The sequence below is a fragment of the Natator depressus genome, chromosome 7, assembly GCF_965152275.1.
Source record: "Natator depressus isolate rNatDep1 chromosome 7, rNatDep2.hap1, whole genome shotgun sequence".
In the NCBI taxonomy this organism is placed as follows: Eukaryota; Metazoa; Chordata; order Testudines; family Cheloniidae; genus Natator; species Natator depressus.
This window is the reverse complement of record NC_134240.1, coordinates 29,702,873-30,185,710: the sequence shown is the minus strand read 5'-3', so window position 1 is coordinate 30,185,710 and position 482,838 is coordinate 29,702,873. Positions and strand designations below refer to the sequence as shown.

General features: G+C 53.7%; 21 protein-coding genes across 33 annotated transcripts in view; 10 read left to right on the top strand and 11 right to left on the bottom strand.

Annotated features, from left to right (window-relative positions):
• CTSF (cathepsin F) overlaps positions 1 to 10,175 on the top strand; it is a 22,774-nt gene extending 12,599 nt beyond the window's left edge. The window contains exons 6-14 of the mRNA XM_074957847.1: positions 71 to 184; positions 443 to 588; positions 2,225 to 2,321; positions 3,389 to 3,469; positions 3,967 to 4,086; positions 4,579 to 4,643; positions 5,180 to 5,270; positions 5,865 to 5,923; positions 6,413 to 10,175. Coding sequence (XP_074813948.1) covers positions 71 to 184; positions 443 to 588; positions 2,225 to 2,321; positions 3,389 to 3,469; positions 3,967 to 4,086; positions 4,579 to 4,643; positions 5,180 to 5,270; positions 5,865 to 5,923; positions 6,413 to 6,487 — 848 coding nt within the window. The 3' untranslated portion in view covers positions 6,488 to 10,175. The remainder of the gene's footprint in view (positions 1 to 70; positions 185 to 442; positions 589 to 2,224; positions 2,322 to 3,388; positions 3,470 to 3,966; positions 4,087 to 4,578; positions 4,644 to 5,179; positions 5,271 to 5,864; positions 5,924 to 6,412) is intronic.
• Positions 10,176 to 11,592: 1,417 nt separating this feature from the next.
• On the bottom strand, positions 11,593 to 13,962 carry LOC141991438 (cystatin-like). Its single transcript, XM_074959733.1, has 3 exons — positions 13,660 to 13,962; positions 12,906 to 13,025; positions 11,593 to 11,679 (listed from the first exon to the last, which is right to left on the bottom strand). Exons 1-3 carry the CDS (start codon positions 13,960 to 13,962, stop codon positions 11,593 to 11,595), a joined length of 510 nt encoding a protein of 169 aa, XP_074815834.1.
• Positions 13,963 to 20,881: 6,919 nt separating this feature from the next.
• Positions 20,882 to 23,231, bottom strand: LOC141991437 (cystatin-like). Its single transcript, XM_074959731.1, has 3 exons — positions 22,929 to 23,231; positions 22,192 to 22,311; positions 20,882 to 20,968 (listed from the first exon to the last, which is right to left on the bottom strand). Exons 1-3 carry the CDS (start codon positions 23,229 to 23,231, stop codon positions 20,882 to 20,884), a joined length of 510 nt encoding a protein of 169 aa, XP_074815832.1.
• A 26,029-nt stretch (positions 23,232 to 49,260) lies between these two features.
• On the top strand, positions 49,261 to 57,946 carry CST6 (cystatin E/M). Its single transcript, XM_074957846.1, has 3 exons — positions 49,261 to 49,523; positions 55,536 to 55,661; positions 57,524 to 57,946. Exons 1-3 carry the CDS (start codon positions 49,296 to 49,298, stop codon positions 57,611 to 57,613), a joined length of 444 nt encoding a protein of 147 aa, XP_074813947.1. The 5' UTR covers positions 49,261 to 49,295; the 3' UTR covers positions 57,614 to 57,946.
• Positions 57,947 to 60,572: 2,626 nt separating this feature from the next.
• C7H11orf86 (chromosome 7 C11orf86 homolog) lies at positions 60,573 to 66,499 on the bottom strand. Its single transcript, XM_074959730.1, has 2 exons — positions 65,416 to 66,499; positions 60,573 to 62,272 (listed from the first exon to the last, which is right to left on the bottom strand). Exons 1-2 carry the CDS (start codon positions 65,740 to 65,742, stop codon positions 62,153 to 62,155), a joined length of 447 nt encoding a protein of 148 aa, XP_074815831.1. The 5' UTR covers positions 65,743 to 66,499; the 3' UTR covers positions 60,573 to 62,152.
• A 3,496-nt stretch (positions 66,500 to 69,995) lies between these two features.
• PC (pyruvate carboxylase) lies at positions 69,996 to 300,981 on the top strand. Of its 5 annotated transcripts, XM_074957843.1 has the most exons (24): positions 69,996 to 70,075; positions 82,287 to 82,437; positions 111,617 to 111,724; positions 128,841 to 129,045; positions 175,254 to 175,389; positions 175,871 to 176,055; positions 177,394 to 177,559; positions 178,048 to 178,193; positions 179,237 to 179,354; positions 179,674 to 179,825; positions 195,896 to 196,014; positions 220,639 to 220,801; positions 255,464 to 255,646; positions 293,136 to 293,280; positions 293,844 to 293,933; positions 294,967 to 295,188; positions 295,419 to 295,575; positions 295,864 to 296,104; positions 296,428 to 296,677; positions 296,995 to 297,239; positions 297,415 to 297,594; positions 297,802 to 298,053; positions 298,464 to 298,604; positions 298,742 to 300,981. In XM_074957843.1, exons 5-24 carry the CDS (start codon positions 175,254 to 175,256, stop codon positions 298,988 to 298,990), a joined length of 3,540 nt encoding a protein of 1,179 aa, XP_074813944.1. In that variant the 5' UTR covers positions 69,996 to 70,075; positions 82,287 to 82,437; positions 111,617 to 111,724; positions 128,841 to 129,045; the 3' UTR covers positions 298,991 to 300,981. The 5 variants fall into 5 exon arrangements, with proteins under 5 accessions (XP_074813944.1, XP_074813943.1, XP_074813942.1 ...); XM_074957842.1 differs by lacking the exon at positions 82,287 to 82,437; XM_074957841.1 differs by lacking the exon at positions 128,841 to 129,045.
• Positions 277,119 to 286,475, bottom strand: LRFN4 (leucine rich repeat and fibronectin type III domain containing 4). The gene is made up of 3 exons (XM_074957839.1): positions 286,313 to 286,475; positions 280,691 to 282,089; positions 277,119 to 278,285 (listed from the first exon to the last, which is right to left on the bottom strand). The coding sequence occupies exons 2-3, from the start codon at positions 282,067 to 282,069 to the stop codon at positions 277,571 to 277,573; spliced, it is 2,094 nt and encodes a 697-aa protein (XP_074813940.1). The 5' UTR covers positions 282,070 to 282,089; positions 286,313 to 286,475; the 3' UTR covers positions 277,119 to 277,570.
• A 9,647-nt stretch (positions 300,982 to 310,628) lies between the features above and the next one.
• OVOL1 (ovo like transcriptional repressor 1) lies at positions 310,629 to 323,373 on the bottom strand. Of its 2 annotated transcripts, none has more exons than XM_074959728.1 (5): positions 323,251 to 323,373; positions 322,554 to 322,682; positions 312,915 to 313,090; positions 312,180 to 312,366; positions 310,629 to 310,953 (listed from the first exon to the last, which is right to left on the bottom strand). In XM_074959728.1, the coding sequence occupies exons 2-5, from the start codon at positions 322,651 to 322,653 to the stop codon at positions 310,658 to 310,660; spliced, it is 759 nt and encodes a 252-aa protein (XP_074815829.1). In that variant the 5' UTR covers positions 322,654 to 322,682; positions 323,251 to 323,373; the 3' UTR covers positions 310,629 to 310,657. The 2 variants fall into 2 exon arrangements, with proteins under 2 accessions (XP_074815829.1, XP_074815830.1); XM_074959729.1 differs by lacking the exon at positions 323,251 to 323,373 and adding an exon at positions 323,168 to 323,183.
• Positions 323,374 to 330,697: 7,324 nt separating this feature from the next.
• AP5B1 (adaptor related protein complex 5 subunit beta 1) lies at positions 330,698 to 336,271 on the top strand. Its single transcript, XM_074959727.1, has 2 exons — positions 330,698 to 331,319; positions 333,572 to 336,271. The coding sequence occupies exons 1-2, from the start codon at positions 331,167 to 331,169 to the stop codon at positions 336,170 to 336,172; spliced, it is 2,754 nt and encodes a 917-aa protein (XP_074815828.1). The 5' UTR covers positions 330,698 to 331,166; the 3' UTR covers positions 336,173 to 336,271.
• Positions 336,272 to 337,301: 1,030 nt separating this feature from the next.
• On the top strand, positions 337,302 to 352,664 carry RNASEH2C (ribonuclease H2 subunit C). Of its 4 annotated transcripts, none has more exons than XM_074957836.1 (5): positions 337,302 to 337,432; positions 337,775 to 337,962; positions 338,248 to 338,360; positions 338,696 to 338,815; positions 352,593 to 352,664. In XM_074957836.1, exons 2-5 carry the CDS (start codon positions 337,809 to 337,811, stop codon positions 352,647 to 352,649), a joined length of 444 nt encoding a protein of 147 aa, XP_074813937.1. In that variant the 5' UTR covers positions 337,302 to 337,432; positions 337,775 to 337,808; the 3' UTR covers positions 352,650 to 352,664. The 4 variants fall into 4 exon arrangements, with proteins under 4 accessions (XP_074813937.1, XP_074813936.1, XP_074813938.1 ...); XM_074957835.1 differs by having other exon boundaries at positions 338,681 to 338,815; XM_074957837.1 differs by lacking the exon at positions 352,593 to 352,664 and adding an exon at positions 339,829 to 341,992 and having other exon boundaries at positions 338,681 to 338,815.
• KAT5 (lysine acetyltransferase 5) lies at positions 341,208 to 353,899 on the bottom strand. Of its 2 annotated transcripts, XM_074957833.1 has the most exons (14): positions 353,689 to 353,899; positions 353,535 to 353,601; positions 349,634 to 349,702; positions 348,716 to 348,852; positions 348,111 to 348,290; positions 347,232 to 347,312; positions 346,524 to 346,598; positions 345,686 to 345,934; positions 345,065 to 345,154; positions 343,486 to 343,626; positions 342,717 to 342,810; positions 342,483 to 342,642; positions 342,093 to 342,174; positions 341,208 to 341,752 (listed from the first exon to the last, which is right to left on the bottom strand). In XM_074957833.1, exons 1-14 carry the CDS (start codon positions 353,698 to 353,700, stop codon positions 341,618 to 341,620), a joined length of 1,572 nt encoding a protein of 523 aa, XP_074813934.1. In that variant the 5' UTR covers positions 353,701 to 353,899; the 3' UTR covers positions 341,208 to 341,617. The 2 variants fall into 2 exon arrangements, with proteins under 2 accessions (XP_074813934.1, XP_074813935.1); XM_074957834.1 differs by lacking the exon at positions 348,111 to 348,290 and having other exon boundaries at positions 353,689 to 353,885.
• Positions 353,900 to 357,824: 3,925 nt separating this feature from the next.
• RELA (RELA proto-oncogene, NF-kB subunit) lies at positions 357,825 to 378,144 on the top strand. 2 transcript variants are annotated; one of them, XM_074959725.1, is made up of 11 exons: positions 357,825 to 357,965; positions 370,321 to 370,365; positions 371,501 to 371,652; positions 372,289 to 372,437; positions 372,814 to 372,905; positions 373,873 to 374,010; positions 374,302 to 374,406; positions 374,852 to 375,064; positions 375,214 to 375,294; positions 375,741 to 375,839; positions 376,033 to 378,144. In XM_074959725.1, the coding sequence occupies exons 1-11, from the start codon at positions 357,959 to 357,961 to the stop codon at positions 376,644 to 376,646; spliced, it is 1,695 nt and encodes a 564-aa protein (XP_074815826.1). In that variant the 5' UTR covers positions 357,825 to 357,958; the 3' UTR covers positions 376,647 to 378,144. The 2 variants fall into 2 exon arrangements, with proteins under 2 accessions (XP_074815826.1, XP_074815827.1); XM_074959726.1 differs by having other exon boundaries at positions 357,826 to 357,965; positions 375,744 to 375,839; positions 376,033 to 378,143.
• A 2,754-nt stretch (positions 378,145 to 380,898) lies between these two features.
• Positions 380,899 to 384,558, bottom strand: C7H11orf68 (chromosome 7 C11orf68 homolog). Its single transcript, XM_074959724.1, has 3 exons — positions 384,432 to 384,558; positions 383,452 to 383,633; positions 380,899 to 383,133 (listed from the first exon to the last, which is right to left on the bottom strand). The coding sequence occupies exon 3, from the start codon at positions 383,103 to 383,105 to the stop codon at positions 382,365 to 382,367; it is 741 nt and encodes a 246-aa protein (XP_074815825.1). The 5' UTR covers positions 383,106 to 383,133; positions 383,452 to 383,633; positions 384,432 to 384,558; the 3' UTR covers positions 380,899 to 382,364.
• A 1,493-nt stretch (positions 384,559 to 386,051) lies between these two features.
• On the top strand, positions 386,052 to 394,228 carry DRAP1 (DR1 associated protein 1). Its single transcript, XM_074959723.1, has 7 exons — positions 386,052 to 386,183; positions 389,490 to 389,562; positions 390,028 to 390,121; positions 390,642 to 390,761; positions 391,579 to 391,669; positions 392,094 to 392,179; positions 392,626 to 394,228. Exons 1-7 carry the CDS (start codon positions 386,142 to 386,144, stop codon positions 392,777 to 392,779), a joined length of 660 nt encoding a protein of 219 aa, XP_074815824.1. The 5' UTR covers positions 386,052 to 386,141; the 3' UTR covers positions 392,780 to 394,228.
• A 2,802-nt stretch (positions 394,229 to 397,030) lies between these two features.
• Positions 397,031 to 414,375, top strand: SNX32 (sorting nexin 32). 2 transcript variants are annotated; one of them, XM_074957830.1, is made up of 13 exons: positions 397,033 to 397,186; positions 397,342 to 397,446; positions 397,714 to 397,824; positions 405,507 to 405,628; positions 405,883 to 406,006; positions 406,593 to 406,697; positions 408,456 to 408,561; positions 408,970 to 409,045; positions 409,733 to 409,772; positions 410,177 to 410,263; positions 410,380 to 410,539; positions 410,687 to 410,772; positions 411,425 to 414,375. In XM_074957830.1, the coding sequence occupies exons 1-13, from the start codon at positions 397,145 to 397,147 to the stop codon at positions 411,476 to 411,478; spliced, it is 1,218 nt and encodes a 405-aa protein (XP_074813931.1). In that variant the 5' UTR covers positions 397,033 to 397,144; the 3' UTR covers positions 411,479 to 414,375. The 2 variants fall into 2 exon arrangements, with proteins under 2 accessions (XP_074813932.1, XP_074813931.1); XM_074957831.1 differs by lacking the exon at positions 397,714 to 397,824 and having other exon boundaries at positions 397,031 to 397,186.
• Positions 414,376 to 414,859: 484 nt separating this feature from the next.
• On the bottom strand, positions 414,860 to 420,685 carry CFL1 (cofilin 1). The gene is made up of 4 exons (XM_074957832.1): positions 420,526 to 420,685; positions 417,182 to 417,489; positions 415,736 to 415,812; positions 414,860 to 415,015 (listed from the first exon to the last, which is right to left on the bottom strand). Exons 1-4 carry the CDS (start codon positions 420,526 to 420,528, stop codon positions 414,903 to 414,905), a joined length of 501 nt encoding a protein of 166 aa, XP_074813933.1. The 5' UTR covers positions 420,529 to 420,685; the 3' UTR covers positions 414,860 to 414,902.
• A 5,981-nt stretch (positions 420,686 to 426,666) lies between these two features.
• Positions 426,667 to 435,554, top strand: MUS81 (MUS81 structure-specific endonuclease subunit). Its single transcript, XM_074959722.1, has 16 exons — positions 426,667 to 427,011; positions 427,267 to 427,396; positions 427,892 to 428,037; positions 428,339 to 428,425; positions 428,606 to 428,686; positions 428,967 to 429,055; positions 431,581 to 431,739; positions 432,130 to 432,264; positions 432,470 to 432,597; positions 432,888 to 433,000; positions 433,124 to 433,240; positions 433,543 to 433,638; positions 434,032 to 434,154; positions 434,447 to 434,550; positions 434,773 to 434,856; positions 435,229 to 435,554. The coding sequence occupies exons 1-16, from the start codon at positions 426,877 to 426,879 to the stop codon at positions 435,293 to 435,295; spliced, it is 1,794 nt and encodes a 597-aa protein (XP_074815823.1). The 5' UTR covers positions 426,667 to 426,876; the 3' UTR covers positions 435,296 to 435,554.
• A 500-nt stretch (positions 435,555 to 436,054) lies between these two features.
• On the bottom strand, positions 436,055 to 447,309 carry EFEMP2 (EGF containing fibulin extracellular matrix protein 2). The gene is made up of 12 exons (XM_074959721.1): positions 447,153 to 447,309; positions 444,285 to 444,372; positions 443,426 to 443,474; positions 443,050 to 443,286; positions 442,543 to 442,665; positions 442,332 to 442,448; positions 442,024 to 442,143; positions 441,363 to 441,482; positions 440,585 to 440,711; positions 439,219 to 439,414; positions 437,949 to 438,123; positions 436,055 to 436,322 (listed from the first exon to the last, which is right to left on the bottom strand). The coding sequence occupies exons 2-11, from the start codon at positions 444,366 to 444,368 to the stop codon at positions 437,962 to 437,964; spliced, it is 1,335 nt and encodes a 444-aa protein (XP_074815822.1). The 5' UTR covers positions 444,369 to 444,372; positions 447,153 to 447,309; the 3' UTR covers positions 436,055 to 436,322; positions 437,949 to 437,961.
• A 3,098-nt stretch (positions 447,310 to 450,407) lies between these two features.
• FIBP (FGF1 intracellular binding protein) lies at positions 450,408 to 456,692 on the bottom strand. 2 transcript variants are annotated; one of them, XM_074957828.1, is made up of 11 exons: positions 456,585 to 456,692; positions 455,771 to 455,950; positions 455,191 to 455,389; positions 454,634 to 454,760; positions 454,083 to 454,183; positions 453,325 to 453,458; positions 452,831 to 452,939; positions 452,503 to 452,566; positions 451,777 to 451,863; positions 451,049 to 451,146; positions 450,408 to 450,681 (listed from the first exon to the last, which is right to left on the bottom strand). In XM_074957828.1, exons 2-11 carry the CDS (start codon positions 455,853 to 455,855, stop codon positions 450,612 to 450,614), a joined length of 1,074 nt encoding a protein of 357 aa, XP_074813929.1. In that variant the 5' UTR covers positions 455,856 to 455,950; positions 456,585 to 456,692; the 3' UTR covers positions 450,408 to 450,611. The 2 variants fall into 2 exon arrangements, 1 of the variants encoding a protein (XP_074813929.1); XR_012640203.1 differs by lacking the exon at positions 456,585 to 456,692 and having other exon boundaries at positions 450,641 to 450,681; positions 452,503 to 452,630.
• A 2,866-nt stretch (positions 456,693 to 459,558) lies between these two features.
• On the top strand, positions 459,559 to 461,136 carry CCDC85B (coiled-coil domain containing 85B). The gene has a single exon (XM_074957829.1). It carries the CDS (start codon positions 460,292 to 460,294, stop codon positions 460,895 to 460,897), a length of 606 nt encoding a protein of 201 aa, XP_074813930.1. The 5' UTR covers positions 459,559 to 460,291; the 3' UTR covers positions 460,898 to 461,136.
• Positions 461,137 to 472,462: 11,326 nt separating this feature from the next.
• On the bottom strand, positions 472,463 to 482,279 carry FOSL1 (FOS like 1, AP-1 transcription factor subunit). Its single transcript, XM_074959718.1, has 4 exons — positions 482,146 to 482,279; positions 475,929 to 476,171; positions 474,485 to 474,592; positions 472,463 to 474,042 (listed from the first exon to the last, which is right to left on the bottom strand). The coding sequence occupies exons 1-4, from the start codon at positions 482,272 to 482,274 to the stop codon at positions 473,554 to 473,556; spliced, it is 969 nt and encodes a 322-aa protein (XP_074815819.1). The 5' UTR covers positions 482,275 to 482,279; the 3' UTR covers positions 472,463 to 473,553.
• Between the last annotated feature and the right edge of the window lie 559 nt (positions 482,280 to 482,838).

The window sequence follows — 482,838 nt, the reverse complement described above, 5'->3', positions numbered from 1 at the left end:
CCCCCTGTATCTTGGACACACTCCCTGTCTCACAATGACTCTGACTCCCTGGGTCTGTTGCCCTGTTTAGAAACCGAGAGGCGTTTGCAGATCTTTGCGGAGAACCTGGAAAAGGCTCGGACGATCCAGGAGCTGGACCAGGGCACGGCCGAGTACGGAGTCACCAAGTTCAGCGACCTGACGGGTGAGAGGGGTGATGGCTTTGCACTCAGTATGCCCATGGAGCCCTGGCAGCACACCCTACAGGGAAGGGCTAGGAGCTCCCTGCTCTCTACGCCTGGGGCCAGGGCTGGAGTAGCTGGGAGCTCTCCCCACAGCCAGCTCTCCTGCCCCACTCTCTGCAGCGCCCCCTGCCAGGGGAGATCATAGGCAAGTACCCTGGGCTTCCTGTGTCTCCTGAGTCCTGGGCGTTTCTCCAGAGCTGCCCTCTGTCTCATTTCAGAGGAGGAATTTCGCTCCCTGTACCTGAATCCGCTGCTGGCTAAACTCCCGGCCCGGCCCATGAAACCGGCTGCCATCCCCAGCGACCCGCCTCCTGCCGAATGGGACTGGCGGGAGCGTGGGGCCGTCACTGACGTCAAGGACCAGGTGGGTTTCCATGGCTACATTAACCCGCCTCCCCTGACAGCCGCAGCTGCAGAGCTTAGGCCAACATAACCTGCTGTGGCACTCTGTCTCCCGCTAGTGGCTAGACCAGGTATAGCGGCTGAGGCGGCTAATGCCTCTGAGCTAATGTACCTGGTTTAGAACAAGCTGTCGAGGCTCAGGGAGGTAGATCCAGAGGTTGTGGGTTTGATCCCTGCGTGCGACCCTTCCAGGGATGTCATGTCACCAGTGCTAATATAGCTGTCTCTGTCTCATCCCAAAGAGCACAGGCAGCGTCCTCTGCTGCGAGAGGCCAGGCTCTGTGGATGAGGGGAAAGCAGTGGACGGGTTGTTCCTTGACTTTAGCAAAGCTTTTGACACGGTCTCCCACAGTATTCTTGCCAGCAAGTTAAAGAAGTATGGGCTGGATGAATGGACTATAAGGTGGATAGAAAGTTGGCTAGATTGTCGGGCTCAACGGGTAGTGATCAATGGCTCCAGGTCTAGTCGGCAGCCGGTATCAAGTGGAGTGCCCCAAGGGTCGGTCCTGGGGCCAGTTTTGTTCAATACCTTCATTAATGACCTGGAGGATGGCGTGGATTGCACCCTCAGCAAGTTTGCAGATGACACTAAACTGGGAGGAGAGGTAGATACGCTGGAGGGCAGGGATAGGATACAGAGGGCCCCAGACAAATTAGAGGATTGGGCCAAAAGAAATCTGATGAGGTTCAACAAGGACAAGTGCAGAGTCCTGCACTTAGGACGGAAGAATCCAATGCACCGCTACAGACTAGGGACCAAATGGCTCGGCAGCAGTTCAGCAGAAAAGGACCTAGGGGTTACAGTGAACGAGAAGCTGGATATGAGTCAACAGTGTGCCCTTGTTGCCAAGACGGCCAATGGCATTTTGGGATGTATACGTAGGGGCATTGCCAGCAGATCGAGGGACGTGATCGTTCCCCTGTATTCGACATTGCTGAGGCCTCATCTGGAGTACTGTGTCCAGTTTTGGGCCCCACACTACAAGAAGGATGTGGAAAAATTGGAAAGACTCCAGTGGAGGGCAACAAAAATGATTAGGGGACTGGAACACATGAGTTATGAGGAGAGGCTGAGGGAACTGGGATTGTTTAGTCTGCGGAAGAGAAGAATGACGGGGGATTTGATAGCTGCTTTCAACTACCTGAAAGGGGGTTCCAAAGAGGATGGATCTAGACTGTTCTCAGTGGTAGCTGATGACAGAACAAGGAGTAATAGTCTCAAGTTGCAGTGGGGGAAGTTTAGGTTGGATATTAGGAAAAACTTTTTCACTAGGAGGGTGGTGAAACACTGGAATGTGTTACCTAGGGAGGTGGTGGAATCTCCTTCCTTAGATATTTTTAAGGTCAGGCTTGACAAAGCCCTGGCTGGGATGATTTAGTTGGGGATTGGTCCTGCTTTGAGCAGGGGGTTGGACTAGATGACCTCCTGAGGTCCCTTCCAACCCTGATATTCTATGATTCTATGACTGGAGTAGCTGGGGGTTTCCCAGCAGTCAGCATTCCCACACCATTTCCTGATGGGGTTTGGAAGGGTCTGAGGGTTTGGGACATTGACGTGTCACTCGTGGGCCATCATCTGTCTGGCCTTGTGTTTCCAGGGTATGTGCGGCTCCTGCTGGGCTTTCTCTGTCACCGGCAACGTGGAAGGACAGTGGTTCCTGCGCCGGGGGTCTCTCGTCTCACTCTCGGAGCAGGGTACGTGGCTGGCAGTTGTCGTGTAAAGAAAAGGAGTACTTGGGGCACCTTAGAGACTAACCAATTTATTTGAGCATATGCTCAGTTGGTTAGTCTCTAAGGTGCCACAAGTACTCCTTTTCTTTTTGCGAATACAGACTAACACGGCTGTTACTCTGAAACTTGTGGCATAGGAGCCAGAGCTGGGCTGTGACACATATAAGGGGGATCCCTTATCCAGGGCCCTGTGGCTCTCCCAGCCTGCACTGCCCAGTCTTGCCACATGGGGAGCTCCCTGAGTCCTGGGCTGTTTAGCCAGGAGAGGGAGCGCATCGCATGGCTGGTGCCCCAGAGAGCCTGACCAATTCCCAGGCTTTCTGGACCTAGCTGGTTTCCCGGAGACGATGGCTCTTCGGAAATTCCTGTTAAGAGTCGATCCCTGCACCAGAGTGAAGAACCCAAACTTGCTTTGAGGAGAAGGGGGGTTGGTTGCTGGGTTCCTCCTCCCACTCCTTATTGGGGGTGGGGGTCAGGAGGTGGGAGCTAATCCCCCTTCAGTGCCCTGATCTCCCCAGAGGTGTTTGCAGCTTCCTCTGTGATTTCAGCACTGTCAGCAAACCTGACCAGGCAGCCCCAGTCAAAAGCGGGGGACCCTGTCGTGTTGAGCTCTACACAAGACCCTGACTGAGGTCGCTCCTTGCCCCCGGTGCTGGACAGACACACAGTGAGACAGTCCCTGCCCTGCAGAGCTTCCATTCTAACTAGACCAGGGTGAGGGCGAAAATGTGCACAGAGGGGGGAAGGAGCTTGCCGCAGGTCAGTGGCAGGGCTGGGAATAGAACCCAGGTGTCCTGACTCCCTAGTCCAGTGTCCCACGCTACCTGCTGAACGCCTGTGGCGGAAAGAGATATGGAGGAGCCAACAGGGGGTGGGGACAGCTTTGAGGCCAGCAAAGCTTTGGGAGACCCTAACGGAGCCTCGGGAGTGGCTCCAGCTGGCCACGAACATCCCAGCTGGGAGGCTGTTCCCTGGGGGGATGGGAACCTGAGAGCCTCGTGTTGGTAAGAGGCCAGTCTCTCTCCCTGCAGAGCTGGTGGACTGCGATGGACTGGACCATGCCTGCGGAGGGGGACTGCCTTCCAATGCGTATGAGGCCATTGAGCGGCTAGGTGAGCTCAGGACCATCCAGGCCCAATGCAGGGAGGTCAAGGCCTCATCCTGACTGGGGCAAATAGGAGAAGCTCAAGGGTTGGGCAGTTAAGGAAGATGAGCAGTTGTTACTAGCTGAGGTAAAATAGAATAGCAGGGATGGAACTGAGGGGCATTGGCAGGGCTGTATGCGGGGGAAACCTGGGGCTGCGGTAGCAGGGGGCTGCGGGTTGGGATTGAGGGGCATTGGCTGGGCTGTATGCGGGGGAAACCTGGGGCTGCGGTAGCAGGGGGCTGCGGGTCGGGATTGAGGGGCATTGGCTGGGCTGTGGGTGGGGGTGATGGGGAGCCTAGGGCTGGGGTTGGAGGGGGCTGCGGGTCGGGATTGAGGGGCATCACAGAGCTTTTCCAGATCCCTGTAGTCTTGTACAAGCCCCAGGCGAGTTCCCTGCGGCAGGATCTGTCTCTTAGCCCCTGGCATTATTAACCCTCCCTTCCCGGGGATCGCTCCTTCAAGGTGGCCTGGAGACAGAGGGTGACTATAGCTACGAGGGCCACAAGCAGAGCTGCAGCTTCTCCGCCACCAAGGTGGCCGTCTACATCAACAGCTCTGTGGAGATCTCCCGCGATGAGACTGGTGAGTCTGGGTTCCTCCTACTGCCTCTGCTCTGCCTCCTCCTAACTCCAGTCACTGGGGCCTGGTATGGGGAGGGAGGGAGACTCGGAGCTGCCTGTGGAAAAGACCTGCCCTTCCACACAGCTTTGTGTGTTAGGGTAGATTGGGACCCTGTGTTGTTTCAGGAGCTGCCCAGAACTCCCAGGAGAGATCTTCCCCCACGTCATGCCAGGCGCTGCACAGACAGTCCTGCCCTAAAGAGTGTGGGAGGGGAAAGGCAGGCACAGAGCAGGGAAGGGCGTTGTCCAGAGTCACGCAGCCTGCGAGTGCCAGAGGCCCAGAGAGACCTGGCTGCAAGGAGCACAGGGAACCTCATGAGCCATGTGAGGCCGAGACCCCTTGGAGGCTGCTGATGCCTGGCGGATTGTGGCTCTCTGCCCCCTTCCCAGCCAGCTCTGCGATAGACCCAGCGCCCCTGTCACAGCCCAAACTCACCCGTCCTGTCTGTTCCAGAGATCGCGGCATGGCTGGCGAAGAATGGACCCATCTCCATTGCACTCAATGCTTTCGCTATGCAGGTGAGCAGATGCTTCGGGGCAGAGCCACCTGCTCCCACATCCTTATAGACTGGGTGGGATTGCAGTGGAGTTCAGACTCGCTGGTTTGTTACAGCCTGGCGCGGGCGGGCGGGCGGGGATGCAGCATGTGCCTCCGATAAAGAGCTGTGTGAAGGCCCTGAGGCTGCTGACATGTCCTACCCTGGCCCTGGGGCTCTCAGAATGAGGGGTTAAAACCTGGGACCTGAGTTCTAGCTGAAGTCAGGTGGTATTGGATTCAGTGGGATGCCAGAGAGTGAGCATTCAGCTGGGGGGGGCTCTCCCTTTGCAGTCAGTACTGCCCCAATACCTGGGCTTGGCACTAGGTGGTGCTGTTATACAGGGCAAGGGCTCAGTAAGGGGCACTCTGCATCCCAGAGGTGGTCAGCACTGGGCAAGGGATCCCTGTATTAAAAAGCCCTGTGCTCCACCCTAAGGGCAGCTGCATCTCGGTGGCATTGTGGGGATCTGTGCAGTTAGCTCGCTAATGTTATGTTCCTCATCTCCCTCCCCTTCAGTTCTACAGGAGGGGGGTCTCCCACCCCTTCAGGCTCCTTTGCAACCCCTGGATGATTGACCACGCGGTGCTGCTGGTGGGGTATGGGACACGTAAGTGACGCTAGTCTGGAATCCACAGGAGGGCCCCCCACGCCTCAGGGACGTTGATTCCCTAGGCTCCCTTAAACCTAATGAGCCACCTTGGGCACCATCCTGTTTCCCTCCAGAACTGGCCTTGCTGGCCCTTCCTCCGTACTGTCCAGCCTAGAGCAGGTAGTTCTCATTGCCACCAGCATGTGTCACTGTTGAGCCAACTCCCTGCTGCTCCCAGCTTTCTCTCATGGATTTGTACTGACCAGAGGCACAGAGAGGGGAGGTGGCTAGCTTAAAGGCATAGTGAATCTGGCAGAATCAGAGAGAAACCCTGGTATCCTGGCGCCCAGCTCTGCTCTAACCACTAGACCCTACTCCCCTCCCAGCGGTGGGGATAGAACCCAAGAGTCTGGGTACTACTAGGACCAGTTTCTATAATCTACAGAATCCCCCTTGCTATAAAAGTGGAAGCTGACAGCAGGGGCTCAGGCAGTGCTGGCTAATGCTGCAACACCCCCTGGCAGCCTGGGCTCTGCCCCAGCCATGTATCAGGAACTGTCCAGCCCCCTCTCCTCAAACTTAGCCTTCATGATGGACCTTTCTACCTTCCAGGTGACCGCACCCCCTTCTGGGCCATCAAAAACAGCTGGGGCAAGAACTGGGGCGAGCAGGTGAGTCCAGTAAGAAGCAGCTGGTGCCCATGCTGTGGGTGTGGGCTGGGATAGAGACTGCTCGGGCCACCTGGCTTTGTTCCTCTTCTCCCAATCCCTCTCCCCTACACTGGCTGCCTGGCTTTCCCATCCTTCCCCCAGCCCCATCTCCAGGGAGGGGAGGCTAGGCATCCTCCCAGGAGCAGCTCATGCTGCCCTCCCTCTGTTTTCTCCCACGTTTCCAGCCTGGCCTAGTTCCCCAGTATCATCCCTGGCAGCAGAGAGCCAGGGCTGGGCAGCAGTGGGTAGAAAAGGGGATCTTCCTCAGGGCTGCTGGACACAGACCAGTCCTTGTGGTTCTCCTGGGATTCCCAGCCTGCACCTCCCAGTCTTGCCACAGGGAGGTGCACAAAGCTAAGCCACAATGAGCAGGTGCTGGGTGAATTAGGCCGGGAGTAGTGGCTTGCTGGCTGATGGGAACCCCCAACCCCTCTTTTTTTCCTTTTCCAGGGCTACTACTACCTGTACCGGGGCAGCAGAGCCTGCGGGATGAACACCATGTGCAGCTCAGCTGTGGTGGACTAGACACTGCAGGACCTCCCCCACCCCACCTCCCTGTGAATCCCCTCCTCTGTGTCTCACTACCCTGCCCCCAGTCACTGCCCCAGCCCCCAGCACCAGCCGTGCTAGGGCCTGCTAGCTTCCCTAGAGCATAGGAGAGGGACTTGAGAAGGGGGGAAGGCCCTGGCTAAGCTGGGGGAGATGCCACAGTGTGGAAACGCAAAGGGGCCGGGGAGAGACTTGACTTGGGGCTGGCGGATCAGCAGGAAAGGGGAGGCTGTGCCATGCCACCAGGGGGCGCTCATGCATGCATCTTGAGCCCAGAAGGGAGCCCCCTGCCCTGGAGAATGCCACCCAGAAAGAGCTGGGCTAGGATTTCCACTGCAGAATTTGTCCTTATGGGCCATCTCCCAGGGCTGCATCTTTGCAAGCTCTCCCACTGCTGAGGCTCCTGGCTTTTCCCTCCCCCCGCCAGCTGAGGTCAGTGGGACAGACTTTGTGGAGTGAAAGGCCACCTAGAATGGGATGCTGGTGCTGGGACTGGAGCTGCTGCCCAGTCTATGCTACAGTCCCTTGGGCCTCCTCCAGCCATGGGTTTGTGCAATATCCTGGAACGGTGTTTGTGCAATATCCTGGCCACTCATCTCGTGTTCCTCCCCCTGCCCCACTGAGCTGGAACCAGGGGTCTCGGCTCCCAGCACGAGGGCTGCTTTTCAACCCACGCTCTGGAGGCAGCTTGCTCTCTCATGGCAGAGAAATGTTCCCCCCCCCAGTTTGCTTTCATTGGTGGATTCAACACAGTCCCTGCCAGATGTGCCTGTTCCCATCGGGGGGGGGCACTTTGAAAAGCTGGAAACCCTAATTTCCATATGCCATCCCTGGCCCTAATTCTGATACGCTGCCCCTAGCTGGAGCTGCTGCTTCTCTCTGGACCAGGAGCTGGGCCTGCTGGTTTCCATTTTTCTAGCCTGCTTGGCTGGGTCTATTACAGGGAAACACTAAGGATTACGCTAAAGATGGGGCATTAAGCCCATGAAACTGACCAGTCTCTAGATTCTGCACCCCTCCCTGCCAAAACCATTTTTGCTCCTGTCTCATGTCTTGGGGCAGGGGTTTCAAAAGCTTCAATTTTGGGGGTGGGACCTTGAAGGAGCCTGGGTTTACAAAGGACAGGCCCTTGAGTCACACTCCCACCCAGCTGTGGCTTTTGGAAAACATTAATTGCGGTGCCCCAAATTCTCCTGGCTCTCAGGGAAATGGAGGCTGCTTTGCAGGAGGGGAGACTAGACTGCAGGCTACAGCCAGGTTTGGCCCTAGACCAAGTGGTGCCTCCGGTGAGGAGTGGCTTCGGTGCCCCCCCTCCATTTGTTGAATTTTTGAATACCTTACAGCACCCCGAGCCCAGCACCCCAGGCAGTTGCCTGCCCCTAAATCCGGCCCTGGGTACGGCCAGCTACTGTTTAGCTGAGATTTCCTCCCCTGGCTCTCCTTTCATTGCCAGGTGGGCAGTCCTCCCTCTGGGCTCCCCTTACAGGGCAGAGTGGAAGAAAAGCTCCCTTAAATTCCAGAGCTCAGTCCTGGCACCAGCTTGCATGTGAGCAGGGCTGGCCAGCCAGGAAATCTCTCTTGGAGGCAGCAGTTCTCTGGGAGGGTGGAGGAAGGGAGCTTGGAGCACTGCATGCTGGGAGTCGTAGTCCACCTACGTCACACATGTGCTGTATTTTTCAGGTTTCAGAGTAGCAGCCGTGTTAGTCTGTATCCGCAAAAAGAACAGGAGGACTTGGGGCCCCTTTTTCAGCCACTCTGGTGTTGCAATTTGGCTCTGAGCGAAGAGAATCCAGCTTTCCTTTAATGCCAAACTGGCTTTCCCAGGCTCCCAGACAGGAGCGTTAATATCCTGCCTGGAGCTGGTCAGAAAATATGTGATTTTTTTCAGTGGAAAGATGTGATTTTTTTTATTTTTTTTCAAGAATGCAAAAAAAAAAATTGATTCTGAAAAGCTGCCAAGCTGGGCTCCTTGGTCAAACTGCATCTCCCATGATGCATTGTAGTCTCCTCTCTTGCTGGCTAACCCCAGTGCCTCATGGGAGTTGTAGTTTAGGTGCTTCTTGTGTCCATTCTCCTCTGCAGACTGGGATCCTTACTCAGGCTAACCTCCCATGGTACACTGTGCTCTCCCCTTTTGGGGAGGCAAAGGTGGTGTGTCATGGGAGATGTAGTCTGGGGAGCACAGTCCGTAAGGGGGAATAGGGACACGAAGCATCTGAACTGCACTCCACTGTGGCATTGTGGTAGCCTGTGGGAACTGGAATATTTAATTGCCAAACTATTTTGATTGCCGGGTGTTTGGTTTTTTTGACACAGAAACAAAAACAATCTAGATTTTTTTTTTCACCAAAACCAGATCGTTTTCACGAAATATTCCTTTCGGTGAAAACGTAATTTCCTGCAGGAAAACCAGCTGGGTCAGACAGTTTTTGCCCAGCCTATATGCTGCCTCCACTGCAGCCTTGTCCCTTCCCATGCAGGGGGTGGGCAGGTGCAGTCTACACTAGACCTCCTGGCTTCTGCTGCCAGCTCTGCTGCTGCCAATCTGCGTGGTCTGTGGGCAAGTCCCTTCCCCTTATCTGTACAGCAAACATGGGCTATACCCCCTCCCCGGGGTGCAAATTCATATAGGAAGCCCTTTGTTCAGGCAAAGTGTTATTGTCAGAGTAGGTGATCAAAGTTGGGGAAGATGGGGGGGGAAGCTCCGTGGCTCCCTATATCTCCTGCCCCATCCCCCAAGCATTGGTGTAAGTCCACAGTAGGATATGGTCGAATAGGCCTAGCTGTGATCTCGCTGCTAAAACCGTTCCATTACATTTGATTCTTTCCGTTTCGCAGAGCCGCACGTAGCACAGGTTGGGGGCTCTGAACGAACGCTGCTAGAGGCTCGCTGCAGTATTTCCCCTCCGGGGGCTCCATGGTCAAACGCACTTTGAAAGTGGATTTGCACAAGGCAAGGGGGCAGTAGCCTTTTGTGATTCTGCTTTATGCCTGCCCAGGAAGGATCTAGTCCTCCCGGTGTGTTACTGAGTGACTGGGGTTTTAGTGCCATACGTCACATCATCACCAGCCCAGATCTGTCCTAAGCAATAAAGAAAAGCCTGCAGGTTGTTGGGTTTTTTCCCCCTCCATTCTGGAAACTCAGGACTGAATTAGCTGATCGGGGTTTCTGGCTCACGGACTGAAATGGCACAGAAAGGGGGCTGGAGTTCTGATCCTTTGTGGGACTGAACCCCTGCTTAAAAGCACGGGCACTTGTCCCAGATAGACCACAGCAAGGAAGCTGCATGTGCAGGTAGGACGAAAGTTCAGCGCACCATGGCCTACCTCCCAGACGTGGGAGGAACAACGGGCTGCGGTTTGTTAAGCACTTTGCTTTTGGAGGATGCTGTTACAAGCGGAGGAGCAAGGAGGGGGTGTGTGAGAGGCTTTTTGGTGGCAAAGCTGGATTTTCCCCCTTGTCGTTTGCATGGAGAAAAATTCTGCATGGTTTGTAACAGAAAAATGCGAAGGGCTGTTCTCTGTGCCTGATCTGTGCACCTGGAGGAGAGGGAGGGCAGGCTGGGCCTGCCACAGAGCAGTTGTAGCAGGAGCTCAGAGCGATGCTATAGAGTTTGATGTTCCTTGATCTGCGTTGTACACTAATAATAAATGATGAACCCAGTGCCTGAGCTGCATTTTCTCTCTGGGGCCGCAGGACCCCCTCCCCCCCCAAAACAGTAAAGTTGCAAAGCAGCACCCCTAAGTGGACTTACCATGGGCAAGGTGGAAGTGAAATGAAATTGAGGGCACCTCCCTCCCTTAGACCACTGTGATCACCCAGTCTGACCCTAGGCCTGCCCTGAAGTGATTCCTGGTTGCACTATAGCACGTACTTCAGACAAAAATCCAAGCTTGATTTAAAAATGGCCAGAGAATCTACCCCATGCCCTGGGAGGTTGTTCCAGTGGTTAATTCCCCCCACTACTAACAATTATTTCCAGTCTGTTTTGTGTCTAGGTTCAGCTTCCAGCCCTTGAAGCTTTTAAAGGTACAGCAGTTTTCACTCCCGCTCCCACCAGTGCAGAGGGATTTGAACCCATTATCCTTGGGAACTCATGGTTACAAGATACCAAGGCCAAGTAATGGGATTCAGAAAGGGAGTGGACGGTTCTGTGGGTAACAAGAACATGCAAGTTCCAGTAGATTTAACACATTTTGAAGTGGGTTGGATCTCAAGCTGATGGCTTTGGGCCATGAACCACCAGCCTCTAAATTATCCCATCACTGCTGCAGCTCAACTATTGGTGACAGGCTACTGGGTGCAAATCTCAACGTAAATGCCTTGCCCTAGAGTGATTGACTCCAGGGAGTTACTGGGGATGTTCACACCAGCGCGTGCCCGTTGGCGCTGCTGCAGCAGGCCTGGACCAGGGGCTCACATCAGTCGAGCCCCATCAGTGGAGTAACAGCAGGGCAAATTGACATGAGTGGGCGCACGGCCTGGGTATGTGATGATTGCAAATGCCAGATCCCAGGGTGGTTTGGGGGGAAATGTTCGGTGACTGGCTTCTAGCCTTGGCCCCTGTGTGAGTGTGTGAAGTGCCCAGAGCCTCACAGGAGACACTGAAGGACAAGTGTGTGTCCTGAGTGTGTGTGTGGGGGGAGGGGAGGGGAGGGGTTTTTTAGAGCCATGCAAATAGTGCTGGGAATTTGGACATAAGTGCGTGGGGGGAGGGTAAGAGGCAGATGGAGCAATAAAAAATAACCAGCCATTGAGCCGACCATGGTGAGATGCTGCAGTAAAGTGATTTATTGCTGCTGGTGAAGCAGGTCCAAGACCCAGCAGTAAGGGAAAGAGCCCAGAGGCTTCAGTTATGTCATTAAACGGATTAGAAGTCAGTGGGGAAGCAGAGGAATTGGTTGATTTCTTCTGATCCCAGTTTGGATTCAAGACACTGATCTCCTGCCACGTGCTGGGAATAAGGCTGGGGGAATAAAGAAAAGAAGTGCGAGAGGGAGCCGGTCTGTCTCCTGCGAAGCTTTGATGGTGGAGCAGACGTTTTGGCTCATGGTCATCTTGGCGTGAGCTAGAGCAGGGCTCAGTGACTGACCGAGTTGCATTGCTGACCTATCTGTGTCCTCTTGAGCCAGGGCTGAGACCAGATCTGGAACTCACAGCGCACTTTCTAGGGGTGGAATGAAGCACATTAGAATGGGGGTGACTCTCAGAGGGGTGCCCAGTAAAACCCAGCTGTCCTCCTCCCCCCAGCCTCACACCATAACTGTGGGCAAGTCATGTAGCTCCGTGCCTCAGTTTCCCCACTCGTAAAAAGGAAGGGGGTGTGAAGCTAAAGTCATTGCTGTGTGTGCAGTGGGGAGATGCTATGGATGTGTGGGGCATCAAAATACAGAGCTAACAGAGCTCAGTGTCCGGTACGTCTACACCCCTGTATTTCATGTGTTTATCCTCACACCCACCCCGGGCGGCAGGGCAGTGCTACTAGCCCCAGTCTACAGATGGGGAACCCAAGGCACAGAGAGAAGAAGCGACTGGCTCAGGCTCACACGGGGAGTCTGGCAGAGCAGGGAATAAAACCCAGCTTCCCTGGGCCTCAGATAAGTGACCTCCCCACTCCCCATCTTTGTGACTCTGCCATGCCCAGCAGTTCCTGGCCCCTACCCCAGGATCAGCTCCCAGCTCAGGCAATGCCAGGTTTTAACCTCCCTCCCATTCTGTGCCCAGCAACTCCTGCTATTTCCCCTCCAGTTTGATACACAAAGAGCCGGCTACTATTGGAGGTGGATTGGGCTGGGAAAGCAGCAAGGACAAGAACAGCAAAGGGCTCCAGGCTACCTCCCTCTGCACCACATCAAGCAAATCCCCCACTCCCATCTGCGCCTTCTCCAAGGCCAGCAGAGGTTGGTTGGTTGCAATCCAGGCTCGCAATAGATTCTGGCTGAGCTGCCTCCCATCCCCACCGCAGTGTGGAATTGGGGCAGGGCTGGGCCCCACTATTTAGGAGCAGATGATGATGATGATGTTACGGTTTTACATGGTTTAGCCCCAATGGAAAGGTTTCCCTTTGCTCTGTTGTTCTCAAAAGCAGCACCCTGCAGAGAGCAGACCCCGGAGCCCGCAGTCAGAGCAACAGTGAGTGTGAGCCCCACCCTGGTCTGGGCCCCTCTTCCCCCTCCCACCGCTTGTCCAGTTAGATGGGAAGGGCTTTGTCACCGGGAGTGTCCCTCAGCTGGGCTCTACCCAGTGCCTGGCATGAGGGGACTCCACGCCCCGATCTCACTGGTGGGGATGCGGCTTTAAATAATTGTCTCAGAAAATCAATTCTTGGCAAACCAAACTGGTGCCTCAAACCCAGGAGCCAAACCCCGAATAGGTCCAGTCCCATCCTCTCACCTTCTGTTGGGGTGGGGGCGGCAGGGGGCACTTGCTGAGATCCACGGGTCCATCCTGGCTTTTCCTGCACAGTGTCTCCACCAGCTCCATGGTCAGATGTAGCATGAGCCCAGACACGACCTGCAGGGAGATTGAGGAGCCCGGCCTGGCAATGAGTCCCAGCACGATGCCCCCAGCCCTGCTCCCCGCCCCTGAATACCAGGAAACACGTGGGGCTGAGCTCTGAGCCTCCCCATTGCCACACGCTGCCCCTTAGGCCATGTCCAAGCAAGGGCAGTTGTGGAGGGGTCAGTCTGTCCCACCCAGGCTATGATCTGGGTTCAAAGCCCTTTGCAGGCATTAGGGGATTTGCTCCAAGTGCCCCAGGGGGCATTAATGCCCATTCCCGTGTCACAGAGCAAGGAGCAGGGAGTGAGGGGAGAGGGCAAAGTTAGCCAAAGGGCCTCCCACTGGGCGGCTCAGCTGGGAAATCCTTGGGCTGGGTTTTCAGTGGTGTTGGGGCAGCAGGACACCTAGGTGCCAGCCTCATTGCCCATCCCCACTGCGGGTCCAAACTATACATCTCCTTCCCCCTGCCCTTCCCCCCCGGTCCACATCTCACCAGATCCCTTTCACCCACACTCTGCAGCCTTACCCACCCCAGCTCTGAGCCCTGGATCCCAGCTCCACCAGACCCCTCATCTGGGGTTGCACCCACGGCACCTACACCTTTACCCCCCCTCACTTGCTCCCTGTAACACCTGCATCCACTCACCTGTCTCTGGGCGCTCAGCACCTGCAGCCCCTGGCTGTAGTAGGGGCTCTTACTGCGCTGGTTGTAGGTCTGTTCAGCTGCGTGAGCCGCCTGCTGGACTTCTGGGTCTGACACTGGCACATTCTGCAGCCCCCCAGCAATAGGGGTCCCCAGAGTGAGGGGAATCCCCAGGAGGAGCAGGAAGCACAACCAGGGACCTGCCACTGCTGCAGGGAGTGCCATGGCTGAGAATGGCCAGAGCTGGGGATGGGGTGCTAAGATATAGGCATGGAGTCCCACCCCCTGGGATGGCCCCACCCACATGGGGTAGAAAAATTCCACCCTACATTACATAAGACCCAAGTATAGATGGGAAATAAACCCCCAGGGCTTGATTCAGCCACTAAGGGCCAGGGGAAAGGGACCTTTATGGGGCAGGTCATCCCAGAATTTCCCCTTACGTGGGGCATTTCTGGAACCTTCCTCTGAAGCAACTGGCAATGGCCACTGTCATCGACGCGATGCCAGGTTACCTGGGCCCATTGGCCTAAATGAGTGTGGCCAGTCTTAGGAGAGCCCTGCCCGCAGTAGAGAGCCCCACCCACGGCACATGGAGAAACATCCCCTAACAGGGAGCCCCGCTAGCTGACAGATGGAGCCCTGCCCCTTGGAGGGGGCCCTGCCTCAGAGAAAAAGGCCAGGCCTCAGCTCCATTCCCCTGTTGGTCAGCTAGTAGTTGGGCAATGGGCACCAACTGATCTTTTTGCTTGTCCCAAATCCATAGTATTTATGGACAAGGGAGGGACGGGCGCAAAGAGACTGGTCGCCAGTGACTCTCATTCAGTGTTGTCTGCCGTGGCCTCTGTTACATTCTCCTCGGTCTGCACGCTTGGCCATAGGGCCTGTGTCCCGATTGGAGTCAGAGAGGTGAGGGTCAGACAGAATCCACCTGGGCTCCCCTGGCATGGTGCTATCCCCACTGAAAGGTGGTGGTGTCCCAGAGCACATGCTATGTCCCTAAGCTGTACCCCCTCCTTCATTTTCTTTTTAATGACTGGTCAGGCCTAACCGCTTTCACTTGTGGTCAGGTTTATTCATGCCCAATTTTGCCCCGTTCCCCGTGAGGATTTGGGGGATCTGTCTGTACAGCTTATGAATTCTGGTTCATATTATGGAATGGTTCTTATGAAAATTGCTGTACCATGAACGCCAGTCCCGATGCGTAACCCTGTGCCCTCCCAGCCGGAGAGAGAGCAGGTCTTGCCCACGCTGCGGACAATGGAGAGTTCTTAGCTTTGATCAGAGAATAGTTATGCTAATGAGTGGACATCCTAGGGGAAACTGCTTGTACCCATCGTCTCTGAGGGGAGGGGGTTTAGGGGCCGTGAGTTGTTACCAAACCAGAGAGCAAAGGAAGCCAGGTGTTGTGAGGGGGTATGTGGGGAGAGTCACATGGGGAAGTTGAGGTGTGACCCACAGGATGGCTGTCAGGGGGAAGGAATGGGAGGGTCAGACTGGCAAAGGGAGGCACGCTGGGGAAGAAGCCTCCATGAGGAGAAGCAGCCCTGAATGTAGGGCTGCATGAGGCGGGGGACTCCACCTGCCTGCGTGGACACAGATGATCTCCCAAGGCCCTCAGTGGGGGCTCGCACAGCATTTTGGGGCTAGGTGGTTTGTTGTGTCCTGTTGGGTCTGGGCTCTTTGTGCTCTGTCTGTTAAGCAGACGAGAGCCACGGGGTGAGAGGCTGGGCAAAGCGTGCGCGTGTTAAACAGCTGCCCCAGGCCTCCTGAGAGAGCTAAATGGTAACCAGGAGGCTCCCACCTCAGGTTGGGTCCTGGGACAGAGCAGACTGAAGGGGCTGTGCTGTACAGACCATAGTTGAATTGCGGCCTGAGTAACTGTGGTTGGCCAAATGTCCATGTTGGCGTTACTGAGAAATGCTTGAAGCAGCTTTTTGGGCTGCATGACAAAAGGTTATTAGGCTGAGGTCACTGTCCCCACCTTTTCACGTACACAGTGTCAGTAACTCAGTGTCATGAGGATGTGCCGAAATGACCCATCGTGTAATACTGATGGGCATTCAGTACATGCAGAGCATTAAGACACTTATGGCTGGCTTAAGCAGAAGTGTGTTACCAACTCCTCCTCATGTGGGCTGCTCACATGTCCTGCTTACAAAGACAATATCTCTGTGTGATCACCAAAGGGTTTTGCACAAAATGACCCCTTCAGGCTGGAATCTTCTTCTATGACCTCCGATGGAAATACCAACTTGTTGGTGCAGATGAGCTCGAGTCAACATGCTAGAATCTCCAGCATTGCCAGCCCCAAATGTTCAAAACTCATGAGCCAGGCCCCCCAAAAATCACGAGATTGTTTTTATATAATCTCATGATTTTAAAGCCAATCTATGAGGGGTTCTTTTTATTTAACTTCTGTTTTCAGGTGCACGGGGGGCACATTTTGAAGCTTTTGATACATCCACGAGGGCTAGAAACTTATTTTTCTTTAAGAATGAAGGTGAAGTCATCACATCGCCACTTGACTCCAGGAGCTGGGACTTTAAGGAAAACAATAATTATCATGAGACTCTGGGACTTTAAGGAAAACAATAATTATCATGAGACTCATGGCCAAATCATGAATTGGCAACATTGAATCTCTAACTGGACCAGGGTGGTCCCAAAGGTGGAGCAAGGGGACAGAGACGCCCACAAAAGATGTCAACCTTGTGGAAGGAAAGGGGGGATTCTCTCACACCAGTTGCACCTGAAGTCCTTCCCTGGACCAACCATTCAGAGAAGATGTGAAGAAATCTGACCCTCAGCTAACTGCAGCCTGAAGGTACAACTTAGGGCTGGTCTGCACTTAAAATGCTGATCGGCGCAGTTGCACCGATGCAGCTGCTCCACTGTAGCATTATAATGAAGACGCTCCTACGCTGACCGGAGAGAGCTTTCCCATTGGCGTCGATAATCACCTCCCCGAGAGGCAGTGCCTGTGTTGATGGGAGAAGCTCTCTTGCAGACATAATGCTGTCTACACGGGGGTTAGGTTGGTGTAACTACGTCACTAGTTGTGGATTTTTCAGTAGTTAGGTCTGCAGTGTAGACCAGAACTAAGGCTATGTCTACACTTAAAACACAATAGCAGCATAGCTATGCCACTGCGGTGCTTCAGTGTAGACACTTCCTGTGCCGATGGGAAGGGTTCTCCCATTGGCATCGGTAATCCAGCTCCCTGAGAGGCAGTAGCTCGGTGGATGGAAGAATTCTCCTGTTGATCTAGGGCGGTCTAAACTGGGGGTTAGGTTGGCTTCACTATGCTGCTCAGGCGTGTGGATTTCTCACCCTGGGTTGACCTACCTTTTTAGAGTGGACCAGGCCTTAGGTATACAGCGCCTTCACTAAAGTGCTACAGCTACATCTGTGCAGGTGCGCCAATGCAGGGCTTTCAGTGTAGCCCTGCCCTTGGAGTTACACTTTCTTAAAACAAAGGCAAGAGTTGGCTTTAGTATATTTAGCAGACTCTTAGCCCAGTTGAGTAGATTCACAGAAAGGCGTTCCTGTTCTCCCTTAGGTTTCCTGGGAAGTGCTGAAGTAATTCTTGTGGTTACGTTCTACATGGACATAATGACTCATTGTAGTGATTGGTGAGCTAGAGAAATTGAATAACTGATTTACTAACTGAATTTCAATTGTAACCTTGCATTGCCTTGAGTTCTATTTGGATCAGTTTAGGGAAATTCGGTGTAAGCAGGTTCTAAATGAATTCTTCCCTGACAGCTAGCTGGGAGAGGGAGAGACTTCCAGAGCAAACTGTATTTACATGAACACACCTACTCTGCTTAGATATCCAGCAGATAGAGCAGCGTTGCTCAAAATAATCAACTTTGGCTGGTGTTGGCTTACAAATCACTTTAGTGCTGAATGCAGGGGTAGTGAAATGTTGTTACCAATGTTGTTGGCATTATTGTATGAATACAGGAAAGCAGGACTGCTTAACCTGTCCCAAATGAGGGGGTCACCCTCAGCTGAAAGAACCTCATTAAGCCAGGGGCTCGAATACCAGGGCCCCGTGAACATAAGGGGGGTGAGGAGAGATATCTTAGCAGGCAGTGTAGATGGTCCCCAAGGGTCCTTCCCCCTACTGTTCAAAGAAAGAACTAAATAGGCTTCATTAGGAGCCTCTTTGTTATTTTAAATGCTCTATCAGGGCTGAAATCAGTTGTGGTCGGACTGTATTTCTGCCTAGCCTGCAAAGAGCTGAAAATTACAAAGAGACTGATGTGAAAAGGTTACAGCAAAGAGGCATGTGGCAGCAGAAGGTGACTGACAGCTGGTGAACGAGCGGCTGATGATGTACTGAGGAACTATGGCTGGTGGGATGGACAGCGGAGAGGAACCATGGCTGGCGGGGCAACCCGGTGGTGAGGAGCAGTGGCTGGCGGGGTGGCCAGAGGACACAGTGAGCGGCCAGTGGGAGAGCTGGCGGAGAGCTGCAGTGAGCAAGTGCCCAAGCAGTGGAGCAAGTAAGGTGCCTCCTTGCCCCCTTCCACCCAGGGTGGGAGATGAACTCTGCAGATGCACCTCTGAACTCGGGGTCTGCACTGACTAAGGACAGCAAATGTGAGGGGGTGCAGAGAAGGGTCAGGTAAGTTAAAGGGATGTTTGGGTTGCTTTACTTAAGACCCTGAGGGGAAAAGGATGCTGCCCACCCTACTTGGGGGTGGGTCTTTTACTCATGGTTTATGTTTATGAACACTGTTTGTGGTGTTTTCCCAAATTAACACCGAGTTACTTCCCTCCTTTTATTAAAAGTTTCTTTTCTATACTCAGACTCTGTGCTTGCGAGAGGGGAAGTTTTGCCTCTCCGAGGCGCCCGGGGTGGTGTGTCATTATCCCAGGTTACTGGGTAGGGGCTCGGTCTGGTTCTGTGTTGTATTGGTGGAAAGGAACCCCTAGATATTGAACCCAGCCCTGGTTGCTGCTGGCTCCACCTGGCAGAAGGGTTACACAGAAGTGACTTAGGCTTTTGTCAACACTGGCACTTGTTAAAAGTTTTGTAATTCAGGGGTGTGAAAAACACACACCCCTGAACGACAAAAGTTGTAATGACGAAAAGCGCCAGAGTCGACAGTGCTTCGTCCGCGGGAGATGCTCTCCCGGCCATGAAGCTACCGCCCCTCGTTGGGGGTGGTTTCATTTTGTCATCAGGAGAGGGAGGGCAGGCTGGGCTTGCCACAGAGCAGTTGTAGCAGGAGCTCAGAGCGATGCTGTAGGGTTTGATGTGTCTTGATCTGGGTTCTACACTAATAATAAATGACGAACCCAGTGCCTGAGCTGCATTTTCTGTCTGGGGCCGCAGACCCGCCCCCCGCCCCCAAACAAGGGGGTGCTGCTTTGCAGCTTTAAAGTGGACTTTCCATGGGTAAGGAGGAAGTGAAGTGAAATTGAGGGCACCTCCCTCCCTTACACTCCTCGGCTATGCTCACCCCATCAGTTCCAAGACCTATTTCTCTGCCTGCTTTTAGAGAGTCACAGACTGTGAGGCCAGCAGGGCCCACTGTGATCACCCAGTCTGACCTCCTGTGTCACAGGCCCTAGGCCTGCCCTGAAGTGATTCCTGGTTGAACTACAGCACATACTTCAGACAAAAATCCAAGCCTGATTTAAAAATGGCCAGAGAATCTACCCCACGCCCTGGGAGGTTGTTCCAATGGTTAATTCCCCCCACTACTAACAATTATTTCCAGTCTGTTTTGTGTCTAGGTTCAACTTCCAGCCCTTGGAGCTTTTAAAGTACAGCAGTTTTCACTCCTGCTCCCACCAGTGCAGAGGGATTTGAACCCATCCGTGGTAGTACTGGAAGCCACTAAACTATCCTTAATCTACGGGGCCAGGAGAAATACTTTCCCCACATGCCATTATCCTTGGGAACTCATGGCTACAAGATCCTAAGGCCAAGTAATTGGATTCAGAAAGGGAGTGGACGGTTCTGTGGGTAACTCGAACATGCGAGTTCCAGTAGATTTAACACATTTTGAAGTGGGTTGGATCTCAAGCTGACGGCTTTGGGCCATGAACCCCCAGCCTCTAAATCAGTGGTTCCCAATCTTGGGATTCTGCTTGTACAGGGAAAGCCCCTGGGAGGCTGGGCCAGTTTGTTTACACGCTGCGTCGGCGAGTTCGGCCGATCACGGCTCCCACTGGCCGCGGTTCACTGCTGCAGGCCAATGGGGGCTGCGGGAAGGGCGGCCGGCACGTTCCTAGGCCCGTGCCACGTCTCACAGTCCCCATTGGCCAAGAACAGCGAACTGCAGCCAGTGGGAGCCACGATCGGCTGAACCTACCAACACAGCAGGTAAACAAACTGGCCCAGCCGCCAGGGGCTTTCCCTGCACAAGTGAGGTCCCAAGTTGGGAAACACTGCTCTAAATTATCCCATCACTGCTGCAGCTCAACTATTGGTGACAGGCTACTAGGCGCAAACCTCAACGTAAATGCCTTGCCCTAGAGTGATTGACTCCAGTGACTTACTGGGGACGTTCACACCAGCACATGCCCATTGGTGCAGCTGCACTAGGGGCTCACACCAGTCGAGCCCCATCAGTTGGGTAACAGCAGGGCAAAATGACACGAGTGGGCGCATGGACTGGGCATGTCGTGCTTGCAAATGCCAGATCCCAGGGGGGTTGGGGGGAAATGTTCGGTGACTGGCTTCTAGCCTTGGCCCCTGTGTGAGTGTGTGAAGTGCCCAGAACCTTACAGGAGACATTGAAAGACAAGGCCTGTGGGGGAGGGGAAGGAGGGAGGGAGGGTTTTTTGGAGCCATGCAAATCGTGCTGGGAATTTGGACATAAGTGTGTGGGGGGAGGGTAGGAGGCGGATGGAGCAATGAAAAATAACCAGCCACTGAGCCGACCATGGTGAGATGCTGCAGTAAAGTGGTTTATTGCTGCTGGTGAAGCAGGTCCAAGACCCAGCAGTAACGGAAAGAGCCCAGAGGCTTCAGTTTTGCCATTAAACAGGGATTAGAAATCGGTGGGGAAGCAGAGGAATTGGTTGATTTCTAGCCCCAGTATGGATTCAAGACACTGATCTCCTGCCATGTGCTGGGAATAAGGTGGAGCTGAGAGTAGAGAAAAGAAGTGCAAGAGGGAGCCGGTCTGTCTCCTGTGAAGCTTTGTTGGTGGAGCCGATGTTGTGTTCACAGACATCTTGGCATTAGCAAGGACAGGGCTCAGTGACCGCCCGAATTGCAGCGAAAGTCTATCTCTCTCCTATTGATCCAGGGCTGAGACCAGATCTGGAACTCACAGCGCATTTTCTAGGGGTGGAATGAAGCACATTAGAATGGGGGTGACTCTCAGAGGGGTGCCCAGTAAAACCCAGCTGTCCTCTTCCCCCCAGCCTCACACCATAACCGTGGGCAAGTCATGTAGCTCCGTGCCTCAGTTTCCCCACTCGTAAAAAGGAAGGGGGTGTGAAGCTAAAGTCATGCTGTGTGTGCAGTGGGGAGATGCTATGGATGTGTGGGGCATCAAAATACAGAGCTAACAGAGCTCAGTGTCTGGTACGTCTACACCCCTGTATTTCATGTGTTTATCCTCACACCCACCCCGGGCGGCAGGGCAGTGCTACTAGCCCCAGTCTACAGATGGGGAACCCAAGGCACAGAGAGAGGAAGCGACTGGCTCAGGCTCACACGGGGAGTCTGGCAGAGCAGGGAATAAAACCCAGCTTCCCTGGGCCTCAGATAAGTGACCTCCCCACTCCCCATCCTTGTGACTCTGCCATGCGCAGCAGTTCCTGGCCCCTACCCAGAATCAGCTCCCAGCTCAGGCAATGCCAGGTTTTAACCTCCCTCCCATTCTGTGCCCAGCAACTCCTGCTATTTCCCCTCCAGTTTGATACACAAAGAGCCGGCTACTATTGGAGGTGGATTGGGCTGGGAAAGCAGCAAGGACAAGAACAGCAAAGGGCTCCAGGCTACCTCCTCTGCACCACATCAAGCAAATCCCCCACTCCCGTCTGCGCCTTCTCCAAGGCCAGCAGAGGTTGGTTGGTTGCAATCCAGGCTCGCAATAGATTCTGGCTGAGCTGCCTCCCATCCCCACCGCAGTGTGGAATTGGGGCAGGACTGGGCCCCGCTATTTAGGAGCGGATGATGATGATGACTTTATGGTTTTACAGGGTTTAGCCCCAATGGAAAGGTTTCCCTTTGCTCTGTTGTTCTCGAAAGCAGCACCCTGCAGAGAGCGGACCCCGGAGCCCGCAGTCAGAGCAACAGTGAGTGTGAGCCCCACCCTGGTCTGGGCCCCTCTTCCCCCTCCCACCGCTTGTCCAGTTAGCTGGTAAGAGCTTTGTCACCGGGAATGTCCGTCAGCTGGTATCCACCCAGTCCCTGGCATGAGGGGACTCCACGCCCCGATCTCACTGGTGGGGATGCGGCTTTAAATAATTGTCTCAGAAAATCAATTCTTGGCAAACCAAACTGGTGCCTCAAACCCAGGAGCCAAACTCCGAATAGGTCCAGTCCCATCCTCTCACCTTCTGTTGGGGCGGGGGCGGCAGGGGGCACTTGCTGAGATCCACGGGTTCACCCTGGTTTTTCCTGCACAGTGTCCCCACCAGCTCCATGGTCAGATGTAGTATGAACCCAGACACAACCTGCAGGGAGATTGAGGAGCCCGGCCTGGCGATGAGTCCCTGCACGACCCCCAAGTCCTGCCTCCCACCCCTGAATACCAGGAAACACGTGGGGCTGAGCTCTGAACCTCCCCATTGCCACACGCTGCCCCTTAGGCCGTGTCCAAGCTAGGGCAGTTGCGGGGGGGGAAGGGGGGGTCAGTCTGTCCCACCCGGACTATGATCTGGGTTCAAAGCCCTTTGCAGGCATCAGGGGATTTGCTCCCAGTGCCCCAGGGGGCATTAACGCCCATCCTCGTGTCACAGAGCAAGGAGCAGGGAGTGAGGGGAAAGGGCAATGTTAGCCAAAGGGCCTCCTGTTGGGGGGCTCAGCTGGGGAAGTGTTGGGCTGGGTTTTCAGTGGTGCTGGGGCAGCGGGACACCTAGGTGTCAGCCTCATTGCCCATCCTCACTGCGGGTCCAAACTATACATCCTCTTCCCCCAGATCCAAGCCCTACCAGATCCCTTCCACCTGCACTCTGCAGCCTTACTGCAACTCTGCCCCCCTGGATCCCAGCTCCACCAGACCCCTCATTTGGGGTTGCACCCACACCCTTACCCCCGTCACCTGCCCCCTGTAACACCTGCATCCACTCACCTGTCTCTGGGCGCTCAGCACCTGCCGTACCTGGCTGTAGTACGCGCAATTAGTGCGGGCGTTGAAGGTCTTTACGGCTACTTGTGCAGCCTTCTGGACTTCTGGGTCTGACACCGGCACATTCTGCTTCCCCCCCAAAAAAATAGCCCCCAGAGTGCGGGGAACCCCCAGGAGGAGCAGGAAGCACAGCCAGGGACCTGCCACTGCTGCAGGGAATGCCATGGCTGAGAATGGCCAGAGCTGGGGAAGGAGTGCTAAGATATAGGCACGGGGCCCCATAACCTGGGATGGCCCCACCCACATGGGGAGGAGCCGTGCTCCTGATGGCTGCACCCCCATGGGGTAGAAAAATTCCATCCTACATTAGATAAGACCCAAGTATAGATGGAAAATAAACCCTCAGGGTTCGATCCAGCCACTAATGGCCAGGGGAAAAGGGCCTTTAGGGGGCAGGTCATCCCAGCATTCTGCATTAGATGGGGCATTTCTTGCACCTTCCTCTGAAGCAAATGGCAATGGTCACTGTCATAGAATCATAGAATATCAGGGTTGGAAGGGACCCCAGAAGGTCATCTAGTCCAACCCCCTGCTCGAAGCAGGACCAATTCCCAGTTAAATCATCCCAGCCAGGGCATTGATACGATGCCAGGCTAGATGGGTCCATTGGTCTAAATGCATGTGGCCAGTTCTAGGAGAGCCCTGCCCACAGTAGAGAGCCCCACCCACAGCAGATGGAGAAACATCCCCTAACAGGGAGCCCTGTTGCTGACGGATGGAGCCCTGCCCATTGTGGAGTACCCTGCCCCAAAGAAAAGGCCTTTTTGACGACTGGGAAACCCATCTGTGACAGTCTACACTATTGTGGTTGCCACTTCTACAAACTTATGACAAATCTTAATGAGATTATCTGATACAAAGTATGGTTTGTGAGGTATCATTTGAAAAGCGCTGGTCTGCTAACAATTGTCCTGTTAAAATGTGTGTGTCACCATTGTATGTGGCGTTATGAAATTTGGCTCTATGTTTGAAATTTGGCTCTATGTTTGTTACTGAAACACCTAAGTCTGGGGAACACCCACAGTGGCTACAAAGGGGTGACCAACACCCAGCCAGGTGTGAAGCGACTATCACCAGCCATTCACCAGCTGGGGAGCTGTAAACAAGAGATTTACGGTTCACCTGAAAGACACTTGCTCCAGCACATACATCCCTGGGGCTGCCTGGCTCCGGGACTCAGCAAGGACTTTTCTGGTAAAAATGGTCAGGATATAAATTGTGGGTGGAATGGACCCCTAAGCACCTGTCTTCCCCCATCTTGACCGATGGCAACGAGACCTTGAAAGACTTAGCACACAGGCTGGATTCTTCCCAACTTGGGCCTAATATCCCCAGTTCAAAGAACTATAAAACTGCCTTCAACATGCGGGAGAGTGAGAAAAGCTGTTTGTTGCAAATCGTACTTGATAAAGTTTAGGATTTAGAATGCGCATTTACTTTTATTTCTTATACAACCAATTCTGATCTTTATGCCTACGACTTAAAATCTATCTTTCTCTAAGATAGATTCTCAGCTGAGAGAGCATTCATTCAACTCAGTTGGGTATGTCTTTGCATGCTGGTGGCTGTGTGTGGCTTGCGCCTGGAGTGGCGTGCTGTTTGCATAGCACAGCAGTGTAAAAGACTCTCTGAGCTGGAGAATTCAGGGGCACAGCAATTCAACAGTCCAGATTGTACCCAGGAGTATGCCAAACCCTCCCCCCGAGTTGTACACCTGGAGTTGTCCCCGCCCCAGACGGGAAGCCCCCCCAGGTATCGGGATTCCTTTCAAAACCTTTTTTCCACTTGGCCCTTTCTCAAGAAATCAGTTCAGCGTCAGCCTTTGTCACTCAGGTATCTTTATTTGGCACTGGGCAATACTACGGTGAGTTGATCAGCCTGAAACACAGGGAATGGCTGCAGGGTACATCACAGCTCCAGAGGTACATAGAAGCCATCTCCCTTCATCTACATAACACATTTCATTGCATTTACTATACATTGCATCACCCATTTTTGGATTGCCTTGGTTACTTTGCAGGAACCAATCCCTGTGCAGCATGTGCTGTCCACAGTTTGGCTTGTGGCTGTGCTAAACAGAGGGCAGGGGCTGGGTGTGTCTCCCACTTCCAGTTGCCCCCCAAATCCTTAGGACTCTGGCTAATGATGATATCACAGATCCTAGCCAGTTCCTCTTCCTGGCCACCCTCTAGGATGGCTGTGAGGGGAACCTGAGCTTCTGTGCTCTGGATCCCCTGGAGGGGTGTTAAACTTCTGGAGCCTGAATGGAGTCCTGCCACTGCCCTGATCCTGGGGTCCCTGGGCCATTTGCAGGGCGCAGACCTTCTGACTGGCACCCCCTCCAAGTGCTGGAACCCGCTGTCCAGCCTCCCGGGCCTTGTGGGCACAGCACTGACCCTTCAGACTCCCCAGGATTGAAATACGCCTGCCAGAGGGGAGCTGGCCCTCTCCAGGATTCAGTGGCTCACACAAGGGGGAATGAGGCAACTCAGGCTCACCTCGTCCTAATGAACTCACTGAGGAACAGGGAGGCCATTAATTGTACAGTCAAACACCTCTCTGCTCTTTTATATTTAATCATGTAAAGCAATAAACACTACACTGAGGAACAGGGAGGCCATTAATTGTACAGTCGAACACCTCTCTGCTCTTTTATATTTAATCATGTAAAGCAATAAACACTAGAGGCATGTCCCTGCCTCAGTGTCCGCCTCATTCCAGGTTGTGCCCTGGACTGGGGTCTGCATCCCTTGGGCTGTCCAGAGTCCTGGGGGGCCAGCTGGGCTCAGGAAAGCAGACATGGCCCCTCCCTGCCCCATGAGGCTGCTGCATGCTGGGTGATCGCTCCCTGCTGGATCCAAGAGCAGAGCCGACTAGCTTCTGCCCTTCTAAGACCTTCAGCCCCTTGAGTCAGGTGTCCCCCTTGGCCAGCTTCCCCACATGAGCACAAACTTCTGCCAGGTGACTTTTGTCGCCAAGGTGACCTCCCCCTGCTAAACCAGTTCTCCTGGGAGGGACCAGTCTTTTGCCTGGAGTGACTGGATTTCCAGGCTGGAACTTAGTCACCTGCCCTCTATTGTTGTTCGTTTGCCACCAGCTGTTGGACTCGCCACCTGTCCTGGCGGCAAACAGAGCAGAGAGAGGGCAAAACGCTGCCCCTTTGAAGTGGTTTGCAGCCTGGTACAGAGGGGTCATAATCTCACACTGAAAGGTGACATTGTACCAATGTGTTCCCGCTGCATCACAGGTGCCTGGAACGTTCCCTGAAATTTGGGAACTGAGTGGATGTGGCACCCCAAAGTTACTGTGGCACAGGCCAACAGTGAAATGCCATCAACTCTCTCATGACTGGCTATTTTCCACACCCTCTCCCCAGTCAGCTCCTGACTCAGTCTCCCAGCTCCAGGCATGAAACTCCCTCCTCTACCCCTCCGAGCCTCTTAGTTATCCTCCGATTCGCTACACGAAGAGCTGGGCTAGGCTGGGAGAGCTGCTTGGGAAAGTGCTGCTGGAGGAGAAAGGAAAACGTTTCTATTAGATTTAAATCCTGACCCAGTGCTGCCCTCCGGCATGAGGGGCTCAGTCTGACACACAGGACCCAGTGCCACGTAATAAAGCCACCTCTGCTTGTGTACACGGGGGGCAAAGGGAAGGGGGATTTGCTTGGGGTGGCTCAGGGTGACACCAACTGATCCCTTTACCACTGTTGCTCTTGAGGCTCTGCCCAGCCTCATCTAATTAGGCCACATGAAAGAATTTTGGGGACCGCTGAGCTATGAAAAATGGACCCCCAGCCCTTCCTCAAAGCATCCCTGCCCCACACTGACCCCCAAGTGTCCCTCTTGCCCCACCCCACACAGACCCACAATTGCCCCTCTCCCCACCCCACACAGACCCCCAGATGCCCCTCTCTCCCCACCCCACACAGAGTCCTCAATTGCCCCCCATCCCCATATAAGGAGTGTGCCTTACACCTGGAAAAGAATGTGAACCAGTCACTCCTTGATCTGCACAAGCGGGCAACTGACAAGAATGACCCTCATTTGTGTGGCTTCATTGAAACCTCATATCTCAACAGTCCTTCACCAGCCCCCACTTATCCTGACAGTCCACACACACACCCCAGCAGCCCTGACACACATCCCCTTTGCCATTGTTGCCCTTGAGGCTCTGCCCAGCCTCATCTAACTAGGCCACATGAAAGAATTTTGGGGACCGGTGAGCTATGAAAAATGGACCCCCAGCCCTGGGCTAGATGGACCTTTGGTCTGACCCAGTATGGCCACTCTTATGTTCTTATGTTCATAGACCAGAGTGCTATGCCCACCCACCCTTGAATTCCATATAGGGCGACACCCATATATCCCAACCTTGCACCCCAGAAATGTACTGACTTGTGCTGTTCATAAATTAGTTCACCATTCCATCAAAGGGAAATGGATATGCACCAGCCTTTCTAAACTGAGTAGATTCCCCAAACACGCCAGCCAAAACCACATTGGTTTGGATTAAATGGAAAACAGATTTATTAACTACAGAAAGCTAGATTTTAAGAGCTTAAGTGGTATTGGCATAGATTATCAGAATTGGTTACAAAAGGAAATAAAATGGCAAAACTGCAAGCTAAATCCTAAACTTTACCAAGCTTATAATTCTAAAAGTAAAAGGATTTCTCTCACCCAAGACTTCCCAGCCGTTCATGCTAACTAGGATGCCTTCTAGTTAGGATCAGCCACTCCCAAAGTCCCCCCAATGAAGTTTGTCTTATTTCCTTGTGTAGAGAGGAGAGGGGAGAGGCAGGCGAGGTGATGATGTCATTGTTCCTCATTTATACCCTTCTCCAGGTGCTGGAATAATCCTAGCTGTGTCATGGGGTCAGCCAGCCCCATGGTGTATGTGCTGAAGGGACTGTCTTTCTTGTGAATTGTAAATCTCTTGTTTACAACTTCCCTGCTGGTGATAGTCGCTTAACAGCTGGCTGGGTGTTGGTCACCCCTTTGTTGCCACTAGTCTGTGTGCGTTTCCCAGATGCACAACATGTGTCAGTAACAAACATAGCAAAATCGCATAACTCTGTATACAAAGAAGAGAGACACATTTCAACAGGACAGTAATGGTCAACACATTACGGCTTTTCAAATGGTACCTCACAAGGCATACTTTGTACAGAATAGATCATAACCATATACAAGTGGTGAATATGGGGTCCAGGGTGTTGTTCTGAGGTACAGTATATCACCAGGGGTTAATTTCTCTCCTGGATCAGGGCACTGGGAAGGAGTCACATAGGCAGCTGGTGTATTGTCTGGTATGAATGGACTATCGAGGACTGTCAACATATGATTCATAGATTTCAAGGCCAGAAAGCACCATTGTGATCATCCATGACTCTAGCCTGACCTCCTGTATACCGCAGGCCACAAAATTTCCCTGAATTAATTCCTGTCAGAACTAGTGGATCTTTCAGTAAAACTTCCAGTCTTGATTTAACCATTGCCAGCAATGGAGACTCCTCCACAGGCCTTGGTCAGTTGTTCTCATTGGTTAATTGCTCTCATTGGTTCAAACGTGCACCTGATTCACAGTCTGAATTTGTCTCGCTTCAGCTTCCGGCCATTGGATCTTGTTAGATCTTTGTCCGCTAGATTGAGGAGACCTTTATTATCAAATTTCTCTAGGTCCTTCTCTCTAGGTCCTTCTAGTCTGGGGTCAAGTCCCTCTTCACCTTCTCTTGGCTAAGCTAAACAGATTGCGATCCTGGAGTCTCTCACGGAAAAAATCTGCCTTATAATCCTTCTCATGGCTTTTCTCTGAGCCCTCTCCAATTAACCCTTGATGTGAAGGAAGTTACCAGACAGATCCAACAGAGGATCCAGGCCGGGCATGAACTGTTAAAGGAGGCCGACCAAGGGAGGCAGAACATGGGAAAATAGCCTGACAGGACCTTGAAACAGGCTGGTGGTGTGAGCAGATTGGGGTACATTTGCCACGGCCCAGCGCGGAGGGAGATTTCAAATCCGCCTTGAGTGAGAGAGGCAGGTGAGGCTGCCGGCAGGGACAGGTAGGCAAGCTGAGGATACTGAATTCCAGGGCCCAGATCCCCAAAGGGGTTTAGGTACCTAACTCCTACTGGGACTGAGGATCTGAGCTCAGGTGACTAATCAGTGGTGGCTTGTTCGGAAAAGGCTGTCCTGTGTCATTGCAAAGATCTGCCGGCTGCCTAGCTCCCAAAGATGCACGTCTCAGACGGCGGGAAACCGACTTGGCTCCATGGGCAGAACTATGGTGAGAAACAGAGCTGTGCCCCTCCCCCCAGCCTCACCGCTCTGCCTGGTCGTGCCCCAACAGCTGCGAGCCCTCTGCACCGTCCACATCTACATCTCTGTGCCATTATTCCGCAGCTGGACCCGCAGGGCCCCTTCTTCCCACAGGCGAAGGAGATCTAGATCCTCTTTCCTGGGCCAGGCAGCAGCACGAGGCTTAGCTGGCATTTAGCGAAGAGCCAGGCCTGAGGGCTTGGCTGTTATACCAATAAAATAAAAACCAGCAGGATCTTATTAAAGGGGAAAAGGCAAAATACCACATTTATTGTGAATATAGAAAGAATCATAGTAAGCAGTTAGTTATAGCTATAACATTCCATTCAATCTCATATTTATTCACACATTCATTCCTACAAACACACACACACAGGTTCTGCAAGGTTGTTATCATAGTTACCAGCCTTAGAGTTGCTCATGCCAAGCCACTGGCCAGGTGGCCTGGACATGAGGAGGGAGCAGGGCCTTGTCAGATGCACATCTGATGCTCCTGGAAGTTGGTGTGCAGAATCAGACCCCCAAAGTTCTCACTTTCTAGAGTCCATTTTTATAGGAATTTCTTCCTATGCCAGTCTATGGGAATTGCTTCATCATGCTGTTGCTGAATCAATCAGCAGATGGCACATTCCTGACGGCTCCGTGCTGCCAGATGTTATCTTGTTTTTTGGTTCTCCCATCCTTGAGGCTGTTGGGTGGATTTCAGGCTGCCCTCTGGGGGTCCTCTGGTTATTTCACTTGACGCCTTCTTTGGCCGATGGACACTGGATTCTTAGGCTGGCACCTCCCTGATCATTCAGTTATTATCCACACCAAGCATCCATCCACATACATCCTCTATCTCTATTTTAATCACAATTGTTACCAAAGCAAGATGAATACAACAAAAGGGCGGGGAGTCTCTGGGTGCTGTTTCTGTTGTTACAGAGTATTGCTTTGAGTCTCTCTCTGTGTGAGTAGTTGTTATTACAAAGAATTGCTTTGAGAACAGACTCTGTCTTAGAATGTACTAACGCAATTAGCAGCTTGCAAGTTTCACACATAGAGGGAGAGAAAGAGTACCAAAAACCAAGAGACCTCTTAATTAGTAATACCCTGGAATTTAAACTATGGGGAATCAAACTCATTTGTGATTTTAATACAGAACTTCTTTAATATGATCCAGCATAATCCCCCTTTTGACATTAAGATTTATAATCGTCAGTGTCACTTTCTGTGTAGCCTATTCAAGAGAAGGTACTGTGAGGCAACTTGAGTTTGTGATTCCAATTCATCCCACATACATGATCCTAGTGATGTATCTTTACTACAAGGTTCTGGGGCAACAGGCAAGGTGAGGCACACCCACTTTTGAGGAGTCCATTCGGTACAACCTCTAGGGTCCAATAGCTTCCCTCCCTCCCCAGCCCACTGGCTTGAGGTCCAGGGTAGCCAGGAGGATCCCATGTGTAATATGGGGAGTGGGTTAACCTTCAATACCTTTGCCTCCAGGGACTGTTAGTGTGTGATTTTGACAACAATTTCTCCCATTAACAAGCCTGGTTTTACAATACTGGAAATGTATTGCATCCATTCATATTGATAAGTGTCAAACAATGATCTCTTTCTTTGTTTTAACAAATGCATCAAACCCTTAATATTTCCCAATGTGACCCAGAACATTTTGTGTTCCAAAGTAGCTAGTGCAAGTATCTGCATTTCAGTGCATCCCAGAGCTCTGGCTGTGTAGTTTCCTATTTCTAAATTTTTTTTTTCTTATGCATAAGCCATGTGGTAGTATTAAGCCATTGCCAAAGATTCCATCGGGCTTTTAGGTTACCCAGACCAATTTGGACCAAGTCTACATTGGCATGTACTTGTTTTTATATCAGGCTGTCCTGTACCTGAGTTCCAGATCTGGTCTCAGCAGACAGAGACCTGGGACAGAGACCTTAATTTATTTTTAAGTACCTGCAGGTCTGCAGTATTTTTTTTTTTAAACACACAACAGTGCTAGCAACAAGACAAGACAAAACATAGAACACAAAACACAATTTCTATTGTGACAGTAGATTCATGGTATTGGGTTGCTCTTCAGCTGGCATCAGCTTTTCCTGATTTTCTGAAAGACAAAAAGAACATGTTTCTACCCCTTTTTGGGGTGGCAGATTATTGCTTAAAATATTTTTTACAAGTACCCTTGCTGATTGCAGACAAAACAGAGGAATTACCCCCATATTTTCCTGTTTTTTGTTCTATAGGCAGGCCAGATTTCAATGGCTTCTATCTTTTAAGGGTTATGGGGAAATTATCCCACTGTTCAGTCAATAAATCCATGAGGTGGGGTACCTCAGTTTTCCTTCTTATACAGCAGACCAAATTTATAACTTGGTTATAATAGTTTCCTGCTGTGTTAAGCTTTAAGTTTATTTACAGGTAATAACTGAGAAGCATCATTACCATATGACCTTAAAGGATTTTTCCAAAAGTCATACACACTATACATTGTTACAGGGGTACTTATTATCATTAAATTTATTAAAATTCTCTTGTTATCCCATGCCTTTTAGTTAGACCATTTGTTTGCTGACCAGGTGTGTCCTTTATCTGCAGCTCCTTTGTGCTGCTAGTTCTTTCCTTCCTTTATCATTTAGGTAATTTGCATTTTCAGAGACACTTCCTGCTTTTGGATTTAAAGCCATCAGCAGCTCAGAGACTCTATCTTAAAAGGGACACAATCAACTTTCACCAGAGTTTTGATTACTTTTAACTTCTGCTTCCAAAACACACAGCAATCTGAAAAAGAAAACCCAACCCATTGTGGCTCCCTTTGGAGCCCTAATAGCATTTTAATTAAGTAGCATGTTATGTTTGCATTTCTTTTGCCCCTTCTACAATATACCCTGCACATGTTCTGGGGCAAATGCACATTTCTTCCATAGTTTAACTTCTATAACATTATCCATATCCATTTTTACATAAGGTGTAACTATTTCTTTTTTTTTTTTTTTTGCTTACAGAGTTTTCAGGTACCTTTATCAGAGTGACAGTCTGATTACTCAGAGCCATTTTAAGACTCAGTGTTTCTAACATTGCTTCTTTTTGTTTTGTGCACCTCACCCCTGCTGTTGCTTCAGACGGGCACTGTCTTTTTTAATTTCTTATTTTTTTTTCTACAGCTCTCATCTGCTATTTTGTTACAAAAACAAACAAACAAACAAAAAGAATCCAGATTTTTTTTTTCCTGATTTTGACTGCCCTGCTGCAGCCACAACTTAAAAACATTTTAAATTTTGTAAAGCATTGAGTTACCTTTTAAGGGCTAAATGCCAAATCCCAAAGCCAAACAACACTAATTACCTGTGTCTAGCAAAAAGGTCTGTCAGTTTTGCAACTTTGAATTAGAGAGTCAAATGGATTTTTAGTGGCATTATTTAAAACAAAACCAAAACCAACTGGTCCTTAGAAATTTACATATTTACACACACACAGATAGATACATACACATTTTCTTTTCCTTAACATCCCTTCCACACTGCTCTGTTTTTTACATCTTACATTCCCTTTATACATTTGAAGCAGTTAACTTCCTATAGAACCCCCTTATGTTCTTTTAACAAATTTGACTAAATTGTCCAGTCAAATGATTTTAATCAGATAGTTTATTTTTGCCTGGCTAATTTACAGACATTCCTTTGGAAAAGGGCCCATTTTTCCTTCAGAATGGCTGCAAAGAAACCAAGAATGCTCTTTCTCTAACACTTTTCCTTTTTAACACTTTCACAAAGTTTAGCTGCTTAATTCCCTCCAGTCTCTGCAGAGTTAACCTTTTTACTCTCTTTTCTCTTTGTAATTGTGCCTGCGGGTGCCGTACATAGGAACTTCTACCTCTTTACCTGCGTCCCTCCAGCCTCTGCAGAGTTAACCTTTTCACTCTTTTTGTATTCCTGGAGTGCCTCTTTCACTATTTTCAGCTGGCTTTGGGTATTTGTAGCCAGCACCTTCCAATTGTCTGCTCCCTTTTCCGTTTGTGCCTTTTCCTCTTTACATGAAGACAAGCAGAGGTAAGAATCCTTACATGCCTCCCACAACAACCAAATTGCTGCTCTCTTTCGGCAGCACTAGAAGGTTTGTATATGAGGATATATGGAGCCAATCTATTCTCTAGGTCCAAAATAGTGCAGACATCAGCTAGGGCTTGTTTAGTCCAAGGACTGTGCCCAAATTTTTGAAGGATTTGTTTAAAAGGTGTAATTTCTTTAACAAAAGGTGAGGTTGGAGTTCCTTCTGACTCCATTCCTCCCTCTGGTACTGGCTTACCCTGTTTTCTTTTAAACATCTTAACACGGATATTTCAATCTCTTTGTCACTCCTGGTATTACTTAGCAAGTGACACAGCCTAGATTCTGAAATCATAGCTTAATCTATGCATTTTTCCCCTGCTACCTTCCCGGAGGCCAGCAGGTCTGGTTAACCTATTTCTCCCTGCTACCTTCTCGGAGGCCACCAGGTCCGGTTAACCTGTTTCTCCCTGCTAAGTACCCTTTTAGTACCCTTAGCTTGACTTATACACTTTTCCCTGCTACCTTCCCGGAGGCCAGCAGGTCTGGTTAACGTGTTTCTCCCTGCTACCTTCTCGGAGGCCAGCAGGTCTGGTTAACCTAATAGAAATGCCTAGCTCAACAGAGCTTGCGGTGTGCACACCAATATTTACAATAACTGAGGTTTTTTACCAATATTCCCCCTTTCGCAATTCTCCACCAAAATGTTATACCAATAAAATAAAAACCAGCAGGATCTTATTAACGGGGAAAAGGCAAAATACCACATTTATTGTGAATACAGAAAGAATCATAGTAAGCAGTTAGTTATAGCTATAACATTCCATTCAATTTCATATTTATTCACACAGTCATTCATACACACACACTCACACAGGTTCTGCCAGGTGAGCTTGCAGGAAGAGCAGCGTTTCATGAACACACGGGGGACATTAGAATGGGAGGGGGCTTCCAGTCACTGGGACTCCTGGGCAGGGATGCAAGTAACTTAAGGGACATACCAGTACGCAGGGTGGCTGGGGTCCTGAGCAAGGCGGGAGGGCGGCTCAACTGGTGATTTAAAGGGCCAGGGGCTCCTGCTGTTGCCAGGAGGACCAGCTCTTACCGGAATGCTGGACCGGACTGGCTTACTTTCACCTCTGCTCCTGGGCAGCAGAGTTCAACCTGGGACCAGAGCGGTCACTGTCACGGGGACAGGGGCACTGGCGCTAGAGGACTGTTTTTACTGGTACCGATAATGCAGCATCCACACCAGACCAGATCTCTCCTAAGCAATAAAGAAAAGCTGCAGTTTGTTTTTTCCGCTGTGGATGCTCAGGGGTTAATTATTAACAGATCGGGGCTCAAGGGCTGAAATGGCACAGAAAGGAGTCTGGGGCTCTGATCCTTCATGGGACTGAGCCCCCACTTACAAGATCAGTTAATTATCTCCAGTAGACCACAGCAAGGAAGCTGTATGTGCAGGTAGGTGGAAAGCTCAGCTCATCAGGGCCAACCGCCTGGGCCCGTGAGGGGCAATGGGCTAAGGTTTGTTAAGCACTTTGCTTTTGGAAGATGCTGTTGCGAGCTTAGGAGCGAGGAGGTTAGTGGGGGAATTGGGGCTGGGCAAAGTTGGATTCTCCCCTCAGTAGTTTTCTTGGAGCAAAATTTTGCAGATGCTTGTAACCAAAAAAGGCCCACGGCGTTCTCTTTGCCATAGAACGTCCTGGATCTGTGCGCCTGAAGGAGGCGGGTGGCAGGCTGGGCTTAGGAAAGAGCAGTTCTGGAAAGAGCTCAGAGCGATGCTGTAGGGTTTGATGTGCCTTGATCTGGGTTCTACACTATTTCTGTCTTGTGCCGCAGACTCCCCCGCCTCAAACAAATAAGAGCTGCTTAGAACTTTAAAGTGGACTTTTCAGAGATAAGGAGAAAGCTAGGTGAATTGAGGGCATTTCATTCCGTAGACTCTTTTCAAGACTTCAGACAAACTTCCCGCATTTAGTTCCATGATTCATTTCTGTACCCACTTTTACAGATGTATAGGTTGCGAGGCCAGAAGGGCCCACTGTGATCATCTCGTCTGACCTCCTGATAGCACAGGCCATAAGATGGCCCTGAATTAATTCCTGGTGGAACCAGAGCAGATCTCTTAGAGAAAGATCCCATCTTCATTTACAATTTGCCAGTGATGGAGAATCCACCCCAGTCCTTGGGAAGCTGTTCCAGTGGTTAATTACCCTCACAGTTAAGAATTTGCTCCTTATTTCCAGTCTGAATATGTCTAGCTTCAACTTCCAGGCATTAGATCTTATTAGACGTTTGTCTGCTAGATTGAAGAGCCCAGTTCCAGATGTAAGCCAGAGTCTGAAGGAGCTCTCCCGTTGGCTATTGATGAATGGGGGCGGGGGGCGGGAGAAGACCTCAGGGTGCAGACTGTATTTGCATAGACACACCTACTTTGCCTAGGTGATCAGCAGACAGACCTGCTTTGCCAGAGTGATCAGTTTTGGGTTAAAATTCTCTTTAGTCTTGGATACAGTGTGGGTAATGAAATGTTGTTATCCTTATTGCATGACCAAATATCAGCAGAATTGTACTTAATAGACCCTAGTTGAAAGGGGTCACCCTAACGTGAAGCTCACTTGTTAAGCGGGGGGGGGGGTAGTTATGACAAATCTAAGTAAAAGTCAGAGATAGTTGTGAAGAAATGTTTCTTCTCACAGGTCCTTAGAGCTGAGCTCCCTGAGAGGACGAGAAAGGACGAGGAAGGTGTTGTGTTGATAAAGCTATACAGAAGACGTAGCAGTGATAGTTCCCCACTGCTGATTGAAATCATCACCAAGAGCCAGACCAAATGGTAGAACTTTGCAACACAGTGTTGTAGCTTAAGGCTGCAATGAGCAGAGGCAGCAGTAGAGGAAGAAGCGATGCTGAATTTTTATACTGCTAGGTAAGAAACTGAGGCAAATCACCACCACCCAATATGCTGTGGGGTGAGTGTTTACTTACTTGCATACTTTTGAATAGCTTCAGCGTTTCCCGAATTAATGCTACATTCCCTCTCCTTTTAATACCAGTTTTCTCTTGTTAAACGCAGACTCAGTGCCTGCGAGTGGGGGAGTATTGCCTATTAGAAGTGCTTAGGGTGGTTTTTCAGTTTTCCCAGATTTCTGGGTGGGGGCTTGAGCCAGTTCTGTTTTGTGATTTTACAAGGAACCCCTAAATGTTGAACCTGACCCTTGTTACTGCCAATACCACATGGAAGAAGGGTTACATAAAGGTATAGCAATTTTCACTCCCCCCCACCCCAATTTGAACCAATGAGTGCTACCATCAGAAGCAGGAGCGATACCTTTATGCCACCAGGCCATCTTGAATCCACTGCTCCAGGAGAAATACTTTCCCCGTGTGCTATTGCCCTGTGGAACTCACAGCTACAAGATATCAAGGCCAAGAACTTGGATTCAAAAAGGGATTGGACATTTCTGTGCCTAACAAGAACATGTGAGTTCTAGTATAATTAAAGTATTTACAAGAGGAATGGATCTAAAGCTGATGGCTTTGGGCCACGAACCCCAACCTGTAATTGAGTCAGGAAGTAATTTTCTGTGAGGCTGGTGTGTGTGTGTGTGATGTGAGGCTAAATTAATTGCTATATGCAGTGGTGAGATGCTGTGTGTGTGTGGGTAATAAAATCACCTGAAGAGATAAGGGGGTTCAATCTCAGGTACATCTATGTCCCAACGTTTCATGTATTTGTTTATCTCACATCTGTCCTATATGATAGGACAGTACGATTAGCCCCATTTTACAGAGAGACTAAGGGCTTGTCTACACTTCAGGGGCCCAGCCATGCCTGAGGAGGGAGGTGGGGAGGAATAATACACTGGGTTGGGACCCAGGAGATCTGGCTTCAATTCCTACCTCTGCTACTGACTCCTTGGGCAAGTCATTGCATTGCACCATGCCTCAGTTTCTCCTTCTGTAAAACTGGAGGAATGATCCTTCCTCTGGCTAGTTAGAGTGACAAAGGGACTGCCTCTTACTGTGTGTCTGTGCGGCGTCTGCAACAATGGGGGGGTTTATGAAGTGCCTAGCCCAGTGGGGGCTTTGATCATGCTAAATGCTGCATGGAACCATAGGGAGAGGCAGTCCTGCAATGTCCTATCAATAGGACCCTACCAAATTCACGGTCCATTTTGGTAAATTTCAATCAGAACATTTTTAAAATCTTGAATTTCATGGTTTCAGATATTTATATCTTGAATGTCACTGTCACAAAGCATAAATACGTATTTAAACATGTAAAGCCCTTAAGTCAGCATTTCTCAAACTGGGGGTCCCAACCCAAAAAGGGATCCAAAGTTTATTTTGTGTGTGTGTGTGTGGGGGGGGTTATAGTATTGCCACCCTTGCTTTTGCATAGTCTTCAGAACTGGGTAGCCAGAGAGCGGCAGCGACTGGCTGGATGCCCAGCTCTGAAGGCAGCGCTGCGGTCAGCAGCAGTGCAGAACTAAGGGTGGCAATACAGTGACCCCCTTCCCCCCCCACAATAGTCAGATTTCACAGGGGAGACCAGATTTAAGTCTGTGATGCCCTACCTGTCAATTTTGCAGATGAGGAAATTAAGAACATAAGTGTGACGTGTCATTCCATATTCTTTGTGAAGAAATGCTTATGATATGAATACGATATAACTATGATGTACTTTAAGCAAGATGGACCTTGTAAGGTGTCATTGGAAAGGTTATGATTTACTGAATATGATTTTCCTATTTGTATGCATGTGTCATTTCTGTTTCTGAAATCAGGAATATTGACTATGTATCTGTATTTCAACTACGTTACTTTGGGTGACGCCCCCTGCTAACATGTCAGGTACAACAATCAAAAAACTTGACAGTGCTGATGACCCATCAGCAAGAGAAAATGGACTGTAAAAGAGCTTAGTCTTCCTGTGAACTGTGGGTCAGCCTGTGAAGAATGGCTACAGGGGCCCTCCAGAGGCATGTGACCATGTCATCTGATACTGGAACCCATCTTGAATTCTCTACTTTTCCACGAGAAGCTGGGGTGTGTGTGTGTGTGTCAAACTAGGAAACAAAGGACTCCCGCCTTATGCAAATCCTATTTAAGGGTGGGGAGTTAGGTAATCCAGGTTGTCAGTTCTTCCCTGCTACCCCATCCAATATGACTGCTGGGAACAACTAAGACTGAACTGGGGGGAAGAACAGGACCCAGGCTGGAAGGGCATCTGGCCTGTGAAGAAGATTATTAGAACCCCATTTAGGGTGAGAACTTACATATAACCAGTTTCTTTAGTGTATTAAGCTTAGTGTGCGTGCTCTGTTTTATTTTCTTAGTAATCTGCCCTGTTCTGTCTGCTACCTCCTTAACTACTTAAAATACACCTGTTATAGTTAATAAATATATTTGTGGTTTACAATATAATCCAGTTTATGTGATTTCTACCTCAAAGGGTGAGAAGTTGTGCATACCCTCCTCCACATTGAGGGAACAGATGAATTTCATATAATTTTGGGTTTATACTCCAAGGGGGGGTGGACATCTGGTTGCTGTGGCAAGTCCCTTAAGGTGAGTCTTCCCAGAGTGGATCTCTGGCTGTCTGTGCACCTGGGTGTGGCCCTGCCTGTGAGCTAGGCTGGAAAAGGCTGGGGAGCCTAGCCCAGCAAGGACAGCTAAAAGGGGGCCCAGGCCGACAGAACAGTCTGACTCAGTGGCGTCCCAGCACACCAGGTGGCATCCCAGGGGGTCCAGCCCATCACAATAAGAACATAAAAACGGCCACACTGGGTCAGACGAAAAGTCCATCTAGCCCAGTATCCTGTCTTCCGACAGTGGCCAATGCCAGGTGGCCCAGAGGGAATGAACAGAACAGGTAATCAAGTGATCCATCCCCTGTCGCCCATTCCCAGCTTCTGGCAAACAGAGGCTAGGGACACCATCCTTGCCCATCCTGGCTAATAGCCATTGATGGACCTATCCTCCATGAATTTATCTCGTTCTTTTTTGAAGCCTGTTACAGTTTTGGCCTTCACAACATCCTCTGGCAAGGAGTTCCACAGGTTGACTGTGCATTGTGTGAAAAAATACTTCCTTTTGTTTGTTTTAAACCTGCTGCCTATTAATTTCATTTGGTGACCCCTGGTTCTTGTGTTATGAGGAGTAAATAACACTTCCCTATTCACTTTCTCCACGCCAGTCATGATTTCGTAGACCTCAATCATATCCCCCCTTAGTCATCTCTTTTCCAAGCTGAAAAGTCCCAGTCTTATTAATCTCTCTTCATATGGAAGCCGTTCCATACCCCTAATATTTTTGTTGCCCTTTTCTGAACCTTTTCCATTTCCAATATATCTTTTTTGAGATGGGACGACCATATCTGGAAGCAGTATTCAAGATGTGGGCATACCATGGATTTATATAGAAGCAATATGATAATTTCTCTCTTGTTATCTATCCCTTTCTTAATGATTCCCAACATTCTGTTTGCTTTTTTGACGGCTGCTGCACATTGAGTGGATGTTTTCACAGAACTCTCCACAATGACTCCAAGATCTTTCTTGAGTGGTAAGAGAAAATTTAGACCCCACCATTTTATCTGTATAGTTCAGATTATGTTTTCCAATGTGCATTACTTTGCGTTTATCAACACTGAGGCACAGAGAGGGGAAGGGCCTTCCCCAAAGGCAGTGGCAGAGCCAGGAATAGAGCCCAGGTGTCTAGTGTCTAAGTGCAGTCTCCTACCCACTGACTCTGAGGCCTTGTTCTCTATGAAAACCCCAGCTGTGATCACTGCAGCTGCTGGGCTGTAAAATTGTTTATGGCTTCCTGGGGATTTTTATCATGAGCAAATAGCATCCTGCTGTTTACATCCCCACCCCGCTAAAGACACAAACTCCTGCAGCCACAGGCAGTTGGCCAGGCTGCCGGGAGGGTCTGAACACAAATGCTTGTTCATGCTCAGCTAGGGAACACTGTGATTGTTCTCCATGTAGTCCTACGAGGCCACCCATTGCCCCCAAGCTTCTCTCCCTCTGATCTGCAGTTATACGCCTCTACACCCCCTCTCCTGCCCCCCATAGCCCCTGCTCCCATCCCCCACCTAGATTAGCACCCCCCACCTGCAGCCATGCCCCATAGTGTCTGCTCCTCTCCCTCACCTGGATTAGCATCCTTTTCCCCAGAACATCCCATCATCTGCCCACCACAGCGCCTGCTGCTATCCCTCACCTGGAGCAGCACCCCCTTCCTCCCAGCTCCCCCACTGCGCCCCCAGCACCCGCCCTCCCAAGCCATAGTAGATACAGCTGCTGTAGATCTACACAGTGAAATGTGCCGCCTCCTGGAACTCTGGATCTGACAGTGGCACCCCCTGCCCAAGGCTTCATTTCAGAAACATTGTGGGGGATCAACATTGTGTCAGGACAGAACGTTGGATGTGATTTTATACTATCTCCTGCAAAGTCAGAGGAGGCAAAAAGTGGAGCATATGAGATGGGGGGCAACTGCCAAACTGCTCAGGAGAATGGTCATTTTCGCAACTGAAATCTATCAAGAATGAACTGTGGACAACAATGCTGCAAGAAAGCGATCTGCCCTAACCATTCTGTGCATCGAAAGTGACAAACTCCGCAGCTTATCATTTGAGGACATCATCAGTGACTTTGCTCTCCAAAAATCATGAAAGAAAATTTTTAAATGTCAGTGTTAAAATGAATGTGATGTGCAAACAGACATACTGCAGGTTGCACTGCTTCCTTTAAGTGAGCTGGTCTGTGTAAGAGTAACTGCTTTTGTATTGCTGTAGATGTAAAGTTTTCATATCTACTAATTGAGAAATCATAGATGAAAATATGTTAATTTGAAACTATTTTATAATACAAACAGGCACATTGCAAGACATTCTATTTTTATAACTTCGCCTTTGTACATATGCAAATATAAAGCTGTCGTGTTCATAGAATCATAGACTATCAGGGTTGGAAGGGACCTCAGGAGGTCATCTAGTCCAACCCCTGATCAAAGCAGGGCCAATCCCCAACTAAATCATCCCAGCCAGGGCTTTGTCAAGCCTGATCTTAAAAACTTCTAAGGAAGGAGATTCCACCACCTCCCTAGGGTAACGCATTCCAGTGCTTCACCACCCTCCTAGTGAAAAAGTTTTTCCTAATATCCAACCTAAACCTCCCCCACTGCAACTTGAGACCGTTACTCCTCCTTCTGTCATCTGCTACCACTGAGAACAGTCTAGATCCATCCTCTTTGGAACCCCCTGTCAGGTGGTTGAAAGCAGCTATCAAATCCCCCCTCATTCTTCTCTTCTGCAGACTAAACAATCCCAGTTCCCTCAGCCTCTCCTCATAAGTCATGTGTTCCAGACCCCTAATCATTTTTGTTGCCTTCTGCTGGACGTTTTCCAATTTTTCCACATCCTTCTTGTAGTGTGGGACCCAAAACTGGACACAGTACTCCAGATGAGGCCTCACCAATGCCGAATAGAGGGGAACTATCACGTCTCTCGATCTGCTGGCGATGCCCCTACTTATACATCCCAAAATGCCATTGGCCCTCCTGGCAACAAGGGCACACTGTTGACTCATATCCAGCTTCTCGTCCACTGTAACCCTTGGTTGATATATTTAATGTCCTTTCTGTGCAAAATAATACAGTCATTTTTTTATGGTATGGGGCCTCTTACACTTGACATAGCTTAGGGCCTCAGACAGAATGTCATAATCCGGCCCTGTTTTTCTGCATGCAAATGATGACCCTGCAGCCCAGCCTCCCTGCCCCCAGAGTGAGGGGAACCCCTAGGAGGAGCAGGCAGTGCAAACAGAGACATGCCCCTGCAGCAGGCAACACCATGGGCTAGAATGGCCAGGCCAAGGCAGGAGAGGAGGGTGGAAAATAGAGGGATGGAGCCCCACCCACAGGAATGCACCTGGATCAGCAAAGTACAGGCAGGGATGTGGACGGGGTCTATTACAAACCACCGAATCCAACCAGCGAGCAGGTTGAGATGCTCCTTAAGCACCTGTCTATAATGTGTGGAAAGAAAAATTGTTGCTGTTTGGGACTTGAATTTGGGAGCCATCTGCTGGAGGGCCTTAAGCAACAAGTAGTGAAGCATCATGAGCATTTCTAAACATTGTACAGGATGAGTTTCGAGCACAAATGGTGTCACACCCAACATGCAGTAACTCTATTTTGAACCTCACCATGATGACTAGAGAGGAATGAATCACTGGATGAGAAGTTGCTGGTTGACAAGGGACCAGTGATCATGACCCACTTACATTCAATATGGGCTAACAGAAGACAGTCCCTACACTTGGGGCTCCAAAAGGGCTAATTTCCCCAAAGGTGAAGAAAATTGTGATCAAAATTGACTGGGTGGGGGGAGAAATTTAGACAGAAAAAATGTGAATGGAAATTGGGAGATTTTAAGAGGCGTTTATTAGTTGACCAAAAAGCCAGAGGAAAGAGGACAGTTTTAGCTAGAAGTCCTCCCTGGCTCAGTGCAAAGCGAAGGCAACAATTAGAACAAAAAAAGGAATATGTAACAAATGGAAAAGGGGGGCAATAGATAGAAATGGATCTAAATTAGAAGTTATAAAGTGCAGAAAATGTACAAGGCAAGCTAAAGACATCAGGGAAAATCCGTGGTTGGCTGGGCTAAGGGCAATAAGAAGGAGTTTTTAAAGTATGTTAGGAATAAATGAAATCCTAAGAATGGTGTCAACTCATTGTGAGATGAAGATGGTAAAACTGCTAATAATGATGCAGAAAAGGCAGAAATGTTCAATAAATTATTTATTCTTTATTTGAGAAGAAGCAGGATGATGTGCTTATATCATATGAGGATGATGAAGTACTTACAAGTCGATTAGTAACTGAGGAGGATGTTAGACAACAACTACTATGGATAAACATTTTTAAAATCTGCAAGCCCAGATAACTTGCACCCAAGAGTCCTAAAATAGTTGGCCGAGGAGTGCCCCCACTGATGTCCATTTTTGATAAATCTGGGAATACCAATTACATTCCAGAAGACTGAATGAGTCTAATGTTATGCCAATATTTAAAAAGGGCAAGCTGGATGACCTGGGTAACTGTAGGCTGGTTAGTCAGACATCCATCTAGGGCAAAATAATGGAAAAGCTGAAATGGGATTTAACTGAAGGATAATTAGTGCCAGTCAACATGGTTTTATGTATAAGCCCTGTGGCCTGAAGCTCTACAGGAGAAGGACCCACTACAGGAGAGATCCCAGAGGACTGGAAAGGGGATAATAGGCAAATATAGTACCTATCTATAAAAAGGGGAATAAGGACAACCCAGGGAATTATAGACCAGTCATCTTAACTTTGATACCCAGAAAGATAATGGAGCAAATAATCAAATAATCAATTTATAAGTGCCTAGAAAATAATAAGGTGATAAGCAATAGTCAACATGGATTTGTCAAGAACAAATCATGTCAAACCAACCTAATATCCTTCTTTGCCAGGGTAGTAAGTCTTTTGGATGGGGGGAAGCAGTAGATGTGATATTTCTTGACTTTAGAACAGTAACAAATTTTAAGGCCTAACAGCAACAAACAAATAAATTAAACAGCAAATAAGTCACCAGGACCAGCTGGTATTCACCCAAGAGTTCTCAAGGAACTCAAATATGAAATTGTAGAACTAGTAACTGATATTTAACCTATCACTTAAATCAGGCTCTGAACTAGACGACTGGAAGATAGGTAATGTAATGCCAATTTTTAAAACAAGGCTCCAGAGGTGATCCTGGCAATTAAAGGTGAGTTAGCCTTCAACTCATTGGGGAGGTAGAGGAATAGCTCAGTGGTTTGAGCATTGGCCTGCTAAACCCAGGGTTGTGAGTTCAATCCTTGAGAGGGCCATTTAGGGATTGGGCCAAAAATTGGGGATTGATCCTGCTTTGAGCAGGGGGTTGGACTAGATGACCTCCTGAGGTCCCTTCCAATCCTGATATTCTAACTTCAGTACCAGGATAATTGTTTGAAACTATAGTGAAGAACAGAATCATCAGACACAAAGGTGATCATGCTTTGTTGGGGAAGAATCAACAAGGCTTTTGTGAAGGCAAATCATGCCTCACCAATCTATTACAATCCTTTGAAGGGGTCAACAAACGTGGACAAGGGTGATCCTGTTGTTGTTGTCGTGTACTTGGACTGACAGAAAGCCTTTGACAGGTCCCACACCAAACACTCTTAAGCAAAGTAAGGAGTCAGGGGATAAAAGGGAAGGTCCTCTCATGAATCAGTAACTGGTTACAAGACAGGAGACAAAGGGTAGGACTCAATGGTCAGTTTTCACAGTGGAGAGAGAGAAATAGCGGTGTCCCAGGGGTCTGTTCTGGGACCAGTCCTAGTCCACATATTCATAAATGATCTGGAAAAAAGGGTAAACAGTGAGGCGGCAAAGTTTGCAGATGATACAAAACTACTCAAGGTAGTTAAGTCCAAAGCAGACTGCAAAGAGTTACAAAGGGATCTCATGAAACTGGGTGACTGGGCAACAAAATGGCAGATGAAATTCAATGTTGATAAATGCAAAGTAATATACACTGGAAAACATAATCCCAACTCTACATACAAAATGATGGGCTCTAAATAAAGAAAGGAAAGAGCAAGAACTTGGAGTCGTTGTGGAAAGTTCTCTGAAAACATCTGCTCAATGTGCAGCATCAGTCAAAACAGCAAACAGAATGTTAGGAACCATAAGGAAAGGGATAGATGAAAGACAGTAAATATCATAATGCACCTATATAAATCCATGGTATGCCCACATCTTGAATACTTCATCCAGTTCTGGTCACCCCATCTCAAAAAAGATAGATTAGATTGGAAAAGGTACAGAAAAGGGCAACAAAAAAGACTGGGAGTATGGAAGAGCTTCCATACAAGGAGAGACCAAAAAGACTGGGACTTTTCATCTTGAAAAAGAGACGACTAAGGGGGGACACGGTAGAGGTCTATAAAATCATGAATGATTGGAGAAAGTGAATAAGCAAGTGTTATTTAAGCCTTCACATAACACAAGAACCAGGGGTTACCAAATGAAATTAATAGGCAGCAGGTTTAAAACAAACAAAAGGAAGTACTTCTTCACAAGATGAACAGTCAACCTGTGGAACTCCTTGCTAGTGGATGTTGAGAAGGCCAAAAGTATAACTCGTCTCAAAAAATAATTAGATAAGTTCATGGAGGATAGGTCCATCAAGGGCTATTAGCCAAGATGGCTAAGCCTCTGATTGCCAGAAGCTGGGAGTGGATGACAGCAGATGGCTCACATGATGATTGCCCTCTTCTGTTCATTCCCCTGAAGCATCTGGCATTGGCCACTGTCAGAAGACAGGATACTGGGCTAGATGGACCACTGATCTGACCCAGTTTGGCCATTCTTATGTTACATTTCTCAGTAAGACTTTTGATACTGTCTCACATGGCCTTCTCATACGCAATGGTTCACAATCAAGCTGGACGTGTATAGCAAGTGGGGTCCCACAAGGATCTGCCCTAGGTCCAATTCCATTTAATATATTAACTGATAAATTAGGTAATGGCATAGAGAGTGCACTTGTAGAGTTTGCGGATGATAGCATGGTGGGAGGGGTTGAAAGCTAAATTTCCTGTAAGCTGCGCGGCTGCGTAGCGCCCTATTTAGCACTGTGCAGGTGCTCAGGGAAGCCGCCTGGGAACCTGCTACGGCCGGGGGAGGAGCACCCCTGCCCCAGCCCCAACCTAGCCCAGCCCCTAACCTGCCACAGCCGGGGCAGCCCCCTGGCCCCAACTATTCCACGGCCCGGAGCTGTTGCGGCCAGGGCTCCCCTACCCTGGCCCGAACCTAGCCGGTGTGGCATGGTGAGGCCCCAGCTGCGGACAGGGTGGCCTGGTCTGGCCCCAGCTGCAGCCGGGGCAGCCTGGCCCAAACCCAGGTGGCCCGGTCAGGACCTAGTTGCGGCGGCCTGGCCTGATCCCAAAGCCCGACCTAGACCCAGCCACGGCAGCCCGGCCCAAACCCAGCCACAGCCAGGGCGACCCAGCCCAAACCTGGGTGTCCCGGCCCATACCCAGCCTGAACCCGGGCGTCCCAGCCCGTACCTGTTGCAGCTGGAGCTCCCCTCCCTGAAACCAGCCCCGGCCTGGACCTGCGGTGACTTGGGGAGGGGTGCCTCACCTGCAGCCCCAGCCTGTCCGGCACTGTATTGGTGCATATAACAAAATTCATTCCACACATGGGTGGGAAAAATTACAGGGAACGCTGGTTGTAAGTGCTTTGGAGAACAAAATTAGAATTTCAAAATGAACTTGACAAAGTGGAGAAATGGTCTGAAATAAATAGGATGAAATTCAATATGAACAAATGCAAAGTTCTATTCTTAGGAAGGAATAATGAATTGCACAAATAAAAAATGGGGAAATGACTGGCTAGGAAGGAGCACTGCAGAAAAGGATCTGCAGTTATAATGAATCACAAACTAAATATGAGTCAACAATGTAATATTGTTGCAAAAGAAAGCAAACATCACTGTAGCATGTATTAGCAGGGGTGTTGTAAGCAAGATAGGAGAAGTAATTCTTCCACTCTACTCAGCACTGATAAGGCCTCAGCAGGAGTATTGTGCCCGGTTCTACCGCACTTTAGAAAAAATGTGGACAAATTGGAGAAAGTCCAGAGGAGAGCAACAAAAATGATTAGGGATCTAGAGTACATGACCTATGAGGAAAGATTGAAAAAATTGAGTTTGTTTAGCCTAGAGAAGAAAAGACTGAGGGGGGACATGATAGTATGTACAAGGTTGTTATAAAGAGGAGGGTGACAAGACTGTTCTCCTTATCCACTGAGGACAGGACAAAGAGTAATGGGGTTAAATTTCAGCAAGGGAGATTTAGGTTAGATATTAGGAAAGTGCTTAACTACTCCTACAGTTAAGCACTGGAACAAATTACCTAGGGAGGGTGTGGAATCTCCATCACTGGAGGTTTTTAAGAACAGGCTATATAAACACCTGTCAGGGATGGGGTAGATAACACTTAGTCCTGCCTCAGTGCAAGGGACAGGACTGGATGGCCTAATAAGGGCCCTTCCAGTTCAGCATTTCTCTTATTTCTATTGATCCCTGATGTGGTGAACAGGGAGAAGAGTGGACCAGACACAGCTGCCTGAGAATTGCAGATGGGTAGAAATCTCATGGCTCTCTGCTGCCATCTGTTGGTCAGAGAGGGGGAATGACCGAATGGGCCTTATTTGCGTGTCTGGTATGCCTTCCACCCCAGCTTAGCCCAAGCTGTAATAATCACTGGTGCATCCCAGACATCCTTTCCTTTGAGGGCCGGAGATAGACCTGCCTGAAGCTTGGTCTGTGCCAACTCTGGACAACCATGGGGAGCAGCGGACAAGGGAAACAACTAATGCTAGACATAGACGGCTTTACCTCATTAACCACTCACAACGGTGAGAGGACTGAAGTTAAGGCACCTAAAGTTGGGGAGTCTTACCTAACAGATGGTGTTGATTCACTAACTGCTGGCTTTCCAAGTTTCTTGTGTGTCCCCCACTCCCAATAAAGCCTTAATCTTTGTGTTTTAAACCCTACACTTGGTGCTTATATGGGGGAGGTATAAGGGTGCCCAAGGGTGGTAACTTTCCTGGGTTTCTGGGTGAAGGCTTGAGCCAATGTTGTTCAAGCTTTCAGAAGGAAGCCATGGATAATTGAACCCAGCCCTTTTGGATGGTGACACCTGGCAGAAGGGCTATCTGTTGCAAATATGTCTCATCAGAGCTGATTTCATTCGTTGAGGAGATTGTAAGTTTGGTTGATAGAGGTAATGGAGTAGATGGAATGTACTTAGACTCATGTAAGGTGTTTGACTTTATACCATGACAGTCTGATTAAAACATTAGCAATATATAGTATCAATAAAGCACACATGAAATGGATTAAGAACTGGTTAACTGACAGAACTCACAAAGCCTTTCTAGGCTAAACAAACCCAGCTTTTTAGTCTCCTCTTGTAAGATCAGTTCTCCATTCCTCTGATCAGCCTAGGAGCCTTTCTCTGCAGCTGGGCCAGTTTGGATTCCTTTTTCTTGGCCATAGGTGACCAGAGCTACATGCAGTATTCCAGATGAGGTCTTCCCAGTGCCTGGTCCAATGGCATTAAAACTTCCCTTTTGCCACTGGAAAGCTCTTGCCTAATACACTCTAGGACTGCATTTGCCTTTTTTTCATGGCTGCATCACATTGGTGACTCGCAGTTATCCTGTGATCGACAAATACGCATCATCATACACTTATCCTGTGATGTCCTCTATTGTTTCCAACTGACGAGCTTACGTGGAAATTCCCATTTCTATTACTCCAGTCCTCAGATTTTGTTCTTGTGTAATATTCTGAAGGTGGGATGGCTAAGGGCAGAAGGGAGGAGCTGCGGTAACTGGTCGGGGTCAAGACGGGCAGATGGCTGGGGGGGGAGGGGTAAGAGCAGAGGGAAGGAGCCAGTCTTGCTGCAGCTGAGCTCAGAAGCCAGGAGGATACCAGCTGAGCACCCAGCTAAGGGGTGTCCTGGCTCCTTGCTGCCTCCAGCCCTGCCCACATTCATTAAGGGCCCCCTCTGCTTTCCCCCCATAACTCCAGCGCTGGTAGCCCAAGGATGCTGTAGGTGTCGCAGCAAGGGGGAGGTGTGAGGACGAGGCTGAAGGAGGACACGGGGGGTGGGAGGCAGTACCCACAAGTGTATGGGGCACTTCTGCCAAGTGCTAGGGGCAGATAGGAGGGAAGGGATCAGGGCAGGTGGGGCCCCCCGCGGGCGGGGCCAGCAGGAGGCGGGGCTAAAAGGAGAGGCGGGGCTAGATGGAGAGGCGGGGCTAGCGGGGCTCTCCTGGGGGCGGCGCCCAGGCTTCTCATTCGCAGCAATGGCGAGCGTTGGAGCGAGGGTGTGCCTGGCTGCGCTGTGGCTGCTGCTCCTAGCGGGACTAGGGCAGGGGCTGCGCGGGGAGCGCCTGGTCGGGGGGCTGCAGGAGGTGCCGGTCTCGGATCCCGGGGTGCAGGCGGCCGTGCGGTTCGCGGTGGAGGCCTATAACCGGGCCAGCAACAGCCTGCACTACTCCCGGGCGGAGCGGGTGCTGCGGGCTCGCAGCCAGGTCAGGAGGGCCGGGCCGGGCCGGGGCTGGAGCTCGCTGCGGGGCAGCGCCGCAGCCGGGGGTGCGGGTGTCCGGGTTGGAGCTGGGGCAGGGGTGGATTCGGGGTGGGGTTTGGGTCCCCTCGGGGAGCCCTGGATCTGACAGGGGGCGGGGGACGGAGCTGGGTATAGGCAGGGGGCAGGGACTGGGCCCTGGAGGAGTAGGGGAAGCCCCACAGCCCGGTGGGGTTCAGAGACTGGGCCTGATGGGGGGAGAGGTGTGGGGGGGCTGGGAGGCCCCTGTGGCCAGGTAGGGGACAAGGATGCTGGTTATGGGGTGGCAGGTTGCAGGGAGGTGTCCTGTGAGAGCAGCTTTTGCCGGCACCCACACTGTTGATCCATGGGGCGGCCACCAAGGATTCATGCTAACTTCTTCAGTGACAGCCCAGTGTCTTGCCAGTCTGGGTAACCACTGGGGGAGCCCTGGACCCTGCAAGTCCTCCTCTCTCTGAGCCCCAGTGTCTCAGCTTCCTGTAACAAAAGCCAGCTGTAGCCCACGGGCTGTGGAGAAAACCTGGCAAAGAGGAGCATAAGCAGACAGGATGCCTATGGGGCAGACCATGGTGGCACCCACTTTCCTGTGCCACTATTTTGTACACGTGTGACCCTGTATCTGAGCCCACAATCTCCGCTCCCATTGAATTACATCTTTAACCCTCGTGGCTGTGGAGAGACCCTTACCGGTGTGAGTACCAGCGTGGGACTGTCGGGATCCCCATGCAGAGGGTCTTGAGGAAGGGCTTTGGTTGGCATCCATGCACCCTGTGTGCCAGAACCTCAGCTCTCATCTAAAATAAAATAATTGTCTCCAGGCCTCCTGGCTGCAGACATACTCACCTTCTATGCTTAGGGTGTAACACGGGACAGGAGGGCAGGAGAAGTGAGTATTGGCTGATAGGGCTATTATTGCTGTATCCAAACAGCAAGAATGCTGCTTTGCAGCAAGGGCGTTACCAAGCACCTTGTTTGCCCAGACCCACACCCTGCCCTGCTTCTCTCCTAGTCACCTGGCCACGCAGGCTCACTCCCATTGCCACTCGTTCTCTTCCACCACTGCTGAAAGCACCCAATGCAACAGGGGTTTTGTGGGGGCTCCCCATTTGCTGGGTGCTGAGTGGGACCCTGTCTGGGATATAGTGTGTGTGTGTGTGTGTGTGCTCTCCTGCTGATGCTGTGCAAGACCCTGTCTGGGATCAGGGGTGAGGGGGGGCTCCTGTCGTGCTGGGTGCTGTGCAGGACCCTGGCTGGGATCTGATGGTCAGGGTCCCATGCACTCTCTTCCCTCTGCCTCTGCCCACTCTGGATTAGCTCATAGTGTGTCAACTCTTGGTTGTGTATATGAAAATCTAACTGTGCTGGAGGAAGAAGGCATGTATGATGATGGATCTGGTCTAGGACTGTCTGATCTCATTGTGAGCCCTGATCTCCGTAGAAGGAAAAGTCAGACAGTTGTTACTGGTGTTACACCAGTGCCTAGAAATCTCAGCTGAGATTGAGGGGAGGCCCCCCCGTCATGTCGGGTACTATACTGGTTCCCGACCAAGATTGGCGGGAGGGCTTGTAGGGGTGGGAAGTTCCCTATCTCCCTTCTCTCTCAGTCGTCATGGTTGTATCCTTCCATCCTATCTCCTCTTTTTCTTCTCCGGTCTAGCGTGAACAATGCCGGTCCTCTGTCTCTTTTTGTGAACTTGTGTACGCTGAACCTGTGCCCTCTTGCTCTTGGAAGCTGGTTTTCACTGAGATGGGTTGTAGCCATCCTGTACTGGGCAGATGTGACCTCACAATAGAATATTGCTCCCCACGGAATGTTGTTTACAGCTCTCCAGCGCATAAGGCTCTGAAGAACCAGCCTTTGATAATGGTTACTTTGGGCTTCTGTGATGCCTTTTGTCCAAGGCTTGCTCTGTGCTAAGACTTGCAGTATGGGGACAAAAGCCCAGGTTCTCATTGGGAGCATCTCTGTGCTTTCTTCGCCATGTCTCATTAGCCTGTGACTGTGGACCTGCTGGTCTGATTCAACAACCGTTGGTTTCTTGGAGGGGTGAGAGGAGGAACTGGGGAGGGCTCCGTGAAGAGCTACAAGAACAATTGAGGGTCTTGATTCCTGGAACACAGTGACACTGAAAAGGACTTATGAGGTGTGTAGGAACATGAGCTCCCAGTGCGATGCTGTGGCTAACAGGGCTAATGTGACCCTTGGCCATCAAAGCAGAGGAATAAGCAAGCAGGAGTAGGGTAATGCTATTACCTCTGTCTACGGTGCAGGGTGGATTTGATTTAAATCATGATTTAAATCACTAGTCAGGAAGACTTAAATTAATAAAAGTGCATTCTTGTTGGTTGTTATAACCTTAATATATATTCTTCACAACTTGGAGATAGATGTAGCTTTCATTTTTAGAAGGTACACACTATACATTTTTAAACAGTGATTTATTTTGAAAACTTTTCAGATTAGTTTTACAGCTATATCAGAAAATGAATAATTGTTTGGTTATTTCATTTACCAAAGGTAATTGAAGCAGATATTTATGAAGTCATTGGGAGGTGAACTATAACCTGTTGAACTGGAGAATCCTTAATATTTGGAGGATTTTCTTGCCATGCTGTATTAGGAGGAGAACATCACCAGACAGACATTTTAATTGTTTTGTTTAACTAAAACAACAATGTTAAGTATTCTGGATTTTTTTCTTCAACAGTAAACATACTATTTTAACAAAAAGCCGTATGTCGCTCGTTTCTCACATTTATCTCCAGACTTCTTTTTCTTGTCCAGATCTATTCCGCCCCCAACAATCTTCTATTCACTGAACTTTTTGAAACTTTGCACTTTTAGAGAGAGGTAAGGGATTGACTCTGTACACAAATTTGATGAAGGACAATAGAGTTGAGATCTGTTGTTTCTCACCTCTATATATTTATTTTAAAAACATGTTACTTCTGGAGACACAAATCCATGGTTTGAGAACTGCAAAACTAAGCATCTCTGATGGTATCTTCTAGACTGAGCACTGAGTCCCATTTGGGTAGGTAGAAAGATTAACCTAAATCTATACAGAAGCCCCTGGAACCCCATAAGATTGGGTCCCTAATCCATGAACTGTTGGAACTCATTTACAAAACTTTTCCTAAACATTACATGAATATATTGTCTCATACTATAGAATTTATAATCCCTATTTACATTATAGCTCAAAGACATCTCATCATGGATCTTAATTTAAATGATCTTTAGATAGGTTTTTTTTCCCTCAAAGCATTTTATCAAAACAATCCAATTTTTTTTTTTTTTAAGTTTTTGTTTTTTAATCATTGATTTTTATCCACCCTGCTATGGTGTCAGTGAGACCACTACCGGGTACTGTCTGGTTCTGGTGTCTACCCTTTCAAAGGGTATCGATGATTGGAGAGAACTCAGAGAAGAGCCACAAAAGTGATTCGAGGGCTGGAAAACCCAGTATTTAGTTTCTCTAGGAGAAGGTGAATAGGTGATTTGATCATGGTCTGCAAGTACTGCCATGGGGAGGAGAACGCTGATAGCGGACCTTTTAACCCAGCGGACAAAGGCAAAATGAGCCCCAACAGCTGGGAGCGGAAGCTGGACAAATTCAGACTAGAAATAAGGTGCACGTTTTTAACAGGGAGGGAGATTAACCATTGGACCAGCTGACAGAGGGATGGGGTGGATTCTCCATCCCTTGGAGCCTTTAAACCAAGATGGGATGTCTTCCTACAAGACACGCTACCGCTCAACCAAAGGGTGCAGAAATGGCTGGGGGAAACGCTCAGGCCTGTGATATACAGAAGGTCAGAGATGATCGGGATGGTCCCTTCTGGCATTAACGTCTAGGGTTCCCTGCTCCACCCGTTTGAGAAATTCCCTACGGAGTGAACAGTCAGTTTTGGTGCTAAGCTTCCCCATGTTGGTGGAACGTGTGCAGAGGCATGCAGTGGAGTTTGGGGCCATACAAACAGGTGGCATAAATACAGGTGCATGCTGCATATTGGTAAGTGGGTGTAAACCACCCACTTGTGGTTGGGCTCCCTAGCATCTACCTGCTCCACTGGAAGGGAAGAGCTGTAATGGGGACATAAGCTGGAACAACAGGTTGCTGCTTGCATCATGCCTCTTGTATCCTCCTGGTTTTATTTCCTAGTTACACCCTCCCTTCCCACCATGTCCACCTATTCTATGTCTTAATGCTCACTTGTCTATGGAAAGTCTAACCTATGCCATGATGATTGAGCTGATCTGGGACTGTCTTGATCTCACCAGGTTCTTTCTAGGGGAGATCTGGGCTAAGTAGGCAGTTATTATGGTAACACCTAGAAGCCTTGGCCAAGACAGCCCCCTCCGTGCTGAGTTTGTGGGCCCTGGTTGTGTCACATGCTGCACAGACACAGAGTGAGAGACAGCCCCTGCCCTGAAGAACTTCTAACCGAAGTAGGCAAAGGGTGGGAGAGGAAGTGGGGGTGTGAAGAAGGGAAGGAACTTGCCCAGGGTCAGTGGCAGAGTGGGGACTAGAACCCAGTGATCTGATTTCCAGCCCAGTGATCCGTCCCCTGGGCCACATTTCTTGGACTCCTTTTTTTAAAGCTCCAGCTCTTTATTGTCACTGGTGCCAGATGGACCTGGCCATCACAATCCATATCTTCCTTCCATCCATCCACAGAAGATGAGGAAGGATTAGTGGAGTGGCACCTCGTGCTGAGGACAGGGCAGTCCTACAGAGCGATCTGTATCGCTTGGGGAGCCAGGCCTGTTCCAACACAATGCATTGTAATGTAGCCAAATGCAAAGTTATATGTCTGGGAACAAGAAATGCAGGCTGCCCCTATGGACTAAGGGACTGTGTCCTGGAAAGCAGTGACCCTGAGCAGGATTTCGGGGTCACAGTGGACAAGCAGCACAGCATGAGCTCCCAGTGTGATCCTTGCCTGTGTAAACAGGGGAGTAGGAGCAGGGAGGAGATTTTACTTCTGCATATAGCATTGGAGGGAGTGATACTGGAACACTGAGTCCTGTTCTGAGGGCCACATTTTCAAAAGGACATTGAAAAATTGGAGAGGGTGCAGAGAAGAGCCAGAGAAGTGATCAGAGGGCTGGAAAAAAATGCCTGATGGTGAGAGACTTAATGAGCTCAATGTGATTAGCTTCTTAAACAGACCAAGAGATGCCACGGTTATGGCTATGATTTAGGCACGGGTATTTTTACTAAAAGTCAAGTACAGGTCACTGGCAATAACCAAAAAGTCTTTTACTAAAAATACCCCTAACTAAATCTTAGGTGCTGGGAAAGAGGGGTGCTCCAGGGGCCGCTGCTGCTCCTGGGGGTGGCTCAGGGCCGCACTGCTGCTGCTCCTGGGGGTGGCTTTTTATTTTTCAGCCTACTCTGAAGAACAAATAGTGCTCTAAATACAGTAATGGTTGAGTGCACGGGAATGGGACTCAGGAGACCTGGGTTTTATTCCTGGCTCTGTTACTGATCTTAGGCAAGTCCCTTTCCCCCTCTGTGTTGTAGTTTCCTCTCCCACTCTTTGTCTATTGTCCAAGTTCTACAGGTCTGGGACAGTCTTCCATTGATTTCAGTGAGCTTTGGAACAGCCACAGCGCCTGGCATGGGGGCTGCATAGATGTTTATGGGAGGGCATGGGGGAGGAATCTGTGCAGTGCCTGGGAAAAATGGGGTCCTGATCTCAGTCCAGGGGTGGTTTCTGCACAGCGCCTGGCACAAATGTAGGCCCTGATCTCAGTCTGGGGGGCGGTGGGGGAGAGAGGCTGTCTGTGCAGTTGTTGACATGATGGAGGCCACAACTGAGATTGGGGGGGCCCCTCAAGCACTACCCTCTGCAAACAGAACAATTGCAGTTTGTGGAGCTGAAACTCTTGATTCCTCAATTTCCCGCTATTGATCAGAAGTGGGAAATGTCCAGAACCTTCCTCACTCTGGGATCTCTGCTCTTGTTCCAGGTGGTGGCTGGCATGAAATACTACCTGACTGTTCAGCTGGTGACAACACAGTGCCGGAAAAATGGGGCAGGCCTTGGAAACGGGGATGTCAGCACATGCCCCTTGCCACCAGCATCAGAGCAACAGGTGAGCAGAGAAAACTGCATAGCGTCTAGTTGAGGTGTCAACTTTGTGTGGGCTCAGCTCTGTCTTGTGAGGTCAGGGATCCCTGCCTGGCACGGAACTTATTTGTAGAACCACAGCACTTACAAGTTCCAGTCACGGGCCAGGACCCCATTGTGCTCAGTGCTGTACAAACAGAACAAAAAAAAGAGCCCCAGAGAGCTTCCAATCTAGGTATAAGACAAAAGATGGCAGACAGACCGGGGAGCCACAATTGGACAGTGGCCTCAGCACACCAGCAGTCTGGCTGTTGAATTTGTTTTTGTAGGCATCATGGTAGAGGAGAACTTTAAGGAAGTATTTGAAGGAGGATAATGCGATAGCTTTGCAGATGTGTACGGGGAGCTTCTCCCAAGCAGGAGGGACAGCATCTTGAAACATCTGGAAAGCAACACCTTTAGGTGGACTTGGGTTACTTTGGACAATTTAGAGTACAGGGTGCTGCACAACACCTCTTACCTCGGGCAAGTCCCTCCCACTTCACCGTGCCTCAGTTTCCCCTGCCCACCCTTCATCTATTTGGATTGCAAGTTCTGTGGAGTAGGGATTGTCAGAACCTGGCACAGTGGGGCCATGATCACAGGTAAGGTTTATGGGTGCTAGTGTAATATAAATAAGCTTAGGGAGTATCTCAGTCTTCAAGTGGATACATCATAAGTTTTGTGTTAACAGTGTCTCAAAGCTTCATAGTAATTTAAAATAATGAAAATGTTTCTAATTTAAAACAAGCCCCTAGCAATCCAAACACTGGCACTGAATGTAACCAGTGTGTGAAATTGACTTTCCCCAGAATGTAAACAGAAGTGAAACTGACAATTGTAGTTCCTTTTCACCATCCCCGCTGAGAGGAATGGTAATAGTAAAAGGGAGTGTTCAGTTAGGATAACGAGACATCAGATTTTCCTTAGGCTCTCTGGAAAATTGTAGCTCTGTGGTCTAAGATGTCCATAATGGGCTGGTCAAAAGTTTTCCACTGAAATTGTTCAATGAAAAATTTAGTTTTGGCAAAATCCCAACTAAACTTTGGCGTGTGTGCAAAAAGTGCCCTCTTGCCACAGAAAATATCAATATTTCAGCCATAAACTGAAATATATCCATGCAGAATGGCACCATAGCACTTCATAGGTGTTGTCGTTTGGGGACTTGGGGCTCCTATTATGCTCTGTAAGCCAGGCTCCCTGTCCAGCCTGCATCTCACCGCCACAGACTGGCTAAGAGGTGAATCTTGAGAGATGGAGTCTGGCCAGAGAGTGCAAACTATCAGGGGAATGGGAGATGAGGCACTCGAATTACAACTCTTGCGAAGCACCACAGCGCCATATTGAAATCCAAATAGCTGTTTTTGACTGAAAGATTTTTGGGGGTTGGATAGTTTTGCCCAAAAGTAGAAATCTTCTGTGGAAGGGAAGCCTATTTACACCCTACCCTATCAGTAGTGACTCGGGTAGGGAATCCTAAATAAAGAAGCCCCTAACCTTTTAACCCGATGGTGCCCTTTGGAGAAAGTAAAATAGGAAACAAAAGACACTTTTAACAGACTGGGTGTATGGGGCATAAATTGACTCGCTGTTAGTGTTGGGATTATCTGAAGCTTTGCATGGGTGCTGGTTTGGGATCACAGTGGTAAATTATTAGTTCCCATCAATAAACTACACAGAAGTTTCATACCAGTGCTGCATGAGTGGGTGCTTTCACTGTCCCTAAAACCTTGGGCCTGATTCTTGCGCTGCAGTGTACCTGGACATAAGCCAGTTCAGCCTGGTATTACAGCAGCCATACTGTGTTTCATGACTATCTAATTGTGGGACGTTTTTCCCCCCCTGCAGAAACTGCTCTGTGAGTTCCAGGTCTGGTCCCGTCCCTGGCGCAACCAGACAGAGTTATTATCTGCAAACTGCTCTGTGTCTCACTCCTAAAACCCATCCATCTGACGACAGTGAACTGATCTGCCATTGATCGATGCTGCCTGGGGGTCACGTCAGCCCTCCTTCTATTGCTGCCTCTTCTCTCTAATCCCCATATTCCCCACCAGGTGGAGGAAGATCAGGATTTTAGATCTCCTCCTCTTCCCCCAATCAGGGCAGGACTGGAAATGGCTGAGCCGTCTTCTTCTGTAGTGTCTGATTGTTCAGCCTTGCTTAACGACCAGACTGAAGCCCTTGGATGCTTTCTGTCATAGCTAAGATTTGGCATCCCATATGATGTAGGGAATAAAAGTGATTCACCATGGTTCAATGGCTGGTGTTTTTCTTCCCCTCAGTTCCTCCATTTCTCTTTCCTGCTTGTTGAGTACTTCATAGATTTCGAGGCAATTGTGCTCCTCTTTGCTGACCTGTGAGATGCAGACCATGGAATCTCATCCAGCCCATATCTGGCAGTTGAGCTAGAGCATAACTTTTATTTCAGACAGGTATCCAGTCTTGATTTAAAGACTCTTAAGTAATAGCAAATCCACCTAATTCTTCTGTACTCAGTTCCTGATGTATCCAGGAAAAGGGCAGTATCCCTTTAAATATCTCAAGTCCTCCAGGAGTGCCCACAGTCTTCTGAGTTAAAGCAGTCAGAGCAGGGGTCTATACAGAGCTAGGCTTTACATCTGTTTTCAGGCTATCTGAGAACAGGGCTAAGCCAGGAGTTCTGATCCCAGCTACCTTGCACTATGGGGAAGATGAATAAGGTCTAAAAGCCCAGTGGGCTGAACAGACATGTGGCAACAGGCAGCTTTGTGGGTCTGGTGGACAGACAGCATGAGCTGGATCCATCTTGAGTTGTGATAAAGAAATGCCTGCTTCCCAGGGTAAAGACAGTGCTGGCCTGACCTGAACGGCAACCTGACTCAGATTGAGCCAAACTGCTTGGAGCTGGACGGACCTTTACATCTGGGCCCCAGGGTGGAGGGCCAGGCTGGTTCAGTGGGGTGGGGACTGGAACATGAGGGGCCTTTCCCTCCTAGAGGCACTCTCTCTGATGTGGCCCAAAGGTGGGGGAGTAGCTGGCTCAGGGGGAGGGGATGGGGTTCAGGCTGAAGTGGGAGGAGCAGAGGCAGGACCCTGAATATTGGCCAAGGGCTAAGTGTGCTCTGGCTCGAAGAACCATTCTGGACTAGGTGCAGGAATGGCTGGGGGGATGCTCTGAACTGTTCTGCAGGAGGCTGGATTAGACTAGAAGCTCTTTGGGGCAGGCCCCAGCTTTGTTCTGTGTCTGTATAGGGCCTAGTGGACAGGGTCCTGGCCCGTGCCTGGGGCTGGTGGTTGCTGTTGCCCCGCAAATGCTAATAATGGTCCTTTCTGCCCTTACAATCCATAACACTGCCAGAGATTTGGCTAAAGAGCAGAAATAAAATGAGCCCAAGCGTCATCTACTGGCCACTTTGGGTTACTCTAAAATCTGCAGGGTCTCCCTCAGTTGCAGAGAAAATTCATATCCCACTGCACCTCAGATGTGACCCGTGTATAGGAATAGGGTGGTATCCATTTAAATAGCATGTGAGCCCACTACTGGTACTCACTGTGTTCTGTGAGTGACAAGCTGGTGCAACATCCCCACCCCCCCAAGCTGCAGTGGGTACGTAGCTAGGTCTGGCACGTTGTGCACGCTAAAAATAAAATGATGAGCCCTAGCTGTAATAAAGTGGTCGTGATAGAGTTAATGGGGTTACCCAGAGTATTCTGGGATGGAACTGTGCTCCACCCCTCCCTCCCTTCTTGCTTTAGCTGCTGAGTGGGGGAGTTTTCCCCCCAACTCTGTTGTGATGCCCTCAAGTAAAGCAGCAGGTTCCAGCCTGCAGTGCTGGGAGTAGACCTAGTGGTCCTGTGGATGTGGTTTGTTTTTAAATAAAGACTTTCCAGCAAATCAAAAACTCTCTTATTTGTCCTGATCTGTTGGGGGCTTGTACTGTGTCAAGAGCAACAGCAGCACTCTGGGTCCATTTTTTAAAATGTATAAACAAAACTACCCCCAGAATAGACCTGACTCGTATCTCGCATTTCTTCTACAAAACTCTGATTGTTTGTGAACTGCTCAGGCCAAAGAGGAAACAATCCGTGTATAATTTGTAGCAGCGGGTGATGGTTGGAGACTCTGGCTTTTCCCCTCGCCCCCAGGGGCCTGACTGGTACAAGGCAAACAGCTCCCAATGTGGCTTGGGGAAGATTTCCATGGTGCAACGCTCCTACTGTGTTAGCGCCTTTCCAGAGCTCGCCACCCTTGGGCTGACAGCCCTGAGTGGTGGACTTTGGCTCTGTGGGAGTTGTGTTACTTACAACTTGCTCTCAGTTATATAACACAGTGCACTTTCCCACCTGCGGACTTCACAGCAATGGTACATATCATTAATGGGGGGGCAAACGGGAAGGAAAGCTGGGAGTCCTGCCTTCCAATTCTTTTTTTTCTAACCAGCCCATCCTCTCTGAGAGCCCAGCCTCTCTCAGATTCAGGAACCTAACCCAGGAGTCCCAACTCCCAGCTTCCCCATTCTAACCACCAGACCCCACTCCTTTGCTAATCACAGGGATCGAACCCAGGTGTCCTGGCCCCCAATTCCTGCTTGTATCCACTTGACCCCTCCCACCACCTCCTACTCTGAAATAAAACCTGAGAGTTCTGACTCTCAGCTTCCCTGCTCTAATCATTGGACACCACTTCTCTCCTAGATCCAAGCAGAGAACCCAGGAGTCCTGGCTCCTGGTCACGTGGCCTGGGCTGAGGAGTGTTCTGCCTTCTTTGGGCCCCTGGCTCAGTGTGTGGGGGATCTCAGTTGGACAGTGGTGATGGCCCAGTGCCACCTCAGCCCCGCTGCCCCATCCCTCTAACCTAGTTCATGGCAGAAGGGGCCACATCTGGGGTGGCAATGAAAGCAGGCTCAGGTGCCGTGGTGGGGTTTCAGGGTTTACTAGCGCAGGGTGTGCAGCACATCAGGTTACAAGGACCGTTCATACAATGCTGAAAACATGGCAACCCTTCATTCCACCAGGGCCACAGACCCCTGGGATACTCAGCGTGGTGCTTTGTCCCCCTCTAGTGGTGGCTGGGCCACATACACAGGTTGAGGAGCCTGGCAGAGCCCTGGCTTTTAGCTCAGGCAGGAGAGGCTCGTTCATTTAGATCCAGAGGGCACTGGTTCGGTCCCCGTTACTGAAGAGCTGCCAGGGGGCAACTTGTATCCCCCCTGCTAGCAAGAGCACTTGACCCCCAAGTGTGTGGGCCTGGGGTGGCCAGATAGAATCACTACTTTGCCTGCCATCAAGCACTCTTTGCCTTGTCTGCACTGGGCAGGGCCTCTCTGGGCCTGGCACTGGGAAGGGGGCCCACTAAGGAGTCCTGGTGGCTCTGCCCAGTGAAAAATCAACCCCCTTGAAAAATCACTGTTTCCTTCCCCTCCACGCAGGAGATAGTCTGAGTCCCTTAGCGCCATGCTCCTGTGGCGGGGCCTGCCAGGTTGGATTGCTGTGTTAGGGCAGGTTAACGTGGGGTGGAGATAATACGGGGAGACCCTGTGAGTCGGAGACTATTTACAGTGTGGGCTGTACACCCCCTCCCTCGTGGTTGCTGACATGCAGGGAAACACTGCCTGGGCATTACAGCTCCGGCTAGGTGAGCACCAAAAAGGCTGGGGAGTGGCACTGACGGTTGTGGGTTTGGAGGGGGGCCTAGTGGGAGAAACATAGTTGGAGCTGAGATTTCTGTTCCCAGGTTACCAGCGAGGGGACTGGGAACTTGGACCCTAGCCAGCCTGGCCCATGGGAGAGAAACCTAGAGAGATAGGTACGTACGAAGGTAGGGAGGAGGATGCATGTGCAGGCAGATAGAGAGATATATGGGTACAGATAGATAGAGGTGTATGGGGATGGATGGATAGACAGACGTGTGTGGGGATAGGCAAACGGGTGTCTATGGGGATGGATAGGTGTATGGGGGATAGATAGGTTGTATATGGGGATAGACAGACATGTCTATGGGGATGGATGGCTAGACAGGTGTATATGGGGATAGAAAGCTGGGTGTCTGTGGGGATGGATGACTGGATAGGTGTATGTGGGGATAGATAGAAGGGTGTCTGTGGGGATGGATGGATAGCTAGCTAAGTGTATATAAGGGAAGACAGAGAGGTGTCTGTGGGGGTGGATGGATAGATAGCTAAGTGTATATAAGGGCAGACAGAGAGGTGTATATGGGGATAGGCGGGGGTGTCTGTGGGGATGGATGGATAGCTAAGTGTATATGAGGGCAGACAGAGAGGTGTATACGGGGATGGATGGATGATGGATCAGTGGGGGGGGACAGATCGACTGATCTGGATCTGGATGGGTGGCCCAGGCCCATCTCTAGTTGTTATAAAAAAGCAACCCGTGCCCAATGCAGCCAATATGCAGATCAGTGGCTGATGCTGCTCTAGGAAGTTCATGTCTCTGGGACTGGCCGAGCTGCCCAGAGTCATTGTCTCTTCTTCTGGTTCCTCAACATGTTCTCACTGGTGACGGGGTGGCCTCGGAGGGGGGAGCTGGGCGGCTCAGCGTCACGCTGTACAGGTTAGCCACGAAGGTCTCCCAGCCTCTGCGGAGGGCTCGGTCCACCTGCTGGAGGGTAGAGAACGGGGTGAAAGGCCAAGGAAGGGTGTGCTCTGATGGGACCTCTCCATGATTTGCCTCCTCCACGGCCCCAAGGCAGACGCAAAGGCCATGACAACAGGTATCAAGTGGGGCTGGCCTAGGGGCTGCCCGCCGGAAGCTGGGGACAAAGTCACAGCTGGGATTCCAGCAGGCTGTAGGCTGAGATTCCCCTGGCTGAGCTGAGAACTGCTTCTGTTGAGACAGGCTGGGTGAATCGGTACCCATCAAGCCAGGGGACTGGCTGCCTCAGGGTGTTGGGAATGGGGACGCTGGCTCCCATCTGACTCTCATCTGGCTCCCCTCAGGGCAGGGGAACTGGCTGGGGCAGGGGGTCAGATACAGGACCTTCCCCTCTAGGGAAAGGCTCCAATCCAGCCTGTCACCGGGTGCTAGGCCCCTTAAGAGGGAATGAGTACAGGCCCCTGTGACTAATTAGATGCTTCCCAGCAGGGACAGTTTAGCAGCTCACCTAATTCTACCTGGGGCCAGCTCAGTTAGTGATCAGTCCCAGCTGAGGAGGGGCTGGAAGCTTCTAATAAAATGCTCTCTGCAGGCCTATCTTAGGGGTGGGGCTGTGCGAACTCCTAGATGGGGGAAGCAGGGGCAAACTGCTGGGTGATTACTGGCAGCGGAGAAGTGCTATTGAGCAATGAAAGGCTCAGGGGATTGGCCCTGGAGGCCCCTGAGCTAAGGGACAGGATCCTGGGGAAGCCCAAGGTGGAATTACAGATAGGAGCCCAGTGGGGTGGACGCTAAATACCTGGGACTGATGAGAAACCCCACAACTGGGAAGGCTGTTTAAGCTTCATTTTTGGGGGAACCCTGGGGAATCTGTGAGATGGGATAAGGATTGGGCTTGATGGTGAAGGACAAGAGTCCTGGGAAAACCTATGAACAGTGACATCTGGACCTATATTTAAGACTATGGTGGGGTGGGTCTAGAGCTTGTATGTACCTAACGGAGCCCTCAGCAAGGGTGGCTTGTCACTGCAAGCGTCTGTGGCGCGATTGGCAGGACCCAGCTGTGAGGAGGCCTCAACCTTTTATGTGCCCGAAGGGGGAGCAGGTTTGGGTCTGAGGCATGGTGAAGGGGCTGTGGCCTTTTCCCCTCTAGGGGGTTCTCAGCCCAGTCAGGAGTTGGGTTACACCTCTGAGCTTCCTGCCCTGTTATAATCCCAAATATCCCGTGAGCAGTGGCTGATCCCTAGGCTACTGGCCATCTTGAGGCTGATGGGCCTGGCTCACCCATTTCACCAGGCCCCTGTTCCCTGAGGCTTTGAGATAACAAAGGTATTAAACCTCCAAGAGGTTTAAGCACCTCAGGGCAGTGACTACTGCTTGGTTCTAGTTTAGTACGGCATCTAGGGCCAATGAGACCCTGGTCTGGAGGTGCCACCCCAATACAGCTAGTGAGGAGTGTGTGAGAAATAGGGAGGGGATTTCTAGGCACTATTGTGATCAAAACACTCCCTAATAAGAACCAGAAGGCTTATGCACCATGTGATATCTTAGGGGGCTCTATCTTGTAAATCCCTGTTCAAAGAACCCATAGCTGTAGTGCTAATTCTAGCCAAGGCCCCCATGAGGCATGGCCATTTTTTCAAGACCATTTGAGTCAGCTGATGGATTTTAGAGAACTTACAAAAACCACATGTTAAGCAGAAAGCAAGTCTCAACTTGAACTATAGAGGGCTGCCCTTTGCTAAGGGGCGGTTCTGTTACAGATGCCTGGGAGCTAGTCAACAAAACATTCTTGACCCAAAAATGCTGATTAGTTTAAATCAAACCTGTTTGTGAAAAGGATCGGTTTGATTAATTTCCTGACTTGATAAAACATTGGGGGCGGAGGGGCCTGGAATGTCCTGTCTTGATATTTGTTCAACAAACTTCTGATATTTTGGTTTGAAGCCATTTTTTCTTTGACATTTAACTTCGTTTAGACTTTAATACTGAAATGTTTTGTTTCAATGGATCGGACTCAAAACTGTTTTCAATTGGGTTCACCAACTTTCTGGTGTGGGTTTGGGCGGGGGGGGGAAGAGCTTTTGAAATCTCAAATTGTCATAGGATGGGACAACCATTTCCCACCCAGTCCTGCTTAGAAGGCTATTTTTCTTTCCTCCTTCCCCCCCATCCCCTGAAGCGGGATAAATTCTCCCCATTTCCAAAGGCTTAACAGCACCCCACCACTGTCTGGCTTGTGGGGGCAACCAGGGAGGGAAACAGGCAGGCTGGCTGCGGGGAAGGAGAGGAATAGACCTTCCCCTCCAGGGGGTGCTGGCTCTGATCTGGCCCCAGACTTGGGGGAGACCATCTCACACCACCATTACCTGAGGGTCTCTCAACCCTTAGTTATCTTCACAACGGTGCTAGCAAGGCAGGGCAAGGCTACTGTCATCAGCCTCTGACTCAGTTTCCCCAACTGTATAACTAAAACTTGTCTAAGTTGGGTGGTGGACCAGGGAATTTAACCCAGTCTGAGTTGCTGGCTAACACCCAGAGCACCTTTCCTCTCCATGGATAAAGGGTTAACAGAGGTCTAAATAAATGGGTAGAGCCTGACAGATCAAAAGGCTTATAACAATGTATAATGCCCTCTTCTGGCAGGGTTTATAACTTCATGCCTTTTACACACTTGCATCATCAGCTGTCATGTATTAACTCTTTAGAAACCGAACCCTAGCATAAACCATTAACAGCCTTCCAGGGGGTGGGGGCCTGCAGATTCCTCTGCCACCAACCATGAGAGGGCAGTAAAAAAATTAGCACCCCTTGAGGTGAGGGGTAGAAAATACCACTGCTAGAAGAGAGTGGAGCTGGGGGTTGGTAAAGGCAGAGGGGGTAATGACATCACAGGATCAGAGGGGAGGAAGATGGGTTAGGACTGGAGATGGGTACAGGGGGTAACTGGGTCAGGTGTGGAAGGGTGTAAGGAAGGGGCAGAAAATGCCACCACTGGAGGAGATTGGAAGGAGGGGCATCAGAGGGAATGCTGGGAAAAATCTAGGCTGGGATGGGGTTGGTGGGAAGGCCAGGAAAACATTGGGTGCTCCCATCAGTGCACCCCCAAACCCAACCCATGTCACCCTCCTGGGTTTCCAAGCTGTTACCTTCTTGCACTGCTTCATCCTGTGAGAGCCCTTGCTCTGAGCCTCTCCAATCAGCAGCTCCCCATCATCGGGGCTTAGTGAGTGCGGCATCTCCCCTGGGGTGAGGGTCCTCTCAGCTGGGGGCTCTTCCACCCCACTCTTCCACCCCCTCAGGCTCACAGCTCTCCCCTTTCCCCTCTGCTTAGACTTGTCCGAGCTCTCTGTCTTGTCCCCCCAAACGTGGGGCAGGGTGGTGTCCTCCAGCCGGCCGTAGGTGGAATCCAGGAGGCTGGGGGATTTGGGGGTACGGAGGGAGTACGCTCTCCGGAAGCTCCTGCCATGGGCCATCTCTGGAGTGGGAGTGGTCTGATCCGGAGCTGGCACCGAGTCTGATCCTGTCTCTGCTGACCCGCAGAGGCCAGATGCTTCTCCTGTCCTGGCCAGATCCCCAAGGGCAAGTGGCTCTAGCTTCCCTTTTTTGCTCTGGCTGATTCACCCGTTGCTGATTCACCCCTGTGGGTGCCACCCCATCCAATCAGGCCTCTTACGGAAATTCCCCTTCCCCCTCCAGTCCCACGGGGCCAAAGGTCCCTGCTCTGGCTGCCTTATCACAAAGTTCTCTCCCCCCTGCAAATCTCAGCCCCTGGGGTCAAAGGTAGGTGCTGCTACTCCTCAAAAGTCCCTCCACCTTGCCCGTGGGGTCACATGTTGCTGCTGTAGCAGCAGCCAATGAAGGTCTAATGGGCAGAGAGCAGGAACAGTGTCAGCAGCGTAGAGCCCCCGGCCTGGATCCTGATGCCTTATTGCTGCAGCTGGCTGGTCTGGTAATCTCTGGGCAGTGCCTGGCACATGGGGTCCTGGCATCTGACTGGGGCTCCTTGGTGCCACCCCAGTGACCTTAGGCAAGTCATGTTCCTTCTTTGTGCCTTGGCTTCCTCAGCTGTCACATAGGGGTAATTATACTGACGGCCTCAGTAAAGTGCTTTGAAAGCGCTGGGTAAGTGCTTTCAAGGTGCCATAATCAGACCCTGTCTGGGCTGGGAAGAAAACTGGAGTCCAGATCCAAACCTCCCTTCAAAATTTTCAGGCATCAGGCCCCTAACCTCCCAGATTGGTGCAGGGAGGCTCAGAGCAGCTGTCGCTGGGGCTGACTGCTCCTGAGGGAGGGACATGAAGCAAAAGGGGGAAACTGAAGCTGCAGAGTAAGGGGCATCTAGCGGGCTGTGTAACTGGAGACCCCTGTCTCTCCCAGTCCCAACATCTCTTAGCCCTGGTTTCCTAGCTGCTCCTATCTCCGCTGCTCTCAAATCCCAATTTCTCCCAGTCCCTTCTGAGGGAAGGGTGAGGTGGGAGGTCAGCATTTCAGAGGGTAAATATTAGAGCCCTGCGGGATGCTGCTGCACCCCTGGGAAGGGAACTAGACAGAAAGGGATGCTCCTGGCGCAGGGAGAAATGGGCACCAGGGCAACTCCAGGCTGGGGCTGGGGGAGCTGGGTGCCTGAAGGAAGCTGGTTGTGACACTGACTGTGAGTCTAGCCCATGAGAGGCTGGCGAGGGGGGGAGAGAAGGGGGACCTGGTGACTGTGTGGGATGGGGGTGGGGCTGGTCCTTTGACACAGAACCAGCTGACTGTGTGCTCATGGGCCATGGGGACTAGCCTGTCACAGGGTGCCTGTGGAAAATGGAGCATGAGCCTGCTCCCACCCGCCCAAACCACTTCCCTCTCTATCTGCTGGCCAGGCCCTGGGCTTCCACTGCACTAAGATCCCAGCTGCTCCCCATATCCTATTGCTCTCATACCCCAGTCGATCCCATCTCCCAGTCCAGCAGCTCCCAGGTACATGACTGGCAAGACCCTGGTAAGCCCCTGCGGCATCCCTCCCCCAACACACATCAGAGTCTATGGGCACATGCCCAGAGCTGTTTTAACATCATAGAATATCAGGGTTGGAAGGGACCTCAGGAGGTCATTTAGTCCAACCCCCTGCTCAAAGCAGGACCAATCCCCAATTTTTGCCCCAGATCCCTAAATGGCCCCCTCAAAGATTGAACTCACAACCCTGGGTTTAGCAAGCCAATGCTCAAACCACTGAGCTAACCCCCCCCCGCCATCGACACGTTGCTTAAAAAAAGCAGCACGGCGGGAGAGATCAAGAAACTGCTACCCTTGCTTCCTGCACCTTGGCTCTCAGGGACAGCAGCAGCACAGTTGGCCCAATGGCTAGGACTCAGGACACATGGGTTCTATTCCCACCACTGACCTGCTGGGTGACCATGAGTAAGACCCTTCCCTACTCTGCACCTGTTTCTCCTCCCACCCTTTGCCTATTTAGACTGAGCTCTGTGAGGCAGGGACTGTGTGTCTGTGCAGCGCCTGGTACGATAGGGCCCCTAATCCTGGCTTGAGATTTGTGCAGCTCCCAACACAACAGGGGCCCTCGTGGCAGGTAGGGTCTGTGCAGTGCCTGATCAACAGGGGCCTTGATCTCAGCTGGGGTCTGTGCAATATGGGACCTGATCTGAGCTAGGCCTGTCTGTACAGTGCCTGTTATGATGCTGTAATATAAATACAGTACTTACTAAGGATTAAATCTGCTCCAGTGCTTGCATCATTGGTGCAGCAGGAATGGAAAGCAGTCTCTCTTGTTCACATCTATAACTCATACAGTGGAATAACATCTTGAGTCCTGAATAAATGGTCCCACTGGGAAAGCAACTCCCGCCGCCCCGCCCCCCCCAAGCGAGTTGATGCAGCCGTGTCCCCATGCTGCTGCTTCTTGTGTGTGACTCCTGAGTATTTGTAAATACTCCGTGGAGAATCAGATCTCTGATGGTGCTGAAAAGGGGAGCAGCAAATGCGTGGAAAGGGAGCCCTGCCCCGCAGAGGGTGCTGGGGAGATCAGAGCTTCTCTTTCTGGTGTTTAATTGCAGTGACCTCTGGGGCTACAGTCCAGAAAGAGACCCTCAGTGGAGCTGTGTTGTAAGGGGAAGAGCTTGGCTATACGTCCCTCTCCAAAAGGCAGTACTATAAAGTGCATAGCACCCTCTACTGCTGCACTGGGGCACGGGCGGCCGCACTGACTGTGAGGGGAGTGTGCCCCCTGCTGAGCATCATTCTGGGGACAGCACTGATTTACAAGGGTGAGCATCCCTTGCTGAGCTCTAATCCTCTGTTTCCTGCAGCAGCAGGGTTTTCTGTAGGCCTTGACCCCCATTAGCTTTGCAAGCCATCTTGAGCTCAACCTGCCTACGGAGAGAGGACTGTGCCATGCTAACACCTTTCAGGGAGGAGCTGTAAAAGCACAAACTGCAGAGCTGCAGAAAATAGGCACAGAGATGATGCATCTATTTGCACTGCTGCAGTGCTCCCAGCAGGGATTGCTGCCTGGGATGATCCCCTCAGCATCTCCTTTCTCTTTTCCACGTGCTGGTTCATTTCCATCACCCACTCCAGGTTTATGATGTGTGGAGGAGCAGCTACCAATAATGCCATCCCTTTGTCATCTCCCAGTCACCTTGCAGCAGAAGGGCTCACCAGCAGGGCCTTGATCCTAAGGACACGTATGTGTGAGAGGGAGAGTGCAAGGGTGGCGTGGGGTGAGCTGGGACAGAGAAATGCGGGTGGATGGAATCAGAACAAGTCCCCCGTGCATTATAAGCCCTAGGCTAGGCACAGTGAAGGTGGATTCCCCCAGGATCAGAGTCAGAGAGCTCTCCCCTGCCCTGATTATATTAGGCAGGTCACCTTGGGTTCTTTTGCCTGCCTCGCAGGAGCCACTTCACCGTCCCCAGAGCGCCGGAGTCCTGCGGTGATGATAGGGCCCTGGCGCAGCGGCCTTGCAACGTGGAAGGTGGGAAGCCCGAGAGGGCAGCCCAGGGTATGTCAGGGGGGCGGTGCTGGGGGCACAGTCCTCCCCCCTCCGCCTGTTGCAGCCTGACGCCGCTCGCTGTTTGGCTGTTAGCGACCCTGGGGAGGGGGATTGTCCCGCCCCGCCCCTAAGGGGCGCCCCAGCCAGCGTGCAGCCTCGAGCAGGGTCCCCTGCAGCCGCCGCCCTGCCCGCCCACAGCGCCCAGGCACTGTCCCCACACTCGTTCAGCACGCGCCTCACCTCCCCAGCTGAGGGGCCCGTCTTACGGTCACGTGCTCCCGGCTTGGCTGGCAGAATGAATGACTCGGCTCCGCCCTCTACGTTGGGGCCCGCCCCTTCTTTCCGCCAACCAATTGCGGCAGGAGAGGTCTTAGTCGGACGGCCAATGGCCGTTCTTAGGTGGAGGCGGGTTCACTATGGTGCAGCCACGTCCACCCTTTGGGCGGGGCTCTGGGACGCCGATTGACATTTACATTGTCCAATAGAAAAAAGGAATGAGAGATGCTGGCCAATGCCAGGCATCGGATCCCAGGGGCGGCCAATAGAGAGGTGTTCAAGTCACTGGGGGGAGGGTTGGCGCCAGGCTTGAACCGGTGAGTGACAGGTCCGCTCGGCCACAGATCGGGCTCTGGGGGCGCGACCGAGGGGAGATGGGGGTGTGGCAAAAGCGACCAATGGGAGGTGGCTTCGTAATGGAACAGCCAATGAGAAGCCAGGTGGGCGGGGTAGGCTGAGAGGGGGCGGAGGCGTCTGAGGAAGTTGCGGTGGCTGGTATCTGACAGCTGGGGAGCAAGTGGCTGACGCGCCGTATGGTAAGAAGGACCCGCTGGGACAGGGCGGGCTGGGGCCCCGGCACCCCCATATGGACCAGCCCCTCCCCCCGCATCGGCCAGGGCTGGACCCCCTCTCCCCCGTATGGACCAGCGCCTCCGCCCTCCGCGGACCAGGGCTGGACCTCACCCCCTCGCATATGGACCAGCCCCTCCGCCCTCCACGTACCAGGGCTGGACCTCACCCCCTCGCACATGGACCAGCCCCTCCCACTTCATAGACCAGGGCTGGACACCCCCTCCCCCATATGGACCAGCCCCTCCGCTCTGCATGGACCAGGGCTGGACCGACCCCCTCCCCCTCATGGACCAGCCCCTCCCACTTCATAGACCATGGCTTGTGCCCCCCTCCCTTGTATGGACCAGTTCCTGCCCCCTGTAGGGACCAGGGCTGGACACCCCCCTCCCCTTGCATATGAATCAGCCTTTCCTCTCTCCGTATGGACTATCCCTGTATATAGACTATTTCCTTCCCCTATAGACTGGGCTTTATTGTCTTGTATGGATCAGGGCTGCACCTCCAGAATTTGGACCAGCCCCTCCTCCCCTCCTGCATAGACCAGGGATGAACTCTCTCCATCCCCTGTATTGACCAGGACTGGGCTCCCTCCCATATGAACCTCTTCTGCTCCTTCCCCATGGACCAAGTTGTACGGTCCCATATTGACCAGGGCTAGGCCTCTCCTCACTGTATATTCCAGTTGCTCCCCATCCTGTATAGACTGGGCTTTATTGCATGTTATGGACCAGTTCCTCCCTCCCTTCCCCATATGGATTAGGTTGAATCCCCTCATATGCACCAGTGCTGGACTCTCCCTCCTCCTTGTTTGGTCCAGTCTTCTTAACCAGGCTGTATCACCTGTATGGACCACACCTGTCAAGGACTGGGCTGGGCTCCACCATCCCTAGCATGTACTAGGTTGTATGGCTCCATATGGACTAGTCCCTTCTCTGTATTGACCAGATTCCCTTGTCATCCTTGTATGGACTGGGCTGAATTACCACATGTGTACCAGTGACTGAACTGCAACGCTTTGCTGATATGGACCTTTCTTGGGGACTGGCCTGGATTACTACCCTTATGGATCTGCTCCTCCCCCCGTTACAAACCAGTCTGAGGCCTTCACACTCATGTGTGGACTGGATTGTATTGTCCTATATGGGACAGTCCCTGGCAGGGGCTGAGTTGGGCTTCCTATGGAATGCCAGGCTTTCAGACTAGTCCATGCTTCTTTTGGGGACTAGCCTGTATCATGCCATATGGACCAGTCTATGTCAGGAAGTGAGCTGTGTCTCCTCAGACTAGTCCATATTAGGGGTCCTGACATCTTCAGGGGACTGATTTGGGCTTCCCTGTGTATCCCCAGTGCTGTATTGCTCTATCTGGACCAGTCCCAGCTGTCCCATACAAACCCACCTCCTTTCTACCCACTGTGGGGTCTCCCTAATACAGACCACTCCAATGCATAAATTTCCTTCTCAGGGAACCATCTTAGGGCACTTTGCTGCGTGGCCCATATGGACCAGTCCCAGATGCCCAATACAAACCTTTCTCTCTTCTCCTCCCATAGGCTTTGGACCTGACCGCCCTAATGCCCTTTGGGGCACTGTGTGGCAAGGAGCATTGTGGGAGTTTGGTCTGTATCTCCTTTCCCTCACATTATGAACTTGTTTCTATCTTCCAGTAGGGACTAGAGCAACCTCTGGTGGGAATTGGCTTAGTTCCCACTCTCATAAATTACACTTCCCTTAGAAAATAGAGAAGTTTGTGGCCCAGGTTCCCTTCCCCAATTGAGATTGGTCTGTAACTCTGTGATAGGGACCCAGACTTAGATTTTGTACCCCTTAATATGGACTAGTATCGATCTCTTGGTGTAGACCTGTCCTTGGCCTTCTGACACCGCGGAGCAATTCCATCTCTCTGGATTGAGTACTCTGTGTCCTCATAATATGGAGTCATCCGTAGGTCTTGTTGCCTCAATATGGACCAGTCTGTATTCCTCAATATGGACTGGGTGTGGGTCTTCTGCTGTTGTAATGAGAGGGGACAGACTGGGCTATACTGGGAAGGATGGACAAGTCTGTGGTATTTGGGTAATGCGCTGTGTTGGGAAAATGGGGCTGTGGTGTGTAGTGTATAGGACCTGCACTAGTCTCTATTGGGGTGGCACAGTTCGTAGTGCAGGGGCGGGGTTAATTCGTCTGTATTGCTGTAAGCTTGAAGGCTTAATATATAATAATAAGGGTATACCAGTACAGGACTCTGCCTCGGGAAGAGGGTGTGTGGGTTATATCATCCCATACCCATTGGCATACCCAACTAGACAAGCAGGCATGGTTTTCTTTTAGGGCATCTTTGTGAGGGCTTGGGGATACAGAGTGGGCAGAGTTAAGGTTAATTACCAACAAAGCTTTCACCTGCAGCATTCCTGAGTGTGTAGCCCTTTAGGGCTGTCTTTGTACACGTGTGATGCGATCTCAGCCATAACTCTCAAGTTAGTGAAGATTCATTGCCCGGTAATTATCACTCCAGGGTTGCTGGTGCCACACCAATCATCTGTTTCGATTGCAGACATGGACATCTTGAAAGATCTCTTGTGATGTGCTGCCTGGCAGCCTTGGATTGGTCTCTCCTCACAACCCCCATGATACAGACCATTCTCCCCAACGGGACCCCTTCTCTGATCCCATGGACCACTCAGAATGGTTGAGACCATTGATCATACTGGTTGTGTCCTCTTTCAGGTACTGGTCTGTAATGGGAAGGGAGGTAGGGTCTGGAAGTGGCCTTCAGGTTTGTAAGGGAGCCTAGTGCTGGTATGTATTGGGAGGGCGTCATCTCTACGGCCCTGTTTTCTGTGCTAACTTCTGTGTGTAGGGGCATGATGTGTCTGGCTTTCTGCTCTGTGATTGGAGCTCAGGGTCTGATTTGGGTATCGGCAAATGGGGAGGGACATAATGGGATGAGGGGAAAAGATGTACCACTACAGTGGGAAAACTGATCCGTCTATTGAGACAGGAGGGCATGGTTTGTAGTGGGGCTCATGATGGCCATCAGCTGGGTGGGCTTGTGGGCCTGGTTCTCACAGTGGTCTCTAACTGGAGAGGATGCAGCTGTCTGAGCGGATGTGGGGAAGACTGGATCTGCCCCCCGTGATGGAGATTTAGCTCATGGGGCAAGGTCTCTGTGTTTAGCTCTGAAGTTGGCAGCTTAGCGCTGTGTGAATGGAGCATTGCTCCCGCGTGTTGAAGTCGCTGGAGCATGTTCTTACTGATCTTCCTGCTGTAACATGTTGTTACGAATTAGTATAAGGGCAGCAACTGAAGGTCCCAGACAAGATCCGTGGAGGGTCCTATTGTGCTGGGTGTTGCACAGACCCCTCAGCCAAGATGGGGGTCCTGTTGGACCGGGTGCTGCATGGCCCTCCATCAGGCTAGGCACCCCACCAGCACATAGCAAAAGACAGTCTCTGCCCTGAAGAGACGCTCACAGTCTAAATAGACAAAGGGTAGGAGAGAAACTTGCCTGGGGTCACACAGCAGGTCAGTGGCAGAGCTGGGAAAAGAATCTAGGTCTCCTTAGTTCCAATCTAGCATACACCCCCCCCATCCCCAGATCATGCTGCTCCCCCACGAGCTCAGAATTGGATGGCATGGTGGGAAGAGCTCTCCTCACAATACAGCTTCCCCATTGCCTCTCTTGTGCCGAAATGTGGGGCTCCTTTTCAGCCCAGGACACGGATTGTCCTGCCTGCCTCTCATCGCTGTGTGCGCCCAGGTCCCACCCTGCCTAGCTGAGAGCTTTGTATCTTCCCCAGGAACTTTCTGCTCCTTGCAGTGCTGACTTGCACCATGCTGCCTTTCCTCCCAGACCGTTTCCCAGCTGCTTCCTTGCCTCTGAAACTGACAGCGGCTTTCTAACCTCAATCTTGCTGTGTCAGGGATTCGGGCTCTGAATGGAATGGGGCTGGGGGCACAGCCAGCTGCTGCAGACTTCAAATCTACAGGGGCATGTTTGACTTTAGTTCATGCGTCTTGTGTTATCCTCACAGACAATGCCCCCAGGCTTCAAGAGTAGTGCAGTTCTTAATGCTCAGACACATGTATATAACAATTTGAAGGTAACTGATGATAATAATTATACCCAGCTTTTCTATAGCACTTTTCATCAGTAGACATCAAAGTAGCTCACAAAGGAGGTCAGTAGCTCTAGCCCCATTTTACAAATGGGGAAACTGAGGCACGGGAAAGGGAAGTGACTTGCCCACAGTCACCCAACAGGCCAGTGGCAGAGCTGGGAACAGAATCCTGAATCCCAGTCCAGTGCTTTACCCACTAGACCACACGGCTGTTTCCTCTAGGCCCACTCCTACTTAAGAGGGAAATGAGGATCTGTACTCTCTCTTGCTCCTGGATTAAGACCTTTTTTTTTTTTTTTAACTAAGTTAATTTTCATTCAGTCAACTCAGTCCCTCAGATAAGGACTGAGAGAGCTCCCACCCTGCATGGTCTTCCAAAGAGACCTCCTTCATCTTCCAAAATGACCTCTGGCAAAACAGAAGTTGTGTTTTAAGATCTGATATTTTAAGCAGAAAAAGTGTTTGCAAAAAGATCCTTTCAGGCTGGATTGTAAAGAGAGAACAGATTTTATTTCCATAGTGGGCTTCATAGTTGTTACGACTAGAAGGGACCATTCTGATCATCTAGTCTGGCCTCCTGCAGAACACTAGGGCTGGCTGAAATTTTGTTGTCAAAACTTTTCTTTTTATTAATGGAGAAGTGAGTTTTTGGCTAGACATAATTTTTGTTTAAAATTGTCTGCTTCCCATGGAACACTGATTTTTTTTTTTTTTTTTGGTCACAAAGCCAAATGCCCCAAAACTAAAATGTTTTGATTTGGAAATGCAGCTGCAGTGTTTCATGGGAATTGTAGTTTGGTTTCCTCATGTCCCCATTCTCTGTTTGCTAGGCTCCCTGACTGGTTGTGGGCTCCCATGATACACTGCCTCCCCTTTTCAAGAAGAGACATTGTGCTGCATCACGGGAGATGTAGTCTGACCAAGAAACTCGGCCAAGAGAGGGGAAGGGGAGCATGAGGCAACTGAACTACATCTCCCAAGATGCACTGTGGCCAGGCATTACCAGGATCTATGTACCACATGCCTGCTGCAAGAGGGGAGACATACTCTGATCGGGGAGGCTGGCCTATAGAGGAGAATGGGAGCATGAGGCACCATTATGTGACTTTCAAATTAAATTATTTCTGGTTTTGGCTGATATTTTTTTGGTATCTAAATTTCAGTGTGTGTGAGAGGGATCCAAATGTTCAGTGGAAAATAATCCTATTATCCCACCAGCTCTGTATAACCCAGGGCAAAGAATCTGACCTGGTAGATTCTGTGTCAAACCCATAATGGAGTCTCCTTTAAGGCATAATGTGTCTGCAATTTCCCTGGCTTCAGGATCAGGACAGCTTATCCTGGCTGCAGGGATCACTGTAGAGCAGCGTATAGCGGCTGTGCCTGGTATGAAATAAAATGTCCCTCTCCCTTTACTGGCTTGCAATACAATGTAGCTTGTCTTCGGGAGGTGTCCGATGAAAGTTTTTTTTTTTTTTTTCAATCAAAGCCTAATTAGCTAATTATATAAACATTGATCAGTTAATGATTGTGGGGCAGCAGGATGTGTAAGCCCTCGAGTGTGGCTATTAAAGGATCATGCTAATAAATGATTTACCAGGGTAGTAATAGTTGGGAGAAATGGTAGTGATTTAATCTCTGAGGACATCTAGGTGTTGGCACTGTGACCAGTGCTGGGGCCCTCAGGACTCCTGGGTTCTGTTCCCAGCTCTGGAAGGAGGAGGTAGGTCTAGTAGTTAGAGGAGAGAATGGGCAGAATAAGGAGTCAGGAAGCCTGGTTTTTGTTCCCACATCCTTGAGGGGAGTGGGGATCAAGTGGGACTCCTGTGTTCTGTTCCCATGTGTGCCACCAACTTGCTATGTGACCGTGGGCATGGCCAGCCTGTGCCTTAGTTTCCCCATCTGTAAAAATATGGGATAAGGCCAATCTCACCCAGAGACTTTGCGGCTTCCTTCATGTCTGTAGAGTGCTTTGAGATCCAGGCACAGAGAGCCATAGGAGGATTACTCATCAGGTGTAATTTGAACTCTTCTAGATAGCCAGTAATCCTACCTGGTGCCTGCAGAGGTTGTGCTGCCTGATAGTGGAGTGCACTGGTATCAGTGCCGGCATCTGGAGTGCCAGCCAGCATGTGTGTTTTGGATCTTGGAGAGTGGGGCAGAATGCAGCACCATCCCCTGGGGGACAAAGGCCGTTGCCTCAGCAACGTTCTCCCATGCTAAGTTTGCTTCTATATTTGTGTCTTCCATGTGGTGGCCAAATGTCATCCTGAGCCACTGGACAACAACCTTGTAGCCCCCCTATGAAATTCCCCTCTTTTTTCCTTGGGATAACTTGGGGGTTTCTGTCATCAGTCGCTCTGCACTGGAGTGGGTAGAGAGGCAGTTAATCTCCCATCTTTGACTTCCAGGGTGAAGCCAGAGCAATTCTGAGCCAGGATCATAACAATCAGCTGATTTCGGAATCTGCTAATACAGCCCCTTGCACCTGGCACTGTGGAAGGGAGGATTTTAAGTGGAAGATATTTATAGGGGGGAGCAGTTTGCAGACAAGTGCGTACGGGGGAGCAATTGGCACATGCCAGATGGACATCTATAGGGGGAATACTTTGCAGGCACACACATGAGTATACGTATGCAGTGAGGAGCAGTGTGCAGGTGTGTGTGCGCGCACACAAATAGGGGGAGTGCTTTGCAGGCTAGGATGACTAGATGTCCCAATTTTATAGGGATAGTCCTGATATTCAGGGCTTTGTTTTATATAGGTGTCTATTACATCCACCCCCTGTCCCGATTTTTCATACTTGCTATCTTGTCACCTTATTGCAGGCACAGGTGTGTGCATAGGGGAGCAGTTTGCAGGTGCTCACATGAGAGTGCAGGGGGAGTGCTTTGCACACACGTGTAGGGGGAAGTACTTTGCAGGCACATATACAAGAGTGTGTGTGGGGGGGGGAGGGAGAATGGAGCATTCTGCAGGCAAACGTGCAGTCCCCATGTGCACTCTCTCATATGGGGGGAGCACTTTGCAATCACAAGTAACTTCTGCTGTGCTGCAAGCTGTCGCTGATCAGCTGAACCTTCTTGCCTTGGATTCCTCCACGGGGGACAGGTGCGAGGATTCCTCCTCCATGTCGGCATCGGGCTGCTTCTGCTGCATCGTTCCTTGTGTGAGAAGGGGCGGAGGACGAGATAATGTGTGGTGCAAAACACAGCTGGCTTTCAGAATTAAGCTCGCCGCTCAGTGGCGAAGGGGGTCAGAGGGTCACACACCAGCACAACTGCGAGCTGTACAACCCAGTAACAACGTGCAGTAAACAAAAATGGAAGGGACTCCATCTGCAAAGGCTGCTTTTGTGTTTCTCTGGCTGAGCGTTGTTGCAGTCGCTGTGCTGTGATTGCAAGCCCACTCACGCTGGGTGTTGCAGTCGCAGCTCCTGACTGCTTAAGAAGTCTGTCTGTCTTTCAGATATGACCACCCCCTCATCACTGTAGTATCTGCCAGTTATCCTGTCTGCCAGTTTGTCTCATCCACTTCTCTATTTACCTGGCCCATGTATTGCTGTAGTGCCTGGGAAACCTCCCGCTCCCCTTGAACATGTTTATAGACGCAGAGACTTTAAGGCCAGCAAGGACCATCATGATCATCTAGTCTGATCCCTTGCACATCACAGGCCACCCACGCCTGTAATAGACTCCTGACTTCTGGCTGAGTTACCGAAGTCCTCAAATCATGGTTTAAAGACTTTCAAGTTACAGAGAATTCACCATTTACTGTAGTTCAAACCAGCAAGTGACCCATGCCCCATCCTGCAGAGGAAGGTGAAAACCACCCAGGGTCTCTGCCAATCTGACCTGGGGGAAAATTCCTTCCCGACCCCAAATATGGTTAGGCCCTGAATATGTGGTTGAGACCCTTCAGCCAGACACCTGGGAAAAAATTCTCTGTAGTAACTCAGAGCCCTCCCCATCTAGTGTCCCATCTCTGGCGGTTGGAGATATTTGCTAAAAGCAATCTCCGAAGAGCCACATGCCATTGTAGGCAGTCTCATTGTACCATCCTCTCCACAAACTTATCAAGCTCAGTATTGAAACAAGTTTAATTTTTTTGCCCCCGCTACTCCTCTTGGAAGGCTATTCCAGAACTTTACTCCTCTGACGGTTAGAAACCTGGTCTAGTTTCTAGCTCAAACTTATCAGTGGCCTTTTTATATCCTTTTTGTGTATGCCATCATTGGCCCTTAAATAACTCCTCTCCCTCCCTGGTGTTTATCCCTCTGATGTATTTATAGAGAGCAATCATATCTCCCCTCAGCCTTCGTTTGGTTAAACTTAACAAATCAAGTTCCTTACCTCTCCTCTTGTAAGGTAGGTTCTCCATTCCTCTGATCTTCCTAGTAGCCCTTCTCTGCACCTGTTCCAGTTTGAATTCATTGTTCTTAAACATGGTCTCAGCAGTGCCTTGTATAATGGCACTAACACTTCCCTATCTCGACTGGGAATACCTTGCCTTACGCATCCTAGGATTGCATTAGCCTTTTTCGCAGCTGCATCACATTGATGGCTTGTAGTCATGCTTTGATTGACCAATATATTCAGCTCTTTTTCCTCCTCTGTTGCTTCCAACTGATACGTCCCCAGCTTATAGCAAAAATTCTTGTTGTTAGGCCCTAAGTCAGGGGTGAGCAAACTTTTTGGCCCGAGGGCCACATCTGGGTGGGGAAATAGCATGCAGCGCCATGAATTTAGAGCTGGGGCAGGGGTTGGGGTGTGGGAAGAGGTGTGGGGTGCAGCAGGGGGCTCAGGGCAGGGGGTTGGGGGGCAAGAGGGGTGCGGCGGGGGCTCAGGGCAGGGAACTGGGGGGCAGGGTGCAGGAGGGGTTTGGGGTGTGGGCTCCAGGATGGCAGCAGTGCGCAGCGGAGCTCAGGCAGGCTCCCTGCCTGACCGGGCCACGTGTCGCTCCTGGAAGCGGCTAGCACCACGTTCCTGCAGCCCCTGGGGGAGGGGGGGTAGAGGGCTCAGTGCGCTGCCCTCGCTCGTGGGTACCTTCCCCAAAGCTCCCACTGGCTGCGGTTCCCCATTCCCGGCCAATGGGGGTTGTGGGGGACGGTGCCTTCAGGCGAGGGCAGCGCCCGGAGACCTTTGCCTCCCCCGCCACCCCGGGGCTGCAGGGACGTGGTGCCGGCTGCTTCTGGGAGTGGTGTGGGGCCCGCGGCGCCATGGGGGTGGCAATCCCACAGGCTGGATCCAAAGCCCTGACTGGCCGGATCCGGCCCGCCGGCCATAGTTTGCCCACCCCTACCCTAAGTGCATGACTTGCACTATTCAAATTCATTGCATTTCTATTACTCCAATTTTCAAGGTCATCCAAATCTTCTTGTATGGTATTCTGGTCCTCCTCTGTATTGGCAACACCTCCCAACTTTGTCATCCGCAAATTTTATTAGCGCACGTCCATTTTTTATGCCAAGGTCATTCATGAAAAAGTGAACTAAGATTGGTCCCAAGATCAATCCCTGAGGAACTCCACTAGTAACCTCCCTCTAACCTAACAGTTCACCTTTCACTATGACCTGTTGTAGTCTCCCCTTCAACCAGTTCCTTATCCATCTTTCGATTCTCGTATTAATCCCCGTCTTCTCCAGTTTAACTAATAATTATGCCCCGTAAGGTAGAGCAGAGCTGTTATCCCCATTTTACAGATGGGCAAATTGAGGCACAGAGAGACTAAGAGACATGCTCAAGATCTCTGGTGGAGCAAGGAATTGAACCTAGGTCTCCTAAGTCTCTCACTAGCACCCTTACCCCACTGTACCTCCATCTTCTCCTTCATCTTTTAAGTCTTTGGAGCAGGTACTGTCTTTTACCATGTGTTTGGGTTCTGCCCAGAACAATGGGCCCCCCATCCCAGTTTCAGCCAGGGGGATCTGTGTGGCACATTGCACAGTGGAGGATTCCCCTGAACTCCAAAGGGTCTATGTTGTCCCCAGCATGATGGGCTCCCCGTCAGTTTCCATTGGGGTCTGTCAAGTGTCCAAGATGATGGAAAGCCCCCAATCTCAGTTTGCGGGGCTCTGTGTAGTGTCTAGCATGATGGAGAGCCCCCCCAGTCTTTGTCAGGGTCAGCGTGACACCCAGCACCCGGGGGGTGAGGGGCCCTGATCTTGGTTGGGGACTGTGCACACCCAGTGGGGGCCCCAGCTCAGCTGGTTTCCAGATACTACTACAATACAAACGTTAATATTGGTGCATCTGTTTGTAATTTGTACTACGTAACTGGCTCTGTCTCCTAACATAACATTACAAAGGGACCCGAGTGTCTCATGGTCTTTGTCTGTATTGGGTAAAGGCAATATTAAATGTAACCACTAGCTTCAGTGCAGTGCTAGGGCTGGTAGTGTAAAAAGTCAAGCTCTCCTGGATTTTGAAGGGACCATTCTGGCCATCCAGTCTGACCTCCTGCATAACACAGGCCTGAGAATGGCCCCCCCCAGCCACTTCTGCCTCCAGCCCAGCTTGGTGGTTGAGCCAGAGTGGATCTTTTTAGTGAGATGTGCAGTCTTGAACTATAGACTCCAAGTGATGGAGAATCCACCCCCTCGCTGGGTCAGCTGTTCCAATGATTAATCCCCCTCCGTGATAAAAATCTGTGCCTTATTTCTAGTCTGAATATAACAAAAATGTCCAGAGTTGTTTCAATAAATACTGAAATGAGATAAAACCTCATGCTTCAGGCCGTAAGCTGATTTCTAATTTTCAGAAGTAAAGAGGAAACTTTTTTTCCTTGGGCAGTTTATCCTGTAAGCGTGGGGTTCCTCCCACACATGTGGTGCTGGCCGCTGTTAGAGACAGGAGGCTGGACAACATGGACCTTCAGTCTGACCCAGTGATTCCTATGTTCTGAAGGGCAAACGCTTATTGCCACTGTTTTCTCAATCATTCAGTGACAATTTGATCAGCTCTAATCAGTTCTGTCCAGTTTCTTATACCCCACTATTGCTGTAGTATGTGAGTGCCTTCCAGCAGAGCTACAGTGATTGCAGCTACACCCCTGTCAGGTGTTTGTTCTCTCTTCCTTTCTCCCAGGGGGAGAAGCATGGTTCAGAGGAATGTCTTGTTTTGGTAGGTGAGGGGTCTTGGATTTTTTAAATATACATATTTGTTAGAGAAGGCAAAGTCAAAGAACTGTTCCTGGCTGTTGGAATGGAAGGTGGGGAGGTTTGTAATGGTCCTTAGTCCTGGAGAAGTTCATTCCACAGCATCAGACCTGTCTCTGAGCTCTGTCTCCTGCACGGGCGAGCTTTACCCTTCTTGTAGAGAGCTCCTTTGTGCCAGAGGAGCAGAGTTGTTAACTGTGGTCTTCATCGCGGCTCCTTTAAATACCTTGGGCCTGGACCACGGAGTGCCTTGCAGATAAAGACTGAGACTTTGCTCTTGGTTAGAAATTCTGCAGGAGGCCAGTGTAAGGTGTGGAGGATGGTGCTGATGTGCGTGTGGTAGCCTGAATGGCTGGCGAAATGTGCTGTGGCAGTTTTCTGTACTTGAAGTTTCCTAAGCTCTGAAGGTTTCGTGCCCAGGTATGTCGCGTTGCTGGAGTCCAACTGAGAAGTGACAAAGGGGGGAATAACTGAGTCCAGGATGGGATGGAGTCTCCTAGCTAACTGGAGATGGTAGAAAGCATTACTCGTGGAGGATCTCAGCCTATTTGGAGAGGGTAAGCACATCTGTTTCACCTGTATCTTGAGCTCTGCCAGCCTCTGTGGAAGATGCGGGCTTCAACTTACTCTCTCCACTTACAAAACCAGGATCAAGGCATCAATCGAGCAAGGCAGCTCTGAGCACGCAGTCCTCAGCAAAGAGATTATTATGGCTGGTAGGCAAGTCTGATCTCTGATTGCAAGAGGGATTCCACATGGTGGTAGCACCAGCCACTCTGTTAAGGCAGTTCATTTTCTCCTTCCAAGAGCGCTGGATTTGGTTGTTGCCGACTGCATGAAAAATATGGTGCTGCTTTGGAAAGTAACTATTTAAATAGCACCCTTCTTGCTCAACAGGTCTGCAATCGCTTGCTGAGCCAAATTCCCTCTCTCTGTGTTGCCAAGGGCATGGTGTGCAGGCAATGCGAAGGAAGTCGCTGAGGGCAGAGTCCGGGCTGCTCAATTTCTCTCTTCCTGGGCAGGATGTGTGAGTGACTCAGATCCTGGGGTGAGTTTGCCGTTCAAAAAAATCCAAACCATCTTGTAAACTGAGCACATTTAATTTGGAGAAAGTGAAACCAATATGAACCTTGAAGAGAGCTCCATGCAGGGTGCATAGAAGAGCAACAAAGCTGATTTGAGGGCTGGAAAAAATGCCTTGCGGTGAGAGACTCAGGGAGCTCAGTCTATTTAGCGTCTCAAAAAGATGATCAAGGGGTGACTTGATTATGGTGCTTAAGTACCTTCACAGAGAGAACATACTGTGTAGTAAAGGACTCCATAACCTAGCAGAGAAAGGCAGAACAGGAACCAATAAATCTGTGTTTGCACAGCACTTAGCACAATGGGGTCCTGGTTCATGACCAGCACGATGGTAATAAAAACAACAATAATAATAATGACGAAAGTCAAAGCCAGATTCAGTCAAAAGAAAAATAAGGTATTTTTTTGTAACAGTGCAGGTGACTTTCCATTGGAACAAACTCCCAAGGGAAGGGATGGATTCTCCGTCTCTTGGTATCTGCAAATCCAGACTGGATGCTCTTCAGGAAGATGCTTTAGAGAAACACAAGATATTGGGCTCCATACAGGGTAACTGGGTCTTGTGCTATATAGGAGGTCAGACTAGATTACATTGTCTAATGGTCCCTTTTGGCCTTAAAAATCTATGAATTTATTTAACTGCCAAGACAGCCACTCTCCTCTGTTATGACCAGCTGCGGGAGATGTGGTGACCAAGGATCCCAGGGGATCTGGCTGGGGAAAGAGCTTCCGGGGAGAGTGGAGAAATCCAGAGTGTGATCTCCTTCAGGAAATGCTGCCCTAGCCTTCCTATTTGCTTAACGCTTTTCCATCAGAACGAGAATGGCAGTCCAACTGGCTGCAGCGGACATCTGAGATGGGCCTCTTCCATAAAGCTGCCCAGTGCTCTACTCATGTGATTTTGAGTCCTGCACCTTCCTACACTGTTCTGTCTTGCCCCGTCTTGTTTAATCCAGTGCCCCCACTCTCCCCAGCATGGAGACACTGCTTTTAGCTTTCACACCAGTAGGAACATCTTGTTCCACGTGCGATGGCAGAGAATGTTTTTGATCTTGCCGCTGGCACCGTCTTGATTCATGTCCTTGCAAGAACCGTAGCTGATGAGTAACCCTGAAATGCACCCCTTGCAGCGAGGCTGGTGAAGTGGGTCCTTGCACGGAAACATGGCCTTCAGCTGTGGTGTGTGCGAATGAAGGATCTTAATGATCTTTGTTTTTATGAATGGCTTCCCTAGGGGCTTGCCCTCACTGAAAGGTTGAGATTCCCCGCTCAGAACCAAGAGGAGAACCCGGTCCCTTGCTCTAACCACTCGATAAATGTTGCCCACAGTTCCACGATGTAGCCACAACCCTTGCGTTGTGTTCAAAGATCCAAGCCATGGAGCCCTCTGATCTCAGCACTCAAGTCCTTGGCAGCTGCTCAGGTCCAAAGGGGCAGTCCTCCAAGGGAGGAAGGGTGGCCCAGTGGTTAGGGCACTAACTTCTGACTTGGGAGATCCAGGTTTAGGTTCCTGCTCCATCACAGACCTCCTTTGTGACCCGGGACAAGTCACTGAGCCGCTCTATGCCTCAGTTTCCCCATCTGTAAAATGGGGATAACAGCGCTGCTCTATCTCACGGGCGGCAAGGATAAATGCATTAAAGACTTTCAGGTGCTCAGATACTAGAGTAATGAGGGCTGTGTAAGTTCCTTAGGTAGATAGCTATATCTGTTACGCAAGGGGCAGCTCCCTCGCTCCCCCCTGGAGCGATTGGCTCAGGCTCTGTGCAGGTGTTGCTGCGTTGGTTACACAAGGGGCAGTTCCCCGCCCCCCCACCCCGAGCAGTTTGGCTCAGGTTATCTGCCATCCCAGACAAGCTGAGATCTGTTTCATTTTAGAACTCTGCTTTCTTTGAATAGCTGGCCATTTTTTGGTTACTAATTGGGTTGCCTGCATGACTGAGCATGGAGAACAGCGTACGCTACTTGGCAGTGTAAAGGAAGGACCCTGTGATTGGGAGGGAGGGCTGTTTATCAAGCCACCAAGACTTGAGACACTGTACTGGTAAGAGGTCAAGGGCTTGAAAATTATTGCAGATTTACACAGGCAATCTGGCAACGCAATGAATATTCAGCAGGTCTCCAGTGAGGACCTCAATATTGCCGGTGTGTAGAGCCCTGCAAATCTGCTGCTATCCGTGGACCATGTTTGCGGATCAGATGCAGGTACAAATTTTGTATCCCCGCAGGGCTCTACCAATGTGTTCAAAAAATCAGCGCTTGAGCACGACCATAGTGTGAGACTGGCTTAAAAATCAGGAGATTTTAACAAACATTGGGGTCTTTGTCCTCTGGTTTCTGAGTCTTTAGGGGGCAGCTGTGTCACGGTTTCAAGTTTTTCCCTTGGAACTGTGAAGGGTGGTATCTTCTCTTTTCATTTAAAAAAAAAAAAAAGTTGACATTCTAACTAACCCCATCATGTGATGCCGGGAGCCTGAGGCTTTATGAAAAATGGCAAATATTGCGAGACTTTTGATAAAATCACGGGGGTTGGCGATGCTGCCATAGCGTCAGCATTTAGATCTATTCAGGGAAATTGACTGTTGCAGAATAGCTTCCGCTAGGGCTGCTGATTGAAGAGTGCCTTTCTCTGGTTTAGTGTAGCGGACTAGGGGCAGAGAGCAGTTCTTCGGCTGATCAGGGGAATGGAGAGCTGATCTTGTTAGAGGAGACTGAAAGAGCCAGGCTTGTTTAGCCTGGTCAGGTGAAGGCTGAGAATGGATCTGGTTGCTCCTTCTCTAAATACATGGGGGGAGAACTCCAGGGAGGGAGAAGAGCTATTGAAGCTAAAGGACAATGTCACCACAAGAACCAGTGTGGCTAAATTGGTCAGGAATCAGCTGAGGCCGTTAAGGAAGGTTTTAGCCATCAGAGGAGGGAGGTTCTGGAACAGCCTCCCCATAGCAGCAGTTGAGAACAAACACCCCAGTTAGTTTGTAGATGGAGCTGGATACGTTTCTGCCAGGATCCTAAGCGGGAGTTGGCTGCGATAGCAGGGACTGGATATGATAATCTAGGAGGTCCCTTCTTGTGTAATCCACTTTGAATTTGGAGTCAGCTAAACAGGAAAAAGGAACGTCTGTTCAGAGTAAGTGTCCGCACGGGGGCTATTTTGGAATAGCTGTTGTGGTTTAAGCTCACACTCTACCTTATTCTACGCTACAGGCTTTCGGTGGCACTACTCAGTCAGACCGCTCCCTTGACCATTGGCAGAAGTACTTAGGGAAGGCCTGTCCTAAGTTACAGGAACAGAACTAGTTTATATTCTCCAAGCAAAGCCCAGATCCGCTGCCTCTCGGTTTGGTTCTTCCAGTCCGACCCTTCCTTTCCAAACAGGTCTGGGCTTTCCCCCAGGAGAGCGAGATAGCTGTAGTCATTCTGGCATGGTCTGTTTCCGATCCTTCAAGGTCAGCTGTTAAGCGAGTACTAGAGGAGGCCCGCACAAGAGAGTTCTAGCATAGCTGTGCCTCTTGCGGGGGAGATTGGCTTGTGCTTTTTGGGTTTGGGCAACATTCCTATGCCAGCAAAAGCCCTGGGGGTAGGTGCAGTAATCACGGCAAACTAAGCTGGGATGGCTTACTTCACTGCTCGACCTTGGGGGTTTTCTCCCTCCTGTGCAGCATGGGGCACAGGTGGCCTGCTGAGATCCCCTGGGCATGGCTCATCTCAGCAATTCCCTGCCAGCGCAGGGGCTTCGGGCATTGATGGTCTCTCCTGTTCCCTGCTTGGTGCTCACAGCAGTTTAGCCACCTGAGGGCTGAAATACTTTAATGTAACCTCACTTTAGTCTTTGGGCTTAATATAGGTGTAAGTGGGTGAAATGTACTGGCCTGTGCCCTAGAGGTCAGAATAGATTTTAATGGTCCCTTCTGACCTTAAACTCTATGAAACCTCTTGAAACACACACTCCAGTATGTTCAGGGTTATCATCAATATGCTTACGATGAAGGTAAAGTTTTGACTTGGAATAAGGCCATCAAAATGAAAAGGCTGAGGAAACACTGCTCTAGATTGCATCTCATAGACCAGAGAATTTCACCCACGGATTCTTGCACTGCACCCAAATCCTTCTCTTCCTTCAGGGTTAACGTGCTTCAAAAATAGGTGGCTATATCCCCATTAGTCATCATTTAGTTAAGCTACATGCACTTGGTTCCTCTTTCTTTCTCACCGTGATTAGCAATTGCTCCAGGCCTTGAATTCCATCTTAACACACACAGGGCTGATCTCTTCAAAAGCTGCCAGAGGAATTCGGAAACCCAGTTCCCGTTTAAAATTAATAGGAATTGGGCATCAGAAATCCCAAGTAGGTATATGTAGCTGGAGGATATTTCACTGTCTCTTTGGCAGCCTCATCATGTGGATTTTTCTCCACAAAGATCCCATGAGGCCTTGCCCCTGTGGGACAGGGACTATCTTTGTATTCTGTGTTTGAGCAGTACCTAGCAAAGTGGGGTGGTGATCCATGTTTAAGACCCCTATTTACTATCCCAGTGCAAACTACTGGTGATGATTCTGGGGAGCTGAGCATTGTGAGCGAGGTACCCAGAGGGTATTGCCATTGAAAACTGTTTAGGCTAGTATGGAAACTTATACCAGTTTTACTTTATAGAGCCCCCCGCTACTGTGTGCCTCACAACTTTTATTATATTTATCCTCACAACACTCCATGTGCGAGGGAATTATTCCCATTTTACAGATGGGAAGATGAGGCACAAAGAGCCTGAGTCAACCTACATCTATTTTTAAACCAATATAGAGTCATAGGATTTTTAAGAACAGAGGGGACCATTAGAGCATCTAGGATAGCACAGGCCAGAGAATATCACCCAGCTACCCCTGCACTGAGCCCAGCACTTTGCTGCAGAAAGGCAGCCAGATCTTGATTTGAAGATCTAATGAAATGGAGAATCCATCCCTTCCCTTGGGAGTTTGTTCCAATGGTAATCACCTGCAGTGTTAAATCCGTGCCGCCTTTCTAATTTGAGTTTTTCTGGCTTCTACTTCCAGCTGTTGGTTCTTGTTCTTCTGTGAGTGCTTGCTTATGTCCATTCCATTGTAGGTGTGTGTGTTTGCCACATGCACCGGTGCCAGAAGTTTTCCCCTCAGTGGTATCCATAGGAGACCAGCTCTGGTGCCCTGTGGAGTGGTGTGCATATGCCATGGTATAAGGGGCACTGCTGGCCCCCCCCACCCTCTGTTCCTTCTTACCACCAGTGAGGGTGCTGGAATGTCTCCTTTTCTTGGCAAGCTTTCTCCTCTCAACTGCTCGTTGCAAACTTTGTTGTATATAGTTTAGATTAGTTCCCTTAGTGTAGTTTAGTGTTAGTTTGTAGTCCCTGATGGGGCATGCCCTGGTCCCTGTGCTTCAAACCATGTGACTGTTGCACATAGAAAACCTATGCCAGTCAGTGACCACCGCAGTAGCTGTTTGAGGTGCTTGGGGGAAACCCACGTTAGTGACAAGTGTCAGACTTGTAAAAGTTTTAAACCTCGGACCAAAAAGGAGCGGTACATTCCCCTCTGAGCACTCCTTATGGAGTCCGCACTTACACCGGCCCCAGAGCCGTCCAGATCGGATTCCACTCCCGGCACCGTGGCTTCGGTGCGGAGTGCGCCGCCAGTGCTGACTGTGGACTGGTGTTGATCCTCCTCCTGGTACCGGCTAGAAAGCAAAGAAAGGCTGGGAGGGGAGGGCCGGAGGAAAGCAAAGACCTGCGAAGGGCAGCTCTTCACCTCAGATGGAGGTCAGGCCGCAGCTCCCGCTGAGCGGGCTAGCCCATTCCAGGGCTCACCTGCCACCTTGGGAAGCAGCAGAAACATTCGGCACCCGGCGATGCCATGCACACTGGAGACCTTTCAGGCCACAAAGGACATTTTGTCCCTACCGGTGCTGCCCACACCAGCCACGGGGGTACCCCACTCCAGGGGAAATCCTGCCTTGGACCCTTCCAACGGTCCCCATCAGTGTGGCACTGCTCCTCACCACAGAGAGTGCCCTGCCAGCGCTCGCCTGTGCAGAGCCACCATGCCCCAGACACGGGGCGGCCCACCCATCAGAGTCCCTGGCGCTGGTCCCCAGACTCCGAGCAGCACTCCTGGGGCTTGAGGAGACGATCACCAGTGGAATGGTGCAGACCCGCAGGGGTCCCACTGAACTGGTGCCAGGAACGTCTGAGCCGCTCTCCCAGTGCGTGGCACTGCTCCAGCGGTTCGACCCACCGGTCCAGGGAACTCTGTTACCAGTCACTGGAACGCAGGTATGGTTCACCACGGGTGCGCCGATGATCCCCAGTACAGTGGCCTACTCTTTCCCGTTCCCGCTCGATGGACCACTCGCTAAGCGTCAGGTGTAAATTGCCGGGTTATCGTTGATGATCTGCTGAATGCCACCACCAGGTGGCAGGATCACAGCGCCGAGGGTCACCGCCCTGGTGCAAATCCTCAGCGGAGTTCCAGAGTTGGCACCGATGGGCCCAGGGTAGACAGACGGCCTTGGCACCATCCTGGTCCCCCGGACGCGGATCTTCCTCCTTGGGCTTCAACAGCGAAGAGGAGTCCCTACAAGTGGGTCAGGGCCACCCTGTGACTGTTGCAGAAAATCTATGCCTATCAGAGGCACCGGCATTCTCCACAGCACCTCCCGGTGCAGCATGGACTCAGGGCCAGTGGCCTGCCCCCTGGCACTTCTGGAATCCCTGGGGGTTTTCACAGCCCTCCCGGGAGCATAGGTCGGTCTCGGGCATCGGACAAGCGGTCAGCGACGGTCTCCACCCACCCCCTGACACAGATGTGACCCTAAAGCAGACCCCTCAGAGTCACCTGGCTGCGGCAGAGGTGCCCATGCAGGAGGCGATGGAGGTGGCAGAACCTCTGGTGCCCACTGTCTCTTCATCCTCGCCTGAGGAGGCGATTGCGGGACTCTCTCCCCCAGTCCCTCAGGATGATACCAAGGCTCATCAAGAGCTCTTAAAGAGGGTCACCTCAAACCTGGGGCTTTAAGCCGAGGAGTTGGTGGAGCCCTCAGACTCCCTCTTCGACGTGCTAAGTTCAGTGGCCCCTGCCAGGGTGGCATTGCATGTGCATGACGGAGTGGCAAAAATTACTAATACTTTGTGGCAGATGCCTTTGTCACTGCCCCCCATTTCCAAGCGGGCAGTGTGTAAATACTGCATCCCTGGTAAGGGGGACGGCTATTTGTACACACATCCTGCCCCAAGCTCTCTGGTTGTGTCCGCCGTCCATGAGCATGACAGACAGGACCAACCAGGTGCGAAACCCAAAAACAAAGAGGCTTGATCTCTTTGGAAGAAAAGTTTATTCAACTTCCAGCCTCCAACTGCGAGTGATCAACCACCAGGTCTTACTTGGCTGCTATGATTTTAATTTTTGGCAGTCCCTGACCAAGTTCTTGGACTCGCTGCCCGAGGAACCCAGGAAGGAGTTCCTGGCTATTTCTGAGGAAGACAAAGCGGTGGCAAGGGCAGCCCTCCATGCAGCCTCAGATGCAGCAGACTCTACAGCCCGAACCATGGCCTCGGCCATCTCCATGAGGCGGGCGTCCTGGTTACGGTTGTAGGGCTTTACAATGGAGGTTCAGCAGTCCATCCAAGAACTTCCGTTTGATGGCCTGGTGCTGTTCTCTGAGCAAAGACACAAAACTGCATGGTCTGAAAGACTCCAGGGCAACCCTGCGTACTCTGAGCCTGTACACCCCAGGGCCGGCAAGGAAACGATTCAAGCCACAACAGACCCAGAGGTTTGGAAGTCAATCTCGGTTGGAGCCTTACCGTAAGAAGGGCAAGGCCTAAAAGCACCGGCAAGGCCACCAGCCAGCATCCTCTTCTCATTCAAGCTCCACCTGTAGCCAACAGAGTGGTAAGTAGGCGTTTTGAGGGAGCACTCGAGGGTGACCTTCCAGCCTGGATTCTGGATTCTGTTCCCCCGTTTATTTTCCAACCGCCTGTCCCCCCCTTCCTCCCTGCCTGGGCCTCTATAACATTGGACCGGTGGTTCCTTAGCACAGTAGCAGGGGGAGATACCCTCCCCGTTTATTTCTGTCTCCCACCTGCCCGTCTCCGTCCCTCTTCAGGGACCTTTCTCATGAGCATCTGCTAGCACAGGAGGTGCAGGGCCTTCTGCAGGTGGGAGCCGTGGAAGAAGTCCTGCTGCATTTAAGGGGCAAAGGGTTTTACTCCCTGTATTTTTTAATCCCAAAGGCCAAGGGGGGTCTGCAGCCCACCTTAGACCTGCAAGGCCTCAACAGATGTCTCAAGAAGTTGAAGTTTTGCATGGTCTCCCTGGCCTCCATCAACCCTTCCCCCCCTCTGGGAGACTGATACGCTGCCCTCGATTTTAAAGGATGCTTACTTTCATATATCAATATTCCACAGGCACAGACGTTTTCGGTGCTTCACGGTGAGGATCGCTCACTATCAATTTGCAGTGCTCCCTTTCAGCCTTGCAACAGCCCCGAGGTTGTTCATCTAGTGCATGTTGGTGATGGCGGCTTACCTCAGACATTGGGGTATCCAGATTGACCCGTACCTCAACGACTGGCTCATCAAGGGCCGCTCCAGGACTTAGGTCCAGTGCAGTGTCACCGTGCTGCAAGCCACATGCCAAGCCCTTGGCCTGTTGATTAACATTGATTTTTTTGCTTGTTTAACTCTTTCCTTTGGACCGGGATTATCGAAGTATTCTATTCTACTTGGGCCAGGGCTTTTCTGCTGCAGAACAGATTCAGGACAATGTCGGATCTCATTGCCAGCATCTCTGCACTCCATGTCCCGGGTGTGCCTCAGACTACTGGGGCACGTGGCAGCGTGCACTTACATCGTTCGCCATGCAAGACTCAGAATGCAGCCTCTTCAGTTGTGGATTATGACAGTCTATTCCTGAGGATCACCTGGACAAGGTCATCACGATCCTGCCGAAAGTACTTACCTGTCTGCAGTGGTGGACCGACCCAAGGGTGGTGCTGGAAGGAGTGCCATTTGAGAGTCCATGGCCCATGGTCTCCCTGATATCGGATGCCTCAGACCTCGGTTAGGGAACAGATCTCGGTGTGCTGTGGACCCAGGCAACGTGGTTTCCAGAGGAGCTGGCGTTACATATAAATGTCAGGGAGCTCAGAGCCATCTGCCTAGCCTGTGGTGTCTTCCTGCCACAGTTGTCCAGTTGAGTAGTGCAGATGTTGACGGACAACATGGCCTCGATGTTCTATGTCAACAGGCAAGGGAGAGCTGGTCGTCGGTGCTCTGTCAGGAAGCACTTTGCCTGTGGGACTTTTGCATCCAGTATGTGATCCACCTAGAAGCTTCGCATCTCCCCGGCATCTGGAACATGCTGGCTGATCGCCTCAGCAGGTCCTTTTTCTCTCCCCATGAGTGGTCGCTCCACTCAGAGGTTGTCCGGGCGCTCTTCCAGAAATGGGGGGCTCCCCGAGTTGACCTGTTTGCCACCAGACAGAACAGAAAGTGTCATCGGAGCGACTTACCTGGAAAAGTGGAAGCGTTTCTCCTGCTGGGTGTCAGTGTAGCATCTCCCTGACCTGGTTGTCTCTGCAGTCCATCCTGGATTACCTGCTCCATCTAAAGCACCACGGTCTCGCACTTTCTTCCATCAAGGTACACTTGGCAGCCATATCGGCCTTCCACCCGCGTGTCCAGGGCAAATTGATGTTCTCGCATGAGATGTCTGTCCAGTTCCTAAAAGGCCTTGAAAGGCTCTTCCTGCCGGTCCGGGACCCGGTTCCACAATGGGACCTCAACCTGGCCCTCTCTAGGCTCATGGGCCTGCCCCTTGAGCCTATGGCTTGTGGTTCCATTTCCCATCTGTCATGGAAAGTTGCTTTCCTTGTAGCCATTACCTCGGCGAGGTGCATGTCCGAGATTTAAGGCCCTCACTTCACAGCCTCCATATACGGTATTCTAAAAGGACAAGGTCCAGCTGTGATCTCATCTGGCTTTCCTGCCTAAGGTGTTGTCCCCTTTTCATGTCAACCTGGATATCTTCCTCCTGGTGTTCTGTCCGAAGCTGCACTCGACCAATGAGGAGATGTCCGGCACGCCCTAGCATTCTACCTGGAGTGCACCAAGCCCTTCTGCAGGTCAACCCAGCTATTTATCATAACAGCAGACAGGATGAACGGTCTCCCAGTGTCCTTGCAGAGGATCTCGAATTGGATCACCACGTGCATCCGGACCTGCTATGAGCTGGCTCGGGCCGAGCCGCTGCCTATAGTGAAGGGCTCAAGCATCCTTGGCAGCCTTCTTTGGGCATGTCCCTATCCAGGGCATCTGCAGGGCTGTGATGTGGTCTTTGGTACACACGTTCACTACGCATCACTCAGCAAGCAAGAGATGATGCTGGATTTGGCAGACCTGTGTTGCAAGTGACATGTCCATGAACTCCTACTCGCCTCCAGTGTTACTGCTTGGGAGTCCACTACAATGGAATGGACATGAGCAAGCACTCAAAGAAAAGACAGTTCCCTTTTTTCGTAACTGGTGTTCTTCGAGCTGTGTTGCTCATGTCCGTTCTATGACCCGCCCTCCTTCCCCATGGTCAGAGTTTCCGGCAAGAAGGAACTGAGGGTGGGGGGAGCCAGCAGCACCCCTTAACCACGGCATACACGTGCCACTCCAGAGGGTGCCAGAGTTGGTCCCCTATGGATACCTCTGAGGGAAGAACTTCTGGCACTGGTACATGTGGCGAGCACACACACCTAACGTGGAATGGACATGAGCAACACATCTCGAAGAACACCAGTTACGAAAAAAGGGAACTGTCTTTTCTGCCTTCCTCTTCCAGGCTAAAGAGCCTTTAGTAACCAGTAAAAAGGTGCCTGGCATTGATATAGCTTGTTCTGTGTCCCATGTAGGCATAGCTATACCATACAAGCACTTCTGTAGCAATATAACTGCATCCACACTAACAGGGTTGTGCACCAGCAGAGTTAAAGTGGGACAGCTTGTGTGTGTAAACAAGATAGGAACACAGGACTGGAAGCAATCTCCTGGGTTGTTGAGTCCAGTTCCCTGCTATTGCAAGCAACCCCATTGTATCATCCCATTCATAAATTAATCTTAAACCTGGATTAATAGATGCTCAGTTCAGATGGGCCTACTGTGATCATCTAGTCCAGTGGTTCTCTACCTATGGCCCACGGGCCGCTTGCAGCCCAATCAGCGCAGAGCTGCAGCCCATGTGACATCCTCAGGGCCAGGTAGGTAATATTGAATGTGGCCCACAATGGTAAATAGGCTGAGAACCACTGATCTAGTCTGACCTAAAATATTTCACAGGCCATAGGGACTGCCCTGACTTGATTCCTGGTTGAACGAGAGCAGATCTGTTTAAAAAATCCCATTTTGATTTAAAAATCTCCAGTGATGGAGAATCCACCACAACCCTTGATCTGTTATTCTGCTGATTAATTACCCTCACTGATAGCTAGCTGGGTTGTTTGTCCCCCACTCATCCTCCTGGGAGGCTGTTCCAGAACCTCCCTCTCCCGATAGCTAGAAACCTTGTTCTCATTTTCAGTCTTAATTGATTCCTGGGCAGTTTATCCCCAATGGTTCTCATGCCAGCATTGTCCTTTTGCTTCTGTGGCTCTTCTCCCACCCTGAGGTTAACCCTCCAATATACTTAGAGAGAGCAACCAGATCTCCACCCCCCCCTCAGCCTTTGTCTGCTCAGGCTAAACAGCCGAGCTCCTTCAGTCTCCTCTCAGAAGATGGGAGCACCATTCCCTGATAGGGTGACCAGATGTCTCGATTTTATAGGGACAGTCCCGATTTTGGGGTCTTTTTCTTATATAGGCGCCTATTACCCCCCACCTCGTCTCGATTTTCCCCACTTGCTGTCTGGTCACCCTGTTCCCCAATCAGCCTAGGAGCCCTGTTCAGCACCTCAGTCAATTTGGGTTCATCTTTGGTGACCAGAACTGCACACAGTATTCCAGATGAGGTCTGCCCGGTGCCTTGTCCAACGGCATTACTATTTCCCTGTCTCTACTGGAAACATGTTGCCTTGGATCTTAGCCTTTAATTCTCTTGGACACAGATAGGAGCCTGATCACATAAAGTAACTTTGGTTTAATACATATTGCTTTAAAAACCTGTGCAGGTAAACAAATAGAAAACTCATAGTTTGATTTAAACCTGATTTATGTATATGTTTAGCAAAAATTGTTTCCTTACTCAATTAAGCTAAATCAATACAAGCCAAGTCTAAATCGATTTGAAGTGTCTGCACGGGCCCTGTAGAGGGTTAACTAAATTGACTTAAACTGGTGCATATTTGTACACAATGACTCACTCTTGCTGTGTCCAGCAGTGCTCAGTGGAATACCCATCCCCTCCCCCGCATCTGAGTCAGGGACTGCACAGAATCTACCACAGTGGGGGGCCCTGATCTCAGTCAGGTCTCTAGCTGCTACCATGGTGCTAATTAAAAAAATACAACTTTAACCTAAAACTCATTTTGTAGTAAAACCTCTGTTCATCTTCCCCCCCCCCCGCCCCCGTCGCCCAAAATAAAGATGCTTTCAAAACTAAAAACCTTCCACTCCATGTAGTGATGCCTCTACTAGGTATGAGGATGTAGATTTCACTGATAGCAAAACACTGTAGCAGAACCCCACAGTGCTTGGTTTGAGTGGGGTTTTGTGCAAGGTTAGAGAGGGAGGTGCTGTGTTGGTTCTCATGGGTCGTGCCAGCTGACAGCTTGCCAAGTTGCCAGAGTCTCAACTCCTGTGGCTGGTTCGATTTTGAAAGGGAACACATGATGATTGTTTGGGCTCTTTTTTATTTTATTTTTTTGCTAAACAGATTGCTTTTGTAGTCACATGACCTACATGGCTCAAGTTAGAGCTTGATCTTTAATGGATTGCGTGCGGGCAGAATTGGGTTTTATAAAAAAAATTTGTGCAGATACAGTGTCCCATGGGCACTTCTCAAAGACAGATCATCCTCCCGGGCTGTGGTTAGAAAAGGACGGGGTAGTGTCTAGGATTTGAGTAACACCCTTTAAATAGTTCAGGACCCCTTTAGTTGGCCTCCCTGCCCTCTGTTGTAGAAGCCACCAGAACCTAAAGCAGCAGCTGTGTATAAAGGTAGCTATATACAAAAGTACAAGGCTGTCAAAGTTTCCTCCCTACTCTGAACTCTAGGGCACAGATGTGGGGACCCACATGAAAGACCCCCTAAGCTTATTTCTACCAGCTTAGGTTAAAACTTCCCCAAGGCACAAATTCTTTGCCCTTGGAGGGTACGCTGCCACCACCAAGTGATTTAACAAAGAATCAGGGAAAGGACCCCTTGGAGTTCCTATTCCCCCAAAATATCCCCCCAAGCCCTTACAACACCCCCTTTCCTGGGGAGGCTTGAGAATAATATCCTAACCAATTGGTTACAAAGGGATCACAGACTCAAAGCCCTGGGTCTTAGGACAATGGAGAAATCAGTCAGGTTCTTAAAAGAAGGATTTTATTTAAAAATCACCTCTGTAAAATCAGGATGGAAAGTAACTTTACAGGGTAATAAAAGATTCAAAAACACAACAGAACTTCCTCTAGGCTTAGTTTCAAAGTTACAAAATACAGGAATAAACCTCCCTCCAGTAAAGGGAAAAATTCACAAGCAAAACAAAAGATACTCTAACACGCCTTGCCTGGCTTTTACTTACAATTTTTGTAATATGAGAGACTTTTAGGATGGTTTATAGGAGGAAGAGTTTTCTGACCTGATGCTTCTCTGCTTCCCAAGAGAACACACAAAAACAAAGCCTTCTCCCCTCCTACCCCCGCCCAAGATTCGAAAGTATCTTCTTTCCCCCTTTTGGTCAGGTGCCAACCAGGTTATTTGAGCTGCTTAACCCCTTACAGGTAAGGAGGAATTCTAGGCTACCCTTAGCTGTATGGTTATGACAAAGGCCTAGTTAGTAAACACAGTTATTTGAAATCCAACTGCATCTATGACAAAACTCACATATTCTTTGTTGCACAGAGCCTAAAGATACAGGAGCTGTAGAAAGATACAAATCAGAGGGAGGTCTGTCTGTCTGTCTGTGTGTGTCTCTCTCTCTCTCTCTCCATTTAGGTCGTCTAGACTTTTTTCTGCCCCTTCATAGACTTTAAGGCCAGAAGGGACCATTAGATCATATTTTTGCTCTGTGTTTGTGCAGCACCTAGCACAATGGGGTCCTGTCCATGACTAGGACTCCTAGGCACAACAGTAATATAAATAATAATAACCTATCTGTATAGCACAGGCCAGAGAATTTCACCTAGTTTATCCTGTATTGAGCCCAGTCGCTTATGTTTGACTAACTATCTTCCAGAAAGACATCTAGTTTGAACTTGAAGACCTCAAGAGATGAAGAATCCACCACTTCCCTTTGGAGATTTTTCCATTGTTTAATCCCCTGCTCTGTTAAAACTGCGTGCTTTGTCACTCGTTTGAATGTGTCTGGCTTTTAACTTCCAACCATTGGTCCTTGTCCTCCCTCTCTGCTAGATAAAAGAGCCCTTTAATACCTGGGATTTTCTCCATAGTGTTTGGGTCTGTGCAATTGCTGCCAGCTTCAGTCACTCTTGAGCATCTGCCAGTGGCATTTAAATAGAACTTCAGATGACCCCAGAGCTGTTGAGTGCACACAAGTCACCAGTCCAGGTGGGAACAGACTAACCATCTGCAGCAAGGGTAACAGCCCTGGGAGCTAGGGGATCCTGTTTCCTTAAATAAAGGGCACTTGCTTTGATTAGCTTACCCAGCTGTGCTCTGGTCTCTCCCAGGTTCATCGGCATTTATTTTTATTTGTATTACCATAGCACCTAGGAGCCCTAGTCATAGACCAGGACCCCACTGTCCTAGGTGCAGTACAACCACAGAGCAAAGACGGTCCCTGCCCCAAAGAGCTTCCAATCTAAGTACAAGTCAAGAGACAACAGATGGAGACGGACAGACGGGGGAGTCTAAAGAATCAGCATGGTAGGCAATGGTCTCAGTGCCCCACTGGCCTAACCATTGTTGAGTGTGTTGTAGACATCATGGCAAAGGAGAGTTTTTTAGGAGGTTAAGGAGGTGGCTTTGTGGGAGTTTACAGGGAGCTCCTCATAAGAATGGCCATACTGGGTCAGACCAAAGGTCCATCTAGCCCAGTATCCTGTCTTCTGACAGTGGCCAATGCCAGATTCCCCAGAGGAAATGAACAGAACAGGTACTCATCAAGTGACACTCTAAAGCAGGAGGGGCAGCACTGGAAAATACCTGACTGGGTTTATAGCAAAAGTAACAAGTGGGCAATGGAGGCTGGCACCATGGGCTGATGGCATGCGGGCATCGACAGCATGATCATGAATGAGAGATGATGGGTAGGTGAGGAATGGCTGTGAAGGGCCTTGAAAGGGAAGACAAGTAGCTTATGTTTTGTAACAAAAGAGAAGGGGAAGCCAGCGAGGAAGGGTGACACACTGGACCACCCCTCTCATGAAACAGCTCCCAAATAAAGTGGGCATCTTCCACATCTGGATGGGATCTTTAATTGCCTTTGAAGTGTTCAGTTCTAAGATGGCAATATTGCTTTTTGAGATGGTGGTAAAACCACAGCTAAACCCGGTATTCCAGGTGAGGGTGTGCAGAACTTCTCCCTCTTATTGCCATGTGGCTTGATAGTCCCATCATTGTGTAATGTGCTTCTGGATCCTGTTAATTCGTTGCTGAGGCCAATAAATCTCAGTGACTTCCACAGGCTAAAATCATAAGTGGGGTTTTTTGGTCTGTTCTTAGTTGTTATCTCTTCCAATTTAATTGGTTTTCCCTGAGTTCTGGCACACTGAAAGACAATCCCTTACAGGACAGGAAGGATGGTCCAATGGTTATTGCACTAGCCTATGACTTGGGGAGACCTGGGTACAGTTCCATGCTCTGCCAAAGGCCTGCCTGTGTGACTGTCTGGGCAAGTCTCTTAGTCTTTCTGTGCTCAGTTTCCCCACTTGGCAGACAGAAATGCCATCAAGCTGATGGGGGTGGGGGGTGCAAAGCCTCTGACATGGGGCGGGAAATAGGGCACTCAGGTATGGAGGATTGAAGGGCACTCAGAGCCCTTGGTGGAGGGGAGGAGACCGGGTATGGGAGGGAATGGGGCAAGACACAGAACCCCTGATGCGGGGCAGGACATATACTGGGGGGACAAAAGGGAGGGTGTCACCAAGGGAGCTGTAGGTGAGGATGGAGGGATGCAAGGAGCAGTGAACTTGGCCAACACCTGCTATGAAGTGTGCAACCTTCCAGTAGTGTTCCCTTTTCCTCACAGGCGTGTTGTGAGGCTAACACCATTAGAAGATCATGAGGTACTCAGTGAGGACTGTCTAAGTTCATTAGATAGATACTCTATTCATTATTTTATATACCTCTCTTGTATCCTGCTCTCACATCAAACACTAATCTCTTGCAATCTCTCCTCATATTCAAATTTCCTGCTTCTAATGATGGTCATTACCCTGCTGTAGACCTCCTTCCATTTCTGCTGGATTTAATTTTTGAAAATCACTTGCCCATTTTTGCTGCTATGTGGCCTGTATTGTCCGTGCGTGGAGCTGGCAGCTGGAATTTAATAGGAGCCCTGTATGATTAGCTTAACTCTAATCAGCAAAGGTCAAGACTAGATGCTCCTTTTCCCCTGCTTAAAAGGAGTATTCAAAGCAGCCTGGCTTTCCACTGGAGCAAATCTACTTAATACGCCAGATTCTCTTCAATGAGTCTTGATGACTTAATAGGGACTCTTTCTGCAGCTGTCTTAGCTTTGCTGCAGCGTTTGAATAGATCTGACACTTTTTAACAGGTTTTTTTCCCCAGAAGGCCCTACCAGGGTGCCTGTAACGGTTTGGTTGGGATGAGGGGATATAGTCTGGCAGCCTAGTTAATGGCTAGTGGAGGAGTCACAGTTCCTGAGGTAACTGCACCTCTGTGCACCTTGAAGGCACCACACTTAGGCCTCAGGCCTCTAGCTGTCACCTTTCTTAGGGTGAGATCCTATCCCTCCAAACCGGGGACCTCAGACTATTGCAACACACTGTGGTTACCTCAGCAGGTCTGAGCCCCTGCAGTCCCGTTCTCCCAGGGGCAGTGACAGGGCTGACCAGCCAGCCTTCCCAAAGCAAAGCACTGTTTGTTCAGAAGCAAAGCCTTCTGGAGAAAACAGAACTGGAAAAAAATAAAGTTTATATGCAGGCCTGGCTTAGTAGGTGTCACCCATCTTCCACGTGGGGACCCTGGCAGTTCCAGAGTCCCTCAGGTCCCGGGCAGGGCCTTCCCTCTGGGCCATGGAAGGTCTTTTGCAAATCCTGGTAGCACAGGGTTGTGTATTTATCATCTCTCTCAGGGTACATTCACACTGTGATAATAGGCCCACAGCATGGCTGCTACTGGCTCTGCACTTTTCTAGCCCCGAAGCCCAAGCCCGAGTCAGCCGACCTGGGCTGTGAGACTCAGTGCTGCGGGGTTTCTGCTGCTGTGCTGTCCCTTTGCAAGTCAAGCCCTGCTAGCACTGCAAACTCTATTTAGAAACCGAACCTCACTGGCTTTTCCTGCTGCTGCGATCTCCCTTTTTAAGCCTTCTCTGATCTGGAGAGCTGACCAATTTTGGAGCATAAAACAGTTTGGTTCAACTGCACTGGCCCAGCTGAATGGAGGAAGGGTGGCCCAGTGGTTAGCATACTAGCCCACAGTTGGGAGACCTGGGTTGAAGTCCCCACTTTGCTACAGGCTTCCTGTGCCACCTTGGGCATGTCACTTAGATCGAGCTCCTCAGATAGATTTAGGTGCCTAAAGAGCTTTGAGGGTCTGGGCTTTAACCTCTCTGTGCCTCAGATCCCTGTCTGTAAAATGTGGATAATCATACCTTACAGTGGTGGCGGCAGGAGGGTAAATACTGTAAAGATTGCCAGGTGTTCAGCTGCTATTGTAATGAGGGCTGTGTAAGTACCGAAGAGTGAATCAGCCTAAGTTTTGCCATATTTCCGTGCTATCCTGAAATGCAGTGACTTCTGGGTACCTATCCCACAATGCTCAGCTACCCAGAATGATTTATCATGTATTTGTATTGGGGTAGCGCCTAGGAACCCCAATCATGGCTCAAGGTCCCACTGTGCTAGGCACTGTGCGGACACACAATACAGTCCTGGCCCCAGAGAGCTTACGGTCCAAGTACAAGGGCTACCTGGGGAGTTTATTTCGGAAGATAGGGTGGTAGGGTGTGAATTTAAAGGTCTATAGCTGTTCCAGTCAATTTTCCCATCTAGAAAAGCCCCAAGACCTCAGTACTGCCAACTCCAAAGATTGAACAAATCATGAGTCGGGCACCAAAAATCATGATTGCCCTAAAAATCAGGAGGTTTTAAAAAAAAAATAATTGTCTTCTGGTTTGAGAAAGGACACAGCAGGCAGTTGCAGTTAGCACTTTCTGAAGGGTCTCAACTCGGGCCCTAAATTACTAATTGTTATGGATCCACAGGCTCGCTGCTATGACCCCAGCTGTAGAACAGCCTCTGGGGGGACCCCTTCAGTGAGCCAGACCCCCTCGGGGTATCGGTCTTCCTTCAGTACTCCTGCTTCCCACTGTGAGCTCTGTTCAGGGGGTCCCACTGAGGCAGAACCCGGAGGGAGACTTGTACAATCTGAGGGAGCAATGCACCTCCACCAGCATCTGCAGTGACATTCCCACAGTGTTGCCAAAACAGAAGGGTTTATTCCTTCACCTGGAACACAGCATAGAGAATCCTTGGTTAGCACAGAGAGAAGGAAGTTACAGCATGGTCCATCTGAGTTAGCCCAGAGCCCTAGCTAAGCAATGTATCCCCCTCTTGGCTCCCACTCTGGCCCCATTTGTCCAAGACACCAGGCCAGTCCCACCTGCCTCCCCCAATCAGTCCTTTATTGTCCAGCTGATCAAACCCAGCTGGCTTCCTGCGGAGGGTGGAACATCTATGGTCATATTAGTTGCTAGGTAACAAATGTGTTGGGGGGTTGGCTTTGCTGTTGTCTTCATGGCCTCTCCAATGAGATGGGCCCCAAACTCAAGGCAGCTAGGCGTCAGCCACACCTGTGTGGTACCCTGCCCGAGAGTCAACAGCCTGTTTCCGTCCCCTCTGGTGCACCCTCTATTAGTTTTCCCAGGGGTATGCAAATAATGCAGCATATAGGGGAAACTGAGGTGCACACAGCGTTCATACAAAATATTACAGAAAATTCCGTCACACTAGTCAGCTTTGGAAAATGTGCTACAAAATGATTTGTGCTCTACTTTTATAGCGAGAGACTTAAGAAGCTCAATCTGTTTATTTTATCCAAGCGAAGGCTAAGAGGTGACTTCCCCATGGTCTAGAAGGACATGTGTAGGGAGAAGGCTTGTGACAATAGAGGGCTTTTTAGCTGTGAGGGGAAAAAAGCAGAACAAGATTGAATGGTTAGAAGCTGAAGCTGGACAAATGCACATGATAAATTAGCCACGTGTTTTTAACTGGGAGGGTTGTTAACCTTTGGAAAACTGACCTAGGGATGGGGTGTCGCTTGGTGTCTGTAAATCAAGACTGCATATCTTTCCATAAGATTATTAATTTTATTATTGGAGTAGCACCTGGGAGCCTCAGTCCTGGAACAGGGAACCCCATTGTACATACTGTACAAACACAGAACAAAAAGGCAGTCCCTTTCCCAAGGAACTCACACTCTTAACTCAAACAGAAGTTTAGGAGCTTGATGCAGTTACTGGATGAGATTCCCTGGCACGTGCTATGTAGGAGGTCAGAGTAGATGATTGGGATTCAGGATGAGCCCTTCTGGCCTTAAAAAATCTGTGAAAATTTTGGCCTTGGATTTCATGATCACAGGCAGAAGATAGGACTTGAAGAAACGCTAAGTGTGGCTGCGAAAGAAACATTTGCCCATCGAATTGTCATGTTTCTGACTGTGCACTTCAAAAATGTAGTCTGTAGGTATTTCCCCCCCACCCCCCAAGTGCATCTCCTTCCACAAAGGACAACAATACTTTTGCATGCATGGAGGGAGGGACTACTTACAAATGCTTTGAATTCTTTGGATTTTGCACAAGTCCCTGGCAGCTCAAGACAATCTTGTTTCCCCCACCCACTTGTTTCACATGATTTGCGTGGTTAGATTATCATTCTCAAGAACGCCAAAGCAAACATTCTGGTTTACATTTTTCTCTAACCTCCCGCAAGGTGAATTGTGAGAACTCTCTGAATACTTTGCAGACTGTTCACTAGGCAAAGAGGTAGGTTCTTACTTGTTAACTAACACGGTTTGTAGTTTTCATGTGTGTTAGCAGGTCAAGGTAAGGACTAGGGAGTTACTAGGACTAGTATGGATGCATGCCACATATTTTCCCAAGGCTGCCCATGTTTGTTCTTAACCTTGGGCATAAGAGATGCAGGTGCAAATGCAGGAGAACGCCATCAGGTTGAGTTTTAGTGCCTGTGCTAGAACACAGCCAGCTAACTTAACTAAAGCCTTGTCTTCAGTAGGAAAAAAGGGTCATAGATTTATAAGGCCAGAAGGCACCATTGGATCATCCACTCTGCTCTCCGTTTATATCACTGGCTGGAGACTGTCACCCATTTACCCCTATATTAAGTGCAATAACATGTGTTTGACTAAAGCATCTTCCAGAAAGGCAGCCAGTCTGGATTCGCAGACATCAAGAGATATGGAATCCACCACTTCCCTTGGGAGTGTGTTCCTGTGGCTGATAGCCCTCGTTATTAAAAATTTGTGTTTTCTACCTAATTTTGTATTTGTCAGGCTTTAGCTTCTAGCCAATAGTTCTTGTTCAGCCTTTCTTCACTAGATTGAAAAGCCTTTTATTTTCTTCCTGCAGTGGTTCTTATGTACTGGGATCAAGTCCCCTCTTGATCTTCTTTTATTAAGTTGAACAGATTGAACTTCTTAAGTCACTGGGCTCAAAACAGGGGTAGCTGGGTGAAATGTAGGTGTCTGTGATATACAGGAGGTCAGGCTAGATGATATAATGGTCCCCTCTGGCCTTAAACTCTATGATGTCTCTCACTGTAAGGCATTTTTTCCAGCCCTTGGATCATTTTTATGGCTCTTCTCTGCACCCTCTCCCATTTTTCAAAATCCTTTCTAAAACATGGACCCCAGAGCTGGATGCAGTAGTCCAGTATCAGTCTCCCCAGTACTGTATACAGAAGTGAAATCACCTCCCTGTTAACGTGGAGGCAAACGTGAGGCAAAACCCTAGGCTCTCCACTAACATCTACCTTGATCCACTAACATATGAAAGCTACAATCTTCCTTCTTTTCATGAGGATTTCACCGCATCTTTTGCTAATGTGGTCAGAGCATTTCTTTTTTCTTAGTGTGGGGGCATCTGTGAAGCTTAAAACCTCAGGACAGATCTACGCTAGAAACTTTCGCTGGTATAGTAATGTCCTAGATTAATAGATTCTAAGGCCAGAGGGCCCACTGTGATCCCCTAGGCTGACTGCTCGTAAAGCACAGGCCATAGGCCAGCCCCAAATTAATTCCTGGTTGAGCTAGAGCAGATATTTTAGAGAAAAAAAAATTGAAAAATTCGGTTTTGATTGAAAAATTGCCTGTGATGTCGTCTTCTAGGGAGAGAGTGAGAGTGTTCGCGAAAAGAGGAGGAGTACTTGTGGCACCTTAGAGACTAACCAATTTATTTGAGTATAAGCTTTCGTGAGCTACAGCTCACTTCATCGGATGCCTTCAGTGGAAAATACGGTGGGGAGATTTATATACATAGAGAACATGAAACAATGGGTGTTACCATACACACTGTAACCAGAGTGATCAGGTAAGGTGAGCTATTACCAGCAGGAGAGCAGGTGGGGGGGTGGGAGGAACCTTTTGTAGTGATAATCAAGGTGGGCCATTTCCAGCAGTTAACAAGAACGTCTGAGGAACAGTGGGGAGTGGGGGGGGAGGGATAAACATGGGGTAATAGTGAGAGTGTTGTGTGACTTCTCTGACCTTTTCGTACCGGCAAAATTCCTGGTGTATACGCAGTAATACTGGCATAAAAGTCATTTTGCTGGCATAACTTATTTCACTTGGGGATGGTAGAACCTCTACTGGCAAAACCACTTTGTTTTGCGGACAGAAGCTGCGTCTGTTTAGGATTTGCTAGGAGAGTTATACCGGCAAAGGTGGTCTAGGGTAGCCAAGGCCTGAATAGACAAGACAGATGGAAGGAGCATATAGGCACAGAAAGGTGAATTGACTTGGGCCTTGGCTATGCTAGAAATGGTTTGCCAGTATAGCTATGCCTGTCGAGCTCTAGTGCAAACAGAAATTCATTCAGAAAAGCCCTATCTCCTGTGGTATGTAGAAGCGTCAGACTAGATGATCATAGTGGTCCCTTAGGAGCTAGGAATGTAGACACAGCTGTTACTAACAAAAAAGTATTGTTTTGCTGGTATAACTGTGCCTAGGCTAGGGCTTATACCAACAGTTATGTCAGTAAAAGAAAACCAAACTGCACCTTAAACAATCTTGCTATGCCTAGTATCTGTTTTAGGGGTAGACCAGGTCTTGGCTGGTCGCACAGTACCAGAGCTGAGAGGAGAGTACAGGCTTCTTTGACTTCCAAGCTAGTGCCTTTTCCACTGGACCACAATGCCTAACAGGGGATCTGTCTCCGGAACAGGTCTTTTGCACTTGAATTGTGTTGCCATTGAGGGGTAGGGAGGTACATAGGACTGGAAGGGACCTCCTGGGTCACTGAGTCCTGTTCCTAGTGTGATCCGCTCTCCCAGGCTGCTCCAGGTTTATCACTGAGTGGCTGGCTGTGAAAGTTGCCGGGGGCTGTCTAGTTTTCAAGAAGGGGTTGGCTGTAGTAGCCTTTGCAGTAACAATACTGTTCAGCAGCTCCGCTGAGTTGCTGTGAAGTGTTTCGAAATTGCAAGGGCGAGATGCAGGGGAGATTAAAAGAGAAAGGAATTAGCATGTCTCCCATGATAAGGGCAGGATGGTGCGTGTGCTTTGAAGATAGTGGAAAGAGTCAAAGCACTGGGAGGGCAGTTAGGGCCAATGGAGGTGTTACGGAGAAATTCTACTGAGCATCATGGAATGAAGACTCCTCAGCAAGCTCCTTAGAGCTGAGAGAATGTGGGTTGATGGGGTCTGTTGACTTTGACTCTAAGGGTATGTCTACACTGGCAGAGTTACATCACCAGCATTACATCGCCACTCAGAGAGCGCTGAAGGGAACCGCTGTTGTGTGTTTACACTGTCAGCTGCCTGTGCGATATCGTGTTCACGCTTGAAGCACTTGCATTGGTATTCAGAGCGGTGCCCTCTGGGCAGCTATCCCACAGAGTGTCTCTTCTTCTTCTGCCGCTGACGGTTGAGGGAAGGCGGAGGGGGTCGCGGGGCATCCTGGGTCCTGTCCCAATGCCCGGTGATGCATCGCTTCGCATCCCAGTAATCCTGGTGCTTCCATCCGCATTTGGCGCCATCTTTCAACGGTTTGTGTACTGCGCGCTCTGCCTCTTCGGTGTGCAGGAATGGATCCCAAACTGTTGACCAAAATGCTGCTCACTCTCACTAACACGTCACGAGTGCCAGTGGAATTATTCCTTTAACTACAAAGGCAAGAGGAGTTTGACGTTGATCTCTCCACGCGTAGTAGCTATGATATGAGATTGCTTGTGGCATTCACGGAGGTGCTGACCACAGTGGAACGCCACTTTTGGGAAACAAACATTGAGTGGTGGGATCACGTCGTCATGCACGTCTGGGATGATGAGCAGTGGATGCAGAACGCTCGGATGAGGAAAGCCACATTCATGGGACTGCGTGATGAGCTCGCCCCAGCCCTGCGGCGCAAGGACACGTGAATGAGAGCTGTCCTGCTGTTGGAGAAGCGCGTGGCGATTGCACTGTGGAAGCTGGCTACTGCAGAATGCTACTGATCAGTCACTAACCAGTTCGGAGTGGGAAAGTTGACCGTTAGACTCGTGTCGATGGAAGTGTGCAGAGCCATCAATCGCATCCTGCTGCAAAAGACTGTGACTCTGGGCAATGTGCTTGACATTGTGGGTTCCAGGAGGAGTTGGGGTCCTGGGATGGTTAAAGATTTGTGTTTGTCCAGGTATCATATGCAGCCTTGTCCTCTGGAGTACAGTGCAACAGGTACTGTACTTCAGCAGGGCTAAACTGCAGAGGGACGGGTGTTGAGTGCAGTGTGTACTGGGAGTCGGCAGGGCTGGACTGTGACGGAGCAGAAGTGGAATTCAGTGGGTACAGACCGGAGCCAGGAGGTTGATAAGAGTGTGTTGACTGTGTCTGGAGGACACACAGGAAAGAGTTTTGCGACAGTGGCTGCAGGGGAGGGTGGGCGCGGAGCTGCTTGGTTTGCAGTGCTAGTGGTACCTGGAGCATGTCCACTTGGCGCTCCATAATGTTTAAGAGCCACTCCATGGCTTTGTTCTGGCGTGCCGCATTCTCCTTTCGGTCCCTCTTCTCGCTGTCCGCCACTCCATCAATTCTTGTTTTTTGGCCGTGGAGTGCATCATGACATCACGCAGAAAGTCCTCTTTAGTTTTTTGTGGCCGCTTTCTAATTCTGAGCAGCTGTTCAGCTGGTGATAACAAAGAGGGAGGCTGGGCTCCCATCGTCATATCTGTGAAGCCAAAACACATTTTACAGGAGCAGTATTGTTTGCAACACACAGACCACTGATTCAGTGATTTAAAACACAGCCACTAGTCACGTACCTGTCACTAACTGGCTGACCCCAGGCAAGCACACATGAGCCACAAAACCCCCAAAATGGTGAGTAACCACAGGGGCAAGGTAAATCAGTGTTCCAGAACTGTACTGTACACTGGGCACGTGGCTCTTGGGGAGAACCAGCACTGTAGGGAAAGCCTTATAATCATTACTGTCCCCACATTTTCCACAGGCTATGTTCATTATGGAAGATATCTCGCTGCTGAGGGTGAGCAGGGAATCAAGGGAGGGTCTTGTCCAAGACTGTGGCTTCTGCCCTGGCCCTTATGCGGCTCACCTATATGCAGCAATGGTCGTGTCTTCCCCCATCCCCCCCCAGTGATGGCAGAGTGGCATGGGAAAGTTACCCTTAATGGGGCAAGAAACAAAGCAGCTCTGCCAAAGAACCTGCCGCAGCGGATTGCCCAGTATCTCCATGAGAGTTTCATGGAGATCTCTGAGGCAGATTCCCGTGAAGTGAGGGAGTCAATCGACACCCTGTTCCGCTGCTCAGACTAGGCATGTGGTGGCACGCACATCTCCTATTTGCGCTTTGCCAAGCTCCCACTGCTGTGACTGGCTAGCCTCCTCCGGCGTAAAGAAGAGCTCCTGGCTGCATGCATCTCTGATCTCCAAGTTGTCCTCTGCCTCTGGGTTCCCCCTCCCCCTCCACAAGATTTCCTCCTCCTGGCTCAGTCCACTCTTGACTGGCACGCGAGCCACCCAAGTATTCACAGTGGAGGTGGGGTCGCCACCAAGTATCGCGTTCAGCTCTTTGTAGAACCGACAGCTCGTGGGCGCAGCACCGGAGCGGTGGTTTGCCTCCCGTGCCTTGTGGTAGGCGTTCCGCAGCTCTTTCACTTTGACCCTACACAGCAGTGTGTCCTGGTTATGGCCCCTTTCCGTCATGAAGCGTGATATCTGTCCATAGGTATCCTAATTCCTATGGCTTGAGTGCAGCAGTGACTGGACAGCCTCCTCTCCCCAAATGCCGATGAGCTCCCGCAGCTCGGTACTGCTCCAAGCAGGGGATCGCCTGATGCGTGAAGCAGGTGTGGTCACCTGGAAAGATGCGTGAGACCACTGCACCCCTCACCAAGCAAACAGGAAGGGGACTTTCAAAATTCCCAAGGAATTTAAGGGGTGGGGCTCACGGTTGGTCACCTGAGGGCAGGGCAGTAGAGTTCAAACCGATCACCAGAGAGGCGAGAACAGGCATTGTGGGATACCTTCTGGAGGCCAATTGCAGCGCTGTAATTGACCAGGGTGTCTACACTGGCACTGCGGTGCGGTAGCCCAAGTGCAGAGAGCTATACGCCTCTCGTGGCGGTGGGTTTTTTTACAGCCCTGCAACTGCGCAGTTTCTGTGCACTAAGTGGCTTGGCAGGGTGTACACCTCGGGAGTTACACCGCAGAAAGCTGCTTTTCTGCGCAGAACCTTGCCAGTGTAGACAAGGCCCTAAGTAACCAGCACTGCAGGGTTCTGTGTGTGTGTTTGTCTCTCCAGAACTGCAGAGTAAATGTGCTTAGTTTGAGGGTAAATGCACCAATGCTTCGATTAGAGAGTAAAACTAGGTTCCTCTGTAACACAGGCAGGCAGAATTTGCCTCTACGGCTGAAATTTAGCAAATGATTCTCATACAAAAGCCAGAAAGAAATTCAGCTCCCTTTGGCCTCGCATTGCTGAGCCAATATGCTAAACAGGAGCGCCTTTTGTCACTGAGGCATGTCCAGACTATGATTTAAAGTTGGGATTAAATTAAATTAACATCTGCTGACACACTGGAAAATAGGGCTTGTTTTCTTTTAATCGTGCAGAAAATTGCTGCTTTTCAGTGCAGTATCTAAACCCAAAATGTTTTGATTCAAAATGGTGCTGCGATGTCTCATGAAAGTTGTAGTTCAGCGAGAGGGGGTCTTATGCGCCCACTCTCTTTTGTGGGCTGTGCTCCCTGCCCAGACTACATCTCCCATGATGCATCACTTTCTCCCCTCTTTTCGAGGCGGAGGCATCTCTTATGAGTCCCTGGCCATGGTGCATCATGGAAGATGTAGTTCAGTCGGATTATGCCTGGCCTCATAGATCTGTGCTGCGCAGTACCCAACCGAGATCAGAACTCCATTTTGCAGCACCTGGCATGGACCCCATCCACTGACTGAGATGGGGGGCACCCATCCTGCCAGACACTGCACAGACCTCGTTACTGAAATTAGGGCCCCTGTTGTGCCGGCTGCTACAATAGTATGAGAAGGATCCCTTGTCTGATCCAGTCTGGCAGTCCCAGTATTACTCCCATGATCGTTAGCCTAGTGGGCAGTAGCGGTGGATGCTTGCTGCTTTCAAGTAGACTCAAGGTGCCTACTAGAGCGTCTCTTGAATTATTGTATCTGCCTCTTGTTGCAACTGACTGCCAGCTTGTCTGATGCGGTTGATGCCAATCCAGTCTCTAGCTGTCAAAACACCTCAGCCCGAGCTCTGTGAATGAGACAGCTGCGAGAAAAGGCCCCAGCTGATGCTCAGTTAAATCCTGCTCTTCCTGTCAGGATTCTTTAACTTTTCAACTCCAATCTTTCCCCCCCTCCACGAACACTGCGCTTTGTAACAGGTGCCATGTCTTGTTCAATACTGAAATGGTGTATATTCGCTGCCTGGGTCTTGTTCATCATTCCCATGTGACAGCGTGCTGCTCAGTTGTATTGTGGTGGTGGTTAGAGGCTACAACTGAGATTGGGGGCCCTGTTATGCCGGGCACCTCAAAGGAACCCTAGTGCGGATGCAGTTATACTGGGATAAAAGTGCTTATACTGGAAACGCTATTCCCATGTGGGAAGGAGAATCAGCTATACGGGTGTAAGGCACCTTTATACTGGCATAACTGCTGGCCATTTGTCTGTCTATAGCCACCTGTTTCGGTGCAGGGTTTGTCTGTGCAGGGCGATACGCTGGAAAAAGGGAGGGTGTACATTTTAAAATGCTAGAACTGATACTAGGCCCTTCAATCTAGTAGAAAAGGTCTAGCAAGATCCAGTGGTTGGAAGCTGCAGCTCGACAATTCAGACTGGAAATAAGGCAAAAAAACCTTACCAGTGAGGATTATTAACCATTGAGGCAATTTACCAACGACTGGGGCAGATTCTTCATCACTGGCAATTTTTAAATCCAGACTGGATGTTTTTTCTAAAAGGTCCATGCTAGTTCAACGAGGAATTAATTCAGGGCAGTCCTGTGGGGCCTGTGTTATACAGGAGGTCGGACTAGATGATCATAGTGGTCCCATCTAGCTTTATAATTTGAGTCTATTCTGGAGTAACTCCCGGGGGCGGAGGCTTTTATTCCGGAACCTGTTTCTAAAGTGGATTAAACTGAACCATCAAAAGCCACCCTAGTTCCAAAATAAGAGCGTCCACATGGGGAGCTATTGTGGAATAACTCCTGCAGAAATTATTCCAAAATCCCTAACGCCCGGCAATTTTGCTGTGTACACAAGCCTCTGATTGGAAGCTCTTTGGAGGCAGAGACCATCTTTTTGTTCTGTGTTTGTACAGCTCCTAGTGCAGAGGTCCATAATTAGGGCTCTTGGACGCTACCGTAATCCACATATAAATCAATAAAAAAAAATCAGACCCGATAATTGAAATGGTTATACTGGTACAAAATCTGTGCCTAGATCAGGCCTAAGCAGAGAAAGGGTCGGAGAGGAAACAGCTCTCACTGGAATAGTTATACCGATCTGTGTGTGCCAAAGTGACTTGCTCAATGTCATACATGGGGCCTGTGGTGAGGTAGGGCTCTCAGACTGCAGGTTAGCACCCTGACCACTGGACCATCCATCCTCTCTAGATGAGCCAATCACTTGGTGTGATGACTTGATCTGATGTCTGTCTGTTCCCCTTGAAGCTCAGAGGGGATCGGATTGCTCTCTAGAAATGCATCCGGGCGCAAATCCCAGGGGGAGAGAAGAGCTGTTGAAGCTCAAGGACAATATTGGCACAAGAACAAATGGGAATAAGCTGGCCAGGGATCAGTTTTAGCTAGAAATGAGAAGGAGGTTTCTACCCACGAGAGGAGGGAGATTCTGGAGGAGCAGAGAAGCAAACATTGATAAGCTTCTGACCAGGAGCCTATGACATGGCTGCCTGCAACAGCAGGGACTGGACTCACTGACTCGGGAGGGTTTTTTCCAGTCCTGTGTTCTGAAGCCCTAGGTTTTCTGTTCCCTCAGCAATTGCAACTCTGCACCAATTGCTATTCTCAGCACAACTCTCCCTGTCTCATTTTATTGTTGTTTTGCTTCCCTTAACTTTCCTCTTTTGTCTCTGCAGGATAAAGCCTTTCCCCTTCTGGAAACCCAGCTCGGATCAGAGACCGCCGCCCCCTGTTTCTCACCCACGATCCCAATGCACTAGAAGTGAGGTGCAGGCTCCCTGAACGTAGGTCTCTTTGGCTTTTCCTACTAAAACTCTCTTCACGGGGACATGTTTGTTTGACTTCTAAGGCTGCTCAGCTTTGCTCCTGTGTTACATTCCCTCTCTACAGTCTGGGAAGAGTAATCACTTCTCTGAATAATCTGGTTTGGTTTTTATGTTGCTTAAAAAGAAAGAGTTCCCTTGACAGGCAAATTACAAAACCAAATGAAACCACATGACCTACTGGATACAGCACTGGACTGGGACTCGGGACTCCTGGGTTCTACGAGTGTATGCTTTGCAGGGCAGGAGCTATCTCTTGTTATGGTTCTATGTGGTACCTGGCACAACACCAAACTCCTTCCCCTTAGGGTCACACGGTCCCAACAAAGACTGGGGCCCTATCATGCTGGGTACTGCAAGAGACCGTCCCAGGTCCCCCCAAAATCACTTTCTAAATAGGCAAAGCTTGGGAGGAGAAACTGAGGCACAAGGAGGGGAAGTGTCTTATCCAAGGTCCCACATTAGATCAGTGGCAGAGCTAGAGCTAGATCCCACGAGTCCCTGCCTCCTAGTCTGGTGCCTTAACCACTAGACTGTACTGCTTCAAGTTTGTAGACTGTATAGAGGCAGTGGAGGCTAGTATAGGGGATAGAGCACTGGACTGGGAATCGGGTTCTTTTCTGGTTCCGCCACTAGCCTGCTGGATGACCTTAGGTACATCACTTTCCTGGTCAGTGACTCAGTTTCCTCATCTGTAAAATAGGAATCTTCAAAATAAGATTCCAGGATTGTCACTCTGTGTGTCACTGTGAAGTCTAGAATGTCTTGAGTCAGCGTGAAGCGATGGAAGTAGCTACAAGCTTGGCTGAGAGCTCTCTTTGTTCAGAATATCACCAGGTTCAAACATCGCTGGGATTCGTGGTCTGTTACCAGCCAATGTTTAAGTTCTCAGCCATTTTGGCTTTTTTTTTTTTTTTTTTTTTATCCACATGACTTCCTGAATTACATCTGTGAGACAGCCCGAGGTTTCAGCTACCAGTAATGATATTGACCTCCTTTCTAAAGTGCTTTGAGATCTACTGAAGAGAAGCGCTAGATAAGAGCTAGGCGGTATTATTATTAGATAGCATTTGCAAAAATGTTAATTAACGTGAATTACCTCCAGTGCCACAATCTCTAGGCGTTCATAACAAATCTTGGGTTGTCCTGTTTGTCATGGCCAGGACTGGGAACAATCCTTTCTCACACGTCTGCATTATGCTTCACAATGACGTTCTCTGGAGCCTTGGAATAAGCCGTTTGAAGTGTCCTCATTAGAATTTCCAGTTGTGCTGTTTAATAGAGATGGACAGAATTTTTCAGGTGAAACTTGTTTTCATCATAAAATGCAGGTTTGTTGTTGATTGAAACGGTTCACGAATTTGTGCCGAGCCAAATTGTTTCAGCTGGAAAATATATTAAAAAAAAAAAAATTTTGATTTGGTTTTTTAAAAAAATGACTGTTTCAATTTTTTCTTCAGTTTTGTTTTTAAAAAAAAGGTGTTTCAAAAAAACACCTCAAACTAAACGAAACATTTTGCTTTGAACTTTTTTTTTCTTCTTTTTCCGTTCTCCAAAAAAAAATTTTTTTTTTTAATTTCATTTCTGACCAACCCCAAACCAATTTTTAAATTTTTTTTCTGGTTTAACCACTGAATTGAAAACTCCATTTATTTGTACGGCTCTGGGTGATGCATGTTAACCGGCAGTAAATCATGACACACTTCAGCACAACTGCACATTCAAGTCTAGAGAGAGCCCAGTGATGGAGAGGCCGTGTGTGAATCTAAACACATAAACAGATGCCAAGGGCGGGGTTAGTGGTTTGGTGCCAGCGGTGGCAGATGGATGCTTGCCATTCATTCCTGTACTAAATGGCACCAAGAGTGAGTCAGTTAACATTTTCCACAAGGCTTAAGTTAGTGTCACTTCCATGTAAAGTAGATTTATGGAACATGGTTAGTGGTGTTGTCATTTCCTTGCACGCACGTGCGGCCTAAAATCGGAGCTCAAAACTCCTCCTTGGTGGCTGTGTGATGTAGTAGCTAGGGCCCAGAACTGGGAGTATGGACACCTTGGTTCTATTCCTGGCAGTGTGTCTGCCACTGACCTTGGGCAACCCCTCTTGGGGCCTCAGTTTCCCCTCTCTCTTTTATTTAGACTGTAAGATCTTTGGGGTAAGTAAGGCCTGTCTCATTATGTGTCTATGTAGCACCCAGCACGATGGGGAGGGGCTCCCCCTGCTCTCGGTCAGAGGGACGGGTCTGTGTGGCACCTAGCATGGTGTGGGGCCTCCCCAGTCTCGGTTGCAGAGTAGGGGTATCTGTGTAGTGCTCAGCATCAGGGGCTACCCACTGCCCCTACATTGCCTTGTAGTGAGTACATTTGGAAACCTCCCTAAATTAGCTCGTGTAACAAACGTGCAATTAATGGACTCTGGGGGCTACTCATCTCTAAACTGACATTTCCTGCAGCTGTATGATTCATGCCTGTGTTTTCACTCCAAGCTAGTATCTCTCCCCATGGACTATCAGAGATACAAAGGCTGGAAAAATATACCGGGCTATGAGTGGATTGTCTTGAATAAGATAAGACTATTGCAGCTGTAAACCAGTGTATCTGCACGGGAATGTCTGTTAATCACACTTAATCTCTCTCTCACCCATATATACACCACACACAGCCTTCCAACCCTCACAACAAAAGACGTTTCAATTGCAGCAGTTGGAAATGAAGTAGCATTTAAAAGGATCAATCCTAACATACAGCTGAATGCTCAGAGGTTTGGGCTTGAACCCTGTAAGTCACTGCACAATCTCAGACCCCCTCCCTCCCATCACTTCCCATGCAGTGCCTCTCAGGATCGGGCCCTGCATTAGGCAGTTTGAAGCAAGCTTGCCCATAGAGTGACAGCCTGGGAGGAGGGCTTGGGGAGAAGGTGGGAGGAGTCTGGAGGCAGTGGGGGAAAAATACACAATCTTGAAGAATCAGAGAGGTAAAGGCAATTATTATTGCATCCGGGTAGTGTTTAGAGGCCTGTACCAATGAACTGGGGGGCCCTTTATGCCGGGTGCTCCACAGACTCTGATTGAAGCATGGTTGGCTGTGATAGCAGGGGCCTGGACTTGATGACCCAGGAGGTCCCTTCCGTGCCAATGTTCTTGTGAGATCGAGGCCGCTGTTAGGCTGGGCACTGCACAGCACTCAACAGATTGGAGAGCCTCCATCGTGTCAGGCGCTGCACAGACCCTGGCCAAGCTTGGGCCCCCATTGTGCTGGGTGCTGTCCAGAGACACCGTGAGAGACAGTCCCTGCCCCAAAGGGCTTACAAGAGACAGCAGATGCATACGGACCCACAGGGGAGCACAAGGAAATAGTGAGACAATTCCACCACCTCCCTTAGCAAGCTGCTCCAGTAGTTAATTGGCCTCCAAGTCACTGATCCCCGGAAATCCCCCGGACTTTTAAGCCTTCATGGAAATTTGGTTTGTTCCAGCAATGGAAGCAGATGTTGAATCAAAAAAAAATGCACTTGTGGTCTTTTTCAGCCCAGTTAGCTTTCATCAGCTTTTAGATTTCCAGCAGCTCAGCTATGCGAAGGAACAAAGCTGAGACTTAGGGCTGGCCTATTTTATATGATTAGGTCGACATAAGGCAGCTTATGTTAACCTAATTATGTCAGGGTCTACACTACAGCCTTCCTCCCTACACCGACATGTTAACTCCACCTCCACGAGGGCTTATGTCGGTGTAGTTAGGGCGACAGTGTCTGTGTAGTGTTTGTGTAGACACTGTGTCCCTTACATCAGCTATCTTGTCAATTTCATGGCAGGAGCTGTGAAATTGACAAGAAAGCGGGCAGCTTGAGCCCAGCTCCTCTCTGCTCAGGCTGGGGTGAGAAGCCTGAGCAGCCCGCTCCCTGCCAGGAGCCAGGCAGCCGTGTCAATTTCACAGCTGGGTGAGCCCTGAAATTGCCAAGGTTGCCTGGTTACTGGTGGGGAGCAGGTGGGAGGGGGAAGAATTCGGGACAGCTGGACTCCGCTCCCTGGGGATAAAAAGCCCTGGGCGGCTCCCCTGCGCTCCCAGTGGGGATCGGGGAGGGAGGGAAGGGAAGAAGTCATGGGCGGCTTTACACCGCTCCTGGTGGGGAATGGGGAGCGGTGGGGGAGGGATGGGGGGAGCCTGCCAGGAGCCTGTGGAGCAGCCAGGCTCCTGGCAGGGAGCTGCCGGCAGAGTTGAAAGATCCGGCCCTCAGCTCCCCATGCTGCCCCTCCTAGATCAGTGGAAGGGCTCCTGGTGAGGACCTGCACCCACGACAGAAGGAGAGTAGTGTGGACATGCACCAGTGCAGTAATTACTGCAGTGGCTGTAAGTCGACCTAATATATGGCGACTTAAGTTTGTAATGTTGACATGTCCTTAAACTCCTTAGACTTTGTCTTCACTGCATAAAACAAACGAACAAACCCAATTTGTGTTTCACTGTGGGATGACTAATACAAGGTCGCTTTCCTGTTGTAAAACAGAGTGAAGACAAAGCACTGGTAGTCGTAGGCCAGTTCTACACTACAGACTTCTGCTGGAACAGCCCATAACCACACATGGGGGGGCCCCCACCTCGTCCCTGCATAACCTCCCCGTGAGTCCCTCCAGTATCCTAATGGTTGAGGGTGTGGTGAGGTGATTTGTGACTAATGGAACTGTGCCAGGAAAAGCCACTAGCCCAGATGCAATTATACCAGCACTGCTGCACTTTTGCTGCTATACCTTATTTCAGTTTTGCTGATATAAGCTGTGTCCACACAAGGCGAGGTCACCCCCGGGCAGGGTTATAATGCTGATCTTGCTTAATTACCGGGGTGGGGGTTAAAACTACAGCGCAGAGAATCAGCACTATCTCGGGGAGAGCGCTCCCTACTGAGCCCCTCCCAGCTGCACAGCGCTCTCTAGCACTGCACTGGGGACAGCACGGTACCAGAGGAACAAGCAGTCATGGTCTCCCATCCACGTACCACCCACGCTCAACCCTGCTTAGCTGCAGCCCATGCCAGAATCCCAGCACATGGATGGCTTGGGGACAGTCATTTCATTTACTCTTTACATTAATTCAAGAAATTAATTTGAAGACTGACTGGGGATGCATTAACTGTGATTGGTTAAGTGCTTCCCAACAAAGGGGAGCTGCTGTGGATGGTGGTGGAAGATTGAAAGTCACAAGGAAGGAGCAAGCCTTGTCCCATGCTAACACATTCCCTAGCTCCTCTCGGCCAAAGGTCTCTGAATGCCTTGCATTATGGGGCAGGGCTTTACACTCAATTCTCAGAGCAGTGGGTTTTGCTGTCCAAATTCTCTGACTGTCAGAGGTGAGAGTCCTGACTTTCAGCCCCCAAACTCTAATCACTAGACCCCACTCTATTTCTAGAGCCAAGCATAGAAGCCAGGAGTCCTGGACCCTCAGGTCCCCTGCTCTAACCACTAGAACCCACTAACGCCCCAGACTTTGAAGTAGAACCTGGGAGTCCTATTATTATTATTTATTATTTGTATTACTATGGTGCCTATGTGCCGTAGTCACAGACCAGGCCCCCACAGTGCTAGGGGCTGTTCAAACACAAAACAAAAAAATGATCCCTGCCCCAAAGGGCTTTTAATCTAATTATTATTTGTACCTAATTATCTTGGACTCCTAGTCACTTCTGTTCTGGCAACTCATCTCAGAACTGGGAATAGAACCCCGGAGTCCTGACTTCTAGCCCCCGATCTAACAACTTCACCCCACTTCTCTTCCAGATCTCGGAACAGAAGTGGTATTTAGTGGTTAGAGGAACTGGGCCCCAATCTTGGTCAGGGCCCTAGGTGCTGCTATACTGCTAGTCATAGACAGACTTCCTTGATCTGGGATCAGTGAGGCTTCCACCTGAACTGATAGGGAGCTGCCGCTAAACTCCTAGAGAGAGAGGGCAGGATTTTCAGACATGACTAGCGATTTTGGAGTATCTCAATCTCAGGGCTTTGCTCATCCTCGGCCTCCTTAAAAGGGCCTGTTTTTCCAAGAGCAAGTGCTCGGTGCTTTCTGAAAAATGTGGAAATCCCCAAAGAGAAGCAGCAGAAAGCTCTGTCCTGGGGCACTGCAACAAAGAGCAGATCAGAGGCAGCTGGTAGGCAGCTCGCTAAAGCAGCATGAATCGGACTGCGTATATTTCTGGGAGCAGCAGGGCTCCGTTTATGTCGTTCACACAGCAGAGCTCTTTATTCTGCTTAAATTTAATGGTGTTCTGGCCATGCCTTGTGTCTGAAGCTTCAGACGTTCTCCTGCTTTCATCTGCTCCAGCTCAGTCCTTTAATACTGCAGCCATGCACAGCCCTGGGAGATTTAGAAGAATGAGATCTTTGTTGCAAAGTACTGATTCGGGCTTTAGCCTTGTTTTTTGTGCTCTGATTCCTTTAGCTGCGAGAAGTATTTGAACCAGTTAAAGGATCCCATGCCCCACACAGGGACACTTCCATTTAAGTGTGGCTGTACACACAGATTCTGTCTCTCTTGAACAGCATTGGTCCAACCTCCATTGTGCAGATGCTGTGATTCCAGTATAAAGGTGCCTTATACTGATGTAGCTTGTTCTTATAAACAGAAACTGTGAGCTCTTCAGGGCAGGGACTGTCTCTGTCTGCAAGGCCCAGAGTGATATCAGTGAGGGTGTGTATGCACCCGGAGTGACCGGGGGCCTTGATCTCAGGCAGAGACTTTAGGTACGGCTGTTATGATTTGTGTGTCAGGCCAATGAGTTGTGCTGTTGATCTACAGTCCCGTTTGTGTCAGTGGACATATGGCAGGTTGGACCTCCGGGGGTGTCACCTGGTGTGCTGGGACACCACTGAGTCAGACTGTTCTGCCGGCCTGGGTCCCCTTTTAGCTGTCCTTGCTGGGTTAGGCTTCCCCAGCCTTTTCCAGCCTAGCACACAGGCAGGGCCACACCCAGCTGCACAGAGAGCCAGAGATCCGCTCTGAGAAGGCTCAGCTTAAGGGACTTGCCACAGCACCAAGATGTCCACCGTCCACCCCCCTTGGAGTACAAACCCAAAATTATATGAAATTCACCTCTTCCCTCAATTTGGAGGAGGGTATGCACAACTTCTCCCCCTCCCCCCTGATAGAAATCACATAAACTGGGTTATATTGTAAACCGGAAATAAATGTATTCGCTGTAACAGGTGTATTTTAAGTAGTTAAGGAGGTAGCAGACAGAACAAGGCAGATTACAAAAAAAATAAAACAGAGCACGCACACTAAACTTAATACTGCTTAAAGAAATAAAGCTTAAAGAAACTGGTTACATGCAAGTTCTTCCCCTAAATGTGGTTCTAATAATCTTTACAGGCCCAACGCCCTTCCAGCCTGGGTTCAGTTAGGGTGACCAGACATCCTGATTTTTAGTTCTTTGGCCCACGTCCCGACTGATGCACCGGCTTTGGCCGCTCCAGCGGTTTTCTTTTTTTTGCTTCTGCAACTCCGCTCTGGTTTTTTTTTTGCATGTGTCCCGATATTTTGTCCGTTTCATCTGGTCACCCTAGGTTCAGTTCTTCCCCCCAATTCAGTCTTAGTTGTTTCCAGCAGTCATCTTGGGTGGGGTAGCAGGGGAGAATTGATGTCCTGGATTACCTCACTCCCCACCCTTAAATAGGATTTTGCATAAAGTGGGCGTCCTTTGTTTCCTAGTTTGACTCACACTCACACACGCACACACACACCCTTCTCGTGGAAAATCCCAGTATCTGGTGGGAGGGCCTGTGTAGCCATTCTTCACAGACAGACCCAGGATTCACAGGACGACTAAACTCTTTCACAGTCCATTGTCATCGCTGATGGGCCATCAGCACTGTCGGGCTTTTCCATTGTTGTACCTGAAGTGTTAGCAGAGGGCGTTTTGAAATACAGATACATAGTCAATATTCCTAATTTCAGTTACAGAAATGATACATGCATACAAATAGGATAATCGCATTCAGTAAATCATAACCTTTCCAATGATATCTCACATGAGCCATCTTGCATAAAGTATATCTCTGTTATGTCATATTCATATCAAAAGCATATTTTCAAGAAGACTATGGAATGACACATCACAGGACATAGGCTTAGATTACTTTAAGATGCATGACTGCTCAATGCAATCTAGGAGTATGGGCACTGCCTCTCCAGCAAGCAAAGCCAGTATGTTTGCATTAGCGAGGTGCATTCCCTCCATCACAAATCTTCATTGATCAGTGAGTAGAGTAGCAGGCTGGGACTCAAGAGTTCTGGGTTCAATCCCTGGCTCTGGGAGGGGTCTAGTGGGTTAGAGCCGGGGGACTGGAAGTCAGGACTCCCGGGTTCTATCTGACTCTGGGAGAAGAGTGGAGGAGGGTGTGGCTGGGATTCAGAGCTGCTAGGTTCTATAACCGGCTCTGGGAGGGTTGATTAGTGTTTGGAGCAGAGAACTGGGAGTCTAGGCTCCTGGGTTCTGTTTCTAGGGAGTGCAGTGGAGTCTGGTGGGTAGGGCAGGCATCAGGACTCTTGGGTTCTCCCCTCCCCAGCAGTTGGGAGGCAAACCAAAGCCTGGAGGTAGGTTCCATTGACTGTGGATCATGTGGGGGAAGTCAGAAGGGCTGGGAGATGAGCAAGGAGCTTAGCTGGGAATTCCAGTGGGAATTCCATAGAGGCTGTAACAGGCTGGTCTACCCCTGTAAGAGCAACAGGAGGGTGGGTGGCTTTGGGGTCAGACAGCCCTGTTCTGAGGAATGGTCCCTTTAAGAATAGTTTTTTGGGGGGCAAGCTCATCAGCCCAGACTAGGGATGGGGACCACATGACTGGCTGCTCCTGGGAGTATAAAAGAGTGCTTCCAGCTCAGTTAGGGGGGGAAGCCTGGGACCTGTGGGGAGAGGAGCTACAGGGCACTGTCTGATAGTAGGAGGCAGAGTGGTAGAGTGGGTTAGTGACTAGGGTGTTTGCCTGGGTGGTGGGAAACTTGGGTTCAATTTCCAGTTCTGCCCACAGACTTCCTCTGTGATCTTGGGCAAATCACTTAGCCTCCTGTGCCTCAGTTTCCTACCTGTAAAATAGCAGAGGCTAATGGCATTGCCCTGCCTCACATGTATAGCTAGTATATAGTGTTCTCCATAACAAAGCACTTTACGAAAAGTATCATTATCTCTATTTGACAGATGGGGAAACTGAGGCACCCAGCAGTGATGCGACCTGCCCAAAGTCACCAATGAGTCAGTGGCCGACCTGGGAATAGAACCCAACTCTCCAGCCCAGTGCTCTAGCTCCTGGGCCATGCTGCCTCTGTTACATTGTTTTGATGTGGGGAACAATAACCCACCCCGAAGATACGGGACTGATATCCTGCCACTAGGAGTGTTCTATCGACCCCTGTAGGCACAGTAACTGGCGTGGTCTCCAAGCCACAAAGGGCAAGTCGCCACTGCAGAGTTAACGAGAGGGATCAGCGCCTAGGTGTGAGCAGCCATGCTGCAAAGCTGTTCCTGAATTTCTGTGTCCTTGACTTACTGGTGCCACACTCCCCCTTCTGTGTGGCTAGCACGTCTCTGGGGGAACATGCCAAGCTTCTTTGCGCTCGAGAGAGCGGAGCCACTCTGAGTTCTTTCCTGGTGAATTGCGGGAGAACTTGCCTGTCCTTCTGAGCGGATGGGGGGACTTGTCGGAAGGCATTGGACTATCTGCACTCGAGTGATTTAGCCTGTATCCTCACTGCAAGTGGGTGAGTCACCAGGCTGAGTGAAGCAGCACCCAGCCAGGCCTGCTAGCCTGGGTTGAAAGCACCACTGAACTTTTGGTTGTGTGTCTGGAGGAGAGGGATATTAGGGGCAACTGTAAGAGCCTGGGCTAACTGCAGTTAGCTAGTCCAGGATAACTCCGTGTGTACACAAGCCCTTATACTTACTCTAACAGCTGGCGTCTGGCTTTAAAAAAAATAAAAACTAAGATTTTGGAGAGCCAGATTGCAGTGTCAGAATGGGGGCGCTGTATCCACTCTCCCTGTATCCTGCGTAGTACAGGCAGGAGAATTTCCCACTACAACTCTATCCACTCACCAGTGGAGGGCAGCTCCTGGCTGAAAAGAAGGCAAAGGTTCCTTTCAAGATCCTTTTGTATTAACAGCGAATTAATTCTTGAGCAAACTCAAATCCTGAGGGATTGTTTATACTTGTTGATTATGGCATGTTTCATCAGAAGCTTTAGATGCACTCATTAATGTGGCCTTCCCCTTACAGTGAGGTAGGTCCATATCATCCCCATTTTACAGATAGGGGAAACCGAGGCATGGAGCAAAGTGACATGACCATGGTCACAAAGAGAGTCTATGTTTATCCAGGGCTTACCATGCTTTCTAAACACATGAGCGGATTGGAAGTTAGCAGCCTGGGTTTGAAGCCTCTGTCTTGACTACACTCCCAGAGATGGGAATAGAACCCAAAATTCCTGACTTCCTGTTGTCCCTCTGCTCTAACTATTTGACCACACATTTCCTTCTAGTACTAGTACTATGGTAGCACATAAAGTCCACAATCAAGATCAGGACCCTATCCCATTGGGCATTGCCTAGACGCACCGTGAGAGACAGTCCCTGCCCCAACAGGATTATAATCTAAATAGACATGGTGGGGAAACCAAGGCACGGTGAGGGGAAAGGACCTGCCCAGACTCTCACAGAAGGTCAGTGACAGAATCAGGAACAGAAGCCAGGTCTCATGTCTTGGGACTAGATCCTAGGACTTCATGCAGGCTTTTGAGCTAAATCTGTGTGGCATTTGAGCTAAATTTGCAGAGCTAGCGGTTGGGGCTGATCTTTTTTTATTTGCAGACTGAGCAAATCGGCAGGAGTCCAAGACAATAAATATACAGCGCACAATGGCCCCTTTAGCGTCCCTTTGCAGCGTAAACCTGCTCAGTAAACAGGCTTTTTGAAGAAAACAAAGGAAACAAGGTTGAAAAGAAAACCGTAGATACAGCTTAGCTCAGGCTACTCACCTAATTTTCTTCCATCTGTAGCACGTCCAACACGGCCAGTGGGAGTTTACAAGCTTCTTATTACACTAACAATTATGTAGCTCCATAAACTTCCTTTTGCCTTGCTTGAATTCCCCTGGGCACTTTGGGAATGCGTAACTGGAATACAAGCCATATGGCCATTGCTTCAGCTGCTGCTGACATGCAGCTGCTTCTGGGGTGGAACGTAGCAGCTTGTTTGACTGTGCACTTACTGTGCACAGCCAGTGGTCACTGAGCAGCTGCGCTGACCTTTCACTGAGATGAATGGGCCAGTTCACACCTCTCCAAGCTATCGCTCTGGTTCTCTGCAGGCTCATCTCTGCATAACAATGAGGGTCACTAACCAATGGCACAACTTACCAAGAGCTGTGGTGGATTCACCATCCCTGCCAATTTTAAAATCAAGACTGGATGTTTTTCTAAAAGATCTGCTCTAGTTCAACCCGCTATGAATTCAAGGAATTCCTATGGCCTGTCTTTATATAAGAGGTCAGACTAGATGATCACAATGGTCATAATCACTGGCTGTTATAATTGCTGACTGTTGCACCTGGTTCCCAGAGATGAATGGGGTAGTTCACACCGCTCTTAGTGATTCTGCAGGCTCACCTCTGCGTCAGTCTCTAAGCAAAGCTATATTAACTAGGGATGTACATATTGTTTAAAAAGTTAACTGTTTAAACGATTAAACTTATATTGTTTAGCCGGTTAACCGAAGTTGCTCCAGCTGGCGCAGGGCGGCCAGGGCTGGGGCCCCTCTGGTTGGCTGGCCCAGGGTGGCCAGGACTGGGGTCCCTCTGGCCGGCGTGCAGGGGGTAAACTGTTAAGGTTGGTTAACGGTAAGCCTAATGCTTACCGGTTGACTGGTTAACCGTTTAACATTTTACATCTCTAATATTAACACCTCCCCCAGCCGTGGACTCCAGAGAGTGGTATAAAGTGGCTTACTTCCCTTCCCATACTGACGTGAGCTGTACTGTTATAAGCACTGTCATATTCAGTCCACACACTGGAGCTGGAGGATTGTACTGGTTTAACTGTACCGGTGCAGAAGTCCAGCTTTTGTATGTGGGCAAGTCACTTGGGCTTAGTCTATGCTAATCATGGAGCAGGTCCTCAAAGAATCAATCCTGAAGCACTTACATGAGAGGAAAGTGATCAGGAACAGTCAGCATGGATTCACCAAGGGAAGGTCATGCCTGACTAATCTAATCGCCTTTTATGATGAGATTACTGGTTCTGTGGATGAAGGGAAAGCAGTGGATGTATTGTTTCTTGACTTTAGCAAAGCTTTTGACACGGTCTCCCACAGTATTCTTGTCAGCAAGTTAAGGAAGTATGGGCTAGATGAATGCACTATAAGGTGGGTAGAAAGCTGGCTAGATTGTCGGGCTCAACGGGTAGTGATCAATGGCTCCATGTCTAGTTGGCAGCCGGTGTCAAGTGGAGTGCCCCAGGGGTCGGTCCTGGGGCCGGTTTTGTTCAATATCTTCATAAATGATCTGGAGGATGGTGTGGATTGCACTCTCAGCAAATTTGCAGATGATACTAAACTGGGAGGAGTGGTAGATACGCTGGAGGGGAGGGATAGGATACAGAAGGACCTAGACAAATTGGAGGATTGGGCCAAAAGAAATCTGATGAGGTTCAATAAGGATAAGTGCAGGGTCCTGCACTTAGGATGGAAGAATCCAATGCACCGCTACAGACTAGGGACCGAATGGCTAGGCAGCAGTTCTGCGGAAAAGGACCTAGGGGTGACAGTGGACGAGAAGCTGGATATGAGTCAACAGTGTGCCCTTGTTGCCAAGAAGGCCAATGGCATTTTGGGATGTATAAGTAGGGGCATAGCGAGCAGATCGAGGGATGTGATCGTTCCCCTCTATTCGACACTGGTGAGGCCTCATCTGGAGTACTGTGTCCAGTTTTGGGCCCCACACTACAAGAAGGATGTGGATAAATTGGAGAGAGTCCAGCGAAGGGCAACAAAAATGATTAGGGGTCTAGAGCACATGACTTATGAAGAGAGGCTGAGGGAGCTGGGATTGTTTAGTCTGCAGAAGAGAAGAATGAGGGGGGATTTGATAGCTGCTTTCAACTACCTGAAAGGGGGTTCCAAAGAGGATGGCTCTAGACTGTTCTCAATGGTAGCAGATGACAGAACGAGGAGTAATGGTCTCAAGTTGCAATGGGGGAGGTTTAGATTGGATATTAGGAAAAACTTTTTCACTAAGAGGGTGGTGAAACACTGGAATGCGTTACCTAGGGAGGTGGTAGAATCTCCTTCCTTAGAGGTTTTTAAGGTCAGGCTTGACAAAGCCCTGGCTGGGATGATTTAACTGGGAATTGGTCCTGCTTTGAGCAGGGGGTTGGACTAGATGACCTTCTGGGGTCCCTTCCAACCCTGATATTCTATGATTCTATGATTCTATGCTACCAAGCTTTGTCGGCATAGTTATGTCGGCTAGGAGTGTGAAAAGATTGCCCCCCTTAGCCAACAGAGCTAGGCTGGCAAACCCTCCGGGGCAAACTCAAATATACCAACAGAAGAGGGCTTCTGTTGGCATAGATAACGTCCAGGGCGGTGAAGAAGAGCAGAAGAACGCCTGTTGGCTTACGCTGCATCTCCACGACGCGGCTTTGCTGGCGTAGTGATCCTGGTGTAACTATGCTGGTTGTGACGAAGTGGGGTTTTATTCATCTTATGTTGCATGTGAGTCTTACTGTCCTATACTAGTACTGTGTGTACCTCCGTTTCCCTGTGTACTGCACCAATATTTCAGTGGTGGGAATTGGGTGTGATTTTTGCTGAGGCCCTCAGAGCAGGTAAGGCTGCCCAGTGGACTGCACGTATGCTGTGGCAGTGCCCTTCATAACCTGAGACCCAGGAGGGGGGTGCGACCAGGTGACACCTTTTGCCTGGGAAGCAGGCCAAAGAGGAGGAGGAGGAGGAGCAAGGGGTGTGTCGGAGGTCTGGTCGCTGGAAGTTGGGCATTCTGCTTGAGGGACTGGAAGAGGGGGAGTCCATGCCGTCTGGCCCAGGACTCCTCAAGATGAACTTGGCTGAAAGTCACAGATTTCTGTGATAGCACGCTCTGTTCTACGCTGTATTCCTGTCAGCTAATAAACCCTTGTGTTCTACATGCTGGCTGAGAGTCCCTGCTGACTGTAAGGGATGGGGGTGCAGGGCTCTCTGGCTTCCCCAGGAACCCCGCCCGGGCGGACTCGCTGCGGGAAGCACACTGGGAGGAAGGGGATGCTGAATGCTCCGAGGTGAGACCCAGGAAGGTCGAAGCTGTGGAAGCTTCTTGCCCTGGTGACAATGTGCTCAGAGAGAGGAGGCTCCCCCAGAGTCCTGACTGGCTTCGTATGGAGTAGCTCCAGAGCACCGCCCGGTGACTCCGTGACACTGGTAAAGCATTTGTGGTCTAGACAAGCCCATAGTCTTTCTGTGCCTGGGTTTTGCCATGTGTAAAAATAGGATAACACCACCTCCCTGCCTCACAGGGCGGGGGAGCATGTGTACAATTACAGTGGGCAAGGGGCTTAGCTGAGGGACCCTTTTTTAGGATCTAAGATAGAAACATGTTAATACTAGGATTTTAGCTAGCAAAAAATGTAGTGCGCGCTCATTGCCTCTCCCCTGCTCTGGGTCAGTTGCCGACGACGACAGCTTGGTGAAAGAGTCTGGCCAGCAGGGAATCTTGGCAACAGCAAACTGCGAGAGATCAGGTTCAAGCCACCCGCTGTGTTTGACCCACTCAGCAAAGGTCAGAAGTTAGCCCTCTTTAATTTTCTTCAGTGCTCAGGGCCAAGGGGTAGATTAGTGACTCCTCATCCAGTTTGCAGGGCAGGAAAGCGCTGCCCGTTTAATACAGCCATCCAGCAGTGCAACTTGTGCTCACTCACTGGGGTAACTAGGTCCTTTCCCAGGCCCTTCTAAGCTCAGCAGAGCCATGCTTAGCTTGCTCTAATGCTCCTAATGCATGCCTGTACCTTGAGCCAGTGACGAGACTAGAAAATTGGCAAGTGGGAGAGGGGTCCTGTGGGAAATTCTCCCTTTTTTGGTGAAAATTCTAGGACTGAAAATCTCTATTGAAATATTGTCATGATGCCTCATGGGAGCTGTAGTTCATATGTCTCATGTTCCAGTTCTCCTCTATAGGCTGAGCACGCTGGTCAGACTACATCTCCCATGATGTACCATGGTTCCCCCTCTTGGAGAGGGGAGGCAGTACACCATGGGAGTCCATGGCCATGGGGCATCATGCGGGCGGGGGTAGTCTGGCCCCTAGAGGAGAATGGGAGCATGAGGAACCCAAGTTATAACTGCTCTGAATTTAAAGGGACAATCTACTCTTCAAAATGACGTGAAAGGATGCATTGGTGTCAGCTGTGCTGGTTTGAACCCTGAAGTTTCTCTGCACCATTCAGCTGTGGCACGGTGAGCTGGAGTCTATTCTAGCTCCTGCATCAGAATAGTTCACCAACTTCCTATTATAGGGCCAAACAGGGACTCCTAACAAACCCACTGAAAGTGATAGGAAGGGGGGCTGCCAGTTGTCCGGGGGGTGATGGTTACACGGAACAAAGAAAGAACCCATTGTAACAATGCCCCTGGTTGAGTGAACCTGGGACCACTGGATCTTAAAGCATGAATTGTATTTTAAAGTATAGATTTGAAACCTGTGGGTTGTGCCCTCAAAAAGGAGAGAGTCCTGGTTGAATGGACCCCTGGCATGGGAAAAAAGGACTTGCAGTCTGGAAACAGTTGAGCCACTTAGTCAAAGAACCAGATCCATTAGCTCAGAGGCTCTAGCTTATATACATACTTTGGCCACTAGAGGGAGACAAAGAATCACGCTGCATTACGAGGAGCAAGAAAGAGAGTTAATCAGAATTTTTTCCTGTGGAAAGCTTTTTTGCTGAACAATCAAAACTGGACACTTTTCACAGGAAATGTCAATTTGAATGAAAAATGAAATTAAATTCCCCACAGGGGAAACCAAACAAGTCAAGATTTGAAAAGAAAAACATTAGTTTTGCCTTAAAAATCTCATGTTGTTTTTTAAAAACGTTAATTAAAAGCAAATGAAAATGTTACACTTCAGTTGAAAGGAGAATTGTTATTTTGTTTTGACTTAAATTCCATTTAGGTGCGTTTGTTTTTAAAAACCACAGACCCTTGAAATGACGCGTTAATCAAAATGTTGAGTAGAAGCAAGTTTTTTTTATGTAAAATGTCATTATGGTTGAAACCAAAACACCAATAAACAACCAACCAACCCCAAAAAACCAAAACCCAGCAGCAACAACGCTGAAACAAAATGATTTATAGTACAAATTTTGACTGAAAATGTCCTTTCATTTTTCCATTAAAAATCCTCCTAACACAAAATGACACTATCTGGTTGAAATGTCAAGTAGAGAAAATAATTTTGACTTAAAATGCTTTGGGTTTTGTTGAAACCTCCCCAAAAAATGAAATGATGCTGTAATCAAAATGGTGACTAGAAACAAGGTTTCTTTCACGTTGACTTAAAATGTTGGTTAATAAAAATAACTTTTTATTAAGGCAAAGTTACAATTCAGCATTAACATGCACTACTAAATTTGGTGGTGGTCTTTTTTAAAAAACAAAACAAACAAAAATGGGAGTTGACACCCAAATGTTTATTTTGAATTGGTTCGGAACTTCGCGTAGGTAGACCAGATTTCCCCCATCCCGCCCCCAATCTTTAAAGCATTTCAGTCCTCAGGAGACTAGTCTAACTAAAATGTTTGGGCTTAATAGATGGGTATCAGGGTGAAAATAAATGACCTGTGGTATGCAGGAGGTCAGACCGGTTGACCTAATGGTTCCTTCTGGCTTAGAATCTGTGAAGTTATGTAAAGACTTTCTTGTCCAAAGTTCCTTGAGGGGAAAATGTCATTGTTTTTTCCCGATCAATTATAGTAATGCAGACGGGAAGGGAATACAAATGGGTCACCCCAACTACATGTTAAATGAAATTACAAAAAAATCATTGTGTCTTTCTGTTTTAGGAATGAAGATGAATAGAAAGAGAGGTCTAGAGGAGACGAGTGGCAGGGTGAGGGATCCTTCTAGAGAGACTTCACAGAAGCAGGAGAAATAGAAACGAAGAGGAGAGGAAAAAAAAAAAGGCAGATGTTAGAAAAATACAGTGAATGATCTCCTAGGTGTAATCAGCCATGATTGAAATATGCAATCTTTCACCGGGAGATAAAGGTAACTATTAGCTTGTAACTAAGTGAATTAATGTCAGTCTGCCCTGACTCACTGAGAGTTTGTGTCCTCTGCGGCTGGGAGTGTGCTTCCCCACGTGGGTAGACAGTCAAGTACTAGCTGTGCTAAAAGTAGCCACATGGCCGTGGCTGTGGCTGCACGGGCGGCAGTTCAGGTTAGCCGCTCAGGTAGGCACCCAAGGGGTTGGGCGATTTGTACTCGGGTGGCTAGCCCAGGCCGCTGCTTGTCCTGCGTGGCCACGCTGCTCCTTTTAGTGTGTTATCTTGAGCAGAACTAGCACGGAGCTCTACCTGCTCCTCTCGGCCGGGCGGCCGCAGTGCAGAGTTCCTGCTGTCATTGCTGCAGGGTGGGGCTGCTGTGTCCGATTGATTCACTATTAGTCATTGGGAGTTGTTTAAACTAATTCAGAGTAAGAACAGTCCACACAGGGAGCTAATCCCGAATAGTTAATCTGCTTTAAATTCACACAATTTGTTGGAACGCCCCTTCATATAGTTTCCTTGTAGCTAGGTTGACTTGGAGCTTCCTCTAGCCTGATGCAATCTCTGGGTGTCCTTTACTGCTCCAGTGGCCTCTTCAGCCCCCTGCTTAAAACTTGCAAATCATTAGCCCTGGAATTCCTGCAAACAGCCTCCAAGCAGCTCCATTGAGAGGGGATTACCTAGGAGGCAGGTAATAGGCTAGCCACTATGCAGCCTACCACCTTTGTGCACCTCTGAGCCACAGGCTGATTGCATTTCCTCTCTCGCACTGAGAAGGGTTCAACTCAGCTGTTGGGTCAACTTGCAGCCTTGGCAGAGGTAAGAGGCATCTGCCGGCGGGCGGGGTGTTGCGTTGTGGAACTTAGCACGCTTTGATTTCCTTTGGAGATGCTTGGGCCGTCGCAACATGCAAAACGTGCCCGTAAATTTGCATTGACAAGGCCTTGCCTTGACTAGGCTGAGAGATCAAGTTTAGATGTGCTTTGCTAACATATGCTAGCTAAACCCAGCTGAACCTCAGCCTTTCTTCTCAGGCAGATGTAAGGTTAAAATCTTTTATCTCAAGTGTGACTGGTCGGGTTGTCGCCTAAAATCTCGCTCTAGGTGCTAACCTCTTTCCCTAGCAGGGGCTCTAACTGGGGTTTAGCTAGCATGTGTTAGCGAAGCCCAGCACTCTTCCTAGCCCGCACAAGGCCTTTAAAGAAATGTGTATGCTAGAAAGCCATTTCCAGGGCGAATGATTTGCAAATTTTAAGCAGGGCTCAAGAAAGCAGGAAAAGGTCATTGAAAAATGTCATTAGAGGAAGCTCCAGGTCAACCTAACTAAAGGGAAACTCTGTGGAGGGGAGTACGGAGTGACTTGCTGCTCCACTTGGCTGCCTTTCCATCTTTACTCTGTTTTTCTGCTTGTTGGCTCATGTTTGGTAGCTGAAAATGTTATTCTGAAGCGGAAGGATGGTCCAGCAACTGGGACTTGGCTGACCTGGGTTCAGTTCCCTGCTCTGCTGCAGATTTGCTGTGTGACCTTGGTCAAGTAATTTAGCTTGTCTCTGCCTCAGTTTGCCTGCCTGTCTGTACAATGGGGATAATAGCATCTTAGATGTTAAGGAGGACTGTGTGTGTGTGTGTGTGTGAGAGAGAGAGAGAGTGGTAGGTTGGTGCTTTTCAGTCACTACCATTTTGAACAAACCAAGCTTTGTTGTTTGGAGAATAACCTGAAATCCCAAGTGAGGAGGTATGCAGCACTGGGGAGGCCAGGACTGGGTTCTGTGCCTGGTTCTGGGGTCCACGCTTTGTGGAATATTGAAGAGGCTGCGAAGAGCCACAAGGATGATACATGGTTTGGAAAACAAAGTGAGGACTCGTCTACACGGGGAAATGGACCTGCATAGCTATAGCACAATAATAGGCCAGAGACTAAAGGAGCACAGTCTATTTAGGTTATCCAAGACAAAGCTAAGAGGTGGTTTGATCCTGGTCTATAAGTACCCCCACGAGGAGGAGATTTCTGATAGCAGAGGACTCTTTTGACAGGACCTTAGTTCCTAACAAGATGAAAACACATTTCTGTACTAACCATTCATGCTTTGCCCTTTGACCCATGCTGCAGCCATTGAGTTCAAGTTCTGTTTTGGTTTGGGCCTTGCAGATTGCAGGAGACCTAATACCTTGTTCTGGGCCAGCTTACTCTGGTCTCGGTCGGGGTCTGTGCAGCGCCCGGCACAATGGGGGCCCCTGTCAGGGCCACTAGCAGTACTGGAATACAAATAACCACCAATTACATCTACTCTTGTGTTTCTGAAGCAAATGCGGTGTGCCCCAAGCTGCTGTGTTTACCAGTGGCTGTCTTTGATAGAGTACACAGCTGTCAGCCGCGGTTAGGAGGGGGGCTATGGACTGGAATGCAGACTGTAGCAAGGCATCTTTGAAGGCACCCATTTGAATACATACAGCATGGGAACTGCTGGGGGAACTGTTACTAATCTGTATTCCTCTGGTGCCTAGAGGCCATTAACCAAGACTGGGGCCACTTTGTGCCAGGTGCTGCACAGAGAGAGCCAGTCTCTGGCCTGAAGAGCTCACTACATGAATAGACAATGGGCGAACCTACGGGCTGAAGGTATTTGCCCAAGGCCAGTAGCAGAGCTGGGAACAGAACCCAGTGTCCAGGCTTCTAGCTCCGTGCCCATCCACTAGACCACGCTGCCTTTTGAGTGGGGCCTGGGATATTGACTGTTGTGCAATGATCAGCCTCTTATTTGTGCCACCTAACAGGCGTGTCAGGAATGTAGCAGGTCTCCTGCCTCCTAATGCAGCAATATAAAGGAATTAGCTGCAGAGCTGGTTTGAGATTAATACTGTTCCAGCGTCCGGCAGCATACTAATGGCTGCAGTAGAATCAGTGTAAAGGTAAAACCCCCTTCCCATCCCACCACCTCCACCAATCCAGCCTGGGGACAAGGTTTTATTTCAAGGGGCTTATAGAACATCTGAGACAGGGCTGTCCTTAGGCCACTGGGCCCCATGGCACGCTTTCTAAAATACTAATAATTATTTGTATTCCACTAGAGTCTAGGAACCCTAGTCATGGAGCAGGGCCCCTGTTGCGCCAGGCGCTGCCTGGGCCCTGGCCAAGATTGGGGGCCCTGCCGTACCGGGCACTTAACCACAATCCCTTCCTTTCAAATCTGTGTGTACTTTGGCTTCTGATAGCTATAAACTAAGTGTTTCAGTGAAGCTTGTACAACATGCCTTGTGCCTCTGTTTGCTGTGTGTGGACACAGGGCTTCTTTATGGGTGAATGCCCAGTAAAATAGCTCTGTGGCTTGTTTATGATCAACTTAGAGAACCATCAGTGACTCATGGCAAATATTAGGGAGAACCTCCCACAGTGCCTAGCTTTTTAATATGACTGTGATCAAGTCTCTTCAACCCCTGAGAATGAAGCGCTTAAACCAGGTGACCACTAGGGGGAAGCAACACAACTTGGGAAACAGTATGATCCAGTGTACTCAGGACTCCTGGGTTCTGGTCCCAGCTCCACTGACCCTACATAAGAACGGCCTTACTGAGCCAGACCACAGGTCCATCTAGCCCAGTATCCTGTCTACTGACAGTGGCCAAAGCCAGGTGCCCCAAAAGGAATGAACAGAACAGGTAATCAGCAAGTGATCATCCCCTGTTGCCCATTCCCAGCTTCTGGCAAAAGTGACCCTGGGCAAGTCCTTTCCCTTCTTGGTGCCTCTGTTCCCTCCCCCGCCCCGCCCCCCTTCTTGTCTGTCCTGAGACACGGGATTCTTGGGCCAGCTTGGGCAAATGCCTTCCCCTTTCTGTGCCTCAGTTTTCCCTCCCACGCTTTGTTTCTGGAGACCGGGGTAGCTTGTGAGGGCAGAGACTGTGTACTCATGGAGCACAATGGGGCCCAGGCTCAGTCAGGGTCTGTGCAGCACTTGGCAAAACGTGGCCCTGATCTCAGCTGGGGCCTGTGTCATGCCGGCACAAAGGGGATCCAATCTCAGTCAGAGCCTAAAGTATCATTAATCATGCCAACCTCCGGTGATAGCAATCGATCACAATAGCTGTGGAAGTTATTTAGGGGCACACAGCCACAACGCTCTTGTCTGAATCTATTGCCTTCTGTTGTCAGCAGATTAGAAGGAAAGTAATTTTCCCTAAATTATAGATTCACAAATTTCAAGGCTGGAAGGGAGCATTCTGATCACCTCGGCTGACAGAACCCAGGCCAGAGCTTAATTTCCTTTGGCAGCACCTTGTGGATGGTCATGTTCACTGTTGTCCCTGTGCTGGTATTCCACACGATGACACAGGAACAATATATTGCGTCTTAGATTTTCAAAGCTGAATAATTGGACTGTCCGATTTGCTTTTGATTTTAATGAGGATTGAGTCTCCAAATCCCACAGGCTCTTTTGAGAAGCATCAGCTTTAAAGCAAGAAAATTGTAAACAGAACACAAAGTGGTGGAGGGCTGATGTGTCTTAACTCATTGCTCCTGAAATTGATGAGATTTACAAGTTGACCCTGCCCCTCTAATACACATGGTTTGGGTTCTGATCAGATTACTCAGTGATTGAATTAAAGGCAGGGCGGTGTTTGTTTGACATGGTTTAACCCTAAACCTTGCTCACTGCTCTGCTGTGGAATGAGCTCCCTGTTTGCAATCTGCAAAATAGCCTGGTGATTGTATTAACCAGTAAAAGTTGCTTATAGTAATAAGAATTGAACCCTGTGAGAAGTGATTGCCTTTCAAAGAAGATAGTTTGCTTTCAGGAGCTTTGATCCAATTAAGCTAGCGTTAGCTAGTGTTTGCGCCCAAGGATATATGGGAGGCAGTGTTATCTAGTGGTTAAGGCACTGGACTGCCACTCAGGACTCCTGGGTTCTATTCCTGGCTCAAGTCCCTTCCGCTCTCTGTCTGTTTCCCCTGTCACCCTTCCTCCTTTTAGACTGTGAACTCTTTGGGGGTAAATCTCTCACTATGCAGCTATGCAGTGCCTATCATGACAGGGGCCCCAGTCTTGGTTGGGGGGGGTCTGTGCAGGGCCTGGCACGTTGGGGACCCTGATCTTGGTCAGGGTCTGTGCAGCATCTTGCATGACAGGGACTGCAATCTCAGCTAGCTCCTATGTGTTACCATAATACACATAAGTAATAATATGCTAAATATTATCTTAATCTGTGCTGCATTTTCTCCCAGCAGAATGGCACAGGTCCAGTCCTTCCAAGGGGATGTCAGCTGCCCTTTAAATATCTCTTAAAACCTTTTAAATCTCTCTCTCTTCAGTGTTCTCCACTAATCTTGTGTCTCTCTCTGATTCTTGTGGCATTACCTGCCAATGCTTCAATAGAATTCACCTTCGTTCCCTCTCTGAATGAGGGGAAGTAGAGAATTGATTACTGGGGTGTCTGTGTGTCGGTGTATCCTAGCATTCATTTCATGGATAAATAATCAGCTCTGCGTGTTTTCCAAAGTGTGGAGGGGCATGAGGCTCTGGCTTGGTGACATCTCAATTTTTCTCCAGAAAACATTCCTTACAGTGATAGACTGCAGGAGCTAGGGTGACCAGACGTCCCGATATTTAGTTGTTTGTCCCACGTCCTGACCGATGTATGGTCGGGATGCCATTTGTCCTGATATTTTGCTTCGGTGGCACTCCGGCTTTTTTTTTTTTTTTTGGCTTGGAGCGGCAAAAAATGTAGAGCCGGCCTTGGTCGGGGGGGGAGCCTGTGGCTCTCCTCCATGTGTCCCGATATTTTGTTCTTGTCATCTGGTTACCCTAGCAGGAGCTGAATCTGTTTAGCTTAGCAAAGAGAAGGGTAAGGGGGTGGGTCACTTGACCACAGTCTCTAAATACCTAGATGGGGATCAGAAATTAACAAAGTTCTAACAGGATCCAATGGCTGGTCGCTGAAGCTAGACAAAGTCACACGTGAATAAGTCATAAATGTTCACCAGCGAGGGGAATTAACCGCTGGAATAGCTTCCCAAGGGCTCTGGTGTGGATTCTCCATCACTGGCAATTTTAAAATCAAGATTAGATGTTTTTCTGAAAGATCTGCTCTGGTTCAACCAGGAATTAATTCAGGGCTGTTTTATGGCCTGTGTTTTGTAGGAGGTCCAATTAGATTATCCCAGTTAGCCCTTCTGGCCTTAGAATCCATGAATCTCAGTTTTCATTTGACAACACGCACCAAATACCACTTTAACAACTCGGGTCATAGTGAAAGCAGTATGACTGTGCTCTGCTCTGCCCCTGAGGACTCAGGGAGTTGGTATAAAAGTCCTTACATTCGTATAGCTGTTGCCTGTTCAGGAAAGGGAATGAGCTGTACTGGGACAAGGTGCCTTTACGTTGGTATAACTGCATCCACAGTAGGGGTTGTACTAGATCAGTCAAAAAATCATCTCTGCAATCAATGGGATTATATCCATATGAGTAGAGGGGAACACACTTCATAGCTTCTGTCAGCAGAGCTCACTGCACATATCAGAAGCTTCTTGAGTCCCTCTGTTTCCATCCCCCAAACACACACACTCATTCAAGTTCCCTGGGTGCCACCCTCCCATCCCCCTTTCTTTTAGGGTATCCCTGCAACCCCCACTCCTTTCCCTCATGTCAAGGACTTTGTGTACTCCCCATTTGTGTCTGACCCCCATTTTCCCCTTGCCTGCATTCCAGGGTCCTCCTGTGCCCATACCAGACTAGCACAGTCCCAGAAATTGGGAATTGATTGATTGGATTTGGTGGTCCAGTTATCATGTTACAGGCAGACAAAGAAATGCCATCAAATTGAGTGTAAGATTTGGCAAGCTTGGCCAAAAGTATGTGTGCAGACAAGGCCTTGGTCTCTAGCTGTTATGGTTGTGAAGAACGGCTGAGTTTGCAGAGAGCCTGAAACAATGGCTCTGAGCCAGTTTCACTGGGTGCTGACTCAGAAATCAGTAATGACACAGTGGCTGTAAGAAAGAGGAGGGTGGATCCTTTTATGAAGGTGCCACGCACCATGATCACATGACTAAGTTGTAGGATGGGATGTGGTGTGGGGATTGCTTTGGTTGTATTTTCTTTAAGTAGGATCTCAACTGGAGCTGGCCAGGAAATGATTTTCCCAACCTGCATTGAGACAAAAAGTTGAAAACTTCACAAACCGAATATTAAAAAAATCAATTTGAGTCAGTCAGACCATTCAGATAATTCCAAGAGGTTTCATTCTGATTTTGACCTTTTCTTCTTTAACGTTTTTTGTCTTCATTTCAAAATTTTAGTAAATTGAAAGCCTTTTTGACTTGAAAAACCTAAGCCTTCCGATTTGAAAATGTCACACTTCAACAATTTCAGAACTTCTTTGCAAAATTCTTTGAGGCAGAAAATTTGTTGAATTTTACCCTGTTTCGATTTCAATTAATTGGCTTTTTTTGATGGAAAAAATGGGTTAGCAAACGTTCGCAGCTGGCTGAAGTCTCAACTTTCCATAGTTCTCCCAGTCCATCCCTAATGTGTCTGGACAACTGTTTGTGCCTCCAGCACTTTCATTCACGTTCAAAGAGTCCCAAGTAGAGTCACTCAAAATTTTTCCATCCAAATGTTTGTTTATTTTTTGATGGAAAATTACTTTTATTTGTTGATAACATTTTACCCCCCAAAAAAGGCTGTTTTTTCCCCCAGAATTGTACATAAGAACGGCCACACTGGGTCAGACCAATGGTCCATCTAGCCTGGTATCCTGTCTGTGACAGTGGCCAATGCCAGGTGCCCCAGAGGGAATGAACAGAACAGGTAACCATCAAGTGATCCATCCCCTGTCGCCCATTCCCAGTAACCAGCCAAAATAGCTTTTTATGCCATTTTTATGCCATATAATGCAAAACCTGAAAGCGTTTGTTTTTGCTTGTTTGTCACCTTGGAAAGTCTGTTCTTCTGGTTTTGCTGGAGGACTCTGGGAAGAACGAGACCAGGGATGGAGAAAACTCCCAGTTCACCAGCTGATGAGGCAGTGGGTTCTGAATGGTAACCAAAGAGCTTTGCCCCCTAAAGTTAAACGGGTGCTAAACAGGTTTAAACAGTGATTAAAAGCCCTCTTCCCCGATTTATTCCTGTTTGTGTGCATTGTCATGTTTTTGTCCCAAATGTTTCCAGCTTTTAGCCGAATTGGTTTGGTTGCCAAAAACAATGTTTGGGTTTCAGCTGCCCAAAATTAAATAATAATAATAATAAAATCAATGAAAAAATTGGATGGAATTTCGGGTTTGGGGGAATTCTTTTCATTACTTTTTTTTTTTTTTTGCTAGGGTACTGGGAATACAGTTCCTAGGACCAACTCTGATGCAGAGCTAAATCCGTGTCAGAAGTGTGGTTGTAGGTCTCTTATCTGCTAATGCTATTGCTTGGAGTAGTGCTTAGGAGCCATAGTCATGGACCAGGAGCCTGGTGCGCTAGGTGTTGTACAAACGCAGAACAAAAGGACAGCTCTTTCCCCAAAGAGCCTTGGGCCTACGTTGATCAGCACGGTATTTGATGTCAACTGTATTTCCCAGGCAGAGTGGAGGAAGGCTGCATGTGTACGATGCAGAGAACTGTCTGTACAAATTGCTCTCGCCTACCCTAACAGAATGGCTGATTAGCTCGTGTCTCATTTCATTCTGCAGCTCTTCCAGTCAAAGCAGCATGACAGGAGGAGTGGTTAGAATAAAATACAGCTCAGGCACTTGATTGAATATTAATACTTTGGCGTCTTCCATCAGAGGTTCTGCAGATGTTATTGTATCCTCCATGCCAGGCATGGCTTAACCTGCGTCCGCACCAGGGAGTAGGTTAGGACAGGAAGTCACGAGTTACTGAGTTTACTGATTGCTCACTTGAGGTTTGCTAATGCGAGAGTGGGTTGAAAATTTCCCGGCGGAACGTTTTTCTGTGGGAAAATACTGATTCAACAAAATCGAAATGTTTCACAGGACTGTCAATGTTGTCGAAATTATCAAGAGGGAATGATTGAAACATTTCCTTTCTCCTAATGAATCCAAACTGGCCCAGGTGCCAAGAAGGGATCCTAGGCTGATGTGACCCAGGTGCCCCATGTTGGCAACAGAGCAGGGGTACAGTTATGAGTCTACACCCAAGGACTTGTCTAGATGTGCCCAGATGGGCGTGTTTCCTGTGATTGCCATCTTCATGATATTTCAATACAGGGGGCCATGTGTGGTCTCTGCCGAAAGCGAACAACTCGCTGGTTGTCATGGTTATTGCAGGATATATGTACAGAGAATGTTTTAAGAGTTATGTAACATGTAGAATATCATGTTCTGATGCTGCTGGAGGTGAAACTGATCACCTGGGGTGGGGTGGTTCTCAGACCTAAGCCAATCTAGAGTCGGAACAATGGACGTCTTTGGCCTAGCCAAGTGTTCGCAGTCTAGATAAGGTGCAGGCCTGGGCCTTTACAAAACACAAAAGAGCCCAAGAAAAAGATCTTGAATAGGGGGCCAATGGGGCAAACTGAGGTTAACCAAGTGGCCTGGTTATGAAAAGAGGCAAAAGGTCTGGAACTGTATAATAGGAGAAAGAAGGGTTCCAAATGTTTTCCGTTACTGAGGTGATACCCTGCCAGCATGTCTCACAGGAAGTGGGTCCCAGCTCTCTCGAATGTATGGACTGACCACTGGCAGAGAAGCAGACTGGTTACGAAGTACAACCTCAAGACTGTGTTTTATATTTTTCTTTGATCTGTTACCACGTTTCCAATCCTTATACTTGCTTCAGTTTGGATCTTTATCTTCAGGCTTGAGCTTGGTCAAATAAAACGTGTCTTTGCTTTGACCATCGACATCCCTAAGTGCTGAGAGCTATGGAGAGCGTTGCACTGAGGTGAAGCTAGGGAATGGGAGGCAGCGAATCTGTGTGGTTCAGAAGTTGAGGGACTGTGCACTTGAGTGTAATGCAGGGGGGTGTACAGACAGGTTTGGAGGGACCTGTGCCCCAGAGCTCTGGGGAGAACTATCTCCACAGAGTTAGCCACAGCTTATCTCTGCTCTGCCCCCGAGGACTCAGGGAGTCTAAGGTCTGGGGTGTGCAAATTGCTAGCCTGCAGAGGGAAGAGGGGGCTTGCGGAGCCTGGAGTGGGGGCACTTGTGTTGCCAGCAGCCAGTAGTTTGGGGTGAGTTTGCCCTGGTGGGCACAGACAGGGCTCGCTCGCACTATGAGCAGACAGTACTGATTCACCCTGTACCCCTTGAGTAACAAGTGTCACAGCTGTTCAGGGGAATGGAGAACTGATCTTACCAGCAGAGACTGAATCCCAGGGAGGGAAAAGAGCTGTTGAAGCTAAAGGACAAAGTTGGCACAAGAACAAATGAGGATAAACTGGCCAGGAATCAATTGAGGCTGGAGCTGAGGAGGAGGCAGGAGGTTTTGGGGCAGCCTCCCCATAGGAGCAGTGCGGGCAAACACTAGTCTGAAGATGGAGATGGATACACTTCTGACAGGGATTCTCTGCTGGGGCTGCCTGCGATAGCAAAGGACTAGGCTGGATTCTCTGTATTATTCTCCATCCTGTTCCTTCTGCATCCTAATCTCTTGCTGGCTTTTTTTGACAGCCCCTGTGTCCTGAGCAGAGCTAAGTTACTTCTAAAAGATTAATGCTTTCCTTCACTTGTCGTTAGGTTGCTTTTAAAGAGGCTTAATGATTCCATGGTATGGCACGAAATAAATCCTCGCTAGACAGTGGGTGCAGGGCCTGGGGCCACTTTCTGTTGGAAAAACCAGTTGTAGCCGCATTCTCATGTAGACACAGGGTAACATATAGGAACAAAGCAAGAAACCTTCTGGATCATCATGTCAAATTCCCTTGTGTTGCAGCCAACCTCATCATATCAGCCCAGCTCTTTCAGTTTTCTCTGGTAAGATCTGCTTTCCATCACCCTAGGAGCCCTTCTCTGCCGTTTGAATTCACCTTTCCTGAACATGGGTGGCCAGAATTGCACACAGTATCCAGATGAGGTCTTACCGCAGTGCCTTGTCCAGTGGCATTAATAGTTCCCTATTTCAACTGGAAGAAATACCTCACCTGATACAACATTTGCAAAGTGCCCAAGTCCTTTGTGATCATCTGTTGGACTTCCTGTGTAACACACGGTAAAGAAACTTGCCCCGCCAGTCCTGCATTGCACTCTGATCTAGTGGTTGGTCAACCTATGGTCTCACAGTGTTGCCAACTCTCACGATAGCAGGCAGTTTTCTAAAAACCCTACCTCTGAGTCATGCGATGCCGTGGGTTCTATTCCTGGCTCTGCTACTGGTCTTGGGCAGGTCACATCACCTCTTTGTGCCTCAGTGTCCCCTTCTGTAAAATGAGGATAATAATACTGACCACCTTTGTAAAGTGCTCTGAGAGCTAGGGATTATTACAAGGGAGAATCAGGAGTTCTGACACTGGTTGCTTGCCTTGCATTTGCGGCTGGGTGAATAATGGATTTTTGGCTCTGTGATAATTCAGGAAAACATTTTCGATACAAGTCAAATTTTTAAAAATTTTCAGCAAATTGAAAAGTGGAGAAAAATTACTTTTCGGTCAGGCAAACCATTTTGTTTAACTTGCAACAAAATGTTTTGTTTGTGTTGGAGCATTTTAAAATAGTTTAAAACTTTAAAAAAAATAAAATTAAAGGACATTTTGAACCAAAATGGCATTTTGAATTGGAAAATTGAAATGTTTCCTTTTGAAATTGTTGAATCAAAACCTTGGGATTTTGAGGGATTTCTTTCTTTTCTTTTTTTTTTAAGGGTTTTGTTCCGATTGAAACAATTTGGGAAAACCACCATGAATGTGCAAAATATTCCAGTGTTTCCAAATGTGCATTTTTCGGTGGAAGAAAAGTTTCTGCTGAAAACTTTCTCCTAGTTCTCCCTGCCTTGCTAGAAATTTCCCTGACATCCATTCTGTGTGATCTAACCTTTATGCAGCTTCTTGCTGTTGAGGCTCAGCCCTGGGGAGCCATCGCTATCACTATGGCTCATTCTTTGCATGCAGATCACTAGTGTGGCATCCACCAAACTGTCGTCATAAAGGTAGATGACAATGCTGACAATGCCTGAGACACCCACTATGGGCTCCAGATGGCACTGTGTGCTGGCACATTCAGAAATCACATTCAGAAATGTGAGAGGTTGAAATGATGAGCTGTTGTGATGGAGGCTGAAAAAATCTTCCAGATGTCTTGTTCCTGAGGAATGCTTCCTGCTTAAAAATCAATGCTTAAAAAAATACTCCCCCCTGTGGTTTTGCCAGCCCCAGGCATTGAAAAAACTCAGGACGCCGGCCTCAAAAAATCACAAGATTGGAAAGGCTCATGTTTTCCTGCCTCTCTGCTGGGGTGAGGCGTAAAAACTTGATTACTTTCAGTTGAAACTGAGATTTGCCTGTAATCCCAGGACTCTGGGCGCATGGGATTTAAGAAAGATACCAGACACCTTGAGGGTCATGGTAAAAGCGCAAGAGCCAGCAAGATTGCTTCCACCTGTGAAGCTAACCAGGCTTGAAAGTGACATGATTTTAAAGGCCCCCCCTCTGATGCAGTTCTCTGTGTGGGCAGCCTGGTGTGCTTCATGGTTGTTTCTCACTGGTCTTGCATTCTGGTTCTCACACACTAATAATCCCTAGCTCTTCTTTAGTGCTATTCACCCTTTGTTCTCAAAGCACTACACAGAGGAAGCGGGTATCGTTATCCCCATTTAACAGATGGGGAAACTGAGGCATGCAGCGGAGAGGTGACTGTCCCAAAGTCACCCAGCAGGTGCGTGGAAGAGCCAGGAATAGAACCCAGGTCTCATAGAGTCTAAGGGCAGAAAGGACACTGTGTTCATCTAGTCTGAGCTCCTGTATAACAGGCCATCGGCCTGCCCTGAATTAATTCCTGGCTGAACTAGAGAAGATCTTTTAGAAAAACATCCCATCTTGATATAGCTGCTGCTGGTGCTGCCCTTGGGAAGTTGTTCTTATGGTTTATTCCTCCCATTGTTAATAATGTGGGCTTAGTTCCAGTCTGAATTTATCCAGCTTCAACTTCCAGCTGTTGGCTCTTGTTAGACCTTCAGCTGCTAGACTGCAGAGCCTAATGTCAAATTTCTGTTCCCCAGGTAGGCGTTTACAGAGGGAGAGTCCCATCCAGTGTCCTGTCCACTAGGCAATACTGCCTCCTTAGATCAACATTTGCACTGTCTGCCTGAGGACTCCCCCTCAAGCAGTGTTATTAAATAAGGTTTGTATCAGGCTGATGCATGAAGGCCACAGTCAGGCTGGTGTGGTACAAAAATATTGTCGCCCCGTTGCCAAATAGTAACCGGCAATGGGCCCTTGCAGACTGACTTTCTGCTGCAGGGGAAATCGGTGATGTGGCGTCTTGGTACATCCTTAGTGCACATTACCTGTTTACACCACACAGACACGTACGCTCATCCGGAGAGCGATTGCAGAGACAGGGGCTGCTTGCCTTAGAAAGGAGATGGAGGAGAGGGGACGTGATAGGAGCCTATACTATAATGACTGGACTAGAGACGAGAGAGCGGGACCCTCCGTTCTCCCTGTCGGGTAACACAAGAGAGAGCAAGGGGGCAGCTGGTGAAATTAAAAAGCAACAGATTCGAAGATGGAGGGAAGGAAATCTCCCCCGCTCTCCCCCGCCAATGTGTAACAAGCCTGGTGAACTCCTTGGCACAGGAAGTCATTAGGGCAAGATCTTAGCAAGGTCAAAAGGAGACTGGACAATGATCTGGAGAAGGAGAATAGCCAGAGTTGGGATAGTTGAAGGTAACACACATTCTGGAAGGGATTTTAAACCTCCTGCTTCAGGGTATAAGCCTCCCTGTAAGTACGAGCTGGTCCCATGCTTTGTAGCTTGTCAGTCCTTGCATCCCTCCTTTCCCCTCCCCTCACTACCCCCTGGGGACCCCTTCACATCCCACTCTATTTCAGGGACTGTGCATCTCTATGTCCCCCAACCTCCCTCCTGCCTCCCCATGCAAGGGGCTCTGTGTGCCCTTCATTTCCCCGTACCAGGGTCCCCTGTTTTTGCCCCATGGTGGGGGGGGGGTCTTTGTGAACCCTCATTACCCTCTTCCCCACATCATCCCTTCCTCCTCCAGGCCAGGGGCTCTGTGTTTCCCCCTCCTCCCATAACAGAGTTCCCCAATTTCGCCCCCACTTGCCTGTGGTTCTGTCTGCCCCATTCCTCCATACCAGGGACCACCATTCTCCCACCCTGTGCCGGAGGTAGTGCACACATGCCCATTCTCCCCCATTCTGCTTTCTGTCTGGGTGATGGGTCATTCAGGGTGTCACCAGGCACTCTGTGGGGAGGATCCACTGGTGGGAGGGGCTGGTGTTATGCTGGAGGGTGCTAATGTGCCATCAACTAGTTGTTTGATCAATGGACCATTGCAGAGGTGCTTGAGGCTGTGCTAAAGAGCTGGTAGGGGCTTCATATGTCCTCAATTTTCCCCAAAATCTATAATGGCTACTGGTGCCTGGAACATTCCCTGAAATTTTGGAGTTGATTGGCTGTGGCGTTGAAAGGTTATCACATTACAGACAGAAGGACTAACAGACAGAGACATGCCATTGAATTGAGTGTAAGGCTTTCACAAGCTTGGCCAAGCAGAGACCAGGCTGAGACCGACCCACTTTCGGGGCAGATTATCCCTGGTATTCTGTTGTGGGGTTCTTGTACCTTCCTCTGAGGCATCTGGTGCAAGCCGCAGTCTGAGACAGGATACCGAGCCAGATGGACCCTGGCTCTGCTCCAGTCTGACAGTCCCTGTGATCCAATCTAGACAGGAGTTAGATCTGTAATACGTTCATGTGGATGCATCCCCATGCTTGTGTGACAGTGAGTCCCCCCCAGACTGTCCCACAATACCTGTACACACTTCACTGTCCAAATTTTTGGAAGAATAAGCTCCCCCTTTTCCTGATCATCTTTAGGCTCACTATTTTACACTGAAAAATCACATCAGTTGTGAAAAAATCCACCTTAAATGAGCGGCCTGTTGACAATCCCAATTGTGTGCTGTTTTAGCAGCAACAAATGCACACTTATTACACCATTAAGCCCAGCTGGCTCCCTCAGCATGGTATTACACAGCCGGTCAGTCATGAATCTGAGCTGCAACCTCTTCTAACAGAGGGTGATTTTTTGGGAGCACAAGAATTATTAAAATACTATAAAGCCTGGGTTTTATTGCCTTGGTTACTGATGTCTTCAGAGTCGTTGTAAATTTCAGCTCGGAATGGTTGGCAATTTGCATTGGTAATTGGAGCATCTGCTTGTACTCTGGCTAATTTATGTTTGGGGAGTGGGTGGAGGTGGGGGGGTTGTGCAGCTAAAACTCCGTGCAGGCCACAAAGAGGAGACCGCGGGTGGCTGTCAGAGATTCATAAAGTTTAAAGCTGTTAGAAAGATCAGACCAAGATAATCTAACCTATCACAAGCTATTAAATTTCACCCAGTTATCCCTGTATCGAGCTCACCAATTGACAGGGTCATGCTGTAGTGTAAGAGTGTGTATTTGCATAGCTTTTCAGGACAGGGTGGCTGGGTTTTATAAAGGTGTTGATTGATGGTGCAGAGCTCTTCTGCTGACTCACGTTGCATCTTGATCTGGTGGGCAGGTCTGGATTGATGCAAAGGCTCTATAAGCTGCCAGCTCAGGCCCTGGCGCCTGGAGTCATGTTATTGCAGCAGAATCTCAGCTTCCATGCAGTAATATATGGACAGTTTTTAGCTCTTGTGGTGGAAGAGAAAAGCTGGAAAATGTTCCCGAGGTATATGTCACCTGGCCGAGTCTGCAGAGAGCCAGAGCTGATTGTTCCAAGTTGGGAAAGTTGCCCCAAGTGTCACTGATACAGCCATGCCTTCCTGAGTCTGCAAAGAACCTGAACTGATTGCTCTGAGAGCGGGGAGCTGGCCCGAGCTCTGCATCACCTGCCTGAATCTGCAGAGAGCCTGAGATGACCGGACTCCTCTGGCACATCCTCTTTGGGAATAATAATACCTACCTAGCACTGTTATGTCATTGTGCCCAGGAGCTTGGAGCAGAGGCATCCGCAAGCCCTTGTCTATTAAAGTATAATGGTCACAGCTAGAGATCCCAATGGAGATTGGAGCCCCCATTCTGCCAGCTGCTGAAGAGCAAACGCACAGAGAGAGAGAGTTCCTGCCTTAAGGGTTCACAGTCTAAACAGACAAAGAGTGGGAGGTCATGCTGCAGGTTAGGGACAGAGCTGGGAATAGAAATCCGCAGTTCTGATTAGATTCCTCTCCTTGAGGCAAGGGCAGAACCTGGAGTTCTGACTCCCTGTCCTTGCCTTGCTCTAACCACTAAATTTCCCTCCCCTCTTGAGCTGGGGATAGAATACAGGAGTCTTGACTCCTAGCCCCCCCTGCTCTAACCACTAGGCCTTATTCCTTTCCTGGAGCTGGGAACAGAACCCACAAGTCCTGGCTCCCAGCCCAGTACCCCAACCCCCCGGCTATGGAATTATTTGGAATCTGCCAGGAGATTTTCAGTAGCTAACTGCGTGCAACAAGAGTTGCCATCTTTCTGGCATTTTTAGCATCTCAAAGCCACTGTTGCTTGTTGCTGTTACCTCCACGCTGCAGAGTCCCTGAACCTTTAGAAGCGCCAACGCCACTTTATCTCTTAGGAGCAGATCATGCTGGCAGGTTTCCCATATTTGCTTTTAGCAAACAGGCGAGAATGCTTTTTCCCTATTGATCAAGGGCTTAGAAAACTCTTTTGTGAGGAGACATTGAAGAGATTGGGCATCGCTAGAAAGGACAGAAATAAGAAGGGACATGAGAAAATTATACACAAGGAGATTTTTCCAAAGGCTTATCACTTGGCCAGATTTTGACACATTTTCCTGGGGACAGCAAAAGGTACCTCCCTGAGCCCAAGGCCAGCCCCTGGCCAAATTTCAAGTCCCTGCTCCAAAACATGGAGACACTAGAACTTTTCAAAGATAAGATGTGCCAGGACTTTTTTTTTTTTTTTAACATGGGCACAACAACATATTCCCTGACCTCATTCTCGGAAAGGGCTGAACCAGTTTGTCTGAAACTTTCCCCAAATATGTAGTTTTCCACTAGGCACTACCATAATAACTAATTGCCATGGCATTGCAAAAACCTCACTACACGCAAGCTTTCAGTTAAACCAGATTACCCCAAAGGGGTAGTGTCTGCAGACAACTTGAGCAGGGTGAGATTTCCCCAGTCAGCACTCCTTACTGGAGAAGTGATATCTAAACTGATGGTCTCAGTGAGGGCTCTGATCACAGTTGGGGTCTGGGCAGCACCTGGTGCAGTGAGGGTTCTGATCTCAGTTGGGGTCTGGGCAGTGCACAGCACATTGGAGACCCTAATCTCGCTCAGGGTCTGCTGGGGGCCCTGATCTTGGTCTGGGGCCTGTAAGTGCTACTGTAATATTACCAGTAGCCACGTCACTGTGGAAAAAACTCAGTACACACAAACCTCCGATGGAGCCAAATTACTCCCAAAAGGGTGCGTCTAGACAGGCAGTGTGATCAGGGTGATATTCCCCGCTCCGTGCTTTTTGCTGCAGAAGCAAAACATAAATGGATGGGTAAATATTAGCAAGGTCAAAAACCAAACAAACAACAAATCTTAGCAGCCCTGATTTCTTAATGCACTCAGAACACAGCTGTGAAAAGATGAGAGGATCTGGAAAGTTAGCATCAATATCAGAGGACTGGCCCATTTGTGCCAGCATCGCAGATGCGTCCCTGGAAGGTGTATGAACCCCGCAGTAGCAGATGGGGGCAAATTATCCCACCACATTAGAGCTCTTCCTAAAAAACTGAAAAGCAAAATCTTTCAGATGTTGGAAATCCAAGAAATCAGACATTTTAGTTATTGGGAAACTGAACAGCAAAATATTGTGGTTATTGGGAAAAATTGAAAAATGAAACTTTTGGTTATTGGAAGACCAAAACTTTTTAGCTAAAAACTGGAAAAAAAAAATTCACCTATTGAAAACTGATTTTTTTTTTCCTCCAAGAACCAAATAATGTCATAAACAATGGGCATCTTCTATGGAGAGTTCCATTTTGACCAAAAACCCACTTTCTGTTGGAAAAGCCTTTCTGGAGAAAACATTTTGATTAGCTCCATTGGCTGCATTCACACTAGAAACAAAGAAGTTTTCTTACCATGTTCACTAAGATGTGATTGTGACGGGTTGGATCACAGAAACCCACTTTGGGATTGCCACCTGATGTGCTTTGACTACCTCTGAGTCTGTTTTCCCTGCCAGCTTAGGACTTCAGTGCCCTGCCTGGTTTGAGCCAAACACGCTTGCCTGCTACAAACACAGACCCAGGTCTGAAGTACATCCCCTAAAAGCTGCAGGCTTAACTGAAAACACCTTGAGAAGTGTTCCTGGCTCTAACACCCAGATGCCCAGTTCCCAATGGGGTCCAAATCCCAAATAAATCCGTTTTACTCTATATAAAGCTTATACAGGGTAAACTCATAAGTTGTTCGCCCTCTATAACACTGATAGAGAGATATGCACAGCTGTTTGCCCCCCAGGTATTAATACATACTCTGGGTTAATTAATAAGTAAAAAGTGATTTTTTTAAATTCAAAAATTAGGATTTAAGTGGTTCCAGGTAATAACAGACAGAACAAAGTGAATTACCAAGCAAAATAAAATAAAACACGCAAGTGTAAACCTAATACAGTAAGAAAGTGATTACAGATGCAATCTCACCCTCCGAAATGTTCCAGTAAGCTTCTTTTACGGACTAGTCTCCTTCTAGTCTGAGTCCAGCCATCACTGACACCCCTGTGGTTACTGTCCTTTGTTCCAGTTTCTTTCACATATCCTTTGGGGTGGAGAGGCTATCTCTTGAGCCAGCTGAAGACAAAATGGAGGAGTTTCCAGGGGCTTAAATAGACTTTCTTTTGTGGATGGTCCCCCTCCCTCCCCCTGTGTAGAACCCCAGCTACAAGATGGAGTTTTGGAGTCACATGGGCAAGTCACATGTCTATGCATGACTCAGAATTTTACAGGTGGCAGCCATTGTTCACATGCTACCTTGAACGTCCTCAGGTAGACTCCTTATGTGGATTGGAGTCTTCCAAGATCCATTGTCCATGAAGTATTTCTTGACTGGGCACTTAACTTGCAAATTCCTTTCAAAAGAAGCTGACCAAATGCCTTACTAAGGCTACTTAAAATCAAACAAGCACACAGTCAATATTCGTAACTTCTAATACAAAAATGATACATGCATACAAATAGGATGAATAGATTCAGTATCTCATAACCTTTACGGAGATATGTTACATGGCATATGTAGCATAAAACATATTCCAGTTATGTCATATGTATACATTCATAAGCATATTCCCATAAAGGATTATGGGGTGCAACGTGGTAATTAAAACTCTGGTCCAATCCAAGGCAGGTTGTAGCTTTCACAACTGGTAGCAGGTTGTGATAATCACTGTGGGAAGGCTGAAGTTGATCTTGACCTACTACGGTAGATTAATAGATTATAAAGCCAGCAGGGACCATTGTGATCATCTAGGTGACCTGTAGAACACAGGCCATAAGACTGCCCTGAATTAATTCCTGTTTGAGCGAGAGCAGATATTTCAGGAAAGCATCCCATCTTGATTTAAAAATTGCCAGTGACCCAGGCCTGGTCTATACTACAGAATTAGGTTGATGTAATGCAACTTTCATCGGCCTAGCTCTGTACACTACAACGTTGCTCCTGCCAATGTAAGTCGCCCACGACATTGACCTAATAACTGCACCTCTGCGAGAGGCATAGAGCTTCGGTCAATGTAGTTAGGTCGACGCAGTGTCAGTGTAGACACTGAGTTGACTGTTCTGGCTGTCAGGCCCTGGGGACTGGCAGCCTGGATCCCCACCCCCAGGGGCTGACAATGGGGCCCTGGGTGGCTGGGCTCTGGGCTGTCAGTGCCCGACACTGACAGTTAAATCGGTGCAAGCCCTCCAGGTGAGGACGTGCACGGCCGACAGAAGGATCATAGTGTGAATATTAAAAATCAATGCAATTATTGAGGTGGCTGTATGCCAACTTACTTAATTTTGTAGCGTAGACATGCCCTGAGAGTCCGGAAGTTGTTCCAGTGATTTATTCCTCTCACTGTTGCACATTGGCACCTCATTTCCAGTTTGAATTTATCTTGCTTTAACTCCAGCCACTGGATCTTGTTAGAGCTTTGTCTGCTAGATTGAAGAGCCCATTATCACGTTTCTGTTCTGCATGTGGGTTCTTATAGATTGGAATCAAGTCACACCATGTGTGAAAACTAGAAACTACCTTGTCCACGCTGGATTTTCTCTAGGTATTAGCTGCTACATGGTAAGAACACACCATTTTCAGGTTGGTGGGTTGTTTTTTTGTATTTTGTGTGTGTGAAGACAAGTCCTCGGATATTGCACTTCCTGTTTAATTATAATTCCACTTCTGATCAGATCAGGGAGCAATTAACAAGCTGAGGCCGTCTCCGTTTGTCGGCTTGACTCTGTTTCAAGCGATCTTCTCCTGACACTGGCTTGTCTCTCTTTGATCGCTCAGTGCGGGTGTTCTTGCAGAGAAAGTAGGTCACAAGTCTTGTCTAGTGCAGCTCCGCAGGGAGGAGAAGGGGTAGAGTTTCCGTGCTGCCAGCTGCATGTCGAGTGGTGTGTTGTACACTCAAAATGCATTTCACGTCCCGGTGGAAAGGTGTCGAGTGTGATGGATTGGATCACAGAAACCCCCTGGGAGCTGCCATCCGATGTGCCAGGACTACTTCTGCTCCTGCTTTCCTGCCTTGTCAGCTTAGGACTTCAGTGCCCTGCCTGGTTTGAGCCAGACCCCCTAGCCTGCTGCAAACCCAGACCCAGGTCTGAACCAAGTCCCCTAACAGCTGTAGGCTTAACTGAAAGCAGCTTACAGAAGTGTTCCTGTCCTTGACACTCAGATGCCCAACTCCCAATGGGGTCCAAACCCTCAATAAATCCATTTTACCCTGTATAAATCTTATACAGGGTAAACTCATAAATTGTTCGGCCTCTATAACACTGATAGAAATGCACAGCTGTTTGCCCCCCCCCCCCCAAGTATTAATACATACTCTGGCTTAATTAATAAGTAAGAAGTTATTTTATTAAATACAGAAAGTAGGATTTAAGTGGTTCCAGGTAGTAACAGACAGAACAAAGTGAATTACCAAGAAAAATAAAATAAAACACGCAAGTCTAAGTCTAGTAAACTGAATAGAGATAAAACCTCACCCTTAGAGATGTTTCAATAAGTTTCTTCCGCAGACTGGACGCCTTCCTAGTCTGGGCACCATCCTTTCCCCTGGTATAGCCCTTGTTCCAGCTCAGGTGGTAGCTAGGGGATTCCTCATGATGGCTGCCCCTTTTGGTCTGTTCTACCCACTTATATATCTTTTACATAAGGCGGGAATCCTTTGTCCCTCCGGGTTCCCACCCCTCCTTCTCAATGGAAAAACACCAGGTTAAAGATGGATTCCAGTTCAAGTGGCATGATCACATGTCACTGTAAGACCCCAAGCCTTCATTCCTCCCAGCCTGACCCACAGGAAGGCTTGCCTGCAAACAGAGCCACCCACAGTCAGTTGTCCTGGCTGATGGGAGCCATCAAGATTCCAAACCACCATTAATGGCCCACACTTTGCATAATTACTGTAGGCCCTCAGAGTTATATTTCATATTTCTAGTTTCAGATACAAGAGTGATACATTTATAGAAATAGAAGGACCACACTCAGTAAATTGTAAGCTTTGTAATGATACCTTACAAGAGACCTTTTGCATGAAGCATATTCCAGTTATATCATATTCACACTCATTAGCATATTTTTATAAAATCATATAGAGTGCATCATGTCCAGTCCAAGGGCTAAGGTGGGAAAAAGACCCAGTGCCATTACTTGCGCCACTAATGAGGGCCATAGCTGAGAGCAGAGCAAGAGCCTCTTGGATACTGCTGGCCCAGGGCGTTGGAACAAGCAGTGTTATCTAGTAGGCTAAGGCCTTGGATTGAGAGTCAGGACACCTGGATTCTATCCCCAGCTCTACTGCTGACCTTGGGCACGTCCCATCCCATCTCTGTACCTCAGTTTCCCCAAACAATCCTTCCCTTGCTTGTTAGACTGTGAGCTCTTTGAGGCAGGGACTGTTTCTCACCACATGTCTCTGCTATGCACATCTGGGCACCCAATTTTGATTTGGGGGTATGTGCAGCACCCAACCTGCCTGGGTCCCTGATCTTGGTCTGAGTATGTGCAGCTCCCAGCCCAGTGCGGGTCCTGATGCCACTTGGAGTTGGTGCAGCACCTGGTTTGATAGGGGCCCCAATCTCTGTAGCTGCTACTGTAATGCAAATGATAAAAATATTTGATGCCCAACTTGATTCACCTTAAAGGGGCAAGTTTTTCTTATAATGCTGACCACTTTAGAGGCCCAACCAAGATTCCCCTTGCACAGACACACAAATACATTCCCTGCCTCAAACAGATTACAATAAAAAGAGACAAAGGGTGGGAGGGGAAACTGAGGCACAGAGAGGTGAGGGGACTTGCCCAGGGTCACATATTAGCAGAGCCAGGAATAGAACCCAGGAGCCTTGACTCCTAGCCTGTCCTGCTCTAACCACTAGACCCTACTCCTGTCCAAAGCTGGGAATTGTGGTATGAAGGGCTGTGCCTTTAAGGATTGAGTGTCCCAGACAGAGTCTCTTGTTATGCACAGCCAGCTGAAACCAGACACAGAATAAAGCAGTTTTCTTGCAAGCTCCTGAAGCACTGAGCAATCGCTGAATGCCACAGGAATAGAACCCAGGAGCCCTGACTCCCATCCGCCCACTAGACCCCCCACTCCCCTCTCAGAGCTGGGAACAGAACCCAGGAGTCCTGACTGCCAGCCCCTAGCAACTTGACCCCACTGATATGTAGTCCCAATCTGTCTACTCCCAAACTGTCCCTTGCTGGCCTTAAAATGTGATTTATTTTAATTTATTTTTTTTTGGTTAGGTCCCAGTTTGTGTGTAGACCAAGACTGCGACCTCTTAGTGTTCTCTATTCCCCTGTCTTTCCTTACTGTCCAGTGAAGCTTTATTTATTCCCGTTGTAAACATATATGATGGAAAACAGCAGCTGCACAACATGGGGATTGAGCTTTCTGCAGGAAGCTTTCATGCAGCCATGTCCCAAGTGTGAGTCTTAACCATGCCACATTAGCATCGTGCCTTGGCATTCGATACCTGATTCATTCATTCCCACTGGTTCTCAGTTCTGTCCATATGGCCACTTTCTGTAGGAATCTCCCCTCTCAATGGGTAGCGCCTCTTAGAGACCAGTGGATACAACAAATGGGATGAGAGGGAAGAGATGAATATTTCCCTTTGATGAGGGCTTGATTATTCAGCTTGCCATCTGCATGTCACCATCTAATTTTGCAGGGAAATGTTCCCAATGCATTTATCTTACCGGGATGGTGCCAGCTGGCTCAGAACAATAGCAGGTGTGTTCAGTCCAATGAGGTTATGAGTGGTATTTGTTATTTATAAACTGGTAGTGCTGAGAGATGCCAATCAGGATTGGGGTTCCATGGTGCTAGGACGGGGTGGGCAAACTTTTTGGCCCGAGGGCCACATCTGGGTGTGGAAATTGTATGGCGGGCTATGAATGCTCATGAAATTGGGGGTTGGGGTGCAGGAGGGGGTGAGGGCTCCGGCTGGGGGTGCGGGCTCTGGAGTGGGGCTGGGGATGAGGGGTTGGGGGTGCAGGAGGGTGCTCCAGGCTGGGACCAAGGGGTTTGGAGGGTGGGAGGAGCTTGGGGTGCAGGAGGGGGTCAGAGGTGCAGGCTCTGGGTGGTGCTTACCTCAAGCACCTCCCAGAAGCAGCGGCATGTCCCCATCCAGCTCCTACGCGGAGGCGTGGCCAGGCATGGCCGATGGGAGCTGTGGGGGCAGGGCAAGTGTGCAGAGCCCCTTATCTGCCCCATGCATAGGAGCCAGAGGGGGGACATGCCACAGCTTCTGGGAGCCAGGCAGAGCGGGGCAAGCCCCCGACCCTGCTCCCCAGAGGGAGGTCGAGGGCAAGATTAAAATGTCTGGCGGGCCAGATGCAGCCCCTGGGCCGTAGTTTGCCCACGCCTGTGCTAGGAGATGTACAGACAGACAATGGCAGGCAGTCTCTTGATTACTAGGTGTATTACAGTAGTATCAAAAGACCCCAGCTGAGATCGGGGCCCCCGCTGTGCCAGGTGCTGCACAGACCCCGACCGAAATTGGGGCTCCCATCATACCAGGTGCTGCGCAGATGTTTAGTGAGGGACAGCTGCCCTGGAGAGCTTATAGTCTAAAAAGAAGAGAGAAAGAAAGGACTATGTGGTGGGATGGGAGGTAGACACGGAGGCACAGGATAGATTAAGTGACTTGCCCAAGGTCCCATAGAGAGTCCGTGGCAGAGCCAGAATCTGAACCAAGATCCCCTGAATCTCAGGCTGAGGTCTTAACCACAAGGCAGCCCACCTCTGCTCTAACCCACTACACCCCACCAACCCTCCCAGAACTTAGACAAGAACCCAGGTGCCCCGCCCTTAGAACCCTTTCTTCCGATAACTGGAACTAGAACCCGGGCATCCTGGCTCCCAACCCCCTGCTCCAACCACTGGACCCCACTCACTCTCAGAGCTGAGGATAGAAACCAGGAATCCTGACTCCCAGACCACTGCCCTACCCACTAGCCCACACCACCTCTCCCTAAGTGCATCCATCTCCGCCGAGAACGCCCATCCCTGGGGCATTAGGCCTCCAGGCAGGCTCATGAGGGGGCGATGAACTGGACCTTCCATGCTCTGACTCCCACTCATCCCCCAGGCAAGTGTGTTTATTTGTTGAGCAATCGCTGTCAAAGTGCAGGCGGATTTTCCAGCCCACCAGCCTGGCATCACTCCGGGGGGCTAGTACAACGTGTGTATAAAGACACGGGAGATCAGGGACATCCAGCCAGGGCAGGCACTGCGTTGACATTGCTTCCTCCTCAGAGTGAATCTCACAGTAGGTACCCTTCCTGATCCAGGGGAAGAGCAGTCTGGCTATGCCCTGACTCCCTGCCTCTTGGCTAATTGGACAGTAACCTGTGGGATGCACGGCAGGGAGGAGGACCAATATGGTCAGTGGGTAGGACACCAGGGGGCCTGGGTTCTAGCCTTGGTTTAGGGAGGTGGAGCGTGAGCTGGGGGTTAGAGGAAAACTCAACACTCCTGAGTTCCCTTCCTAGCTCTGGAAGGGGAGTGGGGTCTGGTGGGATAAAACAGGAGGGTTAGGGGTCAGGAGTCCTTGGGTTTGTTCCTGGATCTGCCCCTTACCTGTTGTGTGACTGTGACATCCCTTCCCCTCTCTCTGCCAATTTCCCTCCTCCCAGGAGTGGGGATTCATAAATGCTTTGGGTGTCGGGCACTGTATTCCCTGAATAGGGCACTGGCCTGGGAATCAGGATGCCTGGGTTCTATGCCTCGCTTGGGAAGGGTGGGGGCTGGACATTTAGATTCTGTTTCCAGCTCTGCTCCTCACCTGTTGTGTGACCTTAGGCAAATCACTTCCTTTCTCTGTGCCTCTTTTCCCCTCCTCCCCTGTAGTGTATAGGAATAGCTTGTGAATCTTCTAGTGCTGCTCGCTGTGTTACATAGTTTAAAAGCTGCTGAAGGCAACCAGAGCAGTAATGTGCCTGGGTCTAGACCTGGCATATGTGTGGTTAGTAATCTTGGTTATTTGGGAGCCAGCTCTGCTCCGAGTTTCTTCGTATTGCTGTTATCTAAAGAGCAAAAAGGCACAACACACCCTTTCTATATTTAGACTTTGAGCTCCTCGAGGCAGGGACTGTCTCTCACTTATGGTCTGTGCAGCGCCTGGCACAATGTGGCCCTGATCTCGGTCGGGGTCTGTGCAGCGCCTGGCACAATGTGGCCCTGATCTCAGTCGCGGTCTGTGCAGCGCCTGGCACAATGGGGCCCTGATCTCGGTCAGGGTTTGTGCAGTGCCTAGTGCAGTAAGGGCCCTGATCTCGGTTCGGGTCTGTGCAGCGCCTGGCACAATGTGGCCCTGATCTCGGTCGGGGTCTGTGCAGCGCCTGGCACAATGTGGCCCTGATCTCAGTCGGGGTCTGTGCAGCGCCTGGCACAATGTGGCCCTGATCTCAGTCGGGGTCTGTGCAGCGCCTGGCACAATGGGGCCCTGATCTCGGTCAGGGTTTGTGCAGTGCCTAGTGCAGTAAGGGCCCTGATCTCGGTTCGGGTCTGTGCAGCGCCTGGCACAATGGGGCCCTGATCTTGGTCAGGGTTTGTGCAGCGCTCGGCACAGTGGGGGCCCTGATCTCAGGGACTGTGCAGCATGCAGCGCTGTAGTGTAGACGTTTGCTACAACAGTGGAAGTGATTCTTGCGGTAGTAAATGCACCTCCCAGAAAGGCAGTAGTTAGGTCAACAGCAGAATTCATAGAGGTTAAGGCCAGAAGGGACCACTTTCGCACTCCTGAGTGACGGAGCCAGGTCAGCCGAGACTTTAGGTGTAGACCAAGCCTTAGAGATATAACACAAACCTGGGGTGGGCAGGCAGGGGAATATTAAGTCAGAATAGGATGTTGGCATCACTTCTGTATATAGATTCATAGACTCCAAGGCCAGATGGGACCTCTGTGACCAAGTAGTCTGACCGCCTGTGTAACAGGTCACAGGACTGCCCTAACTAATTCCTAGAGCAGGGGTAGGCAACCTATGGCATGTGAGCTGATTTTCAATGGCACTCACACTGCCCGGGTCCTGGCCACCGGTCCCAGGGGCTGTGCTGCCAGCCTGGGGTACTGTCTGCCAGCCCCCTGCCAGCTGGGGTTCTGTCCACTGGCCCCCTCAGCCCTCTGCCGGGCCCAGGTCCTGGCCACCGGTCCGGGGGGCTCTGCTGCTGGCCTGGGGTACCGGCCGCCAGCCCGAGGCTCTGCTCCTGGCCTCTGCCCGGGGCTCTGCAGCCACCCCCAGCTGTGGCCCTCTGGCCCCAGCCTGGGGCAGTGAGGGGTGCAGGCAGGGCCAAGAGGGGGTGCAGCTCAGCATGGATTGTATGGATTCTTATTACTGGCACGCAAAACCCTAAATTAGAGTGAATAAATGAAGACTTGGCACACCACTTCTGAAAGGTTGCCGACCCCTGTCCTAGAGCATCTTTCTTAGAAAAACATCCAGTCCTGATTTAAAAATGCCCAGTGATGGGTAACACACTACAGCCCCTGAAAAATTGTTAATTCCCCTCGCTGTTAAAATTTGTCCCTTATTTCCAGTCTGAATTTGTCTAGCTTCAGCTTCCAGCCCTTGAGAGTTCGATCTTTGGCTGCTACACTAAAGAGCCTATTGTCAAATTTCTGTTCACCATGTAGGTACTGTACTTTTAGACTGGGATCAAATCACCCCTCAGCCTTCGGTTTGCTCAGATGAATAGATCAAGCTCCTGGAGTTTGTCACTCTCTGGCATGTTTTCCAGTGTAGTAGTGGTGAGACCTTTACAGGAAAACTGTGTCCATTTCTGGTGTCCGCACTTTGAGCCATAGGAGAGGGTTCAGAAAAGAGCTGCAAGAATGATCCAAGGTCTGGAAAAACTGCCTTATAGTGAGAGACTTAAGGAGCTCAATGTTGTTAGTTTATCCAAGAGAAGGTTAAGAGGTGACTCAAGCCCCATCTGTAAGCACCTGCAAGGGAAGGAGATTTCAAAGAGCAGGGCTCTTTCATCCAACAGAAAAAGGCAGGTTGAGATCCAGTAGTTGGATGCTGAAGCTGGACAAATTCAGACTGGAAATAAAGTGCAAATTCTTAACATGGAGGGAGGTTAACCACTGGAACAGCTGACCCAGGGATGTGATAGATTTTTCATCCCTTGGGGTCTATAAATCAAGGTTGGACGTCTTTCTAGAAGATACGCTGTAGCTGAAACAGAACTTATGGGCTTGATACAGGAATGGCTAGGTGAGATTCTCTGGCCTGTGTCATACAGGAAGTCAGAACAGCTGATTGTAATGGTCCCTTCTGGCCTGAAAATCTCTGCATCTCTTTTGGTGCTGCATTTTTCACAGATGAGCTGTTAGTTAAATTGGAAATGGGACCTATCTTTGCTGCCACGAGACTGATTTAACGCCTACTGATTGCAAACTGGAGCAACTTGTGTAGCTGGAGAAGCAGAGAGCCATCAGTGGGAACGATTTCTGTCCACATGCACCTAAACAGAGGTTGGTAGTGTTGGTGATTTTGGGCATGGACTGGACACGATGGCAGCATGGAAAGAAGAGGCACAGAGCAGGCAATCAGCCAGCAGGGACCAGGGCCCCCTTTTGTCAGGTGTTGCACAGACACGGGTGAGAGAGAGTAGAAAGCTCATGATCTAACTAGACAAAAGAGGGGAGGGGAAACAGAGGCATAGAGAGCGGGGAAGGATTATGCCCAAGACCAGTGGCAGAGCCAGGGGTAGACCCAGGCCTCCTAAATCACAGCACAGTGCTCTATTTAGTGCACCATGCATCGCTCTGAATGACTTTCTCTTGCAGTGGAATTTAATTTTGCTTCTTGCTTGTGTGTGGAGGTTAACACTCCATACCCAATTACCCTGCAGTCTGTTTCTCCATAATGTCCTTCACGGGAAATGTCAGTGCATTTCAGCCAGCTGCTAGCGAGCTAAAGGGAGCTTTTGATCTGATAATTGTATAGCAACCCAGCATTTGGCTCAAAGTTCTGTTTACCTGCCTTTTATTTGTGTTCCTTTGCTCAGCTCAATGCTGCTGTTCTGCTCAGTTTTCAATTATCTCCATCCCTCTAAAGTTGTGTCCATGGTAGGGAAAATAGGTGCAGAATTTCACCAGGTGGCAAAATCCTAATGTGAAAAACATAGGCCAGTCAAACATTTTCTGTCAAAATGATTTTTGATGGAAAATTGGGTTTTTGACCAAAGAAAATTTCAGCTGTTTGTCAAAACCCACAATGCCCCAAAAATGAAATATTTGAATTTGGAAATGCTACTGCAGTGCCTCATGGGAGTTGTAGTTTAAATGCCTCATGACCCATTCTCCTCTATGGGCTGGATTGCCCAGCCAGGCTACATCTCTTATGAGACACCACGGCTAGGGGCTCCCATGAGGCACCACCTCCCTACTCCAAGAGGGTAGATCATGGTAGATTGTGGGAGATGTAGTTCAACCAGTGAGCCTGGCTAACAGAAGAATGGGAGCATGAGGCATCCAAACTACAACTCCCATGAGGCACCGTGGCAGCTCAGCAAGAGGGGAGACCATCATGGTAAATGTAGTCTGGCCAAGGATCCCATCCTGTATTGAATGGGAGCATGAGGCACCCAAACAACAATTCCCATGAGGCACAAAACATCAAATCATTTAGCTTTGTTCAAAAATATCAAGGTTTTCCATGTTGATTTTTCCCATTTGAAACTTCTGGAAGATTATTGATATTTTGACATTTGTTTAGATTCAGAACAAAATTCCAAAATTCGAAAATTTCCATGAAAGGAAAAAATCAGTTTTTCAGACAGTTCTGGTTAATGTGATCAGTGCTATGGATGGGCTAGGAATTGTGCACATGCGGTCATTTTGGTAGCCACATTTCCACTTCCATGATGACTCACTCATTTAATCTCATTCACCCATTAATTCTTGCCTCCTGTGTCTGTAGCTAGGCGTTTCTTTGTAACATCTACAAAGCAGTCTGGGCTGTAGCATAAGCCAGTAGTTACAGTGTGTTCTGAATCTAGTGGCCATAGTGCTAAATTGGAAATCAGGATGTCTGTGTTCTATCCCAGGTTTCCCTGTGATCTTGGGCAAGTCCCTACCTCGCTGCCTGGCTCAGTTTCCCCTCTCAGCCTTTGTCTGTTTAAATAATTAGCTCTTTGAGACAGAGACTGTCATTCACCCTATGTTTGTACAGTGCCTAACACAACCAGACCCTGACTTGGTTGTATTGTAGGCGTTGTTGCAATTAGGGATGTTAAATGTTAACCAGTTAACTGATAAGCATCAGTCTTACTGGTAATGTATTCAGCAAAAGGTAAGGGGTCCAAGGCTGGGGCCACAGCTGCGGGTGGGTGCGGGGCTGGCAGCTGGGACCCCGTGTAAAACATTGGGGTGCTGCAGCACCCCCCACATCCCTAGTTCCCGCGCCTATGTTGTGAACTTGTAAACGTTTAAACGGTTACTTTTTTAAAACACTATTTACATCCCTAGCTGCAATATAAATGTGAACGAATAATAATCCTGCACTCTTAGTATGGGATGTGTGCTTGTGGTTTAAAATAACATCAGCTATTGCGAGAGTTGGCAACACTTCTTCTGGGCAAAAAGAAGCCCATAAATTGACCACCCACCAGTTCTGGGCTGGAGGCAGGAATGGCTGGGGGGATATCCTCTGACTTGTGGTATGTGGGAGGTCAGACTAGATCAGGGGTTCTCAAACTGGGGGTTGGGACCCCTCGGGGTGTCACAAGGTTATTACATGGGGCGGTCGCAAGCTGTCAGCCTCCACCCCAAACCCCACTTTGCATCCAGCATTTATAATGGTGTTAAATATATAAAAAAGTGTTTTTAATTTATAAGGGGGGGTCACAGTCAGTGGCTTGCTATTTGAAAGGGGTCACCAGTACAAAAGTTTGAGAACCACTGGACTAGATGGTCACAATGGTATGTGGGCTCCTAACTGATTTAGGTGCTTTTGAAAATATTACCCCATGTTTACATGGGAATAGCTCTAACTGTTTTTTCCAGCAGAAACTGGCTCAATCCACACATTGTCTAGTTCTAGTTTATCTCATACTATGCAGTGAAATAATCAAGCTGCTCTGGAAGCAATTTAAGGACAAGCAAAGAAAGGTTTAAATTTTTGGAAGCAACTTAGCTCCATTCAAAGCTGAGGTCTAACAAGGATGCAGAAGGAACGGGATGGAGAATATTACCAAGACTGTTATAATGCCATTACAGAAATCAGGGGTGTGGCCTAATCTGGTTACTGAACAAGCTACTAGTCATCTCCAAAAAGATCTTGCAGAACTAGAGAGGGTTCAAAGAAGGGCAGCAGGAATGATCAAGGGCCTGGCAAGGCTTTATGAAGAGAGATTGAAAAGATAGCCATTGTTTATCCCAATGAAAAAAAGAACACAAAAAATGACTAGTGTAGAAGTGGGAGATTGGCAATAGAGTTGGGCCAAAAATGGATCTTTTGGTTCATTGGCAATTTCAGAATTTTAGAGAAAAAAAAGTATTCCTGTTTGGAACAAAAATGAACATTTTCAGCACATTGAAAATTTGAAAAAAAAAATTGCGTTGATCGAATAAAACATTTAATTTCAGTTTTGGATCATTTTAAAACTTTTTTTATTTAAAAAAAAATGAAAATTAAAGGAAGTTTTGAAACAAAATGTCAGATCAGCCTGAACAATCAAAACATTTAAAACATGGAGATAAAAGGTTTTGATTTATTAACATTTTTGGAGTGGTTTTTTTGTTGTTGAAATGAAAAATTTGGCAAGGTCAAGGCAAAGTTGCAAATCAATTCAGTGTCCCAGAATCCGCATTTATTGCTGAAAAAAATTCAGTGCAAAAAATTTTGCTCGGCTCTGATCAGGCGCTTCTGTTTTTTCTGTGTTGCCACACAGGGATAAAGGGGCGTTCCATGATGTTAAAAAGTGGCAAGCTCAACACTGACCCACAGCTATAAATTTTCACTCAAAGCCTGTGGAACTCCCTTCCACAGGAAGTGTTATGGCCAAGAATTTAGTAAGATTGGCCTTTCTGTGGAGAACAAGAAATCCAGAGTTGGAATAGCTGAGGCTAACACAAATGCTGGCTAGGAGATTAAACCTCCACCTTCAGGGCTTGAGGTGATTTCTTATCATTAGGAACCAGAGCGATATCTAATGTGGGGTCAGGTTGTCTCCATCTGCTTCCAGATTTCTTGCCAGTCACTGACAGAGATGGGATACTGGACTAGAGGGACCTCAGGTCTGATCCAGCCTAGCAATGCCTCCCTTCTAGTCTGGACAGGAGTGTCAGAGAGTTCAGAGCCATAAGGGCCCATTAGATCATCCAGTCTGACCTCCTATATAGCGCAGGCCCCTGAATTTCACCCAGTTACCCCTAGACATCTGTAAAAGCGAAGGCTGACTCTTTAAGGGCCAGCAGGCTTTCTTCAGTTAGTCGTGCCCTGCTACATCTATGCTGGGTGTGGGACTGAAAAAGAGACAAGGCCAGCAGTTAGAGGGTGGCTGAGGAGGAAAGCAGCTGGGCTGAGCTGTAGCTAGAGGGGCTCCAGGGAGGCAGTTGCCGAAGAGGAACAGGGTACTGAAGAGAGAAGTCTAGGAGGGGGACATGAGGTTCAAGCCCAGAGGGGGCAGAAGATGCTTCAGAAGTGTTTGGTTTTGTCTGAGTTCTCCTCAGGGACCCCTGGGGCAGCACTGGGACCTGTTACTCTGAAGAGAAGAGTGCGAGTCCAATGAGTTTTGTTCAGTGTGGAAAGAGTTTGCGACTGGCCCAGATGGAACCAGGCCAGGGGCCTTGGAAGAGACCAGCTGGGAGTAGCCAGCTTAGGGCCTGACCAGTTACAGCTGGATTTGGCTACCCCAGCAGGGGTGGACTTATATTAGTAGTGTGGCTGGAGGGCCGAGTCATATCTACAGCAGCAAATCACTGCTACAGCAGGAATAGGCCAAAGGCTGACTAAAGGGACACTGAGGCAGAGCTGCTGTAATGCTAGATCGTATTGTGAGGGGCGCTCCAGGATGGTGGGTGGGCCTCAAATGGGAGCCCAATGACTTCAGTTAAACCAAAGCATTTCAGTCCTCAGGAGACGAAGCTGTTGGCAGGCCCCTGCAATGGCCGGGAATCGCTGCGGGGAGCAATGTTTGGTAACTTGATAATAGGCTCTTCCACGTCCCAGACAATGTTCTGGCAAGATCCAATGGCTGGAAGTTGTCACCAGCATAGGAGAAAGAAAAGGAGTACTTGTGGCACCTTAGAGACTAACAAATTTATTTGAGCATAAGCTTTCTTGAGCTACAGCTCACTTCATCGGATGCATTCAGTGGAAAATACAATGGGAACATAGGAGACAAATTCAGACTGGAAATAAGGAGCACATTTTAACCAGTGAGGGTAAGTAACCTTGGGAACAGCTTCCCAAGGGCTGGGGTGGATTCTCATCGCTGACCATTTTAAAATCAAGGTTGGATGTTTTTCCGCTCAGGTTCAACCAGGAATTGTTTGAGGGCTGGTCTATAGTCTGTGTCAGACAGCAGATCGGACTGGAGGGCCACAGCATTAGACTGTCTGAATCTGTGTTCTGTCCGAACATTATCAGCCAGCGGCACCGTGAGCTCAGCTTAGGTACATGCTGGGTTGGACTCATTTGGGCTTTGGGGGCAGGGCAGTGTGTAGACGGACAGTCATCTCTGGGAAAGCTCAGCATGCAGGGTTCTTTACTAGTGGAGAAAGGCATAACAAGGATCAGCGGCCTGGTTCTGTGCAGCAAGGGGGTGATGGGGGATAATGGCCTGTGTTCTAATTAGATTGGTGCAGCTGAGCAGACCGGCTTGGCTGTGCAGTATGGCAGCCCGTGTGAGGTAGAGTTGCCAACCCCCCAGGATTGTCCTGGAGTCTCCAGGAATTAAAGACTAACCTTTAATTAAAGATTATGTCACGTGATGAAACCTCCAGGAATGCATCCAACCTAAATTGGCAACCCTAGTATGAGACCATCTCCCTGGGGCTGCAGGTGACTTGGAAGAACAGCTGTTCAGAGATTCCTCCTCCTCCCTGCTCTGCCTTCGCTTCATTAGCTCACTGGAAAAATGGCATATTGCAACCCGTGTGGCAGTGTGAGTTGCTGCCTGGGCTGGTGTCTGTGCCAGCTCGCCCTGCTGGGAACGCATGGTACTCCTGCCCTGATGGGAAGGGAGTGGAGTCTAGTGGTTAGAGCAGGGGGGTGCTGGGAGTCAGGACTCCTGGGTTCTATTCCCAGGTCAGGGAGGGCAGTGTGTGGTCTGGTGGTTACAGTAGGGGAGGGCTGGGAGTCAGAACTCCTGGTTTCTATCTCTGGCTCTGGGAAGGGAGTGGTGTCTAGTGATTGGAAATGGAAGTTAGGACTCCTGGGTTCTATTCCCATGTCTGGGAGGGGAGTGGTGTCGAGTGGTTAGAGCAGAGGGGCCAGGACATCTGGGTTCTAGTCCCAGCTCAGATGCTGACTTTGTGTCAATCACTCACTGTTTTTCCCTTTCCTTATCTGCGCCATGGGGATCCCTGTTCTTTAGGTAAGCCCCTTCATTTTCAGTTTAAACCGATTTTTACCAAAAATTCCCGGGTTTTACAAAAGTATTCATTTTTTCCCTTATTTAACTCTACTTATGTATCATTCAAATATATAAAAAATAACTTGTTTTATTAGGAAAATACAATACATTGCATGAGATCTATGTATTACAATAATACATTAGTCTGTGTGTATATGCAAAGCTGCCTGTTGAAGTAAGTCTATGTATAAGTCTAGAAGATACAAACAGTAAACAAATGTAAAGTTATTCAAATGGTTATTCAAATGTAAAGCTTTATTTGGGGATTAGAGATCTATTATTTTCTTAAACTCCGAGGTGGCATTGTGTTTTGAGTTCTGTTTTGGTTCTGCAGCAAACCACACTGATGAACGGAATTCAAAGTATTAAATCTATTGAATACTTTTTTCCTGTCTTTCCGTCCACCAAAATAAAGCCTGATATTTACCCAGAAAAATTATTAATAGTTTTTTGCACTGATTTTTTACCTGTTTTTGTTGTTGTGGTAATAAATACTGATAAATTCCCAGGAAAAAATAAATAAAATAAAAACTGAAAACGAAGGGCCCTATCCTTAGGGTACAGTTTCCAAAGAGACCTGAGGGAGTTTCACATCCAATTCCTGTTGACTATCAGTGGGAGTTAGGCCCTTATTTCCTTGGTCCCTTTTGAAAACTGCCCCCCCCCCGCCCCCAGCAATGAAATTGATCCCTCCCGGGCAGGGATCATACATTTTTATACAGCTCCTAGTGCAATGGGAGCCTGATCTGAATTGAGGCCCTGAATCATTAGTGCAATTCAGAGAATATTTCAATGGGACAGCTTTCCATCAAAAATTGCAGTTTTGTTGAAAGGTCTGACAAGATCCAATGGCTGGAAGTTGAAGCTAGACAAATTCAGACGGGAAGTAAAGCACAAATTTGTACCTGTGAGGGGAATTAATCAGTGGAACAACTTCCCAAGGGCTGTGGTGGATTCTCCATCGTTGGCAATTTTAAAATTGAGATGGGATGTTTTCCTCACAGATCTGCTCTGGTTCAACTGGAATTAATTCAGGGACATCCTATGGCCTGTGTTATACAGGAGATCAGTGGAGATTATCACAGCTGAATACATCCCTGGGTTTAACCCCAGGGAGGGAGACGAGCTATTGAAGCTAACGGACAACGTTAGCACAAGGACAAATGGGAACAAACTGGCCAGGAATGAACTGAGGCTGGCAATGAGAAGAAGGTTTCCAACTAAAGCTGGGCAAATAAGTGATTTTTTGGTTAACTGGCAGCTCTGAAAAATAAAATTAAAAAAAAAGTCAGTTCAGGTCAAAATGAATCTGAAAACCTCAGCTATTGATAAAGTCCATTTTGGGTTGGACAAAAATATGCTGTAGCTCTGCCAAGGGATCTGGGCTGAATGCAGTGAGACTTAACAACCTCCATCCGTCTGGGGTTTGAAAAGCTTGAGAGGTGATTTGTTTATAGTGTCTAAGGACCTTCTGGGGGAGAAAATCCCAGATTCTAACGGGCTCTTTAACTTAGTGGAGAAAGGCAGAGCAAGACCCTGTGGCTGAAAGTTAAGCCAGACACATTCAGATTAGAAACAAGGCTCCAATTTTTAACAGCATTGATAATTAACCATTCGAACAAATGCCCAAGGGAGATGATGGAGTCGCCTTCTCTCGATGTCATCAAATCCAGACTGGATGGATGCCTTTTTGGAAGATGTTTTAGGCCTTATCTACACTGCCATTTTACAGTGCTGAAACTTTCTCGCTCAGGGGTATGAAAAAACACACCGCTGAGCAATGCAAGTTTCAGCGCTGTAAAGTGGCAGTGTAGATAGCTCCTCGTGGAGGTGGGTTTTTTACAGCGCTGGGAGAGCTCTCTCCCAGCGCTGGTGCCGCGACTACACAGCCACGTTAAAGCGTGAAACACAAGTGATTGGGAAAATACAGGGGGAACTAGGTGGAATTCCTTGCTCTGTGCTATACAGGAGGTCAGACTAGGTGATCTAAATGTCACTTCTGGCCTTAAACTCTATGAATTTATTAATAAATAGATCCCAGCTTTGGTGAATAATTGCTAAATATTACAATGCTCTTACTTACCACCCCAAAATTGTCCATCTGTTGTCTGAATCTCTGCCCTGTTGATTTCCTGTGTATGCTTTGTGGCTTATCTGACTTCATTTTTCCAGTGTCTCTGGTTTGCACACAAAAATAAGTGATATGTCTACTATACAACAGACCTATGGGGCAAACTTTGATCCCACAGTAGAATCTCAGCTTGCATTATTCTATTTCACATCTACCCCCGTGTGTTAAGTTAATACATAGGTAAAGGAGGCTACTGTTTAACTGGTCATGCTGATGTTGTTTGGAAATGTTGTTCTGTATTCTCTGGCCAAGTAGGGCAAAGGCTATTGCTGAGCTATGGGATTTCACCCAGCTCTTCCCCTTTCACAAAATCAGTGATCATCACAATCTTTCCCATGGAAAATTTATTTTTGGTCAAAAAACAACTTTTCCCCCGCCAAAATGAAAATAATTACCAATCTTAGCATTTTTCCGTTTCTCGGGAAAATTTCCCCGCCATTTTTTCCACCTCCACAGTGAAAGTTTATTGCCACTTTATGTTTAACGAATATGCAGGGGTTTTGGGAGAAAACATGGGATTCTGTAATAAAAACCATATTTGGGGAAGATTTATCGAAAGACAGGAAATGAGTCTGTTTCAAACCGGAAACAGCTTCAAAATATTTCACAAAGCATGTTCCCCTTTTTCAACTACTTCTGCATAGAAGCAGGAGATTGTAAAGTCCTAATAGAACATGGAAGGTTACTAGGCTGCATGATGTTTGTTTTGTGTTTTTGCTTATCTTGCTATTATTTGTATTACAGTATCATCTAGAGCTCCCTACTGAGATTGGGGCCCCATTGTTCCGGGTGCTGCACAGACTCCCAATAACACAAAGTGTTCATAATTCAGGAATCAGCCTTCAAAAACTCATGAGATGGGGTTGAAAATCGTGAGATTCTCACATAACAAAGGAAGGGTTCTTTTGATTTGCCTTCTGGCTTTTGAACCTTTTGGGCTAATGGTTTCCAGTTTTTTTCTAGAACTCCAAGAGCTAGAAAATTGGTTGTTTTTTGTTTTGTTTTTTACGTGAAAGCTGCAATTCTCCCAGAAGCATTAACTCTGGGAGCTGAGACTTTAAAACAAACTCTCTATATTTTAATACTTATAATAGAATCCCAAGTGTTTGCAACACCCTGTGATGTTTCCCTCTGCAGTAGCATTCTGTATTTGGCACTGGTGTGACTGCTGCTGGAATCCTGTGTCCAGTTCTGGTGTCCACAATTCAAGAAGGATGTTGATGATCTGGAGAGGGGTCAAATCATGAGAATGATTAAAGGGTTAGAAAACATGGATGAGAGACTCCAGGAGTTCAGTCTGTTCATTTGAACAAGAGAAGGTTAAGGGTGACTTAAGTCTATAAGTACCTACAGGGAACAAAAATTTGATAATGGGCTCTTCAGTCTAGCAGCTAAAAGTCTAGCAAGAGTCAAAGGGTGGAAGTTGAAGTTAGACAAATTCAGACTACAAATAAGGCACACATTTTTAACAAGGAGGGTAATTAACCACAGGAATAATTTAACAAGGGCTGTGGTAGAATCTCCGTCACTGGGAATTTTTAAATCAAGTTGGGATGTTTTTCTAAAAGATCTGCTCTCGTTCAAACTCTAAGTTCAGGGAAGTCCTGTGGCTTGTGTTATACAAGTGGTCAGAACAGATGGTCATAGAATCTGACAGACTCTGTGAATGTATAGTCCTAGCCTTCCCACAGTGATCACCAAGACCTGCAACCAAGTATGAAAGCTACAAACCACCTTGGAATTTACCACAGTTTTAGTTACTTAAAAGTCTACTAATGCCATCAGTAGAGATGATATTTTCACCTTTCTCGGTTGGGAACTGGATGCATAAATTTTTAAGGCCAGAAGGGCCCATTAGATCCTCTACTCTCACCTCCTGTATAGCGCAGGCCAGAGAATGTCACCCATTTACCTCTGCGTTGAGCCCACTAACTCATGCCAGACTAAAGCATCTTCCAGAAAGGCTTCAGTCTGGGTGTGAAGCCAGATGGAGAATCCACCACTGCCCTTGGGAATTTGTTCCAATGGTTAATCTCCTGCGGCATTAAACATGTGTGCCTTATTTCTAATGTGAATGTGTCTAGCTTTAACTTTCAGCCATTGGTTTTTCTTGGTCTGCCTCTCTCCGCTAGATTAAAGAGCCCTTTAAGACCCAGGATTTTCTTCCCACGAAGGTCCTTGTACACTGCAATCAAGTCACCTCTTGATCTTTTGGAGAAGCTAACCAGCTGGCTCGCCTTCAGCCTCTCACTGGAAGTCATTGTATTCCAGGCCCCAGATCGTTTCTGTGGGTAGGGATGGGGCATCCTCATCCCACCTTGCTGGCTCAGCTGGAGCCAGACGTCTGGCTGAATCTGTACAGCCCTACTTTGCTTTGCATTCGGCGCAGAACGGCTAGCAAACAGTAATGAGATTTCTCATTGCAATCCAGAGCTGTGCTTCTTAATAGACCCCCCCACTGTGTGCCATAAAACTGCCACTTAGGCATGTGCAATTGGGCATTCGACGATAAAAGCTTGGCAGCCTCTTCCCTCTCCCCCGCAAAGCCATATTTTTGGAAACCAACAACAGCGCATTAGCCAGACCCAGCTGATGGAAGCTGGATCCACACTGCTCTGCTTGCCCATGTGTAGCTGGTCTGAGAAGGAATGAGCAAAGCAGGGGATGCATAAATATCCATGGAAGGCAACTCTTGGTCACGCAGGGAGCTGCCTGCCTCCTGACGAGCACCCAGTGGCTGAGGGGTGCGTGTGGGGGTGTTCTGAAGCTTGCAGGATGGGTCACCTGTCTTAGCGCCTCCCTGGTGCTGTTGCACTGGCTCTGCTAACATTTGCTGATTGTTTTATAGATCCTCATTTCTCTGGTGAACTGTCTCAATTCGGGAGCTATAGGGAAATCGCAGCCACTTTGAATGGTCCCTGTTTGCTCATCAGTAAAGGTGACTCTGGTGTTTCAGGGATGGAGAGGAATTAGCTACCACTTGTCCATTATCTGGGCTGGGGTCTCTGGTTGAAGGCCCCAAAATGACTGGCATTAAGAAATGGATCATTGCAGAGCCCCTGTGTACAGTTTTCTCCTCTCGGCATCAGTGATATTGACAGCTGCTGCTGTGGCTCCACGGGACACATATGTGGCTACCTGGAATGGAAAGGTAGTGCTCATCCAATGGACAATAATGGCGCCGAATCCATCCATTGAGGCATGAGCTTTTTCGTACTGTCCTTATACCCTTCTGTCATCATGGAAGTGTTTAGTGGCCCTGACTGAGAACAGCCGCTGCACAGATCCCAGCCAAGATCGGGGGGGGGCCCATGTTGTGCTGGGCACTGCATAGACCCCGACTGAGATAGAGCCCTTCATTGTGCCAGGCACTGCTCGGACACACAGTGAGAGGCAGCCCCTGCCCCAAAGAGCTCGCATTCTAAATAGACAAAGGGTGGGAGGGGAAACAGATGCCCAGAGAGGGGAAGGTCCATGGATGCCCAGGGTCAGTGGCAGAGCTGGGAATAGAACCCCAGTGTACTGATGGCCAGTGTAGTGCCCTGCCCACTAGTCCTGCTCTGAAGAGCTTACAGTCGACACATGCACAGTAAAAAAGAGTGAAAGGGGAAACTGCTGAGCCTCTGAGGTGAGGGATGAATGGCTGATGCCATTTGGGAGCAGGGATTCCAGGCTTTCAAATGGGCTAAATGATTGGTTTATGCCCCTAGTGGTGGCTGATGTAATCACAGAAGAGTTGTAGCATGGGAGAAGCAAGATGGCAGGTGGAAGGACATGATTTGAGGGTGAGGTTATCCAAACAGGAAGGACTGGAAATGAATGCATCTCTCACTGTATTCTCAGCAGTGGGGCTGGGATGAATTTCAATCCCTGGTGCCCACATTTTTCTAAGCTCCGATGAGGTTAAAGTAGAGGGTGTCAAATAACAGATTTTTTTTTGTTAGTTAGCGATTCCAAAAATCAAGAAAATCGTGTTGGGTCGAACTGAGCACAACATTATCTGCAATTTTTGGCGAATTGAAAAGTTGAAAAAAAAATCATTTTGGGTTGAACAAAATGTTTTGTTTCCAGCTTTTAAAAAAAATGAAAGGGAAATTTCAAAGCAAAAAGTTGTTTCGAATCAAAAGATCAAAACTTCTCATTTTGAACAAGTACAGTTCGGTCTCTGCTGCACACATATGTCTATGCCCGAACACTGTGAAAAGCCTGCCTGAATTGGGCTAATCTCTTGTAACGTGTGTGTTCTTCACCACGTCCTGGGCACAGAAATTTGGGCCCTGTCTCCCATGCCTGAAAGAGCCAAGAGTAGCGATGTTTCACACGCTTTAAAAGGGCTTCTGGCAAATTCAGTCTGACGGGTGCAAACCCATTAGAGTCTCATGTCTGGCTCTTTACTGCAGTCGCAAGCACATGTAAATAGAAGCCAACTTTCAGGGATCTCGTGAGCCAGGCGCCAGAGTTGGTGAGCCTGCTGAATGGATGACGGAAGCAGGCTGCCTTGGAACAAATTACATGTTGCTTCATGGCTAAATCCCCATTCCTTAAGAGGCTAAGTCAGAGGCAATGAGGTCTGGTGGATAAGGCCACTGGGTTTGGACCCAGGACTCCTGGGTGCTAGTCCCTGCTCTGGGAGAGGAGTGGGGTCTAGTGATTAGAGCAGGGAAGGATTAGGACTGTTCTGAGCTCTGATCTTGGGCAAGTCACCCAGCTTTTGTCTATGTATATTGTAAGCTCTCTGAGGCAGGGACTGCCTCTGATGTCTGTGCAGCACCTAGCACAGTGGGGGCCCTGATCTCGGTCAGGGGTCTGTGCAGCGCCCGGAGCCCCTCATTGCGCTCTGTGCAGTGCCAGGCTTAATGAGGTTCCCCAGTCTTGGTCAGGGTCCAGGCAGTATCCAACCTAACTGGAAAGTGACTTGGGTGATAAGAAATAGCCAGCATGGATTTGTCAAGAACAAATCATGCCAAACTAGCTTAAGTTCCTTCTTTCATGGGTTTACTGGTCTAGTGCGGGGGAGGAGGGGGAGCAGTAGATGTAGTATGTTTTGATTTTAGTAAGGCTTTTGGCACAGTCCCACATTACAGTCACATAAGCAAACTAAGGAACTGTGGCTAGACATAGTTACTGTGAAGTGGGTGTTCAGCTGGTTGAAAGACCATACTCTCAGAGTAGTTATCAATGGGTCGCTGTCAAACTGGGAGGAGATATCTAGTGGGGTCCCTCGGGGATTATTCCTGGGTCTGGTTCTATTCAATGTTCTCATTGGTAACTCGGATACTGGAGTGCAGACTATGCTTATAAAATTTGCAGATGACACCAAGCTGGTAGGGGTTGCAAGCACTTTGGAGGACAGGATTAGATTTCAAAACAAATTGGAGAATTGGTCTGAAATCAACAGGATGAAATTCAGTAAAGATACCTGCAAAGCCCCTGCACTTAGGAAGGAAAAATGAAATGCTCAGCTACAAAATGGGGAATAACTGGCTAGGCAGCAATACTGCAGCAAAGGATCTGGGGGTGATAGTGGATCACCAATTGAATATGAGTCAACTATGTGATGGTGTTGTGAAAAAGCCGAATATCATTCTGGGGTATATTAACAGGAGTGTCGTACGTAAGACCTGGAAGGTAATTGTCCCTCGCTGCTCAGCACTGGGGAGGCCTCAGCTGGAGTACTGTGTGCAGTTCTGAGCTCCACACTTCAGGAAAGATGTGGATAAATTCGAGAGAGTCGAGGGGAGAGCACTAAAAATGAAAAAAGTTTAGAAGACAACCTGACCTATGAGGAAAGGTTACAAACTCTGGGCATATAGTCTTGAGAAAAGAGACTGAGGAGAGACTTGAAAGACTTCAGATATGTTGAGGGCTGCTATAGAGAGGACTGTGACCAGTTGTTCTCCATGTCCACTGAAGGAAGGACAAGAAGTCATGGGCTTAATCTGCAGCAATAGAGATTGAGGTCAGATATTAGGAAAAATTTTCTGACTCTAAGGGCAGTTAATCTCTGGAACAGGCTTCCAAGGGAGTTGTGTAATCCCCATCACTGGCGATTTTTAAGAAAAGCTGGACAAACACCTGCCAGGGAGGGTCGAGGTTTAGCTGGTCCTGCCTCAGCACAGGGGGCTGGATTTGATGGCCTCTCAAGCCCTACACTGCTATGATTCTGTGAGGTTAGTGGCTGAGCTGTAAATAGAACCCAGGCATCCTGACTCCCAGTTCTGAGTGTTATCCACAACAGTGCCTGTGTTTTGTGGGGCTTTTTAGTTGCAATTCTCTCTTGAAATACCAACCCGACATCCGTTTCTCTTTCTGAAATTCTCTTACGCTGGGTGAGGTTTATAAAAAGTGTTGGATCTGTGCAGAAAAACCAAAGTAGGAAAGCAGATCTAAGGGAGACAGAATTGTACACTGTGTTGCTCCTGGCATGCCTAAAGCCTGGAGCCGTGAAAATCTCGTTAAGAGAGGTTGGGAGGCATTTGCAATCACTTTCTACCCTCCTGACTCCCCAAGAAGCCAGGGGAAACCAGTACTGGGCTTTTCTTTTTATTTGTGTTTTGTACTTAATTAGAGGAAAGAGGGTGCTTTTTGCTATTTGGCTTCAGGAGATTAGGCGATTTGCTAACAAATTATTTCCATCACAGTTCGCTCCACGATGAAGCTGTCTCCTGGCCCACTGTGTGGCTCGGTGGAATGCTACCGGATGGGGGAAAGCAGTGACTCTGAAATGGACTGTGGATCATGGTGGTTATAATACTACTGACAATTCTGGTGATATTTCAGAGGTTCTTAGGCCAGAAGGGACTACTGATCAGCTAGTCAGACTTTCTGCATAACAGGCCATAGGCCTGGCCCTGAATTAATTCCCATTTGAACTAGAGCAGAGCTTTTAGAAAAACATCACAAGCTGATTTAAAAATGGCCAGTGATGGAGAATCCACCACATCCCCTGGTAAATTGTTCTTATGGTTAATTCTCACTGTGAAAAAAAAAAAGTGCACCTTATTATTCCATGTCCAAATTTGTCCAGCTTCAAATTCCAAATTCTCACTGGATCTTGTTAGACCTTTGCTAGACTGAAGAGCCCTCTTTTATCAAATATCTCTTCCTCCTGTAGGTACTTGTAGACTGTGATCAAGCCAACCCGTAACCTTCCTGGTGTGTTTTCTTAAATCCTGGAGGCATGTGAGCCTGTCAGTTTTTCATTTCCAAACAATTTCTGCCAGTTCAATTTAGGGAGAAAAATTGAAAATGGGACCCCTGAAGGCTAAATAAAAAGAACCGGATATTTATTCTTTTAAAAAATCTCATGCTTTTTAAGACGATCTCATGATTTTGAGGGGCCTGACTCATGATTAGGGCCCTACCAAATTCACGGTCCATTTTGGTCAATTTCACAGTCATACAATTTATTGGTCCTTTGGGTCAGGTGCCAGCCAGGTTTTTTTAACACTGTATACAGAAACCCTTCCCTTTATATTTATGGCAGCCCCCAGTTTAAGAAACGCTGGTCTCCCCCAGGAAATCTGTATAGTATAGGGTAAAAGCACACAAGAGACGAGATTTCACTGGGGAGACCAGATTTCACGGTCCGTGCTTTTCATGGCCGTGGATTTGGTAGGGCCCTCCTCATGATTTTTGAATGTTTGGGTTTGCAATGTTGGGACGCCTGCTGGCTGTGAGCTCCAGGCATGATGCGGGGGCTCACACAGTCACTACCTGTGCCTGGTAAAGTTTTCAGTTGGTGCAAAGCTCGGCGGAGGGGGAAGGAGGGTCAGTTGCACAAAGGGAGCTTGGCCGCTGGGAACCTAGGGTCATTTGAGCAAGGTGCGCTCGAATACAGCCTGAGGCAAGGGCGTACCTCCAGGCACAGGGCACATCAGGTGCATTACAGGACAGGGGCTGTACCCTGGAATTCAGGGGCTCCACAAAGGACTCGGTTCTGTAAACCAAATGACCGTGAGCTACTGCTGCAATGCGAGGGCTGCGATCTCATATGATCCTGGGGTGGATCAGCAGGGGTGGGGGTCGAGCAGGAGGGGGAAGTGGCGTCACCTCTGTATGCATCATCTGTGACTGCAATACTGCTTCCAGCTCTGGGGCGCGCACTTCGAATCATTGCAGAGAAAGAGCCACAAGAACAATCCAAGGGCAGGAAAACCTGCCTCCTAAGGAGAGGCTCATAACAATGCACCACATTGCCCTATGTGTTGCTGCAGAGAAGGGGGGATCAGTGCCTATCCCCTTCCAGGGAGTGGGGACCCTGGGTCACAGAGGGACAGCTCCCAGCCAGTTTCCCTAGACAGCCCCCCCAACCTGGAGCCAGCTCGGCGCCGGTGCCCCCTAAAGGGGAAAGGCCCCATGACCTATTTCCCAGTCCACACCCCTCTGAGCCAGCCAGTCCTCTGAGCCTGGGGCTGTATCAGAGATGGCACCCCCAGGGGGGGAAAGACCCCATATTCCATTCCCGACCCTGCATAGCCAGCCAGTCCCCTGCCATGGACCCGGATTGGAGCTGGTGCCCTCTCAAGGGGAAAGGCCCCATATCCCATTCCCCTCTACTCAGTTCTCTCTCACGCACCCAGTCCCTGACAATATTATCCAGGCCAAGCTGCCACTTTGCCTTTGCTGTGTTAGCGTCTCCTTTGTTCCACTTGTCTCATTTCCAAGGACCTGACTGGGGGGAGAAGCCAGCCCAGAGCCTGACGACACCTGAAAGCTAATTTTGGGCCCGGGGTATTATTGATTCTCGGCTGTAAAAATAAATCTGCTGCTAAATGCCTGGTGATTTTTTTACCACTTCCCTGTTTAACCGCAAGGCGCTTGCTAGCTGCAGACAGGTTCTTCGGGCTGCTGCACGAAGAGCCCTTTACAGCTGTTCGAGTTGAGAATGAAAGGGTCACGCGCTTTGTAGGCTGTGCTGGCCGGGTGCATGGCTGCCTTCCATTTCCCCCATGCTCCCTGGGTGCCACCCAACCATCTGCTTCTATTTCAGGCACTCCCTGCAACACCTCCCATCTGCCGGGGGTTCTGTGTGCCCCCCCCATTCTCCCTCCTCCCATACCAGGGGCCACCCTTCGCCCAGCGCTACAGGGGTCCCAATCTCAGTCAGGCTCTGCGCAGTACCCAGTACAAGGGAGTCCTTGATCTCTGGGTTTGTGCCGCTGACGGGGTCCCAGACTTGGTCGGGGTTGTGCAGTGCCTGGCACAGTGGAGGCCCTGATTTCAGTTGGGTCCTGCTGGAACACAAACAATAATCAAGATGAAATAGCATGAGGGTCACTCTGAATTCAGACTCATTCATCCTAGGGCAGAATTCACATCCATTCACCTCTAAGGCACTAGTCCCAGGGAGACATCCTCCTTGGCTGCAAATAGCCCTTTTGCCTCTGGTTAGGTGGGGATCTGGCTGCAGGAGGCCCTGGTTGGTCAGGCATCTGGCTTCAGGGAGCCCTTTCTCTGGTGTATTCGTACCCAATCACTGAAGCAGGGGGTTCTTCTCCCAAACCTTTCCCCGCTGTCCCTGGTGTCTGGGAGCCTTTGCAGAGGGGTGCCTGTTCCCTACACGTGCTGCCCTTTGCATCACCCTGACGTGTCCCCCTGCGTGTGTCTCCCCAGATGCTGCAGCTGTGTTTCGTGAGAGGGGGCCTCGGGTTCCTGCGTGCCAAGCACCTCTCCCTGATCCATGCCGCCTTCCAGAGCACCCAGCGGGTGGAGTACAAGCCCATCAAGAAAGTCATGGTGGCCAACAGAGGTAAGAGATGCACCCTGCCCCCGTTGCTGCCACCCCACCCCAGCAGTGGATCCCAGCAACTCCTCTGTGGCCATGCTGAGGCCCCATCCTGTCCCATGACCATGACACCCCACGACAGTGGCAGAGGGTGTTCCCTCCCAGAGAACCAAGGCTGGAAGCTGCCCCCCTCCCATACTGATTCCAGCAGCCTTGGGTCAGGGAGCTGAGCCCCTCCTGCCCTACACTGAGTTTCCTTAGGGTGGGGTTAGTACGGCCCCCCAGAGCAGTGGGGCTGGGAGCAAACACTCCATTGAGATGCCCTGGGTCAGCTTCCCCCTGGGAGTGATCAGCTCAGGCATCGTTGACGTGCCAGTCACACTTGGGCAGCTTCTCACTGGCAGCATGATTGGCTCAGGCTCTCTGCAGACTCAGGCAGCCGGTTACACTCCTTTGCCTCCATGCACAAACCCCTGTGGGTCACTCTTTGGTGTGTGTGTTGCAGGGGAAATTGCCATCCGGGTGTTCCGAGCCTGCACCGAGCTGGGGATCCGGACGGTGGCCGTCTATTCCGAGCAGGACACAGGGCACATGCACAGACAGAAGGCGGATGAGGCTTATCTCATTGGGAAGGGATTGCCCCCAGTCCAGGCGTATTTGCACATTCCTGACATCATCAAAGTAGCCAAGGTATGAGAGGAACGTGAGGGGCAGGGGTTACAATTCATAGAATCATAGAATATCAGGGTTGGAAGGGACCTCAGGAGGTCATCTAGTCCAACCCCCTGCTCAAAGCAGGACCAATCCCCAATTTTTGCCCCAGATCCCAAATGGCCCCCTCAAGGATTGAGCTCACAACCCTGGGTTTAGCAGGCCAATGCTCAAACCAGTGAGCTATCCCTCCCCCCCAAAGCAAAGGGACCGACGAGGATGGGATTCATAATTAATATTATGTGTAATCATGAACAATCATATTAGGGCTGTCAAATTATTAAAAATTAATTGCAATTAATCGGGAGATTAAAAAGGATCACAATTGTAGTCTTAATCGCACAGCTACACAATAATAGACTCCCAATTGAAATTTCTTATAAATCTGTTAGGATGTTTTCCTACATTTCCAAATATATTGATTTCAGTTACAACACAGAATACGCAGTGTACGGTGCTCACTTTTTATTATTAGTTTGGATTACAAATATTTGCACTGTAAAAAAGATAAACAAAAGAAACAGACTTCAGTTCACCTCAGACAAGTACTGCAGTGCAATCTCGATGGTGAAAGTGCGACTGACAATGTAGATTTCTTTTACCTATATATGTAATTATTGTATAACACAATTGTTATATTGTTGTATGTTGATTAATTACTAATAATATAAACAATGTTAAACTTTAGAGCCTACAAATCCACTCCGTCCTACTTCTGTTCAGCCAGTCACTAAGACAAATAGTGTGTTTACATTTACGGGACTTAATGCTGCCCGCTTCTTATCTACAATGTCACCAGAAAGTGAGAACAGGCGTTCGCATGGCACTGCTGTAATAGAAAGTGAGCGCTGTACACTTTGTACTCTGTGTTGTAATTGAAATCAATGTGTTTGAAAATATAGAAAAACATGCAAAAATATTTATAATAAATTGCAGTTGGTATTCTGTTATTGTTTAACAGTGCGATTAAAACTGTGATTAACTGTGACTATTTTTTATGTAGCTAATTTGTTTTCCATTAATCGCTTGAGTTAACTGCTATTAATTGACAGCCCTAATTATGATTAATAATTACACATTAGATTGGCTTGAGGTTGGGCTGGGAGTTCTGTTTCTGACTCTGGGAAGGGAGTGGGGTCTGGTAGATTACAGCACAGGGTGCCAGGACTCCTGAGTTCTATTCCTGTCTCTGACATTCAATTGGCCGCACTCCGTGCCTCAGTTTCCCTAATCTTCTGGGCACTTGAAGGCCTGTGGATTTTAAAGAGCCAATGTGCCATTTTTCTAATGCCTCTCCCACTGTGTCTGTGTCCCTAGGAGAATGAAGTGGATGCTGTGCACCCCGGCTACGGCTTCCTGTCTGAGCGCTCGGACTTCGCCCAGGCTTGCAGTGATGCTGGTATACGCTTCATCGGCCCCAGCCCAGAGGTGGTACGCAAGATGGGTGACAAGGTGGAAGCCCGCGCCATCGCCATTGCTTCAGGTAGGGGGTGCTCTCCCCTCGCAGCCAGTGCTGGCCCCAGTGTGGTACTAGGGGCTGCTGTGCTGCAGGGCATGGGGTGGGGAGAGCAGTATGGGGTGCATTTCCATGCAGGCAGGGCTGACCCCTGAGTGGCACTAGGGGGCGCTGTGTTGCTGGAAGTGCTGCATCTTAGATGGCTCTGCCCATGACTCACTGTGTAGGCTGGGGCAAGCCACTCTCATTAAATTTATTACAGTAGTGCCTAGATTGCCCAACTGAGATAAGGACCCGGTCATGTTGGGCACTGTGTAGACCCCACCTGAAAGCAGGGCCTCTGTTGTACCAGGTGCTGTACAGACACACTGCGAGAGGCAGTCCCTGCCCTGAAAAGCTCATGCTCTAATTAGACAAAGGGTGGAAGGGGAAACTGAGGCACTGAGTGGGGATGGGATTTGCCCAAGGTCAGTGGCGAAGCTGGGAATGACATGCCTGTATCTGCTCTCTCCTAGGGGTCCCTGTGGTGCCGGGCACTGACTCCCCAATATCATCTCTTAGTGAGGCCCATGAGTTCTCCAACAAGTATGGCTTCCCTATCATCTTCAAAGCTGCGTATGGCGGAGGTGGACGGGGCATGAGGGTCGTGCGCAGCTATGAGGTACCATTGATTCCAGAGCAAAGACACACCTGCCCTTAATACCATTCTGGCTTCGTGGCCTCAGCTTCTGGGGCTGAGAGCATCAGTGGCATCTGCAGCTTCTGCTCCTGTGGCTGGTGCAGTTGCAGCTACTCTGATTGGCTGGCGTGTTGATGGGGCGAGAGCCTTCTCCTATGCGTCCCATGTGAAAACCTCCCAGCCACAGTGCTGGCTTCCTGTGTCCCTGTGCCAAACCGTCTCCCATGTATCATCTCTCATCTCTGCACCCCCTTGCCAGAGGACAGCTACATCTCTTTAATTTCCCCTCCTGGAGGTCGCTGGGTGGCGAAAACAGATGTGGTATCTTAGTGTGGTTTCAAGACAAACCTTTTATTGGGAATGGAAACTATATACAGAAATATGATCAAAAAAGTCCTGCTACTCTCAGGCTGCAGCCTGTGCTAGCCCTGCGCTGGGCTGCTTTGTCTCTGCTCCCAGTCTGAAGCGAGCCCCAGGAAACCCCGAGGCTGCATGAAGAGTGTACAGGAAGTGTGACATCTCTACACTGCCTGGAGGACGCACTCTATAGCACAGCAGAGAGAGAGGTGCCCTAATTTTACCCTTTGCTCCAAAGTGGATGGTAGCAGGGACTGAAGGGACCTTACCTTTATAGTGGCAGCATGGGTGCTGGAGTGGGAGGCAGGATGCCTGGGTTCTATCCCTGGCTCTGGTGTGGAGCTTGGGCAGGTCCCTTTCCTTCTTGGGCAGTTTCCCCTCTCACCCTGTGTCTTTTTAGACTCTGAACTTTTCAGGGCAAGGACTGTCTCTGTGCAACTCAAGGGACAATGGGAACCCCAACCTCATAATTTGCCAAAGATCACCAGTAAGTCAGTGGGAAAACTGGGAATAGAACCCAGACTCCCAGCCACTTATACTCCAGCGGCCCAGCCCACCAGACCTGAGTCCTCTCCCAGAGCTGAGAATAGAACCCAGGAGTCCTGAGTCCTAGTCAAATGCTCTGTTCATAGTCCTGAGTCAATCTCTCACCTATCTGCCCCCTACAGGAGCTGGAGGAGAATTACACCCGGGCATTCTCGGAGGCGCTGGCTGCTTTTGGGAACGGGGCTCTCTTTGTGGAGAAGTTCATTGAGAAGCCAAGACACATTGAGGTCCAGATTCTGGGTGAGCCCTAATATCCCTCTGCTTCCCTGATCCAGCCCAGGGTGAACTGGCTGACTTAGGGGGGCAGGGAATGAGACACGGCGTCTTTCCTCTCTAGGGGGCACCAGCTCTGATCCAGCCCCAGGGCAGGGGGACTGGCGGGCTCACAGGGGCAGGGAATGAAACCAGGGCCTTTCCCCTCTAAGGGGCGCTGGCTCTGATCCAGCAACACAGTTCGGGGACACTGGCTGGGTGTTGCCTGCCTGGAGTCTCTTCTACACGTGACCCAGGGTACCCAGTCCCTGGAAGGGAATCAGCATTGACTTTCCCTTCTCTGCAGGGGACAAGTATGGGAATGTGGTGCACCTTTACGAGAGGGACTGCTCCATCCAGAGGCGGCACCAAAAGGTTGTGGAGATTGCCCCGGCGGCTCACCTCGACTCCCAGCTCCGTACCAAACTCACCAATGATGCCGTCAGACTGGCCAAGCAGGTACGAGCCACCCTGGAGATCCTGGGGCTGGGAGAGCAGGGGATTGCAGGTTGGGATAGAGGGGTACTGGAAGAGCTGTGTGTGTGTGGCGCCCAGTGCTGGGATAGCACAGGGCTGTGGATGGGAACTAGGGGAAGGGTGGTTGTGGCTTAATTGTTTCTTAGGAGCCTTCGAGGTGCTAGAAGCTGGGAATGGGCGACAGAGATGATCCCCTGTTCTGTTCGTTCCCTCTGGGGCACGTGGCATTGGCCGCTGTCGGAAGACAGGATACGGGGCTAGATGGACCTTTGGTCTGACCCAGTACAGCCATTCTTATGTTAACTGTCTGGTATCATCTGTTCCACCACTGATCCTTTTTGAAGTATAAAATTGTTTCCTTTCTATCTCAAAACATTAGCTTTCTTCGGGAGGGGGGTGTAATCCAGTAACTAGGACATTGGGCTGGGAGCCAACACTTCTGGGTTCAGCTCTGGGAGGGGAGTGGGGCATGGGGGTTAGAGCAAAAGTGGATGGGCATCAGGACTTTGTACCTCAGTTTCCCCATAAAGTCACCGTAAGAGCTGAGAATAGTCCTGATTCCCAGCCCCCTTGCTCTGAGCACTAGACCCCACTCTCCTCCCGGAACCAGGAATAGAACCTAGGAGTGCTGACTTCTAGGCTTTCCCTCTGCGTTAACCCATTAGACCCCACTCCCCCACAGAGCCAGGAATAGAACCCAGGAGTCTGCAAAGCTATCTCGTTATCCACTGTCATAGCCCTCCTCAAAACTCTCCTTTGCTGTGATGCCGACAAAAAACGTGCCAGTGGTCAGGCTGTTGGTGTGCTGAGCCCGCTGCCCATCGTGCTGCCCATGACCGTCTCACGGTTTACTTGTACTTGCCCATCTGGCTCCATCCATCTCTTGTCTCTTGCCTTATCCTCAGGCTGGAAGCCCAGGGGGCAGAAACCCTCTTTTTGTTCTGTGCATTTAGCACACTGGGGTCTTGGTTCATGACTAGGGCCCCCAGGGCTACTGCAATACAAATGGTAAATATCAATAACCCTGACCCCCCAGCTCAGTGCTCTTGTCCATTAGACCACGGTGTCTCGAACCGTCCCATGCTGACAGCTCTCTGAATTCGGGAACCCATGTTGTGGGAGGGGAGCCCATCTGTCCATCTCTGTCACCCACGTTCGGTAGCCGAGTCCTTTGCAGACGCACTGGAGATGGAGTAGCTGAATCCGATGGGCGTTAAGAATGATGCATCTTGACAGAGCCAGGGCCCACTGTATGTCTTAATTGGCAGGCGTTCATTCCCAGAACACCTGATCTTGGTTGTGGGGACTTGATGGCTCAACTTGCCAGCCTGATTGCATCCTGCCTGGCTACGGTGTGTGGCCAGGAATCCTTTTCATTATTAGGTGTATTACGGTAGCGTCTAGAGGACCTGACTGAGATCAGGACCCCATTGTGCCAGGCACTGCACAGACCCCGACTGGGATAGGGGTCACCGTTGTGCTGAGTGCTGCACAAACACTGGCTGACATCGGGGCCCCTTAGTGCCAGGCACTGTGCAGACACAGAGTGACAGCTCCTGCCCCAAAGAGCTTGCAGTGTAAATAGTAAAATAAGGAGGGGAAACTGAGGCAGTGAGTGGGGAAGGGACTAGCCTAGCCCAATGTCAGGGGTCTCCACATGCTACCATAATACATATAATAGCACTACAGCTCTGATTTCCTCCTGCAGGAGGTGGTGGTGGAATGTCGAAACTTAAATCCACTGGCTCTGCTGTATGGGAACACACCTCTTGAATCCCTGTCTGCTGAGAACCCCACTGGGATGCTCCTCGGCTCTGCAGTTTAGTAAAGCATCACTGCAGCTCTGAGCCAGACGGACTGCAGTGGGGAACTGGGGTAATAATGGAATCTGTCAGCTGCCCCCAGCAGAGCAGTGAGCTCTGAGTGTGTGTGCATGTATGAGATGTTGCCCCCTGCTGGAGATAATGAGACTGGTGTGAGTGTGTGTGTATAGTTTGGATTTCCCTTTGTGCATGTGTGCCAACTTATGTGTGTGTGTGTGCACACAGATTGGACTTCCCAGTGTGCGTATGTTAAATGTGAACCTTATCCAAGCATCAGGACTCCTGGGTTCTATTCCCAGCTGTAGGAAGGGAGTGGGGTCTAATGGGTTAAAGTAGAAGGGGCTGGGAGTCAGAACTCCAGGGTTCTCTCCTTAGATCTGGGAGGGGAATGGAGTCTAGTAGTTAGAGCACTGGGGGGGCAGGGAGCCCAGACCCCCAGGTTTTTTTCCTGGATCAGGAAGGGGAGTAGAGCCTAGGGGTTAGAGCAGGGGGCAGATTTCAGCAGCTGGATAGGGTGTGTTGAGGTTGAGGGTGCCTTGTGTCTAAAAGGAGACAGGCGCAGGTTGAGGCTTCATATTCATCTTCATATTCATCTTCATCTGGTGAATCATATTCAGATTTCTGCGAGGTTGGGGTCTTCGTCCCAACCAGCAGCATGAGATGGGGTAGGGGTATCTCGCAGATTCTGTCCTAGCAGTCGTAATGGGTGGCATCCAGACTGCAGCAAGGGAAACTGGGAGTTAAGATCGGTCCCATCCAGAGCAGTGGGCTTGGGGGTTAACACCCCTTGGGATGCCCAGGACCAGTTCCTCCTTCTCAGGACGTTCAGCTCAAGCTCCCTGCAGACCCAGGCAGGTGTCTTCACAAAAGAGATAAAAGATCAGGATGAAATTTTGAATCACAACACGGTTTCAGCACAAAATGTCCTTTTTGTCCAAAATGAACATTTCATAAAGTCACAGATTCCAAGGCAATCGGGGGCCATTGTGATCATAGTCTGACCTTTTGTAGAGAACACAGGCCAGAGAACTGCCCCAAAATAATTCCTAGAGCAGATCTTTTTTTTGAAAAAACATCTGATCTTGATTAAAAAATTGTCAATGATGGAAAATCCACCCCAGCCCTTGATAAGTTTTTCCAATGGTTAATGACTCTCACTGTTAAAAATTGACACTTTATTTCCAGTCTGAATTTGTCTAGCTTCAACTTCCAGCCATTGAGTTGTGTTAGATCTTTGGCGGCTAGACTGAGAAACCCATTATCTAATATCTTTTCCCCATGGAAGTACTTACAGGCTGGGATCAAGTCATCCCTCAACCTTCTCTTTGTTAGCTAAAAAGCTTGAATTCTTTGAGTCTCTCACTATGAGGCAAGTTCTCTAATCCTTTAATCATTCACATGGCTCTTCTCTGAGCCCTCTCCGATTTATCCACATCCTTCTTGAATTGTGGGTACCTGAGCTGGACACAGGATTCCAACAGACTTTGCACCACTGCCAAATACAGAGGCAAAATAACCTCTCTAATCCTGCTCGAGATCGCTCTGCTTATGCATCCAAGGATCTCACTAGCTCTTATGGCCACAACGTTGCACCGGGAGCTCATGTTCAGCTGATTCTGCACCACGACCCCCAAATCTTTTGCAGAGTCACTGCTTCCCAGGAGAGAGTCCCCCATCCTGTATGTATGGCCTAGATTCTTTGATCCTAGATATATACATTTGACGTTTAGCCATATTAAAACGCATATTGTTTGCTTGTGCCTGGCTTACCAAGTGATCCAGATCACTCTGTATCAGTGACCTGCATTCTTTCTTATTTACCACTCCCCCATTTTTGTGTCATCTGCAAACTTGATCAGTTTGATGATTTTGTTTTCTTCCAGGTTGTCAATAAAAATATTAAATACCGTAGGGCCAAGAACCGATCCCTGTGGGACTTCACTAGAAACACGCCTGTTTGATGACGGTTCCCTGTTTACAATTACATTTTTAGACCAATCAGTTAGCCAGCTATTAATCCATTTAATGTGGGCCATGTTCATGCTATATCTTCCTAGTTTTTTAATCACAGTGTTGTGTGGTACCAAGTCAAATGCCTTACAGAAGTCTGAGTGTATTACATCAGCACTCTTACCTTTATTAAGGAAACTTGTAATTTCATCATAAAAAGGTATCGTTCATTTGACGGATCTGTTTTCGATAAACCCCTGTTGATTGGCATTAATTACATCTCCGTCCTTTAATTCTTTATTAATCAAGTCCCGTATCAGCCATTCCATTATCTTGCCCGGGATCGATGTCAGACTGACAGGCCTGTCATTACCTGGGTCATCCCATTTACCCTTTTTATATATTGGCACAACATTAGCTTTCTTCCAGCCTTCTGGAACTTCCCCACTGTTCCAAGACTTATTGAAAATCAACATTAATGGTCCAGTGGGCACCTGAGTCAGTTTCTGTTGAAATCTTCTGGCGTTTGTCAAAAAGCTAGAAAGGGAAAGTGTTCAGGCCTGGAGCAGGTCCCATGATGCTAGGCTCTGTACAAACCCTGAACAAAATCCAGACAAATCACTCTGGCGAACAGGAGATGCCAGGTGCTCATAGCAATGCAGGAGGACAGTCGAAGTAATAGGGAAGTGAGCTGTAGCTCACGAAAGCTTATGCTCAAATAAATTTGTTAGTCTCTAAGGTGCCACAAGCAAAATCTTAGCACTTTTGGGTTCAGTTTTATCATTTTGATATTTCAGTGTATTTGGTTTATACTAACAGCAACAACCGCCAGTTCTTCACTACAGCTTTTAGTCCCATGATCTCAAAGCACTTTACAAGGGAGGCCAGTGGTGTTATATCCATTTTACAGATGGGGAAACTGAGGCACAGGGAGGGGACATGACCTGCTCAAGGTCATTCAGCAGTCCCGTGGCAGAGCTGGACATAGAACCTACAAGTCCTGAGTCCCAAGCCAGTGCTTTAGCCACTAGGCAACACTGCCTGGTTTTTTGGACTTTGCTAATTCATTTAATTCATTTTAATTTTAATTTTTAATTTAGGATTTAATTCTAATTTAATGTTAATTTTAAAATTATATTTATGCATATTATATTTTATATTATGTCATATATTGATATATAGTACATTTAATAATGCCTAATATATACTATTTCATATTTTGATATCATCTAAGAGCAAAAATGAAATGAAATGATAAACTGGAAATTGATTGATTTGATGGCCTCAAGTCCAAATGTTCCAGGATTTTCGTTCTGTGGGAAATTTTGAAAATTCGCCTCAGAACAAACAAATAAATTGTGGAATTCCCCATAAAGTGGAAATTCTGGTTCCCGAAAAATTCCAGGCCACCTCTAGTGATATGCCACATGATCAGCTTTGGTAGAATTTGGCTAGGGGGGAGGGGTGTGCAGAAAGTCTGGGAGTCAGGACTCCTGGGTTCTAGTCCCAGCTCTGGGAGAGGAGTGGAGTCTAGTGGTTAGAGCCGGGGGGGCTGAGATTCAGGACTCCTGGGTTCTAGTCCCAGCTCTGGGAGGGGAGTGCGGTCTAGTGGTTAGAGCGGGGGGGGCTGAGAGTCAGGACTCGTGGGTTCTAGTCCCAGCTCTGGGAGCGGAGTGGGGTCTAGTGGTTGGAGCAGGGGGGATGAGAGTCAGGACTGATGGTTTTATTCCCATCTCTGGGAGGGGAGTGGGAGCTAATGATTAGAGTGGAGGGTGGAGCTCAGGAGACAGGACTCCTGGGTTCTACCCTTAGCTCTGCTGTGTTTTTTGGGAACGTGAGCTGTCAGAAGGAGCACAGGGCTCCAGTGCTGGGAGAAGTGATTTGTGCTGATGCTGCGGAGCGCGTTGTGACAGCCTGCTCTGAGTGGTGACATTAGCAGCTGTTGTCTAAGCATGTCCCTTCCCCTTCTGCACTGGGTCCCCATTGTTCCTCTGTGAAGTGAGTAATTACCAGACTTCCTAAGAACTCAGTGCACCTCCCACTCGCTGATGGCGTGACAAGTTGGGGCAGCAGCTGTTGAAATAGACACCCCCAGTATGAAACATTCATGGACAGCCAGAACTCCTTCTATTCCTGGCTCTGGGAAGGCAATGGGGTCTAGTAGTTAGAGTAGGGGGGTGGGACCAGGAGGCCTGGTTTCTATCCCAGCTCCGGTGGGTGATGGAATCTCGTGGGTAGAGCAAGGGTGGCTGGGAGTCAGGATTCCGGCTTCTATCCCCATCTCTGGGAGGGGAGTAGGTCTAATTGTCAGAGCAGGGGGGCTGGGAGTCAGGACTCCTGGGTCTTATTCCCAAGTCTGGGAGGGGAGAGGGCTCTCGTGGCTGATCAGAATGTCCCCTTCGGGATTTACAGTCCTGCCACATGACTTTGGAAGGCAGGCAGCTGTGAAATGCACCGTGGGAGCATCAGTATAAGCCTCACTCCTGAAATTACCAGTGCCACCTCCATCTCTTAATATGAAAAGACAAAGCCAGCGGCGGAGCTGCTGATGGGTTTAATTGTCTCCCCTTCCAGATGCCTGCTCTTTCTTGGCATCTGGACCTGCACAAGACTCCTTGGAAACCTCGTGGCAACCAATCCGTGATCCACTTTAAGCCATGAGTTCGGCGGGCTGGGAGTCAGGACTCGTGGGGTCTATTCTCAGCTCAGGGGGTGAGGGGCGCGGAGTCTAGTGGTTAGAGCAGTGGGGCTGGGAGTCAGGACTGCTGGGGTCCATTTCCAGCTCAGGTGGTAAGGGGCACGAGGTCTAGTGGTTAGAGCAGTGGGCCTGGGAGTCAGGACTGCTGGGGTCTATTCCCAGCTCAGGTAGTGAGGGGCGCGGGGTCTAGAGGTTAGAGCAGTGGGGCTGGGAGTCAGGACTGCTGGGGTCTATTCCCAGCTCAGGGGGTGAGGGGCGTGGGGTCTAGTGGTTAGAGCAGTGGGGCTGGGAGTCAGGACTGCTGGGGTCTATTCCCAGCTCAGGTGGTGAGGGGCGCGGGGTCTAGTGGTTAGAGCAATGGGGCTGGGAGTCAGGACTCGTGGGGTCTATTCCCAGCTCAGGTGGTGAGGGGCGTGGGGTCTAGTGGCTAGAAGACATAAAAAAGCAGATTTTTCCCTGTTATTCTGCGTCTCATCAAGATCCCAAGTGTCATTTCCTGTTTGCGCTCTCCCCACTCCCATCTAATTGAAGTAGGCAGCAAATGCCCCTAGTGGGCCACTGGAGCTTCCAAGCCTCCCGGCACGTGCCCCCACTCCCTCTTGGCATAGCTATATGCGTGCCTCCTGCCTCATAAATGCAGATGCAGTTGCTCGGCAGGATGCCTGGCACTAGGGGGCAGCGTTCGCCCAGCAGATGCACACATTCTGTGGGTTCCATGCATCTCTGCCTGGGAGTGATGCATCTGAGCTACATCCAAAGCCCTGCTGGGTTATTTTCCTTCAGGGACAATGAATCGCAAATGACAGGATAAAATAACAGGCAGGGAATCAGGACTTATGAGTTCACGCTCCTGCTCTGTAAACGAGCTCCTAGTTGTTATGGCCACAACAAACTAACGGAGCCACTTGGAACGCGGTGGATTGAGGTTACTAAGAGCACTAAAGATGCCTGTCAATAATGGGCTCTGCACTGATCCTGAGGGGGATCAGGGGCCTCATTGTGGCAGGTGCTGCACAGACCCTGAGTGAGATTGGGGCCCGATTGGGCTGGGCACTGCACAGACATGAATCAGGATCAGGGCCCCCATTGTGCTGGGTGCTGCACAGACCTGGACGGTGATCAGGGTGTAGCCAATGGAGGCTACAGGGGCCTTCACTGTGCCCAGCACAGCGCAGCTACAATCTCAGATGAGGCCTCTAAATTACACCAGACAGAGGGCTGAGCAGCCCCTGGCCTGTGTGGCATCATTGCCCTGGGCACAGAACACGCTTGGCGTAATCGGCTGAGAACTGTCTTTCCTGGCTAATGGGTTCTTCTTTGCAGCTTGATTAAAGCCCCCAAGACAAATGGCTGCTTACCCTGATTTCCCTTTGCCTCTCAGACTCCTTCACGATCAGGGCTCTGAAAACAGGCTTCTATTTATTCATCATGTTTAGCTTTTCAGCCAGTTCCATCTAGTTCAGCCTCATCCCTCCTTGCTAGTCAGCGAGAAGGATTTCAAATTTCCTTCTCCTGTAGAGCCAGCCTTTTTCCTCTCCGCTCCCCCGTTCAATAAAGCAACTGTGTTTGCCTGTCCTGGCCAAGATTGGGATCCTCAAGGTGCCTGCTGCTGTACAGACCCTGACTGGGAGCAGGGCCTCCATTGCGTCTGATGCTGTGCAGACCCCAACCAGGAGTGGGGCCCCATTGGGCTGAACACTGCACAGATACAGTCCCTGCCCCAGACGGCTTACAGTCTAATTTAACTAAGAAGGGGTGAGGAAATTGAGGCATAGAGAGGGGAGGGGACATGGCCAAGGGCAATGGTAGAGTGGGAAATAGAACCCAGGAGTCCTGAGTGCTACATTCATTCAGCCTGTCTAGACTGTGTCTCCATTGTGCCTGCATCTATGTATTCATATGGCCCTTCTTTCCCAGAGAGGAAGCATGGCCCAGTGGTTAGATTACTAACCTAAGACTTGGGAGATTGTCATGGTCTCCCTGGGCCACTCACTTTGTCTGGGGCTCTGTTTCCCCATTTGAAAAACCAGGATAATAACACGTCCCTGCCTTCAGCCTCAGCCAGGGATCTGTGTGGCACTCGGCCCAATGACGCCATGATCTGCGTCGTGTCTGTGCAGCACCCAGCACGATTGGGAGCCCCGATCTCGGGGGCACCTAATACAAAGCTGGGCCAGAAACAGTGTCTAAATTGCTACATTTGCATCTGGAGCCAACCCAGCCCAACACTGAGGTGTCTCTGGCAGCATCTACAGAGCAGCAGGTTCAGTGGGGGATTCCTCTGGAAAGAGACACCAGAGGGAGCAGATAAGACACCAGCCACAGAGCGGGGCCATTGATCAATCTCCTTTACAACCCCTTCAAACCCCAGCTGCTTTCACGTCTCCTTGGCTTCATTGCTCAGCCACTTCAGTGCGGGCTAGCACATGCGCCAGTTAGGGTGCAGAGCTGGGTGCGCTGTGCAAATAAGGCAGTGCCCTAATCTGCATATTTGAATATACATCACCTCAGCGGGATACATCCCTCCCCCAGCCTTTCTACCGGAAATAATAGGGATGCTTGGGAGCCTGGGAGCAGGCTCCCTGAATCAGGAGGCACCTGGGTCTGATCCATGCATGTGCAGTGCAGAGATGGCTGTCCCACCAGCTGGGTATGCAATCTCGGGTGCAAGGGCTTCTGGGGTTGCAACCCAGCATTTCTGGTGCCGCTGGAAACTGTGGGGGGTCGTGTATGGCCTTATGTGCCCCCCACCTAAGGCAGGAAAGGACCAACATCGCAAAGGCCTAAATTCGCCTCCTGCAAATCCAGTATTGGTGGGGTTATGGAAGCTCCCAGAGGGCCTGACCGAGATCGGGGGCCCCATCGTGGCAGGTGCCGCACAGACCCTGTCTGCAACCAGGGGCCCTGTCTTGGTGGGTGCCACACAGATCCTGAGTGTCATTGGGGGCCCCGCTGGGCTGGGTGCCACACAGACACACCCTGAGTGACAGTCCCTGTCCTACAGAGCTCACAGTGTAAAGAGAGGCTGGAAGCAGAAACTGAGGTAAAGGGGCTCGTTCAAGTTCACCCAGGAAGTTTGGTGGCACAGTTGGCAGAGAATCCAGGAACCCAAGCTCCTAGCTGCCCCGCTGCTCTGACCACTAGCCCCCTCTCCCTTCCCAGAAGTGGAGATAGGACCCAGACGTTCTGACTGGCAGCCTTATCTAATGTCTATTATGCATGTTGCTACCCTGTCTTTTCTCCAGCTGCTGATGTGCAGGAAGCTCCAGCCTTGCTGATCCCGCTCTTAAACCCACTCAATCGCCTCGTAATGTGCTTTCATTTAATGATCAAAATGATATTTGATTAGGCTGCCTGTACTACATTTTTTCTTAAATAGATAATTAAGAGATTATTCCTCTCAAGTTCGTTAGCAGGTAATTTAAGCTACAAGAAACACAGATGCATTTCCATGTGAAGCATCTCTTTATAGGAGTCAACAGACGAGTGGGGTGTTGCTCAAGTCTCAGGGTGGGGTGGAGATGTCAAATTCTGCTGCTAGTTTAATATATAGGGGAGTAGGTTGGATGCCGCTGGTCTCCACTGTTAGAGCACTGGGCTAGGAGTCAGGATTCCTGGGTTCCATTCCCAGCTGTAGGTGGGTAGTAGGGTCTAGTGCTTAGAGAAGCAGAGGTGGGAGTCAGGACTCCTGGGTTCTAGTCTCACTCCTCTCGCAGAGCCAGGCATAGAACCCAGGAGTCCTGATTCTCAGCCTCTTTTCCTGTAACTACGAATCTCTACTCCCTTCCCAAAACTGGGCATAGAACTCTGGAGTCTCACCATAGACCAGAGGGGGGAGGGAAAACAAAGGCACAGAGCAGGGAAGGGACTTCCCCAAGGTCACACAGTAGATCAGTGGCAGAGCCAGGAGTAGAAGCCAGCTCCTAGTCCAATGCCTGTGTCACTAGCCCAATGTCTTTCTTAGCCAGGAACTCCTGTGATGCATGAGCCACGTGCATGTGGGGCTCTCCCTTCCCCAGATGCTCCCTCTCTGAACTTCAGCCACAGCAGGGGTAGAAAAACCTCCGCAGCCTGATGTGAGCCAGCGCCAGCAGAGAGCAGATTAAGGTGCTCTTTTTACACTGCGTTTACATCGCTGGGGGTGGGAGCTGGGTTGGCAGCTCAGGGCAGTAAGAACAGATAGCTCAGCACAGCCCCCGGGCATGCTGGAAAATAACCGCGCGCTGGGGGGAAGCGAGTCCAGTGTTCAGGCTTGGCGGAGGCAGGTTGTGGAGCATGGTTGTAAACCAGACGCTGTGTGCGCTTACTGTGCGGAAGGACCCAGTGTCCTCCCCCAGCAGTCTGCGCTGGCACGGGGGCGTGGGACCATGCTCCTCCCACTAAATAAGCCCCACCTACTCAAGACAGCAGAGTGAGCTCTGATTCACAGCGTTATAATAGATTTCTGGTACCGCCTCGGGGCCCTGATGGAGATAGAGGTCCCCTTTGGGCCAGGCACTGCACAGACGCTCACTGAGATTGGGGCTCCCATTGTGCCAGGTGCTGCACAGACACAGTGAGAGACAATCTCTGCCTCCAAGAGCTTACAGTCTAAATTAGCAAAGGGTGGAAAGGTAAACTGAGGCACACAGAGGGGCGGGGACTTGCAGTCAGTAAGTAGCAGAACCGGAAATAGAACCCAGGTGTCCTGACCTCCTACACTGCACACTCTAACCCCCCTAGGCCCCGCTCCCCTCCCCTAGCCGAGAACAGAACCCAGGAGTCCTGTTTCCCAGCCCCGCTGCCTTGTTAAGTGGGAAAAATATCATTGCTGTCCATGCCTCTTAAAATTCAGGAGCCGCCGAACAGTTAAAACATCTTTAATGAGCTCCATGCTTCATTATCCTCTTTATGGCTGTCTGGCGCCCACTCCCCCCTGCCCGGCAAAGATTGAAATGCACAGTTAATCCATATTCTCTGGTCTGTTGTTTAATTCCCGGCATTGCACTGACCCCCGCTGGTTGCGCTGTTCAAGGATTTTCCCCACCCTCAGCTCCCCTTGAACTCCCAGCCACCACAGCTTGCGGGCTCCCTGGTTAATTAGCAGGCGTGGGTTGGATCAGAGATGCTCTCTCTGATGCCTTAGTGCCGCTGCAGGGAGAAGGTCCCGGTCCTGTCAGTCTAGTCCAAGGTCATCCCTGGGGCTGTGATGAGGCCAGGCAGATTTTGTATCTGTAGTTCATCATCTGGGTCTTCAACAGGCCAGGGAATGGAAGAAAAAGAACCTGGGGGCCTGACTCCCAGCCTGGCCTCCTGCTCTTACCACTAGACCCCTCTTGCCCCCCAGAGCTGGCGACAGAATCCAGGTGTCCTGACTCTCCGTCTGGCACGCTGGCCACTCCTCCCTTGTTTTCCAAGCGCCGTCTCAGCATTTGCCGCTGCAGCGCAGCATCTGCTCAGCGGGACGCGGCGATGCCACAGTTAGTCATGTTTCGTGCCATGTCCCCGGCTCACAGGCATCGCCCGAGTGGCTGGTGTGTCTGCGAGAGACGGACAGACGCAACAGCCACGTCTTCTGTCCTCGCGTCACCTGGATCTCACACACACACAGAGATTCAGGGAGGGTATTGGACTGGTGCTCAGGACTCCTGGATTTTGTCCCCTGCTCTGGAAAGGGAGTGGGGTCTAGCGGGTTAGAGTGGGGAGTGGGGGCTGGGAGCCAGAACATCTGCGTTCTGCTCCTGCAGCTGGGAGGAGAAGGGGAGTCTAGAGGCTGGAGCAGGGGGGACAGGAGTGAGGGCTTATGGATTTTATCCTCTGCTATGGGAGGGGAAACTAGTGGTTAGAAACGGGGGCTGGGAGTCAGGACTCCTGGGTTCAATCCTCAACTCCGGGAGAGAAGCGGGATCACTGTGAAATTTCAGATTTAAATAGCTGAAATCATGAAATTTACTATTTTTAAAATCCTATAACCATGAAATTGACCAAAATGGATTGTGAATTTGGCAGGGCTCTATCCATGAGGGAGCAGCCTGTGCTTGCCACCTGGCACCCTGCACCTCAGCTGAGACGAGGTTATCTCTGCTGCCCTTCAGTGAGATTCAGCCTTTCAACCTATTGCTGGGGGTGGAGTTCTTGGTACTGCAGTGTGAGGATTACCCAACAGTCCATCAGGGATCAGGGGAGCTTATACCAGACACCTGGGTCCCGTGCAACCTCCTCTGCCCTGCTGCAGATCATAACCAGGTGGAGGGCAGAGCTTGGGACCTCCTTCCCAGCCATTGCTGGGGGAGATGCGCTTGTCATGGGGCCTCAGCTTTGTGAGGGAGAGGAGTAAGTGGAGTATGAACAGCTGTTGGCTCTTCATACTGTGAACTCTTCAGGGCAGGGATGCTCTTGTGTGTCTGGGCAGCGCCTGGCACAACAGGGGCCCTGCTCTGGGTTGGGGTCTGTGCAACCCCAAGCTCAGTTGGGGTCTGTGCAGCGCCTGGCACAATGGGGATCTCAGGTATTACCGTAAAACTGCTAAGAGGGCCCCAAAGAACTCGGGACCCCCTTCCCGTGGCATAGGTAGTGGCAGCCTCAGCCTGTTCCTCGCTCCATTCCAGTGGCTGGGTTCCCCGGGGAACGGCCTGTTTATTTCTGATTGAAGTGGGGAGGGATGAGGTCTCTGCAGGGGTGCTTATTGCCAGGCTGAAATTACCCGCTTATCCTAGGGCCCTTGGCTGAGAGCTCTGCTTCCATTATGGCTAGTTCATGTCTCTCCTGTAAGGAACCGTGCCTCCAGAGAGGCAGGCCTGCTAACTTTGTCAGCATTCTTGGAGAACCCTTTGTAACCTGAAGTGAATAGCCAGGTTAGCTGATCCCACTGTGGCTTAATGGCTGGAGCACTGCGCTGGCAGGAAAGAGACCTGAGTGCGAGGCCTGCCTCCCCCGAGGAGCTGATTCCCCTCGCACACTTTGTCTAGTTAGACTGCAGGGTCTTTGGGCCCGGGAGCTCTTCTCGCTGGCCAGCCCCCATCCTGCTCAGGGCCTCGGCTGGAACCCCCAGAGTAATGAACGGTGCAAGGCAGGGGGGTGATCGTCAGCACCTCTGGGCACAGGCTGAGCCGTGGAGGCACGGCTATGTATCTCCCTCCAAAGGGTAGCGGTGGAAAGCGTCTCCTCCTGACCTCCGGGTGCGAGCCCTGCTCTCATTTCACAAGGGGGGCTCCCGGCATAGCACCTACCCCTTGAATGGTTTACCAGCGGCCGCTAGGCACGTGCCAATCCTCCAGACTTCCCCCTGTTACATTTTATCCAGACCTCCCTGGATTTAACGGAGCGTACCTCTGTCTGCACGTCGCCCGCTGGGATGGAGGACGCAGCAGCTGGCGGAGAAAGCACTGCAGTTGCTAGATTCCAGTGCTAGGGGGAAAGCGACACAGAGAGAGAAATTGTCTTTCCTCCCATCCCCCTCTGTCTGCAAAGCACCAGTAACCGCGGTCCCCGTCGTGCCACAGAGATTCCGAGCTCTCCCTGGCAGCAGCCGTGAATCCTTCATTACCTGGGATCCCTGGACAGATGCGGGGAAAGAAACGGTTCTTGCAAGTAGCCTGGGTTCAGTCCAACGTGAATGCAAGCACCGTGCGCTCTGCAGGGCGCGTTTGAGTCACATTGGATAAGGCGAAGGGAAGCTGAGCCGGGAAGAGGTTGAGAGGCCCAGGAACCGGCACAGATCAGTGCGGGACAAGGGTTGCGGGGAATGGCTTTGAAAGCTGCGTCCTAGAGGAGGCGTGGGCCACTGGGCAGAGGGTGAGGAGGATGGGGGGAGGGCCAGCAGGGGGGTATCAGAGGGAGGAGCGGGAGAGCAGGGGCGGGGGGCGGGGGGGAAGGAATCTATGTGCCTGTGATTTCACTGCAGCAAACACACATCCCCGATGCCCAGTGTTTGGCTCACCAGAGAGAGCTTAGTGGATATCAGAGCGATGGTCTCATCTACTCAATATCCGGCCCCCACTGCCAGCCCAGATCAGGCCAATGGGCCCATCTAGCACCTCCTGCTGCCCCGGATCAGACAGTAACCCATCCAGCCTGGTAGCCCCCACAGTTCCCCTGCACACGAGCAGGTCAGTGGGCCCAGCTGTGACCGTATCCCCTCTCCAGCAGGGACCAAGTCTCGCTGCTCCATAGGAAGGTGCAAGAAATACCCTTAATTGACAATGGGCAGCAGGAAAGATGCTCATCATGAAGGCTGTGGCAGAGAGGATAGAGCACTGGGCTAGGGGTCAGGACACATGTATCTTCTAATTCCAGCTCTGCTACTGACCTTCCCCTCTCTGCGCCCCTCAGTTCTCCAGCTAGGGTTGCCAACCCTCCTGGTTTCGCCGGGAGTCTCCTGGAATCGGGCTCTATTTCTCGGAGGCTACTGAAGCCAAACCAGGAGATTTTAGGCCGCTAGAAGTCTGGCAGCGCAGCGGGGCTAAGGCAGGCTGCCTGCCTGCCCTGGTCCTGCACCACTCCCAGCAGTGGCCGGCACGTCCCTGCAGCCCCTGGGGTGGGGATCAGGGGGTCTCCGTGCTCTGCCCCTGAGCTCTGACTCCGCAGCCAATGGAACTGCAGCCAGTGGGAGCTGTGGGGGGCAGCACATGGGGCAGCACAAAGAGCCCCCTGGCCTCCCCCATCCCAGGGGCCACAGGGACATGCCAGCTGCTTCCAGGAGCAGTGCGGGGCCAGGGAGCCTGCCTTAGCCCCGCTGCGCCACCACCCAGGAGCCGCCTGAAGTAAGCGCCACCCGGCTGAAGCCCTCCCGCCCTCCCGCACCCCAACCCCCTGCCCCAGCCCTGAGCCCCCTCCCACACCTAAACTCCCTCCCAGAGCCTGCACCCCACATCCCCTCATGTACCCCAAACCCTTGCCCCAGGCCAGTGAAAGTGTTACCTCCTGGCATCTGAAATCTCCCTGCGCAGCATCTTCTGGAGTCAAGTGCTTTGGTTGAGAGGGCTGGGATCTAATTAAGAGCCATATCATAACGATGTCTGATTGCACTCAACCAGGATTTGGCTGCGAGCCAGTCAGCCAAGCTGCCCTGAGAAGGTGTCACGTGCTAACTGCCAGGGACGGAATGAGGCCACGACAGCCGCTCACCTGTCTGCTTCTTTGTCCCTGCAGTGCCCTCCCTCACCCACCTCCTGGGGATGGGATCCTCACCCCACTTGGCCGAGAGGACCTTGCCACTTGCATTCCCAGAGGCAGTCTCCTTCCCCCACCAGAAGCAGCAGCAAGGGAAACAGAACCCAGGACTCCTGACTCCCAGCCCTCCTCTGTCCACTAGACCCCAGTCCCTACACAGAGCCAGGGATAAACCCAGAAGTCCTTACTTTCAGCCCCCCCTGCTCTAACCACTAGACCCCACTCCTCTTCCAGCATCAAGGATAGATCTCTGGAGCCCAGAGTTCCAGTCACTCTGCTCTAACCACTAGACCCAAGTCAGGAATAGAACACAGCAGCCCTGTCTCCCAGTCCTGTGCTCTAACCCAGACCATGGCAGCTCTGTATATATTTGCCACTGAGAGACACAGTTAGAATGCTTAGACTCTCATGAACCCCTTATCTCCTTGCAGGTAGGATATGAAAATGCCGGCACCGTGGAGTTCCTGGTAGATAAACATGGCAAACACTACTTCATTGAGGTGAATTCCCGGCTTCAAGTGGAGCACACGGTGACAGAAGAGATCACAGAGTAAGTGACGCCTCTCGCGCCCCAGTCTGTGGTGGTGGGGCACCTTCTTAGCCGTCTAAACAGAGGGATATGGAGTAGGAGCAGGGAGGTGGTATTAGCTTTGTATATGGCATCGTCTGACACCTGTCAAATGGACTAAAAACTGGCTAACTCATTGATCTCCAGCGGGAGACCCATCATCAAATGGGGATATATCTAGTGGAGTCACACAGGGATCTGATAGATAGGTAGACACTGAAGTGTGCATCATTAGGGTTCAGAAGTAACACCCAACAGAGAGAATTATGGGTCAGTTCCCTCCTTTTGGAGCGATCATCTCAGGCTCTCTGCAGACTCAGGCTGCATCGGTGACACTCAGGGCAGCTCCCCCCTCTCAGAACGATCGGCTCAGGCTCTCTGCGGACTCAGGCTGGTGTTGCTGCATCAGTTACGCCCTTATCACATTTTGAAAGTTTTCTCTGGAACCATAAGCCAGGCCGACGACTTCTTCTTTTTTTTTTTTTAAATGAAAGCTGCGATTTTGGGGCATGAATCTGGGGTGGCCACCCTGGCCCTCTTCTCTCAGTTCTGCAGCAGGAATATTTTATATACAACAACCTATGTACCCAGCAGCTCACAGTCAGGGCCAAGACCCATCTCTTGCCCCACACAGCTGATGATCCTTGCAAATAAGGTAGACACAAAGCCTAGGACGACAAAGGTGGGCTGTGGAGAGGCTTGGTAGTTGGAGGAAGGATTTGAGGGGTGAAGGGGCACCTGGCAAATGCAGAGGGGCATGGACCAGCCCTTGGGAAGAGGAGATGAAAGGATGGAGGAGTGTGGGAATGTTGTGTGTGACATATGGGATGGAGCAGGGAAGAGGGTGCCCTGAATCCAAACGCTGCTTGCTGCCCCATCTCAGACCAATAGGCGCATCTAGCTCGGCCTCCCATCCTGCCGTTCCAGATCAGACTAATGGGCCGAGCCAGCCAGGTATGCCCCAGAACCTGTCTCTTCTGCTTTGATGCAGGGATGTCTTCCTGTTCTGTGTTTGTACAGCACCTGGCACAATGGGTCCTGGCCCGTGACTGGGGCTCCTAGTGCTAATGCAAGCCAAATTCCACCAGCATATAACATATGCACTAGAATAGCCCTGCGCCCTGGCTCGTAGCCTTGTGTGATATGCTCCGGAGAGCTGAATTTCTGGAGCGCTGAGACCACATCTTGGTTGCTGCTGTATGAGCAGGCAGCTCAGCAGGCCGTTAAAGGTGGATGTCGCATTTGCAGTTAGATGCAGACCAAGACATTGGGCTGAACTTGCAGCATTCGCCTCCCCAAAGCCGGGGCACGTTTTCATGCACACAGCTTTAGACTCCGCGCTCTAAAGGAGAACTGGGAGCCCCCGCACGCCGCCTGGGAGGGGAAGAAGGACATCCTTCCTCCCAGCTTGACTGGCATTTCAGCAGAGCTGCCTCCAGCGACGTCTGAGGCTTGGGTGTTCCAAATTCACACGTTAGATCGTCTTGAAAATCATCAGGTTAGTGCAGAAAAAAAATCAGAGCCCCCCGGAAATATCACCGCGCTGGCTTTAAAAATCACCACCTCGGCTTAAACATTATGAGCTTGGCTTAAAAAAACCAGCAAGAAGGTTCTTTAAAATCAGGAAATTGGCTTAGGAAATAATGAGATTTTTGGGCATGCATCTTGTTTTTTTAGTTTTCCCTCTGGTTTGGGAGCCCTTAAGGTTAATCTTTTCCAGGTTTTCTCCCCCACTGCGAGGGTTAGAAAATTACTTCGGAAAAGAAAAAGAAAGTTGAGTTTCTCACAAGTTCATGACTCCAGGAGCTGGTGCTTTAAGGAAAGTACTAAATATCATGGGGCTCAACAATGCTGGGTGCCTGAGTCGTGCTATGTGCTGAGATTGTGATTCACCCGGCATGGTGCTGTTGTTTATATAGAGGATTTGGCCAAATTTGATTTGAATTTTTCATTGTTTATAGCGACACATAATAGCAATGTTTATTTTAAAGCTTTTTACCATTTTTATTGATTTAAATGTTCACAGTTGCAGGAAATTATGGGGAGGGTCACAGAATGTGGGAGTGAGACAATAATTATTGAATGAAAGGAGACGCTGAGATTCAAAAAGTCAAAGTTTCATAGCCGTTAAAACACAAATGGTCAACGTCGCAGGTCCACATAGACCAAGTAAATCTCCTTAAATCAAATTTGAATAAGTTTCCGAGCAGCATTTTTCATATACTGCCCATCTGTACATTTCCACTGTTGCGTTTGGAAGTATTTTTGTGTGTATTTTTGTGTGTGCAGTGAAACCGATGTTTATGGATTAAAAATCTCATCCTTTCAAGCCTATTCAGATGATGGTAGCAATCCGAAGGCCCAACTGAGATCCCCCTCTCCGCCCCCCACATTGTGCTGGGTACTGTACAGACCCCCCTGACCAAAATCGGGGCCCAGAGCGCTGCACATTTAATTGCTCAAAACCCATACATAAATAATGAAATAAATAATGAATGATAAAATAATAACAGACTGGAGGAAGGATGGCCCAGTGGTTAGGACACTAGCTGAGGACTTGAGACACCAGGGTTCACTTCCTGCTCCACCACAGACATTGGGCAAGTCACTTAGCCTCTGGGTGCCTCCTTTTACCCATTGTACAACAGAGATCTCTGCTCTGCTCTGCTCTGCCATGCCTACCCGAGGAGTCTTGGGGATAATACATTACTACTCATGAGGCACTCAGACAGTGTAGCGATGGGGCCATGTAAGTGCCATCGACAGACCCCACTATCAAGCCCCGAGAGCAAAGAATGGCTGCACAGTTATTGAAACCCCAAACACACTGTCACCTTGTTCAGTTCATCAGCACTCCCAGCAGGGTGACGTCTGGCCCCCGGTTACGAGGCCTTGCCACGTGAGCGGGTGAGAGACAGCCCAGACTGCAGCCAGAGTGGGATCCTTTCTGATCCTGCTGGCTAGCATGGCAGCCCCCACCACCTGAGGGCATTGTCTGGGCTGATGAAGGCCTGGAGGTCATGCACCAGGATGAGATGTCATCTTGCTGTGATCTCGGCCAGGCATGCTCGGCAAATCAGATGTGTGCTTCTAACTCAAATACTTATCTTGCCCCCCCTCATAACCCCTGGCACTTCTCTAATGCATTATCCTCACAACCCCAGGGGGAGGTGGAGCAGGGCTATTACCATCATTGTGCAGATGGGGAAACTGAGGCACAGAGCAGCCAAGGGCCAGCTTCGCAAAGCTCCTTAGGGGCTAGACCCACAAAAGGATATAGGTGCCTAAGTCCAACATTTAGGTGCCACTGAGAATGTTCAGCCCCCTGTAATTCCCTGCCGGTCGGTACGCACACACCCACTGACTCCTGGTGGCACACCACAGCTTACAGGCAGCTCGGAGCCTCGCACAAGCCAAAACCCCAGGATCCCTGAAGCAGGATTCTCACACTGTGTGTTCCCCCCTAGCTTGCCACCGGGCCCTGATTCTGTAGGTGTGCTCTGAGCATGCTCAGGATTGGGCCTTGTGCAAATGACAGCATGTGTGTAAGTCTGGCCCAGAAAAGATAATAGCCCAGTGGGCTGGGCACGTACCTGGACTGTGGGAGATGCAGATTCGAATCCTCACTGAGCCCAAGCAGGGCCCTGAACACATCTTTCCACAGCCCTGGTGAGTGCCCTGAGTGCCAAGCTCTTGGCTATTCAGGGGCAGGACTCTCTGGTTTTCCATGAGAAAGGGCCGGCCTGTCTTAGGCACCCAACTCCAGGAGAGGGCTCACAGATGACTGAGTTGCTGGAACCCGAGCTCTGCCCTTTTCCTCTGCATTTCACTCCTGGCTAGCTGAGCCATCTCCCTGCGTGGCTTGCTGGCTTCTGAGCATCCTTTCCTTACACGCAAGGCTTGGGGCATCTGACTTGGAGCCAGGAACTCCACTCGGCGGCAGGCCCCATGGGAGCACTCAGGCTTAGACACTGCAACCCAGAAGTACCTCTGTGAATCTCGCCCCTCGTGTCTGGTCCAGGGTTTGTGACAGAACCCAAGTGGCCCGTGCTAGCACCTGAACTGCTGCACCATCCTTTGTTCGTCCCGCAAAATGGGTGCAAATGAGGCCAGGACCATTTGTGGCTTCTTGAGCGGTGGCGAATGTAGCTCAGAGTGGCTCAGGACCAACATCCAGCTAGTGCAGCAGCCTGTCTCTGCCAGTGCCCAGCACTAGATGGCATGTTTTAGACACACACCAAATACTGGACTTGATCCAGGGGGAGCTGGGGGAAATGGAATGGCCTGTAATAGACAGAAGGTCTGACTGGATGGTCTGAGGTGTCTTCGGGCCTTACAGTCTATGGATCTGTGTCTCACAGGAATGTACCTTCCAAACCTTTTTCCAACTCGGGGTCGCTTGGGAAGCTGGGCTCATTCGAAGAAGGTGCATTTTCCTACAGCCAGAGGCAAGGTCGTGTGTACAGGGACAAGAAATGTCAGCTGCACCTACAAAATGGGTGGGGGTGGGAGCTGTGCCCTGGGACTCAGGGACTCCAGAAAGGAGTTGGATCCTAGTGAAAACCGAGTGACTGTAAGCTCCCAGTGTGAACGGGGAGCCGAGATTGAATGCAATCCTGGGGTGGATCAGCAGGCAGCACTGAATAGCAGCAGGGAGGTGACCTCACGGCGCCAGTGACTGGGATGCTGCATCCAGCTCTGGGGTGTACCCATTGAAACATCACAGAGAAAGAGCCATAAGAGGGATCTGAGGGCTGGAAAATGCTGAGACTTCTTAGCTGGGTCTGATTTTGATAAATAAAACAGCTGACTGGCTCAAGCCCCCTGGCCCTTAAAGGGCCAATCACCCTATTATAGTCTCATAGACCTGAAGAGGGCAGCAGGGCAGGATTGCAGCTATGCGGGAGTGGCTAAACCATTGTGCCCACTCTGGGGCGCCTGGCTTCTACTCCCTTCACTGCCAATGAGTGTGTGCAAGTCATTGCCCCATCCTGGGCCTCGGCATCTCCTTTTGTAACAAAGAGGTAATGACAGCTCATCTCAGCCCTGGGTGAGGGATTCTGTATAAACAGCCCCAGTGTCCCACCGCAGAGGCGGCTGCATGTCAGCCCCAGGCGAGAGATCCTGTATAAACAATGCACGGACCACAGCCATGTCTAGAGAGAGAGTCTCTTGGCAAAGCCAGGCACTATAATGAATGTGAAGTTGTTATCAATTAGCCGGCAATTGGGAGATTAGGAACGGGGAAAGGGCGGGGGGGGTGCTGTGTGTTTCCAGGGGCATTAACAATGCCATAAATCCTCGTCAGCATTGGACATATGCAGCCAATTAGAAAAATTAGCTCTAATTAGCAGGACGCAGCCTCTGGCTTCACAGTTCCCCAAGCAGCCGTCTCTGCTCTCAGGGAAGCTCTAGCCAGGCCATGTGTTCTGCTGACAGCTTCCAGTCTGCTTCGCTACAAAGGGGCCAGTGTGTGCCTGCCTGGGGGCCTCTGGGGATTTCTCTCCCCAGGCTGTCTGGCCTCAGGGGTCTCCCGGAGATAGGTATATACAGGGCATGCAGATCATGGTCAGGGCAGTTTCCAAACTACGACATCTCCTCCAGTGTTTGCCAAGTTGATCTTAGTTTGAGCTGGGGCCCTAGAGTGCCCCCTTCTGGGAGAGGCTGGGACTGGATTAGCCAGAAGCTGCCTCACAGCCAGTGCTCCTGCCCTGCTCCCTAAAGCGCCCCCTGCTGGGACAGACCAGGACTGGAGGAAGCAGGAGCTCCCCAACAGCCAGTGCGTCTGCTCCCTACAGCGCCCTCTGGTGGGACTGGGGTAACCAGGCGTAGCCCTCACAGCCAGTGTTCTCACTCCGCCCCCTCCAGCGCCTCTCCCGTGAAGATGACGCAAGCAACTTGGTGCTCTTGGTCACCACCTGGAGAGTAATGAGGAAGGATTGAAGGCTGGTGTCGTTCATTTCCAGCTGAGGGGTGTCTGGCCCTGGCCCCATGCCTGGGGGCGCTGGCATGGCAAGGAGAAGGTTGGAGGCGTCCGCATTCCTTTGCTGGAGTTGGGAAGCAGAATCCCTTTGAAGTTTCAACCCAGGGAGCTGGGCTGAATATAAATCGCTTAGCCTGGGTGGCTCGAGCAGCTACGAGGGGGAGTTGTTAACACTTCGGGGCTGGAATGAGGTTTTAGCTCCGCAGACTTGACTGAAGTGCTGCATGAACCCCCTGCCCCACGCGCCAGGCCAGCCTCCTCCCTGCACAGTGATGCTGTGAAGTATTTGACTCTCAGAGAAATCGAGGTATGGAAGGGTAAAGGGCTGGAGGACTTGCAGCCCCCCATTCTGACCACTAGACCCTATTTCCCTCCCAGAGCTGCGATAGAGCCCAGGAGTCCTGGCTCCGAGAGACCACCCCCACTAACAGCTCTAATTTGCAGCATTTGTGGCATTGTTTGGTGGCTGTCAATGTAACATGGCTCAGCTCAGGAGCTGTTGTATACTAGGGTTGCCAGGGGTCCGGTTTTCGACTGGACCCGGTCAAAAAGAGACCCTGGCAGCTCCAGTCAGCGCCGCCAACCGGGCCGTTAAAAGTCTGGTTGGTGCGGGGCTGGCAGGCTCCCTAGCTGGATCTGCACAGCTTGCAGGAAGCAGCTGGCATGTCCCTCTGGCTCCCAAGCATAGGGGCAGCTACAGGGGGTCTGTGCGCTGTCCCCACCCTGAGCACCGGCTCCGCAGCTCCCATTGGCTGGGAACCGCACTCCCAGCCGGAGCCCTCACCCCCTCCTGCACTTCAACTCCCTGTGCCAGCCTGGTGAAAATGAGTGAGTGAGTGAGGGTGGGGAAGAGCAAGTGACAGAGGGACGGGGGAATGGAGTGAGTGGGGGTGGGGCCTCAGGAAGGGGTGGGGCCACATGGAAGGGGCGGGGCAAGGGTGTTCGTTTTGTGCAACTAGAAAGTTGGCAACCCTATTGTATACACTAGGAGGAAATCAGTTTAAATGAGATGGTTGTCAGGCAGTGGCCTCTAACGTCTAAGAGCGTAGACTGGGGGTCAGGACTCCTGGGTTCTGTTCCTAACTTTGGAAGGGGAGTGGGGTCTACTGGATTGGAGCAGCGGTGGACTGGGAGTCAGGAAACCTGGGTTCTATTCCTGGCTCTACCACTGCCTTTGGGGAAGTCTGTTTGCTTCTCTGTGACTTAGTTTCCCTGCCCACCCGTTGTCTATTTCGGCTGTAACCTCACTGGGACAGAGACTGTCTCTCACTGGGTGTTTGTGCTACCGTGGGCCCCAGTCACGATCAGGGTCTGTGCAGTGCCTGGTATCTACATGTCACTGCAGTACACACCGTGATGATAAATGGGAATGCTGTGTCCACGCCACTTCTTTCCTAGCCCTTTGGGGGGTGGGGGAGGGGATCTAGATCATAATGAGAGACCCCCCAGTCATGCCCCATTGCTGCTCCTGCTCCCCGAGCCACCACACCCTGGCGCTATGGATTACGGGCCGGTAGAGCCATGCCTAAAAATAGCCATGTAATGCTCTTGAAATCAGCTCTCTCTTCCTCCACCCGAGCATGCGTCCGGCTCTCCATTGTCCGGTGGCGGGCACTGCTGCTCCCATCCTTGTTGCTTTTATTTTTTCAGTCTGGTTTTCTTCCTGAATTGCGTGGGCAGCCCCTGCTCTGAGAATCCAGGCTGAGCTGATGGGCTGGGGAGCCTGCCTTGCTTTTCTCTTTGCTTCAATTGTCTGTGAGGGAGGTGGGGCGGGTGGGGGGGGGCAGCAGGAAGGTTATCTCTGTCTCGGGTGGCTGGGGGGCTTCTTGGTGATTTTTTTACATGGACCCCATCACTTCCTCTAATCACCAAACTCTGCTCCTGTCCCAGAGCTGGGAGAGAACCCAGGAGTCCTGGCTCCCAGCCCCCCTGCTCTAACCCACTAGACCCCACTCCTGGGTGAGGGTTCTATTGCTGGCTCTGGCAGGGAAGTGGGGTCTAGTGGTTAGAGCAGAAGGCTGTGGGGGTCAGGACTCTTAGATTCTATTTCCATCTGTGGGAAGGGAGTGATCTCTAGTGGTTAGAGCAAGAATTGCTGGGAGTCAGCTGGCTCTGGGAGGGAGGTGCGGGGAGTGGATTAGAGCAGAGGACCTGCGAGCCAGGACCCCTGGGCTCTCTTCCCTGCTCTGCCACAGATCTCGGGCAAGTCACTTAGTCTCTGTGTCTGTTTCCCCCTCTGTACACTGAGGATAATGGCACTTCCCCACCACACAAGGGTATTGTGAGGGTTGGTGCATTGCCCGATGGCAAGGTGTTGGCACATGACAGCGCTGCATCCGAGAGTGCTAAAGGAGTTGGCGGATGTGAGTGCAGAGCCATTGGCCATTATCTTTGAAAACTCATGGCACTTGGGGGAGGTCCCGGACGACTGGAAAAAGGCTAATGTAGTGCCCATCTTTAGAAAAGGGAAGAAGGAGGATCCGGGGAACTACAGGCCAGTCAGCCTCACCTCAGTCCCTGGAAAAATCATGGAGCAGGTCCTCAAGGAATCAATTCTGAAGCACTTAGAGGAGAGGAAAGTGATCAGGAACAGTCAGCATGGATTCACCAAGGGCAAGTCATGCCTGACTAACCTACTTGCCTTCTATGACAAGATAACTGGCTCTGTGGATGAGGGGAAAGCAATGGACATGTTATTCCTTGACTTTAGCAAAGCTTTTGACACGGTTTCCCACAGTATTCTTGCCAGTAAGTTAAAGAAGTATGGGCTGGATGAATGGACTATAAGGTGAATAGAAAGCTGGCTAGATTGTAGGGCTCAACAGGTAGTGATCAATGGCTCCATGTCTAGTTGGCAGCTGGTATCAAGCGGAGTGCCCCAAGGGTTGGTCCTGGGTCCGGTTTTGTTCAATACCTTCATTAATGATCTGGAGGATGGCGTGGATTGCACCCTCAGCAAGTTTGCAGATGACACTAAACTGGGAGGAGAGGTAGATACGCTGGAGGGTAGGGATAGGATACAGAGGGACCTAGACAAATTAGAGGATTGGGCCAAAAGAAATCTGATGAGGTTCAACAAGGACAAGTGCAGAGTCCTGCACTTAGGACGGAAGAATCCAATGCACCGCTACAGACTAGGGACCGAATGGCTCGGCAGCAGTTCTGCAGAAAAGGACCTAGGGGTTACAGTGAACAAGAAGCTGGATATGAGTCAACAGTGTGCCCTTGTTGCCAAGAAGGCCAATGGCATTTTGGGATGTATATGTAGGGGCATTGCCAGCAGATCGAGGGACGTGATCGTTCCCCTCTATTCGACATTGGTGAGGCCTCACCTGGAGTACTGTGTCCAGTTTTGGGCCCCACACTACAAGAAGGATGTGGAAAAATTGGAAAGCGTCCAGCGGAGGGCAACAAAAATGATTAGGGGACTGGAACACATGACTTATGAGGAGAGGCTGAGGGAACCGGGATTGTTTAGTCTGCGGAAGAGAAGAATGAGGGGGGATTTGATAGCTGCTTTCAACTACCTGAAAGGGGGTTCCAAAGAGGATGGATCTAGACTGTTCTCAGTGGTAGCAGATGACAGAACGAGGAGTAATGGTCTCAAGTTGCAGTGGTGGAGGTTTAGGTTGGATATTAGGAAAAACTTTTTCACTAGGAGGGTGGTAAAGCACTGGAATGCGTTACCTAGGGAGGTGGTGGAATCTCCTTCCTTAGAAGTTTTTAAGGTCAGGCTTGACAAAGCCCTGGCTGGGAGGATTTAGTTGGGGATTGGTCCTGCTTTGAGCAGGGGGTCGGACTAGATGACCTCCTGAGGTCCCTACCAACCCTTCTATTCTATGATTCTATGACAGGAACTGGGGCCAGGCAGGGACTTGGTTAGATGGCAGCAGTGCTTAAAGTCAGAGCAGTTCTCTTCAGGTCTGAGGCCCAGTCCTTGCTGGCTGCCAGCAGAGTCAGGGTCCTGGTATCAACAGGTTCTGAGGTTTTCTGACTGTTCTGAAACTTCTGGGGACAGCCTTTGTCAAAGACCCAAGACCAGCACATTGGTCTGATCTGGGGTGGGGGGAGGGATACCAGGCTGGATGGCCCCCTAGATCTGATCCAACCCAGCAGGAATTGGTTAAGGGGGGGTCAGATACCAGGTTAGATGGGCTCATTGGTCTGATTCTGCATGACAGTTCCCACGTTCTTAAATAGCATTGGGGGTGGGGGGTCTGCTGCCCCCAGCTGGAGAGAATCAGGCTGGGGTCGGTGTGTCTGCCCCCTGCTGGAGACAACTGGGCAGCTGATAGGTGTTGGGTGCGATTGTTTTTGTGGGCACGTGCACTAGGATCCTCTCTCTCCTTTCCCAGCTGTGCCCTTGGAAAGTTTCCATCTGCTCTTCTTAATTCTCCAGTGCTGGTGCAAACGAATTGGTCTCTCCTTAACAGCAAAGGTTGCTCAGGCTTAACTGCTATGTTCTGAGGTCAGGGCCAGACACACAGAATGTACTGTGTTCATTATCTGGCCCAGCCATCCAAAACTGCCAGCCACCTTGCACCTGGCTGGGTCGCTGCAGCATTAGCAGAGATAATTTTGCCTCATTTCTTGGGGGGAATCTAATTTGAGGTGGCAGGAAATCCAGAAGCAAACAGATCTGGTGGCACTGAAAATCAATGGGGCTGCTGCAGTGCAAATGTAATCGACTGCATGCCATTATAGATGTACTGTGTGCACATTGCAGTATACTGCGTGCATATATATGCAGCTTCCAAATCTAATATGTTTCCTGCAAAGGTCATTTACCACATGCCAAGATATATATATATACTGCATGCAAACATAATATACAGTATGCATATGTAATAGATTGCGTACCTACACACACACACACGTATACTGTGTTCGTACTGCAATATACTGCGTGCTCATATATATGCAACATGCAGATCTAGTATACTATGTGCTTATTTAATATAGAGCAGGGGTTCTCAAACATGGGGTTGGGACCCCTCAGGGGATCATGAGGTTATTACGTGGGGGGTTGCGAGCTGTCAGCCCTCACCCTAAACCCCACTTCGCCTCCAGCATTTATAATAGTGTTAAATATAAAAAAGTGTTTTTAATTTATAAGGGCGGGGGGGTCGCACTCAGAGGCTTGCTGTGTGAAAGGGGTCACCAATCAAAAGTTTGAGAACCCCTGATATAGAGCATCAAAATATAATGTACTGTTTGGATAGTTAATATCCTGTGTGCATATGCAATATATTGCATACAGATATATACATTGTGTACATATTTTGAGTGCCTGTTAAATATACTGCATGCGTATGTAACATGCTGCATGCAAACACAGTACATGCATATGTAGTAATATATATGCTGCAGGTATGTGTAATATACCTCACACAGCTACGTATTTACTGCATGCAAAGATTCAAATACTACACGCACAGATAGTTTACTGTATGCACAGGTAATTTTCTGCATGCAGATGTAATATACTTTGTGCTTATTTAATATACTGCATGTAGTATATTATATATATTTACTGCATGCAACTATAATATATAATATATTACATGCATATGTAATATGCAGGGTGCCTGTTTAATGTAGTGTGTGCAAGTGTTATATGCGGCATACAGGTATAATATGTTACATGCCTGTTAAATATACACTGCACGCACATTTACTAAACTCTGCATGTGATCCCCATGTGTGTCAGTGCCTGGAGCTAGCTATATACGCTGGCATTTCCGCTGAGATCCCTCGCTATCACCTCAGCTCCAGGGAGCTGGCTGAGAAGGAGTCTGAGCTGTATAATTGCTTGCATGCTTTGGCACACGCCAGGCAAATTACTGTCCCTTGAGATCAATACACCATAAAAATACACAAAAAGCAAGTATATAGACAACCTTCCCCTAGAATGATTCTTTCTAAACGTGTGGTTCGTGTTCAGTGCCTTGCTGCATAATAGAGGCAATGTACTTTGCTTGTTAGAGCAGGTGGGGGTGGGGTTGAGAGCCAGGACTCCTGGGTTTTATCCTCAGCTCTGGGATGGAAATGCAGGTGTAGTGGTCAGAGGGGCGGCCTGGGAGTCCGGACATCTAGGATCTGTTCCTAGTGCCAGGGAGAGAATAGGCTTCAGTGGTTAGAACAAGGAGTACACTGGGAATCAGAACCTCCTGGGCTCTGTTCCTAGCTCTGCCATTGTGACCTGCTGGGTGACCCTGGGCAAGTCCCTTCCCCTCTCTATGCCTTGGTTTCCCCTCCCCCCCCTTTGCATATTTCCACTGGAAGCTCCTTGGCGCAGTCTGTCACTGTCTGTGCAGCACCCGGCGCAGCAGAGGCCCCAACCGCTTGGGGTCTGTAGAATCTACCATAATACTCCTAATAACAAGCAATGAGAATGTCAGAGCGCTTTTTGATTTGTGTGACGTGCTGGCAGCCTGTCTGATTTCTCTTACCACAGGCCTTGCTGTCACTCTGGCGGGTGCAGTATAAAATATTTATCATATGAACATGCAACACTATATTAAAGCCTGTGTCAAATCTCAAGGTCCTTTGCTGAAACAACACATCATCCACTGCAGCTCTTCCTTTGACTTGCAGTGTCCCAACAGGGCTCTCGGTTCTCTCCAAACCTCTTGTCTGTTGCAGACTGCCACAGAACCGCGAAGCTGCGCATGTTGCTTTTGGCTGGGCTTAGCCGATGTCACCTCTGGTATCCTTGATGGCCCAAGATCTGACACCGGAAACCTTGTATTTATCCAAATTAAAGGCCCTTTTGCCCTCTGGCAGGGAGGAGATGTTGCCGAGAGTTGTTTTTAGAGCTAGAAGCGATAGGAGCGGAAGCTGGGAAGATTTTCTGCTAGTTGTCCCAAGTTTGGATCATACTCCAGTCCCCGCTGCTCCTATGCTATCCACTAGACCTCCTGCTTCTCTCTCACTGACACAACTTGCCATGTTGCCAGAAACAGTGCCACCTGCTGTCTCCTGCTGTAACAATTATAATTGTCTCCTTGGATCACTATAATTATCCTCAGAACAGGTTCACAGCCCAGTTTATAACTTCAGAGCATTTACCATTGCAAACACCTGGCAGGCTGGCCAGACCTGAGACTCCCAAGAAACTCTGGGCTGTTTGCTAAGTCGACTTTCAGGCTGGGGTTACAGCACCCAGCTGGGACCCTGGAGATCTGGGGTCAATTCCTGGCCCCCCTGCATGACCTTCCTTGCTCTGTGCCTCGGTTTCCTCATCTGTAAAATGGGGATCACATTTCCTTTCACCTCAGGGGGCAATGTGAAGTTATATCAAGAGGTCTGGTTTAGAGGCGAGGCCACTGGAGTGGGAGTCAGGACTCCTGGGTTCTAATTCCTTGTTCTGCCTCTGACCTGGGGTAAGTCTCTTCTCTTTTCCATGCCTCAGTTTCCCCTCCAGCCCTTTGTCTGTTTAGACTTTGAGGTCTTTGGGGCAGGGACTGTCTCTTCTTGTGTGTCTGTGCAGCACCCGGAGCAGCAGGGTCTCCCCGATCTCAAGCGGGAATATGTGCAGGACACAAAACAATTGGGGCCCTGATCGATCACAGTGGGCCCCCCCTCCCATTTCAATTACGCATTTGTGGTTGCAAGGTTCCCATACTATAGCGACGAGTGCAGATAAAAACGAAGCTATACGATGGCAGCGGATTTACCCTGTAAAGAGCTTTTGAATCCTACTGTCAGTGCTCAAACAACCCACCTCTCGGGCTTCTTTAATAGGAGATCTAGTTTATTTTTATTTTGGTAATATGTAGCTAGATTTATCACCACACTGGGGCCAGTGTGCAGGCTTCTTTTATGATGCGCTTAGCTCTTCAAATTGAGATATTTGCATATTTATCCTGTAACCTTTAATGAACATAAAAAACTCCAACCTTTCCCAATTAATCACCGCGTTAAAAGGCCCAAACAGCAATCTAAGGACTGTTGGGCCTGCATAAAATAAATAAATCCGGCTCGGAACCAATTTGTCAAGAGGAGAAGAGGCTAAATAGCCTTGTCAGGGAACCATTGATAAGGGATGAGAGCAGGGCCCAGGGAGAAGACATGGCATTCATGCACAATGGACTTCTCCATTAAATAAAAGCCCCTTTGTGCCATTCAAGCACACCCTGCTCTAACCATTGCATACCACTTCCCTCCCAGAACTAGGCTAGAACTCAGGAGTCCTGACTCCCAGGCCTCTGAGCACTAGACCCCACTGCCCCTGAGGTGAGAATAGAACCCAGGCATCCTGCATCCCAGCTACCCCCAACCAGTAGACTTGACTCCCCTCCCAAAGGTGGGGCAAGTATCTAGCTTCCAACTCCTCTAAAATACTAGACCCCACTTCCCACCCAGAGCGAGGTACAGAACCCAGGAGTCCTGGCTCCCACTTCAAAGTTCTAGCCACAGACCTCGTTGCTCCTGTGAAGGCCTTCCCCGTCCTGTTCTCTCTTCAGGGGGGCCTGGCTAGAGGCGGGGGATGTGGCACGCTGGCACTAACTCATTTTAATTCCAGCTCTACCAGGTCACCTTGGGCTAGTCACTTAACCTCTGTGTTCTGCTGGGGGGCCCTCTCAGCTATTCCCAGCCTCCCTAGGGGGCTATGAGCCTTAATTGCAGCTGTAAAGCACTTTGAGATAGGCTGCTGAATTATCCAGTGTTGGCAGCCATCTCCTGCCTCCTCTTCCTGCAACAGCTGTAATTTTATAAAAGGCCCCCACACTCCACCTCAGAGGTAGGTGCAGTTCAGCACCGGGTGAGGGATCCCTGTATAAACAACCCCCTGCCCCACCCCAGAGGCAGCTGCATCTCAGCACTGGGTGAGGGATTCATAGATTCCAAGGCCCAAAGGGCCCATTGTGATCACATAGTCTGACCTCCTATATAACACAGGCCATAGAACTTCCCCAAAATAATAAGAGGTCCCTATATAGTCAGCACCCCCACCCCTCCACCTTAGAGGTGGCTACATCTCAGCGCCAGAAGAGGGATCCCTGTATAAACAGTTCTCATGCCCTACCCCAGAGGCATCTGCATCTCAGGCCAATATGTCCCTCACCTAGATCAGCCCAAAAGACCCATATAGCTTGGTATCTGCCCCCCTTTCCCTACCACTTCCTGCACTGGACACATTATAGGCATGTACATTGTGTGATTGCGAGGCAGTATTAACTTGTGTCTGCTCCGTGCTCCCATAGATGGCCCCATCTCAGCTACAGCGACCAGGCAGCTTTGTTGTTGGCATTGTGCGAGGCAGTCGCCTGTCTTTGGGAGATAACGCTATTTGATGGGCATTTATTCGTGACAGGACAATGGACCTGGCTCCCTCCATGGAGCTAAAATTTCTCTAGCACCTTTCAGCCGGAGCCCCCTGCCCCCATCAAACCAATCTGTCTTTCCCCAGCATAGCTGGAAATCCATCACAGACAGCTAGCTGGTAGGCCTGTGATTAAGGTCTCCTGGGTTCTATCCTACCTCTGGGAGGAGAGTGAGTTCTAGTGGTTAGACCAGGGGGAGCTGGGAGTAAAGACTCCTGTGCTCTCTTCTCAGCTCTCCTACTGACATTGGACATATCCTGTAGCCTTTCTTTGCCTCAGTTTCCCCACCTGGTCAACAGATATAGTTTCCCTTATGTGTGGAGGGGGATCAGTGCAATGTGATTCAGAGGCCCATATAGGCTGGCATCCTGTCTCCAACAGCAGCTAGCATCAGCTTTGTTAGAGGAAGGTGCAAGACCCCCCTAATGGGGAGCGATAGAATAACTGCCCTCTAGGGGAAATTTCCTACAAAATTTCTTCTATAAACAGCTACCCCACCCCAGAGGTGGTCACATCTCAGTGCCAGGTCCTTGTATAAACAGCCCCTGTGCTCCACCCCAGAAGTGGCTACAGCTGAGTACTGGGCAAGGGAATCCCTGCCCCACCTCAGAAGTGACTGAATCTTACTTACACTGAGGGTAAGTCTACACTGCAGTTAAAACCCCCCAGCTAGCCCATGCCAGCCGACTTGGGCTTGAGCTAAAGGGCTCTTTAGCTCCAGTATAGACGTTTGGGCTTAAGCAGTAGCCGGGACTCTCCCACTTCACAGGGTCCTAGAGTCTGGGCTCTAGCCCAAGCCTGAATGTCTGCAGTGCAATTAAACAGCCCCTTAGCCTGAGCCCTGTGAGCCTGAGTCAGCTGGCTGGGCCAGTCATGGGTGTCGAACTGTAGTGTAGACATACCCATAGAGTCTCCTGTGCCTGCTGGCGCAACCCATTTCCCCACTGCTGTCTGTCCAGACCAAGGTGTTTGGCTCCATCGTAAGTTGTCTTCATGGGGGCAGCATCCTTTTCTATCATCCTGCCTCTGGTCAGTCCTTGTCCTCCACTCCTTCTCATTCCTACAGCTGGAATCCAATTGAAGATGTACCTTGTGCTTCTGCCACAGGGCCACCTGGGTCCATGGCCAAACCACCATAGCCAACTCTGTCCAATTACTGAGTCCCCACTCTGCTGACTGTGTGGCCGAGCACTTCCACATCGGTTACACGATCTCACCAATCAGTTCCCAATATTCTTCTCAAACCAAGCTGGTGAAATGCATTCAGCTTCCTAACATGCACTTTCACCATTTGTCATGGTTCCAAGCCATACGGTAATGTTGGGAGGACAATAGTGTTGTACAGTCTCATTTGAGTGTGCATATCAGTGCCGGATGAGGGATCCTTGTGTAAACAACCCGCATGCCCCACCCCAGAGACAGCTGCATCTCAGTGCATGGCAAAGGCTCCCTGTATAAACAGGTAATGTGCCCCACCCCAGAGGTGGCTGCATCTCATGGGTGAGGGACCCCTGTGTAAGCAGTTGCCTTAAGCTTTGGAGCAGAAGGGGGTTAAACCGAACCCACAGCTCCTGATGGGTCTTTAAACTCCTACTAGTTTCACTCCGGATAGTCCCCTTGTGGAATCCTGCTCAGCTCTTCATCTCAACTGTGTCTTGTGGCAGGGAGTTCCCCACACGGCACACTTCTGAATTTTCCACCTTTTGCTGGCTGCCCCTTGTTCTTACATCATGTGACTGGGGGAAGAGCAGCGGGGTCTAGTGGGAGCGTGTACTCCAGGCTAAGCGTGGGCTGCGTAAGAAGTGTTTCCCGTAGGTCACTTTGGAATGTGCTGCCTTCCTGCTTCGCTTGCTGTCCCCGTTACTAATGGGAATTGCTACTAGCGGGTCGCACGCTTCGTAGCTTCTGTTGGTCGAGTGCTCTGTCCTCACCAGGGCCCCTGGCATCCCTCCATTCCCCACACTGCTCCCTGGGTGCCATCTGCCCAGCCCCCTCTATTTCAAGCGTTCCCTGCAACTTCCTCCAATCTGTCCCCTGCCAGGGGCTCTGTATGTCCCCCATTCCTCCCCTTTCCCACCTTCTCCCCATGGGAGGGGCCCTGTGGGGGCTCCCCTCCCCCAATTCCAAGGTCCCCGTTCTCCTCCCCTATGGCTGGGGTCTGCCTTCCCTCCCCCCATTCTCCCATTCCAGGGTCCCATATTTTCGCCCATGGTAGGAGCTCGGAATCACCCCGCATTCCCCCCTTCCCTCCCACGCCAGGGCTCTGTGTGCCCGCAATCCTCCTTCCCCCATGGCAGGGCCCCCCCAATCTGCCCCCCAGGCCAGGGGCTGTGTGGTCTTCCCCTCCCCACCATTATTAAGCCTCTGGATGTCACCATGTTACACTCTGTTGGGAGGGTGGGCAGAGATGAGATGGGGGATTGTTCTGCTGGGAAGCATGAATTGGTGCCAGCAACCCGCTGTTTGATCCACAGACAACAGCAGAGGTGCTTGAAGCTGGCTGTAACAGGGTGGCCTGCCCCTTTAAGGGTAAGCCAGCCTGGCCCCGCTACACCTGTGCAGAGGGCTAGACTGAAGCCGGGGAGAGCCCAGCACTGGGGGGTTGGCTGGGGAGGAAAGCAGATGGGCTGCTTCTCTTGGGGGTAAGGAGCCTGGGGGAGATCCAGGAGCTGGCTGAGGCTGCTGCAGTGATAGGTGGTTAGAGCTGGCCCCTGTTGTTGGGCTGTTTGGAGCCCAGGTGGCTAGACAGCAGGACAGAGTGTTGCTGCTGGGCCCTGCCTGAAAGGAGGAAGGCTGGAGGCTCTCTTGTCTTAGAGCTGGCTGCAGGGACTTGGTGACTTGGGAAGGGGCTGAACTCCCTGGAGCAACTCGGTTGCTGGGCTAGGTTACCTCCGCAGGGGAAGTAGGCTGAAGAGTGTGATGGGGAAGCTGAGGTGGAAGTGCTGGGCTCTGGGGCCAGGGGAGCTCTGGGACAGTCAGGCTTGTACCCTGGGGCTGTGCTGAAGGGCTGTCAGGGTCTTCGTGTATCCTCCATGCCTCAGAATCCAGAGGGTGCTGGCCACTGCTCCTAGGGCCTTCTCTGAAGGATGGGAATGGCTCAGAGGCAGTGTTCAAGTTATGGAGTGACAGACTGAGACATCCTGTTGAGTTCTGTGTAAGCTCAACCAATTACTTCTTATTTGTATTGCGTGTCACAGAGCCACGGTGCTAGGTGCTGTACAGACCCAGCACAGAAAGACGGTCTGGGCTAAGTATAAGACAAGAAGCACCAGGTGGGGGAGCACGATTAGACAGTGCTGATCAGCCCAGTGGGCTGTGGTCCAGAGGTGCTAGAACTCGGGGAGCGGGGTGTGTGGCAGCACCCCCTGGTTTGAAGTGGTTTCCGTCCAGGGTTACAGTTTGATTCAATGGCTCTCAGCTCCCCCACTATACACATTGTTCCAGCGTCCCTGCTATGGTCTCCCTCGTTCTAGCATTTTGAGGCACGGTGAATAGCAGTGGGATCTTGTAGTGATGAGTTCCCCAAGCCAGTTTGGTGGTGTGTCCTTCCACTGGAAGGTGATAATAGCTGCCATCCAGGAGGCCTTTGATTTATAGACCTGGCTACAGCTGATAAGTGTGCTAAGCGCCTTTTAGGCTAAATAGAAGGAAAAGCAATTAATCTCCTTTTTGAAGTGAGAGAGCTGGAGAAGTCTAAGGCAGTGCTCCACCTGGCAAGGTTGATCAGAAGCTAAATTGTGTAGTCTAAGGGGTTTCCTGATTGCGGGTTCTGGGGCTGGGGTGTTGAATGGTTGCATCTGTGTGCATCTGGATGGGAGAGCCAAATAGTGAGCAAGGTAGTCACAAGAGTGATCCTGAGTGAGAGACAGGGCTTCTTGTGCACAGGACTGGCTGGAGACTTGCGGGGGAATTTCAGACCAAGGCAAGCTCTTTGTTCGTCCTGTGTTCAAGGAACAAAACTTTCTCTGTATGCTTAGTAAATGAACAGGATGACACCAAAGAAATAGCCGACTGGGACCACCTATTTCTCCTCCAAATGGGAATAATCTGACAAGGCCCTGGCTTCCAGCAATCAGCCTGGGATGAAGGGGCACCGCATTAAGCATTTCCTGTTGATTGTTCCTGAATTTGCCACCTTCCTGGCACATTCCCTGTCCCCTCATTTCTATCCACTGCTGCCCCCTCCCCTGCAGTCAGCAGTTACCCTTAGGGGCTGTTAATTAGGGGCTAGGGTCACTCTCCAGATTCCCCTGGGAATGGAGCGCCCCCCGTGTGCTGAGAGTGTGAGCTGCTTAAATCAGAGCTCACCTGCCTCTGGCTCCAAAGAGACCAGACTCCCATGCTCCCCATGCCACGGCTCAAAGCCTGGCATCAGGTTCCCAGATGCTCTGTCTGTCTGTACAGCTGGGGTGGTAACCCCAGCAACAGTGCTGTCAGTCACCCTGTATTTGGCAGGGGGGTGGGGGGAACAGCATTGAATCCATTGTCCGTAAAAATGAGGGACGTGATTGGACAGGGGCAGGTAACAGGCAAAGCTTCATCATGGAGCTGCCATTGCCATACAAACTGTAGCCCTGGTCACGCCCCCCAGCTCTGCCGATGCCCCTCAGTCCCAACCCACAGCCCCTTGCTATGCCCGCCCTAGGCTCCCCTACAGCTCTGCTGGTGCCCCTCAATCCCGACCTGCAGTCCCTTGGGGTCCCAGCCTGCTGGGATAACCCACTCTGACTCAGCAGACGCAGTGTGGTATAGTAGATGTGGCCTTGGGCTAGGTCTTGGGACTTGTGGGTCCTGTATAGAGCCCTGCCACTGAACTTGGGCAAGTCCCTTTGTCGCTCCCTGCCTCAGTTTCCCCTCCCACTCCTTGTTTAGATTGCGAGCTCTTTGGGCCAGGGACTGTCTCTCACTGTAAGTCTGTGGAGCACCAGGCACAACAAGGCTGTGATTGGTTGGGGGTGTCTGGGAACAACTCTAACACTAATAATGAAGATCGCGCTCCTGTGAGTGAAAGCATTTAATATTTCTGCCTGAGTTCAGGGCGTCTGACGCGTTCAGATTAGAAATAAGGCACCAGTTTTTAGCAGTGCGGGAGATTAAACACTGGAGCAAACTCCCAAGGGAAGCGGTGGATTCTCCAGATTGGCTGCCTTGCTGGGAGGTGCTTTGGCAACCCAGGTGGCTGGGCTCAATACAGGGGGAACTGAGTGACAGTCTGCCTGTGCTACACAGGAGGGCAGATTCTCATGGTCCGCTCTGGCCTTAAACTCTGCGAGTTTCTGGCTCTGTTTTAAAATAGCCCCGTTATTAAAGCCATGTGCCTCAGTCCCAGCCTGTGGTTAGAGCTGGGAGACTGGGCGCCTTTGTTCTAGCCCTGACTCTGGGAGGACAGTGGGGTCTAGTGGGTTAGAGCAGGAAACATGACTCCCAGCTCCATGCACTAACCCCTTAATCGCAGAGCTGGGAAGAGAACCCAGGAGTCCTGACTCTCCGTCTCCCGCTCCCGCTCTGCTCTATTCACTAGGCCCCACTCAGAATCTCTCTATCTATGTGAAGGCAAGATCTGAGCTGCTACAGGCAGGTGTATTTAAAACAGCTGAATTTATAACCCAGCTTTGAGTCCATAGATCACAAAATATCGATCACCCTGTAACGTGTGCATGTTGCAGGGGCCGGTGTCTGTTAGAGCCCTCGTCAGGCGTTTGTCCTATTGACTAAGCATTGAAGGCTCGCTTGTCACTTTGATGGTGCTGTAAAAACCTCAGTCCTTATCATTATGATTCTGTGTTATTGGTCACACACCAGGACCCTGCCATGCTGGAGGCTGCCTAGACCCTAGCTGAGATCTGGGCCCTGCTCAAACACACGGTGAGAGACAGATCCTGCCCCCAAGGCTCACTGTCTGAATAGGCAAAGGGTGGGAGGGGAAACAGAGGCACGGAGAGATGAAGGGATTAGTCCAAGGTCAGTGGCAGAGCCAGGAGTGGAACCCAGGAGTCCTGACTTCCAGTCCAGTGTTGTTGAACTAGGGCTAACCTTCTAAAGTGAGACATATGCTCTTGACCTGAAGACACCATGTGCTGGAGGATCTGCTCTGTCCCTGGGTCAGATGTTCAATGGTTAATCCCCCTCCCTGTTAAATATCTGCACCTGATTTCCAGCCTGTTTGTCCAGCTCCAAACCAATCCCATCTCTTAACTGTCGTAGGAGGGTATTTTGGTCCTGGACTCTAATCTGCGGGAGCAGCTTTTGGAGAGCAGAGAGCTCTTCGAGGCAGAATGAGATCCCGTGGCTGGGAAGTGAAGCTGGACCAGTTCAGGTTAGAAGTGAGGCCAGGTGTTTTTAAGTGGAAAGTGGATTCAGCATTGGAACAGCTGACCCAGGGATGGGGTGGATTCTCCATCATGTGGAGCCTTTAAATCAAGACTGGATGTGTTTCTCTGAAGCATTGGGGATCGGCCACAGCTGGAGACAGGTCCCGTGTGCTGAGTTGGTTCAGCTAGTTCTCTCTAGCTGCCTGGCTGGTGGATCTTGCCCAGATGCTCAGGGTCCAGCTGATCACCAGATTGAGGGCTGGGAAGGAATTTTCCCCTGGTCAGGTTGGCAGGGACCTTGGGGTGTTTTCACCTCCCCATGCAGCATGGGACACGGGGCGCCTGCTGGGATTAGCTGGGCATGGCTAATCGCAGCGATTCCCTGTCAGAGCAGGGGCCTCGGGTATTGGAGGACCCTCAGCTCCCCTGTTCTCTGCCTGGCTTTGAAATGCTTTGGTCTAACTAAAGTCTTTCTGCTCAATTCAGAGGGAACTGGCTGAGATAGAATTGCCTGTGCTATACAGGATGTCAGATTGGATGATCTATTGGTCCTTTGTGACCTAAAACTCGTTGAAACCCAAAAGCTAAGCTCTAGCTCACCCGCCAGATCTCCTCTGCAGGCAGGAGTGACTGGGGTAGATTCTCCACCGAGTCAAATTGGGTGAACAGGATGGTCCCATACTGTTTTGGACCCCAGAAGGAGCTGAGCCCAACAGAACTGACACTCTTTGTCAGCTGTTAGGGGCAGGGTTGATCTCTTTGTTCTGTTTGTACAGTGCCTAGTGCCAGGGCATCATGGTAATCCAGATAATGCTCCTCTCATCAATCAAACTTTGATAGAATTTACCATGCCAGGCCGGAGCTTATGTTGTAGGCAGAGCCCTGACAGTGGGGGGAGTGTATTTTGTAGGTGGCGCTCAGCAGAATATTGGGAGCCCTCCTTAATTCTAATGCAATGAACAGATTATTAAAATCTACTCACCATCCTGAGAAGTAGCTGGCCTAAGCACGTGCCTTCATAGAGCTGGGTGGAATTCTTCAGGTGAAATGCTTTTCAGCAAACAATGCACGTTCAGTAACACTGAAACATTTCATGAATTTCTGTCGACTTTTTTCAGAATTGTTAATTTCAGGAAAGAAATTCCCCAAATTAAAAGAAGTGTTGAAAAGGCCGATTTTGGGGAGGGCAGGGGGAATTCTTTACATTCAGAACAGATTTTTGTCTCAAATTTTCCTTTAATTTGACTTTAACGTTTTCAAAAAGTTCAATCGAAATAAAACAGCGGGGTGGGGAGGAGAGGAAATGATTTTGGTTGAATAGAACATTCTGTTTCGACAAAATTGAAGTGAAAGATTTAGTTCAACCCCAAACAAACTTCTTCAGTCTTGATTTACCAGACAATCAGTTTGGACTGAATTTTTATTTTGTTATTTCAAACTAGCCAATGCACTGGAAAACCTCTCTGTGTGTTTGTGGGTTTTTTTTACCCAACTCGCCAAGCTAGAGAGGATCGTGGACTTGAGGATGCCTTGATGTTAGCTGCTCTCTGTTTCTTTGGCGTACTCTTTGTTGTGTTGTCTGTCCTGAGGCTACAATGTAGCTGGTAGATCTTGTTCTTAGGAATGATTGATCCTTCAGTTTTCCTTTGTCCCTCTTTAAGATCTTGCAGCCACCCCAAATTTCTCCCTCAGTGGTCATTGAGCTAAACTTGGCATATTTATAGAGCCCTGCAAATCCGCGGATATCTGCTCGCGGATCTCTGCTTTATATCTGCGGATCATTTTTGCAGATTGGATGCGGATATAAATTTTGTATTGGTGCAGGACTCTACATATTTAATGCTTTAAGGTTGAATATTAGCCCCACCTTCAACTGTGAGTTTCTAAAGGCTCAAAATCAAGAAGCAAATAAACCCTCCAAATTTGTTGTGTGTTTTTTTTAAGATCTCTTGATAATTAAATCAAATGTGATTCCCCCGCCCTCCCTCTCCCCACCTGGGGAGGGAGGCCCAACTCATGACTTTGAATGCTTGAACTTGGCTCTATGGGACTATGTAAAAACAGCTCCCTGTCTTCTGAGCGCTCCCACTGAGGCGTGTTCAGAATTGCACTGGCTGGGGCCTGCAAGCTGGATTTGGGCCTGGCTTGTGCATCACACAAGCACAATCACTGGCTAAAATCCCAGCTTTGTGGCCCCGGTTCAGCAAAGCACGTCGAGGGCAGCTTTCAAAGGCCTTCATGGGAGTTACTTGGCCAAATCCTATTGAAAGTGAATAGGTTTTAGGCTCCTAACGGCCTTTTAAAAACAGTCCCATAAGAGCTTGTAGTTAAGTACCTGCTTGAGTAATCCCTTTGCTGTTCAACACAGCATTTAAACACAGGCTTAACTTATCATGATTGTAAGTAGTATTTCTGTAGCATCCAGAGGTCCTAAGATCACGGGAGAGGGGCATTGTGCTGGGCACCACACAGACCCGGAGCCCAGTCATGCTGTGCAGTGCACAGGCACACAGTGAAAGACAGTCGTTGCCCCTTAGAGCAATAAACAAAGGATGGGAGAGGAAACTGAGGCCCTGAGCAGGGAGGGGACTGTCTTGCCACTCCGTGCCTCAGTTTCCCCTTTTTTATAATAATGGGGGTTCCAATCCTGGCCTGTGTTTGCCAATGACTTTGAAACTGGTGGATAGAAAACCCTGTGTGATCCCAAAGGGCGATAGAATCAATGCACCCGCAGATCCCCAGCCCTGTGGGGACAGTGGGGGACACTGGAGGAGGAGAGGCTATGGTGGGTGATGTGGGACATTATGGGGGCCCCACATGAAGTAACAGACTCTGGGGATCAGAGACCCCATTTGGGGGTTAATCAGGGACACTTGGGCTCCACAGAGGAGGTTAGGTTGGTGAGAATGGTTCTGGCGGACACTGGCGCTGCTGTGGTCAGTTGATGATTAACACAAGCCCTCCTCTCCCTCTCTCTTGGCAGCGTGGACCTGGTGCATGCCCAGATCCACATCGCGGAGGGGAAGAGCCTGGCAGAGTTGAGCCTGCGGCAGGACAGCATACGCATCAATGGCTGTGCCATCCAGTGCCGCGTCACCACCGAGGACCCCTCCCGCGGCTTCCAGCCCGACACTGGCCGCATCGAGGTAGGACACCGCCCAGCTCCAGTGCGGGGGCTGACCAGGCTCAGTTTGGCGCCCTGCTGGGGAAGGGCAGAGTGCGGATCTGCTCTTGGTTGGAGAACATTTTGACTTGATGTTGAAAAACGAAAATTTGCAGCCCAAACCTGGACAATTTGGAAAGAAAAAATTTGGCCCCAAATTGGGGGGACTTCTGGCTGAAAACTGCTGACAATCCAGCACGCTTTCCCCAGAACTGTAACGTTTCCAGCTAGGAACTTCCAAACACTGGGAGGCATCTGGCCCCATGCCAGTCAATTTTCAGTTTTTAATGAAAAATCTACAATTCCGAGGCTGGCGGAAAGTTTCCACAGGAATTCTCTGTATGTGGGAAACCTCATTTTCCTTCCTAAAAAAGCTTTGGGGGAAATATTCTCCCCGAGTGATGGATGCTGCCAGCAGCACGGGGGTGTATGTGGGAGGAGGAGAAAGCGGGGGGGGCTGTGTGTGTGTGTGTGTGTGTGTGTTAGAGGTGGAAGGGGGTGTTATCCGCAGTACTGCATGTGAAACTCAGTCTGGAGACAGAGTTTAATCCACTGGCAAGTATGTGTTAAAGTCCACCTCTGTGTCTGATTCATGGAAGCTAGCAATGGGATCTCGTGCTTCGAGAGAGGAGCCAGGAGTCCTGGCTCCTGTCGCCAGCTCTGGGATGGGAGTGGGAGTTAGTGGGTTAGAGTTGGAGGGGACCGGGGGCTGAGAGTCAGGATTCCTGGGTTCTATCCCTGGCTGTTGGAGGCTTTAGCATGTGAAGATCAACCTGCTAGTTTCCTTCTTGGCTGTTCGCATTCCCTGGCATTGTGCTAGATTCTCTGGGGCGCTGGCGATAAACAGAAGCACTTGTATTCCGTCTGCATGACAGGCTGCTCCATTCAAACCCTGGGCGTGGGCGTTCGGCTGTTCAGACTCCCTGTTCCCTTCCTAACGACGCGGCAGCTCTTGCCACTCAAACTAACAACTGGGGATCGCTGCAAAAGAGTCTGGCACGGATACAACCCCCCTGCCAGCTGGCAGCAGGAGAGGAGGGGCTGTGAGAGCCCCCACCGATTCCACTCTCTTTACTGGGCTGGGGAGTAGAAAGATGGGGGGCTAGGATCCTTGCCTGGGCACATGTTTGCATTCAGATGTGCTGGGCATGGTGGGGGTGTCAGTAGGGGCATGGTGGGGGTGCTGGGAATTTGTTTTGTAGGAGTGGCGTAGGCCCTTACCCCAGGGTTGGATGGGTAGGGCTGTGTGTGTGTTGGTGGATTTCCCTTGGGGGCGGGGCAGCAAGGGGGTAGCTTGGCTCTCTGGGTGTGTACACACTTTGTTGATCCATACTGCACAATCACAGGGGGCTCAAAGAGTGGCAACCAGCATAATTAGAGACCTAGTAAAACTCCTGCAAAGAAAGATTGACTAGATGGGGTTTGCTCACTGTAGAGAGGAGATGAATTAGAGGGGATGTGTTTAAAGTCTGTATAATAATGACTGGGAGAGCAATGGGCGATCGGGAGCAATGTTCCCTTTAATTTTTGACAGGCCATGTGCGCAAAAAATTTCTTCTGTGCAAATTGTGCTTCTGTGCAAATGTTTGTGCGCGCGGTGTTTCGCCGTGGGGGGGGGTTTTAGGATCTGTGTGCGTGCGCACACGCGCACAGCTTAGAGGGAACAGTGATCGGGAGCCTCTGTCCTCCTTGTCTCATAACCCAAGAACAAGGAAACAGTGAATGACACTCATCAAAGGAAATGGCTTTATCACATAGCCTGAAATTAGTGTATGGGACTCATTGCCACATGAGATGAAGAACTTAGCATGATTGCAAGAGTGGGTGAATTCATTTCTGGGCGTCTCAAGAATATTCAGTGTTACAGCAGTTAATGGGAGTAGCTAATTTTGGAGGCAAAACTCATACTCCAAGGTTTAAACCAATCTGTGACTGGTAAACAGTAAAACAAATAATTAAGTGCCCTGCAGCCAGGTTGCTCGTAGATTTTAAGGCCAGGAGAGACCCTTGGCCGTCTTGCCTGACCTCCTGTAGGACCCAGACCAGCAAAATTCATCCAGTTCCCCTTGTACTGAGCCCAGTCAGTTGTGCTGGACTACACCATCTTCCGGAAAGGCATCCAGTCTGGATTTGGAGACACCGAGAGCTGGAGAATTCACCCCAACCCTTGACAGTTTGTTCCAGTGGTCACTCACCCACACTGTTTTCTGTGACAATTGGACCAGCCAATAAGTTGGCTGCAATGATGAAAAGGCTGATGTGTCAAAATCGCCAACTTTTGATAGAAATCTGCTGGTTTCTTCTTGGCTCCCCCGGCCCCTTGGTGGCCCGCCTCGGAGGCAGCTTGGAAGCCAGGGCCTAGCGAGCTCCCCAGCAGCATATTTTGTTCTGGAAACACCAGAACATTCTGGCTGTGGGAATGTTTTGGTGTTTCCAGAACAAACGATTGTGGAATTCCACTTCCACAATTCTTCACGTTTCAGTTTTTGGCCTCATTCAGGACAAAAAGTTGAGGGGAACCCCAGTTTCTTTCCCAACCAGCTATACTGCTTATTCTCTCTCATTTTACGATTGTTTGTGTTATGGTAGCACTCCGGTTGTGCAGGGTGCTGTCTGGATCCCGACTGAGTTTGGGGCCCCTTTTGGGCCAGGCGCTCCACAGACACACAATGAGAGAGTCCCTGCCCTGAAGAGCAGGAGAGAGGAAACTGAGGTACAGAGAGGGAAGGGACCTGCCGAAGGTCAGTGGCAGAAGTAGGAATAGAACCCAGGAGTCCTGATTCTGAGTCCAGTTCTCTGTCTGCTGCCTCCCCTCATTTTGGTCTCCAAATGAGCTGTCACTCAAGATCCTGCTCAGCGGGAGCCCGGAGTATGTTTAAACCTCCCACTTTGCTCCTGCAGTTGGATTCATCATGCGGCGAACGTGGCATTGTCTAATTCCAACCCTGCCATGCTTTCAGGGATCCCACTCTGACCAGACTCTGTCTCGTCTACTGCTTTCCAGGCCTCATTCGCCGGCCCGGTCGGCTGCTCCTCTGGACACACTGCTGCCTCCCACTTTGATTCTAGCTAGCTGCTCTGTGGGCCAGTGGTTTCAATTTCCTGCTTTCCCAGAGCTTTTCAGATGCAGCCACTTATTAGAACAAGGGGCCATGTATCATGGAGCCTGAGTCTTCTAGACAGAGCAGTTGCCTGGTTTATTTATAACCTATCTTAAGTGCTTACTTGGACACCTGTTATAATGTCTCAGCGCTTCACAATCTCTAAGGCACTTACCCCCACCATACTGTGGGAGATAGGGAAGGGTGAATGATCCCCATTTTACAGATGGGGAAACTGAGGCCCAGAGAGGCTGGATGGCTGGTGCAAAGTGTCCCAGGGGGTCTGTGGTGGAGCAGAGAATTTCATAGTTTAAGGCCAGAAGGGGTCAATAGATCACCCAGTCTGACCTCTTGTCTATCTCAGGCTGTTCAATTCCCCCAGTGTTGAGTCCCAAGACGGTAGTTAAACCAAAGCATTTCAGCCATGAGGAGACTAATCGGTTGTGAGCCCCAGGCAGGGAACAGGAGAGACTAAAGGGCCTCCAAGGCCCCTGTGCTGGCAGGGAATTGCTGAGGTGAGCCATGCCCAGCTGATCCCAGCAGAGGACCTGCGCCCCATGCTGCAGAGGGAGGTGAAAACCCCCAAGGTCTCTGCCAATCTGACCTGGGGGAAATTCCTTCCCAAACCCCAGTCTGATGATCAGCTGAACCCTGAGCATCTGGGCAAGACCCACCCACCAGACAGCTAGAGAGAGGATTCTGTGGACCAGCTCAGAGCCCGGTCCATCCCACCCAGTGTCCCATCTCCAGGGGTGGCCGATTCCTGATGCTTCAGAGAAAAGCGAAATCCCCTACCCCCACCCCCAAACCCACAATACATCTGGCCAGCTGTGCATGGGTGGGAAAAACTACTTGAACTAAGATCTCCCAAAACACAGGCTAGAGCTCCTAACCACTGGGCAGTCCTCACTCTCTCAACTGGTTGCAGTGTATGCTGCAGTGTTTCTTCCATTGTCAGGTTCTTTGCAGATTCAGACTGTTTTCCTGCATCAGTTACACCCGGGGCACATCCCCCACCCCTCTCAGAGCGATCAGCTCAGGCTCTCTGCAGACTCCGGCAGGCTAAGCACAAAGCACCGATTCATCCACTTGCTTGGCGGCTTGCTGGAATGAAGGCTTTCTGCAGCACCACGCTCCGTGCCAGGATTCATCTTGCTCTGGAATGCCGCTGCATCTCTTCTCTCAGCAGCGTGAGCCACCCACCAGGATGTCGTGACTTCTGCTAATTTAACATCCCCTCCCGCTTCTGCTGGGTGCAAAACAGGCCTCCATTGTCAGCGTGCTCCACACAGGACTCCTGGGTTCCGTCTCTCACTCTCGGAGGGGAGCGCGGTCTGGTGGTGAGATGGCTGGGAGCTAGGACTCCGAGGTTCTGTTCTCTGGGGTCAAGTGATGCGAGATGAGAGCTGATCTGGGTGAATCTGGGATGTGAACCAGCTGTCTTAGACTCCCTGCGGCCTGGGTCGGAGCAGCAACAGGGGAGCTCATTGGCCTGTGCTGTTAAGGTTGGCTGGCTCGGCAAATTACCCAGCTCTCTGCCTTGACCAGTGTCCTTGGCTCGGAGCGCAGCGCTGCCAGCTGGGTATCTGCTAGCAGTTTCTGTTCCGTCTCGCACGCAGCCCGTTCCAGCTCCGATTGAAAAGCCCTGGGGATTAAGGAGGAGACTCATGCATCTGCAGCTGTCTCTTAATTATTAATTAGGAGTAGGAAATAATATTCTAGTAAAGTCTGCAGGCCCCCACCATGAGCAGGGCCCAGTTGGGCCGGGCGTCTCACAGACACAGCAGGCATCTCACAGACACAGTGAGGGATTGTACCTGCCCCCCACAGATTTTATAATCTCATGGACAAAGGGTGGGAGGGAAACACAGGTACCAAGTGGGGAGGGACTTGCCCCAGTTCACACAGCAGGTCAGTGACTGATCTGGGAACAGAAGACAGGAGTCCTGACTCCCAGCCCCCTGCTCTAGCCATGGGACCCCACTCCCCTCCCCAAGCCATAAAGAGAATCCAGGATTTTGGCTGAAATCCCCTTTGTTGTAGCCCTTAGACTATACTCCCTGCCAGAGCTCTGGTGGGATGTACGGGGGGCCAGGCCTCCTGGGGTCTATACTCTAGGCATTAGAGCAGGAGGGCTGGCGGCTAGGACTCCTGGGTTCCTCTCCAATTGTGGGAGGAGAGTGGGGATAGGGGTTAGTGCAGGAAGTGCAGACTCAGATAGTGAGTGTGATTAGTCTCTGGGTCCTATCCCAGCCCCTGCTACCCCCACTTTGTTCTCAGCCCTCCCTACTCTACCTCCCACCCCTCGCAGCACTCACTCGTGACCCCCTCCTTCCTGCAGGCCGGGTGATTTTGCTCAGAGGGGGATGCTGAGCCCTGGCTGCTGACCTAAGTGCAATTGTGCTGGGCAGATCTCTGAGTCTGGAGCCCCAGCTGCTCTCTGAGGAGGTCTCTGCTGCTCCACACATCAGTTAGCCCTGGAGGGCCGGACAATAGTGCAGCCTTCCCAGATGTGGCCACGGCTGGCTCAGCAGACTCACAGATTCTTGGTGTGGGAGGCAGCATGGCCCAGTGGATGAGGGCTGGGCCGGGAGCCAGGACTCCTAGGTTCTCTTCTCACCTGTGAGCAGGGAGTGGGGTTAGAGCAGGGCCGAGCTGGGATTCAAGCCTCCCGGCTCCTTATTCGCTTTGTGCCCATAGAATCACAAAGCAGAACGACTGTGAGCTCCCTTTGGCTGCAGGGGCAGTTGGGGAGTTGAGTCATCAATCATGTCTGCTTTACGGAGCTGAAATTCTGCCCGGCTTCCCCTTCACCTCAGTGCTTCAATGCTGTCTTTCTGCACAGAGCCAAAGGGGGGCAAGGCAGCTGGGCTGCTGCTCAGCGCCTGCGAGCAGGAGGAAGGAGAGGGTAATTGACATGGCACAGAGTACCGCTCTGCTCTGTGGTAGAAGGGTGTGGGCTGTGGGTTGGCCAGGCTGATCCAGCCCATACACTGTTTAAGCTGGGATGGAGAGCGCTTTCTAAGTGCGGTGCAGGTTGGGGAGGTCTGTCAGGACTTTCTGGCAGCTCAAATGGCAGAGACTCCTGTCAGGGCTTTGGTCCTTTCAGTAACCCTAAAAAAACTGGAAGGAGCAACTGTGCACTTATAAAATCACAGACATGTGGGGCTGGAAGGGGCCTGGAGAGGTTATCTAGTCCAGGCCCTGCACTGAGCCAGAACCAAGTAAACCTAGACCATCCCTGCTGGGTTTGTCCAACCTGTTCTTAAAAACCTTCAATGACTGGGAGGCCAACCTCCCTGAGAAGCCGATTCCAGAGCTTAGCTGCCCTTTGAGTCCGAAAGTTCTTCTTCATTGTGACGTTGCATTCCATATGTTTTATGGAAATATGCTTATGAGTATGAATATGATGTAACTGGAATATGCTTTAGGCAAAAGGTCTCTTGTTAGATATCATTACAAAGCTTATAATTAAGTGTGTTCATCCTTTTTATATGCATGTATCATTCTTGTATCTGAAGCTAGAAAGATGAAGTATAACTCTGAGGTCCTATTGTAATTATGCAAAATGTGGGCCACTAATGGTGGTTTCGAATCTTGATGGGTCCCGTTGACTAGGACAATTGGTTGTAAATGACTCTGTTTACTCGCAAGCCTTCCTGGGTATCAGATTAGTAGCTGTGTTAGTCTGTATCTGCAAAAAGAAAAGGAGGACTTGTGGCACCTTAGAGACTAACAAATTGATTTGAGCATAAGCTTTTGTGAGCTACAGCTCACTTCATCGGATGCTTATGCTCACGAAAGCTTATGCTCAAATCAATTTGTTAGTCTCTAAGGTGCCACAAGTCCTCCTGTTCTTCCTGGGTGTGTGTGGGTTAGCAGCCCCCCCTCCCCGACCCTGTCACTCACTCAGCTGTCTTTTCTCAGGGCGAAACAGGGCCGTTTTTTTTCTTTTCTTCACAGGTCGGGTTTTCTAAACCTTTTCTCGTTTTTGTTGCTCTCCCCTGGATTCTCCGGTTTGTCCACATCTTTCCTGAAGTGTGGCACCCAAAACCGGACACAGCACTGCAGCTGAGACCTCCCCAGTGCCGAGCAGAGCAGGGCAGTTACGACCCAGGTCTTACATATGACACTTCTGCTAATACACCCCAGAATATTAGTCCTTTTTGCAACTGCATCACATTGTTGACTCATATTCAATTTGTGACCTGGTATAACCTCTGGATCCTTCTCAGCAGCATTACTGCCTAGCCAGTTATTTCCCATTTTGTAGTTGGGCATTTGATTTTTTCCTTCCTAAGTGCAGTGCTTTGCATCCGTCTGTATTGAATTTCATCTTGTTAATTTCAGACCAGGTCTCTAATTTGTTAAAGTTGTTTCGAATTCTAAGCCTGTCCTCCAAAGTGCTTGCAGCCTCTCCCAGCAGCCTCTCCCAGCTCCATTATCCAAGTCCTTACTGAAAATATTGAACAGAACCAGGACTGACCTCTATGGTATCCCACTAGATATGCCGTCCCAGTTGGACAGCAAACCATTGATAACTATTTTTTGAGTAAGGACTTTCAACCAGTTGTGCACCCACCTTATAATAATTTCATCTAGGTTGAGGTTCATCTAGGTTACATTTCCTTAGTTTGCTTATGAGAATGTCACTTGGGAGTGTGTCAAATGCCTTACGAAAATCAAGATATATTGCATCTACTGCTTCCACCCCATCCACTAGGCCAGTAACACTGTCAAGAAGGAAATTAGGTTGGTTTGGCATGATTTGTTCTTGACAAATCTATGCTGGCTATTCCTTATAACCCCATTATCCTCTGGGTACTTACAAATTGATTGTTTAATAATCTGTTCCAGTATCTTTGCAGGCGTCAAAGTTAGGCTGACTGGTCTATTATTCTCTGTCCTCTTTGTTCCCCTTTTTAAACTTAGGTACTATGTTTGTCCTTCCCCAGTCCTCTGGGACCTCACCTGTCCTCCCCAAGTTCTTGAAGATAATTGCTTCAGCTTGTTCCTTAAGTACCCTAAGATGAATTTGAACAGGCCGTGCTGACTTGAATACATCTAATCTTTCTAAATATTCTTTAACCCATTCTTTCCCTGTTTTGGCTTGTGTTCCTTCTCCCTTGTTTTTAATATTACTTGGGATGAGTGTCTGCTAAGAAGAGGACCTGTACTTTCCTTCATCTTTCTCTTGGTCCTAATGTATTTTAAGAACCATTTCCTGTAGCCTTTTATGTCCTTGCTGGGTATAACTCATTTTGTGCCTTAACCTTTCTGATTTTTGTCCTTACATGTTTGTGCTGTTCTTCTGTGCACCTCCTTAGCAATTCTTCCACGTTTCTACTTTCTGTGGTATCCATTGTTTGATTTACATTAAAGTTGTGCCGAGCTCCAATCAAGATGCTGGGGAAGGCCCCCCTTCATGCTGGGCACTGCACAGACTAAGTGAGTTAGGCACATGATTTCCATTGCCTGTCCAGAGGAGTCAGGCACTTCCCCTGAGCACTTTTGTGAAAGCCATTAGCTGCCTATCTGCATCTTTAGACACCGCAATACCACTGTGAATCTGGCCTGAAAGCCTGGCTCCTCTCGCATTGATTTAAATGGGAGTTAGGCCCCTCAGTGCCTTTTGAGGACTTCAAAAATGTTACCTAGTGGCTAGCTCAACTATCCAATTTGGGCTGGAGGCTGGAATGGCGAGGGGAGTTCTCCAGCCTGTGGTATGCAGGAGGTCACACTGGGATGACCAGCATGGCCTTCAGGCCTATGGATGTAACCATCAGCCACGGGTCTTGCCCTGGTTCGTAGCAGATACGGTGGCTCTGCTGTGCTATAGTTCAGGGCCAGAGGAGAAGCAGTGTGTGGGGCAGCTGGATGTTGGAGGGGGGCCAGGAAGAGCCACCACAATGATCTGAGGGCTGGAAAAAATGCCTTAGCATGAGAGACACCATCTGCTCAGCTTCTTGTAAAGAAGAACAAGGGATGACGTTTCTCCCCTTCATGGGGAGAAGATCCCAGGGTTCTTCAGCCTAATGGAGAGAAGCCAAACGAGAACCCTGGTCTGGAAGTTAAAGCCAGACACTGTCCAAGGAGAAATCAGGCACAGCGTTTTAGCAGTGTGGGCAATTAACCCATGGCGCAAACTCCGTTGGGAAAGGGGGTGGGGGGGATTCTTCTCCTCGCTGAGTCTCCAAATCCAGCCTGTCTGGAAGATGCTTTAATCAACCACAAGTGACTGGCTCAATAGAGGAGGACCTGGTTGACATTCTCTGGCCTGTGCTATCCAGGATGCCAGAGTCCCTTCTGGCCGTAAATCTATGGACCTGACCATCAGAATTATGCTTGGAAAGCAGCTGAGCCACTGCCAATAGATGTATTTCAGTTCACATCTGCTCCCTGAGCCTGGAGTGCAGAGCTAGCTAAAGAGCCCATGCTGGATTTGGCATCTGCTCGGGAATCCTGGCGGCTGCGGCTGGGTTATGTGTGTGATCGTTTTATTAGAGTAAACGCTGCAGACATACACAGTCTGCCGGGGGCTCCTCCACTCGCAGGCTGAGGCTTTCTCCTCCGAGAAGCGGGGGGGAGCTAGCGTAGCACTTAGCGCAGAGGTGAAGTGGGGCATATTGGGAAATAGAGCTCTCAGTGAGTGTCTTAGAGGCAGTATGGTGCAGACTACTGGACAGGGACTTGGGAAATGTGCCCACCTCTACTATGTAACGTTGGGACAGCCCTGCCTCGCCATGTGCCTCAGTTTCCCCCTCTGTAAAACTGAGCAAAATGGCATTTATCTCCTCAGCAAAGCACTTTGGGATTCCTGGCTTTAAAGCGCTAAAGGTAAAAGGCTGGTCACTAGGAGTCCCACCATCTAAACCACACATTTGACTGCTGTGCAGCATCCATGCCGGGGCTACGGCACAGCACTGCTGATCGCTAGCACTGGAACTCCCAAACTCACCTCTCCCTCCAGCTGGGTAACTCCATCACCATCCTGCTTGCCCTGCACTTGTGAAAAGCTCAAATTTTTCTGAAGGAAATGGATTTTTCTTTCAGATTTTGCAAGGAAATGTGTGACCGGGGCAAGGTGTATGTGCTAAGGGTGGGGACTGTTAAACTGACACAGCACAATGCCGAGCGTGCCAGAGAGCGCTTTGAATGATGTCTCTAAACAGCAGAACAAACTCTTGGCTCGGGTGCCTTTTCCGATGGTTACATTTGCAGGCGCTAGTCCACTAGGCAAAGGAGTAGGATAGGAAGATGCTATGGCATTCAGGCTGCTGCTTTTGTTTGGTGGTTTGTTTGTTTTTTTCAGAGAACCATAGATTTTTATTTGATTTCTTTTTAAAGCCAGAAGAGACCATTCTGCGTGTCCAGTCTGCCCTCTTCCTGCACGACTTGATCGTGATCTCAGGGTCCAGCTGATCACGAGACTGGGAGTCAGGAAGAAATTTCCCCTGGTCAGATTGTTAGGAACATTAGAGGTTTTTCGCCTGCCTCTGCAGCATGGGGCACAGGTCGCCTGTGGGGATCACCTCAGCAATTCCCTGCCATGTCAGGGTCTCAGGAATGGGGGGCCCCCGTGTTGCTGTTCCCTGCCTGGGGCTCACAACAGGTTAGTCTCCTGAGGACTAAGATTTTGGGCTCAGTGTAAGGGAGTTTAGATCAAATGGAACGGCCTCTGCTGCACAGGAGATTCAGATTAGATGATCTGATGGTCCCTTCTGGCCTTAAATTCTGTGAATCACACAAGCCAGAGAATTCCCTGCCCCCCCCCCCCCCGAGAGACATTCCTGCATCCAGCACAGATATGGTGGTCGAGCTAGAATTTTTAGAGAGAGGTCCAATTTCCACTGAAAAACTCTGTGATGGAAAATCCACCCTGGCCCTGGGTGAGCTGTTCAATGGTTAGTCTCCCTCCCTGCTAAAAATTGGCACTTGGTTTTGGTCTGAATTTGTCCAGCTTCTGCTCCCAGCCATTGGGCCGGGTTCTGCCTTTGCAAGATTAAGGGGCTGTCTGCTCTCCAGAATCTCCTCCCTGCATCGGTAATGATCACAATCATGTCACCTCTTAACCTTCTCTTGGATAAACTAAATAAATGTTGTTCCCTAACTCTCAGGTGTTCCCAGCCCTTGGATTGTTCTCATGGCGATATTTCAAAGTGCGCACCCCAGAGCTGGGCGCAGTGTTTCAGTCACCAGTGCCACATACAGAGGTGACACCATCTCCATGCTCCTGCTTGACACCCCCTACTGATCCACCCCTGCATTACCCCAGCAGCTCATGATTAATTGGTTTCCATCAGGATCCCTGAGTCCTTTCCAGAGTCCATGTGTCCCAGGGCACAGCCTGCAAGTCTGGCTGAAGTTCCTTGTCCCTGTATGCATGACCCTGCCTCCTGAGATATAAAGACCCAGCGAATTGGAAAATGGAATTTCTGTCCTGTGCATTTCCTTTTGTCCCAAATCAGGATGAAAAGTTGTATTTCTAAATTTACAGCAGAACAAAAATTCCCCAATCTTTTCATTTTGGACACATCAAAAGGACCTCATTGAAACATTGTCATATAAAACACTGAATAGAGCATATATGAATATTACATGTAATAACATTAACATATTTTATAAGAACACATTAATAGGTTACATTTATATCTATTTACATTTTCTAGTATGCATTATATATAATATGTAAATATAAATGGTCAAAAGCTCTCTCTCTCTCTCTCTCTCTCTCTCTATATATATATATATATATACACACAAACTATTCATGTGGTGTTAATATATTAATATGAATGAAAAATTTTATAAAAAAATTAGTCAAAATGAAAAAGTCAAAACAAAATCCTCCATTTTGATTCAACTTATTGTACAAGATTTTCAATGGAAACGTTTCAATCACCGTGTCCCTGGGCCCTGCTTTGATTTAGGTGAAGCACTGATTTCAAGTGGAAACCTGCTCCTTGGAAGCCTTTCTCCCACCTCGAATTAAAACATAGGACCCAGGATCCCAGAGCTAGCTGCGCTGTTGTAATATGTCTTCCTGACGCCCTCACGCTGGGAATGTTTTGCTGTCAACGGTTTTTTAAGCTGTTTGCCAACTTGAGAAACTTAAAAAAACCCCGAATCAGTGCAAATTTAATTTCCAGTGATTCATTTTCAAATAACAGACGAGAGGAAGGTCACGCTGCAGAGTGTGAAAATAATTTAACGCAAACGGGCAGCCAGCCCCACTCGTGCTAAAATAAACAGAGCTGTAGCACTATTGGGTTTTCTTCCCCCTGCAAGGAAGCTTAGTTGGAAAGCGGCATCTGGGTTCTAAATGATTCCCATTTCTCTTTTGTCAATTTCACACGTTTGGGTGCGATTCTGCAAAGCGTTCAAGGATGTGCTTAAATCCAGTGCAGCTGGGCCTTGATTCGGCAAACTGCTTGAGCACATGCATCGCTTCAAGTGGGTGCGCAGTCCTTTGCTGTATTTAAGCCCCTGCTCAACCGCTCTACTGCACTGAGATCTGAATTCTGTCAGCTCCCTGGATCAGAGAGAGCAGTGGGTCTCAAACTTTTTTCCACAAAGGACCCCTTTGGCAACTGATGAAATGTCCCGGACCCCTTTTGTTTCCAGGACTACCAGCACATCTCCACCAGTGTGGGAATGGCCCTGCCTGCGTGACCTCTCAGCCACAGTGCATATGAGGTCACGATGGGCAGAGTATGCCATTTGGGGAACAAAATGGCTCCCTCCATGCAGCAAAATGCTGTTCCGGCCCTGGCTCAGGGCACATACCCCCGCATAACTCAGAGCGGACCCCCAGGGATCTGGCCTCCCACCCTGGGAACCCCTGAGGTAGAGGAAGGGAGGAATTTATCCTTTCAGCTCTCTAAATCAATCCCATTTTTATGGTTAAGATGACGGAGTGGGACTCAGCCCAGCTGGATTCTGTTCTCAGCTCTGCCACTTGCTCCCTAAATGACTTTGGGCAGGTCATTTCCCCTCTCTGTGCTGCAATTTCTTCATCTGTAAAATGTGTATAATGATCCTTCCTTTCTTCTGGGGCTGGGGCAGGTTGGAGTACCAGGCCCCGCCCCCACATACACAGAGCCCCATGCTGGGCTGGGGCTGGCAGTGCTTCAGAGAAGTGGGAGTTTGTCACCCCATTGAGATGCCTGGGGCAGCTCCTCTTCTCAGAGCAATCAGCTCAGGCTCTCTACAGACTCAGGCAGGCATTGCATCAGTTACACTCAGGGCCACTCCCACACCTGCCCTTGACCCAATCAGCTGAGGCTCTCTGCAGGCTCTGGTTGGCATCAGCCACATCTTCCTGGTTTTCTCCCCAAAGGCTAAAAACTGCATTATTTTTTTTTTAATGGAAGCTGCAGTCACTTGATGCTGGGAGCCCAGCCACGGGCCTGTACCATTTGTGCTACAGTCTAGTTGGGGTAGGAGCATGCAGCATGGGCAGTGGTGAATACGAGAGAGAGAGAAATGTAATTTCAAGGTATTTGGCAACAGTAGGGAGGAAAGATGGAGCGGGCTGGCGCACAGGAACATGAGATGCTGGGGAAGATGCAGGGGGCTATAACCAAATTGCGAGTACTGTCTCTGCTATGGTCAATGATGCCTCAAGGCAGTGGACTCTTGCGACCCAAGCTAGGCATCTTGCCAGTCCAGGGGAGTGAGGACGGCTGAATTCTTGGCACGCAGGGCAGGGGAGACCCCAGGGAGTGGACTGGGATTCTGGGGAAGCTAGTCGTACCCTGAAAGCAAAGCTCAGGCCTATTTGCACAGTGTGAAGAACCCTTAAAGTGGGCAGAAAGGAGGATTCTGTTTGCCGGAGGAGGATGGGGGGAGCACAGGTATTGTGGAAAAGTATGGCTACCCAGGGTGTCACGGGACTCAGAGCCCTCCCCCAGTCTGCCCTGGTGTCACCTTGCAGGAGATCACTGGGGGGCTGGGGCCAGTGAGGGGTGAAGTAGGGGGATAGCAGAGGAGTAAGGGCACAAGGCACTCTCCATTCCACGCTCATCTCCGCCCCCCCCGAACCCCCCCCCCCCGCGCCACCTTCCCTCGGGGTCTGATTTCCATGGCAACGCATCTCAAAAGCATCAAAAGACAGGAAGGTGAGAGAGGAACATCCGCCACATTTATTGTTTGGCTTGCAGCTGCCTTGGGGCTGGGAATAGAACCCAGAAGTCCTTCCTCCCAGCACCCCCCACTTTACCACACTAGAACCTGCGGGCTGGACCCCAGCTCTGGAGGCGGTGGGGTCTAGGGGTTCAAGGAGCCGGGACTCATGGCCTTAATCCCCAGCTCTGAAGGGAGTGATGTGAGGGGGGAGGGGTCTGGGAGCTGGAGACAGTCATTGTTCTTGACATAACAGGCCTTGGCAAGGATGGGGGTGGGGGTCCTAAGTCAGCTGTGTTGTATCCCTACCCCCAGGCTCCCTTATAAAAGAAGTTATTGGCCCTTTAATAAGGGTGGCCCGGAGCCCAGCTGGAATGCACAGTCAGCTACGTTCTAGAGGTGGGAAATGTTTCTCTTCCCTGGGGATTAGAGGTAGTACGGTAGCAGCAAGGGCCACCAATGAGGGATCAGAGCCTGGCTGTGCTAGGAGCTGTACACACACACCCCAAACGCAGAGGTAGCTCTGAGCATTACCGGGAAAGGCGCTGCCAAAACAGCCTGAGAGACAGTCCCTGCTCCAAAGAGCTAGCAGGAGAGGGAAACGACAGGAGAAGGGACTTGCCCCAGGTCAGTGTCAGAGTCAGGAATAGAACCCAGCCCTCCTGTTCTAACCACTAGACTCTGCTGCCTCCCAGAGCCAGGGCTAGAATCCAGGAGTCCTGCCTCCCAGTCCGGAGCCCTACTCACAATAATAAACAATCTCTCCCGCGCTCTGGAAGCGTTCCGCCCCCTCAGAGCAATGGGATTTGGAAATCCACGGGTCCAGATGAATATGTATTAGCAACTAGTCGCTCCACCCCATCAAGGCTTGTTTGTATGAATAGTGGAACAGGACTGGCCCACTGGTTAATAGATAATGGGATCACACCTTGGTATGCAGGGAGCATAATAGGCTGAATAAATATCATTAGCCCCTAATGTCTGCTGGGAGCTGGCCCAGCTGCAGCGGTGAATCAATGTGTTTTGATACCTTGCTGCTGCTGACATATGATCGGAAACTCATCTTTGTAAAAAGCACTTAAAGTCTGGGACCCAGCTATTAAAATCCTTCCCTGCCCTTCCCCCCGCAATTCTCCCACTGCTGCTCCCGTTTAAGGGCAATTGCAAAGGAAGTTTGTTACGTTATTATTCATTAGTGGGATGGCAGTAGCGCCTAGAAGCTGCAGTTGTGGACCAGCTGCCCCTTTGTGCTGGGGGCTGTGCATTTCCTCGTTGAAATCTGGCCCCGTTGTGCCAGGGGCTGCACAGAGCCTGCGATCAGGCCCTTTGTTGTGCCGAATGCTGCAGCGACACAGAAGGAGAGACCGTCCCCGCTTCAAAGAGCTCAAAGACTAAAAGGACAAAGGATGTGAGGGGAAACTGAGGCGGGGGGGCCAGGAGGCCATGGCCTTCCTACTTTTTACTGGCCGTAAGGGTGAGCAAGCAGGGGTGGGGTCTTGGGGGAAAGAGGTGGTGTGGGAGCGGGGCCACAGGGGAGAGGAGGGGCCCCAGGGGAAGGGCCATGGTTCAGGTGGCCCCCCCACTTTTAGGAAGCTTCCACTGCAGTCCTGACTCCTAGGCACTCCTTGCGTCCACTCTAACCCACTAGCCTCCCAGCCCTGGGGAAAGACTCCATGAGGCCTGACTCCCAGCCCCCTGCTCTGAGCAGCAGACCGCACTGCCCGCGGAGAGCCAGGAATAGGTAAGACTCTCTGCGAGCCGGAACTATAGTGAAATGCAAGGAAATGGCTCTTCAAAAGCAGGCTGCCTTAGCCGCTTACAGATGCATAATTAATCAAAGGGCTAATTAGGGGGCTTGAAAAGGAATAGATTAGCGACTCGTCTCTTCCAAAAAAATTAATTGAACGCAGCCTCCCCGGACCAGCATGCTCTGGTGTGAATCAGCCGCTGCGGAGGTGGGGAAAATTCCTAATGTGCTTTGAAAAGTGTCTCCGGATTTGGGCTGTGCATTTTGTCAGAGTTGCCTGTCACATCCAGCCTCTCTGGGATATGGCGAAGGCTTTGCCACTACCAGGAGTAGTTTACTGGCCTAATTACTGAGAAATTAACTATGTACCGTGCCTAAAAACTTCATCCTGTCCTTTCCCTGAGACAGGGACCCCGTTGTTCCAGACACTGCACAGACTTTGATTGCGATCAGGGCCCCCGTTGTGCTGGACGGTGCACAGACCCTGACCAAGTTCAGGGCCCCCATTGTGCCAGGTGCCGTACAGACCCCAGCCAAGATGGGGGATAATATTGTGGTCATTACATTTCTACTGAGTCTAGCTCTGAACCAAACCTAAATGTGAGGCTTGTACCATCCCCTGGGGAGATTGGAAACCCCGTAATCTCCAAGACGTGGCAGGAATCTATTGGTTTGAAAAGGAGCAGCATCTGGGTCTCAAAAACCAGGCTTAGTTTCGCAGTCGAAAGGTTAACAAACAGGGACCTATCAAAAGCTGTTTTCTGCCATGGATTGAGACACCCGCTAAGGTAGGGTGTGGGGAGGTGTCATGCAAAGAGCGGGGTTGCTAAAGTTCAGATGGAGGAAACAGCAGCTCCATGGGATGTGGATCAGAGCGGATCAAAGCACTGAATTAGAGAAAAAACCCCACCTGGGACATTTCATCCTGCTAAAGATGTCAGTCAATGCTTAAACAAATCCCTCAATTCATACAGACGCGGCAGTCTGGCAGGAGCGATTCCCGGGAAGAGAGAGGCAGTGTTGTTCGGTGGGTAAAGATTCCTGGAGTCTGTTCCAAGTTCTGGGAAGGGGGCAGTCAGGACTCCTGGGTTCTATCCCCTCCTCTGGGAGGGGAATGGGGTCTGGTGGTTAGAGCAGGCTGGTGGGACCCAGGCCTGCTGTGTTACCTGGGCAAGTGTCTTCTGCTCTGTGGGCCTGTCTCCCCTCTTACCTCTTGTCTATTTAGACTGTGAAGTCTTTGGGGCTGGGACTATCTCTCACTGTGTCTGTGCAGCGCCTGGCACACTGGGGCCCCAGTCTCAGTTGAGCTCTGTATGGCACCCAGTGCAATGCGGGCCCTGAACTCGGTCAGTCTGTGCAGCACCTGGCACTCCAAGGGCCCTGGTCTTGGTTGCGATCTGTGCAGCGCCCACCTGGCAGGAGCATGTTAGAGCCTCTGTGCTACTTTAATACTACCAATGTGAAATAAATCTGTGTGTGTTTCCTTCAGCAAGTGCTTGAGAGAAGAGCTGCTTGTTAAGATAAGCCATTCAGAGAGCTAGTTTTCATGAGGCCTGCATGAATAAAATAGTGAAGAGGAAGCTGGGAACAGAACCCAGGAGTTCTGACTCCCAGCCTTCTCTGTTGTAGCCATGGACCCCACTTCCCTCCCAGAACTGGGGGTAGAACCCAGGAACCATGGCTCCCAGCCCCTCCCTGCTCTACCTACTAGACACCACTTCCATCACAGAGCCAGTGATAGAACCCAGGTGTCCTGGCTCCCAGCACCCCCTCCCCATGCTGTAACTAATAGACACTGCTGCCCGCCCAGAACTGGTAACAGAACCAAGAGAGTGTGTATGTGATCTTGATCCTGCTGCTGTGTGTGTCTGATTGTATGTGTGCATGGTGGGGGCTGATTGTGTGTCTGTGGGTGTGGTGCTTTATGTCTCTGATTGTGTGGGTGTGGGGTGGAGGTTGTGTCCAGAGCATGAGCAGGGCTGGGATGCTCCAGAGGGCATTCTAGCACTTTTTTGGTGATCCAGAATGGAATTCTGGTACTTCTGAATGGCACAACGTCTGACTGGCCCAGACCTCCCCCTGCCCTTCCTTGGTCGGCTCTGAGTGTAGACCTAGGAGCCCCCACCTCATCCCCCCAAATCATGCCCAAGACAGCAGCGCAAGGTGGCCCTGGGGCTGGAGACCTTCTACCCATGCAGGAGGTACCGGGCTGGGGCACCCGTATCCCTGCCCAACAGGGGAGCCCCTCCTGGAGTTCCAGCACTCCGGGCTGGGAGGGGAGACCCCAGCATTTCCCTGAGCCTCCTGCCCTGGGGGAAACAGTGGGAGGGGGGCTGGATGCTAGGGCTTTGCAAGGGGAGCAGAGGTACTGGGGGCCTGCAGGGCTGCATGGTACCTCCCTCAGTGCTCTCTAGGCTGGGCCCTGCCATGCCAAGGGAGCCCAGGCTCAGCACATCCCAGTGCTTCCAGCCCTGGGTCCCGGGGGCCAGGCAGGGTACAGAGGGAGGTACTGTGCAGGCTCCCTGCTCCCCTTGGAAAGCCCTGGCATTCAGGCTGCAGCCCGCCCCCTCTCCCCCCAGGGCAAGGGGCTCAGGGAAGTGCCAGGGTCTCCCCGCCCATCCCACATTGCTGGAAGTCTGGCAGGGGTCCCCTGGTGCCAGGGATGTGGGCGCCCCAGTCTGTTACCTCCTGTGTCGGTGGCGGGTCCCCGGCCTCAGGGCTAACCCACACTGCGGCCTTGAGTGTGACTGGGAGGTGAGGCGGTGGCAGCTGGGTCTCTGCTCAGAGCCGGCCTGGGGGTGGGAGACCTGGGCCCCCTCCTTCATTACGCCCTTGTCCCTGCCTCCCCTGTGGTCAGTGCTGCTGGCATTCCCTTCCCCCCCAAAGGTGGGGCAGAGGGGAGCTCTTTACCACTGCACAGGCCGAAGCGTCCTGGCAGGAGTATAGTGACACCCCTGCCCCCGTTTTGCTCCCCAGGGGCAAGGTGACCCAGAATGGGGTCAGCAGGGCTCCAAAAGAAGTGAGGTCCAGCACTTTGTTTTTCTAGGGCTCACGCACCGGTCGTGTCTCTGATCCTCTCTCTGTGCATCTTTCGTCCTCCTCCCCAAGGATGGATCGAAACTCATCAGACCCAAGGACCGTGCTGAACACACAGGCGCCACTGTAATTAACCCGTCTCATGTGGTGCCTTGGCTTGATTGTGGAAAGCACAACGAAAAGCTAGCTGCGATCGTACACATGAGGCTGCCATCCCCTTGCTGGAGGGCTGGATTGTGTGTGTGTGTGAGAGAGAGAGAGAGAAAAGCACAGGAAGCTGGGGGTCAAACGCCCTCAAATCTTAGTGCTTCTGCTCCTGATCTTCATGGGATTACTGTTTTGTCCCTGGGAGCTGAACACCGTGAGCTCTGAGCTTCCAAGCTCCTACCCCCAAGGTGCTGAGAGCCCATGAAGGGCAGAGCCCAGATCCCCCAGGGATGGGCACGCTAGAAACGCCAGCATGGATTAGACAGAGTGCTTGATTCTCTATTGGCCTTTAGCTCCTGACATCATTTGCACCAGTGGGCATGAGCTGCCCATGTGAGTGTGGTCTAGTGGCTAGGGCACTGCAGTGAGTGTCAGAGCTCCTGGGTCCTATCCCCACCTGTGGGAGGGAAGTGGGCTCTAGTGGTTAGAGCAGGAGGGGTGGGGAGTCAGGACTCCTGGCTTCTATCCCCATCTCTCTGTCCCTGACTTGCTGCATGACCCCAGATAGGTCCCTTTTTCTCACTGTGCCTCAGTTTCTCCTCCACCCTTTGTCTATTTAGTCTCTGCCCTGCAGAGCTCTAGCTGACTGTATCTGGGCAGCAGCGGGCATCCTAGTAGCTACCGTAATACTACTAATACACACACCACAATGGATTGTTGGTCTCATTTGGGGTGCATCAGGTATGACCGTAATGCTCTTAAGAATGTACACACCATAATGGGGGACTCTACCCGCTACCATAATACCACTAATAATACACATACCAAAATCGGCCTGATGTCACTTGTGGCCTACAGGCGCTACTGTAATATAGATAATATATATTCCACTGGAAAAGGAAATTCTGTGCTTGTAGGAGATGCTCAGTGGATGGAGATTCTCCTGAAAGATACCACAAAGAGAGGTGTATGTGTGGGGGAATCTACATCGAATCAACAAGGTCCTTAAAAGTCCCTTTAGCTAACACCACGTGTGTTGAGCTTTCCCCTGCCAGCGCCCCAATCCCTTCCATACTGCCTTGACATTTCCAGGCCGTGCTGTGCCGGGGTGAGGTGTCAGGCTGTGGAAACGCAAATGCAGGTTGGTTCTTCTTTCCCCCCTGGACAGCTGGGTGAGAGGCAGCTGGGCGACATTTACGAAGGACATGTCAGTGACAGTGATTCTGATTGGGGGGGAGCGGCTGCATCAGAGCTCCTGGAATCAAGGTGAATAGACTTCAAGGTCAGAACGGACCATTCTGATCATCCAGCCGGACCTCCTGCGTAACCCTGGCCAGAAACTTTTGTCTAGTGACTCTTGCTACCTCCACACTTGCCCATGGTTTTATGGCAGGTCAATGGTGGAAATAGAACCCAGCTGTCCTGAGGCCATGTACTGTCTGCTAGCTAGACCACACTGCCTTTCAGTTATTATTACCCCCACTGTGCAGAAATGGAAACTGAGGCATTGAGAAATTAAGTGACTAACCCCAGATCATAAAGGAAGTCAGTGGCAGAGCTGGGTATAGAACCAAGGAGTCCTCTCCCTCGCCCTCTTTCCCCCCCCCCCCCCCAACGCTGTAACTACTAAACTCTGCTCTGGGAAGGGAGTGAGGTCTAGTGGGTTAGAGCAGAGGGGGCTGGGAATCAGGACACCTGCCTTCTATTCCTATCTCTGAGCTGCTGGGTGACCTGGGGGCAAATCCCCTCCCTGTGCTTCAGTTTGTCCATCTGTGAAATGGAGATAATGCCACCAACTTCCTTTGCAAAGCACTTAGAGATCTACTGAAGAAATGTGCTACATAAGAGCTAGGGATTGTTATTATTACACTCCAGCTTGACCACCAGATATGGGCTGCATGTGGGAACCATTGAGAGACATTCTTTGCCCTTGGGGGGTAGGTTTCAAGTGGGATATTATGCTGGCACACATTCTTCATTCTTTAAGAGACACAAGAATGATTAAAGGATTGGAAAACATGCCTTGTAGTGAGAGACACCAGAAGCTCAATCTGTTTTGCTTAACAAAGAGGGTTAAGGAGTGACTTGAGCCCAGTCTATAAGTACCTACATAGGGGATAGAAATTTGATAATGGACTGTTCAGTCTAGCAGACAAAGGTCTAACAAGATCCAATGGCCAGAAGTTCAAGCAAGACAAATTCAGACTGTAAATGTTTACCCACGAGGATAATTAACCATTGGAACAACTGACCAAGGGCTGTGATGGATTCTCCATCACTAGCGATTCTTAAACCAAAGTTGGATGTTTTTCTAAGAGATCTGCTCTAGTTCATCCAGGAATTATTTCAGGGCAGTCCTGTAGCCCGCGTTAGACAGGAGATCAGACTAGATGAGCACAATGGTTCCTTCTGGCCTTAGAATCTACAAATAACTTGGGGTTTGTAATCAAGATGAGACATCTGTCTAAAAGCCGTGCTCTGGCTCAATCACTATATCTGGGCTGGATGCAGGAATAGTGGGGAGGAGATTCTATGGACTGGATTATACAAGAGCTCAGACTCGATGATCAGAGCGGCCTTAAAGTGAGTCTGTTTCCAGGATGGACTTTACAATGTTCATCTATGTAGTTTCTCCACAAGAAGGTTAAGGGGTGATTTGGTCCCTGTCTATAGACACCTACTCAGGGAGGAGATTAATAGATTCCTAGCCTCTAAGGCCAGAAGGGGCCATTTGAAGGACCACTGTGATGGTTTAGGCCTGTGTTTAAACACAGCCTGTGTAGGTAGCTCTTGTTGCTAAGCTGGAATTAAACCCGAGTTTTGCCAGAGCAGAGAGCAAGTGTTAGACTTTGTTGCACAGTGCTTGTGTGCACTGTGCCATCTGTGAGGGTGGGGACCAGCATGTGTGTTACTGGAGTGTTGAGGCATCACTCAAAGGGAGGAGAGTTTAGGTTGAATGTGGTTTCAAAAATGTGTATCTGATTTTCCACCATCCCTTGTGGACCCAGAACAGGTGATCATAGTAGCTGTTAACGTTTTCCATTAGCTCTTACTTTTAGGTTTCATTCTCTGCTTCATTTAGCTTGCTAATAGAAAGCCAAGCAGCCCAGGTGCCTGCAGCAGGCTGTCGAGCTGAGAGGGGAAGTCACAGAAGGCAGCTAGTGTGAGCAATGGAATCTCTGATGCTGACCTATGTGTCATAAACTCTATACTGCCAAGGACCAGGGGTGATTCCCCTCTGTGCTTTGCGGGGTTGTGAATCACAGCTTCACTGTCATTGGGAAGTTGTGTGTGGTTATCAGAACCCAGGAGTTCTGCTTTCCAGTCCTCTCTGCCACTAGACCTCTCTCCTCTCCCAGAGTGGGGAAGAGAACCCAGGAGCCCTGACTCCCAGTGTAGTCCCCTAACCACTAGACCGGGCTGTCTTCCATCCCCAATAAAATGCTGTTGGAAGTAACTGTGCCGAATGTAGGATTGGATGGAAAATGCTGGGAGCTGTCCCGTGACCTAGCAATGTGACTCAACAGAGGAACTGCTAATTGCATTCTTTACCCACCGCGGGGATTTGTTTGTCGATGAATTTGGGGAGAGGCTCAATAACTCTTTGCAGGAACCACTGCTTCAGCACAATTGAGGTTAATTAGCACTGATCTGTAAACTCAGAACCAATCTCTAGCCATGCCTGTTTCATGGAGATGAGAAACCCCAGTCCAGCCCCACTTACTGTTCTCGCAAGCTCCTAGCAATAGAAAAAATTGGCACTTTGCAAACTATAGGCTCTGTATCTACTGGCTGCTGCAGTGGTGTTTTACTGAACCCAGGATTCCTGGATCCCAGTCACGTGCTTACTGGAGCCATTAGCCCTCTCTCCCTTTCCAGAGCAGAGGCTAGAACCCACCTGCCTCCCAGTCACCCCTGCTCTAACAAATCGACCTTGATTTCCTCTCAATGTTGGGAATAGACTCCAGGAGTCCTGACTTCCAGGCACTCAGGCTCTAATCACTGGACCATACTGCCTTCTCACAGCCCGGAATAGAAGCCAGGAGTCCTGACTCCCAGCCCCTCCTCCTGCTCTGACCACAAGGTAACACTGCCTCCCAGGACTGGGGCTAGAACCAAGGATTCCTGATTCTCCGCCCCTGCTCCTTCTCTAACCATTAAACATCACTCCTCTCCCAGAGCTAGGGGTAGAACCCAGGAGTCCCAGATGTGAACCCTCCTCATTATTTTAAAAAGGCTATGCTTACTCCATTGCCCTGTCCCGCTCCTCTCTCCTCCTCTTCCCACCCCATTTGCAAGGCCCTGCATTGCTCCATGCATGTTTTGTCCAGGGCAGCACTCCAGTTATATTGGCTTCCTGAACCTGTTATGAAATCCCCTCATTATTGGACTCATCTGTCTTTAGTTAATTCTGGGCTCAGTGATCTGTTCACAAGCTCCTGGGGGAGAACTTTAATTTTAAAGCTTGATCTTATTTAGATTTCCTTTGTGTGGCGGGTATAGCCCAGTGCCTATCCAAGTAGACCCTCTTCCAAGGGATCATTCAGAAATCCATCGATTTCAAGGCCAGAAAGAGAGCGTGAGATCATCCAGTCTGACCTCCTGCATAACTCAGGCCTGAGAATCCCTCCCCAGCCACTCTTGCCCCCAGCTGCTATCTGGTGGTCTAGCTAGAGCTTTTAGAGAAACATTTGCTCTTGATTTAAAGACTCCAAGTGATGGAGAATCCATCCTGATGCTGCGTCAGTTGCTCCAATGGTTAATCCCCCTCTGTTAAAAATGTGTGCCGTATTTCTAGCCTGAATTTATCTTGGGTGGGAACTCTAGGAGCTACCATAATAATAACAATTAGATGTATTATTGTAGCACAGAGAAGGCTCAGCTGAGATTGAGGGCTCCTATTTTCCAGCACTGCACAGACCTCAACTGAAATCAGGGCCCCTTTGTGTCAGAAGCTGCAAAGACCCTGACCAAGATTGGAGCTCCCACTGTGCCAGAAGCTGCTTGGGAACTTTTTCACAAAACATTTTTTTATCAGAAAATACCAGTTTATCAAAACTGAAACTTTTCATGATACAGGGTCACTTTCAACCAAAATTGTGCCAGGCAGGTGTCTTAGGCCTGGCCTACACTACACAGTTAGGTCGACTTAAGGCAGCTTGTGTCGATCTAATTATGTCAGTGTCTACACTACAGCCTTGCTCCAGCTGATGTAAGTGCCCTACTACACCACCATTATAACTCCAGCTCCACAAGAGGCATAGGGCTTGTGTTGGTGCAGTTCGGGTGAGGTGGTGTCCCTGTAGACATTGCTGGTTACTTACATCAGCTGTTGGCTCTCATTCTTGTCAATTTCACAGCTCCATGCTGGAGCCATGAAGTTCACAAGAAAGCTACTCACAGCTTAGACTGTCTCCCTGGGATGGGTGCGACGCTCCAGCTAGAGCCCGGCTGCCTCCCGGGGTCCCTGCTTCCAGCTGGGCTGCTGCCCAGGCTCCCTGCTCAGAGCCAGGCTGCCCCTGGGATCCTGGCTCCCTGCTCCCAGCCAGGTTACTGCCTGGGCTTCCCACTCCAAACTGCACCAAGGCTCCCCACCGGGAACATGGCTGCCTCCCGGGCTCTCAGTTCCCAGCTCCACAGCGGGAGGTTGGCAGCCACTTGGGCTGTGTGTGGATCTCCCCACCTGCTGGCTCTCTCATTTTTCCATGAACATTTTCAATGGGTCTTGGTTTCATTCCACATCGGAATGGAAACAAACCGCAAAACCTCACCATTTTTTGCAAAACGGATTCTTGTTGTCTGGCCAGCACTAGTCAGGACTCCTGGGTTCAGTTCACAGCTCTGGGAAGGGAGTGGGGGCTAATGGTTAGAACGTACTCCTGGGTCCTATGTATGGCTCTGTTCTGATGTGCGACAAGTTCCTTTCCCTCTCTGTGCCTCAGTTTCCCCATCTGTAAAATGGGGATAATGATCCTGACTTCCTTAGTAGAGTGCTTTGAGATCTACCAATGAAAAATGCTATCAATGAAGTCGGTATTGTTATATTATTATAACACATTCCCTTCAGTTTGCATGTAAGTTATTCCTGTGCATAAAGCCAGCTCTCATGTCCAAGCAAACACAGGTCTTTTTTTCCATCTGGGATATAAAGAGCCAAAGCATCTCAGCTCGTTAATTATCCAGCAGGTTAAGAGAGCTGAGTCCCTTGCCGATGAGTCCTTCCACCTGTCTCACTTAATTAGCTGCCCCCCTCATCAGTCTCATAAATAATATCCCTTTGTCAACTTCCTTTAAATCACTGAGATTTTTTGAGACAGCCAAGGAAAAATAGTTGCCTTGTAAGCACTTGAGAGCACACCACAAGGGGAAGACAACTTTGTCTTCAGCTCGGAGAAGAATCTGCACAGTTTGTTCATAGAGTCCAGGGCCAGAAGGGACCATTAAGATCATCCAGTCTGACCTCCTGTACAGCTCAGGCCAGAGAGGGTCCCCCTGACCCCCAGGACTGAGCCCAGTCACTTGTGTTTGACTCAAGCACATGCCAGAAAGGCAGCCAGGCTGGATTTGAAGACGCAGAGAGATGGAGAATCCACCAGTTCTCTTGGGAGCCTGTTCCAATAATCACCATCACTGGTGCTTGATGCCTTGTTTCTCAGTGGCGCGTGCCTGGCTTTAACTTCCAGCCATTGAGTCTTGTTCTGCCTCTGGCTGCTCAGTTAAAGAGCCCTTTCGTACCCGGTGTTTTCTCCCCAGGAAGGTCCTTTATGCACTGGAACCAAGTCACCCTTGATCCTTTTGAGAGGCTGAACCGATTGAGCTCCATAAGTCTCTGACTGTACGACACATTTCCGAGCCCTCAGATAGTTTCCGGGGCTCTTCTCTGCCCTCTCCATAAATCCATAGATTTCAAGGCTAGCAGGGACCATTGTCACCCAGTCCGATGTTCTGTGTAACACAGGCCTGAGAATTTCCCCCAGCCGTCACAGCCTCCGACCCAGATCAGGTGGTTGGGCTAGACTCTGTCTGACAGAGAGAAGTCAAGTCTCGATTTGAAAATTCCAGCTCATGGAGACTCTACCAGTCCCTAGGTCAGCTGTTAAAAATCTGCACCTTCTACCTGGTCGCAATTTGTCCGGCTTCAGCTCCCAGCCGTTGGGCCTCATTCTGCCTTTGTCTGCCGCACTGAAGAGCCCTCTGCCCCCCCAGATCTCCCTGTAGAGGTTCTTATGGGCTGAGGTCAATAGTCAAACAGATCAAGCTCCCCAACCCTCAGATTTGTGTAGGTTCTCAGGCCAGAAGGGCCCACAGTGATCACTTAGTCTGATCTCTTGTATAACACAGCCCATAGGACAGCCCTGGATTAATTCCTGGTTGAACTAGAGCAGATATTTTAGAAAAAATCCAACCTTGATTTAAGAATCGCCAGTGATGGAGAATCCACCTCAGTCCTTCGTCAGTTGTTCCAATCGTCAGTTACCCTCATGGGTAAAAATTTACATCTTATTTCCAGTCTGAATTTGTCCAGCTTCAATTTCCAGCCCCTGGACTTTGTTAGACCTTTGGCTGCCAGACTGAAGAGCCCTCTATTATCACGTTTCTGTTCCCCATTTATGTACTTACAGTCTAAGTTCCCTCTAAGGCTACCAAGGGCCATGCAGGTGTGCAGCCACAGGGGCCTGGACTGGAGAGGCACCTCTCCCCCAGCCCCGGGGCTGCCAAGGTAGGGAGAGGTGCTCTTCTCCAGCCCCGGGCTGCTGCGCCGAGAGAGGGCTAGGGGGAGTCCTCTCTCCCCACCCCAGCCCCAGGGCAGCATGCACCCCAAACCCCTCTTCCCCAGCTCCTCCCCAGAGTCCGCATCCCCAGCCAGAGCCCTCACCCCCCTGTACCCCAACCCTCTGCCCTAGCTCTGAGCCCCCTCCCGCACCCCAAACCCCTCATCCCTGGCCCCACTCCAGAGCCTGCACCCCCAGCCAGAGTCCTCACCCCCCTCCCCGCATCCCAACCCTCTGTCCCAGCCCTGAGCCCCCTCCCACACTCCAAACCCCTCGGCCCCACGTGCCCCACATCACCTCCACATTGGTGCACATCATAAAATTCATTCTGCACATGGGTGTATAAAATTAGAGGGAACATTGCTTACAGACTGGGATCAAGTCAGCTTCAACCTTAAATAGATTGAGCTCCTGGAATCTCTTGCTATAAGGCATGTTTACCAGTCCTGGAAGCATTCTCATGACTCTTCTCAATCAGACCCCTCTCAGTTTATCAACCTCCTTCTTGAACTGGGGGCACCAGAACTGGACACAGGATTCCAGTACCAGTCACAGCAGACTTTTTCGAGACCTCGTCATTCTAGTGGCTCTTTGTCAGATCCCCTCTGCAATGTGTTGACACCAGAACGGGATGCAGTATCCCAGTCATGGTCTCCCAGCTGGCGTAGACAGGGGTGAAATCACTTTTTGGGAGCTGAGGAAGTAGCTGCCAGAGGGAAATCCCAGAAAATTGCTTTAGAGAGAGAAGCGGATGTGTTTCATGGTGGCTCTCCTTCTGGTGTGTGTGTTTCATTGTGGGACATCGTGACAGGTGGATTCTCCATCACGTGGAATTTCTAAAGCAAGACCAGTCATCTGTCTAAAAGCTGCACTCTAGCTTGACCACAAGGTCTGGGCTGGAGGCAGGAATGGCTACAGGGTGAATCTCAGGCTGGTGGTATGCAGAAGGTCAGACTGCGTATGAGAATGTTTGGGATCTTCTCCTGGAGTTACTTCAAAGTCAACTTTCACACACAGATGGTGGGTCCAGAGGATTTAACTGGGAGTAAGGGGATAAAATTGAGTCAAGGGAGGATTTAGGCTAGAAAAACTTCCTCTCAATCAGGGTCTGTTCAGTACCCAGCCCAAGAGGGCCCCCCGGTCTCTGTTAGGGTCTATGTAGAGCCAGCACAAAGGGAGCCCTGATCTCTGTTGGGGTCTGTGCAGCACCCAGCACAAGGAAGGCCCCAATCACAGTTGGGGTCTGTGTAACACCCGGCACAAATGGGGCCCTGATCTCTGTTGGGGTCTGTGCAGCACCTGGCACAAATGGGGCCCCGATCTTGGGGTCTGTGTAACACCTGGCACAAATGGGGTCCTGATCTCTGTTGGGATCTGTGCAATGCGCAGCACAGTGGGTCCCCGATCTCGGTGGAGGCCTCTAAGCACTACTGTAATACATCTAATAGCAACAGGGCACATTTTCCCCATGAATTCATGGTTGTGGCTTTTAATAGTAGCTATTATAAGCATCTAATTTTGATTAAAAAAAACAGATTTATAAAGAGACGAAGCCAAGCTCTTAGCTGAGGTTTCAGGTGATGGATCCCAAGCTGGAGCAGTTGTATTTATAGCCTAGTAACTAACCTATGCAGAGAAGGTTCCTGGCCAATTGACCATTAATCATTAAGGCACATTTGTAATTCATACACACACAGCTAGGTTAAGGTAAGGAGGGGTGTTAATAAATATCCATTATTTGGAAACACCATCACTGGAGCGCTGAAGGGCAGACAGTGTATTCTAGTGGGTTGGGCTCTGGACAGGGTGCCAGGATGCCTGAGCTGTATTCCTGGCACTGCTGCTGATCTATTGTATTGGGGTGCAGGATGCCTGGGTTCCATTCCTGGCTGTGCCACTAATCTATTGTATTGGGGCGCAGGACGCCTGGGTTCCATTCCTGGCTATGCTGCTGATCTAGTATGTTGGGGCGCAGGATGCCTGGGTTCCATTGCTGGCTGTGTTGCTGATCCAGTATGTGAGGCGCAGGACACCTGGGAGGGGACTTGCCAATACACTGGATAATGATAAGCCAGTGGCAGAGCCAGGGATAGAACCCAGGCATCCTGCAACCCACTGCAGTGCCCTCAGACTACACTGGCCGCAGCCTCCCAGCAGGTTAAGCCAGAGCCACTGTCTACCCCACAAACACACTGTAACCTTTCACGCCCCTGCCCCCATTGAACTGCGGGAACATCTGTTCGCACCCGGGGGCCCCCTCCCTGCCCTATTTTTGCCTGCCCCAGCGCCCAGCCCTCCCAGCTCCCTCGGAGGGGTGTGAACTGAGTGCCATCCTTGTGCATCTGTCTCCCCCCCACTGGGGTGAGGCTCACTGGGACCCCCTGAGCAACAGGGTTGGGAGTTCACACCCTACTGAGATACCCAGGGCAGCTCCCCACTCTCAGAGCAATGGGCTCAGGCTCTCTGCAGGCTCAGGCAGTGTCGCTGGGTCAGTTACATTCGGGGCAGCTCCCCCCCCTCTCGGAGTGATGGGCTCAGGCTCTCTGCAGACTCAGGCAGGCATCACCTCATTGGATACAGTCAGGTCCCATTTTCTAGCTTTTCTCCCCAAACTTTAGGATAAAACACTGACTTCTTTAGAATGGAAGCTGCAGTTCTGGAGAATAGGTTTCTGACCCTCTTCAGTTTTAGCCTTGATTGTGCCTATGCACCAGAGGGCAGAGTTGAGGTTATGCATATGTCTTAAAAGGATGCTACCAGACCCTGGCCAAGATTAGTGCCCCATTGTGCTGGGCGCCGTATAGACGCACAGTGAGAGACAGGAGCTCACAGTGTGAATACACAGAGGGTGGGAGGGGAAACAGGCACAGAGAGGTGAAGGGACTTACCCAAGGTCACATGGCGAGTCAGCTGTGGAGCTGGGAAGGGATCCCAGTTGTCCTGAGTTCCTAGACCTGTGGCTGGGAGGGGAGACTAGGCCACAGAGAGGGGAAGTGAAGTAGCTAAGGTCACACAGCAGGTCAGCAGCAGAGCTGGGAACAGAACCCAATTGTTTGGAGTTCCAGCCCTCCCTACTCTAACCACTACACCCCACTTTCCTCCCAGAGCTGGGGCAGAACCCAGGAGTCCTGACTCCTACTCCAGTGTCCTAACCTGGATCTCTGTCTCTCTCCTTTGACTTCCCGCAGTGGCTGCAGAGAGAGAGGCGGCTCTCGGTTCTGTATGTCCGAAGCCACATAGGGGCATTGCAGCCCAGACCCTTTGGGAGGAGGCACACTGCATCAGGATGTAGGCTGGGGTAAGGGGAGAGGATGGCTCTGAGTCTCAGGAGCTCTCCCAAGCTGCAGAGAGCCCCGGGGCAGCTGTGTGAGGGCCGAGACAGCAGCTGGCCCCCTGGGAACATATGGCCCTGGAATTCCAGTGGATAGAATCCCTCCTGCTCACATGGGATTAGCTTGCCCAAGGGCCAGCCCTTGGGCAAGCTTGGAGTGGGTGAGCACTTGGAGTGGGTGAGCACTCCTTACTATGCCCCACTCTTTGCACCATAGCACCCCCTACTGAGCATCCCACAGCCCCCGTCTCCCAGCCAGACCCTGCCGGGCACGCAGTATGCGTCAGCACTGTGGCAGGCGTCTCAACTCAGATACCGTCAGGGAGCTGTGAAGGAAAGCGAGCCAGGGCGGGTTGGCTATGGGGGGTGGGGTGGAGTGGGAGCCCTCTTTTTGGCTCAGCTCCCACTCCCATGCACCCTCATGCGTGTCAATCAAAGGGCTGGTTCCCCACAGCGAGTGGGTTTTAATAAGCGCTGGCACTGTGAATATGTCTGTAGAGAGACAGTGCCATTGAGGGGGAGGGAATTGCTGACACACAGGGACCCTCCCTGTGCTCTAGACCCCACTCCCCTCCGAGACCTGGGGGATAGAACCCAGGAGTCCTGACTCCCCCGTTCAGCACCATCTGCCACAAGGCCATCCTGCCTCTCACTGCTCGGCCCCGCTGACCCCTCTCATACCGCTGAATGGGGACCAGAGGAAGTTAATTATCTCTTCATTTTTCTCGCTGAGAGAAATAATTAGCAGTGTGTTGGAGTGAGCCTGGCAGAGTAAATTTATCCCCCAGCCCTCCACACCACACCCACCCCATGTACAGGCTGCAGGGAAGGTGAGAGACACAGGAATGTCAGCCCTTCTCCTTCACCCATGGCAGAATGCACTACACGGAGGAGAGCTCCCTGTAACTCCCTTGCTAGCACCACATGGACCAGGAGACAGGCAAACCCATGCCAGGGGCTGTGCAGGGATTTGTGGGTGGGTCTCAGTTCCCCTCTCACAGCCACTGAGAAAGCTCAGATGGCCCCTGCCAGAACTAGAATCCGTATCTCAGTGAGTTGCTTATTCAACACACAGCCAGCTGGGGCTGGAATGCCACTAGGGCTAGAGCCGTCGATCCACATACGGGGGAGCAGGGCCGAGAAGGAGAGAGCACTAGAACCCGTGATCCACACACAGAGAGCAGGGACTAGAACCCGCAACCCACACACAGAGAGAGTGGGGCCTAGAACCCATAACGCACCAACGGAGAGAGCAGGGACTAGACCCCTTGTCTGTTAGCTCCACAACCACTTGAACCCAAAGTGATCCCTTAGCCAGTGCAGTAAAAGGTCTCTTACTCACTTTGTTAGAGCAGGGATGGGAGCCAGGACTCCTGGATTCTATCCCCAATGCTGGCAGTGGCATGGGGTCTAGTGGGTAGAGCAAGTGGCGTAGAGTGTCAGGACTCCTGCATTCTGTTCCCAGGGCAGCTCTCCTGCTTGGAGCGATCGGCTCAGGCTCTCTGAAGACTCAGGCAGGCGTCAATCACAAGTTCCAGCTTTTGTGCCCAACCGAAAGGGTTAGAAACTCATTTTATTTTTCAGTGGAAGCTATGATCGGAGCTGGCACTCTGAGCTCAGGCCAGCCTTGCACACGGCCCCATGCTGCAGCCCACTGGGGAGAGTTGGGAAAATCTCTCACAAGCTGTTGCAGTCAGAGCCAGAAGCCCCCGGGAGCTAGACGTTTGCACTGCATCTGATTTAATTTTCACCTTATGTCATCCCATGTCAGGTTGTTGTGAGGGCAACCTGACAGCTGTCAATCACAGGCAGGGAATGACAGGAGCCTGTCTGAAGTCTGGCTTGCACATTAACCCCTTGGCTGCCAGCAGACTCTGCAGGCATCTCACCTTGGGTTATTGCCTCAGCTTAGAATCGGGGGGGAGGTCAGGAAGGATCGCAGTTCCAGGACTCCTGGGTTCTATCCCCATCTCTGAGATCTAACGGTTAGAGGGGGGAGGGGGCTGGGAGTCCTGCTAACAGCACTGTTCCCTCCAAGCTGTGCGCATGTGCGCGCGCACACAGATCCTAAACCCCGCGCACATGGCGAAACACCGCGCGCACAAACATTTGCACAGAAGCACAACAATTTGCACAGAAGAAATTTTTTGCGCACACGGCCTGTCAAAAATTAGAGGGAACATTGGCTAGCAGTGGAGCTAAATTAATACAATAGACCTGAGGATGGACTGGATCCAGGGAAAGACCTTGGATCCCTTTCTGCACGCACCTGACCCAGCCAGTCCCCCTCCAGTAACGTGTGGAAAGGCTCCTCCACTGTAGAAACAAGCAAACAGCTTTAATCATCCTCTGACAAGGAGCCCAATTAAGGAGCATTTGTAAGCAAACCCCCCAGCTTTGTCCTTGTTTATTGTTCTGATATATTAGCTTCATAAGCAGCAAAAGGGAGAGGATGGAGGTTGCTGGCATGAATTATTCCAGCTGCTAGACATGCTGCCCTGGAATCCAAGGGGTTCCTATAAAAAATCCCTCCCTTTCTTTCAGTAGGAGAAATCCCAAAGACGCAACAAGTCATCTCACTTCACCACAACTCACCCTGCACAACAGGGGCCCTGATCTTGGGCGGGGTCTGCGCAGCACCCAGCACAACGGGGGCCTGATCTCGGTCAGGGTCTGTGCAGCGCCTGGCACAATGGGGCCCTGATCTCGGTCGAGGTCTGTGCAGCGCCTTGCACAATGGGGCCCTGATCTCGGTCGGGGTCTTGGCAGCACCCAGCACAATGTGGGATCTGATCTTGGTCAGGGTCTGTGCAGCGCCTGGCATAACAGGGCACTGGTGGGAAACATTTTCCTGGAAAACACCTAACCTTCTGAAATATTTCAATGAGAAAAAAATTGGATTTTCTGCAGGAATCTCAGTATGAGAAATGCTCATTTTTTCCTTCCCTCTTCACACTTATTAAAAATCATTTTCCTTCTTTTTCCAATGAGGGGAAATTAAAAGGGGGAGTAAAGTCCTGTTTTACATAGATTGGAAGCTTCTTGGGGCAGGGAACATCTTTGTTGTACAGCACACTGGGGGCCTGGTCTGTGGCACCACTGCAATACAAATTATAATATTAAGTCAAGGCAGCTGGAAAATGTTGTCCAAGCCCGAGCTTTTCTACAGCAAAACATCCATTTCAACCAAGCTATACTTCCCAAGAAGAAAATTTCTTGTGGGAATAATATTTGCAGCTTTAATAATTGTCCCTTCAAACCTCTCTTAAAATCACTGCTAACAAGGAAAGACCCTGTATCCCAATTCCCCACTTCCCTGAATCCCCCGCCCTGGGATCAGATTGGAGCCAGCACCCCCTGGAGGGGAAAGACCCAGTGTCCGATTCCCCACATCCCTGATCTAGGCAGTCCCTGCACACTGAGGCCAGATCAGAGTCAGTGCCCCCTAGAAGGGAAAGGCCCCGTAGCATATTCCCCCTCACCCCACCCCTGTCTGATGCAGACCCCATTTAGCATCCCAGCTCTCTTACCCCTGAGGCAGCCAGTTCCCCCAATCTAGGGCACAAGCCAGAAGTGACATGCTTTGGGAGATGGGGGGGCACTTCCCTATTCTACATAAGCTTTCATGAGCAACTGTTTCTGGAGACTGGGTTTGGAGGTCCAGTGATGTGATCCATGCTGGCAAATGCTGTGGTTGTGCTGTGTGTGTCTAAAGGGGCACTGTCAGGTCGGCTTAGCTTCCCCCTGAGCCTAAGCATGATTGAAACGTCACTGTGCATATAGATCTGTGGGGTTTTGTTTTTTTTCATTCTCCCGCTGTAAACAGTGTTTTCTTTGGAGTTGCCCAGGGGAATTTTCAGACTGAACCTCTCAGCCTCAGACCAGGGCTTCAGACTAAAAAATGAAACTGACTAGAAATACAAATTGAAACTGACCGGGCTGGTTGCGTTGCCCAAACTGAGCATCAAAAAAGGCAATAAGCAGCACTGACAAGGGAAAGATCATTTGTTCTGATTGTTTATATTGCTGTAGCACCTGGAGGACCCAACTGAGCACCTGGCAGAATGGGGGCACTGATCTTGGTCAGGGTCTGTGCAGCACCTGGCACAATGGGGGCCCTGATCTCCGTTGGGGTCTGTGCAGCACCTGGCACAATGGGGACCCTGGTCTCACTCGGGGCCTGCGCAGCACCTGGCACAATGGGGACCCTGATCTCAGTCGGAGTCTGGGCAGCACCTAATGCACTGGGATCCCAATTTCAGTGGGATCTGTTCTACCCCATCACAACACTGCCCCCTCTGAATTGCTGCTACCATAGCATGCGTAATAAGAGAGCAGGATCAGGGCCATAACCTCATGCTTCTTTTCTCCTGTATCCCTCGTGCAGGTTTTCCGAAGCGGTGAGGGCATGGGTATCCGTCTGGACAGCGCCTCCGCCTTCCAGGGGGCTGTCATCTCCCCTCACTATGATTCCTTGCTGGTCAAGGTGATTGCCCATGGGAAGGACCACCCCACGGCTGCCTCCAAGATGAGCCGAGCCCTGGCCGAGTTCCGCATCAGAGGCGTCAAGGTAGGAGAGGCTGAAGTGGGCACTGATGCAGCCCTGATGCGTTTTGCAGGGGCCTCTGCCGGGGACTGCAGGCAGTAGGGAGCGTTCTGGCCTGGTGGAGGGGTGGGACGAATGGGAGGGTTCTGCAACCTGCAGTGTGGCCTGCATCCCCCGGTGGTAGCTGGAGGTACTACACCCTGTGGTGTGCAATTAGGGCTTCTCGTTTTGGGGATGTATTAATTTCTTTTTCAGGATTTATTTTTATCAATTTTTGAATTTTATCCAGCTGTCCAAAAAATGTTCAGGGATTCCTCTATGTATATATGGTGATGAGTAATGTATATTGTATAAACTACTCATTACAGTAGAATATACAGTGATGGGTAATCGCCATGTAATATTCCCTAGTGCGCTTTAAGGTAGTACTGTTTCAAACAGCACTACTTTAAAGCACACTTGGGAACCTTTCGTGCACACCAGCGGGGTCTACACGGACCAATTAATGTGCGAGACAATCGTTCTTTTTAGAAATTACCTCCCCGTAGTCTGCATTAACTGCTCTGTGTAGACAAGCTCTCAGATACAAGTAACATTTCTGGTGATTTTCCAGTGTTTATTGGATAAACACTGACTTTTCTCCCTCTTTTTTTTTTTTTTTTCCTTTTGTATTGGGGTGTTTTATTGATTTAAACCTAAAATCTGAAGTCCTTATATATAATGCATCCCCCGGTGGTGGCAGTTGGTACTGCACCCAGCAGTAGTCAATGCAACCCGTGATGGTAGCAGGAAGTAGTACACCCTGCAGTGATTAATCAAGCCTCAAGTTCTGCAGGAAGTACTACACTACACCCTGCAGTGAGCAATGCATCCCCCAGTGGTGGCAGGAGGTATTACACCCTGCCTCCCCCCAGTGGTAGCCAGAGGTACTACACCCTGCCTCCCCTGGTTGTAGCCAGAGGTATTACATGCCGCAGTAGAGTGGGGCAGAGCTGAATCAGCCCCATCCCTGCCTGTGTTCCCTGGCCTGAGCCTCTTCCCTCTGCTGCATGCAGACCATGTGCTTCATAATCTCCCCTGGTGGCCACTGGGTATAATGCAACCTCTGGGGGGTAGAGGTGGACAAGTTCCCCAAATTTGCTGGCAAGAGGTTCTGCACCCTGCCAAACGATGCAGCCCCTAGTGGCAGTAGGAGGCACTGCACTTTCAAGCTCTCTCCCCCCCCACACACTTCCCCCACACACCCATCAACTGTGATATTAGTGGCAGGGTCAGAGGTGGCCCTGCACTGCCCGTCAGTCAAACAGTCCCTCCCTCAGGCTTGGTGTAGGCTAGTTCCAGTGCTGCTTGTTCTGGTAGGATAGTAACATATGGTGCCGGTCATGGTGGCCTTCAGGAGAGCCAGCTGGTGGCCTCATGTTCAGTGTGCAGAGGGAGAGGGGCATTGCTCAGGTATCGGTTGGAGGGGCAGGGCAGCACTGCAGAGCCCGGAAGTTTGTTTGTGATTACTGTGGTAGGGTCTATATGTGCCAGGGGGTGTTCCTGGGGGGATGTCCTCATTAGGTTAGGCTGTCAACAGGTTGGCATTACCTACAGAAAAGCCAGCAGCCTTCACCCCATCTCCATCATCTCCAAGGAGAGGGGGCTGAATTAACTCTGACCTTTGGGCCTGATCCTGTATTTGGATCCTGACCCCACCCTCTGGAGCAGGATTGGGACCCCAGAATGGTGGGGGATCAGCCCTCTTTTAGTATGGTTTTATTCAGGTGTTGGTGTGGGGCTTTCTTCCTGTTTATGGGGTGAATAAAGGTGCCTCCCCCTTGGTCAGTTACCTCATTGCTGTCTCCTGCCCCTTGTGGCTGGAGAGCATTAGTCCTGGGTATTTAGGGCATCAGCCCCGTTCTTTCAATGGTGTTTGGACCCAAGGCCTGGAAGGTGAGGGGCGGACTGGAGAACTGAGTACAAACAAACCATCTCAGTGGGCATGTCCAGTCTGATTGCTCCTTTGCATTGCTGGAGGATCCGTTCCCTCGCATGCTCTCTGAATAACCCCTTTGCTCCTTGGGATCCCTGCTACATCAGAGCAGGGGTCTGGTGGGAGAGCCATCTACTCCTGTGGGGTGTATGCACACCACTCGCTGAACATGAGCTCCCAGTGCATCACAGGGGCTAAGAGATCTAATGGGATGCTGGGGGGTGGGGGTGAGCAGGGGGATACCAACTGGGACAGGGAGGGAATATAGCCTCTGCAGAGAGCCTAGTGGGTCACTCCAGATTGGTGCTGGGAGGAGAGCAGAATCCAACCCAATGTATCAAAGAGGCACAAAATGATTGTGTCAGTTTGAGTGAATGAAGCATGTTGGGGGGGTTTACAGGATGGGGGACTGTACCCATCGATGTAGGGACTCTCAATAGGATTAGGGAGGTGTTCTTACCTCTGTATGTGGCAGTGGTGCGACCGCTGCTGGAATCCTGCGTCCAGTTCTGATGGCCACAATTCAACAAGGAGGTTGATAAATTAGAGAGGGGTCAGAGAAGAGCGAGAATGTTTAAAGGGTTGGAAAACGTCCCTTAGAGTGGGAGACTCCGTCTGTTTGGCTTAACAAAGAGAAGGTTAAGGGGTGACTTGATCCCAGTCTGCATGGGGAACAAATATTTGATACTGGGCTCTGCAGTCTAGCAGCCGAAAGTCTAACAAGAGCCAGTGGCTGGAAGTTGAAGCTGGACAAATTCAGACTGGAACTAAGGCCCAGATTTTCACCACTGAGGGAAATTAACCATGAGAACAACTTCCCAAGGGCTGGGGTGGATTTGCCATCGTTGGCACTGTTTAAATCAAGATGAGCTGTATTTCAAAAAGCTCTGCTCTAGTTCAGCCAGGAATTAATTCAGGGCAGGCGTGTGGCCTGTGTTAGGCAGGAGATCAGACTAAATGATCACAGTGGTCTCTTCTGGCCTGCTGGTCTAGGAATCCTGGAACCAGAAAGTGGTCCTAGTGCAACCCAGCTGACCCAGTTGTGATGCTCCCAATGTGATGTGGCGCTGAGGTTGGACACAATCCTAGGGCGAATCGGCAGGGAGGTGGCATCACGTCTGTATGCAGCATCAGTGACTGGAACGCTGCATCCAGCTCTCGGGTGCGCACTTCAAACATTGCAGAGAAAGAGCCACAAGAACAAGACAGGGAATGGAAAACCCTGAGACTTAGCGCAGGAACCTGGTTCTATTCCTAGTTCTGCCACTGACTCAGTGTGTGACCCTGGGCAGGTCCGTTTGACTCTCTGTGCTTCAGTTTCCCCTCCTGTACTTTTTCTGTTCTTCACAGAGGACGTCTAGTGGGTTAGAGCAGGGTGGACTGGGAGCTAGGACTCCTGGGTTCTATTCCTAGTTTAAGGAGGGAGCGGGCCTAGCTCAGGGCTCCCATTGCACCAGGCAATGCACAGAAACACAGTGAGAGACAGTCCCTGCCCCGAAGAGCTCGCAGTCTGACCAGACAAAGGGGTAGGTGGAGATACAGGCACAAAGCGGGAAAGGGACTTGCCCAGACAGCACATCAATGGCAGAGCCAGGAATAGAACCTGGGGGTTATGAGTGTACTTCCCACTCGCCCTCACTGTCTCTCAGTACACTCGCTTGAGCCACATTACCTCTAGGATGGTTTATACCCATTTTACACAGGCACACAGAGGAGAAGAGATTTGCCCAAGTTCACTAGCAGAGCTGGGAATAGAGACCAGGCGTCCTGATGCCCAGCCTTCTCCTCGGCTCTACCCGACTGGACCCCACTCCCCTCGCAGAACCAGGGACAGAACCCAGGAGTCCTGACTCCCAACCACTTGACCATGCTGCCTTGCTTCCTCCAGCTCAGGCTCAGCCGTCTTCAGCAGCCCACTCAGTGTCCCCAAGACATCACCCTGGGAAGCCGGGGGGCGGGGTGTCTCACAGGGATGATACACGTGTGCCCCATTGCCTTGGCAGAAAAGCATGAGTCAGGCAGGCATATTGGCGGGGGCGGGGGGGGGGGGGAATTGAGATCTTTGTACTGAAAGATCCCTCCAGGGCAGAGAAGCATCATCCCCATGTGCCAGCTCTGCTGGAGAGATAAATCTGTGCCCAGCACCAGGAAACCCGTCAGATCAGTGCTGGAGAAGGGGCTAGATTGATGCTAGGCCGTGGTACCGGGGGGACGAGGGGTATGGGCTGCGCCTCTGTGTGGGATTGATGTAACAACTGCTGAACTCCCCTCTACTCACACATGCCCCCATCAGTTCCTCCAAGGAGCGGAGACTTTATTCCCCTGAGCAGTGGGGGGTTGATGTATAGGTCAGGCTAGGGGACTGGTGGTCCCTGCTGGCCTCAACTCAGAGTGGGTCTTGGAGAGGCAATATGCCATGACTCTGCTCCCCAGCCCTGCCCTCTCATCCCCTTTGCCATGACCCTGCCCTTCTTCCATGACTCCACCCCGTGCCATGACTCCATCCCCCAGCCCTGCCCTCCCATCCCCTTTGCCATGAACCCGCCCCCTTCCATGACTCCACCCCTGTGCCATGACTCCGCCTCACCCCTGTGCCATGACTCCACCCCACCCCTCCTTCAATCAGCCCCCCTCCCAGTCAGCCCTGCCATCCAGTGCCCACTGGCACTGCTCCTTGATGGGCAACTGGAATGGAGGAGAGGAGGGGAAAATGTGTCTCCATGTGCAGTCAAGATATGGAAAGCATCCCTGCAGCTCTGTCTCTGGATTCTGGCCCTGGCCCTGCCCTTGAGGAAATCCCTGTACCCCTCTTTCCCCTCCCACCCTTTGTCTCGTTGTGAGCTCTCTGAGACAGGGCCTGTCTCTTGGGCCAGTGTGTGTATGATGCCAGGCCTGGGGGGCTCCCGTCTAGGACCCAGGCAGTGCCCTAATAATGGAAGCCAGAGATCTGTGAGATCGTCACTGGATCCAGACAAGATCTTAACTAACACATTTCTAGTGGGGTTTATACTGTTGCCCATCACCCTAGTATCTGGTCTAGCATTTGTAGCAGTGATTCAGGATTCAGATAGGTTTGTAACTTCTTGGTTGCATTCCTGTTCATTTATTTTGCCGTGCAGCAGGGCCTTTAAATAAATGACTCCTTGGTGATCCACTGCCATCTCTCTCGGTTTTGGGAATTCAGTTTTTATTGGAGCTTGGCTTAATAAGTCTCTCTGCCTGCATATGAGCTGAGAATATATTGCACTGCAGCAGGCGCGATGGGGTCAGTTAGTGGGGGATTTGATCTTAATTATATGCCCTTGACTCAGCTGGAGGGAAAGAGATTCCAGGGGCCTGTAAAGGAAAATGGAACAGGATTTTCGCTGCATGGAAATGATCCAGAGATAAATCAAAGAGAAGAGCCTGGATTTGGCAAAGGGTTATTTTGCTGTCCCCGAGTGGTGGATGGGGGTCTCGAGAGAAATCGCTGGCTTGGAAAGTGAAAAGGGAGCTAAATGTTCCAGACGTGGGGCTAGCTGGATTGAAGGAGGACTTGGGGAGGCAGCGTAGGTTAGGGCAGGAGTGTGGGAGTCAGGAGCCCTGGGTTCTATTCCTGCCACTGGAAGGGGAGTGCTGGTTAGTGCAGTGGGGCGGTAAGTCAGAGCTCCTGGATTCTATTCCCAGTACCAGGAGAGCGGTCCAGTGCTTCAAGCTCGGAAGGGCCAAGAGTCAGGCCTCCTGGCTGTACCACTGACCTGCTGCGTCACCTTGGGCAAGTCCCTTCCGCCTCTGTGCCTCAGTTTCCCCCCCACTATTTGTCTGTTCGGACTGTGAGCTCTTGGGGCAGAGACTGCCTCTCGCTGTGTGTCTGGGCAGTGCCCAGTACAATGAGAGACACGATGTTGGTGGGGATCCATGCAGCGCCTGATCTCGGGCAGGATCTCTAGATGCTATTAGGATAATCGTTGTAAGAGAGATCATGTTGTCCCACGTGCCTGACCTGCTCAGGGGACTCTGGGGGCTGTTCCAAGCCAGGAAGGTTGTGTTGATGCTTTGTGGCAAGGCGCTGTATTTACACATGCCGCTCTGACAGCTTGTTAATTTCTCCCTCTTGCCTGGTCGCATCTGCTTAGGATTCCAGCATGACTGGGGACACCTCGTGAATATTCAGCGCCTGTTTCGGCTTTGGATAAATCCTTAGCAAAATCAATCCCTTGAGAAATCAGCCTTTTCCCTTCCCCACAGCTCGAGAGGTGCTGTTCTAGGCCCCCCGCCCCCACCTCCTGCAGCTGACCCTGCTGTTCCAGAGGAAATGGCAGCTGGTTTCTGCTTTGTGGAATACAGTCCTTTTCCCTCTGCAAAGGGCCCAGAGTCCTCCTGGGTTTCTTAGGCTGTGTCAGGCTGTAAGGCATTGAGGTCTAGCATATAGGGACTGGACTGGGGCTCAGGACCCCCTGGGTTCTATTCTCAGCTGCAGGAGGAGAGAGAGCCACTAGACTTCACTCCCCTCCCAGAGCTAAGAATGGGACCCAGGAGTCCTGACAGTTCTCCCTACTCTAACCCACTAGATCCCCTCCCAGAGCTGGGGCTGGAACCCAGAAATCTGAACCTCCGTTGTGCTCCACCCTGTGCTGTAACCATTAGACACCCCCACACACACACACTCCCCTTTCCAAGAATAGAACCCAGGAGTCCTGACAACGCCCCCTTGCACGAATGTATGAGAGCTCACACCTCTCCCATACTTGGGAATGGAATCCAGGAGCCCTGGCTCCCAGGCTTCCCTCTGCACTAACCACTAGCCCCCACTCCCTTCCCAAAGCTGGGAATAGAACCCCCAAGTCCTGACTTCTGATCCACTAGACCGCACTTCCCCCAAGCTGCCCTGGCGCATCTATCTTACCTTTGAACCCCTGGGGGGTCAGTGGGCTTAGTCTGTAACTAGCAGAAGGCAACCTGCAGCCTGGCTCTGGAAAAGGAGGGATCCACTCTCCTCCAGACACTGCGTCAACTCCCTGGCAAGCTGATAGCACCCGCCTGTCCCCCCAGGCAGTGTCGATATCACTGGCAGGATAGGATAGGCAGGAAGGGGTTACACTGACTGCACCCAGGGCTTCTGTGCCTCCAGCCCCATGTCCCCTCCCTAAAGACACCAGCTCAGGATTCCCCCCTCCCCGTCCTGCATGGGGTTAAGAGGTCTGAGATGCCAGAAGGAACTTGCCCCATCTACTGCCCACAGCTGAGGAAACTTGGCACCGCTGCCCAGCTCCCCGCTCCTCCTCCACAAGCCGTGGCAGCAGTGGGCTCCTCAGATCAGCCCTCCCCTGCTCCCCTGGGCCTAGTGCCTCCAGAGCATGGCCTCCACTGTGGTGACACAAATTTCCCAGGCCCTGGCAGGCGCCCAAATGGCACGGGGTCAATAGCCTGGCCCAGCTCCCGTGGCTTCCAGGCAAAAGAGTTAGGGGGAGGGGAGGGGTGGGAGAGCGTCAGCTGAAATGTGCTCTGCGTGCTAACCTCTGCCATTGATCTAGACAGCAATAAGGGCAGGAGAGTGGGGCGCAGGGAGCCGGGCACGGCTGCCAGCTCAGCTGTGGGCAGGGGGACTAGGCTGCTGCAGGTTTCTTTGGGCATCTCAGAGCCCCTAACCCCATGTATCCCGCTCTTTAAGGCAGGACAGGGCCCAAGCAAGCAGCCCTGGGTCACCTTGACAATCTTAATTGGGAGGGAGGGTTGGCTAATGGATTGCGGGCTGGGCTAGACTGCAGCACACCCAGGTTCTCCTCCTAGGTCTGTGAGGGGATTGGGGTCTAGTGAGCTAAACCAGGGGCCTGGGATCAGGATTCCTGGGTTCTCTTCCCAGCTCTGGGAGAGGATTGTCATCTAGTAATTGGTGGGTGGGTTAAAAGAAAAGGAGTACTTGTGGCACCTTAGAGACTAACAAATTTATTTGAGCCTAAGCTTTCGTGAACTACAGCTCACTTCATATTAAGCCTGGGAGGGCCTCAGTTTCCCAGTCTTTATACTGGGGGTAACACCAACCTCCCAGGGGTGTTGTGACAATAAATACATTGCGGTTACAAGGTACCCAGATACTGTAATGATGGGGCTGGATAAGGACGATGGATAGATAGATTAGGATAGGTTGGCTGATTGATTGATTTGGGTGGGAGGGGAAACAGGCACCAAGAGGGAAAGAAACTTGCCCAAGGTCAGTGGGAGAGCCCAGAATAGCTCCTAGGTGCCCTGAGTCTCAGTGTGCTGCTCTATCTACTAGCCCACGCTGCCTGGTTTAAAAGTATGATCGAGGGCCACGACACCCACATAGCCCCCTGCCACAGACACCTGGCTAGAGAACAGAGACACACACCCCGCTTGGTAGTGAGATCTCTAAGACACGCACATCCGCCTTGCTAGAGATTGCTCACACCTCCCCTCCCTCTGTTCCATAACTCACCCTTCTCCTCTCACCGACAGCCCATGCCATTCGTATTGTTTGTTCAGTCCACGGGCTGACGCATCCCCCAATCTGTCTTCGTCACAGCGCGGTTGGCTGGCACCATCTGGCCTGTTAGCACTAAAAATTACCCCTCCTCGTATACCAATATGTTTTAGTTCAGGGCCATGCCGTCCCGTGAGCTCAGTGATTTATCACTGTCTCACTTTGCAGGCAGTTCGCAATCTCTCCGTGCTGTAGTGACTGCTTTGCCCAGGTGGGTACATAGGATGGCACCAGCAACTGGACCCATCCCCAGAACAGCAAGGGGAGACAGACTCCTCCCTGTACGCATTAAAGCCCATACCTGGCTTTCTTGTATCTCCTGAACCTTTCTATCTTAGAAACTAGACCCCCATAAGGGAACAGGAATCAGGTTTGGGGATGGGTTGAGTGAAAGGTACTGTGGTCTAGTAGGTAGCATGGTCCAGTGGGAGTCGGGATTCCAAGGTTCCATTCCTGGTGCTGTCTGGCCTGTGAGACCTTGGGTAAGTCCCTTCCCCACTCTGTGCCTCAGTTTCCCTTCATAAACTTTGTTTAGCTATTCAGGACAGGGGTTGCCTCTCACTATGTGTCTGTGTGGTACCTGGCACAGCGAGGGCCCAAGCTCGGTCGGGGTCTGTACAGCACTTGGCCAAAGGCTCATTGCAGATGACCACAGACACACAACCCTTGACCTCCTGTGGTCATAAAAACATACCAGGGCATTTTTCCCACCAGTTGATGATTATGGTAGCACCTAGAGGCTCCCACTGAGATCAGGAGCCCCAGGTACTGCACAGACCCTGACTGAGATCAAGGCCCCCATGCTGCACTGACACAGTGAGAGACAGTCATAGACCCTGCCCCCAAGAATGTACATTCTAGACAGACAAGGGGCAGGAGGAGAAACGGAGGCACAAGGTCAATGGCAGAGCCAGGACTAGAACTCAGGTCTTTTGCTCAATGACTAGGGCTTAACATACTGACTCATTGTGCTCCTTCGTAGAGCCTGTTGAGTTTGCAGGCTGGAGTCCCGACAGCTAGTATTCTGCACATTGTCTCACAAGTTCCCAGCATGCCAGTGGGGTCCAGTCTTTGAACAAATGCTATGTTGTTGTTAGTTTGATGGGTGCTGTTCCTTCTTGTGGGGAGCTGTTGCAAGCAGTTGGAGAGTTTGCTCCCTGCTTGAATCCCCTTAATGAGACTCAGTCGATCCCTGGGAATCAGGCACTGGTGTGTGGGCAGAGATATCTGAGAGAAAGGATCGTGCATGCCATGTTCAACCACTTCTGTCCCAGGACTGCTGTGTATAGTCGAAATAAACTCGCAACACTAACCGTGTTCCCCCAAACTCCACTGATTGCTCCTTCAATGGGAAACTGACCTGCAGATCCTCTAAATCTGCTACTGCTTGGCCATGGGGATGCGAGATGATCGCTCGTATTTCTCTACGTTTTGATGGAAGCAAGGATCAGAGCCCCATTATGCCAGGCACTGCACAGATCTGAGTCCACTCCTGACTAATGGCAGCCCCAGATGTTGTCTACAAGCTCAGAAGAGCCCCCTGTTTTACCTCCCCCAATCAGATGACCATGCAAAGCAAGGTGGGAAACTGGAACATGATGTAGCTCAGGGCAAGCATTTACAAGAGAGGTTTAGTGATGGGAAACTGGGCTGAGACCCATATGGAGTGGATGGAATTGATTTTTAGTCACTATATCTCTGAGCCAGCTGGTCCCCTGACCTGGATCCAGATAGCAGGGAGCACCTTCTAGAGGGGAGAGGCCCATTCCCTGCTGCCTGAGCCAGCCAGTTCCCCTGCCCTGGGGTTGGAATGGAGCCAATGCCCCCTAGAGGGGAAGGCCCCATATCCCATTTCCTGTCCCCACTTAACATCACAGCTCTCTTACCCTCTGCCTCTATTTCTGCCTGTCCCTCTCTCCTTCAAAGCCAAGGAGCGCTCTGAAGCCATAAGGGAATCTCAGCTATCGAATCTGACTGCTCCTGTCAGGCTGCCTACAACCTGCAGTCACTTCCCCTGTAGATATACAACCCATGGCACTGATGGCCTGCAGAGGGGATCCCTGTTCCTGACGCCCCATGATCAGCTATGAATTACAGCCACGGGTTACTGGCACATCCTGTTTCCAGCCCATAATTCACCTGAGGCACCTGCCAGCAGCGTCAGTTGCAGGGGGATTCCAGTCGCATGTCAGATCTAGCTGGGATTGCCCTATACAGGGAGTTTATTGTGATCCCGATGTATTGTTTGTATTGTGGACGTGACATGGACCAGGGCCCCCTTGTGCCAGGCACTGTACAAACACAGAACAGAAAGACAGCCCCTTCCCTAATGAGCTTCCAATCTAAGGCAAAGACAAGAGGTGACCAGTGGATACAGACAGATGGGGGAGCCCAAGGAAACAATGTCCCAGCACTGGACAGCGGGACGGGCAGTGTTCTCTTCACGCCAGCAGCCTAACCATAAATTTTTTATAGGCTTCACGGCACAGGAGAGTTTGAAGAAGGCCAGTGAGGCCGTTTGCAGCTCCTCCCAAGTGTGCGGAGCAGCTTGGGCAAAAGCACAAAGGGGCTTGATTGTAAATCAAGTGGGCGATGGAGGCCGGCACCTCAGGCTGAACGGAGGTGGGAGCTGACATCTCAGGAGTGAATGAAAGCTGATGGGTTGGGTGGGGATTGGCCATGAAGGGCCTTGAAAGGGAAGAGGAGTGGGTTACGTTTGGTGTGATGGAGAAGGGGGAGCAGTGGAGGGATGCAGAGAGAGGGGGGACAGGCTCAAAGTGGCTGGGAGGATGGATGATCATTGCAGCCACCTGCTGAATGGACGTGAGCAAGGCAAGTTGGGAACAGCAGGGGTGTTGCAGTAACTGAGATACAAGAAGAGGAGAGTTTACCATGTTCGCTTCAGTCCCCGTCCTCCACCGAGAAAGCAGTTCCACCCCATTCCAGCTCCCCTCTGGGCTCTTTTCCCTGGCACAGGCATGCATGCAAACACACACACACACGTTTCAGCCACTTGAGACCGCCCCAAGGCCCAGTGTAACTTGGAAAACATTGGAGCTAGGAGCAAATGGGGGTGGAAATCCCAGCAGCATGGAGCGCTAGTAAATGCCTGAGGCATCGGGTCTCAAGATCACATCATTCTGAATCCCTTCATGTCTCACCTTCCATTTTAAGGGTCTGCTTGACTCTCGATCCTGCCAATACTTTGGGGATTGTATCTGCTTGTCCTGGAACACTAGGCAGACTGCATGCCCCTTGGATGATTATTCCAGTAGCACCTAAAGGCCCCAACCAAGACCGAGCTCCTGTTCTGCCAGGTACCATACAGATACACAGTGAGAAATAGTTCCACCCCATTCCAGCTCCCCTCTGGGCTACTTGCAGTGAGTGCTGACCCTGATGCCCTAGGGTAAAGCTAGGGGGTGCTGGGCTGCATTTCAGATAAAATATAAATTAAAGTTTTGCCCAGTTGTGGTTATTAATGATCCTTTAGGATTTTTCACAGCTTTTGGACTGCAAACCCAGGTGTCCAAGCCAAATTCCCACTCTGAAGATCCCACTCTGCATTTTCAACTGGACAAAGGACTCTGCTTCACTTCATAGGCTAAATTATTGTGCAGTGTAACAAGTGTCACAATAAAACAGCCTTTCACCCCACCCCAAAGGCAGCTGCATCTCAGCACCAGGCAAGGGACCCTTGTATAAACGGCCTCCATGCCCCACCCCAGAGGTGGCTGAATCTCAGCTCTGGGCTAGGGATTCTTGGGTAAACAGCTTCTGTGCCCAACCCAAGTTCTATCCCCAGCTCTGGGAGGGAATTGTGGTCTAGTGGCTAGGGGGGCTGGAAGTCAGGGCTCCTGAGTTCTAGCTATGATTCTGGGAGGGGTGTGGGGTCTGATCTTCTGAGCCAGAAGGGGCTGGGAGCCAGGGCTTCTGGGTTATATCTGTGCTGAGAGAGGTGTCTAGGGGTTAGAGCAAGAAGAGCTGGAAATCAGGATTCCTGGGCTCTGCTCTTGGTTTTGGGAGGGGAGGGGAGGGGGGGCCCAGTAGTTAAAGCAAGCAGGGAGATGTCTGTGAGCAAGGACTCCTGGGTTCTGTCTCCAGCTCTGGGGGAGGAAGTGGGGTCTACTGGTTAGAGCAGGGGGGCTGGGAGTCAGGCCTCCTGGGGTTGTCCCCAGCTTTGGGAGGGAAGTGGGATCTGGTGGTTGGTGTACACATTGTCCCAGCTGTCTAAGCACTGTAGGCAGCTTTTCTCCCCCTTTCGATATCTATCCCTTATCCCTGAGGAGCCACCTTGCAGACCCAAACTGGGGGTGAATGAAATCCAACTCTCCTTGACCCCAACAGCAGCCTCTTCCCTAGGGGCAGTGGGGGAGGAGCTGAACTGTCCATGCACTCAGGCTGGCTTGGGCAGCAGAGTTAATTAAAACCCAGCCTTTCCCAAAGACCACCTCATTAAACCATGCCATGGGGAGGAGGGCTTAGCCAGGGTGCTTCATTAGAGTGGGCTAATTGGGCCTGGAGGGACAGCTAACCAAGGCACTGTAGAGCTAGGATTGGAGAATGGGGTAGGGCTGGCGCCCCCAGCCCCAAAGGATTCTGGGATCAGCTCCTAGGTATGGCCGATTTGAGGTTCCCAGCCCCACCACCCACGGGGTGAACTGAGGCTCCGTGCTGCTCTTGGAGTTGAAAGAGCTGATATAAGCAAAAGTCACTGAGTGACATGGGGGAATGGCTGGGGGTGAGTCTCAGGGCTGGGATATCCCAGAGGTTGAGCTGGCTGGCTGATCACAATCCTCAAATCCTACTCTAACCACTAGACACCACTCCCCTCTTTGAGCTGGGGGTAGAACCCAGGAGTCCTGGCTTCCAGCCTCCCTGCTGTAATCACTAACCACCACTCTCCTCCCAGAGTCACAGAGTGGTTCTTTCTGGCCTTGAAATCAGTGACTCAAGTGTGCGTGGAGCAGAGGGAGCTGAGATTCAGGACTCCTGGGTTCTATCCCAGCTCAGAGAGAGGAGTGGGGCTCGTGGTTAGAGATGGTGGGTTGTGGGGTGCTGGGAGTCAAGACTCGTGTGTTCTATCCCCAGATCTGGCCTGGTGGGTGATCGTGGTCAAGTCGTACCCCAGCTGTGTGCCTCAGTTTCCCCTCTGTAGTAGAGCTCTGAGAGCCACAGAGTGCAGCACAGACTACTGCCATTCACAGGAGCCACCCATGGTGCTGACAGGCGGAAGAGGGAGCAGCAGTACCCCTGAGGCGGCAATGCCCTGGTTAGCTTTCACCAGGCTCTGCCTGGCAGGGCAAAATGAGGGAGCCATGCTGCAGGCCCTCCCACAGGGGTTGCACAGTTAAGGGAGGGGGACAGCTGAGCCCACAGTGTCCATGGGCTGGCTGGGATCCCATCCCCTCACACCCCCCAAAGCTCAGCCGGTGGCTCTCTCGCCTATCCTGTCCTGGTGCCAGTGGAGTCAGACAGCAGGAGCCTGTCATGAGTCATAGACAGGGCCCGGAGAATCGTAACTACACCTCACACGTCACCAACCACCTGGGGGAAACCGAGGCACAGATGAGAACCCAGGAATCCAGGCTCACAGCTCCCCCTGTTCTAACCCCTAGACCCCACTCCCAAGTTCCCCCTGCCCAAGGAGGCTGGCTGTGTATTTTGAGGACAGAAGCTCAGGTGAAGATCTGTGCAGTGTCTTGACAGATGAGGCTGTTTTTAAACATGTGGGGGGAGCCCCGGGCTTGAATAGCCAGGGGCTGTGGGTCAGGATTGAGGGACACCAACAGAGCTGTGAAGGGGGCCAGGGGAGCCCAGGCTGGGATAGCACGGGGCTGCAGGCTGAGATTGCGAGGCATCGGCAAATTGGGGAGGGGGGCAGGGCTTGAGTGGCAGGGGGGTGTGGGTTGGGATTGAGAGGCCTGGCGCAGTTCTCCCCCTGTGACCCCAGCACAGTTCACTCCAGATGCTGCCACACGCAGCCACGATTCCTCTGAGTTTATCCACGGCCCACGGGGCTCCGAGACCTTGTTCCCTGCTGCTGATCTGTGCTAGTGATGCCTGAGCCAAAGCCAGTGTGTACACGTAGCAGAATACCGCTCCAGTGCAGCTGAGAGAGCTGGGCGCTGTGGGTCAGGACTGAGGGCCACCAGCAGAGCTGCAGGGGGGATCCCAGGGCTGGGACAGCAGGGGACTGCAGGTCAAGATTGAGGGGCATCGGTAGGACTGAGCAGGGAGCCCAGGTGGGGATAGCAGGAGGTTGTGGGTTGGGATTGGGGGCACTGGGGGAGCTGGGAGATGGGAGTCCAGGGATGGGACAGCATGTCAAGCCCACATTACAAACTTATGTGGGTTAAAATGCAATTGCCCAGGAGCCCTCCCCTGGTCTGTGTGTGGTGATCACTTACAATGCTCCTCTCGCTGGTGCCCCAAAGAGCGGGCTAATCAAAGGGCAGGAGGGGAAACAGAGACCCAAAGAAGGGAAGCGACTTGCCCAGGATCACCCAGCAAGTCTGGGCACTGAACCCGCCCCTGCTTGCCAGGAATAGAACCCAGAAGCCCTGACTCCTAACACCCCCACCCTCACCATTAGGCCTCTGTTCCCCTTTTCCTCCCATAGCCAGGAACAGAACCCAAGAGTTCTGACTCTAACCCTTCCCCCCACTGCTCTAACCAATAGATCCCACTCCCCCCTCCCACAGCCGGGAATAGAATCCAGGATTCCCCATCCAGCACCGTTTCCAGCATTCCCTCTTGCTGGGCACCGCAGCCGGGCATGGCACATGCCCCTTCTCCACCATTCCCACAAGTGGGGGCATCTTGACGTCCGCAATGTGCAGAGCCCTGTTCACCTCTGTGCCACCCCATCCCCACCCCGAGCCTGCCAGCCATGCAGGGACTTTGCATTCCCAGTGACCCCGACCCCATCAAGCATTGAATGGATTTTGATGTGACTGGCATGCTGTGCCAACCGAGGCTTGTCCCCATGCTGCTGTGGCGATGCATTATTGATCCATGCTGCAGCCTGTTAGTGGGTCTCAGGGGGACATCAGTCCCTTCCACGCAGCCTTCAGTTGAGAGAGATCCATTGGCATCTGGCTTATCCCTGCAGGGCTGGGAAGGGAGAGTAGCGGGGACAGGGGAGGGAGGTGGTTTGTAAGGACGCTGAGCGTTCGGCGACTCCAGATTCTGCTGGAACCTGTTCTCTGCCCCATGCTGTTCAATGACTTTATCAGTGATCTGGAGGTCAGCATAAAACCGCTGCTGATCAGATTGGCGGGTGGCACATTGCCGTAATAAATAATGCTGAGGACAGGGCAGTTCTCCAGGGCTCTCTGGGCTCCTGGGTCCATTCAAAACACCATGTGTTTTCATGCCGCCAAAGGCAAGGCCAGACATCGAAGGGGCGCAAGCCGTGCCTATAGAACAGGGACTGGATCCTGGAGAGCAGTGTCTCCGGACAGGATTCTGGGGTCATAGAGGATGAGCAACTGACCGTGAGCTCCCCATGTGACCCTTGGCTGAGTAGACAGAGGAACAGGGAGTAGGAGCAGGGCGGGGATTTTACCTCTGCATATGGCACAGGGGAGACCCGTCCTAGGATGGTGCGGCCACTTCTGGGGGCCAGGTGTTAGAAAGGGTGTTGAAGAATTGGAGAAGGGGCAGAAAAAAGCCACAAAAATGATTCGAGGCCTGGAAAAAAAGCATGCCAATGAGAGACTGAGGCTGTGTCTACACTGCAGAACCGATACTGACAGAGCCCCCTAGTGCAGACGCAGCATCCGTCGAACCCCGCATCCCTGAAGCACTTTTCCATGGCCCTAGCTGTGTGTGCCCTGAGGGTTTTGTCACCACCACTGTGGGTCAGGGGTGTGGTTTTTTCCCACCCGGCCAACATGGCTAAACTGATCTAACTTGGAGTTGGCCTACACTTAAATCTACTTAACTTCTTGTAATAAAGCTCAAGAGGTGGCTTGATTATGGTGTCTAAACACTTAGCACTCTTTAATCTGGCAGACAGAGGCAGAACAAGAACCAGTGGCTAGAGGATAAAGCCAGACACCTTCCACTGAGGAATAATGCCTCCGTGTTTCACAGTGCGGGTGAAGATCCATTGGAACAAAATCCCCAGGGAAGGGGTGGATTCTCCATCTTGATGGCTTCAAACCCCAAGTGGGAGATGCTTTAGTCCAGCCCAAATTATGGGGCTCCATGCAGGGGTAACTGGGTGACAGTCTCTGGCCTGGGCCAAGCAGGAGTTCAGCAGAGATGGTTTGAGGGGCCCTTCTGGACTTAACGTCTGTGAATCTCTGAAGTGGATGGGCTGGATGCAAACTCCAAGGAGGGGATCGTGTAGCAGGGTGCGCAGCGGGAGTGGAGGAAGGGATGAAAGGAACAATGTGGGAACTGAGGCTAGGGAACATCTCCGCCATGAGACCCGTCCCTGTGGGAAAACAGCTTGCGGGGCTGTCTGATGAAAGGGCAGGGTTTTGAAACACTTGAGATCTCCACACAAAGTCTGATACCCCTGCAAATTGCCATGCAGGTCGGGGGGCCTGGGGTGGAGTCTGTGGTACAAATGTGGGGCTGTTTGCTCACAGAGTTCCCCATTTACAGACCCTCACCAATGATGTGATTTTCAAGTGTGCTGGCTTATTTTGCACAGAGCTAGTGTTAAATAGAAGCCAGTAGCTACATTAACCCAGCTCCTTGGACAGACCTAGAAATCATCTAGCGTCCCAAAGCAGGAAGTGGCCCTGAAACAGACACATGATCACAATGGCAAATTAACTGAGGTTTTTGATTGCTGGCTGAGTGGTTTCAGTTTTCTGTCTCTGGAAGGGTCCATGTTGCTAATCAGCATCCTCTAGTCCCTTTTAATTCATTTTATTTATGTATATACTGAATTATTAGGCCAGACATAACGCTAATAACTAGGGGACCGTCTCCCACTAGAAGCTAAGAAGCCCAGAATGTAAACAGAAGCTGGATGGGTTTTTAATAATGTCACATGTTTGGTAAGACAATCTTGCTATTTCTCTCAGCCTGATGATCTTTGGAGCGTCTGGGGCTGGCAAACTGATGATGGCAGCACTGCCTAGTGGTTAGTCTACTGGCCTGAGACTCAGGAGACCTGAATTCTATTCCCGGCTCAACCACTGGCCCGCTGGATGGCACTGAGCAAGTCACAGTCCCGCTCCGTGCCTCAGTTTCCCCACCTGTGCAATGGGAATCATGATTCTGACCTCCTTTGTAAAGCACTTGGCGATCGAGGGATGAAAAGAGCTAGGGATTGTTGTTATGATACTAGCAGCTGAAAGCCCAGGCCATCACACCGGTGTGGTAGCTGGGCCAAGTAATTCACCACCTGTGCAATCTCCCTCCTCCAACCAGTGAAATTGTTGCATGCAAATCAACTGTAGAGCAAGGGTGGTGATTGGTTGAGTTACCTCTGATCTCACAATGGTCTAGAACTCTTAGTATGGCATGGATACATGCCTTACTGTGGCTGTTACACTGCACGGGTGTCATTTGTCACCTCAGAATGGCTGAGAACTTAAAAGCTGGATGGTAGCAGGCTGCAAAGCCCCGTGATGATTGAACCTGGTGATATTCTGAACCAGAAGAACTCTCAGCCATGCTTGTAGCTGCCTCCATCCCTTCACACTGACACCACAGACAGTCTGGGCCTCCGAGTGACACTCGGACAGGTGACAATCCTGGAATCTTATTGTACAGGAGCCCACTTTGCCTAGCTTGGAGTTTGTAGCTCTGTCTTCCCTTGTATAGAGAAAACCACAATCATTGGTGTCTGGGACAAAGACTAGATTCCCGTGCCTAGTCAGACCCCTTCACTGCAGTGAGTTCTCCCGCACTGGAGTCTCTGTATCAAGATCGGACGTCTCAAAGCTGCGCTGTAGCTCGACCAGCAGATCTGGGCTGGAGGCAGGAATGGCTGTAGGAGATCCTGGGTTATACAGATCAGACGAGATGGGCAAAGGGCACTTCTGGCCTTGAAACCTATGAGCGCTGTAGGGGACGCCCACCAGCTCTTTGGGAATCTGCCCACCAGCTTCAGGCTGGGATGTGCAGACCCTCAATACCTCAAACCCACTGATCTGGGCACCTGCGTTCCTGAGTCTTCTTTGACAGCCCAGTCCAAGTGTCTCCCCTAGCCCTGGGGCTCTGCAATCTAACCACCGCCCGTCTGCCAGCTCCTTTCCCCCTGCCTGGCCAAACTCGGGCCAAGGCCACAGAATCGGGTTTTATTAAGGACCCCAGACCAGCTGGGGAAAGTCAGCACCACACCCGTGAGTCATCCCCAAACACAGCCCTCCATGTCTATGCCCCACCCTCCTCGATCCATCCATCCATCTCCCTCCCTCTCCCTCCTTTCCACACCCCTCCAGCCAGCCATCCTCCTTCACCTCCCTATCCCAACCCCTCAATCTGTCCATCCCCTCACCTCCCTACCCCCCACCCCTCGATCCATCCATCTCCCTCTCCTTCCCCCCTTTCAACACCCCTCCAGCCAGCCATCCTCCTCCACCTCCCTCCCTACCCACCCAGCCCTTGAGCCATCCATCCCCCTCCACCTCCCTGCCCCTCAGCCCTCCAGTCATCCTCCCCCTCCCTCCTTTCAAAACCCCTCCAGCCTGCCATCCCCCTCCTCCTCCCTACCCTTCACCCCTCTATCCATCCATTCCCGTCCCCTTCCGTACCCCCCAATCCTCGATCCATCCATCGCCCTCCACCTCCCTCCTTTCAACACCCCTACAGCCAGCCATCCTCCTTCACCTCCCTACCCCGACCCCTCGATCCATCCCCGACCCCTTGATCCATCCATCCATCCATCTCCCTCCCCCTCCCTTCTTTCAACACACCTCCCGCCAGCCATCCTCCTTCATCTCCCTACCCCACAGCCCTCCAGTCATCCATCCCCCTCCCTCCTTTCAACACCCCTCCAGCTCCCTACCCCTCACCTCTCAATTCATCCATCCCCCTCCACCTCCCTCCTTTCCACACCCCTCCAGCCAGCCATCCACCTTCACCTCCCTACTCCTACCCCTCAATCCATCCATCCACCTCCCCTCAATCCATCCATCCCCCCACCTCCTTTCACCACCCCTCGATCCATCCATCCCCCTCCACCTCCCTACCCCACACACCCCTCAATCCACCCCTCTATCCATCCATCCCCCTACCTCCCTACACCCCTCCATCTATCCATACCCATACCTCCCCCACCCCGATTTCTTTACTCCTTCCCTGACCAGCCATCTCATCCCCAGCTCCCCTTCCATTCTGCTTCCTGCTCCCAATTTCTTCCTCACTCAGATTCCACCCCCGGCAGAGCCCATTTCATCTTGCTCTCCTCTCCCCTGTTGTCATCAATGCCTGGCTTTTATCTTCCCTCCAAAGAGCACCTGGAAGGTGGGAGAGCCAACAGAGTGGCCTGGCACACTGGGACAGGGGTGCACTGAGTATGGAGGGTTTCTGAGTGTAGGTGACTGCTATGGCATCTGAGGGTGTCCCATCCCGGGCACCCCTCCTATGCTGGGCAATTGCACTGGTGCTACAGGCTCAGACCCAAGGCCTGGGCTCTTGGAGTCAGATGATTGTGGTAGGATCACCTCTCCCAGGCATTGTGGTTGAGGAGAAGAGGTGACCCAGGTGTGACCAGTGCCTGCCTGAGTCTGCTGAGAGCCTGAGCCAACTGCTCCGAGAGGGGGACTGCCTGGGTATAATCACCACAACAACACCAGCCTGAGTCTGCCAAGAGCCTGAGCCAATTGCTCCTAGCAGGGGAGCTCCCCAGAGTGTAACCACCACCACGACACCAGCCTGAGTCTGCCGAGAGCCTGTGCCGATCGCTCTGAGGGGAGGGGCATGGTCCCGAGTGAACGTGCACCTTTGGGATCTCACGAGAAAGGGGGGAGGGGGGAGTTAATGATCTCTCTAGGAAGGTGCATCTCTTCTGCAGCAAGACGCTCTCACCTTGCCATCCCCAGCTGTGAGGAGCCCAGGAAATCTTTCACTTTCAAGGCTACAGGCTCTTTAATGTGGCTGTTGTTGCCGTGGCAATTCGTGTTGTGTAGAAATGTCAAGGTCTGGAGCTGCAGCTCTCAAAGTCTAGCTCCCCACAGCCCCTCCCCCCATTCCAGCTCCCACAATCTCATGCCCTTGCCAGGCACCCAGTGTGGGTTGGTGACCCACAACAACACATTACACGCACACTCAGGGCAGCTCTCCCTTCTCAGGGCATGGGCTCGGGCTCCCGGCACATCACCGCATCAGTTACACTTAGTTACAGGCAGAGCTGCTGCAGCAGGCTGTTAATACAGCGATCCCCTACCTGGTGCAGAGATGCAGCAGCCTCTGGAGTGGGGCAGAGGGCCAGTGCTCACAAACCCATCACTCTCAGTGACTCTGGTTTATTTATTTATTTAGGCAAATGATTTTAAAAACAAAAACAAAACATAAAATCCTTGGTACCGATTCCCCATCCAGTCTGGTGCTGATTTCCCATCCAGCCCCCCAACCCAGTACCAATTCCCCATCCAGGTGCACCCTCTGCGATCCAGTCTTTATGCCCCTTCGGGCCCCCTCTCCAATCCAGAGCCCATCCCCCATCCTGGCCCCTCTCCAATCCAGAGCCCATTCCCCATCCAGGCCCTTCTCCAATCCAGGGCCCATCCCCCTCTTCAATCCAGAACCCATCCTCCATCCAGGCCCTTCTCCAATCCAGGGCCCATCCCCCTCTTCAATCCAGAGCCCATCCCCCATCCGGGCCCCTCTCCAATCCAGAGCCCTTCCCTCATCCGGGCCCCTCTCCCATCCACAGCCTATTCCTTGTCCAGGCACCCCCTCTCTGATCTGGGGCCCATTCCCTGTAAAGGACCCCCCTTCTCCATTCTAGTACCAATCCCCCATCCAAGCCCACCCCCTCTCTGATCTGGTACTGATTGCCTGTCCAGGCCCCCCTTCTCTGATCCAGCACCAATTCCCCCCAACTCTCCTTTTCCAATCTGTGTGTCTCACACCATGTGCATCAAGGTGGGGGCACAAGCAGGAAGAGCCGGGGGTTTCCAGACATTCCCAGCCTCAGGTGCCAAGTCAAACCAGGTCCGATGGCAAAACCCAAACCCACCTCCAACCATGTGGGGTTCTGTCTCTGGCCAACGGGGCACTCTCCCTGGGGAAAATCCAGTGTCGGAGGGGGGCTGTTGTGCTGGCCCTGGCCTGGTGGTGTCAGATCAGGGGTCACCGCATTGGCTCAAGTGTCGCCGGGTCGGATCGGGGTTGCCACGTTGGCTGGAGTGTCACCAGCTCAGAGAGGTGGTTACCGGGGTGGTTTGCACATTGCCACGTCACCACATCCAATGGAGTGTCACCGTGTCAGCCCAGAGGCACTCCTCGCCTGGCTCAGCTGTCCCATCCCCGGCGTTCAGCCAGCTGCTCCAGTGCGGTGCGCTCCCACCCGCCTGCGTCATACCACGCTCTCCTCCAGCTCCTCCGTGCTGGCGAAAGCAGCACCCCCCTTGCCCTCCCCCTCAGCTGCACAGCTGGCCAGCATCCCGTGCACTGACTGGCTGCGCTTGGTCCACATGATGCTCAACCGCTTGGCATAACCATAGCAGGCACTGGTGGAGATCTCCCCCATGTCCAACGAGCAGCTCCGCTTGGCCTTGGAGGTCCCCAGGTCTGGCTGGTCACGCTGGCCCGCCACCACCCCCTCTGCCGTCCTGGGGTCTGGTGCCTCTTGCTGGGTGGGCTTGCCCCTCGCCCTCCGGCGCTGTGCCTTCGGCCCCCGCTCCCGCTGAGGCCCCCGCTGCGGCAGCATCCCGTTGGGCACCCCTGGCTGCCCGCCGTTGGTCTGTGAGTACATGTTGGAGACTTTGGGCATGCCAGAGTGGGCGCTGCCACAGATCTTATACTTCACCATCATGACCACGGTGAAAACCAGCAGGGTCACCACAATAATGCCCCCCACAATGACCGTCAGAGTGCCCCCCAGGAAGTGGGTGTGGAGCGAGTGGCAGTCCGGGTACGCCTCCTCCGTGGAGAACTGGGCACAACCCAGCAGGCGCGTGACAGCCAGCGAGGTGGCTGAGTCATCGAAGATGGCCAGGACGCACAGATCGTAGTCCACGCCTGGGACCAGGTGCTTCAGCATGAAGTGGTGGCTGCTGGCCGGGATGATCCTGAAAGAGAGAGATTTTAGGGAGCAGAAAGGACCATTCTGAGCAGCCCCGCTGACCCCCCACAGGCTGGGGAATCTCCCAGCCTTGCCTGCATCCAGCCCCAGATCTGCGGCTCATAACACCCAGGACTAGAAGGAGCCTCCTAGGTCACTGAGTCCAGTCGCTGCTATCGCAGCCAACCCAACCTTTGCATAGAATCCCAGTCAGAAACATATCCAGCCCCATCTTCAAATGAGTGGGGTGTTTGCCCCCCACTGCTACTCCTGGGAGGCTGCTCCAGACCCTCCCTTCGCTGTTGGTCACAAATCTTCTCAGCACCAGTCTCAGTTGATTCCTGGCCAGTTTGTCCCCATTTGTCCTTGTACCAACACTGTCCTTTAGCTTCAGTGGCTCTTCTCCCTCCCTGAGGTTACCCCCCTGGTGTGTTTTCAGAGAGCAGATCCGCTCTCAGCCTTCATCCGGCCAGGCTAAACAGGCCCAGCTCACTCAGTCTCCTCTCGTAAGATCAGCTCCGCATTGCCCTGATCAGCCTGGGAGCCCTTCTCTGCACCGGGCCAGTTTGATTCATCTTTCTAGAACACGGGTGACCAGAACTACACACGGTGTTCCCGCTGAGCTCTTCCCAGTGCCTCGGCCAGGGGCATTAATGCTTCCCTAGCTCAACTGAAATCCCGAGCCCGCCTAGGATCGCTTTGGTTTTCATGGTGGTTCACAGTCATCCTGTGATCAACCAACGCATTCAGCTCTTTCTCCTGCTCTGTCATTTCTGGCCAAGCAAGGGCGTCAGGGGCCCTCACCCAAACAGCTTCAACAACAGGCCTCAAGTGATTCGTGATTTGGGGCGTGCACACTGAGACTCCCAAAACGGTTTCCAAACATTGCTTAGTACCTACCACCGACACTCAGGACCCTTTAAGGTGTTTCAAGATGTGGCCCCCCAGAATCATTCATAAGAACACCTAGTTCTTATCCAGCACTTTTCATCCCTGGAGCTCAAAAACACTTTACAAAGGTGGTCAGTATCCTATCCCCATTTTACAGATGGGGAAACTGAGGCACGGGGTGGTGTCATTGGCCAGGGTCAGTCAGTGGCCAAGCCAGGAATACAATACAGGAGTTCTGAGTCCCAAGTCCAGGGCTGTAACCAACAGGCCACACTGCCTCTGGAGTGCAGACCCCACCTCACTTTTGAACAGGGACTTAAATTCCTAAGGCATGTAGGTGCTTTGGAAAAGCCTTCAGGTGCTGGGGAATCCACCCATCCCTGAGTCAGCTGTTCCAGTCATTAATCCCCCTCCTTGTTACAAATGTGGCCTCGTTTCTAGCCTCAGTTTGTCAAGCTTCAGTTCCCAGCCATGGGGTCTTGGTCTGCCTTTGTTGGCTGGTTGAAAAGCCCTCTGCCCTCCAAAGTCTCCTCCCACTATAAGGGCTTTCAGACCTGGGTTGAGTCACCTCTACATACAAAATAGGGGAAGGACTTACTATCTAAATAGTCAATGAGAGGGAGGGTGAAACTGAGGCACAGAGAGGGGTGCTGTGGTAGAACACAGGAGTCCTAGCTCCAAGTCCCCTGCCCTAACCACTAGACCACACTCCCCACCCCCAGCAGTTCTGAACCCAGGTTCCCTGCATCTAGACCCACCCCTGACATTGCTGCCCTTTTCTTGCCCCCGCCCCCACATGTCTAGCCCCTACTCGCATCTCTAGCCTGAACTTTAATATTCTCAGCCTAAACCACTGGGATGGCATGGCCTTCTCCACCCCCCGACCCCCATCGTCTGCTCCCGATGGACTTGCCGCTGCCACTCCAACAAGCTCCTGGTGCTGATTTAGCCTCCTCTGGGTTGGGGCGTGGGGGCTGTTTATACAGGGATCCCTCGCCCAGCACTGAGATGCAGCCACCTCTGGGTTGGGGCACGGAGCTGTTCGTACAGGAATCCCTGGCAGCTGCCTCTGGGCTTGGACACAGGACTCAGAACCCGGGCAGAATTGGCAGCTGAGTGCCACATGAGCAGAGAGACTAATTCACAGCTAAGCCCTCTCTCTGCTTCCCCGAAGTACAGAACAACCCCAGGGCTGCTCTAACCATAAGCTTCACATAGGCGTGTCCATAACGCAGTGTGGCCCAGCCATGCCTCCCACAGAATACCCATAGTGCTGTGTACTATGGCCACTCCCCATGTTAGAGAAAATCCGTGGTGCCGTGTGTTCCAGGCACACCCCCTTCCCTGGAGAATAATGCAATGCAATGCAATGCAGCCACACACCCCTACTCAAGGCTCTCAGTGGTCCAGTGATGTGGCTGGGGCACGACCAAGCATGGTCTCTCTTCCCGGAGCCTCCTGTGCCATGGCATCCATCCCCACCCACTCCCCCAATCTCATCCTTGCTGCGGCACCCCCTACCTGTAGATCAGAGTGTCATCCACGGTGCAGTTGTACTGGATCTGGTACATCCAGGCAGTGGGGGCCGACTTGTCTACAGCCCAGCGCACCAAGGCTGAGTCAGCTGTCACATCGGACACCTCCACACTCCTCTCACCCACCCCCAAGTCGGTGGTGTTGGCCGCTGTCTTGGTGGCAATGTCGGAGGAGCCCGGGTCGTGGTGCGGCACTGGGCCACTGCTCCCATTGCCCTGATGGGGCAAAGGGATAATCTTGAGGTCCACCAGGGCTGTGGACTCACCCGCTGCATTGATGGCGATGCAGGTGTAGGGGCCGTCGTCCCGGACTGTGGTTACCAGCACATCTAAGGTGCCATTGCGGAAGGAGACGGTCCGGGAGGAATTGGAGATGATCTTGTCATCTGGTGACACCCAGTGGATCACTGGCTCGGGGTCCCCGATGGCACGGCACTTCAGGGTGGCCCGCTGACCCTCCAGCACCCACAGCTTGTGCGTGTGGCGGGTGATGAGGGGTGGCTCGCAGGTGAACTCCTCCTCGGGCACCGACCAGAAGTAGCGGCCAGCCACGTGGGGCGGCGAGGCGCACGTCTCCATGTCATCCTCCCGTGCCAGCCGCCGCAGCCACAGCAGCTCACAGTTGCAATGTAGGGGGTTGCCCCCGAAGCTCAGCACGATGGTGGCAGTGTAGGGGGTGGGACTGATGACGCCCGTCTGGGAGCGGGCGAAGAGCGGGTCAGGGGGCAGGGTGTACAACCGGTTGGAGGTCATGTCCAAGCGGGACAGCTTGTAGAGCTCGGAGAACGTGCCTTCCATGATGGAGTCGATGAGGTTGTGGTCCAGGTTGAGGGTGTGCAGGTAGAGCATGCCTCGGATGCCCTCCCAGGGGACGCGGCGCAAGTTGTTGTAGGACAGGTCCAGGTCCTCCAGCGTCAGCAGGAAGTCGTCAAAGGCGGCAGCCGAGATGCTCACCAGCTGGTTGTTGTTGAGGATGAGGTGCTGCAGGTTGAGCATCCCGCGCAGGGCCTCCTCGCCGATCTCCATCAGCCGGTTGCTGTCCAGGTGCAGGGAACGCAGGCTCTCCAGGTCACCGAAGGCGAAGGGCCGGATGCTGTCGATGGTGTTGCGGGAGAGGGTCAAGTCCACCAGGCCGCTCATGTTGAGGAAGTCCTGGGGCTCCAGCACGCGGATGTAGTTGTCGGCCAGGCGCAGCTCCACTGTGCGCCGGTCAATGTTGGCTGGGATGAAGAGCAGGCCCTTGTTGGCACAGAGGGTGCTTAGTGACTCGGAGAGATTCTGGCACACGCAGTGGAAGGGGCAGGAGGCAGCCCAGGACACCAGGGTCCCTGCCATCAGAAGCAGCACCAGCAGCAGGCAAGCCATGGTTGGTGGGTGGGCGGTGCCTGGGAGGCAGAGGAGAGAGGGGATCAGAGAATGGAGTGAGCGAAGGTCAGCCAAGAGCAGGGACATGGGAAAAAGGTGGTCTAGGGGGTATAGGCAGCTTGGGGCATGGGGGCTACACCCCTCATACCATAGCCCCACCCTCTATGTGAGCCCCACCTCCATGCCATAGCCACACCCCTGCACTGTAGCCCCAACTCCATACCACAGCCATGCCCCAGCATCATGGCTCGATACCAGGGCGGTACCCCTGCATCAGATACCTGCCTGCCACACCATGATCGCACCCTTCCTGTATAACCCCACCCCCACACCATACCCACACCCCTTCACCAGGGCTGTACCCCCTGCACAATAATCCTGCTCCAAACACTGTCTATAGCGCAACCCCCACCTACCATGGTCTCGTCCTGCACTGCAGCCCCACCCCCTATGGCCCCCAACCCTGCACTGTAGCTCCCTTCACAAACAGTGGCCCCACCTGTGCAGTGTGGCCTGGCCCCATTTATAGTGACAGCTGCACAGAGAGGATGGGTTGCCAGCAGGCCCCCTAGTAACTGGGGTATGGCTGCTTAGATTGGGTGGGACTGGTAGGATCCCCAGAGCAGTGGGGATGGGAGGGAACACCCCAGATGCCCAGATCCGCTCCCCTGTCTTGGAGCCATTGGCTCAGGCTATCTGCAGACTCAGACAGGTATGGCTGGGACAGCTACAGCTGGGTTTTGCTTTCCAACTTTTCTCCCCAACCACAAGGATGAGAAATGGAAGCTTCAGTTCTAGTACAATCCCATGACTCCAGGAGCTGGGGCCACAGAAAGTGCTTAGGAACTAATCCAGGGCCTGTGGTCTCTGTTGTGGCCTATAGAACCCTGTGGTTCTGTTCTCTGCGCTCAGAGGGGAGTGAGGTCTGGCGTCTTAGAGCTGGAGGAGCTGGGAGTCAGGAGCGCTGAGTTCTGGGAGTGGAGGGGGTCTCCCCCACTGCTGGGATCCCTTCCCCACCTCTAGCCTGCACTCCCCATGACAGCCATCTCCCCCAGGCTTGGATCCCTCCCAGATTCCCCACTCCAGCCTGTGCTGCCCACGCCACCTCCTTCCCTCGCTGACAGGGTCCCTCCCCAGTCCCCCTGGCCTGTGTTCTCTGTGCAACTCACCTTTCCCCCTGCATAATCCTGCCGCCCCCACCACCACCCAGTGCCGCAGACAGGGAACCAGCCAGGTTGATAGTTCAGCCACTGAATTTTTAAAGATCTACCTGGTTCCTACATCCGTCCCAGAGCCCAGCATCCTCCCCACTGGACACACTGCTTCATGAGCTACTTCCCCCCCCCCCAGCCCCCGCACAGCCAGGCAATTGGGAGGGGCAAAGAGAGAGGAGGGCTGAGGGGGATGAACTGGTTTTCTGGACAGCAGATATGGCTGCTACTCCTGAAGGGAGCCGGAAATCCTGGCTTCCAGTATTCCCCCCACCCCCCTCTAGCCACCAGACAGACACTATTCCCCTCCCTGATCTGGGGATAGAAGCCAGGAGTCCTGACAGGCCATGGCCCAAAGAACTTACATTCTACATACAGTGGTTAGGTCGGGAGGGGGAGTCAGGACTCCTGGGTTCTATCCCAGGTTTGGGAGGGGCAGTGGGGTGTAGGGGGGTAACGCAGAGGTGATTGGGAGCCCGCCAGCACTCCATTTCCTGTGCAACATCCCTTTCTGTCTGAAGGGTAGTGCCAAGGGAAGTTATTGATTTAATAAGCGCCAGCATTCAGGTCACCCTGATAACGCCAGTGACATGGGCATATGATTGGCGGGGGGGGGGGGGGGATCAGGCAGGATCATCTTTCTCCAGGGCCCTGGTGCATGGATGGAGTTGCTCCAGGCTGCTTGGCTAACTGTGGCTGGGGGTGGGTCTGGGACACAGCACTGTGCAGGGAGAACAGTCGCAGAGCTGCTGTAGAGCGACATGAAGAGCTCTGTGTAGCTTGAAAGCTTCTCTCTCCCCAACAATAAAAGCCGTTACCTCACCCACCTTGTCTTTTTAGAGGGATCATGTCAGGGCTTCAGATAACCACTGGGTAAACCAGAAATAGCCATTTTCCCTCCCCTCCCCCTTTCCCTGAGCTCCCCTCCCATCCCCCCACTTTCTGCCAACTCCACACACCCCTCATGCCCCCCCTGCATATGCCCCAGAAACAGATCCCTCAAATAATCAAAGTGGAGTTCCTACCACAGATGCTGAGAAAGGAGGGGGCTGGGGTCAGGACTCCTGGGTTCACTCCCCAGCTCTGGGAGGGAGTGTGGTGTAGCGCTAAGAACAGGAAGCTGGGAGTCAGGACTCCTGAGTCCTCTATTTCACTCAGCTCCCAACAATGAAAGAGACTAGTCAGTTTCTCTTTGCATTTCTAGTCAATTTCGCTCTTGCCTGTGGCCTGGGCTGGAACATGGAGGCTGCAGGGGGAAGGGCTGGATAAACATATTCATAATCCTGTTTCCAGTGCATTTGAAGAAAGGCAGGGAAGAGATTTCTGGCAGCGTTTGTACTGGGGCTTAGGGGGAAATCTGTGGCCAAAGAGACCCAAAAGCGTGTCTACGGGGCACCCCCATGAAGAGAATTATTGGTGTCAAAGCATCAACACACACAGGTGTCAATCCAGAGTTTGCTGGGCCGGCAGATCCCTGAGAAATTCCCAAAGCAGGAGTGAGAATTACTCTCCCCATTTTGCTAAGGGAAAACCGAGGCACAGAGCGACAAAGGGACTTGTCCAAGGTCAGTGGCAGAGCTGGGAATAGAACCCAGAGTCCCAAATCTTCACCTGATTTTGCTCCAAACACTATTCCCAGCTCTGGGAGGGGAGTAGGTTCTAGTGGTTAGAGCAGGGAGGGCTGGGAGCCAGGGCTCCTCAATTCTATTTGCCCCAGATCCCTCATGGTCCTTCCAAAGGGAGGCACAGTTGTCACCTTCTTTGCTCTCCTGATGGTACATAAGCTCCGGCAGAGCCAGCAGAAACATAAGGGGTGGGGAGCTGTACCTGCTCCCAGGTCAGAGGGCTCAAAGACTGACCGGGGCCTGGCTGGGAGAATATACCCAGGGAGCAGGCTTTCAGATGGAGTCTAGGGGGTTGGAGTAGGGTGGCACTGACAACCCAGGATTCCTGGGTTCTATTCCTGGCTCTGGGAAAGAGGGAGGGCAGGAGACACTTGCTCTGTCTGTGCCTGTTTATTTCTGGGGGTCCTGTGGGTGTGGAGGAGCTGGGGTTTTGGTATGTGCTCATGGCTCTGCACGTGTTGCCAGGTGCACCCTTCTGAGTGTCTGCACGCTTATCTGGGTGTGCTTATGCATGTGCTTAGGCGTGGGCTCAATGGTGTGTGTGTGCCAGCCATTGGGGGAGACTGGTGTGTCTGTCCATGTCTCCCCCAGACACCCACTGCTCTGCACCAAACTGCCCCTCCCCCACAGCGTGGGCAGCAGGATGCCCCCCTGTTGGTGGGTGAGGGGAGCTGTGCCCAGCTCTGCTGTGGGTGGGGTGTCGTTCTTTGGAAGGGTGGGGTCACTACAACCAGCTGCCCCCATCCCTGGCAGCCTCTGACTGGGATGGGGCCTGTGGTGGGGGACAGGAAGTTGGCAGGTAACTGCTTCCTTCCACCCCCCTCAGAAACTCCTCCCCCCTGTACCCAGCCCACCCACAGGCTCTGTCCTTAGCCAGAGGGGCCAGCAGCACCCCTGTTTTGGGGGCGGGGGTGAGATTGGGAGTGGATCTCTACTGTTCCTCCCCTCCCCTGCACACACCCTCTGGTGCCCTTCAACCAGTGCTTTGACAGTTAATGAGAAACATTCAGCCCCCCTAGCTCCTGCCTTGTTCCCCCATCGCCCCTTCCAGCCCCCCAGCTCCTGCCTAGCTCCCCCACTGCCCCAGTCCAGCCCCCCAGCTCCTGTCTAGCTCCCCCATCGTCCCCTCCAGCCCCTAGCTCGCGCACAGCCCCAATCCAGCCCCCTATCCTCCGCCTAGCTTCCCTCCTGCTCCCTCGCAGCCCCTCTGCAGCCCCTCCAAGTTCCTCCGGTCCAGCCCGCAGCCACTCACCCCTCCAGGCCTTTCAGCTCCCCTCCTGGCCCCCACGTCCCTGATCCACAGCCCCGTTTCAGGCCCCCACACGCCCTCCCCAAGCTCCGATCCAGTTCCCCCTCCCCAGACGCCTCCCCCCCCGTCGCCCCATGCACAGCGGCCGATGCTTTTACCTTGCGCTCTGTCTCTAGGGGGGGCCACGTCTCCTGTCTCCAGGCCCCCCACCCGCGCCCTGGCTCATCCCCGGGACTGCGATTCCCCCCACGCCACCTCCGCGCGTCCTTGCGGGCTGCTCACGCCCGGGGACCGGAGTCACCCCGGCCGAAGGGGCCCCCCATCCCAGCCGTCCCCCTGCCCCGGGGGGCCAGCAGGCCCCTCTCTCCCCTGGCGGCTCCTCTCCGCTGCGGCGCGGCTCAACTTGTGCCGGGCTTGCGGTGGCATGAACGGGGATACGCGCGTGCGGCCAGATCCGAGCGCCCTCCACGGCTAGCAGCCCCCTGCAGCACCAGCGCAGACACCCCCCCGCATCGCCGGACGCCTGGGTTCTCTCCGCCGGCGGCGTGGCGGGTGCAATCGATATTGTCCAATCCGGTTATATATCCGAGGGGGGTCGGGCATGTACACTCTGGGGGGCACCCCCTCTGCCCCCCGGACGCCTGGGTTCTATCCACCTGGGGTGCAATCCGTTTTGTCCAATCCAGTTATAGCTCCAGGCAGGGGGTTACATACACTTCCTAAGGCCCCCCCTCTCTGCTCCCCGGACGCCTCGATTCTGTCCCCCGGCAAGGCGTGGGGGGGGGTCCAATCCGTTTTCAATCCAGTATCCGAGCGCGGGCTAGATCCACTCTGGGGGCACTCGCCGGACGCCTGGGTTCTATCCGCCGGGAGTTGGGTTCAGTCCGTGCTGTCTAATCAAGTTATACATCCGGGAAGGTGGGATGGTCACCCCCAGCACTGAGCCTCCGGACGCCTGGGTTCTATCCACGGGGGCTCCTTGTGAATATGGTCCGCTGACATCTCCAGGCAGTGGGGACGCAGCCTCCCGGATGCCTGGGTCCCATCCGCTGTAGCATTCAGGGGTGCGATCCCTTTATAGCTCGGTCCCAGGCAGGGGACCGCACACCCGCACCCCCACCCCGTCTCTGCCTCCCGGACTCCTGGGTTCTATTCCAAACTCGCCACACGCCCGGGTTCTATCGCCCGCAGAGGCCGGGCTCCCCCGGGCCCATCCCCTCCCCACCCCTGCCTTGGGGCCGGTTCTGGGGCGCACGGGTCCGCTGGGGGTGAAGGGGCATCGGCTGCCCCCCACCCCCGCACGCCGACCCGCCGCTTCCTGGCGCCGAGCCCCAAACCCCAGCGCCGCGCCCCCCGCCCCCCCCTGCAGACGGCGGCGGGAGGTGGGAACCGCGCGCGCCCTCCGGTCCCTGGCCGGGCGCCGGAGCTGTGCCGCGGGGTGGGGGATGGGAGGGCTGCGAGGAGGATCCGGCCTCCCCTCCCCGCACGGCGCCAGCTCTGCCGCTTCCCGGCTGGCGGGGGGTGGAGTGGGGGTCGTGCATGGTCCCTCTGCACCGTGCGGGGGGGGGTCTGTCAGCTGAGGGGGACGGGGGCAAGGCTTGGTGGGGGGTGCACGGTTCTTTTCCAGCAGGATGCGGGGGAGGGGGGAATCAAATCAGCAGGTGGAGAAAGAGGACTGGGAGCTGGTGGGATAGGGCAGGTGGGGGTGGGCTGGCTGATGCATGAGCCCCATACACCAGGATGGGGGAGGTGGCAGCTGGAGGGCAAGAGTGGGGTGAGGTGGGGAAGGGGATTGGCAGCTGTAGCTAAAGGGGAGGGGAGGCTGGTGCAAGGTCCCCTTTCACTGGGGAGGGGGCAGGGGATGTTGCACGGTCACCGTACATCAGGAGGGGGGTCAGAAGGGAGAGGGGGTGCAAGGCTGGCAGCTGGAGCTGCGGGAAGAGAGGGATGGGGAGTGGAGGCTGGTGCTGGTCCCCATATACCAGGATGGGGTGGGGGAGGTTGTCAGTTGGACTTGGGGGGGTGGGAATGGTGGTGCATGGTCCCTTTTCACCAGGTGAGGGGCTGAGGGCGCTGATGCCTGGTCCCAGCTGCAGATAGGGAGTGGAGGCTAATGGTTAGAGCAGGGACAAAGGGAATCAGAATCACACTTCCAATCACAAAAACAGAACCCAGGAGTCCTGGTTCCCAGCCCCTTCTACTCTAACTACTAGACCCCCCCTCTCCTCTCAGAACTGGCAATGGAATCCTGATTCCTAGCTGTGCTGCGCTCTAACCACTAGACCTTACTGACCCCCTTCCAATACCCTGTAATACCCGGCTGTTTGCAGCCGCCTCGATCCCCAGTACAGGGAGCTGGGCTTTCCTTCCAGGTTTGTAGCTTCCTGACTCCTGTCACAATTCACATTTCTAAGTCTGGAGTTTATGAGCTGCAGAGCCCAGGGGTCCCTGTCGTGTCCTGGGGACCAGAGAGCCCAGCAGTTCTGTGCTATGGACAAACTTCACACATGCCCCCTGCAGACCTTGGGGCTGGGATGGCAGGGGGTGAGGGGTCAGCACTGAGGGGCATTGGCAGAGCGGGGTGTGGGGGGGAGCCCAAGGCAGGGCATTGCAGGTCAGGACTGAGGGGCATTGGCAGAGCTGTGCAGGGGAAGGCACTCTCTGCCAGCCCCCCCCAGTGAGTGCTGGCTTATGCCAGCTGGGGCTCTGAGTCTTTCTCCTCCCTGCCAGATGCTGAACAGATGTTCACTTAGGCGAACAGGGGCAAGGTTAGGCCTGGGTGTGATGGGGATTACGGCGGAGGGGGGCGATGAGGGGGTTTCTGTTTAAGAGGTTTAAGATTGGGTTAGATGATACTATGGGGGAGGGGACACACCACTGCCCCCTACTGAGCAGAATTGCAATTTGCTCAAACTTACAGGAGTTGGATCTAGTGGTTAGAGCAGAAGTGATTCAGAGTTAGGATTCCTGGGTTCTAGCCCCAGCTCTGGGAGGGGAGGGGAGTCGAGTCGAGTCTAATGGTTGCAGGGCTAGGAGCTAGGACCCCTGGACTCCATCCCCAGCTCTGGGAGGGGAGTCGAGTCAAGTCTAATGGTTGGGGGGCTGGGAGCTAGGACCCCTGGGTTCCATCCCCAGCTCTGGGAGGGGAGGGGAGTCGAGTCAAGTCTAATGGTTGGGGGGCTGGGAGCTAGGACCCCTGGGTTCCATCCCCAGCTCTGGGAGGGGAGAGTGCTGTTACGAGTTGGGGGGGGGCTGGTAGTCAATATCCGCAAGGGAAGGGCTCAGAGCCCCATCGCTGAGGGACATTCACTCCTAGAGCTCTGGGGACCTGATTGAAGGGGACAGCCCTACCATGGAGTGAGGAATTAGATGGGAACTGAGGGCGTAGCTCCCTCTCTGAAACCTCCTTCAGCCAAGAGCCTCCTGCTCCAAGGCCCTTCTCCCTGCACCTAGCTTACGTTCTTCCTTCATTAACTGCTGAGCGCCCTGATTGATTAATTAATTAATGAGGAAATGCAGCAAGAGTAGAGGGTGGGAAGGAACTTAGCTTAGACTTCGCTCCCACTGCGGGGCTGACTGGGTAAGGGGGGAGGAAGTCAGGAAATGGGGTATGGGGCCTTTCCCCTGTAGGGGGTGCTGGCTATGATGCAGTCCCAGGGCGGAGGGATAGGCTGGCTGGGAGGGCCAGGAATGGGGAGAGATCCCTGTATAAACAGCCCCCATGCCCAACAATGCTTTGGTCCCTTTTGCCCTTCAAACCCAGCTTCAGCCCTCTGTGCCCCCCTGAACTTCCGTGAGGCTCAGCCTCCTGCTACCCCCCACCAAGAGCTCTGGGGAAGGGAAGCTAATATAGGGCTATGATTACCTTTGCCGAGCCCGGCCCACTCTGGGGCTGCTAATGAGCCATTAGTGGGATACAGAATCTCACCCAGGAGTCCTGGGTTTGGCACCTCCTTAGCTGACTGGCCAGGGAAGTTATTAACCAGAATCGTAGAAGGGAATGAGGTCTGGAGGTTAGAGCGGGGGAGCAGCGTTCCAGGTTCTAGCCCCGTCTCTGGGAGGGCAGGGGAGGGAGCAGAGGCTGAGAATCCAGGTCTCCTGGGGTCTATCCCCTGCTCTAGGAGGGAAATGGGGAGTCTCTAGCAGGTTAGGGGGTGCTGGGAGTTTGGACTCCTGGGTTCTATCCCTACCTCCTAGCAGCTCAGAGTGCAGCAGGCATTATTTGAAGTGTGGATTAGCTGTTCTGCTGCCCTCTGCTGGAGAGAATCAGCCCTGCTCCGTGTACGTGGCAGAACTTCCCAGCTCTGCTATTTTGCCTTGGGTTTCTTTTGAGTTCATGGTTTTCCCATCTCCCCATTTAAAAACTACAGCAAGACTGCCGGGTACGTAGTGAGTCGGGACAGAGCTGGGAATAGAGCCCAGGAGACCGGTCTCCTGGGAATCAGGTGGTGGGTAAGGTAGGAGTAGAGGCCCCTCTGTGGGAAGCCGTGGGGGAGCCCAGCTGCCGCGCATCTCTGCAGCCATGGCACGGCTCCTGCAGGCAGAGGAGCTGGCATATGGGCACTGAAAGGAGGGCACAGGATGGCAGGTGCAGTGCCCTTCCCCCCATCCCTGGGTGATGGCATTGAGGAGGGCGATCAGTTCTCAGCAGGATAATTATCCCTGATGAAGGCCTTACCCCTAGCCATGGTACCAGGAGCCCGTTAGCTTCTCAGCGTGCAGAGCCAGGCGCCAGGATCACTGGCCGTGGCCAGAGGGGGCTATTTCAGGACCTCAGCAGCCCATTAAATAACGGAGTTGTTGGGAGAGGAGGGGTTTGCTCACAGGGGGCTCAGCATGGTTTTCGTAGGTCAGGTCAGGGTCGCCATGGCAGAGTGGGATATGGAGGTGCAGAGAGGGGACAAGGCGGGCTGAGGGTCATGCAGCAGAGATGGGGATGGAACCCAGGAGTCCTGGTTCCCACCCCCACCCCCCGCTCAACCATTAGACCCTACTTCTCTCTCAGAGCCAGGGAACTCAGACCCAGGTGTCCTGATTCCATTCCCTAACCGTATCCCCTGCACTAACCCACTAGACCTCCCCTCCCTTCCAAGAGCTGGGGATAGACCCTCCGTTTCCCCTTCTGTGTAAGGGGGTGTGTGAGAGAGGCACTGCCCTCTGCTGGCTAGATTCAGTCCTGCATCTTTTACTGCTTCGAGCCTATGCTGTGATTGTGTGCCTATGAGAGCAAGAGGGTTCACCTTGAACTCAAGGCTAGGCTCCTGGGGAGTCTAACATGCCCTGCCGCAGTGTTTATGGGGCTGGAGATCCCAGTGTAGCTGCTGACCCCTGAGCCCCTGCTCTGCAATACCCAGATCCCCCATTGCACCCCCACTACCCATCTGTGCTCTGCCCTTCCCCAAGCAGCAGCTGTTCCGTCCAGCCCATGAGACACAGTCCAGCTCCCCAGAGTCTAATCCCTCTTGACAGCTCTGACAACGCTCGGGGGGCTCAGCTTACTCCAGCCTTTCCCATCCAGCAGCCAGTCCCCATTCTCCCCCGCAATGCACAAGCATGAGCCTGGTAGCTGCCCCTCCCCACTCCTTGTACACAAGCAGCTGGACAGCTGTGCTGCTGCGAATAGAACCCAGGCATCCTGCCTTCCACCCCCCCCCCAATCTAACCATTAGATGCCACTCCTCTCCCAGGGCCAGGGATAGAACCAGGAGTCCTGGTTCCCAGCCTCTTCTTTCCACCTCCCCATATTTCTAACCACTCACCTCCCACAGCAGAGGAGAGAACCCAGGAGTCCTGACTCTCCGCACCCTCTGCTCTAACCCACCAGACCATGCTACCTTTGTCACATCTTGTACGAGATGGGCCTCGATCTGTCATTAGATTTGTTAGCAGTATTTGCAGCGCGATGAGAGCTGATTGGCTGGGAGCAGGGAGAACTGAATTCAATCATAGAATCGTAGGACTGGAAGGGACCTCGAAAGATCATCTAGTCCTGGCCCCTGCACTCAAGACAGGACTAAGTATTAACTAGGTCCACGGCCGGCTCCAGGCACCAGCTTTCCAAGCGGGTGCTTGGGGCGGCAATCAGAATGGGGCGGCAGCCTGTGTCCCGCAGCGGCAATTCGGCAGCAGCTCCGCTGCTCTTCTCACCGCGGCGGCACTTCGGCAGCGACTGCTTGGGGCGGCAAAATTGGCAGAGCCGCCCCTGTCTAGACCACCCCTGACAGGTGTTTGTCCAACCTGCTCTGAAAAATCCCTAGTGATGGAGATTCCCCAAGCTCCCTAGGCAACTGATTCCAGTGCTTAACCACCCTGACAGGAAGTTTTCCTAATGTCCAACCTACACTGCCCTTGCTGCAATTTAAGCCCACTGCTTCTTGTCCTATCCTCAGGGGTTAAGGAGAACAAATTTTTCCCCTCCTTCTTGTAACAATCTTTTCTGTTTTTGATTCAAAGAGAGGAAGAGGCTTTAATAACCAGCTACAAAGGTGTTGCTTCTCCTCTGGAGCGCTTTGTCTGGTGTACCTCACCCTGGCATCAGGCCAGGACATAATCCCTTGGGGAAGGAAGGCGGCACTGACTCACTAACACTGGGGCAGCTGCCCCACCTCAGAGCAATCAGCTCAGGCTCCCTGCAGACTCAGGCAGCATCCCTGTGTCAGTAACCATCAGGGCAACTCGCTCCCTCTCGGAGCCTCAGGCCTGGTCTGCACCTAAAATTTAGCTCTACCTAGCTAACTCAGTGAGGGGAGGGGTGACAAAATTCACATCCCGGGGAAAGGTAGTTACGCCAACCAAAGCCCCAGCATAGACAGCGCTAGGTCTCATCTTCTCCAACCTGGCGTCCAGCTCTGGGTCAGGGCTTGCTGGGGCCAGGAGGGGAAGGGTTAATGCCTTGGGTTCTTGGGGGGGGCCTCCCCCCCTCCAGGATTAAACCCACCGATGCCAGAGCCATGCTGATAGCCTGTTACTGTTTGTTCCCAGACCAACATCCCCTTCCTGCAGAATGTGCTGAGCAATGACCAGTTCCTGCGGGGCACGGTGGACACACAGTTCATCGACGAGAACCCTGAGCTCTTCAATCTGCGCCCGGGCCAGAACAGGGCCCAGAAGCTGCTACATTATCTGGGTACAGGCCCCAAGCTGGGACCACAGACTCAGGCCAATGGGTGGGATCTCCAGCCAGGACCATGGGGTTGGACCCTGAGCAGGGTCCCTTTCCAGTACTGTGGGGTTAGGCCCAAGGTATGGGGTCCCCGTCTGGTACCACAGGGCCATGGGCTAGATCTGCGGGGTCAGAGCCATGGGTGGGATTCTCCAGCTGGTACCATGAGATCTGGCCCCGGGGCAGGATCCCCAACTGGTACTGTGGGGTAGGCCCAGAAGGCAGGAGCCCCCCAGAAGGCAGGATCCTCAGCTGGTACTGTGGGTTGGGGCCATCTGTGGGGTGCCTGTCCAGTACTGTGGGATCGGCCCCAGGGGGTGGAGTCCCCATCCAGTACCACAGGTCAAGGCCATGGGTATGATGTCCATCCCGTACCGCGGCGTCAGGCTCAGGGCTGGGATCACCAGCTGGTTCTGTAACATAAGGGCCATGGGTCGGGATCCCCAGTCGGTATGGCGGGGGCGGGATACCTGGCCCAGGCCATGTTCCATGCACTGTGCTCTCTAACTCTGACATTCTCTCTCCAGGCCACGTGATGGTCAACGGCCCCACCACGCCCATCCCTGTCAAGGCCCGCCCATCCCCCATTGATCCTGTCGTGCCCACTGTGCCTTTGGGTGAGTTCCCTCCTCTCCTGCCCCCCACCCCGGCACCTCCCACCTGCTGGGTCTGCTGCCCACAGGGCCCCTCCCCTGCACTATGGCCCCCTCCCACTCCATTCCCCATGGATGGAGTGGGGGGGGGGGGCAGGATGCCTGGGTTCCCTGTGCCACATGCCCTCCCTTCTGCCCTTGTGGCTGGACTCCACTTCCTCCCCCACTCCCCGCTCCCAGGAGTCAGGGCCTTTCTGGGTCCTGTTCTTCCCTTCGGAGGGCAGTGGGTTCTAGTGGGTTGGCACAGGGAGGGCTGGGAGTCAGCGCTCCCAGTTCGGTGGCTGCCTGCCCCATTTGCCAGGCTGCCCAGCAAATCATTAGCTGTGCTGTATTCTGCTCCAGCCTGCTCCCTGGCCCAGGGAGGGAGCACTTAGGGGTCTGTCAGCTCAAAACGGATTTAACAGGCTGCTCGGGAGAACCTTAATGAGCTGTAAGCCACCGTTGTTCATTCTCTTAATGCCTGGTTCAGGCTGAGGATTAGCGGCTGACAAAGAAATAAACTGCGATAATAAGCCGACGTAGCTGCAATCTTGGCTAATTAAAGCCAGCCCTGCGCATCGGTCACACGCGTGCTGGGAACCTCAGGCCCACGGCTCAGCTGTCCAACCCATTTCATGGAGCTGGTTCCAGGCTAGTTGCAGTCAGAAAAGATTTACCAGGCATCAGCCCCACAGAGCACATCATGTACAGGGATCCCTGGCCCAGTACTGAGATGCAGCCGCCTCTGGGGTGGGGCGCAAGGGCTGTTTATTCAGGGATCCCTCTCCTGGCACCCTCTAGCATCATGCTAGGGTCAGCCACTGACTGTGAGTAAGGGAGAGCACCCCCTATTGCGTCCCCACCCCCCTCCTTGCAGCACAGCGCCCCCTAGCACCAGCAGCGCTGAGTGTAAGTGACTCCTTCCAGGCTAAGTAACGACACCCTGGGGGGCTGCAGGGAGCCGTGTAGGGGTCTCTCTGCAACCCTACAGCAATGGTATCTGCCCCCTGCTTTTCAGGTGACCCCCCTACTGGCTTTCGAGATATCCTGCTCCGGGAGGGTCCCCAGGGCTTTGCCAAGGCCGTGCGGCAGCACCGAGGGCTGCTGCTCATGGACACGACCTTCCGGGATGCTCACCAGTCCCTGCTGGCCACCCGCGTCCGCACACATGACCTCAAGAAGATCTCGCCCTTCGTGGCTCACAACTTCAACAACCTCTTCAGCATTGAGAACTGGGGAGGTAAGAGCAGGACATGGGGCCTTTCCGCTCTAGGGGGCACTGGCTCTGATCCAGCCCCAGGGTGGGGGGCTGGCTGGTCCCGGCGGGGTGGGGAATGGGACACAGGCCTTTCCCCTCTAGGGAACATCCACCATGGGACTGGGGGGAGGGGCAGGGCTGAGGGAAGAACTTGTGGGTAACACCGGTGGAGGCAGGTCACACATACTCACCTCTCTGCCCCACCCCACCAGGTGCCACGTTTGACGTTGCCATGCGCTTCCTGTATGAGTGCCCGTGGCAGCGGCTGCAGGAGCTCCGTGAGCTCATCCCCAACATCCCCTTCCAGATGCTGCTGCGGGGGGCCAACGCCGTGGGGTACACCAACTACCCCGACAACTCCGTCTTCAAGTGAGCTGGCGGGGTGGGCTGACAGGGCATCGGCCGGGCTGGGCAGGTGGGGGCTCAAGCCTGGGACAGCAGAGAGCCGTGGGGTAGGATTGAGGGTCAGGGCTTCAGACCCCCCAGGGGAGGGAGTGAGAAAAGGGGGTGGGATTCCAGAGTCGCCTGGCTGACTCACCCTGACGCCAGACCTGAGGGGTGGGTCAGCAGGGATAACTCTACGTGGGGGGGCCTGGCACCCAGTCCCCATGGGGATCCTTCTCCCCCAGGACTCACCGGGTGACCCTGGTCCCCCAGGTTCTGTGAAGTGGCAAAGGAGAATGGCATGGACATCTTCCGGGTCTTTGACTCCCTCAATTACCTGCCCAACATGCTGCTGGGGATGGAGGCAGCGGGGCAAGCCGGAGGAGTGGTGGAGGCCGCAATCTCCTACACGGGAGACGTGGCCGACCCCACCCGCACCAAATACACGCTGGAATACTATGTCCAGCTGGCCGAGGAGCTGGTGAAAGCTGGGACGCACATCCTCTGCATCAAGGTACCTAGGGGAGCCCAGGACTGGAGTAGCCGGGGGCTGCGGGTGGGGGCACTGGCAGCACTGGGGAGCAGAGCCCAGGGGGACCCATAGCTCAGGACATGATGGACTGAGATGCCACCGGGGAGGGTGTCCAGAGCTCGCTCGCCCTGTCATACTTGCCTCCTCATCCCCTCCTGCCCCAGCCTTCCCCCTCCGCTCCCACAGCCCCTGCCCTCGTCTCTGCCCCCCCACAGCTGGTTCCCCCTGCACCTTCCCTGCTCCCTACCCCGTTCACCCCTCCCCCGTTCCTGCCCCCCCACACTCAGCCCTCTTCTCCCTTGCAGGACATGGCTGGGCTGCTGAAGCCGCGCGCCTCGGAGCTGCTGGTGGGGGCGCTGCGCCAGCGCTTCCCCGAGGTGCCCATCCACATCCACACCCACGACACCTCTGGGGCAGGTGTGGCCTCCATGCTGGCCTGCACCGCCGCCGGCGCTGACATCGTCGACGTGGCCGTGGACGCCATGTCCGGCATGACCTCGCAGCCCAGCATGGGCGCCTTGGTGGCCTGCACCCGGGGCACCAGCCAGGACACAGGTACCAGCCGCAGGAGCCAGGGCCCCCGGGCGCTACGCCTGGCTCTGGGAGGGGAAGGGGATCTAGTGCTTAGAGCAGGGAGGGCGCAGAGTCAGACAAGGCATCCGTCCCGATCCAGTCTAAGAACATCATGAGATGGGCTAGGGCAAAGAGCGAGGAGGAGGCATGGCCCAGCTCTGCCTCCATGCTCTCTGGAGCCAAGATCTCAGGGTGGTGGATCATCCCAGAGCCCCGCCTCTGTCCCACTCACCAGGATGGGCCAAGTCCAACCCCTGCAGCCCGGACGAGCCCCATCTCCTCCCTCTCCCCTGCCTCAGGCATCCAGATAGAGAAGGTGTTTGACTACAGCGAGTACTGGGAGATGGCGCGGGGCCTTTACGCCGCCTTCGACTGCACAGCCACCATGAAGTCGGGCAACGCCGACGTGTACGAGAACGAGATCCCGGGTGGCCAGTACACCAACCTGCACTTCCAGGCCCACAGCATGGGGCTGGGCAACAAGTTCAAGCAGGTCAAGAAGGCCTTCGTCGAAGCCAACAAGCTGCTGGGGGATCTCATCAAGGTCAGAGCCCTCCACAGTCCTCTAGAGCTGCCAGCTCTGATCCCGCCCAGGGGGCCTGGCTGGCTCGGGAGGGTGGGGAATGGAACATGGGGTTTTGTCCCCTCTAGGGGGCACCACTTCTGACCAGCCCCAGGACGGGGACCTGCCTGCACTGACCCGTCTCCCGCCCATGCAGGTGACGCCGTCATCAAAGATCGTGGGGGACCTGGCACAGTTCATGGTGCAGAACAACCTGTCGCGGCAGGAGGTGGAGGCCATGGCAGACGAGCTCTCCTTCCCGCTCTCCGTGGTGGAGTTCCTGCAGGGCTACATTGGGATCCCCTACGGGGGCTTCCCTGAGCCCTTCCGCTCCAAGGTGGGGCTGGGCAATGGGTGGGGTGGGGCTGCAGGAGAATCCCGGGCATGTGGGAGGCAGGGCTAGATCAGGTTCCTCTACTGGGACTTCCCTGAGTCCTTTCACTCCAAGGTGAGCCATGGGGACCACGAGGCGGGCGGTATCCCCTTCCCTGGGCTCCCATTGCTCCAGTCCCCCGGCATGGAATCCTGATGCTCTCCCTCCCAGGTGCTGAAGGACCTGCCCCGCATTGAGGGACGCCCGGGGGCCTCACTGCCCGCCCTGGACTTCCAGCAGCTGGAGAAGGAGCTGCGCACGCGGCACCAGGAGGAGGAGATCACCCCTGAGGACGTGCTCTCAGCTGCCATGTACCCCAAGGTGTTCGACGAGTTCAAGGAGTTCACGGCCACCTTTGGCCCCGTCGAGTGCCTCAACACCCGCCTCTTCCTGGAGGGGCCCAAGATCGCCGAGGAGTTTGAGGTGTGGGAGTCAGGGTGGGAGGGGCCAGACCCGGGTGGGGAGACCCGGACCATGGGCTGTACGGGGGGAGATAAGGCTCTGGGGGGGCTGGTTGGACCTGGGAGTAGGGGTCGGGGGAGCCTGAGGAGAAGTTTGAGGCAGGAAGGTTGGAGATTTTGGGAAATAGGTTAAGGGAGACTATCAAGCCCTATGTTTGGGGGGCCTTTGGGATCAGCAGGACACTGGGAGGAGTTCCAGGTCGGGCGGCTCCCCATTCTTGGAGTGATCAGCTCAGGCTCTTTGCAGACTCAGGAAACATCACCGTGTCAGTTACACTCAAGGCAGCGCCCCTCCCCCAGAGCGATTGATTCCAACTCTCTGCAGACTCAGGAAGCCCTGGGGGCCTCACCACTCTCGGTCTCCCCCTGCAGGTGGAGCTGGAACGTGGAAAGACCCTGCACATCAAAGCCCTAGCGCTGGGAGACCTGAACCGGGCTGGCCAACGTGAGGTCTTCTTCGAACTCAATGGGCAGCTGCGCTCCATCCTGGTCAAGGACACACAAGCCATGAAGGTGCCAAGGGGATAGATACTGGGCTGGAAGAGCCTCTGGGTCTGATGTTGCGAGCTGGGCACACGGGTCTGTCCCAATCTAAGGCCTTGTTGCATGAGATGTGTTGACTAACCTTGTCTCTCTGCCCCGCCCCCCAGGAGATGCATTTCCACCCCAAGGCACTGAAGGACATCAAGGGCCAGATCGGGGCCCCCATGCCTGGCAAGGTCATTGACATCAAGGTAGAGGAGGGGGCAAAGGTCGACAAGGGACAGCCCCTCTGTGTGCTCAGCGCCATGAAGATGGAGACCGTGGTCAACTCCCCCATGGCCGGCACTGTCAAAAAGATCTACGTCAAACCCGACATGAACCTAGAAGGGGATGACCTCATCCTGGAAATAGAATAGGCCCCGCTTCCTCCCCCCGCTGCATTCTGCTTCCCCTCCCCCATCCCGGACAGAGACCTGCCCCCCAATGTGTCGGATGCAGCCGGCACGCTGTCACTTTAAGGGCGTGCCCCGCCCACTTTTAACCCTTTGCTTGCAGGAGATGCACCAGCTTCTTTCTTTCCCCACACCTCCTCCGAAGTCCTGCCTAGCCTCAGTCAGGCACCTTATGGGGGAAGCGCAGTTCCTTCCACCGCCATCAGGGGAGCCTGTGCATCATGCAGCCTGGGGTGCAATTCCTTCTGCTGCCACCAGGGGGTGTCTGTGCACCATGGATTGACAGGGCTGTGTTACCCCAGTCTTTTGGCAGTGACCCCGGCGGTGTGCCAGACCCACACTTTCCCCAGGCACCCATGCAGCCTCAGCAACTCCAGGACCGGGCCTTTGGGCACCACCACCGCCTGCTCCCCCCGTGAGCTCCAGCCAGTCCAGCTGTGATCAGACTGAGGTAGAGACTCTCCCTTCTCCGGGAGCGACGTGCCCAGGGAGGATCTGCAGCAAGGCCGGGCAGCCTGGCCAGGCCAAGGGAGCATTGATTAGTCGCAGGGTCCTCAGGCCGGAGCCTGTGTTGGTGGGAGCCAGGACCTCAGCATGTCCTGCTGCCCGGAGACCCAACTTTGCTCCCTTTCCCTGCTGCTCACCCCTGTTCTCCCTTAGTTTCCAGCTCCAGGTCTTTGACCTCTGCCTCCCTGCCGAGTGCTGGAGGGAGTCCCTGCTCTCAGCTGTCCGTGTGGTTAATGTCCTGCCATTGGCTGTGCAGGGGCCCGTGGGCCCATGGGCAGGCCCTTGCCAATGCAGGGTCTTCCAGTTGTGTGTCCATTGCAGTCCGGTCCGGTTCCAGGCCAGGCAGCAGGCATGGCAGACCCCTTCCCTTAGCTTCTTAACCCACGGACACAATCAGCTCTTCCCCCCCGGCGGCAGCGATGCAAAGTGGCCAGTCAGTTGATAACTGTACAAAGAAGTCACACGTGTGTGTCCGCATCATGCAGCCGAGAGGTGCAGTTCCCTCTGTCTCCACCAGGGGGCATCTGATCTCAGAGGCTAAGCATTGCTGGGGAGATGCTGTCCCCGCCCATCCCACTTACTCTGCTGCCAATTGCATTATACCCATCAACTGCCAGGAGGCGCTGCCCCACCCAGCCCAGTTACCCCCCTGCACCATGTGGGCTGCTGGCCCCCTGCGCCTCCAGCCCAGGTACCCCCCCAACTCTGGAGGGCACCTTCCCCACAGGCTGCCACTGCTTTCTATGCCCACCCAATAGCTGCTGTCCCTCCCCAGCTCAACCATGACTCCTTTCTCCCTTGGGGGGAGAACAGTCCCCACCTGAGTCCTGGTCCTGCCCCCAGCTGTGGGGGGGAGAGGGGGACGGGGAGGGGCTCCTTTCCCCTGCCATGCTGCCTCAGGGGACCCCCTCAGCTGCGGGGGCTCCTCTTGCTGCTTGAACCCAGGGCTGGTCTAATGCGGAATCTTTTCTATTGTCTTAATTGCCAATCCCTGCCCCCAAATATGTATGCCCCTCCCCCCTTCAGAGCAGGGGGGGACTCAGGGGTATCACTAGCCATGGATTGCCCCCACCCCTGCTCCCTGGCAACCCCATCCTAGTGTCGATCTGGATGGGGCCTTCTGTGGGGGCACAGCACCGAGTGGTGGTGAGAGGGGGCACCCACTGGGTAGCGACCAAAGCAATCATGCTGGGTTTTAGGTTGGGAGGGGTGTCAGATGTTTACAGGGTTGTCTGCCCAGGGCTGGGGGAGAGGGGTGAGATCCCTCCCCCTGCCTGAGGGCACGGGAACAAACCTCACATCCGTGAGGACAGTCTGCGGTGCAGGAGCTGCCAAGTGGGATTCCGTTAGCGCCCCGTTGGACTGGAAGGATCAAGGCCGTTTTGGGAAGGACTCAGAGACCCGGGGTCCCTGAGGGGCCGGCCCCTGCTGGGCAATAAAACTCATCTCACTAACCGCTCACTGCTGGCCTGGCTGAGTTTGTGACAAGACCAGAGAATTGGGGGCAGCCTGCCCCCTGCTGGATAGACTCCAGACTGCCGCTGGTGTGGCTGCCTGCTTGTGGGGAGCACTGGCTGTGGGGTGCCCCCAGCTACGCCAGTCCCAGCTCAGCTGAAGCCCATCACTCCCAACCAGCAGCCTTTTGTTGCTGGGCAGGGCTAAGGGGCACCCGCAGAGCTGAGGGGCGGGGGGTGTCCAGGGCTGGGCTAGCAGGGACAGTGGGTGCAGATGGCGCAGCCTGGTTCTCACTTTGGCCCGGTTCAAAATTCACACCCTCCCGTCTGAAAGGAAAACCGTGACTTCCAAGTAGCTGCCATGCCAATAGAACGTGATGCCGTCAGCTCAGGAAGCGTAGCGAGCTAGGGTGAGATGACATGGAATCGGGGTGGGTGGGAATGAGTCACGGGGACTTTCCCCTCTGGGGGATGCTGGCTCTGAGCTGGGCCCAGGGTGGGGCTGACTTAGGGAGGGCAGGGGCTTGAATACAGGGCACCATCCCCCAGACAGACCCCTTTGGGCTGCATCCCCCAGCCGGCACTGCTCACACTGACCAGACGGGGGCTCCCTTCACCCGCACACCAACCACAGGCACTAAGTCTTGTCCCCAGGCCCAGGGCACCTGGCTGCTGCATGAGGTGCCAGGTCTCAGCCCAGCCCCGAGGCAGACAGCTCCGAACCCAGAGCGGAGCAGTTGCCTGGCGCTGGGCGGAGATGCTGAGTGAAATGCTGCCCGGGTGTTACTAGCTGGGATGTTCCACAGCAGGTCCCCGGCGTAAACAGCCCCCCAGGAGGCGGTGTCTCGGCATCAGGCAAGAGATCCCTGTGTAAACAGCCCCTGCCCCCCACTCCAGAAGCAGCAGGGGAGATGTGTGTGAAAGTGCAGAGGGAGCCCCTGGCTGGGGAGCAGGAGTTGGCGCTTCTCTTTGAAGGACATTGCAATCTGGCATGGCAGCCCCAAGCTCCTTGAGCCACTCCCACCAGCTCGTTACACTGCTGGGGTCGTTAATACTTCAGCTCCCTTCTGTGCTTTAAGAGAATTAATACAATACTCTGCAGCTGTGCCTGCCACAGGACTCTCAGCCCGGTCACAGCGGCCTAGGACTGACCCACCCCTGCCTAGGGGAAGGTCTTTGGGCTAGGAGATCATGGGTCTGGTCTCCCCCTTTTCTGCTCCCTGCTGTGAATAGTTCTCTGCACTTCAGTACCCCTGTTAGAGGGAGGCCACTAAACACACACACACACACACAGTCACTCCACTCTGCCGCGTTGCTTCTCTCAAGGGCTGGCCCCGATTGACAGGGCGCGTGCTACCCTGGCCTTTCCACTGGCTCGCAGCGGGATCCCCATGCCTCTGCCGAGCCCACCACAAGGGTGAGTGCTGCAGCTCTTCAGCTCCACGCCCCGGCCTGCTGGCTCCAGCCCCCGTATCACACCATGTGCTCGCTACAGCACGCTTCAGGGAGTCACGCACCGGGCCACAGTGCGGCCCGCTCGGAGCAAGCTGGGGTATATTAGTCCCTTGGCAAAGCCCCTCGGGGAGCTCTTAGGGCAGCGTGGCGAGGCCAAGCTCGAGGAGAGCCCAGGCTGCCAATGGCCCCAACATGCGACCAGCTGAGGCTGCACCGGGGTCCGGTGGGCAGAGCTACGTCCCATGGCTGGGGAAGTGGCAGACCCCTGAGCAACACAGCTCTGTCCACCTACATTTGAAGGGTCGCCCAGGCTTAGCCAGCCATGCTGGGCTGGGAGCCCTCTCGGCTTCCAGCGCCTGGGTACGTCTGCACTGGGAGCTGGGGGTGACGTCCCGACTCCCTAGGGTGGCCACAGGGCTGGCCTTACCATGAGGCGGCCGCCTCAGGTGCCAGACTATGGGGGGCACCACTAGGACCCAGAGTTTCAAAGTTTTGGCCCACGCGAGGGGGCTTCATTTGAGCTCCCCGCCTCAGGTGCCAAAATGTTGTGGGCCGGCCCTGGGTGGCCATGCCCGTTCCTGGACTATGGGGCCCTCCGTTGGGGCTGAAATGGCCTGGACCCGCGCATGGGTGGACATGCCGCAGGAGGAGCGGTAAGACAGCATCCCCTGTCCGATACCGGACAAAACCACATCCGGCTTTGGCCCAGTAGCAGACGGGGAACAATCCCTCCCACCCAAAGCAGCTTGTCTGGGGAAAACCGGGCGAGTGGCCTCCCTAAGGCTCTTACTCAGGGGTGGCCAAACTGCAGCATGTGAGCCGCGTGCAGCATTTTACAATGCGGCTCCCACAGTGCCCCCCTCTGACCCCCATTCTCTGCCTAGCAGACTGGGGGGAGAGGAAAGTTTGGGGCTTCTGCCCTGTGGCGTGGGGGTGGGGGCGGGGGCTTCTGCCAGAGACAACTGGTGCCTGCTGAGAGTGGGGGACACAATTTAAAGGTTCCCCCCCCACAACAGCTTGAGTCACATCCCCCCCCCACCACCACTTACCCTAAGCAGCTCCTCCCTGCAGCTCCCAGCTGTTTGCCGTGGCCGCTCCCCATGGCCACAGCTCCCAGCTTGGTGGCTCCAGCAGCTGCCGTGCAGGGAGGGGGCCCGATAGCATCATGTAACTGAGTGGCCAGCAAACCGTGGCAAAAATTTGGGGGGGGCACATGACTCCACACCCCCCCCACCTCGCATCACCTCTGGCTTATGCCCAGCAGGGAGGGGTTCTCAGCGCTTCAGCGGGAGTAGGGCTGGAGCCCTGGCAGGCCGCTCTCGGCCGGCTAAAGCCCCAGCAGGCGCGTCTCGGCTCTCAAACTGCTGACGATCGTCATACGCGGCTCGGAGGGTCGGTAAGTTGCCCCCCCCCCCACATCTAACTCATGGAGCCAGTGCACTGAGACTAGCTAGGGCGGCATGGGGCAGCCTTGCTGGGTATGTGGGGTGGGGGCGGGTTTGCACTCGGAGCTGCTAGCCCATGCTTCTGCCTGTGCTACCCCGGCCAGCACGCGCACTCAAGGAGAGCTAGCTCCAGCACGTCTCTGCAAGGTGGCGTGTCACCGGGTGTCCCAGGAGCAACCTTGACAACCACCCTGTTCAACCCACGATCCTTCCCCACGCGCCCCTGCCTGGCTGCTGGGCACTGGGCCTTTGTGCTCCAGCCTTGGCTCTTCCATTCATGTGCGTGGATGGCACATTCATCCCCAGCCACCCCCAGCCCTTACCCCCTGCCAGGACAAGCAAGTAACCCCTATAGCCACCCAGTCAAAGAGAAACTGAGTCACAAAACCCTCATTCACCACAGCTGTGCACAATCCACACACCTGGCTGCATGATCTGTAACTGCTAGACCCCACAAGTCCTCACTACCAGTCCGTCCCCTCCCACACTATAACCCACTAGACTCCACTCCCCTCCTTGAGCAGGAGAGACCCCAAAAGCCCTGACTCACAGCCCCCTTCTGCTCTAACCAGTAGACCCCCGTGCCCAAAGCTGAGGATAGAAGCCGGGAGTCCAAATGCCCAAGATTGTAGCAAATAGGCGGGTGGGTGAGAGAGAGCTGCCCTCCTTGGGCTGGTTGCACTATACAGAGGATAACAACCTACTTCTGCTAGTCCTTTAGCTCAAGAGGCCACGGTCTGGGTGTGGATGTGAAGATTGTTAGTTCAGTGCCTAGTGATGACCCGGTTGGGTACGAGATCCTGGAAAGGACGACTGCCAGGGGCAGCGTTACGGGTACCTTTAGCCTGGCATTTCCTCCACTGGGAGTGCTTGACTCATTGATTAGCTCACCTCCCCATCCCCATCCATCCTTCTCTTTCTAGCACCATACATGCCCCATCTATATCTGCATCCACCTACCCCTCTATCCCCATACACACACCTCCATCTAGCCACATGCCTAGCCCCGTCCCACCACCCCTGCTCCGCCCCACCCAGCATAGGCTCATAGACTTCAAGGCCAGAAGGGACCATCACAGGCCACAGATCTGCACATCACAGGCCACAGAACCTCCTCGTCCCACTCCCGCGATAGGCCCAGCAGCTCTGGCTGAGTTACTGAAGGCCTCAAATCGGGATTTAAAGCCCTACCCTTCCCTCCCGTACACAGCCATCCCCATACACACACCCCCCAGGAGCCTTGCCAGCCCTTTGCACTGTCCTGAATGCCACCCCCTTCACCCGCTGCTCCAGTGGGCTGGTAAATTAAACTCCACTCAAGGGGCCCCCAGCTCTTCACGGGCGGCTGGGCGCCCCTCAGGCTTGTGCGCAGGGAGGCTGCCAGGCCCAGGGAGCAGCCATCTGTAGAGCGCTCCTGCCTCCCATTGCTACTAGCAACAGAAATTATTCCGGTTGGGAGCTGGACCCTTTCCCCTCTGCGCCAGCCCCAAGGCGGGGCGGACTGCCTGGTTGGCTCGGGGGGGGGGACGGGGGGGGGACGACTGGGACATGGGGGCCTGTCCCCTCTAGAGGGCGCCAGCCCCAGGCCCTGTGCGCAGTTTGCTGGCCCCGAGGGTGGCAGCGGGCACAGCGGGGATCACACAGGCACCCGAGCTCTCAGGCAGGGTCCCTTGCAGCTCCCGCAGGCTTCTGGCTTTGTGGAGGCAGATTCTCCGTCGATGCTGCCAGGCAGGGGGGTGCCAGGGATACCATGGGCACGTGTCCCGCTGGGATCGGAGACCCGGCAAGCTCTTTGCCCACAGGCCAGCAGGCGAGCTGGATTTCAGGCTGAGCCCCTGCAGCGGAGAAGCTGCCTTTGTGGAGGATCGCTCAGCACATTGCTGCCCCCCTGGGAAACAGCACCGGGATGGGCTGTTTGCGCTGACATGGAGGCGGGGAAGTGCCTTCGTGCAGGTTACTTACTCAGCTCACATCCAGCTTAGCACAGGGTGAGTAACCATCGGAACATGCCCCTGTGGGCCAGGGTAGCGCCTCCATCTCCTGATGGCTCCAGGTCCAGACTGGCTGCCCTTCTGGTAGATGCTTTAGTCCAGCTCAAGTGATTGGGCTCCAGCAGGGGGAACTGGGTGACAAGCTCTGGCCTGTGCCGTCCAGGAGGCCAGCCTTGATGCGCTAATGGAGCCCAAAGGCCCTAAACCGCTACGACTCCACGTGGCCTTGGAAGGCCACCCGTGGGGGCTGTTATCTCAGGCTGGGTGCGGGCCACAGAGCGGGCCCTGCTGCACCGGGTGGGAGATGGGCAGGGCCTCGCTGTGGTGGGGCAGTCGATGGGTGCACGTCCCAGTTCTCTGACACCCCCCCACACCTTGCCCGCTATAACCCCGTGGTCTCTGTGGATCTGACTGCCACGGTGGGTACTTCGCCAGTGTAGCGAGTCAGTGAAGCTCCCAATGCCCAGACTGTTCGATGCCCTGGGCTAGGTGATGTGCCCAGCTCAGCCCATCCAACTGGCAACGAGGGGGTCTCTATGCCCGACATTACTCCTGAGCACCCTGCTGGCCCTTTGCTTGTCTGGAAGCCGGACACTGGTGAGTTTGACAAGCAACTCAAGAGTTAACTCCCACCTTAGCGAGTGCAGGGTGCTGGGGAGCAGCCTTGGGTGGGGTGATCAAAGGCTGAGGGGAGGGGCCACATGCCCAGCCTTAGGGAGGAAAATAGCCAGCAGCTGGTGCCTGCTGGGCACTGCAGAATCCCTCCGCCCTGACCTGGCTTCGTGCAGTGCCTGGTGCCAGCTCAGTCCCTTCCTGCCCGGCGAGTGCCACAGAACGGTGATGCCAGGAAATGCCGAGTGCAGGGAAATGGCCCCACAACCTTAACTCGGGCCTTTCTGAGCAATGCCCCAGCATCCAGAGCCACGCTCTGTGCTGTACCGAGTGGGGGCTTCCGGCCACGGCTCTGCATTCAGCCCGTGCCTGCTTCCGAGCCTGATCCACCAGCCCCTCTCCCCTCAGCCGACTGCTAACGCCGGACCGCCACTCGCCCTTCATCAGCCTCCCAGAGCAGGCCCAGCACCCACCTGGCTGCTGACAATCCCCGGGGGCCTGGCTAGCGACACCCACAAAACGCAGAGCTGGAGCCAGGCCTGATGGGGCTCCCAAGGGGTGTTGTCACAGACTCACCAGCCTGGGGCGCCTCCTTCTGGGGAGACCCAGCGTCGCAGGCCCTCTGCCTCACTCTCCTCTGGGCTTTGGCCAGCTGGGTGGTGACTCGGCCATCCGGCCAGGCCACACAGAGCGTCCTGCCCCTGCCCCATGGGCCAGCTCAACTGCTCCCACCCCTCCTGCCGCAGCCACAGGGCTCTGCAGAGTCCATCCTGACTCTAGCCCACCGCGCTGCCTCCCGGGGCTTGGCCCTGGCCTCCCTTCAGGGACAGGGCCCAAGCGCTGCCTGCAGGCCCCTCTGTGGTGCTTCTCCCGGAGAGGTGCCACAGATGGGCTGATTGGCCTCACTAGCTCCCCTTCACCCTATCACTGCCAGGGTGAGGTACATACCGCAGCACAGTCCACATGAGCCTCTAGTCTTTGATTGTACACATGGGGGGGGGGGGGAAGGGGAGGCAGAGTCCCCCGTCCCCCCCACGCAGATCATCTCATGGTCCAAGTACAGTACTGCCAAGCTGGGCCCACTAACCCCTCCACCGCTCAATACAGCTTCACCTAACCCAGGGCCTGCAGCAGGCATGTGTGCCCAGACTCCACAGCAGCTACTGCCCGCTCCACAGCGGGGCAGAGTTAAGGCTGATGGGCGCTCCCCTCTAATATCCATCAGCGTGGCGGGAGACCCCCACTGCTGGCGGGAGGAGTGTGTGGGGCACAGGGGTCTGCCGCACTCAAACAGCCGGCTAATACTGCCAGTGCCAGAGCCGGGCAGGCGAAGGACGCTTTACCTTGCTAGCGGGCAGTGGCTCCTTCTCTTTGCACACCAGCCAGGCTTTGCAGGGGGCACGCGGGCACAGAGCTGGGATTTGTAACTGGGGTTGGGGGAGCTCAGGGCAGTTCTGGGTGGGGTGGCACAAAGCCCCTGCTTGCCAGAGCCTGACACAGACTTCCCAGGCCAGCAGGGCCCGCTGCCTCCTTTCTTGTGGGATGGCTGCGCGGCTGGCACTAGGCATTACTCTGGGGCTGCCACAGCTCTGTAAGGGCTGAGAAGGCAGCGCGGCTCCAGCTGCTGTCCCAGAATGCAGCCCTTGGTTTGCAAACCTGGCCGGGGCCCTGAAAAACCCGGTATTTCTTGGAATAACCAGCCAGCAGGACAATTAGCAACTGGAGGGGGAGGGGACGCCAGGCTGAAGGAGGCCACTGGGTGGGCTCATGCATCTGATCCGGGCGGGGGAGCAATCCCAGGCTGGAGGGGCCCATGGGTCTGATTGCAATTGGGTGGGGGGGTGGATACCGGTGGGATAGCTGCTGTCTCTGCTCTGGATCCATTACTGCCTCCTAGCCAAGCCATGGTCCTGGCTGCCCCCCTTTCTGTGAGTTCTGGCAGTACACCCCCCCCAGTCCCGTTCCCCCCCCCCCGCTTGGCTATGGGAACACATAGTTTGTGGCAAGTGGGCGGGGGGGGGGGGCAGCCGCACTCTGCATATTCAGCTAGACAAGCCTTAGCTGGAGGGGGCATGCCGTGTGGTGCTGGGAGCGCTGAAGGGGGCTCCAGGGCTGGGACAGCAGCAGGCTGGGGTAGGCAAGGGCCGCTGGACAGGAGTGAGGAGCACTGCTCAGAGCTGGTTCAATTCCCTGATTTTAATAGACTCACAAACAGACAAAGATACAAACTCACAATTACTAACAAACTGTCTGGCTCATTTCCCACAGCCAAACTGTAAACACGATCCAGGCCCTGGCACCCCGACACCTCCTACTACACCCCTGCCAGGACCCACTGCCCCACCTCTGTATGTGCAGGGGGTGGGGGACAGGATGGACGCAGTTAGAGCAGCCCAGCTTAGTGGGATGCGGGATCCCCTCTGCCCTGGGGGGAAGCTCCCTGCTAAGCTGGAAACTGATCCCTCTACCCATCCTCTTGGCACTGGGGATTGGCAGTCCCCTAATATCTACCCAAGGAGGAGAGGCAGCCACTCCCAGATTTAAAGGGATTTGAGTTAGTATGTGTGGGGGAAGCTGGGTCTTTGGCATTGCCCCACTGAGGTCACGGTGAGCCCACAAGAGGGTAGGTGGGGGGGGGGTAACAGCCCAGCTGGTCATATGTGGGGTGCAGACCCATGTGTGGCCATGGTGAGGCCCTACCCCATTCCCCCTGACCTAGGGTGTCTGCTATGACCACCCCCCGGCCCCGGTGAGTGGATGCTCTGGTGCTGGCCATGCAGGTGGAGGTCTGCAATTGCTCTGATCCTGGGGACCCCAATTACCAGGTGTTCTCTGGTGTATAAAGAAGGTGTTGGAGAGGAGCAGGCAGCGGGAAGGGGACCTAGTGGTGTGGGGGGCTCCCCGCAGCCTCCCCCTTCCCCATTAAAGCATTTGTACCCCAGCCCCCCGCCTCAGGAGAGCAGCACAAATAAGGCGGAGGATGCGGGGGGATTCAGATAAATCCCACATCCCTGATCAACATTCTCCAGTCACCATGATCCCCCCAGCTGTCCAGGTTAGTGACAGCTCTGCAACGGCGGGGGGGGGAGGGGAACGGTGGCACAGAGGGGCCTGGGGAATTGGCGCTATAGAAATGGAGGATCCCCCCGCAACTCCTAGATACATCTGAGGAGGCGTCTCTACCCTGAGTCAAAGCTGGTGCCCAGATTTTAATGTCATGGATATTTCTCCCAAGTGGGGTTGGGGCCCTGGAGTTGAATGAGCCTTGTCCCCTTCCCAGGCATTCACAGGCCACCAGCACGGGTCTCCTGTCAACCACGGAGACTCCCGGGGTGGGGACAGCTGGGATTTGTAATGTCAACGCCTTCCCCAAAGCAGCAGCAGCCCGGGAGCAAACGTCGGAGCAAACTTCAGGCAGGAACAGCTGGGTGTGGGGCCAAGGTGGGACTGGGAAATCCAGGGCAGAATGGTCCTGATGGGATCAATGGGGGCAGGGAATGGAGCCGCCCCTGAGTTCTTCCTGAGTGTGTATGTGGGGGGGAATGGATGGGGATGGCACTGAGATGGAGATGGGGGGGGTAAATGCTCCTCCCCACCCCACTCCTGCTACCCAGTCCCCATCAGAAAAGCGCAATGGTAAAAAATCCTGTTTGCCCAGCCTGTGGGCAGAGCCTCCAGGGGACTGGGCAGTGCCAGCCCAGGGAGGGTGTGGGGCACCCACGCAGCCCACAGAAGGGAGCTGCCCGCATCTCCCCCAAGGCTTCGGGGAAGGAGCAGTGCAAAGTCAGTGGCCTGTGGATAGCTGGCTGCCCCTGGGGGGTGGGGGGACAGCGTAGCATTGAGGACTTCTCCTCCACAGGGGGTGGGGGCTTCTTTGGAGCATTTGCCACGTGCTGCCCACGTCCCAGGCCACTGTTGGGAGGGAGCACATGGTGTCCAGCCTCCAGGCAGCAGGGCTCAGTCACTGGTCCTGCCCTAGTGTTGGGCGCCCACCAGGGGACACTGTCTCACAGGGGCTCATTGCTGTATAGGGCCCTGCCCAGCCCCCAGGGGGCACCGTCTCCCAGGCACCTGGGTGCCCTGCAGGGGGCGCCGTCTCCCAGGCACGGGGTGCCCTGCAGGGGGCGCCATCTCCCAGGCATGGGGTGCCCTGCAGGGGGCGCCGTCTCACAGGCACGGGGTGCCCTGCAGCAGGGTGGGGAGGGCACTGTGCAGGGAGGCAGCCGTCTTGCGCGAGGCCTTGAGCAGCAGGGGGCTGTCAGGGTGCTGCTCCCGCAGATGGAGCAGGTGGCCCTCCTGGCTGTCGGCCGTGCAGCCGCACTCCTCGCACACGTAGAGCTTGGCCCGCCGCTCCTTGTAGGCATAGCGCTGCTGCACCCCATGGATCTTCTTCAGGTGCGACTCCAGCGAGCAGCGCTGCGTGAAGGCCTTGTCGCACAGGTTGCACTTGTACGGGCGCACGCCTGCAGCGGGGGGGGGGGGGGGGGGAGGGACAGGAAGGGTTAGCACTCCCTGGGCACATTCACCCCTCGTGTCTCCCTTCATCCCCAGGGACCTAGCCCCCTGACTCCCGCCTGCACAGATCCAGCCCCACTGCCCAGAAACCCAGTAACCCCACCTCGTGTGTGCACACAGACAGACACAGCACCCCACAATCCCAGCCCCAAGGGCCCGTTCATTCCACCAGTGCAGAGGGTGGAGAGGGGTTAAGAAATCCCCCAGAACCCTACGGGGAGGGCTAAGGGGTGGGGCCTGTTGCCAGGGCTCACCTGTGCAGGTGTTGGGGCAGGGCTGGGGGGGCGTGTCCCAGCAGGGGCAGGGCTCTCACCTGTGTGGAAGCTTGGGTGGGGGGGGTGAGGGCGTGTCCCAGCAGGGGCAGGGCTCTCACCTGTGTGGGTGCTGGGGCAGGGCTGGGGGGGGCGTGTCCCAGCTGGGGCCCGGCTCTCACCTGTGCGGGTGCTTGGGTGGAGCTGGTGGGGGCGTGTCCCAGCTGGAGCCCGGCTCTCATCTGTGCGGGTGCTGGGGCAGGGCTGGTGGGGAAAAGGGTCTAGGCTGCACAGGCACTGGGACGGAGCTGGTGGGGACGTGTCCCAGTGGGGGTAGGGCTCTCACTTGTGGGGGGCGGGGCTGGCTGGGGCGTGTCCCAGAAGGGGCAGGGCTCTCACCTGTGCGGGCACGGGGGTGGGGCTGGGGGAGGCAGGGCTCTCACCGGTGTGGGCGCGGGGGCGGGGCTTGTGGGGAGGTGTCCCGGCGGGGGCAGGGCTCTCACCGGTGTGGGCGCGGGGGCGGGGCTGGTGGGGAGGTGTCCCGGCGGGGGCAGGGCTCTCACCGGTGTGGGCGCGGGGGCGGGGCTGGTGGGGAGGTGTCCCGGCGGGGGCAGGGCTCTCACCGGTGTGGGCGCGGGGGCGGGGCTGGTGGGGAGGTGCCCCGGCGGGGACAGGGCTCTCACTGGTGTGGGCGCGGGGGCGGGGCTGGTGGGGAGGTGTCCCGGCGGGGGCAGGGCTCTCATCAGTGTGGGCACGGGGGCGGGGCTTGTGGGGAGGTGTCCCGGCGGGGGCAGGGCTCTCACCGGTGTGGGCGCGGGGGCGGGGCTGGTGGGGAGGTGTCCCGGCGGGGGCAGGGCTCTCACCGGTGTGGGCGCGGGGGCGGGGCTGGTGGGGAGGTGCCCTGGTGGGGGCAGGGCTCTCACCGGTGTGGGTGCGGACGTGGCGTTTGAGGTCGAAGGTGTCGTTGAAGCCCTTCCCGCAGTAGGGGCACAGGTGGCGCTTGACCTCGCTGTGGCACTTGAGGTGCCGGTTGAGCATGCGCTGGTAGCTGAAGCCCTTCTGGCACACGGGGCAGGAGAACAGCTCGCCCGGCCCCTCGCCCAGCGTCACCTGCCGGGGGCGGGGATGGAGCTGTCACCCGCAGATCCCAAGGGGGGGGTGCCCAGTGATGGGGCTCTGTCTCCTCCCCCAGGCCCAGGGACACCCCCACCAACCCCAGGAGCCCTGGGGAGGCCGTCCCCAGCACCAGATCCTCCACTGCTCCATTCCCCTCCCCAAACCAGCCCCCACCTCCCTGGACACTCACAAACAGGGACCCCAAAACACCCCCCACAGTCTCTGCCCCCCAGCACCGAGGGACAGCAGGGGAGCTGGGTGTCAGGATTGAGGGGCCTTGGCAAAACTGTGTGGGCAAGGAGCTCAGGCAGGGAGAGCAGGGAAGCTGGGCATCGGGCGGGCCAGGTGCTCAAGATGACACTCAGACCCTCCCTGGTACCCAGCCACAGTGCAGTGGGCGAGAAGGGGGTTCTCTGGGCACAGATAGATCCTGAGGTTCCTCTGGGCAACCAACCCTGCACAGCCCAGATTGGCCACACGGGGGCCCTATGCACCCTGAGCCTGGAAGAGCCCCCCTGACTCCCCTGGCCCGCAGTTCATACCTTCATTTTGGGCCGCAGGAACCCATTGTGCTGCCCAGCTGGGGGCCCCTCCCCGGGGAGCTGGGCAGCCGTGTAGCTCGGATCTCGCAGGGTCAGGTCCAGGGGCATCGGATACGAGGTGGCTTCAGCCACCGAGGGCTCCAAGTCCTTGCCCAGGGCACAGCCCCCCAGGCAGACTAGGAGAAAGCAGAGGGGAGGGTTATAGGGAGGGCTTTGCTCCCTAAGATCTGGGGTGGGGGGTACAGGCAGTGGAGGGTGGGAATCAGGCCCGTTCTGCCAAGGCCATATGGGAGATGAGCCACCTGGGCTCCGCATGGCCCCATGAGCTTGCAAGCCCCCTCGCCCCCAGCAGGCCTCACCCATCATCCACCCGACCCAAACCGCATGCAACAGGGGGGTGATGCCCCAGTAGTGGGGAGTTTCCAGGGGATTCCCCATTCCCCCGGCAGGCTCGCCACCCCACCCTCATGCCCAATGTTCACTGTCTTCCCTCCCCACCCCCGGCCCCCCCAATCAGAATGAAACAAGGTGAAAGAGGCACCAGGTGGCGTCACCCGCATGGGGCAGCCATTGGCTTGTTCACACTTCCCCCCCCCCCCGAAAGGCAGCAGCCACGGACTGGGGAGGGGGGCAGCCTGGCAGCCTGGAGAGAGGGGGGAGCCAGGCTAGGGTCATGGCAACACAGGAGGAACCCCCCACCCATACCCAGTCCCCATCCCACGAGCCAGCCAGTCCCCCAGCTGTGCAATGGATCAGAGCCAGCACCCCCTAGAGGAGAAGGGCTCCCATATCCCTTTCCCCACCCAGATTGGAGCCAGTGCCCCCCAGAGGGGAACCTCCGTGTACCCCATTGCCTAGCGCTGCAGTAAACAAGCCCCTGGAACCGGTTCCCCGAGATGTTATTGGAAAGTCTGGCCCAGCCCAGCTGGTTAATTGAGTGTTTCCACCTGGGTGTCACCTGCCCCTAGGCCAGCTGGGTGGGGGGAGAACTAGTCCAGCTAGCCAGTCACCCCAGCACTCCCCTCCCAAAGGCCACTGCAGAACAGCCTCAATATATCTCCCCTGCCCCACAGGGTCCAGCCCCTCCAAGTCTTTTGTCCTGCAGCCCACCACCATAGCATCCCGGCACCTTCCACATGAAACCAATAGCAACACAAAGGTCCTGAGTGGACTGTATGGAGTCTCTGGCCCTTCTCCCTTTACAGGGTCAGAACCCTGCATGGGGAAGGGGGTGATCAAATTGTGAGTGTCACTGAGAGCAGAAAGGCTCCATCAAAGAGCCTAGGCTGGATCCGGTGAGGGACTTCCAGGGGCGATAGGGAAGCATTAATGCCCCTGGGCGAGGCACTGGGAAGAGCTCAGCGGGAACACCGTGTGCAGTTCTGGTCACCCGTGTTCAGGAACAAGGGATCCAAAGTGGCCCGGTGCAGAGAAGGGCTCCCAGGCTGATCAGGGGAGCGGAGAACTGATCTTACGAGAGGAGACTGAAAGGCTCGGCCTGTTTAGCCTAGCCTGGTGAAGGCTGAGCTGGCATCTGGTTGTGTCTATAAATATGGAGGGGAAAGAGCTACTGAAGCTAAAGGACAGTGTTGGACAAGAGCAAATGGGGATAAACTGGGCAGGAAGCAATTGAGGCTGGAGATAAGAAGGTTTCTACCCATCAGAGGTGAGATGTTCTGGAACAGCCTCCCCTTAGGAAGGGTGGAGGCAAAATAAATAATGCAAGAAGGCCACACTGGGTCAGACCAACGGTCCACCTAGCCCCGTATCCTGTCTCTGATAGCGGCCCATTCCAGATGCTTCCGAGGGAATGAACAGAACAGGGCAATTTCAAGTGATCCATCCCCTGTCATCCAGTCCCAGCTTCTGCCCGTCGGAGACTAGGGACACCAAGAGCAGAGGGCTGCATCCTGACCATCTTGGCTGATAGCCATTGATGGACCCTCCTCCAGGAACTTACCTAATTCTTTTCTGAACCCAGTTAGACTTTTGGCTTTCACAACATCGCCTGGCAAGGAGTTCCACAGGCTGACTGTACATTGTGTAAAGAAATACGGCCTTGTGTTTGTTTCAAACCTGCTGCCTGTTACTTTGTTGGGTGACCTCTGGTCCTTGTGTTATGGGAAGGGGTAAATAATTCAGGATTTTATAGACCTCTTTCACATCCCCCCCTTAGTTATATCTTTTCTAAACTGAACAAACACCAGCTTTTTAATCTCTCCTCATAGGAAAGCTGCTCCATCCCCCTCATCATTTTCATTGCTCTTCTCTGTTCCTTTTTCAATTCTAACGTCTCTTTTTTGAGTTGGGGGTGAGCAGAACGGCATGCAGGATTCAAGGCATGGGTGTCCCAGGGCTTTCTCCAGTGGGATTATGATATTTTCTGTCTTATTACCTCACCCTTTTCTAATGGGTCCTAACATTCGCGGAGCATTTTTGGCTCCCACTGTCCCTTGAGCAGATGTTTTCAGGGAACTACCCGCAGTGACACCAAGGTCTCTTTCCTGAGCGGTAGCAGCTAATTTAAACCCCCCTCGTTTTGGGTGGATAGTTGGGCTTATGTTTTCCAGTGTGCGTTACTTTGCATTTACCAATGCCAAGAGCCCAACCCAGCTGCGGCTGGAGCTGGATGCATTTCTGTCAGGGGGGTGGATGGCTGTGATAGCAGGGCCTGGACACAACGGCGCAGGAGGTCCCTTTTAGCTGGTGTTGGCTTTGCAGCGTTTCCTAGAGCTGATCAGACTCCAGGCTAGCCTGGTCTCTGGAGGACGGTCGCACAGCTGGGTCCTCTCCCTCAAGAACGCTTTGTCCCTAGCTCACCTTCACACTGGGTGATGGGACCTGCACGTCCCAAGGAGTGCAGCGCTCACTGCGGTTTATAGATCAGATATGGGCTTTGGTGCAGCTGGGGCATGATCCCCTACTTGCTTTGAAAATTCAGGATCAAGGCTTTAAACTGACCCCAGGAGTCAGCTGGGAGCCAGTGGAGAGACTCAAGCACAGACCTGAGCTATGGCTGCTTTCTGTACTGGCTGGAGCCTGTGCATCATTCACTGAAGCTGGCCCCCGTGTGATCATCTAGTCTGACTTCCTGTAGGACCCAGGCCATAGGGCTTCCCTGCATTAATTCCTGGCTGAATTAAAGCAGAGCCGGTGCTGCTATATACCACCCTGCCGGCTGGACACCCTTCAGTTTCTTCTTACCGCCAGTGACGGTTGTTGGAACAGTGGTCTCTTGCTCGCAGGTGTCCCACAAATCCCTAGCTCTTCTGCTTATCTTTGTATATAGTTACCCATTGTTAGTTAAGTGTTCTCTTCTAGTTGTTAATTGTAGTCTTTAACGGCTGGGGGATTTTCCCCTTCACCGAGTGCCCCGCGGGGCCCTGGGGCATGCCGTCCCAGGGCGTCAAACCCTGGAGCTCCTGCGCCAAGCCTATGCCCACAGGCGACTCCCATGACTCCTGTCTCCAGTGTCTGGGAGAAGCCCATCAGGCAGACAAGTGCAAGATCTGCAAGGCCTTCAAGCCTCGCACCAGAAAAGAGAGGGCTATTCAATTGAAACAACTCCTCATGGAGTCAGCCCTCCGGCCGCAGCAGGACCCAGCCCCGAGCACTTCGGTGCGGAGCGCTCCTCCGAACGGCACTTGAAAAGGTCTCGGCCTGCCTACCCAGGGGCCGGAGTTGCCAGCAAGAAGGAACTGAAGGGGGGCCAGGCCGGCAGGGTGGTATATAGAGCGCCGTACCGGTGCCACTCCAGGGGGCTCCACAGCCGGCCCGACGGGTAGCTGCTAGGAAAAAGTTTCCGACAGCCGTGCACACATCGCTCGCACACACCTAACTGGAATAGACATGAGCAACACTTCTGGAAGAGCAAGAGTTACAAAAAGGGTGAATAACCGTTTTTTCCCCCCACCAGCTCGCTGCACAACGGCCTGAAATTCTGACCCCTCTGCTAAAGTTGCTAGAGCCGGGGGCCATTCCTGGAGACTTTCGCAGGGGGATCATTTATAAAGCCAGAGCTCTTCCTTCAACTTTTGTCTGCCACTGAACAATTACATCCTAATATGTATGCCCCTGGGGGCCAGGATTGTACAGCGCCAAGCACAACAGGGCCCAAATAGCCATCAGAGGACAGCAAAGCACATATGTGGCAAGACGTAGAAATATGGGGCTGACCTCGAGGTGTCACCTAGTCCATCAGCCCCTGCTGAGGCAGGACCAAGGAAACCCCAACCATCTCTGACAGGTGTTTGTCCAACCTGGTCTTAAATCCCCCCCACCCACCCACCGAGGACAGTGCTGCTCCAACCTCCCTTGGGAGCCTGTTTGCAGGATCAGGGCCTGTGTGCACGTAAACAGATTCCAAAGCGAGAAGGAACCGCTGGGATCACCTAGTCTGACCTCCTGTGTAGCATAGGGAAGCCCTAGGACCTGTGTGAAAGCTGGGCTGAACCAGAGTAGATCTTCTAGAAAGCCAGTCAGTCTTGATTTAAAAATGGCCAGTGATGGAGAATCTTTGGTCTGTTGTTCCAACGGTTAATTACCCTCATGGGTACCAATTTGCTCCTTATTTCCCATCTGAATTTGTCCAACGTCTGTTTCCAGCCATTGGATCTTGTTAGACCATTGCTAGATTGAGGAAACCCTTATCAAATATTTCCTCTCCCCTCCACCCCCGGTAGGTAGTTATAGACTGGGATCAAGTCATCCCTTAACCTTTGCTGTGTTGAGCTAAATAGACAGCTCCTGGAGTCTCTCACTATGAGGCATGTTTTCCAAATTTTTAATCATTCTGGTGGCTCTTCTCTGAGCCCTCTCCAATTTATCATCATCCTTCTTGCATTGTGGCCACCAGAACGGGACACAGGATTCCAGCAGTGGTCGCACCAGTGCCACATACAGAGGTAACAGAACCTCCCTAATCCTACGTTAGCTTCCTTGTTTATACAGCCAGGGGTTGCATTAGCCTTGCACTGAGAGCTCATGTTCAGCTGATTAGCCACCAGGACACACCTCTCCCAAACCTTTCTCAGAGTCACTGGTCCCCAGCATAGAGTCCCCTCTCCTGTAAGTATGGCTGCAGTCTTGGTTCCTCTCTGTATAGGTTTATATTTGGCTCAGCTGAAATGCATATTGTTTACGAAGTGATCCAGATAGCTCTGTAGCAATGACTTATCCTCTTCATTATTCCCCACTCCCCACTCTCCGTCTGTCTGCGCAAGCGTCATTAGTAATGATTTTTTGTTTTCTTTGAGGTCCTTGATGAATGTCAGAAAGCACAGCACCAAGAACCAATCCTAGTGGGACCCCACTAGAAACACCTCCTCAGTGCTGAGTCCCTGTTTAGTTACATTTTGGGACCTATCAGCTGACCCACTGTCAATCCATTTCAGGGGCCATATTGATCTGGTATCATTCTAGTTTGTTTTAACCTCACAATAGCATGTGACACCCAAACAAATGCTTTACTGAAATCTACATCTATTACAACACCCCTATGGCCTTTATCAACCAAACTTGTAATCCCACCAAAAGAGATATCAAGTTAGTTTGACAGGATCGGTTCGCCATAAACCCAGGTTGATTGGCATTCATTATCTCCTGCATCAGTCACTCCCTTATCTTGCCCAGGAATGACATCAGGCTGACAGGCTTATAACTGCCTAGGTTGTAGAATATTGACTCTGGGAGAGCAGTGCTGTGTAGTGGGTAAGAGCAGGCAGGGCTAGGAGTCAGGACTCCTGGGTCTCCTGTGCTATCTCTACCTCGTGGTTCCTTGCCCTGAGAAAGGAGGGCGGGGGTGAGGATCTAGTGTTGCTCACACGGTAAGGGTGAGGAGAGGGGATCAGCCCCTACCTTGCTGTGACTTGGAATGGAGCGGCCAGGGCTTAAGACAAAGGGGAGAGCCAGGAATACAGGCTGCAGGGGGCAGACAACCCTGCTGTCCCCCAGGGAATTCCCGAGGAACTGATGCTGGGATCCACCTTCCCCCCCCCAACATTGGAGCATGGGCCAGGAGCACCGGGTCAGAGATAGGATGCACACGGCCCCCAGAGCCTGTGACATGTAGGGGCCTCCCTGGCCCTGGCTTACTTGGGGACCCTGGTAGCCATCTGATCTCTCCCACAAACAATGAGAGACAGCCCCTGCTCCCAAGAGCTCATAGTGTAAACAGTCAAAGGGTGGGAGGGGAAACAAAGGCCCAGAGAGGGGAAGGCACTTGCCCAGGGTCAGTGGCAGAGCTGGGAATAGAACCCAGGTGTCCTTAGTCCCAATGCCAGATCAGCTGGTCCCACGTGCGGAGACAGCTTCCAGGAGCAGCACTTCCCCCTACACCTGCTGTGCTAATGGGATCACTGGCACCCACACTTCTGATGCCCTCCCTTGAGCCTCCCAATCATATCACGGCCTGATTTAGTCATGCCAGAATTCATAGAGGAAAAGGCGGGACCAGGATTCAGCCCTCCCTCCACTCCCAGAGCTGGGATAGAACCCAGGAGTCCTGGCGCCCAGCCCCCTCTGCAAGTGTCTAACCTGCACTGGTTGATATTTAAGCCATTGGCTCCAAGGGGTGGTGCCAATTTGAAGGGACACCCCAGAGTAGGGCTGAAAGGCTTATCTGATCAGAGGGGGCAGCAAAGCCTGACCCATCAGGGGGATGAGACAGGGTTAAAGGGAATCGGGACCAGCCAATCAGTGAGTTAGTAATCTGTCCAGGGAGAAGTGGATAGAGCTGGGACCCAGGACTCCTGGGTTCTATGCCAGCTCTGCCAGAAGGGGTCAATTTCTTTCCCCTCATTGGCTCTCCGTTTTCCCTCAGATCTCACATTGGCCCTGAGGACCAGGCAGGGCAGGGGGTGTCTAACTGAAATCAGGCCCTTTGGATTAGTTAATGACCCAGATGGACGCCAGGTTCTGCCAGGAATCAGCAGGTTGGAATCCACAGACAGCTACTCATAGAGCATCTGGGTATTAATTACCAGCTAATTACAGACTCCAGGGCCAGGCACTCCCAGGTGGGGTGCTAATGCACACTCCCTGCGTGCTGCAGTGTGGGTCATGAGCCAGGTACTCAGCGTCCCGTTGATTTCATTGGGGGTCCTTGCTCACCAGCCCTGATTCCCCTCCCACCATCAGATTTACAGGTCCCCTTGCTCTGATCATTTCCTGCAGCCCTCAGGGCCTCTATCCCCAGCTCTGGGAGAGGAGTGGGGTCTAGTGGTTTGAGCCCCTTGCCTATTGCCCATCGGGGGCAAAAGTGACAGAAGTGATATAGAGATCAGTCTCCTCTCCCCCCATTGAGGAGCTGGGGGATTCACCCTGCTGGAGGGAGCTCTCCCTGCCACCAATCTGGGGAGACACCCAAATTCAAAGGGGTGCTCAGGTGGCACCAGCAGGGGAAGGATCTGACCTGGACTCAACCAAAAATAAGTGACATCCAAGTTTACAGTCGAGCGCTTACGGCACCAGACTGGGTTCTAGCCCCAGCTCTGACCTGCTGCCAGACGTGGCAAATCCCTTAATCTACCCCAACAGCCATAGATTTAAAGGGACCTTTAGACCATCTAGTCACCCCTGCACTGAGCTCAGTTACTTGTGTTTGACTAAAGCATGTTTCCAAAAGGCATCCAGGCTTCTCCAAGAGATGGAGATGCCACCACTTGCCTTGGCCATTTGTTCCAATGTTAATCACTCTCACACTTAAAAACCTGGGGCCTCCTTTCTCACTTGAACATGTTTGGCTTTAACCCACACATTGGTTCTTGTTCTGCCTCTCACAGCTAGATTAAAGACTTTTCAGTACACTGTTTGCTCTTAGACACTGTCATCAAGTTACCTCTCAAGGTTCTTTTTGAGAAGTTAAACCAGATTGCCTTCCAGCGAGAGGCTTGAGCTCATGTTCTCCAGCCTTTGAGTTTAAGGTTGGTCTGGATTCTAGACAGGTTGAACAGGTAGAATAGGCCCAAGCTAGGATTTCTTTGCTTGCATGGGATTCTTTTTTAAAAAAAGAAAAAAACCCATTCAATGAAACTTTGAGACCATTCAATTAAACTGGTTTCTAAAGCTCCGTTCACTGGAGCATTCAGACCCAGCACCCTGCACTCACAGATCAAAGATATTTCACTAGCCTCCAGAAGAAAAACACTCTCCCAGTACTTGTCTAGCCCACCATCACAGAGGTACCTGGGTGCCTCATTGTCTAGAATCTCTCCCACACACACACACACCTTGAGTGCTATCACCCCCATTTTACAAATGGGGAAACAGAGGCACAGAGAAGCTAAGTGACTTGCCCAATGTCACAGGGGAAGTCTGTGGCAGAGCAAGGAATTGAACCCAGGTTTCCCAAGTCCTAGGCTAGTGCCCTAACCACAGCACCAGCCTTGCTCTTTACAATGTAATAGCTGGCAAAACATCTCTTAGAATTAAAGCTATGGCAGGGCTTCCTAGTGGCTTGAGCAGAGTAAACCCAGGAGTCCTGACTTCTAGTCTCATTCCCAGCTCTGTGAAGGAAGTAGAGTCTAGGGTTAGGAAGGGGGGCTGGAAGTCCAGACCCCTGGATTCTATTCTCAGCTCAAAGAGGGGAGTGGGGTCCAGTGGTTAGATGGAGTCAGGACTCTGGGATCCTTCCCAAGAAGGGTGACAGTACAATTGGTTCTGGTGTTCCTGACTTGGCAGTTTGCAGCACTCCCCGGCCCTGCCCCCCTCACAGCAGGGAGCCAGCATCCCCACACACCTCCCAGCCCCTCAGCTAACAAACAAGCCAATCCCAAGAGGGAGTTTAAACATTAAAAGCCACTGCCCAAGCATGGCCGCTGGAGTTCTGCATAACTGCGCTTCCCCCACTGCCCGAGCAGCCACCGCACTGGGGCTCCCCCGGCTGAATGGCCAGGAGAGGAAATGGGAGGCTGGCCTGGTAAAGAGTCCCAGGGGAAGAGCAGTGCCCAGAAAATGCTGATTGGAAACCCTCGTGGGTCCCTATTGGGATCCTGGCTCCAGGCCCTAGACACACGCACAGGCTGCCATCGGCAGATCAGTTAAGGAAATGAGCTGGGTCCAAAGGTCACCCTCCTGGAATCCGACTCCCGGCACCAAGAAACCGTTGCGGGCTGTTCCGTGCAGAGAGGGACCCGAATCGTCGGCCCCCACATTCCAGCCGGCCTGGAGCTGTATGTCAGGGCACTGCCATTACTTTGTGTGGCAAGCCCCACTCCCACCAGGCCAAGCCACTTCACCTGGTTCCCCAGCGCTGCTGTCCCCCAGCCTCCTGTGCTGAGCTTTGAACAGGTGACTTGCCACTCTGGCAGCCGGCACGGTTGTGTGCTATCCACAAGCACGAATGGCAATATTTCAAAGAGCTCTAATCTCCAGCAAGGAAGGCTGGTCTAGCGGTTAGGGCTCTTGCCTCGAATTTGGGAGACGAGTTAAATTCCCTCTCCGCCACAGAACCCCCCCCCCTTCTCCCGTAGGACCTTGGCAAGTCACTTAGCCTCTCTGTGCTTTACTTTCCCTTTCTGAGCAATGGGAATGATTGCCCTGTCCTGTCTCCCTTGAGGGTTGTGAGGTGCTCAGATTGCAGGTGCTGGGGGCTGATAAGTATCTGCACAGATCTAGCATCCTTCCTCCAATCAGACTCACCTGGTACATAGATCTCTCCTCTCTCTTCATCAGGCAATTCACTCCAGTTCCTCTTGCCCACAGACACACGGGATTTTTTCACTAAGAAAGCCCGAGGCATCTCCGAGATCAATTAAATTGCCTGGGATTCTTAAACAGATCAATAAATAAATAACAAGGCTTCTGCCTCTTAGCATAAAAACAGGGACAAACTTTCACCCAACTTGGGAAGGGGTTTTTCCTTTCAAATAAAATAAAATAAAACAGTAAGTCAGCAGCAAGAGGGATTTCCAGGGAGCAGGTGACGTTGCAAGGAGAGCAGCGAACAAAAGTTTCCTCAACGTTCTAGGATGGAACCTTGCAACAAGCCAGGCCCGCAGCGCCCTGGGGATGGACCGCTGGGTCCTGGTCGGTTTCACCCAGCGCCGTTCTTCGCGCGCAGCCTGCGCTCCGGTCAGTTTCAGCCTCCCAGCAGGTACAGCCGCGGAAGTGGCGGGGGAAGCGACCGGGGCGGGCTACGGAGCAGGCAGGCTCCCCGGGTTCTCCGCTAACCGCTCCCCTGCCGGGAGAGCCAGGACTTTTGCTGGCTCCGATCCGGAGGGACAGATCGGATCGGGAAGGGGAAAGAACTGTACCTGCGCTGAGCTCATTAGCGAGTTTGTTTTTGAAGGAGGGGGTGGGGATGGCGCATGCGTTTGGAAATAACGGTGTCACCCACCTGTGCGCTACCTGCCCAACCGGTTCCCTGCCAGGAGGAGATTGTGTGTCACCCACTGCTGGGGGCGCCCCCCCTTTGTTTTCTTGATGCTTCAGCGTGTCCGAAGTGGGAGCCGCTTGGGGCGGGGGCTTGACCAGGGGCGTGAACACACACTCCTGGAGGGAGTGCAGCGGGAGGCAGAGCAGAGAGGAGGAGGTGCAGTGAACACGCTGTGCTCGTGAGTGCGGATCAGTCCAACCCAGGTTGACCCGAACAGCTGGACCTTGATGCCATTGAATTTAACACCAGGAAAGGTATTTTCTTGGTTCAGGTCCGTGATTGGCCGTAAGGACCTGGCCACACTCCAGGTGTTTTAAACCAGTGTCGCTCCTCCCCTCTCCCCCCACCCCAGTGTATCACACACACACCCCCAATGCGCACAACACTGGACTGGTGTGAACAGCAACTTACACTGCATTGGCCTGGTGGTGGAGGTACTGCACCAGAATTCATAGTGAGTTGCACTAGTGTGACCCTCTAGTGTGCATGTGCCAAGGTGCTTTGCATGAGTGTGATCTGATGCAAAAAACACCTGCACTAATGCACCCACGTAGGTGCAAGGACCCACTCTGAGATTTTCCATCAATTAACAGGCCAGATCTCACTGGGCGGTCCCCAGGACCCCAAGCCTAACTCTCAGTGGCTGGCACAGGGTTCTGCCCATGCCTAGGAGCTGGCAGAATCAAGGAGGAGGCCTGGCTTCATGGCTGCCCGACCAGGGACACCTTGCACCTGATCACTATCGGCGCGGAGCTCCCATAACCCCACGTTGCTCCCCTCTCATTTAGGCATGGAAATAAGCTGCTGAGATCTCTCCACAGGGCTCGGCGTCCCCATCTCTTACGACAATCCCCCCAAAATGAGACCTGGCTGGTGGTACGGATCCCTGTGCAAAATCCACCCCCTCAATTGTGGAGCACTGAAGGCCTGGGAATCAGGCCTCAGATGTCTCACCATGGGTTCCTGCAGCCAACAATAGATGTTAGTCCCAAGAGCCCCAGGGGAAGGGGTGGGAAAGAGAAGCTGCGCTGTTTATTCCGGGGTGCAGCTCAGCTCCATCTGGAGGCGTCTGCTCCTGTTTCAAGGGACAAGTCAGCGGGGTGGTGCAGGTTGCGTTGGAGGGGAATGTCAGCACGGCGGCGTGGGTTCGCTGGCTGGACGTTAGCTAGGCTGCACTTAGCCAGGCCGGAAAAGTAACTTGGCAGGAAACTTTAGACTCCTAAAAGAAACTTAGGACTGGAAGGGGGGTCATCCAGGCCAGCCCCCTGCCTTCATGGCAAGACTAAGAATGAATGAATTCCCTCACTGAGACACACTGCAAAGGTCCATGGAGCAAATTTTAATGCGCAGGATGTTGAGAGTTCAGATCCCGCACGCTACCCCAGCAGTTCTCTCCCTCCCGCATGGAAACAGAAGCAGGCACATCCCAGGTCTCCAAAGCCCTGAGTCTGAACGAGTTGGGGGGAGTTTTGAGGGAAGGGTGTGAGGGGAGGAGTGTTTTGCGGGGGAATATATGGGACTGGGGGATGAGATGTTCTGGAGTGAGTGGCTGGGGTAAGCAAGGGATTGTGGGGGAAGTTGGGGTGGCATTTTGAGAGGCTTTGGGGGAGAGTTAGAGCAGGGAAGGCTGGGAGTCAGGGTTCTGGGAAGAGAGTGGGTCCCCGTGGTAGAATAGAGGGGGCTGAGGCTCGGGACCCCGGGTTCTATTCCTTGCCCTAAGAGGGAGTGGGGTTAATTGGGCTAGAACAGGGGGGCTGGGAGCCAGGACCCCTGGGTTCTGTTCCCAGCTCCGGGAGGAGAGTGGGAGAAGCAGGAGGTAGTGAAGAGCTTCAGCCATGCTCCACCCACCATAGCACTTAATCCCATATAGCCCCTCCTAACCACGTGTCCCCAGCTTCTGCCCCGCCTCCCCGAGCGGCTGCTTCGTGCGGCCCAGCAGATTCCCCCGCCAGGGAGCGGGGAGGAACAGTTTGTGATTCACCCGCTGCTCGGGAGAGCCGGAGCGTCGGGCGGGTGCTGGAAGCCAACGCCGGGCGGGTGCGGGGGGAGGGGGGACGAGAACCGCGGGCCCCGCTAGGCCCAGCTCCAAAGAATCTTAATTGCAGCCGGCTTGGCACCTGTCGGCTGAGATGCTCCTGGCACACGCAGCACATTCCTGGGGCCAGGAGTCCCGCAAGCCAGGCCCTGACACACATAAACCTGGGAGCGGAACACACGCACTTCAAGGGCTGCTGGCTCAAATCCAGGTCCAGGAGGTGGGGACTGGCTGGCTCAGGGGGGTGGGGGATGGGACACGGCCTCTCCCTTACCAACTTGGGGTTGGATGGGAGCTGGTGCCTCCTAGAGGGGAAAGACCCCATTCCCTCCTCCTTCCACCCTGAATTGGAGCAACAGGCCCAGAATATGTGCCCCTTCTCTGGGCGGGGAAGGTACGGACCCATTAATTATCTGTCCAGCCCCGCTCAGGACTAGTACCAAGGAAAAGTGTGAGGCCTGAAACATATAATTATCCTGCCTATGTTTCCTGTAGTGGTCCTGTCCCACAACACGCCAGAGAGGGGCAGAGATCACCCCACCCACAGCTGCAATGCGGCCAGCCCTGGGGTGGAACGCACTGGAGCCGGGGAGGAGTGTAACAGCACACAGCAACGGCGGCTGGGGGCGGAGGCGGGAAGAGATGGTCCAGGTTCCGTCTGAACTTGGGGCGCAGAGAGGCAGACCCAAGTCAGCAGAGCAGGGGTTTGGCCAGGACACTGGAGTTCACATCCCAGCATGTGGGGAAAGTGCCAGGAGGTTTCACAGCCATACATGGGGCAGTGTCAGGGTTTTACATCTCCCTGGAGTCAGTGAATCACAGTGACCCCATGAAGTGGAGAGCCCCCCCCCCCGTACTGAGCTCCCCTCTGGTGCTGCACTGGGGCATTGGGGTCATCACCGGCTGTGAGAGGAGGGTACCCCAATGAGCCCTCCACCTCACTCCCTGAAGCACAGCGGCCCTTCGCACTGCTGTTGACCATTGGGGCCAGCGGTGACTGCGAAGGGAGAGCACCCGCTACCCACTCCCTGCAGCTGCCTTGCAGGTCTCCCCTCCCATCCCAACTGAAACCAGTCCTGCTTAGCATGCCATCTCCAGGCATCCCAGCATAGGCAGGGCTCCCGCTTCCTCCTGAGCCTCAGCCCACAGGCAAAGCGGATGTCAGCATGTCTGGGATGTGGGAAACACCCAGGGCCAGGCAGGTGGTGCCAGCCCAACGGGTTCAACCAAATCCCCGGGTGAATAACCTCAGGGAGGAGAAGACAACAAACAGGAGTTCTGGGATGACAGCGTATCTAGTGGTTAGGGGTGGAGCGAGGCCTCCTGGGGTTTAGCCTTGCTCCTGGCGGGGCTGTGAGGCAGAACCCCTGAATTCTATGCCTCAGTTTCCCCTCGCTCCATTGAGGGGATTCTCCTGGCTGGGCGGTTTCATTGGCAAACGTGGGCACCCAGCTGTGAGGCTGGTGATGATGAGCTGGGCTGGGCACTGCCCAGGCTCGTGGCACTGGCACTGCAGCACATAGCCTGGGTCTATAACATGCCTTCAAAGAACTTGGCTAATTAACCCACAGGTGAAGCAGCATCAAAACCACTCACACAGAGAAACTGAGGCACCACCACTTCCTCGGAGCCAGCCCAAGAATCAGGGCAGTAGGAGATACAACTCAGTTCTCACTCCCAGCCCCCACATAACCAGTAGGCTCCCCTCCCCTCCCAAATAGAACCCAGGTGTCCTGGCTCTCAGCCAGGCTCTCTGGGCTGGGGTGCTCCCAAAATCCCAGCTGGAGTTTCGACCTGGCTATTTCCTGGTGTTGGGACGCGTCCCAGCCTCAGCCCCAGGGGGGGATGAGTCTCGTGGCAGAGATGGGGCAGACGCGGGGGAACCAGTCTGGATGTGGACGGGAGGGGTGCGGCCGGAACCAGGGGGGTGGGAGGGCTGTCCCTAGCTCTGCCACTGACTCACTGGTGATCCTGCCCTCTCCTTGCCTCAGTTTCCCCATCTGCTCATGGGGATGGCGTCTCTGAGAGGCTGCCCAGAGACACTGAATAGCTCCAGATGGATCCATGTTTAAGATACACCACCAGCGCTTTTCATCCCCTGCCCAGGGCTGAGATGCAGCCACCTCGGGGCTGTTTAACAATTCACAGTAACATCACATAACAGTTTTGGACAGGAAGCGAAAAAGAATTTTGTATCCGATTGAAACTGCAGCGTTTATTGAGACAGGCTATAGACCACAGAGGTGGAATTTGTCTGGGAACTGGGCTGAAGTACCCTGCTCTAACCACTAGCCCCCACTCCCTTCCCAGACCCATACACAGAACCCAGGATTTCTGACTCCGGCCCACTTCACGCCAGGCCTTGCTGCTCCTCCTGCCGCTGAGTTCCTCCCTTCTCGCCCCCGCGCCTGGCTAGGGGAGCAGGAAGCTCCCGGCTCCATGTGGGGGCCTCTCCCTGTGCCCCAGGCAGGCCCCGTTCCCGCTGCCATACAGTTAAGTTTCACCGCCCGCCCACACTCCAACCTATCTCCCCGTGCAAGTAACTCCCTCTCCTCACCCCCTACCCCCAGTGCTGGGGGATCTGGACCTGCCCGAGGCTCCTTGATCACTGGCAGTGCCTGAGCCCCAGGCCAAGAGCGAATCTCCAACCCAGCAGTGCCATGGCTGCTGGCCGAGGGGGGAGGCAGAGGCAGGAATTGGATCAGGGGGAGGACGTGAAATAGTGACGGGGATGGAGGAGTGGGAAGAAGAGCGGGCGATACAACGGGCTGCCCTGTGCCTCTTTCCCCATCTGCCCAACCCATGTCATGCCCTCGGCTCAGTGGGGCGCAATCTGCCTCCGTGTGTGTCTTCTTTGGCCCTACAGAGCTATGCATGGGGTGGAGGGGTCCCAGGGATAGCAGGGGGCTGCAGGTCACGATTTTGGGGCCTTGGCAGAGCTGGGGGGGGGATCCAGAGCTGGGATAGCAAGAGGCTGTGGGTTGGGATTGAGGGGCATTAGCAGAGATTGGGGGGGGGCAGGCTGCGATAGCAGGGTAGGGGGCACCGCTCAGCCCTAGGTACCTGCAACCTGTTAGCCGAGGTCTGTGGTGCGGCTCAGGTTGGGGTGGCTTCATGAGACTGTTACTCAGAGGTTACACAACGAAACTGAAGCAAGTCGGCACCTGCTTCTGCCCCCTCATCCCAGACCTCTGGAGCAACGGAGCCAGGACTCAGCCATCGCCTCCTCCGTTAGGTGCTCTGGGGACAGAGCCCTGCCACTCCTCCCTGATCCATCTCACAGGCCAGCCCTGCGTGTCACCCCCAACCTCCTGCTAACTGAGCCCTGGGCTCCCCACCAGCTCTGCCACCCCCTTCAATCCCACCCCCTGCTGTCCCAGCCCTGGGCTCCCCAATAGCGCTGCCTGTGCCCCTCAGTCTCGACCCCCCTCCCCTGCTAACTCAACCCTGGGCTCCCCACCAGCTCTGCCAGTGAGCTTAGATTTGCACCCCCCTGATATCCCTCCACCCAGTGCCCTGAAACTGAGGAGGATCCTGCACGGATGGGGTGATGTGGGGTGACAGTCCTTGAGGGTGAAAGGAATCCCTGGCTGGATGGGCCCATTGGTCTGGGGGGGCGAGGCGGAGCAGGCAGCGACAGAGAGGAGAGGCGATGCCCCGGTTGTGGGGCGGGCAATGTTGCGGGGCGACGGGGTATACCCAGAGCAGCGAGGCGGGAGGGGTCGGCAGTGACTAGGCGGAGGAGGATGGGGGGGGTAGTGACGTGAGGAGGGGAATGGGGGGGGCAGTAAGGCTAGGGTGACCAGATGTCCCGATTTTATAGGGACAGTCCTGATTTTGGGGTCTTTTTCTTATGTAGGCTCCTATTACCCCCCACCCCTTGTCCCGATTTTTCACATTTGCTGTCTGGTCACCCTAAGTAAGGCAGGGGGGATACCCCGGGAGGAGGGGTCGGGCAGTGACGCGAGGAGGGGAATGGGGGGGACGTAGTGACGTGGGGGGGCAGTAAGGCGGGGTGATACCGCAGGGGAGGGGCCTGGCAGTGTCGCGGGGAGGGGGATACCGGGTGGGTGGGGAAGTAGTGACGCGCGGGGCAGTAAGGCGGGGGGATACCGCGGGGGAGGGGCCGGGCACTGACGCGGGGAGGGGGATACCAGGTGGGGGGGACGTAGTGACGCGGGGGGGCAGCAAGGTGGGGGGGATACCGCGGGGGAGGGGCCGGGCAGTGACGCGAGGAGGGGGATACTGGGGGGACGTAGAGACGCGGGGGGCAGCAAGGCGGGGGGAAACCGCAGGGGAGGGGCCGGGCAGTGACGCGGAGAGGGGGATACTGGGTGGGGGGGAAGTAGTGACGCGGGGGGCAGTAAGGGGGGGGATACAGTGGGGGAGTGGCCGGGCAGTGACGCGGGGAGGGGGATACCGGGTGGGGGGGACGTAGTGACGCGGGGAGGGCAGTAAGGCGCGGGGATACCGGGGGGCGGGGCCGGGCAGTGACGCGAGGAGGGGGATACTGGGGGGACGTAGAGACGTGGGGGGATACCGCGGGGGATGGGCCGGGCAGTGACGCGAGGAGGGGGATACTGGGGGGACGTAGAGACGCGGGGGGCAGCAAGACGGGGGCATACCGCAGGGGAGGGGCCGGGCAGTGACGCGGAGAGGGGGATACTGGGGGGGGGGGAAGTAGTGACGCGAGGGGCAGTAAGGCGGGGGATATAGTGGGGGAGTGGCCGGGCAGTGACGCGGGGAGGGGGATACCGCGGGGGATGGGCCGGGCAGTGACGCGGGGAGGGGGGTACCCGGGGGCGGGGCCGGCCAGTGACGCGGGGAGGGGGGTACCCGGGGGCGGGGCCGGCCAGTGACGCGGGGACAGGCCGGGGAATATCGCCCGGCCGAGCGGTTCTGGCCCCATCTAGCGGCCGGCGGGGAAGCAGGAAGGGCGGGCCGAGGCGGCTGCTGCGTCGGGCGGTGAGCGGGCCGGGCTGCGACTCAGGGGGATGCCCCGGGGTTCCCCCGTGCAGGGGGCCGGGTAGGGGAGCGTCCCCTCCTGGGCCCGGGGTGGGGAGTCCCTGGGCCCCCCTTGGGGCCATCTGGGGCTGCCGCACTGCGACACCCCGCGCCCAACACAGCCCGCCAGGAAGCCCCACCCCAGCGCCTCCGTTACTCACAATCCCCCCTCCCCGGCTATTGCCCCAACACGCCCCGCTCCCTATCCCCCACAATCCCCTGGGGCCCCGACCCAGCACAGCCATGTTCTCTGTTACCCACACTCCCTTGCGTGGGGCCATCATGGGCCCCTCCCCCATTGCCCACACTCCCCTGCCTGGGGCTCTGGGCCATTGACCCCCCATTCCCTGGAGCTCTGACAGGCACCCAGCAGTGGTCAGTTCTCCAGGATTCTGACTCTTCTGGACACCCTGCCCGCCCCAGCCCCCGCTTGTTCTTACCCAGAAACCCCAAGGGTCCCTGGCCTCAATCTGTGTGTCCCACGGGGCCCCTCCAGCTGCCCCCTCCCCTTTTCCTGGGATTGCCACTTGCCCCATTTTTTTTGTTGCCTCAGTTTCCCCAGGATTAAAACTGGGTTAGTAGCAGCCTGGCCCCCAGAGACAGTCCTGATTCTCAGTTCAATAATCCCATTACATACAGGGTCCCCTCCCCTGGCACTGAGATGTGGTCACCACTGAGGTAGGGTGTGGGACCTGCTTATACAAAGATCCCTGTCCAGTGCTGCTGCCTCTCGGGCAGGGCTTGAGTGAGACTGGCAGCTTGTGGCTCTGGTGTGGGACACTCTTTTGCTCTGACTGGCTTCTCTCTCCCACCCAGGTGATCCCTCCCAGGGGTTGCCATGGGTGTGCGGAGTGGGGAGAGCTGGGCCCAGCTTATAACATCCTTCCGAGCAGGCCCCGCCGCCTTCCTTCTGGCCCATGGGAGTGATGATACCTTCCTGGCTGAGCTGCTTCAGGACCTGAGCAGCGAGAGGATCAGTGAGCAAATCAAGGTATGTGGGCTTGGCAGGGCGCCTGGGTTCTATTCTTGGCTTGGGGAGGGGTGTAATGGGCTAATGCAAGTATTATAATAATAATACAGGGACTGCCGGGTTTTATCTTCAGCTTTGACAGAGGAGTGGAGTGGGGTTTAGTGGTTAAAGCTTTGTGGGACTCCTGGGTTGTCTTTTTGGCTTTGGGAGGTGAGTTGGGTCTAGTATAGAGGTGGGCAAACTATGGCCCATGGGCCACATCAGGCCCATGGTACCGTCCTGCCCAGCCCTTAAGCTCCCGGCCGGGGAGGCTAGCCCCCGGCCCCTCCCCTGCTGTTCCCCCTCCCCCGCAGCTACGCTGCCATGCGGGCAGCACTCTGGGCGGCAGGGCTGCAAGGCAGCATGTCTGGCTCCATCCAAGCAGCACAGCTGCCAGACATGCTGCTCTGAGTGGCATGGTAAGAGGGCCTGGGGGTTGAATAAGGGGCAGGGTGTCCCGGGGGGCAGTCAGGGGACAGGGAGCAGGGGGCAGTTGGATGGGGTGGAGGTTCTGGGGGGGGCGGTCAGGGGACAGGGGGGTTGGATAAGTGTGGGAGTTCCAGGGGGCCTGTCAGGGGGCAGGGGTGTGGATAGGGGTGGGGGGGCAGTCAGGGGACGGTGAGCAGTGGGGATTGGATGGGGGTGGAGTCCCAGGGGGGCGGTTAGGGGCAGGGGTCCTGGGAGGGGGCAGTCAAGGAACAAGGAGCAGAGTGGGTTGGATGGGTTGGGAGTTCTGAGGGGGGCAGTCAGGGGGTGCGAAGTGGGAAGGGGTGGATGGGGGCGGGAGCCAGGCTGTTTGGGGGGGCACAGCCTTCCCTACCCGGCCCTCCATCCAGTTTTGCAACCCCGATGTGGCCCTCGGGTTGAAAAGTTTGCCCACCCCTGGTTTAGTATTTAGAGCAGTGCGGCTGGGAGTCATAGAATCATAGAATATCAGGGTTGGAAGGGACCTCAGGAGGTCATCTAGTCCAACCCCCTGCTCAAAGCGGGATCAATCCCCAACTAAATCATCCCAGCCAGGGCTTTGTCAAGCCTGACCGTAAAAACTTCTAAGGAAGGAGATTCCACCACCTCTCTAGGTAACGCATTCCAGTGCTTCACCACGCTCGTAGTGAAAAAGTTTTTCCTAATATCCAACCTAAACCTCCCCCACTGCAACTTGAGACCATTACTCCTTGTTCTATCATCAGCTACCACTGAGAACAGTCTAGATCCATCCTCTTTGGAACCCCCTTTCAGGTAGTTGAAAGCAGCTATCAAATCCCCCCTCATTCTTCTCTTCCGCAGACTAAACAATCCCAGTTCCCTCAGCCTCTCCTCATAAGTCATGCGTTCCAGTCCCCTAATCATTTTTGTTGCCCTCCGCTGGACTCCTTCCAATTTTTCCACATCCTTCTTGTAGTGTGGGGCCCAAAACTGGACACAGTACTCCAGATGAGGCCTCACCAATGTCGAATAGAGGGGAACGATCATGTCCCTCGATCTGCTGGCAATGTCCCTACAGATACATCCCAAAATGCCATTGGCCTTCTTGGCAACAAGGGCACACTGTTGACTCATATCCAGCTTCTCGTCCACTGTAACCCCTAGGTCCTTTTCTGCAGAACTGCTGCCGAGCCATTCGGTCCCTAGTCTGAAGTGGTGCATGGGATTCTTCCGTCCTAAGTGCACTTGTCCTTGTTGAACCTCATCAGATTTCTTTTGGCGCAATCCTCTAATTTGTCTAGGGCCCTCTGTATCCCATCCCTACCCTCCAGCGTATCTACCACTCCTCCCAGTTTAGTGTCATCTGCAAACTTGCTGAGGATGCAATCCACACCATCCTCCAGATCATTAATGAAGCTATTGAACAAAACCGGCCCCAGGACTGACCCTTGGGGCACTCCACTTGATACCGGCTGCCAACTAGACATGGAGCCATTGGTCACTACCCGTTGAGTCTGAAAATCTAGCCAGCCTTCTATCCACCTTATAGTCCATTCATCCAGCCCATACTTCTTTAACTTCCTGGCAAGAATACTGTGAGAGACCGTGTCAAAAGCTTTGCTAAAGTCAAGGACACCTAGCTTCTATCCCTGGCTCTGGGAAGGACTAGAGCAGGGGCGTGAGAGTCAAGAACTCCTGGATTCCGTTAGTGGCTCTCCCGTTCTATCTCATGGTGGTGCCTCTGTGCATTGCAGCCCACAGTGGCAGCCCCCTGACTGCACTCCTCTCTCTCTCTCTCTCTGTTGCAGGTCTCCATGCTGACCCTTCTGCTGGAGTTCCCCACCCTGTTGTGCCCAGACCCCGAGGTGGGCGAGCAGGTGGCTGGCTCTCTCCTGGCTAACTTTGCCCAGCTGCCCCACTCACCCAAGTTGTCCTGGCTGCGGCGCCACCTGCTGGTGGTGGTGGGGACTGTGCTGATCTCCACTGAGGCCTTTAGGGAGGGCTCCCAGGCCTCCCGTGACTACCTCTCTCTGCTGCTGCACCTGGCCTCGGACCTCAATGACCAGCGGCAGGGGCCGGGTGACCGCGGGGTGCGGGCGGCTGCCTGCGAGAGTCTGAGGGAGCTGGAGTGCTGCTACCCTGGCCTGTTCTCCCGGCGGTTGGACTCGCTGCACTCCATGCAGCAGCAGGAACTCACGCCTGTCCACCAGGGCTATACGCTGCTGTACAGCCTGGCCCTGCGCAATGCCGTGCTGCTGCTGGCCCGCCGGGGAGAGGGGGCCCTCAGTGAATTGTTGGCTGGCAACGAGGGGCTAGCTTGGGAGGCGGTGGGGAACGCCGGGGCAGTCTCTCCAGCCTCCATTGACCGCCTGCTGCTGCTGCCCACCCCGGCCGAGACCAAGGAGCTGAAGTCGGTGCTGTCCCAGCTGCTGGATGGCTCCTATCTGCTGACACCACCTGCCCAGAGCCAGCTTCTGTGGCATCTGGCCCACGTGGTGTGCGTGATCCGCACCCAGTCACCTGCCATCTTCAAGGCGCAGCTGGTGCGATTGTTTGGCACAGCCCACGTGGCGCTGCTGCACGCCAGCCTACAGCTCAAAGGGCTTTTCACGGACAGCCTCTTCACGGCCGAGGACGAGGCCTTCCTCCTGCGCCGCCTGGTGGGCATGGCCCAGCATCCCTCACTGCCCTCGCCCCTCAAACTCTTCTACCTCGACTGCCTGCTGCACTTCCCCGAGAACCGCCCGCTGGGCTCTGGCTCTGAGGAGGGGCTGCCCGTCCTGCTCACACCCCGCCTGGCCTCCTGCCTCTTCCCCTCCCTCTTCAACGACCCGGGCACCATGCTGGCACGCCTCAACCTGCTGAGCCTGGTGTGCCTGGAAAACCAGGGCCCCGAGGCTGACCAGGGTGTTGGATATATCTTTGAGCATGTCCTGGCACTGGCAGACACCGTGGCAGGCAAAGGTGGGCGTGAGGCCACTGGGCTCTTCTTCCGAGCTGCCTACCTCTTTGCCCGCTACTTTGACTCAAGGCCACAGCTGATGGCAGAGCTGACGGGCACCCTGGTGAGGCTGTATCGCCAGTGCTGCTCCCTGGCCCCCAACCTCATCAACCTGCTCAATGAGACCCAGGCGGTGCTGGATGACCCAGCCTGGCCCACATCCTTGAGCAAGGCCCTGCAGGAGCTGACTGTGGGCGTGCCACTGCTGCCACCCTGGGATCAGGATCTGGGCTGGCACCTCAAGCTGTTGGCCCGGGTGGCAAAGGAGAGTGGGGTCCCGCAGGGCAGCACACTTGGATTTCTGCAGCGCCTGGTGCGGCTGGCAGGTGCAGGACAGCTGGGAGATTGGCACATTGGCCAGGCTCTGCTGAGTGTCTGCCGCAACCTGCTGCAGCACCAGCCTCCACCTGCCATGGGGTGCCAGCTGGCCGAGCTGCTCCAAGATATCTCACTGAGCTACCCGGATGTGGACGTGCAGGATCGGGCCCGCTTCTACTACACGCTCCTGTCGTGCCTGTCCGGGGACAAGCTGGGGGCAGTGCTGGCACCTGGTGGGCGCCTCAAAGCCCGGACTCTCTCCTCCTCTATCATGGCAGACAGTGAGAATTTCACCGCTGCACTCACCGTGCATCCAGCCCCGCAACCCCTGCTGCAGCTGCGGCGCGAGGCCCCAGCCAAGCCCACCCTGGTACCAGCGCCAGCCTCCCAGCCGTGCCCTGCTGATGCTCAGGAGGTGAAGGACTGCTGCCGACGGCTCCTGGAGCTGCATTCTCCAGCTCGGCTCAGCCTGACGTACCGGCTGCTCCACACAGGATCCTCCCCTGAGCGACTCTTCTGCCTCTTGCTGCGTTTCGAGCACTCCGACAACTTCTATGAGCCAGTGCCTGATGTGTGTGTGCCCTACCTCTCCACCACCCACCCGTCACCTCTCCTCACACTCCACCTGCAGCCCCGCTGCCCCTACCCCACCAAGCTGGAAGTGAGCGCCTTGTACACCTCGCAAACTGGCCTCACCTACTGCACCCAGCTAGAACCACTGCAGGTGGCCTTTCCGGACATCTTCCTGCCTCTGGCACTGCCCGTGAATTGGGACTGTGAGAGCCGGTGCCACCTCTTTGACACCCTCTGGTCCTCCCTGTGCCCAGATGGGTCAGGTGACTGCGCCGAGAGCCTCTTTTGCTGGCCCACTACCCAACAGCCCTTGGGTGTCCTGGTGCAGGCTCACTTTGCCAGCTACCTGGTGGCAGAGGATCCGGGCACCTACAAGATTGCCATAGCCCTGCCACCCCACTACCATGTGCTGCTGCACGCACAGACGACCCAGGGGGCAGCGCGCGTCACCATTCGCACTGATAACTGGAAGGTGCTCCCCCACCTGAGTGCCTACCTGCGGAAGGTGGTGGAGTGACAGAGCCTGAAATAGGGATTGAGGGCATCCCCCAGCAAGGGGTATCTGTGAGTGGGAGTAAAGGGGACATGTCTCCAGCCACCTGGGGGGGGATTTGAGAGTGGGAATAGGGGCACACATCTCTGGTCCCTTGAGGGGCCAATATCTGAGTGGGACTGGGAGCCTGAAATGTAAATTTCTGAAGCTCTGTACAAATGCCTTTTGCAAGTAAAATGCCTTTTACTTGCCTTTTGCAAGTGAAATGAACAACTTAGTGCATGTGGGGAGGGGTACATTGGGGTGGGGACAGGGGTGGTGCATTGGGAGCTCTGGGGGCAGATGCAATGGGGTGGAGCTGGAGGAGTGTGGAGGTGGTGCTATGCATCTGTGGGAGTGCAATGAGGTGGTGCTGTGTGCCTGAGCTCCTGTACTGCTCCCAGCTAATGGGGAGTCTCCAACACTGGTGCTGCTTTGAGCAGCTGAGCTATAGTGCTGAAAGGACAGTTGGGATGCATTTCCCCCCTCACATGCTGGAGGACTCGATGCCTGCCCTGTGAGCCCGATGCTGAAAGGAGGGTTTGGTTTCTGAGGCTTGTTCGGCCCCTGGCTGCTCTGCTGGTACAGGGGTTGGTGAGCAAGGACTGGCCCTAGGTGTTTTGTCACCCAGGGTGGAAAAGGTTTTCCGTGCCCCATGCCTGGCTCTGGTGCCCCCAAATGAGGTAAGTTGGTGCCCAAGCTGGCCTGCCCCCTGAAGCCTGGCTCTCCTGGGTCGTGCCTGTGGGGTGATGTGCAGGGAGGGGGACCCTGCTTTGCTGGGAATGCAACTGGCAATGCAATCAGCTGTCCCCATGGCAACTGCTGAGTATGCTCTGAATTGGGGATGTTCCCCCCAGGTACAGCAGCCCTCCTGCACGGCTCCCTCCAGCGGGCAACCCAGTGTCCTATCCCTGCCCCCGAGCCAGCTAGGCCCTGCTTTCCCGGGGGAGCATGTGGGTCAGCGGGATGAGGGAGGCGCTCCAGAGGCTGCTTCTCCATCTGCCAGCATGATCGGAGGGAGGGGTTTCGCTCAGGTTGGGAACTACCGTTCCCATAATGCACCAGGGGCGGGACTGCCACTCCCATCATGCATCGCGGGGGAGGCTTACCTCCTGCGGAATGCGCTGGCCTCAGGACTACACCCCCCAGCATGCACCGGGATAGGCGTGCGGCGCGGTGTGACGGGCTCCCGTCGGCGTGATCCCGTTCTCAGGCTGCGCGCGGGACGCTCGGTGAGGGCGGCAGGTGAGCGGGGCTCTAGGCTGGGCGAGCCGGCGGAAGTGGACACGCCCCCATACTCCTGCCCCGTCCCGGGGAGGGTCCTGGCCCCCAGAACCACCCCCCCTCCCCGCCAAGGGACGAGGCGCCCTGGTCAGGAGCTGCCGCCCCCCAACCCCCCCCGCCAAGGGACGAGGCGCCCTGGTCAGGAGCTGCCCCCCCCCCCCACGCAAGGGACTAGGCGCCCTGGTCAGGAGCTGCCGCCCCCCCCGCCAAGGGATGAGGCACGCTGGTCAGGAACGGTCCTTGCAACCCTCCCCTGCCCGCTGTCCGAGCTGTGCTGGCCCCTCTCACTGTCTCTCCCGCCAGGCCCCAGCTGAGCAGTGCCTGCCTCTGGAGCAAGATGTCTGAGAGCAGCAGCCCCATTCGGCTGGACCTGAGCTCCCTGCGGGAGGCGCCCCAAGATGTCCTACACCTGCTGCCTTGCGAGGTGGAGCACAATGGCAGCGCCCCTGTGGACAGATACTTCACCCCAGCCATCCGCCAGGGCTCGCAGGGTTGGTGACTCCCTCCATACTTGCCAGGGGATGCTGTGCTGCAGGGAGCAGGATGAGGGCTCCCTAGGGGGGTCGTGCCCCTTACAGTCAGTGCTGACCTCAGGAGGTGCTGTGCTGTTGCAGGGATGGGGTGAGGGCTCCATAACGGGTGCTCTCCCCTCAGTCAGCATAGACCCCAGTACCCCTGCATGGAACCTGGGTTGCTGTGCCCATTTCTCAGTCGAGTGCATCCCCTGGCCAGGTCCCCCTGTCTCCCCAGCTCAGTGTCAGTCTCTCTCCCCACAGAGAAATCTGTATCCTTCCGTGGCAGGAGCCTCAAGGGGCAGGAGGTGATGGTGCCCCAAGGTTATGTGGGGCTGGTTCTGAAGGAGGATCAAAGGCCCTGCACAGAGGAGGAGGTGAGCCCTGTGGGGGTGTGTTGGGTGGATAGGGGAGAAGTAGCCCTGGGATGCTAGCAGCTGCCTGGGGGAAGGCTGTGGGGCTGGACCCTTGGCCTTGCCTTGGGCTGGAATCCAGCAGGAGGGGGCACTGGTAGCTTCTGGGGACACATTATGCCCCCTTTGGGGCTGGGTGGGAGGGGTGGTGTTACCCCTTTGGGGACAAGGCCATGAGAGCTGGGAACAGTGTAGTGTTAACCTTCACGCTAAAGGGAGGTGTGCTTTGGAGCTGGCTGGGGGCCCCCTCAGTCCCACTGCTTGTGTCCCTCCCTGACTCCCAGCCTCCCGTGCTGCAGGAGCGGACAGTGCGGCTGAAATCAACCTTTGGGGCACTAACTGTGTGGAACCTGGAGCGGGCTCCAAGTGCGGATGATGGGTTGCTCCTGGCTCTGAGCTGGCCAGGGATCGCCGAGGCCGTAAGTACTGGTGTGCTGCTCTCCTGTCTGTTCCCCCCCTCCTAGAATGGTAAGAGGGGCTGGTGTTGCTGCAGCAGCAACTACAAAGGGGTGGAGTGGGGCTAGATCCCCCCCATCCCACAAAGACTTACACTAGCTTTGCGTTTGGTCCATTACAGCAATGAACAGGTATGTTCTCAACCCTGTCCCATCCAATTATCAGGCTGCTTCTGTGGTTCACCCAGTATCCCTTGAGTTGCTAGGGATGAGGCAATCATTACATCCCATAATACCCCTGCATTCACCTAAACACACTGCTAGTGAAGGGGGACTGGCTGTGTGTATGGGTGTGCAGCAATGGGGCCTGGTAAATGCCATAATGATTGTCCCCTCAGAGTGAGTCAGATACTCTGGGATGAAATAATTATAGCCCATGATATATACCCTCCGTGGATATCCAGGCATGCCCCTTCCCCATAATATATCCCTGGTACCCCAGCAGCTGTGAGTAGGGGGAATGCCTCCAGGCCTAGCAGGGGGCAGAATGGTGGGGCTGTCTTGGCCTGCCAGGAGTGGCTGGGTGTTCTTGGGCCTTGACTAGGTAAATGGAAGATGCTGTCCAAAGTATTCTGCCCAGCCTGGTGGGCACTATCGTCTTGCAGGGGAATGTGCAAAGGCAAAGTAATTGCAGTGCAGGACTGGGGCTCACAACTTCTGCCCTTGGGCAAGTCCTTGCCCCCACCTGTGCCTCAGTTTCCCCTCCACTCTGTTGATTTAGACAGAGCTTCATAAAGCAAGGAGTCTCATGGGGTGTTTGTGAAATGCTTGGCCCAACAGTAGCCCCAGTCTCAGTTGGGGGGAGCAGTGTAGTGCCTGGTACAATGGGGGACCTCCCCACTTTGTCAGGGCCTCTAGGCAGTACTGTGCTAAACCTAACAGCAGCAGCTGTTTCTGCGCTTCTGTCCCTTTAGGGCTGGAAGCCCATGGTTGCAGGGGGGCAGGTGACTTTTGACAGGTCACCTCTCTCATTGCAGATCCACGCACCAGTGCTGAAGAAGGAACAGTGAGCCCATAATGGAGGCAGTGGTCCCAGGACTGCTAGCCACTGGCTGCCTCTGGGGTCTGCATGGGGGAGTGTTTTGGCCCCACCACCCTGCGCGGTGGCTCCATGCTAAGAATACATGGATCTCACAGAGATGCCTGCTTGGTCTGAGTCATGATTCGAGAGCTCACTGAGCCAGCACCTGGAAACGGGTGGGACAACATCTCCCCTGGTCCATGGCTGGCTGCCCTCTGTGCTGGAGATTGGGGAGGGGAGGGCTGAGTGCTATGGGCCTTATGCTGAAAACACTGATCCCTCAGGTCCCTGGGACAGGCAGCTTCAACATCTGGCAGAGGGCAAAACTGAGGCATGCTGAAGCCTGGCCCAAGTCACAGCAGTTAAGTGGGATAGAACCCAGGTGTCCTGACTCCCAGCCACTCTTCAAACTACTTGGCCATGATTCTCTCTAGATGTCTCATGCTACCCAGGAAGGACTCTAATGCAGGAGCCAGGGCTCCTGGTTCTCTTCCCCCTTGTCCCTGCTGTGCCTCCATTTTCCCCTCTGAATGAGGCAGGGAAGAGTGCTAGCACATTCAAAAGACCCTGGCAGGACTGAGCAGCTAGAGGCAGTACAGGGCAGCAGGGTTGTGCTTGCAGCCTCTTCTCTCTTCCTCTCTCTCCAGGCTGTCACAAGTTTTGGCACAATGCGTGTCCCCACCCAGAACCATTCTTGCCAAGGGAATATTCAGCATTGTTACTTTATGGGGGGAGCACCCTGTTAGCAAGGCCTAACTCCGCTGTGTGGCTGCTGTTTGCAGGTGGGCCTGTTGCCAGACCTGTAGTGGGACGGTGGGGCAAGGCTAGTCAGGCCCAGAGGCTTGTCCAAAGTAGTGGGATGGGGATCAGCACCATGAGTCTGCCAGACAGCTGGGGGGGAAGAGCAGAGTTTAGTGCTCAGCCCTAAGTGTCTTGGCCCAATGGCAATCAGCCCATCACCTGTCCATTGCTCATTGCAGTCCCTGGCACTGGAGGACATCTGGTTCCAGATCCTGCTGTAATTGCTGCTCCCAGGGAGAGAGAAATGTGCTGCCAGGGCAGGGGGAGAGCATAGCAGCTTTGAGATCCTAAACTTGTGTTTGGCCACAGCTTCAGCCAGCCTGCATCCTTCCAGGGTTCGGGTGTGTTCATTGCACAGGGAGTGCAGCAGCTGGCTCTGGGGTAACACATAGCAGCCACTGCTGGCACTAGTGGAAGAAGTGACTGCCCCCTGGAAGTCAAGACCTGATGCTGCTCAGGGTCCTGCACAGCTCTGGGGAGGATAATGCAGCCTGAGCACCCCTCATCCTTTTCTAGCTGATTAAAAATGATCAATCATTTTAGTTCCAGGATCTTTATCAAAAACTCAGTTCGAGTGACAGAGAAACGCAGATGCCAGCCAGCTGCCAGGTCCCAGGGCCACCCATTCCCAGTCGTTGGGCTCCTCGGTCATAGCCCACACTGTACAGGATGGCCTGGCAAGATGCAAGTCCTACATACAAATGGGGCCCTCACCCTGGCACTGAGTCAAGGAGAGCATCATGGGGGCCTCTGCCCCTTCCCATGGGGGTCGAGCCATGACCGGAGCCTAGCCCTGTGGTAGAGCACATGATCACCCTTGGAGATGCTGTTGCCCAGTCTGTCCCGGCCCTGGGATAAGCTCCCAGGAGCTGCACATTAGCTGGATGGCTGTGAGGCCCCATGCCAGGGCCATAGGGGAGTGGGTGGCAGACAGGCCCTGCCTCTCACCACTTGCCCCTCTTGCTCCAGTCCTTGGGGGTGAAGTGCAGACATTTGGAGTCAATGCGCAGGATCCGCTTCAGCATCGCCCGCTCATGCCCATCCACTATGTCCTCCGAGAGTGTCAGGATGTATTGGCCCTTTAAAGGAGACAACAGGGGCCCAGGTCAGCGATGGGGTTCAAGAGAAATGTCTTGTCAGGGTTCCTGAGAAAATTAGTGAAGGGACCTGAGCCAACCTAGCTGCTTGTCTCCACTGATGTGTTTCGGTCCCAGGGGGCAGCCCAATCAGCACCCCCTGTCTCCCAGAGCCAGGGACAGACCCCATGAGTCCTGCCTCCCAACCCCCTTTAATTCAGCTACCTTAATGCCTTGGTATCTCTCCATGCTAGTGGCATATACAAGGAAGCCACTTGCCCCTCTTGGGTACTGCTAGGAATCTCACTGCCTGCTTCCAGAGCATTCCTCCCAGGGTGGATACCTTGTAGTAATTGATGAGGTTCAGGTACTGCAGTGTGGAGATCACATCCTCCTTCTTGATGCTGGTGATCTCGCTGATTTCGCTGAAAGGGAATGGGAGACATGAGGGGGTGGAAGGCAGTGGCCTGGGGGGTCACTGGCGGGCAGGGGGGTGGGGTGGGAAGAGAGGCTACGGGAGCCAACAGCACCTTCCCTGTGTGCCCTGAGGCCATTCTGTTTGCGACCAGCCCTGGAATCACAGTCGAGGAAATGATTTTGAAGCAGCCCTCTGTGAAGTGTTAACTCTGACTCTGAATGACAGCTGGGTCTGTTCTCCGTCACTGATTATTGGTGCAGAATCCTCTGCTCTAGGATTGAGGGTGGAGTTTGGGATTGTGGGCAGGGCACTCACTTGATGGTGATCTGTGGGCGCTCCCCGTTCTCAGACTTCAGGTTCATGAGGATCTCCAGGATGGTCTGGGACCAGTAGCTGCGGTAGGAGAGGAGCCCGAGGTCTGAGAGTGGCTTCTCTGGTGTCCCCGTCTTCCCTTCTACCTTGGAGAGCTCATAGCCTGGTGGGGGGAGGAGACGGGGTGAGGGAGATGGAGATCTGGGGAGGGAGCTGGGATGGGAAGGTGCCACTTACTGAATTCGATGAGCAGCTTGCCATAGCCTCGCCTCTGGTACGGGGGCAAGGTCAGGATGCAGGCTACATTGTAGTCTTCCGTGGACTCCTTCTCCTACGGCAAACAGCAAAGGATTCACACCTCAGCCAGTAGCTGCAGATTGCTTTGATGCTGGGTGTTCCAGTGACTCCTCTGCCATCAAGACTGCCACAGATCCCTATGCCTTGTACCATGGGTTCTGACCCCATCCACTGCAGCTCCTACATTAATTCCTGCTCATGCCCCCTTCCACAAATCCTGACCCTGGCCAGAGATTCCTGCTCACACACCCTCCCACAGATTCTCTCACAGCCACTGTGGCCCCCTGGCACAGAATGGGGCCATGACCGCATTCGTCTGGGCCTTCAATCCCCACCTATGGCCATGGCCGCACCAGTCCCCTCCTCCACCACAGCCACAAATTCCCATCCATGGTCACAGTGGCCCCTCATTCCAGATAGCAACAGCAGCCCACAGACAGAGCCCGGTCAATGGGGGAGTGGCTGTGACAAGGCACAGTGATTCCCTGACCAACGGCTAGTGTCTCAGATACTCCCAACTTCTATGACTCTTCAGGCATCCCCCATGGGGAGGTTCTGATCCCATCAGGCAGCGGGGCCAGCCCATGGGATTCCTATCATACCACAGTGACCCGCTCTGACTGGCCAGAGAACAGTGGGAGAGCAAGGGCTGTGACAGGAGCAGGGATGGAAGGTTCCATCTGGGGAGCACAGGGCAGTGCCCCCTCACCTTGGAGAAATAGCCCACGATGTGGAAGCCCTTGCAGTCATACTCCGTCATGACATAGAAGAGGAAGGGGTCAGTGTCATAGTACAGGGTCTTGTGGTCCAGGAAGCACTTAGCCAGCAGGCAGAGGTTCTGTGAGTAGCTCTGCAGGGACGGCAGAAGCCAGAAGCATTAACATCCCCACTCTACTGCCAGGATGTGTGTGTGTGTCAGCTCGCTTCAGGGGGCTGCTGGGGAGGGCCCCAGCTCTAGTCACCAGCCCCCTGGCCCAATGGGGATCTGCTCAGACCTTCTTCAGCCCGCTTCATCAGAGTGGCTCAGGCCACGGATTTAAAGCCGCACGTTGCCCAGGACACTGTCATAAGCAAACTGGAGAAATGTCTCAGTCAGTGTTTCTCAACCTTTTTGATACCAGGGACCAGCTTGCAGCCTTCCTGACCTGTGTCAGGGAGATCTCAAGGACCAGCTTTGGTCTAGATAAAGTTACTTTATGGTGAGCGCACAACTAGTTAAAAGACCGTATTCAAGTGCATCCGATGAAGTGAGCTGTAGCTCACGAAAGCTTATGCTCAAATAAATTTGTTCGTCTCTAAGATGCCACAAGTCCTCCTGTTCTTTTTACTCAAGGGGTAGTTATCAATGGTTCACTGTCAAACTGGGAGAGCAAAGCTAGTGGGATGCCATAGGCATCAGTCCTGAGTCCCGTACTATTCAATATTGTCAATAATGACTTTAGATATTGGAGTGGAAACTGTGCTTATAAAATCTGCAGATGACACCAAGCTGGGAGAGGTGGCAAGCGCTTTGGAGGACAGGCTTCGAATTCAGAATGATCTTGATAAATTGGGAGAATTGGTCTGAAATCAACAAAACGAATTTCAATAAAGACAAGTGCAAAGCACAGCACTTAGAGGTAGTCCTGCTGAAAGGAGTCTGGGGGTTAATATGAGTCAACACTGTGAGGCAGTTGCAGAAAGGGCTAATATTTGGGGCTGTATTAACAGGAGTGTTGGAGGTGAGATGTGGGAGGTCCCATTCTGTTCGGCACTGGTGAGGTTTCAGCTGGAGAACTGTGTCCAGGTTTGGATGCTTCATTTCTAGTTAAGTATTAGAATTGGTTTTCCAAGGGACATTGTAAAATCCCAGTCACTGGAGGTTTTAAAGGTTGTGAGACAAACACCTGTCAGGGATGGTCTAGGTTTATTGGTCCCGTCTCAGCACAGGGGCTGCGCTAGATGACCTCTTGAGGCCTCTTCCAGCCCCACATTTCTAAGATTCTATGGAGGAGGAGGGTGCGACAGCATCCCATATAGGGGAAACTGAGGCACAGACGGTAAGGAACTTCCCCGAGGTTACCGAGAGAGGCATCAGTTGGGCTGGGAATGAACCCAGGAGTCCTGACTCCCAGCTCCTCTCTGTTGTAGCCACTAGAACCCATTCCCACAGCCAGACATCCCTGTCCCACGCCCAGGCTCCCACACCCTGGAATCAGGCAGTCTCCTAAGGGTTAAAGGTGGAACAGAGCACCCCACCCCAGCCGTGCCCTAGTGAGGGGACCTCCTGCCCCAGACCTGCCCCTTGCCTTGTTCTTGCGCCCATCAATCTCAAAGAAGGAGATGGTGCCTTTGCGGTAGATTTCATTCCCAGGCGGGTGTCGCAGGTCGCACTTGGTCTGTGGGAGAGAGAATCCCATGGGAGCAGTCAGACCCTGCAGCCTGCACACAAGCCAGCTCGATTGCAGAATGACACCAATGATTGGGGGCCAGAGGGGCTGAGTTCCAAGGGAAGAGGGAAAGAACTGGATGCATCTAGCAGAGTGCAGGGGAGCAGCTAACAGGCTACTTGGAGCCAAAGAGTAAAGCCCCCAAAGATCGAGTATGTCTCTTCCTCTCCTTCCAGCTAGTAGAACTAGGATTAGAGAATTATACAGCTACAGGGACTCCTCACCCCGCACTGAGATGCAATTCCTCTGGGGTGGGGCAAGGGGGCTGTTTATACAGGTGCCTGGTGCCAAGTGGGGCCAGAGTCAACACCAACTTGGAGGGAAATGCAGCCCCTATTGAGTCACCCACCCTGCTCCCTGCAGACCAGAGCCCCTAGTGCCATGCTAGGGAACACACTCAGGGACAGAAACCCTGGGATCATGGAATCAGGGCTGTGCCTGGCGGGGGCCATGCAGGGGCACGGGGAGGGTGATACGTACTAGGTGCCTCTGCAGGCACTTGAGGCTCTTGACGTATTTGAGGCAGAACTCGCAGAGGTACAGCACAGGCAGGGTGGTGAGCTCCTGTGGGTAGGGTGAGAAGTACCAGGGCTTCAGGCGGTGCCGGCCCAGCTCGATGCACTCTATGTTCTTCATGCGTGTGATGATGTCGTCGTGGCTGCGGTCCGACACAAGGCTTCCTGTCATGCGAGGGGCCGAGGGGATGCCGTCAGAGCTGTCCTGGGAGTCCTGCAGGCAGCACAGAAGCAGGGTCAGGAGCTGCTGGACATGCCCTCCTAACCCCTCCTCTCTAGGCCCTGCCCCCCACTCAGTCTCAAATCAGGCCTCCCTGTGCCCTTCCCAAGAGCCTCCAGAACCCAAGGCTGGCTGCTGATGGTATATGCGCTGTGGCACAGAAAGGAATCCTGGCTTCTCTCCCAGATCCTGCAGGGCTTCCAGGTCTGAGAGAATGGGCCTGGGAGATCCCCCACCCCACTTCTCCCCACCCAGCACAACCAACCCTGATGGTGCTGCAGCCCTTGCCTTGGGCAGGCTATGATTTCACCCATACTGGGGCTCAGGGCTGCTTCTTGAGCCAGCAGCATCTCCCCCAGGGAAAGGGGCAGGAGCTAGCAAAGAGTGGGGGAGATACAGTTCCGGTCAGCAGCTGCTCCAGGCCAAATCCTGGAGGGACCCCATTGATCACCCATGGAGTGGATCCCTGCCCGATGCCCTGGGAACTTGAGAGAGCTCCTCCACTGCTGGCTATGGCTGGTGGCTTCCTTGGCTGGGGGAAGCTAACACCCCATCCCTCCATTCAAGTCAGGGCAGAGTTTACCTCATCTGTGCCCAGGCAGTTGGACTTCCTCTTCCTGCCAGGCTGGGCAGCCACGGCTCTCCTGGCTGAGCCATTCTGGAAGAGAAGGTGAGAGGGGTGTTATGTGCAGGCCATGGGCAGGAGGAGGGAGCATCCATTTCCTGGCAGCAGCACAGGGAGGGGCTCTGCCTCCCATCATCACCTGACCAGCGGGATGGAGCTAGGAACAAGGCAGTTTTAAGGCAATCCGACATCACAAGGCAGGCCCTGGCCCCACCTAGAGCCAAGGAGTCAGGGCTGGAACATGGGGACCCATCAGAACTTCCCCCAGCAGGCAGGCAGGTGTCATCTCCACTGGGGCTGAATCCTTTCTGCTCCCCACAGAGCGCCTTGCTGAGTCCACTAAGCAGTGGGGCTGGAAGTTAATGCCCCTTGGAGTTGCCCAGGGCAGCTGTATTTGGAGTGATTGGCTCAGGCTCTCTGCAGACTCAGGCATAGCTGTATTGGTTGCATTTGGGTTACATTTTCTCCCCAAGCATGAGAGTGAGAAGCTGTGATTTTGCCCTGATCACATGACTGCAGGAGCTCAGGCCCTGGTCTCAGGGTAAGTGTGCCTGGGCCTATACCCAGCCCTGGGCAGGAAGGAGCAAGGAACAGTGCCCAGAGCTCTTCCTGTGATGGAAATACCCCCCCCCGTCCTGCACATCCTATCAACCCCTCTGCTCTTACCTGGGGGAACACAGAGGCTTGAGTGGTCTCTGTGGAAGCAGGGACGGGGGTTGCTGGGGAAACCACCTCCACCTTCCGTTTCTGAAACAGACCCAAAAAATGGTTCATCCACACGGGATGTTGCAAAGCTTCACAGTCCTCCGTCCCTGCACAGCATTCCCCACGGGCGCAGCTTCTCATCTGCAGATGTACGGGCATCACAGTGTCTTGTAATCTCAAAAAAAACTTTCTAGGCCGTTTATACGGGGATCCTTCACCCAGCACTGACTTGCAGCTGCCTCTGGGGTGGGGCACAGGACTGTTTATACAGAGATCCCTGGCCTGGCGCTGAGAGACCTCCCGCTCTGGGGTGGGATCTGAGGGCTGTTTAACAGCACACAACAGTGCTGCATGACAGCGTAGAGCAGGAGGATAAGAATCTCTTTTCCAGCTAAAACTGCATGAAGTTCTAGGGAGGCAGAAAGTAATCATCCAAGCTCCGATTTGGCTAGGACACCGTGGTTCACCCCAAGACTCTGAGGGAAGGGCTGAGAGATTTTTAATGACCAAGAGTGGTTCCTTATCTGCATCATTTGATTGAGGTCTCACTGCACCCTTTAGCTTCACACTAACTGTGAGGGAAGAGCACCCCCTATTGAGCCCCCACTCCCCACACTAGCATCATGATATGAAGGACAGTGAGCTCTGTGTGGCTCTGGGTGTGGGGAGAATGCCCCCTAGTGAATCCCCAGCACCATGCCTTGGGGGCCTCCCATGCAAGTCCAGACCCAGCCCGACCCCGGCCAGCTTGTGTGACCTGGCGCGATCCCAGCCTGTGGCCATGCCCAGACCATGCTGAGGACACGAGGTGGGGGAGGTATCCCCAGCACCGGTGCGTACCGTTGTCCGATGGTTCGGCTGGACACAGGAGCTGGAGGAGAGGGGTTGGTCAGGCTCCCCGGGAACAGCCTCCCTCTCCTTGGGTAGGTTAAAGCGGAGCGTTATCTGCACTGGGATGGGCAGGGTCTTACCGCTGGCTGGAGTTGAGGCAGGTTGTAGAGACAGATCCAAGGTCTTCCTCTGAGTAGGGATGAAGATGGTGGGGGGGAGTTACCAACACACCCGTTGGGGGAGAGGATGCATTGCTGGTCAGGTGAGGGGGGCATGGCGCCACTGTCCCAGCTCGCGTGGGCCAGGCAGCGAGAGGAATATGTGGATCCAGAGAGATGTGGGCCCTGCTCTTGGGATAAGGAGTACTCTAGCATCCCTGCCTTGGAGACCTGTGTTTGCAACCCCTAAGTCAGGATCAGGTGGAGGGAGCCGGCCTGAGCCATCAGGGAGAACACTCTTCTGGGTAAGCATCCACATCTCCCCATCCCTCCCTGCAATCCCAAGACCCTCCAACGATCTTGATCCCCAGGCCAGCACTCTCATCTCAGACTGCCCCTATAGCATCCCCAAAGCAGCACTAGCATCCTCCCTGGCCTGTGGCTAGCTCCTCTTACCACTTCCCGCTCTGGGGAGCTGGGTCGGGAGCCAGGCAGCCCATTCTTGGTGGGAGTCTTGGCTTCCTTCTTGGGGAACTGGATCTTCTTCAGGTCCAGCCGGTCATGGGTCACCCATTCGTCCAGACGCTTGTTAACTGTGGTGGTGGGGAGACCAGGTTAGTGGTGCTCTCTGTTAGGGTGATGGGAGAGGAGGAAAGAGGCCCCTGCAGACAGCCAGTCCCAGGCAGAAAAGTGGTGCTAAGACTGCCCAAGGCTGGAGAGGGATGGATGAGCTGCGGAGGGGAAGGCAATGCCTCATACTGGTGAGCAGCACCACCCTCTGGCCAGTTGGACAGTTGAACCCAAAACATTTACCTCCATCAGTCTCAGCTCCAGAAGCAGGAGTCCTGGCTTCCTCATATGAGTGAGGTGTATGATGAGAGGGGAAAGGTCTTCAGGCGGGAAAGTAACATGCCCAAGAACTTGGGACATTCATAACTATGGCCAATATACGTAATGCCCCCACCTGTGTGTGTGCAACAGGGGACCCCCCCAAACAGGACAAACAGCACAGTGTCCCCTGGGCAGTGGGGTCAGCTCTGCTTCTGAAGTAAGCGCACCACCTACTGGGTCCCCGACCCCACTTGCCACAGTACTCTGATGGGAAACCTCAAAGGATCCAGAGTTCCTTGAGCTGGATCAGAGCCAGCACCCCGTAGAGGGGAAAGGCCCAGTGTCCCATTCCCCCTCCGAGCCAGCCAGTCCCCACAGTATAAGGCCAGATTTGAGACAACATCCACTAGAGGGGAAAAACCCCATATCCAATTCCCCAGAATCCAGAGGAACTCCCTATTTTTATTCATGTTCTGGACCAGCCTGTGTCAGTAATTTCCTAGTCTGATTCCCAATCAGCCAAGGACCAGCCAGTTTACTCACAGTCAATGTAATGCACGTAGAAAAGCTTCCGGCCACTGATGTCCTTAACACTGAGGATTTCAGCCAGAGCTGCAGCGGGAGAAGGAAATAGCATTTCAGAGGAAATTTCCACTCAGAGCAGAGATGCAAGAAACCCTCCCTTGTAATGTTTATACACCACAGGGATCCAGCGCTAGGAACAGAATGCACAGAGTGGCTGCTTGACACCAGAAATGGACAGGGGGAAACATAGTGACAACAGGCTGCATGAAGTTAGGTGCTGCAATGGGAGGGTTGTGCCCAAATCTCTTTTCCCCCCCCCACATCCCTGCTTCTCCCTCTCCCCTCCCGGAGCTGAGAAAAGAACACAGGTGGCCTGGCCCCTAGTTTTCTACTCCCTTTCTGCATCCGGGCTCTGGAAACGAGAAGTCCTGACTCCCAGCCCTCAGCTCTAACCACTAGACCCAACTGCCTCCATATAAATACCACCCCAACAATGAGTGGTGAAGGCAGCATATTTTAGACAGAGACTGACAATTTTTCGAAATTGCCATATTTTGATAAGATCTGAGTTTGTGACACTGTTTCCCATGAAACACTTCAGCTGTGACGCTGCGCTCTATAACATGCTAGAGGACTCAATGGGAAGTGCTGGGCATTGCGGGATCAGGGGCAATCTCCCAAATATTGTTTTCTTTCAAAACACTTTTAGAAGCGTTTTTTTTCCTAACCCCATGTTGATGCTTATAAGGGTTTTTTCCAGCAATGAAGAATTTGACTATGGAGAGTTAAGAGTGAAACTGCATTTAGCTGTCAAATGCACACAATGAACAATCTGGGTAAAAAGAAAAATATGTATATTAGTTTGATTCAATTCCTTCAGTTCTAGTCATCTTGGGCATTACTTTTAACTACTATAGGTCCAAAAGGCGCAAGGTCACACAGCTAAGAGTGCAGGTCAACTGTTTAAGATGGGTACTGTACTGTGGAAAGCAGCAACTCTGTAAAGGACATAGGTTCATGGTAGATAACCAGCTGAATATGAGCTTCCAGTGTGATGCTGTAGCTAAAAGGGTGAATGTAATTCTTGGATGGATAAGCAGAAGTATCTCAAGCAGGAGTTACGATGGACTATAGACAGAGGTAATAGCATTACTGGATACTGTGTCCCATTCGGATGGCCACACTTCAAAAAGGAAGCTGAAAAATTGGAAAGAGAGCTAAAAGAATGATTTGAGGTCTGGAAGACTTGCCTGACAGTGAGTGCAATCTATGTCGCTTATACAGGAGAAAGTTAAAAGGTGACTGGACCATGCTACATGGGGAGAAGATTCTTGACAGCACAGGGCTCATTAATGTAGCAGATAAAGTTAGAAGGTGATCCAACAGCTGGAAGCTGGATATTCAGGCTAGAAATGAGCCTTTAAAATCAAGATTAGACATCTCTTTCTAAAAGCTGCACTCTAGCTCGACCACCAGATCTGGGCTGGATGCAGGAATGGCTGTGATGGATTCTCTGGCTCGGGTGATGCTGGTGGTCAGAATGGACGGCCAGTCCTCTCTGGCCTTGGAATCCATGATCACTGCGTTCAGGTTTGGTCACCCCAGCTCAACAAGGATGTAGCAGAATTTGAGGGGGGTTCAGAGATAGGTGAGCAATAAGCACCTGCGGGGGGTGGGAGAACTCTCCTGGGAAGAGAGATTAAATGACTGGGATTGTTTGTCTTACAGAGGAGATGAAGAAAATGTTACATGATAAAAGTACATAAAAGAATGACTGGGTCGAGAATGGGGATAGGAACCTCTGTTCTCCATGTCTCATAGCACAAGAGCAATGGGAATTTCAGAGAAACTTCAAAACCGATCAAAAGACATTCTTTTTCATGTAATACACCATCAGCCTCTGGAACTCATTGACACTTGACACAGCTGAGTGCAGGATCCCAAAAGAGACTGGGGGTTTATAAGGATAATGAGACTATCCAGGGTCAACAGGAAAAAAAACAGGAGTTTTGGAATCCTCCCATCCTCTAAATATTGGGGGAATCCACCCTGTATCAGGTTATTCCACTGCGAAGTAAGAGATTTTACACCTATGCTCGTGGAATTGTTTAAGTGGGAAGGCTGTGAAGAGTATAAAATAAAAATACCCTCTGCAAGTTAGTTACATATTTAGGGCAATGCCCCACATGATTCTATTGAATGTAGCAGGATAAATTGTCACAGAACTTGGGAGGGTGATAATATAGACATATGAGAGGTTATCATGTTATTACAGGAGTGTGTCTGGAAAAACACATGCTGTTTGGATTTCACTGGAATAAGACATTTTTCATGCTAGAGCTTGGTTTTGTCCCAACTCTGGCAGCATTTCACTACAGCCAACATTTTCTGTGTCTATGTCATTCATTATAAATCATAATTAATACACAAATGGTGTGATTAATTATATATTAATAAAAGAGTGCCCTGGGAGTCAGAACTCCTGAGCTCTATTCCTGGCTCTGTGAGGGGAGTGAAGAGTAATCTTTAGAGGAGAAGGGGCTTTGTACTGCCGTCCATAACTGTAGCATCGGAAGCATGGAACTTATTGGTTCTCTTGACAGCTCTGGGAGGGGAGTATGGACTTTAAAAATCTCTGAACCTACTGGAAAGAGCAGAGGAGTAGGAGTCAAGACTCGAAGATTCTGTTCCTAGTTCTGCCATTTAACATGTGACTATGGACAAGTTTCTTTCCCTCCCTGTGCCTCAATTTCTCCATCTATAAAATGAGAATAATACTAGTGACCTGCCTGGGATTGAGGCTTCATGGAGCTTTGAGATCTCTGGATGGGATGTACAAGGCATTACTATCTACACCTTTTTTATTATTCACTGTTTGTATCATGATAGGGCCTAGATTAATTACAGATCAGGGGCCCATTGTGCCAGACAACAGCCAGACCCTTATCAGTATCCGGGCTTCTCCCCACGCTGCCAGGCACTGCAAAATGAGAGACAATCCCTGTTGGAAAGAGCTCACAGTCCAAGGATATGATGAGAGGTAACAAGCAACTGGGGAGAAAGGTGCACAAGGAATCATCTGTGTTTGTAATTACCAAGGACCACTCAGAGCCCAGCGCATCCCTGCAGCACATGTCCTCAATACAGTTCTACAGTTACATGAGATCATTCTGATTCTGGGGCAGTACTCTGGGTATTACTTCCAACTTATCTGTATATATATCTATATCTATCTCTTCTTACTATATGTTCCATTCTATGCATCTGATGAAGTGGACTGTAGCCCATGAAAGCTTGTGCTCTAATAAATTTGTTAGTCTCCAATGTGCCACAAGTACTCCTGTTCTTTCTGGGTATTACCCAGTGTCTCCCTCGCCCAGTGTGTGACTAGCCCCTGCCTTCAAATGCTGCCCTGCGGTCCTCGATCATAACCTGAAGTGGAGGTGGTTATCACACACACTTAGGGCACCCCATATCCTATTCAGGAGATGGGCAGGTAGGTCCAAAATGACTGGCCTACATTTCCCTCCCCAGGGAGCCTAAAACTCAGACCTGGAGGATGCCAAGGACTTGAGATGACCAACCACCCCCACAATCTGGGTTCAAGGGCTCTCCAAGAAAGAGGGGCACAGCTCCACATGCTTACTGCCCCATCGCACTCCCTGTTCCATCTTCCATAAATATCCCAACCTTAACCCTTCTTGCAAATAGGGCCCCCCATTGGCCCATCTCCCCCTCCATCCCATCTCTTCATTGGCCCCAACCTTATAGCCTCCTTAAGACCCTTCCTTCCCACAGGGAACACCACAGCCCTACATGTCCCACCTCCAGATAGCCCCCATCCTACTCATATACCCTCTAGCCCCTCCCCTCCCCCTTAGGCCACACCCCCTTCCAATTGGCCCCGCCCCTCACTTACGCCATTCATCTTCGTTGTCCTGGTTGCGACGCAACACGGGCAGGCGGCAGCCTTCCGTCACCTCCCCCTGCGGGCGGGATGCAAAACGGTTAGCGGGGACTCCCAGGAATCCCGCCCCCACCCTGCCGGACCCCACCCTCCGGACCCCACTCACCACCTCCGCCATCTTGGATGCTCGCCGGGGAGCGGGGCCTTCTCTTCCGTTCCCCGCGCCGGGACACTTCCGGGAACTCGCAGGATCCCTTCCGGTCTGTCATAGCTACTTCCGGCCCACTCAATATCAGCTTCGGTAGCGTCCGGTCCCGCCTTGGCCCTGCCCAGAATTACTTCCGGGAGTATGAGGAACCCCTTCCGGTCCCGGCTAGGCCCCATTGCGGGGCTGTTCTTGGCGCCAGCCTGGCTCGGAGAGGGAATCTGCGGAACCGGGGTTAGGGAGCGAGGTGTAAATGGCGGCAGCGGGAGTTTGACCCGGCAGCGAGCTGGGCTCATGGGAGGAAGTCATGTGACGCGGTCTGAGGCGCGTTTAGCCTCATGTGACACAGCACGAGGCCAGTTGAGGGCTCGGCAGCGTGTGTCGAGGGGTCCCCGAGTTTCGGCTCCGCTCCCTCAACCCCGGGATAGGGGGAGCTGCGTGAAACGTTCCCCTGGAGCCCCCGAGCCCGGCACAGCAGCCAGCCAGCCTGGGCCCACAGCGACCGGGCTTGGAGCCCCAGGGACTCGTCTCCGGGGCTGGGAGCCAGGGATCAGGAGTTCAAGCGGCTTCCATTGTTTGCTGCTAATATTTCCACCCGCTTCCCAGCCCTCTAGCTAGGGGAGTGACTAGCATCCTTTCTATTGGAAGGTAGAAAGCTAGGGGCACTTAAAGTGAAGCTAGGCCTAGAGCCCATCTCTCTAGTGCCTCCATAGCACTCGCTGTGCCACCACTTGCCTTGCCTCAGTTTCCCCAGGGAATCTTTAATCCCTTTTCTGGGGGCTTTCCAGGTCTATCTTTTAATCACCCTTTTATCAGGAGTTCAGCCTTAGAGAGGCTGTTGAGAGGCAATCTTTTCTCTCAGCATGCCCAGGATGAGGGCCCCATTCAGCAAAGTGCTGTACAAACATAGAACCTACCTCACAATCTATAAATCAAGAAATGACAGATGGATACGCCAGACAGGAGCAATGAGACAATCCTGGTCTGCATGCTGGGCAGTGGGTTCACAACACCAACAACCTAAACCTCATGCTTTTTGTAGGCATTGTGACATAGTGGGGCTTTTCCCTTGTTATGTTGTATGTGAGCCTATGTGAGTCTTACTGTTTTGCATGAATGCTGTGTGTGCCTCAGTTTCCCTGTGTATTGCACCAATGTCTAGGTGATGGGCATAAGGGTGTGTGACTTTGACAGGGGCTGCTCCAGCTGCCTGCATGGATGCTATGGCCACCCCTTCATAACTTGAGACCTAGGAGGGGGATGCGACCAGGTGACTCTTGGCCCGGGAAGTGAGACAAAGGCCAGAGGAGGAACAACGGGCAGGGCAGGGGCCAGGCAACTGGAAGCTAGTCAGTCGTGGCTGGCTTGGGGCACAGGGGGAGGGCTAGAGCCCTGGCTCTGGGATCCCCTCCCCCGCAAGATGGACTTGGCTGAAAGTCACTGATATCTATGCTAACAAATTCTGTCCTACACTGTGTTCCTGTCGACTAATAAACCTTCTGTTTTACCGGCTGGCCGAGAGTCTCATCTGACTGCAGAGTTGGGGTGCAGGGCCCTCTGGAGTCCCCAGGAACCCCGCTTGGGTGGACTTGTTGCGCCAAGCGCACGGTATGGAAGGGGATGCTGAATGCTCCAAGGTCAGACCCAGGCAGGTCAAAGCTGTGTAAGCTTCTTACCATGGTGACAATATGCTCGGAGAGAGGAGGCATGCTCCCCCAGATTCCTGTCTGGCTTCATAGGGAGTAGTTCCAGAACTTCACCCCGGTGAGTCCGTGACAGGCATCCCAACAAAGGATAGTTTGAAGGAGGACAATGAGATGGCTCTGCGGGTATTTACAGCAAGCTCCTCACAAACATGAGTGATAGCATGGGAGAAAGGATGAAGGGGCTTGTTGACAAATGTAACAAGTGAGCAGTGGATATTGGCAGCACAGGCTGATTGGGGATGGGAATTGGCTTCTTTGTACTAAATGAGAAATCATAGTTGCTAGAACTAGGGGTGTTGCTGCATCCCTTGGCTTGAAGTGGTTTCCATTATGTACAGGGTTTACAGTTTGGTTCAATGGCTCTTAGCACCTCCACTATATAAATTGTTCCAGCACCATTGTGAGAGATTATAGGTCAGGTGGAGATTGGCCATGGAGGGCCTTGAAAGGGAAGAGAAGCAGTTTATGACTGATCAAGGAGAGAAGGGAAGCAGAGAGAGGGGTGACATGGTCAAAGTGAGGGCCTAGGAGAATGATCTTTGCACCAGCAAAGGAATTTACAACAAGGAGTGGTCTCCCTCAGAGACTTCTGGGGGAAGAAGTAAGGTGATGTGGTTGTGTCCTCCTTAAGGGAGGTTGGTGTGAGTGAGTTTATTTGCTAATGGTGCCCATGGTGTCCTAGAGACAGGGAATAGAAAAATAGCTCTGCCAAGAAACAGCCTTGAGGGTTCACCTCTGAGGTTCAAAGCCCCCGGGGAGACTGTAGGGCCATCAAACATTGACTCGGCCATTTACTGCTGTGGGCATTTGGCCTAAAAACCCATTGGGGAGGCCAGAGCAGCTGTGGTAAGACTCCTACACTTCCTGTTTCCTTTGTGGCCTTATCACATAATTTATGGCACTGTAATGTCCATGTGCAGCCCCATATATAATCTTGTAACACCCCATGCTGGTCCCTGTATAATCCAGGGGTGCCCCACCCTAGTCCCAATGTTTCATGAACTGGACCCTATATGGCCCCAAAATGACCCACTGTAGTTTCTAAATAACCCCAGAGCACTCATTGGCCAGGTTATATTAGCCCATAAATTCCCAGTCCCTATATGTCCCAGCAATGCTTCTCCCTCGACCCTGTCCTGGTGCCCATATGGACCCATTCTGCCCAATGTGTGGATCCCATATAACAGGGGTTCTCAATGTTTCTCTTTCTGAGCCCCTGCCCCCCAAATATGCTATAAAACCTCCATGGCTCACCTGTGCTGCCACAGCTGGTTTTCTGCATATAAAAGCCCCACGCCACAGCGGGTCCCGCAAAGCTAAGATGCTCAGGCTTCAACTTCTGCCCCAGGTGGCAGAGCTTAGGACCCCAGGCTTGAGCTCTGCACCGCTGGGCTTTGGCTTTCTGCCCTGGGCTCCAGTGAGTCTAACACTGGCCCCACTTGGTGGACCCCCCTCCTTCTCAAACCTGCTTGGGGCCCCGCACCCCTAGTTGAGAACTGCTATTATATAATGCTCCATCCTATTGCCCCTCCAATCCTAGAGTGCTGCACCCTAGTGCCTATATAGCCTAATAGTGTCACACACACGCAAGTCCGTATGGTCACATGACACCCAGCCTATGGGTCCCATATGTAGGGTGACCAGACAGCAAGTGTGAAAAATCGGCACAGCGGGTGGGGGGTAATAGGAGCCTAATAAGAAAAGGACCCAAAAATCGGGACGGTCGCTTTAAATCGGGACATCCGGTCACCCCACCCATATGGCTCTGTGACGCCTTGCCCTGGTACCTGCCGCCTCTCTCTATTTCTCGGCCCCTCCCTCTCTGGTTTGGGATTCGCCCCTGCTCCCATCCTCGCTGGCGCTGCCGTTCTTCCTGATCCGTCGCTTCCGCGCCTGCGTGGAATCCCCCGCTACTTTGCATGATGGGCGGGGCTTTCCCAGCAGCGGGGCGGGTCACGTGGCGCGGGCATTTCCGCGAGCGGCGTAGCTTGTGAACGGATACAGCGGCGGCGCCTGGACCCGATCCCGCCGGAGGCCCCCGCCTGGACCACGCCCCCTCGGCCCCGCCCCTGCCTCGGACCCCCGATCGGGGCCGGAGCCCCGCTTCCGCCTCGGAGCCCCTCGAGGGGCTGGACCCGCCCTAGCTGGGCTCCCAGGGGCATCCCCAGCGGCACCCCTCTCCCGATTGGGGTGGGGACCCCCGTAGGAGTCAGAATCCCCCCATTCCCTGTCAACCCCCCCCCTTGGCGCCTACATCCCCCCGTCTCGGGGTGGGAGCAGCTGTTGTACTGGGACACCTCCGTCCCCGCACACGCTCTTATTGTGGACTGGGGTCCATCTCCTGAGCCCCCACGCAGGGGCCAGCCCTAGCCTGCGGAGCCCTCCCCCCCCCCAACCTAGTATCCCCTGGATTCTTCTGGTTCCCAAACTGGGAGCCCCCCTCCTCGACTCCCTCCAACCAGGGAGCCCCCACCCCCGTACCTTCTTGATTCCCAGCCTGGGTCGTAGCCTGACTTCTGGCAGAAATGGATGGTAAGTGTGTACCCCCACTCCAGCAATATGGACTTTCCCCCAAATCCAGAACCCCCATTTACCTCTGGCGTGTCTATACTCCCCTCACCCCCGTCTCTGGAGCGGCGTGTGTAAAATGGGAGTCGCTGAGACAGTTGGGTGTGTGGAAGCAGCTGAGCTTATAGGGAGGGGGGAGGAAGCCCCCATTATTGGAGTGCTAGTTCTGAATATGGGGGGCTTGGAGAGCAGCTGGGATTCCCCAGGAACGTGGGTTTCCCCCGCTTTGTCCCATCCCCTGCTGCCCATTATTTCTCTAGCTGCTGCATTTCTGGGTCCCCATCTTGTTTTGAAAAAGTTTTGTTGTGGTGGTGTCTGGTGAGACCTGCTTCCGGGGCCTTGGTTGGCAGTGAGTTCCTTGTTTGCTTTGGGGGTCAGGCAGGCACAGTGGATTTGGGGGCTGAAATGTGGGGTGGGGGGAAGAGATGGGAATTTCTGTGCCATAAAAAAAGCCAACACATTGGGAAAAACACAGATAGCAGAATCCTTCGGCATGGAGGAAGGGCCGGGCTGGAGTTGACTGGACACTGTACAGCATGGAAACGGCAGTTCTGATGTGATGTATTGGGCCTGTAACCCATCATATTTGAGCACCTAGTTCTTATATAGTGTGGCACTTTCTGTATTATCCCGTAACCCAGAGCTCTTCTGTCTCGCCAACCAGGGCAGAAATACAGTGACAGAGTAAATTAATCCCTTCAAACCGGAAGTGTTTTGTTGTTATGTGTTTAAGACTTGAGGAACTCAATCTGTTTAGCCTAACAAAGAGAAGGCCTGATTTGATCAGTCTGTGAGCACTACACGGGGAACAGAAATTTGATAATGGGCCGTTCAGTCTAGCAGACAAAGGCCTCACAAGCTCCAGTTCTTGGAAACTAGACAAATTCAGACTAGAAATAAAGTGTTTCTGTTTTAACAGCGAGGGGAATTAATACACTGGGACGACTTCCTAAGGGCTGCAGTGGATTCTCCATCATAGGCAACTTTTAAACTAAATTGGATATTTTTTCTAAGAGATCTGCTCTAGTTCAATCAGGAATTAATTCGGGGCTGACCTATATGGCCTGTTATACCAGAGTTCAGAGTAGATGATCACAGTGGTCATTTCTGGCTTTAGAATCAGCAAATCTATTTGTATTGCACTACCATGTAGGAGCCCAAGTCATGGCCCAGGACTCCTTGTGCTGGGTGCTGTACAGACCCAGAACAGAAAGATGGTCCCTGCCCCAACAAGCTGACAGTTCCTACTGAATTAACCCTGTGAGTGGCTCATGTGCTGGGTGCATCCTCCAGATTTGTAGCTCACTAGAACTGTACCACCTACGGACTCCAGTCAAGAGTCTCTTCTGCCTATGTACTTTTCATGAAGATGTCCTCGGTGTTGCCTTCCTTAGAAATTTGGAGGTGGCGGAGTGGGGAGGTTTGGGCAGCTGGGCCTGTAGGCTCTGGAGAAGGGTTTGTGACTGAGCCAGCCACCCATTTTGGCTGAATGGCTCAACATGAAACAGCTGATTATGTGGATGTGTTGGGACAGTCCTCATTAGATTTCAAAGTTAAGGTGGCGATTGTTGCGGGGGGGCGGGCAAGAGCATGTTGGTGACGCTCTGTTTTTAAAGGGCTATTTTTTCACAACCCAGGGAGCTAGAAAGGATGGATATATCTATATAACAAACTCCATTTTCCACACCCCCATCAATTCAGGCTATCTCCACCCCCAGTTCTCTGCTCCTTTCCCACCCTTGTAGGCTCCGAAGTGGGGAACTACAACGAGCCCTAGAAGTCACCAGTCCTCGTGTGTCAGGGCTCCGGTTGAGGGGTTGGGAAGGAATTGCTCCCCACCCCACCCAGCCGCCTTAGGGAGGTGGGGTGCTGGGCTGACGGAGCCCACTGGTTTGATCTGGTACAGCTAATCCTAACACTTCCAAGTGCCTTAACTAGCCAGACCCTGCCACCAGAACCAGAAGCCCAAATACCATTGGGGCTAGTGTGCCTCAGCGGCAACTGAGACAAGACCTTAGGGTTAAAACAAATAACACCATCTTTTCCCTGCTGCTAATACCTATTTATTAGGTGTATTGTGGTAACACCTAGACTCTCTTCCCCCTCCCCATCCCCCCGACTGAGGTCAGGGGATGGTACTGGATGCTTTCCAGACCTGTGGCTGAGACCTAGCGCCCCCAGTTGTGCTGGGCACTGCCCAGACACACAGCGAGGGACAGGCCCTGCACAAAGAGCTTCCAATTGAGACCTTGTCTAAGGTAAAAGGTTTTGCCAGCTATGTTGGCTAGGAGTGTAGAACCCACGGCCAATGCAGTGGAGACATCTTTGCTGGTATACGCTGCCTAGCGTAGACAGGGTGTTGAAAGACACAGGGTGAGAGGGGAAACTGAGGCACAGAGAGGGAAAGGGACTTGCCCAAAGTTGGTGGCGGACCTGGGAATAGAACCTAGGTGTCCTGAGTCCCAGTCCAGTGCCCTAGCCACTAGGTGCAGGGTAGGGATTGTCTTTCAGTGTGCGTCTCTGCAGCACCAGACATGGTGGGGGGCTGTGTGGCTCTTGGCATCACAAAGCATTCCCAGTCTTGGCCAGGGCCTCTAGACACTTCTGTAATACGAGTAATAATAATGGAACAGGTTATTCTGATTCTGCTGTCTGTTATACACCCAGTCGTAGGCTCTGATTCAGCAAGGTGCTTGTGTGTAATTCTACCCAGCATGAGTATTAGTATTGCTGTGTATTTCATATGTGCTGGTAGCACCAGGAGCCCCAGTCCCGCAGCAGGACTCCATTGTGCTCGGTGCTGTACGAAGAGAACAAAGGTACTCCCTGCCCCAAAGAGCTGGCTGGGAGTTACTGCAGTGAATGACTTTGAACTCAGGCTAATTGCCAGGCTGGATCAGGCCTGAAGTCCTTCTAGCCCCATCTCTGACCATGGTTGTGAAACCAGCTGCTTCAGAGGCAGGCACAAGTCGCCCCCTGTGGGAGCAGCTGAGGGGAATAATCTGGCCCCCTTCAGTAGTCTCCTCCCCACTCTGACTGGATAAGAGCAGCTTCATCGCTGAGGCAGGAGGTTTGATGTCCCGTCCAAAGCTCTGTCTGGCTTTCCAGCCTTTGCCCTTCCAACTCCATGTAGTCTTGTTCACCAGAGAAATGGCCAGTCCCTTCTGGATTCCTGCTCAGCCCCCAGCCTCAGTCGTAGCCTGTGGCAATGGGTTCTGCAGGTGAACGGTGCCGTGCGTGGAAATCCTTTCCTCTGATCAGTTCTGAATTTGCTGCCTTCTGATCTCAGCCAGGACTCGATTCAGGGCATGCCTATGGCCTGTGTGAGAGAGGAGGTCAGCCTATCTCAGGGGGCCCTTCCGGCCTTAGAATCGATGACTGTCCTAGTGCTGCCAGAAAGCAAGGGATGCTCCCACTCTCTCCTCTTTACCATCCTTCGCTCAGATCCAAGGTGAGCAGCCCGCACTGCTCTCCACTGTTCCAGGCCTCTCCGCCTACTAGGAGCCACCTGCGATCCTGGGCCCTGTAGGAGGTGGCATGCCTAGTGCTGTGTGTGACTGCACCACTGGTTTATATACTGGCATTGGAAGACCCTTCATCCCGCTCTTAGGGCACTGTGTCATTTGTTTGCTTTTGGACTGCTGCTTTTAATCAATTCGTCCCATCAGACGCCTGAACCCTTGCTCTAATGCACATATTCAATATTATTTGTATTATGGTTGTAACTCCTGATTCCAACTGAGATCAGGGTCCCCCCATATGCACAGCTGGGGGTGGGAGAGGGGCTATCCTGTCGTGCCAGGCACAGACACACAATATGAGAGAGTCTCTGCTCGGGAGGAGCTCACAGTCTGAGTAGACGAAGGGTGGATGGGGAGACAGAGGCACCAAGAGGGGAAAGGACTTGCCCAAGGTCACGCAGCAGCTCAGTCGCAGATCTGGGAATAGAACTCAGGAGTCCTGACTCCCAGGCCAGTGCCCCTATCCACTAGACCACGCTGCCTCTTAATTCTTGTCAGTCATGCATCATAGTAGATTTCCAGGCCAGAGAGCCATTCCTGCCTCCAGCCCAGATCTGGTGGATGAGCTAGAACATTGGTTTTAGAGTGACATGTGAGCTGGATGAAAAGACCCCAAGTAATAGACACTCCACCCAGTCCTAGAGTCAGCTGTTCTAATGGTTAATCCCCTTCCCTGTTAAAAATTTGCTGAATCCATGAGATTCTTTATACAGAAAGGCAGCCTTGAACTCAAAGGGTTTTTTAATAGAAAGAATCAGGGGGAAACATCTTTTTGAGTTCAGGCTTTAGAAATATGGCACAATACGTCAGCCTAAGTAATTTAGGAGCCGGTCTCATTTTAAAGAGACTTAGGCGAGGCTAGGAATTTAAACTCCAGTCTCTCTCACTTAGGCATGTTTGAAAATTTTCCCAGGCTGACCTGAAATAATCAGTTTAATTCACTGGCTACAGTTAATCCCGCCGTTTCTTTAATTTAGTTTTAAATATGAAGCCTGTTTTGATAAGAGAAGTTTACGGATCCAAAACATTTAAGGTTTTGTTTAATAAAAATGCATTTTAGATGCTGTTTTGTGTGTTTAATTAAATTCCAGTCACCATCCTAATGCGGCTTGACACAAATAATGAGCAAAAAGTTAACGATCTAGTAAATAAGCTGTATGTCTTTTACCATTTTCTAACATGCCAAAGATGTTCAGTTAATAAGAATCTGAAATATTAAGCTATATAATTGCTTGAATAAATGCATATTGTTATAGTGTATTCTCTTAGGCAGCAAAAAGGTTACCAAATCTCGCGTAAAGGCTCTGTTTAGTTGTAACTCAGCATGTTTTAATGAGGGGGCACCTTTCTTTAGAAAATTGCTGAAGTACAAAGTTTATGAAAATGGATGATTGAAATTGAGGCTTCCCACTTCGTAATTTAAATCACCTTGATTTTAAATCAGTCCACCCTGGTTTCCTAGAGTTTAAGGACGCAAGAGACCATCAGATCCTCCAGTCTGACCCTCTGTATAACACGGGGGGTTCATTGTCATCCAGTCCTGCTTGTGTTGAGTGCAATGCATTTGAATCCTCAGGAGGCTAAATTGTTGTGAGCCCCATGCAGAGAACAGGCAAGACCGAGGAGCCCCCAGTGCCCAAGGGCCCTGCGCTGGCAGGGAATCACTGTGATGAGCCGTGTCCAGCTGATCCCAGCAGGTGACCTGCGCCCCATGCTGCAGGGGGAGGTGAAAACCCCCAAGGTCTCTGCCAATCTGACCTGGGGGAAATTCCTTCCCGACCCCCAGTCTGATGATGGGCTGAACCCTGAGCATCTGGGCAAGACCCACCCGCCAGGCAGCTGGAGAGAGGATTTGATACCGTCTCAGAGCACTGGCCCACCCCATCCAGTGTCTCAGCTGGGCTGATCTCTGGTGCTTCAGAGGAAGTCAGAAAAAAATCCCCCACCCAGACATAAGAGCATAAGAACGGCCATACTGGGTCAGACCAATGGTCCATCTAGCCAGAATCCTGTCTTCCGACAGTGGCCAATGCCAGGTGCTTCAAAGGGAATGAACAGAACAGGTAATCATCAAGTGATCCATCCTCTGTTGCCCATTCCCAGCTTCTGGCAAACAGAGGCTAGGGACACCATCCCTGCCCATCCTTGCTAATAGCCATTGATGGACCTATCCTCTATGAACTTATCTAGTTCTTTTTTGAACCCTGTTATAGTCTTGGCCTTCACAGCGTCCTCTGGCAAAGAGTTCCACAGGTTAACTATGCATTATGTGACAAAATACTTCCTTTTCTTTGTTTTAAACCTGCTACCTATTAATTTCATTGGGTGACCCCTAGTTCTTGTGTTATGAGAAGAAGTAAACAACACTTCCTTATTTCTCCAAACCAGTCATGATTTAATAGACCTCTATAGTATCCCTCCTTAATTGTCTCTTTTCCAAGCTGAAAAGTCCCAGTCTTAACTAACTAAACGCATCTAGTTAGCTGTACATTGTGGGAAAAAATCCCTTCCTGACCCCAGAAAGTGACTGGCTGAAGCCCTGAAGCACGAGATTTGATTACAGTCATCTTAATGCAGACAGTCTCTGTCTTTTTGCAATCATGGAAACAGAATCAGTTTAGAAGCCGCTGCCATGAGGATTTAAATCTGGCCCATCTGTGTCTGATTTCAGCATGTTCATTGGAAACAGAGTGTCTGCAAATTTAAAACTGTTTTTGTGGGGGAAAACACTCTCCCACTGCAACAATTAATCCATGGGACTCACTGCCACATGATTTTATTGTGGCAGAGAGCTCAGGAGGAATTGCATAGGGCCTGGATGCTCATAGGGCAATCGAGACTATCCCGAGAAAAGATTAAAAAAAAAACAAGCAAGCCTTTTGGAAGGGCTTTGGAGCTTCCTGCTTCAAGCCACAAGCTGCCTGCTAACTGAGCTCCTGGAGTGTCACTAAGCCATTAATCTATTTAGTTTAAGGCAGGGGTTCTCAAACTGGGGGTCGGGACCCCTCAGGGGGTCGTGAGGTTATTATGTGGGGGGTCATGAGCTGTCTGCCTCCAGCATTTATAACGGTGGTAAATATATAAAAAAGTGTTTTTAATTTATAAGGGGGGATCACACTCAGAGGCTTGCTATATGAAAGGGGTCACCAGTACAAAAGTTTGAGAATCACTGGTTTAAGGGATATATAAACTCCTTCACGAGATGCATGCGCAGGGGAGTGTGTTTGTGTGAATCATGCACACAGGACACACACACACACACACTGCTCTGTAGACAATCTCATGTGTGTATAATAATCTTAGCTCTTATCTAGTTCTTTTAATCAGATTTTAAAGCACGCTACAAGGGGGAATGATATCATTCTCATGCAGCCACCTCTGGTGTGGGCTCCTGGGGCTGTTTATGCAGAGATCCCTTTTGCCCAGCACTGAAATGCAGCTGCAATTACCCCTATTTTACAGATGGGGAAACTGAGGCACAGAGAGGGAAGACTTACCCTAAGTCACCCAGTAGGCTGGTGGCAGAGTCAGGAATAGAATCCAGGAGTCCGGATCTCCAGTGCCATGCTCTACCCACTAGCCACACTGCGAGGTCCATATGTAATATTCACCTCCCTCTATGATGATGCACAGAGGATGGGAGTCTCACAGCCCCCAGCTACCCAGCCTAGTTCTGTAGCTCAAACTGTAATGACGCTGTCCTAGTCTAAACTAGAAAGGATTTGTTGGTATTGCCAAACCAGTACAGTCATGCCGCAAACCTTCCTAGTGGAGACTCTGCTTATACCGACAAAACACTCCTTATACCGGGTCCCTGAGCAAAACAAGCCACTGACAAAAGGACTTTTTTATCATTATTATCAGTGCTCTCAGTCCGTTCGCTGCTGTAACCGTATCTGCATTGGAGCTTTTGCTAGTATAAAATGTTAACAGATCTCACTCGTGACATTTCTTTTACCAGCAAACGTTTTGAGTGTCGATCTGGCCTCGGTCTTTTAACTCGGGAAATCCCCAGTTCAGTCCCTGGGCTCAGCCAGGATTGTGGCTGTCCTGCATGTGTGTATTTTACATACACCCTCCCCTGTATGCACCTTTCGGGCGTATACACAGGGAACAGAAAGTACCTACTTGGGGACAGAAGTTGGATAACATGAGGGCTCTTCAGTTCGGCAGTCAGAGGGGTAACGTGATCCAGCAACTGGAAACTGAAGCTTGCGGAATGTAGATCGAAAATAAGGCAACATATTTTTACCAGTCAGGGGAATTCACCAGTGGACCAAGCGTGGGTTGTGGTGGATTCTGCATCACTGGCAATACTTAAATCAAGATTGGATGGTTTTCTAGCAGATCTGCTCTGTCCCAGATGAACTAATTCCAGGCCAGCCTATGTTATATGTAGGGCCCTACCAAATTCACGGTCCATTATGGTCAATTTCACGGTCACAGGATTTTAAAAATCATTAATTTAATGATTTCAGCTATTTACATCTGAAATTTCACCGTGTTGTAACTGTAGGGATCCTGACCCAAAAGGAGTTGGGGGGGGGGGTGTTGCCAGGTTATTGTAGCGGGGGTTGCGACACTGCTACACTTCTGCGCAGGCGCTGCCTTCAGAGCTGGGCAGCTGGAGAGCGGCAGCTGCTGGCTGGGAGCCCAGCTCTGAAGGCAGAGCTGCTGCCAGCAGCAGCGCAGAAGTAAGGATGGCCTGGTATGGTATTGCCACCCTTCCTTCTGCGCTGCTGTCTCCAGAGCTGAGCCCTCGGTCAGCAGCCGCCACTCTCCAGCTGCCCAGCTCTGAAGGCAGCAATGCAGAAGTAAGGGTGGCATGGTATGGTATCACCACCCTTACTTCTGTGCGGCTGCTGGCGGGGCGCTGCCTTCAGAGCTGGGCACCTGGCTAACAGCTGCCACTCTCCACTGCCCAGGTCTGAAGCCAGCACAGAAGTAACGGTGGCAATTCTGTAATCCTCCTACCATAATCTTTGACCCCCCCCCCACCCCACCCCCCGCACCTCCCTTTTGGGCCAGGACCCCCAGTTTGAGAAACGCTGGTCTGCCCTGTGAAATCTATATAGTATAGGGTAAAAGCACACAAGAGACCAGATCGCAGTGGGCCCGTCTGGCCTTACAGACGATGGACACTCTCTCCTACTCCCCTGTACATACATGCATGATTGTCATCTGCTTTGCAGACAAGCAGGACACAAAGGTGGTTCCTGACGGCATCCCAACTTTGATGGCTTTTGGGGAGAGATGGGGGGGTACTGGCCCCAGGGGTCAGTGGGGAGGCATAGCTGGGTTGTCTCTGGAAGGGGACGGGAGGAAAACCTTGCTGCCTCCCAGACTCATAGTCCCCACTCCCCTCCCAGAGCTGCAGCTAGAACCCAGGAGTCTGACAAGTCACCAAATGTTTCCTGAAACTTGAATGGACCTGCATATGGAGGCAGCCCAGCCTGGTCGGTGCATAGAGCACAGGACTCCTGGGTTCTTTTTGCCACCTTGATGAGCTGTGTCACCTTGGACAGGTCCCTTCCCCTCGGACAGGTCCCTTCCCCTCTCTGTACTTCAGTTTCCCCTCCCATCCTTTCTCTGGGTGGATTGTTAGATCTCCAGAGCAGGGACTGTCTCTCACTGTGTGTCTGTGCAGCGCCCGCCATGACGGGGCCCAGCACGACTGTAATGCCCGTAAATCACAGAGATGAGAAGTCCCCATCTAGTTCCATTCTGTCCCCTCCGCTCCAGCACCCAGGGCAGGATTGTCCCCCAGGGCTCCAGTTCTCTGTCCTCCGTGTGCTGGGCTCCTGCCACTCCCCTGGCTGGGGGGCTGTCAGCCCAGCCTCTGGCCACAAGATTCCCCGCACAGAACAGATGTCGTCAAGGGAAAAGAATTGTGTTCCCTGTGTCTCTCCCTCTGCATCCCAGCAGCTGCAGCATGCTGGGAGGGGGCATGGATCCTAGGGGACCAGGGCTCTCCATCCCTGGAGCTGGCAGTCCCGGGATCAGTGGATACATATGGGGCAGTGGTTAGAATATTGCCCCCCACCCCTCATTATTTCCACTTTAAAAACTTAGTGCTGAAACAGGCAGAAAACTCCCTTCAGGTGCCCTCACTCCTGACCCACAGGCCCCTGCTAGGCCAGTCCTGGGCCCCCCCAACAGCTCTGTTTGAGCCCCTCCCTCCTGCCCCACATCCCTCTGCTAGCCCAGCCCTGGGTTACTCCTCCCCTCCCCCACCACCTGTGGGATTTGAGTTGTTATGAAATACAGATTCTGTTGTTCTTCCTCTTCCTAAATTGCTGCCTCCCTTGGTCCCTGCACAGGCCCCATAAATCACCTCCCACTAGCAGTGCTGCTGGGACAATGGCACCTGGTTAATGAGTGAGTTGGGCCCCCTGGGAACCAGGGTGCAGCTCCCAGCTCTGCAAACAGAAACCGAGGGCACTAACTGCTGGTCTGAGCCAAGCTGGGAGCCCCTGGGCTCAGCAGAATCAGGCTGGAGACCTGGAGGCCTCAGTGTGTGCTGGGGGAGCTCAGTAGGGGGCGCTCTCCCCTCACAGTCTGCGCTGGCCCCAGCCCAGAGATGAGGGTGCCATGCCACAGGGAGCGGGCTGGGGGAGCTCAGTAGGGGGCGCTCTCCCCTCATAGTCAGTCCTGGCCCCAGCGTCCCTGCCTGGTGCTAGGGTGCACGGTGCTGCAGATGCAGCCAAGGCTGTGATGTCTTCGCCCAGCAGAGGAGTGGGGAACTGGAGGGCAGCGTCGGTTGCTTGTACGTAACAGGGCAGCGCCGGTCTAGTCCCACTTCTGGTTCTCAGCAGCTCAGTCTTCCCACGAATTCCCTGTTGGAGCCTTTGTTCCATGGAGGTGCTCTGTGGGGACTGGGGGCTCAGGGCTGTGCCTGGGAGGTGGTCAGGGCACCCAAAACCACGGCTCCTCTCCCAGAGCCAGTAATGAGACCCAGGAGTCCTAACGCCCAGTCCACTGCTCTAACCACTAGTCACCATTACCCTCCTAGAGCTGGGACTTGAACCCAGGAGTCCTAATACTTACTCCATGCTGACCTGCCTGCATCTCCACTGGGTCAACACTCCCGACTTACACTGGTATAACTACATTGCTTAGGGATGTGGGAAATTCATCCCCCTGAGCGACGCAGTTAACCGACCTAACTCCCAGGGCGGACAGCACTGAGTCAACAGGAGGGCTTCTCCCACCGACCGCCCCTGCCTCTTGGGGAGCTTGAGGCAGATACGCCGACGGCAGATGCTGCAGCGCTGGAAGCGTGGACGAGCCCTACGTGACGGTGCCCCACTCCCTCCCCACTTGGAAGGATTTGGGTGTGTCGCTGGGCAGGGTCCTTCACAAACGGGCCAGGCCCTGATCACCCCATGCCTGAAATCCACACAGATCACCTGGCTGGGACAACATGCACCAGGGAGAAGGCAGGGGATTGTCTTCCCAAAGGAAGCAACCAGAAGCCAGGTGCCTGGGGGTGTTCAATGGGAAAACCCTGTGCTGTATAATTTATAAACAACCTCCCACGATCCGCCCCAGAAGTGGCTGTATCTCAGTGCCAGGCAAGGATCCCTTAGGTGTGTTTCTGAAAGATGTGTGCTTGGGAGGGGACGCTCTCTGTAACAGGGTTTGTCTGGTGCTTGCTGTTACCCAGAGTTGGAGGCCTCTCTGGTCCTGTAGGAATGACGTGTCTAGTGTGCGGCCCATTCTACAGCTGCTATAAAAACCATGCCTCATTTCATCCTCCAACGAAATGCAGCCACTTCTAGGGTGGAGCATGGCAGCGTACAAGAGCCGCACAGCAATGCTGCACAAGGGTGTCTGGGGCGAGTAAGAACAGCTGGAACTGCCGGTGCATCTAGGGAGAGCAATGGAATTGCCTGAGCTGGAAATTCCCCAGGACAGTGGGGTTGATGGGTCAGGATCAGCACAGTGTCCCCTAGTGCTGCACGCGGGCATCTGTGCCAGCCCTGACTGCAATGGGAGAGAGCCTGTTTCCTTCAGCACTCTTTATTTCTCTTGGAGGCATGCCAGCTGCATCCTGACCTGGCAGTGCCTGCAGTCTGGGTGCCCTGTGACAATTGGGAGTGGTGCCAGGCTGGCAAAGGCCCCATGTGAGTTATGGGAAAGAGCAGCACTGTGTGGGAGCTGGGACTTTGCCACCTCTGAGACAGGATCTGAGATCAGGAGCTTTTAACTCCCGTCATGAGCCCCCTGCACTGCCTGCCCACTTCCCCAAATCCTCATGCTGCCTGGACATCAAGGGGTGAAATAGCCCTGAGTGCAGGTGAATGTCACTTGGCATGTGAACCCCCATGTCCAGGCCACCTCCCACCCCAGAGGATTCCATTCTGCCTCCCTGAATAACCCCCTTCTGTTTTAACCCCATTCACCATTGTCTTTTATTTCTAATTCCAAATGACTGTGCAGCTGCTAGCCAGCCCTGTGCCTACCCCAGAGGCAATTGCATCTCACCCCCACTCTTTCCCCTGGGGAAGCATGAGCCCTGTTGCCGGTGGGCAAGTCAGGATTCTGGGCAGCAGGGGGCAGCACGGAGGACCTCATAGACGCATGTAATAGGCATGGGGAGTGAGAGTGGAGAGGATGAGGTGCAATACCAGGTATATACACTAGGTGGAGCTGATTGATGACAAGAGAGCTGTTTTCCCAGTTGGGAAAATACCAGGGCCCTATCTGCATGCTGTACCTGTGGAACTCCCTGCTGCAGGAGGTTGCTAAAACCCTGGCTCTGTCATGCAGTAACCACTCCCATTCTTGCCTTTCAGAACTGCTGCCACTTGCCTTCCTCCAGCAGGACTGGGGCCTCCAGGGTGAGTCATGATTCAATTTGTGTAACTAAACTGAATGTAATTAACAAAATTATGATTGTTAATAATGTATTTCACTAGCAGCTGCCCTCCAAGTCTGTTATGGCTTTTGAAGCATTAGTCTCTTGCAAAACCATCTCAAGCACTAGAGATTATCCCCGTAGAACCCAGGAGTCCTGGCTCCCAGCACCTCCTGCTCTAACCCACTTGATCCCACTCTCGTCCCAGAGCCAGGAATAGAATGCAGGAGGCTGCTGTGCTACAGTGAGTGGGGCAGAGGTTCAGTAGGGGGCACTCTCTCCCCAGAGTAAATGCTACCCCAGTACCGCAGCATGTCTCTAGGGTACACCGTGGTGCTAGAAATGCCATCCACTGCAGGAGACACAAGTGTGACACTACATCTCAGCACCAGGTGAGGGATCCATGTCTAAACAGCCTCCTTATCCCTCCCCAGAGGCGGCTGCATCTCAGCACTCCGGGATCCTGGTGTCAGGGGTTCCCCAGCCTGGCGGGGTGGGAGTTGGGATGACTCATCGTGGACTCTGGATTAGTCACATTGTGAGGTGGATTCCTGCAGCGGAAGCTGCAGTCGGTGGCTGTGCCCTGGGTGACAAGGTTCAAGCCTGGCTCTGGATGGAGATCTCCTGGGGACTCCATCTCCTCCCTGAAGGGCTGCTGGCCTAATGCCAGCGAAGTGTGACATGAGGGGCTGTACATTCCACTGTTGTGTTAAAGCTCCAGTCAGGGGAAATCCACAAGAGGGAGTAGCTGCCCCAGACTTGACAGGCCTGTGCTGAGATGTGTGGGCTGTTTATACAGGGATCCCTTGCCCCATGTTGAGCTGCAGCCACCTTGGGGGCGGGGAGGGAGGGGCGCATAGGGGCTGTTCAGAAGGACTCCTGGGTTCTATCCGGTTCTGAAAGAAGAGTGGGATCTAGTGGCTAGGGCAGGAGGGGCTGGGAGTCAGGACTCCTGGGTTTTATTCCCTAGTTTGGCCACTGACCCAATCCATGTGCCTCAGTTTCCCTCCATTGGATTTACGTCCCTCAGGCTAAACCCATGCAGAGGTCTGGGCACAGGTGGGTGATGCCGAGGGTTGGTCTGTCCATCGCTCATGTCTGTCTCTCTGTGCCCCCAGACCCTACCCCCAGCAGCACCCCCTACGTGGAGATCATCGAACAGCCCAAGCAGCGCGGCATGCGCTTCCGCTACAAGTGTGAGGGGCGCTCGGCCGGCAGCATCCCCGGGGAGCACAGCACTGACACCACCAAGACCCACCCCACCATCAAGGTCAGCCCCTGCCCCGCCCCAGTGCACCTCTCCCCCACGCTCCACCTCAAGATCAACCCTTCCCTGCACTCACCGACAAGGTCTTTACACCTCCAGTGCCCCCTCCCATGCCCCCTATGCATTCCCAATCCCTCACTTCTGGGTGGGTGGCCTGGACCCCCTAATGAAATCCTGGGGGATTGAGCACTACCTAAAGGATAGAGCAGAGAGCTGGGAGCCAGGACTCCTGGGTTCTATCCCTAGCTCTGGGAAGGGAGTGGAGTCTCGTGGGACAGAGTAGGTGGGGTGAGGGTGAGCTGAGAGCTAGGTTCTCTCTCTGGCTGTCTTGATTTGCTGCATGACCCCAGGGTGTGCTGCTCCCCCACTCTGTGACTCAGTCGTCCCCCCCCCCCGTGAGATTTGAGGAGGGTCTCTGAGTGTTAACACTCCCGAGCTCCCATGTGGAGCAGGACCCTAACAATGCCTAATGCCAAAGGCCCCAGACCCCTGCAACTGCAGGGGTCATGGCTCATGGGTGCGGTGAGTATGGAAGGTCTCAGCCTGATTTCCAGTGGGGAATGGGAGGGAGGGGCTCCTTTCCAGCACTGCTGAGGATCCTTGGAGCCCCTAACCTCTGCCCCCATCTCCCACCCCCAGATCAATAATTACACAGGCCCCGGGAAGGTTCGTATCTCTCTGGTGACCAAGGACATCCCCCACCGACCCCACCCCCACGAGCTGGTGGGCAAGGACTGCAAGGACGGCTACTATGAGGCTGAGCTTTCACCTGAGCGCAACATCCACAGGTGAGCCCGGACGCCTGGGTTCAATGCCCAGCTTTGGTAGGGGCGTGGGGGTCTGCTGCAGTAGAGATGTGGGGCTGGAGTCAGGACTCCTGGGTTCTGTCCCTGGAATTGGGGGAAGGGTGGTTGTCGAGTGGGTTAAAGCGGGGTGGCGGGGTGGGGAGCCGGGCATCAGGACTCCTGGGTTCTATTTCAGCTTTGCTGCTGATTCGCTTTGTGGGAAGTTGCGGCACTGCGATGGGAGGGGCCTCACCCAGGATCTCTCAGCAAGTCGGGCAGAGCTGGGGACGGAATCCAGGGGTCCTGCCCCCAACCCTTCCCGGGGCTGGGCTGGCACCGTGCGGGGAGGGGCTGTGGGTAACTCCGGCCTGCATCTCAGCTTCCAGAACCTGGGCATCCAGTGCGTGAAGAAACGGGAGCTGGACGAGGCTGTGGCACAGCGCATCCGCACCAACAATAACCCCTTCAATGGTGAGTGGGGGACTGCCTGGGGGGTGGGGCAGAACCAACCGCAGCCCCTTCGATGGTGAGTGGGGGACTGCCTGGGGGTGGGGCAGAACCAACCGCAGCCCCTTCGATGCGGGGGGGGAGGACTGCCTGGGGGTGGGGCAGAACCAACCGCAGCCCCTTCGATGCGGGGGAGGACTGCCTTGGAGGGGTGGGGCACAACCAACCGCAGCCCCTTCGATGGGGGGGAGGCATGCCTGGGGGTGGGGAAGAACCAACCGCAGCCCCTTCGATGGGGGGGAGGACTGTCTGGGGGGGGGGCAGAACCAACCGCAGCCCCTTCGATGGGGGGGAGGACTGTCTGAGGAGGGGGCAGAACCAACCGCAGCCCCTTCGATGGGGGGGGACTGCCTGGGGGTGGGGCAGAACCAACCGCAGCCCCTTCGATGGGGGGGAGGACTGTCTGGGGGGGGTGGGGCACAACCAACCGCAGCCCTTTCGATGGGGGGGAGGACTGTCTTGGGGCGGGTGGGGCACAACCAACCGCAGCCCCTTCGATGCGGGGGGGGAGGCATGCCTGGGGGTGGGGCAGAACCAACCGCAGCCCCTTCGATGGGGGGGAGGACTGCCATGGGGGGGTGGGGCACAACCAACCGCAGCCCCTTCGATGGGGGGGGGGAGAGGCATGCCTGGGGGTGGGGCACAACCAACCGCAGCCCCTTCGATGGGGGGGAGGACTGCCTGGGGGTGGGGCACAACCAACCACAGCCCCTTCGACGGGGGGGAGGACTACCTGGGGGTGAGGCAGAACCAACCGCAGCCCCTTCGATATAAGGGGGGGTCAGAGCCAGTAACAGCCCCTTCAGTCAATGTGGGAGGGGGAGAAATTGCCCAGGCAGGGTTGGAGCCACGGTTCCCGGGAGAGGGGAGGTGGGGATGGGGATCTCAGCCACCCTGTGTGAGTCTCATTGCCCCTCTCTTGCCCCCACAGTGCCCCTGGACAACCAAAAGGGGGACTATGACTTGAACGCCGTGCGGCTCTGCTTCCAGGTGTGGGTGCAGGACCCTGTGGGCACCGGGCACCTTGTCCCGCTGCCCCTCGTGGTGTCACAGCCGATCTACGACAACCGTGAGCCCCGGAGGGAGGGAGCCGGGCCCAGCTGCAGGGGTCGGGGGGGTCACCAGCATAGCAGCGGGGGAGAGGGTACCTTGGGGAGGGTCCTTGGCCCAGAGATTGGGGGAGTTGGTGGGGGTCTCTGGAGCGGCAGTGCGGGGTGGTACAGGAGAATGGAGGGGCTGAGGGTTGCAGTGGGGAGGGGGTCCCTAGCACATGGATATGGCGGGGTCCAGAGGAAGAGACTCATGTGTGCCCCCATGTTGGTTTGTATTGGGGTCCCTGACTCCCCCTTCCACTCTCCAGGAGCTCCCAACACGGCTGAGCTGAAGATCTGCCGGGTCAATCGCAACTCGGGAAGCTGTCTGGGTGGGGACGAGATCTTCCTGCTCTGCGACAAGGTGCAGAAAGGTAAGTGCTTGGGGGGGAGCCGTGAGGCTGGGGCTTACTCCCTGGGAGTGTGGGTGCAGGCCTTGGGCTCCTAGCGTGTGGTGGGGGGATGAATGGGCGTGCTGGGCATCCCCAGAGGGGGTGAGTACAGAGGTCCTCTTGTTCCATCAGGGCACAGTTGGCTTTATCCCCAAATGCTGGATCTCCAGCCTGGCTCCTCCCACAGGGATGGTGACTCCAACCCCACCCCACTCCCATACACTCCGACCCCCCAAGCAGCTAGTTCCATTGCTCTCTGATGCGGAAGCCAGTGGTTAGAGTGGGGCAGCCTGGGGTCTATCCACAGCTCTGAGAGGGCAGTAAGGTCTAGTGGTTGGGAGGCTGGGAGCCCAGACTCCCGGGTTCTATCTCCAGCTCTCCCATTGGTGCCTGCAGCCCCCTCACCCCCCCTTTGCCTCCCCCCCAGAGGACATTGAGGTCCGATTCTTCAAGGACTCGTGGGAGGCCAAGGGCTCCTTCTCGCAGGCAGACGTGCACCGGCAGGTTGCCATCGTGTTCAAAACCCCGCCCTACCAGGACCAGGCGCTCAGGGAGCCGGTGACGGTGCAGATGCAGCTCCGGCGCCCGTCTGACAAGGAGGTCAGCGAGGCCATGGAGTTCCGCTACCTGCCAGATGAAGGTACCAGGGGGCCTTTCCTCGACGGGGCGCCAGCTCCACTCTGGCCCGAGGGCAGCGGGACTGGCTGGCTCCAGGGGTGGGGAATGTGACCCCACCCCGGGGCAGGGCGGAATCCGCCCCCAGGGCTAAAGGGCCATGCTCTCCCCTAGGCGACTTCCACCGCATCGAGGAGAAGCGCAAGCGAACGCGGGACACCTTCAAGAACTTTGTGCAGAAAGCGCCTTTCGCAGGTGAGGCCAGGGGTGGGCGATGGCTCTTAACGGGCAGGGGGGCAGAGTATCTGGGGGGATGGGGAGGAGATTGTGAGGGGGGTCTCTTTGCTGGAGGGGGGGAAGGGGTGGTCTCTGAGCTGGGCAGGGAGAGGCTTTTAGCTGGGAAGGGGGCTGGGAAGGAGGGGCTCTTTGGGGGAGGGCAGCTCAGGAGTGGGTGGCTCTTGAGGGGCAGGGGTGGGGGGGCCTTAGAGTTGGGCTTCAGGCACCTAAGCCAAGGGGGGTTGAGGGAGAGGAGACTGAACCTGGTTGTCTCTAGTACGAGGGTGGGGGGTATGATTGTGGTGTTGGGAGGTGGAGCCCATTAGTCTCCTACATGGAGGGGGAACTGAGGGTGGCCTCGCTGCTGTGGGGGGGTCCTCTGCTCTGCTGCCCCCCCATGTCACTGACCCTGTCTCTCCTCCCAGCAGTGGTGGTTCCGGAGTCACGCTCCCCGCGTCGGATCGCTGTCCCTGCCCGCACAGCTGCCATGCCCAAACCCAGCCTCATCCGACCCAGTATGAGTGGTAAGGGGGCTCCAGCCACACTACGCAGGGTGGGGAATGGGCCTTTCCCCTCAAGGGGACACCAGTTTGGGGGGACTGCACAATCCCCCCATAATGCTTGTCTGTACCATGCTGTCCTAGAGGGGAGGCACTGGGGTCCCTGCCCATGGGGTTGGCCCCCCCACCTCCCAGCACTAACCTCTCCCTTCTCTAGGTCTCACCGGAATGGCGGGCACCATGGGGCAGCTGCCGACCATCCAGAAGCCGCAGGCCACGGCCCAGCACCCCCCCTTACCCTTCACCGGGCCCAGCCGAGCTCCTCCTCCTCCCACCCCCCAGCTGGGCTTCAGTACAGTCAACCTGGAGGAGTTCTCCAGCCTGGGCATCTCAAGCCGGGCCCAGCCCCCACCCCCTGCTCCTGAGGCTGAGCCCAACTTTGACCCCTTCTTCCACCTGCCGTTTGAGGGCGGGGGCGACTCAGTTGCCATGGAGCTGGGGGCCTTGCTGGAGGACACCACCTACACCAGCCTGGAGTCCATCAACACTACTGAGTTCCGGCAGCTGCTGAGCCAGGGGTCGTCCACCGAGGGTGCTGACGGGCACAGCATGCTCCTGACCTATCCCGAGTCGATCACCCGCCTGATGAGCAGCCAGCGTGGTGTGGTGGGCGTGACAGGGGAGGAGCCACAGGGCAACGGCGGGGGTGGGGGGGCCAGCGGTGCCAACAGCTTCATCAACGGGGTCCTGGGCGGCCTCCCAGAAGAGAACCTCACCTCCATGGGGGATCTGGACTTCAGCGCCCTGCTCAGCCAGTTCAGTTCCTCTTAGTGGGGACGCTGGGAAAGACGGACTGACGGTGACACCCCCCACCTGGCTCTGCGCAAGGGACTCGGGGGGGTAACTGCTCATCCACCAAGAGCCCCCCTCCTCCCACCGGGAGGATCGGACTCTGCCCTGGACTCAGTCAGCTCAGGTCCCCCATCCGGCCTGCCTGGGCCTTGTATTACTGGCTTCATTTGGCTATCGATCTCATTGTCCACCCACCCCATGCCTCCCCAGAGCCCTGCTCTGTATCTCCCCCACTCCATCCCCTGCATTACAGGGGGGGTCTCCCACTTGTCAGGCTGAGGGGGCAGCGCCAGGGGTTAGTTCCCTCCCCTGTTGCAGGGGGAGGAGCAAAGAAGAGCCTGACCCTCTTTTCACAGGAATGGGGGGGGAGGAGCAGACAATGGACTGATCCATTGTCAGGACGGGGAGGGGACAGGCTTCACCCATTATTCACAGGAGGGAAGAGGAGGGGAGTGAAGCTGCCCTGAGCTTCTGGGTTCCTTCTGCTCTGTCCTCCCTTACCTGAAAACTGTTGGCTGGGGTGGGGGAGCTGTGCCTTAGCTCCTGCGGCAGCTCTGATTGGCTGCCTATCCCCATTCCCAGCCTCCTGGGGATGGGCAGCCAATCAGAAAGGGTTCCCTCAAGGCAGGGCTGGGGGTTCTGGCATCCAGACCGGCTCTGTGTTGTGGGTGTATTGTGGGAGGGAGAATTCTCCTTCCCACCCTCAGAAGGTGCCTTAGCAGAAGCAGCATTAACTCTCCCCACCCCTTTGCAGCTGGGGAGTGTGAACAGGACCCCTCCCACCCAGCAGAGGGCCTGTGGTGAGCTGTGGGAGACCCTGCACCCCCTTGCTGGGGGGGTCTCCTCCCCCTGTTGCACATTGGCTTTGAGAGCTCTGCAAGCTGTGTAAGGGGGATGAGGGTTGTTGCTGCACGCTGTTTCGGGGCATTCTCCAATTCTTGTATTATAATGTGCCTTGCCGTGCGGTAGGAAGGGGTGGCACTGCCCCTCCATGCCTAGTGCCCCTGGATCTCCCCATCCCTGCTCCATGGCTCAGAGGACTCAGCTGGGCCTGCAGTTGGGGTGGGGGCAGTGCCCAAAACAGCCAGCAGTAGGTGCCCTGTTGCACAGAGCACTCTTCCAGGTCTGTAAAATGAAGCTGGCCCTGCTAGGTGTCATAAGAGAGGCTATGAACCTATCAGAGGCTCTGAGCTACTCCTCCCACTGGCACCGGCCTGCAGCAGGAAGGCCCAGAGAGCAGTGCTACAAAGCACCTGGGCCCATCACGGCCTCCTGCCCCTCTCTGCATTCACCGTTGCAGGGTTTGTATAGCGTTCCTCACCCTATATTTTGGCTTCCACTGTCGTTTGTCTTACTATTGGCTAAATGTAGCTGGACGGTTTTAACCGTGAGTGACACGTATTATTAATGTATTTGCTATCTCTGGGGCGCAGGGACTTGCTTCCGTGCCCAGTTTTTCCGCTGACTTATGTTCCTAATAAACCTGAGTCAAAGCGCAGACCACGGCTTCTTATTGGCAAATAGAGATCTGTTCTGAGACCAGTTCATGGAGGGCCTTGACCTCCTGGGTCATGAAGTCCCATGCTATCGCAAACCACCCCATCAGCAGCTTCTGCCAGCATTCAGCTGCTTCCCATTCCCTCAGCATCACTCCCAGAATTGAGCTGGTACTACTGTAGCTCCAGCACCTCCTGCAGGGGCTGCCTGGGCATGTCATGGGTGTGTGAGTGAAGCCAGTTGACGCAGGGGGGAGAGTGGGCCAGGTCAGAATTGTTATCTTGACTGTGGACTGGATCTTGCTCTCTGAACTGGAGTGACTCCAGGTGTGGGGGTGAAGTTAGGGCCAAATCTTTCTCACTGAACTCAGAGCACCCCTAGGAGTGTGGGTGAAGTTAGACCTCAAATCTTATGCTCTGGCCTTTCTCTGAGAGAGATTCTGAGAATGCAACATGTCCCCCATTGCAGTCAATGTCCTCGCTCCAGATCTGGCTAACAGGTCAGAATCTGGCCATACACCCTGGGCTGTGGGGAGCAAAGAGGCTTCACCGTGTTTTTGCTGTTCTAAGAGGTGGCCAGAAAATGATTTAAAACAAAAAGACTTGCTTAATTGTTAGCCTTTAAATTATGGTCTTGTTCCCAGGGGGGAGGGGGATGGAGGGTGTGGTAGGAATGTGGTGTCATAACACTGACCATTCACACTCCCCCCTTCCACTTTTAAGCCAATTTAATTCCTGTTTTGTGGAAACACTTCATCAGAAAACCCCTTGTTCAGGACTCACCCCCACCCTTTGTAAGAAATGCCAGATCAGCCCCATCTAGTCCTAGGTCTGGTCTCTGACAGCAGCCAGAACCAGGTGCAAGAACCTGCCAGTAGCAACTGTGACATAATCTGTCCCTATGAAAGTCTCATCCTGCCCCCTAATTTTTGAGAGCAACTTAAGATGAAGCATCAGTTTAATATCCCGTAGTAACTGGCTGTTCTTATCCAGGTAAATGGCCACTTGCTCTTTCAGTCATAAATTTGCAGCCTCAATGCAGCCCTCTGATAGAGTTCCCCAGGCTAACTAGACCTAGAGCTTTGCTGTTCATCAGTTAGCTCTTTGGGCCACAAGCCAGAGCAAGCCAAAGTGCCCCACTGCCACCTCTCCCATAATTTTATATCCTTTTCTCCCCTCTTGAAGGTGAACGCTCCTGACCTTCCTTCCACAGAGCGTTTTCCTACCATGCCTTAGATTGTTCTCGCTGCTCATCTCTCCTCCCTCTTCAATTCTGCAGTGAAATTTGGTGGGAGTTCCCATATTCCAAGGGCATCCAACCTGGCATTCTAAAGCAAATCCTCTAGCTGCCTGGCTGATGGGTCTGGCCCAGTTGCACAGGGTCCATCTGATCACCAGATTAAGGGCTGAGAAGGAATTTCCCCCAGGTCAGATTGGCAGGGACCTTTGGGGTTTTCACCTTCCTCTGTGACATGGGTCACCTGCTAGGATCATCTGGGCATGTTTCACGTCAATTCCCTGCCATCACAAGGGACTTGTGAGCCCTGGGCAGGGAACAGGGTCCCCAACAGATTAGTCTCCTGAGGACTGAAATGATTTTGTCTAACTCAAGTCACTGGAGTCAATACAGGGGTAACTGGGTGGAACTGAATGGCTTGTGATAGTCCAGAGCATCAGCCTGGATGATCTAATGGTCCCTTCTTGCCTTGAACTCTATGAAACATCAAGTAGAAATCCACCACTCCAGCTTTTTTTCCTCTCAACTAGCCAAAGAGCAGAGGACAAGGCAGCAGAAATGTGTCCCAGGTCCACTGTGATTTATAGGGAACGTAATGGAATGGATCCACTGGTGGCTCAGGGGGAAGATGATGGGTTGGTCTGGTTTTGGGGCAGGGGGTCTCTTCCCCAGCTTCTAGACCCCAAGAATTCAGAGATGGCTCTTGGCCCAGTGTTGAGCTTAAAGCTGAAATCCAAGTAAGAAACTACAGGGATCCCTGTTCCCTCTCCTTGCTTCAACCCTAATGCCACTTAGCCCCCAGCCCAAGTTAGTAACAGGCATGGTTGGGGGGAGTGGGGGAAAGAGCACGGTTGCTCTGGTACTTTTGTACTTAATTGGGCCATCTTGGAGGTGCCATTACCTGTTCAGAGGATGGGGTGGGATTGGGAATCAAGGCTCCTGGGTTCTAGGCCCAGCTGTAGCTGGGGAGACAGAAGTGAGGATTGCTGGACTGGGGATGCAAACACACCATCCAGGGTTGTAACTAAAGGGAACTCCCAGCCACTAGGTGTCAGCTCATGCTCCTCCCTTTTCCAACCCATCATTTTGGATGCTGGTGGTGCCACCTGCTGGCTAATGCACAGCCTATATATTACACTCAGTACCCCCTCCCACACACACCCTCACATGCACCCCTCCAGGCACTCCCTATTTGATTCTTCTCCCCCCATCATCCTGCAGAGGCATCTCTGCACCAGGCTGCCTTAACCCCAGTCATCAAGCAAGAGGCTAGGGCTGTGTGAGAAGAGCTTTCATATGTCCCACAGCAAGGTCCTCCTCCTCCAATTCTCCCTCCCCAGCAGAAGGGCAGCTACTTGCAGGGACACAGGACATGCCCCTCCCTTTGCACAGAAGGGGGGATGCTAATGGCGCTTGGGCCACCCAGCTGGCATTGGACCTGACCCACCAGGGTGTTGTGGCCTCTTTACCCCAAGAAACAGAACCCCATTCAGTGGAGAGTTGTTTTTATTAATCCTGTTTACAGCTCAAACACCCATTGAACAGCTGGGAGAAACACATCCTGCAGGAAAGACCCAAACCCCTCAGCAATCCCTTGCTCCACTGTCATCCCCAGGAGCCCCAAGGTTCCTTCCTGCTTCCCCTTCCCCACCAGAGCGGTTCAGGATTCAACATGCTCAAGGCCCCAGGAGAGGCATTTTAAAGACAACCTTTGCATACAGCAGAGCAGGCCTCTGGGCAAGGAGACAGCAGCCATTCATGGCTCCTAAAGCAGGCAGAGGGGCTCCAGTGCTGTATCTATACCCCCTTTGGTTGTTAGATGTCCCCAAAAGGGGGGTTAACAGAAACAATCGGCGCTGTTCAGGGGACTTGACACACAGCCCTTTTCCAGGGCAGGAAGAGCCAGAGATGTGTGTGCACAGACACTATGTTCCGAGAGCTGTATGGGGAACAGGCTCAGTGAAGGATCTACAGTACTTAGCGTGGGTGGCAGTGGGACACCTACTGCTTCCTCCTGTTTTCCCAAGAGCCATGGCCCTGCTCCTGTCACCCTCAGACACCTTAATAGGCCCTGCACAGACCTGACTGTGGCCTCTTTCATGTGGCCACTTTTTCCCCACCAATGAGGGACTGCAAGGGCTAGAGAGAGAACTAGTTAATGAGAAGGCTGTTGGAAACATCACCCAGCTGCTGCTGTATGAGCAGAGCTCAGGATTGCCTCCTCTACTAAGTGAGCTCTGTGTCTCAGGGAAAAGGCTTTCCTAAAGGACAGGCTGCTGGGAGCCGTGGTGCTTTCAACATACAAGCGGCACTGGAAGGTGGTTGTGGTGAATTGAACCCACAGCCCTAGCCCTCAGCTATATGATAGCACACAGACCATGAAGGAGTTAAGCATGCAGAGTGGCACCAGCAAACCCATGGGCTTTGGGAATTTAAAGGGACAGTGCCAGCTGATGACAAGAACCTCCTGAGTCTTCTATCCAAGTGACTGCAGCTCAGAGGAGCAGAGGTGGCTTTCCAGGGAAACAGGGAGAACCTCATTAGTAGAGAGACACCTAGCGGCATGGCCAGTGCTGCATCATGCATGAGTGTGCCAAACATGGCTGAGAATCCTGCAAGATAGTCCACTGTCATCTTTAACAGAGGTGTGACCAGCAGAGACTCCATCTCCCAGCAGCCAATTCTCCTCCCTGCTTACTTAAGGATCTCAGTTAGCGGCAGTTACTAGCAGAGCACCTGTCCTTTGAAAGAGGGAGACTAAGTGAGGAGCATTGCATGCTGGGATTTGTAGTCTGTGTGGGGCCTCCAATCCACTCTAGATTCTATGTACATTAAGGGCAGGCCACACCAAACAGACCAATCAAAATGCAGTTAGTTTCAGAGCACAGTTGGGAGGCATTGGTGCCAGCTGCCCGTACTGGAAAGGGGAAAGGAGGAACTGCCAGATGGGGAGCGGGGCCCAGTCTAAGTCACCTCAGTGTTGCTGACTTTGTTGATGATGCGAGAGCGGCGGGGGATGCACTCTAGGTCGAACTTGCTCTCGTAGATGGTGGGGCAGAGGTGCCAGCGATTGTCCCGGTAGATGCCTAGGTAGGTGTAGACATCAGGCTTGTAGGAGAGCAGGCACTTGACGCCAGTGCCTCGGATGGCAGCGTCCGCATCCATCACCTTCTCCTCGTTGGTGAAGTCATCTGTGTAGATGCAGATGACATGCTTGCGGTCCGAGTTGGGGTAGCAGGGGCTGACTTTGGCTACCCCAAAGCGCCCCTCCAACACTGAGCGGGCGATGCCACTCCAGGCATGGTCCACCTTGAAGCCGGTATCCAGGTGCATCAGCCACTTGCCGGTGAGGACGCAGTGGTTGAGCGCCAGCTCGCGGATGGTGTCGAAGGTGACATGGCGCCCACTGATCTGGAGCCGCTCCCAGGCCTCCTGCAGCCCCACCACATCACCTGACTCTGGACAGTAGTTTGGACCGTAGATGGCAATCCAGCCCACAGGCTCAGTGCGGCGCTCGGGGTCCCCAAAACGAGACACTCGCGAAGGCTGGTAGGTCTGCAGCCACTCCTCGAACTCGGCCCGTGGGGTCTTTCGCGCATCAAACACCACCCAGGGATCCATGTCAGCTGCCATGGACTCAGCGGCCAGGTGCTCGGCCGAGAAGGCCCCTCCCTTCCCCACGTCACCATCATCCTGGTCTGACATCGCTCGCTGGCCTGTGGAGGAGTGGAACCTAGGATGGAAGGGTCAGGGAGATGGGAAGCAACACGATGGTGCACCATCTAGCCCAATCTCCACAGCAGGACCCAGGACAGAATCAACCCCTAGAGTCCCTCCCCCAGGACCCTGCCCAGTATGAACAGAGATTTCCCCCACTCCCATTAGTACCCCCCATCTCCTCCAGGGGTCTGCTCACTATGGATGGAGACCGCCCATTAGCTCCCATCCCCCCCACAGCAAGACTGTCCCCTATAGCCCATCCCACAGGGTCCTTGCCCACTGTTGATTTAGGTACCCCATTAGTTCCCATCCATGAACCAGAATAATTTACCTGCTATTCGTGGGCTTCTGGGGAAGTGAACACAATGCAGGATGGGTATCCAAATGCAGGATGAGCAATGAAGGGCTTGGAACGAGCAACACTAATGTAAAGACCACCTGGAAACCCAACTGAGGATGTGTGTGGCAGGATGCTTGCTGTACATGCCCCACAAAGATGCTGCTTCGACTTTCCTATTAAAGAAAAATCATGGCTCACCGTGGAGGACAGAGAGCAGAGCACACTAAATGATCTGTACAGCCCAGTTAGAAACACAGCCATGCCAACAGGGTATAAACTCCAGATCGCCCACTGTGTCTTTTAAACTTGTCCTAGATCAGCTGCACTGAGCCAATTCCATACGGGGACCCTTCCCCACACAACACAGTGGGAAAGGCAGGGGGCACGACACAAACACTTCATGTACTCAGGCCAGCAACATCCGTTCCTTTGTCAGACCAAGAGCACTTGAAATGGCTTGTCCCCTACCACTTAGTGATACTCCCCCACCCTGAAGATCCCTAAATTGTCATAGCACAGTGTCAATTTGAGGATTATGACTCTTCTTCCCTCAGGAGATGCTGCTAGGGGTACAGAATGAGATATGTCTCATCTCATCTTAGGGAGAGACAGTGGAAGTTAGTATCATTAACCTCTTTATTACAGATGGGATAAACTGAAAGGCTGAAAGACGAAGGGACTCATCCACCCAGCAGCTCTGAAGCAGAGCTGGGAAGAGAACCCAGGAGTCCTGCTCCCCCCCCCATTCTAGCCCACCAGAGCCCACTCCCCCCCCAGAAGCTGGGAAGAGAACCCAGCCCCCCTTTCACTCTGAGCGAACGCGGAGCAAAGCCCGCGGGCCCCTCCAGGGCTGCACACGGCGGCAGGGGACACCCCTCCCGCGCGCCCGCCACGCCCCCTCCTTCCCACGCAGCGCCGCTGGGCCCCTCCCGAGACACCTCCGCAAGCGCCCGCCCAGGGCCCAGCCTCACCGGCCCCTTCCCGCGCTCAGCTCCCGACCGCCCCCATACTGCAGCCCCCCCGCTCCGCCTCACACGGGGGTAACGACCACGGGGGCGGGGCCTCAACCTAACCCGGATAGGGAAACGCGGAGCCAGGAGGGACGAAGTGAAAGACCCGGATGTGGTAGAACTAAGGGTGGAGTGGGAGGGGGCTAACCAGGTAGGGGGCGGGACCCAGTGTACGGAAGCGGATTCGCTGGTGGATAGGGGCGGGGCTAAAGCAACCAATCCGCTCCAGCCTGAGCCCCCTCCCCCCGCCCAGCGGTTTGTGGCTGTGACTCCAGCGCGCTCCACTGTCTGTGTGCGTGCTCAGGCTCGTGGGGCCGGGCTGCAGCTGGTTTTGAAGTGGCCTATGGCGGAAAGTCAAGGAAGGCATCGCAGAGGGCCCAAGCCAGTGGCGGGCCAGGAGTCTGACCCTGAGCGCTGTTCTGTGGGAATAATGGGTGTTAAACCCCCCTCTGGGGCCATGAGACAGGGACGCCTCACCAGGTGATGAGATGCAGCCACCTCTGGAATGGAACACAGGGACTGTTTATACAGGGCTCCCATGTAGCGGGGTAGGGCACATGGCTGAGAACAGGGGAAAGAGCCAATCATAGAATATCCGGGTTGGAAGGGACCTCAGGATGTCATCTAGTCCAACCCCCTGCTCAAAGCAGGGCCAAGCCCCAATTTTTGCCACAGATCCCTAAATGGCCCCCTCAAGGATTGAACTCACAACCCTGGGTTTAGCAGGCCAATGCTCAAACCACTGAGCTATCCCTCCAAGGACATTCCGTCTGGGGCACCTGGTGTTGGCCACTGTTGGAAGACAAGACGCCTTTGGCTGTTCTTATGTACATCAGTACAAAAGCACAGTCCCTCTGCCATCCTTAGTGCTCCACGGTGTAAGGAGAACCTCAGACCCAATCTACCTGCTCAGGGAAAGGGAGCTTGCCTGAGACCCTCCATAGGGGAGTGGGGAAGACACAGGGACTTCATAGACCCCCATCTCTGGCGGTGAGGGTCAACCTGGTGGTGAGGATCCTTCATCTTCCAGGGATGGGGAGTTGCTGGGGAGCAAACAATCCCAGGGAGCCCATGTCTCAAGAACTGGGCGGCTCTTGGAAGGCCTCCATGATGGGGGACCCCAGGCGTCTCCAGCATGGAGGAGGGGCTGTAAGATCTGCTTTTTCTTGGGGGGGCTGGAAGGGGGAGAAGAGAGGAGAGGCGGAATAGCAGATGGAGGACACCCATCCTGGTGGGTGGTAGAGAGAGCAGAGTTGTGAGCCCCCAGGTCCTGGCATTGCGGGGAGGGGGACCCTGAGGCAGGCGGGGAGACAAGGGCTGGCCCTGGAGGTAGCATTGCAGGACCCGGTCCCGGGAGAAAGGAGAAAATGCGGTGGGGGCACCAGTGCCGGGGGGCGGGGATGGGGAGACTGGGGACGGGGGACGAAGGAGAGTCACAGGGTGGCACCTGTGCTAGGGACGAGGGGGCCCCCTGCGCCGGGGGGCGGCTGGAAAAGGGAGGAGTCCGGGGGGCAGGGCAATGGATGGAGTCAGCCCGGCGCTGGAGTGTTCCGGCGGCGCTAGGACCCTGGCGGCCGGTTCGGCGGCGGGCGACGCCGGGAGCCGGCGGGGTGGAGCGGGGCGGGCGGGGGTCGCTGCTGCCGCTGCTGGAGCCTGAGCCCGAGCCCCGCGATGCCGAGCAAGAAAAAGAAATACAACGCGCGCTTCCCGCCGGTGAGTGCGGGCCCGAGCCCCCCGGCCGGCACCCCGAACTCCAGCCCGGCCTAGCGCCTCCCCCGCCCCCCCAGCCCCCGAGCCGGCCTAGCGCCCCCCCTCCCGCCCCGGCACCCCTAACCCCAGCCTCCGGGGCCGGCCTAGCCCCACCCCCGGCACCCCTAACCCCAGCCCCCGGGCCGGCCTAGCGCCCCCCCCCGGCACCCCTAACCCCAGCCCCCGGGCCGGCCTAGCGCCCCCCCCCGGCACCCCTAACCCCAGCCCCCGGGCCGGCCTAGCGCCCCCCCCCGGCACCCCTAACCCCAGCCCCCGGGCCGGCCTAGCGCCCCCCCCCCGGCACCCCTAACCCCAGCCCCCGAGCCGGCCTAGCGCCCCCCCCCCCGGCACCCCTAACCCCAGCCCCCGGGCCGGCCTAGCGCCCCCCCCCCCGGCACCCCTAACCCCAGCCCCCGGGCCGGCCTAGCGCCCCCCCCCCCGGCACCCCTAACCCCAGCCCCCTGGGCCGGCCTAGCATCCCCCTAGCACCCAGCCTCTTTGTCCCAAAGCCTGGACCTCCCAGGCCCAGTCTTCCTCTTCCTTCTCCTGCCTCCCTTTACTGGTCTCAGTCCAACATTGTCTTCTTCCCCCAAAGTGCCCCCATAGGGATGCTCCTGCTGCCTCCTCTTTTATAGGGTCCCCTGTCCCCCTCAGAGACATACTTGCACTATCCACTTCTCCCTTTACTGCGTGCATCCTATATAGGACTTCCCTGCTGTCCCATAAGGATTTTCCTACTACCCTTTTTCCCCTACAGGGATTCCCACTGCCCCATATAGGGATTCCACCTCATACCACCCACTGGTAATCCCCACAAGGATGCCCCTTCCCTCTGAAGACCCTTCCCCCTATGATCTGGCCTCATTATGTTGATCTCCCACCTCTTCAGGGATCCTCTGGGAACCCCCTTCCTGATGAAGTCTCATCTCCCCTCCCATGACCTCTCTGATCAGTGCCCCCAACCCATATAGGGGTCTGGCTCTTCATGAACACCCCCTAACCATTATGAACTTCCTCCCTCACCCAGAGACTCTCTTTCCCCCCTCCAAAGGATGATGAATTCTCCCCACCTATCCTTTGGGACACCATCTCTGGTGGGCCAACAGGGGGAATGTGTGCCGTTCAGACTCTCCTGTCCAGTGGGACTGTGGTCTGCCTTAGGATTCTTGGGTTCTATCCCTGGTTCTGGGTGGGGAATGGGGTCTAGTGGGTTACAACGTGGCCAGAGGGGTGTGCGGGGGAAGGCAGGGTGCATGGGAGCCAGGACTCCTGGGTTCTAGCCCCAGCACTGCCATCTGTGCTGTCCTAGTAAGGGTGGAAGGGACACTTCCCTCTGCCCACCTTTCCATAAAATGGGTTAATTCCAGACCCACCTCCCCAGGGACTCTACTGTAGGGCGGAGGGCCTCCGTCAAAAGGCGAAAGGTTCTTATTGGAATGGCAGGAGGGGGCTGCTACTGTGGAAGAAGTGGATAGATTTACTGTTTATAGGCCTCCTTTTCCCCTGGGATTCAGTGGGGCCTACTCACACCACAAAGCACACCTTTTCAATCTTTGTCACATCTTCAGCAGTGGGGTAGGATGGGAGCTGAAAGGATCCTGGTCAGTTTCACCTTCTCTTCCCTGTCAGTTTCATTTCCTCCTTTCCTGGGTTGGGGTCCCTGATGCCAAATGGGGAACCTTTCCCCCCACCCCCCAGCAAATGACTGAAATCTGCTTTGCCATCCTCAAATTATTAAAAATTCAGGATCAGGCCTTTAAAAAAAATCAATGGGGGGGTATTTTATTTGCCTTTTGGGCTGGTGGGGAGGAGCTTTTAAGGGTCAAGATGTTAAGCTTTAAATAAAACCTGTGATTCTTCCTGCATCTCTTGAGTCTACAAGCTGGGTATTTATACTGTGAAATTGATGGTAAGATCATGAGATCAATCTAGCCCCCATCCCCCGTCAGTTCCCAAAGCTATGGTTCAGACTTTGTGGTTAAGGCACCGGGATGGGGCTGGAGATCTGTGTTCAGTGCCTGGCTGTGACTTTGGGCAAGACATGTCTCTTAGTGCCTCTGTTTCTCCATCTGTAATCTGAGGATAAAACTTCCTCTGTTTAGACTGTGAGCTCTGTAGGGCAATGACTGCCTCGCTCTGTGTCTGTGAAGCGCTTGGTGCAACAAGGGCCTTGAACTTGGGTCAGGGTCCATGCAGTGCCTGGCATACTGGGGGCCCCCAGCGTTGGGTCAGGGTCCATGTGGTACTTGGCACAATGAAGCTCCCCAGTCTCAGGTCAGGATCTGTGCAGTACTTGGCACAATGGGGATCCCCTAATCTCAGGATGGGGTCTGGTCAGTGCCCAGCACAACAAGAAAGCTCCCAATCTCAGATCAGAGTCATTTTCAATGGCTTGTGCTCAGCTTTGGTCCTCACAATTTATGCCTGGGTTATGACAGCTGACACCTTGTGGTTTGCCCCTTAGCTGTGTGTAGGGGATATTATTGCCTTGTGACATGGACACAAACATCCTTTGGTTTCGACACAACCCAGTCCAGTGGAGAAAAGGGCGTTGATTCTGCATCCGGAGGAGTGGATCGCGAGTCTGGACACTATCTTGTGAGGGGAAACAGGAGGCCCTGCTGCACTGCTAAGCCACAGGGCACAAGAAGGGCACACAGAGCCATAATCGGGGCAGGGAATAGCTCTGGTGTGAGGCTACCAGTGCCCTTGGGTAGAGGTGATGTCCCATGGGGGTTGGGCAAGCATGGAACAAGTTGACAGTTCTCAGCCTTGGCCCCTGCCTGACAACCACCCACAGTCCCCTAGTCACCACAGAGGCTGAGGAGCCAGTGACCCACGGAGGCTTTGCTCTTGTGTCAACCCCCGCGGGAGCAACCACCTCCCTGGGGACGCAGGGAAGGATGACCCAGGGAAGGGGTGACAATGTAATGTATGAATTGGAGAGGTGCATGGCACCTGTGTCCGGGGATCTAAAGTCACTTGAGAGGAGTGGGGTCGAGTGGTTAGAGCAGAGGGCCTGGGAGTACAAATCTAGCCCTAGGTCAGGGACTGTCTCATTCCAGGGGACATGGAATGGGATCTGGGGCCTTTTGCTGTTAGGGCAGCAGACTGGCTGGTTCAGGGGAATGGGGAATGAGTTATGGTGCCTTTCCCCTCTAGGGGGCACTCTCTCTGGTCCACACAGCCATGTCCCTGGCACTGAATGTTGATAGGAGGGTGGGACACCCCACCCCTGATATTAACTATTTCTTCTTGTCTCCCCTCCAGGCCCGGATCAAGAAGATCATGCAGACAGATGAGGAAATTGGGAAGGTGGCCGCTGCCGTCCCTGTCATTATATGTATCCTTGGGAGTGCTGTGTTGCCCAGCTCCCACTCCTGAAACCCCAGTTGTTGCCTTGTGGTCTGGCCAATCCTGAGGGATCTCCCTCCCAGCCAGGCTTGGGTCATCATCCTGTAGGTTTCAATGCCCTGGCTGGTGGCTAATTACAACAGCAGGTTAGACAGAGAATCAGAGGTAGCTCATCTAGTGGCGGGAGGAGGCTGGAAGTCATAACTCCTGGGTTCTCTCCTAGCTCTGGGAGGGAGGTGGTCTTAGACTGGGGGGATGAGAGGGACTGGGAGCCAGGTCTTCTGGTTCTATCCCCACCTCTGGGAGGGGAGGAGGGCTAGTGGGTCAGAGCAGGATGGGGGAAGGCTGGGAGCCAGGATTCTTGGGTTCTATCCGCATGAACAATGATCCTAGTACAAGCAGTGTTCTGTTCTGATCACAGTGCTGAGTTCCCTTAACCCTTGGCTTGCCCTAGCCCGGGCGCTGGAGCTCTTCCTGGAGTCACTCCTCAGGAAGGCCTGTCAGGTGACACAATCCAGAAATGCCAAGACCATGACCACCTCCCACCTGTAAGTACCCTACTTCCACCTGCATTCCCCCCGCTTCTGCCCAGCTGGGGACTTTCTGACCTAACCCCCGCAGTACTGGAGCAAGGAAATGCCAGATCTACTCCACAAGCAGACCTGCCCTGCTACGGAAAGACCTCTCCCACTTTTCTTGGAGCAGGGGGCTAGGAGCCAGGACTCCTAGGTTTGGTTCCCCGCTTTGCCACTGTGGCACTTCTGGACAGTCCCTTCCCCTCCTCTATGCCTCAGTTTCCCCCCTTTTCAACTGGGTGGGAGGCGGGGGTGAAGCACTAATCCCGAGCAGGGCTGAGGCTCATGGAGGTAATGGTGATTATTGTGTTGTTATGGAGGGGGAGGAGGGGCTTTGAACACTGCATCCCCAGCTGGGATGGATACACTATGGGGGTCTCTAGTAGCCCTCAGGAAGCCAATAGGGGCTGGGGGTCAGGTCCCCAGGGTTTCTGGGGGTGGAGGTGCTGCAGTCCCCTCCCCCAGAGTCTGAGCTGCTCTCCGCTCCCTGCAGGAAGCAGTGCATAGAGCTGGAGCAGCAGTTCGACTTCCTCAAGGATCTGGTAGCCTCGGTGCCTGACATGCAGGGAGATGTGGAGGATAACCACGCTGAGGGCGAGAAGGTCTCCAGGAGGTGGGCAGTAGGAGGCGCTGCGCTACAGGGAGCGGGGCAGGGGCTCAGTAGGGGGTGCTCTTCCCTTACAGCCAGTGCTGGCCAATGGATGCCCCAGTGTGCCACCGGGAATGAGGCAGGGGATCAGTAGAGAGCACTCTCCCTCACAGCCAGTGCTGGCCTCGATGCCCCAGTGTGCTGCAGGGGGCGGGGTGGGACTCAGTACCGGATGTGCCCCCTTTCAGTCACTGCTGGTCCCAGCACAGTACTAGGGGGTGCTGTGCTGCAGGAAGACATGGACAGATGGTGGTGGTCACTCTAGATGCTATCGCACTTCACTAAGAATCTGGGAATGAACTCCGGTGTCATAGCTCAATTCCCATTCTGCTGATTCCATTATGCCTCCCAAAACCCCCGCTCTGCCATCAGAACTGGGTGTGGGGCTTCTCTTTGCTTCCTACCCTGAACCTGTGCAGTGTTGCTGTGTGTTGTTACCCAGCCACCATGCCCCACACCAGAGATGTCTACACTCCAGTGATGTGGCAAAGCGATTCCTAAATACCTCTTCCCCGTTGCGTCCCGTGGGGGACTGGCCCATGTCATAGGTGACTGTCCCAGCGGGAGTGCTGTGGCCGGGTTGGGAGCTTGGGAGGTGGAACCCCAAAGCGTTGCTGAAAGGCATAGGGGTGGTATGTGGCCGGGAGCCCTGATGTGGAGTCCGGGGACTGGCTGGGTGACCCTGGGATGCGGTCAAGGGATTCCTTCTTTACCAATCTCTGCTGGAGCCCCCATCCATTGGCAGTGCCCCCATGACTCCTTGGTCTCTCTCCGGATGTAGGGGCCGGAAGCCGGGCAGTGGGCGGAAGAACGGTGGCACTGGCAGCAAAGGAAAGGACCCGAAGCAGTCAGGCACGGACTCCGAGCAGGAGGTGAATCTGGCAGGAGGTGTCTCCCAGCCCACAGGCTGCGTCCTGCATGCAGCAGTGCCCCCTTCTGGCTGAGCCTTGCTGAGGTGCATGGGGAGCTGAGTGAGAGGGGTAGTCCCCCGTGGGGCACAGATGGTGAAGGGTCTGGAATGCCGTCCCTTCCCCGTCTTTGGAGGTTGCCCCTCCTGGCTGCCTCCCTGTATGATCTATGGGCTGGGTATCCCAGGAGGGGTGTAGGGTCTGGTGGTTATAGCAGGGGGCGGTGCTGAGAGCCAGGACTCTTGGGTTCTATTCCGAACCAGGGTGCGTCCTTTTCCCCTCTCTCTGCTTCAGTTTCCCATGGGGCCAGCTCTGGGGAGCATCAGTCACTGTGTCCCTCAGATGGTGCCATCTCCATGCTGAGCCCCTGCTTACCCTGCCCCCACAGGAGGATTCTGAGGACAGCGAGAGCGATGGGGAGGAGGAGACATCCCAGTCCACGCCCCCCAGCCGCCCCACCACCCACTTCCCCAGGTACGAATCGGGGCCTGCCAGCTCAGTAGTGCTGACGGGCTGGGCAGTGCTGCCTAGTGCTTAGATCTTGGACTGGGGGAGGGGGGGAAGACTTCTGGGTTCTATCCCTGATTCAGGGATGGGAGTGGGATCTAGTGGTTAGAGCAGAGCATTAGCTACTTAAGGGTAGTGATAACTAGAAACCTAACAGCAGTAAGTATGATCAGATGGAGCCTGACCTCTGGGGGACTGTGTTACGGGGTAGGGGCATGCCAGGCTGGATGAGCTTGTTGCACTGATGGAGGGGGTGGCTACCAGTCTGGATGGGACTATGGGTCTAATCCAGGGTGGGGATACTGGAAGGGCCCATGGATCTAATTGGGCTAAGGGTTGGGGTGAGGGATACGGGGTAGATGATATCCCCTCCCACACAGTAACCTTCTTCCTTCTCTCCTCCCTGGCTCCAGCTCTCCAGCGCCATATTTGCACTTCACCTGCCCCCCACAGTCCACCATGGCCATGCCTGTCTCCGTTCCCCCGGCCCTGCCTGCCATGATGCCCTCTGCGCCAGCACCCCCTGCCCCAGCACAGGATGAGGAGGAGGAAGATTATGACTCGTAGCCCCGTTTCCTTTTAGTTTGTTTTAGTTGCTGCATTCGGGGGGGGAGGGGGTGGTTCTTAAATTTATTAAAAAAAAGAGAAAAGCATTTTACCTCCACGTGGTTTGTTTTTATTGTGTCCCTGGGTTGGGCTCGAACCCCTGATTCTCAGAGCCCAGATTGCCTCATCCCTCCCCACTGCTCTCATCCCTCTCTGTGGCACCTTCCCCAACAGACAGAGCACCACTGAGCCAACCCAATGATTAGCTGCTGGTGTCTCCAGAGATGGGAATGGGGACAAAACAGCCACCCCAGCTTGTGAAACTTCCCCCTGCCCTTTCCTTGTGGCTTGATTTCTCTCTCCTCAGCCCCAAGGATCAGGGGTGTCTTTCCCAGAGAGTGTAGGGCTAGCGCTTACATTGATGTTACGGGTGTGATCTAGGCTTTGTCTAGGACATTCAGTTCCATTCCAGGCCTCAGTGTTGTCAGTCTGTCAGATCACGGGGCTCTTTGGTGTTGGGCAGGATTTTTTTAAGTGGTGCCCTCAGCTCTGCCCCCACCCAGCAACCATGGCTCTTGGTGGGCAGCTGGGCTCCATTTTTCTTAGAAACAGGATATTCGGTTCCATCTCAGCCCTGGTTCGGTGTCCCCCTTTTCTCTGCCCCCAGCACTGCTCTCTCAGATCCTGGGGTGGTGGCCTCTTTGTACTGGCTGGTCCTACATCCATTGGAGGAGGGAGAGGGACACAATGAATCTCACAAGCAGCTTCTCCCCCTGCCCCCCATTGCTGCATGTGAAATTCACTTGGGTCTGATGATTGGTTTGGGATGAATCTGAAGTAGGGGGATGTAATTAGGGAGGGGGAAGGAGTCCCCCCCACATGAAAGGACTGTCTCTGGGCATGTCTGTCCTGGGCTTAACTGTATCTGCCACTGGAAGATGGTCCTGTGGTTTCACCCATCAGAATCCCCCACACACGCCCGGATGCCTTGATTTCACCCCCGGGATGGGGGTGGGAAATCTGTGAGATATGGGGCTTTTAAGCACTCTTTTTAAAAATGAATGTCCCGGGCTCTGTACGTTCTCATTCCTTTATGCCATTTGTGCGTTCCCCCTCCAAGTGGGACTGGGAGCCAGGACTCTTGGGAAGGGAGTGGGATCTAATAATTAGAGCAGGGAAGTGCTGGGAGCCAGGACTCCTGGGTTCTTTTTCCCCCTCTCCCTCCCTCCCAGTCCTTCCCTCCCTGGATATTTAGCAGATTATATCTCCATTCTTTTATTGTTGCTAAACTCCAGGGCTCCATCACCCCACCCCGGTGCAGCGTAGTCCTAAGGAGCAGGAATTTCCACAGCTCCTTTTCACCCCGGTCTGTCCTGTTGGGAATGGGTTGTTTCCATGAGCGGGGTGGGTCCTGGCACCCCTTCAGGGCAGGGAAGCTTTAAGCTATCTTGGGGTGGGGTAAACGGGGATGCGGGGTTAAATGCTGCGTGGCTTGCGGCCACCTTGAGAGCTGGGACGCTGCGACTTTTAACGCATTTGTTTGATTTTTTTGTATTGACTCAATAAAGTTCTGATTTCACTAGAATCCGTCCGTGTTTAGGATGAAATTTACAATGGGCTGGTTCTTATTGGAGAAGGGCAACAGAGCTGGCCAGGACTCCTGGGTTCTATCCCCAGCTTTGGTAATGATTCAGTGTGGTAGGGGAGAGCTCTGTCAGGGTGTTTGGAATGAGCTGTGGGCTCCTTGGCAGCTGCAGGGACTGGTCCAGCATCCCTGCTCCCAAACATCAGCCTCACTGGCCTGGGCTACATCCCCCAACCCCTTCCCTCCCCCCTCCCCCCACCCCCCCGCTTTGGCCTGGGCTATGGCAGACTTCCCACCCTCCAGCCAGGTGAGATCCCACCCCACTCCCCATTGACGTAGGCTGGTAGTTTGTCCCCCTACCCCTGCAGACTGCGTCCCTACACACTGAGATTACTCCCATCCCCTGCACCCTGGGCTGAAGTCCCCTCTGTACCTCCCCAGATGTGGAAGGCTCATGGATACCTAGTGCCCATGTCTGCAACCCCACCCTAATCTTGGGTGCCTCCCCCGCTCCCTCTGGAGAGAAGTCATCAAGGAACTAGCTTCTAACCCCCTTCCATCTAACTGTCCCCCCCTCCGCTGCAGCTCCAGTCTCTTCCCAATCCCCTGGTGCAAGTGCATCCTCCTCCACAGCACCTGCCTCCCTGTCCCCCTGCTGGGCTGGTGCCCCATCGTCTCTCTCCAAGGGGGAGCAGGGAGGTAGCTGCATCCCTGGAGGTGTGTGTGCAGGGAGTCTCGCTCCCTGTTCTAAGTGCCTTGGAAAAAGCTCCTTTCACAAGCAAATTCCTGTTCTTCTCTGGGAGGATCAGCCCCTAGAGGGGGAGACAGTTCACCTTATCACTATGCCCACCACTATGTAGAAACTGGTGCTAGAATCGGGAGTGTCAGGACTCCTGGCTTCTCTCCCTGGCTCCTCCCCCTGGCTCTGGGGAGCGAGAGGACAGGCTAGAGAGAGCCCAGCCAAATGTAGTCTTCAAATCAAGGCTGGAGACCTTTCCTGAAGAGCCAATCACAGGTTCCTGGGCCCAGTAGTGGGCTGCTTTGGGTTATGAGAGACAGGAGCTCAGACTGAATAGGCTAATGTTCCCTTTGTCGTAGCTGTCTGCTGGGCTGTAGCCCTCCTGGTCCCAGTATATTAGAGAGACAAGGGGATGGTCCCATTGCAGATATTACCTCACTCCCTTACGTTTCTTTGTACTAGTGACTGTCCTGATCCTGGTGCTCAGCAATGGGATGTCTGTGCTGGCTGACGCTAGGTCAGAAAAGGCACTGGCAAAATGAACAGATGTCAGGAGAGGAACCATGGGAGTTTTCATTTGACTCCCGGAGTTTCTGGTGGGCATCTCATAATGCATGGATGCATAAACGGGAATCTCAAGTAGGAGAAGGGAGGTTCTGTTACCTCTCTATTTGGCACTGGTGCTGCTGCTGCTAGAATGCTGTGTCCAGTTCTGGTGTCCACAGTTCCAGAAGGATGTTGCTAAACTGGAGAGGGGGCCAAGAGCAAAGGGATGGAATGTTACACCGTGGGCTCCCTGCCTTGAATACTGTGTGGTGAATTTGAACTGATTCAGAGCTGTATGGCTGCAAGGAGAAGGACTGTAGCAAAGGGGTGTAATGTTACACCGTGGGCTCCCTGCCTTGAATACTGTGTGGTGAATTTGAACTGATTCAGAGCTGTATGGCTGCAAGGAGAAGGACTGTAGCAAAGGGGTGTGGATGCACTTCAATTCACTGCGATTACATTGCGGCATTTTGAGTGAGCAAACCACACTGCTGTAACATCACCGTGAAGACATGGTCTTAGGATCTGCCCTCTTGTTGGGTCCTAGGCAGGGAGCAAACCTGGGAATTTCCTGTTTTGAAAGGATGACGTTCTGCCCATCGAGGTACAGGACAATGAATGGGAGTGCAGAGGCAGCAGCCGGTATGAGCTCTTGCCACCAGAGAACACTCCACGCAGTGTTAGCAGGGAGTACATAAACACATAGTTTGGGCCATTCCCTCTGAAAGGCAAAGTGACTGAGACCTGGGCCTGTGGGTGGGTTATGCCCAGCTCTGCCTGGGGTGTCCTTACTTGTGCAATGATTGCACAATTGTTGCCTCACTAAGGCTGGGGTGTGAGGCCTTGTTCTTTGAACTGTGAAGGTAACAGCTCTGTGAAGGTAACCTGATCACAGCTGTAGGACCTTGGGTGGTATCCATGTGCTGAGGCGCTGAGACCCCACAGAACTCATTGCTGATGTAGGTCTGGAGCAATGGGGCAAGCAATGCAGCCATTTCTCCATCCACTGCCTCAGCCAGAGCAAGGGGTGGGTGCTAGAGCCCATCCACCTAGCCCCCACTGCCACATCCCCCTGTAGCCTCCAGGGCCCCCAATCTCCCACCGATACCAAGAGGCACCACACCCAGCTGATACCCCCCCCCGCTCCCCCTGCAGCGTCCCAAGGTGCCTCTCTCCTCCATCTCCTCAGCTGCCAGGGGTCACCCCCTCCCCAGCTGGGACCAGCCCCCCAGAGAGAGGGAGCCCACGCACACTTATCTCCCCTACGCCACCTTAAGAAGGTATGACCGCCCCCCACTGCCCCCGCCTGGGGGGTGACGAGTGGGAATCCCAGCGAATGGGAGCGAGGACTCCGTGCCTGGTGCCCAATGGGGAGGAGGGGTGTGGAATAGCTCTCACAAACGATTTAAAGAGACAACACCCTCCGCCCGCGCCGCCCCCATTCCGAGTCAGCTGATGAGGCCTGAGCCTGGGTTCATCTACAGGGCATCCTGGGCCGCTCTCTTCCTGGGGGCGCATGGAGGAGCCGCTGGAGATGCCGCCTGGGGAGGAGAGCAAGGTGAGCCTGGGACCACGGCGGGGTCCTGCATTCCCCACCCGGGAGGGGCAGTACCCTGCATCCTGCTGCCCCCCGCGCCCGGTGCCCCGGGTCGGGCATCGCCCTGCATCCCCCACGTTGGGTGCTCCCATATCTGACCCTCTTCTCTTCCCCAGCCGTGCTCACCCTCGGAGGAGCTCGTCACTGACCCCTCCTTGCAGGTTGAGATCTCAGACGCAGTCAGCGAACGGGACAAGGTGAAATTCACTGTCCAGACCAAGGTGAGGGGGAGTATGGGGTGAGGGGATTGGAGAGACAGAGTGGAATGGGTCCCTTATGGGGGGTCTCCCACCATAGGGCTCTGATGTTTGGGGGGTCTCTCGGGAATGTCTCTAGTGAGGTTTGAGGGTCCTTGGCTTGGGTGTCTCCATTTGCGGTGGTCTCTGGGGGATCCCTGGTTTGGGGAGGTCTCTGGCAGGTCCACATATTGAAGGGGATTCTGGGAGTCCCAGGTTTGGAGTGTGTCATCCCCTGCCCCCCTGTTGCAGAGCTCCCTGCCCGACTTCAACCACCCAGCGCTCTCTGTGGTCCGGCAGCATGAGGACTTTGTTTGGCTGCACGACACCTTCTCTGAAAATGATGAATACGCTGGCATAATCGTGAGTGGAGGGGATGAGGGAGACCAGGGGGACAATGTAAAGGGTGAGAGGGGATATGGCAATCATGGTAAGGAGGACATCTGGGGGGGCATGGGGCAGGGTGTCATAAGGGGGAACATCATGTCAGGTGCTGGTGTCTACAACTCAAGAAGGCTATTGCTAAATTGGGTTCAGAGAAGAGTCACAAGAACGGTTAAAGGACTGGAAAACAGGCTGTGACAGTGAGGGATTCCCAAGAGCTCAATCTGCTCAGTTTAACCAAGAGAGGGTTATGGAGTGACTTGCTCCTAGTCTGCAAATAAAGGTCTAACAAGATCCAGGGGCTGGAAGTTGAAGCCAGACAACTTCAGACTGGAAATAGGATGCAAATGTGTACCAGTGTGGGGAACGAACCAATGGAGCAATTTACTAAGAGCTGTGGTGGATTCTCCATCACTCGACATTTTTCAGTCAAGACTGGGTGTTTTTCTAATCTGCTCTAATTCACAACAGCAGCAGATTCACATGGCTGTGATGTAGCTGTGTGCACACAGAATGAACTTCCATCCTGAATAGTCCCTTGCAAGTCTTCTTCTTTTGGCAAGAGTCAGCATGGGAGGATTTAGGCTTCTTAAATCCTTCAGAATTGCATCTTCCAACCTCATTTGTGATTGGTCTCGTGCTCTACTTTCTTTGACCTCAGGTCTATAAAGCTTCTGTAAAAGCACACCTTCTTCTCCGTGCTGGACATGCTGACCACACCATTGCAGTCTTCTCAGCGGATGTGAGACTGCAACTTGCCGGGGTCATCTAAGAATCTCTTCGTTTGTGACAAAATCAATCCCACCAATCAAACCAGTGGATGTTTTGACACTGAAAACTGTTTGGTTTCCTCTCCTCAGCTGTTTTTCATGGCCATGTTCCTACTCCATACGACAGAGTTGTCATCACTACCACATTGAACACTTGTATCGTAGTTGTCACATGGACATCCTGCCACCCAGAGGCATAGGTGCTGGAACTAGGAGTGCTAGGGGTGCTGCCACACCCCCTGTCTTGAAGTGTTTCCATTCTATACATGGTTTACAGTTTAGTTCAATGGTTCTCAGCACCCCCACTATACAGATTGTTCCAGCACCCCTGCTCAGAGTCCTTTGAAGACACTGAAGTGCCATGGATGCAAGACCAATCCAACATGTGACTTCTTCTGATATAGAGCCTCTTATTGTCAAGTGATTACCCAGATAGATAAACCTATTCATCCATTCAATGTCATTGCTGTCCACATACATCATTTGCAGGTCATTTGTTTCTGTTTCGTAGGAGGCCTGCATAGCTTTGGTTTGATCACCATTGACCCCAAGTCCCAGAGATTCCGCTGCTTTTCACAGCGCTCCCAACATTAGCTGTAGTTGGCCAGTAATCTCTCCAAGTAAGGCAATAATAGCATGCTAAAGATCTTCTAAAGATGAATCTCTCAATTTCACGTCTCCTACTTTGGCCACCTGTCCTCCAGTGTCCGTGCCCTGTCGTGACGGGACAGCTTGCGTGCTCTAATGATCCCCAGAGTCTGTGTCGGTGGGGGCTTTTTGCTCCTGGTAGGTTCAACCATGCCAGATTGGTCTGTGGAGGACCTGAGAGCCAGACAAAACAGACACCCTGGTCCTCCAGGTTGGGGGTTAGGCACAGGGCTAACAACCCGGTCCTGTAAAAAACAAAATATGTTAAGGAAACAGCGACGGAGAAATCGACCATTACTGTGTGTGACGGCCTTCAGGAGTCAATGACCCGTATGACTGCCAGTGGCGAAAGCCGAAAGGAAGTCACTGGCATGAAGACTTCAGTGCTCAACATCAAGACAAAAACCAAACTTGGTTTTTGGAACGTACGGACAATGTACAAGGCAGGGAAGCTAGCTCAGGTCATAGCAGAGATGAGACGCTACAGGTTACACATCCAGGGTGTCAGCAAGAGTAGATGGATGGGATCAGGAAGATTAACAACAGCCTCAGGAGAAACTTTGCTGTTTTCTGGATGGGATGATAGACAACACCATGAGGGTGTTGCCATCCTTTTGAAGAAGGGAGTGGAGCATTCCCTGCTTGAATGGAAATCCATCAGCAGCAGAGCCAGACCGAAACGGAAACATAATAATGTCCCTCTGCTTCAGTATTATGCTCCGACAAATGACAGTGATGAAGAAGTAAAAGACAAATTCTATCTTACACTACAGGCGGAGTTAGAGATCATACCGCACCACGACCTAACTATCGTCATGGGAGACCTGAATGCCAAGGCCGGTAAGGACAACACAAACAATGACAGAGCAATGGGAAGACATGGGTGTGGCGCCGTGAATGAAAATGGAGAGAGGCTTGTTGATTTCTGTAATATGAATGACCTAGTCATCGGTGGAACCCTATTTGAACATGGTGAAATTCACAGGCTGACATGGTGTCAGAGATAAGAACCAGATTGACCATATCATGATCAGTGGTAAATGGCGACTCTCACTGACAGATGTGAAAGTGAGAAGGGGTGCAGATGTTGGCAGCGACCACCACCTTGTGACAGCTTCCATCAAGCTAAAACTGAGCAGTGTGGGCCCACCAAACAAGGGACATAGACGTTGTGATATTCACAAGCTAGAGTCCCCTGACATACAGAAAGCCTTCGTTCTGCAGTTAAAGAATAGGTTTCAAGCACTTGCAGACCTTGATGAAAAGGAGGAGAATGCAGATGAGGAGATCAAAAAGAAGTGGGACAAGGTAACAGCAATTTATAAACAGAGCAGTGAAGCCTGTCTAGGCTACAGGCAGAGGAGAAGGAAGGAGTGGATTACACCCAGCACATGGAATGCCATAGAAACCAGACGAGCCCTGAAGAAAAAAGTTTTAGACACAGAATCCCAGAGGCTAAAGGACAAATACCGCAAGCAGTACAGCAAGGCACACCGGGAGGTCAAACACCTTGTGAGAGCGGACAAACGGCATTATATTCATAATCAGGCAACACATGCAGAGGATGCAGCTGCTCATGGTGAACAAGGAACCGTCTACAAAATGATGCGGCTTATCAGTGGTAAACGGCAGACACCAACAAACACTCTCACCAGGAACAAACAAGGCCACCTACTAACAACCGAAAAAGAACAAGAAATGCACAGGGCAGAGCATTTCAAAGAATTGCCGAACAGGGAGCCACCTAAAGAGGAAGCAAACACCCAGGAGGCAGAAGAAGATCTTGATATCAACACAGACGCCCCAGCTAAGGAAGAGATCATTCAAGCCATTGAATCCTTTAAAAATGGGAAAGCTCCTGGCAAGGATAACTTGACTGCAGAATTGTTCAAGATAAATCCTAAATTAGCAGCATCTATCCTGGCCCCTCTATTTACATCAGACTGGGAAAGAGAAAAAGTGCCAGAGGAGTGGACCCATAGGGTTATAGTGAAGATAACAAAAAAAGAAAACTCAGTGATTGTAATAACTGGCGTGGTATCACACTTTTATCTGTGCCAAGCAAAGTATTGTGTAAGATTATAGTCCAGCGTATATCAGAGGCAGTTGATTGCGTTCTCAGAAAAAAGCAAGCTGGTTTTCGGAAAGGGTGTGGATACACAGACCAGATCTTCACTCTACGAAACATAATAGAACAGTGCTTAGAATGGCAACAGCAGTTCTACATACATTGCATAGAGTTTGAGAAGGCTTTTGATAGCCTTCACAGGACCAGCCTCGGGCGCATTCTGCGGGCACGTGGAATTCCCTTCCGTATAATCAACATCATCAGAAGCTTCTATTTCAACTTTACATGCAGTGTTGATCACAGTGAGCTCAGTTTTGAAGTCAAAAGAGGAGTGTGCCAGGGGTGTGTCATGTCTGCAATCCTCTTTAACGTTGCCATCGACTGGGTAATGCAGTGTATAACAGAAGACATGCCAAGAGGCATTAAATGGACACTCTTCTGATCCCTTGAAGACCTGGATTTCGCAGATGATGTCACTCTCCTATCACATACCCAACACCATAAACAAGAAAAAACAACTCGACTCAACGCATTCAGCCAGCAAATTGGACTGAAAATCAACTGCAATAAGACAAAAATAATGAGGAGTCCTTGTGGCACCTTAGAGACTAACAAATATATTTGGGCATAAGCTTTCAGGGGCTGTGTGTTATCCAGGAGGATTGGATGATCACAGTGGGCCCTCCTGATCAGTGAATCTATGAATTGTAAAGGCATGGGGCATAGGTGGAGACACAGGATCACTGTAATGGGAGCGGGGGGCGGGGGTGGAGAAGGAAGAGTGTTTCTAGAGGAGGGGGATCCTTTAGCCATTGACATCCTGCCCCTAATGGACCCCCCAAGGGCCCTGACCTCCCAGCCCTGCCCTAGCCTTATTGGGATCCAGGAAGTGGGTGGACGAAAGCCCGCCCACTGCTAAAGGATCCCCCCCCAGCCTAAGGGGGGGGTCCACAGGACCTGGAAAACCAATTAATTACAGGGGACAACTAATGAACAACAGGGACAGGAGTGCGGTCAAAGGGTCAAACGAAAGGAACCTGACGGGGACACCGAGCAGAGACCCCCGGACAGCGCCCACTGCTCCTCGAAGGCATCAAGGGAGTCAGTGGACGCTGCCCAGAGGAATTCTGCCCGGAGGCGTGAACGGACCGAGGATCGGAAATAGGCCCCACAGTCACAGGAGACTCCATCGGCCAACCTCCTCACCCTGGTTTTATAGATGGCCACTTTAGCCAGGGCCAGGAGGAGGTTGACCAGGAGGTCCTGCAACTTAGTGGGGCCATGGACAGGGAGTGCATAGATAAGGAGGTGAGGGGAAAAGTGCAACCAAAATTTTAACAAAATATTCGTGAGGAGCCGGAATAGGGGTCTGCAGCCTGGCGCACTCCAGGTAGACGTGCGCCAGGGTTTCTCTCACGCTGCAAAAGGGGCAGGTGTCCGGGATTGGGGTGAACCGCGCCAAGTACACGCCCGTGCTCACAGCCCCGTGAAGGAGCCGCCAACTGATATCCCCGGCGGGCCTCGGGACTAAGGTGGAATATAGGCTGGCCCACCGGGGCTCCTCACCCTCCAGAGGTGGCAGGAGGTCCCGCCACTTTGTGTCAGAGCGGGACGCGAGGGTGAGGACGTGAAGGGTGTGGAGCACGAGCGTGTAGAGATGTTTCTTTGGCACGGTCTGGAACCGGACCGGCTGCAGCTTGTGTAGCTGGCTCACGGTGAAGGGGCGTGGGGGTCGGATGGGTCAACGGGGCAGGGGCCCGATGAAAAGGTCTGGAGGGCCTGGGGTGGAGGGTGGGCGGGGCGCACCCTCTCGCAGGACCCGGTCGAGGTAAACCTGAGCAGCGGGCGGCAAAGCGGCCCTCACCTCCTGAAGTACGCGCAGGGCAGTACGAGGTCTGGAGAGCCCCATGCCCTGAGCGAGCGTCAGGGGATCCAGCCAGTCTCCCCGGTCATAGTCCAGGAGGTCTCCGACTCTGTTAACTTCTGCCAGGACCAACCTCTGGCGCACCGAGGGGGACTCTGCCACCTGCACACGGAGCTGGGGGTTGTGTAGCAGGGGCTCCGCGAGGAGATCTTCCCCCACGGAGGCCGCCACGGACCTGGTCGCTGTGAACAGTTTCCAGGTCCGGAGGAGGTCCTGGTAGAAGACTGGCAGCCCGGAGAGGTCTCGCAGAAGACCCCTCGGGTGGAGATAAAGGAGCTGCCGGTCATATCAGGGCCCTTGGAAGCGGCGCAGGAAGGCGTGCGCCAGTACGCTCCACTCCAGACTACCTGCACAATAAGGAGCCTCTGCAGGGTCTGGAGGCGGAAGACATGGACCTGAGTGTGGAGACACTTCAGGCCCTGCCCTCCCACCTCCAGGGGCAGATGGAGAACCCCTGCAGAGACCCAGTGCAGTCCTGACCAGAAGAACTCCAGAATCAACGTCCAGAGGTTGGCCAGGAAATCCGGGGCCGGGACCAGGGTGTAGAGCCGGTACCAGAGCATGGACAGAACTAGTTGATTGAGCACCAGTGCCTGCCCTCAAAAGGACAGACACCGGAGTAGTCCTGTCCATCTCCGGAGCCACTCTACCACCCTGTCCTCTAAACCCTGCCAGTTCTCCGGCGGAGACGGATGCGTGGCAGAAAGGTAAACACCGAGATAGAGCAGCGGACCCACGCTCCACTGGATGGCTTGAAGCGCGGGTGGGAGGGAGCTCGCCTGCCGCCAGTCCCCTACCACCAAGCCAGAGCTCTTGACCCAGTTGACCCGGGAGGAGGAGGCTGCCGAGTACACAGCCTGGCAAGCCTCCACCTGCGCCAAGTCGCCCGGGTCCTGGACCACGAGGAGCACATCGTCGGCGTATGCCGACAGGACCAGCCGCAGCTCCGGCTCCCGTAGCGCCAACCCCGTCAACCTCCTGCGGAGGAGACAGAGGAAGGGCTCGATCGCCAGAGCGTACAGCTGGCCCGAGAGGGGGCACCCCTGCCGTACTCCTCGCCCGAAGCTGACCGGTTCGGTCAGGGTCCAGTTGAGCCTGACCAGACACTCTGCGGAGGCGTACAGCACCTGGAGAAAACCCACAAACTGGGGTCCGAAGCCAAACGCTCGCAGAGTGCTCAGGAGATACCCGTGATCCACCCTGTCGAACGCCTTCTCCTGATCCAGGGACAGGAGGGCGAACGATAGACCGTCCCTACACCCGAGTTCCAAGAGGTCCCGGACCAGATACAGGTTGTCGAAGACGGTGCGGCCCAGGACGGTGTAGGTCTGGTCTGGGTGGATCACGTCCGCTAGCACGGACCCTAGACGCAGTGACATGGCTTTCGCTACGACCTTGTAGTCCGTGCTGAGGAGTGAGACGGGACACCAATTTCGTAAATCGCAGAGGTCCCCCTTCTTTGGTAATAAGGCGAGCATGGCTCACCTGCATAAAAGAGGGAGGACCCCGCTCTGCAAAGACTTGGCCCAGACGGTGACTAGGTCTGGGCCGAGGATGTCCCAGAACACGCGGTAGAACTCCACGGTCAGCCTGTCCATGCCTGGAGATTTATTGGTGGGCATGCGGCGGAGGGCTTCCGAGAACTCGGCCAGAGTGAGAGGCAGCTCAAGCCAGTCTTGGTCGCCCGCACTGACCTTGCCCTGCCCTAGCCCTAGGCATCATCCCCCAACAGGACATCTGGGGGGAGGGATAGCTCAGTGGTTTGAGCATTGGCCTGCTAAACCCAGGGTTGTGAGTTCAATCCTTGAGGGGGCCATTTAGGGATTTGGGGCAAAAATTGGGGTTGGTCCTGCTTTGAGCAGGAGGTTGGACTAGATAACCTCCTGAGGTCCCTTCTAACCCTGATATTCTATGATTCTGTAATCTGAGCCCTTTGCCCCTGCCCCATAACAACTGGCCATGAATCCTTTCTCAGCCCCTCCAGCTCCACCTCCCAGCCTCCTTTGTTCCAACCATTAGCCCCCACACCCCGCTTCACTCCCCTCCCCCAACTGTGAGGCCCCCTCATCTCTGCCCTTTCACCCCCATGCCTCAACCATGAGCCCCCATCAGCTCCACCCTCACCCCCGGCCTGCCCCACAGCTAGTATCACGGGCCCATGGGGGCCTGGGGTCACAGAGGTCTGGGAGGCTGGAGGAGGTGTTCAGAGCTAATATTTCTCCTGGTTCTTCCCCCACCACCCCCGGCCCAGATCCCCCCTGCGCCACCCAGGCCTGACTTCGAGGCATCGCGGGAGAAGCTGCAGCGCCTCGGGGAGGGAAACAGCACCCTGACGCGGGAGGAGTTCGCCAAGATGAAGCAGGAGCTGGAGGGGTGAGTGACACCAGGGGAGGGCGGGGGCTGACCTCAATGCCCCAGTGTAGCACTAGGGGGCACTGTGCTGTGGGTTCAGTAAGGGGTCAGTGGGGGCGCTGTGCCATGGGGGCAGTACAGGCGATCAGCGAGAGGTGATACATAGGGGTTAGTAGGGGACACTGTGGGGGGGCTCCGGGGCAGTGGGGGGGGTGTCCAGGGGGTCAGTACCAGGACACTGTCCCTGCAGATGCTCACCCGCCTGTCTCCCCCAGCGAGTACCTGGCCATCTTTAAAAAGACGGTGGCAATGCACGAGGTGTTCCTGCAGCGTCTGGCAGCCCATCCTGTCCTACGCCGGGACCACAACTTCTATGTCTTCCTGGAATATGACCAAGACGTGAGACCCCAAGTACCCCTCCCAAGAGCCTCCCACCCCTGGCTGAGTTCCCAACTCCCCCACCGACCCAAGGCTCCCTCTGATCCTGCTGGCCTCCTGCAACACCTTGAGCCTGCCCCTGACCCCCCAGCTCTCCTCTCCCCTGCTGAACCTCCCACCTCCTCCCCACTTAGCTACCCCCCACTACCAGCCTTCTCCACTGCTGAGCCAAAACTCCCCTCTCCCTGCGGAGCTGCTTGTCTGCCTAGCACAGGCCCCTGGTACCCAATTTGAGGCCATTCCCATCTCCACTGCCTTCCGCCAACAAGGGGGACCATGTGGGAGATTGCCCCCCACAATGTGGGGAGCACAGGGCCTGGAAGGAGCCAGGGAGGTGAGGGGGGCACCTCCTTCTCCCCCCACTGCCCTGCCCCACTCTCTCCTCCAACCCTGGCCTGCACAGATCCCTCCCCCTAGCTCCTATGATCTCTGGCTCTGGGCAGCCCCTGTGGTGGGCTGGGGGGGATGTGAGGTGCAGGGGGTCCTGGGGGGCCCTCTCCCACCTCCCCCCCCACACACACACACCTGGCACTCTCTCTCCTTGCAGCTCAGTGTACGTGGCAAGAACCGCAAGGAGCTGCTGGGCGGTTTCTTCCGGAACATCGTCAAGTCAGCTGACGAGGCTCTCATCACCGGGGTGTCGGGGCTGAAGGTGAGCCAGGACCCACTGCATGCGGTGTGGGGTGGGGGGGAGCAGGGACAGAGTGTGTGCCTCCATCAGATCCCATCTCCCCAGAAATCCATGGGCCCTGCACAGATCCCCCAGTGACATTTTTGGGGTTCAATCCAGACCAATACCCGTCCTGCAGCTCTGGGTGCCCTCAGTGCTCTGCCTCCGTGGCTCACGGCCCTGACTCCAACAGCCAGGGTACTGCCATGCAGGTCACACCCCGGCTTCCCCTCCTAGTGACCCCAGCAGCCCATCCTGACTTTCCCCCAAACGGTCCTGCACTGTCCAGCCCGTTCCTGCAACACCCACAGAAGGAAGGAAGTTCGTTGTTCCTTCAGAGGGACAATCCCGGGCCGCTCACTGATTTCACTGGGGTTTGACAAGCGCTCTTATGGCAGTCCCAGCACCGAACTGGTGGAGAGTCAAACACGTTTAGTAAAGGCAAAGGCAGAGGTTTAAATGGCACCCGAAGGAGGAGTAAAGATAAATGGTTACACCTTTGCTTCTCAGGGTATGTCTCCACTGGAGACTTCAAAGCGCAGCCATAGGAACGCTCCCGCGGCAGTGCTCTGAAGTGCGAGTGTGCTCATGTGCGAGTGCTGGGGATTAGCTCCACAAGGGGGTTCGCTCCGAGAGCTGGGAGCGCGGCTTCCAGCACTCGGAGCCTGTCTACACTAGCGCTTTCAAGTGCTCAGACTTTCTGCACTCAGGGGGGGTGATTTTTCACCCCCCGAGCCAGCAAAGTAGAGCGCTATAAAATGTAAGTGTAGACATACTCTAAGACTGACACTGCACTTCAGTGAGTTACAACCCTTGCCTGAGCAGGGTCCTCACCTAAACTCAGTTCCCGGGGACTTCAACCCCTCGGCTGGAGGACCCAGCGGCCTGTGATTTCTGCCGCTCTGGCCCCTTGAATCCTTCCTCGTTACGCTTTTATAATACAGGAATACTATCTACAAGCAATTGATTGTTGCTTATCATTTGCAGTTCAGGTCCCTTGTCTGTATAGCTAAGAGGCCTCTCCCCCACCTGGTTCTGTTCACCTTTGTAGGCAGCGGTTCCTTCGGTGTCTCTGCCTGACGGGCTAGTCAGCTACGCAAATACACGTTCCTTTGCCTAGGGCAGACTGGGCTTATGCGCTGCTTGCCAAACCCATCTGAAGAACATCATTCAAGTGCTTACTTACAACTCTTTGTACGCACCCGGGCCCTACGTCACCCTGGAATATTAATGAGCAGGGAGTTAGTTTTCCAGTGATATCTCCTGATACCAATGTGTTAGGTGTAGTGAGTGTGTCGGGCCTCACAGGAGTGGCTGACAGAGTAGCAAACCACCAATGGGGCTCTGTCACACACACCCCGCTCACCCCGGCCAAGCCCCAGTGCGGAGAGTAACATGGCCTGCCCAAATCACCCCCCACCCCACCACTGGTGCAACTGCCCCCCTCCCCCACGGTATCAGAGAGAGTGGCATGGCATGCACATATCCTTCCCCCCCCCCCGCACTCATGGAGAGTGGCACAGCCTGCACAGATTCCTCCCCCTGCAGCAGTGACCATGTTAACACTTAGCCCAGCCCACATAGATTCCCCACTCCCGCCCCATGTGCAAGGACCACATGGCACCCCCCACCCCCGGACGTGAGGCGCTGCATGGTGTGTGCCGATGCCCCTCCCCTGTTATGGGTGGGGCCGTGTGTGGGGCACCCCTCGGATCTCTGGCTCCCTGTCACCCCCTGCAGGAGGTGGACGAGTTCTTTGAGCACGAGCGGACGTTCCTGCTGGAGTACCACGCCCGGGTGCGCGACACCTGCCTCAAGGCCGACCGCGTCATGCGCTCCCACAAGAGTACGTGGGGAGGCAGGATTGTCTCTCTCCCGTCCCTCCCCTACAGCCCCCTCTGGTACCAGGATCATCCTCCTGCCCCACCCTGGCCCTTGGCACTGCCCCTTTCAGGAGTGTCTCCCCTGGGGAGGGGAGGTTCCTGGTGGTCAGGAGCACTTGTGGGTGGGGACCACCTGGGGTGCTTAGCACAAGGGATCCCTGGGAGAGTGGCAGCTGCCTAGGAGCTGTCCCCCATCTGGAGGCAGTGGGAGAGCCCTTAGGGGTCAGAGGGGCAGGGTGGTGGAGGCTCTGGGGAGGGGAACCCCACCGGGCTCCTGGAGGTGGGTGTGAGGTAGGGACTCCTGATTTGTGGGGGGAGTCTCTAAGATAATGGGGTACATCCCCTGCCCTGATGGCTGTCCCCCAATACAGGCCTGGCAGAGGACTATATCCCTATCTCAGTGGCACTGAGCAGCCTGGGCACACAGGAAGTCCGCCAGCTCCAGACGTGAGTATTGAGGTGCAGGAAAGGGGCTCCCTATGAGCCCCCAGAACTGCTTGCTGGGGGAGCTGTGTTGGGGAAACAGGCACTGGGACTGCGGCTTGAATAACCCCCACCAAGCTTGGGGGGGCTGGTATAAGGTGTGCCCCCCCAGAATGCACTCTGCTCCCCACTCCAATGACCCCAGTTGGACATCAGGGGCACTTCCACTCCCAGCCTAGGGTGTCAAATGGGGATTAGATGCTGGGGGGAGAGTGGCGAGGTGGGATGCATTTTGGGGTTGGGGAAGGCAGCCCGGTGTGGTGGCGAGTGGGCCCTGTGGATAGTTGGGCGCTGATGGGGGGGCACTTCCTGGTGTGGCGGTAGAGATCTGGGGGGAAGGAGGCACCTCAGACAGAGCTGGCGGTGCAGGCTTGTGTAGAGCTGGGGGATGGGTTGCTGTCTGGTGGGGGGCAGGGTGCAAGGGACACTGAGGGGGATGGGGTGCTGTCTGGTGGGGGGCAGGATGCAGGGGACACTGAGGGGGATGGGGTGCTCTGTGGTGGGGGGGAATGCAGTATCGGGGGGCCCTAATTTAGGGGAAGGGTGTGAGGGCACTTGGGGGATGGTGGTGTGGGGGAGGGGGTGCAATGGGCAGGTTACTGGGGGGAAAGTACCAGGATGTCACTGATGAGTCTCCCTTTCGCTCCCCAGGAGCTTCCTGAAATTGGCTGAACTCTTTGAACGGCTGCGGGTGAGTGAGTGAGGGCTCCCTGCTCCCCACAAGGGGCCTCTCCCCATCCCCTACTCTACTATGGGCCCCCTCTGCTCTGGGGCTTCTACCCCACACACACACACACTCTGCCACCATGCCTCATGCTCCAGACCCCCTCCAATCTCCTGGTGTCCCCCGCCCTCCCCTGAACCCCACAACCAGGATCAGCCCCACCCCACAGACCCTACAGTGGGGAGGCAGGGCCTTCATGGCCCCCATCCTGCACCTCCACCCCCCACTTACTAGCACCCCCTATGGCTGGGAGTTGGGGACCTCTGAGGGGGTGACATTAGCTCAGAAGGATGGGGCGGAGAGGCTCAGGTGTAGTTGTGGGATTAACACCCCCCCTCTTTTGAGCCCCCGTTCTGTCCTCTTCTCCCCAGAAGTTGGAGGGCCGTGTGGCATCAGATGAGGATCTGAAACTGTCTGACCTGCTCAAGTACTACATGAGAGACTCACAGGCAGCCAAGGTACAGGCAGCCCGGGGCCGTGATGGGGCCATTGATATAGGGCTCCCTCGCCCAGCCCTGAGATGCAGCCCCCTCTGGGGTGGGGCATGGAGGTTTATAACTGTCTGTGTCCCCAGGATCTGCTATACCGGCGCCTGCGGGCCCTGGCTGATTACGAGAATGCCAACAAGGCACTGGACAGAGCCCGCATGAGGAACAAGGAGGTGAAGCCAGCTGAGGTCCATCAGCAGCTGTGCTGTCAGCGCTTTGAACAGCTCTCAGCCTCCGCCAAGCAAGGTGAATACAGAAGGGCTAGGAGCCAGGACTCTTGGGTTCTATCCCTGTCTCTGGGTGGGGGTGGAGGGGGGGGTGTCGAATGGGGTAGAGCAGGGGGCTGGGATCCAGATCTCCTGGTTCTCTCTCTCTCTCTCTCTCCCTGGGCAGAACTGACTGATTTCAAGTCACGTCGAATCTCCGCATTTCGCAAGAACCTGATCGAGCTGGCGGAGCTGGAGCTGAAACATGCCAAGGTATCAGAGACCCCCAGAAATCCTGCAACCCTGCCTGGGACCCACCCACCTCCCCGCTAGCCCTTGGGAACCCCCTACCCCAGCCTGAGTGCGGAGCTGCGGGAACTACCACTTCCCCCCACCCCAGGAACTCCCCCAACCCTGGCTGGGAACCCCTGGGCATCCTTCCCCTCCCCTCCCCCAACTACCTGCCTCCCCCCCCAAACCTGAACTGGGATCCCTCAGAAGCTCCCATCTCTTTCTTACCCTCCTCACCCAGTGCATGCTCTGCCTCCCCATCCCCCAAGTCCCTGGGGAGCCCTGTTCCCCCTGCCATGCTCTCTGCACCCTGGGGTGGGGGCTGAAGGCTTGTCTGAGCCCCCACCCAGTCACCTGCATGCCTCCCATCAGTGCAGATCCTGTCCTCAGTTGCCATATCCAGGTGTGGCCTGCAGGGGGCAGCAGAGACACATACTTGGGTCCTGCATACAGGTTCAGTCCCTGCAATGCCACTCCCAGTTAGGCTGAGAGCCAGGACTCCTGGGTTCTGTCCCCAGCTGTGAGAAGGGTGTGGGGTGGGTCATTTAAGGTTTTCTTGGAGTCCCAGTTTCCCCTGGAGCATGACACTGGGGAGTGGGGGTGTCCCCCCCCTAACCCCTTCCCTCTTTTCTAGGCCAGTAGCCTGCTGCTGCGGAACACCCTGATTGTGCTGAAGGGCGACGCCTGATGCTGCCCCCCAGCCCTGCACCTGTGGGAGGGGCTGCTCCACGCCTTGGTGCAGAGACCCTCCCCAGCGCTACTGCTGCTGCCTCATAACCCACATATCCCTGCCCCTCGCCAACCCTGCTGGCATTCCAGCCTCCCCCCCTGCTCTGCCAACTCTGGGGGACCCATCTGACTATGGGGGCAACCCCCCACAACACCCATTAACTCCCTCCCCCTGGCCTCCCAGACATGGCTGCAGCCTGGAGTTCCTTTAGGAGGGAAGTAGGGTGGGAGCCAGAACTCCTGGGGTCTATCCCCAACTCTGGAAGGACAGTGAGTTAGAGCAGGAGGGCTTGGAGCCAGGTCTTACTGTGTTTTAGGTGAGCCCCTTCCTCTGTCCCTCACCCCCCACACTGCAGTAAGACCGTGGCGGGGGAGATGTTAAGGTGCATTCAAGTACATAAAAGGTTGTTAAAAGGAGGAGGGAGAAACATTGTTCTTTTTAACCTGAGGATAGGGCAAGAAGCAATGGGCTTAAATTGTAGCAAGGAAGGTTTAGGTTGGACATTAGGAAAAACTTCCTAACTGTCAGGGTGGTTAAACACTGGAATCAATTGCCTAGGGAGGTTGTGGAATCTCCATCACTGGGGATTTTTCAGAACAGGTTGGACAAACACCTGTCTAGATACTACTTAGTGCTGCCTTGAGTGCAGGTGACTGGACTAGCTGACCTCCCAAGGTCCCTTCCAGGTCTATGATTTGGAGCTGTTCTAGCCATTTACAAGAATCCAGGCTAGGTGCCATCTCTGAGCAACCAGATGAAGGGGGGAGGGGCAGAATGAGGGGAAGAAGGGGTGTGAGATTGGGCAGGGGGAAGAAAGAGCGTGAAACTGCAGTAGGAAGACAAGAAACCACAGCCTGGGGGCTATCATCATTCAATTCTGCCATCCCAGGCAATGTGTCCATCCACAGCTCTGTACCCCCCAGCCCCAAACACCCCCAATAAAGGCCCATTTTGTATCCAGCTCCACCCCATGCAGCTTCATTGTCAACCCCCTATTTTCCAAGCCTGCCCAGGCTCAGCTAGGGCCCAGCCCCCCACAGCATCAAGGCTCTTTCCCCAACCCTGCTTCCTCCACAGCTGCTGCTGGGACTCCCCTGCTTCCAACGTTGCTCACCCTGACCCCCACCAGCCCTTTGTCCAGGGCCCCAGCTCCTGCATTGCTCGATCACAGCACCCTGAGCTGATCACTCATAGCAGAGAAGCTGGCCTAGGATCCCCAGCTGGGGTGAACTCCCAGGCAAGGCCTTGCTGTGGGGTGGGAGAGGCTTGGCCTTCCCCCAGCAGGGCCAACACAGCTGCCAGGAAGAGCTCCCCCCTCCCCTTGCTCCCCCTGTGAGGGGGGGATACACCCTAGAGGGCAGGGAACCTGTCCAGGCCCCATCTCCTGCTAAGGCTGTACATGGCAGGATAAGCACTGACACAAGGAAAGGAGACCATCAAAACCCCACCCACCCCCACTCAGAGATAGAGCCCAGGGATCCTGGCTCCTGCCCCACCCCCAAACCCTCCTGCCCTCTCCCCTGTGGGAGAGAACTCTCTCTTGGCTTCCAAGCATCATTTAGACCATGGGAAGGCTGTTAGCTAGGACTCCTGGGTTCTAGCTCCACCTCAGGGGCTGGTGGATTAGAACAGATTAGCTTTACCCAGTTACACTGATAGCTCCTGTGGGGGAAAGCTACCCTCCTTCCCCCTACACACACACACACACTGAAGTTGTTGGTGGCTTCTGGAGGCAGCAAGAGATGGTGTGGGCAGCACCATTGCCCCCCTCATATAGCCCCAACCCCCCCTGCCCCCGAGCAGCTCTGCTGGCAGGGCCAAGGAGCAAAGGGCTGATCCCAGCTGGGAATTACACCCCCCTCCCACCCCAGGCTCTCATAGGAGACAGGACAGAGGGAGACACCTGCAGGTCCCAGCGCTGCTGCTCCTTCACACCTAGCATGGGACTTTGAAGTACTGCAGGAGGGCTAGGGCACCAAGCCAGGCCTGACCAGACACAGGTGTGGCGCTGGCCTGGGGGGGTGGGGGAGAGAGCACGCAGTCCAGCTGCCTAGGGAAGGAGGGAGGTGGCCCTGGGCACAGACCTGCACAGGTCCTTTGCACTCCTGTGTGTTTTACAAGGAAAGGCAGGTGCTGTTACTCATAAGCAGCAGCCACACCCAGCTCCCATGGCCACCCACACCCAAGGCTCAGCACTGATTGCAGGCTCCCAGGAGCCAGAACTCCTGGGTACTCCTCTCCACCCTAATGTCCCCCTGCCTCAGTTTCCCTGGTGGCCTCAAACCTTCCAAATAAAGCCAGGCAGGGCAGTAGCTTGTTAGCATTTTTTTTTTTTATTGAAGGTCATTACAGGTGCTGCTTCCATATTAGTAAGTTCCACTGGAAGGGAGTGTCCCAGCCCCCAGTTACTTAAATTTTGCAAGTTTCTCCACAATATTCCATTTATACACAGTACTACAGACAAGCACAAAGCCACTAAGTCATGGATGCATTGGCAGCAGGGGATTGCTTTCCGGGGACACCCCCAGCTCTCCCGGTGGGGCCAGAGAGAATCGGCATCTTTCACTGTTTCAAAACACAAAACCCTTTAAAAAAAAATTTACACACACCAGAAATTTCTAATTCCAGTCAAGAGGAGGCTACAGGGATGCAGATAGAGGAGCTACTAGGATGTCACCTTCCACCAGAAACTACTAGTGGCTCAAGACCTGGGGCTGGCTGTTGGAGGGTCCTTCACTCACTAGCCCCTTTTGGGAACACCCTGGCCAGCAGTGGACTGGCCATCAAGACCTCAGCCCTATGGAGGATTTGAGATGGGCTGTCAGGAGAGGGCAATGGATGAAGCCCGTTGGTCCCTGATCAACCTTTGAAGGAGACATTACTGGAATGGAAATGCAGGAATGCTCCCAGAACTAGACAGAGCTCAGGGGACGATCCCCATGAATGGTGGAACAGTCCCAAGACCTACACACTGAGCTCCAGTGCTCCAAGGATGGGCCCTTCTTGGTGTCTCTAGACACCAAGCTAGAGAGCTCAATGCATGGTCCCTTCTGATGGTGGAGTGGCCCCGGACCTTGAGGAGAAGCTACAGTGCCCAGGGAATGGTCCCCTTGGTCTCCAAGGCGGAAGTTCCAGGTAACCGAGGAGGCAGTGGGTTTGGCAGGTGCCCTGCACAGCAGTCATGGCCGGGCTGTGGAGTGTCTTGAGGACTCTGATCGTGCAAACTGGAGAAGGAGACTTAGGAGGCAAAGAATCGGAACATTATCTAAGGAATTATCCCCCCCACCCCCCAACAGCCCTCCCCCCCCACCCCACCCCCCAAAAAGGTAGCACAGGACTGATTAACATGGAAGCTCCGGTATAAACTGGCACTGGGAGCGTTTCACAAGGGCTTCCCTTCCAAGCTGACAACGGCGTTGCCGCCCAGCTTCTCGGCCAAGGTGCAGCGGTCCTTCACCTCCTCGTAACAGGTTGCTTGCAACTCATGCTTGATACCTGGGGGGTGGAGGGAGGGCAAGAGAGAAAGAAATAGGGAGGGTTAGGGCAAGCCTTGGGTTGGAGATTAACCCCCATCTAGCTGAGATCCAGCCAGAATCTCCCCTCCCACTCCCCATTGCTCCCTATGTGCAGGGCAGTGAGGTTGTGATCCCCAGGCCAAGAAGCCCTGCTGTAGCCTTGGCAAAGGCACCAGTTGACTGGAGGCCTGAGAACTTCGAGTTCCACCCCATCCCAGGCAAGGCCCCTCCTGCACCACACTGGCCCATCCTGCCACAGGATCAGAGACTGTGTTTATTTAGCATCTCCCAGCAGGTAACATGCACCAGGGAACTGACACCTGCATCCAAGGGTGGGGGGTAGCCTCAGAGCACAGCAAGGAAGCAAATCCAGATCCCTGGGGTGCCCCTGAATGGCTCTAACCCACTAGCCCCCGCTCCCTCCTAGAGCTAGGATACAACTCAGGAGTCCTGGCATCGCAGGTACTAGCTCCCAAGGGCCACCCCAGAGTGCAATTCCAACTGGCCTTGGCAGGCACAGGCAGACCACGAGGCTCAAGGCACACAGCACCTCACTGAGAGGGGCCAGACGCACAACCATGGGGCTGGGAGCTGGGCCGGCATCCCACTGCAGAGCTGCCAGCTGGCTCATCTGCCATGGGTGGGGGCCCCCCCACAGGTGGCAGGACATGGCCTGCCAGGGGTGCAGGACTCTACTCACCTGTGAGTTTCTTCTTGATAGCATCCTTGGAGCTGGCGTAGATCATCTTGCTCTTGAGGGGGGCACAGTCTGGGGCCCTGCAGGGAGAGGGGAGGGACTCACACCAACACCAGGGACTGAAGGCTCCCGCAAGGCACAGGCCTCAGACACAGCACCCACCTGGGCACAGACTGAAAGCGTAAAAAGGACAGAGCAGCAGCATGGGCTGAAAGGAGCATGGGGAGGAGCCCTCCCTGCCAGGCCATACACTAGCAACAGCACCAGAGGGGCAGATTCCCAGCAGGAGGCACAAGGAGCAAGAGAATAGCTGGGGGTGGGGAGAAGAGAATAGAGAGGTGGGAGGCCCAGGAGAGAAATTGTGGCAGGTCAGTAAGGCAGAGGGGAAGCAGTGGATCTCTCAGTGCCACGCCTGGCAGAGGGGGCAGGGTGGCTCTGTGCCCAGCACAATAAGGGCCTTTAAATGCCACCCCAAGTAGGTTTCAGCCAGCACAGCAGCTCTTAGAGATGGTGCCGACAGTCTCCTCTGTCCTACTGGCCTAAGAGCAGCTACCACTGGGCAGAGAGTTTCAAATCCAGGCCTGTCTTAACTCTCCTGCCCCCAGCATCCACTCAGATTCCCTCTCCATTAATACCCCCCTTGTCTGCACCCACTCATGCCTCCCACCCCTGCAGCCTCTCCAAGTCTCCAGCTAGCCCCAGAGCAGGAAGGAGCTAATGTGTTCAGAACCCCCGAGTACAGTGTATGCCCTGGAGGGGGCGTCCCAGCTGGGCTAAGGGGGCTGGCAGAGCCAGCACAGGACGCACTGATTGGGTCATTCCTAGTCCTGTCCCGTCCCCGCCACCTGCCCTAGTGTTGTGGGCCCCACTGCCAGCTGGTCAGCCAGCAGCCCTTTAAACAAGCAGCTGGCACTCCCTGCTGGGCTTGCTCCACCCAGCAGAGGGGCCGGGTGCTGGCACTGGGTGAACAAAGGCAGCTTTCACTGCAGCTCTGCAGAGGGAAGGGGTGGCACTGCCAGCCAGGGAGGGGGAACCAGGGAGCTTCTCAGGCCTGGAGGAGGAGGCCTGGCTGGAGCCAGGAAGCAGGACCATAAGAAGGAATTTGGGGATGGAGGGGCCAGAAAGGGGAGGGGCCAGGGGGCCACCCCAACCTGAGGGGCATGGTTCTACCAGAAGATGCAGCAGGTAGAATGGCACTGGAGGAGGATGGGAAGGGCCCAATACTGGAGAAGGGCGTGGCCAAAACAGGGGTGTGCTCAACAGACGGACCCAGCCAACAGAGATAAAGGGGCACCCCAGGCTTGGACTCGGGAGTGACCAAGACAAGGGGTGTGACTCCCCCAGTTGCTAGAAGCAGGGGTCCCTAGCTGGTGGAGAGGGTGGGCATAGCCAGCAGGGGCAAAAGGGCTGTACCACCCTAGAGGAAACGGGGCTGGGGCACGGCCCTACCAGAAGACAAAGACCAGATCCTCCTTCTTGCTCTCCTTGGTCTCGTAGGTGGCATCGTAGAGGGCATAGCGGCAGTCTGACTCCGGGAGCATCTTGACAAAGTGCAGATAGGGGTCGTCAACTGTCTCACCCACGTCCCCCACTAGAATCTCCTTGCCCTCCTCCAGGATGATGTTCCTCTTGTCCTCGCTCAGGCAGAAGAGCACTGCCTTCTTGCGCTTCTTCACCTCCTCCGGTGTGGAGGCCTTCCGCACCTTCATGTCATTGAAGACCTTGATCACTCCATCAGAGACTGCTACGCCAGATGCCTGTGGGGGGTGGGGGGGAGAGGAGGGGGCATTAGGGGCTCCCCCAGCCCCCAAAGGCTGGGCAATGAGGTGCCCATTGCTAGGGTACCAGCCCCAGTGCATCAACTCCGAAGGGCCAAGAGCAATAGACACTGGGTTTTCTAGCCATGAGGGGCAGATCTTCGCAAGGGAAGCCAAGCAGACGGGGATTGTTGGGGGATCCACCCTTTGCCCCCACCAAGAGGCGTTGGGGGCTAGGTAATGTCAGTGCTGGGGGCCACATACTCTAGCAGGCCCCAAGCCAATGGGCCCAGAGGATTTAACCCGGCAGCTGCCATGGGCTTTGCAGCTTTGGAACGGAGAGGGATGGATCGGGCAAGCTGTGGACACTGTTGCTGGTTACACAGGCAGGACACGAGCGGACGCACTCCAGCAATGGCCAGCAGCAAACCAGTGCCCCAGCCAGAGATGTGCACGATGGGAAGCGCTGCGTCAGTGCCTTGCACAAGCACCCCCGGCGGGAACCTGAAACCCCACACAGGAAACGGTGTGGCACGTGACCTGTGCAGAAAGAGGCTGCGCACGCTGCTTCCCCATCACTACCCAGCAGCCTGGGTCCTTCCCCCACTGTGCAGCCCCAGAGGCAAGGGACCTACTGCAACCAACCTTCTGCAGGGATGGGGTGACAACCCTTCCCCCATCCCCTGGTCCCCCAGGGCCCTGCCAACCCCCATTCATCCCAGGAGACACCCCCCCCCCCCCAGCTCTACACCTACCATCCCCTACTCACCTTGTGCCTACCTCCCATCTCACAAGACCACCCCCCCCATGTCTACTTCCCATCCCCCATTTAACTCCAGCCCCTTCAACCTCCATCCCCCCCACCCCAAGAGACAGATTGTTGAGCCTCCCTGACACTCTCCTTCCTGGCCTGGGGTTCGGAGCACAGCACCCCAGACATTACTGAGCCCACCCTTCTCCCCACCCCCACTTGACACCTTCAGATCAAGAGCCTCATTATTTGGGGCCCTGCCATAGCACTTCACACTCCACTGCCTGACAGCAGAGGGGCCAACTGAGTAACTGGGGGAACCCCAAGTTCTAACCACCCAGCCCAGGCCCTCACTAGATGATCCCAAGGGTCCAGCCAAGATCCAAGTCGGCCCTTCAGTGGTGTGGGGCTTCAGCAGCTGACCAGCAAAGCAGCACAGCGATATGCTCTTATATGGAGAAGGGAGGCTGTTTTAGGGGAAGCACCAGCCGCTTTGCTCCAGCGGCCACTGCTGGAGGGGGAAATGAAAGGGGCATGGGGGCAATGCAGGGCTCAGAATGGGGCCTGTTGGGGACCAGCACTGGAGAGTCTTCTCGGATCCCCGGGGCCTAAATACTTCAGCCTATACATCCACCCCTGCAGCAAGGCTGTTGCAGGCAGGAGCGGCCCCCAAGCCTCCTAATCGAGTGGGCCCATAGGAGGCTAAAGGGCTTTTGTTCCCCAGCCCAACAGCCCTGTCTGAACCCATGGCAAAAACCTTAACCCTGTAAATACTGTTAAACAATACTCATCAATGCTACTGGTTCTGCCAAAGAGACAGTTCACTGCTGGCAGCCTTTGCTAATCACCCCCAGATTTCCCTGTACCCTTCACCCCCAAGTCTCCCCACCTTCCCTCCAAACTGTGCTCACCACTGATCCCCAGCCAGGCAATTCTAAGAACCCAGGCACCAGGCAAACCAAGCACCTCTCCCCACCATCTTTGTCCTCAGGCACACAGGCACTGGGAGGTCTCTGTAGGCTGCCTGGGAACACCCCCACTCCTCAAGACAGTCCAGAACTGTCAAGGGCCATGAGGGCTCCTTGCTGGCCCTGAGTGAAGGAGGTCTCGCCAGGGCCAGCTGGGAACCCGGGCTAGGAGCACGAGGCAGAGACGGAGTCGGAGTCAGACATTTTGCAGAGCAGCATGCTCGCCCACTATCATAGCACATCAGAGGGGAGCAGTGGGGTGCTAAGACTGGGAGGGGAAGCTGAGAGCAGCACACTGGATTGATCTGGGGGGCGCTAGGACAATGTGGGTACAAAGATGGGTTCAACTTAGACTCAGATTTTAATGTCAGACGGGGCCATTATGGCCCCCTTTCAGACCTCCTGTAGGACACAAGCCAGAGAATCCCCCCAGCCATTCCTGTATCCAGCACACATCTCACTGGCAGCCCCCAGCCAGGGGCCCCACCCATTCGTGATTTGGCCCCATCCGATACATCAAACGCCACCTGCTTCCCACCACCCCCAAGACTAGGGGTGGAAAGAGAACTACTGCAGACATGGGGAGCCCTCAGGTCACAGGATCCCACAGATCACAGTGCAGCTAGGGCATCAGGCAGAAAAAATGGGGCTAGAGGTGGCTGGCAAGCCTCAAACCCCATGCTTTGGGGGATCACCGTTTGCCAACCCCCATGCTCTGAGGCAATAGCAGCCTCTGGAACAAACTAGCCCCCACCCCATCAGAGGCTGGGAGAAGGGGCCAACCCCAGGTAGGACTCACCCATAGGGGTGCACCACCTGCATCCCGCCACACACCTGCACCTACAAGGGAAGCGGCCACAACAGGCCCTGTAGAAAGCCTTTAAGAGCCCCGCATAGGGATCCCAATCCCACACGGGAAAAGGAAGCAGACACCCGCCATGAATTCCAGAGGCACCTCCAGATACACCCCAAGGGGGTAGGAGGGAACCCCTCGGAAAGGCGAGCGTCCCAGGGACCCTACACAGGCCGCCCGACGCAGAAGAGAGCAGACAGACAGCCGCCTATAGATCCCATAGGGGAAACGAGGCTCCCCGTAGAGCTCCCATTCATAGAAATCCCGCACAGATGCTGCAGGGGGCGAGAGTAGATCCCGGCTACGGATTCTACAGCGCGATCCCCGATAGCTCTTACAGGCGCCCCCTACAGAGGTGGCGGGTACGCCAGGCTCCCCCCCTCCCGCATGGATCCCATAGGCGCCCCAAAGGCAAGATGGCGGCCGCGGGGCACAAGATGGCGGCGGCGGGCCGGGGGTCTCACCATGGTGCTGCGGGCAGGGGGATCACGGTCCGGGCTACGCGGGGTTCGCTCTGCAGCAGCTTCTCACTCGGTCGGTGTCGAGACCAAATTCTGCCCCGCCCCAAACCAACCGGCCGCCCGCTTCCGCTTTATGGGGGAGGGGCACTTCCGGGCGGCGCGGGCCGTGGGGCACGCAGGGAAATGGAGTCCATGCACGCCGCCGGGAAGGAGCCGAAAAGCGCAGGGAAATGGCGGCGGAAGGATGCGCGCTGCAGTCTGGGGGATCATGGGAGATGTAGTCCTGGAGGGCAGGGCGGTGCTGGCGAGCCGAGTCTGAGAGAAGCCACAGCGGGGGTGTCCTGCAGTTGCAGTGCATCATGGGTCACCTAGGCCCCATTGACTAGTGGGAGGTGTCGTTTAATTATCTCCACGCCGCCTGCAGGGCCGCGGGCAGGGGTCAGTCTTAGACCCGCTGCCGTGCCGGGAGCAGGCGGTTATGCAGGCCGGACGCCTGGGTTCTCGCCCCGGCTCTGGGCGGTGCATGGGGTGTGCGTGATCCGGGACCCCAGGATTGTGGCCAACGGCCTTGGCATCGGGACCTTCCCCAGGGGCCGAGGTCCGGCCTCCCCCTTGGGACCCCGCCTAGAAAAACAACGGTTGTGATAATAAATCGGGTTGCTAGGGCGTGGCGGGACCGGGGGTTGGGTGGGGGAGGCGGTGCAAAGGGGGGGGTAATGTAAAAAGACTGACAAATAGGCTCTCGGGCAGCCGAATCTGAAGACCGGCTGCTGGTTGGCTGAGCCTCTCCCTGAACCCGCCCCTTTCCCCCTGTGGGCTCTGTTCCCTCCCCGCTTCGTTGCGTCGCTTCCAAATAAGGGCGTGAACAGCAGCACAGACAGAGGCCCCGCCTCTTGCAGCATCCACTCCTTATAAGGACATCTAGGGCAGCGAGGACGGCCCTCCCCGCACCGGCCCTTAGCACCGGGGCAGGGGGAGGGACCCTGAGCGGCCCCGGCGTCCTTGCTCCCGCCCGCCGCGCTCCCTGTTCTCTGGCTGGTGGCCTCGGACCCTGCCCAGACCCAGCCTTACCCGCTGCAGTGTTGCCAACTCTCATGATTTTGTCCTGGCAATGATAGTTTTCCTTAACGCCTCGGCTCCTGGAGGCAAGTGGCGATGTGAGGCCTTCAGCCCTCATTCTTAAAGAAAAATACCTGTCGAGCCCTCGTGGCCGTGGAGAACGCTGCAAAATGTGACCCCCCGCCCCCAGGCACCCTGAAAGCTCAAAAAGCAGATGGCAACTAAAAAACACCGAACTGCTTATTTGTAGCTAGTCTCATGATTTTAAAGCCAATCTCATGACTATTGAACCCTTGGGGTTGGCAGTACTGCCACAGGGACAGTTTGGCTGGGCTGTACCCAGGAGCAACCGTAGGCATTTTGCCTGGCAGGCTTGAAAACATTTTGGGTACCCCCTCAACTGCTTTCCCCTGGGATAGTGGCTGCAGGAAAGGGGGGGAAAAGGCAGAGGGACACGGTACCCTCTGGAAGTTGGCTGCCAAGGTGACTGCCCTGTTCATCCGACTCTACAAGCAGCCCTGGTTATACCTCTTAGGGGTAATCCTGCTGCTGCTCCCATCCTTTGGGCCAAAACCCAAACAGAATTTACATGTCACCGTAGAAGTGGTCCCTGTTCTGCTCCAGAGTTAACAGGCAGTGTCAAACCTGTTCATGCCTCTGTTCCAGGCACCCTGCACAACTGAGCAGGGAGTGTTCTTGCCCCAAAACCAGTGCTGAGCCCACCAGTGAACCCTGTATGAACAGCCCCTTCACACCACCCCACAGGAAACTGTGACTCAGAACCAAGGGAGGGATCCCTGTATAAACAGTCCCTGTGGCCAACCCCAGAGGCACCTGGGTCTCAGAGCTGGGCAAGGGTTGTCTGTGGGGCAGGACTGTCTCCAGGCAGGAGAATATCTATCCCAAGGGATTAACCAAATGCTCCCTAGATTATCCCCCTCACCAATCAAATTGAGAAACCACCTGTATGTGTGTGTGTGTGTGGGGGGAGAGCCATCTGGGTTGGGGACAGCTGGTGAGGAAGGATGATCTGAAGCCAAGACAGTGGCTCTCATGGTGGGGGCAGGTTGGTTCCCCTCCTTTCTCAGCACGACCCCTTGAAGTAGGGTGACCATATGTCCTGTTTTGGCCAGGACAGTCCCTCTTTTAAGCCCTGTCCTGGCCATCCCAACTTTTTTGACAAAAGGGGCATTTGTCCCGTTTGCTCTTGCTGACTTCATCAGTTGGCAAGAGCGAATGACAAATGCCCATTTTTGTCAAAAAGGTGTGGTGTGGTGCAGAGAAACTTGCAGGGGGCAGCCAGTGCTCAGGCGAGCAGCGACCCCAGCCACGTCGTGGTGGCAGCCAGAGCTCGGGCGAGCAATGACCCCAGCCATGCGTGGGCAGCAGCCAGGGCTCAGGCGAGCAGCGACCCCAGCCCCGGCTGTGCACAGGAAGGGGGAGGCAGGGCTTGGGTGAGCAGCTCAGGCCAGCCGCGTGGCGGGGCGGGACACTCAGGTTAGGCCCCGCACTTTGTCCCATTTTCTCTTGAAGGTCCCATCTGGGTCAACCTCATGAATATGCATGAACCTAATCATCAATATGTACATTCCTCTTGTCACACACGTTTCCCCTTCCCCTATCCCTTACACCTTCCCCAGCCAGGCTAAAAGCCGTATAGCAGTGGTTCTCAACCAGGGGTAAGTGTACCCCTGGGGTACACAGGGGTCTTCCAGGGACCACATCAACTCATCTAGATATTTGCCTAGTTTTACAACAGGTTACAGAAAAAGCACTAGTGAAGTCAGTACAAACTAAAATTTCATACAATGACTTGTATATATTGCTCTATATACTATACCGGGGTGGCCAACCTGAGAAGGAGACAGAATTTACCAATGTACATTGCCAAAGAGCCACAGTAATACGTCAGCAACCCCCCCATGAGCGCCCCCTGACTCCCAGCACCTCCCACCCACCGGCAGCCCCGCTGATCAGCGACTCCCTCCTGCACCTCTGGACATGCAGCATGCAGGAGGCTCTGGCGCGGAGAGGAAGGAGTGAGGGCATGGCAGTCTCAGGGGAGAGGGCAGGAAGGGGTGGAGAGGGGGCAGGGCCTGTGGCAGGGGCAGGGCGTGTGGCAGAGCCAGGGATTGAGCAGTGAGCCCCCCCAACCCGGTACATTGGGAAGTTGGAGCCTGTAGCTCCAGCCCCAGAGTCGGTGCCTATACAAGAGCTGCCTGTGGCTCCAGAGCCACAGGTTGGCCACCCCTATACTATACACTGAAAGTACAACATTTATATTCCATTTGATTTTTTCATAATTGTTTGGTAAAAAAGAGAAAGTAAGCCATTTTTCAGTAATAGTGTGCTGTGACACTTTTCTATTTTTATGTCTGATTTTGTAAGCAAGTAGTTTTTAAGTGCGGTGAAACTTGGGGGTACGCAAGACAAATCAGACTGTGAAAGGGTTACAGTAGTCTGTAAAAGGTTGAGAATCACTGGCCCTGTAGCTTGGCCAGGGAGGGATGGGGGTTGAGCAAGGCACCTGCCCCCTAGTGCTTCCTGTCCCTCGGGGTTGGTGGCCAAGATCAGGGGAGCCCCCACTACACTGCTCGGGGGGAAGGTGAGCGACAGAAGGAGTTAAGAAGGAGAGAGGCAGCTAGAGGGTTCTCCATGGGCATGGTGAGTTCCCCCCTCAGCTCAGCCAGTTCCCCTCAGCCCCGACCCACAGCCCCCTGCTCCCCCAGCCCTGGGCTCCCCCAGCTCTGCCAGTGCCCCTCACCCCCGACCCACAGCCCCCTGCTCCCCCAGCCCTGGGCTCCCCCAGCTCTGCCAGTGCCCCTCACCCCCGACCCACAGCCTCCTGCTACCCCAGCCCTGGGCTCCCCCAGCTCTGCCAGTGCCCCTCACCCCCGACCCACAGCCCCCTGCTCCCCCAGCCCTGGGCTCCCCCAGCTCTGCCAGTACCCCTCATCCCCGACCCACAGCCCCCTGCTCCCCCAGCCCTGGGCTCCCCCAGCTCTGCCAGTGCCCCTCACCCCCGACCCACAGCCCCCTGCTCCCACAGCCCCCTGCTCCCCCAGCCCTGGGCTCCCCCAGCTCTGCCAGTGCCCCTCACCCCCGACCCACAGCCCCCTGCTCCCCCAGCCCTGGGCTCCCCCAGCTCTGCCAGTGCCCCTCACCCCCGACCCACAGCCCCCTACTACCCCAGCCCTGGGCTCCCCCAGCTCTGCCAGTGCCCCTCACCCCCGACCCACAGCCCCCTGCTCCCCCAGCCCTGGGCTCCCCCAGCTCTGCCAGTGCCCCTCACCCCCGACCCACAGCCCCCTGCTCCCACAGCCCTGGGCTCCCCCAGCTCTGCCAGTGCCCCTCACCCCCGACCCACAGCCCCTTACTACCCCAGCCCTGGGCTCCCCCAGCTCTGCCAGTGCCCCTCACCCCCGACCCACAGCCCCCTGCTCCCACAGCCCTGGGCTCCCCCAGCTCTGCCAGTGCCCCTCACCCCCGACCCACAGCCCCCTGCTCCCCCAGCCCTGGGCTCCCCCAGCTCTGCCAGTGCCCCTCACCCCCGACCCACAGCCCCTTACTACCCCAGCCCTGGGCTCCCCCAGCTCTGCCAGTGCCCCTCACCCCCGACCCACAGCCCCCTGCTCCCCCAGCTCTGCCAGTGCCCCTCACCCCCGACCCACAGCCCCCTGCTCCCCCAGCCCTGGGCTCCCCCAGCTCTGCCAGTGCCCCTCACCCCCGACCCACAGCCCCCTGCTCCCCCAGCCCTGGGCTCCCCCAGCTCTGCCAGTGCCCCTCACCCCCGACCCACAGCCCCCTGCTCCCACAGCCCTGGGCTCCCCCAGCTCTGCCAGTGCCCCTCACCCCCGACCCACAGCCCCCTGCTCCCCCAGCCCTGGGCTCCCCCAGCTCTGCCAGTGCCCCTCACCCCCGACCCACAGCCCCCTGCTCCCCCAGCCCTGGGCTCCCCCAGCTCTGCCAGTGCCCCTCACCCCCGACCCACAGCCCCCTGCTCCCACAGCCCTGGGCTCCCCCAGCTCTGCCAGTGCCCCTCACCCCCGACCCACAGCCCCCTACTACCCCAGCCCTGGGCTCCCCCAGCTCTGCCAGTGCCCCTCACCCCCGACCCACAGCCCCCTGCTCCCCCAGCCCTGGGCTCCCCCAGCTCTGCCAGTGCCCCTCACCCCCGACCCACAGCCCCCTACCACCCCAGCCCTGGGCTCCCCCAGCTCTGCCAGTGCCCCTCACCCCCGACCCACAGCCCCCTGCTCCCCCAGCCCTGGGCTCCCCCAGCTCTGCCAGTGCCCCTCACCCCCGACCCACAGCCCCCTGCTCCCCCAGCCCTGGGCTCCCCCAGCTCTGCCAGTGCCCCTCACCCCCGACCCACAGCCCCCTGCTCCCCCAGCCCTGGGCTCCCCCAGCTCTGCCAGTGCCCCTCACCCCCGACCCACAGCCCCCTGCTCCCACAGCCCTGGGCTCCCCCAGCTCTGCCAGTGCCCCTCACCCCCGACCCACAGCCCCCTACTACCCCAGCCCTGGGCTCCCCCAGCTCTGCCAGTGCCCCTCACCCCCGACCCACAGCCCCCTGCTCCCCCAGCCCTGGGCTCCCCCAGCTCTGCCAGTGCCCCTCACCCCCGACCCACAGCCCCCTACCACCCCAGCCCTGGGCTCCCCCAGCTCTGCCAGTGCCCCTCACCCCCGACCCACAGCCCCCTGCTCCCCCAGCCCTGGGCTCCCCCAGCTCTGCCAGTGCCCCTCACCCCCGACCCACAGCCCCCTGCTCCCCCAGCCCTGGGCTCCCCCAGCTCTGCCAGTGCTCCCGGCCTCGACCCCCGATTCTCTTTCTGTTCCGAGCGGCACCCGCACAGCTCTGGCATCGCGGAGTTTTCGTCTTCCTGACCGCTAGATGGCGCTGGAGAGCCCCTCCGGGCACATTCTAGCCCGGGCGTCGCCGCTCTCTATGGTTCCCAGCAGCCAGGGGTGGTGCTCCGAGAAGCCGGGGCCCCAGCGGGAAAAGGGTAGAATCGCTTCCGGCTCAGGGGTCGCGGTGCCGCCCCCCCCCCCCCCCCGCGGGGCAGAGTGTGGGGGCCTCCCCCATGCTGCAGCTAGTGGGTTAGCGGGAACCCAGGAGTCCGGGGGAACCCCTCCCATCTCGTTTGGGGGGCTGGCTGTCGCCCCCTCATCCCCCTGCCATTAAAGAGGGACTCCGATCGGGGGCGGCAGAGCCAGGCCGCCCCCCATTCCCCCGCTGGGGCTGGATCGGAGCCAGCGCCCCCGAGAGGGGAAAGGCCCCGGGTCCCTGCGGAGATGGCGGCCCCCCGGCGGCTGGGGCGGAAGAAGCCGGTGCCCGCCTGCCCTAACCCCCTCTTCGTGCAGTGGCTGACCGAGTGGAGGGATGAGGCCGCTGAGAAGGGCAAGAAGACCCAGTTCGTGTATCAGAGGGTGAGCTCGCCCCCTCCCCGCAGGAGTCCCGGTTCCTGCCCCCCCCGCTCTGACCACTGCACCGCACTCCCCTCCCGAGCTGGGACTAGAACCCAGGAGTCCTGGTCCTCAGCCCCCTGACCTAACCCACTAGACCCCACTCCCCTGCGAGAGCTTGGCGAGAACCCAGGAGTCCTGGCTCCTATTGCTGGGACCCCATTGGGAGGGGTGTGTGGGGGCTGGAGGCTCCCCGTGTCAGTGTTTCTTCCCCCTCAGGCTCTGGGCTCCCTTCGAAGGTACCCGCTGCCCCTGGACAGTGGGCGTGAGGCCGCGATTCTGCAGCATTTTGGGGACGGGATCTGCCGGAGGCTGGACGAGCGGCTGGAGAGGCACCGTGCTGAGCAGGGTAGGTGAAGAGCACCAGGGATGGGGTGTCAGGACTGAAGGGGTCCCCCAAGATGGCATGATGTGAGAAGGAGGCTGAGCGGGGGGTGGGCAGCCACACAGGGGCATAGGTGCACTGGGGTGTACAGGGCTCCTGGGTAGTTGGTTCCACTCGGTTTAGGGATCCTTAGCAACTGTGGTAGATTTAAAATCAAATGACAGTGCTTTGTTATTGTAGGGTCTCTCCTAGGGAGTGGGAGGGTATTGTCTCCCCCTCCCTCCTATCAGGCCCGTCCTTGAGCCTAGCAAGTGAGAGGTTGCTCCCAGTAAGGAGCCCTCCGTGCCTCCTGGCCCTGTCCCAGCTGGAGGGTGGGGGTCAGGGTCGGGCTGGCTGAGGGAGGCAGGGAACGGGAGACAGGGCCTGTCCTCTCTCAGGGGCCCTGGGCCTGGATCGGAGCCTTTGCAGGGGAACTGGCTGCTTGGGGGAGCTCCTATCTTATTTCTATTTGAACCCTAGGTGCAGATGCCCCCCTTGAAGCCATGGGAAGGGCCAGCCCCTCCATAGGGGGCCAGGAAAGTGATCCCCCTGGCACAGAGCACCGCTCCCTCAACAACCCCTCTGCCTCACAGACCTTACTTGGGGATTTGGAGCCTCTCCCCACGGTGAGAGCACTGCCTCTAGCAGAAGGGCTGGGAGCCAGGACTCCTGGGTTCTATTTCCTGGCTCTGGGAAGGGAATGGGGTATAGTGGTTAGAGAAGGGAGGGGTGTGGAGTCAGGACTCCTGGGTTCTATCCCTGGCTCTGACTCTCAGACGCTAGGTAAGTCCCCTTGCCTCTCTGGGGTGGAGTGGGTTTGTGTGAGAGACACTGGGTTGCAGGGACAGGTTGGGGCTTGGGGGGATGTCAGAGGCAGCGAGGGGATCAGAGCTGGGGGATCCTGCTAATTGTCACTTTTCTTTCTAGAGGAAGGCCCGTCCCCCCCAGCAGTATGTCCCAGCCCCACACTCCGGGGCCTATGCTGTGCTGCTAGCCCTCTATAAGGACAGCATGGTAAGCCTGGAATCCTGGGTTCCATGCCCAGCTCTGGGAGGGGTGTGAGGTCTAATGGTTAGAGCAGTGGGCTGGGAGGCAGGACTCCTGGGTTCTATTCTTAGCTCTGCAAGTGGTGTTTGGAGCCTGGCCTCCTATGTTCTCTTCCCCAGTGCTGACTCCTCCTGCTCCCCCTTACAGAGCCCACGCAGCCGGGGGTTCCTGACGAAGCCTGAGCTGCAGCGGGCAGCTCAGCCGCTGTGTGACAAATCCTTCACCCTGGTGAGTGAGAGCTGCCTTGGAGAATCCCCCGGCCTGCCATCCCCTTTCAGTCCGGGCACCATCAAACACCCATCATGAGGTTCCGGAGTTGATGGGTTCTGGAGATGGCTTGAGGAGCCATCACTCCTGGCGCAGGGATCTGAGCCCGTCACCCCACCCCCTCAAGTTTCCCTATCCCCTCTGCTTCCCCCAGCCTTGCCTTCCTCCCTTGCTCCAAGCTCTGCTGGGGCTCAGGTAGGTCCCACCCAGCAGAGTCACATGGGGTATCTGTGTCTTGCAGGGCGACCCTGGAAATAGGTACACGGCTTGGGCATCAGTGGGTACCTTGATCCGCAAAGAGCTGGTGCTGAAAACCAATGTCCCAGCCAGGTAGGGGGTGCTGTGCTGCAGGGGACACGATTCAGGGCTTGCTAGGGGCATCGTGGTATGAGGGGGTGCTGGGCTTTGGAGGGGGTGCCATGTTGTAAGGAATGGGGGGCTCATCAGGGAGTAGTGTACTGCTGGGAGTTGTTGTGGACATGCCCCGGCCTTTACATAGTCTCCTGGTGGTAACCCAGCACCCACGGGCCCACACCTTCCCCAAGGGCTGCTGAGCAGCCTTAGTAACTCACTGTGGGTCTCCGCTGGGCTTGCTGCAGAAATCAAAACTCCTGCAGCAGCTTTTCCTTCCTAGGGAGCGATACCAGGATCTGTGGTGAGGCAGGGCAGCATGGCCAGGCCGAAAGAGCATTGATTAGTCACCTGGGATCCAGTGTCACAGGGTCCTCAGGCCGGCCTGGAAAAGCCACACTTAGAGTCCATGTTGGTAGCAGCAGCGGCTTTGCCACACCCTGGTTCTCTGCGTTCCGTCTTCACTCTGTCCATGCAGGTGTCCTGTCTGTTCACAGCAGCAACCTTCAAACCAGCCCCTTGACAGCTTGTTCCTTTGTTTCAGCTGGGGGGTTTCTTTCAAGGCCCAGAATGCCCTTTGACGCTGGGCCATCCAGAGCGCTTTGTCTGGCTCGCCCTTCGATACAGCTCAGTGCTGGGAGCAGCTCGGGAGCTAATTGCATTACAAATCTCCAGTAATACCCTGCCATCCCACTGAAGGAGTAGGTCTGTTTCTTGGTTTGGGAAGCAGGCCAGTCCTTAACAGCCTCCACCTTTGCAGATTCTGGCCTTCTACAGCTACTCCCCACCTTGTGTCCTAGATAAGCCACCTCAGCAATCCCCACTCTACACTTTCCACCTTTAAGGGGGTCAGGTACCCCCCTAACCTAGGCCACATGCTCTTCCCAGATGTGGCTAGAAATGTCATCAGTATATGCTTAGGCCAAGTTCTCCATTCGTAACTGAGCTACCAGACGCTGAAAGATGGTAGATGCCCCTTTAGGACAGAGGGTAAAACCAGGAAATCCTAGAGCTCCGCTGAGGGGTGAAGGCACCTGGTACCTGCCAGTCGCCCTTGGTGAGCTCCATGGTGCTACGGTAACATGCATCCCCACTTATCTAGAATCTCTTCCATTGAAGGCATGGGCTAAGCATCAGACACTGTGATTGCATGACACTTTCCCTAATCCACAGAGAAACCATCGCCCCCTGCTGTGTGGGTGCCAGCACCACAGCTGTGGCCCAGGCACTGTTGGGCAGCTGAATCCCCCCAAGGCGAGCATGTCAGATATATTCTTTTCCAGGTCATGGGCATTTTCCCCTTGACTGAAAGGAGAGCATCTAATGGGAGGGTTGGCCACCATCTCCATCTGGTGGACAGCTAGGCTGGTGCACCCTGGTCTGCTGGAGGATACCTGCATGGAACATCACAGCCCCCGCCGCCCAAGCTTACAGCTTATTCTGCACTGGGATGAGTGTCATAAGCTGGTCCCCTAGTCCATGTTACTGGGTACAGGCTTGCTGCCCACCAGCTTGCAGGGAGGGGAATCCAGCCTCTGGGGCCCTGGGTGTTTAAGTCTCCCAGAGCCTGAGCAGAGTCCAGTCCCTACCCCTGTTTTGGTCCCTTGGCACACTAAGGGTACAGTTCCTCCTGTGAGCTTAGACCCTGGGCACAGTACTGATCCCTCAGACTGCCCCATACTCAGCCCCTGTCCCAAGGTGTGAGCTTTCTGGGTCCAGCTCAGCTCCCACAGGAGCCCCACAGCAGCTGTGAAGCAGATATCGCATCCGGACCCCATCCCGAAACTCACCTGCTGCCCTTTTACCTCATCACATGCAGCAGAGCGAGCTCAGATCCTGCAGCCCGACCTCCTGCCTGCAGTGCCTGCCACTAGCTCCCCTTCCCTGGGGAGGCCTCCACCCAGCTGGGCTCAGGCAGGGCCCCTGCTTCAAGGCTACTCTGTCAAAAATGGCTCAAACCTTCCAAGAGCTTAGCTCCTCCCCTTTATAACTGTCCAGCCTCCTCTGACCGGTGACTCCCTCATCAGCCACACCAGGCAAGCCCGGCCCCACGACCTCACTGCCCAGGCCGCCTCCTGCTGCTACCCCAGCTCTCCGGGGGGGCCAGTCTGTTGTCTAGGTCTAGGGTGAGTCCATTGCTGTGACCGAGCACCTCACGTCGACGCTGCTCTGTGACTCCTTTGCCACCAGCCTTCAGACTCTCCGCCCACTGTGGGGGCGAACAAGGCGTCGGGCAGGCGAAAGGCTGTACCTCAAAGGGAGCATCCCACGTGGGAAGGAGCCAGGCAGCCAGTTCCTGCTCCCACTCGGAGTGCCTAGATTGTACCCACGCCTTCCCTAGATCCTCACAGAGGCTTAATAGGGGCAGGGCAGGTGGGGTGGGGGGCTCAGTAGGGGGTTTTGTGCTGCCTGGAGGTTTGCTAGTGCCGTGCTGCAAGGCTGGGGACTTCGGAGGTGCCAGCAGAGGGGACTCAGTGGGTACAGATGCCCTTTGCTCCCCGCAGGTACTCTCTGACGCCGCAGGGGCTGGTGCTAGCCCAGAGGCTTGTGGCTGTGGAGCAGGCCCTGATTTCAGAGGGTCGAGCCCCAGAATCCAAGACACCCCAGGGCACAGAGCCCACGGATCCTGCTGGGGAGGAGAAACTGCGCCCAGAGCCCCAGCTGTGAGTGCCAGCTCCAGACAGCCTGTGTGAGCCGGGGTGTACTCACGGGGGGGGGGGGGGGGGGGAGGGGGGGGGCAGGGCTGGGAGCCAGAACTCCTGAGTTCTGCAGCACTGGGGGGAATGGGGTCTAGCACGTTCGAGCAGAGGTGGTGGGAGTCGAGGGAGGGGGAAGGGAAGTGGGGACTAATGGTTAGGCTCCATTCATTGTGGTCTCTCTAGACCCAGCCACTGGCAATGTTAACCCGTTCTTTGCTGATCACTGTAGCAGAAGCTCCCAACTTTCCGCACCCCTGTGCTCTCTGTGGGGGGCTGGGACAGGACTTCCCCACCTTTCCTGGCCCCTCTCCAGGGCTGTGTTCTCACTGTGCTGTCTGCCCCACTTTGCTGCAGGCTTGACAGTGCCCTGGGACCCCTGGAGGGGACAGCGGGTGGCTCTGGAGGGCAGAGGCCCCATGACCCTGAATTCGTGCTGAGACCTGGCCAGTTTGACATCATCCTGTGTGTGGATTTCATCGAGACCATGGGGTGCGCTGGGGGGCCTGAGCTTCTGGCCGGGGGGACTGAGGGAGGGGGTTATAGGGCATCCTGAGCAGGGAGGCTTATTATGGGGATCCCAGGCAGGCTGGGCTCTGGGGGCTGAGGTAGGGAGGTCACTCAGTGTCCAGGAGGGTTGGGGGCATCTCAGGGGCCTCGTGAGCAGGCCCCAGTCCCACCCCGTCTCTCCCTACAGTGGCCCAGCAGCCCGGAAGCAGGACCTGATGGCTGAGCTGCGCAGGAACGCCGTGCCCTTCGACGTGCGCAAGCTGCATGTGGGGGACTTCATGTGGGTCGCCCGTGAGAGAGTCCAGCCCCGTCCAGGTAGGAGCCCCCAGGCCAGCAGGGAGGGAGGGAGGGCTCCTTGAGTGTAACTGGTGCTGCCTGAGCCCATGGCTCTGAGGGGTGGCCCCACCCCACACATCCCAGTGGGGCACTACCCTGGCCCTAGGATAGAGGTATTGGGGGGGGTCCCTGGCTGCCACTCCAAGTGTGTGGGGGAGAAAATATGGGGGTGGCAGAGACTCACAGCACCAAGATTGCCTCATTCTGGCCATGCATGGACAGGGGGGTGGGGTCTTGTTCTCCCCTTCCTGAGTCCCATCTCACCCCAGGGCAGCTGCACCTGCCCCCAGCGCGGGAGCTGGCCCTGGACTACGTGGTGGAGCGGAAGCGAATGGCTGACCTGTGTGGGAGCATCATCGACGGGCGCTTCCGTGAGCAGAAGGTGCGGGGGAATGTGGTGCCTAAGGGATTGAGGAGGGGATCTGGGGGCTGTCTGGATGGAGTCATGGGGTGGGAGCCAGGGTGGATCTCCCTCCCATGCTAACCCCCCACTCCACCCCCCCAGTTCCGTCTGCGTCGCTGTGGCCTGCGCCACCCCATCTACCTGCTGGAGGAATCCGGATCGACCCAGCACCTGAGCCTGCCCGAGAGCACTCTGCAGCAGGCAGCCACCAGCACCCAGGTATGGGGACCCCTGCCCAGTACCCTGGTACAGCAACCCCCCCGCAGGACACTCCCCTCCCATACACATACAGCTCCTGAGCCTCCCACAGAGCGCCCCGCATCAGGTGACCACCAGCATCCAGCTACGGATTCCCCAATCCAGCACCCAGATGCAGGGGCCCTTCTGTGTCTGCTCCCCCTAACAATGGCACAGGGTTAAGGCCAGAAAATTTCCGAACCTCAAGGAGGCTGTGAACCCAGATGCCCTGTCTTCCCCGCCCACTAGCCCCACTCCCTAATGCTCTCTTCCCCCACACCCAGGTAGTGGATGGCTTCTTTGTCAAACGTACCCGTGACCTGCGGGAATCAGCTGCGTATCTGACCATCATGACACGTCGTCTGAATAGCCTGTATGGGGTGAGCAAGGGGCTGCGGGAGGGAAGCTGAGCCCAGGGCTGGGCTGGGGGTCAGGACTGAGGGGCACTGGCAGAGCTGGTGGGAGGGGTGCACATGGCTGGGCTAGCGCAGGGCTGTGGGTTAAGAGTGAGAGGCACCGGCAGATCTGGGGGAGGGGGAGTCCAGGGCTGGGCTAGCTGGAGGCTGTGGGTTGGGAGTGAGAGGGGGTGGCAGAGATGGAGGTTTGGGAGCCCAGGGCTGGGCGCTGTGGGTCAGGAGTGAGAGGGGGTGGCAGAGCTGGGAAGAGGAAGCCTGGGGCTGGGCTAGGAGGGGGCTGTGCATCTGGAGTGAGGGGTGCCAGCCAGGAGTAGGGGATGGTTGGTTGGATTTATGAGGTGCCCCTTTCCTCCCCAGAACAAGACCCTGATGAGCTGCACCAAGGAAGAGTCTCAGGGCCGCGGCCCGCTGCAGCCCAACAGCGACTCCTGCACCCTAATGACCTTCCAGGAGTTCAATGAGGGAGCTGTCAAGAACAAGGTGAGACTGGGCAGAGTGGCCATGACCCTGTTTCCAGCCCCAGGACAGGGAATGGGTCAGGGGGCACTGGCTGTGATCTGTCCCCAGGACAGGGGAAATGGCTGGCTTAGGGGGCAGGGAATGGGACATGGAGCCTTTCCCCTTCCGGGGATGCTGGCTGTGATTGGCTCCAGGAGCTGGGATGGCTCTGTCCTTTCCCAGGATCCTACCCTAGGGCGGGATGACTGGAGGACACCTTGGCAGTTCCCCCTGGCTCTGACCCCCTGTCCCCCATTTCTCTCTGGCTCCCTAGGCCCAGACTGTGCGTGAGGTGTTCGCTCGGCAGCTCATGCAGATCAGTGGAGTGAGCGGGGAGAAAGCAGCTGCCATTTTGGAGAGATACAGCACACTGGCCAGGTACAGGGCCCACCTGCCTGGGTTCTGGCGCCAGCTCTGGGAGGGGAGTGGGGTTTGGTGGGAGAGCAGTGGAAGGGCTGGGAGCCAGGACTCCTGGGTTCCTTTCCTGTTTGACTGAGTGCCTGTCTTGTTCCATGCCTCAGTTTCCCCTACTCTAGAAAGCTTGGGGGTTGGGAGCCCAAGTCCCTGCCCCCCCCTCACTGTCTGTCTCCACCCCATTAGCCTGCTGGCCGCCTACTCTACCTGCCCAGACCCTGAGAGCAGGGACAAGCTGCTGAGCACCATCAAGTGTGGCAAACTGCAGAGGTGAGAGTAAGCAGCGCGTGGACCCTCAGGCCTGACCCACGCCCCCTGCCAGCCTGGTACTAGGGTCCCCCTTGCCAGTGCCCCTTATCCCCAACCCACAGCCCCAGGCTCCCCCTCAGTCCAGCTGATTCATTCACTCCAGGGATCAGTAAAACCTCCCTCTGTCTTCAAAAGCTTATTTAGGATTTTTGAATTATCTCCTGGCTTTGGGGCTATTTTAGTCCCTGGGGTCTAGAGGGAGGCAGGGAGCCAGGACTCCTAGGGTCTCTGTGCTCAGTTTCTGGCTGTAGCAGATGGTCAGAAGTTGGGGCCTCCTGCTGTGCCCCTCCCCTGGCCCTAACACCCCTTTCCCCATTGTGCTTCCTCCCCCAGGAACCTGGGCCCTGCCCTGAGCAGGACACTCTCCCAGCTGTACTGCAGCCCCGGCCCCCTCTCCTGAACAGGGGGACTCTCATCTGTCCTGTTGCCAGGGCCCCCAGCACCTCAGGCTTCGCCCTGGGCCTAGTGCTCTAGCTGGGGACTGCAGGGGTGCTGTAGCCCTTTGACGGGTGCTGCTGGGCAGGGAGCCAGCTCCCTTCTCCAGGGGCAGAGCGGTCAGGTGGGGACTCTGCCTCTGTGGGGTGTATGCCCAGGGGGCATGGTGGCCTTGCAGGGACGGAGGCTTCTGGGTGTGTGTAGAAGGACTGTCTAGGGCTTTCGGCCCCAGTGTTTGTTTTAATGAATCTTTGTATTTCCCTTCTTCCAATAAATTTGATTATTCCTTTGTTCCTACTGGGATTTTCCTTCCCGCTAGGGGTGTGGGGGATATCACTGCAAGGGGGTCCAGGTGCCAGGGTTCACCCCCCATCGCATGGGAAGAGGTGCTAATGAGCAGGAATGGACTCCAGCTCAGTTTTATCTCATCCCAGAGCTGAGCTTCTGGTCCTGGCTGTGAAGGGAGAGTGCCCCCTACTGCGCATTTGCTTCCATCCCTCGCTCCACCCTGGGAGGGGATAGTGCCCCCTATTGAAGGGCTTCTGTTCAATGTTTGAGCACATCTGCCTGTGCTTCACATGGCCACGCTCTTCTTCACACTCACACAATTGTGCCTAGTGCTGCCCGGACCCGTCCCCCACTTCCCCCGCACACGCACTTGATCAGCTCTGGTGCTGATGGCAGAACCAGAACCCCCCACTCAACCTGCTTTGCCTTATTTGGGGTTTGGTCTTGGTGCTTTTACTGAAATTTTCCTTTTTTCAAACCAGAAAGTGGAACAGTTGGCCAAAATCACACCTCTGGTCTGCGCAGGAGCCCAGCTCGGGGGGTCTCCAGCCAGGGAGGGGCAGAGCCCAGGGCAGGCTGGAGGGATGGGAGATTTGGGCCCAGCTGCATGTCAGTTTCCAGTGTGGCAGCTGGGGTCCCGTACCCCACTGATATCTCTCCAGAGCTGGGTCTGGCTGTGCTGTCTCCTTTGGACCGGTGCCAACCTGCAGAGGCAGAAAACAGCAACATTGGGGCCTGAGACCCTGCTTTTTGCTGCTTCAGCCCCTAAGGAAAGGGGGAGGCAGGGTGTGTTACAATTCACACACCCCCACCCCGCTGTTCCATGGTCTGAGTGGGCTGGCTCCACCTGCACTGGGATTCCTCGCTTTTACAGCCAGGCATTGAGCCCAGCCCACAACGCAGCTGGGTGAGAGAACCTCCAGGGGGCAGATGGGGAATAATCTGCCCCCTTGCACAGTTGTACACCCCCCAGAGCAGCTGGCACAGGCCAGGACACTGGGGCAAATGGCCCTCAGCTCAGCTCCATTCTCATGTGCTGTAGCATGCCCCCACAGCAACCCCAGTCTGGTGGTCGAGCTAGAGGGATACAGCCCAGCTGTATTGGAAGCCCCTGAGCAGTAGAGTTTTTCCCTAGTCTCCCCCGAGGTCAGTTGTTCCCAGGGCAAATCCCTCTCCCTGGTAAACATCCACCCCGCAGTTCCAGGCTGAGAGTCTGGCATTGGCTTCGATTGGCCTTTGTCTGCGGGACAGAGACCCCAGGATCTAGCCCCCTCGGGACTTTCTCTGGGAGAAACTCGCCCAACATGGTTTCCAGCGGAGGATTGTTCTCCTGGCTTCTCAGAGCTGGGTACAATCTTTGTTGGTCAGGGAGGGTCTGAAGGGGCAGGTAGCAGAGATAATGGGGCTCCCCCCTTTTCCCTTTAGGGAGACACACACACACACACACCCACCCAGTGGTGAGCTGGAGCTGGTTCGCTGGCTGTTAAATTTAGAAGCCCTTTTAGAACCGGTTGTTCCGCGAGGGACAACCAGTTCTAAAACGGCTTCTAAATTTAACCGACCAAAAGTGGCTGGAGCACCCAAGGGGAAAATTTGGTAGGTGCAGAGCACCACCAGCAGCTCCCTGCCCCACCCCTGGCCCCAGCTCAGCTTCTCTGCCCCCCCAGGCTTCCTACGAATCAGCTGTTCGCATGGGAAGCAGGCGGCGGCTTCACACTCAGGCCCAAGGAGGCAGAGGTGAGCTGGGGCGGGGGCCCATAGGGGAACAGCTCCCAGCCCCAGCTCACCTCCGCCTCCCTGGGCCTGAGTGCAAAGCCACCGCCTGCTTCTCAGCCCTTCCCGGCTTCCCGCCAAACAGCTGATTCGTGGAAGCCGGGGGGCGGAGAAGCAGAACGGGGCAGCGCATTCCGCAGAGGTGAGGTGATCTGGGGCTGGGTGTGGAGCTGCCGGTGGGTGCTCAGCACCCAGGGAGTCAGCGCCTAAGGCACCACTTCTGATGTGATCAGTGGGGTAGCAGACGCTCCCCCGCCCCTAGGAGCCAGAGGGACCTGCCAGATGCTTCCTGGGAGCTGCCCCAGGTAAGCACCTCTGGGACTCCCCACCTCGCCCCCCAGCAGTTTTCTCTGGCTCTTAGGGGTGGGCACCCACTATGGTGGCCCACGAGACCCTCCTACCCTGTTCTGGGGGCAGTCAGGGGAGGGGGGTGGATGGGGCAGGAGTCCCGGGAGGCGGGGGTGGGCAACGATTCCCTCATGGGGTGAGGCGGGAACCCGTTTTTGGCAGCTCATCACTGCACACATTCCCACCTCCACAAACTAGCCCTGTCTTACCCAGGCTGGGGCACTAGAAAGAATAGGCTCCCACGAAGATGGTGAGACGCAGCACCGAGCTGGAGCGGTAGCTCATGAGTGAGTTCATAGTCACCATCTCCAGGTCCAGCACATATTCCCGGGGCCCTGTGACAGGCCTGGCCAGAACCAGCATCGCGCTGATGTTATTGATTTGCTGCCAAGAGAGCAGATGAGTGAGTGCAAGCCTCCAAGGGGTGCTGACCCAACCAAATCATTTCAGTGTAACTAAAGCAGTGCCCACTTTGTTGCTGACCCAAGTCAAGGTGTGGCTCTGGCGAGAGGGGAAGCTGCTGCCAGCTGTAGGGGGCACCAGTGACATCCCAAAGGGGCCCGGTTTTCTGCTGATCTTATTTCCTGATCCGACCCACCCCCCAAGCACAGGGGTTCAGCCCTGGGAGACCTGGCCTTCGCCCTGACATTGTGGAGCTGATCAGCCACAGCCGACTTGGGCAGCAGAACAAGGCCAGATTTTTTAAAAGGTGTTTAGGCACCTAACTCCCCTTGAAATCAAGAGCATTAGGCATCTAAATGCTGTTTAAAACCTGCTGCCTGTTCTAGCCCTGCCCCTCACTAGCACCGTCCAGTGGAGTGGCTCCAAGTGCATGCAGGCTGGAGGGAATCCCCTCCGGCTCAAGGAGGCAAAGGAAAAGGGGGCTCAGGGCAGTCACTTCCTGCTGCTTTGATTCACCCTGCACCCCTGCCTCCTCAGACTTCTCCCTTGCAGGTTCCTACTCACCTTCTGCCTGTCTCCTCCATCCCCCTACTACCCCCAGTAATAACTAGGGGGGGCATCCATAGCTTCTGTTGCCCAAGCCCATCGCCCCCACCGGTGCTCCTGGAATCCGTCCACCCAACCTCCACCCTCTCTAGTTCAAGGATTCCCTGTCACCCCCCCACACCCCTCATTCCAGGGGCTCTGTCTGCTCCCCGTTTACTCCCCCCCCCGCACACCACCACCAATGAAATAGCTGCTTCTTCTTTGGTTGGCTGAGTTTAGACTAATGCAGGAAGTCCTGCCTCCAGGGCAGCACCCACTGGTTGGTGCTATGAGCAATTCAGAATGCCCCCCCTCACGGAGGAGACTGGGTCTCTGGATGAGTGGGACATGCCCATTGCCTGGCACTACGAGCAACACAGAAAGTCCTGCATTCTGGTAGCAGACCTCCCACTATTGGTAATTGGGCTAAAAGAGGAAGTCCCGCCTTCTGCAGTGGTCTGTCCTGTCCAGAGCCCCCCTCTCCCCACTCACCCGGATGTAGAACTCCCCCTGCTCATTGCCAGAGCGGATCTGGAAGGCATTGTAGGCTCCAGGGTAGACACTGGTGGCCTGGATCTGGAAGACGTCAGAAGGGACGGTCCGGTCAGCTGTGATGCTCATGTAACGGTGCACGATGGATGAGGGCTGTTCCCGGCACAGAGGGTTTGTGGTAGGGCACAGACAGCGGCTGCGAGGGAGGGACAAAGTTAGTGTGGGGCAGGACATCTGGGGTCCATCCCTAGGTCTCTCACTGACTTTCCAACTGCTTAGAATTGGGTATTTCGGTAGGTTTGCCAACTTTCTAATCACACAAAATCAAACACCCTAGCCCCATCCCTTCCCTGAGGCCCCGCCCCTACTCACTACATTCCCCGCTCTCTCCCACCCTCACTCACTTTTGTTGGGGCAGGGGTTTCGGGTGCGGGCTCCAGCTGGGGAATGAGGGGTTTGGGATGCAGGAGGAGGCTCCAGGGTGGGGCTGAGGGATTCGGAAAATGGGAGGGGGCTGCGGGTTGAGGCAAGGGGTACGGGCTCTGGGTGGGGCCAGGGATGAGGGGTTTGGGGTACAGGAGAGGCTCCAGGCTGGGGCTGAGGGATTCAGAGTGTGGGAGGGGGCTGCGGGCTCTGTGGTGGGACCAGGGATGAGAGCTTTGGGTGCAGAAGGGGGCTCTGGGTTTGGCGGGGGCTCAGGACTGGGGCAGGGGATTGGGGCACGGACTTACCTTGGGCAGCTCCCGACCAGCAACGCAGCAGGGCTAAGGCAGGCTGCCTGCCTGTCCTGACACCACGTTGTGTGCACCCCGGAAGCGGCCAGCAGGTCCAGTGCTAGTAGGCAGGGGGGCAGGAGCCACCCCCTCCCCCCACAACTCCCATTGGCCAGTTCCCATTGCAGAGTAGGGGCAGGTTCTTCTCCATGCAGCGATAGCCTGGGAGCTGGACCTGCTGGCTGCTTCCGGGGTGCAGCGCGGTGCCAGGACAGGGAGGAAGTACCCTACCTAAGATCTGCAGCACCCCTGACCGGCCCTTTAATGGCCCGGCACCGCCAGGGTCCCTTTTCAACCGGGTGTTCCTATATTTCCCCTTTGGTCACCCTATATTTTGGCAAAACACTCATCCCCCAGCCACTGGAAAATGTGGCATTACTAGGCACAATACTGGGGCCAGTACTGAGTGCAAGGGGAGAGAGCCCCTTACTGAGCCCTCTGACCCTGCAGCATGGCACCTCCTAGTGCCACATTGGGGTCAGCATTCATTACAATGCAAGCCTGGTGGTTCCTTATGAGTCTCCATCCAGGGACAACCCTGCTTAGCTAAGGGAAACCACCCAGTCCCCACCAAGCACACCATGCAGACTCACTTGTCAGACACCTGCACATAGGGCTCCAGGCAGCGGTTCTTCTCCACGCAGCGATAGCCCCCATGGAAATTGATGCAGCTCTGGGCCTCGGTGCATTGGTGGGCGCCTGTCTCACACTCATTAATGTCTGCGGTGGGGAGAGACTGGGGTAACTGGAGTCAGACCCCAATCAAGATCAGGGCTCCCATTGTGCTAGGTGCTGCACAGACCCCAACACTATCAGGGGCCCCCACTGGGCCGGCCACCACACAGGTCAAGATCAGGGCTCCCACTGTGCCAGGCACTGCACAGAGACACAGTGACAATCTCTGCCCCAAAGAGCCCCCAGTCTGAATAGACATGGGGCGGGAAGGGAAACTGAGGCACCGGGAGAGGAAGGAACTTTTCCAAGGTGAGTAGCAGAGCCTGGAATAGAACCCAGGAGTCCTGAGTTCCTGCCCGCTCCTAGCCAATAGATGCCCTACCACTGGAGGCAGGATGCTCTGGGGCCCCAACAGGGATCTGTTCAGATCTTGGCCTCTCTCCTGGGATGACTGGCACAGAGAAGGGGGAAATCCCAGAATGTATTTCACACAGCTCTGCTGTGGCCCTCAATCCCAACCTATAGCCCCCTGCTATGCTAAGCCACCCCCTTTCAATGGCTCTTGCAGGGGTTCTGGGATTTCTTTAGGGCAGTAGGGGCTGCTCAGGGCTGGGGCCAGCTGGGGTGGGTGGAGTGTCCTGGGGAGGAAGTAGCTCTGTGGTGGAAGCCCCTCCCAGCGCTGGGAAGCATTGGTACCTTGGCAGAGGCGGGTGCCCAGGAGCTGGTAGCCCTGGGGGCAGTCGCAGGAGAATCTCCCTGGCTCGTTGATGCACTGGAACTGGCACAGGTAGCTGGAGTAGCTGCATTCATCGATATCTGGGTGGGGGAAGCAAAGCGTGAGAGGGCCGGGCTCCCTTCACCTCCTAGTCCATCACTGCCCCCACTCCAGGAACCACAGGATCTGTCTGTGCCCATCAGCCTCACTAGAGATTGCCCCTCATAGCCAATCGGTGGGAAAAGAGCAGGGGGAGGAGCTAAGAAGGTCCCCAAGGCAAGGGAATGGGCAAGTGGGTGGAGCAAAGCAAAGGGGAGGGGCTAAAGGGAATGGGGAGGGAACCATGGGAAAATGGGAGGAGCAGAATGGAATAGGAGGAGCTAGAACTGGAGATGAGAAGGGAGGAATTGTCAGCAGGGAAGGGCTAAGGGAAATGGGAAGGGTTAAAATTGTGGAGGGGCTAAAACAGGAGGGAGATAAAAGGATGGTAGCTGACATACAACAAGATGGGGCTAGAAATGGGAGAAGCTCAGGGTATGGGAGGGGCTACAGCTATGGGAGGAGCTAGGCCTGGGGAATGCTAAAAGCAGGGAAAGGCTAGGACTGGGGGCTGGGCTAGGGGCAGGGGCCAGGCTCACCTACCATTGCAGGTGAACCCGTCACGGTCGAGCTCATAGCCCTGGTTGCAGCGGCAGATGAAGGTGCCGTAGGTGTTGAAACAGCGCTGCCCACACGGTGCCCCCATCTCACACTCATTCACATCTGCAAGGAAAGCGCAGTGTGAAATCCCAACATGCCCAGCACCGGGATGCGACTGCTTCTGGGGTGGGGCAGGGTGGTGTATAACAGTGTTCAAATGCCCACCAGGTGATGCAAATGGGAACAGGAATAGAACCCAAGAGTCCTGAGTCCCAGCCCCCATTGTCCCTCTGGCAGGGCGGGTCCCTTACCCACGCAGGAGCGGTTGTTGCTGGCCAGCTGGAAGCCTGGCTCACACTGGCAGGAGAAGGAGCCTGGGGAGTTGACGCAGCGATGCTGGCAGTACCGGTACCGGCACTCGTCGATGTCTGCCACACGGGAGAGAAGGGGTTAAACTCATTGTCCTCCACCCCAGCCCTGCTTCCTGCAGCACAGCGCCCCCGGTGGCCGGTGCCCACTCACCCACACACTCGGAGCCAATCTTGCGGTAGCCGTCAGGGCACTTGCAGTGGAAGGCGCCGGCCGTGTTGATGCACTCCTGGCTGGGCTGGCAGTCATGCAGCTCGTACTCGCACTCGTCCACGTCTGCAGGGGGCAGCACCGGGACATGCGGGGTTAGCCGGGACAGACACCCCCCAAGCCGGGCATCAGGCCCCAGGGGTGTCCTGGATCTGCCCCATAGAATCACCAGCCTCTGCCTGTGGGGAAGCAGCTCCCTAACCCCCAGTGATACCAATTGCCTCCCTCCCAGTGGGCCTTGTACCCCCCACACACCCGTGGCTGTTCCCCCCTGCCTGTCCTCCCACCACTTCCTCCTCCATCTGGCCATGCCCCCTGCCTGTCCTCCCCGCAGCCATGCCCCCTGCCCCTCCCCCAGCCATGCCCCCTGCCCCTCCTCCCTACCATGGCCCCTCCCCCCAGCCATGCCCCCTTGCCCCTCTTCCCCCCAATCGCTCCCTGTTTACTCACCCAGGCAGGAGCCCTGCCCATCAGGCTCGTAGCCCTGGGGACAGGCGTTGTGGCGGGAGGCGGTGAGTGAGGGTCGGGGAGGCCGGGGTCGAGGGGCACTGGGGGGCGCAGCATTCTCCGAGTGCACGTCATTGATGACGGAGGCTGAGCGCGGCAGGCACAGGTACCCCCCATAGTGATTGATGCATTTCATCTCCCCTTTGCAGGCCTCGGGGATGGTCTCACACTCGTTCACGTCTGGGGACAGGCCCAGGGTCAAAACGCAGGAGTCCAAGCCCTTCCTTCCAAGGACCCCCTCCCAGCCCTGGGGTAGAACCCAGGAGTCCTGGCTCCCAGCCCCCCACCTTCAACCACTCCCCACAGTCCCACCTCATACCTTTGCAGTGCTGTGTGTCTGAGTCCCACTGGTATCCGTCTGTGCATTCCTAGGGGTAAGAGAGGGAGACGGTTACAGTCGGGGGTCCACGGGGAGTGGGGAAAAACCCCAAATATAGGAGTGAAGAAATCAAAGGGCTGAACCAACAGGATCCCATTGCCCTTGAAAGCATTAATGGGCCCTGCAGGATCAGGAGAGGAACCCAGGTGTCCGAGGCCAGCTCAGGGCAAGCAGGCAGCTAAGGGAAAAGGCCCTGCACAGACCCCACCTGGGAGCAGGGCAGCAGGGACGGACGGACAGACACAGAGCAGGGCTCATCCTCTCCAGCAGGGGGCAGCATGCACACGCACACAAAACTCTCCATAGATTGAATTTATCTCCCAGACCAGGCAAATCATAATGGTGGGGAGGGGAAGGGGGGCAGGTGCACAAAGCACCTCTGGTTGGGAGTGAAATTGGGGGGTGTTGCAGGAAGCCTCTGAACTAGAGGGGAGGGTGGCACCGAGCCAGGGGGCACGGAATAGAGGGATACAAGGAGCCCTGGTGGATGCGATGAGCTCGGTTGAGAGAAGCTACGAAGGGAGCGACCGCTAGTTAATCCGACAGTGTTAGTGTCTCACTTTGTGAGCAGTGGGGCTGTGCAGCCCAGTTTGTTATTCCAGGGTCTCTCAGGGGCACTAAGGATGGGATCCCCTCCAATATCCTGGAGTTTTGCTGAGGGATCCCAGCATACACAGTCCCCGTGCCCCACCCCAGAGGCAGCTGCATCTCAGCACCAGGCAAGGGACCCTGTATAAACAGCCCACACACTCCACCCCAGAGGGTGTGTGCAGGGTGGGCAGCACTGACACGTTCTTACCGTGTAGGTATCAGGTTCCTCCAGCTCCTGTGCAAGTGTCGCGCCCACCAGCACTGCCAGCAGCAGGCAGGAGACGGGCCACATGGTCCTGCCAGGGGTAAGGCAGGGGTTAGTGTCACCCACCCACAGTCCTGCCAGTGCCCCTCAGACTGAACCAACAACCCCCCCAGACAGGTAATCAGAAACCCCTCTCAAGTGGATCTGATCCGTGGCCTGGTATCCCCACTATGCATCATTGCCTGTGTACTGCTGAGAATGAAGGCAATTCCCCTTGGGCCTTGGGGACAGGGATCCTGTCCCTGCAGCTGCCATGGGGCAAGCGCACCCCACAGTGCCCTGGAACATATGGAATATGGATTCCCCTCCCTGCAAGGTGAGGCTTCCCCCGCCGTCCCCTCCTTCTCCCAGTCTCCCAATGCCCAGTGGATTCAAAGCCAGAGTTTGGTGGGGACTTTGGCTCAGAGCATCCAGATCACCCTTATTCCTGTCCTCACTTGGAGTCCATCCAGCCCCATTTGGAGGGTGATGGGGGAGGAGCGGGGACCAACCATCAATGGCAGCCCCTCCCCGTACATTGTATCTTGCCCTTCCCACTGGGCCTCCCCCCCCACCCCAATGGCAGAGACCCCTGGAGTTCTGGATGGCTTGGAGGTTTCACACCTGGGTTCAAAGTGAGGGCATGTCATGAGTTGGAGGGTCTCAGCATTGAGTCCCCATTATAATCCAGCCAAACATTGCCAGACTAGGCCTCAATGGCTGAGATGGCAGGGGGACCACAGGTCTGGACTGAGGGGGATCAGCTGAGCAGTGGGGGGGGGGCAGGGCTGGGAGGGCAGGGGACTATGGGTCTGGATTGAGGGGCACTATCCAAACAGAGGCTAAGGGAGTCTATCAACTCTTCTCCTGAGGCAGGAGCTCTGGTCAAGTCCAGGCTAATTATAGCCTCTCTGTGGCTATGAATAGCCATCCACCCAGCTCCCAGACTGTCTGGAATCCAAAGCCCCTTGGCCAACCCAATTTGTGGGAGGAGGGGACCCCAGAGCAGCCATCAGCAAATCAGAGCTGTGGGGAGCCAGGACATCCCAAGGCTGGGCAGGAGCATTGTAGCATGGTGGGGAACAGGGGATTGGTGGCAGAAATGGGATCAGGGGGAGGGGGCATCCTTAGGGGATTGAGGGAAGCAAAGTGGAGACCCCCCCCACCCAAAGTACACAGCAGAAAGTATGGATGGATGGTTCCAATGCATAGCCTGGCAGAAGCCCTCTCACTGACCCAGCACTGTCAATATTTATGTCTGGCTGGGTCTACAATTAGTCTCTGGGGCCTGGAGCCCTGTGGCCTCTCCCAGCCAGCCAGAACACACATGTAAGGGAACATGGGTGTGCCCTAGAGGAGTGTACAAAATGACATCTCCCTCACCCACAGCCACCCTAGACCATGCTCTCCAGCTGTTGCCTCAAGGCCTGGTATTGCAGGGAAGGGAGGGGGCAGACTGGAGCTGCCCTGCTGGGCTCTTCCTACTCTCCTCTCCCCTACCCCAAAACTCTGTCCTGCTGCTGGAAGAAGGTGGGTGAGGGAAGAGCCCTGACTGCCTCCTGCACAAGCTCTGATTGGCTGCTCTTCCCCAAGAGGCGGAGCATTGGGGAAGGCAGCCCATCAGAGGGGGATCCCCCAAAGGGCAGGATCTCCTGAGACTTGTCTCCAGAGGGGCTTTTCTGAGAGAGGTGGACACAGGTGGTGGGGTGGGGATCAGGGAGAGACCCCAGCAGCAGGAGAGGCAGGCTGGGGTGACTACTGGGAGGGATCCCAGCAGTGGAAGAGGTGGGTGGTGTGGGCAGCACAGGCAGGGATCCCAACAGTGGAGGAGGCAGGTGGTGTGGGGAGTGCAGGGCGGGGGAGGGATCCTGACAGCAGGATCCTGGCAGTGAGCGAGGGGAGCACTATGGGGAATGTAGGCCAGGGCACGGATCAGAGAGGGATCCCAGTCAGCGGGGAGGCAGGCAGTGTGGGGAGCGCTGGTGGGGGGGGGGAGACTTGGGGAGAAATCCCAGCAGTGGGGAGGCAGGTGGTGTGGGGAGCAGGGGTTGGGGGGAGGGGAATTGGGGAGGGATCCCAGCAGTGGGATCACATTGGGGGGGTCTTGGGGGAGGGGAATTGAGGCAGGATCCCAGCAGTGGGGAGGCAGGCAGTGTGGGGAGCAGGGGCTGGGAAGGGACCGGAATTGGGGAGGGATCCCAGCAGTGGGGAGGTGGGGGGGTCTGGGGGGGAAGGGGAATTGAAGCAGGATCCCAGCAGTGGGGAGACAGGCGGTGTGGGGAGCAGGGGCTGGGGGGGGGAGAGGGGAATTGGGGAGGGATCCCAGCAGCGGGAGGGCAGATGGTGTGGGGAGCACAAGGCGGGGAAAGGCTCAGGGAAGAAGCCTGGTGTGTGTGTGTGTGTGGGGGGGAACATGGGTATATAGGGGTGGGCCAGGTGGGGGGCAGGCAGTTAGGGGGTGAGGCGGGGAAGTCTATATTTTGGCCCAGCCGTCTCTGAGCTGGCTCCGTTAGGGGTACTCCTCCCTCCCGCCCCGGTTGGGGTCAGTGGGTCACAAATGGCTTATCTCGGCCTTGGGGAGGGGTCTGACCTGGTGGGGTCCCGCTGGCCCTGCACCGATCCCAGCCCGTCAGGACCCCCCCATCACTGCCAATCGCGTGGCTGGTGCCACGGCTACAAAGGGGGATTCCCAGAAGTTTCGGGCGCAGGGATAACGCCACCGGGACCCCCCCGACGCTGACCCCGCAGGGCTCGATCCATACACGGCCCGGTCCGCTCCCGGGGATCCCCCACTGACCCCTGCACGGCTCGATCCCCTCCGGCCCCACTTACCGTCCGGGATCGGCCCCCCGCCCCCGTGCTCAGGCCGGGGGGTCCGGTCTGCGCCCCCCGGGCAGGACGGTCTGCCCCGATCCCCCACGGCCGGGCGGGCGCACACGGAGCGGGCGCTGGCGGCCGAGGCTCTCTGGGAGAGACGCGCTGGCTCCCCCCGGCCCCCCTGCCCCGAATTCCTGGCCCCGGGCCAGCGGGACCCGCCCCGCACCTGGATCCACTTACAGCCGGCGCCGCGCGCCCCGGGCCGGCCAGCTGCGAGACCGCGCCCCCTGCAGCCCCTGCCCGAGCCCCCCACTGCTCCACCCCGCCCCATCACCGCCTGCCCCACCGCTGCACCCCCGCCCCCCACTGCTCCACCCCTGCCCCATCACCTCCTGCCCCAGCCCCCCACCGCTCCACCCCCACCATCTCTCGCCGCAGCCGCTCCACCCCCACCCCATCACCCCTATACTCCCTCCAGCCCCGCTTTACCCCTGCCCCCTGCAGCCCCAGCCGCTCCAGCCCCCCTGCTCCACCCCTGCCCCCCACCGCCTGCCCCAGCCCCAGCCCCATCACCCCCTGCCCTCCGCACAGCCCCACTCTACCCTCCTGCCCCCAAGACCCCCAACCACTCCACCCCCAACCCCGACTCCTCTGCCCCAGCACTGTTCTCTTTTACTTCCCGCAGACACTCACTCACCCCCAGCCTCCCTCTGCCCCCCCCCTTCACACACCCCTCTCCCTGGAAACCCCTGCCTCTGCACCCTCTCTGCCCACCCACCTTCTTCTCTGCCCTCCCCCATGGAACCCCTACCACTTATCTCCACCTCTGTCCGCCCTTCCCATCCATCTCCCTGCTCCCCACCTTCACCCCATCCCAGGGAGTGGGGATGGTTAATCCCGAGGCACATTTGCCCCTCTCTAAACACATCCTCCCACCACATGTCCCACCTCAGCAGGGGACGGGGGTTCTGTGTCTGTGCATTTATCCCCTGGCCACTCAGCGGCCCCCCCAGAGGAGTAAGGCTCTGTGTGCTGTCCTGCCCCCAGGCGGTGACTTTTGCTGACTTACACAAGTGGCTAGTAAGTTCCTGGGGGGGGAGGGGGGAAAGAGCCCCAAGCCCCCCCCCCCCAGCAGAGGTGTGGACACCCCGATAGCCTTCCCCAGTGTTAAAGCCAGACACAGTCCAAGCAGAAATGCAGCACTGTTTTTAACCCTGAGGTTAATTAACCCTGGGACCAAACAGCCAAGGGCCGTGGTGGATTCGCATCTCTCAGGGTCTTCAGCTCCAGCCTGGCTACCTTCGGGAACATGCTTCAGTCCAGCACCCATGCCTGGGCTCAGCACCGGGGGGTGATGGGTGACATTCTCTGGCCTGGGCCCCCCAGACTATCTAGTCTCATGGTCTCTTCTGGCCTGAAAATCTATGGATTGGTGTTGGATACACACACGCCAGGGTGGATCCCAGGCACGAGACTGTGGCTTCCCCCCGGATGGAACTTCAAACCTGTTCTGGAGGGTCTTGGCTTCCAGCCCTCCCCCTCCCCTAACCCCCCAGACCCCACTCCCCTCCCAGAGCTGGGAACAGAACCTAGGAGTCCTGGCTCCCAGCCCCCCCGTTCTAACCACTAGACCCCCCTCCCCGAGTTGGGATAGAACCCAGGAGTTTTCTGGGAGCTGGGGCGGGGCAGCGCAGCGCTATGGTATGGTGCCCCCAGGGGCTCACTCGGGAATGGGGAGGCGCAGACAGAGCAGCCCCCTGGGGAAGGGATTAGCTGCACGGAGGCTCTGGTGTTCTGTCTGAGCTGGCACTGGGCCCCTGTGCAGGGTCGTCTGGAGAACAGAGACATGTGGTGGGGGGAGGGGGGAATGGGAATCAGGACTCCTGGGTTCTATTCAACACAAACTTCTGCCAACATGTATCCCCTGCCCCCAGGGTGCTCACTCAAAACTTTGGCCCTTAATTTCCTATTTAAATTTTAGAGTAAATTATGTTAAATAGAATCAATGAACGCTCTAGCCCTCAATCCTGGCCCATAACCCCCCACTAGCCCAGCCCTAGCCCCACCCTCCCAGTTCTGCCGGTGCCCCTCAATCCTGGCCCATAGCCCCCTGCTAGCCCAGCCCTAGACTCCCCCCCCAACCTCCCAGCGCCCCTCAATCCTGGCCCATAGCCCCCTGCTAGCCCAGCTCTAGACCCCCCCGCCAGCGCCCCTCAATCCTGGCCCACAGCCTCTTGCTAGCCCAGCCCTAGACCCCCCCCCAGTTCTGCCAGCGCCCCTCAGTCCTGGCCCACAGTGCCCTGCTAGCCCACTCCTGGGCTCCCCACGGGCTGTATGCAGGGATGTAGCAGTGTGAGGGGCAAGATCTCATTAGGTTTGTTCAGCTCTAGGGTCTGTGTTTCTCCCTAAGCCTTGTGTAGATCTGAGGGAGGCCCCCCACACCTGGCAGTTTCCCCATAGCATGGGTCACCTCGAAGATGAGTCCTGGAAGGAGCTGAATTGTGACCATGGGGAGGCAGCAACTCCTGGAAACAGCTCCGCCACAGCCGCCCACGGATGTCGAAGGATGGGGAAGGGGAAACCAGGGCTGGCGCCGTAGCTCCAATCCAGGAGGGTGTTGGTGGTGGGGATACCAGGCCGGGCCCGCGGCTCCGATCGGGGCTGGGGGTGGGGATACCAGGCCGGGCCCGCGGCTCCGATCGGGGCTGGGGGTGGGGATACCAGGCCGGGCCCGCGGCTCCGATCGGGGCTGGGGGTGGGGATACCAGGCCGGGCCCGCGGCTCCGATCGGGGCTGGGGGTGGGGATACCAGGCCGGGCCCGCGGCTCCGATCGGGGCTGGGGGTGGGGATACCAGGCCGGGCCCGTGGCTCCGATCGGGGCTGGGGGTGGGGATACCAGGCCGGGCCCGCGGCTCCGATCGGGGCTGGGGGTGGGGATACCAGGCCGGGCCCGTGGCTCCGATCGGGGCTGGGGGTGGGGATACCAGGCCGGGCCCGTGGCTCCGATCGGGGCTGGGGGTGGGGATACCAGGCCGGGCCCGCGGCTCCGATCGGGGCTGGGGGTGGGGATACCAGGCCGGGCCCGTGGCTCCGATCGGGGCTGGGGGTGGGGATACCAGGCCGGGCCCTGGCTCTGATCCACGGGGTGTTGGTGGTAGGGATACTGGGCTGGCCCCATGGCTCCGAGTGGGGGCTGGTGGCAGTGAGGTTACTGGGCCCAGCCCATGCTTTGAGCTAACCCTAACAAAAACTCGAATCCAACAGTTGGCTCTTCCATTTATTTTCCAAAATGAGCTAAAACTCCAAAGATGGAGACAGGGAATCTCGGGTGGAGGCAGTGCCCAGCCCTGGGGAAGTGGCGGGGATGACTTCACATCAGGGCTCCCAGGAAAACAGAACCAGGGCAGAGGGATCCGGCAGAGGGATCAGCGGTAGAGCAGGGCATTTCGAGCAGTCAGGGCTCCCCCTGCTTGTCAGTCGTGGTACATCTTAAGCAGGCAGGATTTGATGGTGCTCATGTACCGATCCCAGAGAGCCTGGTGCCTGCGGGTAAAGAACCGGGATGTCAGACAATGGCACCGAGACACATCCGCCTCTGGGGGGGGGCATGGAGGCTGTTTATACAGGAATCCCTCGCCTGGAGCTGAGATGCAGCTGCTCTGGGGTGGGGTATGAGACTACGGATAAGGGGTTCGGTCACCTGGTACTGAGATGCAGCCTTCTCTGGAGTGGGGAGCAGAAGCTGTTTATAAAGGGATCCCTCACCTGGTGCTCAAATACAGCTGGCTCTGGGGTGGGGCTGCTGGTTAACAGCTGCCATCAATGCTACCCTCGAGTTTAGGACAGGAAGAGTCTGTGAGCAGTGACTTTGGTGGTGGCGGCCCCCAAGTCCCTGGCGGGCGGCACTTACCGGAAGGCGTCCAAGGTGTGAGCGGACATCGTGTACTGCGTCAGGAAGAGTCGGACGTCGTTCAAGGTCCACTTATCCGACTTGCAGGGCTCAATGAACTGGGGAGAAGGGGGAAAAGGAGTCAGAGACAGCCTGGGTCCTGGGGGCAACACCCCACAACCTCACCCTCATCCCCTGCTTGCTGGGAATTGGGACTGGCTGGCTCGGGTAGGGGAGGAATGGGACCTGGTGCATTTCCCCTCTAGGTGCCTCTCGAAGTCTATAATTCCCCATGTGGGGTGATTTGATGGGTCTCAGCCCAGTTCCCAAGGGGCCAGAGTCCCCAGTATAGCCCCGCTCCCCTTCTAGGCACTAACCAACTTCCTGCCCCACCAGCGTGGAAGCTGGGGGGTGATCACGCCATGACGGTCAAATCTCCCTCTTCCCTCCCACTTCCTAGGAATGCAGGGCAGCATGTGTTCTAGGGGCTGGCTTTGGGGGCCTCTCCCTGCCCTGGGGGTGCCCAGGAGTGCCACGCCACCCCCAATTCACCCACAGACATTAAATCCTGGCCGTGGACAATCTGAGAAGTCTATGTGTGTGTGGGGAGGAGATGGGGTTGGTATATATGGGGCAGTGTATGGGGGCGAGGGGTATGTCCACCAGTCAGTCCAGGTGTAGGGGGCCATGACCACCTGTGGGGGAACAGGATGGGGGTGAATACATGCAGGGTGCATGGGGGGTGGTACCTTTTCCACTAGGTCGATGAAGAAGTCACGCACGTCCTTGGTGTGGATCAGCTTGGAGGCCATATTGACCAGTGCCCGTGACAGGTTCTGTGGGGCCCAGACAGGTCACCAGAGCGTCACGGGGGCTCCCACGCCTCAGGGATCTGCGCAGTTACAAACCGCTCCCCCCACCCCCCAATTCACACACAGGGGAAGGGACTCACCAGGGTCGCTCAGTGAGTTGGTGACTGAGAAGTGGAGAGAACCCAGGAATCTTGCCTCCCAGTTCCAAGCCAGGAGGGGGTAGGGGCCGAGGGTGGAGCTGGCTCTTGGGGACACCCCAGAAGGAGAGGAGGATGGATCTGAGGGGAGGGTGTCCGTGGCCCCAGCACCCCCAGGCATTCAGAGCCCAGAAGGCTGGTGCGGCCCGGCAGCCTGACTCAGAAGCCCCCTCTGGTGGGCGCCTCAGGCATGGCAGGTGCAGATGGAGGTGGGAGGTTCAGGGGGTCCACAGCAGGAGGCTGCGGCACCAGGCAAGCCAGGCCATGGGCTGCAGCCCTTCACTGGCACACAGGGGACCCATGTGATCAGGTAACGCAGAGGAAATGCATTGATAGGTGATGCCAACAGGGGGCACCACCCAGAGGCCTGGCCACTGAAGGGGGCTTCTTGAACTGGGAGAGGGAATCCGCCCTCCACATTCCCATTACTCCCTCCTTGTCCCCCACCCCTGGCCCCAGGACACACCTTGAAGTTGGCTTCCATCTCGTTGTACACCGAGCTCTTCCCACGCAGCGACGTACACACCAGGCTGCAGGGGGACAGAGAGGTCAGGCCCCCCACAGGGGCTTGCCCGCTGCCAGCTCTCCCCAGGCCTGAGGCCAAGAAACAGCATCACATATGGACAGAACAGACAACCCCAAAAATGCTACTTCTCCAAGCTCTATAACACAGGCCACATGGAGAAGAGAACCCAGGAGTCCTGCTCTAACCCACTAGAGCCCGCTCCCCTCCCAGACCTGGGATTAGAATCCAGGAGTCCTGGCTCCCAGCCCTGCCCACATCAGGCCTGTACCTCTTATGCAGATCAAGCAGATCCTTATCAGCGATCAGCACCTTGAGCTCCTTGAGTTCCTGCAGGAATTCCTTATCCAGATCCACGTCCATGTCGTCCACATTGGAGTCTGGGGGGAGCAGGTGGACAATGGGAGAAGGCTTTGGGGTGGGGGTCTGTTTATACAGGGATCTGTAACCCAGCACTGAGATGCAGCCACCTCTGGGGTGGGGCATGGGGGCTGTTTACACAGAGCCGGGAGTAAGTCTGGGACCACAGTAGGCAGCTCCCAGTTCTAGGGGAAGTCCAGCAGGTGCATTCCCCACAGCACAACCCCGCAGAGCCAGGCTGAGCTACATGTGATGTCGCCCCTCCCCCGGGAGTAAGCTGACATTGCAGGTCCCCATAGCACCATGGGTGGTTTTTAATGATTGTGCCAGGAGCTGTCCGGGCACAGCTCTCTAGGGGCTACGATTTGCCCCATCTCCTCCCAAGCAGGGGGTCCCCAGTCTCACCCACGGCTCCCAGTGTCCAGTTCTGGATCATCTGCTCTGCGCAGTAAGCGAAATCCTCAAAGGTCAGGAACTGCAGCTTCTTCTTGCCTGTCTCGAAGCGGCTGTTTGCGAAGAAGACGATGGCAGCGTAGTCCCTGGGGGTGAGGTAGGGGAAGGTGCCATACACTGAATCAGAAAATTCCTCTGTCCCTAACTCCCGCCCCACTCTCTGGAGCACGGCATTAGGGCCAGCACTGACTGCATGGGAGTGCACCCCCTAGTGTTCCCCTTGGAGGTCGCCCATCCAAGCACTGGTTTCAGAGTAGTAGCCGTGTTAGTCTGTATCCACAAAAAGAACAGGAGGACTTGTGGCACCTGAGAGATGAACCAATTTATTTGAGCATAAGCTTTCGTGAGCTACAGCTCACTTCATCCAAGCACTGATGCAGATCTGAAAGGATGGCTTAGAGCAGCTCAGGTCTATGCTGAGTAGGCCCAGCTGATGGTCCAGGGGCTGCAGGCTCGAGCCCAGGGTTCCAGCTCCTGAAGTCATGGGATCGTTTCTGCTGGAGTATGCAGAGAGCCTGAGCCGATTGCTTAGGGGGAGCTGCCCCAGGCATCCTAGGGGGAATGTTAATTTCCAGCCTCACTGCTCCGGGGACCCTTAGCCCAGCAGAGGGCTCTGTGTGGGGTAGGAGGGGTCAAGCCAACCCAGCAGAGACACTCTAGGGGCAGAGCTACATCATGGTGTGCCCCACTGGTACCCCCCGACCTGTTACCTGGCCAGACGGTCTGAGAGCAGGAAGTGCTGCTGGATGTTCTCCACCAGGGACCCCCGCATCTCCTCCACCACCTTAAACACCCGCTTGAAGTTGTCAAACTGAGGAGGACACCAGTGTGTGGGGGGGAAGAGTCAGAGCCCTAGAGGGGAAGGGCCCCGTATCCCATTACCCCCACCCTGAGCCAGCCAGTCCCCGACCCTGGTGCCTGATGGGAGACGCCGCCCCAGAAGTTCCTGGGAATCCCCTGGCCAGGGTCCAGATAGGTCTCATTGTGTAGGAGGCTCATGGGAATTCCCAGCCTGTGTCCTGATGCCCCAGAGACTCATGGGAGTCCCTAGCCCATGTTCTGACAGAGGCTGCTGTCCCAGAGGCTCGTGGGAGCTGCCGGCTCAGGGCCTGAGGGTAGCCGCTGCCCTACAGGCTCATGGGTACCTCTGGCCTGTGACCTGATGGGGGCCACTGTCCGAGAGAGTCATAAGAGCTGCCAGCTTGGGTCTGATGGTAACTGCTGCCCCAGAGGCTCATGGGAGCCCCGGGCTGCACCATACCTGGCGTCGGCAGCTCTTGAGGGTGATGCCTGTCTTGGTGCTGACGTCATCCAGGTCCTTCTTCGTGCCCTTGGAGAGCTTCTTGCCCAGCACCTCACGCACGAAGGCCTCATCAAAGGCATAGTACCTGCCGCCGCAGGAGTGGGAGACAGAGGGCACCTCAGACACCCGTACCCCACACAGCTCAGCTGCCCCTCTCTGCTCCACTGGTGCTTCAGACACCCTTGTGCACCCAGAGCCTCAGACTCCCCCAGCGGGACCTCAGACACAAACCCACCACCCAACCTTGGCCCAGCTTCCCCACCCCCATTTGGCCATTGGCTGGGCTTCCTCCCTCCCCCCACTTGGGCCCAGCTTTCCCCCTCCAGCCTCAGGCCCAGTTTCCTCCTCCCTTCCTTCCCCGCAGCCTTGGACCAAGCTTCCCCAACCCCCAGCCTCCCTCCTGGCCTTGCTCCCTTCACTTCCCCACCCAGCCTCCTGCCTTTACTCTTGGCCTCTGTCTGGCCTCCCTCCAGCCTTGGGCCCATCCCCCACCTCTCCCAGCCCCATACCCCCACCTCTCAATGAGCATGGCCTGGCGGGATGGCGGGATTTGAAAGTGTAGCTGGTGGATGAGCTTGGAGGGGGTGTGCAGCAGGCGCTCAAGCATGTGGAAGGTGCGGTAATGATCCATGGTGTCGCTCTGCAGCACATCCACCGTGGCCCCCGTCTGCTCCAGGATCCCGCTGCGCAGCCGCAGGCTCACCGCATCACTCACTGGGAGGAGTAAGGGGCTGAGGTCAGCAGGGCCAACCCCTCACCACATCACTCACTGCAGGTGGGACCGGGCTCAGAAGCCAGATCAATGTATGGGGGAGCAGGGCCAGACCTCATCTCTCACCACCCGCTATCGGGGGACGGGGTCAATGGGACAAGCATCCTATTTCCCACCTTGGCATTAGCAGAGCAACAGGGTAAACTGAGGCACAGATGGGTTGTTGGGGGGGAACACTCACCCAGAGTTACTCTTCTCTTAGACCTGGGAGTAGAACCCAGGAGTCCTGACCTCCAGTCACCCACAGCTCTAACCCACTTAGACCCTAATTCCATCCACAGGCTTGGGCAGAATCCTGGCATCCAGCCCCCTAATCCCCATACCTGAGTACCCATCCAGCCAGAGCTGGTACACCTCCTCATCGATCAGCGTGGTGTTCCCCACAAAGATGTCCAGGTCGTTGGTCATGGCCCACGGCACCAATTCAGCCTGGACCAGGCTCCAGGAGCAGGACCCCAACTCCCAGCTGCCCCCTGCTGGCCTCCGGAGAAGAGACAGGGAGCCTGTGGGGAGAGAAGGGGGCAAAGTGGGGTGGGTCTAGTAGAGCAGGGGGACAGTCACACAATGGGGACCGCCCCCTGATACAGTAACTGAGAACCAGGGAGTCCTGCCTCTACTCGACCCACTCCCCTCCCAGAGCTGGGACAGAACCCAGGAGTCCTGACTCCCACCCACACTCCCCTGCTAGAGCTGGGGATGGAACCCCAGAGTCCTCGCACCCAGCCCCACTCTGCATTAACCACTAGAACCCACTCCCCTCCCAGAGCTGGGACAGAACCCAGGAGTCCTGGCACCCAGCCCCTCCCAGCTCTAACCACTAGACCCCACTCCCCTCCCAGAGCTGGGACAGAACCCAGGAGTCCTGGCACCCAGCCCCTCCCAGCTCTAACCACTAGACCCCACTCCCCTCCCAGAGCTGGGACAGAACCCAGGAGTCCTGGCACCCAGCCCCTCCCTGCTCTAACCACTAGACCCCACTCCCCTCCCAGAGCTGGGACAGAACCCAGGAGTCCTGGCACCCAGCCCCTCCCTGCTCTAACCACTAGACCCCACTCCCCTGCCAGGGCGGGGGACAGAACCCAGGAGTCCTGGCTCCCAGCTGCCACCCCTCCCCACTCCCGGGGCACAAAGACGAACCTGCGGAGCTGTCCCTGGATTGACACTTTCCATATGACCCCCGGGCTGTTTGCTTCCAGGTCGCAGCAGCGGCATGGCTGCCCGCGTCACCCTGTACGGGGCGGAGCCATCTGGGTGCGAGCAGCCCAGAGCCGGGACGCCTGGGTTCTGTCCCTAGCTCTGGAAGGAGAGTGGGGGGCAGAGTCCGATCTGGATCTACCGCTACTCCAGCCTGTGTCTTAACGTGGACATGGGGAACTGCGGAGGGTCCCGGTGCGCCCCTCTGCAGGCCGCATCTGGTGCCCCGGGGGTCTCCTTTGTCCTCCGCAGTTACAGGGAGGGCGGGAGGGAGCTTTCTCCCCTCTGAGGCTGTGAAGGGGGCAGCCTCCCCGGCTTTCTCTTTAGCAGCTCAGTTGCAGCCAGCTTTCCTTCTGTTTCTAGAGCGGTGGCTCCCAAACTTCAACAACCTGTGAACCCCTCTCACTAAAATGTCAACTCCCGCGAACCCCCTCCTAGCAATGAATATTTCCAGAGATTTTCTCCTTTACCCGAGTATAAATTATAAAAGCAGTGATCTTGGAAAAATAACATTTGTTTTTATGACATGCTTATTACACTCGATTTATTATTAATTATTATTTATCACGACAGTATTTATATTACATTTTGAAAACGGCAACAGGCTTCCAAGATCTCACTTACGTCGCTTGTATCACATTGCATAAGCCAGTTAGTTCTAAGACCAGGCTCCTAGGTTTCATCAAGGAGTGTCAGATGGGAAACAGCATGAAGGTATTTAAGAAGCCAACTCAAAGAGTTCCTCCTACACAAGCATTCAGGTCTTGAGCAGTCCAGGCAAACAACGCACGTTACAACAAACCTTAAACTCCTTCATAATCATTTTAAAAACAAAACTAGCTGCCTATTTAATTTTAAAAACAGCAAAAAATATCCACCTCCCTTTCCATTTCTTATAAGGAGCCTTGAACTTTAAATCTCCTCAGTGTGATAGACATGCTCGCTTTGATCTGCTTAGCTCTTGGAAGTCCAGGGGCTCCAGGCTGCTGGCCTGTGCTGCCCAAGGTCCCTAGGGACAGCTCTGTCCGCCATTAGGATTTTTGCCCCCCAAGAATCCCCTGTAACATTTCACGAACCCCAGTTTGGGAACCACTGTTCTAGGGAGATCCCTCACTGGGAGCTGAGATGCAGCCATCTGGGGTGAGGCGTGGGGGCTGTTTATGTAAGAATCCCTTGCACTGTGCTGGGGCATTGGGGTCAGCACTGAATCTGAGGGGAGAACACCCCTAATAAACCCCGCGCTGCCCCCATTCTCTGCAGAGCTGGATTCGCCTGGTCTCCTAGGCCAACCCTGTTCCTGCCCAGTTGTAGGTCTCCTCAGGAGGGGACAATCTGTAACCCTGAGTGGGGTGCGCTGGGGTCTCCCATTCCCAACCTCTCATCCCACCTCTCCCTTTCCTGCCTTGTGCCCATGTTCCAGCTTCCCTTCCCTCCCCCACCCAGGCCTCTATTCTCCCCCACACACACTGCCCATGTCCCAGCGGGAACACAAAGGCCCTTTGTTCCCACCAGCCTTGGCATTGCAGGAATCTGGATCTATCTGCCAGCCATGGCCCGGCTACTCCCCAATGTCCGCTCCCTGCTAGGGAACAACCTCTGGATTCCTGGGTTCAGTCCCCAAGCCCCACTCCCTGCTAGAGATTATCCCCCCTCCCACACACACTCCTGCTACTGAACCCCCAGCCCTCTCCCTGCTAGGAATCACGCCCCAGAATCCTGGGTTCCACCCGCCATCCTCCTCCCTGCTAGAAAATGCACCCCAGATGCCTAGATTCAACCCTTCCCCACACCTCCTCCCTGCTAGAGAACACCGTCCCCCAGAGACCTGGGTTCAAAGCCCCTTTGCTCCCTGTCCTTTTCCACCTCTTCCCTTAGCCCCTTCCCAGACAGCAGCCCCCTTCCTTTGGCATCCCTGTGTCAGGGAGGGGGAGTTCTTAGCACCCATCTCCCTACCCAGGCCTGCCTGGGGCCTTAAGGGTTAACAGCACTTCCTTCCTCCCCCCCACCCCATATCTCCTCTTCCATTGTAGCCCAACATCCTTCCTGTCTCTGGGACAGGATTCCTGGCAGCCCCTCCCCTCCTGTTGAGAATAGTGGGGGGGCGGGGGAGCGGCACATCTGGGCAATGGGAGAAGTCGCTGGGGTGGGGGTGGGCTCAATAGGAAGTGCTCTCCCCTGGCAGTCAGAGCAGGCCCGAACGTGGGAGGGGTGCTCCAAGGAGTGGGGCAGGGGCTTGGTGGAGGGTACTGGCCCTGAGGAGTCGCTGCCGGCCCCAGTGCAGTGCTGTGTCGCAAGGAAGGGGTGGGGGACTGGGTGGGGGCACTTTCCTCTGTGGGGCTCCATCAATTCCCACCCCCCCCACCCCAGCCATACCAGATGCAGCTCAGGGAGGGCGTCAGGTCAGTGGTTTATGACCCTACAATAACAACCCCACAATGTCACCTGTGCACACTTGTCACAGACAGGCCCTGTTCTCCCAGCGCACTCAGCCCCCCCCCTCCCCCGGGGGGAGACCTGCCCCTCCACTGAACACCTGCCCCCACCTCCTTCCTACACACCCATCACCCTCCCCTCTGAAATGTGTCCCCCCAGCCCTTCCTCCCCTTCACCCACCCAACCTGCCCTAGCCCTTCGCTCATGCCATGCACTAGTCCCCCCCCCTTCCCCTTCCCCCCAAAACCCGAGTTCCCCGCCTCCATCACAGGCACCTGTCCCGCCCCCGCCCCCCTCCGCTGCCCCCACCTCGCTCGATCTAGACCCCCAGCGGCCCACTCTAGCCACCCCTCCCCCAGCCTGTCATCTCCCCCCACCCGTCCCCGCCCCGGAGCCAGCCCGCCGGCTTGGGGGATGCGGTGCCGCTGCTGGCATCTGTGCCTTTCGCATTGTTACTCCCGCGTCACGGCTTCCTCCCCGCTCCCCAGCAGCGCTCCGAGCCGCAGCCCCCGTACGCGCCCCCCGCCCCGGCGGGTCCCCGCCGCAGGATGCGCCGGCTGCACTGAGTCCCGGCAGAGACCACCACCGCAGGGGCGCGCAGCCTCGGCCGGGATCCCCCGCCCCGGGAAGGGGGGAACCATCCTCCTCTCCCTCCGTCGGGCTCAGCCCCTGCAGCCCGGACCCTCCTGAGCCGCGCGCTGCTGGAAGGGGGGCAGCGGACTGCGCTGGGGACGGTGCGTCTTGGAGACGGGGGTCGTGCCCCCCCCCGCCCCGCGAGAAGCCGAGAATCGCCCTCGAGGGTGGTTCGTGGGCCACAAAGAAAGGGATCGGGCCGTTGCAAGCAGCCAAAGTGCGTGGTTGGGGGGCCTGCGCCCCAGAAGAGGCGATTCCGTGGGCCAATGGGGCCCGTGCGCCCCGAGGGACCCCAGGTCGGTGGGTAGCGGGCCCGTGCGCCCTGACCCGAAGAAGGAGGCGGGTTCCGTGCGCCCCGCAGGTGCCAAGGTCGGTGGCCAGGGGGGCCCGTGGGCCCCGAAGAAGAGGGGGTTCCGTGCGCCCCGCAGGAACCGAGGGCTGTGGCTAGGGGGGCCCGTGCGCCCCGGAGGAGCGGGGCCCTGCGCCGGGGAGGCTGCCGGCCGGGGGCTGATCTGCGGGAGGGAGGAGGCGGGGTGGCGGCGCTGGAAGGGGCGGGGGAGCAGGAACCACCTTGCGGCAGCGCGATGGCCAGCGAGGCCGGGGAGCCGGCGGCCGGCCGGGCCCTGGCCCAGCTGAGCGACTCGGAGCTGGGCGGCTGCAGCAAGGAGGAGCTGGTGCGGCGGCTGCGGCAGGAGGAGGCGGAGAAGCTGGCGGCGCTGGTGCAGCGAGGGCGGCTGATCCAGGGCGTCAATCGGCAGCTGCAGGAGCATCTGCGGGAGATCCGCGAGCTGAAGCAGGTGAACGAGCGCCTGGCGGCCGAGAACCGCGAGCTCCGCGACCTCTGCTGCTTCCTGGACGACGACCGGCTGAAGGCCAAGCGGCTGGCCCGGGACTGGCAGCTGTTCGGGCAGCAGGCGGCCCGGGTGCTGCGGGACGAGCTGGCCGCCTGCCTGCACAAGCTGGCCGGGCTGGAGGGGCTGCAGGAGCGCCTGGCCGCCGATAACCTGGAGCTCAAGGCGCTCTGCCTGGCGCTGGAGGAGGAGTGCGCCGCCCGCGCCGACAGCAGCCCCGTGGGCTCCTCGGAGCTCAGCCTGCCCTGCGGGCCCCGGGACCTGGGCGACGGCAGCTCCAGCACCGGCAGCGTGGGCAGCCCGGACCAGCTGCACCTGGCCTGCTCGCCCGAGGACTAGAGACTCTCCCGAGCGGGTGGGGGGCCAGGACCCACCCGGACTAGGGACCTCCCCATGGGCCTGCCCCCCAGGACTGTACTCCCCCAAGGGGCCGGAGGGGTGGGGGCCAGGAGCCCCCCCTCGAGGGAGCTGCTCCCCAGTGACTTCACCCACCCGCCTGCATCGGAAGGACTGGAGAGCAGAGGCAGGCTGGTGGGGGTCTCTCCCCTGGGGTCTGGGGAAGGGGTGCTGCAGAGGATGAGGGGGGGCGGGGGAGGTCACCTCCGTGAAGATCCCAGTGCAGACTTTGCGGGGGTAGAGAATGGAGCTGGGAACTGGGGGGGGGGGGAGGTCAAAGATGCATTTTGGGTGCTACTCCCCCCCACCCCCAGAAGCAGCGTCTCTCTTAGCTTCTTCACCAACCTCTTCCCCGCCCCCAGGTGCTAACTCCAACCCCGCGGTGTAGCGAGAGCAGTGTGACTCAGGCGACGGGGGAGATTAGGGCAAACCCTCCCCCCCCCCAAAAGTAAAAATAATAAATGTTTTAAAATTGCTACTTTGGGCAAAGTCGGTGTCTCCTGATTGGTGATTTCCTGCTTCTCTGAGTGCCTGAGCCCAGAATTTGGGGTCCTACATGGTATGGCCCCAGTGTGATGTGGGGAGAGAGATTTTATTGTAATTTCCTTTCCAGGACTCTGACTTTTCCAGTTCCTACATATCCAGAGTCCATTCATTTTTAGATTTCAAGATTTTTTGAGTTTGCGATGTCCTGTTTTCTCTATTTTTGGAATTTCACAGTTCCTTGCTATCTAGAGTTCAGCTCCAAGTGTTGGATTTCCCAATTTGCAACAGTAAAGAAAAAAGTTTCAGTGAAACACCCGTTCAGCTGTAGAAAGGGGCGGGGGGAAGAAGAGCTTAACCCCGATGTTCCTAGGGTGATTTATATCCACCCCCGGTGGCCCAGCCCCAAGGAAATGTCCAGTGCGTGCAGGGGATACAGGGTTGGGAGCCTTGGGAAAGTGAAGGCTGGACGCGGAGATAGCAGGGGGCTGTGGGTTAATATTGAGGGGCATGGACAGGGCTGTGGGACAGCAGAAGGGCTGCAAATCAGGATGGAGGGGCCCCAGCAGAGCTTGTGGGGGGGTGTCCAGGGTTGAGATAGCAGGGGCTGTGTCCAAAGGGGACAGGCTGTAGGTGGCTGGATACTGGATAGCCCAGGCTCCATGAAGTAACTACTTCTCCGCGTCTTGCTCAGAACAGGGATGGATCCCGCCATCCCTTCCTGCCCAGCCACATCTCAGAGACAAAGGGCTGCCAGGCCAGGAAGCAGATGTCCGGATCCGGAGGCCATGATAAGTAAGAGCTGACAGTGGCAAGCCAGCTCTCTCTCCCCAGCTCTGCAAAACCCAGGAGCCTCCGGGCTGGGAGGAGACTGTTCCCCAACCCACCAGACAGGAGCACAGTAGGAAGCAAAGGCGGCTACTTGGCGCGCCTAAACTTTGCCTATGGGGACATGGTAGCTAGACACAAAGCACTGGGCTGCAAGCAGTGGGGTAGGGGGCGCTGTCCCCTCACAGTCAGTACTGACGCCAATGCTCCAGCAAGGCACTAGGGGGCACTGTGCTGCAGAGAATGGGGGGGCTCAGTAAAGGGCATTGTGGTCTCACAGTCAGTGCTAACTCCAGTGCCCCACCGTACACTAGGGGGCGCTGTGCTGCATGGAGGGGATTGGGGGAGTTTCAAGTTCCCAACAGGCACCAGCACAGCTAGCTCTGCTCAGGGTGTAGCAGAGGAGGAGGGCAGGAAGTGCCTTGTCTGTTTGTGTTAGTGCTGCCTCACTGGGCCTTTGCAAGGGCTGGCAGGTGGGCAATGCACCATGCCCCTACACACACACACACACACACACACATACCAAGGGCTGGCAGGTGGGCAATGCACCATGCCCCTACACACACACACACACACACACATACCAAGGGCTGGCAGGTGGGCAATGCACCATGCCCCTACACACACACACACACACACACACACACACACACCAAGGGCTGGCAGGTGGGCAATGCACCATGCCCCTACACACACACACACACACACACCAAGGGCTGGCAGGTGGGCAATGCACCATGCCCCTACACACACACACACAGGGATGTGGTCCCCAGCCACCTGCACATCCACTAATCATTGCTTCTGCTCCTCCACCCCTGGGCTTTCATGCTGGTGAGCATTGACTCCTGGCTTGGGTGCAAGCTTAGACCCTAGCACCCCCTAGTGGCAGCATGCGACTCATGGGGGCCAAGAACACAGGCTGTTTTGTATCCAGCGCAGTGGGGCCCCAACCCCTCCTTGGGGTGCTTCCCTGATACAAATAATATCCACCCTCCTCTCCCCAGCTCTGCCTGACTGAGCATGCAAAGTCCCTACTTGACCGTATGTTTGTGTCAATAACATGATAACCTTTGAACACTGCATCTGGTCAATTCCACAATGGCCGAATGTCCACAACAGGCAGAACCAGTGCTTAATTTGTGCCAGGGCTGAGCCCCGGGGCCTCTGGGCTTGGCAGTTCATAGCCCCAGCACCTCTGGTTGCTGAATCAGGTATGAATGTAAAAGAATTGCTTGAGCCCCTTTCATTACAAATTAAGCACTGGGCAGAGCCCTGTGGATTTTGGGGGAAAATCAGAAAAACCAGAGACGGTATCTTCAGCCCCCCGCACAGGGGAGGTTGGGGGACTGTGGCATGGGGAGGAATGGAGAAGGGGTGAACAGAGCCTCTGGTGGGGGGGAAAAAGGGGTTCCCAGCATTGTGTGGGAAGAGTGCTAGGTGGCAGTGGGAGACTGTGGGCACACAGAGCCCCTGGCAGGGGGGAAGATTGGAGGGAGTCCCTGAAATAGAGAACAATGGGCAGGTGGCACCCAGAGAGCTGTGGGGTGAATGGCAGGGTGCAAGGAGCCCTGCTGAATGTAATGTATTTGGCTGACAGAAGCAATAAAATGTTCAAGCCCTTAATTACTTTTATTCCCCCTATGATGGAACTGGGCATTGCGTTTTTGTCAGCATTTGACATTTCCAGGGACCCCTAGAGGTCTACCAAGGTGTTTATAGGCCTCCCATCAAGGCCTCTTGTGGTCATTTAGGTTATCCTTACAGTATCCCCTGCAGTAGTGCCGTCGCCATTGCATGGGGGGGAAAACTGAGGCACCAAAGAGTCAAACCCAGGAGCCCTGAGTTCCAGCCCAATACACCACTCCTTGGCTAGGAAAAGCCAAACTTTAGAGATGTTATGTAGAAAGAACTGGTGAGATTTAGCCACAGCCTGGATGTGAGCACCTAGAGAGAGGTCCGATTTGAAGATGATGCCCAGGGTAGGCGCCTGAGTGACAGGCAAGATGGGGTGGTGTCCACAGTGACTGAGAAAGAAGATAGCGGTAGGGGGAGATTCTGAGCTCTGGTTTAGCCATGTTGTGTTTGAGCCAACAGACAGAGAGCCACAAGGTGATGGCAGAGGCAGGCTGGGATTTCAGTGTGGACAGGAGGAGACAGGTCTGGAGCAGAGAGGCAGATCTGTGAGTCAGCAGCATACAGATGGTAGTTGAATTTGTGTTTGCAGATGAGATTACCCAGAACTAAGAAGAAGAGGGAGAAGAGAAGGGGGCCAAGGGCAGAGGCCTGTGGAATGCCCACAGAAAGCAGGATCCTCCAAAGGACACCCTGGGAATGATTAGAGAAGGAGGAGGAGAACCAGGAGAAGACAGTCACTGAACCCAAGGGAGGACAAGATTTCAGGAAGAGCAGAGCTGAGTGACCCATCAGCTACCTTGGACACAAAACAGATATGGATGGACAGGGACAGAACCCAGGAGTCCTGGCTCCCAGCTCTAACCACTAAACCCCACTCCCCTCCCCCAGCCAGGGACAGAATCTTGGAGGAACTGGAAATGGTGCCTGTAGATGAGGTAGCTAGTGTGGAGCCCAGAGTCCCTGTCCCCACCTCACACGGTCACAACTCACCCCCCTCCCCATGCTCAATGTGATCCCTCTGGTGCAGGGGGCAGGGTATTGTCCATGTGGGAAAAGGAACTTCCTCTGGGGGGGAGCTCAACACCCCCCTCCCCCCAGGGAGCATCCCAGCCAGCTCCTGTGCCAGTTTCCCAGCAACATTCTCTGCTGGAAACACACAGGCAGTGCGGATTTGGTATGACCAAAAGCCTTCCCTACAGGCCCCCCTCACAGCACGCACAATTCTCACCCTCCCCAGGGCTGGAACGAATTCCATCGGACAGACCTTAGCTAGGTAGCTTAATGTCCGACCGGGGAGGTGCCAGGATGTCCCGGTGATGGATGTGGAAGATGCTGCCGTATGCAATAGATACGGACCAACGGGGTCCCATGCCTCACCCTTTGTACAGTCTCCTCTGGGAGTTCCCCCTTTAACATGCCAGACCCTGGGCTCAACTTTTTGCCAGGGTGAGCCCCAGGGCTCCACTTCTTCAGGACTGGGCCCTCAGGCTCCAGCCTCCCTGTTTCTCACTGGCACTCCCAGGGAGTTCCGATGGGTTCGGACTCCTGACAGAGACTTCTGCTCATTAGGGAGCGATGCCACCAGGGAGGATCTGCTGTGAGATGGGGCTTCTTAATCAGCTGGAATCCAGCACCGAAGGGCCCTTAGGTGAATCAAGGGAAGGCAACACTGAATTCAGAATCCATCACCTGTCTCACTTCCCCAGGCCTCCTGGACCCCGACTCTCTCTGTCTGGGTCCCTGTCTCTCTGTCCTGAGCTGCTGAGTCCTTAATGCTGTCTCCTGGCACCTCCTTTGACCCCAGCTGCCACCCTGCTACATTCACAAGTTCTGCCTCCTTGGCTGCTAGTCGTTAAGAGTTAATGCCCAGTCCTTGGGTTTCTTACCATCTCTCCAAGGCCCCCTATTCATACAGGACCCCTTCTTGATCGTGCTTTTCTACCAACCCAGACAGGCTGAGACACCAACCCACACCTGTTATTGCTCCTGCCCCCAAGGAAACATTAACCCCTTCAAAATCAGTGGGTAGTAATACACAGCAAGTGGGGAAACTGAGTCACACCTATTCATAACAATTTTATCTTAATGCCCTACAATCTTCACAGCTGTCCTTCCCAGGCCCATTTGGTACCTGGTACTGGATCCAAACACTGAAGCTCCATTGGGTTAAAGACTGAAATAATTCCCCTGTGTGGCTCCGCTTATCTCAGTTCAAACCCAGCTCTGTTAGCCTGTGGATTCACCAGCACAAGCAAAACCAATGTGTGAGTAGGAATTTTTTTTCCTAATATTCTGTATGAATATTCTGTGTGCCTCAGTTTCCCCACGTGGTGCTTGGTTAAAGCGGTGGTGGGAAAAGGATGTTTACTCTTTGCAGACATCCAGGTGCGACTGACACCTGGGCCCATGGAGAATCCAAGAAGACAATGGCCACTGCAATTACCTGGACATTTGGCACCTGGCGACTAACGACCATGGATGGCCCCCCTCTCCTTAGGAAGCCAGCAGGTGTGACCAGCTGAAGGAGGAAGGACTAAGGAGGGCCAGGTGACAATGGTTGCCAGGAACGAGGACAAAGAACTGGGGAGGGGCCAGGTGGGGTTGTTAAGTGTGGGTGACTGGGACTAAAGGGGGGGGGCAGAGGGCTCTGGACAGTCCCAGAGGGACTTGGCTGTAACTTTCCATTCTCTGTGTTAAGGAAGGACTTTCTAGGCTGTGTTCCACGCACCTAATAAACCCTCCTGCTGTGACGGCGCTGGCTGAGGGACTCCAGGTTAAGGAAGTCGGGGGTTCGCTGCTCCCTTCGGGTGTGTAAGTCTCCCTCAGGTGCCCAGTTCAGGTGGACTCGCTGAGGGGAGCTTGCAGCATGACCCGGGGTGCTGAAGGCTCTGAGGTTTGGTCCCAGGAGGTGGTGAAGCCAACTGGCTTGCCCAGGGAAAGCGTATGACTCTAAGGGGGGGATGGACGCGCTGAAGGGGTCCTCCCAGTCTAGAGACTGTTCCAGAGCCATACGAGAGCACCGGATCTGTGGATCCATGACACAATGTCAAGTCTATTCAAGCCAATGTGCAAGCCACACACTCCCCTCACCGGCAGGTTTAATATCACCCCAAGTTAAAAGGGGGCACAGTAAAAACCTCAGCCACATGGGAAGCTCAATCTGGGTTCACTCCAATTGCTTTGGAAACTTGGTGCCGACCCCTTTGCCCTGCTCTATACGTTGATTACATCCCAGTGTAACTCTGGCAGGACGGGCGGCACAATGGCTAGGCCATTCACTTGGGACTTGCAAGTCCCTGCTCTGCCACAGACATTCTGAGCAAGTCGGCTAGGGCAAAATTTTCAAAACCACCTGTCTCTGTGAACACAAACGTTGGCTGGAAGGGACCTTGAGAAGTCAAGTCCAATCTCCTGTGCTGGGGGGAAACCACAAAAATCTAGACCGTCCCTGACAGGTGTTTGTCCAACCTGGTCTTAAAAACTTCCAATGATGGTGATTCCACCACCTCCCTTGGAAGCCTGTCGCAGAGCTTAACTGCCCTTAGAGTGAGAAAGCTTTTCCTAATATCGCACCTCAATCTCCCTTGCTGCAGATTGAGCCATTACTCCTTGTCCTGCCTCCAGTGAACATGGAGAACATTTGATCATCAACCTTTTTGAAACAGCGCTTAACATACTGGAAGACTTACTAGATCCCTCCCCCGTCATATGTTCTCAACACTAAATATATCCAGTTGTTTGCACCTGGTCTCATAGATCAGGTTTTTTAAACCTTTTATCATTTTCATTGCTCTCTAAAGTTAATTCGTCCACATCTTTCCTAAAGTCTGGTGCCCAAAACTGGATAACAGTGCTCCAGCTGCGGCCTCCCCAGTGCTGAGTAAAGCAGGAGAATTACTTCCTGTGTCTTACATAAAACACTCCTGTTAAAACATCCCCAAATACTGGCCTTTTTCGCAACTGCATCACGTTGTTGACTCATTCAATTTATGATCAACTATAAACCCCAGATCATTTTCAGCAGTATGACCACCTAGCCAGTTATTCCCCATTTTGTAGTTGTGCTTTGGATTTTTTCCTTCCTAAGTGCAAGACTTTGCACTTGCCTTTATTGAATTTCATCTTGTTGATTTCAGACCAATTCTCCAATTTGTCAAGGTTGTTTTGAATTCTAAGCCTGTCCTCCAAAGTGCTTGCAGCCCCTCCCAGTTTGGTGTCATCCCCAGATTTTATAAGCACAATTTGCACTTCATTATCCAAGTCATTAATGAAAATATTGAATACTACTGGACCCAGGACTGAGCCCTGCAGAACCCCACTAGATACAACTTCCCAGTTGGACAGTGAACCATTGATAACTCCTCTTTGAGGACAGTCTTTCAACCAGTTGTGCACCCACCTTATAGTAATTTTATCTAGACCACATTTTCCTAGTTTGCTTATGAGAATGTCATGTGGTACTATGTCATATGTCTTATTAAAATCAAAATACATCACATTTACTGCTTCCCCCCCCGCCCACCATCCATTAGGCCAGTAATCCTGTCAAAGAAGGCAATTAGGTTGGTTTGCCATGATTTGTTCTTGACAAATCTATGTTGGCTATTCCTTTGTACCCTATTATCCTCTGGGTGCTTATAAATTGTTTAACTATTTGTTGTTGTATCTCTCCAGGTAATAAGTTAGGCTTACTGGCTATGATTCCCTGGGTCCTCTTTGTTGCCCTTTTTAAAGTTAGGTCCTGTGTTTGCCCTTCTCCAGTCCTCTGGGCCCTCACCTGTCCTCCAGGAGTTCTCAAAAGGTAATTGCTAATGGTTCTGAGATTGCTTCAGCTAGTTCCTTAAGTACCCTAGGATGAATTTAATCAGGCCCTGCCAACTTGAATACATCTAATTTATCTAAATAGAGTCAGTGCATGATGATAAGTCAGTGCATGATGATGGGCACGCATATCACTTTGGTGATTTGCAAAGTTTTAGCCTTAGGCTCTGTGCCTAAGTTTCCCCATCTGTAACATGTGGATAACTACATTGCCCTCCAGGGGATTGGGAGGATAAATACAGGAAAGGTTGTGGCATGCTGAGATACTGCAGTAATGGGGCAGATAGCCATGTTCAATACATGGCTGTCAGCTAGAGGCGTGATTTTATTTACCAACTGTCATTACACTGGGTTAATGCCCAGTGAGATACACAGACCCATATTCCATTGGTCCTGGAAAAACTTTTATTATCCAACATTAAGTGCACTTTCCTGATCGGAAATGTAAAAGGTGGTGTGTGTCTTTAGGTTAAGAGTCACTGGGGAACATGGCCCTAGCCTGTCACTTAGGTTAGCCCTCAGAGCGACCCTTCATTTCTTATCTAACAACTCTTCCGAGAGGAGGAGGAGTCTCAGGCTCTGCCCTCCCTGTCTGTTCCCCCAGACAATGGCTGACCTCGTTGCTTTCAGACGGGGTCCTGCACGTATGCTGTTTGCATGTTTTTGGAAGAGCATCTGCTGGCGGTTACCAGATTGCATTTTGCAAGGAAAGAGTCATTCACAATGGGATTTTCCAGAGTGACCTAAGGCCTAGAGAACTGGGTGACTTGGACTGCAGGTCAAATGCAGAGATGGCCTAACTGATTCCAGAGGCAGCCCCTGAAGCAGAGTATAGGGGAGACTGAGCCCTAGAAGGGTCTGGCTACACTGCAATTAGACACTTGTGAGTGGCCTGCGCCAGCTGACTCTGGCTAAGGGGCTGTTTAATTGCATTGTAGACATTCTCACTCAGGCTACAGCTCAAGCTCTTGGACCGTCCCACCTCTCAGGGTCCTAGAGCCCAGGCTCCAGCCCGAATGTCCACACTGCAATTAAACAGCCCCTTAGCCCGAGCCCCAGTCAGCTGGCACAGGCCAGCCATGGGTTTTTAATTGCAGGGTAGACATGCCCTCAGCCATAACTCCTTGAGGCAGAGAAGTGCTCACTCTCAGGCCAGCAACCCCACCGAAAGCCACCTGCCATTCCCTTTCCAGGACAGGCCCCCCAGAGGAAGAAGAGGTGGAAGATTGCACCAATTTGCTACTTACCAAGAGATCCTTACTGTGTTCCAAGCTCCAACCACCTGCTCCTTTGCTGGGTTTCATTTAACTCCCCCAACCCCCTGTGAGTTAAAGATCCCCAGAAAGGGAGCTGAAAAAATTTGAACACTTTTGGTCATCTTCTAGGAGGGGCACTTCCCTTGTTCCAGCAGAGGGTGAACATGCGAGTGTGTGTTTGTTTGTAGGGAAAAGTGCCCAGTTAATCAGTCCCTGGGAGCAGATGCCAACCCCTGCTCCGAATTGGTCAGCTATGGTTAGTGAGGTACTCCTGGCTTAGAGGGGGAGGGGTGTATTCAAACAGCAGCTAGGGCACCTGATTTAACCATCATAGCTGTGTCCGATCTTGAAGATTCAGGGGAGGGAGATGAGAAAAACGGCAACAACAGCACTATTGCCCCAGGCTGCCTCAAGCAGAGATGAAACAAACTCCCAGCTGCTCTCTCTCTCTCTCTGAAGGGAGAAGTTGTTAGTCCTGCTCCCCAGAGCTGGGGAAGGACAGGCCTGAGAATCAAACCCCAAAGTCAAAATTCAGATCTTCAGCCAGGGGGCTCCCCCACAAAACTTAACTGGCCCCTAACACTGAGGTTGACTCATTGAGGCCAGGCCAGGCCAAACCAGACCACCCTCCCTGTGAATTACCTCCTCTCCAGCCCAGGAAAGCTATTTTTATCTGACCCTTCATACATCCTGATTGGCCCCCACCTCTGCTTTCCTCAAAAGCCTCCCCTGGCCTGTCAGGATCAAAGCAGGGCAGTTAGCCCCTGTCTTTTCCTGCTCATTGTTGGTAAGGCAACTCAGCTGCTTCTCGGGGGGTTGCTCAACAGGAGCCGGCTCAGACACCTGCTCAGGGCAAGCGGGCAGACAGCAAAGGAGGCGATTGTCCAGCCACACTCACTCAGACCACACCCAACAGGTGTTCGATAAACTACAGCAAGTCTTTGAAAAGGAGGCCAAAACCTCCCCTCCTGGATCCGGCCCCCGCTGGTATTTAGGCACTTAACTCCCACTGGGAGATAAACACTGTTGCAGAGCTAGGCCTCCCACCTTAAATCGCCATGCAAGACAAACAAAGCCATTCTGTCTTGTGGCACCCTCAGCAGGAGGTTCAATGACCTGCTGTGTTGATTGGAGCCCAGGGGTGACTTTAGCCGTGATCCACGGGTGCAATGGCACTCCTGGAAATCAGGCTAGATCACAGCCTCATACAAGTTTGGACGAGCTGCCCCAAACTCACCCCACCCACAGTGGTGGCTGCCGTTCTGTGCCAGGTGCCTCACGACTCTGATTTCCTGGAGGGGCAGCCGGGCCAAAGCCGAGTGGTGCTGTGATCTTGTGCCCGAGGTCACACTACCTAGAGCAGGAAGCCAGGCCCAGCTCTTCAGGACTGGAGTCCCTACTGTGGGGTGAGTGCGGGGCAGGCTCGATCCTCCACCCCAGGCCTCCCTAATGCTGGCCCATCGCAGAGGTGTGCTGGGTTTGTGGGTGCCCTCTGGGCTGTTTAGGATAGTGCACCCCACTGAGTAGGGAGACTACATCCGCCCCACTGAGATACTGCATCTACCTCATTCGGAATTAGTTGAGGGGAGCTAGAGCAGTCGAGGCCGGGATCTGCTTGTTGGGTTTGATATTTCCTTGCTGAGTCTTTTTCATTCACAACAAGCGTCTCCAACTGCACTTTCCTTCAAATGCACACCTGGGCCTGTAACCCAAGGGCCAAAGATCGAAGAGCCACTTGGCTTCACTTCTAACTTGCTACCTATCGCCCTCTTCCCTCCGTGTGGATGCACTTGTCCCAGGATCAAGGTGCTTTGTCCCCAGCTCCAGGAGGTGTTGGAGTCCAGCGGGGCGGGGGGCACAGGAGACACAGGACATGGGTACCACTGATGCAAAAGGGGATTGGTTCATGGCATGGCCAGGCCCAGCCCCTGTGGTTCTGCTGGGAAGTGTGCCAGGGCCAGGCACCTCAGTGAGCCATATTTGAAAGGGGTGTCCCCTGCAGACTGGGTATCAGTGCACGACAGCTGCCAGCTAATGAAGATACTCCTCTGGCGCCAGGGGCATGGGGTTGTGGCTGTGCTAGGCAGTGTGTGTGTGCGCACGTGCACACACACACACAGAGACTTCCTCGACAACAAAACCAACCCACTGCCCTCACACACCCATATACTTCCCACTGCATACACACTATTCCCAATAACCCACATGCCCCACCTCATACACCCCCCAGCAAAACCCCTGCCACTCACACGTCCTCACATATCCCCCCACTCTCTATATCCCCCTAACAGTCCACCTCCCCCTCCCACAACTCCTATATTTGCCCAATGCCCCCCACACCACATACACCCTCCAACGCCCTCAAGTCATATACCAACCAACACCTATACCCCACCCCCAAAACACACACGTGAGCTGTCTCTACTTGTAGCTTTTAATTGTCTCCCGAGACACAAGACACCATCGGTAGAAAAATACTCTTTGAGTGACAATAAATAGCATAGAAATGGTAGCTCCAACAATGAACGCTGTGCAGTCCAGAGCATGCCCTGCGGTTCTGGATCAGCTTCTGGAACTTGGGAGCCAAAAAAGTCAGTCCTGGGTCTTGGTTGGCCAGTGCTGTAGAATCCCGCACACCTGAGTTTGTTCTGGATCTGGGAGTGGGTTCGACAATGATTGGAGGGGCAGTTTGCGATGTTCAGGTGAGTTCAAGAATGAGGGAATTCTGGAGCAGTCAGATGGAGGGCTAGAAACAGCAAGAGAGGTCTGGAACAGCTGTGAGTATTCTCCAATGAGCAATGGCAGCGTAGAACAGGTAGACCGGTTCTAGAACGAACAAGCTGTGCTAGAATGGTCAGTCAGAGTCTAGAAGGAGTGCCTGTTGAACTCGGACATTTGGTTAGGATCTAGTATGAGACCATGAATGGCTGGGGATATTCCAGAGCAATCCAGGAGGAGGTCAGGAAAGCTCTAGTAGGTTCCAGAAAAAACCAGCAAGCACAATGGGAATTTTGGGAAGGTTGCCACAACCCAAAAGGAATGGAAGGGTAGGGCTGCTCTAGAACAGACAGGAAGGGATTGTGGGAGGGTTTGGGATGGTTCTGAAGCACAAAGACATTCTTCGGCAATGATGGTAAAAGGATGGACAGATTCCTGGCTCGTGAGTGAAAGATTCCAGGGAGCCCTGGAATAATCAAGAAACACCGATGGCAGGGAAGGTTCTAGAATGTCGGTGAAAGTTCGAGAGCTGAGGGGGAAATTCCAGATGGGTGTGAAATAATTGGGAGCCTGGAATGGACTGTGTATGTGTGTGCTTCTAGAATTATCTAGAATGACAGTGAAGGTTTGAAAGTGGAAGGGGAAATTCCAGATGTGTCTGGAATGAACAGGAAGTTGGGATAATGGGGAAAAGTGCTAGAATGATCACAAAGGTACCACAGCTGAGGTGGATGGTTCCAGAAGGGCCTGGGATGACAGGGAACAGTTCTAGAGTTGTCTGGAACCACATGGAAGATTCCTGGTCATGAGGCTGGTTCTTGAGCAGGAAGAACAGGGCTGGGGGAGCCGTGCCTGTCAGAGCGCCAGCAGGGTGGGGGAGTTGAGGGAGTCAGATGATTGGTCACCACTGCTGCTCCCACGCCGGTGGGCAGAGCTGCAGGGCTCAGGCGGGAAGGTATGGCCAGCAGGGGGCTCCCCTTCCCCTGGGGCAGGGTAGTTGAAGATCAGGCTGGGAGTGAAGGGAGTTAGCGAGGGTGTGACCATCAGGGTGGGGGTGTGCAGGGCCTCAGGCTCCAGGACCCCGCTGGGGGGAAGGCTGATCCGTGGGGGCACCGGCGGTGGGGGCCGACGTGGGACTGCTGTGGGAGGCTCCAGGGACTCCTGCTTGACAGGGGGTGGGGCGGAAGGCCCCCCCGGCTCCTCCTCCTCTCCCGAGGACTCATCCTGCACTTTGCACACTGGCCGGTGGGCCTCCAAGATCAGCTCAAACCTCTCCTTCTGCTTTTGCAGCTCTGCAATCTCCTTCTGCAGGCCCGACTTCTCCTCCTCCAACTGGTCCGTCTCCTGGGGGAGAGACAGGTCAGGGGGAGGCAGGACACTTGGGTTCTATCCCTGGCATGGGGAGGGAAGTGGGGTCTAGTGATTAGACTGGGGGTGGGAGGGGCTGGAAGCCAGGACCCGTAGGTAAAATCCCCAGCTCTGGGAGGGCAGTGGGGTCTGGTGGGTTAGCACAGGAGGGGATGAGATGCCTGGTTCTGTCCCCAGCTCTAGGAGTGGGAAGGGCACATCTTGCCCTACAGCCATCACAGTTCAGGTGGCTTTGATTCCATCTCTTGCAGAGCCAGGCAGGGTCAGAACTTGCATGGGCAACCTCCAATGAGAACTGAAGGGGGAGTCAGTAGGGGGACTTTCCCCTCGCAGCCAGGGCCGACCCCAGTGCCCCTGCATGGTGCTGGGGGCGCTGTGCTGCAGGGAGTGTTGTGGGGACTCAGTAGGGGGTGTTCACCATTTGCAGACAGTCCGTTAGCTCTTTCCTCCGGTTCCGGCACTTTGCTGCAGCCAGTTTGTTCCTCTCCCGTCTTACCCTGCGCCGCTCCTCTTCCTCAGGGGTCATCTGAAGTGGGGGCAAGAGAGGGGCAGGGGTTTTCAAATGAGTGACAGTGATGCCATATCTATCCCCCTTCTATGCCGGTCCATGGAAAACTGCCAAGGACCAGGTCCTTGTCAGGCTTTCACCCCCAAGCAATAATATCCACAGGGATCCCTCACAGGGCATTAAAGATGCAGCCACCTCTGGGGTGGGGCATGGGGGGCTTCTTATACAGGGATCCCTAACTCAGTGCTGAGATGAGACTGGGGTACTTTTCTAGTTAGGGTGGGGGAATTAGCTTTGGGGGAGGTATATTGGGATGATTGGGGGAGGGGAAGGGTAGTTTTGGGGGACAGGGCAAGGGTTAAAGTCTGGCTCAGGGAGAGCCAGCCCTCTCTGGCCCCAGTGGCTTCAGATGCTGCCTGGATTCCACAGGCTGCGGAGGGAACAGTCCCGGTATGCTGCTGGCCCCAGTGCCCCTTCCCTTCTGAGTCACCCTGTGGCTCCATGATTCAGCATGCTGTCATTTCCTCTCCTGCCTGCCCCCAGGGTGTGAACCCAAATGCCCCAGCCAAATCCCAGCTTGTGTGATTCCCTTCGAAGACCAGAATGGGCTCTAGTGGTTACAGCAATGGATCTGGGAGCCAGAGTTCCTGGGTTCTCGTTCTGGGAGGGGAGTGGGGCCTAGTGGTCAGACTGGGGAGGCTGGCAGCCAGGTCTGTGAGAGGGGAGTAGGGTCTAATGGTCAGACCATGGGAGCTGGCAGCCAGGCCTCTGAGAGTGGAGTGGGACCTAGTGGTCAGAGCAGCAGGGCTGGCAGCCAGGGCTCTGGGAGGGGAGTGCGGTCTAGTGGTCAGATCAGGGGGGCTGGCAGTCAGGGCTCCTGGGGGTTATCCCCAGCTCTCTGAGTGGGGATAGTTCTCTGAACCCACCTTGCTAAGCATTTGGAGAGCTCCGGATGGACAGCGCCCTGTGTCCTGTCTGCGGTTCTGATGTTAGCCACTAGGTGGCCCCACTGCCCTGTGGCGTTTGTGGCAAGGGGCCCAGCCCTAGGGCGGAATAAGTGCCAGCCACCCTTACTTGGTTCTCCTGGTAGAAGGGGACTCGCCTCCCCCCGCCCCCCAGCCTGGGCGAAGCCCCGCTTCCCTCTCCCACCTCCTCCAGCCACTGCAAATCAGGGGGCAGCTTCTCACTGCCCTGGGGATTTGGAGTGGGAAACTGAGGCACAGAGCAACACCCCACCCCCTGGATTCCTGTATCCCTCCCCTCCCCTGCTCTAACCTGCTACACCCCACTGCCCTCCTGGACTAGGCATTCGCCCCTCTCCCCCCACCCCTGCTGCAATAACTGCCTTACTCACATGCTCATTGTGCCTCCGACGTATCCCAAGGGTGGGCCCAATGGTGCGGATGACGCCTGGGCGGGCCCCAGCAGGGTAGGGGGCATAGGGGCGGGGGTATGGGGCAGATGTGAAGGAGGAGGGCGAGGAGCAGGTGTTGAGCATCGTGGGCCGAACCATCCACTGCAGGTCCTGGCTGGAGGTGATGGTGTTGAGGCTGGGAACGAAGCTGGCAGCCCCTGCACTCGTGCCTGGGGGGAACTTCTGGGGAGACAAGAGGAGGCGGCAGTTAGAGGAGGCCAGAGGCTGGGGGAGGGCAGCTGGGTGCATTGTCACCAAAGAGGCTTCCCCATTGCTACGGGCTGTACAGGGGCAGGACTGACACACGGACCTGGGGGAGCAGTTCTGGCTGCAGCTAGCGGAGGGCAGCACTGCCAGCATCACAAGGGCACCTGGTGCTTCCAAATAAAGATCCCCATTGCCAAGGGCACCCAGATATTGGCAAAGCATTCCAGCCTGCAGAGGGGGCCCTGGCTTGGCTTAGGGGCCAGCAGTGAATTGCTCCAGGAGCAAATCCTGGGTCACCAGCTGCATTCAGTCTCCTTGTGACCTCAGACACCCTTATGGAGGCAGCATGTCTAGGAAGCAGGGAGGAAGGGGCTGGGAATCAGGACCCCTGGGTTCTCCTCCAAGCTCTGACAGGGGAGTGGGGTATAGTGGGTTAGAGCAGGGAGGCTGGAGTCAAGTCACTTGAATTCTCCTTCTGACCCTGGGAAGGGAGTGACATCTAGTGGATACAGGGTGGCTTTGGGGGGGCCTGGGAGCCAGGACTCTTGGGTTAAATTCCCAACTCTAACCACTGACAACCTGGGAGCTCAGGTGAGTCATTGCATCTCTCCCTGGGGAAGGCTCTCTAGCAGTAAAATGGGATAACACAGAGAGGCGGGAAATGTAACAGGCTGATGTCCATAAAGTCAGGGAAAGGAAAGAATTCCTTGCACGATGGGACTGGTGGGTGAAACTCTGCCCTGGGTGATGTGGGAGGTCAGACAGATGATCAGAGAGGTTTCCTGGCCTTAAAGTGACTGGCTTTGTGAAGTGCTTTGAGGTGAGGGAAGGAGCTGATATTTTAAACAACAAACAAGGAAATTCCAGGTTTACATTGGGGGAAAAAAACAATTTTGTTAATGGAAATTGCTAGTGTCTGGCTGAGCCTGGAGACGACATCAGAGGTCTGACAGCAAGTCAAATAATACACCGGGGTTCAGGACTCCAGGCTCCTGCCACTGACTCTTAATGCCTCCATTTCCCCTTCACAGATTATATGACCAGAAGGGACCATTGTGATCATCTAGTCTGAGCTCCTGCATAGCCCAGCTCCTAGGACGGCCCTGAACTAATTCCTGGTTGAATTAGAGCAGACCCATTAGAAACCATCCCATCTTGATTTCACAGCTGCCAGTTTGTCTGTTTAGACTGTGAGATCTTGGGGGGGCAGGCATGTCTCTTACTGTGTGTCCATGAAGCACCTGGGACAATGGGATCCCCCTTCCCTCTCAGCCCACAGTCTCTAGGTGCTGCCCTAATACACATGAGAACCAGGTATTCATAGTACAATTCACTTTAAATAATTGTAAAGTTCCTCTTTGTCATTCAACACTCGTCCCCAGGCACCCAATGAGGCCTCGGAAGGTTCCATATTTAGCACCCCTCCACCATCCCCCCAACCCCCCATTATTGGATCTGACAGTTCATTTCACCCTTCACCCTCTGTGACAATGTGAGGATTTTCTGTAACATTATTATGAAGCCTCTGTGTTCCTCAGTTTCTGTACTTTGCATTGCTCCCAAGTAGAGGAAAAGGGTTACATCTGCTCTTGGGGGCAGCGAGGATGGGAGCTGTGGGTACGGCCTTGCTGCCTGGCCCACAGGGAATGGGTCTTTAAGGAACTGATCGAAACTGACCCAGACCAAGACAGGGTCCAGAGAGACAATGGACATGCCAGTAATTGTGCAGCAGAGGGAAGCTTCCGCAGGTGAGGTTGTGAACTCAGCTTGGCCCTGCCTGGAGACAAAGAACTGGGAGGTCACCAGCAGGAGCTAAAGAGTTGGCTTCTGGACCAGGCTGGCTGCTTGCACCTGGGACTGATGGAAGGGTCAGGGAAAAACAGTCCATCCCGCCAAGCCAGGGCAACCCACCAGCCCAGCTGTAGGCGATTCCATTTCACACTCGGTCTTAACCTGCAGTTCTCTGTGCTAACCTAAGGACTTCCAGTGCTGAGTTGCAGGTGACTCAAGGCCCCGCCTGTTTGCAAAGGGCTGTCTGGTGTCACTGCACATGCGTCTTGAGGTGCATTAGTCCCTGAAGAGTGGGCAAGCTTCTGACTAGGAGTCTGTCTCAGCTGGACTGGCTGGGCAGCACACCCGGTGTGGCGCAAGAGGGCTGGAGCCCAGAGGCTCAGGTTCAGGGGCTGCAAGGCTGTGTGGCCTGCCCTGAAGGAAAAGTGGGCCCCATTGCTGAAGGGGTTCCTCCAAGAGACCGTTTACAGCTGGGGCCCAGCCCTGATCCTGTGGATCTGTGAACCCTCCCACCCCAGTGCTGGTGTGTGGGGGTTGGAAATGCTGTAGGTGGTTTCTATCTCCCAACCGTCAAATAACCCACCCTGCTGGCCTTGGGATTTTAAACCCAAAATCCATGCCGATGCTTCTACTGGAGTTAAACCTTTGGGGTTCATGGGGTAATCCAAGTCCTGATAGCCCCATTTTACAGATGGGGAACTGAGGCACAACCAACAGAGAGAGAGATCTGCCCTGGTTCATAGAGCAAGTCATTGGCAGAGAACCCAGGAGTCCTAACTCCCAGTCCCCTCTTCTTCCCTGCACCCCTCTGCAGTAGACTTGCCTCACCTCCCAGAGCTGGGAGGAGAACCCAGGAGCCCTGACTACACCTATCTATTAGGCCCTATATCACCCTGGCAGTGCCCTCAGCCAAAGCCCCTTCCATCCCATACACAGCCTGTCTGAATCAATACAAAGCTGTTCTGAAGGCCTTTACAGGTCATGCTGTCTCTGAGCATGGTGGCCAGTCACTGGCTGGGGACTCCTACCCTCCCACCCCAAAGGCACAGGCCCTCACAGGCTTTGGGAGAATCCCCACTGGTGATTGGCAGTATAGTGTGTAGGATACACAGCTACATGGTCAGGATTCCATTCAGCAGGGGACAGAGTGGTGCAGGCACAGCAGCTGGTTTGGTGCAATAGGCAGAGGGGCAGATACTTTGCTAGTGCCATGCCATGCCCACTGTTTGCCTCCTGCCCATAATTAGGGGTGCCCATGGGGGTTACTTATTACATGAATGAGGAGCTAATGGGGCAGAGCAGAACAGGAAGGTTTAGAGTCACTTCCCAGCCCCATCACCTTTTTAGGAACTGGCGAATGTCAGGAGCAGAGCCCAGGGCACGGGGCAGAGGAATTCACCTCCTTGGAGCCAGGACCAAGGGACTGGCAGGCTCAGGGGGTAGAGAATGGGATACAGGCCCCTTTCCCTTGAGTGGGCGCCAGCTGCAATCCAGCCCCCATGCTGCAAGACTGGCTGGCTCAGAGGTATGGAGATGGGATATGGGGTCTAGAAGATGGCAGCTCAGATCCGGCCCCAGAGCCACAGCATGACAGCTGCTTCTGTCCCATGCCCATTGTGTGACGCCCATGTAAAAGAAGTTTGCTGGGTCTCAACATAGTGCACGGGCCCCATCCCCACCTCGGCACTAGCCAGTCCTTTCAGCAACAGAGAGGCCAAGGGCTCAGTGGGGGCACAGAGACCAAGCACCTGCCAGAGTGGGTGGAGACAACACAGAGGGCTCCGTGTCGCCACTCTGGGCACACACTGGTGATTCCAGCTCCCAGGGCCACTGAGTCAGCCTGATCCTCTGGCATGCTCCTGCATGTGAACAGCAGGGTGTGCGCAGAAATCCTGCCCCCAGATAACCCTCCCTCTGTCCTCCCCACCCCTTGACCCAGTTTGCCTGGCCTAGTGGGTGCCTCCCCAGCCCTGGCGTCACACCCCAGCTCACTGTGCTGCTTAATGGTGCTGCCCAGCCCTGGGGCAGGAGACTGGCCACGCCTTCTGTGTCAGACAGAGAACACCTCGGGGAGATACTGCCCCAGGGACTGGGGCCTCCCCCAAAACACAAAGCGGGCTGGGCATGGGAGCAGAGCTTCCCAGGCACTGAATCTTGGCTGCCACCCCACCCAGGGCTAGTGGTTAGAGCAGCGGGGGCTGGGAGCCAGGGCCCCTGGGTTCTCTCTGGGCTCTGGAAGGGGAGCGGAGTCTATTGGGTTAGAGCAGTGGGGGCTGGGAGCCAGGACTCCTGGGTTCTCTTTGCAACTCTGGGAGGAGAGGGGGGCCTGGTGGGGTGGGGAAGGGGAGGGAAGCTGGGCGTCAGGATGCGTGGGGTCTCTCTATCCCCTGTGTGGCAGCTGTTGACAGGGGCCCGGCAGGCGCGGCAGCTGGCTTTGGGGTGGGGCTGGCAGCCGTCGCAGCGGCGCCCTTATGCAAGAGGAAATTGCTGAGGAATCTCGGCTCCCTGGAAGCCAGGCCGCGGTGAGCGGAGGGGCCGCCGGGGTGAGCGCAGCCCGTGACTCACCCGGCGTGACACAGCACCGCGGAGCTCCAGCCGGGAGCCAGGACTGGGGAGGAGGAGGGAATTCCCCCATTCGCGCCCCATTTTCAGGTCTGTCCTGTTGCCACCTTCTGCCGTAGCCTGGAGCCCCAGCCCCACCCCCCACAACACGCATCCAGCCGCTGGGGGGGGGGGGGGAGGCGGGTGCCTCGCTATTTGCCAGCTATGGAGGGCTGAGGGGCTGGAAGTGTGTCCAGCCCTGGGGTCTGTCTCTGTCTCTCCCCCCCCACGCCCCACTGGGCTGCTTGGGTCCCACCGCTGGCTGCGGACAGCCCAGAGGGGGAGGCGAGTCTTAAACCCTGCCCGGGGACAGCTGGCAAAACACACTGGCCTTGAGCCCCCCCCCCCCCGGTTTTCAGCCCTGTGGCTTACGTTCTGGACCCGTCCTGCAGGGCACGGAGGTGCCAGGAGGTGAAGTGGGTTCCCAAGTGAAAGGGGAGCAGAGCTGGCACAGAACCCAGGAGTCCTGGCTCTCCCCCCCTTTCCCTGAGCTAAAATACCGAGTGTCCGTCAGACCCACAAACCCGCTGAGGTTAGACACCCTGGTGCACTTGCTTCCGCAGCCCCCTCCTGGATGGGATAAACGGTGTGTCATAAACCCTGTAGGATGACACCTGGCGAGGAGTCCCCCTCCACTGGTACAGGTGGTTCTGGCGTGTCTCCCTGCAGCTGCCACTATGTGGCTGGGTGGGAGGCAGGGACAGGGACACCCCAGGCCCGCATAGCGCCAGATCAATACAAGGGTCTGTGACCCGGGCGCTCAGGCAGCAGCAAACGAGGGGAGCCCCCCCCCATAGCTCTGCTGCAGAGCGCCGGGTGGGGGAACCCCCTACATTCCTCAGCCATCGGCACGCGAGTGCCTGCGTGCGTCAAGGGGGAGGGGGGGTCAAACCAGCGGCCGCCACGCGGTGGGGTGAATCAACCCAGAGTATTAGTCATCGCCCCCCTCCCCAGAAACGAAAGAGAGCGAGAAAGGAGAGGGCAAGAAAACAGACCGGGGAAAGGCTGGCTGGAGCAGGGCGGGAGGGGATCGGGCAGGGATGGCTGGCAGTGGCTGGGTGTGTGGAGGAGCAAGGGCTGGAGAGAAAGAAAGGGGTGTGTGGAGACAGGGTGGGTGTGTCTAGACGGCTGGGGATGGCTAGAGAATAGATTAGACAGGGGGGTGGGGATGGGGACAGGCTGACACACAGTGGGGGACAGGGGCGCTGGGACAATTTGTACAGTGGGGGAGCTGAGAGCCCTTGAACCAAACTGTAAAGCCTGGATATGGTGGAAACCGCTTCAAGCCAGAAGGTGCGGGCAGCACCCCTAGTTCCAGCACCTATGGCCAGAGAGCTGCGTATGGGGACAGAGCAGGAGGTGTGCATAGGCGCGGACAGACAGACAGACGGAGGTTTGCATGGGGGGGGGGGGAGGCAGACAGCGGGGGAGGTGTGCACAGAGGCGGACAGACAGACAGAAGGGGAGGTGTGCACCGAGGCGGACAGACAGACACAGGGGAGAGTGCGTGGGGACAGGCCGACCGAGCTCTCGGCCCTTTGCCCCGCTCGCCCCTTACCTGTTGCGCTGCTCCCGGGGTCCCTGAGGCGGCGGCCGGCCCCACGCTGCGCAGGGCAGGGTGCTGAGGGCGAGGGTTGTACGAGGATCCCGGGCCGTCGGCTCTGCCCGCTCCGTAGTCCCTGAACATGTCCGTCTCTCCGCTGGGGCTGTGCTATGCCTAGGTCAGCCCGGTGAGCGCCTCTCAACTACCTCCCGCCCGGTTACTTTTTATGAATGGGAACTTCGGGGCCGCCTCACTTTAAGCTGGGGGAGGGGAGGGGCGAGTCCCACCCCGCGCCCTTTTCAAGTCATCAGGGAAGCAGGGAATCCCCTCTCCAACAACCCACCCCGGTTCCGCTGGGCTCTGTTCAATTAAGATGCCCCCTTCCGCCCGGAATCAGAGTTTGGTCAGCCCCTAAAAGGCCATCAAAGTCAATATTCCCCCCCGCGTTCTAAATCTATTTGGTACGGTCCGGGGATTGACTCAGTGCTCGGTGACGTAGATATCCAAATATAGTGTGATTTCCTCCTGCTTGCTGTGCAATAGTAAAGGATTCCCTTCTGTGTTGTTTCCAAGCTTTGTTTGTTCAAGATGCGTTTCAGAGAAACCGACTCAAGATAAAAACACGCCCCCCCCAGTACTACAATAACAACGCCACACAAACACCCACACCTGTACACCCCCGCACACGTCCTGAACCTCGCAACGCCT

Excerpts from the sequence above, each read along its gene's own strand:
- CST6 (XM_074957846.1), top strand. The coding sequence starts at position 49,296 with ATGGCGAGCGTTGGAGCGAGGGTGTGCCTGGCTGCGCTGTGGCTGCTG. Across the intron at positions 49,524-55,535 it reads TGCTGCGGGCTCGCAGCCAG|GTGGTGGCTGGCATGAAATA; the intron begins GTCAGGAGGGCC and ends CTCTTGTTCCAG. Across the intron at positions 55,662-57,523 it reads CACCAGCATCAGAGCAACAG|AAACTGCTCTGTGAGTTCCA; the intron begins GTGAGCAGAGAA and ends CCCCCCCTGCAG.
- RNASEH2C (XM_074957835.1), top strand. The coding sequence starts at position 337,809 with ATGTCTGAGAGCAGCAGCCCCATTCGGCTGGACCTGAGCTCCCTGCGG. Across the intron at positions 337,963-338,247 it reads CATCCGCCAGGGCTCGCAGG|AGAAATCTGTATCCTTCCGT; the intron begins GTTGGTGACTCC and ends CTCTCCCCACAG. Across the intron at positions 338,816-352,592 it reads GGCCAGGGATCGCCGAGGCC|GCACTGCAAAATGAGAGACA; the intron begins GTAAGTACTGGT and ends CCACGCTGCCAG.
- DRAP1 (XM_074959723.1), top strand. The coding sequence starts at position 386,142 with ATGCCGAGCAAGAAAAAGAAATACAACGCGCGCTTCCCGCCG. Across the intron at positions 386,184-389,489 it reads ACAACGCGCGCTTCCCGCCG|GCCCGGATCAAGAAGATCAT; the intron begins GTGAGTGCGGGC and ends TCTCCCCTCCAG. Across the intron at positions 390,762-391,578 it reads GGCGAGAAGGTCTCCAGGAG|GGGCCGGAAGCCGGGCAGTG; the intron begins GTGGGCAGTAGG and ends CTCCGGATGTAG.
- RELA (XM_074959725.1), top strand. Across the intron at positions 370,366-371,500 it reads GCAGGACTGGGGCCTCCAGG|ACCCTACCCCCAGCAGCACC; the intron begins GTGAGTCATGAT and ends CTGTGCCCCCAG. Across the intron at positions 375,295-375,740 it reads GCAGAAAGCGCCTTTCGCAG|CAGTGGTGGTTCCGGAGTCA; the intron begins GTGAGGCCAGGG and ends CTCTCCTCCCAG.
- LOC141991437 (XM_074959731.1), bottom strand. The coding sequence starts at position 23,231 with ATGTGGGTGGGGCCATCCCAGGTTATGGGGCCCCGTGCCTATATCTTA. Across the intron at positions 22,312-22,928 it reads TGCTGAGCGCCCAGAGACAG|GTTGTGTCTGGGTTCATACT; the intron begins GTGAGTGGATGC and ends ATCTCCCTGCAG. Across the intron at positions 20,969-22,191 it reads CGCCCCCGCCCCAACAGAAG|AAAATGCGCTGTGAGTTCCA; the intron begins GTGAGAGGATGG and ends TTCCACCCCTAG.
- SNX32 (XM_074957830.1), top strand. The coding sequence starts at position 397,145 with ATGGAGGAGCCGCTGGAGATGCCGCCTGGGGAGGAGAGCAAG. Across the intron at positions 397,825-405,506 it reads ATGAATACGCTGGCATAATC|ATCCCCCCTGCGCCACCCAG; the intron begins GTGAGTGGAGGG and ends CCCCCGGCCCAG. Across the intron at positions 408,562-408,969 it reads CGTCATGCGCTCCCACAAGA|GCCTGGCAGAGGACTATATC; the intron begins GTACGTGGGGAG and ends CCCCCAATACAG.
- C7H11orf86 (XM_074959730.1), bottom strand. The coding sequence starts at position 65,742 with ATGGCCCATGGCAGGAGCTTCCGGAGAGCGTACTCCCTCCGTACCCCC. Across the intron at positions 62,273-65,415 it reads GGATGAAGCAGTGCAAGAAG|CAGGTGGACCGAGCCCTCCG; the intron begins GTAACAGCTTGG and ends TCTACCCTCCAG.
- AP5B1 (XM_074959727.1), top strand. The coding sequence starts at position 331,167 with ATGGGTGTGCGGAGTGGGGAGAGCTGGGCCCAGCTTATAACATCCTTC. Across the intron at positions 331,320-333,571 it reads GGATCAGTGAGCAAATCAAG|GTCTCCATGCTGACCCTTCT; the intron begins GTATGTGGGCTT and ends TCTCTGTTGCAG.
- CCDC85B (XM_074957829.1), top strand. The coding sequence starts at position 460,292 with ATGGCCAGCGAGGCCGGGGAGCCGGCGGCCGGCCGGGCCCTGGCCCAG.
- LRFN4 (XM_074957839.1), bottom strand. The coding sequence starts at position 282,069 with ATGGCTTGCCTGCTGCTGGTGCTGCTTCTGATGGCAGGGACCCTGGTG. Across the intron at positions 278,286-280,690 it reads GATGACACTCTGATCTACAG|GATCATCCCGGCCAGCAGCC; the intron begins GTAGGGGGTGCC and ends TCTCTCTTTCAG.
- PC (XM_074957840.1), top strand. The coding sequence starts at position 175,254 with ATGCTGCAGCTGTGTTTCGTGAGAGGGGGCCTCGGGTTCCTGCGTGCC. Across the intron at positions 178,194-179,236 it reads GGGTCGTGCGCAGCTATGAG|GAGCTGGAGGAGAATTACAC; the intron begins GTACCATTGATT and ends TGCCCCCTACAG. Across the intron at positions 295,576-295,863 it reads CCCGACAACTCCGTCTTCAA|GTTCTGTGAAGTGGCAAAGG; the intron begins GTGAGCTGGCGG and ends CTGGTCCCCCAG.
- CFL1 (XM_074957832.1), bottom strand. Across the intron at positions 415,813-417,181 it reads GATCTGGTCTTTGTCTTCTG|GGCCCCAGACTGTGCCCCCC; the intron begins GTAGGGCCGTGC and ends CTCTCCCTGCAG. Across the intron at positions 415,016-415,735 it reads TATCAAGAAGAAACTCACAG|GTATCAAGCATGAGTTGCAA; the intron begins GTGAGTAGAGTC and ends TCCACCCCCCAG.
- FIBP (XM_074957828.1), bottom strand. The coding sequence starts at position 455,855 with ATGACCAACGACCTGGACATCTTTGTGGGGAACACCACGCTGATCGAT. Across the intron at positions 454,761-455,190 it reads CAGGCCATGCTCATTGAGAG|GTACTATGCCTTTGATGAGG; the intron begins GTGGGGGTATGG and ends CTGCGGCGGCAG. Across the intron at positions 452,940-453,324 it reads CTGGACACTGGGAGCCGTGG|ACTCCAATGTGGACGACATG; the intron begins GTGAGACTGGGG and ends TGCTCCCCCCAG.
- OVOL1 (XM_074959728.1), bottom strand. The coding sequence starts at position 322,653 with ATGCCTCGGGCTTTCTTAGTGAAAAAATCCCGTGTGTCTGTGGGCAAG. Across the intron at positions 313,091-322,553 it reads AGGAGAGATCTATGTACCAG|TCTGCCTGGGGGGCTGTGCC; the intron begins GTGAGTCTGATT and ends GCTTTCTCCTAG. Across the intron at positions 310,954-312,179 it reads CCACGTCCGCACCCACACCG|GCGTGCGCCCGTACAAGTGC; the intron begins GTGAGAGCCCTG and ends CCCCCGCTGCAG.
- MUS81 (XM_074959722.1), top strand. The coding sequence starts at position 426,877 with ATGGCGGCCCCCCGGCGGCTGGGGCGGAAGAAGCCGGTGCCCGCCTGC. Across the intron at positions 427,012-427,266 it reads CCCAGTTCGTGTATCAGAGG|GCTCTGGGCTCCCTTCGAAG; the intron begins GTGAGCTCGCCC and ends CTTCCCCCTCAG. Across the intron at positions 428,038-428,338 it reads ATTTGGAGCCTCTCCCCACG|AGGAAGGCCCGTCCCCCCCA; the intron begins GTGAGAGCACTG and ends TTTTCTTTCTAG.
- LOC141991438 (XM_074959733.1), bottom strand. The coding sequence starts at position 13,962 with ATGTGGGTGGGGCCATCCCAGGGGGTGGGACTCCATGCCTATATCTTA. Across the intron at positions 13,026-13,659 it reads TGCTGAGCGCCCAGAGACAG|GTCGTGTCTGGGCTCATGCT; the intron begins GTGAGTGGATGC and ends ATCTCCCTGCAG. Across the intron at positions 11,680-12,905 it reads CGCCCCCACCCCAACAGAAG|AAAGTGCGCTGTGAGTTCCA; the intron begins GTGAGAGGATGG and ends TTCCACCCCTAG.
- FOSL1 (XM_074959718.1), bottom strand. The coding sequence starts at position 482,274 with ATGTTCAGGGACTACGGAGCGGGCAGAGCCGACGGCCCGGGATCCTCG. Across the intron at positions 476,172-482,145 it reads CCCCGGGAGCAGCGCAACAG|AAGTTCCCCCCAGGCACGAG; the intron begins GTAAGGGGCGAG and ends TTGTCTCCCCAG. Across the intron at positions 474,043-474,484 it reads TAACGGACTGTCTGCAAATG|GAGACGGACCAGTTGGAGGA; the intron begins GTGAACACCCCC and ends TCTCTCCCCCAG.
- KAT5 (XM_074957833.1), bottom strand. Across the intron at positions 349,703-353,534 it reads GGACAACGAAGATGAATGGC|CTCTGGCTGAAATCCTCAGT; the intron begins GTAAGTGAGGGG and ends CTCCCGCTGCAG. Across the intron at positions 348,291-348,715 it reads GCTCCCCAGAGCGGGAAGTG|AGGAAGACCTTGGATCTGTC; the intron begins GTAAGAGGAGCT and ends ATCCCTACTCAG.
- EFEMP2 (XM_074959721.1), bottom strand. The coding sequence starts at position 444,368 with ATGTGGCCCGTCTCCTGCCTGCTGCTGGCAGTGCTGGTGGGCGCGACA. Across the intron at positions 443,475-444,284 it reads AGGAACCTGATACCTACACG|GAATGCACAGACGGATACCA; the intron begins GTAAGAACGTGT and ends TCTTACCCCTAG. Across the intron at positions 441,483-442,023 it reads TGACGGGTTCACCTGCAATG|ATATCGATGAATGCAGCTAC; the intron begins GTAGGTGAGCCT and ends TCCCCCACCCAG.
- C7H11orf68 (XM_074959724.1), bottom strand. The coding sequence starts at position 383,105 with ATGTCAGACCAGGATGATGGTGACGTGGGGAAGGGAGGGGCCTTCTCG.